Source organism: Schistocerca cancellata, chromosome 6, assembly GCF_023864275.1.
Source record: "Schistocerca cancellata isolate TAMUIC-IGC-003103 chromosome 6, iqSchCanc2.1, whole genome shotgun sequence".
NCBI classification, from domain to species: Eukaryota; Metazoa; Arthropoda; class Insecta; order Orthoptera; family Acrididae; genus Schistocerca; species Schistocerca cancellata.
In genome coordinates, this window is record NC_064631.1 from 228,449,364 (window position 1) to 228,983,596 (window position 534,233).

Sequence of the window (534,233 nt, forward strand, 5' to 3'; positions counted from 1 at the left end):
GTTTTCACACAATCGACAGCAAACCAACACCAACAACAATAGTTCAGGTACAGATGCTGATTTTGCAAGTAGAGGATCAAGAGATAGAGAAAGTACATGAGATATTGAATAGGTAATTCAGTGTGTAGAGGGAGATGAAAATCTAATAGTCTTGGTGGTTCGGAATGTGATTGTAGAGGTGGGAGCAGAAGAAATGGTTATGGGAGAATATGGTAATATGAACAAGAGAGGAAACAGACTAATTGAGTTCTGCTATAAATATCATTTGATCATAGTGAATACTCTGTTCAAGAATCACAAGAGGAGGATGTATACTTGGAAAAGGCCAGGAGACACTAGAAGATTTCTGTCAGATTACGTCATGATTAGGGAGAGATTCCTAAATAAGATACTGGATTGTAAGGTGTACCCAGAAGCAAATATAGACTCAGATCACAATTTAATAATGATGAAAAGTAGACTGAAGTTTAAGAGACTACCCAGGGAGAATTCTCTAGAAAGGGCACTCACAGAAGTTAGAAAGAAAACCATAGGTACAAGGAAGGCAACTGTGAAGAAAACATGGATAACATATTAAATACTTCTGCTGATCGACAAAAGAAAGAAGTACAAAAATGTTCAGGGAAATTCAGAAATGGAGAAATGCAAGCCACTTAGAAATGAAATAAATGGGAAGTGCAGGGAAGCTAAGACAAAATTGCAGCATGAAAAACATGAAGAAGTTGGAAAAGAAATGCTTGTTGGAAGGACTGACTGAGCATATGGAAAAGTCAACACAATCTTCAGTGAAACTAAAAGTAAGTATGGTGACATTAAGAGTGCAATGGTAATTCCACTGTTAAATGTAACAGAGAGAGTGGATTGCTGGAAGGAGTGTGTTGAAGCCCTCTACAAGGGGAATTCCTGTCTGATGATGTGATAGAAGAAAAAATAGAGTTGACAGGGAAGAGATAGGGGATCCAGTGTTAGAATCAGAATTTAAAAGAGCTTTGGCAGATTTAAGGTGAAATAAGGCAGAAGGGATGGATAAGATTCCATTAGCCTTTCCAAAATCATTGGGGCAGTGGCAACAAAACGACTATTCACACTGCTGTGTAGAATGTATGAGACTGCTGATATACTATCAGACTTTTCGAAAAACATCATCGACACAATTCCAAAGATGGCAAGAGCCAAGAAATGTGAGAATTATTACTATCAGCTTAACAGCTCATGCATCCAATTTGCTGAAAACAACAGTATACAGAAGAATGGAAAAGAAAATTGAGGATCTGTTAGACAATGATCTGTTTAGCTTTAGGAAAGGTTATTATTATTCCTGTATCAGAAACATTCATAGGCACACAGTTAACATGTCATATAGTCTTTGACCAAAATTTGACCACTGCCAGTCCATTTTCTGTCACTTGAAGGAGGTCTTCTGGACTACAGGAGGCTGAACACAGTCAACCCTGAAGCATGTGCTGGACAGTTTGGACTTCCCCACAATCACACTTAATATTGATTTCTGTACTGTAGCCCCATCTTGCCAGATTAAAACTTGATATAGCCTCTCCTGATCTCAGCCTGTTCAAAGATTTCCATTCCATGTCATGTCCTAGAGGCAGAGTTTCAGAAACTATTTTCCAGCCAGAGAGGGGAAGTCTTACCCCTCCACATTGCACCCTGGCATTTTCAGCAGTGGTACCTTTTATATTCTAAGAAAACTCTTTCTTGACTTCAGTCACTGCAAATGCAGTTTATGGTCATACAGGGGATAGGTTTGTTCTTGTTACACTTTCTTTTGTTCGCCAGAGAAGCAGTTCTGTAGATGAGGTTGATAATGGAAGCAAGACTGAAGAAAAATAAAGACACATACACTGGATTTGTTAACCTGGAAAAAGAGTCTGAGAGTGTAAATTAATGCAATATGTTCAAAATTCTGAGAAAAATAGGGGTAAGCTATAGGGAAATATGGGTAACATACAATATGTACAAGAACCAAGAGGCAACAATAAGACTGGAAGACCAAGAATGAAGTACATTGATGAAAAAGTGTGTAAGGCAGGGTTGTAATCTTTTGCCCATGCTGTTCTGTCTGTATATCAAAGAAGCAATGAGGGACGCAAAAGTTCAAAAATGGAATTAAAATTTGGGGTGATAGGACATCAATAATAAGATTTGCTGTTGATATTGCTGTCCTCAGAGAAAGTAAAGAAGAATTCAGGATGTTTTGAATGGAATGAACAGCTTAACAAGTACAGAATATGGGTTGAGCATAAATCAAATAAAGATAAAAAAATGAGGAATACCAGAAATGAGAACAGCGAAAAACTTTACATCAGAATTGGGGATCACAAAGAAGATGAAGTTAAGGAATTCTTCTACCTAGGTAGCAAAATAACCCATGATGGATGGAGCAAGGAGGACATTAAAAACAGACTAGCACTGGCACAAAAGGGAGCTCCTGGCTCAGAGAAGTCTGCTAGTATAAAACATGAACGCACATTTGGAGCACAGTATTGTATAGTAGTGAGACATGAACTGTGGGAAAACTGGAAGAGAAGATAATCAAAGCCTTTGAGGTATGGTGTTACAGAAGGATGTTGAAAATTAAGTGGACTGATAGGTAAGAAATGAGGAGATTTTCCACACGATTGGTGGGGAAAGGAACATATGGAAAACACTGACAAGAAGAGGGGCCAGGATGATAGGATGTGTGCTGAGGCATGAGGGAATAAATTCTGTGGTACTAGAGGGAGTTGGACAGGGTAAAAACTGTGGAGGAAGACAGAGACTAGAATACATCCAGCAAATAATTGAGAACATAGGTTGCAATTGCTACTCTGAGATGAAAAGGCTAGCACAGGAGAGAAATTTGTTGTGGGCTGCATCAAACTGGTCAGAAGACTGATGACTCGAAGAAAAGAAAAGAAAAGAAAAGAAAAGAAAAGAAAAGAAAAGAAAAGAAAAGGCCATAAGAACAATGGATAGACATGGATAATGCAATACTAATGTAACCAATTCCCAGTTCAAGAATTCAGTAATGCTTTGCATGGCTTTAAAAACAAAATCAACAACAAAGTGGCAAGGACAGACAATTTCCTTGCTCAGTTACTAAAGAATGATGGAGATAAAGTGACAGAATTGTTCTACAAAGTTATAAGTGATAATGGAAGAGTGCCAGTGTAATTTACAAATTGTTAAGAGCACAATAATATCACTAATCAATGCTGTTGGCACAAGGTATGGTAGCTGATGACTAAGAACCTGGAAACAGCACATGGTATGAGGCATAAGACATGGTCCATGGTGGCTGAATTCAGCACTAGAACTGCCCCACCCAGTTTGCTGCTGTCAGGAGGCAAAAGTTTCCATCAGCAGGTCTGCCCATACCATGTGTTGTGTGCTCCCTCCATGACAGTGTTCCACACTATTCCACTGTGATAACCACCCATCTCATCTGCCTCCATCATGATGTCTGTTGGTGATGATATTAAAACCCTCCACCATGAAAAGGCCACATATGGCTGAAAATGGCCAAGCTTCGGCTGTGAGCTCCAGTGCTGAAGACCCAGTCAGTGGACGACCTAGAACAGGAAACAATGCTGACACTGCTGGTTCCACTGGAGAGGCAGAATGGTGTGGAGGTGGAGACAATGGCCAGTCCACTCACAGTGACGGAGCTGAGGCCATATCCACCAGTGAGGATGAGAGGAGGTGGAAATTGTGGAGGTGGAGGAGGAGGAGCAGGAGCAGGGTAATGGTGGGTTAAAGTCCATGGGCTCCACATCAGTAGGTCCAGGTGTGAGCCTTGCTTGGGCCTGAGGTTACCAGGTGAAGGAAGGGTGCCATAATGTGTGAAAGGGGCAGCAATGGGATAGCACACTGCTGTAACTGGGAGCCCATTTCTTGAACAATATCATGACCAACCCTGCCACCCAGCTGACTGGAAGACTGTAGCAGTAATGACTCATCAGGGAGTGGGCACAACTGATTTGCATGATGGGAAGGCTGCTCCTGATAAATATCCATCACAAACAACTGCCAAACATTGTGACTGACCAGAACACCCATTACACACTGTTGATGCCAGCTCAAAGGCAATCCCAGGGGAAAACACAGCAGGCCATGGTGGTTTTGGTCATGAGAGTCAGGGTGCAACCAACTTTGATGAATTTCTTGCTCATAAAATATTGTGGCTCACTCTAAGTAACAATGTTCATGTCTAGAATGTATGCTCAGGCTAAATAATACAACCTGGACATTGCTTGTATAAGTTTCTTCATCACGTGTTTTATTTTTTCAGATCATGTACATTTGTACAACATTTCACAGATTAAACTTCCATTGAATACAAACGTTAACAAAACCATTTCCAGCCAAAATCCAGTGAATTCACAGTCCAACAAGATTTATAAGAGTGCTTCACAAAGTCATAAAATAAGCTAAAAATGGCAAATGATCTCCATATAATAATGTACAGGAATAAAATGAAATCCATGTAGAAGATAGTTAACAGCACATAGGAAATTAGCACTCCCCTCCCCCCCCCCCCCCTTTTGGATCAAGACAGCAAAAAAATTACAAATCCAGAAGAAGTAACCAGTGCTTTTAATACACACTTTTAAAATATTAGTGAACAATTACTCTGTGGTATAAAATCTTCCAATAAAAATTCTACCACATCACCAGCAAATCTAAATAGAAACCCATACCATCAGCAGGGGTAGCATTGGCCCACTTTTCCACAATATTTGACATGTTAAGCTCTTGGTAGCTGACAGAATGCTGATAAACTGTAATACAATATTTTTAAAGCATCTATATTCTATGTGTGACAAAATCAGTCTAGTGTTACCAAGTTTTAGAAACTGTTTATGACCGTGATATTTTTTTAAAAACTCTGCAAATGTTACCTTTCCTTGGGGTAACTTTGTCCTGCATGTTCAAATCTGTCTACAAAAACCTAAAAAATGCAATGAACCAATGTTCAACCAACCAAAAAAGATCATATAACTATAAAATGTTACTAAACTTCAATAAGTCATTTAAATCCCAAAATTGAGTTACATAACTAACATTTAAAGAGAGAGAATGAAAAAGGAAATACCAATTAGTTTATTTTTATTTTATTATTTATTGTAAAAGCTCAGAATGATTTAAATATTGTAGAAATTGATTAAATGAAGTTGTCCAATTCAGGAACTGAAAATTCGTTCCTTTTAGATACCTTTTTGGGTTCTTTTATTTTGAACAACACATCTTTCCAAGAATATAACATTGAATGTGGTCTTTCAGGCCACGTCCAACTCCTAAGTCTCTTCTCCATGCAGTCAACAACACAGTCCATCTCATTAATCTGTCTTATTTGTCCTGGACACTTTTCTCCATTGAAAAGGACAGTTACAAAGTCATTTTCAACATAATCCTCATTACAGTTTGATGAACACTCCTCGGGCACTGAAAAAGTTTCATTTTTTTCACTTGATTCTTCCACTGATACATCATCAGGATCATCATCACCTGAGCTACTTGACAGTCTGATTCTCTTCTGTCTTTCCTTATTTTTCTGGGAAAATGGAGAGGAGGCAGGTATCTCAGCAGCAAGCAGTTTCAGATTGTTAACCAAGATACTTTTCCCAGCAGGCACTTTTAGCTTCTTTCTTCTTTTCTTAGCATCAGTTGAGGAACTGAAATATTCACTTTGTTTTCTCTCTAACTGTTCTAGGAATGCCTCTCCTACCATGTCAACTTGATTTTTACTCATCAGCAAGTATTCTATAAGCTTTTCCCTGTTTAATTTAAAAATTCCTCACTTTTCAAAGCCGGATATAAGATTTTTGGATATGTTCACTTTTAAGCCATCCACTAGTTCATACAGGAGCACTGTAGTAAACTTGGAGCTGGACTTGGACTCTTTCCACTTCCTCAAGATCCCCTGCCATAGTTTTTTCATCGGAGCAAAAACAGCAACACTCAATGGCTGTGTGAGATTACTGCTGTTAGGTGGTAAAAACACAAAACTAATGGCATTTTCCTCACACACCTGAAGCACTTGTTGGTTAATATGGGAAGATAGATTATCACCAATGAGTACAACTGGTAGTTCTTCATGCTTCACTGCAGGGAGAAAGTGAGATAAAAAAGAATCTTGAAATGTCACTTCATCAAACCAGCCACTTTTGGTTCGGTTGTATCGAGTGTGCTGACATTCGTTTTCTGTCCATGTGGACCAAATGCGCTCAGCTTTATACACTACATAAGGTAGCAAGTACCTGCCCTCAGCATTGCCACAGAACATTATAGAAGTTGAGCTCTTACTAAAGTTACAAATGTTTTCTACATATTTTGCACCTCATTTGCAAATCACGTTCTTACTTCCTGCGTCATCACAGAGGTTCATTTCGTCATAATTCCAGATTCTGGATGGTAAAAATCTTTCACAGCTTCACTTAAGTTATCCATGTAACTGTTCAAGTCTGCTTCACTGATTTGAGCTCTGACCTTTTTGATGTTTGAGCTCATTCTAACAGAGAGTTCATTGTGGCATTTCAAATAAGTATTTTGTCCACTCATAACCAGGCAAATTATTCTTGAATGCAGGAATATTGTCATCCTTTTTACCTAAATAACTTTTGACAGCCATACAAAAGTCCAGTTCAGCAATTGGAAATCCAAAATCGCACAACTTTATGAGATGGTGTTGAAAGGAAAGTTCTTCCTCATCTGTAAACAGTCAAGATCAACCTCCATTTTTTGAATGCATACCAACAAGCTCGTTTTTTATGGTCAATCTGGGTATCCCAAACCTTTGTTTTGCTTCACGTTGCATCATTTGATGCACACAAATCACTTCTAAACATTCTTCCAACTACTCCAGTGAGTAATTTGCGTATGATCTACAACCAAGTTTCTTCTTGTGTATTCATGGCATTGTCTGTAAAATAAGAAGAAAAATATTTTTTAGCCTCATTGGGAAGAATTCAGTTCAAAAGAGTAATTAATCTTTAAAATAATTACTGGTAGATAATGAAATAAACAACCTGTAGGCGTAACATCGTTTGGGCCAAAGTAACCCCAAAACATGGATATTCATTGACGTTTGTATGAAGTGCTAGATGTAGAATCTTTGTTTTTCTCTGGGCCAATGTTGCCTGCAAAGGGCCAATGTTACCCCAGCTGACAGTACTCCCTATTTCTTCTTCTAATCAATCCTAAAGAAATTATACTAGCAATTAGTAATTTAAGAATAAAATTTTCAACATGTGTGAATAAGATTCTGGATTATTTCATTAAAAATGCAGGGGACTACATTACAGTACCATTAACCCACCTATCCAACAGTTCATTCACAACTGTAATCTTTCCTTCCTATTTAAGGATAATGAAACTGAAGCCACTATTCAGAAAAGGGAAGAAAGAAGCGTAGCCAATTATAAACCTATTGTTTTGCTATCAGTATTTCCAAAAATGGTGGCAAACTTTTTTCATAAGAGGTTGCTAGATTTTCTACAAAAGTGCAACATATTAGCCACAGCCCAACATGGTTTCTGGAAAGGCCAATAAACAGAAACAGCAGTGTTTGAAATTCTGATTGAAGTGCTCCAAAAACTTAATACTGAAGAAAAAGTAACTGGCATATGGCTTGATCTGTCTAAGGCATTTGACATAGTAGACCATATCCTATTGTTGCAGAAATGTGGTAGTATTTGTATCAGAGATAAATTAACAACTGGCTTAGATCATATCTTATTGGCCACAAACAAGTAGTAGAAATGAAACTTCCTGGCAGATTAAAACTGTGTGCCCGACCGAGACTCGAACTCGGGACCTTTGCCTTTCGCGGGCAAGTGCTCTACCAACTGAACTACCAAAGCACGACTCACGCCCGGTACTCACAGCTTTACTTCTGCCAGTACCTCGTCTCCTACCTTCCAAACTTTACAGAAGCTCTCCTGCGAACCTTGCAGAACTAGCACTCCTGAAAGAAAGGATATTGCGGAGACATGGCTTAGCCACAGCCTGGGGGATGTTTCCAGAACGAGATTTTCACTCTGCAGTGGAGTGTGCGCAGATATGAAACTTCCTGGCAGATTAAAATTGTGTGCCCGACCGAGACTCGAACTCAGGACATTTGCCTTTCGCGGGCAAGTGCTCTACCAACTGAGCTACCGAAGCACGACTCACGCCCGGTACTCATAGCTTTACTTCTGCGAGTACCTCGTCTCCTACCTTCCAAACTTTACAGAAGCTCTCCTGCGAACCTTGCAGAACTAGCACTCCTGAAAGAAAGGATATTGCGGAGACATGGCTTAGCCACAGCCTGGGTGAAAGGCAAAGGTCCCGAGTTCGAGTCTCGGTCGGGCACACAGTTTTAATCTGCCAGGAAGTTTCATATCAGTGCACACTCCGCTGCAGAGTGAAAATCTCATTCTGGAAACATCCCCCAGGCTGTGGCTAAGCCATGTCTCCGCAATATCCTTTCTTTCAGGAGTGCTAGTTCTGCAAGGTTCGCAGGAGAGCTTCTGTAAAGTTTGGAAGGTAGGAGACGAGGTACTCGCAGAAGTAAAGCTGTGAGTACCGGGCGTGAGTCGTGCTTCGGTAGCTCAGTTGGTAGAGCACTTGCCTGCGAAAGGCAAAGGTCCCGAGTTCGAGTCTCGGTCGGGCACACAGTTTTAATCTGCCAGGAAGTTTCATATCTGCGCACACTCCGCTGCAGAGTGAAAATCTCATTCTGGAAGTAGTAGAAATACAGTTTCAAGAAGATAATAAATCAACCAGACACTATTTTGATTACAAACGAGTCACATATGGCATACTGTAGGACTCAGTACTGGACCACATCCTATTTTTGATATACATAAATGACCTATTATTAACCAAACAGTGACACAGCACTATCCAACTTGCAGATGACACAAGCATTTTAGACAATGGGAGGGCATGAGAAGTGTTACAGACTACAGTAACTGAGACATTAACTAGTGTTGTAAACTAGTTCAGCCAAACCAAATTAATAATAAATGAAAGTAAAACAGTAGCATTAAATTTTCATAATGTGAAGAGAAATAGTGAAGAGATGTCAGACACAGATGATGCAAGTGTAGCTAATATAAATTTTCTGTGGCTCTGGCTCCAAGATACTCACATTGATAGTATATTTCAGAGACTAAGTAGTACATGCTTCAAAACTATTGTCATAAGGACTGTCTAATGACTGTTTACTATGCTAATATACATATGTTCTGAAGTATGTGATCACTTTCTGGGGTAACTCACCATTCTGCCTAAAAGTCTTTAGGATGCAAAAAAGAATAGTGAGAATCATGGCTAAAATAAAAAGGAACAAACCCTGCAGACCACTATTTAAAAGGATGGTGATTCTTCCTTTCTTGTGTATTTACCTCTTTGAAAGAGCAATGTTTATGAAGAAATATGAAATAACAATAATAGTGTCCTCCTAAAAAATTGAAAAATCCCCATTGTCACACCAGAAGACAGAAAACTGACTTTCACATGTTCTAAAGCGTGTGTGTGTGTGTGTGTGTGTGTGTGTGTGTGTGTGTGTGTGTGTAATAATGTACTAATGAATACAATTTTTGTTTATTTATTTATTTACTTATTTATTGTTTCACTCTGACTTATAATTAAGCCACTTTAACTAGAAAATCACAACTGAAAAATATGAATAAAGTTATACTAATTATTACAGTCTTTACATACTACAAGTGGAGAGTCATATTTTCAGAATATTTTTGTAAGTGATAACGAATGTTGCTTATATATGTATATAAGGATAAGGTTTAGTGGATCAAATAAATAACACAAATACAACATCTCATGCCAACTCACTCCTCTATAACTGACTGACTGCTTATTATTGCTTGTTACACACCAGTCAACAAGTACAAACATATATATTGTCATAAAATGCACTGATCTTTTACATCCAAAGAGTTACATATAATTAAATACTTCAGGTCAAATGTTTTCAGAGTAAATCATGCAAATAGGAATAATGAACATGATTTTCAACTATAATTATAATTTCAAATTAAAATGGAAATAAATCTTATCATTTTATACACTGGTTCTATTTATGAAAAATATAAGAATAAATTAGGTTTTCGGATTTTGATTCTGCTGGATCTTGTCACAAATTTAATGTATCGTATTCCACAGTAAGAGAAAGAGAAGAGAAGAGAGAGAGAGAGAGAGAGAGAGAGAGAGAGAGAGAGCAGTTCCAATACAGTGGACAACAACAGAAATTTGTAAGCATGAACATGAACATGTGAACAAATTTCTGACACTTAAATAATGGAATGGCCCAATTCTGTTCTATTAAGTAAAAAATAAAGGACAGTTGACTTTCAAAAACTGAAATTGTCCTGTGTCTTTAGAAATTATGGTGCTTAAGTATTGTTGTAAATTACATAAAACAAATTACATTTGCAAATGGCATAAGAAAATGTTTAGTTAATTATTTATATCACATTAGTTAAAAATGTATTCAGAACAGAATGTTTCACAAAAAATGTTCAATTTATAATGTTTGTGGACAAGAGGCTTCACAAAATTGTTCTGTTTAGAATGTTCATTGTATTTGGCACACAATGCCTAACTACACATTTATATCAATATTAGTGTTTCTAGCAGCAGACAGGAACACTTAAATTATGTTCTTTTGCACTTGAAGAAAAAGAATAGTTGTCACTTTACAAAAAGTGCTATAAACATTATCATATTAAAACTTGTCTTCTCTTCAATTATTTATTTCCATGTCCTTGATAATTGATCATATTATTGGCTGTAGTGTATAATTTCTTTTCAAATCATGGCTTGGTAGAACATCTTTCATATGAGTCTAATCCCTTTTAACATCTTGGGTTAGTAAAATGTCATGTACATAAATAGTTTGTTTCCGGTAACACTATAGCCTATATGCAAGTAAATATGTATCTGTCCTAAATACTTCAGTATAACTTATTTGCTGGGAGAAATAGACGAATTTAAACTTTTTCTTAGTAATAAACCTGGCCTTAGTAAATCAAAGTTGAAATTGTAATTAAGACAAATATCTACACAAATTTTTAACATATCAACATATAAGTCAAAAGAGAAAATAATAATACGATTATTTAAACATATGCAAAGACATTATTAAAATTTGTGACTGATAAATTAATGCTGTTATGAACATACTAAGCAAAATCATCCTTTATGTTAATGTACTGCATAAATTATCTTCTCAAAATGTGCATAAATTAACTTCTCAAAATGCTGTATAATTCTCTTTCAAATAATTTTAATAATTCATTTCTTATTGCCAGACTTGTTTCAATTTTTTTTATGTGGTCAAAATGGTCAGCAACATTCTGACATTCAAAATATTTCTTCATGTGCAATTCTTCTACTTTTTCCATTGTTTACCTTTTATTACAACGATTATTAAATGTTATTTTCATGTTTTTCTGTCAACTAACAGAACCATAGCAACCACATAATGAGCTTTCTCCATGTAGACTTTGCCATAGTCAAACGTGTCACCATACTATAGAATAAATTCCCCAAACCATAACACAAAAATAATTGTTAGCAGCAGCATAATTAAAAACATCATAATTATTATATTTCCTCTCCTATCAACATCTTTTTGATATTTCACAAAGAAAACACCTTGTTTGTAAATGACACTAGCACTGTTCTTACCTGCAGATGACGATAGCATCATTCTTACAGAGAAAACATGAACACAGCTACAAGAAACCATAAATAAAATTATAGACCAGCTAAATGACTGGCTTGGAGGAAATAAACTAATAATAAACACATCCAAAGCAAAACAACTGTTCTTTATTTCTGTTTAAAAGGGGAGGGGGAAGCCTGCAACACCTCTTTGACAATAAATGCCAGTGGAATTACACCCTCACTGGAAACAAATTTTTAGGCATATGGCTTCAACATAATTTAAATAGCAGTAATTTACCCCCTTCTGAGCCAAAGTTAAGTTTAACCTTGAGTAGTGAAGATCATCCTTTCTCCTAGTGGTGTAGCCACGTACACTGCTATTACTTTTGAATTCATTCAGATTGTTAATAACAAATTTGATAAGTGAATATTAAAACTTGTCTTCTCTTCACTTATTTATTTCCATGTCCTTGATATATATATTCTGTGTATGTGCAGATGCATATGTGTGTGTGTGTGTGTGTGTGTGTGTGTGTGTGTGTGTGTGTGTGTGTGTGCGCGAGTGTATACCTGTCCTTTTTTTCCCCCTAAGGCAAGTCTTTCCGCTCCCGGGATTGGAATGACTCCTTACCCTCTCCCTTAAAACCCACATCCTTTCATCTTTCCCTCTCCTTCCCTCTTTCCTGATGAAGCATTCTTGGGTTGTGAAAGCTTGAATATTTGTGTGTTTGTTTGTGTGTGTTTTTATTGTGTCTATCAACATACCAGTGCTTTCTCGTGTGGAACTGTATAGACTGTGTTTTGTCAAAGTTTAATGAGAGCCCATTTGCAGAGAACCACTTAATGATTTTCTGAAAAATATCATTTACAATTTCATCAGTTAATTCTAGTCTGTTGGGTGTGATAGCTATACTTGTATCATCGGCATCATCATTTGCACACAAAGCAAGCTTCCACACTGTTCAAATTGCCTAATTTGCCCAGATCCATACTATTCTGTAGTATGGAATTATATTGTGGGATAGCACATCTGTTAGCTCAGTAATCTTCAACCAAAAAAGAGCTATAAGAGCAATGCACCGTGTGCAACAGACTGACTCCTGCAGGTCCCTCTTTCAGAAGTCTTCAGTTCTCCCTCTCCCATGTATCTTTTATTCCAGGAACTTGTAAATACATGAGGAAGAATTTCAGAAAGATATATAAAAACTTTAATGCACATAAGCATAATACCAGGCAAAACTAAAAACCCATGTCCAGTTAATAAGGACAACAGCTTTTAAAACCTCCCATACAAATAGCACAATACAAATGTACAATGCTCTGCCAAATAAAATAAAAGTTATTTCTTGATTGTCACTGTTTCACAAATCACTAAGGGCATTATTATTAGATTATTGCTTTTATTCAGTGGCAGAATTCTGAACCCATGTGATCTACAAAAGACGTGAAGCAAGAATATGCAAAAACTGCTACTGCTGCTAAAGCAATATCAAACAGAATGAATTAATTCTGCTATTAAAATACATTTTTATGTGATTTATAGCTTGCCTGTGTGTGTGTGTGTGTGTGTGTGTGTGTGTGTGTGTGTGTGTAAGCACGTGCATCCTCACGTGCAAATAACATCCCACAACCTGTAGAGATTTAGTGGATGAATAAAGAAATAAAATATGGTTCTTTGACATATCATCACAACTTGTGCTTCAACCCATCAACTTCTTGTTATAGATGATTTCACACATAGTGCATTTGTAATCCAAGTACAATCAGTTCAAGCACATGTATTTTATTCACTTATTCCATCAGAAAATATTACTGCCATGATCAACACTTTTCCCATCTGAGTGGTCTGAACAAAGTTTCCCATCTTACATGGCATTCATTACATAATATTATTAGGACTTGTAACAGGACATCTTCTTCTAGTATTACTTTTCCTCAACAGTAGTAGTCAATACCAGCACTATTTTTCAAATTTTGAATAGATCAATATTATGTCAGTTGCTTTGCTGAAAACTTTCATACAACTTTATACCAAGTATGTCATATCTTGAGCTAAAATATATCTAAATGAATAATTTTATAAAATGTTTTAGTCTTGATGTTTTAATTGATAAGTACTAGTTCTGAACACACAAAATTTCTATTATTTACTACACAATACTTTTATATCTTCAAATTTAACACATATTTCGGACAACAACACATATAAGTCACTGAGTAAGTTGACCTGTGTACAAGTCGGCATTCGATTAAACACTGAGTCTCAGTCTAGCGGCCGCTGCTCGGCTGGCCGCTTAGGTGGCACAGCTGCTGCGTGGCTGGCAGACAGCGCCGCACGTAGAGGACGTGCGTAATTGCGCGGCGGCACTTTGAATAATCGGCGAGTCACAACACTTTTCCCCCCTTTGAAATTGTTGCACTGGTCTTGATGGAGGTGTCCTGGAGATGGCTAATGTCCATAGGCGTTGTTTGACTCGCCGTAAAGTCTCGAGGAGGAGGCTTCCCGTACGGACGGAAGTGTCCCCGATGATAACGGATCGAGATGACAGGAGACGTAGGGGTTGAATCTGCTGGGACCCCCTGCACCAATCTGCCCGTCGCGGCAAGTCCAGTTGATATGACAGGAGACATGGGCGATGTGTCGGCGTCTGTTGGAGGAGGAGGCGAGTAGACGTACTCTGACAGAGGATGGTCCTCCGGTTCCTGCATGGGCACGTCTCCTGGTGGCGTCCGTTCTGGTGCTGGCATCGCGATGATGGTGAGAGGGCTGCGTTGTGAGTATTGAGAGATGCCAAGATCCCGAGCATCAGGTACAGCCAAAGGTGGTGTGGCGGCATTTGGAACAGGCGTTGCTGGCACCCGAGGCCGAAGCTGGTCCAAATGACGCACTGCAACGCCCGTGTCCATCTGGATTTCATACAGGCATCTGCCACGGTGTCATAAGATGCGGCCCGGGCTCCATTTTGGCCGCCTGCCATATCCCCGCACCCAGACGAGGTCGTCGGCGGTGAACCGGCCAAGTGAAGGCACCCGCGCCCGTGAGGTGGGAGGCCGCAGAAGATGAAGTAGTGTGCGGGGCTGTCGGCCATGTAAGAGCTCAGCCGGGCTGTGATCGCCCATGGGGGTGAAACGGTAAGACGCCAGGAACTGGAGAAGCGCGTCATCAGCAGCAGAAGAAGTCAGAAGTTTCCGCATCTGAGCCTTAAATGTGCGGACCAGTCGTTCAGCCTCACCGTTGGATTTTGGATGGAACGGAGGGGCCGTGACATGCGTACCGCCGTGACGAGCACAAAAATCCGCAAAGTCGGAAGAGGCAAATTGCGGACCATTATCAGTAACAAGAGTAGAGGGGAGGCCTTCCAAAGAAAAAATGCGGGCCAGAGCACTAGTGGTTGCCGCAGTGGTAGGCGACGTGCAAAGGACAATGAAAGGAAAGTTAGAATAGGCGTCAATTACGAGGAGCCAATAAGTACCTATAAAGGGTCCCGCAAAGTCAGCATGAATGCGCTCCCAGGGCTTCTCAGGCGAAGGCCATGGTGACAAAGATGACTTCAGGGCAGCGGCCTGTGACGCACAAGGGCCGCAGGCAGCGACCATGTGTGCAATGTCGGAGTCGATGCCAGGCCAGTACACATGACGGTGTGCCAGAGATTTTGTGCGAGACACACCCCAGTGCCCCTGGTGAAGGAGGCGCAAGACCGAAGCACGCAAAGACGCAGGTACCACAACACGCGGCGAAGCATTGTCAGTGGAGAAGAGGATAACACCATCCCTAGCCGTGAGGTGGTAGCGCAAAGTGTAGTAGTTCTGCAACGGATCAGAAGTCTTAGCGGACGGGGGATCTGGCCAACCCTTCTGAATACAGCGTAAAACCCGGGAGAGGGTAGGGTCAGAACCCGTAGCAGCCGCCAGCCTGTCCCCAGTGATGGGGAACCCGTCCACAACCCGCTGCTCGGCAACATCCAGGTGGAAACACAAAAGTTCGTCCCTATCGAATGCCTGATCAGAACCCATGGGAAGGCAAGACAAAGCATCAGCATTTGCATGTTGAGCCGTTGGCCGGAAATGAATCTCATAATTGAAACGGGACAAGTAAAGAGCCCAACGCTGGAAGCGGTGTGCAGCCTTGTCGGGAAGTGATGTTGATGGATGAAACAAGGAAACAAGTGGTTTGTGATCCATAACAAGATGAAATTTTGAGCCATAGAGAAAAACACCAAACTTATGAAGAGCATAAATGATGGCCAAAGCTTCTTTCTCAATTTGAGAATACTTTTGTTGGGCATCCGTGAGCGTTTTGGAGGCATAAGCGATGGGTTGTTCCGAACCGTCAGAAAAACGGTGCGCAAGGACTGCACCGAGCCCGTATTGAGAGGCGTCTGTGGCAAGAACAAGATGTTGGCCGGGTCGATAAGTAGCCAGGCACGGGGCCTGTTTCAGCATAGCCTTTAATTTCCGGAAAGCCGCGTCATATGACGCGGACCAGTGAAAAGGCACGTTTTTATGCAACAGGAGATGCAACGGCTGAGCCACCGACGCCGCAGACGGTAAAAACTTGTGATAATATGCTATTTTCCCCAAGAAAGCCTGCAGTTCCTTAACAGATGTAGGGCGAGGAAGGGCATCGATTGCAGCAACAGTGTGTTGAAGTGGATGAATACCATCCCGAGAGAGTTGAAACCCCAAGTACGTGATAGATGCCTGAAAAAATTGTGATTTCTGAAGATTACACTTAAGACCGGCAGTCTGTAAGACATTAAAAAGTGCGCAGAGATTTTGAAGATGTTCTTCAGTGGTGGAGCCAGTGACAACAATGTCGTCCATGTAATTGATACACCCCGGGACAGGGAGCAATAATTGTTCCAAGAATCGCTGAAAGAGAGCAGGGGCGCTAGCAACCCCGAATGGCAAGCGTTGGTATTGATAGAGGCCGAAAGGCGTGTTAAGGACCAGAAACTGCCGGGAAGCAGCGTCGAGAGGAAGTTGATGATAAGCTTCCGACAGGTCAATTTTAGAAAAATACTGTCCTCCAGCGAGTTTAGTGAACAGTTCTTCAGGACGGGGCATAGGGTAAGGGTCGACGAGGCATTGAGCATTTACAGTGGCTTTGAAATCGCCACAGAGATGAATATCACCATTGGGCTTAGCAACTACAACGACAGGAGAGGACCACTCACTGGAAGTGACAGGAAGCAAGACCCCTGAAGCAGTGAGACGATCCAACTCCCGTTTGACCCGATCACGAAGGGCCACAGGAATGGGCCGGGCCCGAAAAAACTTAGGCCGAGCAGTGGGTTTGAGCGTGATATGAGCTTCAAAGTCGTTTGCATGGCCTAACCCAGGAGAAAAAAGGGACGAAAATGTCATCGACAAGGAATCCAGTTGAGCATAAGGAATATCGTCAGAGACAATATTGACAGAGTCATCTATGGAGAACCCAAAAACGCGAAAGGCATTGAAACCAAAAAGATTTTCTGCAGTGCTCTGGCCGACCACAAATATGGGAACAGTGCGAACGATGGATTTGTAAGATACCTCAGCATTAAACTGTCCCAAGAGAGAAAGCTTCTGTTTATTGTACGTCCGTAATTGCCGAGTGACAGGGGACAGGAGTGGAGAACCCAGCTGAAGATACGTCTGAGAATTAATTATAGTGGCAGCAGAACCGGTATCCACTTGCATGCGAACACCTCAACCAAGGATTTGGACAGTGAGGAATAACTTCCCTGAAAGGGAAGAAGTGCAATTGACAGACAACACAGAATCAGAATCAGCGTCATGTTCATGAACATCATGTATGTGGTCGGATTTACAAACGGAAGACACATGACCTTTCTTTTTGCAAGTGTGACACACAGCCCAACATTGGGGACAATCCTCGCGTGAATGTTTCGTAAAACACCGCGGACATGAAGGAAGTTGCTGGGGATTTTGCTGCAGTTTCTTAGTGGGTTGTTTACGGCTAGGCCGAGGCTGTGCGTGGGAGCGCACTGCGGCCACGTCGGCCGGCGGGGATGCGCCGCACGCGTCGTCAACAGCGCACAGAGGTTGTATTTCCCCGACGTCACCCCATGCTTCTATTTGCGCCCCAGCGGCACGAGAAATTTCAAAAGACTGCGCAATGGAGAGAACTTCATCTAGAGTCGGATTCGCCAACTGAAGGGCACGTTGCCGAACTTCTTTGTCGGGCGCCGACCGGATAATAGCATCCCGTACCATGGAATCAGCATAGGATTCTTTGTGAACGTCAGTAACAAATTGATACTTTTGACTGAGGCCGTGAAGTTCAGCAGCCCAAGCACGATAGGACTGATTTGGTTGTTTTTGACAACGATAAAAGGCAACAGGAGAGGCTACCACATGCGTTTGCTTTTGAAAATAGACAGACAGAAGGGAGCACATTTCAGCAAAGGACAAAGACGCAGGATCCTTCAAAGGAGCCAATTGCGACAACAACCGATACATTGGAGGTGAAATCCAGGAAAGGAACAGAGACTTACATGGTTGTTTGTCCGTGACATGAAATGCCAAGAAGTGCTGTCGAAGACGTTTTTCATAATCACACCAGTCTTCCACCGTCTCGTCGTAAGGTGGAAAAGGAGGTACAGCCAACGACGAGAAACGCCCCGCATTTGATGCCACGACGAAATCGCGAATCGCGGCTGTTAGAAGCGTTTGCTGATCGCGAATCGCCGTCATTAGAAGCGTTTGCTGTTCAAGGAGATTTTGCAAGAGCTGCGCGACAGTAGCCATGGAACCCTGTGAGTCAACGGTGAAAAGGAAAAATCCACTACCTCGTCGCCAATTTTTATATCTTCAAATTTAACACATATTTCGGACAACAACACATAAAAGTCACTGAGTAAGTTGACCTGTGTACAAGTCGGCATTCGATTAAACACTGAGTCTCAGTCAAGCGGCCGCTGCTCGGCTGGCCGCTTAGGTGGCGCAGCTGCTGCGTGGCTGGCAGACAGCGCCACACATAGAGGACGTGCGTAATTGCGCGGCGGCACTTTGAATAATCGGCAAGTCACAACAAATACTGTACTGCTTACTATGTTTACTTCTGCATTCATTTATGAAATAATGTTCGAAAGTGATAATGAAATGGAAACTAGCAGAAATTCATTTGTTAAGAAAAATTGTAAACCCTTTGAAAAATTGTTATTTCTGCAGAGTGTGAGAGTTGTAAGCATGCCTCTAATGTGATTGGGCATAATTTTGGATTTTTGTGTGAACAATGTAATTTCAGCTTTATTAATGTATAAAATCAAAAGACTGTTAGTATGTGACAAAATATATGTATGTAAAAATAGAAATTCTGCAACAACAATCTTCAAATTAATTTACTTCAATTCAACTGTGGGGACCTAAAATGTGATAATTTCAGCTTCAAGAAACAGACCACTGGACATGAAAAACTGAAGACAACTCAACATGACAAGCTAATTAAACTATAAAGTTTATTGTAATCATCACTCCTCTCAAATCTTCATAAAAGACTAATGTGGACAATAGGTGGAGTTAGGAAGGAGGGAGGAGATTACAAACTATAGTTCAAAGTTCTTATTATACATGAAATTTCATCTCAAAAGACATTTTACTTGTAAAGAATATTTAAATTATTTCCATTATAAATAAAAATAAAGCTGAGTAGCATCCAGTGGCAGCTACCCCTGAATATAAAATCACAACACAGGTTGGTGGAATGGACAGTTATGGCCATGCTCCTAACAGCAGCATAATGAACCTTATCACTGGAAAATTTATCCAAAACTTTACTCCATTTGCCTGAGAAAATGTAAAAGTTAACATCAGTATGTGTATTCATAGATAGAAAACACATGAATATAGAACTTGATATAAACTTACCTCAGCTCAGTACAGCCGATAGATACACATAAAACAGAACCGAAAATTTACGTTCCTAGCTTTCGGAACAAATGTTCCTTCATCGGGGAAGAGAGAGGGGAAAGAAAGGGAAGAAGGGAAAGGAGATTCAGTTACCCACAACCCAGGTTATGAAGCAACAGGGAAAGAAAAATAGGGAGGGTAGCAAGGATGGAGGCATGGTTGTCAGAGGGAAGCCAAAGATATTCTGTAAGATATTTTGTAATAAATAATATAAATAATATCTTTGGCTTCCCTCTGACAACCATGCCTCCATCCTTGCTACCCTCCCTATTTTCCTTTCCCTGTTGCTTCATAACCTGGGTTGTGAGTAACTGAATCTCCTTTCCCTTCTTCCCTTTCTTTCCCCTCTCTCCTCCCCGATGAAGGAACATTTGTTCCGAAAGCTAGGAACGTAAATTTTCGGTTCTGTTTTATGTGTATCTATCAGCTGTACTGAGCTGAGGTAAGTACTGGCCAGCCCCTCTATCTCTTTGTTAGTAATTGTTTCACATCTTTATATGAGATTTTCCATTAATCATTTAGAACTTGATATAAATATACAAGTGATAAATGCTCAGTAACAGATTCTGACACTGTAATGAAAACTGATTCGATACGCAACATGTTGTATACATAATTGAATTACTGACAAAGTCCAGCAGATAATAAAATAATTTACAAGACAAAAATGTGTACATCAAAATCATTATTCATTCAAACAGAAGAGAGAGAGAACAGTTAGAAAGAGATAACAATGATAGATTTGAAGGTAGAGAAAGATGATGTAGCACAGAAAATGAGGAGGAAACAGTGCTCCAATAGCTTGAGGCTGCACGCTTGCTGAGCACATAATATATAAGTGAACATATATTCCTCTGGGTGGGAGGGGGAGGGTTATTTTACATTATCATTCAAAGGTGACATACTGCAGACAAAGTAAAGAAAATAAAATTAATTATACATATGTACATAATTCTGACAGTTGTGAATGCATTTTTCAATACATAATTAGTACAAAGAAATATTCATTTCTTTTTCCAGTTAAAAACCTTTTTCATTCAGCTTCAATTTCCTTACGAATCATCTCCACTCTTCTGTTTATATAGTTTCAAAGAAGTAATGTTTCTGAGCTAAGGAAGTGTCGTATATTTTGGATAAAATTAAATGAATTGATCATGTGGCATTGTTGGCCTGGAGGCTCCATCTAGGGAAGTTCGGCCACTGGGTTGCAAGTCTCATTTGAGGTGATGCCACATTCACCAAGTCCATGTGCAGAGAAAATCTCCAAACTGGCTGAGAATTGAACCCATGCACACTGCATGGGAGGCAAACATGTAACCCCTCAGCTAAGCAGGCAGACAGATTTTGGATAAATTAAATGATGTACATTAGGATGTGGATTTTCCAACATTCTGAATAGACCAATATATATGTGAAAAAAAATTAGTTCAGCAGTTACCACTTAAGGCTTTTCATGTGATTTCAGTGGTACATAATCTCATCTTAATTTTTCTTGTTTTCACATTACCATTAAGCCTTCTTTTCATGTTTCTACTTGTTGTCTCATAGTTTCTTTGACAATTTCTTGACATATTTGTTCAGTCAAAATTGTATGTGGTGGATTCTCATGAGTTTAGAAAGAATATCTGCAGGTTTTTTGTGATGCATAATTTAAAAAGATGAAAATCCAGTAGAACTGTGTTGTAAGCTGTTCATAATGTCCTCAAGGTCACTCACATGTTCATACCATTGTCAGATGTTTATGATTACAATGCGTACAATACAAACAACCAATCTCATGCATGTATCTCTCTGTGGGATTCACTGATGAACTATATAACAAAATTAAAATATGTGTAATTCTACATCATTCTGTAAATTACTTCAAGTCCTTAGACAAAAACTATGAACCATTACCTGGCAAAATAACTTTTCGGTTTTTGAAAAAGACTTTTCAAATTTTGAAATAATTTCTTTGCTTGTAACTTTCCTAACAGAGTACAACTTTGTAAATTTGGAGAAAACTTGTACCGTGACAAAAATATGTAAGTGTCCACCTTTACTTTTTGGTAAAATTCGACAGATTTTTTTGGGAATGATGTTTTGCATTTCACCTTAACATGTCCTTTAACTTTCCTTGAGTCTCTAGTACTTATCACAAGCTAATAATTATTTTCTTACCTTTTTAGCCATACTACAAAAATAAACATTTTTGTTGTTATTGCATACATTTTTTAATACCACATTTGTGTATCTAATTAATCTCTCTGCTTTGTCCACTAGACAACATAATCTGCAACAATTAGACTCTTCATTTCTTCTTCTGAACAATGTTCCTTTGAAATCTTGTAATATTTGTCAAATTTCTCATATTTCTTTTTACTCAAACAGCTTTTTCCCAGTCTCCAGTTGGGATCATCATTCTCACTTCTGCTAATTTTATTGCTGATGGACCTAATAATATTTTCATCATGTATGCCTTTCATATATAGCTCATCTTAAATGCTTTTTTCTCATACGAATCAAAAGTTTCAGTAATTATTCCTAATGGATTTCTGGAGAATGCATCTGCAATAACATTGTCACAGCATTTAACATATTTTGTTTCATAATCAGATTGTTGTAAATAGTGGTAAGTCACTGAGAGAAAGCCTGCACTCCTGAAGATAGCTTAAGCCTTTGTGATCTGAATATACTTTTTTACCATTTGCCGCAGGTTCTAAACTCTGTAAATGACCAATGTCCTGCTAATAACTTGTTTTTGGTAGCTGCATAAGATATTTTATGCTTTAAAATCATTATTCTTGCAAAATCAGTTGTGTAGTATATTATTTCTCTGTCAACTTTTTTTTCCTGAACCAATTCTGCATCCAAACCAAAATCATTACTGTCAGTGACTAAACAAAATGGTAAACTAAAGTCAGGCCTATGGAACAAATTTTGGTTATTTAATTCTTTCTTGGTGTGTACAAAAGCCTCTTGACATTCTTTATTCAGTACCCAGTGTCCTTTTTAAGCAAATAATTTAGATAGGGTGCATTTAAACTTGTCTACAAATAAATTTTCTACAAAAAACATATAAATTACAAAATGTTTTCTATTGTATGGTGCTGGAGGATCTGAAAAAGTTTTAATTACCTTTGGATTTGCCAAAATTCCTTCTTTCATAATCACATGCCCTATGAATTTTAAATCAGGTGCTGCAAATTTATATTTTCCTATATTTAGTTTCATTCCTCCTTGCCTGAGCTTTTCACTTACTTGTTTCAAAGTTCAGTGTGTTTGTTCCAATCTTTCCCAGTTACCAATGTGTCATATATATAAATTGTTAATTTAGGTACAAGTTCCTATCCAAATACATGATGTAATACTCTACTAAATTCTGTGTCAGGAGAATTTAAAGCAAACAGTATTACACAATACTGATAATGTCAGGCATTGTAAAGAAAAGCAGTGTAATTCCTGGATTCTGGAGTTAAAGGAACCTGATGAAATCCTGATGTTAAAGCTAAGCTTGACATTATCTGAATATTCTTGAATTTCTGTAAAAATTCATTAGTGTTCTCAGGTTGCTCTGTTTCTCTGTACCAAAATTTATTAAAATGCTTAGAGTCCTAAACTAATCAAACTGCTCCATTTATTTTTGAAACAATTACAAGGGGGTTATTGTAGGGACTAATGTTGTCATCTTCAGTCCAGAGACTGGTTTGATGCAGCTCTCCATGCTACTCTATCCTGTGCAAGGTTCTTCATCTCCCAATACCTACTGCAACCTACATCCTTCTGAATCTGTTTAGTGTATTCATCTCTTGCTCTCCCTCTACAATTTTTACCCTCCACAATGCCCTCCAATACTAATTTGGTGATCCCTTGATGCCTCAGAACATGTCCTACCAACCAATCCCATCTTCTAGTCAAGTTGTGCCACAAATTTCTCTTCTCTCCAATTCTATTCAATACCTCCTCATTAGTTATGTAATCTACCCATCTAATCTCCAGCATTCTTCTGTAGCACCACATTTTGAAAGCTTCTATTCTCTTCTTGTCTAAACTATTTATCGTCCACATTTCACTTCCATACATGGCTACACTCCATACAAATACTTTCAGAAACGACTTCCTGACACTAAATCTATACTCGAGGTTAACAAATTTCTCTTCTTCACAGACACCTTCCTTGCCATTGCCAGTCTACATTTTATATCCTCTCCACTTCAACCATCATCAGTTATTTTGCTCCCCAAATAGCAAAACTCACTTACTACTTTAAGTGTCTCATTTCCTAATCAGCATCAACCGATTTAATTCAACTACATTCCATTATCTTCGTTTTGTTTTTGTTGATGTTCATCTTATATCTTCCTTTCAAGACACTGTCCATTCCGTTCAGCTGCTCTTCCAGATCCTTTGCGGTCTCTGACAGAATTACAATGTCACTGGTGAACCTCAAAGTTTTTATTTCTTCTCCATGGATTTTAATACCTACTCCAAATTTTTCTTTTGTTTCCTTTACTGCTTGCTCAATATACAGATTGAATAATATTGGGGAGAGGCTACAACCCTGTCTCACTCCCTTCCCAACCACTGCTTCCCTTTCATGCCCCTCGACTCTTATAACTGCCATATGCTTTCTGTACAAATTGTAAATAGCCTTTTGCTCTCTGTAATGTACCCCTGCTACCTTCAGAATTTGAAAGAGTGTATTCCAGTCAACACTGTCAAAACTTTCTCTAAATCTACAAATGCTAGAAATGTAGGTTTGCCTTTCCTTAATCTATTTTCTAAGATAAATTGTAGAGTCAGTATTGCCTCACATGTTCAAATATTTCTATGGAATCCAAACTGATATTCCCATTCGTATGTAAAGAACGGCTCTTCCCCAAGGTCGGCTTCTACCAATTTTTTCCATTTGTCTGTAAAGAATTCGTGTTAGTATTTTGCAGCCGTGACTTATAAAACTGATAGTTTGGTAATTTTCACATCTGTCATCACCTGCTTTCTTTGGGATTGGAATTATTCTATTCTTCTTGAAGTGTGATGGTATTTCACCTGTCTCATACATCTTGCTCGCTAGATGGTAGAGTTTTGTTAGGCCTGGCTCTCCCAAGGCTGTCAATAGTTCTAATGGAATGTTGTCTACTCCTGGGGCCTTGTTTCGAGTTAGGTTTTTAAGTGCCCTGTCATACTCTTCACACAGTATCATATCTACTATTTCATTTGTATAGACCCTGTATGTACTCCTTCCATCTTTCTGCTTTCTTTTCTTTGCTTAGAACTTTAGAACTGGGTTTCCATCTGAGCTCTTGATATTCATGCAAGTGGTTCTCTTTTCTCCAAAGCTCTCTTTAATTTTCCTGTAGGCAGTATCCATCTTACCCCTAGTGCTATGCACCTCTACATCCTTACATTTGTCCTCTACCCGTCCTTGCTTAGCCATTTTGCACTTCCTGTCGATCACATTTTTGAGATGTTTGTATTCCTGTTTGCCTGCTTCATTTACTGCATTTTTATATTTTCTCCTTTCATCAATTAAATTCAATATCTCTTTTGTTACCCAAGGATTTCTATTAGCCCTCATCTTTTTACCTACTTGATCCTCTGCTACCTTCACTATTTCATCTCTCAAAGCTACCCATTCTTCTGCTACTGTATTCCTTTCCGCCATTCTTGTCAATTGTTCCCTAATATTTCTCTTAATGGTGTCACATACTTCTGTTTTCTGTAACAACTCGTCAACAGCAGCTCATTTGGCTATAGGTACCCATATGGTTTTATGAAAAGCGGATGATGTGGTTTAACTGTAAACTACACTGGTATCCTTTCACTCTCCCTGGAGTGTTACTAAAAACATATTCTCAGAATAAAGATTCCAGTTCATGCATTTGCTTATCAGTGAGCCCTCCTGTTTCAGAAATATTTTGGTCTAGAAGTCTTTTAAATTCCACTTCATCTGTGTCTAACCTTGGTATATCTCTACCTACAAGTCCTCCCTCATTTGAAAATTTTATGTTGTTAATTTTGTTAGTACAAGTTACATTTCCCATTTGGTGCTATTGTGCGAATTTTTGTGCTCCACAGTCAAATCCTACACTCAAACTCCATGTTCAGTTCATCCCCAGAATAAAGTCCTCACTGAGATCAAGCATAATAAAACAGCCATGTGTAAAAGTAACTCCTTCAATAGGAAAAGTTAAAAGTTTGGTTTTTTACTCCTTAACTATGCCTTCCTGTTGCACCTTTTCTTTCCACACTAAGTATCGTTTTCATGTTTCAGTTATTTACTCAGTGTTTCTGATGTTCCTGAAACCTGACTACCAGTATCTGTAAGGCACCTGCATTTCCAAGAACCACTCTGTACTTAAATAAACAGGCTACAGATTTCATCATTGTTATTAGACCTATCACCTTCATGTAATAACTCATCTTCAATTTGTTTAAAACTGTGACCTCGAGATTTACTGTTATTTTTACTATCTTTGTTTGTATGATGCACTTGTATTCCTTAACCCAATCATCATCATTACTATTTTCATTAATAATCTCATTAATCAAACTACACTCATTTGTCTGACTAATTTTTTACCCAAAGTTCTCTATTTTACTAATAACAATACTATTTAACTACAGATCATAAAAAAATAATTCACCTTTTCCCATTTCAATAGCTAACATACCTTCTATGCCATCTTTGGTAACTGAAGTATTTTTATTATCCACACAGGGTCTTTCATAAGAAATCAAATCAAGAAACTTATTAGCTGCTACACTGTTAATGATATTGTTCCATTCTTTAATAATGTATTCTGATATATCAACAACATTCTTACAATCACTGACATCCTCATAAATTCCTAACACATCTAATTTCCCCTTAAAACAAACAAAATATTTCTCTTCTTTATCATATGCTACTAAGTCGCCATAGTGATCATTCTTCTTACTTCCACAAATACCACCACCTTATTCACCCACTCTTTCAACATTACTTGTATACATAATTACATTATCATTTTCAGTTAATACAGTGTTCACATCTTGCTTACCTGGTTCCTTCATCAGCTTTTCAGTTTCTCAGTCATCATACAAATCAGTTACCTGCTCAGTTACTAACAAGTGACAAGTTTCTACCCAGTGACAAAATTCTCATAAGTTAATTACTTCATGTTCTCCATCAACATAATTATGTGTGTTCATTTTCCTTGACTGCATTATTTGGTTTGTGTAATTCACATGCCTTGTTTTTCAATAGATGTTATGTTGACAGGATAGTACACATCCTCGAAATACTTACTAATTCTTTACATGAATCTTTGGGCTCCATTTTATTATTGTTGTTGATCCATTTATTATTCACTTTATTAGCCTCTACCCAGCAGACTGACAATGGATTGCATGCTAGTTTTTTATTTCCTGATTAGTTTCATTATCTTGTCTTCTTGTGTCATTGTGTCCATACCACCTTCTATCTATTGTCAAAGTCTCTATTCCTGTTTCTGTTCCTACCACCTCCATAGTGTCACCTTGGATCAAAATTTTTACCATTATTATTATTATTATTATTATTATTATTATTATTATTGTGATCCCTCGAATGAAAGTTATTCCATTGTAGTTATTATCTTCCCTTCTGTGATTCTTACAATTTCCTCAATTTTGATTTTGATTTTGAAAATGGCTGTAATTGTCATGCTGTCTTCTGCCAACTTTTTGCGTGATTCTTTCTAGTCTGTTCACATATTTTAAAAATTGATCTATGGTGTCATCTTGTACATAACCTAAATCCCATTGTATATCAGATGGCAACCTTCTTTACAAAGCATCTATCTGTATTCACTTATCAATGATTTGTTTAAGTGTGCTACATACATTCTTTACCCGTTCTTTACAAAATTGTTTCATGCTAGCAAGGCCCTCCCTATAATGTGGTCCATTCGGAAATTCACTTTTTACTGTGGCCTGCTCAGTTTGTGACCAGAACCAATTTCAAATTATGAGTAAGACAAGTCCACAGAATAATTTTGATTGGCCCATGACAATGCTTCACCTTCCAAAATTTTTTTAACAAATTTAATTTTCTTCTTTCTCACTTATGTGTTGTCTTTACAGAGTTGTAAAAAGTCAGTTGAGTGCAAACTCCCCTCATCAGAAAACTTTTTCACTGGAATGTTACACCACATAGAACCAGTATTATTAGCATGGCTTTTATTAATTATGTCATTATTAAGCTCATCAAATTTCTCAGAAAGTACAGAAATACAACTTTCTAAGTTTGATACATTATGTTTGCTGCTCATTTCATTTTAATTTACTATCTGACTGACACTTTTACTTTCTCTTCAAAATTCGCTTTTGACAGCTGCCATTGTCCATGGAGGCAACTAGCATGTGACAAGTTGTCAATTTGGGTCAGACAGGAGCATGTTTGGATGGCCGAGGCAGTTTTTGGATGGCTCAGGCAGTTAAGGCAAATGCTCACAATTTGGGTTTGATCCTGGTCTGGCACAAATTTTGAACTTTCATCATCAAATTTTATCAATGCCCTACTGTGGCTGCTGTTGGTCTTTCCTATTTACACAGCTTGATTTGAATTATTCACATTCTTGTATGTGATGGAAACGATGCTTGCTTGACATTACAGATCCTGTGCAGTGATTGGCTGATACAAGCAAACTGAACAGAAGCAATATAATTTTACATACTATTTGTTCACGCCACACTGAACTTCCTAGTTTTGCAGACAGAAGTCAGTAAAGGTTGACTGATTTCAGCCCACTAAGATGACACAACAGTTATTACTTTTTTCTGAGTGCATGCAGCTCTACTGTAGTCAGTCTCTTGGGTAAAATATTCCAGAGGTTTAATAGTTCCCCATTCAGATATCACTGTTGATGTACCCTCATGTAGTGAGAGGTGGCAACATGTAACCTGGTACCTTGTCAAACATGATTGTTTTGGTGGGTCAGGTGCTCTAGTGTGAGGAGGCACAATTTTGAATGAGCATACTGATCTCCAAATCTTTGAACATGATACACTCACTGGCCAATGTTATTTTGACACTATACTCCTTTCACAAGTGTGTGTTTTTTAGGGGTGCATTTGGTCCTGGTTTCCTCCTTGTGGATGACAATGCATGATTGAATGGAACAGCACAGGTGGTGGGGCTCTTGGAATGAAAGAAATTCAGTTAATGGACTGGTCTGCCCAATTTCCATAACTTAAATCTCATTGAAGACATGTACAATGGTGTTGCAGAAACATATTTCAGCATGTCCACAAGTGCCAACTGTGCTGGTGGAAGAATGGAATGCCCTACCACAAGAATTCATTTCCAACCTTGTGGCCAGCATGGGAGTGCATTTCAGAGTGTGCATTGCCATCTGTTGTGATCGTACACCCTATTAAGACCCATGTCCCAGCGTTTGTAATATCTGAGTGACCATCATGAATTTGGATGAATTATGTCTGAATAAAAGTGTAATTTCTACTTTTCTCAATGTGAATCTCTTACAGTTACCTATATTGTATCAGTTCTTTCTTCATATGATCCAAGTTTCATCACTCTATGTTTCTTGGCGGTGAAACATCACTTCAAAGTTACATATAACCTGTACAGAAGGTAGACTGCAGGTGGGAGTTAAATGACATGAAAGGAAAGCTGTAATTGAGAAAGAAATGGGACAGGGTTGTAGCTTGTCCCCAATGTTACTCAGCTTGTACACTGAAAACCTGTAAAGCAAACGAAGGAGAAATTTGATAAGGGCATTAAAGTACAGGGAGAATAAATAAACACTTTGAAGTTTGCCAGTGACATTGTAATTCTGTCAGAGATGGCAAAGGACTTGAAAGAGTAGCTGAATGGATTGGATAGTATCTTGAAAAGAGATTATAATACAAACATCAACAAAAGTAAAACAAGAGTAATAGGATGTAGTCAGATTAAATCAGGTAATGCTGAGGGAATTAGGTTAGGAAATGAAAAACTAAAAGTAGTACATGACTTTTGTTATTTGGACAGCAAAATAATTGAAAATGGTGAAAATAGAGAGGATGTAAAATGCAGACCAGCTGTAACAAGGAAGCATTACTAAAAAAGAGTAACTGTTAACACATAAACTCAATTTAAGTATTGGGACACATATTCTCATGATATTTTTCTGGAGTGTAGCCTTGTAAAGAAGTGAAACCTTGATGACAAACAGCTCAGACAAGAAGAGAATAAAATATTTTGAAATGTGGTGCTATAGAAGACTGCTGAAGATTAGATGAGTATTAAGAAATGAGAAGGTACTGAACCAAACTGGGGGAACTACAAATTTATGGCACAACTTGGCTACACTACAGGATTAATAGATGGGTCACATCCTAGGGCATCAAGGACTCATCAGTTTGCTAATGGAAATGTGCAGAGGGGTGAGGGGAGTTAAAAATCGTTGAAGGAAACCAAGACCTGACTACCATAGGCAGATTCAAATGGATGTAGGTTATTGTAATTATGCAGAGATCATGAGGATTGAATAGGAAATACTACCATGAAAAGATTCATCAACCAAGTCTTTGGATCGAAGACGGGAAACATTCCACGTGGGAAAAATATATCTAAAAACAAAGATGATGTGACTTACCAAATGAAAGTGCTGACAGGTTGATAGACACACAAACAAACACAAACATACACACAAAATTCAAGCTTTCGCAACCAGCGGTTGCTTCATCAGGAAAGAGGGAAGGAGAAGGAAAGACGAAAGGATGTGGGTTTTAAGGGAGAGGGTAAGGAGTCATTCCAATCCCGGGAGCGGAAAGACTTACCTTAGGGGGAAAAAAGGACAGGTATACACTCGCACACACACATATCCATCCGCACATCCGTATGTGCGGACGGATATGTGTATGTGAAGCAACTGTTGGTTGCAAAAGCTTGAATTTTGTGTGTATGTTAGTGTTTGTTTGTGTGTCTATCAACCTGCCAGCGCTTATATATACATACAAAGTTTTCCAAGGTAATCCCATTCCTGATGTCCAGGTGGAGCTCCAAGGAATCCTCAGAATCTTAGGCCCCCTACAAAACCTTTCACCTGACTCCATCAACCTCCTGACCCTACTGACACCTCGCACTCCTACCTTCTACCTACTTCCTAAAATTCACAAACCCAAACATCCCGGCCGCCCCATTGTAGCTGGTTACCAAGCCCCCACAGAACGTATCTCTGCCTACATAGATCAACACCTTCAACTGATTACATGCAGTCTCCCATCCTTCATCAAAGACACCAACCACTTTCTCAAACACCTGGAATCATTACCCAGTCTGTTACCCCCAGAAACCATCCTTGTAACCATTGATGCCACTTCCCTATACACAAATATCCCGCACGTCCAGGGCCTCGCTGCAATGGAGCACTTCCTTTCATGCCGATCACCTGCCACCCTACCTAAAACCTCTTTCCTCATTACCTTAGCCAGCTTCATCCTGACTCACAACTTCTTCACTTTTGAAGGCCAGACATACCAACAATTAAAGGGAACAGCCATGGGTACCAGGATGGCTCCCTCATATACCAAGCTATTTATGGGTCGCTTAGAGGAAGGCTTCTTGGTTACCCAGGCCTGCCAACCCAAAGTTTGATACAGATTTATTGATGACATCTTCATGATCTGGACTCACAGTGAAGAAGAACTCCAGAATTTCCTCTCCAACCTCAACTCCTTTGGTTCCATCAGATTCACCTTGTCCTACTCCAAATCCCACGCCACTTTCCTTGACATTGACCTCCATCTGTCCAATGGCCAGCTTCACATATCCGTCCACATCAAACCCACCAACAAGTAACAGTACCTCCATTATGACAGCTGCCACCCATTCCATATCAAACGGTCCCTTCCCTACAGCCTAGGTCTTCGTGGCAAATGAATTTGCTCCAGTCCTGAATCCCTGAACCATTACAACAACAACCTGAAAACAGCTTTCGCATCCCGCAGCTACCCTCCCGACCTGGTACAGAAGCAAATAACCAGAGCCACCTCTTCATCCGCTCAAACCCAGAACCTCTCGCAGAAGAACCCCAAAAGTGCCCCACTTGTGACAGGATACTTCCCGGGACTGGATCAGACTCTCAATGTGGCTCTCCAGCAGGGATACGACTTCCTCAAATCCTGCCCCGAAATGAGATCCATCCTTCATGAAATCCTCCCCACTCCACCAAGAGTATCTTTCCACCGTCCACCTAATCTTCGTAACCTCTTGGTTCATACCTATGAAATCCCCAAACCACCTTCCCTACCCTCTGGCTCCTACCCTTGTAACTGCCCCCAGTGTAAAACCTGTCCCATGCACCCTCCCACCACCACCTACTCCAGTCTTGTAACCTGGAAGGTGAACACGATCAAAGGCAGAGCCACATGTGAAAGCACCCACGTGATTTACCAACTGACCTGCCTACAGTGTGACCCTTTCTATGTGGGAATGACCAGCAACAAACTGTCCATTCCCATGAATCGACACAGGCAGACAGTGTTTGTTGGTAATGAGGATCACCCTGTGGCTAAACATGCCTTGGTGCACGGCCAGCACATCTTGGCACAGTGTTACACTGTCTGGGTTACCTGGATACTTCCCACTAACACCAACCTATCAGAACTGCGGAGATGGGAACTTGCCCTTCAATCTCTCCTCTCTTCCCATTCTCTCTTCCCATTCTCCACCAAGCCTCAAACTCGGCTAATTTCAAGGTGCCGCCACTCATACCTCACCTGTCATTCAACAACATCTTTGCCTCTGCACTTCCGCCTCGACTGACATCTCTGTCCAAACTCTTTGCCTTTAAATATGTCTGCTTGTGTCTGTATATGTGTGGATGGATAGGTGTGTGTGTGCGAGTGTATACCTGACCTTTCTTCCCCCTAACGTAAGTCTTTCTGCTCCCGGGATTGGAATGACTCCTTACCTTCTCCCTTAAAACCCACATCCTTTCGTCTTTCCCTCTCCTTCCCTCTTTCCTGACGAAGCAACCGTTGGTGCGAAAGCTTGAAATTTTGTGTGTGTGTTTGTGTGTTTTTTTATTGTGCCTATCTACCAGTGCTTTCCCATTTGGTAAGTCATGGAATCTTTGTTTTTAATATATTTTTCCCATGTGGAATGTTTCATTCTATTTTGTTCGTATAAAACAGAGGGAAACATTTCACATGGGAAAAATATATCTAAAAACAAAGATGATGTAACTTACCAAACGAAAGCATTGGTATGTTGATAGACACACAAACAAACACAAACACAAACACACACACACACACACACACACACACACACACACACACACAAATTTCAGCTTTCACAACCCAAGGTTGCTTCATCAGGAAAGAGAGAAGGAGAGGGAAAGACGAAAGGGTGTGGGTTTTAAGGGAGAGGGTAAGGAGTCATTCCAATCCTGGGAGCGGAAAGACTTACCTTAGGGGGAAAAAAGGACAGGTATACACTCACACACACACACATATCCATCCGCACATATACAGACACAAGCAGACATATGAAGCTGAATTTTGTGTGTGTGTTTGTGTGTCTATCAGCATACCAACGCTTTCGTTTGGTATATATATGTGTGTGTGTGCGAGTGTATACCTGTCCCTTTTTCCCCCTAAGGTAAGTCTTTCTGCTCCTGGGATTGGAATGACTCCTTACCCTCTTCCTTAAAACTCACATCCTTTTGTCTTTCCCTCTCCTTCCCTCTTTCCTGATGAAGCAACCGTGGGTTGCGAAAGCTTGAATTTTGTGTGTGTGTTTGTTTTGTTAGTGTCCCAATCAACATACCAATGCTTTCGTTTGGTAAGTTACATCATCTTTGTTTTTAGATATATTTTTCCCGTGTGGAATGTTTCCCTTTTTTTTGTCTGGCCAATAACAAAACTGATGATCTAACAATACTTATATTGTGTACTGTAGACATCACAATGTGATGTGTCTTGCTGTTCCCTGCCAAACCAGTGAGCACATATGTAGTGCCAGCAAAATGTAAGGAAAGTGTGGTTTGCTCCCCTCACACCATTTCATGCTATTGGCAGCCATTGTGGTAGTAGATGGTGGGTGGATCTTGCTTCCTCTGCTCTTTATACTTCCCTTAAAAATTGAAATGCTGCATTAGGTGATTTTCCTATTTCTATTTGTAGGCTTTGGATGTATGCAGATCAGATGCACCACCTGATGGGTCTCTAGAAAATGCATCATTTTTGGTATGAGTTGTTGTGCAGAAGTATCAGGAAATATGATGGTGGCAATTGAAGGTATTACAGGGTGGAGATTGTTGGAAGTAAGGTTTGATGTCACATCTAGGTCACATTTCATAATGTGAGGAATGAACTGTCATTTTAACATTATATCCCACTCCCCTGAGGAGGAAAAAGTGAAAATCCAATTTCAGCAATATGAAAAGGACAGACTGCTACTCACCACGGAGGCATGGAGTTGCAGGCAGGCGTAATGAAAAAGAATACTGTGAAGACCCAACTACAACTGTATCTAAGATGAGCAGCAATCTATCTGGGGTGTGTAGTGGTATTGTGGATGAGTTTTGGGGAAGGGAGGGGCAGGAAAGCAGGGTAGGGGTAGAGGAAGATGCTGGAGCCACCAGTGCAAGCATGCACATCTTTTTCTTTCTCTTTTTCATTGTGCCTTTCTGTGACTCAACACATCCTCTAAGTGGTGAATAGCAATTTGTTCTCTCCACATTTTTACTGCATTCTGGACTTTCAATGTTCAAAATCCAATTTCAACATTCAAAAACTATCAGTTATGAATATTAGTAAAATTCCATCAGATCTGTGATATTTTTATATGGAAAAATATCAGATTTCGTGACATTTCATAAAAACTGCTGATTTCACGTTATTTGTTGTCACAAAATATTCCTACCCCTATTTATTACTCACCTTTACTGTATAAATGCTGTATTTGTAGTAGTTGCAATGTCTTATAAGATGCCTACCCGCCATTAATGGCCCATCCTCTTAATCAACGTTTATATTCATCCAGAATTTTCCATTACTATAAAAAATTGAGAATACAGTGTTCTTTTAATATGCTACAGCATTTACTATTGTCTTTACAGAATCTTTCTACATGGTGGACTTGCAGCTAGAGAGAAATGAACAGACAGGGCTCCATACACACAACTGTATGCCAGATTGCATCAGTATAGAGTATCCTGTACAGGATTATGGAGTAAAGCTGCAGGGGGAAATTACAAAAAGCAACAGTCCACTATGGTAAGTGAAAGTGTGGTTTATTTATGTACAGTTTTGTGATAAATGCACTTTGTATGCAAACACTCTAATGGTAGTTCAGGCATTTCACAAACTGATTCTGAAGTGTTATACTAATGACTTTGCTAAGTGCTGTTCAGTAACTAACCAATCACATATTCAGTGTTGAAACATTTCCTCTTACAGTTTCTACATATAGTAAATCTCATGTTTATTGATTAAATTATTAGAATGTGGAACATGATGAAACTTTCATAGTGTTCACTTGCCCACCTTACATACAGCTCACATAAATCAAAAACCTTTTCCGCTTGTAAGGCAAATTTTTACTACTCTTAAGTAGCTTCATTGATGGTTGAACTATTTAATGGTAATGTTAAACCTAGTTATCCTGCTCGTTTATTACTTTTGGAAGGAAAATGTATATTTGGAAGGAAAATGTATATTTGGAAGGAAAAGTATAGTAGTGATGCATATTAATTTGTGCTTGAGCGTGCAGAGGAAAAGATAAGATTTCAAAGTGGTGCAGAGATTCTCTACTTACTTTAAATGTACAGAAACATGAAATTATGACTTCACAAAATGAAAAAAGTGTAGTATTCCATGATTACAACACATTGATTCTTAATTAGAATCAATCAACTCATACAAATACCTGAGTGTAACAATTTATAGGGATATGAAATGGAATTACCATGTATGTTCACTCTTTGGCAAGGCATGTGGGATAGTTTTGTTCATATATAGGATACTGGATTTCCTTGCCAAACACCATCTTCCATGCATTTCACAGTAGTCTGGAGAATATGTATGTAGGTACCTCAAGTAATAGCCTGTCCTGTAGATTCTGTCCCTCTGCAGAAAGTACAGGATCTGTCATTACCCATCCACTTGATTGCAAGTGGTGTGTCCTGTAGAGGGTGGATGGGGACCAAGGAGGACTCAGGGTGTTGTACCGATCCCCCTAACCAATAAGTTTGAAGTGCTGCATTTCACTAAAACTGAGCCTGTAGAGGGTGGATGGAGACCAAGGAGGACTTAGGGTGTTGTACCGATCCCCCTGACCAATAAGTTTGAGGTACTGAATTTCACTGAAACTGAGCCAGTGGGACTCACTTCACTTGCTTTTGGCAAACCTGTTTTGTTCAGAGTCAGGAAGAGGCAAACACAAAAGGATGGTGGTCTATTAATCACTGGAAGGTCAAACATATGACAAATGATGGTACCCCTTAGGAAAATAACAGCAAGGAACAAGAAACGACACCAGATGCACTAAGTGTGTATGCCTGGGAGCCTCATTCAACATATTGAAGAGGCTATTCCAGCAGCCGTTGAGAGAATAGGATGCAGCTAACTACAGATTGTGGCACACAAGCAAATGATGCCTTTTGTCTGGGCTCTGATGTCATTCTTGGGTCTTTCCAGCAAATGGCAGAGAAGGTTGAGCAGACCAGCCTTGTGCATGGCATTTCAGCAAAGCTCACAATTTGCAGCACTGTCCCCAGAACTGATTTCCCCCCCTTGATTCTGAGTAGAGTGGAAGGATTGAACCAGAGACTTTGAAGGTTCTGGGACAAACAAGGCTCTTCCTGGACTTGTACCATAGGGTCAATAATTATAGGTTTCCCATAAATAGGTCAGGTGTGCACTACACATCAGAGGCTGTGTGTGCAATGCACACAAGGGCTTTTTAGATTAAGTGGCTCTCCATCCAATCTAGATAATGATAGCTGTAGGAAACCCAGAAGTATCAGTGTAAGATTGAAAGAAATGCCTCCCAAAGATAATAGCATTAAAATCCTAACAGTAAACTGCCGAAGAATTCACAACAAAATGCCAGAGTTTGAAGGGCTCATGAAATGCGGTGAAGCTCATAAAATACTAGGTACAGAAATCTGATTGAAAGCTGAAATTGATAGCAGAGAGATTTTTGGGGAAAATTTCAGTGTATATGGATAGGATGGGCAAATTGGAAATGGAGGTGGTGTATTTCTTGCAGCAGATAAAAATCTTAAATCCAGCTGCATGTGAGGTTGTTTGGGCAAGACTCAGTATCAGGGGTGGGCATAAAATGATAATTGAATCCTTCTATTGCCCAACAGACTCATCTGATGTAACCAAAAACTTTAGAGAAACCTCAGTTCACTTGTACAGAATTTCCCCAATCATACTATAATCATCGGTGAAGACTTTAACTGGGAAAATTAGTTTTGTTAATGGTGGGAATGATAAAGACATCCTGTGAAACTTTACTAAATGCCTTCTTTGAAAACTAACTAGAACAGGTAGTTAGGATCCACATTAATGATGGAAATATCTTGGATTTAATGGCAACAATTAGACATGACCTCTTTGAGGATGTCTAATCGAAACTCGTATCAGTGACCATGAGATGATCATGGCAACTATGATTACCAAAGTAGAAAGGACAACGAAAACAAGCAGAAAGATATATACATCCAGTAAACCAGATAAAAAAATCAGAAGTATTATATCTCAATGACAAACTTGAAGTTTTCAGCACAGGGCAAGAGCATGTAAAGGAACTTTGGCTCAAGTTTAAAAGAACAGTTGGCAATGCACTGGATGGATGCAAGGTGCGGCAGCATTCATAGTACGATATTAAAAACACACCATCAGGCAGTAACTATAATTTATTTATTACCTCTTATGTCAAATAATAGTTAAAGGTATTCCATTTACTAATGTGTAAGTCATTGTCCATTGCGTAGATTACATTTTGAATACGACTTTTGTCAAATGATGCCCCCTCTGCACAACACATTCATCTAGGTGGCATTGGAAGCTTCTCATAACTCGGTGTAACATGGGACATTACCAATGGCAGTTATGATGCAATCCTTCAACTCTGGAATGGTGGCACAATGTGTTCAGAACGCTTCTTGCTTCAGGTAGCCTCAAAGGAAAAAGTCTGCACATGGAAGGTCAGGTGAGCAAGGCAGCCAGGAAATCTCTCCAAAACAGGAAATTACTCTATTGGGAAATGTCTGTCGCAGGAAGTCCAAGCAAATTCTGGCTGTATGCGAGGTCACTCTGCCTTGTTGAAACCATAATTGCTCCACATCCACATTGACCATACCTAATTGGGGAAGAATGAAGTCTTGCAGCATCTTTAGGTAGTGTTCACTGACCATACCTAATTGGGGAAGAATTAAGTCTTGCAGCATCTTTAGGTAGCGTTCACTGGTGACAGTTACAGCCACACCGCTGTCATTGTCAAAGAAGGAAGGGCCAATAATCCCAAAGAAAGCAACTCCACACCACACTGTGACACGGAGAATTGTGAAAGGGCTTGATGTGCAGTTCATGCAGGTTTACATCACTCCAATAACGCATGTTCTGTTTATGCACTGAACCATATAACATGAAATGAGCTTCATCTGACATCAGGATGGTGTGCAACATTTGTGGATTTTGGCGAAGGAGATCACACATGGTTCAGCAGAATGTTTTGCATGAAACCCAATCTACATCTACATCTACATCCATACTCCGCAAGCCACCTGACGGTGTGTGGCGGAGGGTACCTTCAGTACCTCTATCGGTTCTCCCTTCTATTCCAGTCTCGTATTGTTCGTGGAAAGAAGGATTGTCGGTATGCCTCTGTGTGGGCTCTAATCTCTCTGATTTTATCCTCATGGTCTCTTCGCGAGAAATACGTAGGAGGGAGCAATATACTGCTTGACTCTTCAGTGAAGGTATGTTCTCGAAACTTTGACAAAAGCCCGTACCGAGCTACTGAGCGTCTCTCCTGTAGAGTCTTCCACTGGAGTTTATCTATCATCTCCGTAACGCTTTCGCAATTACTAAATGATCCTGTAACGAAGCGCGCTGCTCTCCGTTGGATCTTCTCTATGTCTTGTATCAACCCTATCTGGTACGGATCCCACACTGCTGAGCAGTATTCAAGCAGTGGGCGAACAAGCGTACTGTAACCTACTTCCTTTGTTTTCGGATTGCATTTCCTTAGGATTCTTCCAATGAATCTCAGTCTGGCATCTGCTTTACCGACAATCAACATTATATGATCGTTCCATTTTAAATCACTCCTAATGCGTACTCCCAGATAATTTATGGAATTAACTGCTTCCAGTTGCTGACCTGCTATTTTGTAGCTAAATGATAAAGGATCTATCTTTCTGTGTATTCGCAGCACATTACACTTGTCTACATTGAGATTCAGTTGCCATTCCCTGCACCATGCGTCAATTCGCTGCAGATCCTCCTGCATTTCAGTACAATTTTCCATTGTTACAACCTCTCGATACACCACAGCATCATCTGCAAAAAGCCTCAGTGAACTTCCGACATCATCCACCAGGTCATTTATGTATATTGTGAATAGCAACGGTCCTATGACACTCCCCTGCGGCACACCTGAAATTACTCTTACTTCGGAACACTTCTCTCCATTGAGAATAACATGCTGTGTCCTGTTATCTAGGAACTCCTCAATCCAATCACACAATTGGTCTGATAGTCCATATGCTCTTACTTTGTTCATTAAACGACTGTGGGGAACTGTATCGAACGCCTTGCGGAAGTCAAGAAACACGGCATCTACCTGTGAACCCGTGTCTATGGCCCTCTGAGTCTCGTGGACGAATAGCGCGAGCTGGGTTTCACATGACCGTCTTTTTCTAAACCCATGCTGATTCCTACAGAGTAGATTTCTAGTCTCCAGAAAAGTCATTATACTCGAACACAATACGTGTTCCAAAATTCTACAACTGATCGACGTTAGAGATATAGGTCTATAGTTCTGCACATCTGTTCGACGTCCCTTCTTGAAAACGGGGATGACCTGTGCCCTTTTCCAATCCTTTGGAACGCTACGCTCTTCTAGAGACCTACGGTACACCGCTGCAAGAAGGGGGGCAAGTTCCTTCGCGTACTCTGTGTAAAATTGAACTGGTATCCCATCAGGTCCAGAGGCCTTTCCTCTTTTGAGCGATTTTAATTGTTTCTCTATCCCTCTGTCGTCTATTTCGATATCTACCATTTTGTCATCTGTGTGACAATCTAGAGAAGGAACTACAGTGCAATCTTCCTCTGTGAAACAACTTTGGAAAAATACATTTAGTATTTCGGCCTTTAGTCTGTCATCCTCTGTTTCAGTGCCATTTTGGTCACAGAGTGTCTGGACATTTTGTTTTGATCCGCCTACCGCTTTGACATAAGACCAAAATTTCTTAGGATTTTCTGCCAAGTCAGTACATAGAACTTTAGTTTCGAATTCATTGAATGCCTCTCGCATAGCTCTCTTCACACTACATTTCGCTTCGCATAATTTTTGTTTGTCTGCAAGGCTTTGGCTATGTTTATGTTTGCTGTGAAGTTCCCTTTGCTTCTGCAGCAGTTTTCTAACTAACTCTAACCCAATCATGAGGCCTAATTTCCTTAACAATCTGCAGCTCACATGGGTGAAAATGGAGACCTTCATGCAATAGTCTCCTGAATGATCGATCAGACATATGCACAGTTTGCACATGACGACGAGCAGATCTGTTTGGGCTACGCAATAGTGCAGCTCTAATATTTTCCACGGCTTCTGGTCTCTGCACAGGTCTTTCACTTCTTCCCGGTTTGCCATTGCAAACAGAACCTGTTGTTCGAAATGCACATACGCACCTCACAATGGTCCGTCCATCTGGAACTTTCCCACGATGTCCCAAGTTGAAATGTTGCCGAAATAGACACCAGGTAGCACTAACAGAGTCATTATTCTTGAAATAACTTTCAATAGCAAAGGCACGATGCTGACACTCCACTGCTCCATATCACTGTCACACTCGAAATGGCAGCTCATTAGTACACAAATGCAGCACAAGCTGCCACGCATTCCTGCAGTACGTCATTGTACTATGCAAGTCAAATTATGCTATGAACACTGTTGCACTCTGTATGTACCCAGCAGACCAGTTCATAATGAGAGGGAACCTCCACTGTATATTGTCACTCTAAAGAAATGGAGATTACTGCACAATAGGTGTAAAACAAAGTGTAGGGCTATAGAGAGAGAGAGAGAGAGAGAGAGAGAGAGAGAGAGAGATGATGATGATTAAAACACGTTTGGCTATCAAGAGAGGAATGCGTGATGCCTTCAATGACTACTGTAGCAGAATATTGTCAAGTGATCTGTCACAGAACACAATGAAATTCTGGTTGTATGTGAAGTCTGTTAGTGGCATGAAAGTTGGTGTTCAGTCCCTAGTCAATGAGACAGAAACTGAAACTGAGGGTAGCAAAGCAAAAGCTGAAATGCTTAACTCCATTTTCAAGTGTTCCTTTACAAGGGAAAACCTAGGAGAATTGCCCCTGTTTAATCCTCGTAAAACTGAAAATATGAATGAAATAAGTATTAGTGTCAGTGGTGTTGAGAAACAGCTGAAATCATTGAAACTGAATAAAGCTCCAGGCCTATGGAATCTCTGTCAGATTCTATACTGAATTTGCGGCTGAGTTAGCCCCTCTTCTAACTATAATCTATCATAGATCCCTGAAACAAAAAACTATGCCCAGTTCTTGAAAAAGGGCACAGGTCACACCTGTCTGGAAGAAAGACAGTAGAAGCGATCCTCAAAACTACCATCCAGTATCCTTGACATCAGGCTGAGGGGTGTGCGTGTCTGTTACTGATGAAGGCTGTTGCCAAAAGCTGTATGTGAGTGTCTTTTTGCATCTTTACATGTCTTCTTTATAGTAAGTAGCAATTTGTCTTTTCCTACATTGTTGTTAGGTGGGAGAGTGACAGTTTGGTTGTGAGTTGGCCAAGCCAATGAATATGAAACTAAATAACCTGGTTGTGGTGAAACGCTGATCTGTAACTTAGCCCATTTGAAAAAAATTGACTCTGATATCACATTATAGTCATTAATTTGCTTACAGCATTTGTTGCAAGTGGCCTTTGTCATTGGTCAAAGCTGATGACTCGTAATGAATATTCCTCTTTATCCCATAATTAATAGTGTACATTAAGAAGTCTGCGTTTAATTAATCAGATAAAACAATACTTATATTCTTATATTAATAGCATGCAATTTTGATCACTTTTCATTATATGGGGTGTTTCCATGATGATTATACAAACTTTCAGTGGTCATGCAGCATTGGAAATGTATCAATTTCATACAAAGAAGCATGTCTGAAAATGACTGCATCAAAAGTACTAAGTAAAAATGCAGAAATTTCAGATTTACCATTGGTCTGCTGCTGATGTCTTAAGTAGACACATTTCCTGAAATAATTTCATTTACGTGCAAGTTGTGCACAAGGTTCTACATTCACAACAGTTGTTCAAAACGGCTCTCCCCAGCTTCTAAGTGTGCATGACATTGTTGCACAAAGTTCTGTTATGCCCTTTAATCTTTGTTTGTTAGAACAGTGTCATAGGCAACAAGAATTCTTGCCAGGATATCCTTTTTGGTCTTGATAGGTATCTTTCACAGAGTGAACAGGAGCTCCCTCATGTTGGGGCAACCTACATTCTTGAAAATATTCCACCAGTATTGGGAATTTGTCTCTCAGAAAGACAATACACATAGGTATACTTAAATAGGGCAACGGCCTTGCCGCAGTGGGTACACCGGTTCCCGTGAGATCACCGAAGTTAAGCACTGTCGGGCGTGGCCGGCACTTGGATGGGTGACCATCCAGTCGCCATGCGCTGTTGCCATTTTTCGGGGTGCACTCAGCCTCGTGATGCCAATTGAGGAGCTACTTGACCGAATAGTAGTGGCTCCGGTCAAAGAAAACCATCATACCGACCGGGAGAGCGGTGTGCTGACCACACGCCCCTCCTATCCACATCCTCATCTGAGGATGACACGGCGGTCAGATGGTCCCGATGGGCCACTTGTGGCCTGAAGACGGAGTGCATACTTAAATAGGGAGGAAGCAGATATAAACCATCAATCAATCGGTGATTACACCTACTCACAAGTTCACGAAAATCTGCATTCATGGTCATTCACAAATGTAGCATGGTGATCCTAAATGGCACATATATGACTATTGTGGCTCTTGAACTTCCCATATATGGTGATACAAGCTTCATCTGAAAAAAGTGAAATGCGGGAAAATGAGGACTGGAAATACAACTTTTAGTCTCCACTGACATAACATGATGAGCTCCAAAGTCAGCAGGAGTTACCTCTTGCACTTTTTTTTAATTGTAAGGATGAGCTGCTGCACATACACTTTTCATACTCTACTGTTTGTGACATCCACAGCTGAAGATTTCTCAGTGACACAAGCAATGATGATGATGTTTTGTTTGTTTGGTTTGTGGGGCTCTCAACTGAGCCATTATCAGTGCCCTTACAAAGTCCCAATGTTTACACAGTCCAATCTTGCCACTTGCATGAATGATGATGAAATGATAAGGACAACACAAACACCCAGTCCCCAGGCAGAGAAAATCCCCAACTTGGCCGGGAATTGAACCTGGGACCCCATGATCCAGAGGCAGCAATGCTAGCCACTAGACCACGTGCTGCAGACAATACAGTCAAGGTCAAATTCTTCTGATGCATGAGTTTGTACATTTCACAGCCCTCCTTGTTCATTCTATCACAGTCATCATGCCCTGTATCATCAGAAATGATTATAACAGTGTGTACATCTCACCATCTATGGCACTTAAATGAAAATTCCTGTCACCCATCCTAATGATATACATCTACATCTATGTCTACATCTACACGATTACTCTGCAATTCACATTTAAGTGCTTGGCAGAGGGTTGATCGAACCACAATCATACTATCTCTCTACCATTCCACTCCCGAACAGCGCGCGGGAAAAACGAACACATAAACCTTTCTGTTCAAGCTCTGATTTCTCTTATTTTATTTTAACGATCATTCCTACTTATGTAGGTTGGGCTCAACAAATTATTTTTGCATTTGGAAGAGAAAGTTGGTGACTGAAATTTCATAAATAGATCTCGCCGCGATGAAAAACGTCTTTGCTGTAATGACTTCCATCCCAATTCACGTATCATATCTGCCACACTCTCTCCCCTATTACGTGATAATACAAAACGAGCTGCCCTTTTTTGCACCCTTTCGATGTCCTCCATCAATCCCATCTGGTAAGGATCCCACGCCGCGCAGCAATATTCTAACAGAGGACGAACGAGTGTAGTGTAAGCTGTCTCTTTAGTGGACTTGTGCATCTTCTAAGTGTCCTCCCAATGAAACGCAACCTTTGGCTCGCCTTCCCCACAATATTATCTATGTGGTCTTTCCAACTGAAGTTGTTCGTAATTTTAACACCCAGGTACTTAGTTGAATTGACAGCCTTGAGAATTGTACTATTTATCGAGTAATCGAATTCCAACGGATTTCTTTTGGAACTCGTGTGGATCACTCACACTTTTTGTTATTTAGCGTCAACTGCCACCTGCCACACCATACAGCAATCTTTTCTAAATCGCTTTGCAACTGATACTGGTCTTCGGATGACCTTACTAGATGGTAAATTACAGCATCATCTGTGAACAACCTAAGAGAACTGCTCAGATTGTCACCCAGGTCATTTATATAGATCAGGAACAGCAGAGGTCCCAGGACGCTTCCCTGGGGAACACCTGATATCACTTCAGTATTACTCGATGATTTGCCGTCTATTACTACGAACTGCGACCTTCCTGACAGGAAATCACGAATCCAGTTGCACAACTGAGACAATACCCCATAGGCCCGCAGCTTGATTAGAAGTCACTTGTGAGGAACGGTGTCAAAAGCTTTTTGGAAATCTAGAAGTACGGAATCAACTTGAGATCCCCTGTCGATAGCGGCCATTACTTCGTGCGAATAAAGAGCTAGCTGCATTGCACAAGAATGATGTTTTCTAAAACCTTGCTGATTACGTATCAATAGATCATTCCCTTCGAGGTGATTCATAATGTTTGAATACAGTATATGCTCCAAAACCCTACTGCAAACCGATGTCAATGATATAGGTCTGTAGTTAGATGGATTACTCCTACTACCCTTCTTAAACACTGGTGCGACCTGCGCAATTTTCCAATCTGTAGGTACAGATATATGTTGGTGTAGTTAGCCTACCTTCCAATGATTACAACAGAGATTTGGCAGTGTCTCATCCATCCCAAAGCTGGACAAACAGCTGTTAGTAAAAGAAGATATTTCAGCAACTGTCACGATCAGAAAACCGAAGTGCACCAATGGGTCAAAGAAACAATGATACTTGTTGGAACGTCTAGATGATTATCTGTCCAACAAATATTCATGCATGTTCTTGAAATTTAGCCATAATATAAAACATAAATTGTGATGTCACATCAAGGAAAGAACTTTATTTACTGCGCGAGGAAGAAAACAGTAATTGTATGGAGAGTAGTATTTCTTAGCTAGTGAGAAGTTAATGGCAATATGTGAACTGTCTCAAAAAACTAGAAAGAATTTTTCTCTAAGAACAACAGACATGGGAAGTCATACTAATCAAGGAGCACTAAAGCAATGAAAACTAAGTGTCTCTGATGGACGACGTGCGAAATTTTTGATCCTTGGTGTGTGTACATCAGCTGACAGAACTAGTGATGTCTTTGCTACTCCAAGAAAGCAGAGCATCATCCAAGTATCATGCTGGAAAATGAACCCAATGTTCCGATCCTGTTGTACAGCTGCTTGTGCTGACTGGTGTGTAGCTGGTGCTGTTGTTGACACTGGTGCTGGCATGGATGTTGCAGCAGTACGTTCTTCTTGCAATTCACCCAATCTGTGTGTAACATGATGTGTGTGCATGACTATAGCTCATGGTACACATAGGTGTGCAAAGTTCCGTGCCTTGATGTGGTCAGATTTTACTGATTTGTTCACCGAGGTGAGAAAAAATCTGTGTGGTTAATGTCATCTATGTGTGCTGCATGTGGATCAACAAATTCACATGGTAGTTGCAGTGTTTCTCCATGAACTAACTCAACTGATGGAGAGTCCAGGTCCAGTTTGTACATGCTTAGCACACCATGCCAAACCAGTGGTAACACTGTTGTCCAGTTTGAATTATGACATGTGAGTGTGGCCTTGAGATAATGATGCTAGCATTCTATTATCCTGTTACTGGTCATGTGGTAGCTTGTGGTTTTATAGCATATGATGCCAAAGAATTTGTTAAGCTGTGTGAACAGGTCATATTCAAACTGAATCACAGTTGCCATGATGTGCTGAGGGCAACCAAAATGCACTGGCCATCTGGTGAAATAGTCAATCATCGTCAATATGTAGCATTCGCGTTTCAATGGAGGCAAAGGGCCTTCCACATCAGTATGGATGTGTGGAAAGCAAGGAGTCTTGTCCAGAAAGTCAATGATTGGTGAATGCACATGGTGGCAAACACTTATGCATTGACACCTCATGCATGTCCGTCTGTTTCTGCCCACACATTATGGTTGCAGAACATGCAAGTTGTTGGTCAAGCTCCAGAGTGGCACTGTATATGTAAGTTGTCAACACATGTCTTCAAAATGTGTAAGGCAGAAAAGGACAGGGTTTATCATTGGACATGTCACAAGATAGCTTGATGTCATTTTCAGGAGTGTTGACTAAGTAGAGGCCTAATGCTGATGATGAATCCTAGAGCAGACTGTGTAGTTCTTGGTCGGTCCATTCTGCAATTTGAGTGAAATTGATCAACTGTGACTGTGGGATGCTGTTAACATATGAAAGGTAGTGAGTTACGATGTCTTTGATCCAAGAAATGTGGCTCACATCCATGCTAGCCTGGGATATGTAGACCAGCTGATTGTGCTGCTGAGGTGAACAATTGTTGTTGTTTTGACAAAAGGCATAAGCCAGCGACTTGTGGACAGGATAAATGGTGATCTCTCTGGCTTCAAATTGAGGTATGAAGTATTTAATGGTCTCATAGATTTCAGAACCTCTCTATCATAGGTGCTTAATTTTCATTGTGGCAGTGAAAGTTACTGTGAGAAGAAAGCTACTGGCTGCCATGCATCATCAAATTGATGCTGTAGCATCATGCCAGTCACTGTCTGACTTATGTCAACCACTAATGCCAAAGCAGCATATAGGTCAGGGTGTGAGAGCAATGCAGCATCTGCTATGCTTCATTTGGCCACCTCAAAAGCAGAGGTCATGTTGTCCAACCACAGAATGATTAAGTTCCCTTTGCTCTTTGGGCCAGTGAGTGCAGCAGTTAATATTTCTTGCAATTTGTCTGTGTGCAGCAGATGTTGATGGTAAAAATTAAAAAGGCTGAGGAACTGACACAATTCTATAAAAGTGCTTGGTTGTGGGAGTTGTAAGATAGCTTCTAGTTTCTCAAGTAACAGTAGCGGACCTGATGATGAGCTTCTGTGGCCCAGAAAGTTATCTCCGTCTGACCAAAAACGCATTTAGCAGTGCTCAGGACAATGCTATACTTCTGTAATTGTTGAAACACCTCAGTTACACACTACTGATGATGTTCTAGTATCACTGAGAAACCCTGAATGTTGTCAAGGTATGCAAAACAATATGGGAGTCCTTGTAACACAGAGCCTATAACCCCTGCCATGTTTGTGCTCCATTACGAAGACCAAACTTCATAAAATGGCTCTCAAATAGATCAAACACAGTTATTATAGCCAGCTTTGGTCTGTCTTCCTTGGCTACAGCAATCTGAATGTATGCCCAGGTACAGTCTAGGACAGCGACCGAGGTCACACCACTCAACGCATAGTTACAATCTCGTAGAAAAGGCACTACATAACAATCTGGCGTATTTCTGGCATTGAGGTTTCAATAATCACCACATGGACTCCATGCACCGCACTTCTTAGGTATCAAACAAAGTGGGAATGACAAAGGACTTGCTGACAGTTGCATAACACCTTCAAGCAGTACACTATCAGGTTCTACTTTTGCTGTAGCCAGACAGTCTGGAGCCAAACATCAAGATTGACAGAATATGGGTGGACCATCAGTAATTTTGCAGTGCATTGTGTCATGACATACCTCTTTCAGTGTTCCAGGTGGTCATGCTGTGATAAAGCAAGCTGAGATCTTTTTACTTCCTCTCTTATGTTGCCATCTGCCTCCTTAAATTCATTTTTTTCAATTTCAACTAATTACCATTAACAATGTGAGTATAACCTGCATTTCCACAAAAGAGAAAGGATGGCCCTAAGTTTTAAAGAACATAACACCAGCTCCAATTTTGTTCTTAGTTTTAGGTATGTAATTGATTTTCTCATTTATTTTAACTATTCCTAGTTAGTATCTTTTGTTATAGGGTGAGGTCAGTAATTGTTTCGTAACTCAAATTCTATTGTTGACTTATAAACAAATATAAATTCTATAATAATTATAAACATTTGGGGGAACAACTAATAGCATTCTTTAATTGCTTATTTGGCTCTATTTGAAAACATGTTATCAAAGCAGCCCTTAAGAAGTTCAAAAGTAATTACCAGTTTTGTCAAAAGTATTGTTTGCATAACAATATCTGTTAATTTCATAATTTAAACAAAAAAAATGGCTTAACCCTTCTAGTGGAAGAAACTGATAAAGAGAACCAATTTTTTGATGTAATAAGGGCCCAATTTTTGGGTCCGAGAGTCAGTCAGTCCATGGTCGGGTTTCAGATGAGGAACCCATATTGGTTACATCAACAACAATGCATCCACTTAACTGTGAAATAAGTGTAATAGGCCATGTGCTAAAACAATGACAGTGTCTGTTCAATACGTAACATATTATGTGGCAATAACTGTGCAGTTAGGTTTTTACTGCTCATAGATGTTCAATAGTAAACTATTGCAGCAGTCTGTTAATGTTTGCTTGCAACCTGTTAATGAGACTTATCGAAAGTTAAACAATAGTGCACTGGCCATATAACTGTGTATTATTGGGGGGTTGTGAACTGAGAAACGCAAATGTGCACCTGTCGGCTAATCATTTAAAGTAATCAGTATTGAATGCCCCCCCCCCCCCCCCCCCCCATTTTCAGCCAGTGTAGCAATGCAGTATGTCGACATCAAGGACAATCAACGAGGAAATAAAGCAGGTGAACATCACACCGTCAAGGCTGGGAACTTCTGCAGTAAGTTCGACAGCAGTTGTGGCTTGTACAAGCGTGGCTATGTGCATGGCTGCATGCCTTTGAAATCCTGATGTTGATAAGCCAGTGACACAGACCATATCATTCATTCACCACATTCTGCAACATCTGGTAATACAGCAGGAAATCTGCTCCTATTATGAGTTCTGACATATTGGCAATCATTAAATCCCTTGCTAGGTCACATTGCAGTCCAAGATCAAGCTTGATATGCCGCATGCCCTATGTCATTATTGTTGAATCACTAGCCACAGTCAAGAAGAAGACAGCTGATGGTCACTTGCTGTGTAGCTGTGTGCATGGAAACACAAAAGATCTGATCCAGTGTCCACCAGATATTTTGCCCTGACTTACAGTTGCTGATAAATAGGTGCTGCTATGTAGTCCATCAATTGGTGGATGTGCCCTTTATCTGACTGCCATTGGTGTTTGGGCAAGCACATGGCACTGTAAATTCATGTGCCTGATCCTCAAATCTTCTGTGATACCAGCAGATGATAGATAGAGGTTGAGGAAGAAGTAGAAGAGAGACTCCTTAAAAGCTTCCAGTAGTGGTTTCTGTCCTTGCTGTGGTCTTTATGGGTCAACAATTCACCAGTCTGCTTGATCACAAATTGACCTTGGCAGCCAGAACATCATAATAGATGAGTGAAACCATTGGTGACAACAACTTGTTACATGATGCCACCACTGCGCTTAAAAAATGCAGGTGTTATCTCATTGAATATCTCGTCTACTAATTCAGCAACTGTGAGCAAGGCTATGTCAGTTTGCAGTGCAATAATGGCTTTCACTAGAAGTGGTAGATCGCAGATACTCCAAAACATACGTAGTAGGTTATCAGGCGCTATACCAGTACAAACTTTACTCCATATGCGTCTCAAGTATTGCAAAGGTCTTCTTTTGCCATTGTCTCTTGTGTTAAAACTTGTAAATATTTTCCTTTTGTGACATGGAGACACTACAAATCAACTCGGTCTTCAATTTTTCATAGGCATATGTCACAGGTGGGCCTGTGATTGAATCTTCAATTTCTGTGGCAAATTTGTGGTCTGGCTGGCTTACCACAATTGCAAATTTAGTAGAGTCCTCCATAATTTCTGCATAAGAAAAACTGACCTCTGCTTGTGCAAACCACAGCACTGGATTGTGCAGCCAGAAGGGTGGTAAATGCATGGCAAGCTGAGAGAGCAAAGGTACCATTCCTATCAGTGATTGCTTATGTTAAATATTTTCTTCCAAAGTATAATGTGGCTAAATCATGTCAGGGACACCAGTTTTGGAGCTCCTACAAGGTTCGTCATCCTACAAATACTCAGGTGTGTTCTTGGAATTTACCCATAATACAGAACATGAATTCCAATGTCCTTGAAAAGAAAATTTGTAATTTGTGGTAAGGTCTTATGGAACCAAACTGCTGATGTCATTGGTACCTAAAGCCCTACACTACTTAATCTAGCTTAAAATAACTTATGCTATGGACAACACACACACACACACACACACACACACACACATGCCCGAGGGAGGACTGGAAACTCCGACGGGGGGAGCTGCATGGACCATGACAAGGTGCCTGAGACCGTGTGGCTACCCCACACGGCTGAAAGGAAAGAACTTCATTTAACACACTAAGAAAAACACAATTAATTTTGTATGGAAATTAGGATTTCTATGCAAACTCAAAAGTACTAGAAAGAATCCATCTCCAGGAACAAAAGTCACAGAAAGCCATATTAATCAAGGAGTACTAAATCAACGAAAACACAGCACCTCTGGTGAATGGCGCGTGACTCCTTTGACACTTGGCATTATGGCCATCAGCTGACAGCGACTAACGATTATGTCATTAAAAGGTCATCTGCTACTGGCTGTCTTCACTTGATCACGAATGTTACAGTAAGTTAGAACACACGGGAGTAACGCAAACCAAGGTGACTACATTCAACCCAATGGTGCATGCTGCAATATCCATGGAATGTTTTCTCTTTTATTTCATATTTTAATGTATGTTGTCTTTTTATTATATACAGAAATTGATGTTTTTCGTGTAAAATGTATCAGCTGGTTCATTTAGATTGTCTTGGATCCTATATAATATTTTCACTTCTTGATGTTCCAATGTTAATATACAATTATTATTAATATTATTTTCGATTATTCCCATTTAAAGAGAGCAATTGAACTTGAATTCCTTTATGATGATTGTTTATGTTTTTTCCGAGCCCAAATTTTCTTCATGTGGTCACTGTGTTGTTTCTTTCACTGTGCTGTCCATTTGCATCCTGGTCTCTTTTATGTTTTGGTGTCAAATTTATGTTTTTTGATGATGTTCCTGAATTCACTTCTATTTTCTGCATTGTTTACTGTTATGTGTGCTTGTCTGAGGTCCTCTTCAATTCTTTTATCCACTTTTGTTTTTCCCCTGCCTGAATTGATGACTTTAAGAATTCGCTTTGACATTCTGTTTTCATACATCCTGTGGATATGTCTGTAGAATTGCATTCTTCTTTTCCTTATTATATCCATAATCATGTCTGTGTATTTATATAATTCTGATGTTGGTCTCTTCTTCCAGATTCCTTGCTCTTGTATTGTGCCAAAAATTTTCCTGAGAATTTTCCTTTCTTGTTTCTCTATTTCTTTGATTTTAGTTTGCCCACCTATTTGTGTTGTTTCAGATGCATACAGTGCCTCTGGAAGTATGACAGTGTTGTAGTGGCTCAATTTTGTGTTAATGGATATGGACTTTTTGTTATAATAGTTCCACATGAGTTTATATGCTTTCTGTAGTTTTTTTATTCCTTCCTCATTAGCCTTTAGGTTGATCCCTGATGGCTGGATGATTTCTCCCAGGTACCAGAAATGTGGTACTTGTACAATTTTCCCATGGGTTGTCACAATAGGCAATTTGTCTTGTGGCACTGGGTTTTCTCATAAGAAATTTTCCAGGCCAGTTCTTTGTGCAATTTCGTGTAACTTCTGTATGGCATTAGTGGCTTCTTTTCTATTATTTGTGAGGATTGCATGTCATCTGCAAAAGCTAAACACTTCACATTGAATCTATTATCTTTTCTAATGCCAATTTGGATTCCTTTGACTTCTTTTTCCCATGTCCTGATAATTTTTTTCAAGAATGATATTAAAGAGTAATGGTGAAAGTCCGTCAACCTGTCGCACTCCAGTTTGGATTTCAAATGGTTCAGAGTTACCCACATAAATTCAACCTTGGAGACTGTGTCAGTTAATGTTTGTCAAAGGTTGTTAATATACAATATTATAATGTTTTATGCAAATCTCTTTATCTTGACTGTTAATTTGATCAACTCAGTTTTCTTCAACTGAGTATAGAGTCGAAGCAAAGAGGTGATGAACAGAAACTTAATTTTAATATGAAAGTTGTCTTGTTTAACAATGCCCATTATCTTCTTAATCTCAGTGCAGTGCCTTGGGGCACATTATTCCTGTGTGGTGCAAAAGGCTGTCAGATTCATTTTATCCAGTGTGTTATTTTCAATGAAATGCCAATGGTGTTTATATTGATTCTTCAACACTTCTACTTCAGAATATCAAATGAGGTTATTCAAGCAAATATTCACAGAAAGAACACAACATACGTAATTATCAGTACAACACCAAAACATCCTTCGTAACTCACTTACTTCCAACTTCTGACTAGCCAAGAAGGACAGAGATACAGCGTACCTCGGATACAATTTTTACATTGAATTACTTATTGATAATCTTTTATGGAGTTAGTTTTTGAGTGTTTTAATCAACAATTTCAATGTCAATAACTTCAGGTATAATTACATTAATTACATCAGATAGCAAAATTTCTTTTTTAAATCAATTCAATGTATGAAAAGTAATTCAAATTTTTGAAAATTAATAAATTTAATATTATACATATTAAAATCACTTCACGTGGGCCATCATGTCATGTCCCACAATGCATTCCAAATTGTGCCATTCACACAGGCCGTCACTAAGCTGTCATGTCGCATTGTATCAAGCCTTCTCACCTGATGAAATTATGCTGTCTACCCAACGTAAGTTTCTTTATTTGAATACTATAACATATCACTTGCTTTCAATGCTTACCTGCTCTTTAATAGTTACTCTCCATCTTATAATTCTCTCTTCACTTGCAAGTGAAAAGTGTTTTAAGATCATCACATCATCTACATGTTCTTTATTGTTTGATGAAATGTAATTAGTTTAGCTTTTGGTTTCATTTGGTCCTTGTCAAATCCAATTTACTATTTGTTTTCTTCTGAAAGGAAGTTATAGTACAAACACGTTGTTCTTCATAATTCTACTAACATATGACCTCTGCCATTTCAGTATCATAACTGAAGTTTCCCTCTGAGGAACATTCCTTGGCTTTTTCCTACTTTCAAACTGAAATCCTGCATTATAACATTATAGTGAGATTATTTCATTTAGTATTTTCTGTAACTCTTCACAGATTTCTTCCACCTCTCATTCCTCAGAATGTGAGCATAGTGATAAATAGACCCCAATGTTTCCAACCTCTGTTAACTTTTTTTTCTTTTTTTAACAGGCATATCATTCTGTCCAAAATTACTTCAGTAACTAGAACAATGTTTTTTTTTCTCTCTTGGCTTCAATAAGGCCTACTTCTGAGTCTCATCCCTGGTCTTTTCCTCTATAGTAAAGCAGATGTCTCTATTTTAATTCTAATTGGTCATTTTCTCACTGTACATGTGATAATTTTACCATATCCTATTTTATCTTATTTAACTCCTCTTCTAACTTCATGAAACTGTCTTGGCATCCCAAAGTTCTTCATTTTTTGTCCTCAGATAGAAAGAAATATGATCATATGAGAAATGCATATTTTATATGTGCTTTACATGCAGTTGTCTTCTGAAGAAATGTCTGATAAAGAGAAAAAGACATTAAAATATGAGAAATTGTTGTGGTGGTAGGCATTTCATATAAACAGGTCATAAACTCATGAAAGAAATTCTCCATATGCACAATTCGAGTATCTGAAATGTCCTTAAAAAGCCAAACTCAGAGGCAGTTTCAACAAGTTCTGCTCAGACAAATGAAAGGAGGTTTAGGGTTTAGTATTACATTGACAGTGAGGTTATTGGTGCTGCAGCTGAATCTTGGGCAGGGAAAGGATGGAGCAACTGGTTGTGTCTGTTTCAATTGAACCACTTTAGCATTTGTTTTAAGCAATTTACAGAGCCCATAGAAAGCCTAAATCTAAATAGCCAAGTGGACGATTTGATCCTATGTCCTTCATCACGTGAGTCCAGTTTCTCACCACATCAACACATCTCTCAGTGCAGAAAAATAAGTTAGTATTGTCTCAAAGGCCACTTTCTCAAAAATGTTTAAAAATGAGCAGCAAAATTATTGGTGGTTTGATTGTCTCCAGTTTTATAGGTAGGTGTATTCAAATCTGTCAGGAAACATGACCTGAGTTTTTGTTTAACAAGTTAGTACAAGATTTTAACACTTTGCCAGAAACACAATCAAAACAGCAGAATAGCTTTTTACTGACCTCATGAATTTTACAATACCCTCTAGGGACTGTATGTTTCAAACTAATGTCTGTTGGTAATGGATGCAGTATCTGCCAAACTAAATCTATCGGATCCGTTATGTGGTGGTTTGTTAGTGGGTGCAATGTTTGCTGTCATTGTTACGAAGGAATCTTTAAATGAGGTGGTCAATGATTTCATTTCCATACCATAAAATTTCATTTCTTTACCACAAATCTCTCAGAGGGATGCTATCCATCACCAAAGACTTTCATGTTCAGCAAATTTGGATATATTCATATGTTATCTTCAAGTAGCAAATTCGTAGGGGAGTTGCTTTCTGGTGTGTGATGGATTACAGCAAGCAACATATGTAACATAGTGAATTTTCCTTATATCATTCAAGCTCCATTGCTGTATCTCATGTGGCATATATGTTACAAATAGCCACAGTAGTATAAATGTTGTAGGAAATTTCTTGTAGAATGTAAATACTTTTTGATAAAGGAGACCACTCCCTCAAAAGTAGCATTGAATTGTCAGTAGGTAAACACAAAAGAAAGAAAATTGCTGGCTTTTGAGCTAGAGTAAAATATACACACATACACATACAAATCCACATGCCTATGCCCCTAGCTAGCACCTTGTAGGGGCATAAGCGTGTTTATGCATGCATGCACGTGTTTCTGTGTGTGTGTGTGTGTGTATGTGTGTGTGTGTGTGTGTGTGTGTGTGTCACATTATTGACAAAGAAATTCATGAGAGTAAGTTTTCCACATGGCAGTGCACTATGACCACTATGCAACATATGTTGACATAAGAATTAACTAGTTGATCAGTTGGATGACAAGGTGCTGCTAAACAAAGACTGAGTGTAAGTCTTGGGAGACTTCGCCACTCATTACAAGACAGTCACAGGTATTATGACTTGTGTCATGTAGATTTTTCACTGGAAAATGTAAACATCTTCCTGTAACACAGGTGAGAACTGCTTTTCTGCACCTGTCCAAACCGCTCTTGTTTATGAACACTACTTTTTTCTGCTTCAGTATCATTAACATCACTTATTGGCTCTTGACATTATGAATTTTCTCAGTCTTTGCTTTATTTACTATTATTTTTAATTATTTTATCTCCACACGATACTTTCTCCTCCTCTCTTGCTCATAGCGGGTAAGATGGACTCATACTCAGTAGGAGTTGGATTAAAATCTCTGTTGGTTTTGTATGGTTTACAAAAATCAATTTGATGGAATGCTACAACAGTTCCTTCAACAGCCATGGTCAATGTCTTCCTTGCTCAATGTCCAGCTGACCTTCCTTTAGTGACCTAAATGTCAATGTCAATGTCAAATAACCTAATTACTGTCCCTTGTTCTATATCCATTAACTTACTTGTATCTCTCCCTGTTACTTGCCAGTCCCATGAACTGTCCTTTGTGGCAAGTGGCTCCTACCTTTTCTCACCTCTGGGAGCTACTTCCACTTTTTAGTTTCCTGGGCGCTTTTCTCCCTGTCCTTATTCTATACAACATTCCTCCATATTTTTCTCACAATCCTACTGAACCTATCCTATTATTGACACCAGTTATGCTGTAGTATCTGAAGTGTTTTAATACCCATTAAGTTTCAACTTTCTGCCATGAAGGATAATATTGTTTTAATGCCTCCTAGTCATTTTTTTATACTGGCCTTGCCGTCACCAGCACTTCACCTTAAAAATAACTCACTTCTCTGTAATTATATGTAACACTTCCGTAAAAATGCAGTGTGCTTGGCTAAACTGTGTGTTATCTATGTGTAATCATTTGTTGATCAGATACAGTGAGTCTATAAGGAGGAAATGTTTAAAGCTTTTCTCTTATATTGACAAATTCAGTTTCACTACTTTGAGTTATCAAAGATTATGGATTAATCCATTGTCTTCATAATTACGTCACATCCTGTACATTCTTTGAAAAATCATCAAATACTGTTTCAAAATTTGTTTCTTTTCTCTGACTGTAAATCTCTTTTACAAGATACCATACTCATTTTCTCAGTGAATTGCCTACAATGCAACAGACCAGTAATCCTGTTACGTACATTAAAAAATGGCATGTGAAAGAAAAACAGGAGCTTATGTGGCATCCTGGAGGAATCCATACATGATTCAATTTTTACTTCTGTTTTTTTGTCATCATCAATTAATGATCATTTGAGAACTATTAAATGACATCCATTCACAGGAAACAAAGCTTTAACTTATTTATTTACTGTTTTACAAGTATAAATATCAGAAAAGTAATTTTAACTCGCCATTAAAAACTTTTTTGTCTTTACTGAAGAAGAAAGTGGTGTTTGTAGAAACAGCAAGGAGGAGAAATTTGTGGGTATTTTGTGTGAATCTTCTTTTCATCTTTTTGGTCAATACCATTACTGAAACAAGTTTGAACCTCTGAAGGCTCATAACCCAGTACATTTGTGTGTGTCCAATGTTATGCTTCAGCTGGATGGTGGAATATTTTCTAGCTCTCTTCCTTTTTTTAAACTGTATTCTTAAATTATATTACAAGATTTCATTTCTCTACTTCAGCTTTTATACAAATTGTGGTTTATAATGTCTGTATTACCCCACTCTTCTCCCAGTGGTTTATGAGCAGTAATGTAGTGTGACTATTACAATGAGTTTCATTGCTTTCCAAACTGAAGCAAATAATTCTACTTTGGGGAAATGACAGTATGCTTCAATCTTCACAGAGTTCTCTCGTAATTTTCTAAACTAGCTTTAACCTGTCAGAAACAGTTTTTACTGATCTTATCACTCATTTCATAATACAATGTCAAGTGTTTAGAAGCTATTATCGATAAAAACTTACTTGCAAAATCTAAATCTTTGTTATTAGTTTTTATAAAACAACAACATGATGTTTTTCAGGAGAAAATATGGTATAAAAAATCACACACTTTTTCATGTGTACTATGGGAATTTCATGGCCACTAAATACAGAAAGAAAGTTGTCGACAGACTAACTATATTGCTGGGTAAGTAATTTCATTTGTTGACATGAACATTGAACAATGAAAGGAAATTAAGAAAAGATAATAGAAATTTTGACCATGTTTCAGGTTTCAGTGGTGGCTTACTGAGTCTGTTTACGGGCTTTAGTTTCATGGCAGGTATTGAGGTCATTTACATCTTCACATTGCAACTTATGTACGTAGGTCATCCACCAGACATGAAAGACAACAAAACTGCTACTTTCCAATGTAGAAGAAACCTAAACAAGAAATAAATGGAAACAACAAAGTAAAGACAACTGCAACTGGACATCAAATTTGTTAATCTTTGAACTTTGATCCATATACTGTTATTTTAAAAACGTGGTTTGAAGTATTAATATCCAGAAACTGAAAATTTTTACAATGTTATAAACAACAGTTCCACAGAATATTTAAAATATTTGCTGACTGCTAGCTGTTAAAAACTGCATCACAAAAGTAGCTTCTTTATTATTTTTTTATCGGCACAGTAGACTGTTTGATGTGAATATGTTTAAAACTAATTAATAGAAATAAAACTGATAGTCACTACAATTGCAACATTATGTTCATCTTGATCTAAGTTAGATTTATCTACAATCAAGTGAATGACTCAAATATAACCACTGCCCCCTTGTCTAGGCTATTTAGGTAGGAGGCAAAAATGGAAAGTTAACATTATTGAAAATGAGTCCCTGTCTGACAAAAACTTTTAACCTATCACGGCTGATTAAGCTAGCAAATGTCTGTTACTAAATAAGAAAACATCATTACTGATAATTTTTATTTTTTGTATATATGTTTCTTATAACTATACAGTAATGACAGAACAGTCTGTGGGTGTACTGTCCTGTCAACAAATAAACTGAGAGAAGCTAAAAAATCATATATAAGCTGACTGTGAATGTCAATCATCTTGTGCCGAGTAGAAAGACCTGCCAGGTGTTCAAACTTGAGCTCAGTCAGTTTTAATGACACAACTTGTACCATCATACTCGGAAATTTATTTCTATGTTGTAAAGCTGGAAAATGTCCCATCCATACACTTTCCCATCCTTAATCTCTGCTAGCCCCTGTTTTGTAGCCTCATAATTTTCAGTCCCTATCTGCCACATCTAATCCATTTATTAGCTCTGTTCCTTGTATTTTTTACATATATGGACCCTGGTTTCTCAATGGTCTTCTCCCAAAATGCTCCCCCTTCTCTCTCCACCTCATACTCTGTATTTCCATATGCAACTACTTCTGCTTGCATGAGTGTGACAATCCTCTAACTGCCCTTCGAACCCTTTCCCTTGCTGATCATCTCTCCCCTCAGTCTCCTCCTCCCCTTTGCCTCACTTCTTCTGTGTTCATCCCACCTGCGTCATCCAAAGCAATATTCACTTCACACAGGCAGCAGCATTACACATTTAAGTTTTTATAATTCTGTGATCTGACATTATTATGAAAAAGGTTTTTCTTCCACCTGTATAAATCTAAGAGGCAACTGAATCTCACACTGTTTGGTTCAGAAACAGTAACCTATGGACATAATTTTTACCCAAAATATCATTCACCCCACGCATACATTTCTAGTTGTGCACAATTGATATATTTTTTCAAATGGCTTCTTGGAGCCCCTCTATTGCTGTCCTGTACTGTTTCATAAAATTTGCATGGTATTTCTACAGAATTCATGCAGTATTGTTTGATTATCATCAGCAGATTGAGACCATCTCTAAATATGTACATTAACATTTGCCAAGAAAGAGTGATTTGACAACTGTTGTTATTTCACATTAAATATCACTCTCTTGCAATCATTGTGAATCATTATACGTAACCACTGATCTTCACAAAATTGCCAATATAAAATTATTTGTAAGCAGATCTGTTGGGCTGCTTAGGTTGAAGACAACCTCAGCATCAATGCATCAAGGTATAAGACTTCTCTCTGGTAACTAAATGTTGTTTTAAATGGTAATCAGACAGTCTCCTTTTATACCACTGTAATTTCTTTCTTGATTAATGTATAAACAAGAGATTAACATAAGAAAAAATCCTCCCCAAACTTTGTAGATTAGCACTTTGACATCAGCTCAGTCTCAACAAAATCATCAAGGTTCCTTACCCATACCTGTTGACCATTCATTTACCTCTAAGATGCCATATTTCAGGAAACCTAACAGAAAAACATAAGTACCACTGTGCTGTAATCATACTACATTGAAGAGGCAAAGAAACTGGTACATCTGCCTAATATTGTGTAGGGCGCCGCGAGCATGCAGAAGTGCTGCAACAAGATATGGCATGGACTCAACTAATGTCTGACATTGTGCTTGAGGGAACTGACACCATGAATCCTGTAGGGCTGTCCATAAATCCATAGGCATACGAGGGGATGGGGATGTCTTCTGAAAAGCACTTTGCAAGACATCCCAGATATACTCAATAACTTTCATGTCTGGAGAGTTAGGTGGCCAGCAGAAGTGTTTAAACTCAGAAGAGTGTTCCTGGAGCCACTCTGTAGCAATTCTAGATCTGTGAGGTGTTGCATTGTCCTGCTGGAATTGCTCAAGTCCATCAGAATGCACAATGGACAAAATGGATACAGATGACCAGGCAGGATGCTTACGTATGTGTCACCTGTCAGAGTATTATCTCGACATATTGGGGGTCCCATGTCACTCCAATTGCACGTACCCCACATCATTACAGAGCCTCCATCAGCTTGAATGGACCCCTGCTGACATGTAGGGTTGATGGAGTCATGAGGTTGTCTCCATACCCATACACATCCATCCACTCGATACAACTTGAAAGGAGACTCGTCTGACCAGGCAACATGTTTCCTGTCATCAACAGTGCAATGTTGGTGTTGATGGGCCCAGGCGCGGTGTAAAGCTTTGTGTCGTGTAGTCATCAAGAATACTCGAGTGGGCCTTCGGCTCCAAGAGCCCATATTGATAATGTTTCATTGAATGGCTCACACACTGGCACTTGTTCATGGCCCAGCACAGAAATCTGCAGCAATATGTGAAAGGGTTGCACTTCTGTCACACCGAACGATTCCCTTCAGTCGTCGTTGGTCCTGTTCTTGCAGGATATTTTTCCGGCCGCAGCAATGTCGGAGATTTGATGTTTTACCAGATTCCTGATATTCACGGAACACTAATGAAATGGTTGTATGAGGAAATCCCCACTTCATGGCTACCTCAGAGATGCTGTGCCCCATTGCTTGTGCGCCAGCTATAACACCACGTTCAAACAACTACTTGGAGATTTGTAAGTATTTATTTACAGTTCATTAAATTTTGATAACCTGCCATTGTAGAAGCAGTAACCAATCTAACAACTGTGCCAGACACTTGTTGTCCTGTACAGGTGTTGCCGACCGCCACATCGTATTCTGCCTGTTTTCATATCTCTGTATTTGAATATGCATGCCTATACCAGTTTCTTTACCTGTACTTCTCATTTTTTCAGTAGTTGTAGATGACTAAACTGCCCTTATTTTTGGATTTAGCTTTTTTCTGATATTTTTTTCATATTCCTGTAAATCCAAAACTAACTAGTATGTTACTGTCTGTTATCTTTCAATAATTAGTCTTGTGACAATTCTCTCTTGTCATCCATTAAGTTTTAACTAATTTATTTCTTTTTCCATGAAATGTATATGTAATAACTTACATTTCAATAAAAGTATTCCCATCCCTCCATTATTTTTCCTCTGAATCAAAAAATTGGTAATCATTTTCTACTTGTCAAAATTATATAACTATTATGTTATTTACTGTCTGTTTGGTCTGGTACTGCAAATGTTTATGTGCAATTATCTGAAAGACTGCATTATCTTATTAGTCTTACATTTGGAACAAAAGGAAATTCTGTTTGAAAAAGGCACCAGATGGACACACATAAGCTCATTACTGAATGGAAAGACTGTAGTAAATGAAGATGTTTCCACAATGTGTGACCAATGAACACATAAGGTGAGAAAAGACCATTCATGGTTGCCATTGCACATTTATGCAAAACATGGTGAAACATTGTTTAACTAATATTCACAACAAAGATACGTTTTGTGACTGAATATAAATTTGTTTCAAATGTAAAAACTTCTATGCAAATAGGGGGAGAAATGAGATACATTGCAGCAAATTTTATATGAAAACAGTAATGGTTTCTGTGTGTGAATGTGTGTACTTTTGTTTGAAAAAGAGTTAGTACTCAAAAGCTAGTGTGAATGCTGTTTTCTGTTATATGTTTCTGTGCTCCATGCATCGATCCACTGTAGCTGATGGTTGCCTTTCCATATTTTACTTATATGAGAATATACCAATTTCAAAGTCATGATACCAAATAATAAGATATAATTATTTATTATAAAATACAGCTTTTTGGAGATACAGATTTTTGGTCTATGTGTTTTAGAACTTTTGCAACACTCTCATAATCTTTCTTAATAATATAAATGCATAAAACAGTACATACAAACTACTTGGAGATTCATAAGTATTTATTTATAGTTCACTAAACACTAATAGGAACATGGAATATTTGATTTTTCAGTACAATATTTGAATACAGTACAATACTGCTGTTCAATGTTGTCGTTATTCAGACACTTTTGAAATTAAGGCACTTAATTATCATTTTATCACAATAATATAGCACAAGGCACAGCATGCATAGTTGACTGTTGTGCGTATAAAGTTTTGTTCTCCTAACTTACTAACTATTTGAAGTATGGAAGCTTATAATAAGAAACCACGAGCTGTTGGTAATTGTAATACCACATCTGTTGTCAAGAGGGTATTGCTGCATAACTCCAAGAAATTAACAAAATTATCATACAGCTTGATGATTAAAATCTGGGTGCTGCTGATGAAATGACTTTCACAATGTTACCAATTTTTAATCTTTTCATATGGTTACATAAAATATGAAGTGGGACATAACATTGAGCACAATGAATTAAAGTACTGAAACATCCTCACAAACATTTTCAGCACTATAAACATGTCTGCCTTCACTTTCTAGTCTATTGCACTGGATAAGCAGAAGTCACATTCAAGTCAACCAAAACAGTATCTTTCGGTGTGGTGCATATACACACCAAACCACTATTCTTAAATATATAGGAGTGAATGATTCACCCCTTCACTTTTCTTTTCATTATTTGTGGAAAGCCTGTCACAGCATTCCATATGAGTAGTAGACAGTATTCACTGCTTCATAATGTTAAACAATGTTAAAATGTCTTGTGTAGCATACACATATATTTTAAAGTGATGTAAATAACATACTTGAGTATCTAATCATACAAACCAAACTTTTACACCAGGTAAAAAATGTTTGTACACAAATGTGGTTACTTTGCAGTGTATTGTTTATAAAATGTGATGCCTTACATGAAATAAGAAAATAAAATTACATGACGTTATTGGAATGTCAATTACAAACACTGTATTATAAAATGCTCATATTTAGATTTAAACTAAAATATCTGTCATTAAAATTATTATTAAAATTACCTATATATTCATTCTGGAAAACAAGTGTTTCTCTTGTCCTGTTCATACTACCTGGCAAATTTGTTTTGTCATAAAAAGAAACCAGGGTGATATTAAAGTCAGAGTAAGTAATATTGTAACAAATATTTATAATGTGCTTTACTTCATGTAATTTGAAATATAATTTCCTTAAAATGCAAATGTTCTAAAAGAAAATCCAGGTTGGAATGTAACAATATTATGAAAAGGATAATTGCTACTCACCTTATAGTACAGATGCTGAGTCGCAGATAAACAAAACAAAAAGACTGTCAGAAAATGAGCTTTTGGCCAACAAGGCCGTCATTGGAGATAGAACATACACAAACATATTCATGAAAATGCAACTCACACACATGGCCATGGTCTCTGGCCGCCATGGCCTCAGCTGCCAGAGGTTGCAGTCATGTGTGTGTGTGTTGCATTTGTGTGAATGTGTATTTGTATGATCCATCTCCGAAGTCTTTTCCTTGTGCCTATCTGTGACTCAGCATCTCCACTACATGATGAGTAGCAGCTATCCTTTTCATAATATTGTTCTAATAGGAAACATTTCTTGAGAGAAGAGACCTCTGCTCATTTTAAAAATGAAGTGTTAAGACATGGGAAACACATGCAAGTATAGCTGACTCATTGTTAAGTTGTAAACTTATGGTAGCACACCTTGCTTTGAACAAGAATGGTTGTACTTTTTTATGTGCATACTGATGACTTAAAACTTTCATCTTAAAGGTATTGGTCTACATGCCCACAGATAATGTTAAATTGCTTTTACTGTTTAAAGTAAACAAAAACTCTTGCGTTTGGTATTAGCAGAATTGAAAATCAAGTATGAGGGCACAGTTTATCCTGCAGACCCAATTATGAATACTGTAAACAGGAAATTACATATCTAGCACAAATGTCACTATGTTAGGTGAGAGATGACTAGTTATTTCTCTAGGTAAATGACTTTCTGTGTCACATTAAATAAAGAATAAATAATTTATAAAATAATATGGGTCAGTAATGGTAATATCTTATCCTGGCAACAGGAAGTCTGTGACATGCACAATAATTGATCACCAAATTCTTTCTAATCTTATAGAACGTTATGTCTTCTAAAACCTTTTCTCCATATAGTGTCTTTCAGATATGCTACCTCAGGCCCATTAAGAAGACTCTGAATAATGTCTTTGAATCCCAGCTGACTGGCAATTCGATATCTGACTTCAACACTAGGAGCACGTAAAATGAATTTTTTCATTTCTTGTGCCATGTCCTGCGTCACATTTGGCTCCATCTGGAATCTGAAACCAGAAAAAAAGAAGATCTAGGAAAACCAAATATTCCATGGACTAAAAAAAAAATTACACAATGACTTGTCTTGAAATTTCAGAACAATAACACAAGTAACAGTACATCGAATTTATACAAGCCTGCAGAAAGAGTCACAAAAGAAGTCAGTCTGATACTGTACAAGAGATATGTATTTCTGCTGTTAAATTACAGTTAATGGAAACAATAAAATGACATACTGCTTTGTTGTTTGTCTTCCATTTAACTTGTTCTTAAGCCTGTCTTTTGACCTGAGTTTTAACCATACTAAATAATTGCACAGCTAACCCTTTTAATACTCAGTCTTTTTCCTTCCTTTTATTATATAAAGGAATCTCTCATTGATATTCCCTCATTTTACCTACATAAGTCAGTTTTCTCTTTACCTCTCGAGTAATTTATATTTGCCCATTGAAAGAACCATTCTTTTGAAAGAAAATGTTTCTACGAAATCTAGTTTCATATACAAACAATTAGAGGATGGAAAATGATATTAATGATGAGGATTCTGAAATAATAACATTTATTCAAAGGGGGAAAAAGAGACTATATCAAAAGAGACATTGTGTTTACAATTCTCAGCAGTGACCTAATAGCTATTACGTCTGACTGATCATTTAGTCAGTGTATTCATTCAACATCAAACATTTGCTGCTATGGCTATAATAAGATTCAATTAAACTATAACATGGATTATAGCAAGGGAGTGATCCACTGAAAGGAAGACCATTTTTATGCATATGGAAATCTAAAAAATCAGATACATTCAGGAGCTTCTTAAGTTGATCGACCTCAGGATGTCGAGCATTGTTAAATATTGGAGTAGAGCTGTAACCTAGCTTCTGGAGGATGCCAGACATCAACCTAAATGCTCCAGCTTGCTTATCACACAGATAAGTCAAAATACATAAAAAATTTCTTGGTCTTCCACATATGTAAATCATGCTACTCTCCAGAAGGTAGTTAAATAGTTAATTTTCAAGTGATTGCTCTGATTAATTGTGTTTACAGGCAAAAACTGTTAGAAATCTCCACAATATAAGTACAGAATGAAAACATCAATTTCCCAGTATGAAATAGTATACTGTTTAGCATAAAAAGAAGACAGCTACAATAATTTTTGGATCATTGCCCTCATGTTGGTCACTGATCTCTATCCAGCTTATTCACAATTCTACTGTTGAAAAACAAGACCAGAAGTCTCTCTCTCTCTCTCTCTCTCTCTCTCTCTCTCTCTCTCTCACTCTCACACACACACACACACACACACACACACACACACACACCAGAAGAATAAGGATTTGACTCTAGATTCAAAAAAGATAAAATATTTGTCTGAAAGATAGTGAAGTTGTCACTCTTGTCTGTGTACCTGTCAATGACTCAATGTATCTAATATTTGGTACATTGTTTCATTTACTTCTGAATTATTTACATTTTGTTACAACTTTCTGCTGACAGATCTTGTGTTTCATCGACTTTTAAATCAATGTAAAATTACATTTTACAAATAAATGACATATATATGTGATTCTAGGAGTTGGGGAACCAGTTATTAGAGTACCCAATGAGGGCAAAATGTTTGTTATTAATGAAGCATGTTACTATGGAAAGTGTACTTTTGCAAAACTGCTCAAAGGAGATTGGAAGTTTTGTGCTATAAAAGAATGTAAATGGTTTAATTGAGTCACAGTCTAGTGTTACTGAATTGATTTCAATTTATTGTAACCAAGAACTGGAAACCAAAGGTGTTGTCTGAGATTATGTCATTGTAAAACAGCAGATACAAAAGTCAAAGGAAAGGAAGAGAACATCTTCCACTGTCTATGCAGTCATACTTATTAAGTGATGTGACACATCTAATCACTCATCTTTACTTAAACCCATGAGAATAATAAGCCAGCCACTGTGGCCAAACAGTTCTACATGCTTCATTCTGGAACCACACTGCTGCTACGGTCGCAGATTCGAATCCTGCCTCGGACATGGATGTGTGTGAAGTCCTTAGGTTGGTTAGGGACTGATGACCCCAGATGTTACGTCCCATAGTGGTATTCAGTCCAGAGACTGGTTTGATGCAGCTCTCCATGCTGTTCTATCCTGTGCAAGCTTCTTTATCTCCAGTACCTACTGCAACCTATATCTTTCTGAACCTGTTTAGTGTATTCATCTCTTGGTCTCCCTCTACGATTTTTACCCTCCACGCTGCCCTCCAATACTAAGTTGGTGATCCCTTGATGCCTCAGAGTATGTCCTACCAACCGATCCCTTCTTCTAGGTAAGTTGTGCCACAAATTTCTCTTCTCCCCAATTCTACTCAATACCTCCTCATTAGTTATGTGATCTACCCATCTAATCTTCAGCTTTCTTCTACAGCACCACATTTCAAAAGTTCCTATTCTCTTCTTGTTTAAACTATTGATTGTCCATGTTTCACTTCCATACATGGCTACACTCCATACAAATACTTTCAGAAATGACTTCCTGACACTTAAATCTATAATCCAGTTTAACAAATTTCTCTTCTTCAGAAACACTTTCCTTGCCATTGCCAGTCTACATTTTATATCCTCTCTACTTCAACCATCATCAGTTACTTTGCTCCCCAAATAGCAAATCTCACTTACTACTTAAGTGTCTCATTTCCTAATCAGCATCACCCGATTTAATTCGACTACATTCCATTATATTTGTTTTACTTTTGCTGATGTTCTTCTTATATCCTCCTTTCAAGACACTGTCCATTCCACAAACCTGCTCTTCCAGGTCCTTTGCTGTCTCTGCTGACAGAATTACAATGTCATTGGCGAACCTCAACATTTTTATTTCTTCTGCATGGATTTTAATTCCTAATCTGAATTCTTCTTTTGTTTCCTTCACTGCTTGCTCAATATACAGATTGAATAACATCAGGGACACGCTACAACCATGTCTCACTCCCTTCCAACCACTGCTTCCCTTTCATGCCCCTCGACTCATACCTGCCATCTGGTTTCTGTACAAATTGTAAATAGCCTTCCGCTTCCTGTATTTTACCCCTGCCACCTTCAAAATTTGAAAGAGACTATTCCAGTCAACATTGACAAAGGCTTTCTCTAAATCTACAAATGCTAGAAACGTAGGTTTGCCTTTCCTTAATGTATTTTCTAAGATAAGTTGTAGGGTCAGTATTGCCTCACATGTTCCAACATTTCTATGGAATCCAAACTGATATTCCCATTCGTATGTAAAGAATTCATGTTAGTATTTTGCAGCTGTGACTTATTAAACTGATAGTTCGGTAATTTTCACATCACTACACTACACTCGTTCGCCCTCTGTTAGAATATTGCTGCGCTGTGTGGGATCCTTACCAGGTGGGATTAACGGAGGACATCGAAAGGGTGCAAAAAAAGGGCAGCTTGTTTTGTATTATCATGTAATAGGGGAGAGAGTGTGGCAGGTATGATACACGAGTTGGGATGGAAGTCATTAAATCAAAGACGTTTTTCGTCGCGGCGAGATCTATTTACGAAATTTCAGTCACCAACTTTCTCTAACGAATGCGAAAATATTTTGTTGAGCCCAACCTACATAGGTAGGAATGATCATCAAAATAAAATAAGAGAAATCAGAGCTCGAACAGAAAGGTTTATCTGTTCGTTTTCCCCGGGCACTGTTCGGGAGTGGAATGGTAGGGAGATAGCATGATTGTGGTTCGATGAACCCTCTGCCAAGCACTTAAATGTGAATTGCAGAGTAATCATGTAGATGTAGATGTAGATGTAGATGTAGATAGATGTAGATGTCGACATCTGCTTTCTTTGGGATTGGAATTATTATATTCTTCTTGAAGTCTGAGGTTATTTCACCTGTCTCATACATCTTACTCACAAGATGGTAGAGTTTTGTCAGGGCTGGCTCTACCAAGGCTATCAGTAGTTCTAATGGGATGCTGTCTACTCCTGGGGCCTAGTTTCGACTCAGGTCTTTCAGTGCTCTGTCAAACTCTTCATGCAGTATCATATCTCCTATTTCATCTTCATCTACATCCTCTTCCATTTTCACAATATTGTCCTCAAGAACATCACCCTTGTATAGACCCTCTATATACTCCTTCCACCTTTCTGCTTTCCCTTCTTTGCTTAGAACTGGGTTTCCATCTGAGCTCTTGATATTCATACAAGTGGTTCTCTTTCCTCCAAAGCTCTCTTTAATTTTCCTGTAGGCAGTATCTATCTTAACTCTAGTGATATATGCCTCTACATACTTGCATTTATCCTCTAGCCATCCCTGCTTAGCCATTTTGTCCTGTAGATCTCATTTTTGAGATGTTTGTATTCCTTTTTGCCTGCTTCTTTTACTGCATTTTTATATTTTCTCCTTTCATCAATTAAAGTCAATATCTCTTCTGTTACCCAAGGATTTCTATTAGCCCTCGTCTTTTTACCTACTTGATCTCTGCTGCCTTCACTATTTCATCTCTCAAAGCTAACCACTCTTCTTCTACTGTATTTCTGTCTCCCTAATTCTCTCCCTGAAACTCTGTACAACCTCTGGTTTTGTCAGTTTATGCATGTCCCATCTCCTTAAATTCCCACCTTTTTTGCAGTTTCTTCAGTTTTACTCTACATTTCATAACCAATAAATTTGGTCAGAGTCCACATCTGCCCCTGGAAATTTCTTACAATTTAAAACCTGGTTCCTAAATCTCTGTCTTATCATTATATAATCTATCTGAATCCTTTCAGTATCTCCGGGGTTCTTCCATGTATACAACCTTCTTTCATGATTCTTGAACCAAGTGTTAGCTATGATTAAGTTATGCTCTGTGCAAAATTCTACCAGGCGGCTTCCTCTTTCATTTCTTACCCCCATTCCACATTCACCTACTATGTTGCCTTCTCTACCTTTTTCTACTATCAAATTCCAGTCACCCATGACTATTAAATTTTCATATCCCTTCACTATCTGAATAATTTCTTTCATCTCATCATACATTTCATCAATCTCTTCGTCATCTGGGGAGCTAGTTGGCATATAAACTTGTACTACTGTGGTAGGTGTGGGCTTCGTATCTATCTTGGCCACAATAATGCGTTCACTATGCTGTTTGTAGTAGGTTACCCGAATTCCTATTTTTTTTCATTCATTATTAAACTTACTCCTGCATTACCACTATTTGATTCTGATATAAGCAACAGTTGTAAAGCGCATGCTGGATGCTGGTAAAGTGTCACTGTTAAAGTGTGAACTAATATAGTTCGTGTGAAAGTGTTCTGGACATCAAAATGGAGGCAGACAGATACGAAAAAAGCCGCCTATACTGTCGCAAACCAGCACCCAGCATTATGCTACTACCAGTAATGATGTAACTTCCCGGATTCTCCCGAAATCATCTGAAGATGAACCTGAAAGGGTTCGAAAACCGGTTAATGTAATAAAGCTTTATTAATGAAAAAGTGACTGGTTGCAGTTGTGTATAATTTATTTACATTTGATTTTGTGTTTATAACCCTGTATTCACCTGACCAAAAGTCTTGTTCCTCCTGCCACCGAACTTCACTAATTCCAACTATATCTAACTTTAACCTACCCACTTCCCTTTTTAAATTTTCTAACCTACCTGCCTGATTAAGGGATCTGACATTCCACACTCCAACCTGTAGAATGCCATTTTTCTTTCTCCTGATAACAACGTCCTCCTGAGTAGTCCCCGCCCGGAGATCCAAATGGGGGACTATTTTACCTCCAGAATATTTTACGCAAGAGAACGCCATCATCTTTTAACCATACAGTAAAGCTGCATGCCGTCGGGAAAAATTACGGCTGTAGTTTCCCCCTGCTGTCAGCCGTTCACAGTACCATCACAGTAAGGCCATTTTCGTTAGTGTTACAAGGTCAGATCAGTCAATCATCTAGACTGTTGCCCCTGCAACTACTGAAAAGGCTGCTGCCCCTCTTCAGGAGCCACATGTTTGTCTGGCCTCTCAACAGATACCCCTCCGTTGTGGTTGCACCTACAGTACTGCTATCTGTATCGCCCAGGCACGCCAGCCTCCCAACCAATGGCAAGGTCCATGGTTCATGGGGGTGGGGGGTGATGGTCATGTGATAAATATTAGGTTAACCTAATAAGCTAAGTCCCTGCAATGTTAGCAGATGGATTTAGTTTTGAATGATACACTGTCACCTTCAGTTTTGGAAAAATTTAATATGGTGGTGTAAATGCATTGTAAGTGTACTCAGCACAGAAGATGAGTACATACAAGTTGAAGCTGGTATGATATGAATGAAATTTTAACATAGTAGCGGATAGTTCGTTAAATCAGAACCATCAGAAAGTCAAACAACTCAATTTACAATGAGATTATTTCATAACTTTCAGAACGATGTACACTGATCAGCCGGTATGTCCACCTTTGGCATGGATAACAGTGGCGACATGTCAGGGCATAGAAGGAATGATGCCTTGATAGGCCACTGCAGGGAGCTAGCACCACATCTGCACACAAGTCACCTAATTCCTGTAAATTCTGGGGAAGGGGACAATGAACTCAGACACTAAATTCAATCACATCCCAGATGTATTCAATTCGATTTGGGTCTGGTGATGACTCCATCACACTCCTGGCCTAGAGAATAGTGCATCATCTTGTTGAAAAATGTCACTGCCATTGGGAAACATGATTGTCATGAAGGGATGCAAGTGGTCTGCAATAAGTGTGTGACATTTCCTGACCATCATCGTGCCTTGCACAAGCTCCACTGGACCCATGGATGCCCACACGAATATTCCCCAGAGCATAATGGAGTTACCACCAGCTTGTTCTGCAGTACAGATGTCAAGGACTTGTCCCCCTGGAAGTCACTGGATTCATGCCCTCTCACCAGCATGATGAAGAGGGTATCAGGATCCATCAGACCATGCAAAGCTCTGCCAGTGCGCCAACATCCAGTGTTGATGGTCATGTGCAAGTTTCATTTGTAGCTGCCAATGTCATGGTGTAAACACTGGCACACGCATGAGTCATCGGCTGTGGAGGGCCATCGTTAGGAGTGTTTGGTGCACAGTGTGTTAAGACCCACTTGTACTCTGCCCAGCTTTAAAGACTGATGTTAGTACCGCCGCTGTTCACCACCTGTCCTGTTTTACCAGTCTGCCCAACCTACATCATCTGTATCTGCAATGAGGAGTGGTCACCCACCCCACGACATCTGGACATTGTTTGATATAGGTTTCACCACACGTTGAAGAAACTACAGCACTCCTCAACCACCTGAAAATCATGCAGTTTCGGAAATGCTCATGTCAAGCCTCCGGGCCATCACAATCTGTCCTCAGTGAAACTCAGGTGGATCACACACCAGTCACTGGAATGCAGCCCAGGAGTTGTAACTTTTTATGATCCCCCCCATTCCCCAGAAACAATATTAACTTTATGCTTGTTTTCAGTAAAACTGCTTCACATACGTATGATATTATTATTTAAATCTGGTGAAGACAGTGAAGCATCATTTGCAGATAGTATATTGTGGCAGTTGGCTGCCACTGTCAACAAACGAGAACTGAGACTGCCTGAGGGTAGAGGAGCAGTGCAGGAGAATAAGACCCAGCTCCCTCTGGAAAGACTGCCATCCTATGTCTGCGTTCTGTGCTTCCATGAAAGCAGAACTGACATAACAGTCATCAGGATCGCTGATTCCTGTTGATGTAGTGAGAGTTGCATTCAATGCACCAGGATTAACCTCTTCACAATAAGGAAAAAAAAAATCCACAACCAAGGCAAATTGGAGTACACAAAGCATTTGATAGTGTACTGCGCAATTGTCTGCTATGGTTGGCGTGACCTCTACCAGTATCTTACACAAAACCTAGTTAAAAATACTCCCCACTTAAAACTGATATAGTGTAGCATAATACTTGTTTTTGTTTATCAACCAAGTCGCATAACAGTTTTCAAATAATATTGTTGTGATAAATGAGAAGCACCAGTTTGCTTTTGTTCTACAATATTGTAGAACAAAAGCAAACTAGTGCTTTACATTTATTATAATGTTGTTCTACCAAGAACCGATAGAAGATTCTGTTAACATAATATTGTTGTGATACAGCGGAAGCAGCATCAGATGCAGAAGTTGACATTTTGGCAGACTCTGTATTAGTGTGGCTATATGGAAGCTATTACTGTGATTTTAGAAACATCACATAAGACTGTATGCTGTTGAGTTTTTGACATTGTGCTTCTTTTTCAATGTCATTATATTAAACAATAACGCTCGCTGTTAACACAAGCTGCAAGTATTACTTGTGTTTTTGTTACAATTTTGAAACATAGCATACTTTTACACCTCCAGTCTCTGTATTCATGATGTTTGTACTAGGAAATGGATTCTCAGTGAATCTGGTCCCTTGTTAAAAAATACTTTTAGCACCAACATACACAGTTATGTGAAGTCATTTCGCAACATTGTGGAGGACAACAAACAGAAAATATATTCATGATTTAAATAATGAAAACTGTACCATTTACTTATTTTTTGATGCTTAGCACAATGTGTTTCAAGAATTTATTCTCGTTTTCAATTGCATTTGTGTATTTGTTCTACATCTACATCTACATCCATACTCCGCAAGCCACCTGACGGTGTGTGGCGGAGGGTACCTTCAGTACCTCTATCGGTTCTCCCTTCTATTCCAGTCTCGTATTGTTCGTGGAAAGAAGGATTGTCGGTATGCCTCTGTGTGGGCTCTAATCTCTCTGATTTTATCCTCATGGTCTCTTCGCGAGATATACGTAGGAGGGAGCAATATACTGCTTGACTCTTCGGTGAAGGTATGTTCTCGAAACTTTGACAAAAGCCCGTACCGAGCTACTGAGCGTCTCTCCTGCAGAGTCTTCCACTGGAGTTTATCTATCATCTCCGTAACGCTTTCGCGATTACTAAATGATCCTGTAACGAAGCGCGCTGCTCTCCGTTGGATCTTCTCTATGTCTTGTATCAACCCTATCTGGTACGGATCCCACACTGCTGAGCAGTATTCAAGCAGTGGGCGAACAAGCGTACTGTAACCTACTTCCTTTGTTTTCGGATTGCATTTCCTTAGGATTCTTCCAATGAATCTCAGTCTGGCATCTGCTTTACCGACAATCAACATTATATGATCATTCCATTTTAAATCACTCCTAATGCGTACTCCCAGATAATTTATGGTATTAACTGCTTCCAGTTGCTGACCTGCTATTTTGTAGCTAAATGATAAAGGATCTATCTTTCTGTGTATCCGCAGCACATTACACTTGTCTACATTGAGATTCAGTTGCCATTCCCTGCACCATGCGTCAATTCGCTGCAGATCCTCCTGCATTTCAGTACAATTTTCCATTGTTACAACCTCTCGATACACCACAGCATCATCTGCAAAAAGCCTCAGTGAACTTCCGATGTCATCCACCAGGTCATTTATGTATATTGTGAACAGCAACGGTCCTATGACACTCCCCTGCGGCACACCTGAAATTACTCTTACTTCGGAACACTTCTCTCCATTGAGAATAACATGCTGCGTCCTGTTATCTAGGAACTCCTCAATCCAATCACACAATTGGTCTGATAGTCCATATGCTCTTACTTCGTTCAATAAACGACTGTGGGGAACTGTATCGAACGCCTTGCGGAAGTCAAGAAACACGGCATCTACCTGTGAACCCGTGTCTATGGCCCTCTGAGTCTCGTGGACGAATAGCGCGAGCTGGGTTTCACATGACCGTCTTTTTCTAAACCCATGCTGATTCCTACAGAGTAGATTTCTAGTCTCCAGAAAAGTCATTATACTCGAACACAATACGTGTTCCAAAATTCTACAACTGATCGACGTTAGAGATATAGGTCTATAGTTCTGCACATCTGTTCGACGTCCCTTCTTGAAAACGGGGATGACCTGTGCCCTTTTCCAATCCTTTGGAACGCTACGCTCTTCTAGAGACCTACGGTACACCGCTGCAAGAAGGGGGGCAAGTTCCTTCGCGTACTCTGTGTAAAATTGAACTGGTATCCCATCAGGTCCAGAGGCCTTTCCTCTTTTGAGCGATTTTAATTGCTTCTCTATCCCTCTGTCGTCTATTTCGATATCTACCATTTTGTCATCTGTGCGACAATCTAGAGAAGGAACTACAGTGCAATCTTCCTCTGTGAAACAACTTTGGAAAAAGACATTCAGTATCTCGGCCTTTAGTCTGTCATCCTCTGTTTCAGTACCATTTTGGTCACAGAGTGTCTGGACATTTTGTTTTGATCCACCTACCGCTTTGACATAAGACCAAAATTTCTTAGGATTTTCTGCCAAGTCAGTACATAGAACTTTACTTTCGAATTCATTGAACGCCCTCGCATAGCTCTCTTCACACTACATTTCGCTTCGCGTAATTTTTGTTTGTCTGCAAGGCTTTGGCTATGTTTATGTTTGCTGTGGAGTTCCCTTTGCTTCCGCAGCAGTTTTCTAACTCGGTTGTTGAACCACGGTGGCTCTTTTCCATCTCTTACGATCTTGCTTGGCACATACTCATCTAATGCATATTGTACGATGGTTTTGAACTTTGTCCACTGATCCTCAACACTATCAGTACTTGAGACAAAACTTTTGTGTTGAGCCAACAGGTACTCTGAAATCTGCTTTTTGTCACTTTTTCTAAACAGAAAAATCTTCCTACCCTTTTTAATATTCCTATTTACGGCTGAAATCATTGATGCCGTAACCGCTTTATGATCACTGATTCCCTGTTCTGCGTTAACTTTTTCAAATAGTTCGGGTCTGTTTGTCACCAGAAGGTCTAATATGTTATCGCCACGAGTCGGTTCTCTGTTTAACTGCTCAAGGTAGTTTTCCGATAAAGCACTTAAAAAAATTTCACTGGATTCTTAGTCCCTGCCACCCGTTATGAACGTCTGAGTCTCCCAGTCTATATCCGGCAAATTAAAATCTCCACCCAGAACTATAACATGGTGGGGAAATCTACTCGAAATATTTTCCAAATTATCCTTCAGGTGCTCAGCCACAACAGCTGCTGAGCCAGGGGGCCTATAGAGACATCCAATTACCATGTCTGAGCCTGCTTTAACCGCGACCTTCACCCAAATCATTTCACATTTCGGATCTCCGTCAATTTCCTTCGATACTATTGCACTTCTTACCGCTATAAACACGCCTCCCCCTTCACTGTTCAGCCTGTCTCTGCGGTATACATTCCAATCTGAGTTTAGGATTTCGTTACTGTTTACGTCTGGTTTCAGCCAACTTTCTGTCCCTAGTACTATATGGGCGTTGTGATCGTTTATTAATGAGAGCAGTTCTGGGACCTTTCTATAGACGCTCCTGCAGTTTACTATTAGCACATTAATATTGTTATTCCCTGTTGCATTTTGCCTACTCCTATCTTGCCGCGTCTCAGGAGGCGTCTTGTCGGGCCTAGGGAGGGGATTCTCTAACCTAAAAAACCCCCATGGGGTTGTTTACATGGGTATGTTTGGTGATATCTGCACGTGTGATTTTCTGCCTTCCTTACATCTTTTTGAAGTTCGACAGCAATCAGAAAATCAGACAAAATGAATCTTTGAGAGTTTTCAAATGTCAATGATGTTAGATATACTTTCCGGGATGTGAGGTCGTGGTCCAAGAACTTCTCTGCTCTTTACGTTTCGTCCAGGACTGCGCTGGACTTCCTCAGAGGCGCTGCTCCGCTGAGTCTTGCCGACTCGAGACTCAGCGGAGCAGCGCCTCTGAGGAAGTCCAGCGCAGTCCTGGACGAAACGTAAAGAGCAGAAAAGTTCTTGGACCACGACCTCACATCCCGGAAAGTATATCAACAGCCATGTCACCCGGTCGTGAAAGCCTTCATTCTACAATGATGTTAGAAATTCATGTAAACAAGTGCACAAATGCACTAGGAAACGAGCATAAATTCTGGAAAAGCATTGTGCTAAGCACCAAAAAAATAAGTAACTCGTGCAGTTTTCATTAATTAAATCATGAATGACACAGTTACAAGCTTTCCTGAAAAATCAAATATGATGAACGAAATTAAGAAAATATATTACTCTGATGTTTCTTAAACTAGCACACACAACACAGTTACCTATGTTGTCTTGATAACATTTAAAGCAATACATGACTAGTGGAACATAAAAGTAACCATACACTCTTACTGAAAAAGTTCCGAGAAAATTATTTTGTTTCTCACCGTCTAGCTATATCCTCTACATGAGCAGTTGTGAGTGTCATGCTGTGGGTAAATTCTGACAAATACGTTGCCTCTCTGTTGACAATGCAATGCTGGTACAGCACTGCTCCCCAGTCAGTTGGATGGTTGTAAGCCCGGGCTAAAATGCAAGCTTGTGGGAAGCTGTAATACAGAATGACGAGTTGATCTATATCACTATTACAGTTATCATAGTATGGTGAAACAATCAGAAGATAGCCAGCAATTAAAATATTACCTCAATTTGTTAACTATCACATCAGAAACTTCTGCTGCAGTCAAGTTAATCAATAAATTCACCAACTGGCCGGCAGGCACAGAATTCAGTAAAGATATTTGGAGAGCAACTAGCTCTGCTTTATGAGCTATTGCCATAGCTTTTATGAGTTTGTTAGCCTGTCATATAAAGAATAAATCAAAATTACATTTTGATTAAACAGATATCTTTGATTATATAGACATCATTGCTACATCTATCAATGTAACTTTTTTTAAAATGTCATCCGTAGTGGAATAAAATGAGACGACTTCCATCAAGCAATATTATTCACTGAGATGCATCTGGCAAAAGTAAGCAACTAAGCCCACATTTAGCCTGTCACTGCAAGTTAAGTAGTGTCATAGAAATAAATTCCTAGTAAAAAAATACAGTTTCAAAGAATGATTCGTGTCTGACTGACATGCCTCTCAAAATGATGCCTCTGTTGAGCAACTGATAAGCTAGCAAAATGAGGCAGAACTCCTCTTTTTACAGAATTCTAAGTGAAAATATAAAACAAAACGTATAAAAATTGTTGCTAATCTAGTACAGAATTTTGGTTTTTAGTTTATCATTGTTCAAATTTTTCTGTGTGTCATGTTCACAATCAAACAACAGAATGTCTTGCATCAGCAGTCCTGTTGGCAACATGATGTCCATTTTTCTCTCCACATGCCCTATGAAATGTGGTTTCTGTCACATTATGAAGGCCCAAGCAACAGTAGACAGCATGTTGCATAAAGCTACTGATATAAACTATTACGCAATCCAATTATGAACATTTCAAGAAAAGAATAATTGTACCCCACAATGACATCCAGGAGATTTTTCACTGCCAAGAACCTTTGCTTCATCATCTATCTAAACAGAGTCTGAGTGACTCTTATTGAGTAAAATGTGCTTAGGGTCACTCTCCCAAGCCAGAATGAAACTTTCACAATGTACCCTCAACTGTAGAGAGAAGGTTTCAGTTTGGAAACAGATCTGGGGTGTGGCAATACTTTTCTCTACCATACACTCTCTCTCTCCCTCTCCCAGATGCTGGCTGACTAAGATGTGAATGAGAGTCTGTTGAGTTAGGACATTCTCTCTCTCTCTCTCTCTCTCTCTCTCTCTCTCTCTCCCAGCTGCTGGCTGACTAAGATGTATATGGGAGTCTGCTGAGATAGGAAAGTAGGATAAAGGTACTGGTAGGTTGAACCTCTACGATGAACCATGAGATTTGTTTTGCTTGAGTAGGTCAGCCAACAAGAGCACAATGACAAAAGGCAGGGGTCTAGCATTCTAGCACTGAGTCATTGTCAATTAAGACATTTGGCAGGAGTTTTCATATCAACCAAACTCCACTTCTCATTCTAAGGTTTATTCTGGAAGCAAAACCTAACCTGTGTAGCCTGTGTCTAAATCAGTTTCTGTCTTCCAGATGGCTAAATATGGAGGAGTGTCTCTGGGAGTGACTGGACAGTAGGAGAGAGGTGTTACTTTGATGTAATCAGACTAGCACTGATTCAACATACAGTATTTAATAGGTACACAACTTTACAGTACCCAACTTTATATACAACACCTTCTGGTAGAGTGAAAGGACATATCTGTAGTAAACTGCTCATCACCTGCCACTGAGATGATAAATCTGATGGAACTTTTCACAGCATACAGACATGGTTAAAGATTCAAGAATAATCAAGCACCAATATGCCAAGATAATAGGTAATGTGTTTCCCTTGGTCTATTATACAGTACCTGCATTATTTTCATGGTCTTATTAGGTATACTAGGCTGTTTCAGCTCATATGCCCTCCCAGGAGCAGCTGGATGGGCACAGGCACAGGTGGGCAGGGGTGGACAAACACATGATGCGCAGGCAGTCTTGCAGTTGGGACACAGTGTACATGATCGTATTCCACATGCTGAATGCCAGGAGTCAGGGGTGGCCAATCAGGTCATGCATAAGCAGGACACCATATGACGGGTAACCTACACCACCTGCCCCTGCCCACGAACATGTTTAGTGCGGGCACAGATGCCCTAGCTACATGAGGCAGCATTGGAACAAACTAAGGCAGCGGTCATCAAACATTTTTTGCTGAAGAGACAATACTGACATTATGGGGTGGCACCGTGGGCCACATGTGTATTAGTCTTATAATTAATTGATAACTTACTAAATTAATATGTTATGAGTCTCTAATAGACTAGCGCAAAGTAATGCTGCGATATGTTGGCAGCCAGCCCCCAAGTACTGATCGTTAAGAGTCAGCGCCATTTGGAACACTTCATGTCAGTTGTTCACTGTTTCATATTGCTGCCACGCTCATTGACCCTAAAGTTGTGACACTGTAATTGCCTGACGAAGTATGTTGCTTTGTCTATGTGAGCAATCTAAAATCATTATGCAGTATGAGAGACAATCACAAATGTTTACTAAGTGTTTTGAACATCATTTTTCTTCTGCTCACTGCTTTGTACTACAACAGCCTTAATTTAGCTTCATATTCTTTCCTACAAATATGTACCACATTTTAAGATGACCATCTCCATAATGCACATTCATGAATATATGTTACCTCCAGGTGTCAAAATTTATACCACAGCAGTCAGTCAGCACAAGTCACCTGTGAGTTGCCAGTACTGGATGACAAACAAAAAAACATTTCCTTTCTCACATCCTCTAACTCCGCAGTGGCCGTACTACTTACCCCTCTGCCCTGAGGTAAACGGCCTACTTTACTTAACTCAGGCTCAAATTCACCAATGTCAGTTAAAATTAAGTACATCTAAATATATTACTATCTCTCTGTGTGTTTTTGTTTGTTTAAAAGCAGGGAAATTACACTCTTAAGATGCTCTTAGTGTTAGTTCAAGGTCTGTTGACTGCAGTCTGATGAACACTGGCCTATGGTGTACCATAATTTGACATGGTCTTCCACACACTTCTTCTTGAAACTTTGTCAAATTTGTTTGAACACTACATATACAGGGTGTTTCACAGTTCATGTTACACACTTCTAGAGGTTGTAGAGTGCACTTAGTAGATCAAGTGTTACATATGAACTTACATCAAGAAACATCATCCAATGATGCTACAGAACTATTGCCTGTAACTGCATGTATATACATAGTGATTCCGTGATGATGTTACAAACTTTATAGGATGATGGAGAAGGATAAATGTATCAATTTGAGGTAAGGGTCCCTGTACTGAAGGCGAACGAGGTGAAAGTTATAAGCAAAAATTGTTCTAATACCCCTACCAGTGGAATACATGCACTGGTACTGTTGTTGCTAAGATTGTAGGCTAGGCAACTTTCAGTGGTGGTAGTACAGACCAAAACAATGTAGAAATGTCCACTAAACATGGACTCTAAAATACATACCTTCAGAGCTATGAGCATTTGTTCAATAGAGGAGCTGTGTTTCACAGCAGCTAAGATGAACAAGTACTCATAGTTCCTCAGGTATGCATTTTAGAGCTCATATTTACTGGACATGTTTTCCTTGCTTTGGTCCATACTACCACTTCTGAAAGTTGCCTACCCTACAATCTTAGCAACAGCACCAGTACATGTATTCCACTGTTAGAAGTATCAGAATGCTTTTTGCTTATAACTTTCAACTTGTTCGTTTCCAGTACAGGACCCCTACCTCAAATTGATACATTTACCCTGTATATATGAGGGCTATCAGAAAGTAGGGAACATTTTGGCATTTAAAAAAAAATACTAAGTACAAGAAATAAATTTTATTATATCCATCTGAAAGAGTGACTGACATACTACTTTTCCACATAGTCACCAAACACATTCAGGCACTTATCATAGCAGTGGACAAGCTTTGAAGGACCTTCATTGTAAAATTCTGCTGCCTGAGACTTCAGCCAGTGAGTCACACCCACCTGGAGTTCCATGTCATCATCAAAGAGTGTTGCAAGCCAGTTCTTCATCTTTGAAAACAAGTGGAAGTCGATTGGTACAAGATCGGAGCCATAGGGCAGATGAAGGAAAATTTCCCATTTGAATGAATTAAGGAGTTCTTTAGTGCGGTTAGCCATATGAGGTCGAGCATTGTCGTGCAAAAACAAAATTTCAGATGTCAGTTTTCCTTGACGTTTATTTTGAACGGCTCTTCTAAGTCTGTGCAAAGTTTGACAATACCAGGCAGAATTTATGGCTGTTCAATGTTTGAGAAAATCAATAAGAAGCACACCTTGCCTATTCCAAAACACTTCCTTGCTGACAAGGTTTTGCAAACATTTTCTTGGTTTTTGGAGGGACCTTGTGTGCCCCCACTCCGTGGACTGTAATTTTGTCTCGCAATTGAAGTGTTTCACCCAAGTCTCATCACTGGTTACAATTCGATCCAGTAATGAATCACCATGTTTGTGGTAGGCCTCCAGAAATGTCAACATTGCTCCCATTCGCTGTTCTTTGTGGTGCTCTGTAAGCATTTTGGGCACACATTGTACACAAAATTTGTGGTAGCCTAGCTTTTGAGTGACAATTTCAAACAACAAAGTCTGTGAAACTTGTGGAAAAGAAAGCAAAAGCTCCATTACTGTGAAGTGATGGTTTTCACGAATCAAAGAGATAGAGGGGCTGGCCAGTACTTACCTCAGCTCAGTACAGCCGATAGATACACAAAAAACAGAACCGAAAATTTACATTCCTAGCTTTCAGAACAAATGTTCCTTCATCAGGGAGGAGAGAGGGGAAAGAAAGGGAAGAAGGGAAAGGATATTCAGTTACTCACACTTCCCTCTGACAACCATGCCTCCATCCTTGCTACCCTCCCTATTTTCCTTTCCCTGTTGCTTCATAACCTGGGTTGTGAGTAACTGAATCTCCTTTCCCTTCTTCCCTTTCTTTCCCCTCTCTCCTCCCCGATGAAGGAACATTTGTTCTGAAAGCTAGGAACGTAAATTTTCGGTTCTGTTTTTTGTGTATCTATCGGCTGTACTAAGCTAAGTACTGGCCAGCCCCTCTATCTCTTTGCTAGTATTTGTTTCACATTTTATATGAGATTTTCCATTAATCATTTAGGTTTTCACGAATCGTTTCATCAACTTTAGCGACAAGATCGTCAGTCACAATGCTCGGGTGTCCACTCTTCTCTTCATTATGAACATTGGTTCGGCCATTTTTAAACCGAATGCACCTTTTCCAGACGGAACATTCAATCATTACGTTGTTTCCGTGTACTTCACACAATTCACAATAAATTTCTAAAGGTTTTAGGTTTTTTGCCAACAGAAACCATATTACAGACCACACCTCACAACTGGCAGGATTTTCGATTGTAGCGCACGTTTCAAATTCGAATATTTAAAAAAAAAACACACACACAACAGACCTGCAAGGACATTCCCACTGTCACAGATGGATGTCGACTGAGCTGCCAAGCATGCACATACCAAAATAAACGTGATCGGCACGTGCCTAGCGGTGTCAGACAGAAACGTTCCTTACTTTCTGAATAGCCCTCGTACACACACTTACAGGTGTCGATGCCTATAACTTTAATAATTTGTAGTGTCACTGGATGACATTTCTGGACATGGGTTCCTACATTGAACTTGAGCTACTAGGTACCCTCTACAACCTCTATAAGTGTGTAACATGGATTGTGAAACACCATGTAGACTAGCCATATATTCCATATGTTTAGGGTGATTCATGACAGTACATTTCTAGGAAAGGATAACAACATGATCCCTCTCCACTTATTGCAATTTGTGATGTCTCCCTTTTTTTATAAGTTTTATTAATTCCTGTCTTCCATTTCTTCTCTATTCAAGATCTCCTCAAACACAGGGCATGATAAATCTAATGTGTCTTTCACCTTTCAGCAGTTCTGGTGAAATATTGTCACAGCCAGGGGCATTACAACATTCTGTTTGCTTTAGAGCAACTTTTATCTGCTCTCTGGAAGGCACCGCTGTCTTGATTCTTGCAGTTATCATCACCTTTTCAAAATTTTCATGCTATCTTTCCCAATGTGCAGTTTCATCTGTGGGCTAGATTCCTAACTTGCTTTTCGCTGTACAGTTTATTGGTCCCATCTGCCTCCCTAGCACTCTTGTGGCCTGGTAAAGCTCCTTCATGTCTCCTTTCTTTGCAGCTCTCTCAGTTCATGTTGCAAGATCATTTTACCATTTCCTTCAGTCTAATCTTACACTCATTTTCATCTCTTGATCTACTCTAGTATATTCTACATGGAGCTCATTTTTTCGCTCCTGGTTTCATTATGTTCATTTATGCTTTCAATTTTTTTGCTTTCTCCCACATGTCCTTGCTCATTCAGTCTTTTCTTTTACTGTCTGTGAACACAACTGCCCTTTTAGCAGTGGCATTGCTTTTCTACTCCATCCTCCATCATATTGAGTACTTTATATCTATTTTGCAGTTCCAGTCTAAATTTCTGTTTGATCTTAGGTACCTTAAGTAGCTGTGAGGTATTTAATGGCTTCTTATAGTCATCAGATTTATTTTTTGTAGCTGTGATTTTCAAGTGCACTTTAGCTAGCATCAAATGGTGGTCACTGCTCCCCTTTTATTCCTAGCCCCTAACAATGATCTTTTACATTTCCCACTTGTGGAACTGAATCAATTGATTCTGCACCCTGTGATTGGTTGACACCAACAAGTTTTTATGGAAATTTTTGTGTGGAAACTATTCCTCCTATGGGTACCTTGCTGTTCCCAAAAACCTCCATAAAAAATTCATCATTTGCATTTGCCTCTTCAACTCCACATCTTCCCATTGCGAGTCCCATCCCAAGATTTTCCATGTCCACTTTTGTGTTAATGTCCCTCATAACAATGATAATATCTCAGTATGTGCCTTTCAGTGCTGCTTGTAGTTCAGCAGAGACATGGGTTTTGACATTCATCTCTGCTTGTTCACTTGGAACATAGAATTGAATAATAGTTACGTGGACAGTAATGTGAGCACTGAATTTATCTGCTACATAACTGATTTGTAGAGTGTAAACTTTTTGATTCTCCATGCTAAAAATAAAGCAGTGATCTATATGTTCTTAGCAGTCTTATGATCGTGACTACTTAATTGTAATTAACTATTATTTTGTGTGCATAAAAATGTATTTTCAAAATCATATGGTGACTCTGAGTTTCTGAATCAAGCTGCTGGAATGATTGCATCATATGCCAGAATGATAAAACACATCATATGTACATTTTCACATCAACTGTGATGCACAAATTCTCCTGTGGACAACTGCACTATGTAATCAATGTTTCTCATACGTAATCAATGTTTCCCATAACAAGTACTCAAATTACCAGCAACGAACTTGATCCTTTGTATGACTGTGGTGAAACGCCCACCCTTCCAGTCAGCTAATCCAGTACTGTGGTTCATCCAACTTAAGAGCCACTTTGTCTTGCCCTACATCATCTCAGATTAAACTAAATAGAGTTATGTGGTGGCTGCACTTAACAAGCAAATGGCTATGGAAGTATGAGACATCCTTACTTCACCACTAATGACTGAAAAATATGCCTCTATCAAGCATGCATTTGTAACACATTTGTCACAGCCAGAAGCTAATGACTCAAAAAATTGCTCCGAACTGGGGAACTTGGTGACTGCACACCAACTCAACTACTTCATCAGCTTCACAAATTGGCAGGCAATGCAGTTAACAATATTCTGTGGAATATTTGGCTGTCATGCCTACCTGTGGGCACACAGAAAATACTCACTGTCTGCACTGGTAACCTCAACACTCCAGTTCAGACAGCTGACAGAATAGTCGTGATGTATCCTTTGATGCGTGTCACAACTCTCTCTGCCAAACAGAGATTTCTCTGGAAGCACAGCAAATACAAGTAACTGAACTTCCTAAGCAACCTGTGGCCCTATAAATAACGTGCTCCACACAAGCATTGCTAAAGTAATGCTCTTTCAGCAGAAAAAAGTGTTGGTCCCCATGGAGAATATCAGCTAGTATCAAATTTGGAGCTGAATCTTGGCAGTGTCAACTACCCTGCGACAAGGTAAACACTGGCAGAAATCAGCAGGGATGGCAATCAATTGCGAACTGCACAGCCCCATCAATTGTTTATAACACAACACTCTATTAAGCCACAGTTTCTCATTGACACAGGAGCTCATCTCTCAGTTTACCCTCCTTCTTATCTGCCATGGCAGAATGTCGATGGCAATCACCCTACACTGTGAATTGACCTTTCATTAAGACTTACGGTTACATCAACTTACATCTAAACTTCAGTCTTGAATTAGAATGAAGATTCATTATTGCTGATGTACTGTACCCCAATGTTGGTGTGAACTTCTTATCTTTATACAGTCTCCTGCCAGGTCTTTGCAATCAATGCCTGCTTGGTTCTAAACCACAGACGTCTAGTCATGGGCACCAACACCATGCCAAACACATTGATGATGATGACGTTTGGTTTGTGGGGGCCTTGTGAGGTAACAGGTGAGCTGCGGCACCCTGGAAATATTCTAAGTTCAGAGCTGGCGGCCACTGCTCGGACCACGCGGCAGGGCTGAGCTCGTTAGCATCCGCGTGGTGCCTCACAACAGCTGTAGCACGTGGTCCATTGAGCATGTGGCTGAGAATTCGTTGGTGATGCTGTGTGCCGGGAAGGCCAAAGATGGCGGACTGTGTGAAACCTTAATGGCAGACATTTCACAGTTCATACAAAAATTAATAGTAGCCAGATGAATCATGATACCTCAAACCAAAACATGTACATTACTATTATTTGCACGACAATTCTTATGGTGTAATGAGATCTTCAATATCTTTATTAGTTTAAAGTTTAGTATCTGATGGTAAATTATACAAGTAACACCTAGGAACAAATTTCCAAAATCTAAATGTTTCATCCGATTTTGTCAATAGACATGCCTTTAGAAAGCTATTAGTGTAAACCTAAATTGGTATAAATTACAGGCATGTAACTTGAATAGTAAATGAGTTATTGGAGGTCAAAGTGGTCGATTATTATCGATCGTGTAAGGCCATAAGTGCTCCACAGTGACACGAAAAAACGGTGGCAGCATGCTTATAAATATATTAATTCATCTATGTCTTTGTTTATATCTGGTGTATACTATTCATGAAGAAATTGGTTAAATATTTACTGTGTTTTAGAAAGCATAGAGACATTAGGCTACTGGCCTACCTTTTGTTCTATTCCTTTGATATATGTTTATTTAATTTGTTTATATATCTAACAATGTGTGTTGGAGCATGTTTATGGTCCAGCCGTAGGAATATTTATATAATTTCAAGTTATTTAAATGTAAATCCAGTAGTTCGAATGTGTTTCATTATGTTGTGTGGGTGCGTTGGCATGAAGACATGGCACAAGCGCTCTAGCCAATCACAGCACTCGTGAATGGGGAGACTGGATGGAAGTGAGTTCGGACAAAAAGTGCTGGAGAGTATGACACAGGACACGGAAGTGCTGGATGCAATGGTGCGATGGATGCACAGTCGTGGGAAGGACTTGGAGAGTGGAGCAGTTTGCGCATGGTCACGGCAGATAGAAATACTTCGGAGTGTCGACTTGTGCACTTGTAAGATTTCCATGGTTTATACAACGAAGACATAGTGTGCGCTTAGAAGTGAATATTTTGCGAGCTATGTTGTTGTTCATAGTTAATTACATGCAGTAGGAATCTATTGTTTCCCTGTTATTCAACTTATATTTTATTTAATTGCTGGACCATCGACACCAATAAGTGTTTTGCAGAAGTATACCACAGTCTCAAAAGTACTTCTACTATCGTACTCATCATTTAAAGTCATTAAAAAAGTACCTGCAGATTTTATTTAATTGCAATCTTTCATTCAAAAATTTATATGTTACATTCATAATTCGCAGTTGCCGAGTGATAGAAACCTTCGACCATTCGATTTATGTGTGTTCTCTTATCGTATACTGTAGACTCAACAGTATTTGGCCTGTAATGCGGCAATTACGTATCCCAGCCCCCAGACAATGAAACCAGCCAAAACTTTTAATATTTCAACATTGAGTTGCAGGGCACATAGTTGAGGGCCACCTCATTTCATTTTCTATTTGAAAGCCCGCACGCTCAACTGCGCGGTCATCAGCGCCCATACTAAGTCCCAATATTTCCACAGTCCAATTTTTCTTACAGTCCAATCTAGCCACTGTCACGAATGATGAGGATGATGATGATGAAATGATACAAACACCCAGTCCCCGGGCAGAGAAAATCCCCAACCCAGACGGGAATACCAAACATGTTGACATCAAACTGACTGCAGGTGATTCACCATATAATGACCCACTTCATCAGTTCCCTGAAATCACCTGTCCATTTCTCTAGCACCATACCACACTCAACAGTACCTTGTACTGCAACCACACCAGCACTCCCACATCATGCACAGCATCACTCTCTGCATTTGGAAATACTAAAGATCACAAAGCAAGAGTTCTCATTTGTGTTCGCACAAGGGATCTGCCACTCTTCAAATACCGTAGTAGCTGGGCCTCTCTACTCCACATACTTTCTAAGAAGAATAATGGGTGGTGCCCATATGGTGGCTATTGTCAACTTAATGCCAGAATGATAACTGAACATTATCCTCCGCCACATATCCAAAACTGTAAATGGTAAAACTGTATTTTCCATGGTCAACTTGATCTATCTTCTTACCATATACCAATTGAACTGTAAGATAGGCTGAAAATTGTCGTTTGCACTCCATTCAGTTTTTGTCAATTTGTGTGAATGCATTTGGACTGTAAAATGCTGCCAGATTTTCCAGTGCTTCATGGATGACATAATTATAGATTAGAGTTCTATTATGTCTACACCGATTATCTGCTTGATATGATGCTACTTGAAAACCTCTTCAACCACCATATGATGGTCAATACATGGTCTTTGCATGCCACGACAAAACATTCAATGTCGATATCAATGGCTCTTCTATCATAATACCCATTGACAGACTCAGGTCAGCCTTCATTCCAGCTACAACTAAGGTACATCCTACATGCAGTTCTATGAGGACACAGGACACATCTGATCTTCCACCACCACCACCATCACCATCACCACCACACCCACCAGCACCACCCATGCCTTCAGGGGAACTGCTAGTCAACTTGTTTTGGACACTGTGTATGTTTCAATCCCAAATGCCATTGATACATGGAGGGGACTGGTGTGGACAGTGATGTGAACAGTGAATCATCTGCTATACAGTTTATAGGTGCGGTGTAAACCCTTTGATTCTTCATGTTGCCTCTGAACTAAAAATGAAGTATTGATATAGATGTTCTTAGCAGTCTTCCAATTATGATTATTTCACTGTAATTAACCATTATATTATATGCATAAATAAATTGTATTTGAGACGACGGTTACATTCTGCACTGAAATTTTACCCACATTGTTATAATTCTATCACATATTGATTTCCAGTCCAGCAGACTACTCTTCACCATTTTGTTTAGCATAATACCAGTGCCATTCATGTGACCATCATCTTCATTTGGTTTACCTGAATAGAGAAAAGTCATCTCCTCTGGTATTCTGGTTTCATCAACTCATTCCTATGAACTTCACTCATTGTCATGCTGTCCAGTTTATAATTGTTAAACTCTGGTACAGCTTGTTATTGTTTACCACTCTTCTAGAGGATTTGTAAATTCCAAGATCCAATTCTCATTATCCATCTCCATCCTAAAGTTGTCGCCCTATTGCCCATATCGGTTTTCTTCTTGAAGTCTGTCAGTTTGGTTTAACACTTAGAGTGCCACTGCTGTTGGCAGTGCAAAGAATGGCATTCCCATAATATTCGTTTGCTGCATCATAGCAAGAACTTCCACACTCGAAATACTAAGGGCAGATTTCTTCATTCAGCTCCTAGCTCCTACGTGTAGTATTACTGGTCCCGAAGTTCTCAGAAGGCAGACAAATACTTGTAGTACACATTTCTGCCACTTGAACACACCACAAAGCTTTTGGCATTGCGGAACAAGCATATGTGGCAGCTGACTATGAGACACCAATGTGAGGGTATTCTTATTCGAACCAATATGTCAAGCGGTAGCCCACTGAGTGATATTTTTGACAGCAATGGCACAGATGACGATCCAACTTATGCTGAATCTATATCGTGTAGGACAATTGCTGTAATCTTTTAAATTTTTCACTTATACTTCCTGCACAAGTTCTCAGATGAAATCATTTATTGCAATATTTCCTTTTCTCATTTTTTTGCACTTATGCTAAATGTCACTTACATTAATTCATCATATACACACTATTTCAGAATCAAGCACTGAAAGTCAGAGCACGATTCCAGTTGCTGCTACAGGACCCTCTTCTTTAGTTTTGATTGTGCTGAGGAAAGGTTACAAAGCAGCCACAATAAGTGACATGTATTCAAAGAGGAAATAATAATCTTTATTTCTGTCTGAGAAATACATATTTATGATTATTACTGAATCTGTACCAAAGGGAAAAAGTCCTGTCAAAAATTTCTGAGACTGAGTGAAGGAGACTGAGAAAATGAGCTGGTAATGGGGTAAGTAGATTTGAGTAGATTTGTATAAACAGCCAGAACTCAAAGTGTTACGGGATGTAGATTGTTAACCCACAGTCCCCGAGTACATTGGTGAGGGTGCCACTTTTTGGTCCAAGGACATGGCATTTTTGTTAGATGGTCAGCAAGGTGTGGGAAAGGCTTTGTCACGCCCATCTGCTGAGGCATGTCTGGCTTGAATGGCCTTACTAGTAACTATACTAGTGCCCGCATAATCCTCAGTTTCACTGAGGTGTGCAAATCCTCCCAAAAAGCACTGAATGTGGTAAAAGAGAGCTTTTAACACCAGAATGATACCAGACAGAGACCCTGTGCCATTGTTGTGTGATTACAATTACATGTTGAGTAGTGCCAATATCTTCAGTGTACTAGACTGTATTAAAGCATACATGCAGATATTCGTGGTGGCACAGGAAATCCTGAAGACAGATATAATTACACCATTTGGACGATCTGAGAGCATGTTTAAGACATTTGGTCTCCAGAATTTCACATAAACATGGCAAAGGTTTATTGACTCAGTGCTATAAGGTCTGTCTTTTTGCTTCACCTATCTTGATGACATTCTGAATTTTTTGGCCTCATCCGAGCAGCATTGTCAACATTTAGTAGAAGCGTTCAAATGGCTGGAATAGCATGGCATTGTCCTCAACACAGAAAGATGTATCTTTGGCAAGGCATAAGTGGTTTTCTTGAGACATAGAATATCATCAGGAGGATCACCACCACTATCTGAGAGGGCAGACATTATCTTGCAGATCACACGGGATAGCACCGCCAAGAACTGTGCTGATTCCTGGGCATGTTAAATTTCTACCGATGTCACATGCCACACTTGGCTGAGCTTCAAGAGCCATTTACTGCAGCACATTCTGGCCCAAAGACTAAGGGCAACTCACACATAACATGAACTGATAGTATGACCTCAGAATCTGAAGAAACCAAAAAGAGCATCACGCACCCTGAGCCTAATGCACCCTTAGCACTGGTAGTTGATGCTAGTCAGATGGCAGTTGGTGCAGTGCTACAGTAATATTGCGATGAAGCATTGCAACCAGTAGCATTGTTTTCGCACAATTTGTCACCCTCACAACAGAAATGGAGTACATATGACCAGAAACTTCTAGCCATGTACAAAGCAATTAAAAGCTTCAGGCCTCAGCTGATACCCAAAGATTTTATCATGTATACAGATCACAAACTGCTGACCTATGCCTTTCATCAGAACAGCATGACTTGTTTCCTAAGGTAGCATGACCAGCTCATGTTCATCTTATAGTTTAGCACCAATGTTCAACACGTTTCTGGTAGTAAGAATGTGGTGCCCAATCATCTCTTGGGTCAGCAGCATCTCCAGCGCAATCAGTTACACTACATTTGCTGAAGCACAACAAACAGACCAGGAACAACAGGAACTAGTAACAGCAGCATAATCACCATTAGAGTTGCAGCTAACTGAGATTCCTGGAACTGATGTTAAACTGCATTATGACATTTCCACCTCAAAATCTCATGCTTTCCTACCAGTTGCATTCAGAAGAAACATACATGCGACTTTAGATGAACTGAGTCACCCTGGCATACAACTGGTGACAAATTGTTATGTATGATCAGGGACGCAAAAAGACTGCCATGTATGGGTGAGGAGTTGCATTAAATGTCAGTACAGGAAGATTCACTGACATATGCACGTACCTGTAGGAAACCTTTCAAACACGACCACCTGCTTCACTCATGCCCACATCAACGATGCTGGGCCATTACCATCATTCAATGGCCAATTTTATCTACTCGGTGATAGACCATTTAACCTACTGACCAGAAGCTGCACCGGCTAACAATATTTCAGCGGAAACTTTACCCTCCGCTTTTGTATCACACTGAGCATTATGATTCGGCTTTCCACTGCACAGCATGACAGACCTTGGCGGCAATTTCAGTGCCATCTATTCACCTAATTTGCAATATTTTGTGGCATAATCCACCACAAAATGATGAGCTATGACCCAGCCAGCATAGAGATAACTGAGACATAAAATCGTTCACTTAAAGCAGCACTGATGTGCCATGACACTGAGTGGACTAATGCCCTTACCATGGTCCTACTGAGCCTCAGGAACACTTATACACTTAGATGCTTCATTGACTGAGCTAGTGTACAGTGAGGTGTTTTGTCTACCAGGAGAATTTGTGGACTCGAATACTCTACCATCGCCAGATCAAGATCAGCCTGATTTCATACATCAACTCAGAAACTGCATAATCCTGATCCGCTCCAACCAGCCTTCCAGACGGGGAACAGCCTCTACTTTTGTGCCTCACAACCTCAATACCTGTTCCCATGTCATGGACAGAGGGCATCAAACTATCTCTACACACAAGCCCACATTGCGTACTCACAAGGGGAGAAAAAAGCACTTGACATTTTGATTAACAGGAAACAATCACGATTTACATTGTCAGGGTCAAGCCAGCATATATATTTCAGGAATTTACAAGGCTCCAGCTTCATTTAACAGCTGCCTAGTCAACAACACCAATGCCACCAGCACCGACTCCATCAACAGCGATTCCCACAGCGATTCCCACAGCGGCATGCACCATTTTCCAGCCTCCTTTTTGGATAATGCTCCTCTTCCATTGAGGGGGCTGATTTAGCAATCATTTGCTGTTATGTACTGTTATTTTGTACGCATCATGTGCATAGGTTAGTTTTCAGCTTTTACTGCATAGTTACAGGATAACTTGAATATACTGTTTCTGGTGAATTAACATTAAGTTGTGACATGAATTCTCAGAAGCTGTTACATTTCTTTGCTATTTCTTCTGTGACCACATTCAAGAAAGTTTATCACTAGTTGTAAGAAAGACTTTTCGTGTAGTCCAGTTCCACCATGTTGAGATATATGCACGATTAAATCATCGAACAACAGTCTACCCGGCTTGTACCGACATTAACCATCTACAACTAAATAATTTTTGAAGGTGTTAAATACATCACATGCCCTTTTGATTTAAGTATATTACATGTACAAATTACAACTGGAACTAAGAACATTATTATTGCTTTCATCTAGCTTAAACCATCTTACTGTATGTAATATGACATAGTCTTTATAACTATTTAGAACTACGACTATTCTAAAGTTCTTGTTGCAAATTCACTGGTTATTTAATAACTGTGGATTCCTGTTCAGTTTTCCCACATAAAGACTTTACTTAAATGTACTACCTTTGATCATCAACAGTCACAGTACATAAGAACTGTTCAGATTGTATTACAAGTTCATGTTATTTGAAAAGAGAGAACATTGTGTATGAAAAGAAAGACACACACACACACACACACACACACACACACACACAGAGAGAGAGAGAGAGAGAGAGAGAGAGAGAGAGAGAGAGAGAGAGACCCCTCACTTCCTACTCAAACATTCAGTTGTTGAGTCATCCAATTCTGTTTTTCCAATCTATAGATAATTTATGAAACATATTAATATATTCTCACTTGCTATATCTAACTTACAAGCATAATGTATATTCCATTCTTCCTTGTCTTTCGTTAATGTATACCTTGCCTCACTATACATCCTGGAAGGTTCTCCCTCTTGGTGGGAGATCTATAGAACATGATGGATGGATGGATGGATGGATGAATGAATGAATTCTTCTCTCACTGTTTGGTTGAATATCTTCAGATCTCATTGAGAAAACTAATAAATATTAGACAGAATTTCTGGTCTGTTCTTATCTTCAGGAGGCAGAATGTTTAGTACCGCCAATAGACAGATGTAACATACCATTAAAGTGAAGTGATATGTTGTACAATTTTGATAGTACTCACAAATGAAGATCACCAAACATACAGCTAATTTTTATTTGTAAGTTTCGTGAGTTTGGATATGTACATTGTGCACAGAATTTGTAGTGTTTGTGCACATTATCAAGCAAGATGGTTGCAGCAAGAAGGAGTGGTGCTGGCAAATTAAGGAAAGATTGGGCTTAATGTCCCACTGACATGGAGGTCATTAGAGATGGAGCACAAGCTAAGATTGTGTCAAAGTTGTGGAGGGAAATCAGCTGTGCCCTTTCAAAGGAACCATCCTGGCATTTGCCTACAGTGATTTAGGGAAATCACAGAAAAAATTAACCTAGATGGCTGGGGACCAGTTTGAATCATTGTCCTCCCGAATGAGAGTCCAGTGTGCTAACCACTGTATCACCTCACTCAGTCTGGCAGTTTCGTCCCACTGTGCAACATCTGCTCATTCTGGGGTCTGAATGATCTGCCTTTCCTTTCTAACTTTCTCCTCCCTATTCATCTCCTCCCTGAGGAAGGAATTAATAGTATAAAACCCACAGAAATATCATCTTTACTTTTATGTGTGCATCCTGGAGGTAAGCATAGGGCCAGCAATTCCACATCATATTTATTAGGTTTCTCAATTGAATTTTCTTTGATACTATTAACCAACTTCATATTTGATAGAACAACTTCACATTTATAACTGAGAAACACAGACTCCAGTTGTTCTACACTATTCACTTCACTACTGTGAAGCATCCATGGTTTGTGTTTCTCATTTATGAATATATTGCATTAATCATATGTTAATGGTAAGTCTCTGTAGTATGTAAATAATTTAGTAGTAACACACACCTTTATGGCTACATTATGCCAGCTGAGTGCAATGGAGTAAATCAATGAAACATTAGGAAAATTAGTGATGCACAGTACTCTATCAATAATATTTATTGTGCAGTTATTGTCAAATGTAAGGAAATGAATTTGTTTTCACAAGTCTGGTAACCTTACCTTCAAGTAATACCGTGCTGCATCACTGTAATTAATTACAGCTTTCTGAAGCAACTGTTTAACATCACTTGTATTAGGTAATTGTCTGTTCTCATCCACTGAGGTCAGTGCACTACTTATGGCTTCATCAGCATCAGCTTCCCACAAATTTGCAGCATCTCCAAACATACTAAAATGAAGAACAACCAGGCGGAAGAGATCCTTATCTTGAGGACAGAACTGTCGCAAGAAGTCCAGTAGGGCCACCTTTAAACCACGGACCTAAATAAAAGAAAGTTCAGTTGTGATATTCCATAGATTCTACATCTACATCTACATCTACATCTACATCCATACTCCGCAAGCCACCCGACTGTTTGTGGCGGAGGGTACCCTGAGTACCTCTATCGGTTCTCCCTCCTATTCCAGTCTTGTATTGTTCGTGGAAAGAAGGATTGTTGGTATGCTTCTGTGTGGGCTCTAATCTCTCTGATTTTATCCTCATGGTCTCTTCGCGAGATATACGTAGGAGGGAGCAATATACTGCTTGACTCCTTGGTGAAGGTATGTTCTAGAAACTTTAACAAAAGCCCGTACCGAGCTACTGAGTATCTCTCTTGCAGAGTCTTCCACTGGAGTTTATTTATCATCTCCATAACGCTTTCGCAATTACTAAATGATCCTGTAACGAAGCGCGCAGCTCTCCGTTGGATCTTCTCTCTCTCTTCTATCAACCCTATCTGGTACGGATCCCACACTGCTGAGCAGTATTCAAGCAGTGGGCAAACAAGCGTACTGTAACCTACTTCCTTTGTTTTTGGATTGCATTTCCTTAGGATTCTTCCAATGAATCTCAGTCTGGCATCTGCTTTACCGACGATCAACTTTATATGATCATTCCATCTTAAATCACTTCTAATGCGTACTCCCAGATAATTTATGGAATTAACTGCTTCCAGTTGCTGACCTGCTATTTTGTAGCTAAATGATAAGGGATCTATCTTTCTATGTATTCACAGCACATTACACTTGTCTACATTGAGATTCAATTGCCATTCCCTGCACCATGCGTCAATTCGCTGCAGATCCTCCTGCATTTCAGTTCAATTTTCCATTGTTACAACCTCTCGATACACCACAGCATCATCTGCAAAAAGCCTCAGTGAACTTCCGATGTCATCCACAAGGTCATTTATGTATATTGTGAATAGCAAAGGTCCTATGACACTCCCCTGTGGCACACCTGAAATCACTCTTACTTCGGAAGACTTCTCTCCATTGAGAATGACATGCTGCGTTCTGTTATCTAGGAACTCTTCAATCCAATCACACAATTGGTCTGATAGTCCATATGCTCTTACTTTGTTCATTAAACGACTGTGGGGAACTGTATCGAATGCCTTGAGGAAGTCAAGAAACACGGCATCTACCTGTGAACCCGTGTTTATGGCAATCTGAGTCTCGTGGACGAATAGCGTGAGCAGGGTTTCACACGACCGTCTTTTTCGAAACCCATGCTGATTCCTACAGAGTAGTTTTCTAGTCTCCAGAAAAGTCATTATACTCGAACATAATACGTGTTCCAAAATTCTACAACTGATCGACGTTAGAGATATAGGTCTATAGTTCTGCACATCTGTTCGATGTCCCTTCTTGAAAACGGGGATTACCTGTGCCCTTTTCCAGTCCTTTGGAACGCTACGCTCTTCTAGAGACCTATGGTACACCGCTGCAAGAAGGGGGGCAAGTTCCTTCGCGTACTCTGTGTAAAATCGAACTGGTATCCCATCAGGTCCAGTGGCCTTTCCTCGTTTGAGTGATTTTAATTGTTTCTCTATCCCTCTGTTGTCTATTTCGATATCTACCATTTTGTCATCTGTGCGACAATCTAGAGAAGGAACTACAGTGCAGTCTTCCTCTGTGAAACAGCTTTGGAAAAAGACATATAGTATTTCGGCCTTTAGTCTGTCATCCTCTGTTTCAGTACCATTTTGGTCACAGAGTGTCTGGACATTTTGTTTTGATCCACCTACCGCTTTGACATAAGACCAAAATTTCTTAGGATTTCCTGCCAAGTCAGTACACAGAACTTTACTTTCGAATTCACTGAACGCCTCTCGCATAGCCCTCCTCTCACTACATTTCGCTTCGTGTAATTTTTGTTTGTCTGCAAGGCTTTGGCTATGTTTATGTTTGCTGTGAAGTTCCCTTTGCTTCCGCAGCAGTTTTCTAACTCGGTTGTTGTACCACGGTGGCTCTTTTCCATCTCTTACGATCTTGCTTGGCACATACTCATCTAACGCATATTGTACGATGGTTTTGAACTTTGTCCACTGATCCTCAACACTATCTGTACTTGAGACAAAACTTTTGTGTTGAGCCGTCAGGTACTCTGTAATCTGCTTTTTATCACTTTTGCTAAACAGAAAAATCTTCCTACCTTTTTTAATATTTCTATTTACAGCTGAAATCATCGATGCCATAACTACTTTATGATCACTGATTCCCTGTTCTGCGTTAACTGTTTCAAATAGTTCGGGTATGTTTGTCACCAGAAGGTCTAATATGTTATCGCCGCGAGTCGGTTCTCTGTTTAACCGGTCAAGGTAGTTTTCAGATAAAGCACTTAAAAAAGTTTCACTGGATTCTTTGTCCCTGCCACCCATTATGAACGTTTGAGTCTCCCAGTCTATATCCGGCAAATTAAAATCTCCACCCAGAACTATAACATGGTGGGGAAATCTACTCGAAATATTTTCCAAATTATCCTTCAGGTGCTCAGCCACAACAGCTGCTGAGCCAGGGGGCCTATAGAGACATCCAATTACCATGTCTGAGCCTGCTTTAACCGTGACCTTCACCCAAATTATTTCACATTTCGGATCTCCATCAATTTCCTTCGATACTGTTGCACTTTTTATCGCTATAAACACGCATCCCCCTTCACTGTCCAGCCTGTCTCTGCGGTATACACTCCAATCTGAGTTTAGGATTTCATTATTGTTTATGTCTGGTTTCAGCCAACTTTCTGTCCCTAGTACTATATGGGCGTTGTGACCGTTTATTAATGACAGCAGTTCTGGGACCTTTCTATAGACACTCCTGCAGTTTACTATTAGTGCATTAATATTGTTATTCCCTGTTGCATTTTGCCTACTCCTTCCTTGCCGTGTCTCAGGAGGCGTCTTGTCAGGCCTAGGAAGGGAATTCTCTAACCTAAAAAACCCCCATGTGCACTCCACACATACTCCGCTACCCTTGTAGCCACTCCCGGCGTGTAGTGCATGCCTGACCTATTCAGGGGGACCCTACATTTCTCCACCTGATAGCGGAGGTCGAGAAATTTTCACCCCAGATCTCCGCAGAATCGTCTGAGCCTCTGGTTTAAGCCTTCTACTCGGCTCCAAACCAGAGGACCACGATCGGTTCTGGGAATGATACTACAAATAATTAGCTCTGATTCCACCCCACGAGTGAGGCTTTGTGCCTTAATGAATTCCGCCAACCGCCTGTACGAACTGAGGATGACCTCTGAACCCAGACGGCAGGAGTCATTGGTGGCGACATGAGCAACAATTTGCAGTCGGGTGCACCCAGTGCTCTCTATCGCTGCCGGCAGGGCCTCCTCCACATCTCGGATGAGACCCCCCGGCAAGCAGACAGAGTGAACACTGACCTTTTTCCTCGACCTTTCCGCTATTTCCCTAAGGGGCTCCATCACCCGCCTAACGTTGGAGCTCCCAATAACTAATAAACCCCTCCCCCAGTGTGCCTGCTCGGACCTTGTTGAAGGAGCAGCCACATGTCCACTCACGGGCAGAGCGGGCGATGCCATACGGCCAGCCTCCACATTTACCCTCCGCCTCGTGCGCCGCAAATGCCGCTGAACCCGCCACTCCCCTTGGGGAGAGGGTGGCCCAACCACGCCCGGTACCCGCGAAGATGTCTCAACAGCAGGGACAGTGGATGAAGCATGTAACACCTGGGGTATACCATGCGACGCACCAGACTCCCCACTGCCGCTACACTCCGAGGCAGCAGCCTGAAGACGGCTGACCGCGGCCATCAACACGCTCAGCTGTTTGCGAACAGTGGCCAGCTCCTCCTGCGTCCGTACACAGCAGTCACACATCCTATCCATCCTAAGGAATCAATTTACTGTAGAGAGTTAATCAACTTTTAACTAGACTGCTAATTCACTAAAGGCGGCTGATTTTTGACTAAACTGTGATTGCTAGCCACTTCTTGTAGAAAACAATGAAAATAGCACTACCTGTCTCTGGACTGTATTAAAAACAAACACTAGCACTACTGGCACTATGGTTGACTAAAGGGACTCTCTCTGACTGTATTCAAAACAAACACGAAATCTATGGAACACTATTACTAGCACTTGACAATTAAAGCTTGCTAAAAGCAAAAACACACGAAAGAAGAAGTGCCAAGTAAGAAAAATACAGTTAATACTTAAATTAAGGTAGCTCGCTGCACAGCAGACATTAAGGAGACGGCAGTTCCGACGACACTGACTGACAATGATAACTACCTCAGTTATTTTGAGAGGATTTAATTAGAGCCAGTTGGGTACAGAGACAAGATGCTCTGTGTGTGTGTGTGTGTGTGTGTGTGTGTGTGTGTGTGAACTCCAAGCATAGCTACAACTTAAATTTTGTTTAAGTGTGTATCTACTGCTCAATGACTCAACTCTATAGTGAGTGGTTACTTTTACTCTTTCCTCTGATTATCAGTGTCTACATACAAACAGTGCATAAAAGGGATAAACTACTGTCTGTATTCTTCGAAGTGCACTCTAATTTGTCACTTCTCACTGTTAAAGTCCCTGCATGATGTACATGATAGATGCAGCAGAATTGTTGCTCAGTCTTCTTCACATACCGCTTTTCTAAATTTTCACAGCTTGAATAATGTTACTTTGATTTCAGACGTTATCCTACGAGTTCTCTGAGCATTTCCATTGTTTTCTCATAGGGGCAGGCTTTGCTGTGAATGGGTTCAAATTTGAACCCAAGCCTGACACAAAGTTTCAATGTCATGAATTTCCACACCAGCACGTCTACTACACAATGAAAGTTTAATTCTGAAACAATACATCCTTATTATTGCTAAGCAATGTAAACCACTGAGAATAAATTAGGCATAAGGCCATGACAGAATTACTGTTAGGTTCTAACTGAGTATGTTGCAAATTAGTCCCCTTCTTTGCTTATCTGTATCATTATCACATGGACAGGAAATAAAAAAATAAATAAAATATTGGAAAAATATAGGTAACACAAGTTAATAAAAAGACTAAAAGAACTCAGATGCAAAATGCACCCTCATGTCCACAAGCATCCCCTACTGGTTGGGATATTTAGTGTGTTGTTCGTGGTCGAAACTTGGACCTTGTGTGCACAGTAGTTTTGTGGTAAGAATGCCAAACAAAATGTTTTAATCATTAAATTTATGCAGTAAAAATTCACAAAATGTAACTCCACTACAAACCTGGTAGCATAACCGTACAGTCAATGAAGATCAAACAAAGCTATTTTCACAGTGGTAGCAGAAAGTGCCATGACAACATACTAAAAATCCTGACAAGTGGGGGGGATCCATGTGGGGTGGGTGCGCATTTGAAGATCATTTTTTATGTTTTTACTGAATTATTCAAAAACCATAGCCTCAAAGCTTAATTTAATTTCCCACAAAAAGGACCCTATTCATTTCTTCCTTAGGAATAATAGCATGCATGATGAGAGTGCAAGAATATTGAAAATCTTGTGCAATGCACATGCATTGCACCTTAAGTGGTTTTTGTCAGCTAATTAGAGATAGTTTCTCAAACACAAGTGCCCTATATCAATTTGTTCATCATGACTCCCTCTTAACCACTGGGGTACATTATAAACAATTATTGCGTACACCCTGTATATCTGTTTCTTTTATTTAATTCATTATAAATAATTCGTAAAATAGTGTGACTGCAAAAACAAGGTTTTCTTTGTTTAAAATAAAATAACATTTGCTGCTGCCAGTCAATGTTTTCCTTTATTTATTTCATGCACAAAGCTTAATTCCCATTACCCCTGTTCACAACACATAAAATATCTTCCTGATTGTTCATTATTGTATGTTACTGTTTTTAACAAGTACTGTAGACTGTCAGTTGCATAACTGGTGTATAATATGTGTGAGTTTTTGCATAATAGGACAACAAAAAAATCCTTGAGTAAAAGTTATTTCCAAATTTGCTATTATCTATAGAGAAAAATACCACATTAATTACAAGATTTATATATTGCAGTAAGATACCAGAAAAATGTAGCAGTTCACGCATCAAAAACCTCGCATATAACTGTCATACACTCCAGACAAATACTGTCTTTCAGAACAGCCTTCCTAACAATTAAATTTACATTTAATGTTCAAAAAATTCTATTTTTCAGAAATGCTTTCCTTGATATCCAGTCCGCATTTATATCCTCTCTACTTTGGTAATCATCAGTTATATTGCTGCCCAAATCAGAAAACTCATCGACTACTTTTATTATCTCAATTCCCGATCTAATTCCCTTAGTATCATCCAATCTAATTTGATTACATTCCATTTCAATTTGTCACTTCAGTTTATGTTCATCTTATAACCTCTTTTAAAGACACTATCCATTCTGCTCAACTGCTCTTCCAAGTCCTTTGCCATCACTGACAAAATTACAAAATTGTCACCACCCCTCAAAATTTTGATTTCTTCTCCGTGAACTTTAATTCTCTTTCCAGATTTCTTCTGGTTTCCTTCACAACTTACTCAACATACAGAGTAAATAACATCAGGGGTACATTGAAACACTGTCTAACTCCCTTCTCAACATTACTGAATTTTCTTCAACTCTTATAACTGCTGTTTGGTTTCTGTATGAGTTTGGCTCCTTGTAGTATATCCCTCCTACCTTCATAATTTCAAACAGTGTATTCCAGTCACCACAGTCCAAAGTTTCCTTTAAATCTACAAAAACTATAAATGTAGTGATGTATCTTCACTCATGACATGCACGATTTCATAGATCATGCATCTACTGTATATAGTTCACAGGCCCACTTACAGGAGCCACTCTAGTGAGCTGCCAAAGAAACAGTACCATTTAAATGATCGCAAATGAATGCTCGGCATATTCTGTACCCTTCCTTACTGTTGTCCAGACAATGTGCTCCATGCTATGCACAACCTGTATCTTATGTGTTGCTCTATAAAGTACTATGTTCCACAAATTGTGTTTGTTCTTGCTATAGCAAACTTGGTGATGAGTGAGGGTTATGTTTCCTCTGTGTGTTAGTATCAGTGCTCAGTCACCTGGCAAACATTTTGGTGAAAGAAATACTGCAATGTATCACTGCCCAGCAGCAACCATTCGCAGAATGACAGCAGGTTTTCACCACAACTCTCAGTCAGGTGGGTTCTGTATGTTCAAGGCAGGTTACTCTCCCGTCAGTGAAACAATTGTCATTTATGGCATATGATGAATCAGCTGAAGATTAGAACACCTACAAGACATGGTTACACCAGCATTTCTGGTTTTTTGCGTGGGCGATTCAAACCTGTGCAGGGATTGCTTTTTTTCTTTCTTGGTTTTTTCCACGCATTTATCAGTTGTTGTGCCAACTTGTGCATTTGCAAGACCCAGCCAGCTTATCATTTGATGAAATGTGCAAGCTTCTCCCAATCTGTTATTGTGACAGAACGCATATCATTGCAATGCACATAGAATTTTACCACAGTCAGAAATGCCCAAACCAAACTTACAAAGCCTGGGCTTCAGAATTGCATGGGTTGAGCCACTATTGACAATTTGCCACTAGTACCCATCACAAATCTTACACTGATTACATAGCGCGTGATATTATTTGTCTGACCATAGATAAGGGAAGTCCATGAAAAAGCACTTCAATGTGGGAATCCGATGGTTACAGATATAGCACAGTCCTCTGAAGTGTCACGGGCCGCAGGCGATCAGATTGCTGCATGGGGACAGATACTGAAAGTTGGTCAGTCAACTGCTGTTAGGCACACTGCAAGTGTTTAGGATGATGTGGTAGCTATTGCATCAGTACACCCTTTGACTCAGCATCGCATCGGGCAGCACCGGTTATGGCCACAGCAGCAACAGGCTGTGTCACAACAGCAGCCACATGGCCCCCTTCCGTATTGCCCACATAGCTTCATCCAATACAAGCACGTTCCGTGCTCTAAGTGTTGGGCTGTTTGCAGAAAGTGTTGAAAGAAAGGTCACGTTGCATTGGTGTGTAACTCATCTTCAAATGTGGTGGACACATTAGTGCTGATGGAGATAAACTGTATCTCTATAATGGCTGTCTCCCCAAACAAATTATTTATTGATTTGTGTGTTTGGCAAACTGCAAAAAATCCAAGTAGACACTGAAGCTGCAGTGACTTTAGTAAACGCATACACATATGTGGACTTGGGCTCACCTCCCCTCACACAGGTTTCATGGAAGTTGGTTGCATAGAATAAACAGCAGTTTCCAATCCTAGGTCAGTTATCCACTCCTGTCTCTTACAAATTTCTTGTTCACCCTCTCACCTCCCTTGTTGTGGATCATTCCCATACTGCAGACCTGTTTGGGTTAGTTGTGTTAAATGCTTTTGGTTTCTCCATTGCTGATGAGATAAATTTAGTATCAGATCAAGTTCCATAATAGCAACTGGAGTCCCTCTTATCTGAGTTTTCAACTCTGTTTTCCCCTGGGCTTGGTTGTGCTACGAGTTCTCAGGCTCCCATTACCATGAAAGAGTCTCCCCACCCTCTGTCTCTCTCCCCCCCCCCCCCTGGGCACAGCGAGTGCCCGTCACATCGCACAACTCTGTCAAGGCTGAATTAGATTGTTTGATGTCACTTGATGTTATTCACCTGCTTCTTCCAGTGAATGGACTACACTACTAGTCATAATTAAGAATCTGACGGAAAGCTTCACCTCTGCAGCGACTTCGGTGTCACAATTAACACATAGTCCATGATGGATACATACCCTACACCCCGTCCTCAGAAGTTCCTCACAAAATTATCACGTGGTCACTACTTTTCCACAGTTGATTTGCTGAGAATGTAAATCCAATGTCCCTTACATGAGGCCTCTAGGTACCTTCTCATTGTCAATACACCTTTCAGCCTATACCAATATCAATGCCTGCCTTTTGGTGTCGCTAGCGGACCGCCAATTTTTCAGCATCTTTCAGAACAGTTGACAGTCTCTGTACCAACCTCCTTCAATTACCTTAATGATATTGTTTTTTGTTGGGGGGTCTTCCACTGAAGACCACCTCAGTAATCTCCAATCACTGTTTTCCGTTTTTCAGTATCAGGTCTCAAGTGCAATCACGCAAAGTCTCAATTTTTTTCAGCCATCAATTGAGTACCTATGTTTTGAGGTTTCTCATGCAGGGGGTCAAGCCATTGCATCACCATGCTCACGCAATTGCGGTTTTGCCACAGTCAACCTCCGTTAAGAAACTGCAGGCATTTCTAGGTAAAGTTGCATACTACCATAAGTTTTTATTGGACACATCCACTGTTGTTCAGCACCTGCTCCTGCTTTTGCGTAAAAATGTGGCTTTTTTCTGGTCTGCAGCACATGATCGAGCATTCACTTTGTTTAAATCTAAGCTTCAACATGTCCCGTGTCCAGCCACTTTTCCACTAGGTTAGCATCTTGTGTTAACTACAATTGCCTCTCAGCATGGTCTTGGAGCAGTGTTGGTGCACAAATACATGGATGGGTCTGAAAGACTCAATGCTTACGCCTCGAAGACTGTAACTTTTGCTCAGCAGTGAAACTGTTAGATTGAAAAGGTGGCTTTAACAATTGTGTTTGCCCTCAAGAAATTTCACATCTTCTTGTATGGTTCTAAGTTCCATTTGTCGCATAGAGCGCCATAAATATCGATATTTGTTCAGTGTATAAGTGTGCTATCTTTGAGGAGAGGGGCTTTGGGAGGATGTTGGCCGCTAATGGGAGTTAGCCTCTGGACTTGCATCTGTGTAGAAGCGAAGTGCTAATAAATCTGTATCTGAGAGAATTCTAGTTGTTTACCTACAACTATATCCTATTCCCTCACTGGTGACCCCGTTTTTGTGTAATACGTGTCCGAGTTACTGCCCGAAGGTTATTTACACGCCTACCGCATCGGGTTTCTTCGTGATCGTGAGGGCCGTTGTTCAGCTTCAGACAATGGCCTTTCAGCACTCACCGCCGCCCGCATTTCAGCAACATCTCTCCAGCACTCCTGCCGTCGTAGTGGACATGCCGCAAGACTCTTCGGAATCCTTCAGTCTGAACATGCAGTGGAATTCATCGAGTGCCGCCAGTTTCTTCCAACTGCCAACAGTCGCGGACTCTGGCTTTGTTAGCCTAGACCTTTCCACGTGTTCTCCACAGAGTGTTGTTCGGAACATTCCTACTCCTGTGTCAAATGCACAATTCAATATAGTTCCTGGCATCGAGCGAAGTTTTGCTACTTTGGAAAATCCAGTAGTAAATTCAAACTCAAATCAGTTCCCGCCACGTGTGTATCCTTCGTGCCGGCTAGTCACCAGGTGCTCAATGCTCGCCAAACAGCAAATATCACTCCGAGTGTGCATCCTAGTGGACATGTGTGGGATCCTTGTGTTGCTTCTAATCAAGTCAACAATTCTGTGCTGGACAGTAATTACCCGAACATCTAAAACCAGCCCCACCACTCACGGTCAAGTGAATACAGTGTGCATAACGGACATTCACCAGAGTACTTAAGTACTTGTGGCTTCTCTCCGAGCTACCACGTCAATGAGAATGCACATTTTGACTATGATCCTCACACTGTTCGAGCGTCTGTCACTTCTCAGCTGCCCCCCCGGCGTCAAGTGAATTTCGCGATACCAGCATTACGGGACGCCAATAATTCGGACTCGCTATCTTCTGCATGCTCTACTTCCATCCGAAGAAATAGGCGCACCTCCACAGTGACTGCAGTGCCGAATCTGCTGAAACTACCAGACTTCAAACCCGCTCACCCGGAGTTCTGGTTTAACCTGCTTGAGCAAACATTCAATGTCTGTGCTTTGGATGACGACGCACGCTTCGCCTGCCTCATGAACCATCTTCACGACCGCGTCGATTTAATTTACGATTTGGTCAAAGATGCTGTGGTGAAACAGACGATACTGGAGTGCGTCTCGAAAACCAGGAGAGAAAATGTGTGACAGCTCATCTACGGAGAGTGTCTCATGGTGCTGCATCCGTCTTCTTGTCGATGAGCAAGTTATGCCTGATGACATGCTCGCAGAAATCGGGACAGAAAAGCTGCCTTTGCCTGTCCTGACTGCAATCTCTATGTATGAAGATAGGCCAGTAAATGAACGTTTACGCGCCGCCGACAGAGCATACTCCGCCAGGCAACGTGAGCTCCGTACATTGCATTCTGGATGTGACTGCACTAAGAAGCTTTCTGACACCACACCCTTGTCTGGTGCTGCTAATAACAAGTTTGTTTAACTAGCCGCCCTGCCTGCACCTTCAACTCCCCGCAACGACAGTGCATCGGCCTCTGTGGAAGACTCTGGGTCACATACTCTGTCACCTAGCAACTACCCACAGGAGCACAGGCCCGCCCAACTTTACTGTTTCTTCCATGCAAGATTCGGGGAGCAAGCTCGCAAATGCCAGTCACAGTGTTCTTACCCAAACTCCAACCGCAGGTAGGCTGCGGTGCCACCTCCTGTGATGTAAACAACGGTAACCATCCAACGTTGCATTCCATTCCGGACAACAACAGTAAGTGTGGTCGAGTCTATGTTCACGATTTACAATCAGGTGTACATTTTCTGGTAGACACTGGCGCAGACGTCTCTTTGCTGCCGGTTCGCCTAGCAACCAATAAAGTGCAACCACACAAAACAGTACTTCGTGCAGTGAACTTGTCTACCCTACAGTGTTTGGGTTCTACTCTGTATACAGTGAAACTTTCGCCTGAGTGCAAGCTGGAGTGAACGTTTTTAGTGTCAACAATTGAAGAACCTATTCTCGGAATTGATTTCCTCAAGCACTATCAGTTGTCACTAGTGTGCAAAATACTTGTTTTACCTCCCACTAAACAAACATATTCCTTTCGCTCTGCCGAGTGACAGTTCGGCTAACACCAAACATGTGGGCTGTGCTAAGAAGTATTTAAACCTATCCTTGGAGATGCAATCTTGGACAAACAAGTGGCTAGTGGAGGGTGCTAAGTCTTCAAAGTTGCGGATGGAACGTATGGAAATGCTGCTGCATCTCCGCAACATACACCATGAGTTGGCCTCACAACACTACAAGCCTCACAACACTACAAGCAGACGACTCGTTGGCTACAGACAAGGTCAGTCCATGCCAGTCTGGTGGTCCCGTGCCCACGCACGTTAACGACAATGTTGTGCACTCTGTAAACTGTGTCAGCACCCCCTCTTGTAATGACAATTTATGCCCAAGTGCTCATGTTCCTTGCGTTCCGAATGGACAATTAACTTCCCAAGCTCATGGCAATGAACTATGGCCATTTGCTGTTCCACGTCCACTCGTGCCTACAGTGCTCGTAGCGGCACGGCCCACTACCAAGAACCGGTGTACCAACCTCGCCCATGTTAACACGCATGCGGCCTTTAGGCAGCCTACGAGCGGTTGGCACACCTGTACTTCCGTGCCCTCAGCGCCACAGCTTTGCCCGTCCGCTTCATGGACATCTGACTGTCGTGCCATGCCACGTATTGCAGTGGTCACTAATGGCACAGTTCATCGGTTATGTCTAATCGATGGGCCGCCCATACTGCAACGCCCATGCCGCCTCAAGCCAGAATTTATGAAAATTGCAAAAAATTGCAAAAGAACAATTAGATGATCTATTACAAAAGGGAATAATTGAACTTTCTTCCGGTTGCTGGGCTAGTCCTATCCTCTTTGACCAAAAGAAAGACCGTACTTGGAGTATGGTCGGACACTATATGCGTTTAAATGCCCGCACCATCACTGATAAATACCCGGTCCCACACATTGCGGACTTCAATCATGCGCTCGCAGGTGCAAAGTACTTGTCTGTTTCGGACTGTAAGCATGCATTTCATCAGATTCGTATGGCTCCGGAGGATATTGAAAAGACTACCATAACCACTCCCTTTGGGCTGTTTCAATACAAATTTATGCCGTTTGGGTTGAGAAACGCCCCCCAAACGTGGCAGCGTTTCATCAATCAAAATTTATCCCATCTATACTTTTGTTTCGTATACATGGACGACATATTGGCTTTTGCTTCTACTTTGGAACAGAGTGAGGAGCGTGTTCAAGTTGTGACAGATATTTTAGCAGCCGCTGGTATTGAACTGAACAATAAAAAGGCTCAATTGCACCAGTCACCCGTCACATTCGTAAGTTATGTTGTGGCGTCGGGCGGTCTGACACCACCGCAGGACAAGATCAAGCCTGTTCTCAAGACGCCACGCCACCAGACCTATAGGGAATTACGCAGGTTCATCGGAACAGTTAATTATTACCGTAAACATTTGCCAGCCGCTTCTGCGGTGCAAGCTCCTCTCACAGATGCTCTCGCTGGCCCACAAACTTCTGGCACCCGCCAGGTCCCATGGACACCAGACATGGACAAGGCATTTAACGAACTCAAACAGCTGTTGGCCTCCGCTGCCACTATTGCTCACCCATGTGCGGACACCACAATGTTTATCACTACTGACGCTAGTGACAATGCTGTCGGCGCAGTACTGAGTCAGACATACAATGATGTTACGATTCCCCTGCAGTTTTTCTCAAAAAAGCTAAACAACGCGCAGAAGAAATACTCAGCATTCGACAGAGAATTACTTGCAGTTTACGAGGCCATAAGACACTTCAGAGCTGATGTTGAGGGACGAGATTTCTATGTGCTCACTGATCACAAGCCGTTGGTTCCTGCCATAAAAAATCCTGCGGCTGATCCGTCCCCACGACGCTTTCGTCACATCGATTACATCTTGCAATTTACATATGACATTCGCTACATCCGAGGAGCGGACAATGTAGTTGCTGATTTTCTCTCACACGTTGGTGCTCTCACAACCTTAATTGACTTAACACACCTACCTCGGTTTGCAATCAGCAGACCCTGATACCGTGCAGTTAATTTCTGACCACAGCTCCTGTCTCCAACCAGTACGCTCTACTTTCCCTGGCATATCTGACTTAGTGTGGTGTGATGAATCGACTGGTATGTTGCGGCCATTCATTCCTAAGCCCCTTCAATGCCAGGTCTTTGACAAAGTACACACATTAGCACACCCCGGTGTCAAAGCTTCCATCTGTCTGGTATCTGAATGGTTTGTCTGGAGAGACATGCGCCGCGACTGTCAGTCCTGGGCCAGGGCATGCGTGTTGTGTCAACTGAACAAAATTTCCAGGCACACTTCCCCACCCCTTGGCTGTTTTGCCAAACCGCCAGGCCGGTTTCACCATGTTCATGTGGACCTCGTCGGCTCTTTGCCCCCCTCCGAGGGTTTCCGTTACTTGTTTACAGCTATTGACAGGATGACTCGGTGGGCTGAGGCTGGGCCTATTCTGAACATTATCCCTGAGACAGTAAGTCGAGCATTCTTAGATTCGTGGATCTCTAGATTTGGCTCACCTGTTTACCTCACCATTGACCAGGGATGACAATTCGAGTCTTCAGTTTTCTCCGACTTATGTAAAATGTGTGGTATTGTCAAAATTCATACTTCAGCATACCACCCCCAAAGCAATGGGCTTGTCGAGCGATGGCATCGCACCTTAAAGTCTGCCTTGCATTGCCATGACTCACTATGGACAGAAGCACTGCCCTTCGTGCTTCTTGGCCTTCGTGCGACTTTCAAGGAAGACCTCAAGGGTTCCATAGCCGAGTTTGTGTATGGCCAACCTCTGGTTTTGCCTCTAGAATTAGTCACTCCCATCCCACTTCCATGGCCCTCTAAACTCCCTTCACTTCTCGAGCGAGTGCGCTTGCACTGCAGCACAATTCAGCTGCCACCTCCGGCTACTCATACACCTCCGCACGTGTATGTACCGCACACACTAGACTCTTGTGAGTACGTGTTTCTCAGAGACGACTCAATCAAAGCCCCACTTCAGTCACCCTACACAGGTCCTTACAAGGTCATCAAACGCTCCGAGAATAACATGGATCTCCCCATAAAAGACTCTGTAACCAGTCTCACTCAAACGAGTGAAACCAGCTTTCATTGAGCCTCAGGTGAACCTCCTTGATTCTGCCTCTATTTCTCCCACTCCTGCTTCGAGCAGCCATCCATCTTCTCATACCATACATTTGGGTACTGATTCTCCACAGCGTGCTTCTCTGCCGAGCACTGTTTCTTCTCCGTGTTCATCTAATTCGAGTTGCCAATCTTTTCGAGGTTTCACTCCTCACAGCCCTCGCAGTCGAACTGCCAACCACTCGGATTCTACCATTGTGTTACCATCTTCGTGTGACAGCTCTTTGTCATGCCGTTCAATCCACACTGGCTCCTCGTTGCCTTCGGTCATGCTCCCTCGTCCGTCAGCTGATCATCCAAGGTTGGTGCCTGCGCAGTCCAGTGCATCTGCCACCCCCTCTTCGCAGATGCTTCCTCCTGCCAAGGCTTTCCCACACCTCCCTGCCTCCCTACCATTGCTCATACAGGTGCCACCCAAGAATTCACAACACGTGTACACCCTGATGACATACATAAATTATCTGTTGTCGTAGATGGCAATACGGTGTGTGTGGTACTCACATGTGACAATGTTGAGGGAGGAAGTGCAGAAACTTGTGTGGTGCGCCGCTTTAAATTGATCACAAGTGCTATGTGTGGCAATTTACGTGCCTTTGTTGGCCTTCTGGCAAGGTGATTCTCCGCCTGCCTGCTGACAAAGTGCTACACCTCCACTCCAGGACGGGACGTCGTCTTCAGCCGCCGGCGTCGCTTGCTGTCTTCGCAGTCGACGTACCGGGTTTCACCCCCCCCGGTCTCCTACCAGTCGACCGCTTCCGCCTGACGTGGAAGAACTGTATGTTACCTACGTAACTTCTCACCCCCCCCCCCCCCAATCACAGGGACGTACTCCATACTGCGCAGGGGGAGGAGGGGGGGGGGGGGGGCTAATGTGGCGTACAGCGCCATGAATATCGATATTTGTTCAGTGTATAAGTGTGCTATCTTTGAGGAGAGTGGGCTTAGGGAGGATGTTGGCCACTAACGGGAGTTAGCCTCCGGACTTGTATCTGTGTAGAAGCGAAGTGCTAATAAATCTGTATCTGAGAGAATTCTAGTTGTTTACCTACAACTATATCCTGTTCCCTCACATTTAATCATGGCTCACAAGCCATAGGTTGCTCTTTTTAACTCCTCAGCTTCCATCCCGGCATTTTTTGCTGCTGTAGACTCTGCCTCTCCCTTTATCATTATCAGAGCTATTACTGGTGGACGGCACAACACACCAACGCTGTTGCCTTATCTCAGCTTCCGATCGGGCCACACCCGGAGTTCACTCAGTATGAGTTGCTTTGTTTCTACTTAAGTACTGAGAACCAGAATGCAGTTGATGGTTTTCCCATCACTAGTGCCACAAAAGCATCAGCCTTCGCCACAGATCCTGTATTTAGTTGGGTCCTCTCTTTTGTGCAGCACGGTTGGCCAGAAAAACCTCCAGGTCATGCCTTGGATCCCTTGTTTAATTACTTCTCCCTCTAGCACCACCTTTCTGTGTTTCACAGAGTTCTTTTGTTAGCTATGGAGGACGCTGCTTCCCAGGTTGTGATTCCTGCTTACTTACACCGTAATGTACTGTGGCTTCTGCAAGCTGGTCATTGGAGGACCCCTTGCACAATAGCTTTGGCCCACCTGCATGTGTGCTGGCTGGGTACAGATGAGGATATTAATGTGGCTTATCACTGCTTGAACTCACTATGTTCAGCAATAGGCGGTCCCGCGGGTGTTTTTTTCCCCCTGGCCGATGCCACAGTGACTGTGGGGCAGTCTACATGTTGATTCTGCTGGGCCCTTCCTATGTGAATATTGGCTCACCGTAGTGGATGCCTATTCCAAGTTTCCCGAAGAGGTGCATTGTCTGCCCACATCCACAGTGACCACTATTTCAGCCCCGTCAAAGATTTTCTGCAATTGAGGGACTTTCATATACAATGAATGCTGATAAGAATTTACATCTTTTTGTTGGGCTTGTGATGTTCACCACTAACAGCTCTCCCATTTCATCCTCAACCTAGTGGTGAGGCCGAACACATCATTCAGATTTTAAGACTCAGATGTGGAAGTATGTATCTGGTAGGTCTCCTGAAGCTGCTTTAGACTGTTTTTTGAGTTTGTACTGTCTCATTCATGTGGGGTACAAGAGCCCAGAAGAGTGGCAACATGTATGCCAAGTATGGATCCTCTTCACCTGCTGCAACTGATGACATGCCCACAGGCATCAGTGGCTGCACGATGGTTCTAGCTAGTTGCATCTGTCTGGGCTTGTGGTTTCAGCCACTGCCTGAACTGGGTTCCTACCATCATTGAGCCTCACTGGGGCCAGTGCCTGTGCTTCGTCTGTACTCCTGAGGGTGGACGTCCTGTCACTTTGACCAGCTACGGTCATGCCCAGAGGATTCTCTTCTGGAGCATCCAACACCTCTCACATTGCTGATGCCTGTTCCTGTATCACAGGCGATCCAGTTAGCATCACAGTGGGGGTCACTGCCTGGTAGATTACTGTCTTGAGTTCCTGCCTCTATCCCCATTCCTAGGCTGCCATCTCTGGTCTTGCCTTATGGCCTCTCACGAGAGGGAGGCGGTGGGCAAACCACCCCTCATCACTTCCGCCCCTATTTGCCGGCGCCTTCCTTCCCGCATGCTGCAGTAGCCGTTGCCTTAGGGTGATGAAAGGGATGTCAGCGCAGTCACTGGTGTTTTCCATGACATAATCTGAGGACCTTGTGAGATCAGAGCTATTTTATTTCCTTCTTCTGCATGGTACCAGTGCTTTTTTCAGTACCAGGGCTTTTTTTCTGTACCAGTGGTTTTTCTGTACTTTGCACTTTTTTTAACAATGTATTTCTCTGTATCCAGAGTTTTTCTGTACCCCTTGAAGGGAGGAGTGATGTACCTTCACTCATGACACATGCGTTTCAGAGATTGTGTGTCCATACAGTTGACAGGCCTGCTTACAAAGGCCACTTGGATTGGTCCCCAGGTGCATTCTGGTGAGCTGCCAATGAAACTGTATTATTTAAGTGACTGCAAACAAGTGATCAGCCAATTCTCTACCCTGTGTTACTGCTTTCCAGACAATGTGTTCAGTGCTATGTGCAACCTGTATCTTACGTGTTGCTCTATAAAATACTATGTTCCAAAAACAGTGTTTGTTCTTGCTACAGCATGTAGTTTTGCCTTTCTTCAACATATCTTCTAAGAGATGTTGTAAGGTTGTTCCTACATTCTTTCTGGGAAGGAAACTAATATTCCAAGTTTTACCATTCTTCTGTAAATCTTTTGCAACCATGTCTTATTAAACCAATAATTTGGTAATAATCACATTGTCGGCACCTGCCTTCTTTATAATTGGAATTATTACATTGCTTCTTGAAGTCTGACAGTATTCCTCCTGTGTCATATTTGACTATTACAGGTACTAGTGAAATGGATGAATAGAGGACAATAAAACAAACAAATAATCATAATAAAGATAGGTCTGGAAGCCAATGGTTTCCCTGATATGGTGTACCTGCAATGTAGTCATGCCAATGTTGCAACACTGTTAATGTCTAAAGTTACCTTCATTTCAAAACACTGCAAATGAGGCATATAAATTACATCATGATAAACTGCCCTCATTTGATTTTATCAATATTTGGATACCTCACTACTGGTAAATGGCATTTCAACAACAAGTGTACTGGGCATGGCCCTCCAATCGCATGGCCTTCCAAGTTCCCCCACTTCAACCCATTGGATTTTTTTGTGTGTATTTAAATGTTTTGGAGTAATCTGGGCCTTTTGATAGTGCTGATGAACTCTGGGAACACAATACGGATGGTTGTCAATGCATTCAGAACATACTTGGGATTTTTGAACAGGTACAGGCATTGACAAGCAGACATGCTGATGGCTGCCTTCACATGAACTGAGATGATATGGAATAATTGTAGAATTAGATTTGTCCTCAAGTGCATATCTGCAGTTTGGATCCTTGGAAAAGCCAGCTACTTCAAGGATCTAGCTTCAAGTTAAATCTTTCTGTGCCCTGTCAAATTTTTCTCACCATATCATATCTCTACTTCATTTACTTTCTGTCTCCTTTCTGCAATATGGACATAAAGTTCATTTCTCATGTGTGGCCCTTCTATGATGTTCATCTGCAATTCAGCTTTTTCTTCTTTGCTTATGACCAGCTTATGTGATTTCACAGGTGACACTTATCTTTCACAAGCCATTATTACTCTACAGCCTTGCATTTGCACTCTAACCATTCCTTAGACATCTGCACTTTCTGTCAATCTCACATTTTAGATATCTGTATTTTCTATTGGCTGCTATTTTATATTTCATGTGGTTATCAATTAAATTCTTCTGTGATATCCACGGACTTCTACCAAACCTTGCCTTTTTGTCTATCTGATTCTCAGCTGTCATCACTATGTCATCTCTTGAAGCCACCCATTCATCTTCTACGGTATTCCTTTCTTCTGTTTCAATCAATCAGTGTGTTTGCAAAATATGCTGGAACAAATAATAGTTCCACTTTCTGCCACCAGGTGAAAATATGGCACTATAACCTGTCAGTGTGTGAAATGTTTCCTGTTTTGATGCCAGTATGCTGTCTCTCACTTGGCAATGCATATTAATTTCTTTTGTGAAGTGACTATTGGTGTAAAAGGTTAAGAAGGTTGAAGTTGTCTGTACAAAATGCAATAGCTATTGAGAAGAAAGATTCCACATTGTTGGTAAAGTTGTGTTACCTGAACAGCAGCAATAACAGCAAGAATATCGCTGACAGAAACAGCTGTAAAGAGGCTCCACATCAATAAAAGGACTAAAGAATACAATTAACAAATTTGAAGAAACAGGTGAATTAGGTGGTGCAGCTGGGAAAGGGAGGTGCCCCATTTCCATGGCAGCTGTTGTTGAATATGCTACAGCTAAAGCCAACCACGCAGTAAATGCCTTGAATTCTGCATCCAGTGCTTGAGTTGTCACACAGGAATTCTCTTTTGCCTAGTCACCAGTTCAAAAAATTTTGTGGCACATTTTACACTGGTATCCCTACAAGATTCAGAATGTGCATCAATTGAAGCTCCAAGATAGGCTACTATTTTGCCCTTCATTTATTGGCACACATATAAGGAATGACGTTTGGCTGGAGAATATTCTTTGGGTGGATGAGGCAAATTTTACTCTGCCTGGTTCTGTGAATCCTCAGAAACACAGGTGACTAAGTGGTGTGATTTCACAAGGTTCTTCTTTCTTGGTCCCTTTGAGGTGATGAGACCTCACAGGCCTTTCAGGTGAACAGTTATATCCATGCATTATAAGGACCTTCTTGTGCAACACAATTCCAGCTTGCAAGAACGCATCTGCGTCCACACCACCATTTTCATGCACGATGGGGTGACACCACATGTAACTTGCCAGTTCAAAGATTTGATTTGACAAATGTTTAACAATGACCGCAGCAGCTCTAGGCGATTTCAAGATGTGTGGTCTTCCAGATCTCCCAACTTAAATCCATGTTACTCCTGGTTCTGGGGATAACTGAAAGATTATGTCTATCAGGGATGTATCCAGACGCTTTCTGATCTGAAAGGTAGCATACGAAAACATAACGCTCTGATTACACTGGATATGTTGCGAGAAAATGTCAACCAGCCTGTATTAAGGATGCAGCATGTTGCTCAGTCAAGAAACTGTACTGAACACATGTAACTTGTGACTATATGCTAATAAATGTGCTAGAACCACTGTTATCACGTGTTTGACCATTCCTCCACTTTCCATGCACCCACACCACATTCGGACTGCTTAGAGAGCTTTTCTTTTTATCTAGTGGCAGAAAGTTATATTATTATTTTCTTCAGCATACTCCAAAAGTTCACTGATCAATATGGAACATATTTATGATGTTTCAGCATCCTGTGATGTATACAGCACACACTGAAGCACTGGTAACACCATCAGTTTAATTAAAACCATCCGGTACAACACTTTTTAATGATTCCTGGCAATTAATGAATTATGGTCTTTGCAAAAGTCTACTATGTGGATACTCCTTTCATTCTTTTCTTCCAATCCATGTTCTCCTTCCATTTTTCTTTCTCCTTGCTTTTCTACTTTTTGATTCTAGTTCCCATCACAATTAAATTTTTGTGTCCCTTAACTATATGAATAATTTCTTCTCACTCATCGCACATTGTTTCAATCTCTTCATGATCTGTGGAGCTTGTAGGCATATTTTATAATATGAAAAAAATGTGCAATGTAAATTCAAACAGGGACCTGCTCCTTTATTTAGAAGACAAAATTCAAATGAGTGTGGCACATATGAAAATTCAAGTACAACCTCATCTTCTACCTAATCTCTTTAAAATGGCAACTGTAATGCATGGCTGAATCACCAGTATTTAATCTAGCAGTCAGCTACAGGTACATACTGTAGTATATTAGCTGTCTAACAAGCTGTTTCTTTCACCTTTCAAGGAATATTTTATAACTAGATCAATCTCACAGCTTAGAGTATGATTCAGTCAACTGTTTTCTTTACACTGTGATGAAAACAAAAAAATCACATAATAGATTTAACACTGTTGTACTATAAATAAAATCCACATTTATAACTTTCGTAGATTTAGAGGAAGTTTTTGACAATGTTGCCTGGAATATGCTCTTTAAAGTTTGGAAGGTATCAGTGATAAATAGAAGGAATAAAGGGTTAGCTACAACCGGTGCAGAAACCAAACTGCGGTTATAAGAGCTGAATGCTGTGAGAGGGCAACAGTGATTGAAAAGGAACTGAAACAGGTTTACACCCTATCCCCAATGTTATTAAATTTGTACACTAAGCAACGCTGTGAAGGAAACAAAGAAGAATTTTGGAAAGGGAATTAAAGGTCAGAGAGAAGAAATAAAAACTTTTGAAGATTTTCCAGAATGAGATTTTCACTCTGCAGCGGAGTGTGCACTGATATGAAACTTCCTGGCAGATTAAAACTGTGTGCCCGACCGAGACTCGAACTCAGGACCTTTGCCTTTCGCGGGCAAGTGCTCTGAAGTTTTGAAGATTTGCTGATGAAGCGGTAGTTCTATCAAATATTGCAAAGGACTCTCTCAACAGCAGCTGAAACGAGGTTATAAAATGAACACCTACAAACATAAAACAGAGGTAATGAATGTAATTAAGTGGTGGTGGGAGAGTTTGATTAGGAAATGAAACCTAGAGAAATATTCTTGTTAAAACCCTTGTCTTTGTCTGATAAACCCAAACTCCACCATTTAGTTCAGTTTGAGTTGAGAACTTCATAAAGGAAACGAAGGAGAGGATTTTAGCACAAAGATAACACGGCAATGTGAACACCGCATTGCACAATGGTGTAAAACATCAGATCATTTGATTTTGACTATAAAAATTCCAGCTTTAGAAGTTACAGATGATCATCTAAGATATTTACATTAACTATCATATCTCAGTGTGCTGATGCTAATTCTGATAATTTTCAGGATTTTACCATAACACAATATTAAATATTATGAATTTAGTTTTGCACTGTGAATTATACCTTGTCAAGTCCTTTTCCAAGCAGAAGTTCAAAATGTGCATTTTCTTTCAGTATCTGGAAAATGTAAGTCATTTCCATATACCGACCAACACCAGTAAGTAAACGGACCTGGAAAAAAAGAGGAATGTGTACCACATCATACTATTTGGATTTTGCACAGTGAGAATCAAATAAAGATAAGGGTCATCATAGGACAGCAAGAATGATATAATAGGAATCTTATGTTGTATCTCAAGTGTATTAAAGATAATATCGTTTTTGCAATCTGTAATCAGAATTTTACTAATATCTGCATGAACCAGTAATTTCACAAAACTATCAAATTGTCCTTACATAAATTTAAATCAGGACGCAAATGAGATTAAATACCAGACATAATTGAACATAAGTTAAAAAGTTGCATTTGAAATGTTTACATAATTCTAAAACAAAAAAAAATAAATAAAATAATTAAGACACACTATGGATGTATCATACCCCCAGACTTCAAGAAGAATATAATAATTCCAATCCCAAAGAAAGCAGGTGTTGACATATGTGAAAATTACCGAACAATCAGTTTAATAAGCCACAGCTGCAAGATACTAACACGAATTCTTTACAGACGAACGGAAAAACTAGTAGATGCCGACCTCGGGGAAGATCAGTTTGGATTCCGTAGAAACACTGGAACACGTGAGGCAATACTGACCTTACGACTTATCTTAGAAGAAAGATTAAGGAAAGGCAAACCTACGTTTCTAGCATTTGTAGACTTAGAGAAAGCTTTTGACTGGAATACTCTCATTCAAATTCTAAAGGTGGCAGGGGTAAAATACAGGGAGCGAAAGGCTATTTACAATTTGTACAGAAACCAGATGGCAGTTACAAGAGTCGAGGGACATGAAAGGGAAGCAGTGGTTGGGAAGGGAGTAAGACAGGGTTGTAGCCTCTCCCTGATGTTATTCAATCTGTATATTGAGCAAGCAGTAAAGGAAACAAAAGAAAAATTCGGAGTAGGTATTAAAATCCATGGAGAAGAAATAAAAACTTTGAGGTTTGCTGATGACATTGTAATTCTGTCATAGGCAGCAAAGGACTTGGAAGAGCAGTTGAACGGAATGGACAGTGTCTTGAAAGGAGGACATAAGATGAACATCAACAAAAGCAAAATGAGGATAATGGAATGTAGTCGAATTAAGTCGGGTGATGCTGAGGGAATTAGATTAGGAAATGAGACACTTAAAGTAGTAAAGGAGTTTTGCTATTTGGGGAGCAAAATAACTGATGATGGTCGAAGTAGAGAGGATATAAAATGTAGACTAGCAATGGCAAGGAAAGCGTTTCTGAAGAAGAGAAATTTGTTAACATCGAGTATAGATTTAAGTGTCAGGAAGTCATTTCTGAAAGTATTTGTATGGAGTGTAGCAATGTATGGAAGTGAAAGATGGATGATAAATAGTTTGGACAAGAAGAGAATAGAAGCTTTCGAAATGTGGTGCTACAGAAGAATGCTGAAGATTAGATGGGTAGACCACATAACTAATGAGGAAGTATTGAATAGGATTGGGGAGAAGAGAAGTTTGTGGCACAACTTGACCAGAAGAAGGGATCGGTTGGTAGGACATGTTCTGAGGCATCAAGGGATCACCAAATTAGTATTGGAGGGCAGCGTGGAGGGTAAAAATCGTAGAGGGAGACCAAGAGATGAATACACTAAGCAGATTCAGAAGGATGTAGGTTGCAGTAGGTACTGGGAGATGAAGTAGCTTGCACAGGATAGAGTAGCATGGAGAGCTGCATCAAACCAGTATCAAGACGGAAGACCACAACAACAACAACATGGATGTATCGCCAGAACTGTGGTTTTCATGAGGAGAACTTGTCAACCTGTTAATATTTTTTTTAACCCAAGTGGATTATGAAAGTCATTGACCTACAAGGGAAAGTCTAAAACAGTAAAGTGATTAACACAAATAGAATATTACGTAATGAAGATTAGATATAGTTTTCATTCCACAGATCTGCAGTGAGTGGATCACCAAGAATGTACAATATGGCATAAAACACGAAAATATAATACATTTTTACAAACAAAGTAGAGAGATGCTAAAGTTCCCTCCACAGATCCAAAATGAAATAGTCCTCATGGATGTGGAATACCCAAAACAATCTTAAACGTATTTTCATTTAAGAGGTAATAACAAACTTGTCACAAAAAGTGTAAATGTACAAACACTGAGATCCATGGGATAATTCTTAGGCTATTGTAGCCATGCATCATTACAGAGAAAATCAGTTTACAACACCTATTTACAATGACTGCATTACTGCTCTGAGGATTTGCAGAAGTCAGAATTTATGTAACACTCATACATTATTTGATATTATTACAAAATATATCCATGTCAATTGCTTCTACTAAGAAATAAATCAGTGGAGTAGAATGAACTGGGCTTTAACTTTCTGTCAACTTTCCTTCATATCAAAATATCCACAAAGGGTAAAGTGTCATCCTTTTTGATGTCCTTCAAAAATTACATATTCAGATTGAGCAGACATGCACTGAAATAACATGAATAGTTTTTTTACTCCATGAGGCCACATCACAAACATGTCACCAACATATTGCAAAAAGCAGAAAGACTTGAATTCACTGACTGTAGTGCTTTTCTTTACAGTTCTCCACAAAATAAGTGGGTCCTAAAGGTGACAGAAGTCTCCCTTTGATGACCGTGTCTACATGCTCAAAATATTAATCAGGATTTACACAATGTGATCCATCCAAAGAGCTGAGAAACATATATTAAGCACACTCGTGCAAAATTCTGAAGTGTCACGTTTGTGTAGTACTTGTAGATCATCATATCTTTGGAAATGGTGGCATGCTTTACAGATTCATTTTGCTACTGTTAATTTTTTTACATTTGTTGTGTCTGAAATAGTCAAGGAACTCACATAAATTTTTTATTAAATTTATAAAACTGCAATCCATTTTTCCTATAAGGGATTTATTGTTTGTACTGCATACACTTTACAATATGCCTGATTTTCTATGCTTTTTCATTGCTTGTGTAATTTTGTGTACCAGTTTTTTTATCTAAGTGTTTGGTGATAACAAATGTGATTTTATTATCCATGCTTTTTGCTAGCTTAACCAGATACTAACAAAAAAATATTTGAAGAAAATATGGAAAGAGAAGAGGAAGTGGATGAAGATGAGATGGATTATGCAATACTGCGAGACAGACAAATTTGACAGGGCACTGAAGGACTTAATTACAAACAAGGATCCTGGACTAGACAACATTATTTCACAATTAAATTCCTCAGGAGAACCATCATGACAAAACAGTTCCAACTAGTATGCAGAATGCATGAGAAGGGTTAAATACACTCACATTTGAAGAAGAATACAATAATTACAACAGCGAAGAAAGCTGGTCTTGACAGGCATCAGCAGCAGATTAATAAGTCACGGTTGTGAAGTACTACCACAAATTGTCTACAGGACAAAGGACTGAGTGGCAGAAGCTGACCTCAATGAAGGTCACTTTGAGTTTTGAAGAAATGGAGGAACACTTGAAGCAGTAATGACTTTGACACCTATCTTAGAAGATACACTGAAGAAAGACAAACATTTGGAGATTTATACAATACTTTGACTACTGCCGTAGCACCAAGGCTGCAGGATTTCAGACCGAGTGCAAAGAATCAACTCGAGACCTAAGTTGGGCAGGAACTGAGAATACCCAGAGATCTATGGAACAAGTAAATGGCAACTGTCCTAGGTGAGATACTCATGATGACAACAAGAAATGGACAAGCAAATGACAAACAGACAGATTCCACAGAGAAATCAAATGACAAATCAAGATTACATTCTAATGAGGTAGAGACAATCCAGATATTAACTGTGCACAATATAAGTAATACCACACTGACCAATCACATCATGCCATTGTATTTATCTCAGCCACACTAAGAGCATCCCTGGAAAGAGCATGGCCTAGCCTCTTCACTAACAGTTGTGGGCTCATGCCCAAGTTGCCTGGTGTATGCCTGAGAAATAGCAATGAGGTTGGTGTTGCATGACTGGTTGCTTTCATCATCACATCACTGTTAACCAGTGCTGCAAGGAGTTCTAAGGCCTTCCATGGACACATGTGAGGATCCACCAATATTGGAGGCCAAAACTGGATTTGTTTGTGGCACACTACTGATTTTGACATTTGCACTGATATTATGTGCTACCCACTTGTCTCGGCTATTGTTACTAGCATCCACTGGTAGTTACTCTCATAGCAGCAAGCCTAGAGAACAGTACCTAGTAAGTAACACTCTGGGTGATGAGTGCAGGTGATGAGTGAGAGTGGTGTCAGAAGGAGAAGCAAAGATCTTGGCTGTCTCCCATGGTGTAGTCTAATTCAGCTGAGCTGTGATTGATGTGGTTCTGTAGGTATTCAAAGAAAGAGTGTACGGGCTGATGATGTATTAGCAGATTCTACAACTTTTAGCATTTCCTGTTTAAATGTCCATAACCAGTATCCAGCTTCGCCTTTGGAAGATGCATGGAACAGAGAGCTGAAGACATCCTTTACACAGCTGGCCACACAGAAGTCATTGAAGATGACCACTGTGAACTGTAGCCCATTGTCTGAAACCAGTGTGCAGGGTAACCCTCCAATCACCATAACCTGAGCCAGTTTGCTGAGAGTGGCTTCTCTCGTGGTGAACACCTTGCTTCAACATACAGGTACCGTGCATAGTCTACAATGAGTAACCACATATTTCCCAAAAATGGTTAATGAAGTCCAGATGTATGCAGTCCCAAGGTTGCTGTGGGTGAAAGACAGTGGTTGTGCTACCTGATGTTCAACACACACTATGCACCTGAATGTTGTCTTCTTAATGTCTCCACAGACTCCTAGCAAGTACACATCTCTCCCAGCTAATGTCTTCATGCGGTATATCTGCCACTGTCTCTGGAGCAGCTAGCTCATTATTAGTTGCTAAAATTCTGCTGAAATGACCAACCAATGTGTGCCATTGTCTGAGTCCAAGAAAATGACATCATCTATGACAAAGAGTAGCAGTAGATGTGTTTCCACCTATTTAGCTCATTGTTCATCCTTCAGATAAAATACATTGCCCACTGATAGGTAACATAGTGCAGATCTGCAACAAGACTGAGTCCTTGTGCGTGGTGGCAGTGACATGTGCTGCTGTAAGGAGCAAGCTTCATAGCATTTGTATCCTTTCAATGTTGATGTAGAAACTTAGTGCTTCTTGCTGATCAAATTCTGGGTCCCAGACCCAGGGCAAACATGACAATGCATCGGCATATGAATGCTGCACTATTGGATCATATGCATGGTATAATTGTACCACCTAGCATTGGAGAAGATAAGTCGTCCATCTGGGAGGCTGGAGCATAGCTTGAATAATGATACCAACAGCCTATGATTGGTGATTAGTGGCAATATTAGTCCAAATAGATAGTCATGGAACTTCTTGATGGAAAACACTAATGCCAACGCCTCCCTTTTGAACTGTATGTAGTTCAGTCGTGCTGGAATCAACGTCATTGACACATAGGTGATATGGACTGTTCTGAGCCATCCTCATTCCTGTGTGTTAGTACCATCCCAGTGCCTTAAGGTGAGATAATGGCTTCCAGCACTAGGGGGAGTATGGGGGAGGTTGGCATGAGATGGGGGATGAGCCTTAGATGCAATTTAGCTAGTTAAAGACTTGCTCAAAAGCTGGGATTCAGTTGTATTTATCTCCTGTCTTGTATAAGTGATTTAGGAGTTGCAAGATGTAAGCAGCGTGTGGCAAGAACTTGGAGAAATAGCTAGGTTTACTCATGAATGCTTTTAATTCTGGGAGTTTCTCTGGTTAGGATAGTGAACCTATGGATCCCATGTTTCTATCTGTTGGCTCGATTCCCTCTTTGTGTAGCCAATGACCCACTCCACTTCTGTTTGGGGGAAAAAAAAAAAAAAAAAAAAAAAAAAAAAAAAAAAAAAAAAAAAAAAAAAAAAAAAAAAAACCAACAACAACAACAACAACAACAACTACACTTCTCTAAATGGCACCACAATCCTGCACCCAGCAAGGTTGTAAAGTGAATGCAGGTGTTTTACAAATGTTGCTGCCAGGAGGCTCCTGTGACAAACAGATAATCTACATAATTCTTGCTTGTTGGGATCTATGGTGCTTCCTGTTCCAAGTACCTATACAAGATTGTGGAGGAAGATGCAATGTCACAGGAGAGCTGCTTGTTTCAATATAATTCAGAAGGTATATTAGCTACAATAATGTTTCATGAGTCTTCATATAAAGGGAGCTATAAATATGCATCCACCATGTATATTTTTGAGAAGTATTCTTCTCCAGGAAGTTTAGTGATGATGTCTTCTGGCCGTGGAATGATTGTGCATTGACTGTGGCCATGAAACCACCACATAAGCAGTATAAGTCACTAGGTTTGTTACTGTATGTGACCAGGGGAATCCAGTGCTCTGGATTTTTCAGGCTCGACTACCCCAGCATCTTCAAGTCAATCGAATCCTTGTTTGACTGCTGCATGTAGTGTGACTGGAATAGATCTTACATGCCAGAAATGAGGCACTGCATATAGGTGGATCTTGATGCAGCCTTAAAGTCTGAGGCATACCCCTACAACAGAATAGTCCACTTTCTGGAATGGGACTGCATCTGGTATGATCTCAGCCTCAACAGTGACAGAAGACCCAAATTATATACTTGTGTTTCAGCCAAAAATATTAGTAGCTGTAGAGTGATCCATGACAAATAAGGTGATGTGATGGATGACCTGTTTATAGGCCATATTGATCAAGAATTGAGCCTACAGAGGGATGGAACTGTCCCCATAAGCTACCAATTGCTGAGAAGGTGGAGACAATTTCGGAGAGTCTGACTGATCGAAGAAACCATTAATCAAAGAAACCATAACCCCAGAATCCACTTAAAAGTGAACACCCAGAAGTCCTAAGAATTATGTAAAATTTCTACATAAGAGGCCTGTAGGAGCTACTGACAGCAATATTTGCTTTGCAGTGTGCTTGCTGACAATTGTAGTGGGGCACATGGAGTTTCAGATGTCATGCACACATATGAGATTGATGAATCATGGCATTGCTATCGGCTGGGGGTCCTCTGTGTGTTATGTGTGGGTGGAGCCTGCTGTTGTACCTCAGTCACCGAAACTTCTCATCTCGCCACAAGGTGTTCATTAGTTGCTCGGATGAGTCTGAATAAGTGTTGGTGCTTAAGATATCCTGTAGCCAAGGGTTGTCCAGTTTCAGTGCTGCTGTGCATATCTTCAAATCTGGAGCCAGCTGAAGAATACTGTTGTAAATTAAAGAGCCACTATGAGAAGCTTGGCATCCTGGATTTGTACAAGTGAAATAACTTTGGCATTTCAGTCCTTGCAACTTAGCCACCCAGGAATGGAATGACTGTCTTGGTTGTTTGTGACAATGGTGGAATTCTAGCTTAGATGCGACCACACAGTACCTCCGTGTAAATAGTAATTAGTTGAGAGCATGCATATATCTGTGATTGAGTGCACAGCTGTGTTGGATATTATACTAACTTCCTGAGTAGGAAAAATGTTTTCGGTAATGCTCATGACAGCAACAACCATCCCTGCAATGCATCTTTCATGACCTGAAACACTAAGAAATATTGTTCAGGCAACGCAAGTATGTGTCCTGAAATTCCTTAACACTGTTCAAAAACTCACAAGTGAGTGACAAGCAAGACAAACAAACAGCCTCCAAAGAGCAACCAAGCGAGAAACTAAGATGATGCAATAATTGAGTAGACAGAATCTGGTGTCAAGCATGATGTCAGCTGTACACAACAGTAGCAAAAACCAGGATGATGGGTTACTGGCCATGCAGACATATTTATCTTGACTGCAATGAGAGCATTGGTCAAAACATTCATCTCAGGACTTTTGGGTGGCATAGTCTTGGCAACTGCAGCACTTCACATGTACTGACACCAGCTATCAGCCATCTAAGTCCATTTTTTTTTCAACAGACGTTCCAATTCACTTCACTTTATGTGAGATCTTCAAGTATTTGACCCTTGTGGCAAGAGGTGCTGTATCCCCAGAGTGCACCATGTCTATTACAATCTCCTAAGAGGAAAATGTATGTAGTAGTTCAGCAATAAGCTCTTTTAGGAAATCATCATCAATGGGCTCATGGGGAAGCTATACAGAGAACATGATGACATGAATGTGGGATTTCATCCTGACAGCTACTGCTTGTAGTGTTGTGTTAAGGGCGCAGGTGAGGAGTGGAATGTGTCCTTTCATCCTGTCGTCAATAATGTTGTCTTTCTTGTGAAGGTGAACCCAGTAAGTACAGCTACATCCCTATTTTTAAAAAGGTTCTCCAGGAGGCAGAGGCAAAAACGTCCATCTTGTATGAGGAGTGTCAGTTCTTAAAAGTGGGTCCTGTAGCCATTCATATTCCATTGAAATTTGGAAACCACATTAGCACTGCAGTTTTAATTTACTCCCATTATCTGAGATGGAACTGACCTGAATTTTGTAGTTTCATCCTTCTTAGCACCAATCTTGAACAACTCGAAGTTGAAAGTTTAAATGAATGCACGGTTGTGTTTGCTCAAAGATTTACACAAAGATGACAACAACACACACATTTTATTCCATGTGAAGCTCATTTTTAATTATGGTGAGCAGTTTTTAAACTACGGACAGATTATTAGTGCAACCATACAAGCCAGATATAAGAATATTTAACAGTCGCAGTACAGTGGTGAAGTTGAATGTCCTACTGTGGCAAACGAATAAGGTTCACATTTACCAAAAAAACATGACAGATTACATTTATCACTGTCCTTTACTAGTTTATTAAAACCAATTACACTTAGGTAGTCCATTGAGTTCAGTCCTTAACATGCATCACTGAGTCGAACAATAGCTCAATCTGATTACAATGATTGTTCACATACCTGTTGATGACATCACAGTTCAATTAAAATGTCTGTTAATATAGGTTATAGATATCACTCAAAAGTAATTAGAGTTCTTCAATTTGTTGTGGGCCAGAGCATGTATTTTCATGTATAGAAGATACATAACAGTGATGTGAAACAACAACAAGAGCACCACTGACACAAATGTTACTCATAGGCTTTCAAATAGTGAACTGGCAATTCAGGCGTAAGAAGAAACTGTTATTTTGAAAAATACATAATGCTTCAAACATCAACTACATTGGATTTTACTTTTTTTTCAAACTGCAAGAAATAATGTAATTTTGATTTATAAAAAATGTTTTGATCAGAAATTTAGATAAATATATGGGCATTATTACCCTTATGTGATATGAATCCCCTTGTTTATACGAATGAGCACCATTTTGCAAATTAGAGTGAGTTACATGAAATTGTTAATTACCGAGTTAATCAGTCAATGTTGCATGTCTTCAGTACAAAAAAATGAGGTACCGAAAGTATGTAGTGAAAGTTTGGAATCAAACAGCAGTTATGACAAAATCTGCAATGAAAAATTGCATTGGCCTAGAACTTAGATGTTAATTACTGCAGAAGATAATCAGTTTTAGATAAATGAAAAAACTTTACATGAAAGTCAGAATGCTTGGATTTCTGTTGGTGTGGGTCATTATATGGAATTATTCTGACCAGTTCAAAAATTTCCTATTTATCAAACTATAGTGCTAGCATCAATTAGTTATAACTTTTAATTATGATTGCCTAATGAAAACTAATTACATCAATGGAATCAAAGCACCCAAAATAATAATATGAATAATAAATTCCAGAGGAATCCAGTCTAAATAAGAACTTGAGATTTTCATGTAGATGTTACATGCCAACAGATAAACTTGTTGAAAATAAGATAAAAATTAGCAAAAAAATGTTTATCCATGCGAGTAGAAAAACATGACAGATGGGGAGGACCCATCTGCTATGACACACCTTGTTAGGCACATGGTGACACACTGGAAGAGAGAGGGGGAGTGGAGGGGCTGTCTGGGTCTGGTGACTAGGTATCTAGCTTCAGGATGTCCACCCCATTAGTCAGACGTGAGCATATGACATTTGATGGCACCCAGGAAGCTTGTGAGTAGACTGCTGTGACAATTTCCATTCCCCTTTTCCTTCAAGTTCAATGGGAAAGGGAAGTTGGGAGGCACTCTGTTTTGGGGTACCTTCTCTAAGCTCTTTGCTAAAATTTTGCCTTTCTCTTGCATATGGTTGCCTGGGTTGCTGAATCTTTTCTGTGTTTGCTTTGTCAGGTACAGGTGTAAATACAGTGCTGGCAGTGGGTACTGATATCCTGGACATCATTTGCATCACAGTGTTTACCCTGGTGGCAGATATCTTCAATAAGAAAGCATAAGGAGTGACAAAGAGTGCAGGCTTTGTCACCTTATATTCGTTCTTAGCATCAGCGTATGTAAGGGATCTACTTTGTCACTTTTATTTTCTGAATTTTCCATTCTTCAGTGAATAATGAGCACTCGCAGCTCCAGATTGGGTGGTTCTCAGAGCAGTAGATGGCATGTTTCTGGAGACATGCAGTCACATTTCCTGCAAGCTGCTTCATCTCCCCAACTCAGTCTTGTGTTGCCAAATTGTTGACATTTGTAACATCTCACAGTGTTAGGTATGTAAGGCCTAACCCTAAATCAGAGGAACCTGCCTTGAAGTGCACAGGTAGCAATGGAGAATGGGAGATCACAATGAAAGTGTCAGTCTTCTCCATTTCTCCAATATTTCTATGCATTCTTTGTCGAATACAGACATTCTGAGGTATCCTTGTACATAATATCATGCCATGTGACTACACCCTTGCTTCAGTTGAGGGAGTTATGCATCTCAATAACTTTAAAATATTCATCCATTTTTTTGGACTTCCTTACAAGTTACACCTGCTTTAACCTGTTGTTTTCAATGGGCAAAAAACTCTTTGGATATCTTTTAATAGTTTTGAAAGTACCAGCAAGCCCTTCTAAATCTTTATGAATATATAAAGGTGACATTTGTTCAAATGTCTCCTCCTTCATCTTGATCACTAGAAAACTTTCTGATTTATAACTCCTTGAACCCCATTACCAAATAAAATCAGATCATCAGGAGGACAAGCCTCCCTCAGTCTTTTTGAGGAATGGCTGTGAATATTCCCAGATGGCACACCCATTGCATTGGGCCAGTTTCTAGGAAACTGATTTGCCACTGTGTTCCCACAAGCTGCGAGGGACGTGGAGGTCTACCCAGACAGAACCCTGCTTGCCTGGGTAAGCCTTATACAACTGAGATGCAGCAGGTTCTCCAGAGGTTGCCCACTAGTGATTGTTCTGCCTCAACAGCCATGTGACTCATCAGCATGCAGCACACCTCGAGATTAAGATTTTTTTTACGGAGGTTTATAGCATTCTCACGAGCTGAATGGTTAAGCAAAGATCCCTCTTCCTTGTGAGACACAAAGTTCCAATGTTGAGCCACATGGTGTCTCTGAAGCATGCCCTGAGCTCAAGATTACAGAGGACTGGCAGTACTTACCAGTCCCAGTCTCAGGAAATCTGGGATCTCCAAACTCGTACCCACTATTTGTCATGGTCCAAGAGAGCTCTTGTGGCTTATTGAATGCCACAGATGCAGCGAGCACCTCCACCCTCCCCCCTCCCCCAAATCTAGTAATAATAAAACAGCATAAAGCTGTGTGACACAAGGTTTGGTATGTGGGGCATCTGCAATTCACGTAGATCTCTCCCAATTAATTGTCAATTTACTATATTGCTACAGATTCTCCAGATTTGGCCCTATTAAGTTATGAATGGAGTGTAAAGGAAGTATTATGGGGCTATTCACAATGTAAGACACTCTGTGGATGTGATTTCACAACAAAAACAAATAATTTTTAATCCTACGTTTTAAGCTATGGATGAACAAATGCCAGAACTGCACTGACTTGTAACAAGAATAAATTATACAGGGTGTTACAAAAAGGTACAGCCAAACTTTCAGGAAACATTCCTCACACACAAAGAAAGAAAATATGTTATGTGGACATGTGTCCGGAAATGCTTACTTTCCATGTTAGAGTTCATTTTATTACTTCTCTTCAAATCACATTAATCATGGAATGGAAACACACAGCAACAGAACGTGCCAGCGTGACTTCAAACACTTTGTCACAGGAAATGTTCAAAATGTCCTCTGTTAGCGAGGATACATGCATCCACTCTCCATCGCATGGAATCCCTGATGCGCTGATGCAGCCCTGGAGAATGGCATATTGTATCACAGCCGTCCACAATACGAGCACGAAGAGTCTCTACATTTGGTACCGGGGTTGCGTAGACAAGAGCTTGCAAATGCCCCCATAAATGAAAGTCAAGAGGGTTGAGGTCAGGAGAGCATGGAGGCCATGGAATTGGTCTGCCTCTACCATCCATCGGTCACCGAATCTGTTGTTGAGAAGCGTACGAACACTTCAACTGAAATGTGCAGGAGCTCCATTGTGCATGAACCACATGTTGTGTCGTACTTGTAAAGGCACATGTTCTAGCAGCACAGGTAGAGTATCCCATATGAAATCATGATAACGTGCTCCATTGAGCGTAGGTGGACGAAACTAAAATGAGCTCTAACATGGAAATTCAGCGTTTCCGGACACATGTCCACATAACATCTTTTCTTTATTTGTGTGTGAGGAATGTTTCCTGAAGGTTTGGCCGTACCTTTTTGTAACACCCTGTATAAACTGATATTCCTACTGGTATTTAATTAGATCAGAAATCTTTAAATCCTTTCATATTCATATTCTGATGTTTCTTCTTTCTAGTAAGAAGCAAACAATTTTTCCTTACAAAATAACAACACTGTGAAGGAATTATCTGAAAATAAATTATATTATAGTAAAATGACAAACTAATACTGTATTCTATTTGGATTACACAAATGTTATCATAATAAATTCTCACCATCAGTCCCCATTCTTCCTTCTTCAACAGACTTGTTGTAAGTATACGAGACTTTCTGAGCACAGACGCTATTCCTTCCATATCACAAGCAGCAGTAAAACAATCATGCGCTCGAATCACTAACTCAATGATGACTTTGTGCACTGCAGAAATACACATAAAAATAATTAGACAAAAGTGTTACAATAAATTTGCTTTACAACTTCAACTATTAAATTAATAGTGATTTCATTAATGTCAGACTATGTTCAGGGGTAAATATTTTTCTGCTTTGTGATTGAAAGAAATTACTGAAAAGTTGTTTTGAAAAAGTCTGGTCATTATTTTACTCATTTAAGAAATATTTGTGATTTATGTATAATTCTGTTGAGAGAATAGCACCTGTTTATGCGTGACAAATATAATTTAGCAAACGATGTGATGCAGTGGCAAAACAACAAACTTATGTTTAGGAGTAGCCAAGCTAAAATTTTGGCTTTGTCATCTTCATTCATTTTTTTACATGATTTTGTAAATACTAACTGTGTAAGCTGGTATGATTGTATTAATGAGTCTTGGTCTGACCCTTTAGTCATTACTATCAAATAAAGTAGGCCTCATTGTTGATTTTGTATTATGTTGTCACTAACTAAAAGTTAAAACTTCCACATCCCTCAGAATATTCAAATGTTAATCACATTATTAATATTAAACTACTTCTTCTTCATCCTTGCCTTGCCCCAGCCCCATTCAACTACAGGATCAGCATAGATACCCTTCCTGGCATCAGCCCTCACAGCAGGGACAGAATTTTGTGTACCCCATCTGTACGTGTCTGAAGTAAGCTCATGTTCAAGTATGAGACTATTGTCTAAATGTTTGCACATCATGTATCCAAGGCAAAATATAGCAACCATCCTAGTATATACCTAGCTGGATGTGGCAAACTGCCTAAAAACTATATCCAGTCTGGCTGGCACATGGACCCTTGTAATTAAACTGCTGAACAGATTCAATCTAGGACCAGTATGCGTCCCCAAATCCTGGAAGTGGCATATTAACACACTTGGCTATCCATGTGGGTCATTTTTTAATGTTGAACATAGGATACTTATTGCTTCACTAACACAAAAATACAATATTTGAATATGCTTCTTCCAAACAGAATAAATCATTCAAATTAACACTTCTTCAAACAAATTTTTTTTTTTTTATTCTGTTGCCAGAAAACAAACGATATTGTAGTGGAAAATCCAGGATGGAATAATGACAGTATTATGAAAAGGATAGTTGTTACTCACCAAATAGTGGATTTGCTGAGTCGCGCGCACACACACACACACACACACACACACACACACACACACACACACACACATAAACACACGTGTGTGTGTGGGGGGGGGGGGGGCGGGGGTCCATGTGTGTGGGAGTTGAATTTGCGTGAGTTTGTGTGTATGTTGTCTATTCCGATGATGGCCTGTTTTGACAAAAGCTTCGTTTGACATTCTTTATATTGTGCCTGTCTGTGACTCATCATCTCTGCTAGATGGTGAGTAACAACTATCATTTCTATAACATTGTTTCAGTGATATTGTAGGATAATGATGGAAGCAAAAGAAGTGACTCAAAATTTGTGCCGCAGCCAGGACTCAAACCCAATTGTTCTTGCTTACTAGATAGAAATGCTAACCATTACACCACCACAGCAATATGATCAACATCGTTGCACAAACTTCCCAAGTCGACGCCCTCCCCACAGCAAACTTCAATTCACATCTTCAGTTTTTTCCCCCTACATTGTCACTACTGTCAGGGCTCTCCGGCACTGGAATAGCACCCCAGCGATGGACGTAATGGGAAAGTCCTGATCTTATAATTAAATTTTTCCCTGAGACATTAAGTCTCATCTTTATCTGCGATAATGGTGGAAGCAGAAGAAGCGAATCAAATTTGTGCCACGGCCGAGACTTGAACCCAGGTCTTCTTGCTTACTAGGCAGAGACGCTAACCATTACAGAACCACAGCACTATGGTCAACATTACTGCACGAACTACTCATGTCGATGCCATCCCCAACATGCCTAGTAAGCAAGAAGACTCTGGTTCGAGTCCCAGCCGCGACACAAATTTTAATTCACTTCTTCTGCTTCCATCATTATCGTAGATAAAGATGAGACTTAAATGCCTGAGGGAAAACTGTAATTATAAGATCTATAAGTTATTGTAGGAATTCAGACACAATTGCAGACTGAAAGATATGCAGAAACTAACATAAACTAAAATAAGTGAAAGAAAAGACAAATACAGTGAAATCAAACGATGGCATAGTCCAGTTGTACAAAATGCCGAAATTTAGCTGTTATAACTTATAATTGCTCGCCTACCACTTTTACAGGCAGTGAAATTAATGTCATACATTATAGGCCTAGTAATAAACTTTAATTATCATCTCAAAAAAGTTTATGTTTGTTTGTTTCTTTGCTGCTACATGTCTCCAGTCCTACTCCACACTAAAATCCCCATTGCACAATACCACAGTACATCACAAGAGGAGCGAAAACAAAACTGTCCAGCTTACTGATAATGTAGAGTACTGCCCAGTAATTCACTTTCGGCTGTAGCAGAAAACTTGTATACTATTCACACCAATACAGATGACTTCTCTAGCTGAAAAATAAATTACCACACAATACTCAACTCTATTAATGGGCTATACCATTACATTCAGGCTCTATCAGTGGATTGCTATGATACTGCAGAGTTGGGATTTCAATGTGTACCAGCAATGAACAATGAATGTGTGAACAACACCAAAGATTGAGCCTGGTGTGCCATGCATCACAAAAAGTCACCAATATCATTCTAGAAGAATTGAAAAATAAACACAGGGACAATTATCTGAAAACCAGTATGGTTTTACCAAAGGTATTGGAACAAGGGAAGCAATATTCACTCTGAGGTAAGTGATAGAGAAACAGCTGAATGAGGGCAAGAGTACATTCATAGCATTTGTAGATCTTGAAAAAGCATTTGGCAATGTCAACTGGAAAGTATTATTCAGTATCATTCGCCAATCACGAATTAGCTTTAAAGAGAGAAGACATATACATAAAACCTACATACATGAAATCAGAATAGTTTATTGTGGCAATAAAGAAGAATCAGCTAGCATTCAAAATAGGGTATGCAAATGTTGTTTCTTACTTACACTGAACATGCAAAAGGCAATTGACAGGGTGAGAAAAGAAGTAAACATGGAGTAACAATTCATGGAGATAAGGTAGACATACTGAAATTTGTTGTTGGTATAGCAGAAAGTGAAGGAGACCTGCAAAAAAATCCCGAACACAATGGATAGAATAATGGTGGAGTAATTCCATATGTAAATGAACATGCATAAAACAAAAGTTCTAGTCTTCAGTAGAAATAAAGAAAGCAAGATGGTGACAAAGCTGAAAAATGAAACAACTGAGTAAGTAAATGAGTTTAATTACCTGGGAAGTAAAATCACGAGTGATAGAAGAACCTACAAGAAGATAGTATGCAGAATTGTCCGGGCCAAGAATGCTTTTAATAAGAAGAAAAATGTACTCACTACAAAGAATATAAGCCCTAGGTATAGAGCTTCACAACATATGACAGCAAAGCTTGGATGGTAGTAGCGAGAGAGGAGGGAAACTGCATTCAAAACATGGTGCTACAGAAGAATGATGAATAGCAGTTGGAGAGAAATGCTCGCAAAGAAGAAAATTTTCATTAGAGCAAGAAAAAAAAGATGCCTCGTGAAGCACCTAAAAAGAAAAAGGGCTCAGCTGTCTATTGAAAATAATAATTGAAGGAGTTGTGGAAGCACAGAAATTGCAGAGGAAGACCCAACCTCAAATACATTATACAAATAACAGAGTAGATGCTACAAACCAAAAAAATAATTATATTAAGTACATTTATTTTTTCAAGGCAATATCCAAAGTTTTATAACCAGCCCCCACTAATACTTTAGGCTTCGAAATATTCAGTAAAATTGATAAAAGTTACCTGCTAAGCATAAAAATAAAGGAAAATAGTTATTTATTAATAAGGTTGAAAAATCATGTATGTCATAGAAAATAAAGGAACTAAATATCTCCAATGCACTTAAAACTACAAATACTGTCTGGTCGTCACTTACCTTCGCAAGACAAAATTCTAAGTAGTTAGTCTGCTTGTGTCTGTATATGTGTGGATGGATATGTGTGTGTGTGCGAGTGTATACCCGTCCTTTTTTCCCCCCTAAGGTAAGTCATTCCGCTCCCGGGATTGGAATGAGTCCTTACCCTCTCCCTTAAAACCCAAATCCTTTCGTCTTTCCCTCTCCTTCCCTCATTCCCGATGAGGCAACCGTTGGTTGCGAAAGCTAGAATTTTGTGTGTATGTTTGTGTTTGTTAGTGTGTCTATCGACCTGCCAGCGCTTTCGTTTGGTAAGTCACATCATCTTTGTTTTTAGATATATAAGTAGTTAGTTAGTTAGTTATGTGTTCCATTGATCAATCTCATGACCATTATGATGCAAAAAAGCTTAAAATGTTTATTATCTACCATAGTCCCTTAAATGGCACAAAATGCATATATTATACCTACAGATTTATTTATTCCTATTCAAGAATTCATCTGTGGTATAAAAGGAGTAGTCGAGCAGATACGATTTCAATTTATTTTTGAAACTATTAATGCTGTCTTTCAGACATTTTATTTGATCCGGTAATTTATAGAGAAGTTTTACAGCAGCAAATTTTACCCCTTTCTGTGCCAAAGATAGGTTAGGTAGAGGATAGTGCAAGTCTTTCTTTCTTCTGGTATTATAATCATGAACATCAACGTCATTTTTAAACTGGTCCATGTTGTTGAGACAAATTTCATTACTGAGTAAATATACTGTGGGGTTGTTGTAAGAATTCCTAACCTTTTAAACAGATGCCTACACATTATTCTTACCACTCTCTTTTGAGCAGTGAATACTTTTTGCCTAAGTGTTGATTTACCCCAAAATATTATTCTGTATTATATCAGAGGGTGAAAGTATGCAAAGTAGGCTAGCTTACTAATTTCTGTATCCTCAAAATTGGCAATTATTCTGATTGCAAAATGTGCTCAACCTAGTTACTTTAGGAGATCCAAATATGAATTTTTCAATTAAGATTCTCATCTATATGTACACCAAAAAACTTAGTATGATCTACCCTGTCTACTGAATTCTGTTAATGTATTATATTTAATGAAGGAACTGTGCCCCTTGTTGTAGAAAATTGGATGCACTGTGGTTTTTCAAAGTTCAGAGCAAGCCCATTCACAGAAGACCAATCAATAACTTTTCCAAATACTTTCTTTGTTTCATTCTCTATCGGAGTTTCTTTTACTGAAGTAATAATGATGCTTGTATCATCACCAAATAGTGTCAGTTTATCTTCTAGTTTCAGATAAGAAGGGAGGTCATTCACATATATCAAGAACAGAAGGGGACCCATGATCAAACCCTGTGGAACACGTAATGTAATTTCACCCCAGTTAGATGAAGTGGGATACTTCCATAGATTACTTGAACCATATAAAGAAACATTTTGCTTCCTGTTCTGTAGATATGTCTTACACTGCTCATATGCTTTTCTATTTATACCATAGAATTGTAATTTCTGTAACATAATGTATACATTCAAATGCTTTGGATAAGTCACAGAAAATTCCTATCAGTGACATTTTACTATTACTATTCCGCAGCTCGTGGTCTCGCAGTAGCGTTCTCACCTCCCACGCACGGGGTCCTGGGTCCAATTCCCAGCGGGGTCAGGGATTTTTCCTGCCTTGGGATGACTGGGTGTTGTTGCGTAGTCTTCATCATCATCATCATCATCATCATCATTCATCCCCATTACGGTCAGTGGAAGGCAAGGACCTTGCCTATCACAGTGGTGTGGGTCTCCCACACTGTCCCCTATGCTCCTTGGAGTATGGGACCTTATATATATACCATTACTATTATGTGGGTAGTGAAATTATATACTGCTGTCTACATTATATACAGCATTTTTGTAATCCAAACTCTGACATTATTGTTGAGATGGCTAACTGCTCTTGATTACATCATTTTCTTGAAGACTTTTTGAAAATGCAGCAATCAAAGATATTGGCCAGTTATTATTGACACCTGTGGTGTCCCCTTTTTTGCAGAGTGGCTTGACAATGACATATTTTAACCTGTTTGGGAAAATACCTTCAGTTACTGATGCATTACATATGTGACTCAGAACATCAGCTGTAGCTGCTGCAAATTGTTTTAATATCTCGTAGAGATGTCATCTGTTCCAACAGAACATTTATTTTTCAAAGATTTAATGATTTTCCTTATTTCACAAGATGATGTTAGGTGAAAATAAATCTGACTAGGATTTCTCAAAACTGACTCTTCCATGTACTGCTTGGCTTTTTCTTTTGAACTACTCTCACCAATTTTTTCAACTACGCTTCAGAAATAGTTGTTATATACATTAGCTACTTGTGTACTGTTGATTAAGATGGTCTCATTCTCTATAATAGTAGTACTAACTACTTCAGCTGTTACTTTTCCAGTCTCCCTTCTAACAACATTCCATACTGATTTGATTTCATTGCTTGAGTTTTTAATTTCATCTCGAATATACTCCTGATTTTCTGACAACTTTTCTCAGTGTGTTACAATAATTTTTATAGTGTGAAATTTCTTCTGTCTCTTTACTAATTCTTGCTGCCTCATACAGTTTTCTTTTTCTTTCTGAAGACACTTTCATACCTGTAATAAACCAAGGTTTCTTTGAAAAGCGTTTGGTGTTACATTTAGCAATTTTTTTTCTGGGCATTGATGTGCAAAAAGGGATACAAATTCATCAAAAAATATGTTTCATTATGTACATCTCCCCAATTAACATGTCTTAAACTTTCTCTGAAGTGCTCTATAGATATTGGGTTGAGCAACCATACACTTTTACTTAATGGTTTCTGAACTGTACACTCTGCTAGGTTTTGTAAGTTAATGAATTGTGCATCATGGTCTGGTAATCCATTCATCACAGGAAAAGCACCTGTTACTTTTACATCCTCTTGCTGCACAAATACATTATCTATTAAAGTGCTTGATCTATACATTTAGGGAAATTGATCACTCATTCCAAGTTATATGTCAATAATAATGCTTCTAGTTCACTTTCTCTATCAGAACTGCTTAGACAATTTACACTGAAATCACCACAGATTAATAACTTCTTCTTTTTGTCTGACAACCAGCATAACAGGGAGTCAAACTTTTTTATGAATAGCTCCCAATCTCCTAATGGGGACCTGTACACTGTTGCTAATATCAACACTACATTATCTAGCAGTAGTTCACATGACAAACTTCAAAGTGCTGATCGACCAAAAATTTGCTTACTTCTACTATTTTGTGTTTATACCTTTGTTTTGTATAAATGGCTGCTCCTCCTTTACCATGCTAGATCTGCAAATGTACAATGCTAAATTAAAGATGTTAAATTATACCAATTTATACTGACACTTCCCATCCCCACAATTAAACGGTGTTCAGACAGACAAAGTATATCAATCTCATTCTTATTTTAGACATCATCTAAACACACTAACAGCTCATCTACTTTATTTTTTATTCCCCTGATATTTAGTTTAATAAATTGATACTACCCTTAGCTTTATTCCTATTTACTGTAGATGAAGCTTCTTTTATTCTTAATCGAAACCCGCAGCTGCCAATAGGTGTTGTTGATATACCTCAATGGGGACAGCTGAAAATGTGTGCCCTGACCGGGACTCGAAACTGGGATCTCCTGCTTACATGGCAGACACTCTATCCATCTTAGCCACCAAGAACACAGAGGATAGCGCGACTGCAGGGACTTATCCCTTGCACGCTTCCTGGGAGACCCACATTCCCAACTGTCCACAACCTACATTCGTAATGTTCCTAAAGGATATTTTCCCATTCACACATTTTCAGCTTTCCCCATTGAGATATATCAACAACACCTGTTGGCAGCTGAGGGTTTTGATTAATTATCATTTCTTTCTAGAGAAGCTGCTTGGTCATCACTGGTATCTGTTCTTTCCAAACAGTTACTATCTTCATATAGTTAAAGGCTACCCTGCCACTGACCTTCTTGTGTGCGATTGCGCACACTTTGCCCAAACTTTTACGGAATTCATCACCTTAGTTGGCACGAGTAATGAATGACTGGGCAAATATCCTTTAAGAACATTGCGAATGTTGGTTGTGGACAGTTGGGAATGTGGGTCTCACGGGAAGCATGCAAGGGATAAGACCCTGCACTTGCACTATCGTCTGTGCCCTCAGTGGCTCAGATGGATAGAGCGTTTGCCATCTAAGCAGAACATCCTGGGTTCGAGTCCCAATCTGGGCACACATTTTCAGCTGTCCCCATTGAGGTATATCAACAACACCTGTTGGCAGCTAAGGGTTTCATTAATTATCATTTCTTTCTAGAGAAGCTGCATGGTCACCATTGGTATCTGTTCTTTCGGAACAGTTACAATCTTCATTCTTTTCTTCTATTGTTTTTATTGTTGTCTGTTGGGTCTTTGGCTTTAACCTGAAAATTTATTTAAGATTGTGGAAGTATAATAGATAACTACTAGCAGGCCAATAGTACAAGTACCTATCTTCAGGGGGCGACATCCCAAGCAGTGCCGACAGACAAAATTTAAAAGTGTCCCTCAGCAGTATCTGTAAATTTCATCTCCTGGAAGTAAGCACTAGTCAGCCATTCTCTCATGCTAATAATTATACAGTTTTTTCATGTGAATTACCTTTTAATGCATTAGTTTAGTCTCATTAAAATTAATGTTAAGACCTACTTTCAAACTTGGCCTATTAAGTTCTTCCATTCATTACTGAAGTTCATCTGCATTAGATCCGAACAGTACAACTTCATCAACCAAACAAAAGTAGCTCTGATGCACTCTACCAACTGCAATGCCATTGGCAACAAGTCCACTTAGTAGATGAACAACTGGAGAACAGAGCCCAATGTCAAAGGGAAATGCCACAGTAATACAAGCAAAATTTTCTGGCTCTATGCCAGATCACAAATCTTAAGACGAGAGACACTGACAAAATATCATATTTGATGAAAGGAATCACAGAAGACATGTACCAACCTCTTCTGGTAGAAGACATCACAGCAACAGTGGAAGTCATCATGACGTACCAGCGAACTGAGGAATGCAACAGAAAGAGTCAGATGAAAGAGATGTAATCGATGACTGAATGCTATCACCATGGCAGTTGTGGAAGGCCACAATAAGCTCCTTTCTCTCATACAACAGATATAGCGAGAGAAGAGATACAGCAATGAACAGTACCCAGAAATATCAGATTGAGGGTAAAAAAGACATAACATCCTTGAATGTCAATCCAATATGTTAGGTGGTAATAGAGAATATTGTAAAAGAGGTGTATCAAAGTTTGGCATCAATTTCCACCACCAGTCCAACATGCCACAAAGAATGTATGTGGCCATCTAGCCACTGTCAATCCACAACCTGGCATCCAACAAAAATAGTTACAACCCCTCCAGCATGTAAAACGACCCACAGAACAACACTCGTTTGGAAGATGGAGAGCAACCACATCAGTCCATTTCTAGTGGTGACTCCTTGGACACACTTTTTCATAGAAAAAATATGAGTGTTTGATGACTGTTATGTAGCAAGATGTCAACATCACAAGAGTCCTATTCATGCCAGTCAACTGCAAATGGTTTTAGTCAATCTGTGGGTCAAAGCTCATCACCTCACACTGGATGAGATTGTTCAGCACCTGCTGTTGCTGTTCATCATTGTTGTACAGATGTACCAGCCACTAACATAGCTGCCAAGTTCAGGAAAACTAAGCAAGTGTTGGGGCCACAACAGATGAAAATCTTTCATGGGTGACAACAACCAAGATGGCCGCAAATCTCATCAATGTCATCATCGACAGCCAATCTTTGTGGTTACTAGTCAACTCTGGGGCTTTCTTTTCTATGTCAGATGCTTATCACCAGCAACTAAAGAAGACTATGTTCTGTGATGCAATGATGATTGTGATGGAGTCATAAATGGCAAATACCTTCAGCTGACAGGAACTTGTATTGCAAGAATAATTACCAGTGAGAGTACATAGTCCTTCAAATTTTTCATTTTAACAGAATGCAGTCATGATGTTATTCTTGGATGGGACTTCTTGCAGGCATCACAAGCAATCACAGACTGTGGGAGATCAGAGCTCCAGATTGATGAAGCTATTCCAACTAACACATATACAAAGATTGCTCTGGCAGATCTTTTTTGTTAATTATGATGTTACCACAACATCATCAAGATGACTTCCTGTCATCAATGAAGATGCTTAGTTAAACTGTGAATCTTTTGTTGATTGCAAGAAGCTACTCAGGCTCACACAAGAAACCTATGTGCCAGTGATGATCAAAAGCATTGTGGGTGGTCAGGAAGAACTTTCACTAATTATCTGTCACAAGTAGCCACAACTCATCCCTAAAGGTATGTTTGTAGGGACAGCTCAATCAGTCTCGGAAAGGCAGCTTAATGTCACTGACAAAGAATCATGCTCCACTACCACTACAGACAACACAGGAGAAGCAGCTACTGTCAAAATGACAACAGGATCTGACGTGAAACAACATCAGTGAGTAATAACCATTCTGTGTCAGTTCTAAAATGCTTTCAAATCCAGAGCACAGTAAAGACAGACCAAATGACCCACAATAAAACACAGTATCACCACTGGGTGACATATACCAATTAGCCAGTAGTCGTGTAGGTTGTCACCGCCTGAATCACGGATAATCCAGGAGGAAGTGGATAAGATGCTTCAATGTGACATCATTAAACATTCAGGGAGTCCTGGGTCCTCTCCAGTGATCCTTGTGAAGAAGAAGATTGGTAAACAGCATTTCTGTGTTGACTACTGATGACTGAACAAAATCACAAAGAAAGGCCATGCGCTGATGACACCTGCGACTGCTTGACAGAAGCAAAGTATTCCACAAATTTGGACATGCAGACAAGCTACTGACAAATCTACACTGATGATGCTGACAGGGGAAAAGACTATCTTCATAATTACTGATGGCCTCCTTAAATTCAAAGTTACTCTGTTTGGACTTTGTAACACTCCAGCAATCTTCAAACACATGACAGACAACCTAGTTTGACACCTTAAATGAACTACATGTCTTTGCTATCTGGATGACAGAGTCATTTTTCCAAAGGCATCTGACAAAAACCTAAGCTGACTGACAACTGTGTTGAGGTGGGTTCATACTGCAGGTCTCTGGCTGAATCCAAAGAACTGCCTTTTGTCACCAAACAAATGAAAATCTTGGGGCACCTTGTGAATGGTGATGGAGTCTGCCCTAATCCAGAGTAAATGAGAGCAGCTGATTTTTTTTCGGAATTTGCTCTTACTATCGGTGGTTCATAAAGGACTACTGTACTAAGGTGTGTCACTTGCAAGGTCTACTGCAGAGAGAGAGAAAATTTTCCAGGAATGAGGTGAAAGAGAGAACGTTCCTTGTCCTTAATGAGGTGCTGAGATCTTCTCTAGTTCAAGCTTTGTAGCACAAGGATGCTGAGACAGAACTTTACACCCACAGTAATGGTTTCAGGATGGAGGAAGTTCTAGCATAAATTCAGGATATGTTGGTGATAGCTTATGCTTCAAGGCTTTGAAACCTGAAACAAACTATTGTATAAATGAGAAAGAGTGCCTTACAGTTGTTTGAGCCTGTGATGACTCCTTCTGTTCAACTCCATCTTTAGCTGCACTGACCAGAAACTAGTGATCAGCGAAGTGCCTAGTGGCCAAAGTACCACCACATCCCCCAACACCCACGCCGGTCTCTTCCACCAGAGGTAGGGCTTAGATTGCCAAGCTTTCTGGAAGCCACACACGCTGAACTGTCACTCAAGCAGTCTCTTCTTCCACTTTGATGAAGCTACACTTCCCAGCCATGCTCTTGGCAGTTTTTTGCGCACAATGCCACATGCTCATGCCATCGTCTACCACACTTTGCCAAAGAATGTGCAGACAGCAGCATTTCACACCTTGTCCAGTGTCAGTGATTTGTTGTGGTTTGGTTGATAAGAGGAGTGCTACCTCAACTTCTGCACCACCTTCCTGAGCTGCATTCCCTTTCAGGGATTCCCTTGACTATGGCTGTAGTGATGCTGGACACTTTGTTCACCCCCCGTTATCAGCATCTGGTATACTGTGTGCAGCATGGTGTAAATAGTGTGTTGAAGTGCAGTGTGCATCGGGAGTACCAGGCGGTTTACCACCATTCAATCCCTGACCATTTTGGCACTGCTTTACCATCTGGCACATCACTGAAGCAAATTTTCCCACACCACTAGATGATGTTGAACAAAGCACTGTAAATCATTCATAGTCCACCCTGTTCAAAGCCTCCACCACGAGCAAAGACACCCCCTCCCCTTCCCCCTTGATTAACAGGCAGTAACTTGTTAAACTATTGTTAGCTTTTAGGAATAACATCTCTGAACCAGCTCACATGCTTCTTTCAGCATGCCCCATTATTTACTGTTGTCTTTATTAATTAGTGCGCATCTATGGGCATATGTGCGCCTTAGGAGCATAGGAGGGAATCTAAATCGTTCCCTCACTGATGATCCCCTCCAAATCAAAGTGCTGAGTCTCATTATTGAAACACCCTGGTTTCTATTTGTTATTATTCCGATTAACAAAATCAGTTCCTGTTAGGTTAGCCAGATGCATCCCACTCACACCCCTATACGCCTCTTGCCTTCTCCAGCCCCATCCTGTACCCCTCCACATGCACCCTCCCTCTGTGCACACCACCACTCTCCTCCCACACCCCTCCATGCATGCCCTCCCTTCATGAGCGGTACAACTCCCCTCCAGCACACCCTCCCTCTTTGCACTCCACTGCTCCCATCCACACCCCTCCATGCATGACCTTCTCCCACCTGTTTATGCACCTTCTCCTTCCACGTGCACCACCTCTACATACCTCCACACCTCACCTGCAGTTGATAGCCACACACCAGGACAAGTCACAGTTTTACTGTGCTATGTACTGAACCCTCCTTTCTGCAGCATCGCATGGTGGAGATTGTATTGCATGGTCCACACCATGCGTTCCACCTAATTTCTTCTCCACAATATTGCTTGCCAGCACCACTCTACATTCTGCAACACTGCCCACACTGTTAAGTCACAATGTCACTGCCATACATTCCCGCTCCTACAGTGGTCATGCCCAATAGCCATCCATTACCTCTCCCGCCCCAGCACCTACCAGCCAAATCTGCTTACCTTCCCCCCCCCCCCCCCCCCAGTCATGCAGCTCCTCAGTTTCCCCCATCCCCCTTCAACTGGTAAGACCCACACCTGTGGTTTGCTTCCACCAAGGCAGCTTTCACAGGGTACTCTCACAAGAAATGCAACAAAATTTGGGATGGTAGTCGGCTACCTAGACATGACCACCGGCACCCAAGTCCAGGTTGTTATTTCACATCCACCCCGCTCGAGCAGCTACACTAAATTAAAAGAACACATCATATACAGATTTGTGCCTTCAGAGTTACAACAGGCACAGAATTTATCATCATCCAAGCAGAGCGACAACATATGCCCATGCCTGTTGCTGTTATCACATCTGAGCACTCACCGGACTGTACATCCTGTCTGAAGGACTGCTGCTAAATTGCTTTCTCATGTACCTTCCTGCCCCCATACTGACTGCCCCAGACTCACAGATCAATTTACTGTTAGACGACGCAATGGTCTTGGCTGTAAACTGTTCGAAACCCTGAACCCTTTTCCCCACCACAGATGCAGTGCAGAACTCTGGCTATCACGACACAGCTTTAGCCGGCTATTCACCCACCCCTCCCACACCACCCCAAGTCCCTGCATGTTTGACATCACTTGTGCCACCTGCCATTAATGACCCTCCACCCAGCACGCAGGGCCCTGACCTTTACCAGAATCTGATGCGCTTGAGCTCTGAGGTGGCAGCACTTACCACCAGCATTGCTCAGCTTCAGCTCTTGCATCCGCTACCAGGCAGTGGCAATCCTGGTGGCATAGTTCTAACTGCCTGCCTGACAACCACTGTGAACTAGATGCAGCTTGTTGGTACCACCAGAGGTTTGGCAAGAATGCCTTACTCCTGGTCCCGAAAAGTCCTGGCAGCCACCAACAGTAGGTGGACCTGGTTGCTGTACCACTTCACAGCACCCATACACACACGGGATTTGAATGACGCTAGTTCCCCTGTCCACTACCTCATTGACGCTGGCTCTGATTTATCATTATTTCCCAGCAAACTACTCCCAAATCCCAGCTGCCACCCACCCTCCATCTCCCCTCCTTGTCACCGCCTGCAACAACTTATCCATCCCTACTTACAAGGTGCAGGCTTTCAGCGTGAACTCTCATGGACCAGTCACAGATGTTTATGACCCCATTCTGGGCACCGACTCCCTCAGTCATAACAGATTACTGGACAATGCAGTGAAGTGTTGTTATAGTCAATGGTACCTCCAGTAGATCCATCTGCTGCAGCTCTTGTCCCACCACAAGTTTCACCATGAAACAGCTGGTGATTTCAGGCCCATATGCTAAGTGCCTTGCAGAATTTCCCCTCCTTATCCAGTTTTCTGCCATGTGCCATACCTGCCCCCTCCCCCTTTGTAAGTGCGAAATCACACAAAAAAAGTTCGAGGAGCTACCCCTGCTGGCATACTTCACCCTTCCAAAAGCCAGTGGGCTTCGGCTCTTCACCCCAACCCCAAGAAGGATGGTTCCTGGCACCCTCACTGTCCAGCACCCTAACTGCTATCCTGTCCCACTCCTCCATATCTACAATGATACCATCTTGGGAACTACTATCCTCAATAAAAATATTAGGCACAACAAAAAAGTAAGATAGATTGCACTAAAGCCTACACACAAATCCCAGTCACCCTGGAGGACACTGAGAAAAACAGCCATAATCACACCTTTCATCCTGTTCATGAATGCATTAATAACATGATCCAAAGCCTGCAGACCATGCATGAGGTGCAAGAAACACGACAGATTTTTGCTCCGACTATTTTGCTTTTTTCTGATGGGTGTTCTCCAGGGACCCTTCTGAACACCACCAAAACCTACGTGAAATTTTGTCCTGCCTACAGAAAGCTCAAGTGATCATTACCATGTCAAATTCCTTTTTGGGGTGAGCAAGGTCAAGTTGTTCAGACACTTAGTTTCTGTCAGCAACTCCCGGCCCGTCCCCGAGACAGTACAGGCAGTAGTAGACATTCCATGCCCTAGTGCCTTCAAAGGTCTCCAGTGTTTCATCAGCATGGTCAAATTTTTTGTTGCCATCTTAAGGACACAGCTGCCACACAAGAGACCCTTTCTCCAGCACACTGTGATCAAGACCTTTGAAAAAACAAAATGGGACCTCGCCAATGTGGGCCTTTCAGCCGACTCCCCATTCTAGTGCCTCCCTCACAACAGCGGTAGATGCGAGCCAGACTGTTACTGGGCCATCCTGCAACAATGCATGGACAACACCCGGCAACCGCTCACCTTCTTATCGTCCACGCTCTCTGCTGCACAATGCCACTGGGGCGCAAACAACCATGAGCTGCTCGCAGTGCCATCTGCTATTTCTGAGCTTCAGTCAAAGGACACATCTTTACAATCTTTACAGACCACTGCCCCATTGCCTCTGGTTTTTGCAGAAAAGACACAGACCAGATCTCACCCTAACAGTTTAGGCTACAGGAGTATATCACACAATTCACTACCAATGTCTGGTATGTTGCCAGCATCAATAACATTGTGGCTGATTGCCTTAGCTGCCCCTGCATCATCATCCAACCATTAGACTACAATGCCCTGGCCATTGCTCAAGAGGGTGGTCCAGACCTAGCCCAAGCTAGAATGCTGATTTGGACCTCAACCTCCAGCTAAAATACATACTCGGCTCTGACTGTAAGATCTGGTGCGACATCCTCGTGGATCCTTCATGTCCTGACAGTTCCAACAATCACCCCCACCCCTTCCTCCCTCCCACCTTCCAAAAACCGGCATTTGATTACATCCATGGCCTTGTACACCCAGGCGCCTGCCCTATTGCCACCATCATGAAACAATACTTTGGCTGTCCAGGTATTCATCACGATTGTAGCAACTGGGCCCATTCTTGTGTTCCGAGCCAGTGCACAAAGGTTGGATGGCACAATCACCCCCCTGTGACTGCCTGCCTTTTCCCCCCCACACAACACCAGTTCACACATGTACTCCCTGACACTGCTGGCCCCTACCCTCCTTCAGTGGGTATTGATATTATTGACATATTTACAGGCTGGCCAGAGGCCACCCCCATCCCTGACATTTCCCCAAAACTGTGGCTGCAGCCCTCGTTCAGACCTGGGTGTCCTGCATATCACGGGTGCCAGTTTACCTCGGCCCTCCTCTGATCTCTGACAGCTATCTGTGGCTCCAATGTCCACCATACCACCAGCTACTACCCAGTACCTAACAGCACGGTGCACTGGTTCCACCTCACACTTACACATTATTCTTCCGAACTGTCTGTTGCTCTACCCCTGGTACCTCTAGGCCTGTGGAACACACACAAAACCGACCTAGGAACTACTGCTGCCAAGCTGGTACACAGACAGCCACTCGCCATTCCTGGTGATTTTTTGGAAGCAGCCCCACTTCCTCCTGACAGCACCATCCCACAATTCGTGCAGCAGCTCCTAGGCTTTATGGTCAAGCCACAACCAACAAATCTGCAACATCATGGTGAGTACTGTAATTTCATCCACCATAAACTCACAGTATGCACACACCATGCTTAGGGCAGATGCAAACCAGCCGCCACTCTGTCCATCAACATGCTCAACGAGTCTATGTCCTACAGTTTCTTCCAACCAATTAGCACTGCACCATTGCACCATCGAGGTGGAGATGCTCCTGTCTACCACTGGCACCCGTTGCAGCACCACAAACACTGCTTCCAATATGACCAAGGCCGACACTGTCCCCTACACTGTTCCTGACGTGCCACCAGCCAATGCCGCTCCAGACACTGCATCCAAGGCACCTCCAACCAATGTCGCCCCAGGCACTGCCTCTGTGCCCCGCCAACTAACTACATGACTGACCCCCCCTCCCCAGTGCCTAGGACCCTGATGTTGTCACCACACTGTCCTTTTCGCAGCCTCCAGCCAAAGCAGAAATCGGCCTGCTCCCACAGGTACCCACCATTCCCTACAGTGTTGTCACCATTGCTGCTAGCACCTGCACCATTGGAGTACCCGCACCATTGGAGTACCCGCACCACTGGAGTATCGACACTATTTCACACCCTCCCAACATGGTGCACAGGATCTGCCCAAGCCCCTCCTCTCACCGAAAACCACAGCATGAGCATGAGCACAGAGGCGACAACCCACACATGGCCCCCAGGAAGCAACATCAGTCAGCTCCAAACACTCCTGTGTGTGCTTGTCACCGGTGTTTTTCTCTCAGAAGAGGGGAACTGTGTAAGAACTTCTTCCGTTCACCTCCACCTGTAGCAGCAGTGGACGGACTGCACTCACCAAAAATCAGTGATCAGCAAACTGCCTGCCATCCAAGGCACCACAACGTCCCCCTAGCACCCTCACTGATCACTCCCGCCAAAGGTAGGGCTTTGACTGCCATGCTTTCTGGAAACCACACATGCCGAACTGTAGCTTCGATGAGGCAACACCTCCTGGTCATGCTCTCAGCAGCTTGTCCCACACAATGTCACATGCCTCACATCACCATCTGCCATACTTCGCTGGGGTATATACAAATAGCAGGATTTTGCACCTGTGTCCAGTGTCAGTGTTTTATTGTGGTTCAGTTAATGAGAGGAATGCTACCATGTCTTCTGTGCTACCTTCCTGAGTCACATTTACTGGGGCTTCCACTGACTGCAGCAGTACAAAGACGGATGCCTGGTTTGTTTGCTTGGTATCAGCACTCAGAATACTGCCTGCAGAGTGGTGTAAATGTTGCGTTGAAGTGCAGTGTGCACCAGAAGTATTAGGCAGGTTTATTACCATTTCATCCCCGGCCATTTTGGCACCTCTTTACCACCAAGCACAACACTGAAGCGAGTTTTCCTGCACCACTAGACAACACCGAACAAAGTACTGCACACCATGTTCAAAGACTCCACCACGAGTGAGGAACATTCTTGATTAAGAGGTGGTAGCTCATTAAATTTTACTGTAGTTGATAGTTTTTAGAAATAAGCGGATGCAAACATAAGGACACTAACTGCTCTAAAGGAATGTTTATAATGTTTGTTTATTCTGAAATATTTTATGTTTGTGTAAATAACTACACTTTCCATTAAGAAGGTCAGTTCTGTTCTGGCTCTATTTTGGTGTCAGTAATAGAAGTGCTTTCAGTTGTAAGTGTTGTACTTTATCGGCACCCTTTCCTTTGGTTTTGGATTTGATTGTGGTTTCTAAGTGACAATATAATCTCTGGCTATGGGCTCAACTAGAACCTGCCACCATCAATGGAGGATGAACCTTCGACAATGCCAGCCACTCATACTGTAGAAATGCCGTGAAGATTATTAAACAAATGTTGGCCAAAGAACTTGACACAGAAGTCAACAGGCAGTTTGTCTCTATCACACATGTGCCATCTGCCACTTCAACCGATATAAGTTTTTGTTTTGTTTATTCATAATCTTACTGTTTTCAATTATTCCTCTTTCCAAACTTTTTTAATTCAATCTTCTCACATCATCTCAAAGGAATATCAGCATGTTCTATTACATTTCTATTACTGTTTGCTTGATATGCCCACCTTTTCATTAACTGCAGCCTCATTCCATCTCAGATTTTCTCATCTTTTTCTCTCTTTTTACATGCAACATATTTTGATGCTTGTACAAATATTTTTATTACCTAACTGCCCCTTTTGCCTATGTCAGTGTTAACTTCATTTCATAAGCTGTAGAAATACTTGTTTAATTTAATCTGATATACCTCCATCTTTTAAAATAAATTCTTCTGGTTGTTGTGGGGATCCTACAGCTGTTGCCACATCCCGCATCTCTGTCACCAAATGCCTCAATCTTGCCATTCTTCCTCATCCTCTTCTGTCAATCACTTTTTGGATGTCCCTTAGCTTCCCTTTCTGTGGTCTTCCTCTCATTTTCCTTGCAGGAGATTGTCATGGAAGTGTTCTTTTTGGCTACCTGTCCTCTTCAATTCTTTTGACATCCCCTAACTATCCCAGCAGTCTTTCTTCTATTCTATTCATGATACTATGCATGGTCTGAGTCTTTTTTCTTATTTCCTCATTTCGTATGCGGTCAGTTCAGGAAATTCTAATTGCTGTAATCATGTGGTCCATTTCTAAAGTTCTAGGTCCCTTTTTTTTCCTTTCTGTGAGTCCCTAACACTCACTCCAGCAACTTGGTATTGGTTCTACAATGGATTTCAATAATAGCATTTTTACCTTTAAACTAATTTTTGAGGACAAAAGTAAAGCATTTATTTTTTGGATAGCTGCCCTTCCCTGCCTGATCTGTCATTGGATATCTCTGTCACATCTTCCACCACATGAATGATGCAATACTATCTGGGTATTTAAACTCTTTACACACTTTAATTTGCAGTCCACCAATGTACAAGTTACCTTCATCCCCTCTGCAACAATGATATTCCATTTTTTCAAAATTAATTTTCAAGCTTCACTTCTTATATTCTTCCAACAGCATGTAAGACATATATTCCTCAACATCTGCTGCAACGACCTGATCATCAGCATAGAAGAATGTGTACATACACTGGTTCCCTATTTCAATCTCCTCATCTATGCTCTTCCTGTTGTGACTCGCCGATCTTTCAAAGTGCCGCTGCGCAGTTACGCGGGTCCTCTACATGCGGCGCTGTCTGCCAGCCATGCAGCAGCAGCGCCACCTAAGTGGCCAGCCAGCCAGCGGCCGCTAGACTTGGACTCAGTTATGATTTGACTGTTAAAGTGTACACACATCTTACTCTGTTTACTTGATCTGTGACTTTCATGTATTGTGTCTTCCTTGAAATATATTTGTTCAACTTGAAGTTATTAAAATTGGCGATGAGGTAGTGATTTTTCTTTTCCATCATCGACCCATATGTTTCCATGGCTACTTTAGAGCAACTATTGCAAGGTCTCATAGAACAGCAAACGCTTCTCACAAATGCGATTCGTGATTTCATCGCAGCATCAAATGCGGAGCGGCTCTCGTCGTTGTCTCTACCTACATTTCCTCCTTACAACAAGACGGCAGAAGACTGGTCTGATTACAAAAAATGTCTTAGACAGCACTTCTTGGCATTTCATGTCACGGAAGAACAAACTTGTAAGTCTCTGTTCCTTTCATGGATTTCACCTCAAATGTATTGGTTGTTGTCACAATCGACTCCTCTGAAAGATCCTGCGTCTTTGTCCTTTGCTGAAATGTGCTCACTTCTGTCTGTCTATTTTCAAAAGCAAACGCATGTGGTAGCCTCTCGTGTTGCCTTTTATCATTGTCAAAAACAACCAAATCAATCCTATCGTGCTCTGCTGAACTTCATGGCCATAGTAGAAAGTGTCAATTTGTTACTGAAGTTCACAAAGAATCCTATGCCGATTCCATGGTACGGGATGCTATTATCTGATCGGCTATTATTCGATTGGCACCCGAAAAAGAAGTTAGGCAACGTGCCCTTCAGTTAGAAAATCCAACTCTCGATGAAGTCCTATCCATCGCTCAGTCTTTTGAAATTTCTCATGCCGCTGGAGCGCAATTAGAGGCATGGGGCGACGTCGGGGAAATACAACTTCTGTGCGATGTTGACGAAGCTTGCGGCGTGTCCCCGCCGGCCAACGTGGCCACAGTACGCTCCCAAGCGCAGCCTCGGCCTAACCGTAAACAAACTTCTAAGAAACTGCACCAAAACCCATGGCAACTTCCTTCATGTCCGTGGTGTTTTACGAAACATTCACAAGAAGATTGTCCACAATGTTGGGCCATGTGCCACAAAAAAAAAAAAAAGGGGGGTCATGTGTCATCCGTTTGCAAATCCGACCGCATACATGATGTTCATGAACATGACGCTGATTCTGATTCTGTATTGTCTGTCAACTGTACTTCTTCCCTTTCAGGGAAGTTATTCCTCACTGTCCAAATACTTAGTCGGGATGTTCGCATGCAGGTGGATACTGGTTCTGCTGCCACTATCATCAATTCTCAGATGTATCTTCAGTTGAGTTCTCCAGTCCTGTCACCTGTCACTAGGCAATTACGGACTTATAATAAACAGAAGATTTCTTTCTTGGGACAATTTGATGCTGAGGTATCTTACAAATCTGTCGTTCGCACTGTTCCCATATTTGTGGTCGACCATAGTAACATGGAGAATCTTTTTGGTTTCAATGCCTTTCATGTTTTTGGGTTCTCCATAGATGACTCTGTCAATATCGTCTCTGATGCTATTCCTTATGCTCAATTGGATTCCTTGTCGACGACATTTTCAACCCTTTTTTCTCCTGGGTTAGACCGAGCAAACGACTTTGAAGCTCATATCACACTCAAACCCACTGCTCGGCCTAAGTTTTTTCGGGCTCGGCCCATTCCTGTGGCCCTTCGTGATCAGGTCAAATGGGAGCTGGATCATCTCACTGCTTCAGGGGTCTTGCTTCCAGTCACTTTCAGTGAGATTGTTCACTAAACTTGACCTGTCAGAAGCTTATCATCAACTCCCTCTTGACGCTGCTTCCCGGCAGTTTCTGGTCCTTACCATGCCTTTCGGCCTCTATCAATACCAACGATTGCCATTCGGGGTTGCCAGCGCCCCTGCTCTCTTTCAGCGATTCTTGGAACAATTATTGCTCACTGTCCCTGGGTGTATAAATTACCAGGACGACAATGCTGTCACTGGCTGCACCACTGACGAACATCTTCAAAATCTCCGCACACTTTTTCATGTCTTACAGACTGCCGGTCTTAATTGTAATCTTCAGAAATCAAAATTTTTTCAGGCATCTATCACGTACTTGGGGTTTCAACTCTCTTGGGATGGTATTCGTCAGATTCAGCAAACTGTCGCTGCGATCAATGCCCTTCCTCGCCCTACATCTGTTAAGGAACTGCAGGCCTTCTTGGGAAAAATAGCATACTATCACAAGTTTTTACCGTCTGCTGCTTCGGTGGCTCAGCCGTTGCATCGCGTGTTGCATAAAAACGTGCCTTTTTACTGGTCCGGGTCATGCGATGCGGCTTTCCAGAAATTGAAGACTATGCTGAAACAGGCCCCGTGCCTGGCTACTTATCGACCTGGCCAACATCGTGTTCTTGCCACGGACGCCTCTCAATATGGGGTCGGTGCAGTCCTTGCGCACCGTTTTTCTGACAGTTCTGAACAACCCATTGCTTATGCCTCCAAAACGCTCATGGATGCCCAACAAAAGTATTCTCAAATTGAAAAAGAAGCTTTGGCCATTATTTATGCTCTTCATAAGTTTGGTGTTTTTCTCTATGGATCCAAATTTCATCTTGTTACGGATCATGATGTTTCATCCATTAACGTCACTTCCCGACAAGGCTGCACACTGCCTCCAGCGTTGGGCTCTTTACTTGTCTCGTTTCAATTATGAGATTCATTTCTGGCCGACGGCTCAACATGCAAAAGCTGATGCACTGTCTCACCTTACCAGGGGTCCTGATCTGGCATTCGATAGGGACGAACTTTTGTGTTTCCACCTGGATGTTGCCGAGTAGAGGGTTGTGGACGGGTTCCCCATCACCGGGGACGGCTGGCGGCTGCTACAGATTCTGACCCTACCCTCTCTTGGGTTTTACGCTGTATTCAGAAGGGTTGGCCAGATTGTCCATCCACTAAGACTTCTGATCCGTTGCGGAACTACTATGCTTTGCGTTACCGCCTCACGGCTAGGGATGGTGTTATCCTCCTTTCCACCATAAATGCTTTGCCGCATGTTGTGGTACCTGCGTCTTTGCGTGCTTCGGTCTTGCACCTCCTTCACCAAGGGCACTGGGGTGTCTCTCACACAAAATCGCTGGCGCGCTGTCGTGTGTAGTGGCCTGGCATCGACTCTGAAATTGCACCCGTGGCCGCTGCCTGCGGCCCTTGTGCATCACACGCTGCCGCCCCGAAGTCATCTTTGTCACCGTGGCCTTCGCCTGAGAAGCCCTGGGAGCATATTCATGCAGACTTCGCAGAACCTTTTCTAGGTACTTATTGGTTTCTTGTTATTGACGCCTACTCTAACTTTCCTTTCATTGTCCATTGCACGTCGTCTACCACCGCGGCAACCACCAATGCTCTAGCTCGCATTTTCTCTTTGGAAGGCCTTCCCTCTACTCTTGTTACTGATAATGGTCCACAATTTGCCTCTTCTGATTTTGCGGATTTTTGTGCCCAACATGACATCATGCATGTCATGGCCCCTCCGTTCCATCCACAGTCAAACGGTGAGGCTGAATGACTGGTCCGCACATTTAAGGCTCAGATGAGGAAGCTCCTTACTTCTTCTGCAGCTGATGATGCGTTTCTCCAATTTCTGGCTTCTTACCGTTTCAACCCCATGAGCGACCATAGCCCAGCTGAGCTCTTACATGGCCGACAGCCCTGCAAGCTACTTCATCTTCTGCGGCCTTCCACCTCACGGCTGCGGGTGCCTTCGCTTCACCGCCTTCGGTTCACCGCCGCTGACCTTGTCTGGGTACGGAGATATGGCAGGTGGCCAAAATAGAATCCTGGCCGCATCTTACGACACCGTGGGCGATGCCTGTATGAAATCTAGACGGACACGGGTGTTGCAGTGCGTCATTCGGACCAGCTTTGGCCTCGTGTGCCGGTAACGCCTGTTCCGGATGCCGCTACATCACCTTCGGCTCCACCTGACGCTCGGGATACTGGAATCTCTCATTACTCACAATGCAGTCCTCTCACCATCATATCAGTGCCAGCAAAAGAACTGACGTCACCAGGAGACGTGCCCATGCAGGAACCAGATGACCATCATCTGTAGGAGCAACTCTACTTGCCTCCTTCTCCTATGGACGCGGACACATCGCCAATGTCTCCTGTTATAACAACTGGACTTGCCGCAATGGGCAGATTGGTGCACGGGGCCCCAGCAGATTTGACCCCCACGTCTCCTGTCATCTCGACCCATTATCATCGAGGACACTTCCGTCCGTACAGGAAGCCTCCTCCTCGAGACTTTACGGCCAGTCAAACAACACCTATGGATGTTAGCAATCTACAGGCCACCTCCATCAAGACCTGTGCAAAAAATTCAAAGGGGGAAAAAGTGTTGTGACTCGCCGATCTTTCAAAGTGCCGCCGTGCAGTTACGCGCGTCCTCTACATGCGGCGAAGTCTGCCAGCCATGCAGCAGCAGCGCCAGCTAAATGGCCAGCCAGCCAGTGGCCGCTAGACTTGGACTCAGTTATGATTTGACTTTTAAAGTGTACACATGTCTTACTCTGTTTACTTGATCTGTGACTTTTATGTTTTGCATCTTCCTTGAAATATATTTGTTCAACTTGAAGCTATTGCACTTTCTCCACCAGAGATCAATGCCTTTTGAACATACATGTTAAAGTGTGTGCAAGATAGGCAGCATCCTTATTTCAGTCTTTCAGTTATTCGGAAGGCCTCTCTAGAAATTTCTTTTCCCAATTTAATGAAATGTTCTGCAACTTGTAGATGTATTGATACTTCTTACATAAATTTTTGACAATTCCCCAAACTGAAACATCTCGAACAATTTCTTTAGTGGCACTGTGGCATATGATTTCTCAGTTTGATAAACTGTACTCAGTTCTCTTTTAAGTGAGTTTTACCTTCTTATGAGAATGTGAGCATTCTGGTGCACAGACCTGAACAATTTCCATAGAATATTTTATGTTTTTTAAAAATAAAAACAACTGTTTTATTCTGTCTCTGATTCCATCAGTTCCGTAAAATTGTTTTTCTTGTTTACAATAAAACAATTACATGGAATTATTCCCTACTTTGATCATGTCAAGATTTTAATTCTATTTCATTTTTTTCCACTTTTCTGGTAACAATACTACATCATCTGATCTTATTTAACTCCCCTTCCAACTCAACTAATGAATTCCAAATAGCAGTTCTGCTGTACTAAAAATAAAGAGTAGTAGGAGCAGTTTATATCAGTGAAGTATGCTAAATCGAACTATGGAAAACCCAGGATGGAATGTAACAATATAATTAAAAGCAAAGTTACTACTCACTGCGTAGTGGAGGTGCTGAGTCGCAGAATGGCACATCGAAAAGACTGCCAAACATTAGCTTTTGGCCAACAAAGCCTTTGTCAAAACACACACACACACACACACACACACACACACACACACACACATATATGACCACAGTTTCTGGCTGCTGGAGAGTCTGGCTCCAGCTGCCAAAGATGTGACTGTGTGTGTGTGTGTGTGTGTGTGTGTGTGTGTGTGTGTGTGTGTGTGTGTGGTCTATTTTTGACAAAGGCCTTGTGGGCCAAAAGCCAATGTTCCAATAGCCTTTTGATGTGTCTTTCTACGACTCAGCATCTCCACTATACAGTGAGTTGCAACTAGCCTTTTCATTATACTGAATCATGCTACATACTTCTGGCATGTCTCCCACACCCTGATCGAATGAGTAATAAATATAGTTACGAGATGAATATATCATAATTCGGAATGAACCCCTTTCTTCAGTCACAGAGTATTCTATTTTTATTCCTGATGGTAGAGAGCAGCCTAACCTCCAGCTGTCTTAATCAGTGTGACACTCAATTCAACAAACTCTGATCATTACCCCGTTTTGTGTCTTTGACGTCAAACCTAACCTCTGCTTCCTGCAAAGTCACAGAATACTTCTATGTGTGCTTGCAGCCAGTGTCATTGTTGATGTAGTTAACAATAAACTGAAATACTTCTCCGTTTTTCATCTATGTTATCCAACTTCCTGTAGCCCTGGCTGTTGTGAATCCAGAGTTGTGCTTCAGTTCATTAGAGGCTAACTACTAGGGCTGTTGATGAAATATCAATATTTTTTCAAAAAATATCAATATATATCAGCAATATTATTTTCAACAATATATCGATATCAAAATGGTAATATGGAATACCGATATTTTTATTTTGTATTACACATTTTTCACAATTTTCAGTAAATATTTGAAGTTATTCTTTTGAAATTATAGTAGAACATAATTTTACTTTCACTGTGTGAAGGACTCACTACTTTTTGAGCTTTCATCACATCCAGTCTTTTTCTTTGACTGTGTGAAGCAAGTATAGGTGGCACAAAATAAGAAGTGCGATTGCACTGGGGATGGCAGTGTAAATGGAATAATGAGATTTCTGATGTGAAGACACAGCATATCAGTAGCATTAAAAAACCATTTATAATGCAACTAGTGTGCTATTTCTTCACATTGGAAATTTTCAAAAACAACTGCTGAAAATGATGAACAAAAATCTAAATGAGAGGATTGGTTTTTGCAGTGGATGGAGACGTGTGAGGGGAAATGCTGACGTAATTGGTGCTCGGTGCTACAAACAGAAACTGCAACTCTTAATTTCATCATGCGGTTCTGACACTACAGCTGCTAGGTTGCTGGCACTGCCAGAAATGAAAAAAATGTGGAAGTCAACATCAAGTGTTCCAAAAAAATCCGGTATGTGATGAAACCAAACAATGGACCCATTGGACACTTCTAGTGTGCCACTTATATGGAGTTGCCATTGTTTGCAAAATGGTTATTGCCAAGCACAAACGTGCATCGTTTTCCTTTCAATTCTTGCTTTGAGGGGGATAGGCAAGCTGCTCGCTTGTTGATGTACAGAATATCTAATAATAGATTGATACTTAATTATACAGCTCTAAAACCGGTCGTATATTCACAATGTGCAGCCAGTATTTTTATAGGCCTGTACATCAATATTTCTTCTGTAGATGCAGCAAGATTTCGATACTTTTTTTCAATATATCATTGGATGATAATGATATTTTTTAAGTATCGATACATCATATTCCCAAAATTTTTGAAAATATCAGCAGTCCTACTAATTAGCTAGACAAAGTGAAGAGTTCTCGTATGGTTCTGATACCAAGTACAGTAGCATAGCGTAGTGAAATGTAGTATAGTGCTGTATAGTGTAGTGTTGTATAGTATACTGCAATCTACAATTATAAACAACATAATTGAGACGCAGCAATGTAGCATAGTACAATAGACCTGTATCTTGTGCCTTCTGACTTCCAGATGAAAATACATCTGTGTGCAAGATGGTAAAATGCTAATATGAATATTTCAAAAATTATTTTTATGTATTGTTTTTTATATGTAGATTTTCTCCTGAAACACGACTAAGCACTTAGTTACACTAACATAGTTGAAATTATGTTAAAATATTATGTGATGAATCAACAACATGAAAGAACAAGGTAGGAACACATGGAAACAGCTAGAGAACCAAAAGACGTTCTCTGAAGGCAAAAGCAAGAGTATATAGACAGCAAGATAACACTGGCAGAAAAGGATTGAACAGCAGGCAATACAAGAGACTTTTATAGGATGATGGTATTCTTTAAGAAAGGATATCATGCAAGGATTGACATGACCAAAGGCCAATCAGAGCATATGATACGGATTAAATGAAACAATATTAGAGAAGGAAAGTTGCTACTCACCATATAGCAAAGAAGCTGAGTCGCGATAGGCACAACAAAAAGATTCACACAATTATAGCTTTCGGCCATTAAGGCCTTTGTCAGCAACACACACACACACACACACACACACACACACACACACACACACACACGCAAACGCAACTTGCACACACGTCTGCAAACTCAGATAACTGAAACCACACTGCGAGCAGCAGCACCAATGCATGATTGGAGTGGCGAGTGGGTGGGGGTATGGAGGAGGCTGGGGCGGAGAGGAGGAAGGATAGTATGGTGGGGGTGGCAAACAGTGAAGTGCTACAGTTTCGACAGAGGGCAGGAGAGGGGGGGGGGGGGGGGGGGGGAAGTAGCAGAAAGGAGAGAAATAAAAAGAAATTAAAAGACTGGGTCTGGCGGTGAAATGCTGGAACGGCAACAGGGAAGGGGCTCGATGGGTGGGACATTGACTAGCGAAGGCTGAGACCAGGAGGGTTATGGGAATGTAGGATGTATTGCAGGGAAAGTTCCTACCTCCGCAATTCAGAAAAGCTGTTGTTGATGGTAAGGATCCATATGGCACAGGCTGTGAAGCAGACATTGAGATGAGGGATATCATGTTTGGCAGCATGTTCAGAAACGGGGTGGTCCACTTGTTTTTTGGCCACAGTTTGTCGGTGGCCATTCATGCGGACAGACAGCTTGTTGGTTGTTATGTTCCATCCTGGATTTTCCATTGTTAGATTAAATGAAAGCTATAGAAGAATGGAAAAACTATTTAGAAAATCTCCTGAATGTGGACAAAATCATCAACAATGCTGTGACAGCTAAAGAAGACAAAGAAGAAAATTGAGAAGAATTGTGCAGACAAAACAGTGTGACTGCATCAACATGGAACCATGAATTGGCAAGCATGAAAGAGGTAGGAGAAATCATAAAAATGCTGAATAAAGAAAATACACCACAAATAGATGGTATACCAGCAGAGATGCTGAAAGATGGAAGATATATCATACAACAGAGAATGTACCACATTGTCCGTTTAACTTGTTGGAGAGAAAGGATCCCAGCAGAATGGAAGCAGTCTGTTATCTACTCAATAATAAAAGAAAGGAGACCCAATGAGATGCATCCACTACAGAGAAATTACCTTACTGCATACAGTTCATATGATCCTGAACATACTGTTGTTGAAGCAGCTAACACCATACATCAAGGAGGTACTTGGATTCCAGCAAGCAGGGTTTCGAAAGGGAAAATCAATCACAGACAAAGCGTGTATAATAAGGTAAGTGTTATTAAAGAGATGGAAATTTCACAGAGACGTACACTGTCTTTTTATGTACTTCCAAAAAGCAGATAATAGTGTCGACAGGAAAGCAATATGGCAATAATTGGAAAGGGTGCAAGTTTCCAGAAAACTAATAAAACTAACACACACATATATACAATAACAACATTCACGGTGAAACTGAATGGAAAGATGTTGGAGAAATTCAAGCTGAAGACTGCAGTGCGGCAGGGACACTGCCTCTTTCCCCTTTCGTTTAATCTGGTACTAGAACTTGCACTGTGAAAAGAGAAGCTGGGTAGAAGAATCAACACCCTCATCAATGTGGAAGATCTGATTCTGATGGTAACAGTGCTAATGGAAAAGGCAATGAGAGCAGACATGAAGAAAATATGAATAAGACCAGATACCTCACAGTGAGATGACAGATCTTTTCATGTCGATGGTAAAATCGTTCAAAAGTTAAAAAAAAAAAAAAGTTCAAATCTCTAGGGGCAGTACTCAGTGAAAGAAGGAAATAGAGCAGAAAATAACAACAAGAATTCGAGCAGAAAATAGGGCAAGAAGATTAAGGTTTGCACTCAAAATGCTACTCAAGCCTCAGGTTCTATCAAGATCCTTGAAAATTATGATCTACAGAACTGTAATACAACATGTGGGCCTATATGGAGCAGAGACATGAGCTCTAACCCAGAAATGAGAAACAAAACTTATGAGATTTGAGAATGCTGTTCTAAGACTGATTTTTGGACTTATGAAGGATAGAGATGACTGGAAAAAAGGAAAAACTATGAACTGCAGGAGTTTTACAAATTGCTGGGCACTGTGGCAGTGATTAAGGGGAGGAGACTAAAGTGGTATGGGCATGTAATGCCTCAAGAAGGTCAGTTCACTGGGCAGCTGGTGGAAAAAGACACCAGAAGAACAGTCCAAACTGAAGACTATAACTGAGATGGACTGATAGGATCAGAGGAGATATGAATACGATATGACTAGCTGGAGAAAAACCCACAGCATGGACTGAAGAAGATGGAGGATGTGGATTGGTGAGACCAACCTAGTAATTAAGAAAGTATTGTGTGTTACATTTACATATACCAATTTACGTGTGGCATTAGTTTGTTCTCGTATCTACACAACAGATTAAAAGAAAATAGTAAATAAATAAATAAAGTACAGTGGTAATGGTGAGATATTTTTCCTCAGTTATTCCATACTTAATCACTTTTCAATGAAAAGTCAGATTTTTTGGCTATCATCTCTGGACAAATAGTGAATTCATCTTAATATTTGCTTCTTTTCTGTGCTGCTACTCACTAGCATTCTTTTCAGGTTCTCCATCAAGAAGATTGTTTGCTTTTCAGATATGTTGAAGGAAAAAAAAAAAAAAAAAAAAAAAAAAAAAAAAAGAGGACAGCATTGTCACCCTACATTACTGATTGTTGAAAGAAACCGATACTCTAATTAAACGTCACTATAGTATTGTCAACAGGTCTTTCCTTTTTGATATGATTTTCAGTTTGCTAATTGTCATGGAAACTCACTAGAAGTGAACAATCTAGATTAATGTGTGATTTTAGGTTTCTGTGTTCATACATCTACAATATTTCTGGGGTGTTCAGCCAGGTGGCACTGTCCAAAAGGCGCAATATTTTGGCAAGCCGACTTTTTGCTATCTTCAGACATTCCTGGAGTCTGATTGATGGATGCTGACTCTATTTAGTCTTTAGCCCCCTCCCGCAGTCTCCATCTTGGTGCCTCTACGTGGTCCAACGCCAGTGGTGAGGGAAGCATGGTGCTGAATGGTGAGTGGAAGCATGGCAACCCACAGTCCTTCTGCAGTCACAGCCACATGCAGATCTCAGCCGCCATGGTGACTATGCATCTCCTGATGGGAGTGGACTTCCATGTAGACTGCCAATGTGATTTGACCATACCCAAAGCTGGATCCCAGGTGTTGCTTAACTGAAAGCTGCTGCCCTAACTTATTAGCTCGTTATGCAGTCAGATCTCCATTGCCTCTTTGTGAATACAATCCCAGAAGTTATTCAACTACTGCAACACTTCTGTGCCATCGTGGTTCATGTCACATCCATGGGAGGTGCAGTGCTCTGCCACGGCCGACTTTGTGGGATGTACATTGTATGTGTAGCATTTATGTTCAGTGCATCTCTCCAGCACCAGCCATATGGTCTAGCCTATATACATTTTTATGCATTGGCAAGGGATGCAGTAAACTCCTGGTTTCCAGAGTCATAAGTCATCCTTGATTGATCCCAATAAGGTTTTCACCTTGGATGGAGGGCGAAACATGCACTCGACATTGTGTTTTCATAGTATTCTGCTGATCTTTGCCAATATGTTCCTGATGTATGGTATAATCACCATTAAAACTCATTTGTCCTCAGCCTCAGCAGGCTGCAGTCTCCAATTCTTCCATCTTAGGGCATGTTTTAAATGGCAGCTGTTGTAACTATTCACGTGGAACACGGCCTGTAAGTGCTGCAATTCAGCTGCTAATCTGTCACAGTCCAAAATTTCGCTTGCTCCGTGCACTAGTGTGCTTAGGACACCTTCTTGCTGTGGAGTGGCAGGAGAGCATACAAGTACAAATCTGTATGTGCTTCTTATGGTAGACACTGTGTCCTAGTGTGTCATCTGGTCTTCACCTGATGAGCACATCCCGAAATGGAAGCTGGTTGTTTTCTTCTACCTCCATCGTGTACTTGATATTCTGCAGCATGTTCAGGTGCTGTAGAAAGTCTTGTAGGTGATGTTGCCCATCTCCTTATTGAGAAAAGCAAGAGGGCTTGTAGACCGAGAATTCCAGGGCTTCTTCTTAAAAAGGCTCCATAAACATATTGGCCTCTACTGGTGATAGTGGGCAGCCCATCACTATCCCATCTGTTTGTTCATAAAAATTCCCATAGAACAGAAAGTAAGTTGACGTAAGCACAAATTCGAACAGTTTTGTTAGCACTGGTCTGAACGTTTCTCCTGTGAGTCTTGGGAGTCTCTTACAGATACCCTAGAAAAGAAGGTTACCATGTTGAAGTTAACCATGAGGTCTTCTTGGCCCATTCACAAGTTCTGGGCCTGCTGGATGAAATGCACCAAATTTCTTACATGGAGCTGACATTTGCTCACAAAGGAGCTAAGCCTCAACCTGCTTATCTGCTAAAATGTGCTGGAGAATCTAAATGCCTTTTCCTCTGCTCATAGGATCAACTTCAATTCTTATGTAGGTGTCATCTTCAAATAGGACATACAATTTTTGCTTGTATATATTATGTAGTGGTGGTACTGCACAATTTTCTTTACCTGCTGCAAGGGCAACAGTCTCATCTTCTCAGAGCCACTTCAGTGCTTTCCTATCTTCCTTAGAGATGTTTGGCTTCAGGAGAACTCCTCTGGTAAGTACACAGCATGTTTCACATCATATTTCCTCTGCAGCAACATGTGGAAGTGCAAGAGCAGCCTTTTCCGCTATGCTGATGAATTGCGCTGCTGGTATTTTTGTCAGTGTTGGTGCAAAATTTAGTCCCTTTCCAAGTATGGATAAGGTAGCATTGCCAGTTATTTTTTCTGTACAATAGATGACAGTTCTCTGAGATTCTTCTTGGGGTGGTTTGGCTGCAAGGCATTCGTATTTAGCAGTTTGTCTGCAGGCTGCCAATTGCTATGCTCTGTTGTCTTAAGACCAGCTAACTGCATCTATCCACTCCCATGAGTCACGGGAGAGAGTTGAGGCCAACTTAGTCGAGTCTGCATTGTGTGTACTGGATCCTCTCCCTAACCAAGGCCAGGCTGGCTCTTCTGGTGATCTGGTTGGTGACTGCTGTTCTGATATGATGAACGACCTTTACCTTGTCTTTCAACTGCAATGCCAAGACGACAAAATCATGCCATCCTTTGCAAAGGTTTTTCATCATATCAGAACTGCAGCCAACAACCAGACCACCAGAAAAGCCAGCCTGGCTCTGGTTAGTGAGAGGAGCCAGTACACTCAATGTACATTCAACAAGACATCAAGAGAACTCTTCTCACTCCACTTACAGCTGGCCTCAACACTCTCCCCTGACTCATGGGAGTGGATAGATGCAATTAGCTGGTCTCAAACCAATGGAGCATGACAATCGGCCACCTGCAGACCAACTGCTAAAAACAAATGCCTTGTAGCCAAACCACTCCAAGAAGAACCTCAGAGAACTGTCATTAATTGTACAGAGAAAATAACTGATGGTGCTACCTTACCCATACTTGAAAAGGGACTAAATTTTGCACCAACACTGACAAAAATACCAACCAGTGCAATTCATCAGTGTGGTGGAAGAGGCTGCTCTTGCATTTCCACATGTTAAAGCACAAGAAATACAATGGGAAACATGCCATGTATTTACCAGGGTGGCCATCTCAAAGCCAAACATCTCCTAGGATGATAGGAAAGCACTGAAGTGGCTCCAAGAAGATGCTGAGGCTGTTGTCCTCCCAGTAGATACAGGGAATTGTGTGATCCTACCTCCACGTTATGTATACAAGCAAAAATTGTACGACCTATTCGAAGATGACACCTACATGAGAATTGAAGACGATACTGTCAACAGAGCGAAAAAGAAGACCATATAGCTTCTCCAGCACACCTTCCCAGATAACAACACAGTGGAGAAACTTCGTCCACAAGCAGCTGCGCCACCTAGTCTTTACCGGCTACCTAAAGTCCACAAGGAATGAATGCTTCTCCGTCCAATTGTGAGCAACATTGGAGCATCAACACATGAATTAGTAAAACTCCTACGTTGATGCTCAGCCTCTTTGTGGGCAAATGTCAGCACCACATACGAAATTTAGTGCATTTTGTCCAGCAGGCCCAGAACTTCTGATTGGGCCAAGAAGACCTCATGGCGAACTTCAACCTGGTAACCTTTTTTACTAGGGTACCTCTAAGAGACTCCCAAGACTCACAGGAGAAAAGTTCAGACCAGTGCTAACAAAACTGTTCAAATGCATGCTTACGTCAATGTACTTTCTATTCAATGGGAGTTACTGTGAACAAACAGATGGCGTAGTGATGGGCTGCCCACTATCACCAGTAGTGGCCAATATGTTTATGGAGCCTTTTGAAGAAGAAGCCCTGAAGGTGGCAATCTACAAGCCCCCTTACTTTCTTTTCACATGTAAACAATATATTTGGAATCTGGTCACATGGATGATATCGCTTACAAGACTTCCCACAGCACCTGAACTTTCTGCACCAGAACATCATGTACATGAGGTAGAAGAAAGCAACCGGCTTCCGTTTCTGGATGGGGCTCATCAAGCGAAGACTAGATGGCACACTAGGACACACTGTCTACCATAAACTGACACATATAGATCTTTACTTGCATGCCTCCAGCTGTCATGTTCCTTCACAGTGAGATGGTGTTCTAAGCACACTGGTGCACAGAGCACATGAAATCTCAAAGCATGACAGCACAGCAGATGAATTGTAGCATTTACAGGCCATGTTCTGCATGAATGGCTACACCAACCACCATTTAAATATGTCCTAAGACCGAAGAAATGGAGACCTCATCCTGCCAAGGCCGAAGACAAACCTGTTGCAACAGCAGTTATACCATACATCAGGACACATTGGCAAAGATCAGCAGGATACTCTGAAAACACAATGTCAAGTGTATGTTTGCCCTCCCTTCAAGACAAAAGCCTTATTAGGATCAGTCAAGGATGAATTAAGACTCTGGAAACTGAGAATTTACCACATCCCTTGCCAGTGTGGGAAAATATATGTAGGCCAGACCATCCAGCTGGTGCTGGAGAGATCCACTGAGCATAAACACCACATAGATAACGTACAGCCAACAAAGTCTGCCGTGGCAGAGCACTGCACCTCCCATGGACATGACATGAACTACAATGGCACAAGGGTTGCAGCAATCAAATTCTGGGATTGGATTCTCAAAGAGGCAGTGGAGATCCAGCTGCATGCTCAACTAATAAATAAGCACAGCAGCTTTTAGTTAAGCAAGGTCTGGGATCCAGCCTTCAGTATAATCAAATCACATCAGCAGTCTACACGGACAACTACTCCTGCGAGGACATCCAAAGAAGGAGACATATTGTCACCATGGTGACTCTGATGTGAACATGGCTGTGACTGCAGAAGGACTGTGTGTGGTTCATGATGTGGCACGGGCCACTATATGCTTTCCCCACCACCCAGCGCCATGCTTCCCCCACCACCAGCCACGAACTGCACAGAGGCACCAAGATGGAGGCTGTGGTTGGGGGGGGGGGGGGGTAAAGACGATATAGGGTCATCGTCCATCAGAGATGAATTAGTCTTCAGGAATGTCTGATGATAGCATTAAGTCGACTTGCCAAAATATTGCACCTTTTGGATGATGCCCCTGGCTGAATGCCTGGAAATATTCAAAAGCTACATTAACTTTACTTTGAGGATTTGTTATTTATTGTTGACAATATTATGAAAAGGAAAGTTGCTATTAGCAGAGATGCTGAGTCGCAGATAGCCACAACAAAAAGACTGTCACAAATAAGCTTTCGGCACACGTGTGTGTGTGTGTGTGTGTGTGTGTGTGTGTGTGTGTGTGTGATCTATTGTGCCTATCTGTGACTCAGCATCTCCATTATATGGTGAGTGGCAAATTTACTTTTCATAATATTGTTACATTCCATCCTGGATTTTCCTTTGTTTGATTATTTCTTTTGAAGCTGTTACCATAGTTGTGTACGTTAATGGATTATCAGAATAAACACTAAACATCTCTGTGGATATAAATTTTACCTCATGATAGCTGCCACTTAATGCATGTTCAGCCACGTCTACATTCTAGACATAACCCAACCTGCAGTGCCATTTATACTTGGTGATCTTTATGATGAACCTTCCTGTGAACCCAACATTAACTTCTGTACAGGTGCAAGGTGTGTAGTATAATGCCAATACTGTTAATACATAGGAGGCATGGTGGCCAAACATGAAAGGAGCAGATCTCGGGGCAGTGGGAAGAATATTTTAATCAGTCTTGTTATACATGCACTAAGTTCGTACTTTGAGGCAACCTGGAGCACTCAAAGAATAGTTGCTATTAAGATTTCTGCTGCTTTTCTTCAGTGGTAAGCAACAGCAATTTCCACAATTAGGGCATTACAATTCATCATGTAGATGGCTGCCACCACATTCCAGGCATTAACTTTCATAACATCTCCTACTGTTCCCTATTCTTTATTTCTCTCTTCGTGTCCCTCAGTTTCCATCTCTTCCTACCTGCTATTATTATTGTTGTTGTTATTATTATTACTATTATTATTATTATTATTATTATTACTCTCATTTATCGTATTTTATACCATATTTTCCCTGTAATAATTTTTTCATAATGTTATATATACCTAAAAAGAAAGATGATGCAACTTACCAAACGAAAGCGCTGGCATGTTGATAGACACACAAACAAACACAAACATACACACAAAATTCAAGCTTTTGCCACCAACGGTTGCTTCATCAGGAAAGAGGGAAGGAGAGGGAAAGACGAAAGAGTGTGGGTTTTAAGGGAGAGGGTAAGGAGTCATTCCAATCCCAGGAGCAGACTTACCTTAGGGGGAAAAAAGGACAGGTATACACTCGCGCGCGCGCACACACACACACACACACACACACACACACACACACACACACACACATATCCAGCCGCACATACACAGACACAAGCAGTCATTTGTAAAGGCAAAGAGTTTGGGCAGAGACGTCTGTCGAGGCGGAAGTACAGAGGCAAAGATGTTGAATGACAGGTGAGGTACGAGCGGCGGCAACTTGAAATTAGCGGAGGTTGATGCCTGGTGGGTAACGGGAAGAGAGGATATACTGAAGGGCAAGTTCCCATCTCCAGAGTTCTGACAGGTTGGTGTTAGTGAGAAGTATCCAGATAACTCGGACGGTGTAACACTGTGCCAAGATGTACTGGCCGTGCACCAAGTCATGTTAGCCACAGGGTGATCTTCATTACCAACAAACACTGTCTGCCTGTGTCCATTCATGCGAATGGACAGTTTGTTGCTGGTCATTCCCACATAGAAAGCTTCACAGTGTAGGCAGGTCAGTTGGTAAATCACGTGGGTGCTTTCACATGTGGCTCTGCCTTTGATCGTGTACACCTTCCAGGTTACAGGACTGGAGTAGGTGATGGTGGGAGGGTGCATGGGACAGGTTTTACATGGGGGGCGGTTACAAGGGTAGTAGCCAGAGGGTAGGGAAGGTAGTTTGGGGATTTCATAGGGATGAACCAAGAGGTTATGAAGGTTAGGTGGACAGCGGAAAGACACTCTTGGTGGAGTGGGGAGGATTTCATGAAGGATGGATCTCATTTCAGGGCAGTATTTGAGGAAGTCATATCCCTGCTGGAGAGCCACATTCAGAGTCTGATCCAGTCCTGGAAAGTATCCTGTCACAAGTGGGGCACTTTTGGGGTTCTTCTGTGGGAGGTTCTGGGTCTGAGGGGATGAGCAAGTGGCTCTGGTAATTTGCTTCTGTACCAGGTCGGGAGGGTAGTTGCGGGATGTGAAAGCTGTTTTCAGGTTGTTGGTGTAATGGTTCAGGGATTCCGGACTGGAGCAGATTCGTTTGCCACGAAGACCTAGGCTGTAGGGAAGGGACCGTTTGATGTGGAATGGGTGGCAGCTGTCATAATGGAGGTACTGTTGCTTGTTGGTGGGTTTGATGTGGACGGATGTGTGAAGCTGGCCATTGGACAGGTGGAGGTCAACGTCAAGGAAAGTGGCATGGGATCTGGAGTAGGACCAGGTGAATCTGATGGAACCAAAGGAGTTGAGGTTGGAGAGGAAATTCTGGAGTTCTCTTCACTGTGAGTCAAGATCATGAAGATGTCATCAATAAATCTGTACCAAACTTTGGGTTGGCAGGCCTGGGTAACCAAGATGGTTTCCTCTAAGCGACCCATAAATAGGTTGGCGTATGAGGGGGCCATCCTGGTACCCATGGCTGTTCCCTTTAATTGTTGGTATGTCTGGCCTTCGAAAGTGAAGAAGTTGTGAGTCAGGATGGAGCTGGCTAAGGTAATGAGGAAAGAGGCTTTAGGTAGGGTGGCAGGTGATCGGCGTGAAAGGAAGTGGTGCTCCATCGCAGCGAGGCCCTGGACGTGCGGAATACTTGTGTATAAGGAAGTGGCATCAATGGTTACAAGGATGGTTTCCTTCCCTCTTTCCTGATGAAGCAACCGTTGGTTGTGAAAGCTTGAATTTTGTGTGTCTATCAACATGCCAGCGCTTTCGTTTGGTAAGTTGCATCATCTTTCTTTTTAGTTATATTTTTCCCACATGGAATGATTCCCTCTATTATATTATTTTCATAATGTTAGTTTGATACCCCTTGACACAATAACTGGATTATGCACTTAAACTTTTAATCAGTTCAAATTCCATTTGAAGGAGCATTCAGCTTGATTTTTATAAGTTTCCTTTAACTGCATATTCTGAAGAATTTAACCCTTTTTGTAAAGGTTCATAGTTCTCCCTCTTCTTCAGCACTTTTCTTATCACTAGAAGAGAAAACATTACTTATGAAAAGTTAGGGCACATTTATTATTTATCTCATTATTTCATTATTTACCCATATATATATATATATATATATATATATATATATATATATATATATATATATATATATATATATATATAATAGAGGGAAACATTCCACGTGGGAAAAATATATTTAAAAAGAAAGATGATGAGACTTACCAAACAAAAGCGCTGGCAGGTCGATAGACACACGAACACAAACATACACACAAAATCTAGCTTTCGCAACCAACGGTTGCCTCGTCAGGAAAGAGGGAAGGAGAAGGAAAGACAAAAGGATATGGGTTTTAAGGGAGAGGGTAAGGAGTCATTCCAATCCCGGGAGCGGAAAGACTTACCTTAAGGGGAAAAAAGGACAGGTATACACTCGCACACACACACATATCCATCCATACATACAAGACACAAGCAGACATTTGTAAAGGCAAAGAGTTTGAGCAGAGATGTCAGTCGGGACGGAAGTACAGAGGCAAAGATGATGTTGAAAGACGGTGAGGTATGAGCGGCGGCAGATTGAAATTAGGAGTTAGCGGAGATTGAGGCCTGGCGGATAGCGAGAAGAGAGGATATGCTGAAGGGCAAGTTCCCATCTCCGGAGTTCTGACAGGTTGGTGTTAGTGGGAAGTATCCAAATAACCCGGACGGTGTAACACTGTGCCAAGATGTGCTGGCCGTGCACCAAGGCATGTTTAGCCACAGGGTGATCCTCATTACCAACAAACACTGTCTGCCTGTGACCATTCATGCGAATGGACAGTTTGTTGCTGGTCATTCCCACATAGAACGCTTCACAGTGTAGGCAGGTCAGTTGGTAAATCACGTGGGTGCTTTCACACGTGGCTCTGCCTTTGATCGTGTACACCTTCCGGGTTACAGGACTGGAATAGGTGGTGGTGGGAGGGTGCATGGGATCACCCTGTGGCTAAACATGCCTTGGTGCACGGCCAGCACATCTTGGCACAGTGTTACACCGTCCGGGTTATTTGGATACTTCCCACTAACACCAACCTGTCAGAACTCCGGAGATGGGAACTTGCCCTTCAGCATATCCTCTCTTCTCGCTATCCGCCAGGCCTCAATCTCCGCTAACTCCTAATTTCAATCTGCCGCCGCTCATACCTCACCGTCTTTCAACATCATCTTTGCCTCTGTACTTCCGTCCCGACTGACATCTCTGCTCAAACTCTTTGCCTTTACAAATGTCTGCTTGTGTCTTGTATGTATGGATGGATATGTGTGTGTGTGCGAGTGTATACCTGTCCTTTTTTCCCCTTAAGGTAAGTCTTTCCGCTCCCGGGATTGGAATGACTCCTTACCCTCTCCCTTAAAACCCATATCCTTTTGTCTTTCCTTCTCCTTCCCTCTTTCCTGACGAGGCAACCGTTGGTTGCGAAAGCTAGATTTTGTGTGTATGTTTGTGTTTGTGTGTCTATCGACCTGCCAGCGCTTTTGTTTGGTAATTCTCATCATCTTTCTTTTTAAATATATTTTTCCCACGTGGAATGTTTCCCTCTATTATATTCATATCATTAATTTGAACCCAACAATCACGTTTGTTATTGTTATTGTTATTGTCACTGTTACATTTCGTAGTCTTTTCTGTCATCTTATTTCCTCCTTCTGTTTTTGCCAGCAGTTTTACTTTCTATTCACCTTCTCCTTTTTTTACTGTAATCCAATTTTATCCCGCCGATATATACTCAATAATACGTAATAATACGTAACCCACTTCCAAACCATAACCAAAATTTTTTTTTTTTTTTTCCGCTTTCAACACTACCGCTGCTATAAAATCCACCGTTTCCAGTTCACAAACATTTCCTTTCAGCTATTAAACAACCCTTTCGGCTAGTTTTAATATATTTTGCTTTATTTCCAGTTCCGTTTTTCTCACATCATCGATCATTTTTAGCCGCTTCCCACAGGTTTTAACGTCATTATTTCTTCATCAGACAATTGTTAGCCTCATTTCCATTATCTGCCACCACCAAACCACCCTTTTAATACATCCTCACGTAGTTTTTTCGAAATTTTCCCGTATTTCTCCACCCTTTAACGTGTTTTGGCGGCTCTAACCTTTATGCACATCATTATCTACCTACACAAGTTCACCACAGGATCAACATAGCCCAGCTCTAACCAACCCTTTTTCGCCTTTTTTCACACCAGGTCTCCATTTGCTTTCTAGTTTTACCTTTATCTCTCCCCATTTATTTTCATTTTAATTTCAGCCTCGTGTTCCACTTTCCACCTCCTAGTACCATGTCACCCTCACAACACCTCCACAACGACCCCATTAAGTTTTATTTACATTCCCTCCGCAAACATGCCTTCGCCCTAGCCAGATTACACTCCCATATTTTATTTTCTCAGGCTTGTCTGACATTTGGCATCACCCCCAAAGGCCTCACACTTAAAGTTCCCATCTCTGGCTGCAACCCTTCTTTCCATCAGTCCCTACACCAGTTCCAAACCGAACAATCCATTGCCCTCACCCACCTAATCCTTCACCTACACATCCACTCAGCCAATCAACACACCCATCAACTCCTGTCCCTAATAAAAGTCCTCAATCTTTCCTCTCCCACATCCACACCGGTTGTTCAGAGCATCCTCCTACAGGCCAACCGCAAATTAGAAAAGCATGCCACCCTCCACCTTAAAAAACTATCCAATCTCCTGGTTTCCCACCTCCGGAAAGGCAACTCACTCACCCTTCACAACCTTTCCAGCAAACCTCAACCTCCTCTCATTGCACACAAACCCAGTCTCTCCCATCTACTCAATCTCCCACTTCCAGCTCCACTCCCTCCAAAACCTCAAAATTCCAATCAACACAATCTGGAACCACAACACCCCAATTCAGTAGTTAACCTCTCCTCCAAACCTCTCTCCCAATCCGAAACCTCTGTCCTATCCAAAGGCCTCACCTTCAGCCCCACACCCAGATTTAACCAAACAGCCCTTGTCAAAGATTTACTGTCCTACACCCGTACTCTCTGCTGGAAATATCACTTTGCCACGAAGAAAAATGATCCTAATCCTACTCCTAATGATCCAACTCCCCAAGATACTATCCAAATTGAACCATGCCTGGAACAGTTCCGTCCTCCGTCACAGCGGGACCCACCTCCTCTTCCTCAAAATCACCCTCTCCTAACCTTCCAGGAATTTCTGACTTCCAGCCTTGCCTCTCAATCCTTCTTAAAAAACCTTAATCCTACTCCCAACATCACCACTGCTGAAGCCCAAGCTATGCGTGATCTGAAGGCTGACCAATCCATCGTCATTCTTCCGGCGGACAAGGGTTCCACGACTGTGGTACTTGATCGTCGGGAGTATGTGGCTGAGGGACTGCGTCAGCTTTCAGACAACACAACTTACAAAGTTTGCCATGGTAATCCCATTCCTGATGTCCAGGCGGAGCTTCAAGGAATCCTCAGAACCTTAGGCCCCCTACAAAACCTTTCACCTGACTCCATCAACCTCCTGACCCCACCAACACCCCGCACCCCTACCTTCTACCTTCTTCCCAAAATTCACAAACCCAATCATCCCGGCCGTCCCATTGTAGCTGGTTACCAAGCCCCCACAGAACGCATCTCTGCCTACGTAGATCAACACCTTCAACCCATTACATGCAGTCTCCCATCCTTCATCAAAGACACCAACCACTTTCTCGAACGCCTGGAATCCCTACCCAGTCTGTTACCCCCGGAAACCATCCTTGTAACCATTGATGCCACTTCCTTATACACAAATATTCCGCATGTCCAGGGCCTCGCTGCGATGGAGCACTTCCTTTCACGCCGATCACCTGCCGCCCTACCTAAAACCTCTTTCCTCATTACCTTAGCCAGCTTCATCCTAACCCACAACTTCTTCACTTTTGAAGGCCAGACATACCAACAATTAAAGGGAACAGCCATGGGTACCAGGATGGCCCCCTCGTACGCCAACCTATTCATGGGTCGCTTAGAGGAAGCCTTCTTGGTTACCCAGGCCTGCCAACCCAAAGTGTGGTACAGATTTATTGATGACATTTTCATGATCTGGTCTCACAGTGAAGAAGAACTCCAGAATTTCCTCTCCAACCTCAACTCCTTTGGTTCCATCGGATTCACCTGGCCCTACTCTAAATCCCATGCCACTTTCCTTGACGTTGACCTCCACCTGTCCAATGGCCAGCTTCACACGTCCGTCCACATCAAACCCACCAACAAGCAACAGTACCTCCATTATGACAGCTGCCACCCATTCCACATCAAACGGTCCCTTCCCTACAGCCTAGGTCTTCGTGGCAAACGAATCTGCTCCAGTCCGGAATCCTTGAACCATTACACCAACAACCTGAAAACAGCTTTTGCATCCCGCAACTACCCTCCCGACCTTGTACAGAAGCAAATAACCAGAGCCACTTCCTCATCTCCTCAAACCCGGAACCCTCCACAGAAGAACCCCAAAAGTGCCCCACTTGTGACAGGATACTTTCCGGGACTGGATCAGATTCTGAATGTGGCTCTCCAGCAGGGATACGACTTCCTCAAATCCTGCCCTGAAATGAGATCCATCCTTCATGAAATCCTCCCCACTCCACCAAGAGTGTCTTTCCGCCGTCCACCCAACCTTCGTAACCTCTTAGTTCATCCCTATGAAATCCCCAAACCACCTTCCCTACCCTCTGGCTCCTACCCCTAACCGTCCCCGGTGTAAAACCTGTCCCATGCACCCTCCCACCACCACCTATTCCAGTCCTGTAACCCGGAAGGTGTACACGATCAAAGGCAGAGCCACGTGTGAAAGCACCCAAGTGATTTACCAACTGACCTGCCTACACTGTGAAGCGTTCTATGTGGGAATGACCAGCAACAAACTGTCCATTCGCATGAATGGTCACAGGCAGACAGTGTTTGTTGGTAATGAGGATCACCCTGTGGCTAAACATGCCTTGGTGCACGGCCAGCACATCTTGGCACAGTGTTACACCGTCCGGGTTATTTGGATACTTCCCACTAACACCAACCTGTCAGAACTCCGGAGATGGGAACTTGCCCTTCAGCATATCCTCTCTTCTCGCTATCCGCCAGGCCTCAATCTCCGCTAACTCCTAATTTCAATCTGCCGCCGCTCATACCTCACCGTCTTTCAACATCATCTTTGCCTCTGTACTTCCGTCCCGACTGACATCTCTGCTCAAACTCTTTGCCTTTACAAATGTCTGCTTGTGTCTTGTATGTATGGATGGATATGTGTGTGTGTGCGAGTGTATACCTGTCCTTTTTTCCCCTTAAGGTAAGTCTTTCCACTCCCGGGATTGGAATGACTCCTTACCCTCTCCCTTAAAACCCATATCCTTTTGTCTTTCCTTCTCCTTCCCTCTTTCCTGACGAGGCAACCGTTGGTTGCGAAAGCTAGATTTTGTGTGTATGTTTGTGTTTGTGTGTCTATCGACCTGCCAGCGCTTTTGTTTGGTAAGTCTCATCATCTTTCTTTTTTTATATATACACACACACATATCCATCCACACATATACAGACACAAGCAGACATATTTAAAGACTTATTCCTTCTATTATAACTATATATATATATATATATATATATATATATATATATATAGTTATAATAGAAGGAATAAGTCTTTAAATATGTCTGCTTGTGTCTGTATATGTGTGGATGGATATGTGTGTGTGTGCGAGTGTATACCCGTCCCTTTTTCCCCCTAAGGTAAGTCTTTCCGCTCCCGGGACTGGAATGACTCCTTACCCTCTCCCTTAAAACCCACATCCTTTCGTCTTTCCCTCTCCTTCCCTCTTTCCTGATGAGGCAACAGTTTGCTGCGAAAGCTTGAATTTTGTGTGTATGTTTGTGTTCGTTTGTGTGTCTGTCGACCTGCCAGCACTTTCATTTGGTAAGTCACATCATCTTTGTTTTTATATATATATATACCTAAAAACAAAGATGATGTGACTTACCAAATGAAAGTGCTGGCAGGTCGACAGACACACAAACGAACACAAACATACACACAAAATTCAAGCTTTCGCAACAAATTGTTGCCTCATCAGGAAAGAGGGTTTTTTGGTGAAGGATTAGGTGGGTGAGGGCAATGGATTGTTCAGTTTGGAACTGGTATAGGGACTGATGGAAAGAAGGGTTGCAGCCAGAGATGGGAACTTTAAGTGTGAGGCCTTTGGGGGTTATGCCAAATGTCAGACAAGCCTGAGAAAATAAAATATGTGAGCGTAATCTGGCTAGGGTGAAGGCATGTTTGCGGAGGGAATGTAAATAAAACTTAATGGGGTCATTGTGGGGGTGTTGTGAGGGTGACATGGTATTAGAAGGTGGAAAGTTTAACATGAGGTTGAAATGAAAAAGAAAGATAGAAATATATGGGGAGAGATGAAGGCGAACTAGAAAGCAATTGGAGATCTGGTATGAAAAAAGGCGAAAAAGTGTTGGTTAAGTTGATCCTGTGGTGAACTTGGGTTGGTAGACAGCGATGTGCAAAAAGGTTAGGTGGTTGTGTTGCCGCTAAATCACGTTAAAAGACGGAGAAATTCGGGAAAATTTCGAGAAAATTTCGAAAAAACGTATTAAAGGAGTGGTGTTGTGGTGAAAGATTACGAAAATGGGGCTAACAATTGTAGAAATAATGACGTTAAAACCTGTGGGGAGCGGCTAAAATGGTCAGTGATGTGCGAAAAACGGAAGTGGAAATAAAGTTAAAGTTATTAGAACTAGCCGAAATGGTTGTTAAATACATGAAAGCAGCTGTTATTGAACTAGAAACGGTGGATATTATAGCAGCGGTAGTGTTGAAAGCGGAAAATAAAATTTTTTGGTTATGGTTGGGAAGTGGGTTACGTATTGTTGAGCATATATAGGCGGGATAAAATTGTATAGTAGATTACGGTAAAAGGGGGAAGGTGAATACAAAGTGAAGTGTCTGTCGACCTGCCAGCACTTTCATTTGGTAAGTCACATCATCTTTGTTTTTAGGTATATTTTTCCTTCATGGAATGTTTCCTTCTATTATAACTATATATATATATATATATATATATATATATATATATATATATATATATATATATACCTAAAAACAAAGATGATGTGACTTACCAAATGAAAGTACTGGCAGGTCGACAGACACACAAACGAACACAAACAGAGCCACTTCCTCATCCTCTCAAACCCAGAACCTCCCACAGAAGAACCACAAAAGTGCCCCACTTGTGACAGGATACTTTCCGGGACTGGATCAGATTCTGAATGTGGCTCTCCAGCAGGGATATGACTTCCTCAAATACTGCCCTGAAATGAGATCCATCCTTCATGAAATCCTCCCCACTCCACCAAGAGTGTCTTTCCGCCGTCCACCTAACCTTCGTAACCTCTTAGTACTTCCCTATGAAATCCCCAAACCACCTTCCCTACCCTCTGGCTCCTACCCTTGTAACCGCCCCCGGTGTAAAACCTGTCCCATGCACCCTCCCACCACCACCTACTCCAGTCCTGTAACCTGGAAGGTGTACACAATCAAAGGCAGAGCCACGTGTGAAAGCACCCACGTGATCTACCAACTGACCTGCCTACACTGTGATGCATTCTATGTGGGAATGACCAGCAACAAACTGTCCATTCGCATGAATGGACACAGGCAGACAGTGTTTGTTGGTAATGAGGATCACCCTGTGGCTAAACATGCCTTGGTGCACGACCAGCACATCTTGGCGCAGTGTTACACCGTCCGGGTTATCTGGATACTTCCTACTAACACCAACCTATCCGAACTCCGGAGATGGGAACTTGCTCTTCAATATATCCTCTCTTCCCGTTATCCACCAGGCCTCAATCTCCGCTAATTTCAAGTTGCCGCCACTCATACCTCACCTGTCATTCAACAACATCTTTGCCTCTGCACTTCTGCCTCGACTGACATCTCTGCCCAAACTCTTTGTCTTTAAATATGTCTGCTTGTGTCTGTATATGTGTGGATGGATATGTGTGTGTGTGCGAGTGTATACCCGTCCTTTTTTCCCCATAAGGTAAGTCTTTCCGCTCCCGGGACTGGAATGACTCCTTACCCTCTCCCTTAAAACCCACATCCTTTCGTCTTTCCCTCTCCTTCCCTCTTTCCTGATGAGGCAACAGTTTGTTGCGAAAGCTTGAATTTTGTGTGTATGTTTGTGTTCGTTTGTGTGTCTGTCGACCTGCCAGCACTTTCATTTGGTAAGTCACATCATCTTTGTTTTTAGGTATATTTTTCCTTCATGGAATGTTTCCTTCTATTATAACCATATATATATATATATATATATATATATATATATATATATATATATATATATATATATAATCACACAAACAAACAAACCTGTTTTTGCACTTTTTTTGTTTTAAGAGTCTTCAGTTTTTCAAAATTCTGTCACTGAATGTCACATAGATACAATATTAAAAAGGAAAGCACTTCCTAATATTCAGCAAAATTATATTTATTTGGTCACAACCTGGCTTTTGGTTTCTCAAGCCATCTTCAGGTGACAACTGAATCTCACAAACACAGAAAAATATGAGGTGCAACTTACACAGATATTATTTGCACAGAAGATACAAAAATGACAGAGTTTACATAGAAAAACATTAAATTTTTTGTCACACAGAAATAATTACATTAACTAAAAATGGGAGTAAATGAGGTTTTTGTGATACATTTAATGACTGATGAGAAATAAGATGAATTTAAAATTTGAATCTAGTATTTGTAACGAGGACTTAATTTAATAATGGGGGAATTGGGAACTATTTCCCGGTGACAGTAACTGTAATGCTCTCCTATGTAAGCACTCTGACATTTTTCTATCTTTTGTAGAAATAATATCTGTGTAAGTCACACATCATATTTATCTGTGTTTGTGACATTCAGTTGCAACCTGAAGAAGCCTGAGAAGCCAAAAGCTGGTTCATGACCAAATAAAATTAATTTTGCAGAATATTGGCAACATTTTTAATATTATATTATCACGTTCAGCCAAGCACCAACTGAAAATTCAGTTAATCACATAGATATGTATAGTCAAAAAAATACTACAGATGCCAAGTTGTTGGGGAAAAGTAAAGAATAGTACTACAGAAACTAAAGAATCAAAACATACAATAAGTTACAACATACCTTTATATGCAGTTTCCCCTTGACTAGATCCAAATCTATTTGAAACTTCCAACAGCTGTGATCCCAACAATGATGGATTTTCACAAAGTTCCAATATCATATGGAAATTTGCATCTAAATCATAGCCCCATAATCGAACTATATCTGGATTTTGGTTACCACCTGAAAGACATTTTTAAACTTTATCAGTTTCACAGAAAAATATGAATTACTGCTATGCATTATAGAATGTGATGCCAGAAACTAACAGTTATTTATATTTATCAGAGGGTGGAGGCATGTCCGAAACAACAGAAACCACATACACTCCTGGAAATGGAAAAAAGAACACATTGACACCGGTGTGTCAGACCCACCATACTTGCTCCGGACACTGCGAGAGGGCTGTACAAGCAATGATCACACGCACGGCACAGCGGACACACCAGGAACCGCGGTGTTGGCCGTCGAATGGCGCTAGCTGCGCAGCATTTGTGCACCGCCGCCGTCAGTGTCAGCCAGTTTGCCGTGGCATACGGAGCTCCATCGCAGTCTTTAACACTGGTAGCATGCCGCGACAGCGTGGACGTGAACCGTATGTGCAGTTGACGGACTTTGAGCGAGGGCGTATAGTGGGCATGCGGGAGGCCGGGTGGACGTACCGCCGAATTGCTCAACACGTGGGGTGTGAGGTCTCCACAGTACATCGATGTTGTCGCCAGTGGTCGGCGGAAGGTGCACGTGCCCGTCGACCTGGGACCGGACCGCAGCGACACACGGATGCACGCCAAGACCGTAGGATCCTACGCAGTGTCGTAGGGGACCGCACCGCCACTTCCCAGCAAATTAGGGACACTGTTGCTCCTGGGGTATCGGCGAGGACCATTCGCAACCGTCTCCATGAAGCTGGGCTACGGTCCCGCACACCGTTAGGCCGTCTTCCGCTCACGCCCCAACATCGTGCAGCCCGCCTCCAGTGGTGTCGCGACAGGCGTGAATGGAGGGACGAATGGAGACGTGTCGTCTTCAGCGATGGAGAGTCGCTTCTGCCTTGGTGCCAATGATGGTCGTATGCGTGTTTGGCGCCATGCAGGTGAGCGCCACAATCAGGACTGCATACGACCGAGGCACACAGGGCCAACACCCGGCATCATGGTGTGGGGAGCGATCTCCTACACTGGCCGTACACCACTGGTGATCGTCGAGGGGACACTGAATAGTGCACGGTACATCCAAACCATCATCGAACCCATCGTTCTACCATTCCTAGACCGGCAAGGGAACTTGCTGTTCCAACAGGACAATGCACGTCCGCATGTATCCCGTGCCACCCAACGTGCTCTAGAAGGTGTAAGTCAACTACCCTGGCCAGCAAGATCTCCGGATCTGTCCCCCATTGAGCATGTTTGGGACTGGATGAAGCGTCGTCTCACGCGGTCTGCACGTCCAGCACGAACGCTGGTCCAACTGAGGCGCCAGGTGGAAATGGCATGACAAGCCGTTCCACAGGACTACATCCAGCATCTCTACGATAGTCTCCATGGGAGAATAGCAGCCTGCATTGCTGCGAAAGGTGGATATACACTGTACTAGTGCCGACATTGTGCATGCTCTGTTGCCTGTGTCTATGTGCCTGTGGTTCTGTCAGTGTGATCATGTGATGTATCTGACCCCAGGAATGTGTCAATAAAGTTTCCCCATCCTGGGACGATGAATTCACGGTGTTCTTATTTCAATTTCCAGGAGTGTATATATGGTTAAGTTTATATTTAACATTTGCTCATTTTAATTGGTATTCAAGGTATTTTTATTCCTTTATTGAACAAATTGCATAAGTATGTCTGCAGCTCGTGGTCTTACGGTAGTGTTCCCGCTCCCATGCACGGGGTCCCGGGTTCGATTCCCGGCGGGGTCAGGGATTTTCTTTGCCTCGTGATGACTGGGTGTTGTGTGTTCTTCATCATCATTTCATCACCATTGACGCACGCAAGTCGCCAAAGTGGCGTCAACTAAAAAGAACTTGCATATATGGCGGCTGAACTTCCCCACATGGGGCCTCCCAGCCAACAATGCCACACACCCATTTCTTTTTTTTTTTTTTTGCATAAATATGCTATTTAACACATCAAAAAGCTTGAAAAGTCATTAGCCCCCCTCCCTCCCCAAAGACAGAATCAGTGAACTCCGTCTATTTGCACCTAGAGCAAATTTCACAAGAAAGTGTGTCACAATGTCCCTAATATATGGTTAGCAGGTACCTGAGATGAGACATCATTACTAGCCTGGTTTTCACATAATGGGATGTGAGAACCTGCCAAAAAAAAACACATCCAGGCTGGCTGGCACACTGGTCCTTGTTCTAAATCTGCTGCACAGATTTTAACCAGGCAGGTGCACCTCTATGTCCCAATAGCCAGCATAGTAAAATATACAGCTATCCGGACATGTAAAATGCAGAATTTCAATTACACATTTAGATACAACACTGGGAGGTGGAACAGATCCATTTGCTCTGACAACACGCCTAACATAAATAATATGTTCTTTTGAAAAGGATGGTTACTACTCACCATATAGCGAAGATGCTGAGTCACAGAGAGGCACAACAAAAAAAGACTGTCAGAAAGTAAGATTTCACAGCCTGTGCCACCTGGATCCTTCCCACAAACACCAGCTTTTCTGAATAGCGCAGGTGGGAACTCACTGTGTAATACAACCTACATTCCTACAACACTCCTGGCCTCAACCTATATTAGTCATTGTCCTTACTCACCTAACACCTTCCCTGTTCCCATTCCAGAAGTACACAGCCCTCATTCCACCAATGCATGCACAGCGTTTTTACTTATCTACTTTTCTGCTACTCCCCCCCTCCCTAACTGCCCCCACCCGGTACACACACCCCATCACTGCGTGCTCTGTCTAACCTTCCAACAGTACCTAGTTGCCCTACCCTCTCTGCATCTTGTCCCTGTTCACTCCCACATGCAGCACTTCACCATCCCCCACACCTACCCTGTTATCCCTCCCCCTTCTGCTCCATCATCCTCCTTACCCCCACCACCTGGCAGCCTCTCCCATTATGTGCTGCTGCTCGCAGTCTGGCCTCAGCAGCCACAGACTGGGGTCATGTGTGTATGTGTGTGTGTGTGTGTGTGTGTGTGTGTGTGTGTGTGTGTTATATTTCTGACGAAGGCCTTTTGGCCAAAAGCTCACTTTCTGACTGTCTTTGTGTTGTGCATGTCTGCGACTCAGTATCACAACTATATGGTGAGTAGCAACTATCCTTTTCATAATATTGCTGCATTCTTCGCTGGATTTTCCATTCTCTAACCAAGTGTTGTTTTCCTTTGTCAATATTTTCTAATACATTACTATACACAGTGTCTGTCCTTTCCTGTCTTTCTATTGACGCTTTACAAACCACACTGCATGGTCTAATTATGAGCCACACTGTATCAACCGACTCAGTGGCATGCAACAGACAGCTACAAGTCTGCACTGATTGTTGGTGCAGCATCTCATGTCCCACATTGCTCCCACTGATATCAGTAATCCTATACCATCAAATTGATCACTTTTCCTGTGCCACTCTCATTTATTTTCAAGTGTTATTTCCTTACCTTCCTGTGCCACACTAACTTGTATCTCATCCTATCAATTCCTTCCCACTCCCTACTCCTTCTCGTCTCTACTCCAGTTTGCACCTACTAACTTCACCTAATCTACTCACATCTGCTGTCGCCCTCCGCAATTATTCACACACAGACCTACTAACCACATCACAATCCCTTTAGTTATTTTTTTCTTTGATCTCATTGTGTCTTCACAGCAATTTCAGTTGGTTTCTGCCTTTGACTATTGGCCTAATCTCTCAGATTTCATCTTGCTTCCTCTTACTTTAGCAGTTCCATTCTTTTTGTGATTTTTCCCTTGGATTAGTGTGTTTTCTCTTTGTGTATTTCTATGTTATTTACGTTTCTGTACACATTTTCGTCTACCACCATGCTTCCTTGCTTCGTCCATCTGTGTCACTGGAGGTAAGTTTCTTTATACCTAGAAAGAATCCAGTGCCACATACTGTTCCTGCATTGTTGCTTAGCTCACGGTATCCCTCCAAATGGCCTTACCATCAATAACCCATCTCTGGCTGCCACCCTTCCTTTGATAATGCCCTCTCCGCCCTCACCAATACAGTCCTGTAAAACCATATCAATCAGGTCCAAAACTTGTTGCAAAATCTCCTCTCCATCCACCACAAAATTCTCCCGCAATGCAATACCAAATTCCTGGATCCTATATCAAACATTGAAACTCTTGCCTTCCAGGAACGAGAGCAACATGCACAGTGCCACCTCAAAAAACACCCTGTTCACTTCCTACTACAACTATCCACCAATGTCCACCATCTCTATAACAACATCCAAACCTCCCCCACATTTCCTCATAACTGACAAAACCTGTCTTGCAGTCCTACTACATTTACCCCGCCCTCAAAAACTCTCACCACCATACAGAATCGAGAACCTAAATACACCCGAAACACAGTCATGAACCTTTCCTCCAAAGGCCTTAGCCCCAGAGAAGTATTGGTCCTTACCAAAGACCTCACCTTTTGCTCCACTCCCAAATTCAACATGCAGGACTTGTTAAAGACCTTCTCTCCTCCTGGTGCCTACAGTGAAAACATTTTATTTATTATTATTTTTTTTTTTTGCCCCCAACCTAGCAATCATACTTGACCAAACACAAATACTGAACCATGCAAAACTCAATTCACTCCACCATCCAAACATGATCCATCGCCACTGCCCTCCCATCTCCCATCACCCCTGTTATCTTTCCAGAATTTCTTAACCTCGAAACTTGCCTCACCATAATTTGTCATATCCCTCAACATGGAAACTAATCCTACATCCACAAAAAGATCTGCAATACACAACCTAAAAACTGATCCCCAGCTTATAATCCTACCTGCTAACAAAGGCTCCACCTCTGTTGTTTTGAAGCGAAAGGAATACCTGAAAGAAGAATTCCCCCAGCTGTCAGATTCATCTTTCTACAAACCCTGCCACAGTGAGCCCATTCCAGAAATCCAGCAGGATCTCCAGTCTCTCCTTAATTCCTTACCCCAATCCCAGGACCATTCCCCAGAGTCCATCTCTCTCCTCAGCCCTACTGCTCCCCGCATCCCTACCTTCTACATGCTTCCTAAAGTCCATAAACCCAACCACTAAGGACATCCCATTTTGATCAGTTATTGTGCCCCCATTGAAAGGATCTCTGCTCTCATAGACCAATGCCTTCAGCCTATTACCTGCAATCTACACTCATATATAAAAATACCGACCATTTCCACCAACAACTCTCCACCGTTCCTGTCCTTTACCACATGGTGCACTGCTCGTCACTATTGATGACACCTCCGTTACACTAATGCCCATGATGCCCATGGCCTTATCACTATTGAACACTACCTTTCCCAATGCCCGACAGAGTCCACACCTACAACCTCCTTTCTAGTCACCATGACCAACTGTACCCTCCCACAATTACTTCTCCTTTGAAGGCATTACCTACAAACCAATTCGGGATATGGTTATGAGTACCCACATGGCACTATCCTATGCTAACCTGTTCATGGGCCATCTAAAGGAATCTCTCTAAACACCCGGAATTGCAAACAGCTCACCTTGTTCAGATTAACTGATGACATTTAAAGGCAAATTGTTTGCCTTTAAATATGTCTGCTTGTGTCTGTATATGTGTGAATGGATATGTATGTGTGTGTGAGTGTATACCTGTCCTTTTTTCCCCCTAAGGTAAGTCTTTCCGCTCCCGGAATTGGAATGACTCCTTACCCTCTCCCTTAAAACCCACATCCTTTCATCTTTCCCTCTCCTTCCCTCTTTCCTGATGAAGCAACCGTTGGTTGCAAAAGCTTGATATTTTGTATGTGCGTTTGTGTGTTTTTTATTGTGCTTATCTACCAGTGCTTTCCCATTTGGTAAGTAATGGAATCTTTGTTTTTAATATATTTTTCCCATGTGGAATGTTTCATTCTATTTTGTTAGTATAAAACAGAGGGAAACATTTCACATGCACCCTCCCACCACCACCTACTCCAGTCCTGTAACCCGGAAGGTGTACACGATCAAAGGCAGAGCCACGTGTGAAAGCACCCACGTGATTTACCAACTGAACTGCCAACACTGTGAAGCCTTCTATGTGGGAATGACCAGCAACAAACCGTCCATTCGCATGAATGGACACAGGCAGACAGTGTTTGTTGGTAATGAGGATCACCCTGTGGCTAAACATGCCTTGGTGCACGGCCAGCACATCTTGGCACAGTGTTACACCGTCCGGGTTATCTGGATACTTCTCACTAACACCAACCTGTCAGAACTCCGGAGATGGGAACTTGCCCTTCAGCATATCCTCTCTTCTCGCTATCCACCAGGCCTCAATCTCCGCTAATTTCTAATTTCAATTTGCCACCGCTCATACCTCACCTGTCTTTCAACAACATCTTTGCCTCTGTACTTCTGCCTCGACTGACATCTCTGCCCAAACTCTTTGGCTTTACAAATGTCTGCTTGTGTCTGTGTATATGTGGATGGATATGTGTGTGTGTGTGTGTGTGTGTGTGTGTGTGTGTGTGTGTGTGTGCGAGTGCATACCCGTCCTTTTTTCCCCCCAAGGTAAGTCTCTCTGCTCCCGGGATTCGAATGACTCCTTACCCTCTCCCTTAAAACCCACATCCTTTCGTCTTTCCCTCTCCTTCCCTCTTTCCTGACGAAGCAACCGTTTGTTGCGAAAGCTTGAATTTTGTACGAGGGCCGTTCAGAAAGTAACCTCCGGTTGATTTAAAAAAATACACCAAGTTAAATAAAAATATTTTAATATATACATCTTACAACTACATCTTTGCACTATTTTTCTACATAGTCTCCATAGCGATTGAGGCACTTATCGTATCTCTTCACAAGCTTTGAAATTCCTTCTGCATAAAAATCACCCGCTTGTACCTGGAGCCAGCCTGTGACCGCATCTTTGAGCTCTTCGTCGTCATCAAACCGCTGTGACCCGAGCCATTTCTTCAAATGCATGAAGAGGTGATAATCACTTGGCGCCAGGCCTGGCTGTAAGGTGGATGGTTGATAACGTCCCACTTGAAGGACTCAAGAAGGGCCGTTGTTCTGCGAGCAGAGTGAGGACGGGCGTTATCGTGCAAAAAAACGATACCAGAAGTCAGCATACCACGGTGTTTGTTCTGTATAGCCCGTCGTAACTTTTTTATTGTTTCACAGTACACGTCTTGATTAATGGTCATACCACGTTCCATGAATTCAACCAACAACACCCCTTTGGCATCCCAAAACACCGTTGCCATCAGTTTTCTGGCAGAAAAATCTTGTGAGGCTTTTCTTGGTTTGTTAGGCGAATTTGAATGTGCCCACATCTTTGATTGTTCTTTTGTCTCAGGGTTCACGTACTTAATCCAGGTTTCGTCACCGGTCACGATTCTGTTTAACAATGGTTCTCCTTCGTCCTCATAATGTGACAGAGAGTCTAATGCAGAGGCCATTCTTTGAGTTTTGTGGTGGTCGGTAAGAATTTTGGGCACCCATCGCGCACAGAACTTACGGTAACCCAATGTTGCTGTCACTATCTTGTACAAGAGAGTCTTAGAAATCTGTGGAAAACCAGTAGACAACTCCGACATTGACAAACGTCTATTTTGACGAACTTTTGCATCAACTGTCTGAACGAGTTCGTCAGTCACCAATGATGGTCTACCACTCCTCTCTTCATCATGAACGTTTTCTCGTCCACTTTTAAATAAACATACCCATTCACGGACAACTCCTTCACTCATAACTCTTGGTCCGTACATGGCACAAAGCTCACGATGAATAGCTGCTGCAGAATATCCTTTGCCTGTAAAAAACCTTATGACAGCACGCACTTCACATTTGGCGGGGTTTTCTATTGCAGCACACATTTCAAACTGCCACAAAAACTAAACTAGCGCAGGTACGACGTTCACTCGACCACGGCTTGATGCCGACTGACCTGTTGAGTGCGTGAACGCACAGATGGCATCGCTACTCCCCCCACAACCCGCACTGTGACCGATCGGAGGTTACTTTCTGAACCGCCCTCGTATATATATAATAGAGGGGAAACATTCCACGTGGAAAAAATATATCTAAAAAGAAAGATGATGAGACTTACCAAACAAAAGCGCTGGCAGATCGATAAACACACAAACAAACACAAACATACACACAAAATTCAAGCTTTCGCAACAAACGGTTGCTTCGTCAGGAAAGAGGGAAGGAGAGGGAAAGATGAAAGGATGTGGGTTTTAAGAGAGAGGGTAAGGAGTCATTCCAATCCCGGGAGCGGAAAGACTTACCTCAGGGGGAAAAAAGGACAGGTATACACACATATCCATCCGCATATACACAGACATATGCGGATGGATATGTGTGTGTGTGCGAGTGTATACCTGTCCTTTTTTCCCCCTAAGGTAAGTCTTTCCGCTCCCGGGATTGGAATGACTCCTTACCTTCTCCCTTAAAACCCACATCCTTTCGTCTTTCCCTCTCCTTCCCTCTTTCCTGACGAAGCAACTGTTTGTTGCGAAAGCTTGAATTTTGTGTGTATGTTTGTGTTTGTTTGTGTGTCTATCGACCTGCCAGTGCTTTTATTTGGTAAGTCTCATCATCTTTCTTTTTAGATATATTTTTCCCATGTGGAATGTTTCCCTCTATTATATATATATATATGATGTGACTTACCAAATGAAAGTGCTGGCAGGTCGACAGACACACAAACGAACACAAACATACACACAAAATTCAAGCTTTCGCAACAAACTGTTGCCTCATCAGGAAAGAGGGAAGGAGAGGGAAAGACGAAAGGATGTGGGTTTTAAGAGAGAGGGTAAGGAGTCATTCCAGTCCCGGGAGTGGAAAGACTTACCTTAGGGGGAAAAAAGGACGGGTATACACTCGCACACACACACATATCCAAACACTGTATTTATCATCACTACATAGTGAGCTGTCCACTGAGTGGTAAGGAGCAGCTCACTATACAGAGGCGACAAACACTGTATTTATTGTTGCTACATAGTGGGCTGCTCCATGCCACTCTCTCTAACCATAATCATGGAGTTTTAATGGTCTGATGGTGATTGTACTATGATCGAAACTGATCACCTGATTAATAAATTTTAATGACTTATATGTGATCCTAGACTATTGCTATAATTTTTTTATCGCTGTTCCAGCAGATGAATAGTAGTTATATGGTAAAATTGAAGGGGCAGCAACTTTTCAAAGTAGCAGCTTACTCTCTAATTAAGTTCCACATTTGTGTGGCGATACTGTACATAGTTGCTTTCAAATTCCTGAGGGTATTTTTATTCCATCATTACAACTACAAGAAAATGCCTGTTTTTCTCATGAGATATGTTTTGCTACATTGAAGCAAAACATTATCAGTAGTGGTAAATCCTGCTTGGTTTCTCCTCTACAGCAGGAAGTGCCACCTGCTAATATGTCTTTGGTTTCTTTCTTCATTGGGCACTTGATACTTGCAGTCTAATTTTTGGCTGCTTTGAAGAATTACGCTTTTTTATGTTTCACATAGCACACTTTTTTATACACCACTGTTTACTGTAATAATGGTGTATGAAAAAATGTGCTGCGTAAAATGTAAAAAATGCATTGTTCTACAGAGCAGTGGAAAATCAGACTTTCTGAGAAACCAAGCAGAAATTACCACCACTGATGATACTTTACTTCAATAGAGTGAAACATATCTCATAAGAAAAACATGCACTTTCTTGTAGTTGTAGTGATGGAACAAAAACACCATCAGCAATTACATCCTACAAGGGTTGCGAAAAAAGTCATGCACCACATTTTTTTCTCAGCCAAAAACAATACTATACGAACATGAAATGTTATGTATGTATTATTTGAAGCCTCCTGAGTGAGCACACCAAGTTTCAATCACTTCCAACAGATAGTGTAGATGCAGGACAGCTTCAAAATGGTGTCTATAGATGATGTAAGTTACAAGAAACATGTGGTCATTGAATTTGTCACTGCAGAGAAAGAAACTGTGGGGAATATTCACAAATGCTTGTGCAAAGTCTACGGAGCATCTGCTGTTGATAGAAGTTCCATTAGTCGCTGGGCACAGAGGATGAGATCATCAGAAGGTGGTTCAGTGGAGCTCCACAATTTGCAGTAGTCGGGGAGAGCATCCACGGCTGTCACACCTGACATGCTGCAGCAAAGTGATGTCATCATTCGCAAGGACAAACGCATTATGACTCAGCAGTTGGCTCTGGATCTGTCAATCAGCAAAGGAAGTTCACACAGTGAGCATTGGCTCTGCCACCACGATAAGGATTGGTACCGACAGGGCCTACATGCCCTTGTTTTGCACTGGAGGAAGGCCACAGAATGGGATGGAGATTACGTGGAAAAATAGGATGTGTAGATAAAATACCATTCTTTCGAGAGTGTAATTCTCATTATGTTCAATAAAGAATTGTTGAAGAAAAAAATATGGTGCATTACTTTCTGGGCAACATTGTAATTAACATGATTAAATTATCTGGCATAAGCATGAACAAACATTATGCAGTATGGTAACAAATTATCATTAACACAGTATACAGATTATGTTTCTACATTTTCCTTGTCTTTTGTTAACGTGTATAGCTTGACTCATTCCACATCCCTAAAGGTATTCTTCTCAATAGGATCTATGGAAGATCATGAATGAATGACTGAATATGACAATGACTACATCTTGGAGCCAAAATCCAGACACTTATCTGTTAACCTTAGAGTCCATATCTGGATGCAGTATAGTATATGACCAAAAGACGGGTCATTAATACATTGCACTTCTATTTTGGAGGAGCAGGGTTCTGTCATCACAGTTAATGTTTTACACTGAGGTGACAAAAGTCAAAGGACAGTGATACACACATATAGAGATGGCGTAGTACAGGGTACATAAGGTATAAAATGGCAGTGCATTGACGAGCTGTCATTTGTACTCAGGTGATTCATGTGAAAAGGATTCCAATATGATTATGGCTGAACAACAAGAGTTAACAGACTTAGAACGCTGAATGGTAGTTGGAGCTAGAAGCATGGGGAATTTCATTTTGGAAATCATAACGGGGTTCCATATTCCGAGGTCCACATTGTCAAGAGTGTGCCGAGAATACCAAATTTCAGGCATTACCTCTCACCATGGACAATGCAGTGGCTGACAGCCCCCACTTAATGACAGAGAGCATCAGCATTTGCATAGAGTTGTCAGTGCTAACAGACAAGCAACACTGCATGAAACAACTGCAGAAATCAATGTGGGACATTCAACAAACAGATCCTGTAGGACAGTGCAGCAAAAACTGGCATTAAGGGGTAGTCTATGACAGCAGACAACCAACATGATGGCCTTTGCTAACAGCATGACATTGCCTGCAATGTCTCTCCTGGAGTCGTGGCTACATCAGTTGGATCCTAGGAGACTGGAAAATCTGGCCTGGTCAGATGAGTCCTGATTTCAGTTGGTCCTGATTTCAGGTGGTAAGAGCTGATGGTAAGATTTGAGTGTGACACAGACCCCATAAAAGCCATGGACCCAGGTTGTCAACAAGATATTGTGCAAGCTGGTGGTGGCTCTATAATGGTGTGGGCTGAGATTACATAGAATGGATTGTGTCCTCTGGTCCAACTGAACTGACCATTGACTGGAAATGGTTATGCTCGGCTACTTGGAGACCATTTGCAGCCATTAAAAGGCATGAAATCCCGAAATGTGTCACCTGGCCACTATCACTCACAATTGGTTTGAAGAACATTCTGGACAATTCAAACAAATGATTTGGCTACCCACATTACTGACACGAATCCCATAGTACATTTAAGGGACATAATCGAGAAGTCAGTTCGTGAACAAGATCCGGCACTGGTAACACTTTCACAATTAGGGACAGCGATAAAGGCAGCACAGCTCAATATTTCTGCAGGGGACTTCCAATAACTTTCTGAGTCCATGCCACATCAAACTGCCGCATTACGTTAGGCAAAAGGAGGTCCAACACAATATTAGGAGGCATCCCATGACTTTTGCCACCTTACTGTACGTAGTTTGTCTAATGACTTGGAATGAATATTGGGGTGATTCTTTAAACAAAACTATGGCTAATATTCTCTCTCATCTTTGTCCAAATGAGCTACAGCTCTGTCTATAATAGCTTTGTCATGAATATGACATATCTCTAACCAACCTCTTTCCTTAGTGGACAGTAGTTAAAAAAATGTGAAAGTAAGTTTCCACAAAAGCAGGAATTTTCATCAACTTCCTGAAGACACTTACACAATTATAAACATTAAAATTTATAGTGTCTATGAAACACTGATAATATACACGACAAGGAACATCAAGAAAACAAAAATCAAATTACCTTGCAAATGCTGCCTAGTGATGGCTGCCACAATTTCTGAACACAAAAGCTCCGCTACTTCTTCATCAGTAGATCCAGCACAACACACAAGATCATTCACAACTACTAATTTATTTATAGTGTCATTTTCAACAGCGGTTCTGATTAGTGATAGTGGATCTTCAAAACTAATTACATGCTGAAACGAAAGTATATGAATCTCTTAGATAACAGAAGCTGCTATGGAATTCCTTTAATTTAGTACTATACAATCAACATTTGAAAAGCCCATTTAGATATTTAACTTTGTTTCATTTATTAAGGAATGTAAAAAGATATTTTGTCTGTGATATACCACTGCTCTTAAAAGCAGACATATGCATTAACTTAATAAATACTTCTCAGTATTGTTGAGATGAATGTAATGACATGATGGGCTGCACAATTATGGGAACCAAACCTGTCATGTCGGAAAGTGATATGTGGTTGGTGTTCCTGCACTGTGGGTAGAAGACTTCAAGTTCATTCACTCAAATAAAAAATAGCTACTTTTTAGTATTTGAAATTACAATCTACTAATGAATAATCAAATGAGGAAGGTTACAATAGCACATGTTCTATATTATGAAGTTACCCCTGCCTAATAATGAGAACTTGTCCTAATACCTATTGTAGACAATAATAACAAAGGTTACTTTTCTGCAGATTGAATACATTAATTAATTTTGAAAAATTGCATATGTATGATTTATTTTTCACCAATAATATACCTGATATGTGAGGTCTGTTCAAAAAATTCCAGAACATTCGTAATTTCACGCCAACGGTGTATTGGAGCGTAATGGGGTTGGCATTCCTTCTGCTCATACCTGTGTTTAATGTGTAACTGGTAGAAGTTTCATCATTGTATGTCTGTTACTCATTGTTCTGTGCTGTACTGAGTAGAACATTGTGTCACACAGTTTGCAAATTTCAATGTGGCAGAGTTAGAGGAGCAACATGTCTGCATTAAATTTTGCATGAAACTCAAGAAAATCTTTTACAGAGACACGCCAAATGATGCAGGATGCCTTCTGTGATGAGTGCTTAAGCTGTACTTGGTGTTATGAATGGTTCACATGGTTTACAAATGGCTGTACATTGAAGATGACCCTCATTCAGGAAGCTCTTCGATGTCTACCGATGATGCTCATGTAAGGAACATCAACGAAATTGTGTGTGCCAATTGAAGGCTGATGGCCCAAGAGATTCCCCCCCCCCCCCCCCCCATACTCCACAAGCCACCTGACGGTGTGTGGTGGAGGGTACCTTGAGTACCTCTATCGGTTCTCCCTTCTATTCCAGTCTCGTATTGTTCGTGGAAAGAAGGATTGTCAGTATGCCTCTGTGTGGGCTCTAATCTCTTTGATTTTATCCTCATGGTCTCTTCGCGAGATATACGTAGGAGGGAGCAATATACTGCTTGACTCTTCGGTGAAGGTATGTTCTCGAAACTTTGACAAAAGCCCGTACCGAGCTACTGAGCGTCTCTCTTGCAGAGTCTTCCACTGGAGTTTATCTATCATCTCCGTAACGCTTTCGCGATTACTAAATGATCCTGTAACGAAGCGCGCTGCTCTCCGTTGGATCTTCTCTATATCTTCTATCAACCCTATCTGGTACGGATCCCACACTGCTGAGCAGTATTCAAGCAGTGGGCAAACAAGCGTACTGTAACCTACTTCCTTTGTTTTCGGATTGCATTTCCTTAGGATTCTTCCAATGAATGATTGCAGAAGAATGTAGCATTTCAGTTGGATCATGTCATTAGATCCTGACACAGCATCTTGGAATGCATTGTGTTGCTGCCAGGTTCATTCCACAGCTCAGGGGGTCATGACCAGAAGACCCTTCATCTCGTAACCTGTGAAGAACTTTCGGATCACGCAAATGAGAACGAGATGTTCCTTAAGAGAATCATAACTGGTGATGAGACATGGGTCTATGGTTATGATGTTGAGACAAAGGTTCTCCAAGACAAAAGAAAAGCTCATCAGGTCAGGTCAAATGTCAAAACCATGCTGATAGTTTTCTGAAGGATTAATTCATCATGAGTTCATGCCACAGGGGCAAACTGTTAATCGATAGTAATATTGGAACATGTTGCAATGCCTGAGACAAAATACGAGAAGGGTTGGATTGTTCTGGGGAAGGAGACCAGACAGCGAGGTCATCCGTCTCATCGGTTTTAGGGAAAGAAGAGGAAGGCAGTCAGCCGCGCCCTTTGAAAGGAACCATCCCGGCATTTGCCTGGAGCGATTTAGGGAAATCACGGAAAACCTAAATCAGGATGGCCGGACGCGGGATTCAACCGTCGTCCTCCCGAATGCTAGTCCAGTGTCTAACCACTGTGGCACCTCGCTCGGTAAAATACGAGAAGGAAATGGCCTGAAATGTGGTGAGACAATTCATGGCTCCTGCATAATAATAATAAACCTGCACATTCATCCCTGTTGGTGCATGACTATTGCACAAAAAATGAAATTACTGTGCAGCTTCATCCTCTATACTCTCCAGACCTGGCCCTTATAGACTCTTTTTTTATTTCCAAAGTTGAAAATCCTGTTGAAAGGATGAAGATCTGCAACGACAGTCAAGATAAAACAAAATTCACAGATGGCACTTTGCGCAATCTAGCAAGAGGTGTAGGACCACTGCTTCTGGAAGTGGAAACGGCATTGGGAGCAGTGTATCAATTGTGGAGTAGAGCAGTTTGAAAGATACAATGCACAATAAATAAAAGGTAAGTGTACAAATGGAAATTAACCTATTGGAATCTAGACTGACACATAGTGACCAGCAAGACGTGGAAAGTAGATGGAGACACCTCAGAAACAGTATTCAAGATGTAGCTTCCAAAACTATAGGTAAAAGAAAACGAACTAACAAAATCTGGTTTAATATAAAGTGCCAAGAAAGAGTACTGGAGAGGCAAAATGCGAGGAAGGCATGGTTACAAGACATGGACAATATTATACTAAAGGAGAGATACTATAAAATCCGCAAGGAAACACAACGAACTCTAAGACAAGAGAAGAGAAAACACTACAACAACATGGTAAGAGAAGCGGAGGATGATTTCAAGCATCACAGAGCAAGGCAGATGTACCAGAATATAAACAAGTCCTTGGGAAAATTCACTAAAAGGGAACAGTTTATAAAGGACCATAATGGGAAAATACTTACAAACAAGAATGACATACAAGAAACATGGAAGGCATACTTTACACAGCTGCTCAACTGCAATGATCCACAATATTACTTTACATTTGAAGAACCAGATACAGTTGATATACAAGTCACCACACCATCAGTAAATGAAATAAGACAAACAATAAAGAAATTAAAGAACAACAAGGCCTGTGGGGAAGACCAGGTATATGCTGAGCTTTTAAAAAATGGAGGACCACAATTGTAAATAGAACTACATTCCTTAATTGAAACAATTTGGGAGACAGAAAACATACCGGCCGATTGGAAAACTGCAATTATATTCCCCATCTTTAAGAAGAATGATCCCCTTGTCTGTGATAACTACAGAGGAATTGCCCTACTCGATGTCACTTATAAAATTTTGTCGATGTGTATACTACACAGACTGATTCCCATAACCGAAGAACTGATTGGGGACTACCAATGTGGTTTCCGCACTAACAGATCCACTTTGGATCACTTATTCACATTGAGACAAATAACTGAGAAGGCATGGGAATTTAATGTAGATATCCATATTCTATTTATAGACTTCAAGAAGGCCTATGATAGCATACACCGACAGACACTCTTAAACACCATGAAAGAATTTGAAACACCATTAAAATTAATCAAATTAGTTAAAATGTGTTTGGAAGAAACCATATGCAAAGTTAAGACACCTGCAGGAGAGACTGAAAATTTTAAGGTGTACACTGGACTGAGACAAGGGGATGCCATCTCACCTATTCTATTTAATATTATCTTAGAGAAGATTGATAGAGAATTCACCAAAACTAATCCACAAGGGATCCAACTGCAGGGACAGAACATTACTAGACTTGCTTATGCAGATGATGTAGCCTTAATAAGCACTTCAAAAGCTGAATTAATCAGAATGATGCAAAATTATTACAAAATAGCTGAGAAAGCTGGACTTCATGTCAATGAAGAAAAGACAGAATATCTAGTCATAAGTAAAAAACTCCAAAAGAATACACCACTGACCGTAAATGGTCTCACTTTCAAGGCAGTTGACCACTTCAAGTACTTAGGGAGTCTTTTTAGCAGAGACAATAGAGCAGAAATAGAAATAGATGCCCGTCTAGCAACAGCTAATAGAACTTTTTACAGCTGTATCAAAATTTTAAGGATGAGATCACTTAGTACTGAATTCAAAATCCGTTTCTATCAGTCAACTATTGTACCAGTAGCATTATATGGATGTGAAGCTATTACATTCAGGAAAAAAGATGAAGATAAACTGTTGATATTTGAAAGAAAAATACTAAGAAAAATATTTGGACCAATCTTCGATGAAAATGTCATGGAGTGGAGGATAAGGAAAAATGAAGAACTACGGGAGCTGTACAAACATAGTACCATTGTGGAAATGTTAAAGAAGAGAAGACTGAACTGGGCTGGTCATGTAGCAAGGATGCCGGAGAACAGACTACCCAAAATAGCATCCACTAAGAAATTAGAAGGAAAGAGAAGAAGAGGAAGACCTCGAATTAGGTGGATGGAGAATATCCGGGAAGATGCAGCTAGGATGGCCATCAACTCTGATTGGACAACAATTTCCCTGGATAGAAATAATTGGAAGAGGCTCGTAGAGCAGGTGTATGGTCGATAAGGCCTTAGCCACGTGTAAAGTAAAGTAAAGTAAAGTGTACAAAAATGTTGTGGAGAAAGTTCTGGAATTTTTTCAACAGATCTCTTATGTCTCTAAACTAAAGTGATCATCATTTTCATTTATTCTCATTTTACTAGCTTCTTTCTTGACTGCACATTTTTCTCCTTTTGTTTTTTCCTTATACACATCATTCACCATCGGCACCCTTCCGTTCCTAAATTGATCTAGATTCAAACTAGTATTCAGCAAGGAAGTAAGATTATGTTTTAACATCCCTTCAGTGATGAAATCACTAAAAAACAAATTTCAATCTAAAAATGGATTGGCATTGGAAAGTAAATTGGCCATATCTTTTTCAAAGGAATTATACTGGTGTTTGCTTTAAGCAATTTAGGTAAACCATAAGAAAACTAAATCTGGATGACAAGACAGAGATTTTAATCTCCTCCCCCTCTGAATGTGATTCCAAGTTCTTAATCACTGCATAATCTCACTAAGAAGTACTGTTGTTGAGAAGAAGGCTTAAATCTCTTTCCAAATAGATCGACTAAATGTTTTTGGGTTTTCTACATCACTTCAGATGAATTCAAGGATGAGACATTCAATAAGTAAGGCCACAGTTGGTTCTTTCCCCATGCTCTTCTGCAATTAGATGGTGTTTTATCTGCAATGACTGAAATTTTGATGAGTATTCAACTAAAATTTTCAGTTGACATTTCAGGAATGGGGAACTCTTCCAATTTGAACATCATAGCAGGCAAAAATATGTCTATTGATGCGCATGTATTTTCACAAACCTACATACAATTCACAAAATGTTGATTTGAGCAACCAGTAAAATTACATTAATCTTCTGTTGAATTACGCCTTACAAAATTATCCAACAGTTTTTACAATGACTGACATTCTCTTTTGTAATATATCACACCCACCCTGGCTGCAAATCTCTTTCAGTTTGGTTTTGAAGTTTTATGCAACCTTTCATCCTCATTTTTCTTGTCAAGTACATGAGAAATTTTATCTCTACTGCCATCCCATTTTCACTTGTCTTAAAGTAAAGGGAAAAAAGGAAGTGACAGATGTAATTTGTCTTCTCCTGGTGAATGTTGAACTGAGTGGATGAGGCATGTTCACGTTTTGTAACAAACTTACTTAAATAAATGACGAGTCTAAAAACATGTTGATGTGGACTACATTAATTAATAAATATTTATGTTACCAGGAGGATAAATAAAGAGAGCATATCAAACAAACCAATGAAAAGATTTCTTTTTCTATTCTCACGGAAGATGATATAAGACTTTTTACCAGTGATTCTCACTTAAGTGCCTCGTGTGTCTATTATACTCTCATATCAGGCAAACAAGGCATTTACAACTCAAGCAGCATTTTGCTGATTTGTTTTGAATTTCTCCATCATTTCATATTCATGAAGCTACCAAAAACACAAAAAGAAATTCATGCTATGCCACAAGAATAAGTCACTCATCTGCAATTTCCTTATGGTCAAAACACCGAGGGACTGATGGCCCTGTAGTTTGGTCCCATTACTCCCCAAACCAACCAACCAATCAAAACACTGTTGCAGAAGCAAAGAAAAAACCACACCAAATTTAAAAGAACACAAAAACTACAAGATTTGAGATGTTTTACCGGAGCATGAAACTTAGCGCAGACTTCTATGCAAGATGGTTTTCATAGTTTCAACAATGAAACTCTGTCTTGAAATCTGACAGAAAACCCAAAGAGATTCCAGTTCTTTGTAAAGTACACCAATGGCAAGAGACAGTCAATACCTTCACTGCATCATACCAATGGTAAAATTACTGGTGACAGAGCCACTAAAGCAGAGTTATTAAACACAGTTTTCTGGGATTCCATCAACAAAGAAAATGAAGTAAATATTCCAGAATTCTAATTCAGAACAGCTACTAACATGTCCTCAGTGTAGCAAAGCAGCTTATATCACTCAGTAAAAACAAGTCTTCCAGTCCAGGTTGAACACCAACTAGATTTCTTTCAGAGTATACTGATACAACAGTCTCATACTTAGCAATCATATACCACCATAGCTCAATGAAAGATCTGTAGCAAAAGACTGGAAAGTTGCACAGGTCATACCAGTACCAAAGAAAAGAAACAGGAGTAATACCATGAATTAGAGACCAATATCACTGACATCAATTTGCAGTAGGATCTTGGATTGTATATTGTGTTCGAACATTATGAATTACTTCAAAGGTAATGGTCTAATGACACACAGTCAGCAAAGATTCAGAAAATATCATTATTGTGAAGTACAACTAGCTCTTTATTCTCAGAAAGTAATGAGTGCTATCAACAAGGGATCTCAAACGATTCCATATTTCTAAGACTTCCAGAATGCTTTTGACACCTTCCTTCACAAGAGTCTTGTAACAAAATTGTGTGCCTACGGAGTACCACCTCAGTTGTGCAACTGGATTTACGATTTCCCTTCAGATAGGTCACAGTGTGTAGTAATTGATGGAAAATCATCAATTGAACAGAAGTGATATCTGGTGTTTCCTATGGAAGTGTTATACAACCTCTGCTGTTCCTAATCTATATAAACGATTTTGGAGACAATCTTAACAGCTCTCTCAGATTGTTTGCAGATGATGATGTCATTTACCATCTAGTAAAGTTATCAGAAGATCAAAACAAGTTGCAAAATGACTTAGATGTGGTATTTGTATGGTGCAAAAAGTGGAAATTGTCCCTTAATGAGGAAAAGTTGACTTTGAAGTCACTTTCAAATGCCAGAATCACTAGTAAAGCTTGCATTAGATTTAGATAACTGTTTTCAGCAAGACTATGTTGCCATCTCTGGATCAGTCAGTTGTCAGCTGTTTATGTGCATGAGTAGTTGTAGTGTATCTTTTATTACATTACATTTATTGTTTTCCATGGACCCCTTGGAGAGGAGTCTCTGGGATGTGGAAAGAGTCAAAGCTCTTTTTTTTCCCTCTCAGATACATGGCTATTGTACAATTCTAATGTAGACAGAGTTATGAGCTATAATCCTTGTGAAGACATTCATTGATGCAGTACAAGGAGTTGGCCAACAGGAAGTTCTTTAATTCACTCTGAAACTGATCTTTATCACTTACAAGACCTTTGATATGCTTGGTAAGTTACTAAATATATGAGTACCCATGTATTTAACTCCTTTTTGTACTAATGTTAAGCTTTTATGTCCGTATACAGATTGTTTTTGGTTCTGGTATTATAATCATGATTTGCACTATTTTGTGTAAAAAGAGACATGTTGGAAATTACAAAGGATATCAATGAGTGTATGTACTGAGAAGTAGTGTTAGAATACCAGGTTTCTTAAAGATGTCTCTGCGTGATGATCTAGAACCGAACAGACATACTTCTAATGACTCGTTTCTGAATTTTGAAAATGTTCTCTTTGCGAGAGGACTTTCCCCAAAAGATGATTCCATAACTCATCAGTGAATGGAAGTAGGCTGAATAAACTAACTTCTTCATTTTTAAATCGCCTATTTCTGCTATCATGCATACTGCAAATGTAGCTGAACTAAGGTGTTTCATTAAGTCTAGAGTGTGAGTTTTCCAATTTAGGTTGTGGTCATTTTGTAGCCCTAAAAATTTGACACTGTCCACAGCTTTAATCTCATTGTTTGAATACATTATACTTATAGGGTCAGGTATTCTTTGTGAGGTACTAAACTGTATGTAGTGGGTCTTGTCAAAATTCAGTGACAATCCAATGGCTGTGAACCACCCAATGACACTTACAAATATTTCATTAGCTGATTCCTCAGTGAGATCACGGATATTGCTTTTTATACCAATACTTTATCATCTGCAAATAAGACAAAATTTGCACTTTGTGACACTGAATATGGAAGGTCATTAATATATAATAGGAACAATAAGGAAACTAAAATAGAGCCCTGGGGCACCCCTTGTCTGATGGTTTCATATTTTGAATGACTATTGTTAAGTGGTAAGCCTGATACAGACACACACTGTTTTCTATTAAAAAGATAGGATGGGAACCATGAGCATGCTACTCCTGTTATCCCATAATATTTTTACTTTTGTATAAGGATATCATGCTCAACACAATCAAAAGCTTTAGCCAGATCACAGAATATTCCAAGTGGTAATAACTTTAGATTTATTGATTGTAATATATCATCAGTAAAAGAGAATATAGCTTGATCAGTTGACATGCTGATTTCCAGTGAATTTCACAACACTGACACTTATATATACATGGTGTAACACCACCTACTGTACTGAGGAAAAAGATGATTAATGTTATACAGCATAATATCTGAATATGGCAACACAGTCTTGGTGAAACTGGTTATAGAAATACAATAAATGCTTTACAATGTCAGTAATATACAAGGAAAAGTGTGAGGTTATCCACAAGGTGAGTACAAAAAGAAATACATTACATTTTTGTTACATGATAAATCACAAAAATTTAAAGGCTGTTAATTCAACTAAGTATCTAGGAACTATAACTACGAACAACTTATATTGGAATGATCACATAAACAAAGTTATGGGGAAGGTAAACCTAAGACTGTGTTTTACTGACAGAACACTCAGAAGATGCTACAAGTCTATTAAAGAGACTGCCCTACACTACGCTTGTCCATCTACTGCTAGAGTCTGGCTTTGCAATATGAGATCCTTCACAGATGTCATTAATGGTGGACATCAAAAAAGTCCAAAGAAGGGCACCTCATTTGTATTATGGTGAAGTAGGGTGTCATGGATATGAAGGGAAATTGGGGTTGCAATCACTGAAACAATGCATTTTTCAATGCAGCGAGATCTTCATGCGAAATTTCAATCATCAACTTTCTCCTCCGAGTATGGAAACATTTTATTGCAATCAGCATGCTTAAGAGAAATCAGAGCACATACAGAAAGATGCAAGTGTTTCATTTTTCTCATGCGCTGTTAGAGAGCTGAAAGGTAGAGAAACAGTCTGAAGGTGATTTCAAGAATGCTCTGCTTACCACTTAAGTGTGAATGGCAGAGGAGTCATGTAGATGGAGATATACTACTCATTTCCACAATTCTCCACACACAAATGTCTTCCCTTCACCTTTCTGTGAACTGATGTTATGTATACAGTGAATTTGAATTGCTATTTCAGTTTAGACTAAACTGTCAGCTGCACCTGCATATTTCTACACAATAACAAAATACATATTTTTTTTAATTTTCGTGCTTGCATTCCACCAATTACCTTAGCCAATGTTTTTAGCAAAGTATCTCTGGACCTAGTCACATTGGTTAAACACATGTATGTTACATTACAAAATGATGTGAATTGTAACAAATGTCAAGCAACAAGAAATTTTAATTAGATTTAAATATTGGGACAGACACTGACACTGACTTTAGATGCTTATGATTACTTTTCACTGACAACAACAGAAAAGAAATGATAGATGGAGGGATACAAGTACAACTGGTTCTCAACTGGGTATTGTTTTACAGAGTCTTCTGCAAGTGCATGATTGCTGGAGCCAACAGGAGTACATCAGCTAGCGGCATTAGATATATGTAAGAGATTAGGGTTTCTTTGATAACATGTTTATGACAACATTTATTCTGATGGTGCAGTTTAAATGCTAGTTATTGCAAATATCTGAATTTTGGAAAGCCACTTGGTCAATGTGCCATCGTGGACCATAGGAGATGCAGTAGTACAGGGAAGTTGCTTCGGATGAGCTACACATTGACCATTGAGCAGCTGAGTCTGTTGCCTAAACATAAATCAGGTACAGGTTCCCAAAGTATAATCTGAGGTGATATAATTAGCAACTTGGGATAGAAAGCAGCTGTTGCAACAAGATAAGGATGTCATCAAGTAAAACAAGAAAGAATATGTTTAATACACATACCAGAAGATGGATACGTCTCTTATCAGCTTTTGAATTTACAGATTTATCAGAATTATTATTATTGTAAGTAAAGCGATTAATATATGGTAACTGGAATGGAAAACACGCTACGTGCAATTTTTTCACAAAATGTGTTTTTAATGCTGTTGTGTTCTGGATCATCTATAGCATGTCCCTAGACTTGTTCCAAATCGCAAATCATGGAGAATATGTTTGAGCATTCATTACTATATGGCACAGGGCCTTTGTGTCAAGCAGTGCTTCCCAATGGACTCCCAAGTGCCATGATTTCTCTAGTTAGCCTGAGATGGTTTGAAGACATAACATACACATTTTTGGTGAGTGGGCACACCTTCCTGAGCTGCAATAAAGACTTTACAATTATAGAGAAATGAAGAAACGCAAGCAGGCCCTGTGTCCCACAAGATGCACACAAAAATTGTTGGGACAGCTAAAGCTATGAACCCATTCTATATAATTACAATGCATACAACTGACTTCTTTGATTTTAAAGAAGCTGGTGAAACATTGTTGTCAGTGTAGGCACATAAGATCTCCAAATGCGGTAAGATGAAAGTATCTCATACCGATCCATCCAAAATAGCTATATAAACTTCTTATTCTGAAACATAAAAATGGAAAAATGTCAATGTATTCAAAAGAGGAAAGTCTATGGCAGATGCAAGGCATGCCTTACTTCATCTGACAGACCAGCCATGTTTATCAGCAGGAAAACAGAAAGGCCTGTTGAAGATGCTACTTCTTCCTCAGCAGAACAGGGAGTTTTACAGTAAACTCTGCAACATTTGATCCCAGGGATAGAGTTATGCATGAAACAAAATTCAAAACTGAGACACACTTTTTTCTTGAATGTAATTTTGTTCTCCTCTTGTAAAATAATTTAAAAGGAATGAGAACTAGTTTTCGTGGATTACAGTCCCACTAGTTAAAGTATTACCACTGTATTTATCTACTTGTATTATCAAAATGAAAACATAGTGCTTCTGTATTAATGGCACTAGCACTTAAAACTTCCCTATTAGCCCTTTGAACCAGTAAGTTTTCTGGTATGGCACTTAGAACTTTCATAGTAAATTATTTACTTTCTAATTTGATTCATCATGTTTTGCAGTGATGAGATGGGCAGCATAATTATGTGGTATCAGAATATTTTCTCAACTTCATGAATGCAGATAAGTTATGCACGCTAGTCTGGCATGACCTATAACAGACTGTCACGACCTCATTTCCACCAGTACCTACCTTACACATTTCAAGGTACACATAAGTTTTCCTTCACACCCTGCTGGTCTAGTACTCCTGGGAAAAAAAGAGTACAAAGAGAACTGGCTTTCCCACAGTCTACATATTGTTTCCAGAATGAATGTTCACCCTTTAGACGTTGGATCACAAAGATGATATTCGTGTCTGTGGAGTTACAAAACTGCCAAATCTCTAAAATTCAACAAAGGCTCAAGGCCCAATGGAATTGTTGTGCCACCCACCAAATGTAAAGAATATCCTTGTTCATCATTATTCCAATCTTGTTCCCAGTCCTGCAACCCATAGGTGTTTGTAGTCAACCAAGGTGCAAGACCTGTCCCATATAACCATGCATCATCTCCAACTGCTGTACAGTTACAGGCAATTCCTACCCTGTCAAGATAGGAACACACATCAAAGCAGCCATTTTATATATCAGCTACACTGCAATTATTGTGCAACATTCTATGTTGGCATAACAAGTAACCAACTGTCTACTTGCTGGAATGGCCACTATCAAACTGTGGCAAACTGCACACTTGATCATCCAGTAGCTGAACATGCTGTGCACCACAACACACGACTTCAACAGCCGCTTCACTATGTGAGCCATTTGAATACTCCCAGCACTAATTTCTCTGAATTATGCCGGTGGAAATTGTTTCCCCAGTATAACCCTGGACTCTCACAATGCCCCTAGCCTAAAACCTCCACTGCCTTACCAAATCATTCCCCTTTTCTCTTTTATCCACATCACTCCTTCCCTGTCCAGATTGTATACTGTCTTCTAAAGGGTTAGGAGTCATTGTTGACTTGAACAAGTTGAGTAAGGTGACAAAATATTTGAAAAAGGCAATTAAAATGTGATAACACATTTTAAAAAGGTGAATAAAAGATGACAAATTATTTCAATAAACAGATATAGCACAAATGAATTGTTTTCATTTTTTGTATCCCCTGCCAAGGTACTGGTTAAGACCAAAATAAATTTCTCTATTATGATCCTGGATGGGTATGGCCATTTGTTTCCTTAATATACATTTATTAACATATGCAGTTACATTGATAATTTAGCATTGGCAATTCAATACTGGTAATCATAATTCACAAACAAAATCTACATCACATTTTTACAATTAATGCATTCAACACTTCAATACTGGGTGAAGATTAACAAAACACTTTTGGATTACTGTTTCTTAGGAGTCATAGAAAAAATTATTTTTCTGATTGGTTTCCACAAAAAAACATATTAATAATGTCAGTAAGAAACTGAGCTCTGTCATATTCTTAATGGTGCAGCTATCACAGTATTCAGACAAGAACCTTCTGTATACAGTGTATCATGGACTTTTTGAACCATACTTACAGTATGGAGTGACTGTGTGGGGAAACTCAAACAAACAAGAGACAAAACGAGTGTTCACATTACAAAAAAAAAAAGCAATTAGGACCATTGTAAGAGGAAAGACCTCTGAAACATGCAGAAACTGTTTCAAGAATTTAGGTATCTTAACTTTTTCATCGTTGTATATATACAAAACAATAATGTACATCACAAAAGGTAGTGAGGACTGGATTACAAATGCTAGTGTACACACCCACAATACAAGAAAGAAGAATGAAGTACGGAGCATACCCCACCGACTGGCAATGCTAGAAAAAGGACCCCAGTACTCTGGTATCAGACTACTAAGAAGTCTGCCCAAAAACCTGCAAGATAGTGTACTTCATAATGACTTTCCAAAGAAACATAAAGACTATCTCATTGAAAAAGAGTTTTACAGTGTTGCAGAATACTTATGCCATTAAATTTGTATATGTTGTTACTCATTATCAGTCATGTAAAAATGTAAGCTAAAGGTGTAGAAAAATAAGTGATAAAGAATGTTAATACTTTGACATGTCCTATATTACACGTACATTTACTGTACACAATGTAATCTTACAGGATCAAATAAAATTCAATTCAATTCAACCTCCCTTTCTTTCACTCTTTCTTCTACTTTCATGGTTTGTGTGCCCTCTATGATACCTTGGGCTGATTTTTCTGTCTTTAAATCCCCCCCCTCCCGGTGCTTTCCTCAGTTTAGCTGAAACTTGAGAGAGTTCTCATGCCTCCTTAGGTAACTGGTAAGCAGTGGTCTCCTAGTTAATGGACTGTTGTATGTTATTCTTCTTTCTAATCTCCTTTTCAAATGCCTTTGGGTTTTGTTTTGCTTTTTGCTTTTCTTTTAAATCAAGTTTTCTTTTCCTTTCGTATTCTCCCCTATAAACAGTATAATTTGCATGTGTCCTGTTTGTTCCTAATAAGCTGTGAGTCAATGGGCACAGAAAGGAAAAGTCCCAAAACATCTTCCACAGTCAAAAAACTGTTTAAAAATCTTTGAGTCCTCATTGCTTTGTCTTTTCCTAATGTGTGCTTCAAAATGGAATATCTTTTCTCTGCGTCCACATTTCCATGGGGCAATGTAAGAGACGCCTTAAAAGATTTTGAAATATTTGGATACTTTAAGTCTACAGGTGACGAGTCTCTTTTTGAGATCTGCTGCTACCAGTAATTGACAGTACCTTTGTCATCCAAAACCTGGGTCATCATCTTCAAACTGTAGAGCCTTCCACTTCCAATCATGTAATAAGTATCCTAGTACGATATCAAAAAGCATCATTTTTGCAGCCTTTAAAATGTCACTGCAGCTTCTGCTCTTTATTCTTCCTTTGGAATCAATAAACCTAAAACGTTTCAGTGGAACACTTGATATGCTGTCTTTTCCCTCAGATGTTTGTCAGCTGTGAAGTAATGTTTTAGGGCTTTCTTTAGAAACCCCGAACTATCACATTCTTATTGTTTACTAAGCTCTGCAGTTACTTGCCCACTAATAACTAGTTGGGAAAAAAGGAAGCAGACTATCCAATATCAAGAGTTCACTATGAGGAACTCCAGAAATATCGTCAATTTTTCTCACAACAGAAACGTTAAAAACACAAGCTGAAAAGGTCTGAAGTATGTTTTTCATTTCAGTATGCTTCTGGTTGTGTGAAATTACCAAATGATGTTCTGCTTTCATTAAAGTTTTTTTTTTAGGCATTCACAATGGCATTATAGGATTTGGACTGAACAGTAGCAGAATTTCGTTGCAAAGGTATATGCTCAAGAAGGTCACATTGAATACCAGCCCACTGTTCCAAAATCCTGTTTGTTGAAGATCCTAAAGCCAGCCAGATCGTGGTTGTATGCCTCAAAAACTTGTGATGTGAAATGTTAAACTTAGACTGAATTCCTTCAAACTCTTTCCAGTGAAAGGGCCAATGTCAAAATAATATTAAATATTAACCAGAAATTTGGATGGTTCTTCACCTGAACACTCCAAAGCCTTTACATAGGCATTAAGCATCATACAAATGTTCCAAGTTCTGATGTTTATAAGTTGTCTGTGTCAGGTCTACTGGACATCACTATCTAAAACCCTAAACACTTTTTTATTGGCATTAGCTCAGCATACAGATTTATTTAGGGACAAGTTGGCTTCTGAAAGAGCTTCACATAATTACTGATGCAATTTTTCATCCTCTGCTTTGCTGATAAACAAAGTTCTTAGGTGACACTTACCTTCTGACCAAAGTGTAATGGTTGTTTGTAATTACTTTTAGGGTTCAGTACCTTAATTGGAAAAAAGGAACCCTGGATCACTTTGTTGTCTGTCTGTCCAACTTTTTAAAACCCTTTTTGTCAGGAATGGGCAGACATACCAAGTTGAAATTTGTGTCACATACGAAGAGCTATATTCCCTTGATGGTGTAAAAATTTTAAACTTCTAAGTGAATCCAAACAAAAGCAAGAAGCAAGGTTTCACACTACAATAAAAAGATTTTTTTTTAATCAGATTGTCTGTCTGCCCATCCATCAGTTAAGATCCCTTTTTTCTCTGGAACTAGTATAACACATCAAGTTGAAAATTGTGTCACAAACTGAGTTTTATCGTACCTTGGTGACAACATAAACATTAGCTTCTGAGTCAATGAAGGCATCAAAAGATACGGCCATTTATATAAAATATTTTGACACTTGCAGAATCACTAATCAAAACCTACAGGATCTTTTCCTTTAGTCTAAAACCATGAACTTTTGGAAGAAGCAAGGTTTCACTGTGCATGCAAAGGGAAAAAAATCAGAAAACTACTAATTTGTAATTATATCACACAAAAAATGTTTCTTTTGTCATTTATTATCCAAATTAAAATATTCTCAAAATTATTGATACACCTGGGATCAATATCTTGCCAGTTCAATTATGATATCAGGCAAAAATTGTCAAGATTCTCAGTTCCCAGCATGTATTATCTGTTTATATATGCAATTAATTTTGTACGGAACCCTCAGTGCACAAGTCCTATTCGCACCTGGCCAATTTTTACTTGTCTCTAACATTGGTAGTCTCATCTTCTGACATATGTTCATGGAAAAAGTACCAGCTCATAATTTGTCAGATATCTCATTTTCTTAGACAAAAGTGAAAAATGTTAAGGAACACTATCAGGTATCACCATCTTAGAAACACTTAAATTATTATTTGATGAATCCACAGAGTAATTTGTAACCACTGATTTCAATATCCAAATCAATTCCGGAGTGATGGAACTATACTTGGTACTTAACATCCGTTTTGTTGGCACATGTACTGAATTTGATGGTTGTTTCTGACCTAAATGTGATTGATGAGTCTACACTTAACTTTGAAGTTACACTTATGTTTTGTTGAAAGTGAGAGATTAAAAACTGCCTGAAAGCTTGTTTGCCTCCAAATTAATACAGCAAGAACAAACACTGGAAAATAGTTCACTTTCACAAGCATTCCCCTTTCAAACTATCAGTCTTTTCCAGACTGTCTTATAGCAATTTGCATTTTCCCACCTCAAAAAGATTTTTTTCAAAATGGAACAGAATATGACAGAAGCTGTTTTATTACTACAACAAAATTAGAATCTAGAACAAAAATAGAAGCAGTTGTAATAGAGGAAAACTTGACACCAACGATAGTCATACAAAATATTTTAAAAAATGCTCAAAAAATCAAAAAGGAACAATCTAAATCATTTTTCAGAACCCATCATCATTGGATTATCTCAAAAAGTTAAATGAACAAACACAAATAAAGAAACATGGCAACAAAAGTAAATAGCTTTTTCTTCCTAAATGAGCAGTAACAGTTGCAAATGGAATAAAAATTCAAAAATGTGACAATGTTGAAATCAGGTGACTAAAGGAAAGTTAACTGACTCCTCACCCAGCTTCTTGCACCACTCTTCCTGCCTCATTCCCATGTGGGCATCCTCTCTCTCTCTCTCTCTCTCTCTCTCTCCCCCCCCCCCCCCCTTTCCAGTTCTTCCACTTTCTCTATTCTGTCCCTGTCCCCCTTCTCACCTTCACCTTCCTCTCCTTTCCTCCTCTCTCCTTCCTTCTCTCTACCTCTTATATTGTTCTGTCCTCCGAATTCCTTTCATCTTATTCTGTAGCTATTGCTTTTCCTTTATTTTACATGGTGTTGCAATTCTCAGTGACAGGCAGAATGGTTACCTGAGTGCATTAGTACTGTTCATGTTTAGTGTTGTTGGAAGACATATTAGAGTAGACAAAGGGCATGAACAGCATGCTCACTGAGATGTTTTGTACCCATGTGAGACAGCATTACTAGCACCTGACAGAGTTTGAAAACAGCTTCACTGAAGGTCTGCATTTGGCCTTCAGGTTGAATCATGTAGTATCTACATGTGTGGGGAATTTAGATGTGACAATGGCCCAAAGTGGTGCTTTACTACCCTGGACACTGCCAGGTTCTTTGTACATTTCATTTGATTTTGTAATCACTGAAATAACATCACATATCATCTCAACCCCCAAAGTTACATTATGATTTCTCACGCTCTTCTAGGTCCTTCACTCTTTTTGTCAGGCAGTGTGTAGAGGTGTAAATCCAAACTTCTGACTTTTAACATGCTGCAGTTTCAATAGTTTTTGGTAAACTATGCAACTAAAACTGCTGCTATTGCATGTGCAAATTAGGTTCTCACATGCAGAATCAAATCTGGTTCTTAGAAGGTTATTAGGTTCAGGTACATATCTATCAAAAAGGGCATATAAACACTTGAGATGATGCTTACAGTGATGGGGACTGAAGTTACTGCAAAATTAAATACCTTTTCTTTTGGGACTGACAGAGAGATAGTCCAATCATAAATGAATTATTCAGAAAGTCAGGCCTTATGTAAATTCTGGCAACATATCTATGAGAACTAAAGAACAGAATTAAAATGATGGTTTGGCTTTGTGTTTTGCAAGACAGACTACTCTGTTGCCTTGTTTCTGTGCAACATCATGTCTTCATTTTATTCCATCTTTCAAAACAGAAATCTCTTACACTCACTCTGGACAAGTACAACATTTTATCTGAGGAAATGCAAAGTAAAATTAAATTGGTGACCAGAGAAAATACCTTAATGGACTCTCAAAATATTAATGTTTATTACCTTATAAGCCAGCCCCAAATTTACAGAGACTCGATAGTACGCAATTATTCTTGAAGCGAGATGTTTCCCATGTTCTATACAGTCGGCAAGCTTCTCAAGGAGACAGAGTGTGTCCTGATATTCTTTCTGTGAATCATCTGCTTGGTCAGTACTTATGCTGTAGTTAAGAAGACTATATGAGGCTAAAAAAAACAAAAAGGAATAGTTATATATGTACATAGATGTCTGTAACATTAGCAAATGAGCAAACTTTTAACCAGCAACATGATTACCTGATGACATAGAAGAAAGTCGTTTTGACCTCACTGATTTTTTCTTGTATCCTCCTGTTATGTTTCTAGGTTGCTCTGGATTCAACAAAGCCCTATATTCTGTTGGAAGCTGATATGGTGTTAACTGACCTTCAGCTAAATCCATGCACATTAGAATAAGTTGCAAGTCCTGTGGAGAAACAAGAACCTATATCAATTTTGTAGTCGAGCAAAAATGCTAAGAAATAAATCAGCAGATAGAACATATATCTTAGCAGAAATTATGTCAGTATAAGGATTATAATGAAGATAGGTGACATCACTCTTCTGGCAACACAGCTAACTGTGTGTTTTCTATTTGAGCACCTATAGAGAGTGTTTAACAAAAAGTGTCATATATTATACAGAGGATATTACTTGTCAAAAAAATCATATATACATACATGCAGAAAGCAAAAATATTCAGATATGGACAGAAACAAGGAAAACCCATTTTATTTTATGGGCAATTTCGGAGTTAGGTTTTTCTAATTTGAATTTTATTTTTTAAAAATTTTGTTGTTCTTTTATGACGACTTAATTCTTAAGAGTAATATGTTCTTTACTTTGCTTCTTCAGTGGTATTTTGAAAATGAAAAAATACTTATAAATTACATTACATTTACTGATGTCTCACATCAAATCTATCTATATCACTGAAAATAAAAAATCTATGACATCTGTGGAATGAAGGAAATGTCATATTTTGGAACATTTTTAAAAACCACTAAGTCAAAATATTTTTTGCATTATTGGTTATGTGAAATATTCAAGTCCCTAGATATGGGCCTGGACTTAACCCCCATCAGCAAAGACCCACTTTTTTAAACTCATTTACTCAATGAAATACCCCCTTCCCCCTTTTTTTATTCCTGATTTTCCTCTGCTCCTTTTCCTCTTTTCTCTTACATTGTAATTGCTCTGTTCATTTTATTTTAATTTCTCTTTTCTTCTCCTTAAACTCTCTTTACTTCTCACTCTGTTAATCTACCATCTATGGCACAGTGCTTACCCATGTGTGATGTTTGATCTCCTCCTTTTCTGATGGCTTCCCCTTCATTGTTGGCTCCCTTCACCCTCACAACAGGTGGGTCCCTCACATCTACAGGTCTGAGTGAGCTACTCATCATTTATAACACACCCAAACCTACTCTTGTTTCCTCCCTGAGAAAGGAACTCATATTTACGAAAGCTAGGATAGCTTCTTTTACATGCGGCAATAGGCAGCAATTAGAATTTCACCTCCTACAGGTAATTTTTTTTTTATCCTTCCCATTTTGTGATTTGCTTTGTCTTTTCTTTTTTTAGAAATTTTTGTGGTAAATACTTTGTTGACGTCTGATGCAGGTATTTTATTATTGTCAGACTCACTCTTTTGCATTCAGTCATAACATTCTCAATAAATGTCAGGGCCAATCAATGGATATACTATTTGATTCCTCATTAATCACTTTCTTATATCTCTAAGCAATAAAATGATACAAGTCATAATCCTATGTCATCTGTCCATGGCTTTCAACAACGCAGATCACGCAATTATTCTAAAGAATAGTGGGATTAAGTCATATCTAACAGATAGGAAATGAGACAACAATTACTGGAGGTAATGGGATTCCAGCATCACCTGAGTGAGGGTAGGGTAATTATTGTAATTCCACAAGACTCAGTACTGGGTCCGTGTTTCTTAAATTCATAACTGATGACCTATTTTGTTCCACTGCAATGTGTAAGTTCCATTCTTTGCAGATTATTCATCTCACCCTGTTGGTAAAATGGCAGAAAGTATCTGGAAACGTAAGTGAACAGTGCCTTTATTGATATCCACAACTGATTTAGCTGTAATGGACTTGCTCTTAATATCACAAAATCCAGTGTGTAAGGTTGTACATAACACAAAAGGAACAAGAGGACACAAATGTAACATGTATGGGACAACAAATACAACAATTAGTCTCCTCCAACTTCTTCAATCTACACACTGATGTCATATTACATTGGTCCTACCATATTCCAGACACGGAAAAAATGGTATAATTCACCATTTTTCCTTTAAGCATAATTGCATCAACTACATGTAATGATGGGATCAGAGCTGCTTACTTCAGATACCGCCATTAATTGTTTGTGGCACCACCTTTTTTGATAATTAGCCTTTTGAAAAAAAAAAAAAAAATAAAATCTTTGTTTTTATGCATTATGAGTGCTGTCCATCCAAGATGTTCTTGTCGGATTCTGTACCAGAAACAACAGTTTCACACTGATTTCACTGTGCACCTTCTCTCTCACACTGCTTTTATATATCGGACAGCAATGCAGACAGCAACACAGTGTCTGCTGTGTTACACTATGAGTGGTGCCTTGCATGACCAGTTTATTATGCCTCTGAGGAGAATGGTCACATGGGCCAATCCAATCATTTCTAGGTCATATTAAGATGCCGCACATAGCAAACACAGGAGTAGAGAGCTATTGTATGATATACAAAGTGTAACTACTTTTTCTGGGAGATCTCCTATGATGACTTCGGCTGGGGACTTGAGTTGTGCTTGATGTTTGATCCGGCTGGACTTACTACTCTGATTATTATCAATAACTGCATAAAAATGATTCTGTACAACATTGATAATAATTGTGTAATATTTCATTCAAAACAGACATTCAGTGGTAATATGTAACAGTGACAACAAGGAATTTCAAACTGTCCATGGTACATCATGGGCAAAGCCTTGCTTGAAACTCTCAAGCAAACTCAACAACAGATTCAATCCCTGGAGATATGGCAGTATTTGCTTCACAGTAAAGGAGAAATTTGAGAATTCCTTAATGTCAGCAATCTTGTCCTTTCTTCTTCTTCTTCTTCTTCTTCTTCTTCCTCCTCCTCTTCTTCCTATGCCATGTCTTACGGGGTTAGCAGGTTAATCTGGATTTGGTAGTATTAGTGGTAGGAGGCGGCCAGATGCCCTTTCTGTTGCCATCCCTTTCTCATTGGCACAGAATTTGATTACCACATCCTTCTTGCTTTCATTGCTATCCCATAGGAAACTATGTGAAAGTTTCCTTAATATTTGTCAGTCTTATAACTGAGATAGCATGCTGGTATCAGCCCTGTATTCACCTTGTCCGATGTGGGAAACTCTCCAAAAACCACTTCAGGGCAGCCAGAACATAAATCCTTGTCATTAAAGCGCTGGATGGAATTGATCTGGAACCAGCACCCTACCTAGAATCCACAAGTGTGGCTATCTGGGTGTGTAATGTCATCAGTTTTATGCACAGTCATTAATCAGGGACTGTGTCATTTACCTGGCACCAGATAGAGAGAGACAGCAGACTTCAAAATGACAAGATCTCTCTTCAGAATGAGTGTTGCAAAATGAAGAGCATTTTTTCAAAAGGTGATAAATGTAAAAACATAAATTTTTGAGGAAATGCATATTTTAAAATATAATGAGGAAAAAGACAATTTATAATTTACACTCCTTTTGTAAGCATGATTATGATTGTGTGTTTGACCTTTCATTGTTTATATCAGAGTAGAGGGACAAAGTTTCCCAGATTTTTCAAAAGTCAATAAATGCAAAAATGTAACTTAAAAGTTTCATTAATATACAAATTCAAAGTGATTTTTTTCTGTTTCTTTTTTATCTTTAACACTTATTAAAAAGGAAGCTACCCTATTGTTAATTTTGATTAGAGATACAATAATGTACAACAATATAACCATTTGTATTGTATTTTTCCATAAATGTTTGATAAGTAGAAGTACAAAACAATGTCAACACTACATTTCATGATCACAATACAAAGTCAAAATAATTGCACAGCAACCAAACAAATTTCACTCTTGTACGCAAAGGAGTTAATTACTTAGCCAGAGCTTTCTTTTATTGTGTGATAAAGAAAACATTTTACCATGAGGAAATCTGTGTTCACTTCTGCAGCTATGGCTTGTCCTTCACTAGTTATCTACAACCATTGCTTTCAGAAGCTCAAGAAACAGTTTCACTTTTATGCTTTATATGTAGTTTTATGACAGTCATTACAAGTGTACAATCATCTGACTTATAGCAATATATTATATTATTCCTGTAAGTTCTGGGAACTTGACATGCTATCAACAATGAGGTTGTTTCAGTTATCTATTAATTACATAAAATGCTACCTGATTTTTATGTTTGAAAAACTTCTGCAGCCTGCAACAGGAAATTATGTCACCCTGGTCTAGCAATTTTCCTATAACAGAATCAAGTTTCAGTATTTCCTCAGTTATTTCTAAAGTTTTTGATTGCTGAATTTTGTCAACTCCTGATAAATCCAGCAACTGTGTTTTTAAATAGCAGAGCTTCTGAGTAACGTTACTCTCAGGGACTGTCTGAAAAATGAAAATCACATTGTGTTGACTGTCAGGTATTTCAAATGCATAAAAATTGGAATGAAACAAAAATTATAACTAAGAAGATTGTAACCTGTGAGTTTGTATCTAAATGAATCCAGCACAGCCACATTTCAAATTCAACTTCATCTTCAATTTGTCGATCCAAGATGCCATTGCTTAGTCTCGCTTTCTGGTACCATATTAATGACAAGTGCAGGATGCAGTATCTGAAACACGTTTGGTGCATATTGTGAGATTTTTAATCATCTTCTGCATTTAGAATAACACTTTGTATTTGCCTTAGTACTCACTGAAATTTCAGTGACGCACGTGGCAGAAGATAAAAAAAAAGGTACAAAAAGGATAAACATTGAACAAACATTATGTATCATAAATAACTCAACTGTAGTCTCAGGATACAGCCTTTGACTAGGAATAAAAATGTCCAATCCAGCCATTGTTTAAATTTTGAATAAAACTCATCAGTAATGGTGGCCAAAGAGTTACGGTATGAGAAGGCACCTTTGTTCTGACAAGAACCTTGTCAAAGAGGGTGAAGGAACAGACTGAGTTTCACAGCACTCTCTTGCCCTCGGTGTAGAAAATGCCCTAAACGGTGAGAGAATCAGCAGTTATCAACAGCATGAGGTTGCAGAAGGCAATAGAAACCACTGTATCAAGGAAATGTATGCAGTTCCTCAGGACACACTGCCTGTAACTGAAAAAGTAGGACGACAATCCTTTCATTGTCAAAAGATTTCAGATCAGTCCCCTATATAAATCCCTCAGTAATTAAATAAATAGGAAGTGCAGAGAAGCAAAAGTGAAATGGTTACAGAAAAATGTAAAGAAATCCAAAAGGAAATGGTCACTGGAAGGACTGATTCAGCAAATGGTAAAGTCAAAACAGCCTTCAGCAAAACAAAATACAATGGCATTCATATTAAGAGCATAATGGGCATTCCACTGTTAGTCATTGAGGAGAAATTGAAAAGGTGGAAGAGTACAATGAAGGATTTTGCAAGGGGGAGGTCTTGTCTAACAATGTGGTAGGAGAAGGAACGGGAGTTGGTAAAGAAAATGTAGGAGTACAGTGTCAGAGTCACAGTTTAATAGAATTTGGATGACTCGTGATCAAATGAGGCAGAAGGGATAGATAACACTCCTTCTAATTTGTAAAATGATTGGCAGAAGTAGCAACCAAATGAGTACTCAAGTTGGTTTGTTGAATCTGCGAGACTGGGGATACACCATCAGAATTTTGGAAAAGTATTATCCACACAATCCCAAAGATAATGAGGGCAGACAAATGTGAGAACTATCACACAATCACAGTTGTTGGATGACAGTTAGTTTGTCGTTTCGAAAGGTAGGGATCTGAGAGAGGCAGTTTTCATTCTGTGACTGATAATGGAAGAAAGACTTACGAAAAATCAAGACATATTAATACGAAAAAGTGTTCGACAGTGTAAGATGGTGCATGATGTTCAAAATTCTGAGGCAAATAGGAGTAAAAATGAGCAATATACAAGTTGCACAAGAACCAAAAGAGAACAATAAGTATGGAAGACCAAGAATGAAGTGCTAAATTAAAAAGAGCATGAGACAGGCATGCAGTCTTTTACTCCCACTACTCAATCTACACATTGATAATGCAATGATAGAAATAAATGACAGGTTCAAGAATGAGATTAAAATTTAGCATGAAATGATAACAATAAGATTCACTGATAACACTGCTATCCTCAGTGATAATGAGGAAGATTTGGGGTCTTGCTGATCCATAAGGACAGAATAATGAGTACTCACTATACATAGGGAGTAAACGGAATAAAGACTGAAGTAATGAGGAGTAGCAGAAATGAGATTAGTGAAAAACTTAACATCAAATTTGGCAACCACAAAGTAGATGAAGTTACGGAATTCTGCTAGCTTGGAAGCAAAGTAACAAGAGACAAAATACAGAGGACAAAAAATGTAGGCTAGCACAGTCAAAGGGGACATTCTTCACCAAAAGAAGTCTACTTGTATTAAACACAGGATTTGAGAACGAAATTTCTGAAAATGTACATTTGGAGCCCATTGTACTGTAGTGAATCATGGGCTGGAGAAAACTGGAAAACAAGAGAACTGAAGTGTTTGAGATGTAGTAATATAAAAGGATGTTGAACATTAGATGGACTGATACAAGGTTGTCCAAAGAATAGACAACGGGAAAAGGTAGACATGGAAAATACTGAAAAGAACAAGGGACAGGATAATAAAACAGGTTAACACACTTGGGGATTACCTCCATGGCACAAGAGAGAGCTGTAAAGGGTAAAATCTGTAGAGGAAGAAAGTGACTGGAATACATCCCACAAATAATTGAGCATGTAGGGGTGCAAGTGATACTCTGAGATGTAGAGTTTAGCACAAGAAAGGAATTTGTGGCATGCTATATCAAACCAGTCAGAAGATTGATGACCCATATACATCATAAATAGAACATGCTGATTATTAAAATGATAGCAATAATGTCTACTTACTAGATTATAGGATGTCCCCAGAGAGACAGACAGAAAGTGGAACAAGCATAAGCTTTACAAATCTGGTAGTACATCGCCCACAGAAAAGACAGGAAAATTTAGCTGCATAAAGGTATTGGGGAAGAAAATAACAAAAAGAAGGAAAGTTAAAGTTCAATATCCCGTCAGCAGAACAGTCATTAGAGACAGAACCCCAAGTTCGAGTTACTTAAGGATGGGGAAGGAAATTGGCTGTCCCTTTTTCAAAGGAGCCATCCCAGTTTATGCCTGGAGCGAGTTAAGGAAAACAGGGAAAACCTAAACTTGGGTGGCTGGACAGAGATTTAAACAGTTCTCTTCCCAAATGCAAGTCTGGTGTGCTAACCGATGCATCACCTCCGGGGACTAAGAGAAATTACTTGCTATACAGGCATACATACATACATATATACATGCATACACAGCAGTGTGAGCCCACACAACTAGCCACATGCGTGCGCACCCACCCAACCCACCCACACACACACACACACACACACACACACACACACACACACACACACACACACACACACACATTAAAATATGTAGTTCAACAGAAAGAGAAAAACGCAGAGGAGGAACAAAAGGATCTTAGCATACAAGTGTTGGACAGAAGAAATGATTGCATTAAACCTTTTACCACCAACATCACAAGACATGTTATACAACATAGAAGCAAAAATTTGGTCATTAGTTGTATTATTAGACTCCTTTGTACATTTTTTTTCCCCAATTGATTGCATTTTGTAGATCTGTCATGAAGATATACACTGCATTATACCTTGCTTCCTAAGCACTTCCTAGATAACTGGTGGGGACATAATTCCCATCATACGAGGGTTGAAACTTTAAGAGTGGCAACTATTTATTTACAGCTTGTATAAAATAGATATTTGTTTCAAAGTTTGACTGACCTTCAAAGTAGCCACCAGCATTGTGTATAGCCCGTTGCCAGCGATGTGGAAGTTGTGGAATACTCTTGGCAGTGTCAGTTGTGTTGACAGTTCGAGCAGAGCGGTCTATTGCCCAACGAATTTGTAGCAGTTCTGAAGCGAACACCTTGGAGTGTTTCCTTCAGTTTAGAAATCAAGTTGAACTTATGAGGGTTTAAGTCAGGGGAATGCAGTAGGTGTTATAGCACTTAGCAGCCTGATCAGTCAAACAAAACAGCTTGCACTGTACGCGCTTGAGCACTGTCCTGCAAATTGATGGTCAGGTCCTGCAGAAAGTGTCATCACTTCTGTCTCTAAGCTGGTCGGCACGCAGACAGAAGTAATGAAAATTTCTGCAGGACCTGACCACCATTTTTTAGGCCAATGCTTAATCATGTAAAGTGCAAGCTGTTAATGATTTGTTTGACTGATGGGGCTACTAAGTGCTATACCACCTACTGCACTCCCCTGAGTCCAATTCGATTTCTAAACTGAAGGAAACACTTCACGGCATTCGCTTCAGAACTGCTACAAATTCATCGCGCAATAGACCCTGCCACTTGTACTGTCAACATAACTGGCACTGCTAAGAGTATCTTACACCTTCCACATCACTGGCAATGGGTTATACACAATGCTTCTGACTACTTTGAAGGTCAGTAAAACTTTGAAACACGTATCTATTTTGTACAAGCTGTAAATAAATAGTTGCCACTATTAAAGTTCCAACCCTAGTATAAGCGTCACTGCTGACTTCATCAACAGACTTGAGTCACATCAAGTGAGCAACTTGGACATTTTTGTCAGTTTTGGCGTGGTCTTACATCTTACAAGGGTTCCACACACAAAGTCATTGATTCTGATCCACAATAAATTTCAGGTGAGCATCACTGTTTTGTTTCCAAATACTCTTTCCTCAACTTTGCCTGTATTTAACAGCGAACTTTTTGAAAAGAATGAGGAATCACCATATGTAAGCTCTCTCTCTTCATCAGTGGGAACCTATCTTTATCTATAGAGTTTAAGGAGAGAGCATTGACATCAGTAGCCCCTCTATCAACCATTTAGTCTGCAACAGCTTGCAACATATGGATGAAGCTGTAAATATAGATGTTGCCCAGCTGAGATATAGTTTTAGGAAATTAACCCTGACTGGCAGTATTCTCAAAATTTTATCACGTACAACAGGAAAACATTAACCAGTTTTTTGCATCTACTTTCTCATTTTCTTTTTATTAATCTTTATAGAAATGAGTATGACAGATATGATGTCCATGAATTCACTGCCATATCCTTTACAAACAGGAAAATTGTTATTTGTGCATCTCGCTGAAATGTTTGCAAGTTGCAGTTTTCATAAGCATACTGATTGCATTATTACATCACATCTGATACAATATGACAACAGGCTTACCTCTCTGTGAGTGTTTTTGCAGCTTGCGAACATTTGCGAAAGAACTCTGCGACTAGTGCTGCATTTACATGTTCATCTGAAAATATGTTGTGCCATTTTTTCCAGAAATCTTCTACATCTTCAATATTTTCAGATTGGTTTAATGCAGTATAATCATACAAACACTGAAAAATTAAATGGAGTTGAAGTTTGTATACTAAACATTACCAAAAATTTATAATCATTTCCTTTGTTTCAAAAAAGAATTTCTTCCGTTACCTGAACTTTCGCTAATGAGTGAGAAAATGAGACGATAAGACTGGTACCAGAACATAAATCTCTTAATTATTGATTTAATAACACACAGAAAAATAAAGTAAATTTTTGTTCTATTATCTTATACTACTGTTTATATAATATGATAATTCAGTAGACACATTAAATGTGAAATACAGGAAATAAGTAAATTTGTGATGAGCTAGAATTTTTTTGTCATTTCATGTTCTTCATGAAATTATCTTCAAAGCACATATTATAACTGTAAAAATCTTTTGTACAAGAACACTTTAATGTGTTTACTGAAAATTAAGTATTTTTATTTCATTAAGGAAATTTTCATTAACTTTGCAAACATCACATGCAAACACAAAAGTAACGAGATAATAAGTTTTGTTGGGAATAAGAGCATTAGTCAATTATTTGCATGATTAAAATTGGGTTTTGTTAAGTAACAACAGAAATCTTATTACAAAATTATTTTTATTAAAATGTGTAAATGACAGATTTTGGGAAAAACTGTGGCTGTCTGGATATTAATACACAAATTATAACAGATTGGTATAATTTTTAACATTAATAATAAAAATAATTTCATTTGACTCAATAGTCTTGTGCAAGTCTTTCAATTAAGATGTCCCTTTCTCACAGTTAATGAGAATAATAAAAATTCAGTAATTTTATGTTGGAAATTGTTGCACAGATATGACCTTAATCAAAATATTGTTATAAATGTGAAAATTCAAAATATTTAAACCAATGCAACATTTTTCATAGAGAAGTTACATTGTGTAGAATGCAAATGACTGTTAATGATTACTCTTAGAGAACAGTAGATTTGCACTGCTAAGTACAATAAGCTATTTAGTAGCTCTTCAATTAGTTATTTTCTTGCAGTAATTAAGTCTCTCATTAATCTCCAATTAATTTTGTTAACAAGTCTGTCCCTAGCACGCAGTCTGACAATTCAAGGCCTTCGCCTGCGACCACAGCTATCTGCATTACAGGCATGGTCTGCACATTGCCACTGTTCTGGCTCCTTAGGAGTGACCTCATTGACAGACACAGACAGGCATGGTGCATCAACCACGAGCTGGACTGTGTCCAAAACACAACTGTCTGTTTTGATGTGGAACTACAGCCAGCACCACAGAAACATGTTGCACTTGCTTTGTCATGAGAGGCATCAACCTCGAGACCAGTGGTGTGCGCATCCCAGACAATAGTGCCACAATCAGAAGCACCACTCTGTTACAATGATTCATGTGTTTTCCAAGAATTGACCAGATATCACTCTGTCAAGCATGTATTTATGAGAAGGGTCAGCCATTCTCTGGAAGTTTAATTTGCAGAGTCACTTCATGCAATTCCATAACAGAGCAAATGCCAGGATTTACAAAACATGGTTCTGGCAGCAGTTCGTTCTGAAAGATGCAGCACTGCAGCCACTATAAGCAGCCAGATTTCACCCTGCGAACTTTTCTCCCTCTGACTTGGCCTCCCACAGATTCGGTGCTCCAAGTTCAGTATTTTTGTTTGGAACTGAGACCATCAACTTTAATCAACTATACTACTGAAAAGACTCTGACACTTCCTGAACAGGTGTGCTAAATGAACGTACGATGTATTAGCCCTACTGTACACTAGTTCAGTGACTCCTGTCATTGTGATTCCTTCTGGGGAACTTATAATCTTTCAAACACTTTTTTGAACTGAGACTAAATAATCCTTATTGTTCATGAATCATTAATTTGTGGTTAAGCCCAGTCAGCACACTAAGTCAATGCAGAATGAGTTTGTTTGTATTTTTGCATTTTTGTGTGGAATGAAAATAATTGCTAACTGACTATAACCAGGGAAATCAGTTATTGAGTATGTGCTACCATGAAGTACACATCAATTTTAGCAATGAAGGTTTCTTTTAAGGGTCATTTTGCCATACATGTTCCAGTGTGCTAAGCAAGTTTTCTTGTTCCACCATGGCAATGTAGAAACAAGATGAGCTGTACAGTTCATGATGACACATGACAATATGCTTTTCTCTTAAACCACTCTGTTGCCCACACCTGTCAAGTTCTTCTATGCCTTAACCCTGATGTAAGTACACATACCTAAACTTATGTTCAGCTAAAATTCCAACTTAATGCCAATTGTTCTTCACACTACTATTTGTATTTTTGCACACATGCATGCCCTACACTTACTGAAGTGTCGTCAATGACACAGCAGGACTCTCTACCAGTCCTCAGTGCTACCACGCACCATTAAATTCTAAGTTGTCCTCCATGATGCAACAGGGCTCCATGCTGGTCCTGCCTCTTCAAATTCTTAGTGCCCCACACCACATGCTCCACCATCCCTGATGTCAGCTGTGATATTCCTGGACTCCCAGCCCACCACTGCCCATTGTGTGGTGGAAGCCCACAGCATTCCAGCTGCCACAGAACTGACTCATGTCCTCCAATCACAACATATTTACTACCATTCATTTTAAGGCACTTTTGGATGATTAGACACCTCTGGGTACTACAGTCATGCATGACCAAGTAAGCAAGCACAAAATGAGAGGTGCACTGAGCACAGCATAACTGGATAGGCTGCCTCCACCACTAATCATGCCCAAGCACAGAAGCCATGATCACATTCTAAGTAATGTTTGATTCAGTGTTTGCGTGTAGCCCTACAGTATGAGGAAGCCAGCACACTAAGAAGTAAGATTGAAACCAACATGTATACACTGAACAAAAGGGAGGGTATAAGAAATGATGTATGGAATAAATATCTATTGGCTGTAGACAAAATTATAAAGTCTACTGGATACACGTACTGTATAAACTGCTCTACACTATCGTGTTTTGGCTTGGGAAGGACTTGCTTAAAGAAACATAGTTGTAACAAATTTTACACTGACACAGCTTCTTCAGGGATAGTGGCAGTAACAGAAACCAGTATAACAGCAAAGTAACTTGCAATGTGTGCTGAAAACATGAGATCTTTTAATATTGTTTCTCGTGAAGGTTTCACAAAAGTAGGCCAAGAATGACTAGTTCTAGGTGCACAATATGGAGAAGTCAGCATCTGAGATGGCATGACACATTTCTTTACTGTAAGTAGAAATATCAAAGAACACGCTGATGCAATTTGAAACAACATAATGCCTTTTACTATTGAAGTTATTAATAAAGCATGTGATGCAACAGTTAATAAGTGGATTGGTTTGCATAACCCCTTATGGCACATTACATAAACACAGATTTGTCTGTTGTGAATAATGATTTATTTTCAACCAAATTTGTCACATAAAGAAGACATAAGTAAATATTATGAAAGAAACAGAAGAAAAGCTGGATGATTGGGACATTTCACCTGACATGTTGCATAATTTTGTTTTTGTCACTGGCAAAGGTACCAATACAAAAATAGGCTTGGAAAATCAAAAAAAGGGTTCTTTGTGCTACTCATTGTGTAAGCACAGTATTCAGCCAAATTTTTGTTGAGGACAGCACCTTGTTAAATCATGCCCCGCACATCGCAGAGAAACTAAATACTGCAGAACTGTATGGTACATGAAGTGGCATCTCCTCATATTTGAAGCAAAAAGTGTGTACATGCTGGAACAGCTTTTATTATACTAGAGTCTTTACACACTCAATATAATGAAGTTGCTGCTTTAGTATAGAAAACAATTGCTGTTACTTATTATAGTGCTATGATAATTGAACTTTCAGAAAGGTGAATTAGAAGATGAAAAGGAACTTACAATCAAGTCAGTCAGTTCTTTGGTTTCACAAACTTCTACAAATTTGGACTGTCAATGACAATGAGTGCAAAGTGCAATTAGAAATATTGTTTCACTCTGACATCAGGAAAGGATAGATCTGTAATGAAATAGTGTTAATGATGTGTAATGATAGATACGTATTTTTAACAGGAGTTACAATGTATTAAAAACCAAACTCTGACTTTCCTATGTGAGGAGGTTACAATTACTTAGAAGCATAAAACTTCTGTGTTGTTTTGGCCATCTTTTTGTGATCTGAATATGCTTGATGCAAATGGAAAGAAGGAAACTCTTAGCAGTATGCAACAAATATGTGCAAGTTAAGCAGGTACAACATGCAACCATTACTCCAATCATTTTTGAATAGTTAGTGCATAGTCCCTTATAGCCAGATGGAAGTATTATAATTCATATAATAATCCATGAAAGTAAGGCACATGTTTTTTGGATATGACTTCATGATTTCCATATCAGTTCTGTATTACCACTCTCTCTTTTCCTTATTAACAGAGAGCCTTTAAGTGTAGTAGCATTGCCATGTAGAAAGAAGGATCTTTTCCCTGGATTTACACTTCAATGCACCCCAGTGATAATGACGACATCTTACAGTGGTGGAGCAGGCCAGACTCAGCTGCAGTCGTAAGACATATTTTATGTATTCCAAGCAACAAGTGCAACTAGTAAACAGTGCTTTAATAGCACTGGCGTGTTATTAACAAATCACCACAACCAATTAAATCCTGAACACATCAGTGAAATACTACTCCTTAAAAATAACTTCAGCTTTTATTCTCTTGCAAACAAGTGAAAAATGTAAAAGTTATGGCTATAAATATATAAAGTTCTTCACATGTTTTCTTTTCAAAGATACCTTTCTTCTAGAATTCAAGAGTAGTATTTAATTAAGAATGAACATTATTTCCTGTTAATGACAAGCAGAATAAATCCTCTGTTTGAAAATGGGTTTTATATTTTTTCTATGATTCTCCTGAAATAAAAAAAATGATTTTCCATGTGCAGTATGATGTGAAGACTGATCAGGCTCGGTTATTTGAATGCCCAGAGTGCAAACAACAGACAGGGAGTGAGTATGTGGGCGAGCAGAGCCATGTCAGACAGCATAAGAGGAGCCCCCCTACAGTGAGAACAATGAAGTGAAGAGGGAGGAGTCGGAGAGAGTAGGAGGTTAGAACTGATCAATTTTTACTTTTATGTATGTGTATTGACAGTATTTCCTACTTTCTTGCAATATTTATAATATGCAATTAATTGCACTTTGGAAAATTGAAGGATGAAGCCAAATTAGTTTAAACTGATACTGTAGCTGAGAAGTAGGAACTTACTCAATCCAAAGAATTTTAGGCCCTCAAATGTGCAGTACTTCCCTGTGTTCTTTAACATCATTTTCATATTTACCAGGAAATAAAAGCACTGTCAAGGTAAGAGCTATTCCGGTATTTATGAACACACACACACACACACACACACACACACACACACACACCTGCAAACCACCATAAAAAAGGAGTTCTATTGATTATAAACATTACGAAGAAGAGAGCAAATTCTGGGAGCATATAGTCTGTTAAGTAAAATCCTGGTCAAGTTAATCAATAGAAAAATGTATTTGATAACAAAGTAAAACAAATACATACACTGTATATGAACAAAATAAAAATGCAATTACAATTAATAATACATCCAGTCACCTGCAGCACCATGTGAGGCTTGCTTGAAACCACGTTTTCTGCATATTTACGTGGAAGAGACCTCCAAAAGCATTGAATTTGCATTGGCAGCTATTTCACAGTGAATTTTACTTTTGCACAATGCATGGGCTTCCCACAAAGAGGTTAATAACCATTTTTTCCACTTTTGGAGTCACTTTACTGATTGAGCCATGTTATTCAAAGTTATCCATGTCTTTAAGCAATTTATAGCAAGTTACCCACTTCTGTACAAGTTACTTTGATTTACCCATATATTTAGACACTGCAGCATTACTCATTTTTGTAACTTTCGGGTGGCTACAGAGCAGCCTCAAAATAGGAAGTGCAAGTTGCACTCATGTCTCTTCCCAAGTACCTCAGTCAAGGATTCAAAGTAAACTACTGATTATGGACACAGCATGAGGACAAAGGTTTCCTCTATTGAGCTATGAAAGAACTAAGCAATATCTTTTACCATCTGTTTATAATGTTGACCACGTTAACAGACTGTATATACAGTACAATATCAAGTGAATTGAAAGATTACCTACGTATTTTATACTGGCATGCTCATCAACAAGTTATCAGTCAGTTTACATGGCTGTCAGCTAGTACACTGGTAATACCCAATATACTGTCGATGAGCATGATCTGAACATAAGAGCTGGCCCACAAGCATCTGTTTCAATACTCAGGTGATTTGGGTGTTTAATCTTGACACCAGTATCTTGAAACCCTGGAAATTGGAACTGACACACCAACACATATCTCAGCCATCATCCACCAGGTCTTAATTTACATTAGGCTCTTCATCCTTGGTTTCTCCCCAAAAGTTTTTCCCCCTCTTTACTACACGTGTTCTCCATCATCACTATTCCTATGTTCCAATAACTGTGTTTGACTCCTTACTGATTTTTTACCTTAAATTTATCAGCAATCAACAAGTTATTAACACTAATATGGTGCATTTTTTATACTTTGGACACTAGAGCACTGTTATTTTGTAATCAGGACTGATACCATGTACTTCTCATTTATATCCTTATATGCCTGGTTTTGACCATATTAAACAGTCATCTTCACACCAATTCATCCTTTTTGAGCATTGTTTAGCATCACTGCATATTGATCTGAAGAAATGAATGATATAAAACCGATCATCTATGTCTACAGATATGACTGTTTCAGGAAATTTTTTTTAAAACAAATTTAGTAGAAATCATGGATGTCTCCTTATGATTACAGTGTTGTGAGAAAAGTCATGAAGCCATAAAATTGCTTGAGCATTTACCCACTGCCTTAGAACATAAGAAACAATGAAAATTAAAGAAAGAAATCAAATATGATTTAGAATTCATGTAAGAGTCTTAACAGGTAATACTGTAGCACATTTTCTTTCTTTCTGCAAAGACAGTGCTAGAATTAAGCTCAGTTGTCACAACAGTGCAATAAAATAGGCTTATAGAAAGCTATGTAGAGGGCCACAATGTAGCCACAGAAGCACTTGAAAGATAAATATATACAATGTCCTTCTGACACAAGAATGTGTTCAGCATCATAATAAACTGTTGTTCAATGAGTATAAGGAACAAGCATTAACTCAAACTAAACCAAATTATCAGCACTTTTGTGTGCAAGAATGTAGACTATCCAAATACAGATATTCTTTCCCAGAGCAAAGATAGTAAAGGAACAGGATTACATGGTTACATAAAGCACAGGTACTGAATAGCCCAAGCCAACTGGGATGAAAACTGGTGGATTGTTGAGAGTAGAAAATAAGAGAATACCCAAGCCAAATTTGAATGAGACTGAAACAATGAAATTTGTTAATAATCTCCTGAAGTACGTGTAATGAAAAGAATCGTTTCAACATAACAAGAATATCTTGCAATAATATTTTATGAGGATACACTGATCTGTAGACCACAAACACTTATGCTATGTATAAGTGAAAGTAGAAGATACGAGCATCAAATTTATTTCTTACAAGTTATACAAAGGTGATTCAAATGAAAATGTTAAAAGTGCTGTAATATTTTTAATTGTAACAATGATCAAAAAACTTATTGCCATTTTTTGTAGTAGTCTGCTTGGTGCTGATTGCACATATTCCACTGCCTAAGAAGTGCACAGATACCCTGATGAAAGAATTCTTTTGGTCATTTGTGTAGTCTGTCATGCACCATGGTTTTCACCTCTTTGTCACTTCTGAAAGCCTCCCCCCCCCCCCCCCCCCCCCCCCATTGCTTCTTTGAGTACACCAAACAGATGAAAGTCACTAGGAGTGAGGTCTGGTGAATAAGGAGAAATACCAGACGTTTAGATCTAATTTACTTAATAGTCTCAACTGCTTATGAGCCACATGGTCATGCTGTAGCAATACTCCTGTCAGAAGTCCTCATTGTTTACTACTGACTGCAGGGTGAAGTTGATTTTTCAGCATGTCAGAACATGAAGTACTTGCTACCGTCACTCTCCTATCCATGTAATGCTCCAAAATTACTCCCTTTCCATTCCAGAAGAGAATGAGCACGACTTTTCCTGCACACAGTTGCGTGTAAATTTTTTTATGTTTTGGCGATCAGCTGTGCCACCATTGTTTGCTCGACCATTTCTTTTCTGGTTCGCGACAGTGGACCAAAGTTTCATCGCCTGTAACAATTTTTCCCAGAAATGCATCACCTTTGATATGGAAACAATGCAAAAGTTCTTCACAGGCACCAACATGACAGTCTTTCACAATTCAGCAATCAACTGATATGGCAACCATCTTGCAGACATCTTACTGAAGTGCAGTACATTGTGAACAATATTCTGCAATGAACCAATACTAATCTTCAAACTTGTGGCAATTTTGTTCAGAGTAATGTGACTGTTTTCCTTTACAAGATCCTCCACTAATGCAATGTTCTCATCCATCACTACGCAGTGAGCCTGCCCTGTTCTTGGGGCAGTCTCCATGGCAGTTACACCACTTTTGAACTTCCTAGACCACCTAGCTTTCTGCAAAGACAAACACGAATCTCCGAACTCCACTGTCATTCTGTGATGAATCTCGATTTGTCTGACACCTTCACCACACAAAACATGCATCACCGATCACTGCTCAGTCACAGTGCATGTTGACAGCAGGGCAGCTATCTTGCTGTGGATGCTGCTGCCTTCTCCCACATGGCACCATCACTCTGCCACCTGTCGGTCATTTTCTGTACCTCCAAGAAACACTACTGCCACCTACCAACTCCACCACACAATTTTTGAAATTTTATGGAACTTTTAAGGTTTTCATTTGGATCAATCTTGTACCATAAAAGAGACAAACAAAAATTATTTCTACTCGATTATAGCAAAGGTATATATAAAACTATGAAGAGGCACATATAAAGTCGTATGACTACCCATCGTAGCAACATGTCAATGACAAATTCAAAAAGGCATATATCAGAAATAAAACGGTCTGAAAAAAAGATTTCAGAAAAAAGATAGCAGAAGAACAAACTAATGATGATTACACTAAAGCCAATGCTACTACAGCATAATGTAGTGAGCAGAAGATGAAAATGGTTCATTTTTTTTCCATTTGATGACCACCTGCATACAATGAGATCAATGTCAGTATAAACAAATAAACTTCATTTAGTAATATGGGTAAGATCAGTGAAAACATAAAATTTAGTACTTTTTATACTGTATTCTGCACACAGTGAAAAACAGTAATTGTAGAGCAGCAAAGTTCGTAAAATTACCTGAGCAATGAGAATGTCATCTTTTGGTATCCCTGTAATTGCTGCCAAATTTAGTGCTTTTTGGTGTGAGTTTTCTTGCAGAAGTTCACTTATGCAGCGCTGAATTTCTTGCTTGTGGTCATCAACATTTACTGAACAAAGGACTTCCAAATCTGGCCTGACATTACTATCTGCTAAGCACTGTACTACCTCCAGCAAATAATGAAAATCAGGCGCATCTGCACAAAAGGAAAAATTATGTTGTTTGAACAAATGAGATGAATAACGTCAACACAAATTTACATATCTACAAAACAACAAACCTGGTAAATTATCTGAAAATCCAGAATCACGTAACGTTCGTAGAAATTGCTGCTGACAGAATGTTGATGTAAAGCAGTTAACAGCGACAATAGCAATCAGGCGAATAGATATATATGACAGCCAATAACCATTTGTTAGGAATGCATCATCTGGTGTATCAATATCTTTGAGGGATGCCTGTAAGGATACATAAAAGTTATTGCAACCAAACAATGACAACAAATGTAGATCCATGTTGCTTTTTCATAAATGAAACGTCATTATTGTGCATATGGTATAATATGTAAGAACAGGACAATGTGGTTTTGTATGTATGCAGAGAAGGATCAAACAGCTTTCTATACCAAACTTTGACATGAATGCAATTACATGACAATCAGAAAATGAACTTTATTGCCTTGATTATATCAAGAGCTTGCAAAGATATTGGCTATGAAGTTCATTTTTTATGATTGTAAGGTATTGAAGCAGGATTTAACCACATGGAGATTCGTAAAAAATTTGAAAAAGTATTCTGGTGTTTGGACTCAAGCTTTACGCAGAGATCACACTTTGTTACAAAAATAAACTGATATGTGCCTAATACAAATGTGTCTCTCTCATACTTTCAAATATTAATCAAAGAATGAAACATGTCACTTTGAAATAATAACAGTAGATGTCAAATTACTTTGGTTTATTGTTCCTTTTGGACATAACACACTTCCTTAACAATGCCTACACTCATCCAGTTTCATTTAACAGTTATTTTTGTTTCACATTCACACTGAAGCAATCATTGCTACACTACATTTCCATGTTTATAAAACTCGTAATGATGGATCACAGAAGCCTTTTTATTTACATTCTACTATCAATGTTTCTCCAATTTAATTACTGATTCTCAAATGACACACTATATCAGCCATAAATCTATTAATACCCTATGTCTTTTCTTGAAATAACTGAATTACCGAAAGACTTTTATTCCACAAACTGATGTAACACTCTCTATTATTAATTCCACTTCCTACCAAATTCTGCACATTACTTATCCATGAAGTGGAAGTGTGTGACATCCTGTATGGAAGTTCAACATTGAGTCTTCTCAGCATTCCAAGAAAGTGCTTGATCACTAGCGCTGAGGTGCTGTTGTCACTATACATCAGGACAATGCTCCCTCATAGGAAAGGCACACTCAGCTCCAAAAGTTGCAGACGCCAGCAATAAGCAAGTAGCTACGTAAGGAGCAAGTTATTGATACATTATGACATCAAAGATAGCAGTACTCCTTATAAAGGTATTCAAACAATACTTTTTCAACATGTAAATTTTCACTACTAACTGTCATCAACCCCCTTCCCTGCTTCCACTGAACCACTATCCATGCCTTCTACTCCACCAATGCACCTACTACTCTTTTCCCCTTCTCTAGGTCTCTCCTCTTCCCTCCCTCTCCTCCGGCACAGCCTCCCTACTGTCCACCTAACAGCCTTATCATGTACCCACCAAGTCCCCTGCTCACTCCCACAGCTGCACATCATTTTCCTTCACCCAATTCCTGCTACTGCTCCTCATCTTCAACCCATGCCTTCTCCATACTACCATCACCCATCTCAGATTGCTGTTCATGTCAGATGCTGGCAAAGCCCACTGTCAGGCCAGAGTGGCCACAGACAGTAGCCATGTATGTGAGAGTCATGCTTTTGTGTGTGTGTGTGTGTGTGTGTGTGTGTGTGTGTGTGTGTGTGTGTGTGTGTGTGTGTGTGTCAGGTGCTGGCAAAGCCCACTGTCAGGCCAGAGTGACCACAGACAATAGCCATATATGTGAGAGTCGTATGTGTGTCTTCAGTTTGAAGAAGGATTTTTTTTGCCTGAAAGTCAAAAATTTAGCAGTATTTTCATCATGTCTGTCTGTGACTCAATGCCTCATCCATGTGATGAGTAGCAGCAATCTATCCCTTTCATACTGTTGTTATTCAACATGGACTTTACATTGTTTGACATTTTCTCCCAAAATGTTCTGGGCAACAGGTAAAGGCATTCAATGTGACTTTATAACAAAACAAAACAGCAATGCAGAAATGAAGGTGCATCAGTTGTAGCACTGTTAGAAATAAAATTGTTGACATTAAATGCACGATATGAGGCAATTACATCATACAAACACAAAGTTTACCTTTTTCCTCAAGTTTACACACATATTTTTGAAAAGCTTCAGAGTCACTGAACTGCCACCAAAATCTTGATTTGTCACACAGAGCCTCATGAAGGTACTAAAGGCGCACAGAGGATTATCCTGTAAAATATGCAGTTCGCTGTTATCTTGGACATTAAAATTTGCTTATAAAAGAAAATAATGTATTACTTTTTGTTCATTTACAACATCTACAATTTTTTAAGGTATTTACCGGCAAAAATATCTTGAAACCTCTTTCTAAAGTTGGTAAGAAACGAGCTCGAACAGTTTCTTCCACTACTAACTGCAGTTCACGGTGGGTCCACAGCTGTTGTCGAAGAGCCAATTCAAGCTTTTGTGAAATAGTGGAAACGTTTTTTGGTGGCAGTGATGAAAGCAGCCAGGTACACGTGCATTCTATAACTGACGAGGGCTGAAATGAAGAAGAACACAAAATAATTTTTTGTAAAGAGTTAGTAAGCATAGAAGAAAAAACAAAAATTAAGATTTAATGTCCCACTAAAAACAGCCCAATTGAGATGGAATATAAATATCTTTATTTCAGCACCAGTGGCAGAGTGATGGATGAAGCATGAACTGAGTTGTGTCCTTTTAGAGGAACCAGTTCAGCATTTGTCCTACAACATTAAGGGAAACCACAGAAAACATTAATCTGTCCAGCTGGATGAGGATTTGAACCACACTTGTACTAGCCATCAGCATGAAAGTTGAGAATATAAAGGAAAAGACCTGAGCTAAAGCACAAAACTGACCAGAGTTCCTAAATAAAATAATGATTTTAATCAAACAGCCTAGTAGAAATGATGATGCCTTTCTTTGATCATTTGGGCTGATGAGTCATAAAAAATATTGCTACATGCTAGCCAACAAGGCACCATTCAGGCAGATGGTGAAGAAAGTATCATGCCGGGGGATGCATATGTGGAATGAAATATGGTCTCTCATACTAGCAGTGAATGATACACAGAGTCTGCTGTCGGATTATGTCCATCTGTTTTTTGCATACAAGTGCCCTGTACCTCAGCAAGCTCATATGCCACCTATCACTCCAAGATTGTCAGAATGGCTTGAGCAACCTTGCAGAGATAAGAGAATGCTTATGAAGCCACCCATATCACTTAATCTCAGTCATTCTGAGTGCATCCTAGGACACTAATGAGCAATACATGCTTACCTTGGATGAAGCTTCAACTTATCTCTTTCAGTTGTGAATGGTAGTTAAGAACATATGGATTCATACAGCTCCCCAATGCCTTTGGTTTCTCAAAGAGTCCACACTGAGATACAATGCCATTGCCCTTAGATTGAAAGAGGGTGCTACAGGCAACTAAATAGGTGCCTTTAATTCAACTACTCATGAGTTTCTTTATTATGTTAACAGAAGAACCAAGGAAAGAAGCAAGACCTTCCATAAAACGGAGCAAACAAAAATCACTATTAGTAATAACCAACTACGAGTATTATTAAAGTTACTCTCATGGAAAAATAGTAGTATCTATTACAGTTTATAGGTGTTTATACTGTCAAATATTACAATAATTTACTGGGTTACATCATACAAGAATGCCTTCACATGCTACCAATATGATCTGAAACTTTCTCTATGAATTATACAACAATAATACTATGACTGTACTATTTATGGAACTACATGCCATCACTTACGGAGAAAATGACCAACAGGCAGTTAATTAATTAATTCATTCACTCACTCACTCATTGTGTTCCACTGATGCTATCAAGAAGAAGAAGAACCTTCAGGGATGTGGAATGGGTCAAGGAACACATTAATAAAAGACAGGGAAATAACAGAAACTTAATTTGCATACTGTATTAACAATAAACTATTACTACACTACACAATGCTATTCATGCTTATGCCAGTTAATTTTAATCAAGCAAATTAAAAAGAAAGCTGCTACTTTGCAAAAAAATAAAAAAAAAGCTGCTACTGGAAGAGTAAAAGTTATTTGAATACGATGGTAGGCCTACTTTCCAAAGAATAAGTTTATCCAATATTCTAATGTAAATATCGCTACCTGTCCTGCAGCCCTGCAATGAACAATGCTGTATCCCTTGTGGCTAACAGAACTTTCCAGTCCCTGAATCTAGATATTCTGATAATTTGTAGAAATATGTTTTTAATTTTACTTTGAGTGGTAAGGGATTTCAAATTTCTTGCTTCATGTTAGAATGGAGCTTGTTGAACGTCTTCCAATTAGATTACATAACACCATTCTGTTGTTAGCAACAAAAACCATTAAGAAAGGGGATTTGTTGGGAAGTGAGTGTAAGAATTCCAAAATTATTAAAAAGGCTTCTGCAAGAGGTATAATTATCTACTTTACACAATATTTTTACTGTTTACTTCTGCTGAATAAATTCTTTGTTTACTTCAGGTGTACTGTCCCAAAGATAATTCCATAAGGTTACATAAAGTGAAAACATGTAAAGTAAGTCAACACTCTTGTCTTTAGGTCAAAACATTTGAAAATATTTTTAAGAGCAAGTTACACTCAATTGAGCCACTTAATTAGTTTACCTACATGTTGACTCCATTTTAACATGTTATCCAACTAGATTCCTGGGAATTTCAAACAGTGTGTTTCATTTGGTGTATGATAACTGATGTCTACTTTTGGTGTTAAAAGGTCATTATTGCTTGTTTTAAATCACATAATAAGAGTATTTATGTGATCAGGGCACAAACTGTTAGCTTTGAACCATTTGTAGCCCTTCAGCTACCATCTTAGCTGTGTCTGGCAAAATTGAGTTCAGACACTTCTGCCAACAACAAACATCATGGATTTTTGGTCTCCCTAAAAAGTCATTGGAAGATTATTTACATAGGTGAAGAACAAGAACGGTTCCAGTATAAATACTTTTGGGACTGCACACATTTGATTCTCTGTGTAGTAGAATTTTGTGATCTACACAATCAAATTCTTTGGCAAGATACACCAACAGGGTACATTTCCTGGTTCAGCTGTGCTGGTGAGCATTTTATTTGTGGGGTCTTGCATTGCTTTCTCTGCTGAGAATCCTTTAGAACATCCAAACTGAGAGTCAGTTAACAAATTCTGTTCAGCTGAATGAGTCAGTATTAAGTCATAAGACAGTTTCTTAAACTCTATCTAAGGGACACCACCTTATTGTAGCACTAACTGTTTGGGTGGAGGGGTTTGCACATTTGTGTTAAGCTGAGAGCCATGCAAAGCTACTGGCAGGGTCTTCCCAGCCAGATAGATGCCACCACATGAAACAGACAAAGTGTGTTCCACAATGTCCCACTTCTTTCCACATCCCTTTCTGTAGTCCTTTTCCCCAAAACACTAGGACACAATGGCAAAGTGGATGAAAGAGGAATATCTCACATCTGAAATGGTCATGAAAGCAGAAGAGGTTATGTCAGATAAACTGACTGTAAAGGTGTTCTCTATTGTCCTTGAGCTTGCAAACAGCTTGTTCCTGATCTGAAATCTGAAATAACATTTCATCCCCATGTTCTCTGACGAACGGTTCCAGAATCATAATGAGTTGGTTACTTCCTCACAAGCTGAGATCCGCCTTAAACAAGTCACACATATGGTAATTTCTCCTGCCATTTTCCTTAAAGCCCAGTGGCAGTGAGATAAGGATGCTGGTAGTAGGCTTTAGTGAAGCTGGAAGCTGTTAGTATGGACCTGCACTCTGGCAGCAGCTGTGTGATGGTCTGTATCTACAAACAGGCAGGCCTATTTAGGATCACTGTTGCCCATTCTGAATGGGGAAGGCCCTAGGAAAGGGCTATACATGAATAGTCACACTTGTAACAGGCTGGGAATCCACACTCAGAAGGTTACTCATAATTTGTGGAGAGAAACCAAGAAAGAACAATACGACTATGACTATTGGAACATGGACTGTAAGGACTCTTCTGCACTTAAGCGGTAACAGACCAGAAAGAAGAACAGCTCTCCTCATCCACGAGCTAGCTAGATTAGATACAGACGTTGCTGCCTTAAGTGAAACCACTGTATCAGCTGAAGGACACATCAATGAGGCTAGTTCAGAATACACTATCTTCTATAAAGAAAAAGGATACAGAAGAACCACACACCCTTGATGAAGGATTTGCAGTAAAAACAAAAACAGTGAAACAACATTGATTAACACCTACTGCTGTCAATCAAAGAATTATAATTCTTCGAATTCCCCCTCACTGGAGATAGCTTTGCCTCCCTCCTTTCTGACAATGCTCCCTCTTTATCCAGTGCAGAGGATACAGAAAACTAGTTCTACCATCAACTGAGAAACGTTCTCTTCAAGATACTTGCTAATGGTAACAACAACTGAAGACTTAAATCCTAAAAAAGGAACAGATAATCATTTTTGGGAAGACATCATGGGTATCAAGGTGTTGGAAATAGGCTGCTACTTCTTGGTCTCTGTCTGAGCATGAACACACAATTCCACTTACGTAATTGTTATAAGGCTACATGGATGCACCCATGCTCCAAACAACGACATTTCATTGACTATGTCATCACTCAGCAGTGTGACAAGAAAGACACCCTGATAACCTTGATAACAAAAGCAACTTGAAACACCAATGTCTGCTGGATCAATCACAACTGTTGGCTAGCCATCTGAGGGTCTTTGTCCATCATAAAACATGATCCTACTTCTCAAATCCCTCCAGGAGAAAATTAAACATTAACAGACTGCAGAATCAAACTGTTTGCTTTCTCATGCAAGACACTTTTGGATCAACTTAGTAATATGCCATGTATTGCAACAGATGTCAAATAGGAATATACCACTTTACAAAACATCATCAAAAAGGCTGCAGAAGAGGTCATTGGTTTTGACACAAAAACAAAAAATGTCTGTTTGATGACAATAATGAGGTGATTAAGAATGTTATAAGTGCCAAAATTCATCCTTTATGGAAAAGAAAACATGCTTTCAAGGGCTCAAGCAGAAACATCAAACTGAAATACAAAAAATCAAGAACATCTGGCGGCAACAAAAAACTAAGGAAATCCAAAGTCTGTCAGATGCCAGGGATTTTCAGAGCTTTTACACTGGAAGAAAAGAAATATATGGGCCTTTTCACTCCTCTCCAGGAACCCTGAAAGCCGCCAACGATATGACCATACTCAGTAACGACAAGAAGTCTTGCTCAAAAAAGTATTTCACCTCATTCTTAAACCATAGGTCTACTGCTGATGATGACTTACTCAAACATGTCTCACAACATTCAACACAACCTTTGATGCAGTCCAACTGACGTTTCACGAATTCAACAAGGCTCTAGATAGTATGAGATGCAGAAAGGTAACCGGACCTGACAAAATACCACTACAGATCATTCAAAGTGGTGGCTTCCACATAAAAACCACATTATTCTCCCTGTTTCTTCTAATGTGTGAAGTCCATAAGGTACCAGCTAGCATGAAGAATGACAAAATTGTCACCACCTTTGAAAAAGGTGACTGAAGCATATGTGGTACACCGTGGCATATCCTTGATCTCCATGGCTTGTGCAATTTTTGTTAGAATTCTGTTGAATTGCCTCCAGACTCTTTCCAAGACTGTACTTCCAGAATTACAATGGGGATTTCACCCCATCGGGGGAACTATTGATATGATCTTTTGTGCACAACAACTCCAGGAAAAGTGCAGCGAACAACATAAGCCTTTACTATTTGTTCTTGTGACTGGAGATCTGGGGGACTACAGCTGTTCAATATTGTAAGAATCCTTATGATGTCATTTACTGTATTGCTACCAGTTTTGGCACTTCAATGTATCATCTTCAGGCCTTAGGTGATGCTGAAGGGGGTAACTCCATCCATACACACAGTGCATCAGCAGCCAACATAACTGTTTTATGCAGACTACCTGTAACTGTGAAGTTGTCTCTCGAACCAACAACTGTCAACTATTTGTGATCTATGGCCTAGAAAAGGGCCAGAGAATCTATATGGAAGGTTTTAAAACCTTTTGGGTGCCCCAAATACTTTGTATTCTAGTTTGCCATGATGATATGTCTGGGCAAGTGCTACGCCAAAACGAAACATATGACAAATTCGTTACTAATGGGCTCAAACAAGGATGTGTCCTCATGCCAACAGTGTTTGCCCTGTACCTGGAAGGCATGCTTCACGAGACATCATCTGTAAACAATGCATGAGTAGAACTTAAATACAGATTTTATGGTGTGTTATTTAATCAGTTCAGACTGCATTCTAAAAGGTTCACTAGTCTCACTCAGGTAAAAGAACTGCAGTATGCAGACAACAGTGCTTCTCCAGCCCACACCGCTGCAGACTTGTAACCATCTGTAAACAGTTTCAGAACTGCACGTAAATGGTTTGGCCTGACCATCAACATCCAAAAGACAAAGTCTCTCATGCAGCCAGCTCCTGGAACTGTCTTTCTGGATTTCAATGTTTCCATTTCTAGCACACCTCTAGATCACTTCCTCTATCTAGGAAGTATATTATCAATTAATTGGACATTGGAAAAGGATGTGGAGAACAGGATTCATGCAGCACGTATTGTTTTTTGGATATCTCTTACATCAGGTCTTCCTGAATAAAAATGTGACACTATGCACCAAACATATGGTGTATCGAGTTGCTATTATTTCTACCTTGCTCCATTATTGTAAAAAAACCTGGGTGCCTTAATCTTAAGAAACTACAATGCCTCAACCAACAGAAGTTAGATACATTATAAATATCAAATGAGATGGCTTTGTATCAAACACTACTGTTCTTGAGAAGTACAGAAGCCACCATTACTGGTCACAAACTCAATTGGATTGAGCATATCCAGCAGAAGAGAAACAACAGACTTCCTTGACAAGTTTTGTATAGTGAAATGACACAACTACAAGACTCCTAAGTGCTCCTCCGAATTGCTGTAAGGACCAATTTAAGAAGAATCTGAACACTGATCAGAGTAATACCATAATCAATGGTGTCTTACATTTTGTGCATGAATGTCATAGGTAGGAAAATGAGAAATGTCAGAGATGCAAACTTTGTCAGCCCCAGGCATGCCCCAGCCCCCCCCCCCCCCCCCCCCCCACCCGATGTGTAATCTATGTGGCCACATGTGTCATGCCAGGATTGGTCTGCTAAGCCATTAAAAGCATTTCCATGCCTGAACTACTATGCAATAATGTAAATGCAGGGGTAAAATGAAAATGTAGATACCGGTACCAGCTGATGACTTCCTTAAATGTATTTGAAAAGACTTGAAGAAGTGAAATAAACAGTAGCTAGTTGTGTTTTGATTATCTCTTGTGTTATAGCAGGGTGTTACTACAGCATATGTAAGTCGGCCAGGAAATATGGATTGAGGTACTGATTGATTACAAAGACAGTTTATAGATAATTTTATCAAGGCACAAACACTACTGTAGCTAGCTGAATTATTAAGTTTTAATGAAGCAATGAATATTACAGTTACTTTATGACTTGTACATTTGAAACAAATGTCTGTTGCTGCAACTGCATGGATTGTTTATTAGTGAGTGCAATGTTTGATTCCACTGTGAGGAAGTACACAGTGAACCTGGTAGCTAATGATTTGAAAGTGTTACAATTTCTTACAGAGCTGTACTGTAGGGGATGAATTTTATTTGGGTTGCTACTTTTCTACGTGTCTTGTTTATTACTGTTCCAAAATTTTTGTGTTATTCTTCCTTTTTACCATAGTACATGAGTTTTGCTGTTTTAATAACACAATGTAGCAATACAGGCAGTACTGCAGTTTCAGATGTTGCCTACAGCTAACATTCTGAATTACCTAAGGCTTGCTGCTCTTCATAGCACAAGATACTTTAATCCCATAAGTTATCCACCTCTTATCCTTGCTTCTGTTTAAGTTTACTCATATTTGTTTTAGTGGAAAACAAGAATATTGCTGAAACTTCCTGGCAGATTAAAACTGTTTGCCGGACCGAGACTCGAACTCAGGACCTTTGCCTTTCACGGGCAAGTGCTCTACCAACTGAGCTACCCAAGCACGACTCACGCCCCATCCTCACAGCTTTACTTCTGCCAGTACCTCGTCTCCTGCAAGGTTCGCAGGAGAGCTTCTGTAAAGTCTGGAAGGTAGGAGACGAGGTACTGGCAGAAGTAAAGCTGTGAAGATGGGGCGTGAGTCGTGCTTGGGTAGCTCAGTTGGTAGAGCACTTGCCCGTGAAGGCAAAGGTCCCGAGTTCGAGTCTCAGTCCGGCACACAGTTTTAATCTGACAGGAAGTTTCATATCAGTGCACACTCCACTGCAGAGTGAAAATCTCATTCTGGAAACATCCCCCAGGCTGTGGCTAACCCATGTCTCTGCAATATCCTTTCTTTCAGGAGTGCTAGTTCTGCAAGGTTCGCAGGAGAGCTTCTGCAAAGTTTGGAAGGTAGGAGACGAGGTACTGGCAGAAGTAAAGCTGGTTGGACGGGGCGTGAGTCGTGCTTGGGTAGCTCAGTTGGTAGAGCAGTTGCCCGCGAAAGGCAAAGGTCCCGAGTTCGAGTCTCAGTCCGGCACACAGTTTTAATCTGCCAGGAAGTTTCATATCAGTGCTCACTCCGCTGCAGAGTAAAAATCTCATTCTGGAAGAATAGTGCTGTCTGCTTTATAAATTTCTCCTTGGTGTTCTCCGGTAATTTCTCTTTAAAAACTGTGATCAAGCAATTGTTCATGACTGCAATAAAATACTTATTTCTATGACTGATTAACACGATTAACATTTGATCATTGTGGCCACCACTGTTGTTGAATCTTCACATAGAATTTTACAGTAGACATAGTTCAAAGCTGGACATGAATAACTGAAAGTGCCCCCAACCAGTACTATCTTATAGAAAATTAACATTAAGGTCTCAACAAAGAATGAGTCTTTGGTTAATTCTCTGTGATACAAGAGTGAATCAAATATAAACTGGAATTCTTGTTTTATGGACCTTTTTGTAAATGAGAGCAGCTTGATCTCTACTCATTGTTTCTTTCATTTAGAGTAATAGCCCTCCCCAGCTAGAACATTGTCGTACCATTTCTTTAGTCAGAATTGCTATGTCAGATCTGTTGTGCAATGCTTTATAATCAAGTTTCTAACAACAGAGGGTGCCAAACCATCTGAAATTTTGCACAAACTTGGGGTACAGTTCGGGGACAACAGTCTGAGAAAGACTCAGATGTACTATTGCACAAACAGTTTTTACAAGGACAAGACATAGTTAAGAATGCAACTCACTGGCTTAATCTGAGGACCAACATGACTGACTTTTTAATTTAAAGTAGTTCTTCTCATTAATTTTCTCAATGAACACCTTACAGTGAATACTGTATACTACTATCGTGGAAAATGCGCACATCGTCAGAAAAGGCATGCATTTCAAACCCTTGTCAGGGACTCTTCTAGGACACTTAGGTTAGGTTTAGTTTAGTTTTAGTTATGTCATGTTCCGTAGATCATTTTCCTGACTATTTTATCGATACGATGTGGAACGAGTCAGATTACAAGATACATATACATATATGAATACTGCTAATATTAATATTACTGAGATTTTTAGTTCTACATATACAGCTACATTTAGAGGTACAATTTTTATTTTATTTTATTTTGCCATTTCTGAAACAGAAACTTGTCCATGGAGTAGAAGTCCAAAAGAAATGATTTTAAGCTAGATTTAAAACTTGATCTGCTACCTGCCAGACACTTTATGTTGTTGGGCAAATGATCAAAGATTTTTGTTGCTGAATAATGTACTCCATTTTGAGCAACTGACAGCTTCAATAACAGATAGAAAAGATCATTTTTCCCTCTAGTGTTGTACGTATGAACATCACTGCTCTTTGCGAAATGAGATGGATTATTTTTTAATGAATTTCATTAGCAAATATATGTACTACATGACGTCTTTGGGTGAACACAATTAATTATTCTCACTGCTCTCTTTTGTGCAATCAGTACTTTATGTGTTTGTGGTGAGCTACCCCAGAAAACTATTCCATAAGACACTATCGAGTGGAAATATGCAAAGTACATTAGGAGGCTGATCTGTGATTATATGAAGAGCGAAATAAGCTGAACTTCGGGTGTTTGAGAAGCTCAGTAATATGCTTCTTCCAGTTCAAGTTGTCATCACTGTGAACATCCAAAAAATTGGAGAAATCTACCCTGGTAACAGAGCCCTGTTCATATGCTACATCAATTGTCGGTATGATTCTATTCGGTGTACAGAGCTGGATATAGTGAGTTTTTCCAAAATTAAGGGGGAGTCCATTTTCCGAAAACCACTTAATAATTCTTTCAACGACATCCTTAACAAAATCTTCAGCTGCTTTTTCTGGAATGGGATTTATTATAACACTCATGCAAAAAGTACTAGTTCCACTTGCTGAATGTTAAGTGGGAGGTCATTCACATGAATAAGGAACAGCAGAGGACCTAAAATTGAACCGTGTGGGACACCCTTTGTGATAACTCCCCATTTACTAGAATTTACCACCCTCCCAACATTACTTGTGCTATTCAGCACAACCTTTTGCTTTCTGTTCATTAAGTATTATTCAAACCAGCTGTGTGTATAGCCTTCAGTTCCATAAAACTGGAGTTTTTCTAAGAGAGTGACATGATCCACAGAGTCAAATGCCTTGGAGAGATCACAAAAATACCAACCGGTGCTAATTTGTTATTTAGGGCTTGTACTATTTGATGGGTAAATGTGTAAATAGCATTCTCAGTTGGGTAATCCCTCTGGAATCAGAACTGTGACATGCTGAGTAAATTATTTTCACTTAAGTGTGAGACTACTCTTGAATACATAACTTTTTTGGATATTTTAGAAAATGAAGTCAGCAATGAGATTGGTCTGTAATTATTTAAGTCACTCTTGTCCCCTTTCTTATGAAGAGGTTTGACAACTGTGTACTTCAATCTGTCTGAAAAAATTCCCTGTGCCAGCGAAGCATTACATATATCGCTAAGGACTCCACTTATTAAATTAGAACAACACTTCAAAATTCTGTTAGAGACTGCATCAACACCACATGAGCTCTTGGTTTTCAGTATATTTATAATTCCCTTAATTTCAGTGGGGGATGTTGGTGCTATTTCTAATGGCCTAAAGTCCTGGGGAATGACATTTTAACATATTTTTTTGCTTCTTCAACTGAACCCTTTAACCCTATTTTTTCTGCTACATTCAGAAAGTGATTGTTAAAAATACTTGTAACTTGTGAATTATCTCTCACAACATCATCATTTGGCTTTATTGCTATGGTATGCTGTGCACTGCCAGGCTGCCCTGTCTCCCGTTTGACAATATTCCATATAGTTTTAATCTTAGAACATCCTCCCTACAATCCAGACTTATCACCCTGTGATTTTCATTTTTTTGGACCAATAGAGAAAGCAGTCAGAGGACCAGATTTGACAATAATGGTGCTGTCAAAGTGTTTGAGTGCAACTGGCTGGTTTCACAGCCATGTTCATTTTATGAAAATGGAATCACGGAGTGCCTATTTGCTGGAAAAAATAAGTTTCCTGTTCAGAAGACTATATAGAAAAATAAGTTTGTGTGTATGAATTTCTCTGAAGCTTAAAGGAACTTATAAAAAAATCCCTGCTTATATTTGATTCACTCTTGTATTACTAAAATTGTTTCTAGCTGCTTTACACTTATGATACTTTCCTTTGCTGAAATGTAAACTGTCAGTGCTACAAGCTTGCATGTTTCTTGACCCAGTACTGTGGTGCGGCATTCAAAAGGTTTTCATCAAAACAACGTTCATTAGGCTGAAGGCCTTGCATTAGACTTGGTTTTTGACATTAACAGATATTCCTCCTTTCTTCTTGTTGCCTCTACAGAAGTACAATATTATCTTGTGTCCATCACCAGCGCCCTGTTCAATTTCAGTTATTTCCATATGACATGCTCTACAAGTCTGCTGAAATATCCACTATCCTTTAATTTTCTGAAAGAAAGGATGGACACAGGTCAACCAAGGAAATGATGGACATAAACTGTATGTAAGACAGTGAGAATGACCAATAATGAGTAATCCTTTATTTTTATTACTGAGGTTTCTGATGTTTTGATGGAAGACTCTTAACTCATTTTCTTTGATGTGCTTGGCTTTTTCCAAGCTGTAGTACTGTATTTTGCTAGCAGTTATTTCAATTGTAACAACATTTATTCTGAAGCTCTATGTTTCGAGATGAATTTACCCTAGGGAACATACTTGAAATGACGGAGATAGGATGGGTACTAGTTTGGTCGGACTGGATGCTTCTGATAATTGGCTATGCAGGAAGCCTCCTACCAGAAGTATTCAGATGAAAACCATGTTGTATATGATCCAACCAAATGAGGAGTGATACATCAGGCACACTCGTGTATGGACAACCCCCTCTCCTGAGTGATTACCCTAGGTCTGCCAGCAAGTTTCATAGAATGCTTCATCCAAGGCTTGTCATACCCATCAGTGCATTATCTTCATACTTGTATTAGGCTGTCACAAATAAAGCTTTCAGTCAGTAAGGCCTTCATCAAAAATAGATGACAGACAGACAGACACACACACACACACACACACACACACACACACACACACAAACCGCAACTCACACACTACTGCAGTTTCAGGCAACTGTAGCCACACTTCACGCACAGGCGCGCGCGCGCGCCCACACACACACACACACACCATGTGGCTATAGTTGCCTGAGACTGCAATCATGTGTGTGTGTGTGTGTGTGTGTGTGTGTGTGTGTGTGTCTGTCTGTTGTCTATTTTTGACGAAGGCCTTACTGACCAAAAAGCTTTATTTTTTTCAGTCTTTTTGTCGTGTCTATCAGCAACTCAGCATTTCCACTATATGGTGAGTGGAAACTTTCCTTTCCATAAAATTGTTACATTAAATCCTGGATTTTCCATTGTTTGATACTTGTACTAGGAGTATTATCGGCAATGTGGCTGATAACCTCAAATGCACAATTAAGGTAGCAGTCCAAGCTTTTAGCTGCAAGTCCTACTGTTGTTACACAATTTACTTTCCGAAGACACTTTCCCAAAGAGTCTAAATCGCAGGTGAGATTGCTAAGCCTTGCAGTTGGATTAAAAATACTAGTTATCCAATTATCACATTCCAAAGAGATCTGTACTTAACATTACTACTGCAGACTGCAGCCAGCAAAAACTAATAACTTTTCTTGCACTACTAGCACTTTAACGGAACTTATTGATTTGGGCTTAAAACACCCTGTTTCAGCTCAAATTTAAGAAATGGAGTTGTGGTATTTTAATCACATAACAAACATAATCAAATAATTTGATTCAAGTACATGAGATTAATATCCCCTTGTTCAAATCGCCATTTCCAACCTCTATGAATTCTTCTACTGAATAGTAGCATTTCTCCCACAGAATCTGCTGTAACATTGTCTTTAGAGTCTCTGGCTTAATATTCAATTTGTTTTTGCCACTTATGTTCTTTAGTATTGTCATCCCCTACCCTTGGGATTCCATGTGTATAATGTCAATTGGTGTGTGGGTAGCACAGTATTCTTTTTATTTCTTGTATGTGTAGTTAAAACCATTCTCCTCAAATAATGATAAGCTTTCAATCAAACAGCTTAGCTCACCATTTCAAGCAGTCTTGATCTTTTATTGATGACATTATAAATCATTAGGAAATAGCTAATACTTCATTATCTCATCTATGAACAATTAATTTCCAAAAAGGCTTTGAGATGTGGAAAATATCCTACATGAATGTGTAACTCTGTTACTTCATTGGTTAGAATCTATGAGGTGTTATTGTCATGAAATAACTGACTTTTTAAAACAGCGTGGCCATGACTGCGCATTCAGAAACATGACAGATGGAAACTTGTGGCTAGCTTGACTAAACCCCAAATTTACAGTTTCTGGAACATATGATTACTCTGAATGAACTCGGCTGACCGGAGTGGCCATGCGGTTCTAGGTGCTACAGTCTGGAACCACGCGACCGCTACGGTTGCAGGTTTGAATCCTGCCTCAGGCATGGATGTGTGTGATGTCCTTAGGTTAGTTAGGTTTAAGTAGTTCTAAGTTCTAGGGGACTGATGACCTCGGAAGTTAAGTCCCATAGTGCTCAGAGCCATTTGAACCATTTCTGAGTGAACTCGGTCCTTTCCTTCAACAAACAAAAGCTGCATAGTATTTCTTTGAATCCTAGAAGCATAATAGAACCATTGCCTTTCTAAGTATTGACATATTACTGCTATAGATGTACAACTACACAGTACTGACACTACAACTCATCATCATACAATTCTGCAAACGTGGAGGTAATTATGGAATGACTGGTAGTCTTTAACAAATTTTAGTGATATTTTAACAGCTGTGAATGAGAATGTGTCTAAGCTGTAAAACAAATCCAAACCAATGCATTATAAGTCCTTTGCAACCTCTAAAAGATGCCACAAGACCATTCAGCACTATGGAGTTAGATAAGGTTAATGCTTTTTTTTTCTAATTACACAAAACAACATGCAAGTTCTTCATACAACCACTATATTCTCTTGAGATTAGTGATGATGCAAATACTACTCCAGGCCACATCAACTGCTCTTACAGATTTTTTTTACTCTTGTAACCAGCAGCAGAATTACCTTCATGCCCACTTAGAAGATACAAGTCTATAAACTTTTTGAGGAAATCAGTAAATTAATTTGCAGAATGCCATGAAAAAAGGAGTTGAAGTGTGTAAAAAGCAACGATGAAAAGAAACTTCAGGATGGAACAACAACAATATTATGAGAATGATAGATTGCTACTCACCTTACAGAGGTTATCACTAAATGGTGAGTAGCAATCTCTCCTTTTCATAACATTGTTACAATGAAAAGAAAGTCACTAAGTTTAATAGAAAGAAATCATTTCCTTTGAGAAAGAATAAATGCACTACATCACGTATCATATAGTCTACGTAAAATTCTTAACAGACGAGAAGTATTTTATCCAGATAGCTGCCATACACCATTGATTCACAGCCTGTTAAAGAATCTACTATACTATTGTTACAATTAGAATGAAGTAATAAAGCAACTGAGCAGCAACAGTCAAGTAGATAAATCATAACATCCATAATGCCAAAGATGGAACACAGTGTCAAACAAGCAATATCAAAAAAGTCATACAAAAAAGGAGCACCTACTCACCCACTGCTGAGCCAGGAATAACAACAGCAGAGCCAAAAAATATGTGAACACAGAAAAAACACACTCAGTCTCAAGTTCCTTCAATTAGACAACAGAGTGACACAAAACAGAAAACATAAAGAAACATGGAGTGTGTACAACAAGGAATGTCACTCCAGACCCTGAGAGAGGAAGGAAAGGAAGAAACAGTCAGGTGAGAGACAAAAGTGACAGTGGAATCACAGTTGAGATTAAAAATTCTGGAGTGTTTACCAAGACTGGAAGTTCCTCAAACCATTCTCTAAAATGTATAAAAGTAGCATACAGTTCAAATACATATTTAATGTAGACCCAAAAAAATTATTATACTTTGACAATCTGTATTTTCTTCCAACTGAACTTTCAAATACAACATCAATCACTGGAAACTAATTAAAGCAAAATACTTCAGCTAAAGCTATTTTATATAATTAAACAATGTGTCTAACAAAACAGATGGACTGCTCCAAATTATTCTCATGGAACAGATACATACAACATTTAATCATAAAATTTGGAGAAATGCGGCCAACTTACCTCGTAACAGTTTGCAAAGACTGAAAGAATAGGGTTTCTCAACAAAAGTGAGGAAGACAGAAGTGCTCTTGGTGGATCAGGGCTATTGTGGCACTGAAGAAGCACCAACAGCAAATTGTCACTGTAACTGTCACTAATTACAAGTGTGCCATCAGCTGATGTCTGTGAAGAGTACATGTCCTCGCTGGAGCTGCTGCAGGTGTCTGTGCTTGTACTGGGAGCATTGATGGCTTTCTGCAGGGGGAAAAAATATGCCTAGTGTAACATCCAATCAATATGATAATATATAATCATTAGTGGAATACAAACAATGACAAGTGTTAACAAAACATGTATTATGTACAGTAAATTTTGAGTAGGAATAGCACATAATCAAGAAGTCACAAACATTGTTTCTGAGCTAGCTTGTGTACACACTATTTCTATTCTCTCTCTCTCTCTCTCTCTCTCTCTCTCTCTCTCTCTCTCTCTCTCACACACACACACACACAGCGAGCAAGGGGGTGCAATGAAGGGTGGGGGGGAGGAGTATGGAGGGGGTTTCCTGCCTTTCATCCTTTCATCATTGTTGATTGTCTCTGAGCTTGTAAACCACTCACACCAGTTCCACTGCAGTATTAAGAGAAGTTGTGTGTATTTCCAGGTGGGTATGTGTGATGAGGTTACTTCCACTGTAATTATTAATCATTTATGTACATCTGAGAGCAACAAGAGCAGAACAATTGCAAGTTATGAAACAGCTACACCAGGCCTGTTGTGTAATACACGGGTATGCTGAAAAGTAATGCCTCCAAACTTTTTATGTGAAAAATCTTAAAGCCATTTAAGTATAACAAACATTACTAACATTTTACATCTGTATTTCTCATGCCTACATATTTACAGTCCTCTGTTGCTAGAGGGTTCCAAATCAAAGTGCATAACATGACAGCGTGTAATGTAACTAGGCCAGTGCTTGAAGAAATAGCATGCTGTAATCAAGTTTTGAAGTCAAAGAGTACATCCATACCTGGTTCACCTTCTCCTTCAGCATAACAAAGGTAGACACATGCAGGCATTGCGACATCTGCAACAATTTGATGCCCTGGGTCCATTATCATTGACTGTCCTCTACACAGTCCTATCTTCGCCTCATCTCATTTAGATCTGTTTCCAAAATTTAAAGAACACCTTCAAGGACTTCATTTTGATAGTGATGAAGTGGTGCAAGCAGAGATTGTGGTTCCATCAAAAAAGTCAAACGTTTTGTGACAGTATCAACAAACTGGTGTCTCATTGGGGAAATGGAAATGTGTTTATCACGAAAGGTGATTGTGTTGAGAAATAAATATGTAGAAACAAAGTTAAAAAGGTAGAATGTTAATAAAGTTTGTTTTATTGAAATAGTTTCAAGAGTTTCATACAAAAAATTTGGAGGCATTCCTTTTAGCATGCCCCTGTAAATAAATGTTTGAATTTCATCTGTATCTGTAAATGTCTTCCCATTATTTTGGAATGATTAAGCAAACCACAATAAAAATAAAACAAAATTGTGATATGACATCACGAGCTGGGAAGCCACTAGGGATTCAAACACTTCAATCAGAAAGGTTTCATCTGCTTGCCTTCATTCTGTACCCTTTTCTCCAGAAGTACGAGCATTGTTTTGAGTGTAAGTTTTTCATTCAGTTGACTGTGATGAATATGTGTAAAATACAGTGTTGCATTTGTTTTATTGATGATGATGAATGAAAGGAGGACAGGATGAAATGTGATATCAAAGTAACCTAAGTATTTCTCAAGGCTGAGATGCTAATCTGATCAAAAGATCATTGCCAGCAGTATCACATGCTTGGGCTTATTTTGGTGTTCACTAGCATTATGCAAGCCTCTCTTCTCCTGTTGCTAGTCAAATAATTGTGAAGAAAATGTCGTTCCCCTCAGAAGGGTTTGAGTCAATTAGTGTGTGGACAAGATAAATGTCAGTAGCTTTAAAAAAAAGGCACCTTTTGCATACTGCACATTAATTTTTTAAAATTTTATTTCACACCAGATGCATTTTGCCTTATTTATAAGGCATCTTCAGTGGGTGTCCTGATATACGACAAGCTCTTCTTCATTTGCAAATATAGCTTACATATTTAAAACAGTTCATGAAAGTTTTTATACAAAAACAGTTGTAAAACTATAACCTATATGGGCAATGAAAAAATCATTCAGGGCATCCATGTAGATGCCTTGTAAATAAGGTGAAAGATGTGTGTGTGTGTGTGTGTGTGTGTGTGTGTGTGTGTGTGTGTGTGTAGATATACAAAAGATGTTTTACTTTTAAACTGCTTAAATTTATATACAGCTGCCGAGAAAATCACCACCAAAAGAAAATTGTTAAAGATAAGAGACTTTATGTTTGCAAACCCTATTCTGTATTTTTCTAATTCTTTAATGGGTACAAATAAATAGAATATCAAGCCGTATACTCCTAGGGACGGGAGGGGGAGGGGGGAGGAAGGAGGGAGGGGGACTATGTACCATGAAGGCGTTATCTGAAGGGGCAAAAATCGGTAGATGTGATGTACACATATAGGTAAACAAATCACTATAATTTCAGAAAAACTTGATGATTTCTTCAAAAGAAAGAGCATTGAGCAAGCCAATAACATGCTTGTCCATCTTATGCAAGCAGACATTGGCTGAGAGAGTTGTTGGATGTCCTCCTGAGGGGTATTGTATCAAATTCTGTCCAATTAGTGTGTTTGAATGTCAAAATACTGAGCTGGTTTGAGGGCCTTACCCCATAGTGCTCCAAATGTTCTCAAATGGTGACAGATCTAGTGATCTTTCTGGCACAGACAAGATTTGTTGAGCATAAAGACAGTCAGTAGAAACACTCTTTGAGTGTGGATAGTCATTATCTTGCTGAAATGTAAGCCCAGGATGGCATGAAGCACAGCGAAACAGGGAGTAGAATATCATCAATGTACCACTGTGCTGTAAGGGTGCCGCAGATAACAGCTAAAGAGCTCCTGATATGAAACTCCTGGTTGTTGAGCCATATGGGGATGATAAATCAGTTTGGTATCCCACTGCTGTCCAAGACATCTCCAGACCTGTCTTCAGCCTGCAATCTCATTACTGGAGTTCAGTTCACTTCAGTGAAGAGTGCCACTTCGAACTGGGCCCCGAAGACCTGCAAAGGCATATATAGACCGCAGTGGGATACCAATCTGACTGTCAACCACCAAATGTACCTGCATTTTGACAGCTGTCATCTCTTCCACACCAAAAAATACATAACATACAGCCTGGCAACCCTCAGATGGTATATCTGCAGTGACAAGAATTTTGTTGCCATATGCTGAAGATTTCACAAAGACCTTCACAGACAGGCAATACCCTCCCGTACCCCGTCCACAAACAATTTTCCCATGGCATTTCCCTACACACCCCCTATCCTTCCTCCACCTCAAACAGCCAGATACAAAGGAATGCTCCCTTCATCAGTCAATACCACCACAGACTGGAACAAATACACTACATCCGTATGCATTTGATTACCTATCACAGTGCCCTAAAATAAGGGACATCCTACCCAAGATTGTTATCACCTCTCCTAAAGTGGTGTTCCATTATGCATCCAACCTCTAGTACATCCTAGTCCATCCCTATTCTACTCCCAAACTCAACACCTTGCCACAGACATCATATCCCTGTGGAAGGCCCAGATGCAAGAGCTGCCCAATACATCCATCCAGCAGTTCCTATTCAGTCCTGTCATCAGAGGCTGGGCCACCAGCGAAAGCAGCCATATCATCTACCAGCTCTGCTGCAATCTTTGCAAAGTTGTTTACCATGCTATGACTACCAACTAGCTGCCTATAAGGACACATGCCCGCCGCCAAACTGGAGCCAAAAGCAAAGTAGACCACCCTGGGGCACAACATGCAGATGAACATAACATGCTAGATTACAATGGCTTCCTCACAACCGAAGCCACTTGGAACCTCCACTCCACCACCAGCTTCTCTGGACTGCACAGTTTGGGGCTTATACTCAACTAATTTCCACTCCCCAAAATCATACTGGCCTCAACCTATGGTATCCTACTGCCCCACACCTTCAGCTCAACAGTTTCCACACTCCATCCTATCATTTCCTCCCAATTCACTTCCCCTCACCCTCATTGTGCCAATGCACTCACCTATCTTTATCCCCAAAATGGCTAAGCAGAGATGGCTAGAGGACAAATGTAAGGATGTAGAAGCTTATCTCACTAGGGGTAAGATAGATACTGCCTACAGGAAAATTAAAGAGACCTTTGGAGAAAAGAGAACCACTGGTATGAATATCAAAAGCTCAGATGGAAACCCAGTTCTAAGCAAAGAAGGGAAAGCAGAAAGCTGGAAGGAGTATATGAGGGTCTATACAAGGGCAATGTACTTGAGGACAATATTATGGAAATGGAAGAGGATGTAGATGAAGATGAAATGGGTGATACAATACTGCGTGAAGAGTTTGACAGAGCACTGAAAGACTTGATTCGAAACAAGGTCCCGGGAGTAGACAACATTCCATTAGAACTACCGACGGCCTTGGGAGAGCCAGTCTGGACAAAACTCTACCATCTGGTGAGCAAGATGTATGAGACAGGCGAAATACCCTCAGACTTCAAGAAGAATATAATAATTCCAATCCCAAAGAAAGCAGGTGTCGACAGATGTGAAAATTACCGAACTATCAGTTTAATAAGTCACAGCTGCAAAATACTAACATGAATTCTTTACAGACGAATGGAAAAATAGGCAGAAGTTGACCTCGGGGAAGATCAGTTTGGATTCTGTAGAAATGGTGGAACACGTGAGGCAATACTGACCCTACGACTTATCTTACAAGAAAGATTAAGGAAAGGCAAACCTACGTTTCTAGCATTTGTAGACTTAGAGAAAGCTTTTGACAATGTTGACTGGAATACTCTCATTCAAATTCTAAAGGTGGCAGGGGTAAAATACAGGAAGCAAAAGGCTATTTACAATTATACAGTTGTAAGAGTAGAGGGGCATGAAAGGGCAGCAGTGGATGGGAAGGGAGTGAGACAGGGTTGTAGCGTCTCCCCAATGTTATTCAATCTGTATATTGAGCAAGCGGTAAAGGAAACAAAAGAAAAATTCAGAGAAGGTATTAAAATTCATGGAAAAGAAATAAAAACTTTGAGGTTCGTCGATGACATTGTAATTCTGTCATAGGCAGCAAAGGACTTGGAAGAGCAGTTGAACGGAATGGACAGTGTCTTGAAAGGAGGACATAAGATAAACATCAACAAAAGCAAAATGAGGATAATGGAATGTCGAATTAAGTCAGGTGATGCTGAGGGAATTAGATTAGGAAATGAGACACTTAAAGTAGTAAAGGAGTTTTGCTATTTGGGGAGAAAATAACTGAAGTGAGTCGAAGTAGAGAGGATATAAAATGTAGACTGGCAATGGCAAGGAAAGCGTTTCTCAAGAAGAGAAATTTGTTAACATCGAGTATAGAATTAAGTGTCAGGAAGTCGTTTCTGAAAGTATTTGTATGGAAGTGAACCATGGACAATAAATAGTTTGGACAAGAAGAGAATAGAAGCTTTCGAAATGTGTTGCTACAGAAGAATGCTGAAGATTAGATGGGTAGATCACGTAACTAATGAGGAGGTATTGAATAGATTTGGGGAGAAGAGGAGTTTGTGGCACAACTTGACAAGAAGAAGGGACCGGTTGGTAGGACATGTTCTGAGGCATCAAGGGATCACAAATTTAGCATTGGAGGGCAGCGTGGAGGGTAAAAATCGTAGAGGGAGACCAAGAGATGATTACACTAAGCAGATTCAGAAGGATGTAGGTTGCAGTAAGTACTGGGAGATGAAGAAGCTTGCACAGGATAGAGTAGCATAGAGAGCTGCATCAAACCAGTATCAGGACTGAAAACCACAACAACAACAACAACAACATCTTTATCCCTTCTCTTCTCCTCTCCTTTTCAACTATCTGTCCCCTTCAATGCAACACAGTTGTATTCTGGCTGACACAGTCTGAGATACTGGTCATGTGGGTATGAGGTGTGCTTGCTTGCTTGTGTGAATGTGTGTGGGTATTCCTTTCTGGAGAAGGCTTTGGATAAAAGCTCAATGTGTGATAGTCTTTTCATTGTGCCTGTCTGCATCTCAACATGTCTTATTTACCATGAGTAGCAACCTATGATTTTTATAATATTGTTAAAGAGAAAATAAAACTAGAAGCATTCATCATATTTCTTCACATTCATTATGCTGTTAAATAAAAATCCTTTCTTGTTTGCATTTATCAGTCCTATTAATTATAGGAATTCAGGTCCACCTGTTATGCAAACAACTGTTATCACTATTGTTATTATTATATTATTATTATTATTATTATTATTCACAAGAAGATAAACACAAGTTCTAATGAGGCACCATAAGAGAGAATCAAGAGAACACCAACAGGGACCAAACAAAGAGCAGCAAGCCAAATTTCATGTCCTGGTGAAATTCTGAAGTTTCAACTTGTGAATGTAGTTCATTAAAAGCAGATAACCATGTCCCTGCATGTGTTTCTAAAGCAGACGAGCATGACAATAATAGCAGGTACCATGAGAATTAACTTTACATAGTCACAGAATGTATCATGTAATTCTGTAATGCAACACAATTATGTTTATAAATGACATTATAAGTTAGCTCAGTTCACAATAACTTTATACTCATAGAGATACCAAGCTACAGAATAATGAGAATATAGTCTTACAGTATCTAACAGTTCAGAGAATATGGTAAAATTACAAATGAATTAAAACATTTTAGGTCTAATTTTTGTCACAACAGTTATTACTTAAAAAGTGTTTGCATTCCACAGACCATCACAAAAACATCCAAGGAGGATGGCTTGAAAGTGCTGAATTCATGTTACCACATAAAACAGAATATTAGTTGTTTGCATAATATGAGGATATGAATTCTTCTAACTTAACCTGTGTACACAGCAACTGTTAGAGCTTAAAAACCAAATTATGACTGGTCCAATCCTTTTTTTAAATCCATCCCCTCTCTCTTCCTACATCTTTGTTTTGAAGCATTTTAACTAACCTGAAAGTTTTGGGTGGAAAAAATACAAATAATGGGAACCACTCTGTATATTTGAAGTGTTTAATTGTCAGCAAGTATATAAACAAGAGAAAAATCATTGCTATACTGTAAGACAATGTCCTTCCCCCTGGTCTCAATCTCTGTTAGCCCCTTCCCCTAACCATCTTCATCTTAGTCCTTATGCCTCCCACTTCACACATTTACTTTACACCCGCAGTGTTCTTCTTGCTGTATCCCTATTCCTCTGTTCAACCCATTCCTCTCACCCACTGTGCATAACACGCAACTTCCTCTGGCTGCACTAGGATGGTCTTATTGATACCACATTCCTATGCTGTTCCTTTTTCTATTTTATCTAGCAATGTTATTACTTCCTTAGCTACATTTAGGCTGTGTGTTAAGTTTGTCCCCCTTTCTAAATGATTAAGGAGAACTTCTGTGTGTTCATTCCCCTGAAATACTCTTACTTACTAGTTTTGTTAGTTTTTATATCAAGATGACACAGACAACTGAAGTCTTGCATCATTTATCACTTGAGTGAGGCTGAGTTGGTCTAACTAAGACACAAAGAAAATTTTACCTAACATCTGAATAATTTCACGTGCTTTAGCTACCTTTAGCTCTTTGTAGTTTAGAATGGGTGCTGATAATTAAGCGGATAAGCACTCTTTAATACCCACCATATTTTTTGTCAATACATCATATGCTTGGATTTAGAGTTTATTATTATTATTATTATTATTATTAGCAGCAAATCAGTCTGTGCTTTGCAACTGCTAAATATGTATGATATACATCCTAACCCCTCCCCCAGTCACTGTCCTCTTACCATCTCTCTGACTTTCAGCATGCAAACAAAACCTTGATTGGGAATTGAGTCCCTTAAAATGAAAGGCTAAATCGGTTGGAATCATTGGTGTATGGGCTATGAGAGATACATCTGCAGCTGTTGAATCTCTGTGGATAGTGGCTTTAATGACAGTATTTAGCACAGTTTTAAGCTGTGAATGGTTTCTGATGTTGTGTATACAAATTTTGTGGAAAGAATAAAATGGGAGAAGCAATTTTCTAATGATTTACATGTCCTTCTATCACACATGACACTGATACCAAGAAAGAAATCAAAACCACACATTTTCACAGCACAGCACATCAATTTCTTTCAAACAATCAGTTTTAATGAGAAAAATAAGTCACAGACTTTTCGAGATTTTTGGTATAAAATTTTCCAGAAGGTTGTTATAAACTGTGTAAATTCTACGTAAATAATTGTTTGTGAGTATAATATTTACAATACGCTTTGAAGTTGAGGATTCGCAACCAGAGACACCACAGCTCTTCAATATGTAACTATAGCATAGTGCACTGATGTAGGAAGAGTTTAAACAATATTTGTTACAGTAAACTGGTGGCAGATACATTACTTAATATCTGACTACAAAAATGTGGGTAAGGTTACAGAGAGGCTGACAACTGCTTGTGTTCCACATGTTAGGAGAGGATGAAACAAAATCTTGTGAAAGGTATAAGATACATTTTGTAGAATTAGAGAACTATGGTAAACCTTCCACAACAAAACTTAGAAGTTTGGCCATAGTTTTCAAAGCAAAACTGAATAATTTGACTTACAAACTAAAAATTATGGTGCAATCCAAATCAGTCTTTGAACCAGACTACACATAAGCAAATGGCATGTGAAAAAAAAAACATGTAAACTGATGAAAGAATTGTATGGAACCAGAAATTGCATGACCTTACTGTGTTTATTTGGAATATCATAAGTACATAGAAAGATTTTTGCAAAGATTTTGCTAATGTACTGTACAGTGAAAAAAAATTACTGTTTCCTTCAAAAGAGATAGAGAACCAATATAAGAAAATTAAATATAGTTTAAGACAATGTAGCACCCCTAAAAATTCCTTCAGGCAATAAAGTGGGATTAAGAGTAACACATGTCTACAAACTTATATCAAGTTGTGATGATTATGAAACACATCATTTTCACAGCATATTAGATTCATCTACCAACAATTTCAGGACAACCAGTGAGATGGTATTGCACAACTAGGGTAAAGAACCAAAAAGAAAGTGAGAGATACGCAGTACCATAAGGCTGTATGTGATAAAACTGTTAAGCATTGATCACCTATTATAGGATGTTCCACGTAGAATATATACACCTTATTCTCCAGATGGCTGCACAAAGAATAGGATAAAATACATTATTTTTAATAAAAATAATGTCTACATTTAAAAATTATAAAGGACCAAATTAATTTCAACTCACCAGAGGTTAAAAATACAGCTACAGTTGCAAGGTTCTTTTATTTAACACACGACTGGTTTCGGGCTCTTATACACCAATCTTCAAGTGTTGTACTAAAAATAGCAAGAGAGAGGAGATAATTTTTCTATGCAGCAATACTCATAAAAAACAAAAAAATCCATTAAAAAATTTAAAAACTTTGAATGACTGCCGGTTGGCCAAGGTTCTGCGAAACCTAAGTCAGTGCCAAAGTGACACCAGACAGTACCTGGGTAAAGAAATATGCAAAGAGTACCAGGACACTTAAACAGTTCTGTACTGCCCTGTTCAACATGTTCCTTCACCATGCATAATGCACTTTTAAAATTTTTCATGTAACTTTCTATGTAATTGTATCTCTCGCATTTTATATGTGAATCACTAATTCAAATTGTGAACAGCTGGGCTAGTAGCACCACGTTCTTCTTTTCATCAACAAATAGCAGTACTTTTGTAACTCTGCTTTACAAGTTTGCTTCCTTCTTCGCGTCTGTCACTCCATGTTCTGCACTTGTTGGTAGCACACCATGTCTTGCACTCATCCACTGTGTTCAGGATTCTTCGAATATTTCATTACCCAGGCAGTCGTCCGTAGTACTGTCAGGTGTCACTTTGATCTTGACTTAGGTTTCACAGCACCTAGCCTGATTGGCAGTTTTTAAATGTTTTTAAATATTTTTTATGGATTTTTTGTTTTTTATGGGTATTGCTGCGTAAAAATTATCTCCCGTCTCTTGCTATTTTCAGTACAACACCTGAATATGGGTGTATAAGAGCCCGAAACCATTTGTGTGTTAAATAAAAGAACCTTAAAACTGTAATGGTATTTTCAACCTCTGGTATAATGCTCAGTTGCGGATGTTCCTCTGACGGGATTGTTTGTAATTTCAACTTACTGGATATTACCTTTTTGTTTAAGGCACTTTTAAAATCAAGTAAAATCATTCAGTAGTCCTATACAGCTGGTTATAGGCAGACAGGTAAAGCTCTACAACAACAACAACAACAACATGTGAAGATAAAAAAACTAAAGAAGCCCTAAAGAGCCACAAAATATCAAAAGAACTTGAAGGCAGCAACTCCATAAAACATTCAACATGTAACACTCTAGCAGGAAGAAAGTAGAGTGGATGCATGCAAGTTGTATAGGATGTCCCCATATCTCTCTTGACTTTGTACAATTGGAGAAATAAATACTTGTTTTATTGGTAACACTGCTTTGAATTTGACAAAAAGTGTGGTTGTCACTATTGAATTGTTTCAGTTGTGAAGCTGTGCCTGATATGAGTGGATACAGTTACACTGTTAAGGAATGAATAGTCATGTGGTATTGTGTGTGTGTGGGGGGGGGGGGGGGGGAGGGGGGGAGGGAGGGAGGATGAAGCTTAACAGATAAGGCAAACAATGATGAAGATAAAGAGTGCTGTCGCAGATAGCTTTGGCAATGCCCCACCTCATAAAGAAAACCTCTTTGCTTGGGAGAAACATGCTTTTGTTCCAAGAAGTGTCAAAGGCAGGCCACATAGTGGACATACGAAAATGTGAGAGGAAGCATGTGCCACTGTTACTTAATCAATTGAGAAGCCTCCCACGAAACTCGGTTTACAAAAGAGCAGCTGGACTTCAAGTATTGCAGTCAACAATTCATTATAATGCTAAAAAGATTTGAAACTGACAAATATTTGTGAAATAATTATGATATGGAGAAGCAAGTTGCAGTCTGCCACACTTTTTTGGCACAATTTCCAAATGCAGTGTCTTGCTCAAAAGTGTTTCTTTCTGATACATCACAGTACATAGAAATAATGTGGTTTACTTCACCACTTACTTCCACCATTCAGGGCGGTATCTGACAGAGCAGCGAAACATTAGAATCAGGATAAGGCACCAGAAGCAGACAACAACAAGGTTCAAGGACAAGAAATAAAAACGTTGAGGTTTGCTGATTCTGTCAGAGATGGAAAAGGAATTTGCAGAGCAGATCAACAGAATGGATATTTTCTTTAAAAGAGGTAAGATGAACAACAACAAAACTGAAACAAAGGTAACACAATGTAGTCCAATTAAATCAGACAATTTTGAGGAAATTAGATTAGGAAATGAGACATTAGATGCTAGATGAAATTTGCTTGTCTAAAATAAGGGATAATTTGATAGGGTGCAGCCTGATGTATTACGGAATACTCAGTTTGATATCAGAGGGAAGTGCGGGGGATAAAAATTGTAAATGGAGGCTGAAGCTTGAATAAAGTGAGCAGGTTCAAACATATGTAGCTTGCAGTTGCCACACACAGATGAAGAATCATGAGGGTATTTTTGATCCGTCATTGCAACTACAAAAATGCATAATTTTTTTCACCTGATACGTTTCGCTTTATTGAGGTAAAGCATCATCAGTGGTCTGTAATTAAGTTTATTTACATTTTGGTTTGCTTTTTAGATAAAAAACAGTCATTAAGAATATGTTGGTTTGTACGTATGGTGATTTTTCGGCTGCTTTCTCGCTTACAATAGGAAATGCCGTCTGCTAGCACATCGTTGTTTTTCTGTGTTAGACACCGATAATTTTCATCTACTTTTTAGATGTTCTGCAGCACTATGTTTTTCTCACAACACACTTTTATGCACACCACTGTATTCTGTTTGTTTTCGTACTTCAAGTATGTGTTGATGTTTGTGTTTTGTAGTGTTGCCAACATAATCTTTCCACTACTTTGTCATTTTCTTAATAAATGAAAAGCACCTGTTTTCTTTTGTTCTACAATACTGTAGACCAAAAGCAAACTGGTGCTTTTCCAATGTTGTTCTACCAAGAACAGACGGAAGATTCTGTTAATATGACAAATATTCTTTTTTAAATTAGATTATTGTATTTGTGTAATTCTATTTAAGTATGTTTCTGTGTATTTATATACTGTGTAAGAGTAGAGAAGGAACAGCGATGGTGTGTGTGTGTTTTTTTTTTTTTTTTTTTTTTTGTGGAGGGGGACCATGATGTTTGAACATAAGTATATAGCAGTGTGATGGAGTGTGGGTTAGAGGAGAAGGTAAGGAGCAAGAGGTGAAATGAAACAGTGAGTAGGGGGAGGGGGTGGAGGGTTGTTGGAGAGTGGAAGGGGGTGAAGGATGGAAAAGGTTCTCTTACTTTTCATGTGATTTTGGCAATTATTTTATATAGAGTCTGGTTTCCAAAATTTATCTGGTCACTGAGCAACAGCTTATTTTATGTTAATGCTTTTTGTATGTGTAAATTTACTTGGAAAGGAAGGAGGTGTCTGTCTTTAGTGATTTTTATGATATTCGTATTGTTTTCAATATTGCTTTGTCTATGGTGTTCTTCTTTTAGATGATCCACAAATGTTGAATGACTTGCACCATATTTGAATGCTCTGATGTGTTCTTTATATCTTGTGTCAAATGTGCTGCCAGTCATTCCAATGTATATCTTCTCACAGTCTCTGCAACTGAGCTGATAGATACCACATTGTTGGCATCTGTCTAGTTTTGATTTTAGTTTTGCGATGTGTTTTTGTATGGAATTGTTTGTTTTGTAAGCAATGTTTATGTGTTTTGAATATGTTTCCTATTTTATGAGTGAATTTGTTGCGGTAGGTCATTGTATGCCAGTTGTTTCGTTGTAGTGCAAGTTGTATGAGTTAGCATGGTTTGGTTAGTTTTCTTCCTTATTTGTCCCTTTATTATTATGTTTAGTTTTACATTGTTTCTTTGAGTTCATTTTTAATGCTATTTGTTTTATAATGGCTAACTCTTTTTGGTAATTAGAAATGCTTAGGGGGGATCCTGTACAGCCTGTTTAACATGTATCTGATTGCTGCTTGTTTGTGGTCCTGTAGGTGGTTTGAAGTTTCATTTGAGATGTCACTTGTGGGTTTTCTGCATATGTCAAAGGCGTGTTTTTTTATTGTCTTTTTTTATGGTTATGTTTAAAAAGTTGAGAGTGTTTTCTTGTTCTTCTTCTATTCTGAACTTTATGTTTTTGTGTACAGTATTTATGTCTTTGTGTAGTTGCTGTATTCTGTTTTTAGGTTCATCTACCATGCATATTATGTCATCCATGTATCTGTACCAGTAGATGACGATGTAGCTTTTCTTTGTTATTATGTCTTCAAATACTAGTTTTTCTATGTGATTCATGAAAAGTTGGTTAATGTTCCTGATGTAAGCGAGAAAGCAGCAGAAAAATCACCATACGAACAAACCACCTTATTCTTAATGAACTGTTTTTTGATCTAAAAAGCAAATCAAAATGTAAATAAACTTCATTACAGACCACCGATGATGCTTTACCTCAATAAAGCGAAACGTGTCTGGTGAAAAAAATCACGCATTTTTGTAGTTGCAACGATGGAGCAAAAATACCCTCATGAATTATAAAGCACCTACAGACACTATGGCCACACAAATGCAGAATTTAAGAGATGAAGAGGTTTGCAGAGCCTTGACTCACACTTGTTGAAATATTCTGGCTGGTTATGTCATGGTTGCAAGAATTTCTCAATGTTTCACCCCCATCTGCGGGGTACATCTTCAAGAGGAGTTGTAGCTTTTTTGAGGCCTGATGGACACCCTGGCTTGCTACTGATGGAAGAAAAATTCTGTTTCCATGTGCTCCCACACAGACATGGGACATCAGGAACATGCAGAAACTGAATTTCACTACATTCAGTAGCAAGTCAGGGTGAGCATCAGACCTTCCTAAATATTACAACCCCTCTTGAAGATGTCCTCTGCAGATCGGCATAAAACATTAGGCTTCAATAAGAATTCATTCACCCACAGCACAACAACCAAGAATATGTATTTTTTACCATCACAAGATGGACTCTTACCCCCATGAACCATGGACCTTGCCGTTGGTGGGGAGGCTTGAGTGCCTCAGCGATACAGATGGACGTACCGTAGGTGCAACCACAACAGAGGGGTATCTGTTGAGAGGCCAGACAAACGTGTGGTTCCTGAAGAGGAGCAGCAGCCTTTTCAGTAGTTGCAGGGGCAACAGTCTGGATGATTGACTGATCTGGCCTTGCAACACTAACCAAAATGGCCTTGCTGTGCTGGTACTGCGAACAGCTGAAAGCAAGGGGAAACTACAGCTGTAATTTTTCCCGAGGGCATGCAGCTTCACTGTATGGTTAAATGATGATGGCGTCCTCTTGGGTAAAATATTCCAGAGGTAAAATAGTCCCCCATTCGGATCTCCGGGCAGGGACTACTCAAGAGGACGTCGTTATCAGGAGAAAGAAAACTGGCATTCTACAGATCGGAGTGTGGAATGTCAGATCCCTTAATCGGGCAGGTAGGTTAGAAAATTTAAAAAGGGAAATGGATAGGTTGAAGTTAGATATAGTGGGAATTAGTGAAGTTCGGCAGCAGGAGGAACAAGACTTTTGGTCAGGTGAATACAGGGTTATAAATACAAAATCAAATAGGAGTAATGCAGGAGTAGGCTTAATAATGAATAAAAAAATAGGAGTGAGGATAAGCTACTACCAACAGCATAGTGAACGCATTATTGTGGCCAAGATAGACACGAAGCCCATGCCTACTACAGTAGTACAAGTTTATATGCCAATTAGCTCTGCAGATGATGAAGAAATTGATGAAATGTATGATGAGATAAAAGAAATTATTCAGGTAGTGAAGGGAGATGAAAATTTAATAGTCATGCGTGAATGGAATTCGACAGTAGGAAAAGGAAGAGAAGGAAACGTAGTAGGTGAATATGGATTGGGGGGGTACGAAATGAAAGAGCAAGCCGCATGGTAGAATTTTGCACAGAGCATAACTTAATTATAACTAACACTTGGTTCAAGAATCATGAAAGGAGGTTGTATACATGGAAGAACCCTGGAGATACTAAAAGGTTTCAGATAGATTATATAATGGTAAGACAGAGATTTAGGAACCAGATTTTAAACTGTAAGACATTTCCAGGGGCAGATGTGGACTCTAACCACAATCTATTGGTTATGAACAGTAAATTAAAACTGAAGAAACTGCAAAAAGACGGCAATTTAAGGAGATGGGACCTGGATAAACTGAAAGAACCAGAGGTTGTACAGAGTTTCAGGGAGAGCATAAGGGAACAATTGACAGGAATGGGGGAAAGAAATACAGTAGAAGAAGAATGGGTAGTTCTGAGGGATGAAGTAATGAAGGCAACAGAGGTTCAAGTAGGTAAAAAGATGAGGGCTAGTAGAAATCCTTGGGTAACAGAAGAAATATTGAATTTAATTTATGAAAGGAGAAAATATAAAAACGCAGTAAATGAAGCAGGCAAAAGGGAATACAAACGTCTCAAAAATGAGATCGACAGGAAGTGCAAAATGGCTAAGCAGGGATGGCTAGAGGACAATTGTAAGGATGTAGAAGCTTATCTCACTAGGGGTAAGATAGATACTGCCTACAGGAAAATTAAAGAGACCTTTGGAGAAAAGAGAGCCACTTGTGTGAATATCAAGAGCTCAGATGGAAACCCAGTTCTAAGCAAAGAAGGGAAAGCAGAAAGCTGGAAGGAGTATATGAGGGTCTATACAAGGGCAATGTACTTGAGGACAATATTATGGAAATGGAAGAGGATGTAGATGAAGATGAAATGGGAGATACGATACTGCATGAAGAGTTTGACAGAGCACAGAAAGACCTGAGTCGAAACAAGGCCCCGGGAGTAGACAACATTCCATTGGAACTACTGACGGCCTTGGGAGGGCCAGTCCTTACAAAACTCTACCATCTGGTGAGGAAGATGAATGAGACAGGCGAAATACCCTCAGACTTCAAGAAGAATATAATAATTCCAATCCCAAAGAAAGCAGGTGTCGACAGATGTGAAAATTACCGAACTATCAGTTTAATAAGTCACAGCTGCAAAATACTAATGCAAATTCTTTACAGATGAATGGAAAAACTGGTAGAAGCCGACCTCGGCGAAGATCAGTTTGGATTCCGCAGAAAAGTTGGAACATGTGAGGCAATACTGACACTATGACTTATCTTAGAAAATAGATTAAGGAAAGGCAAACCTATATTCCTAGCATTTGTGGACTTAGAGAAAGCTTTTGACAATGTTGACTGGAATACTCTCTTTCAAATTCTAAAGGTGGCAGGGGTAAAATACAGGGAGCGAAAGGCTATTTACAATTTGTACAGAAACAAGATGGCAGTTATAAGAGTCGAGGGGCACGAAAGGGAAGCAGTGGTTGGGAAGGGAGTGAGACAGGGTTGTAGCCTCTCCCCAATGTTATTCAATCTGTATATTGAGCAAGCAGTAAAGAAAACAAAAGAAAAATTCGGAATAGGTATTAAAGTCCATGGAGAAGAAATAAAAACTTTGAGGTTCGCCGACGACATTGTAATTCTGTCAGAGACAGCAAAGGACTTGGAAGAGCAGTTGAACGGAATGGACAGTGTCTTGAAAGGAGGACATAAGATGAACATCGACAAAAAACAAAACGAGGATAATGGAATGTAGTTGAATGAAGTCCGGTGATGCTGAGGGAATTAGATTAGGAAATGAGACACTTAAAGTAGTAAAGGAGTTTTGCTATTTGCGGAGTAAAATAACTGATGATGGTTGAAGTAGAGAGGATATAAAATGTAGACTGGCAATGGCAAGCAAAGCGTTGCTGAAGAAGAGAAATTTGTTAACATCGAGTATAGATTTAAGTGTCAGGAAGTCGTTTCTGAAAGTATTTGTATGGAGTGTAGCCATGTACGGAAGTGAAGCATGGACGATAAATAGTTTGGACAAGAAGAGAATAGAAGCTTTCGAAATGTGGTGCTACAGAAGAATGCTGAAGATTAGATGGGTAGATCTCATAACTAATGAGTAGGTATTGAATAGATTTGGGGAGAAGAGGAGTTTGTGGCACAACTTGACAAGAAGAAGGGACCGGTTGGTAGGACATGTTCTGAGGCATCAAGGGATCACAAATTTAGCATTGGAGGGCAGCGTGGAGGGTAAAAATCGTAGAGGGAGACCAAGAGATGAATACACTAAGCAGATTCAGAAAGATGTAGGTTGCAGTAAGTACTGGAAGATGAAGAAGCTTGCACAGGATAGAGTAGCACGGAGAGCTGCATCAAACCAGTCTCATGACTGAAGACAACAACAACAACAACAACAACAACAACAACACAAGATGGACTAACTTGGAGGGCTGCATCAAACCACTGTTGTGACTGAAGACCAACACCACTACCATAACAAAAACAATAGCTACCCTGAGAAACATAGTGAAACAGCTGCAAATACTTCAGTGGAATCTACAGGGTGATTCAACTAAGTTGTTCACATCAAATATTTCTGGAACCATTTGAGATATTGTAATTCTGTTTTCATCCAGCTGAATTGTGAGACAGTCCTCACCAAATAACATATTATTTCGGGCAGTTATTTCCATAAAACATCAATGAGTTATGCATACGGAGTGATTTTAAATGGAACAACTACAGAAAATTAATTGCAATTAAAGCAATGCCAGACTGAGTTTGATTGAAAGAAGTCTCGGGTAATTTAGTCAATCAACAAAAGCTTACAAAACATTCATTTGACAAAACTTTAATACTCCTTCTCAGTATGGAATCTGTGCCAGATAGGACTAAACAGAGGAAATAGAGAAAATCCAAAGAAGAGTAGCACATTTTGTTACAGTTTTATTTAGCAAACACAAAAGCAACACAGTGATGACCAACAAATTCCAGTGGCAGACACTGTAAGAGAGGCATTCTGCATCACAGTGTGGTTTAGTTTTAAAGTTCTGAGGTCATGCACTTCTAGACCAGTCAACAAGTATGTTGCTTCCTCCTAAGCATACCTCATGAAAACATCACAAAGATAAAACTAAAGACATTTGAGCCCACACAGAGGCTTTTTGGTAATTGTTCTTCCTGTGAACTATTTGCAACTGGAACAGGAAAAGAGGGAAAGTGACAGTGGCACAAAAAGTACCCTCCACCAAACACCACAAAGTGTCTTGTGGAGTATAGATACTGATATAGATGTAGTTGTAGATGTAGTCTGATTTCAAAATATGTGCATAAAAACCCTAGGTCAGGATCGTTAAAATTCATTTATACATTACTAGTTCAGCTCATTGATGAGCCATCTTCAGGTCTAAAATACAGAAAACTGCATAAAAGAGGTGAAGAATAGTATAATACACTTTATACCTAAACATTCATTTTATGATACAAACCAAAAAAATTATTACTTAATTCAGTGTGCATCAGCCACCAGGCATTACACCTCATCATAATTTGTTGAGCTGAATTGCTCTTGTTGTCATGCACACACTAAAAAATTTTATAGGTCATGGCAAAAATAAAAACGTATTAAGTACGTCTGGTAAATGGTATAAAGCTATAATCTTACCTAAAGCTGAGTGTCATATTTACATAATCTGCAATGCTTGCTACACGTTTTAACATAACAGATCACCTGTCTTCTGATTTGTCATGGAAAATAACAATGTAGTCTCATTTCATAGACCTACTAATTACCGAGATATGAGTGTCAACTTAGTTTTTTTGAATAGAATTATATTAACATCTGCTGCTTGAATCACAGCTCTAAAAGAAACGAATTCATTGGCATTTCACTCTTCAAAATCAGATTTCTAGTTTCGAAGTAATTACATTATTTAGAACTTACAACTCATCTGTTTCGAACATGAAACTCATTGCTGTCTTAAACAAAAGCTTATGAATTCATACCCAAATAAGGAAATATGTCACATTAAATATAGAGGAAGTAGAGTGTTGCAGTGCCATGATACCATTATAAAAGGTAGAGGGGGGAAATGCGGCTTCCATTCTTTCTGTGTCGTTTATGTGTGTCAAGTAGTAGTTACTTTGAAAACATAAATGCCTTTCACAAACCAAGAAAAATTAGATTGCTGCTCCTTTAAAGACTATCTATAAGGAATGCAAAGAAAGTAGTGGAGTTGTACATCAAATGTTTCTTGACAGACAGTACCCAACAAAAATGGCAATTCCATGAATTCCCAAAAAATTGTTATTGGAAGGGCATTGGGATACTACAAAGAGGGTATGGAACAAGCTAGCACTGAGCAGAGTGAATAAGTTACATATTTTGGCTGCTGCTGTTCGTAACCCTCCGGTTCAATCCAGAGAAATGGCAAGTGTGTCTCGAATAAGACAGATCAGCATTGTTCACATTTGATGCGTGAAGAGCTTCCATCTATATTGTGTGTCACCACACCAGCATATTGAGCAGCAGGACTGCAGACACACATGGAATCCTGTCATTCAGTTCTAATGTAAGATAATAACAAAAGGTTCCTGCTTCAAAGGATTATTTTTACAAATGAAGCTATCTCTACAAAGCATGGAATGCTGAATGTTAGAAATATGCATTATTTGGCTGCCGAGAATTCACATTGGTTGAGGTAGGATGAACATCAATGGCAATGGAGTATGAACATTTGGTGCAGGATTATTGGAGATACATGACTGGCCCTTGCTTTACCAAAGAGACTGTAACAGGCATAAGGCAGCACAATTATTTTCCAAAATGCTACCAGCTCTCTGAGAGGAAGGACCACTACAAATATGTAGATTTATGTGAAATGGCACAGTAGGTGCTTACATCACTTTGAGCTTATAGCTAGGAATGCGCTCATCCAGCTCTTTCATGGTCACTAGATAGGACATGAATGTATTATAAGTAGGCTTGCTCATTTGCACTGGACTGATTTTCTGAGGTAATCTCAAAGATGAAGTTTACACACAAGTTTCAATGACCCAAAAGCTTTTAGAAATTGTGCTATTCTAGTATGTGCAATGATACTGATGGAACCTCTCCAATCTGTCCAGATGTCCTTGCACTACTGACTGCGGTAGACAGTAGACAGCATATTGCAGTAGACAGTGGAAATTTGGAACACTTCATGACATAAATGAAATTCTGAGGGAGTGTTCACGAACACCGTCTTTCAGTTATTTCATTTCTGTTGCTGTTGCTTATGTAATTTTGCAACTATGTATTACTTCAATAGTAAAATAATGACATGAAGTTATTATTTAACATTCTTTATGCCTGAAGTTCAGTTTTACAAATCCATTCAGTTGTCGGCGTACTATTTTCTTTCAAGATTATGGCAACAACAAGAACAGAACTGTTACAATAGTTAATTATCCTTAGATGCCACATTCTTTGCCTTTCAGTAGGTGTGAACATCCAACACACACAGCCAAATGCAACTAGTGCTAGTTTAATTAAAAACTTTTCTCCACTATATCACTTTTGTAAGCCGGCTCTCTTCGCTGTGTCAAACTGCAGTGCACCATGAGCCTGATGTGGCAGTTCCGTATAACAACATAAACAATAACATAAGACAGCAACTGATTTCATATTCAAAATGTATAAATCCTAAGTTCTAAATATAATTTCTCTGGAACTACTAACTGGGTTATGGAGCATGAAATGCTGTTCAATTTTCTCCTTTTTAACTACAATACTAGCAGCAGAAATGACTAAAGATACATTTTAAAAAGTAACTTTCATACCTGTAGCCTTGTAATTAACATAGCAATGAAAAGGGACAATATGCCAATTACTGAAGACTTTTTCACAATTTGTTTGGATGAAAACAGAAATGCAATACCTTAAACAATCAGGCAATACCTCAAGTGATCAGCTTAGCTGAAACACCCTGTATATAACAACCAAATCACAATGTAATAAAACACATGTTCTTGAATGACATTGAGGGCACAGAATAAGGTATATTACATACTTTGCATCATTCTCCCACTCCCGTTCTGGTCATAAATGTTAGTTGCCACACACCAGAAGTCTTTGGGCCAGTGCCTGTGCTTGTTGAGCTCATTTCCACTAACTCTGTCTTTGAACAATACAGTCTGCAAAGCTATATGACATATGTATGAGATGGCTACGCACAGTACATTGCAAGGCACCCAATCAGAAATGAAAGTTTCGTCTGTCAGCATATAGCATACTGAAATAAGGATTTTATAGTTAGAAGCAGGGAAGGACTTCGTGTAAACAAATTATATGGCTGCAGAAGCCTGTGATAAAAAAGTTCCATTCTTTTGCCTTTCCATATTTCATACATTTTTGGTTATATTTTAAGGCATATTGCAACACTTACTGCTGATCTCTTGTTACAACAGTCTTTTAAATTTAATTACATGAACACCCTTACCTGAACATTCAAGTACTCATTAATAGTATATGTTAGTTTTAACCTTGGTACAAAATTTGAAATATAAATTGCACAGCCAACACTGAGAAACAACCCAGCACAGACAGTATATGGTCAGCAGCTGTTCTGTCACATACTTATACACTGTTAGTAGAAGAGAGGAAACGGGGAGTGGCCCATAAGCAGCCAGATCTAAATATGTCACACAGGTGTTTGTGGCACTTGACATCCTCCAACATGAGGTGTGTTCAAAAAGTAATGACCCTTCTTCTTTCCTATGAAAACCAGTGAACCACAGGAGACTTTCTTCATTGGAGATGTGGTGGAGACATTCACACCCAGTCATGAATTTTTTCCTACCGACAGACAGTTTCTGTCACTGGTAGTTAGCGTATGAGTCAGGACATGTAAAGAGTCTGGTTGTAAAACGATGGAATGAACTGAGCACTAAAATTTTGCCAAAAGCATGGTGATACCCAAGTGAAAACCATTTGCAAGATTCAGACCCTCAACAAGCCAAAATGACAATGTAATTGTGCAAGTGCAGACTTTGGTCATGAAAGACCATCACACTATGAGAACATGCAAATGAGATAGGGGTAAGCATGAATTGGTACATTTAATTTTGACTGATGATTTGTGCTGAGGAGAATGTCCGATAAATTTGTACCAAAACTGTTGACAATAGAGCAGAAGCAACACCACCTGGAAATCATACAGAACATGCTTGACAATGTCAACGGCAATACCAACTTTCTGAACACCTTGGTAGCAGGTTATGAGATATCAGTTTATGGGCACGATCCAGAAACAAAGATGCAGTCATCACAGTGGAAACATCTGATATTCTTGAGGCCAAAAGAAGCATGTCAAGTCCGTGGCAATGTCAAGGTCACATTGATCATTTTCTTTGATTCTCATGGGTTGGTGCAGCATGAGTATGCAACACAAGGCCAAACAATCACAAAGAAATACTGCCAGCAGGTCCTTAGTCATTTTCATGATGTAGTGCAGTGCAAATAATTGGATCCTTGGCAGCAAAAACTTGGCAGCTTCATCCTTATAACATTTCCACCAATTCTGCACATCTGATTCAGACTTTTCTCACCAAACATTACATTTCTGTGGTTCATTAGATTCCCTACAACCAGGCATGGCTCTACATGGCTTTGGTTATTTTTCAAGCTAACAGTGCCGCTGAGAGTTACACAATTTGAATCAAGGGGAGACTTCATGACAAATGTGACAATCCAGCTGATCCTAATTCCAAAAGAAATGTTCCAGAATTTTTCCAACAATGGCAAGAGTGTTGGGAGAAGAAAGTGCATTCCCAAGAAGACTACTTTGAAGGGGACGAAAGTTCCGTACTTCCAAACCAATAAATGTTTTTCTGCCAACCTAAAATATTATTTTTTTGAACACACAATGTATATCTGCTTTCATTTAGGAGCCAAAATTGAGCTAGTTTTCTCTTCTAACCACTGCAAAATTTCTGCATTCTTTGTTCTTAGAGAGATTACTGGCATTATCCATGTTGGTCTAGCAATAATCCTGTAAATCTCATCATAAATCCTATATACCTTGGCCCATCATTGAACAAGCTTCCTGATGCCATCATAAAAGAAGGTTCTCGGCTGAGCTGCGAGCCAGGAATGCACTGCTTTTTTCACTGCTTCGTCCAAGGCAAATCGACAGCCCCTTAATACCTGTTTGGATGGACCAAACAAGTGATAGTCAGAAGGGGCAAGATCGGGACTATATGGAGGATGATCCAGTACTTCAAATTTGAGTTTCTGGAGTGTTTCAGCAGTGTGGGAAGCAGTATGCCGACAGACATTGTCGTGCAACAACACAACACCTTTTGACAGCAATCTTCGGTGTTTGCTTCGAACTGCAGGCTTTAGCCTGGCAGTAAGCATCTCACTGTAATGTACACTGTTTATTGTTGTGCCCCTTTCCCCATAATGTTCCAGTACTGGACATCCCAAAAAACCATAAGCATCCGTTTTCCTGCAGACAGTTGAGTCTTGAACTTTTTCTTGCATGGAAAATTTGGATGTTTCCATTCCATACTCTGCCGTTTACTCTCTGGCTCATAATGAAGGATCCAAGTTTCGTCACCAGTAATGATCCTGTCAAAGAAGTTGTCCCCTTCATTTCCATAGCAATCCAAATTTTTTTTGTAGATGTCCAAGCACGTTTGTTTATGGAACTGTGCGAGTTGTTTTGGGACCCATCTTGCACAGACTTTATGAAACCCAAGTCTGTTGTGGATGATTTCATAGGCAGAACTGTGACTAATTTGCGAACGATGTGCCACTTCATCAATAGTTAATTGTCTGTCTAAGAGAATCATTTCAAGTGAATGCTCAATGGTTTCTTCATTTGTGGAGGTAAATGGTCGTTCGGCTCCTTCATCGTGCGTAACATTTGTGTAAGCATTTCGTAATTTTTCAATCCATTTGTATACACACTATTGTGGCAAAACACTGTCCCCGTACTGTTCCGAAAGTCTTCGATGAATTTCAGCCCCTGATACACCTTCCAACCACAAAAAAGGAACAAATCAATGGACATTGCTCTTCTTTGGTGCAAATAGACAGTGAAGCAGCCATGATTAACAGCACAGCAGAATAACGAAACTAGCAGCTTGAAAATTGCAAAGATATAACAGCAAATAAACAAAACATGCGCCATCAACGTAAAATGACAGTGCTACCAAAATAAACAAAAACATAATTAAATTGTGGATAATAATTGACTTACCCTCGTATATGTTAACTCTGCACGTGTGATAAAGGCTTAGTCTGATGATGATGATGATGATGATGATGATGATGCGTGACATATAACAGATCTATGTCCTTTGACAATTTGCACTTTCAAACCACCATTGTTCTTTGAATCCTGGCATATGTGCTTCCTGGTATGATTCTCGTTGTGTCAGGTCTTATTGAGATAAATAGCATGGTGATGACATTTTTTCCAGATGTTGAGCATTTTTCTTAGCAAGCTGCCCTAGCTGCTACAATATTGGATATATTCATCAGATTGCATCTTACACCACTGAATTTTCTGTAAGTGAATCACAAAGTTTTCAGAATAATGCCAATTACATGGCAGCTTTCAGTTAAATCTATTGTGTATGAGATCTGCCATCTCTTGCTGCATAGGATACTTGCTGTGATCTTAACATTTCAATATAGTGGAGTGAACAACACTTTTTTAGAAGCCATCTAAATCAGTGACAGTTCTTCCAATAATATCTGTCTTCTGAGACTGAAATTTCAATTATTGTTCACAGATTTCCATTATCTGTGCTACTGTACATATTCACTGCTCTGTTGTAGCATGCAGTGCAGGCAAGTTTTTCTCTCTTCTTCTTGCATATGACTGCCTTTGTTTGACTGTGTGTCTTATAAATGAGTCTGAATATAATATAAGGAAGTGTGGTTACAAGGATGGTTTCCGGGGGTAACAGATTGGGTAAGGATTCCAGGCGTTCGAGAAAGTGGTTGGTGTCTTTGATGAAGGATGGGAGACTGCATGTAATGGGTTCCTTATACACAAATATTCCGCACGTCCAGGGCCTCGCTGCGATGGAGCACTTCCTTTCACGCCGACCACCTGCCACCCTACCTAAAACCTCTTTCCTCATTGCCTTACCGAGCGGGGTGGCGCAGTGGTTAGATACTAGACTCGCATTCGGGAGGACGACGGTTCAATCCCGCGTCCGGCCATCCTGATTTAGGTTTTCCGTGATTTCCCTAAATCACTCCAGGCAAATGCCGGGATGGTTCCTCTGAAAGGGCACGGCCGACTTCCTTCCCCATCCTTCCCTAATCTGATGAGACCGATGACCACGCTGTCTGGTCTCCTTCCCCAAACCAACCAACCAACCTCATTACCTTAGCCAGCTTCATCCTGACCCACAACTTCTTCACTTTTGAAGGCCAGACATATCAACAATTAAAGGGAACAGCCATGGGTACCAGGATGGCCCCCTCGTACGCCAACCTATTCATGGGTCGCTTAGAGGAAGCCTTCTTGGTTACCCAGGCCTGCCAACCCAAAGTTTGGTACAGATTTATTGATGACATCTTCATGATCTGGACTCACAGTGAAGAAGAACTCCAGAATTTCCTCTCCAACCTCAACTCCTTTGGTTCCATCAGATTCACCTGGTCCTACTCCAAATCCCATGCCACTTTCCTTGACGTTGACCTCCATCTGTCCAATGGCCAGCTTCACATGTCCGTCCACATCAAACCCACCAACAAGCAACAGTACCTCCATTATGACAGCTGCCACCCATTCCACATCAAACGGTCCCTTCCCTACAGCCTAGGTCTTTGTGGCAAACGAATCTGCTCCAGTCCGGAATCCCTGAACCATTACACCAACAACCTGATAACAGCTTTCGCATCCCGCAACTACCCTCCCGACCTGGTACAGAAGCAAATAACCAGAGCCACTTCCTCACCCCCTCAAACCCAGAACCTCCCACAGAAGAACCATAAAAGTGCCCCACTTGTGATAGGATACTTTCCAGGACTGGATCAGATTCTGAATGTGGCTCTCCAGCAGGGATACGACTTCCTCAAATCCTGCCCTGAAATGAGATCCATCCTTCAAGAAATCCTCCCCACTCCACCAAGAGTGTCTTTCCGCCGTCCACCTAACCTTCGTAACCTCTTAGTTCATCCCTATGAAATCCCCAAACCACCTTCCCTACCCTCTGGCTCCTACCCCTGTAACCGCCCTCGGTGTAAAACCTGTCCCATGCACCCTCCCACCACCACTTACTCCAGTCCTGTAACCCGGAAGGTGTACACGAGCAAAGGCAGAGCCACGTGTGAAAGCACCCACGTGATTTACCAACTGACCTGCCTACACTGTGATGCATTCTATGTGGGAATGACCAGCAACAAACTGTCCATTCGCATGAATAGACACAGGCAGACAGTGTTTGTTGGTAATGAGGATCACCCTGTGGCTAAACATGCCTTGGTGCACGGCCAGTACATCTTGGCACAGTGTTACGCCGTCTGGGTTATCTGGATACTTCCCACTAACACCAACCTATCCGAACTCCGGAGATGGGAACTTGCCCTTCAATATATCCTCTCTTCCCGTTATCCACCAGGCCTCAATCTCTGCTAATTTCAAGTTGCCGCCACTCATACCTCACCTGTCATTCAACAACATCTTTGCCTCTGCACTTCCGCCTCGACTGACATCTCTGCCCAAACTCTTTGCCTTTTAATATGTCTGCTTGTGTCTGTATATGTGTGGATGGATATGTGTGTGTGTGCACGAGTGTATACCCGTCCTTTTTTCCCCCTAAGGTAAGTCTTTCCGCTCCCAGGATTGGAATGACTCCTTACCCTCTCCCTTAAAACCCACATCCTTTCGTCTTTCCCTCTCCTTCCCTCTTTCCTGACGAAGCAGCCGTTGGTTGCGAAAGCTAGAATTTTGTGTGTGTGTTTGTGTGTCTGTCGACCTGCCAGCGCTTTTGTTTGGCAGTCTCATCATCTTTGTTTTTAGTTATAAATGAGTCTTTTTGACTCACAAACAATAACAGGAATCCCTTAATACAATTCAGTCAACAGTTGCACAGCTATGTCTATCTCACTTTAACAGTTTCAACAGATTCCTCTGTCATTTTAAGATGCTCAGTATTGGTGGTTTAACAATATCTTCTTCACAGAAGCATAATGCCATGACATGTGCAAAAATGTACATAATCTATGATTTTCCATCCTTTGCAATGACAAATGCAGAAAATATGAGTCCTAGAAAAAATAAATAACAATTTTTTGTTAGAAATTTACATGTAGATTAATTTTGTTTTGTACTGGGAAACATTTTTGCTAGAATCCACAGTTTCGTGGTATCTGAGAAACACATAAAGAAGTGACCTTCACATGCTGCCCCCCCCCCTCACCCCCAAATGCAGAAAATATGAGTCCTAGAAAAAATAAATAACAATTTTTTGTTAGAAATTTACATGTAGATTAATTTTGTTTTGTACTGGGAAACATTTTTGCTAGAATCCACAGTTTCGTGGTATCTGAGAAACACATAAAGAAGTGACCTTCACATGCTGCCCCCCCCCTCAACCCCCCCCCCCCCACCACCCCCCACCCCTTTCCCCTACCCAGGAATTTTAGTGTGTTGGTCAGGACACTCCCTCCTCGCATTGTGAAAAAAAATTATGACTATATTATTTTTTCACATATCAACCTCTTTGTCTTCGCTGGTTGGACTAATTGTCTACATGTTGCCATATTTTTCACTGAGAAAGGTCATTACAATTGCCAAACTCACTTGTCCCATAACATACTGAGAGGTTGCAGTTATGAGGCCTGTGACACACACAAGTGACTAAACTAAACTAAGAGCTCCCTCCAGTTAAACATATTTACTAGTAAAATGTTGCTCTGTAGTTGATATAAATAAAGAAAGATTAATACTAACTTACCTGTCCCTTTTTAAATCCAATCTTAGAGTAATATTGCTTTCTTGAATCTTGAGTCAATTTCCTTGCTGTTATGCTTTCTTGTGACCTGGTTGTGATGTTGCTTTCCACTGCATGAACTAAATGTTCTTGCAGTGTCTTGGATTTAAAGCTTTTTGTCAGTTCCAGCACCTTCACAAACACACAAAAATGTATAAAGAACAGAAAATAAAAAGATCAGCTTCTAGATAACTCAGGATAACACAAGGGCTGGATAAAATTTAATGAGACATACTATTTTTCCCTGATATGACTGTATTGACAGAGGTACTTATAGTTACACTTCTACAATATAATCACCGCCATTATTTATGACCTTTTGTTAAATGTCTGGAAGACATTGTCTACCATCTGTGCTTCTATTACTGCTGATGTCCTGTGCTGACCACCATATAGCATACATAGATAATGTCACCTCTTGTGTTGTACCAGATCTCTCGAAATTGTTCTTTCACTTTGGCAGAAAGATCACATTCCCAGAGGTTCATGTTGGATGAGTATGGTGGACGTTCCAGACTCTGCGACTGCCAGCAGCGCAAGAGGTCCTGGACAGCAACATCAGTGACATCGTGCATTGTCAAGCAGAATGATGGGATTCTGTTACATGAAATGTCGTCTCTGTTGCCTGAATGCAGGAACGTGCAGCAGTAGGCATTGTCTATCGCCACCTTTGGTGGTACAGCAAGATGCAGTATTACACCTTCAATATCATACACCACAATCAACATCACCTTCCCAGCATTTGGTGTAGCAAGCACTTTCTGTGGACAAGGAGAACCAGGATGCCTCCATTCACTGAACTGGCATTTCAAGTTTGTTTCATAAGAGCATGCCCAGATTTTATTGATAGTGACAAAGCATTGAAGGAAGTTGTCATCTTTGCTTTGATAACACCTCAAAAAATCCTGTGCAATGGTACAGCAGTGCCATTGTTGCACCTCAGACATTTCAAGGGATATCCAAAGTGCTACAGTTTTGCAGTACCTCAAAATGAGCAGAATGTGAAGCACAATCTTGTGGCATACTCCGACTCCTGCTGCTAACTAACGCACATTCCAGCATCAATCAGTGTCCAAAAAGGAAGCAGGGAGCTGAACTGTATTGTCTTCTATATGGATTATGCCATATGGGGGTGATCCTTCACAGCATCTCTGCCTACTCTGAACGCTGTAACACATCATGCAACTGTGCTGTATGGCAATGCTGAGTCAACACACATTTCACGCAGTCCCTGGAAACATTCTTGCATATTCCAACATAGTGTCTCTTCAATTTTGAGGCAAGAACATTACTCTTTCTTTGTAAACATGATGTTAAGGTGGTTGCACTACTGCTATGACATTCAATGGTCTACACACTACAGAAGCCTGACAGAGGACTATCTCTGCTCACTGTACAGAAAAGCCATCTCACAGGCCTTCATTGTGCCAACACAAATTGCACCTCACCAACTTATTGGTTTGATGTTACAGCAATGTTACCGCTACTTTGTATTGAGCCCTTGTATGGTTACTAATATACATAACTTTAAATACTTACTAAAATCTGAAGAGGAGTTTTTGGATATGATTTATTCTACCATAAACATGTTTTCAAGCCACTGCAGGATCATCATCAGATGCAGGTATTACAAGAACATTATGCTGTGGACCAACTGTACCTATATGTCATGCTGATGACTGCAATGCCTTGTATCCATATCAAATCTGTTCCTATATTGTACATTATCAAGCAATGTACACAACAATAACAGTATTCAGCTGCACTTAGTCAAAGTGTAAAACCAAGTGCAGCTAAATATTTTGTATAGTTGTGTACATAGCTTGATAATGTATAGATATAGAAATGATATGGATACCATAAGGCAGTGCACTCTTCAGCACATCATCTAGCTGTACTTGATCCACATCATAATGTTCTTGTAATCTGATGATGAGCCTGCAGTGGCTTGAAAACAAGTTTATGGAAGAATAAATTGTATCAAAAATAAATAAATAAATAAAAAAGTGAGTGGTTGTATATTTGTTACCAGATAAATTGCCAAATAAAGTCATAGTCACAGTTCATCATCCACAACGGATACACTGAAATTATATTTTGTATTTCTGGCCTACATAACTGACACCTGAATGAAATTTTCACTCTGCAGCAGAGTGTGCGCTGTTATGAAACTTCTTGGCAGATTAAAACTGTGTGCCACACCAAGACTCCAATATGGGACCTTTGCCTTTCGCGGGCAAGAGCTCTACCAACTGAGCTACTCAAGCGCAACTCTCGCCCCATCCTCACAGCTTTACATTCGCCAGTACCTTGTCTCCTACCTTCCAAACTTCACAGAAGCTCTCCTGCGACCTTGCAAAACTAGCACTCCTAGAAGAAAGGATATTGCAGAAATATGGCTTAGCCACAGCCTGGAGAGTGTTTTCAGAATGAGATTTTCACTCTGCAGTGGAGTGTATGCTGTTATGAAACTTCCTGGCAGTTTAAAACTGTGTGCCGGACCGAGACTCAAACTCAGGACCTTTGCCTTTCATGGGCAAGAGCTCTTGCTTACCTTCTCAATCCTTACGCACTATGTATGTCGGCGGGAGCAGAATCATTTGGCAGTCAGCTTCAAATGCCAGTTCTCTAAATATTCTTAATAGTGTTTCTCGAAAAGAATGCTGCCTTCCCACCAGAGATTCCCATTTGAGTTCCCAAACATCTCCGTAACACTTACATTTTGTTCAAACCTATTGGAAACAATTCTAGCCACCCTCCTCTGAACTGCTTTGATATCTTCCTTAAATCCGACCTGGTATGGATCCTGAACACTCAAGCAGTACACAAGAATAGATCTCACCAGCATCCTACATACAGTCTCCTTTACAAGTAAACCACTCTTTCCTAAAATTCTCCCAATAAACTGAAGTTGACCATTTGCCTTCCCTACCACAGCTTTCACATGCTCGTTCCACCTCCTATCACTTTGCAACATTACGCCCAGATACTTAAATGACTTGACTGTGTCAAGCTGCACACTAGTAATACTGTATCCAAACATAAAAGTTTTGTTCTTCTTACTCAATAGTGGGCAGTATTAACTGTATATATATTCTATACATTAGTTATTACTGAACAGTTATTTGTCACTATGAATATGATAGAAGCAGTCTGAAAGTCTTTGCAGAGTTTAGAATGCACATCAAGTTTCATAATTTGCCAATGGAAAATGCTGTCCTCCTCCAGTTAAAGAGTACCATAGCATCCTACAATGGGCATAAATACCCAAAACATGCAATACTAGTTGAAGTGACTTTAACCTACCAGGTGTAGACTGGGAAGTCTATGGATACATTGCAGGGGGCACGGACAGACAGTAGCATGGAATTTTACAGAACATGTTTTCTGAAAACTGTCTTGAGCAGCTAGCTTGTCAGCCCACATGCAATGGAAAATGTTAGATCTTGTAGCTACAAATAGGCCAGATCTTATCAACAATGTCAGTATAGAAACAGGGAATAGCAATCATGATGACATTATAGCAACTATGGTTATGAAAGTTAATAAATCAGTCCTGGTTCCAGTAAGATGGATGCAGAGGGATTATTGGCAAAGTTCAAGCATATTGTAAATCGCGGTCTGGAGAGTTACATGCCTAGTAAGTGGATGAATGATGGAAAAGACTCACCATGGTTTAAAACAAAATTCAGAAGATGTTGACAATGCAGATGCTGTTGCACTCTCAGTTCAAAAGAGAACACACAAACAATAATAAGCAAAGGTTAGTAGAGATTCGGGCGCCTGTGAAAAGTTCTAGCTTACAACTACCACCGTCACACCTTAACAAAAGATCTGGCACAGAACCTGAGAAAATTCTGGTTCTATGTAAAATTGCTAAGTGGGTCTAAAGCTTCCATTTAGTCCCTTGTTGACCTGTCTGGTGTGGCAGTTGAAGATAGCAAAACGAAAGCCAAAGTTTCAAATTTCACGTTCGAGAGTAAGTTCACACAGGGGAATCATACAAGCATGCCATCATTTGACCACATACTCCTGTATGTACGGCATAGAAACAAGCATCCCTGGCACAGAGAAACAACTGAAAGATCTGAAAGCAAATAAGTCACCAGATCTGGAAGGAATCTTAATTTGGTTTTACGGAGAGTACCTTACGGCACTGGCCCCTTACCTAGCTTACGTTTATCATGAATCTCTCGCCCAGCACAAAGCACCAAGTAGGGTGACCAACTCTCATATCTCCTGGGATCACCAGCATTTGAACTTATTTTTTCATAATCTCCTGATTTTTTAAAATATTTTTCAAGCATTTAAATTTTGTGGGCATGGACAGCATTTACTAAAATATTGGACATCAGAGACAACTGATTCCATATCAACATTGTGTCTATCGACTATCTTAGAAATGGTCAACCAACACTTTGCAGTTACACATGACTTCGTTTCAGTGCCACTGCTTACTGTGAATCATTGTTCAAGATTTTATGGTGAGCAGTGAGGACAAACCTAAAACTGACTGAGGCAAAGTCTGTTGAAAAATATGTGCTCAGTATTTGCAATGTGTAATTAAGTAATTATCTTTTACAAATACCGTTTTGATTTTTGGTGAAATTTTGCCTCGCTCTTAATCTCCCTTATTTTTTGTCAAGTATATACGTATCTCACTTATTTTCTTTTAATAAAGTGGTCACCCTAGCCCAAAGTTACTGGAAAAAAGCACAGGTGAGTCCTGTATATAAGAAGGGCAAAAGAGCAGATCCGCAACATTTTCTTCAGACTGAGAAGCTTATGCCCATGAATCAGCACTGTTTTAGAAAGCAATGCTTGAGTGAAACTAAGCTTGCCGTTTTCTCACATGATATACTGTGAACTATGAATGAAGGGCAACAGGCAGGTTTCATGTTTCTAGATTTCTGGAAAGCATTTGACATAGTGCCCCATTGTAGGCTGTTAATGAAGGAGAAGCATATGGAATAAGTTCACAGATATGTGAGTGGCTCGAAGACTTCTTAAGTAATAGAACACACTAAGCTGTCCTTGATGGCGAGTGTTCATCACAACAAGGATATCGTCAAGAGTGCCACAGGGAAGTGTGATAGGACTGCTGTATTCCTCTACATAAACAAACAACTTGATCACAACTGAGTGACTGTAGGAAGATACAAGATGACTTACACAAAAAATGGAACAAGCATGTGAGGATTGTGGTGAGGAAGCTGAATGGTCAACTTTGGTTTACTGGGAGCTTTTTAGGAAATTGTGGTTCATCTGTTAAAGGAGACCACATATAGGGACACTAGTGTGACATATTCTCAAATAGTGCTTGAGAGTTTGTGATCCATACCAAGTCAGATTGAAGGAGGACACCAACGCAATTCAGAGGTGAGTTGCTAGATTTGTTACTGGTAGGTTCGAACAACATGTAAGTGTTATGGAGATTCTTTGGGAACTCAAATGGGAATCCCTGGGGGCTATGCAATGTTCTTTTTGAGAAACACTACTGAGAAAGTTTAGAGAACTGGCATTTGAAGCTGACTTTCAAATGATTCTACTGATGCCAACATACATTGAGCATAAGGAGCACAAAGGTAAGGTATGAGAAATTAGGGCTCATGTGGAGGCATACAGACAGTCATTACAGTCATTTTTCCCTTGCTCCATTTGCGAGTGGAACAGAAAAAGGAAATGACTAGCAGTTGTACAGAGTACCCTTCGCCATGCACCATACGGTGGCTTGTGGAGTATCTGTGTAGATGCAGATATCACTCGATTCACGAAACTTGAGAGATAATAGATTTACATTCAAGTTAACTGAAAAAGACAAATTGAAGAAATGAATGCAGCATGAAAATATGAGAAACAATACAACAAGTTGTAAAGTACATCCAATAAGCTTTTATTTCAACTGAAAGCAATCTTTTAGTCTTCAAATGATTTTTTTGCTATCCAGTATCTAGTTTGTCTGAAACTTTCTATGCTGTAAATAACACACTAAATTAATGATGTACATTTTCTAAGTACAAAATTTGAGAGCAACCCCTTCTAGCTTTCAGTGAACAACAGATCCAACATCTCAGTCCATCATACGCCATAGAGATATTGTACTTCATTTTTATTTATGACGTATTAGTACAGAAAGAGCTCTAATGCACTATAATGGACAAGAAATAATAAAGAAATAAAAGTGAGATGTTTTAACACATAATGTATTATCATTTCACTGACTTTTGTAAATATTATGGTAATGATGTTAACATTTTTCTGAACTTTATTATTATGAGAGATCATGAGGGATTGAAAATTAATTTCTTCATCACACTGTCAATGAATGGAACTTAAGTGTGGACTTATTAACACTACAGGAATTACAGATTTTATCTCTACATGCACACAGTTCGCAAGTTATAAGACGAATACAACAGAGACAGAGCTCGTACCTTTCTTAAATTCAGATTCACCAGTTTTTCTCATAAGTGGACAGACTAGTATTGTCACTGAGTAAATTGTACTCTGTACTGAAAGTCACAGGTTCAACAAAAGAATGAGTAAGAAAAAAGATCACTGCATGGAGAGGAAGGAGAACAAAACAAGATGATTTCATTCCAGAACAACTATTAATAAATCTCCAAGATAAAGTCATGTCATGTTAAGGAATCATGGGACGTGAAAGTGAAATATTACATGCAATTGAAACATGACACAAAAACATGTACAGGAAGCATATAGTTTCAGAATAAATATTTTACTAGACATCAAAACTGAAATTATGAGTAATGAGTGAGTAACGTACAAGATGAAGGTTCTCGCAGTTTCCAAATTTTTCATTTCACTTTGCAGAAAATTTTAACATCCATACTGGATACAAGATGTTCCACAAACTCAGAAATAAGTAAAGTGTAATTTTAGCCAGTTTTTGTAATTTGTTTAGAAATATCTTCATCTTCTCTTCAGGTATTAGGCAAGGATTTCCTGTTATGGTACCCATCTCTGTCGCAGTCTTCCTCTCTCTATTCTCCCATGGAACTTATAATTTCTTGCCTCTAAAGGAAGTCTCGCACTCTCCATTCTTTGTAGATGTTCATTCCATTTTCTTCTGTAATCTCGAATTTTATCATTGAGGCTAAAGATTTGCAGTTCTTTTCTAATATCTTGATTTCTTAGCCTGTCTTCTATTGTGGACTTATTAACACTACAGGAATTACAGATTTTATCTCTACATGCACACAGTTCGCAAGTTATAAGACGAATACAACAGAGACAGAGCTCGTATCTTTCTTAAATTCAGATTCACCAGTTTTTCTCATAAGTGGACATGTTTAAAGACTTTCATTTCTTGTGCCTCAATCCGGCTTTCTTGCTTCTTGGTAATCACCCATGCCTCACTTCAATAGAGCATTGTGGGAACTGCAACAGTTTTGTAAAATTTAATTTGAGTGTCTTTCCTTGTTTTGATTTTAGGTTCCAGTTGATTGTTCCACATACCCAACTGAATTTACTAAGCTTAATTTCAATATCTCTGCTGTAGCCATACGTGACTTCACATCCGAGGTAACTGAAACGGTTCACCTGCTCTAAAATCTTCTGATATATCACTATTTTGGTTCTAATTGGTTCTTTCCCCATGAAGGCCATTGTCTTAGTTTTTTTCTTTTGAAATTTCCATGTTAAATTTTGCACTTATCTGTTTTAGCAAGTAGAGTCCTCTCTGAAGGTCACCTTCCTAATCTGCTAGGATCACTGCATCATCAGCATATAGTAAATTATTTAAAAGAATGTTCCTATCTAGGTAGATGCCTTTCTGAAATTCTGATTTCCACTTATGTATTATTTCATTAATGTAGATGTTGAATAAAGTTGGAGAGATGCAGCAGCCTTGTCGTACCCCTTTGTTAGTTGGTACCTCATTAGTTGTTTTACCATTGAGATCTAGAGTGACATTTGTGTCTTGATACAAACTTTTTATCGTATTTACTAGATGCTTTGGATATCCGCAATTCATCATTATTTCTCGAAGTTTCTATCTATTGACTTTGTCAAAAGCTTTTTTAAAGTCAATAAAAGCAATGTGCAATTCTTTATTGTACTCTCTTGGTTTTTTATTATATGCTGTAGATTAAAAACTGCATCTATCGTGGAGCGTCCTTTCCTAAAACCCATTTGTTCCTCATGAAGTACTGCTTCTGCTATGTTTTTAAGTCTAGTATTTAAAATCTTAGCATACACCTTGTATGCCGAGTCCAGTAAACTTACTCCTCTGTAATTACTGCATAGGCAATTATCTCCTTTTTAAAAATTGATATCACTCTAGCTGTTTTCCAGTCTTTGGGAGTACTCTTCTTCTTCCAACATTCATTGAAGAGATATAGAAGTCATTGGTGTAGTGTCATTCCTCCATATTTTAATAATTCAGCATTGATGCCGTCTTTTCCTGTTGCTTTTCTGTTCTTAAATTCTGTTAGTGCAGATGTTAATTTGTCAAATTGTATTTCATCAATTTCAGTTTCATGTGCTGTATGATCATACCACAATTCACTGTAATGGTTTGTCCAATGTTCTTCTTCAATACTATTTATTTGTATCCTCTCTCTTTCTGTTGTGTTTAAGGTTTTTAAAATCTTATATGCCATTTGTTGTCTTACATGGATATCATGTTCAATATCAGAAATAAACCTATCCCAATGTACTTGATGTGCTTTTCTTACTATACATTTAGTGTTATTTCTCTTCTCCTTATAGTACTGTTTGTTCTCAATAGTGGGGTTGCTTACGTGTTTTATATATGCATACTATTTTTCTTTGACAGCTTTCATTATATCCTCATTCTAAATATTTAGGCCTTTTCTTTTCCATATTCTTTTCTTTTTACCAAGAGCTTCTCCTGCTACTCTGCATACAGTATTCTTCAGAGTTTGCCATTCTTCCTCTATATTGTCCTTAATTTGTAAGTTTGCTAGTTATTCATTTAATCTCCTTTGGTACAGGTGTCTGATACTGTCCTCTTCAAGCAAGTATACCTTATAAACGCTTTAATCTTGTTGGTTTGTTACTTGTTTAGTTATTTTCTTCCATTTTGTGAAAAGATCTATTCTGGAGCTTAGTAAGAAATGATCTGATCATGTATCTTGTCCTCTATAAACTCTTGTGTCCCTTACTTGCCCCACTAGCTTATCATTAACTAAGATGTAGTCAATTATTGATCTAAGACCTCTGCTAGCCCAAGTACACTTGTGTATATCCTTTAAAAAAAAGTGAATTTGTGATTTTTAAATTGTTATAAGTGGTAAAATCTCTTAGTAATTTTCCATTTTCTTTACATATTGGTTCTCCAAACGGACCAATAACATTTAGAAATATTAACTGCTAAAAACACACATTTAAATGGGAAAGTGGAGCATTTGGTTAACTGAGAACCTGTACTCAAGGGAAAAAAATTCTTTGCTCCACAACCACATACAAATTGCCTATATATTTTCATGTAATATGTTGCTTACCTGAGGAATGGGATACTGATGGATATCAATGAACATCAAAAAAGGCAACCACATATCTTTCTTGGCACAACAATTCAAAAAACCTTCTGGAAGTTTTATTTTGTGGATTTTTGCAAATTTTACAGCAAGTTCCCATTGAATAATTGCTTTTATAACAACGTTTTCTGAGTCACTGTCAGAATGTGGAATTTCTGAGTCACACAGCAATGCAGATTGTAACAAAGATAAGATTTCAACAGGAGCCTCAGGATTTTTCACAATTAGTCCATGCATAAGCAAAGCTGTAATAGAAATAAATATTTATTTTTTATAGGCACACAAAATATATTACATCAGTATACAGCATTTAATTCTACACACAATGAAGTGACAAAAGTCATGGGATACCACCTAATATCGTGTTGGACCTCCTTTTGCCTGACATAGTCAAGCAACTCAATGTGGCACGGACTGAACAAGTCGTAGGAAGTCCCCTGCAGAAATATTTAGCCATGTATCTCTACAGCCATCCATAATTTCAGAAGTGTTGTAGGTGCAGGATTTTATGCATGAACTGACTCTCGATTATGTCCCATAAATGTTCCATGGGATTCATGTTGGGTGATCTAAGTGGTCACACTATTATTTCAAATTGTCCAGAATGTTCTTCAAAAGAATTGCAAAAAATTATGGTGCGGTGGCATGGAGCATCATCATTTACAAATATTCCATCACTGTTTGGTAATGTGAAGTCAATGAATGGCTGCAAATTGTCTCTAAGTAGCTGAACATAAACATTTCCAGTCAATGATTGGTTCATTTGGACCTGAGGACCCAGTCCATTTCATGTAAACACAGCCCACACCAGCCTGCACAGCACCTTGCTGACAACTTGGATCCATGGCTTCGTCTGGTCGGTACCACACTCAAGCCCTACCATCAGCTCTTATCAACTTAAGTCAGGCCTCATCTGAGAAGGCCATGGTTTTCCAGTTGTCTAGGGTCCGACTAATATGATCATGAGCCCAGGAGAAGTGCTGCAGGTGATGTTGTGCTGTTAGCAAAGACTCTTGCACCAATCATCTATTGCCATAGACCGTTAATGCCAAATTGCACCACACTGTCCTACAGGATACATTTGCTGTACATCCCAAATCAATTTCTGTGGTTATTTCATACGGTGTTCCTTGTCTGTCAGCACTGGTGACAACTCTACAAAAACGCTGCTGCTCTCAGTCATTAAGTGAAGGCCATTGACCACTGCATTGTCCATGGTGAGAGGTAATGCCTAAAATTTTGTATTCTTGGCACACTCTTGACATTTTTGATCTCTGAATATGGAATTGCCTAACAATTTTTGAAACAGACTGTCCCATGTGTCTAGCTCCAACTACCATTCTGTGTTTAAAGTGTGTTAGTTCCTGTTGTGCAGCCATAATCACACCCAAAAACCTTTTCGCATGAACCACCTGAGTACAAACGACAGCTCTGCCAATGCACTGTACTTTTATGTCTTGCATATGCAATATGACCACCATCTGTAATATGCATATAACTATCTCATGACTTTTGTCACCTCAGTGTACCATATAAGAATAAAGAAAAATGGCAAATCACCATAAAATTCACAATGTATCCTGGTGTCAGTAACAGGAAGACCTTCACTTATTGGGTATTTTGTAATTAAGTTTTTTCAATTAGACTTCAGTTGCTAGATCAATTCAGAATATCAAAGGACTTTTATATTCTAATTTAAGAACTTCAATACTGCAGTTAACAGTAACTTCAGAAGACTACTTTGAATATTTAATATGTCCACTATTAGTACTGATACATTCATATTGATCGGCAGCACCAATGTGAGCACGGTAGAGCTGTTCTGGCAACATGTTAAGCCTCGTTTTGGCAGTGCCTTACAGCATGTAAATACAGAGCTGGAGATGGCCCCGAGGATTGCTGACTGGACACACATTGCACTGGTGCCAGTGGGGACTACCAGGAGAAGGGGCTATGCTAGGCATGGTCTGAAACTCAACTGAACAGGTAAAGGAAGGCTGTCAAGAGTTGTTTAGTGAGAGTATAGCAGGTGGGTGTTTGGCCACACATTATTGAATAACTCTTGTCATGGATAGGAGAACTGGGCCTTTTTTAGGATAAACCACGTTAACAGGCCCCCCTTTCTTAAAAGTATCTCAACCAAATAAGAGATTTATTCATTGTGTCACCAGAAAATAGAATGTACCATACTGGAGTGCACAAACACCACAGAAATTTGATTAGAATTGTCAATCGGTAATCAAAACGAGGAGTCCATTAAAAATAAACTCCAGCTTGAAGTTTAATTACTGTGTTTGAACAGCATAGTACTATGCATTACAGAGCAATGAGGCAGTGATAATGAATCAGAGCATATAGTGCTATTGTCATATGAACTTGCAAGCTGCTACTGTAGCACTACCAGAAAAGGTAGGAGATCTTGTATTTATATCAGTGATGGCACACTTTTTAGAGCTGGAGGTGATATGATCATAATTAGTGCAGAAAAATATTTTGAATTGGCAGCCACTGAAGAGACAAAGCTAAATACGCACACAAAATAAATCATTGTGTGTGTGTGGGGGGGGGGGGGGGGGGGCGTGCGTTTGCGCGCATGCACATGTGTGGCACTAACCTAATTTCTTACACAGATTCACTGATGTCATGGAATGAGTCTCAGACCCCGAAATTAATATAACAACACATGGAGGCGTACATATAAACACAGGCGCATTGACGGTGAAATTAGTAATGACTTTCTAAACGTTTTGAGCATCTTTTTGCGCAACACAAATGTTAAACACTTTTACAAGGGTAACAAGAATTTCAGCATCAGTTTTGACCATGTGCAGAATTTATAAAAGATAGTCTTTTGGATTATTATGACCAATAATAATGTTAAAGATAGGCTTGGTAAAACCTGCAAAACCGCTGTCATAATGCTAGATACAAACAGTAGTGTGGCCACCAAGAACAAAAGTTTATTGATCCACTTTCAACTTCATGACAAACATAGATGTAGTACAATCAGCAGAAGAACATGAATGAGAAGCAGTGCTGGCTGCAATGTCTTTGTATAGAGGTGGTCTCCAGTAGGCAGCACGGCAAATGTCGTGCCGTGCTCAATAGTCTTGTGACCCACCACAGGTGCCTAGGGTGTGTGGCCTGTGCAGCTGCCACTGGAAGTCTATTTGAAATGTAGCACACCTGCAGCCTGAAGCCACAGTGCATATCCAGATGTTGCATACAGGGTTATAGTACGCCTCCCCTCTTGGGCAAAGGGCACTCCTCTGGTACAGCATCGGGCCGACTGATGATGCATCCATGGCCTCTACGACGGGCGCCACAGGTGATGATGGTAGCAGCAGAAGGAAATTTTGGGCTGGAACTGGTTAGTAGGAGCAGAAGTAGCGTGGACGCAACATTGACAAGGAGGTCATGTACACCCCCACAGCAAGGTCACTCCATTACACCAGGGCAAGCAATGAGGGAGAGGGCAAAGAAGGAGGGGGGTCGTTGTGGCAGCAGAACTGTGGCTCTCGCCATGGTGGGAGGATGGAGCTGATTGTGATGGCATTCCACCAGGCCCTCAGAGGTGTGCACCTACAGAGGCAGCAGCTGCAACAACTGTGGACCATGGCCAGACTCCTTTTCAGTTAGCGGCCAAACCCCCAAGTCCAGACCATGGAGCTAGAAGCAAACCATGACGATGGACATTGGTGGGGCAGCACGAGAAGGTGCATACGTGAATGGCTACCATGGAGCATCTTGGCTGGACTCCGATCCACCACCAGCACAAGGATAGAGGAACTCAAGAAGCATGTCAAGGTGTTTTTTGCGGAAGAGACCATGATATATTTCTTCATCTGAATCTTGAACATGTGGACAAGTCATGGGGGTGAAATGGAAGGGAGCCATTACGTGGCAAATGTCTTGACAGGTGCAGACATTGTGGAAGATCTGAAACACAAATTGTGGACAATTATCTGTCACAAATGCATAAGGCAATCAGCAATCCTTCAACACAAAAAAATAATTGAGGGGGGCTGAACCATAGCTGAAGTTCAAGGACAGTGGGTAACAAATAAAAATTTAGAGAAAGCATCGGCAACCGAAAACCAGTAAGAATTGAGGAATGGCCCCATTTATTCAACATGGATTCATTCCCATGATTTTGGGATGCAGACTACAGAGAGAGTGTTGCGTGCAGTGCTGCCTATTGCATAGCACATTGAGGGCCAGTCGCAACAAGATGCACAATGTCACTGTTGGTGCCAGCTCAAAACACGTGTTGACAGGACAATGACTTGGTACAGCAGACCTCCCAATGTCCCAGAGGTGGAGCTGACGAACATCCCCCATACGACAGCTGGGATCACAACCTAGGTGAAAACCACTCTCTAGCTAAGAGAACAACACCATAAAATACTGAAAGGTGGCGACAAATGGCATAATAGTTATGCAAAGGCTCAGAAATCTTTCCTGAAGTCCTGACCGGCCAACCATTCTGAAGGAGGTGAACGACCTGATGTAAAACCAGACCAGCAATACACAAATGTTGCAGTGTTATGAGATAACAGCTCTATATGAATGTAAGTTTTGTGAGTATGTGTTTGTTAGTTCTGAAAGCAAATATATGTATGACATATGTTAAACGCCTTATTGTTGTTTATATGTGCCTATCCTTTGCTTAGCACCTCTTCTGTTTCGTAAAAAGCAATCTGCTCTCATATGGATATTATATCCAGTCCTCAATTTTCCAGCAATGAGTACTGAAACGAGATACGTTTGCTGGAAATGTTAGAGTTGTAAGTAGGAATTATCAACAAAGTTATTCATTGATGGTCTCAACAATTACTGAATTATGTACCTACCCATTAGCAACTGGAGATTATCAGTAATTTTAAGGCAGTCGACATGCAGTTAAGAAAAGGACCACATGAATCTTTATACCAGAACAAGAATCTGTTTTAGAAAGTTCAACTGTTTTGCTTCATCGCAAGACAAGATGCTGAAAGTTTAATTAATGTATCAGAAATATATACAGAGGTCTGATGGTTGTTGGTCTCCGGGAAAGCAATCTTGAAGAGACCCATGAACATATTAGTATACAAAACAACAATTCTGGCTGCCATGAATGCAATCTTGATCTACACTACTGGCCATTGGAATTGCTACACCAAGAAGAAATGCAGATGATAAACAGGTATTCATTGGACAAATATATTATACTAGAACTGACATGTGATTACGTTTTCATGCAGTCTGGGTGCATAGATCCTGAGAAATCAGTACCCAGAGCAACCACCTCTGGCCATAATAACACCCTTGATACGCCTGGGCATTGAGTCAAACAGAGCTGGGATGGCGTGTACAGGTACAGCTGCCCGTGCAGCTTCAACACGATACCACAGTTCATCAAGAGTAGTGACTGGTGTATTGTGACAAGCCAGTTGCTCGGCCATCATTGACCAGATGTTTTCAATTGGTGAGAGATCTGGAGAATGTACTGGCCAGGGCAGCAGTCGAATATTTTCTGTATCCAGAAAGGCCCGTACAGGACCTGCAACATGCAGTCATGTATTATCCTGCTGAGATGTAGGGTAGAGCCACGGATCATAACACATCTGAAATGTAATGTCCACTATTCAATGCGCCGCCAATGTGAACTAGAGGTGATCGAGATGTGTAACCAACGGCACCCCATACCATCACGCCGGGTGATATGCCAGTACGGCAATGACGAATACACGCTTCCAATGTGCATTCACGCAATGTCGCGAACACGGATACGACCATCATGATGCTGTAAACAGAACCGGGATTCATCCGAAAAAATGATGTTTTGCCATTTGTGCACCCAGGTTCGCCGTTGAGTACAGTATCACAGGTGCTCCTGTCTGTGATGCAGCGTCAAGGGTAACCGCAGCCATGATCTCCGAGCTGATAGTCCATGCTGCTGCAAACGTCGTCGAACTGTTCGTGCAGATGGTTGTTGTCTTGCAAGCGTCCCCATCTGTTGACTCAGGGATCGAGACGTGGCTGCACGATCCGTTACAGCCATGCAGATAAGATGCCTGTCATCTCAACTGCTAGTGATACGAGGCCATTGGGATCCAGCGCGACGTTCCATATTATCCTCCTGAACCCACCGGTTCCATATTCTGCTAACAGTCATTGGATCTTGACAAACGCAAGCAGCAATGTCGCATAATGATAAAGCGCGATTGCAATAGCCTACAATCCGACCTTTATCAAAGTCGGAAACGTGATGGTACGCATTTCTCCTCCTTACACGAGGCATCACAACAACATTTCACCAGGCAACGCCGGTCAACTGCTGTTTGTGTATGAGGAATCGATTGGAAACTTTCCTCATGTCAGCACATTGTAGGTGTCGTTACCGGCACCAACCTTGTGTGAATGCTCTGAAAAGCTAATCATTTGCATATCACAGCATCTTCTACCTGTTAGTTAAATTTCACGTCTGTGGTGTAGCAATTTTAATGGCCAGTAGTGTATTTGTACATCTGCCACTATTTCCTGCGGTTTCCTTCTTCTATGTTTATTCCTTCTTCTTTGTTATTTTGGTGTCAGCAATACTTTTATTCTCATTCTCTCTTTCCCTTACCCCTAACTTGTCAATTCCTCCCACTGTTGTTTCTCTCACACCTTGTCTGTTGATAGTAATGTACAGTTGATTATCTCCTTGGTTTACTTTTATTGTGTCCCTGTTGCAAAGAGGTCACTGGGTACTATATTGCATAGTCATGAAATAATCCCACTGTCTCTTTTGCTGGATGGAGAAAGCTCTGTTTCTGCCAAGTCTATCAGAATTTGTTCATGAGCTTCCTGCCTCTGCCATATACAGGAGGTATTCCCTCCTATCTGTGTTTTGCCAGTGATTAACAACATTTAACATTTTCGTTCTTCTTCATTTGATGGATCAGGCTTTTCAAGTCTGTCTCATCTTTACAAAATTCCTTCCATCTCTTTTGAGGTAGTCTCGTATTTCTTCTCCCATATATTTTATAATCTAAAGGTAATTTGAGAAGTCTTTTATGCATCTATCCTATGTTTAGTAATCCCATCGGATGTGAGGATGGATAATAAGCTCACTGGACAACAAATTAAGTCAGCCTTGTAGAAATAATTACGAGTGTTATTTAATACCATGTGATTTCGCCCCTGGACTTGATAACTACTTGGATTCCATCAGGAAGTGAATCCACAAGTTTATGCAGGTACTCCACATACAGGTTAAGCCACTCGCTGAGTATTAGATCACGCAGTTCCACCAAACTCCAGGAATACTGATGTAGGAGTTTTACCTGTTGTTCCAACATGTCCCACAGATTTTCTGTGATGTCCAAGTCAGAGATTTTGCATGCCAATTGAGATTTAATAAGGTGAGAGAGTGTTCAGAAAACCAATCACATACTCTTTCAGCCCACAGAACTTTGCTGTTGTCATCTTTATGTACCTGTGTGAGCAATGGCCTCTTGCAAGGTGACAGACTCCATATGTTCGTTGTGTGCAGCTCCTATCACAATGGTCTCTCTCTAACAGGTCACGGCGGACCTGTATTCACTGCCTGCGGCAATTCCTGTCTGATTTGGAAGAAATTTTTATTCAGAAGCCATGAATTGTGTCTCCAATCCCTCTCAGTCACAATCTTTTTCTAACCAGAATTGTGGTGTCGTGTTTTGTGGCCACGTTTGTTACACCAGTGCCTGTGAACACATCAAAAAGTCCACTACGATACACCAACAAATATAGCAACTTCACACACCATACAGCCATGGGAATGATTGAACATGATTTCCCCTCTCTGCCACTCTGTCACATCCTTACATTTACTCCTCTTTACACAAAATGTCCGCTTGAAACATAAATGTCTCACTGATCAGTAATGTCTTATGCTCATGTGCACTGAATGTGTGACTGAGCTTTTGACTTGATTGCTGTTCCATCTGTAAAGGCTTAATGATTCATCTGAGCATGCACATTGGAGTGACCAATTTTTTGTCCAGTGAGCTTAGATATATATTGCTATGTGTAACAGGGCACATGTCTGGAGAGGATGCCCATGTCAGGAATGAGCCCAATATTGCAAGCCAGTCTCAAGAGTGTAGACAGTGAGCCACAAATTAGGCCACTTGACAGTGGTCTGTGCCTGACTTGCAGTGCAATTACTTTTGAGCTCCCTGGATCATCTTCAAATCCAAAAATGAAGTGAAACTAAATATGTAGTGTCCATTATTTTACAAAACTTAGAAAAATCTTGCACATAAATGTTGAATTTACCTATGTAGCTGAGAATCATCAAACTGTCACGTCTGTATCAGAACCACATACCCGAATACTATGGTATGCAACTGTGGACCATATTTTAATAATTAACTGGTAGAGGGAGGGGTAGAAGTGGAAAAACGAGACTAGGAGAGGGAAAGGTGGCCGGAGAGGGGGGGGGGGTGAGATGTCAAGAGCTCACAGCACATAATAATCTCAATCTGTTCCACATTGTCAGAAGGAAGGAAGGAAGCAAGGTTAAAGTTTAATGCCCCATTGACATTGAGGTCATGAGGGGTAGAGCAAAGATAGTGAAGGAGATCAGCCATGCCCTTTTAAACAAACAGTCGTGGTATCTGCCTGGAGCGGTTTAGAGAAATCACAGAAAACCTAAATCTGAATGGCCAAACACAGATATCAACCACTGTCCTCACGAATGAAATTTCAGAGAGCTAACCACTGTGCCATTTCACATGGTCCAAACATTCCCGAAGAGGTGTCCCTGAGGTTCAATGTGTAGCACTTCCGAATTTATATGATTCCAGCAAAGTGCTTTGATATTAGAAGATGTCATCCAAATACTGTTTTATTATTGTGGATTGAAGCACACTCCCTGAAATGTATTTCAAAAATCCTGTGTGTTTTACTGTGAGAGCTTCTGGACAGTTTCTGTGCTTCAGTTCATTATACGCATTTTGCTGCTGTGACTTTTGAGGCTTTTTTTTAGTCAAGCAGTGCTTCAATCTGATGAAAAAATTTAATGAGTCTTAAACTGTAAATACAAATTGCTACTAAGAAAATGTTTAGCAATTACTTCTGATATCCATCCTTTATAACTCGCAGGTATATATGCGATTTTCTTGTCTTCCTGTTATCCTCTTAGCATACTATCACTTATTTTATGTTGTTGTTACCCATTTTCTGTAGCACCTTGGTTACTGTTGAAATCATATACCTGTTGCTTACTGCAACTTGTTTAATAATAGTGATTTCTTTGCTCCCCTCAAGCTCACTTAATGGCTGTTCGATTATTAGAACTGCCATTAAGCAAGCAAGAGAGGAGAAAGGCTGCTACAAAAAAATTAAAACACAACAACAAAGTAAAATCAGTGATTTTATGCTAACAGGTGAATGGGAAGAAAAGAAAATCATGGATACGTCCACAAGTTATACAAGACAGGTGTCACAACTAACTGCTACAGTTTTGTAGCACCAATTTCCACACAGGGTTTAAGACTTATGACATTCTTTGATTCAGGCCGAAGCACCAAATCAATAAAAGCCTCAAAATTCATGGTAGCAAGTGTATATAAACTGAAATGTGGAAAATATCTTAAAGTTAACACAGGTCACACAGGCAAGGCAACTGAAATATGTTTCAAAGATCACACTTCATTTCACAATAATAGAACATTTGGTGAAAATCTAACATCAAAGCACTCTGCTGGAACCACTGATACACACTTGGAAGTATTACAAAATGAATCTTAAGTACGTCTCCTGACCCTGTTCGAAAAAAATTGAGATTTTTGCACACCATTTACAAGAGCCAGGCAATAAATTAAATCAGCAGAACAATTTTATAAACGGTGCATTTGTTAAAAACTTCAGAGGCTCTTCCAATAATTCACATCAACATAGCACAAATATAAGCAACAGCCCCACTCACTGAGAAGAGACAATCGCAGTGCATCATCTCACACACCAACCTAGCAGCAAAACGGCATGCAGACTGGCTTCCACACACACCGCTAAACTGTGAATTTTACAAAACCACAAAGCACAAGCAGATGCAACTAACTGTAACTGTTATATTCCATTCACTGTAATTTTAGTTGCTCACATAGTTTCAGTTTTATAATATTATTGTTTTATACCCTCTACAGTTCTATAATTCCAGTGTTTTACAGTAGTAATATTTTAAAACAATTCAGTTTTTGTTACTTTACATAACTCCACTTTTATAATTTGACTATTTTACTTCTTTTGCAGTTTACGAGGCCTCGTTCTACAATCTTAATGTTTTTACATTAATTTTTACATAACTGTAATTTTTATAAATTTAGCATATGACTGCCTCTTGTCACACAAGGTACTATAGTGTCTTGCTGACTGTAAATTCATTGTGGTTACACTATCCCTAATCCATTGTTCTACACTCTTGATATTTTAATGATGATTCTTACATAATTTTACTTTCTTTAATTTTACATAAGTATACTGAATGTAAATCCATTAAGTATACGACACCCCTCACACTACACCTCCTTGCTTTCTTTCCCGATCCCCACATCTGTCTCAATCCACTTTTTTCCCCTTTCCCCTTTTTTCTCTCCCCCTACCTCCAACAGTTACCTATTCAAAACACAGACCACAGTTGCATGCACAGTATTCTGATGTGTGGTTCTGATAAACACACAACACGTTGCTGATGTATCTACATAGGTAAATTCAATATTTCTGTACATTAATTTTCTACTTTTTATTTATTTCCTATCTCAACCATCTGTTCTTAGCATATTGTTTCACTTTTTATGTGTTTTATTATTATCAATTATTAGACAACACCTGATTAAAAATCAAACTCCAAAGAATAGAATGGCATTTGAGAAAATATCAAAAATTAACACAAGGATTGCTGGCGAAATATATATTTCATTTAGGACCTGTATTTCACTTAATGATGACATCTGAATATATACATGGCTCTACACACCCCATGGTCAAGATCATTATTTTGTATAGCAGGAAAACCTAGGTGACAAAAAAAAAAACATTAAGCCTAAATTTAATGTTTTAATTCTTTCAAATATTATAGCAAACAACGTACCAACTTTTTCCACTAATAATTCAGTATTTGTTGTGGAAGTTTGTTCTTCTGAAACCAAATAATCTAAGATTTTATTTGCAGCTGTGATATGTACTCTCATAACTTCTGAGTTGGCACCCAACATTTCCACAAATGATACACAAGCACTTGTAATACAAGTGTCTCTGAAATTTTGTAATGCCACACCATGAGCATAACTTGAAGCTTGCCTCATCCTGAAACATGTAAATAATAAAATAATGATAACAAATTCAAATAGTGAAGTAAGAAATGTGACACAACACAATAACAAAAGAACTTTTAAGTATTCTGTAATGTTACTATTTAAGATAAAAAAGCACTTTTAACTACTCTTTAATGTTACTATTTAAGCTACTTAGTACTTTAGAGCTGTTAACTTAATATTTAATGGCTTTTGGTAAGCTTGTTGTAGTTTAGTTTCGTCAAACAAAACAAATAATTAAACAAGCAAGAGATTATCTTGTGAAGGCAGATAACTACTAATGAAGAAAGTTCAGTACCAATAACTGAGCAAAAACACATTACATTCACTTTTATGTTCCTGTTGACTGCCCAGTACTGTGGTAAAGATTCTTGTATACCTTTTTTTATCTTTCATCCAGGATTTTATATCACTGTTATCAAATGAAATTGATGGAAATAAAACATCAGAGATATAGAAAGGAACTATATATAAACATACATCGTTTTTGATATCCTCTTGTGGCACTTGAACTGTTCTACTAAAAAAGTATTTGCAGCAAAACTTGGCCGTCCTTGTTTCAAATAATACAAGTAATCCAATTTACATTTGTATCCATATTTAGAGACCAATTTTGGCATTGAAAAATGTGGCAGATCCACTGCCTCAGTCCTGCAATAACAACCACAATTAATAACAAAATTTGCAGACACAGTGCCAAATTCCAAAAACTATAAAATATTATCAATTCAAATTAATAAAAGTAATATTATAATCTACAAAGAAAATCTCTCTAAAATAAAGGATAATCAAACTACTTACATTGTATTAGCACGTATCTAAACAAATAAATCCTAACATAAACACTTGCTTTCATAAATAGATGAGCTATCATGAAGCAAACCAGAGAAATGGATAGGCAAAATTTGATTATTAGGTGATTTATTTTCATCTGAGCACATCTTAATCAGTATTTTTACTTAAAAATTAAATAAAAATCAGAAGTATTTTTCAAATACTCCATATTTGCCCCTGACTGTATATTTATTACGATATCCAGTATTGCACTTCCAACATTTTGCTCATTTCAATGTGGTTATAGCGGCAATCAAGATTAATATCAACATTAGACATACCGCTGATGGAAACACAAAAGAGGGTGGTTTCATAGGTCTGGTAAATTTCCATGAAGAATGGAACATTTTTGTTGCATCTTCTTGGTTGGTAAGCTGGTTTATTCCAAGGATCGTATAAAGAATTTCAACATAGTACAACTTACAACTCAGTATTGCCAGCCATCTGAATTGGTCAGTGCACCTACTGTGATTGAAAATGGAGAAAACTGCAGTTATGAAACATTTTCATTTGAAGGGTTGGACTGCCAAACAAATCAAAACAGAGTAGGACAAAGTTCACGCAGATCCTGCACCATCACTGAAGACCATTTTCTTTTGGATTAATGAATTTAAACGTGGCTAGTCAAGCGCCAAATATGAAGCATGCTCCGGCTGTCCAACTGAGGTCCCCAGAAAGGAAAACATTGGCAAAACCCACAATATGGTAATGCAAGACTGCCAAATAAAAATTCGTGAGGTAACCGAGATTGTACGGATCTCAACTGAGTGAGTGCATAGTATTCTGCTATGAGAATTGTCTATGAAGAAGCTGTGTGCGAGCTGGATGCCGTGATTGCTCACAGTTGCCCAAAAGTGCATCTGACACATTTCAACACAATGTCTGGTGATGTTCAATCACAATCCGAAAGACATTTTGCACCAGTTTGTGACTGTTTATGAAACCTGGATCCATCATTACACACCAGAGGCAAATCAGCAGACATAACAATGGACAGAGGCTAGTGAAAGTGCACCAAAGAAGACAAAGACCATTCTATCAGCTGGTAAGGTGATGGCCACTGTATTTTGGGATCTCCAAGGAATAATCCTCATAGATTACTTGGACACAGACAAAAGAATAACTGGACCCCATTATGCTTCATTGTTCAATCATTTGAAACCTGCATTGGCTAAAAAAGAACAAGACTGGCACACAAAAAAAGTGCTCTTTCGCCAGGATAATGCAGCATCCCACACATCAGGGATAACAATGGCATAAGTGCATTAATTGGGCTTTGAACTGGTTGGTCATCCACCCTATTCATGAGTCTTAGCTCCAAGTGACTTCTTCCTGTACCATAAATTGAAACTTCAGCTATCTGCGAAGAAATTTTCATTAAATGAGGAAGTGATAGTTCTAGTCAACGAGTATTTTGCAGAGTTTGACAGAACCTATGTTTCCAAAAGGGTGAAAAAGCTAGAGGATCACTGGACCAAGTGTATACCCCTTCAAGGAGACTATGTGGAGAAATATGATGAATCGTTTACACAACAAACATTTCTTTTTTTGCTGTTTTACCAGACTTATCAAACCACTCACACAATGCAGCCATGAAAATCAAACCAAAAATTTCTCACATCCTGAATACAGAGTAGTAGTCAGCATTAATAAAAAGAATAAAAATGGCGTGAGCATCTGTGGCTCATGTCAGCCTTTATCACATACACTATCCGTATAAAGTATAAAATACATCATTGCAATATGAGAACATTGTATAAAAACACACAGATAAATGCAGCTCTGATTTTACGGCTGTGTGATGGACAAGATAAAAAAAAGTTAATTTGTGCTTACTGTACATGTCAGTAATAAAATCTGTAGTGGTCAAAACTGCTGGGAATCAGCTCTAATGTACTTAACGCCATAGCCAGGACAACATTTGAGATGCAGGCAGGAATCCTAATATGAAACTCCTGATATAAAACCTTTGCAAGCATAGATAAGTATTCTCTTAGGTGCTGGTAACAGGAAATGAAGGACAATGAAATTTTATTAACAGTGAAAAAAGACATCTGCATGTCCATAAAACATAAAATATACTAAAATGTTACATGGTCATGAAGGTACATACAACAATGTGGCATAGTTACAAAAGTTCTGGTATTACATAGCGGTCTGGACTGTAGATAATACACTGAGGTGACAAAAGACTTGGAGCACCCCCTAACATTGTGTTGCACCATCTTTTGCCTGGCATAGTGCAGCAACTTGACATGACATGGACTCTACAAGCCTTTGGAAATACTCTGCCTTGCCGCCTATATAGCCATCCAAATTGTGAAAATGTTGAGTGTGCAGGATTTTTGCACAAACTGATATCCTGATAATGTCCCATAAATATTGGATAGGTGACCAAATCATTTGCTTGAACAGTCTAAAATGTTCTTCAAACCAATTGAAAAAAATTATGACCTGGTGCACTGTCATACATAAAAATTCCATTGTTCTTTGTGAAGATGAAGTCCATGAATGGCTGCAAACAGTCTCCACACTGCTGAAAAATTCCAGTCCATTATTGGTTCAGTGGAACCAGTGGGCCCGGTCCATTCCATGTAAACACATCTCATACCATTGTAGAGCCACCACCAGTTTTCACAATGTCTTATTGACTACTTGGAACCTTGGGTTCATGGGGTCTGCTCTACACTCGAACCCTTCCATCGTCCCTTACCAACTGAAGTTGGAACTCAACTGACAATAGTTTTCCACTCAATTAGAGACCAATCAATATGGTCATGAGCCCATGCAAAGTGCTGTAACTAATATCGTGCTGTTACTGAAGGAATTAGCATTGGTCATTTGCTGCCACAGCCCATTAACACCACACTTCACTCCACTATCCTAACAGATATGTTCATCGTACATCCCACATTGGTTTCTGTGGGTATTTCATGCAGTGTTGCTTGTAATTGTATTATAAATTTTTGACATGTCTCCTGTAAGCAAACAAAATAGACTGCAAATATACGTCATGAGATGAATAAACCACAATTCCACAATTGTCTATTAGCACTGACAACTCTAGCAAACAGTGCTGCTCTCGGTCATTAAGTGAAGGCAATCATCGTCCACTGTGTTGTCCATGGCGAGAGGGAACGCCTGAAATTTTGTGTTCTCAGCACACTGTTGACAGATCTCAGAACATTGAATTCCCTAATAATTTCCGAAACGGAATCTATGATGCATCTAGCACCAATTACCATTCTGTTTTCAAAGTCTGTCAGTTCCCATCTTGTGGCCACAATCACGTTGGAAACCTACACATGTGAATCAGCTGAGTACAAATAACATTTCCACCAATGTACTGCCCATTTACACCTTGTGTATGGGATAGTGCTGCCATCTGTTTATGTGTATATCATTATCCCATGACCTTTGTCACTTTAGTGTATGTCACATATTGTATGTATGTATGTATGTATGTATGTATTTTATGTAAAATGTGGGCTCTGCGTGGGTGTGATGCCACAAGGAACCATACAGTTCAAACAAATTTTTATGTGCCAAATATACAAGCATGATCACTGTACTACTATGTTAAAAGCATCATCCTTACACTTGTTTAAGAGTATAACGTTTCATAATCTATAATGAACATGTCTTGTATTATCTTACTTATTAGGTGGGATGTCAAATGTGGAACACATGCAAACATCACAAAACAATACAACCAAACAGTGCAAACACATTCCTGTGTGTCAGACGATTGCAGCTGTAACTTGGAAATGACCAAAAGGTTGAAACTGCAATAATGGGTATTGTACGGCAAATATGAAGAGATTTAAAGGTCTATGAGTCTATGATAAATTGTACAAATTGGAAGAAGTTCCTTACATTACACATGAGAAATTACTAATGTTCAGCAAAACATGGACAAATCAAACCCAGTGCAATTTTTAATTCACACTTGAGTTGAAGATTGAGTACTGGAGAACTCAGCACATGTAATGAGTAATACATTCTACAGAAAAAAAGTGCAGGAAGTCCTGAGAAAAATACTTACTGCTGCCAAGAAAAAAATTTCTGGCTATCAAATGGTGTGCAGTCCTGCAGTAATTCATACACTGTGATATCTGGCACTTCATCAGTTTTTCTTTGAGACATCAGAGACATTTCTAAAAGAGGTAACTTCTGCAAGGTTGACTGAAAGATTTCTTTTGTTACAGGTGAGTTTTCTAGCTCCCCTTGCTCATACACAGCTGAAAGACTCTCACCACTGAACATTATCAATGCAATAACAACAAGTGGATGTTGTTTTAAAAATGTTTCTACATTGTTATTCCCTAAGTACTGTATGGTTTTAAGTATTAGATTATAAATGAATTCTGCATCTGTAGTATTAGGATTGAAATCTCTGAATGCCAGCCACAATTTAAACCAATGTAACTCGGTACTTTCACTATCAGGAAATGTTTCACACAGTTCCTGAATTTGTTCTTCCGTGTATTTACTGTCTTCCAAGCACACATATGGCAAATTGTATAATTTGTGCTTGAGTATGAGCTCTGTCAATAGCTGGTGAAGACTTTGCAGACTTATATTAGCTGTTGGTGCATTTAGAATATCCTTCAGCCTGTGTAATGATGATGCCCTGGCAAGTCTTCTGAGTATGCTGGAAATTCTAGTTTTTTCATGACTATCGAAGACTCCAAACCTGTAAAAATGTTTGCACATAAAATCATAAATGTATATTAGATGAAGGTACAATATTAGCTGAAAGAGTTATTTAGGCTGTCACAAAGTTTTCAATAAACTGGCACAAAATTCTACATAAAGAATGAATCATGGATCATTATCCATAATGATTTTCCTAAACACACATACTGTCATTGCGTATTTGGATATTCATCAATTACATCAATGGAAAACTCTAGCACTGTATTTCCTTAAGAAGAGAACGCTCCAAACTTGCACTGTCTGGGCACCATTTCTTGTAAATCATGTCTGGAACACAGACCACAATTTGTATGGAAGAGGATAACAAGCTGTAATGGAATGTTTTCATCTTTGATGATATTTCTTTGCATTACAGATGTTGAGTACAACTGGAAGGGTAAATAAAGTCTAGCAAATCTGTTGTACACATCAGTTGATTCCCAGTCAGAGCCAATATGAAAAAATAGTTGCTACGTATGTGGAAGCTGAAAGCAAAATAAAAAATACTGCAACAAGCAGTAAGCAGAGCATGTGCTTGGAAGATGCTACTGCAAGATACTTCTTTGACAATTTTAACAGTCTACTGATTCCCACTGGAAATGTTCCGTAATTTATAAGAAATTTAGATTTGCTGATGAGCTCCTTGTGACACATAAACAAACAGTTAATACATCTACATCTACATCCACACTCCGCAAGCCACCTGACGGTGCGTGGCGGAGGGTACCCTGAGTACCTCTATCGGTTCTCCCTTCTATTCCAGTCTCGTATTGTTCGTGGAAAGAAGGATTGTCGGTATGCCTCTGTGTGGGCTCTAATCTCTCTGATTTTATCCTCATGGTCTCTTCACGAGATATACTTAGGAGGGAGCAATATACTGCTTGACTCTTCGGTGAAGGTTTGTTCTCGAAACTTTAACAAAAGCCCGTACCGAGCTACTGAGCATCTCTCCTGCAGAGTCTTCCACTGGAGTTTATCTATCATCTCCGTAACCCTTTACAATTACTAAATGATCCTACAATTACTAAATGATCCTGTAACGAAGCGCACTGCTCTCTGTTGGATCTTCTCTATCTCTTCTATCAACCCTATCTGGTACGGATCCCACACTGCTGAGCAGTATTCAAGCAGTGGGCGAACAAGCGTACTGTAACCTACTTCCTTTGTTTTCAGATTGCATTTCATTAGGATTCTTCCAATGAATCTCAGTCTGGCATCTGCTGTACCGACGATCAACATTATATGATCATTCCATTTTAAATCACACTTCCAGATAATTTATGGAATTAACTGCTTCCAGTTGCTGACCTGCTATTTTGTAGCTAAATGATAAGGGATCTATCTTTCTATGTATTCACAGCACATTACACTTGTCTACATTGAGATTCAATTGCCATTCCCTGCACCATGCGTCAATTCGCTGCAGATCCTCCTGCATTTCAGTACAATTTTCCACTGTTACAACCTCTCGATACACCACAGCATCATCTGCAAAAAGCCTCAGTGAAGTTCTGATGTCATCCACCAGGTCATTTATGTATATTGTGAATAGCAACGGTCCTATAACACTCCCCTGCGGCACACCTGAAATAACTCTTACTTCGGAAGACTTCTCTCCATTGTGAATGACATGCTGCGTTCTGTTATCTAGGAACTCCTCAATCCAATCACACAATTGGTCTGATAGTCCATATGCTCTTACTTTGTTCATTAAACGACTGTGGGGAACTGTATCAAACGCCTTGCGGAAGTCAAGAAACACGGCTTCTACCTGTGAACCCGTGTCTATGCCAATCGGGGTCTCGTGGACGAATAGTGCGAGCTGGGTTTCACACGATCGTCTTTTTTGAAACCCATGCTGATTCCTACAGAGTAGATTTCTAGTCTCCAGAAAAGTCATTATACTCGAACATAATACGTGTTCCAAAATTCTACAACTGATCGACGTTAGAGATATAGGTCTATAGTTCTGCACGTCTGTTCGACGTCCCTTCTTGAAAACGGGGATTACCTGTGCCCTTTTCCAATCCTTTGGAACTACCCTCTTCTAGAGACCTACAGTACACCGCTGCAAGAAGAGAGGCAAGTTCCTTCGTGTACTCTGTGTAAAATCGAACTGGTATCCCATCAGGTCCAGTGGCCTTTCCTCTTTTGAGCAATTTTAATTGTTTCTCTATCCCTCTGTCGTCTATTTCGATATCTACCATTTTGTCATCTGTGCGACAATCTAGAGAAGAAACTACAGTGCAGTCTTCCTCTGTGGTGTTTTTTTTTTTTTTTTTTTTTTTTTTTTTTTTTATATATATATATATATATATATATATATATATATATATATATATATATATATGTGGAACGCTTCACGATTTTTGCGTGTCATCCTTGCGCAGGGGCCATGCTAATCTTCTCTTTGTTGGCATTTCAATGTATATTTCTAAAAACATATAGACAAGAAAGAAAGTTGGAACTATTGTTTGGTTCATACAATCTGATTTCACCAGCGAATTTTCTAATTCAAGTACAGCAAGATAGAAGGATCCTGACTGTTAGCAGTTTCAAAGTCAGTGTTCATTGTTGGTGTGCTATCATAGACAACTAATGAAAATGAACATTACATCATCATACATTTATGGGAATGTTCACACAATAAATTGAGGTTTATTTGTGAATTCAGCACACAATGTTTTAAGGATCTGATAAAAAAAAAGTGGAACAGGATGTGCTCTATACAGGAAAAGATACTAAAAGAAATTCATTGTAATTAGTTTCATGTTACATGGATGATTTACATGATAAATAACATATATAAATGATGAGCAACTTCCATGGTCATTACATACACAGAAAATACAAAGGTGATAACATGTATAGAGTGTTTACAAAGCACACACATTATAGCCAAGTCTGACGGCATAGCTACAGGTTCCCTCTTAGTCTTACACTGTCTGATATTTTCATGGATAATTTGAAACAAATTTTTAAGTACTGGTTGAGATATGAGAATAATGATGATGATGATGATTATGATGATGATCTGTGTTTATATACCTGTGCGACTACTCTGTTAAATACATTACTACAACATTTAAACTCTTAACATAAGAAAATTCCGTTCAAAATGGAGCTGGGAGGCTCTTCTATAAATTTCTTTGACCTTATTATAGACTTTAGCACAAGGACGCGCTTATCTAGTATTTGCAGAAAAACTGTAGCTACAGATACGGTACCCCTGAAAGCTCCCAGCAACCACATAATCCCAAACATGCAGCTTCCTATTCAATGGTGGATCACCTAAAATCTATTACATTATCTGAATCTTCCTTTCAAATAGAACTGCATACCATCAGACACACCACTTCCTGTAATAGCTATAGCTTTTTCCTGACTGATAATATACAATGACAAAAGAAAATGCATAAAATTACACCACTCCCATATGCTGACCAACAAGAAGCAGTCAGTAGTTACAAACACCAGTGCCTCACAACCACAAAACTGAATTTAACAATATCAACAGCATACCAAGAATCTGATCCAATAGTAAAGACAAACTGCAACCCCTGGCACAGAGTGGTGTGTATAAAATCACATGCAAGCACTGAGAAAAATTATATTGGTCAGTCAGGCAGAGCTGTGGTAATAAAGTTATGTTGGAGGAAGAAAGATTCAACCTTTGCCTATCATCTTTTAACAGATAATGACTCATATGATGGAGAATGTGGCTTTCACTCTGTTAAGAAAAGTATGAAGATGAGTCTGCTAGAAATTGACACACAAAAGCCACAGAATGCCACTTAGTATTAAATGACTGAATTCAATTTTGTTTTTCTCCTTTGTTAAATAAGTTTTGCTGACAAATAATAGGTTGAAATTTCAAAATCAACATTATTGTTCATTAGTTGTTAAATGTGCCTCTTCATAAAAAAATATTTCTTTTTTAATTAATGTAACTATTTCTACGTAAAAAAGTAATGCTTTCCTGCTTAGATACTCTGCATGTGTAAAAAATATCTATTTAGTGTATGTATGAAGACCGAAGTGATGAATGACAATTTGTACCAATGTCAGGATTTGAACCTGGGTCTCCTGCTCATCAGGCAGAGACTTGAAAAGGTGTCTGGAACCATAAAGTCTCATTTAATGTCTGTTTATGTCACATGTCATTTTATCTGTGTTTGCAACATTCAGTTGTCATCTGAAGATGGCCTTAGAAACAGAAAACAGATTAGTGAGCAAACAAATATAATTTTGTAAAATATCAGGAAATGTTTCCTATTAAACACTTATGAGGGGTTACCCAAAAAAGAACCAGAATTATTTTTTAAAAGCTATATATTGTCAAACTGTTTGCAAAACAACCTTATCCCCTTCGAAATAGTCTCCATTAATACTAACACATTTGTCCCACCAGTGCTTCCACTGTTTGAAGCTTTTTTGTAGTCATTTTTAGAAATGGCTGAAAGCTTCTCCCTTGTTTTTTTTTTTGTTTTTTCCTTGACTTCTTCAATCTTGTCTGCCACTCGTGGTCTCACGGTAGCATTCTCACTTCCCGAGCCACAGGGTTCCAGGTTCGATTCCCAGTGGGGACAGGGATTTTCACCTGCCCCGAGATGACTGGGTGTTGTTGTGTCATCTACATCATCATCATCATCATCATCATCATCATCATCATTCGTCCCCATTGTGGTTGGAGGAAGGCAATGGCAAACCACCTCCATTAGGACCTTGCCAAGTACGGCTGTGCGGGTCTCCCGTGTCATTCCCCTATGCTCTGTCAAGAAGCATGCAGCTTCATTTCGATTTCTTCAGTGTTGTCAAATCAGTGTCCTTTAATGCCCCTTTTCATGTGTGGAAATAAGAAAAAGTTGAATGGAACCAGATCAGGCGAGTAATGTGCATGGTGCAGTGGAACCATGCCATTTTTAGCCAGAAACTGTCTAACAGAGGTGGCTGTGAGTGCAGGTGGGTTGTCATGGTGGAAGAACCAGTCTCCTGTCTTTCACAAATCGGGTCTCTCTTGATGAATACTATAGTGGAATCTTCTTAAAACTTCCAAGTAAATGATTTGATTAACAGTTTCACCTGGGAACAAACTCTGAATGAACTACGCCCTTGGCATCGAACAAGCAAATCAGCATTGTTTTGATGTTCAATTTGACTTGACGACATTTTTTTTGGATGGAGTGGCAATGACGTCTTCCACTGGCTCGACTGCTGCTTTGTTTCTGGGTCATAGCCATAGCACCAATAATGACCTTTCATAGAAAATCTAGATCAGTTTCAAGCTATTGTTTCAAAGTATGACATGTTTTAACTCATCATTCCTTTTGATTGACAGTCAGAAACCACAGAACGAACTTTGCAGCAACCTTTTTCATTACCAAGTCTTCGAAATTTGCTGAACTTAGCTCCAATATAACCCACTAATCCCTGACCTGTTGATCAATTGGTTGACGGTCTGTGAGCACAAGCTCTCAAAATTTTTTACATATTTTCATCGATTCAGGCAGTTGGTGGACATCCAGAACAAAGTTCGTCATCAGTCGCCATGTCACCATTTTTAAATCAAGCAAACCACTCGTACACTTGAGTTTTTCCTGCAGCTTCATCTTGATAAGCTGTTTTCATCATTAAAACAGTTTCAGTATCATTTTTACTGAGTAGAAAACAAAATTTTACAGCTGCACATTGTTCACTTAAACTTTCCTTCATAAAAAACAAAACAAGAAAAAAAACAGCACTAGCAAAAACAATCACTGCAGATGAACAGAGCAAGCCAGGTCAACAACACAGGCAGCGCTGAACTGGTTATGAATTGCACTGCATACGCCTAGCGGTAGAAATGTGTATTACACAGGCTCCGTCCATGGCAACGTAATTCCAGTATTTTTTGGGTACCCCCTCATCCATAGGAATATCATTTTACATTGTGTTCTGGGGAACATTCACGTGGGAGGCAGATAGGGAAATGGAACATCTGCCTTTGGGGATTATACATATTGCTTCCTTCTGACATGTATTAAGCCACTGTTGAATATTGGGAGTCTTGAAATTCAACAAAGATTTCAATTTTTTATTCAATCTCAGACAGAAAATTCATCAGTCTCAAACAAGTTTTATCAGTTTTGTACAATATTTTAACTATACTGAAATAATGAACAGAGTCACTTAAGTAGTCCTCAGATAAACCAACAGAGAAATTTGGAACATGTGGTGAATCTGGAGGTTCACATTCTGAATTTCTCATATCTGGCACATTATCATCAGAATTGAGATTGCTCACGTTTTCAATTTGGTGGCGCTCATTGACTTTAAAAGTAATAGTTGCATTCTCTCCCAACAAAATATTCTGATCCATTTCATTTTATAATATTTCTGAAACTTTCACATTTTGAAAGAGGAACATTTGAATCACTGGTGTCACCTACAGAGTCTGAGTGTTCAGGAAACATCTACTCCGTCATCTGCATAATTTGTCTGCTTCTATGAGACACACATGCAGAGATTTTTACAGCTATTGCGCTCTAAAAAAAACAGCCTGAGTTAGGAACTAATACATGCTAGGACTTCCTTGTTGTATGTAATTTATGAAAAGAGTTGTAAAAAGAGTAGCTACCTATCTTCACAAACAAGCAGACAACCAGAAAAGAATGATACAATGAAGGCACCATAATAAATCAAATCCAAATTTATACTGTATACATTATACACCTATACTCAGAAAACATTTTGAACAAGTAAAATAGTAGTTTACAAAGAAAGAAAACTACACTGAAATGAGCTGAAACCACACTCAAAAAGAAGTATTTTGGTAGTTGTGACTCTATCAACAAATTTCTTCACTCCACATTCCTCGAAGCAAACTCACTAAAACATAATTTAAGTTGCAACATAGTCAAGTAACTAAAAATGTCATGCAAAAGAACTTAAAGAGTACAATGGATTATCTGCCTGTGAGGCATAGCAGTGCAAGTTCAGGAGCATTTGCCTGTGTGACAGTGTGTGGCTGAAATGGAAGCAAGTTTTGCTGAGTAAATCACCATGATGAGGCACATGACCTTCACTGGACTATGACTAAATACCTCCTTCACATCCCCTCATAGGTGACAAATCCTGTCTCACAGACATTCTACATTTATCCCACCCTCAAAAACTACCTCTCCCCACCATACAGAATCCAGAACCTAAACAGACCGAAACACAGTCAGGAACCTTTCCTCCAAAAGCCTTAGCCCTGCACAAGTATCAATCCTTTCCAAAGGCCTCACTTTTTGCCCCACTCCCAAATTCAGTCATGCAGAACTTGTTAAAAACCTTCTTTCCTCCTCCAGGTCCCTACAGTGGAAACACTTTTCACCAGCAACACTGCCAATTAGACTCAACCAAAGACCAATGTTGAACCCTCCCTGACTCACTTCACTCCTCCATCCAACTGTGATACTCACTCATTGCCCCCCAAAATCACCCCCTATTAACTTTCCAGACTTTCTTAACCTCGAAGCTTCTTTTGCGACAGTCTTTTTATTGTGCCTATCTGCGATCAGCATCTGCTACATGATGAGTAGCAATTATTGTTTTCATAATATTGTTACTTTATTACAATTACATACTTTGACCTTCAAGCAATATTTGTCCGTTTACAGGCAAGAGGTTGCATTATACTGAATTGGTCCCAACTGCAGTAAAAAAACAAGGGAAGTATTTCTTTTCAAAACATAACTAACTAACAAACCCAGCAATGCATCTTTATTGGCAAATTCATATGATATACATCCTAATCTGGGGTATCGCTGGGAATTGTGTCAGCACACAAACTGTGGCTCCTCATTGTGATTTTGCCCATTTTGAAAGTTTGGGGCTCAAAAATGTTAAAAAAAAACATATAGAATATAAATGAAAGAGACTCCTTCATTTTCATTTTTATTGTTTTTAAGTTTCTTTAAAAGTCTGTATACAATACAATTACAAAACTTCAGAAAATACAGCATTTTTTGTTTTTTGGATATTGTGGGGTAAGAGTATCAACTGGTTTGCAACTGATTTTCTGAACTACCTGTTCATGAATGCACAACACACAATTGACAATGCAAAAAAACATTCTGATTACAAATCAATTTGAATGCCTGGCATTGAGCACTGTTTATTGTTATTGCACACTAAACTCTGGTAAGCGAAGTCACTTCAAATGAATAGGTAAGTAAATAAGTCAAGAACTTTTCAAGATTTTTGAAAACAATGTTAAAAATTTCCTGTTTATATATTACTAAAGATATTTAAGGATGGTAATTCTTAGGCAGTTCACTGAAGCAACAGACAATGGAATATTCACATTTTTATAATACCAGATCCCAAGGCAACACAAGATTTCCATTAACAAGTTTCACCAAGTGGGATGATTTCATTCATAAAGTTTAATTAAATATAGGGCATTACTTTAATTCAGAAAATATTCATACTTATGACTAACCTGCTCAAATGGTCCAATACAAGATCTTTTGTTGTCTGCATTGCATCTTCAGATCTTATATTGTCTATCATAGACTGTGATATCTCCATTGATGCAAACATTCTTGCTGCTTCAACAGAAGTCAAAACACACAAATTATCTTTCTCCATTTGATATGAAAGATCTTTCATAGCATTTTCCCATTGGTGTAAACAATCCAATGATTCTTCTGGAGGGTTACCATTGTTATAATAAGAATCAATCCAACATATCAAAATATCATCTCTGTTGTTACGTAGTAAATATTTCCAAGTAACGTCTGGATTTAGAAGGGCTTGTAAATGCGAACCTGGAAATTTTAAAAGCTGTACATAGCAGAGCTTGAGAGTAGCCCATCAAAACAAAATCTGAACCCAATGCAGATTAAAATATGTAGTTATAAACATATAACTGCTTTAAATCAGTGGATCTTTTTTTACATCATCAACCAGTGTAGGTAACAAAATGCTTCTTTTGAATATCTCACTCATATATGAAAAACAGACTTCTCATACAAACACTGGTAGAGCCTAAGAGTGGGTAAATAGTTTTTGAAACTGGGAAGGTACATTGAATAAAGTATATACATGATTTATCTGCAGGACAGCTGATCACTGGAAGCCATTTGTATACCAATCATCCTTTGAAACTCTGTAGGAGCCTTATACTAACTGAACATAGGAAGAAATATTGGAATGTTGATTAAACTGAGAAATACTTCCACCCCACAACAAGCTTAAATTTATCTTTCATTTAGTCTTACTGCATCATGTTACTATCATAGTATCTCAACACATATTAGTGCTATTGCAGTCTGATGACCAATGATCCACAGATTTATTTTGTACATCCCTATGCCCTAAAATGCAAGCCTCACTATGTCAACAGATGCTTCTCGACCTTGAGAATCTTATGCTTTAATGAAAACTGTTCTAGAGGTGTCTTCCTTATAAAAAGCAATAAAGTTAAACAGCTGCCAAGATCCAGCCACAGTCATAAAGATTACTTTTCTCAATCCTATTCTACACCACAAAAACCAAATGAAACATTGTTTGTCATTAATCCATGCCACTCATCAACATTTGCTGTTGCAATTTTTAAGGAGAGTCTATATTTATGCAGAATATGTCAAAATATACATTATGGCAGATCTGCAGCTGTGGCAAACTGTTCATGTACATAACATTCATGATAATGAAAAGGATAAATTGCTACTCACAATAAAGAAGATACATTGCATTGCAGACAGGTATGATGATCATTTCCATAATATTGTTGATATTCCAACTACGACTTTCCATTGTTTAACATTCATAATTAATGTTTAAGCTATAAAACTACTACAAAGGGAATGAAGAGTTGGCCAGTAGACGCACTTGCCTTCAGCAGGTGAAATATCATTACTGCTGATAGATACATGTAAAAGTGGAAACACTAATCTCTGCTTTTGGAAATATTAATTTCTTCCTCAAGGCTAGGTGAAATATGCAAGGCTGCATAAGCAAGCATAACTATGGGAAATATAGATGCCACCTACAGAAAAAGTAAGGAGACCTCAGGAGAAAATCAAAGCAACTGTTTGGATATCAAATACTGTGAGATCGGGTTTTTGAAACCATCAACCAGCTATCACACCCTGCAGCCATTCACCCTGGTGGGCCCTCACTTGCGAGTAACTGCCAAAAAACAATTCAGAATTGTATCAATCAAAAGTGTTAACAAAGTACTATTGTATGGACTTTTTGTGCAGCTTAATGGACAGGGTAAGGACTTTGCATGCAAAAGATTATGGGTTTGAATGTCATCAGGCGTGTTAAATTATTTTTATTATTAAATCTTTATTGAAATTACTTTGATTATTATTTGTATTCAATTGAATGCTTTAAATGTAATTTTTTATTTCTGTTCCTTTGTCACTTCATTTCAATCATCATATAAACTATTTCATTGGCTCTCTGTTTCTTCCTATCATTCTCTTCTGCTTGAAATCTTTGTTGATGTCATTTTAATGTCTGTTTATGTCACATGTCATTTTATCTGTGTTTGCAACATTCAGTTGTCATCTGAAGATGGCCTAAGAAACAGAAAACAGATTAGTGAGCAAACAAATATAATTTTGTAAAATATCAGGAAATGTTTCCTATTAAACACTTATGAGGGGTTACCCAAAAAAGAACCAGAATTATTTTTTAAAAGCTATATATTGTCAAACTGTTTGCAAAACAACCTTATCCCCTTCGAAATAGTCTCCATTAATACTAACACATTTGTCCCACCAGTGCTTCCACTGTTTGAAGCTTTTTTGTAGTCATTTTTTCATTCATGTTATTGCTTTCATTATTTCTGTTCCTCATTTTGCTTGAATTTCATTTTACTTATAATCCCTTCTTTTGTTTAAATCTTCATCTGTGTTATTTTGCCCACAGTTCAGTAAGAATGAATACTACATTTTAAATGTTTGTATGATGATTACAACAACAACAACAACAACAAAAGAAGAAGAAGAAGAAGAAAAAGAAGAGCACATCTTGTAACAAAAAATAAATTTTCGTCACCATTGCACAGCCAATATAATGTAATCTTTTGCTTTTTAACAGACCGATCAGCATTTTCAAATATTTAAATATTATAGAAGATTATATAATTAAATTTACATTCACAAAAATTTCGAATAGAAAAATAATGATGTCATTAAAAAACCAATTAGAGCAAATGAAAACATTCATATAGTGACTTAAAAGATGCGACAAAGGAAAAGAAAGAAATTTAAAAATTACACCTAATTGAATAATATAATGACCAACATCATTTCGATAAAGATTTTTTAAAAAGTCTCTACCCTATCCATCACACCATGGAACCAATTATACCATTACCCATTTTATAACACTACTGAGGGCCACATAAAATTCTGAATTGTTTTTTTTTTTTTGTAAATTACTCTGTAACAAGGACCCACCAGGGTGAATGGCTGCATTGTGTGATTACCTGCGATCTTAACATTCATGACCGTATAGCATACTTGAGCACAGCATTATAGACAGTAAAGGGAAAATATATGGAGAGGAGATAGGAGACATGATACTGCAAAAAAGTGACAGGGCACTCACAGACCTAAGTTGAAACAAGGCTCCTGGAGAAGACATTCCCTCAGAATTATTGAAATCTCTTGCTGAGCCAGCCAGACAAAACCATTCCATGTAATGTACAAGATATATGAGACAGGTGAAATATCCTCAGATTTCAACATGAATGTAATAATTTAAATGCAAAGACTGCATGTGTTGACAGTTGTGAATATGTATTACTGAACAATCAGTTTAATAAGTTGTGGTTGCAAAATATTGATAGAAATTATTTACAGATGAATGGACAAACACAGAAACTGATCTCAGTGAAGATTACTTTGGGTTTCGGAGATATGTAGGAACATGTGAACATTTTAGAAGGTAGTAGGGTACAGAAAGGCAAACATACATATATTGCATTTGTAGATTTGGAGAAAGCTTTCAACAATACTGACTGGATCAAACTGTTTGAAATTCTGAAAGTAGCAGAAATGAAACACAGTAGGCAAATTGATGTACCGCCACTCATGATGTACTCAATTTCAGAGATCGCGCATCCATACAGTTCACAGGCCTGCTTACAGAGGCCACCTAGGTCAGCCCCCTGGTGAACTTTGGTGAGACCCCAAAGAAACAGTATTATTTAAGTGACAGCAAATGAGTGTTTGGCCTATCCTGTAACCTGTATCACTGTTGTCCATTCAATATGTTCAATGCTCCGCACACATTGTATCTTACATTGGCTCTATAAAGTACTATGTTCCATAAATCGTGTTTGTTCTTGCTATAACACAAACCTTATTTACTACCTGTACAGAAACTAGACTGCAGTTATAAGTTTCAAAAGTCTTGAAAAGGATGTATAATTGAGAAGGGAGTAACACAAGGTTGTAGCCTACTCCCAATTTTGTTCAATCCATACACTGAGCATGCAGCAAAGGAAACCAAATGGATATTTGGAAAGGGAATTAAAATCCTGCAAGAATATATCAAAAGATGACTCATAGCACAACAAGAACTTCACAGAGCAAAAGCATGGAAAATAAAGGAAACTCTTATGAACAAAGAAATTCACAACACAGAACGAAGCACCACCACAGGAGAGGAGAGAAAACACAGTTCTGATTTATTTACTTTAACACTTCCCCCAAATCAAACTGTAGTGCACTCAACAACTTTTAAATAAAAAATAAGAAGTTAAAACACATTAGTTATGAAGTCCTATCTAGGCACACATTGCTTTAAATTTGTTTGATTTTAAAGGCTTTGCAAACATGTCACGAAGTTGATTTTCAGAACATACATATTCTACATTGATACATCCGTTTTGATAGAGTTCCCGCACAAAATAATACCATACTTCGATGTGCTTAGAGCATCTGTGGAACACTGCATTTTTCACTAATTTAATGGCACATCCATTGTCAATTAACAATAAGAGCGTGTTCCTATTTCCACTGATCTCCGACAGCAGTCTATTGAGCCATACTAACTCCTTGGTTCCTTCACTTGCAGCAATGAACTCCACTTCACTGGTGGTTAGTGCAACTGATTTCTGCAGTTGGGTTGTCCACGATACAGCCGTGTTGCCAATCATTGAAACAAAACCATTTGTTGATCATCTTGTTTTAGTGTTGCCAGCAAAGTCAGCATCACCATAGGCACAAAGTTTACCACCCGATTAAGTATAGAAGAGACCTAAGTCTGAAGTACCATGAAGATATCTGAAAATATATTTTACAGCATTCCAATCAGAAGTAGTGGATCGAGCAACTTTTGATACAACATAAGCGAGATCTGGACGAGTAGAGCATGCCAGGTACATTAACGATCCCAAACAATAAGGAACACTGTTGTCAAGAGTACTGCTATCTTTACTGTCCAATTGTTCATTATCACATGAAGTTTTTAATGGTTTTGCATCAGCCATGTTAAAACAATGCAGAATCTTCTCTGTATATGCTCGCTGTGAAATAAACAAGCCCGACTTGCATTGCCCTATTTGCATACCTAAAAATGAGTCTAAGGATTCCACTGTTATTTTGAATTCAGACTTCAACATATCTAAAAATGAATTCACTGCACTTTCAGTTGTCCCTGCAAAAAGTCCATCATCAACATAAATAGCAAACAGCAATTTTTCTGTTTTGCTTTGTCGAATGTAAATGCAAGGATCTGCTGTCGAATTAATAAAGCCATTTTTTCTCATGAATGAATGAAACTTATTATTCCAGCAATGAGGTGATTGCTTAAGTCGATACAATGATTTCTTGAGGCGACAAACATGACCTGACCCATCATCAAAACTTTCTGGCTGAGCCATGTATATTTCTGTATCCAAGTCACCATATAAAAATACAGTTCTAACGTTGAATTGACCAAGTTTCAAATTTTCTTCTGGTGCAATCACTTTTACAGCATGAATAGCATCATAATGAGCAACTGGACTGAATGTTTCATCGTAATCAAGTCCAGCACGCTGAAACATACCTCGCACAACCAAGTAAGCATGGTATTGATCAATTGATCCATCAGGTTTATATTTAATATGGAGCACCCATTGATTATTGATATCATTTTCTTCAAATGCCTTCATTTCTTCTTTCATCGCATTAAACCATTCACTGGAATTACTACTTTCCATGGTTTTGTTAAAGTTTGTCGGTGCAAGCTCTTGATGGATTGCTTTTGTCAGGCAAATTAATGCATTTGCTTCTTGAGAATGGTGAGGCTGGTATCCTAATTCGTAGTCACTAAATTTTACTGGGGGACGTATTTCACGAACTGGATGTCGATTTGGTAACTCATTTAAATAATCTTGGTCACTAGTTTCAATCTGATCAACAGCAGATTCACGTTCCTGTCCAGTTTCTTCAGGTACAGAATTAAATTTCAATTTAATCGAATTTCCAGTTGTACATAGCTTTTCTGGTTGAAAATCAACATTGTGTGATTTCATCACATGATGTTTTGATGGAATGCACATTTGGTAACCATCTTTCTCATTCACTTAGCCAATGAAATGGCCAGGTATAGCCTTGTCATTGAACTTAGAACGAAATTTCTTTGGAAAATAAACATAGCATTTTGATCCAAATAACCATAGATAGCTAAAACTGTTTAAACAATTTGCCAGTCCACAATTTGAAACGTATTTTACCTTCAACACTCAACTTCCCAGTACAATTGAGCACAAAAACAGCTGTGTCACATGCATGAGCCCAATATGATTTAGGTAACTTGCTAGATGTTAACACTGACTGAGCTAATTCAACTATATGTTGATTGCTTGTTCAGCAACACCATTTTTTTTTCAGGAGTGTTGGACATGTAATATGAAGCTCAATACCATGGTCTCACAGCACAGCGGCTACGAAGTTACAGTTAAATTCTCCTCCACAGTCAGACCAAAACACTTTTACCTTATGACCAGCAGCATCACACTCCATCAAAAAAAATTTTCAAATTGTTAGCCACTTCGGATTTATTTTGAATAAAATATATCCAAATGAAATGAGAATAATCATCTTTGAAAATCACATAGTAATGAAAACCCTTTATAGAGTCAACAGACTTGGGTCCATTAACGTCTGCATTGATCAACTCACCGACAGTTTGTGGATGATCTCTGCGATGACTAAATGGTTTATGGTGGGATTTGCCAAGAACATATCCATCACAAAACAATGTGGTATCAGAGCACTTAACTGATACACCTAAACAAGAGAGCATATCTTGTACATGATGTTTATCTTGACGACCGAGTTTCTCATGCCAACATTGTAGTTGTTCTTCTGAAGTTGCTAAGTTAATAATTACCTGTAAATCCGGAGGACAAACTCACATGTTCATAATGTATACTGAACCAACTAGTCTTCCTATTGTGACTATTTCATTATGTCACCGAGTGATAACACCTTTGTTATCAAAAGTCATATTATATCCACGTTGTGTGGCTTGACTGACAGAGAAAAGTTGGTGTCTGACATCAGGTACATACCAGACATTTTCAAGCAAAGCAGGTGTCCAGCTATTGTTTATGAATACTTCAATATGAATGTCCTAAAATAACTTCTTTGCCAGCTGTCTACACATTGTGGGATCGGAAACTTTTCGAATGTAGCGAAATGCTGTTTATTTGGTGAAATATGATGTGTCATGCCAGAGTCTGAAATCTAAGAACCTGCACTATCAAAATTAACATGAGACAACAAGCTAGTGGCTAGAAATGTATTTGGTTTGTTGCTCACTTTTAAACTGGAACTCGAATTATTATTATTGTTAGCTGTTGCTTTTGCTTCTTCTGCGGCCATGCGCTTTCTGCAGTTCACAATAATATGTCCAGCTTTCTTGCAATACAGACATGTACAACTTTCTTTCTTCTTTGACTTACTCCCCTCAGTTGCAAATTTCTTCAGCTTTTGATGTTGCTCATTCAATTTTGATTTTGTGTAGAAAGCACCAGCTGCCCGTGTAGCTAGCAAATTCTCAATCGAACGCAAATTCTCAATTAGAAGCTGTGTCATCTGCTCAGTTTCAGGAACACGATACCAGGTGGACCTGTAAAACTGATATTCGGGTCCTAATGTTTTGAAAATATGATGGTGGAGCAGCGAAAGAGGCAAAGTTGAATTTGGAGTAATTTTGTTCAGTTCACTGCACAAGTCTTGGAAAATGTTCGCAAGTAGCGACGTGTGTTTTGTTATAGACATAACGTCATCTCTTGACATTTCAAAGAAACAATCGAACAACATATATAGTTCCTGCAATGAAGATTGTTCATATCCTGACATAAGGGTATCCAAAATTTCTTTTGTGTCAGTCTTCTTTCTTACATGAATAGCGGGTTCCACATCAAGTGCTGTTCCAATGATACGAGCTGCCCGAGTGTTGTCCTGTTGCCAGCGCCAATATACGGTGGACAGTTTTTCTCATTCTGCTAATGATTGACACTGACGTGTACCATCTATAATCGAGTAAAGAGAGTGTTCCTTTAAACAAGTTGAATCTGCCATTTCCATGTTTCCCACTGATCTTCACTTGACAATTTGCAAATGTTTGTACAACTAATATCATCACTCAGTTTCAGCACTGTGTCTGCCATTCCAAAAATTTTGCAGTCTCACCAATATCATAGTGAATGGAAAAATAGTCTGGCAAACGAATGCTATAATTCTCAGAACCTGAAGTGTTCAAGACCTTGACCCATAACCTGTTGTGTATGAACTTAGGATATAATTTTATAGCAAGAACACAACACTTTTAGCAATAGTGATCTTCTTCCTTTAATATCTAAAAGATGACTCACAGCAACAACAAAAACTTCATACAGTAAAAGCATCAAAAATAAAAGAAACTCTTAGGGACAAAGAAATCACAACACAGAACTAAGCACCAACGTAGGAGAGGAGAGGAAAACACAGTTCTGATTTATTTACTTTAATACTGGACAATACGCAGTTCACACAAGAAGAGAATGGACGCTTGTGAAATGTGGTGCAACAGGAGAATGTTGAAGATTAGGTGGGTAGATTAGGAAGTACTTTTTGTAACATCACACAAATACCAATTTTAATTCACTTCACATACAGGCAAATAAAGACACAATGAAGGATGTTGTGATAAGGACAAGCACACGAAATGGGTTAGATAAATGCACAGTTTAACAGTTAATCATGGACTTGCCATTTGTGGGGAGGCCTGCGTGCCTCGGCAATAGAGATAGCAGTAACATAGGTGCAACGACAGTGGAGGGGTATCTGTTGAGAAGCCACACAAACATGTGGTTCCTGAAGAGGGGCAGCAGCCTTTTCAGTAGTTGCAGGAGCAACAGTCTGGATTATTGACTGATCTGGCCTTGTAACATTACCCAAAATGGGCTTTATGTGCTGGTACTGTGAATGGCTGAAAGCAAGGGGAAACTACAGATGTAATTCTTCCCAACGGCCTGCAGCTATATGGTTAAATGATGATGACATCCTCTTGGGTAAAGTATGCCAGAGGTAAAATAGTCCCGTAATCAGGCAGGTAGGTCAGAAAATTTAAAAGGGGAAATGGATAGATTGAAGTTAGATATAGTGGGAATTATTGAAGTTCGGTGGCAGGAGGAACAAGACTTCTGGTCATGTGAATACAGGCTTATAAATACAAAATCAAATAGGAGTAATGCAGTAGTAGTTTAATAATGAATACAAAAATAGTATGGTGAATGCTTTATTGTAGCAAAGATTAGACAAGAAGCCCACACCTAACACACCAGTACAAGTTTATATGCCAACTAGCACTGCAGATGATGATGAGATTGAAGAAATGTATGATGAGATAAAAGGACAAAAATCAAACAATGGAAAATTCAGGGTGGAATATAAAGCTTTAATTGTGTGAATCTTTTTGTTGTGCCTATCGCGACTCAGCATCTCCGCTATATGAGATAAAAGAAATTATTCAGATAGTGATGGAAGACGAAAATTTAATAGTCATGGGGGACTGGAATTTGATAGTAGAAAAAGGAAGAGAAGGATAAGTAGTAAGTGAATATGGAATGGGGCTAAGGAATGAAAGAGGAAGCTGCCTGGTAGAATTTTGCACAGAGCATAACTTAATCATAGCTAACACATGGTTTGAGAATCATGAAAAAAGGCTGTGTAAGTGGAAGAGGCCTGGAGACACTGAAAGGTTCCAGACAGATTATATTATGGTAAGACAGAGATTTGGGAACCAGGTTTTAAATTGTACAACATTTTCAGGGCCAGATGTGGACTCTGACCACAATCTATTGGTAACGAAATGTAGAGTAAAACTGCAAAAAGGTGGAAATTTAAGGACATGGGACCTGGATAAATTGAAAGAACCGGAGGTTGTAGAGAGTTTCAGAGAGAGCATTAGGGAACGATTGATAAGAACTGGACAAAGAAATATAGTACAAGAAGAATGGGTAACTTTGAGAGTCGCAATAGTGAAAGGAGCAGAAGATCAAGTAGATAAAAGGATGAGGGCTAGTAGAAATCCTTGGGTAACAGAAGATAAATTGAATTTAACTGATGAAAGGAGAATATATAAAAATGCAGTAAATGAAGCATGCAAAAAGGAATACAAAAGTCTAAAAAATGATATCGACAGGAAATGCAAAATGGCTAAGCAGTGATGGCTACAAGACAAATGTAAGGACGTAGAGGCATATATCACAAGGGGTAAGGTAGATATTGCCTACAGGAAAATTAAAGAGACCTTTGAAGAAAAGAGAACCACTTGCGTGAATATCAAGAGCTCAGATGGAAAACCAGTTCTAAGCAAAGAAGGGAAGGCAGAAAGGTGGAAGGAGTATATAGAGGGTCTATACAATGGCGATGTAATTAAAGAAAACATTATTCAAATGGAAGAGAACGATGATGAGATAGGAGATATGATACTACATGAAGAATCTGACAGAGCACTGAAAGATCTAAGTTGAAACGAGGTCCTGGGTAGATAACATTCCATCAGAATTACTGATAGTCTTGGGAGAGCCAGCACTGACAAAACTCTACCATCTGGTGAGCAACATGTAGGAGACTGGTGAAATACCCTTTGTCTTCAAAAAGAATATAGTAATTCCAACTCCAAAGAAAGCAAGTGTTGACAGATGCAAAAATTACCAAGCTATCAGTTTAATAAGGCACAGCTGCAAAATACTAACACAAATTCTTTACAGATGAATAGAAAAACTGGTAGAAAATGACCTCAGGGAAGATCAGTTTGGATTCTGTAGAAATATTGGAACACATGAGGCAATACTAACCTTACGACTTATCTTAGAAGATAGATTAAGGAAAGGCAAACCTACATTACTAGGAATTTTAGTCTTGGAGAAAGCTTTTGACAATGTTGAGTGGAAGACTCTCTTTCAAATTCTGGAGGTGGCAGGGGTAAAATACAGCAGAGAGGGAAAGTCTATTTACAGTTTGCACAGAAACCAGATGGCAGTTATATGAGTCAAGGGGCATGAAATGGAAGCAGTGGTTGAGAAGGGAGTGAGACAGTGTTGTAGCCTCTCCCCAATGTTATTCAATCTGTATATTGAGCAAGCAGTAAAGAAAACAAAAGAAAAATTCGGAATAGGTATTAAAGTCCATGGAGAAGAAATAAAAACTTTGAGGTTTGCCGACGACATTGTAATTCTGTCAGAGACAGCAAAGGAATTGGAAGAGCAGTTGAACGGAATGAACAGTGTCTTGAAAGGAGGATATAAGATGAACATTGACAAAAGCAAAATGAGGATAATGGAATGTAGTCTAATTAAATTAGGTGATGTTGAGCGAAAAGGAAAGCGTTTCTGAAGAAGAGAAATTTGTTAACATCGAGTATAGATTTAAATGTTACGAAGTCTTTTCTGAAAGTATTTGTATGGAGTTTAGCCATACACGGAAGCAAAACATAGACGACAAATAGCTTAGACAAGAAGAGAACAGAAGCTTAAGAAATGTGGTGCTACAGAAGAATGCTGAAGATTAGATGGATAGATCACATAATTAATGAGGACGTACTAAATAGAATTGGGGAGAAGAGGAATCTGTTGCACAAGTTGGCTAGAAGAAGGGATTGGTTGGTAGGACACATTCTGAGGCATCAAGGGTTTATCAATTTAGTATTGGAGAGAAGTGCAGAGGGTAAAAGTCGTAGAAGGAGACCAAGGCAGGAATACACTAAACAGATTCAGAAGGATGGTTACTTGGAGATGAAGCTTGCACAGGATAGAGCAGCATTGAGAGATGCATCAAACCAATCTTTAGTCTGAAGACAACAACAACAACAGTTAAGTGTTCCTTAGTCACAAAAACATTGGAGCAGCCAAGGGCCTGGTGCAGTGCTTTATATACAATTGTCTGCACATGGCGCAGCACTTGCTGTGCCAAGTGAGGTGGAGTCTTTAGGCCGGCCACGCAGATGAATGCCGTTTAATTATGCGCATTCAATGTTTAGGGTTACAACACTTCTTCCCCCCTTGGGGAAAACTGTTCACCGTGGAGATGTCCACATTTTTATCACAGGGGATGACATTTGCAGGCTGGTGAACAGTGAAAAGTAACATCCTTACACAAGAGAGCATGGAGGGGCTGAGCCACCGTGGCCACATCAGGAAGAAATTTATGGTAGTATGCAATGTTTCTGAGAAAGACTTGCAACTCTTTGACACTGGTAGGACATTGCAAACTGTATCAGCAATTACATAGTGTACAGGCTTGACACCAGCATGCAAGACTTCAAAACTGAGATAGACAATGGACAGCTGAAAAAAATTGTAATTTGTCCAAGCTACAATTCAATCTGGCAGCCTGTATCATCTTGAACAAGGTACAAAGGTTCTGGAAGTGTTCATCTATAGGGGAACTGCAGGCCACAATATAATTCAGGTAGTTAATGTACCCCAACATGGAGGCTGTGAGTTGCTCCAAAAATCATTGGAAAAGAGCAGAGGCACTAGCACTGCTGAATGACAGGCACTGCTATTGGCACCAGCTGAAGGAGTGTTAACTATGAGGGTACGTTTGGAATCATCATCTGGGGGCAGCTGCAAGTAGGCTTCAAACAAATCTATTTTAGAAAAATATTGGCCTCCAGAAAGCTGAGCAAAGAGTTCATTCTGCTGGGTTAAGGGATAGATATCAATAACAGACTGTGAATATACAGACTTTTTAAAATCATTACTGAGCTGAAGGTTGCTGTTAGGTTTGGCAAAAATTACCAATGGAGTAGACTATTCACTGGAGGAGACTGTCATGACAACATCCAAGGACATAAATTGGTTGAGTTCTGATTTCACTTGCTCCCATAAAGGAATGGGATTAGAGCAGCCACGAAAAAACAGGGGTGTGCTGTTGGTTTCATTGTGAAGTGAACCTTGAAATTTGTAGCACACCCTAAACCGTCCAAAAACAGTGAGGAAAATTCTGAGCATAGCCCATCCAGCTGTTGGTACAGAAGTTGATCCAATACCAGATGCACTTCATCAGAAACAGACTCCAAATATTCTGAAGGTGTTTAACCCAAATAAGTTTTCAACTCACAAGAGATGGGACAACGTCTGTGATCTCAGATCCACATATGTTTGATAATTTAACAAAGTCACTGCCGCACTCATGTCTACTTGCACTTGTAACATCTTGTCCAAAACATGTGCGCCAATATAAAATTTTTTTGGAGCTTGAGAAACACTGTCCACATCTACGTTAAAGTCTGAGGCATGAAAAGTTTGAGAGTTGCACAGTCCGATACACAAGTCTATCGCCCACTCCTTTGGGTACACAGCCTGCTCATGCTGAAAAGAGCAATAAGTGCATGATGAGAGGGGAGCACATGACTGCTGTTGTGATATTGACTGCAGCTGCTGCTGCTTAACATGGAACTGTCCCACGCAAAATCGAGACCACGGTTGCATAGCTGCGACATCATCTTCCCCTATCCATGAGCTAATTGATGGAAGCTGATGTAGAGATGCAACGGTGGTTACTTCATACCATGCATCTATCTGATTTCCTACTTCCTTAGATACTTCGAAAGACTGGGCAATGTTCAAACCCTCTGTGAGAGAGGAGTTTTCACATTGCAAAGTGTGTTCATGAACTTCTCTGTCAGAGATGATGCATATTATAGCATCATGAATCATCAAAGCGGCATATGCGTTGCGGTGAGCTTTAGTAACATACTGGCAACAACAAATAAGCTCATGAACTTCCATTGCCCAAGCTCCGTATGGCTATTGTGGCTGCTTTTGACAATGGTAGAGCTTAACATAAGCAGTAATAACATGAGTACATTGGCAAAGGCAATTGGAGAGCAACTGGCACATTTCATGGAAAGAGAGATTAGCAGGTTCCTGCAGAGGAGATAGCTGACACAAAAGATGATAAACACAAAAATAAATCCATGGTAGAAAGAAAGTCTTGTGCATGTTGGGATCAGCGACACCAAAAGCTCAGAAATGTTGTCGAAAGCATTTTTCATATGCGTCCCAATCCTCTGCAGTATCATCACATGGAGGAAAAGATGGAGGTTGCATCAACAGTGGTGAATCTTGGCATATCAAAGAAGCTGAAAAATTATTTAGTGCCATGGAGAAGGCCTCCTGCTGGCTGGTGACAGCTCACTGCTGTTCAACAAGAGATTGAGAATTTCTTCCAATGACATACAGAAATCCAGAAATGAAAAACACAGAATAGAACCCTGTACTCATCACCAAAAATTTTGTCATGTTACACAAAAACAATATTGGAAATCCCACCAACCAACTTTAGTTCACTTCAAGGATGTGGTAATAAGAACAAACACACAGAATCATACACCATGTGATCAAAAGTATCCGGAGACCCCCCAAAAACATATGTTTTGCGTATTAGGTGCATTGTGATGTCACCTACCACCAGGTACTCCTCATCAGCGACCTCAGTAGTGATTAGACATCGTGAGACAGCAGAATGGGGCGCTCCGTGGAACTCACGGTCTTCGAACGTGGTCAGGCGATTGGGTGTCACTTGTCATATGTCTGAACATGAGATTTCCACACTCCTAAGCATCCCTAGGTCCACTGTTACTGATGTGGTAGTGAAGTAGAAACATGAAGGGACATATACAGCACAAAAGCATACAGGATGACCTCATCTGGAGACTGACAGAGACCGCTGACAGTTGAAGAGGGTCGTAATGTGTAATAGGTAGAGATCTATCCAAACCACCACACAGGAATTCCAAACTGCATCAGGATCCACTCCACTTAATATGAGAGTTAGGCAGGAGGTGAGAAAACTTGGATTTCATGGTTGAGCGGCTGCTTGTAAGCCACACATCACACTAGTAAATGCAAAACAATGTCTCACCTGGTGTAAGGAGCATAAACATTGGATGATTAAACAATGGAAAAATGCTGTGTGGAATGACGAATCACGGTACACAATGTGACAATCTGATGGCAGGGTATCGGTATGGCGAATGCCCAGTGAACATCTTCTGCCAGCGTGTGTAGTGCCAACAGTAAAATTCGGAAGCTGGGGTGCTATGGTGTGGTGGTGTTTTTCATGGAGGGGGCTTGCACCTCTTGTTGTTTTGCATGGCACTAGCACAGCGCAGTCCTACTTTGATGTTTTAAGCACCTTCTTGCTTCCCACTGTTGAACAGCAATTCGGGGATGGCAACTGCATCTTTTGATGCAATCGAGCATCTGTTCATAATGCACAGCCTGTGGCAGAGTGGTTACAAGACAATAACATCCCTGTAATGGACTGGTCTGCACAGAGTCTTGACCTGAATCCTATAGAACACCTTTGGGATGATTTGGAACATCGACCTCGTTCCAGGCTTCACCAACTGACACTGATACCTCCCCTCAGTGCAGCACTCCATGGAGAATGGACTGCCATTCCCCAAGAAACCTTCCAGCACCTGACTGAACATATGCCTGTGAGAGTGGAAGCTGTCATCAAGGCTAAGGGTGGGCCAACACCATATTGAATTCCAGCATTACCGATGGATGGTGCCATGAACTTATAAGTCATTTTCAGCCAGGTGTCCGGATACTTTTGATCACATAGTGTAGCTTATGTATACACACAGTTTAACAGTGATCTGTTCCTTAGTCACGAAAACCGTGCCAAGTGAGGCACCCTCTGTAGGCCAACCATACAGGTGCACGCTATTGAATTAAGCATGCTCACGATGGACGGTGCCATGAACTTATAAGTCATTTTCAACCAGGTGTCCGGATACTTTTGATCACATAGTGTAGCTTATGTATACACACAGTTTAACAGTGATCTGTTCCTTAGTCACAAAAACTGTGCCAAGTGAGGCACCCTCTGTAGGCCAACCATACAGGTGCACGCTATTGAATTAAGCATGCTCACTGCATAGGGTTACAACAGTACTGAATTGAATAAAGGAAAAAAGGAATCTATGGAACAACTTGACCAAAAGAAGGGATCAGTTGATAGGACACATTCTGAGGCAGCAAGGAATTGTCAATTTGGTAATGGGGAGACACTGAGGAATGAATGCAGTAAGCAGGTTCAAATGGATGTATGTTGTAGTGGTTATTTGGTGACGAAGCAGCTTTAACAGGACACGGTAACATGGAGAGCTGCATCAAACCAGTCTTTGGACTAGAGACCACAACCACTACCACAACCACCATGACAACAACAACAACAACAACAACATTACTTCTTTCAATAGGGAGGAAAGAGGGATAGGCTTAATAAGCTTTCAAAGGAGTGGCACATCATTAAGACCCTACGTGAAGAAGAGATTCAAATGGCTCTGAGCACTATGAGACTTAACATCTGAGGTCATCAGTCCCCTAGAACTTAGAACCACTTAAACCTAACTAACCTAAGGACATCACACACGTCCATGCCCGAGGAGGGATTCGAACCTACGACCGTAGCAGTCGCGCGGTTCCAGACTGAAGTGCCTAGAACCACTCGGCCACAAAGGACGGTGAAGAGATTCACCCGTTGTGCTCACAACCTCCTGTAACTCCTTTCTAACTTTGCCAAACCCATTCCCCTTTGCTTTCTGAGGAAAGAATTAACAATTTTAACAAAAAGGTAAACATTTTCACTTTTAATGGGTCTGTCAGTGGTAATGAAATTTTGCCTTCTGACAGTATGTACTGGCCAGCTACTCTATCCTTTTGCAATTTTATTGTCTCCTCAAATGAATTTTCATTTTGATGTAATTATTTTTAAAGTAGGTGGTGTATTTAATCTGTCATACTATATTAACACTAAAAGATGCAGTAAGTATCTTATATATTAATCCCAACAGCTAATACTTTAAAAAACTGATGCTCTTAAATTATATCATCTGGTTGCTGATCACTTCCACGTAAGTTTTATGGGAAAGCACTGCTTGCTGATACAGAATAATATTTAATAATATAATTAATGTACTTGATAATATGATGGAGGTTTATTTAAAATAATAAACAATGCTTCAAATAGAGCTAACAAATTTGAAAACTATCAATCTCAATTTTTTAAAAGTATTTACAGAAATATTCAGGTACCGTATTTAGTATATTTGATGAGGTAGCAGCTTTTTTCACAGTAGCAACTTTCATTCTAATTTTTTGTTGTTGTTGTGCTCTTCAGCCCAAAGACTGGTTAGATACATGCTTCTCTGTCCTGTGCGAGCCTCTTCATCTATGATTAACTACCTCATGCAATATCCTTCTGAATCTGCTCACTGTAATCATCTCTTGGGCTCCCTCTACAATCCCCTGCCCTCTCACCCCCCCCCCCTCCCTGCATCCCCCTCACCCACCACCACCACCACCACCACCACCACCACCAGTTCCCTCCAATACTAAACTGGTGATCCCTTGATATCTCAAAACGTGTCCTATCAAACCATCCCTTCTTTTTTTCAAGTTGTGCCACAAATTTCTTTCTCATATCCCCAGCTGTATTCAGTACCTCCTCATTAGCTACATGATTGACCCATCCAACATTGAACCTTCCTCTGTAGCACCACATTTTGAAAGCTTCTATTCTCTTTTTATCTAAACCTTTTATCATCCATGTTTCACTTCCATACATGGCTACATTCGAGACAAATACCTCCAGAAAAGACTTTATAACACTTATATCCACATTTGATGTTATCAAATTTCACTTTGTCAGAAATGCTTTGCTTGACATTGCCAGTCTGCATTTTATATCCCCTCAATTTCAGCCATTATCATTTATTTTACCAGCCAAATAGCAAAACTAATCTGCTACCTTAAGTGTCTTGTTTCCTTATCTAATTCCTTTAGCATCACCTGATTTAATTCAACATTTCTTTATCCTTGTTTTGCTTTTGTTGATGTTCATCTCACATCTTCCTTTCAAGACACTGTCCATTCCATTCAACTCCTCTTCCAAGTCCTCTGCTGTCTCTGACAGAATTATAATGCCGTCAGCAAACCTCAAATTTTTCATTTCTTCTCCCTGATCTTTAATTCTTACTTCAAATTTTTCTTTCGTTTCCTTTACTGCTTGTTCAACATACAACTGAATAACATTAGAGATAGGTTATAGACTTTGTCTCACTCCCTTCTCAACCGCTGCCTCCCTTTCATACACTTGACTCTGTACAACTGCCATCGGATTTCTACTCAAGTTGTAAATAGAGTTTAGCTCCCAGTATTTTACCCCTTCTACCTTCACAATTTCAATGAGAGCGTTCCGGTCAATATTGTCAAAAGCTTTCTCTAAGTGTACAAATGCTATAAACAAACATTTGCCTTTCCTTAATCTATCTTCTAAGATAAGTGATAGGGCCAGTATTGCCTAGCATATTCCTACATTTCTCCAGAATCTAAACTGATCTTCTCTGAAGTAGGCTTCTATAAGATTTTCCATACTTTGTAAGGAATTCATGTTGTTATTTCGCAACCATGACTTGTTTAACTGATAGTTCAGTAATTTTCACATCTGTCATACTGCTTTCTTTGGAATGGGAATTACTACATTGTTCTTGAAGTCTGAGAATATTTCTCCTTTCACACATCTCACACACCAGATGGAAGAGTTTTGTCATGGCTGGCTCTCCCAAGAATATCAGCAGTTCTACATCTACATCTACATTTATACTCCGCAAGCCACCCAACGGTGTGTGGCGGAGGGTACTTTATGTGCCACTGTCATTACCTCCCTTTCTTGTTCCAGTCGCTTATGGTTCGTGGGAAGAAAGACTGCCGGAGAGCCTCTGTGCGCGTTTGAATCTCTCTAATTTTACATTTGTGATCTCCTTGGGAGGTATAAGTAGGGGGAAGCAATATATTCTATACCTCATCCAGAAACGCGCCCTCTGGAAACCTGGACAGCAAGCTACACCGCGATGCAGAGCGCCTCTCTTGCAGAGCCTGCCATTCGAGTTTGATAAACATCTCCGTAACGCTATCACACTTACCAAATAGGCCTGTGACGAAACGCGCCACTCTTCTTTGTATCTTCTCTATCTCCTCTGTCAACCCGACCTGGGACGGATGCCACACTGATGAGCAATACTCAAGTATAGGTCGAACGAGTGTTTTGTAAGCCACCTCCTTTGTGGACAGACTACATTTTCTAAGGACTCTCCCAATGAATCTCAATCTGGCACCCGCCTTACCAACAATTAATTTTATATGATCATTCCACTTCAAATCTTTCTGCATGCATACTCCCAGATATTTTACAGAAGTAACTGCTACCAGTGTTTGTTCCGCTATCATATAATCATACAATAAAGGATCCTTCTTTCTATGTATTCGCAATACATTACATTTGTCTATGTTAAGGGTCAGTTGCCACTCCCTGCACCAAGTGCCTATCTGCTGCAGATCTTCCAACATATTGCTACAATTTTCTAATGCTGCAACTTCTTTGTATACTACAGCATCATCCACGAAAAGCCGCATGGAACTTCTGACACTATCTATTAGGTCATTTATATATATTGTGAAAAGCAATGGTCCCATAACACTCCCCTTTGGCACGCCAGAGGTTACTTTAACGTCTGTAGATGTCTCTCCATTGATAACAACATGCTGGGTTCTGTTTGCTAAAAACTCTTCAATCCCGCCACACAGCTGGTCTGATATTCCGTAGGCTCTTACTTTGTTTATCAGGTGACAGTGGGGAACTGTATCGAACGCCTTCCAGAAGTCAAGGAAAATGGCACCTACCTGGAATATCATCTACTCATGAGGTCTTGTTTCGACTTAGAGCTTTTGAAGTGCTGTCAAATTCTTTTTGCAGTACCTTATCTTCCATCTCACCTTATGTACCTTCTGTTTGTTTTCTATAATATTGCCTTCAAGTTCATCTCCCTTGTACAGACCCTCTATATTCTCCTTCCACCTTTCAGCTTTCCCTTCCTTGGTTAGGACTGGTTTTCCATCTGAGCTCTTGATATTCATACAGCTGCTTCTCTTTTCCCGAAAGGCTTCTTTAATTTTCCTGTAGGTGATATCCATCTTTCCACTATTACAATATGCTCATAAGCCCTTACATTTGTCCTCTAGCCATTCCTGTTTAGCCTATTTGCACTTCCTGTTAATCTCATTTTTTTAAACATTTGTATCCCCTTTCATCTGCTTCATAAACTGCACTTTTATACTTTCTCCTTTCATCAATGAAATTCAATATCTCTTGTGTTATCGAAGGATTTCTACATGGCTTCCTCTTTTTACCTATTTGATCCTCTGCTGCCTTCACTATTTCATCTCTTAAAGTTACTCTTTCACCATCTACTGTGTTCCTCTCACTTGTTCTAGTCAGCCATCACCTAATGCTCTGAAACACTCAACAACCTCTGGTTCTTTCAATTGATCTAGGACCCATCTTCTTAATTTCCTATCTTTTTCCAATGTGTTCAGTTTTAATCTACAGTTAATACCCAATAAATTGTGGCCCGAGTCCACATCTGCCTCTGGAAATGTCTTACAATTTAAAATCTTAATTGTTGAGGCTTTCGTGGCCACTTGTTGACAAACTGCCTATTGGCTTCCGTCTCGGGTTCTTCGGCCGACGTTCATCTAGTGATTTTTCTGACGTTTCGCCAGCACGAGTGGCTGGCATTGTCAAAGCTTCACCCTCCATTGCCGGTGGTGAACTGGAGGCGAGCTCGCGGCCGCAGACTATATGTACCTGGCGCGCCAACGTCCGAGGGCTTCTCCACGGTCATTTCCGGTGCGGTTCTCCTCTTGCTACCTGCGACGGTCGTTCGCTGCAGTACGGGAAGCCAGGATCCGTTTACCTTAAGGCTTTCCTCCTTCTTGTTGAAACTGTTCGCGTGTTTTTGGATTTCTACAGCTTCTCTGAACAAGCGCGTGTGATAGTGCTTCTCTACAGCCAGAACTTCCGTGTCGGCGAATTTTATTGCGTGGTCGGTCTCATTCAGTGCGTGCTCTGCCACGGCCGATTTCTCCACCTGCCCCAACCTGCAATGTCGCTTATGCTCTTTGATCCTGGTGTTAATGGATCGTCCAGTCATTCCGACATAAACTTTTCCGCATGTGCAAGGTATACGGTATATTCCCGACATTGCAAGTGGGTCTCTTTTCTCCTTCGCCGATCTAAGACACTCTTTGATCTTCCTTGTCGGTTTGAAAATCGTCTTTACGCCGTGTTTGCGCAATATACGGCCGATTCTGTCCGTCACTCTGGGAATGTATGGCAGAAAGGCCGTACCCGACATTTCTTTTTCTGGTTCTTTACTTCGCCGAGTGTTTGGCTCTGTTACACTTCTAATGTAATTTGTGGAGTACCCATTGCTCCTCAGAACAGTTTCCAGGTGTTGCATTTCTCGTTTGAGGTGTTGAGGCTCACATATTCGTCCTGCTCTCTTTACGAGCGTACTAATCATGCCTCTTTTCTGGCTCGGGTGGTGGTTTGACAGTTTGTGCAGGTATCGGTCCGTGTGTGTCGGTTTTCGATACACGCTGTGTCCCAGGTTTTCGCCGTCCCTACGAACAGCTGGAAGGCGTCGCCATGGGTAGTCCTCTCAGTCCAGTGGTGGCCAACTTCTTCATGGAACAATTCGAAGCACAGGCACTGGACTCGGCGACTTGCAAACCTAAGGTGTGGTACAGGTACGTCGATGATACTTTCGTGGTGTGGAGCCATGGTGAAGAACAGCTCGGTGAATTCCTGAGACACTTGAACAGCCTCCATGCCAACATAACATTTACCATGGAAGTAGAAAAGGACAAGAAACTGCCATTTCTAGATGTGCTGGTCACAAGGGACGGCGAAAACCTGGGACACAGCGTGTATCGAAAACCGACACACACGGACCGATACCTGCACAAACTGTCAAACCACCACCCGAGCCAGAAAAGAGGCATGATTAGTACGCTCGTAAAGAGAGCAGGACGAATATGTGAGCCTCAACACCTCAAACGAGAAATGCAACACCTGGAAACTGTTCTGAGGAGCAATGGGTACTCCACAAATTACATTAGAAGTGTAACAGAGCCAAACACTCGGCGAAGTAAAGAACCAGAAAAAGAAATGTCGGGTACGGCCTTTCTGCCATACATTCCCAGAGTGACGGACAGAATCGGCCGTATATTGCGCAAACACGGCGTAAAGACGATTTTCAAACCGACAAGGAAGATCAAAGAGTGTCTTAGATCGGCGAAGGAGAAAAGAGACCCACTTGCAATGTCGGGAATATACCGTATACCTTGCACATGCGGAAAAGTTTATGTCGGAATGACTGGACGATCCATTAACACCAGGATCAAAGAGCATAAGCGACATTGCAGGTTGGGGCAGGTGGAGAAATCGGCCGTGGCAGAGCACGCACTGAATGAGACCGACCACGCAATAAAATTCGCCGACACGGAAGTTCTGGCTGTAGAGAAGCACTATCACACGCGCTTGTTCAGAGAAGCTGTAGAAATCCAAAAACACGCGAACAGTTTCAACAAGAAGGAGGAAAGCCTTAAGGTAAACGGATCCTGGCTTCCCGTACTGCAGCGAACGACCGTCGCAGGTAGCAAGAGGAGAACCGCACCGGAAATGACCGTGGAGAAGCCCTCGGACGTTGGCGCGCCAGGTACATATAGTCTGCGGCCGCGAGCTCGCCTCCAGTTCACCACCGGCAATGGAGGGTGAAGCTTTGACAATGCCAGCCACTCGTGCTGGCGAAACGTCAGAAAAATCACTAGATGAACGTCGGCCGAAGAACCCGAGACGGAAGCCAATAGGCAGTTTGTCAATTTAAAATCTGTTTCCAAAATCTCTGTTAACCATCATATAATCAATCTGAAACCTTCTAGTTTCTACACGTCTCTCCCATGTATACAACCTTCTTTTGTGATTCTTAACCATTTGAAACTTCCTGGCAGATTAAAACTGTATGCCAGACCGAGACTCGAACTCAGGACCTTTGCCTTTCGCGGGCAAGTGCACTACCATCTGAGCTACCCAAGCACGACTCCCGCACCATCCTCACAGCTTCTCTTACACCAGTACCTCATCTCCTACTGTGAGGACGGGGCGTGAGTCATGCTTGGGTAGCTCAGATGGTAGAGCACTTGCCTGCAAAAGGCAAAGGTACCGAGTTCAAGTCTCAGTCCGGCACACAGTTTTAATCTGCCAGGAAGTTTCATATCAGTGCACACTCCACTGCAGAGTGAAAATCTCATTCTCTTAACCAGTTGTTAGTGATGATTAAATTATGCTCTGAGCAAAACTCTACCAGGGGGCTTCCTCCTTCATTCCTTTCCCCCACTTCATATTCACCTATAATTATAATTTACTTGATTTAATTTAGCTGATATAAGTATGAATAGCAGTTAGCAGAGTATCCTGTATTTCTGAAGTTTCTTGCTTGTGATGAAATCTACATGATGGACAAATGAATCTAATACTATATACAGGAAAGATTGTGTAACCAAACCAATCATGTATCTACCATCAGCTCTTTCCCAATTGCCATTCAGACAAAAACTAAATAAACTACACTATTTCCACACACGGTATAGTGGAAACGTTGAGTTGTATATAGGTGGATAAATTACTACTTGAATGTAACAGTTCAGCTTACAAACTTGTATTCTTTTTTCAGTGCACACAGATACAGATAAATGTGGACATATGCACACAACTGCATTTTTCCAATGATCTTACGTGAATGGTGTGATGATGGTGAAATATGTGAGATAAATAAGAAAAAAGTGAAGAGAAGGAATGGACAAGGCTACAACAGTATGAGGTCAATCCCTCACAAGAGGGAGGAATAGCAAAGGAAGGGATAGAAATACACCACCAGAGAGCTTGCCTAGGTGGATTAAGAAGCAGATATTAGCAAGGAGTGGCAAGACAGCGAGAGGGAAACCACTGAGGGAATAATGTGAATGAGGATTTGTTGACTGATAGAGCTATATAGATCGAATAAAAATGAGGGACTCTGTAAGAAGTGCAGGTGGGAGGGAGAGGGGAGAAGAGAGGAATGAGAATGAAGAAGGTGAGGGAGTAGGAATAGTGGTGTCATCTGCATCTGGCATCTGCATTTGTTTGTGCAATATGTTACATTTATTTACGTTCACGGTCAACTGCGAGTCCCAGTAACATTCATCAATACTCTGCAGGTACTCCTGCAAACCATTACAGTCGTCTGGCATTGCTATCTTGTTATAGACAACCACATCATCTAAAAACAGCTTTATGTAGTTTCTGACATTGTCTACTACATCATTATACTGTAAACAGTAAGAGTCCTCCCTTGGAGTACTTCTGAAATTACCTTTATATCTGTTGATTTTGTTCCATCACAAGCAACGTGTTGAGTTCTATCTGCAAGGAAGTCTCGAATCCAGTAAGAAATCTGGTCTGATACTCAATAAGTGTGAATTTTTTCACAAAAAAAAAGGGTACGGGACAGTGTCCAATGTCTTCCTGAAGCCAAGGAACACAGCGTCAACCTAAACACTGATGTATACAGCACTGTGGATCTCATGGAAGAACAGAGAGAACTGAGTTTCACAGGATCTCTGCTTGCAGAATCCATGTTGATTTTAATAGAAGAGATTTTCGTTCTCCAAAAACATCATAATATATAAGCATAAGACAAGTTCCATAATTCTACAACTGACTGATGTCAGCAATACAGATCTGCAATTATGTGCATCTGTCCTACAACCCTTCTTGAAAATGGGAATGACCTACACATTTTTCCACTCACTACATATTCTTCATTACTCCAGCGACCTATGATAAATTGCTGCTAGAAAGCAGCAAGTTCTTTCACATAATCTCTGTAGAATCTTATAGGTATCTCATCTGGTCCCGATGTCTTTCCACTGTAAATCAACTGTAATACTTTTCTATTCCATGATCAGTATCTGGCATTTCAAAGTTTGTACAGTGATTGAAAAGAGGGCCACATTACCATTGTCCATGATAAAACAGTTTTGGAAAACCAAATTCAGTATTTCAGCCTTCTGTCAGCCATTTTCTTTTTCAGTCCCATTATGATGACTGAGGAACTGATGATTCTGAACTGCTTATCGATTTTATGTAAAACTGAAACCTCTTAGGATTTTTAGTCAGTTCAGTTGGCAAAATTTTGCTTTCACAGTCACTGAATACTTCGCTCATTGGTCTATTTATTTTCATTTTGGCTTCATTCAGTCTTTGTTTGTCAGCTAGTTTTGGACTTCTCTTAAATTTGTAATGAAGCTCTCTTTATTTATGTAATAGTTTTCTAGATGGCTATTCAATCATTAAGAGTCCTTCACATTCCTTAAGACATAGTTCACAACGTACTTGTCTGCAGCATACTGAATGATTTTTTAATTTTTTTCCATTTCTGCTCTACATTTTCATCCTCAGCACTGAATATTTGATGTTGGCAACTCAGATGCTCAGCAACTTTTACCTTGGTACTCTTGCTAAGCACAAATATATTCCCGCTTTTCTTAACAGTCCGTATAACATCCCTAGTCAATGCTGTTATCACAGCCTTATGATCACTGATACCCACCTCTATGGTAACTGGTTTGAAAAGTTCAGGCATGTTTGTTACTGGGAGGTCTAAGATATTATCTTCATGAGTTGGTTCTCCAACTATCTGTTCAAAGTAATTTTTGGACAAGAGATTCAGAAAATGTCAAATGAATCCCTATCCATACAAATTCAATGGCATGACTCTCCAATTTTATACGTGGTAAGTTGCAGTCTTCCACTGTTACAATAGCACGATCAGGCAAGTTAAAACTGTGCAAGTTCACTCTGAAGCACTCTACCACTATAGCTCTTGATGCAGGAGATCTATAAAAGCAATTGGTTGCCATTTTTGAGCCAACCTATCCTTACAATATATATTCCAAACTGAGTTTATGATTTCATTGCTATTCACTTCCAGTTCTAACCAGCTTTCTGTTCCTAATACTATACCTATATTAACATTTTGTGTTTGCCCACTGTGCTGTTTAATAATGCAGGCTACTAAATTGTAGTCACTATTATAGTGTGTACCTCATTTTCAGTCATCACTGTAGGACAGATTGAAATAAGACCCAGCTCAAGTGGAAACATGTAAATTTGAATGAAATCCTTCCTTGTTGAAAGATCATTCCACTACTGTATAGGAGATACACTCCCAGTTAATGCAGACACAAGACTGCTGCTTGTTGAGGAGGCATTTTAAGGGTTACCATATCTGTCATTGCAATGAACATTATAACTGCCTGGTGAACAGTTTGTGATGTGTTCTCTGTTTGTAGACAACTTTATTATTAACTGCTCCTCCACTCATTTCAGACAGTGCAGGAGCAAGACAAAATAAAGGTTTCACATTTTAAACAATTAAAAGGGTTGTGTGTTACATTTTGATCATAATTTTAGTTAATCAGAAATATGTTTTAAGGACACAATACTCTACTTTAAAGAATCTGTCTGGTTCCTGGGTCTTGTATTTCATGAAAGACTCATGTAGCTATCACCTTGCACAGCTTCAAAATAAGAGTACTGAAAATTCTATGCACTACATCATTTGCATATCAGACCAGCAACAGGGGCATATAGGATGAGCACTTTTCCTGGACTAAAACTGGTGAGACTGCCTCTAACCATTGTGTCTCATCATGGAACTCATTTATAAGCCCATTCAGACTATAGAATACCCAGCAGCCACCACCACTGTTTCAATTACATGAAAGTGTGTCATATGCAAAAAAGCATGCAGCAAGAATAATTTGCAATGCTCATCCATGAAAACTGGAAGGTGTCACTTTAATGTGTTACACATTTTAAATACAGTTGCAAACTACATGTATAATGAAAATTGCTGTACAGGTTTCACTGCAGTTCTGAAGAGTAATAATGTCCATAATAAATATGGAGGTATAATAAGGGGAGGTGGCACTACAGATTTACACTGAACATTGCTTTTAAGCCAGAGCCGCCATGTTAGTAGCCCATAAACATTAGCAGACTACTCTTTGCAATTCCTTCTTGTTCTTATTTTCTGTTGTGTCCACACAACAGTCGTGTTAAATAGTAAATATTACAGTGCTTTCATGAATAATAGTGTGTCAGGAAAGTGTATTTGATCCTGTAATATGACTCCTTTGACCTCATTAATGTAGATTCCCTTTTGTTACATGTTTTGAATAACTAAGAAGTGAAATATGTGATGAGAAAAGGCTGTTTCATAATCCACCATTTTCCTTAGTATGGAATGATGTTCCATCTATGTCCTTTTCCAAAAAATTCTGAAAACATATTTTGCTATGTCTGGATGGTTTGCAATGTTTCCTTCTCACAGCATTCAACTGGAGTGCTCTGAGTTGTATTAGCTGGAAATCTAAAGCCAAATTACAGAAATAAAACTGTTACAGTGAGAGGTATCCCAGCTCAACTAAAATTCATATATATAAAAGAAAATATTGATTGAATGAGTCCACTTACAAATCAAATGTGATTCCTTTACACTGTAGACAATATCAGAACGACTTTACACCTGTAAATGATGCAAGCTGTCACTTTTTATCAGAACACTTCCACCAGAAACTAATGTTTGGCCATACTAACAGGGCAGACATTAGCTTCAAGTTTGTGACATCATGACAGCTCTGCTTATTATAGCTCCACAATAATAAAAAACTTACATTAATATTAACTAAGCTAAAAAAAATGATTAACTATAGCACAAACAAAAAATTTTAATCACCTGCCAAATGATTTAAAATGCCTGACTGGTGGCAAAATTAACTTTAAAAGTAATTTTAATTTTCCTCCATTACTGGTTGTCTAAGTTAGACAAAATTTTATTTAAAAACTTGTAGCACACATACTATGAACTAGTAAATACTCAGAGGCATTGGTAAACTAAAAAATTTTTCATTATTATACTTAGAAATTTGTGAATTGGTAGCATTTAGCCACATGTAAAGATAAACTGTATTATAAAGTCTGAAAACTGGTTCATTGCACATCATTATGATACATTATACACAAGAACAGAGGAACAATATTAATGAATTAATTACCTGGAACATTAAAGAAAATCTCAGTTAATACTAATGATTTCCAGTCAGGTGGTTGTTTAAGAACAACATCCACTGTTAGCTTCTGATCTGTTCCCAAAAATTCCTTATTCTGCATTTGTTTCTGTTTTTTACTGGTTGTCTGGTACATGAATTCACTGTACAACAAATGGACAAATCTCAGATCAGTAGCTCATATATGCTAATCTAAATACAGCAATTAACAACAAAAAATTACATGATCTGTCGACAGTCTTCACAGAAAAGGTGAACTTTGGGCATGTGTTCCACATGACTTTACTTTCCATCTAACTGAAGGTACTCATATGTTTTCAATACAGTATTTATCTTAACTTGTATGGTCATGCCAAGACATAGGAACCTAAAACTGCAAGTGAAGAATAAATAGACAAATCTTATTAACAAACAACTGATACAACACACTGTGTATCCTTAAGTGAAAAAAAAACATTATTTAACTAGAAAATCCAGCAATTGTTTTACAAATGTGCCTTACAGTTCTTTCACTCTAGGGCTGAAGTGATTTACTGAATAGCTTAAGAAAATGTTATTTTCATTTGATGTTGCTAATGGAAGAATACTTAACTGTTACTCATTATTTTCAAGACCAACAGTATAAGGAAAGGTAGCTTCATTATATACACGAAATGCTGAGTGGCAGATAAGCAATACATAGTGGACTAGCTCAGTCATCAAACTTGTCAGAGCACAGACATACCTCAGCCACTTTCCCTCCCAACAAAAAATGGCTCTGAGCAGTATGGGACTTAACATCTGAGGTCATCAGTCCCCTAAAACTTAAAACTACTTAAACCTAACTAACCTAAGGACATCACACACATCCATGCCCGAGGCAGGATTCGAACCTGCAACCGTAGCGGTCACGCGGTTCCAGACTGAAGCGTCTAGAACAGCTCAGCCACTGTGGCCGGCTCTCTCCCAACAGTATATCCTGAATGACACACGTAATCCTTGGATAAATGATCATATGTACTATGTATAGTGAATAATGAATTAACCAGTATCAGTTGGAGTAGAAAAATAGATTTTATGATTTGAGAAATGATTGAAATGCAACAACAACATTTACAAGAAAATATCGTGATATAGATAAGTTAAACATTTTAAATGCAACTAACTTCACAAACTAATAATAAACATTATTTAGCACAGATTTCACTCGTTTAACAAAATTACCTTTCATTAATCACGTTCACAAGAACTGAGTCCATTCTGAAAGTATCCTTAGTGCGCAAAAGCATCCTTAGTGCGCACTCAACACTAGTTAGATTAAAAAAAAAAAAAAAATTATTGTGGGTGCCTTGATCCATTGACCCATTTTGACATTTTAGTTGCTTTTCAGTTATCAGTTATTACCAAATTTTTCATTTTCTCATTCATAGCATAACTTAAACTGGGGGACTGCAGTATCCTGTTTCCACGGAGGAATTTTTTTGACATAGCTACCTTTTTCTCTAGCTGATGTGTGTGTCTTCCCTTTGGTAACAATTTGTTTTGTAGTTACTGATCTTAATGTCTACAGCAATACTCTTCAAGATTCCCAAAGATGTGAGTTGAAACTATACCAAGTACAGTGACTAGCTCAATATTTTTCTGGTAATGACTTCATTATTATTTTACAGTAACAATGTTTAGAGTTGTACATGGCGTGACTTGGTGACTCAGTAGTAAAGTGCCAGACTACAAATCCAAAGGTCTCCGTTTAGTTCCTGGTATAGCTTAGGATTTTTATTTGTAATTTATCACATCTTTCATCAATGGTTCACATGAGAAAATGCAGAGTTGCGCTGTAGTCTGGAATCCACGTTAAAACTGTACATCCTTCTATAACTGGCTGGGTGAGTCAGTTTAAAGATCTGAGGAAGGCAGTGGTAAACCAGCTCCAATAGGACCTGCCTAGTAAAGCATTGTGCTGTTCAAAATAATCTTCAGATTGATGACTACTTTACTTTACTTAATAAGTGCACAATTATCTCAGTAAACTGTGGAGAAACTAAAATTGTCTCACATTACTGTGACCCTGAGTTTAAATTTAGTTACACTGATTTGCATCTAAAGTTGGACTGACATTGTGTTCTTTTTGTGTCCTTGGACCTCCAAAAAAATTGTTGTTGTTGTTGTGGTCTTCAGTCCTGAGACTGGTTTGATGCAGCTCTCCATGCTACTCTATCCTGTGCAAGCTTCTTCATCTCCCAGTACCTACTGCAACCTACATCCTTCTGAATCTGCTTAGTGTATTGATCTCTTGGTCTCCCTCTACGATTTTTACCCTCCACGCTGCCCTCCAATGCTAAATTTGTGATCCCTCGATGCCTCAGAACATGTCCTACCAACCGATCCCTTCTTCTAGTCAAGTTGTGCCACAAACTTCTCTTCTCCCCAATCCTATTCAATACCTCCTCATTAGTTACGTGATCTACCCACCTTATCTTCAGCATTCTTCTGTAGCACCACATTTCGAAAGCTTCTATTCTCTTCTTGTCCAAACTAGTTATCGTCCATGTCTCACTTCCATACATGGCTACACTCCATACAAATCCTTTCAGAAACGACTTCCTGACACCTAAATCTATATTCGATGCTAACAAATTTCTCTTCTTGAGAAACGCTTTCCTTGCCATTGCCAGTCTACATTTTATATCCTCTCTACTTCGACCATCATCGGTTATTTTACTCCCTAAATAGCAAAACTCCTTTACTACTTTAAGTGTCTCATTTCCTAATCTAATTCCCTCAGCATCACCCGACTTAATTTGACTACATTCCATTATCCTCGTTTTGCTTTTGTTGATGTTCATCTTATATCCTCCTTTCAAGACACTGTCCATTCCGTTCAACTGCTCTTCCAAGTCCTTTGCTGTCTCTGACAGAATTACAATGTCATCGGCGAACCTCAAAGTTTTTACTTCTTCTCCATGAATTTTAATACCTACTCCGAATTTTTCTTTTGTTTCCTTTACTGCTTGCTCAATATACAGATTGAATAACATCGGGGAGAGGCTACAACCCTGTCTCACTCCTTTCCCAACCACTGCTTCCCTTTCATGCCCATCGACTCTTATAACTGCCATCTGGTTTCTGTACAAATTGTAAATAGCCTTTCGCTCCCTATATTTTACCCCTGCCACCTTCAGAATTTGAAAGAGAGTATTCCAGTCAACATTGTCAAAAGCTTTCTCTAAGTCTACAAATGCTAGAAATGTAGGTTTGCCTTTTCTTAATCTTTCTTCCAAGATAAGTCGTAAGGTCAGTATTGCCTCACGTGTTCCAACATTTCTACGGAATCCAAACTGATCTTCCCCGAGGTCGGCTTCTACCAGTTTTTCCATTCGTCTGTAAAGAATTCGCGTTAGTATTTTGCAGCTGTGGCTTATTAAACTGATTGTTCGGTAATTTTCGCATCTGTCAACACCTGCTTTCTTTGGGAGTGGAATTATTATATTCTTCTTGAAGTCTGAGGGTATTTCGCCTGTTTCATACATCTTGCTCACCAGATGGTAGAGAGTTGTCAGGACTGGCTCTTCCAAGGCTGTCAGTAGTTCCAGTGGAATGTTGTCTACTCCGGGGGCCTTGTTTCGACTCAGGTCTTTCAGTGCTCTGTCAAACTCTTCACGCAGTATCGTATCTCCCATTTCATCTTCATCTATATCCTCTTCCATTTCCATAATATTGTCCTCAAGTACATCGCCCTTGTATAAACCCTCTATATACTCCTTCCACCTTTCTGCTTTCCCTTCTTTGCTTAGAACTGGGTTGCCATCTGAGCTCTTGATATTCATACAAGTTGTTCTCTTCTCTCCAAAGGTCTCTTTAATTTTCCTGTAGGCAGTATCTATCTTACCCCTAATGAGACAAGCCTCTACATCCTTACATTTGTCCTCTAGCCATCCCTGCTTAGCCATTTTGCACTTCCTGTCGATTTCATTTTTGAGACGTTTGTATTCCTTTTTGCCTGCTTCATTTACTGCATTTTTATATTTTCTCCTTTCATCAATTAAATTCAATATTTCTTCTGTTACCCAAGGATTTCTATTAGCCCGCGTCTTTTTACCTACTTGATCCTCTGCTGCCTTCACCACTTCATCCCTCAGAGCTACCCATTCTTCTTCTACTGTATTTCTTTCCCCCATTCCAGTCAATTGTTCCCTAATGCTCTCCCTGAAACTCTGTACAACCTCTGGTTCTTTCAGTTTATCCAGGTCCCATCTCCTTAAATTCCCACCTTTTTGCAGTTTCTTCAGTTTCAATCTGCAGTTCATAACCAATAGATTGTGGTCAGAATCTACATCTGCCCCAGGAAATGTCTTACAATTTAAAACCTGGTTCCTAAATCTCTGTCTTACCATTATATAATCTATCTGAAACCTGTCAGTATCTCCAGGCTTCTTCCATGTATACAGCCTCCTTTCATGATTCTTGAACCAAGTGTTAGCTATGATTAAGTTATGCTCTGTGCAAAATTCTACAAGGCGGCTTCCTCTTTCATTCCTTCCCCCCAATCCATATTCACCTACTATGTTTCCTTCTCTCCCTTTTCCTACTGACGAATTCCAATCACCCATGACTATTAAATTTTCGTCTCCCTTCACTACCTGAATAATTTCTTTTATCTCGTCATACATTTCATCTATTTCTTCATCATCTGCAGAGGTAGTTGGCATATAAACTTGTACTACTGTAGTAGGCGTGGGCTTTGTGTCTATCTTGGCCACAATAATGCGTTCACTATGCTGTTTGTAGTAGCTAACCCGCACTCCTATTTTTTTATTCATTATTAAACCTACTCCTGCATTACCCCTATTTGATTTTGTATTTATAACCCTGTAATCACCTGACCAAAAGTCTTGTTCCTCCTGCCACCGAACTTCACTAATTCCCACTATATCTAACTTTAATCTATCCATCTCCCTTTTTAAATTTTCTAACCTACCTGCCCGATTAAGTGATCTGACATTCCACGCTCCGATCCGTAGAACGCCAGTTTTCTTTCTCCTGATAACGACGTCCTCCTGAGTAGTCCCCGCCCGGAGATCCGAATGGGGGACTATTTTACCTCCGGAATATTTTACCCAAGAGGACGCCATCATCATTTAATCATACAGTAGAGCTGCATGTCCTCGGGAAAAATTACGGCTGTAGTTTCCCCTTGCTTTCAGCCGTTCGCAGTACCAGCACAGCAAGGCCGTTTTGGTTAATGTTACAAGGCCAGATCAGTCAATCATCCAGACTGTTGCCCCTGCAACTACTGAAAAGGCTGCTGCCCCTCTTCAGGAACCACATGTTTGTCTGGCCTCTCAACAGATACCCCTCCGTTGTGGTTGCACCTACGGTACGGCCATCTGTATCGCTGAGGCACGCAAGCCTCCCCACCAACGGCAAGGTCCATGGTTCATGGGGGGAGGCCAAAAAAATTATGGACTTACAATTTTTTACTTTTGACACTTTTATGTCTAACAGTCATTCTAATCTGGCTTCCCATTTTAGGTTACTGGGTCTCACCCCCACAGTGTTTTTTTTCCAAATAGCAAGTAATATATTATCAAATTTGGTTGAAATCAATCCACGAGTTTAGGAGCAGGTTTCTACCTGTTGCTTTGCCCACATAAGCGTATGTCATATGTGTTTCATGTATATTTAACATATTTCACACATATTCATACATATATTTCACCTATATCTTTAGAAAATTTCATCCTGCTGTTCCATTTTCATGCAGCTCAACGTTTATGATGTCATATCTCCTGAACCATGTATCGTACAATGATATAATTTTGGAAGTACATGCTGTGGTGTGTGTGGCTATTGTCTGCAAAATGTGTTATGAACAGAGTTTGTAGCAAAGAAGTAACAAATTTAAACATCATGCATGGTGTGGCAGTTTTTCATGCATCTCAGTGCTTATGATGTCATATCTCCTGAACCATGTGTCTACAATGATTTACTTTTGCTGGTACATTCAGAGGTATATGCAAATATTGTCTGCGTAATGTGCCACTAATATAGTTAGTAGTGAAGAAGTAATAAAATAAAACATCATTCTTCTTGCAGCACTTTTAATGCATGAACAGCACAAATGTTTATATATATATATATATATATATATATATATATATATATATATATATATATTTAAAAAGAAAGATGTGAGACTTACCCAACAAAAGCGCTGGCAGGTCGATAGACACACAAATAAACACAAACATACACACAAAACTCTAGCTTTCGCAACCAACGGTTGCCTCGTCAGGAAAGAGGGAAGGAGAAGGAAAGACAAAAGGATATGGGTTTTAAGGGAGAGGGTAAGGAGTCATTCCAATCCCGGGAGCGGAAAGACTTACCCTAGGGGGAAAAAAGGACAGGAATTTTCCCCCTAGGGTAAGTCTTTCCGCTCCCGGGATTGGAATGACTCCTTACCCTCTCCCTTAAAACCCATATCCTTTTGTCTTTCCTTCTCCTTCCCTCTTTCCTGACGAGGCAACCGTTGGTTGCGAAAGCTAGAGTTTTGTGTGTATGTTTGTGTTTATTTGTGTGTCTATCGACCTGCCAGCGCTTTTGTTGGGTAAGTCTCACATCTTTCTTTTTAAATATATTTTTCCCACGTGGAATGTTTCCCTCTATTATATATATATATATATATATATATATATATATATATATATATATATATATATATATATATATATATATATATAAAAACAAAGATGATGTGACTTACCAAATGAAAGTGCTGGCAGGTCGACAGACACACATACGAACACAAACATACACACAAAATTCAAGCTTTCGCAACAAACTGTTGCCTCATCAGGAAAGAGGGAAGGAGAGGGAAAGACGAAAGGATGTGGGTTTTAAGGGAGAGGGTAAGGAGTCATTCCAGTCCCGGGAGCGGAAAGACTTACCTTAGGGGGAAAAAAGGACGGGTATACACTCGCACACACACACATATCCATCTACACATATACAGACACAAGCAGACATATTTAAAGAACGCCTGGAATCCCTACCCAGTCTGTTACCCCCGGAAACCATCCTTGTAACCATTGATGCCACTTCCTTATACACAAATATTCCGCATGTCCAGGGCCTCGCTGCGATGGAGCACTTCCTTTCACGCCGATCACCTGCCGCCCTACCTAAAACCTCTTTCCTCATTGCCTTAGCCGGCTTCATCCTGACCCACAACTTCTTCACTTTTGAAGGCCAGACATACCAACAATTAAAGGGAACAGCCATGGGTACCAGGATGGCCCCCTCGTACGCCAACCTATTCATGGGTCGCTTAGAGGAAGCCTTCTTGGTTACCCAGGCCTGCCAACCCAAAGTTTGGTACAGATTTATTGATGACATTTTCATGATCTGGACTCACAGTGAAGAAGAACTCCAGAATTTCCTCTCCAACCTCAACTCCATTGGTTCCATCAGATTCACCTGGTCCTACTCCAAATCCCATGCCACTTTCCTTGACGTTGACCTCCACCTGTCACACGTCCGTCCACATCAAACCCACCAACAAGCAACAGTACCTCCATTATGACAGCTGCCACCCATTCCACATCAAACGGTCCCTTCCCTACAGCCTAGGTCTTCGTGGCAAACGAATCTGCTCCAGTCCGGAATCCTTGAACCATTACACCAACAACCTGAAAACAGCTTTTGCATCCCGTAACTACCCTCCCGACCTGGTACAGAAGCAAATAACCAGAGCCACTTCCTCATCTCCTCAAACCCGGAACCTTCCACAGAAGAATCCCAAAAGTGCCCCACTTGTGACGGGATACTTTCCGGAACTGGATCAGATTCTGAATGTGGCTCTCCAGCAGGGATACGACTTCCACAAATCCTGCCCTGAAATGAGATCCATCCTTCATGAAATCCTCCCCACTCCACCAAGAGTGTCTTTCCGCCGTCCACCTAACCTTCGTAACCTCTTAGTTCATCCCTATGAAGTCCCCCAACCACCTTCCCTACCCTCTGGCTCCTACCCCTGTAACCGCCCCCGGTGTAAAACCTGTCCCATGCACCCTCCCACCACCACCTATTCCAGTCCTGTAACCCGGAAGGTGTACACGATCAAAGGCAGAGCCACGTGTGAAAGCACCCAAGTGATTTACCAACTGACCTGCCTACACTGTGAAGCGTTCTATGTGGGAATGACCAGCAACAAACTGTCCATTCACATGAATGGACACAGGCAGACAGTGTTTGTTGGTAATGAGGATCACCCTGTGGCTAAACATGCCTTGGTGCACGGCCAGCACATCTTGGCACAGTGTTACACCGTCCGGGTTATCTGGATACTTCCCACTAACACCAGCCTGTCAGAACTCCGGAGATGGGAACTTGCCCTTCAGCATATCCTCTCTTCTCGCTATCCGCCAGGCCTCAATCTCTGCTAATTTCTAATTTCAATCTGTCGCCGCTCATACCTCACCTGTCTTTCAACATCATCTTTGCCTCTGTACTTCCGTCCCGACTGACATCTCTGCCCAAACTCTTTGCCTTTACAAATGTCTGCTTGTGTCTGTGTATGTGTGGATGGATATGTGTGTGTGTGCGAGTGTATACCTGTCCTTTTTTCCCCCTAAGGTAGGTCTTTCCGCTCCCGGGATTGGAATGACTCCTTACCCTCTCCCTTAAAACCCATATCCTTTTGTCTTTCCTTCTCCTTCCCTCTTTCCTGACGAGGCAACCGTTGGTTGCGAAAGCTAGAATTTTGTGTGTATGTTTGTGTTTGTTTGTGTGTCTATCGACCTGCCAGTGCTTTTGTTTGGTATATATATATATATATATATATATATATATATATATATATATATATATATATATATATATATATATATATATACCTAAAAACAAAGATGATGTGACTTACCAAATGAAAGTGCTGGCAGGTCGACAGACACACAAACGAACACAAACATACACACAAAATCCAAGCTTTCGCAACAAACTGTTGCCTCATCAGGAAAGAGGGAAGGAGAGGTAAAGACGAAAGGATGTGGGTTTTAAGGGAGAGGGTAAGGAGTCATTCCAGTCCCGGGAGCGGAAAGACTTACCTTAGGGTAAGTCTTTACCCTAAGGTAAGTCTTTCCGCTCCCGGGACTGGAATGACTCCTTACCCTCTCCCTTAAAACCCACATCCTTTCGTCTTTACCTCTCCTTCCCTCTTTCCTGATGAGGCAACAGTTTGTTGCGAAAGCTTGGATTTTGTGTGTATGTTTGTGTTCGTTTGTGTGTCTGTCGACCTGCCAGCACTTTCATTTGGTAAGTCACATCATCTTTGTTTTTAGGTATATTTTTCCTTCGTGGAATGTTTCCTTCTATTATAACCATATCATATATATATATATATATATATATATATATATATATATATATCTCCTGCCATATTTACAAGCTGGCTTTTTGATGGATGTGTTCTCTGTCAGTGTCCAGTAGTGTATTTTTTAATTGTGAGTTTCCTACCAGGCTCCATTTAGTAAACATTATTTTGATCTTGGAAAGTTGTGTGTTCAGTCCCACTGCCTGACATTCTGAGGTGAGATCCAATACCAAAATCTATAGCTCATCAGAATCATTTTACAGTAGCACAGTGACATCTGCTAATCTCATTTTGTTAAGTACCAATTATTATAATACATAAAAATGATTTGAATACCTCTTTCTCCCTAGTTTGGTTTTGACATTTCCATTTCTAGGATGGGGGAGATGGGATTACCTTTTGCCACTCCTTTGTACACTGTGAACTCTTAAATTAGTTTCGTGACACTGACAAAAGCTGCAGAAGTTTTGTATGTATGATACAGGATTTTAATAGATGCCATCTCCACCCCTTGCTCAACTAAGGCTTGCATGACAGCAGGATGGTTGACTGAATCAAAAGTCATGTCATAACCTACAGAAGCTGTACATGGTCTAGTGGGCTGACGCTGCTGTGGAATCCATTCTGCTCTATGGGTTGAGCTGTGTCAGGCATGCAACTGATATGATTTAACAATATTCTTTTAAAAATTTGTACAAAATCCTGAATACGCTTATGAGATGATAGTCTTTTATGTCATGAATGCTTCCTTTCTTATGGAGTAGTGCTTTGTTCCTTTCAGAACTGTAACTAAAATTATTGAGGTAATATGAAAGTGCAGTGACTGTTAAAACAACAGTACCAATTATTATAATACATAAAAATGAAAAAAAAAAAGATATAGCAACTGTATCCATGTATTATACCTCAGTGTTGCAAGAGCGAGAAATAACAACACAAGGATGAAATGAAAGAGTATAGTTTTTGTCATATGTCGCAAAGTTGACAACTACAAATATAGTATGAGTGCTGCTGCTGCTGCTGCTGGTGATGATGAATTCTTTCAGAACTTGTATTTTCCTTCCAAAGGGTTTGGTAGAAAGGTTGCAAAGGAGGGGCAGGTCACTCATGATCCGGGGTAAGAGTAATCTGCTCCTCCTCTCCAACCTTTGGTAGTCAATCACTGCTTCTTTCCTGAGGAAAAGACATGAAAGTTCTAGAAGCTAGGATTAATTTTAACTACTTTTAAAAATTGGTAGTGACATTATTTGGACTTTTGCCCTCTGTTGGTTAAGTATTGATGTGATTTTAATTTGAGACATTTACTTTTGTTTGGGAAGAGAAAGAAAACAGTGACAATGCCTTTGCTATGTTATTTCTCCTTGAGAAAGTGAGGTCAACATGGCATGAACTTATACTGATTGTGGAAACGAAGAAAAACTAAATGTGGATGGTCAACAAAAAAACTAGAGTAAAGCTTGAAGGGAAGTCACTGTTCTTGGACCATAATGATGGATGTGAGGGTCTCATTAATAATGTTTTGATATAATATTGAAATCTGGAGTTGACAGTGCACTCAGACTTTTGTTGAAATTCATTAACAAATCCACAAATATTATAAAAATGTGTGTGTGGGTTATGTATGTATGTATGTTCCACAGATTCTCATAAACCACTGGACCGATTTGAACCAAAGTTATCATTTACTGTCTGGAAAGAATCGCTGTGGGTGTAGGAACTTCCCATCTGTCAAAAGGGTGGGGGTGGGGTTGAAAAAGCAGTGTGGCTCACGATGCATGAATACCCATACTTTATTTATCCAGTATTTGAGAATGAGAGCAGATGATGATTTGCAACAAACCTTACACACAATTTCTAACCATTATATAATGTTGTCTCATTTACAATGCCCATAAAATACTGAAAAGAAAAAAAGGTTATTACATACTACATTTGTGCTGTTCATGCATTAAAAGTGCTGCAAGAAGAATGATGTTTTATTTTATTACTTCTTCACTACTAACTATATTAGTGGCACATTACGCAGACAATATTTGCATATACCTCTGAATGTACCAGCAAAAGTAAATCATTGTAGACACATGGTTCAGGAGATATGACATCATAAGCACTGAGATGCATGAAAAACTGCCACACCATGCATGATGTTTAAATTTGTTACTTCTTTGCTACAAACTCTGTTCATAACACATTTTGCAGACAATAGCCACACACACCACAGCATGTACTTCCAAAATTATATCATTGTACGATACATGGTTCAGGAGATATGACATCATAAACGTTGAGCTGCATGAAAATGGAACAGCAGGATGAAATTTTCTAAAGATATAGGTGAAATATATGTATGAATATGTGTGAAATATGTTAAATATACATGAAACACATATGACATACGCTTATGTGGGCAAAGCAACAGGTAGAAACCTGCTCCTAAACTCGTGGATTGATTTCAACCAAATTTGATAATATATTACTTGCTATTTGGAAAAAAAAACACTGTGGGGGTGAGACCCAGTAACCTAAAATGGGAAGCCAGATTAGAATGACTGTTAGACATAAAAGTGTCAAAAGTAAAAAATTGTAAGTCCATAATTTTTTTGGAGGTCCAAGGACACAAAAAGAACACAATGTCAGTCCAACTTTAGATGCAAATCAGTGTAACTAAATTTAAACTCAGGGTCACAGTAATGTGAGACAATTTTAGTTTCTCCACAGTTTACTGAGATAATTGTGCACTTATTAAGTAAAGTAAAGTAGTCATCAATCTGAAGATTATTTTGAACAGCACAATGCTTTACTAGGCAGGTCCTATTGGAGCTGGTTTACCACTGCCTTCCTCAGATCTTTAAACTGACTCACCCAGCCAGTTATAGAAGGATGTACAGTTTTAACGTGGATTCCAGACTACAGCGCAACTCTGCATTTTCTCATGTGAACCATTGATGAAAGATGTGATAAATTACAAATAAAAATCCTAAGCTATACCAGGAACTAAACGGAGACCTTTGGATTTGTAGTCTGGCACTTTACTACTGAGTCACCAAGTCACGCCATGTACAACTCTAAACATTGTTACTGTAAAATAATAATGAAGTCATTACCAGAAAAATATTGAGCTAGTCACTGTACTTGGTATAGTTTCAACTCACATCTTTGGGAATCTTGAAGAGTATTGCTGTAGACATTAAGATCAGTAACTACAAAACAAATTGTTACCAAAGGGAAGACACACACATCAGCTAGAGAAAAAGGTAGCTATGTCAAAAAAATTCCTCCGTGGAAACAGGATACTGCAGTCCCCCAGTTTAAGTTATGCTATGAATGAGAAAATATATATATATATATATATATATATATATATATATATATATATAATAGAGGGAAACATTCCACGTGGGAAAAATATATTTAAAAAGAAAGATGATGAGACTTACCCAACAAAAGCGCTGGCAGGTCGATAGACACACAAATAAACACAAACATACACACAAAACTCTAGCTTTCGCAACCAACCGTTGGTTGCGAAAGCTAGAGTTTTGTGTGTATGTTTGTGTTTATTTGTGTGTCTATCGACCTGCCAGCGCTTTTGTTGGGTAAGTCTCATCATCTTTCTTTTTAAATATATATATATATATATATATATATATATGAACTAAACGCAACGAACGTCAGCAACACTTCAAACCCGCATGCCACATCCAAAACAAACATCCCACGAAACAAAATAACACCACAGTCACAGCAACACGTAATAGCAGTGAAAACTTTGTGCTTGGCAAGAAATCATATAAAATTTATACGTAATGACAAATACAATTGAAAAAAGTGTGTGATCTTGACATAAAGAAGTAAAAACACCACAGCATCAAAAAAACTCAAACAACACAATACATAGTGATTCTTGGTTGGAAATTCACAATAAACAGAAAAATAAAATAATGTTTAGCTGTTTGCAGATGACAAGCTGTAGACTGCACAGTAGAACTAAAGCTACTAGCATAAATACCCAATAGCTCCATGTGAAGTACGTAAACAAATACATACATCCACTTTATTTTCAAATGTACTATAAAACTAGTAACCTTAGACATGTCATAAATAAACAACATAGAATGCCTCAAATCAGTGACACACGTCTCAGCTCCAATGTAAAATCCCTTTACAATAACTGCTCATTTTACAAATGTCAGCATTTTGCGTCAAAAGTTTCTTTAAAGGTCAATGTGAAGCAATTTTGCAGAACAAAAATTATCATACCCATAGAAAATAGCACAAGAAGTCTTGGTGAAAACAAAAATACAAAGGTATCTTGCATAAGGCAGAACTGCTCTCAAATTTTCTTAGCAAGTACAGAAATAAGAAGAACTGCAACATTCATATGATGATAAAAAATAATCAAAATCCTATCTGCTTCAGCATTATTTCAGTAGACAATTACAAGCGTTACAAAAGTAAAAAGGTTCAGATAATCTGTTTGGTGTTGAAAATTTAAAGGCTTTTCCTTGATATCCATTACAGTAAGATATTCTGGAAGTCATTTGTGAACAATTTCATCTTTTGAAATGATACTTGGAAGAATTTCAATACAAGAAAACTTTGATTCACTCTTGTGATTTTTAAGGATTCAGAAAATTTTGAAAAACCACTGCTGATGTAGGACAAGAGGATCAGTCATTTTTGGATCACATATTTCTTTTGGCCATTCTCTCAGTTTCACAGATGCCAGTTAAAAATGAATACCAAACTGTTGTTCAGGATACACATTCCAGTGAGAAATAGTCAATGAGTGACTTAGTTCTTTTTGTAACTGCAGTAGCATCAAATGGCTTGAGCTTGATATGTGGGTATCTTCAGCACTCTGCTGCAATAGATGATGACAGTTTACTGCCTGAGATATCGGTTTGGTATATGTGATCTTTTTGGGTGATCATCATATCCCACCAGGATCAATCTCCTTTTCTTTGTAGTAGAAAGAGTAACATCACAGTTTTTTCCACAACCATGGAACTGAATTTCAGGATGGTATGAATGGAGTTGGGGTAGAAGTAAATGTAACACTACAGATCCATGTGGCCAGATAATGAAGATATCACTAAAGAGATTTAATCATTCAAGCTTTTACCTAGGGGGCAAAAACTGCTACTTTAAATGACAAAGAGATTTTCTTAGCAACACCCTTGCCAAGTTTTCAAATTTCCTCATTTCCTTTCCTTCTTATTTCTCTTCTTTTTTTCTATTGCACATTATTTGCACAATGTTATTAAACTTGGCGGCACATGTATAAACAGTAAGATGTAGATCTCTTTCAACTTGCTCCAAATGTGCTGTAAAGACTCTTGCAGAAGAAAAATCCTCATCACAGTTACTGCAAACCAAATGTTATAAATAATATTCTGAGAAAGCCTGAGTGTTTACATTTGACCAATGAAAAATAAAGTATATTTACCTGGCACCAGAAAACTCAACTGCCTCTAAATGGTCTTCTAAAAGCAAAATAAATTTCCACGCCTCAATTTCAGGAGGGTCCAAGGAGTGGTGGTCAACCAAGTATTTTGCAACATTATCACGTATTTTTCTCTCACTTGATTTTCTAAATATATTTCTCAGCTCTTCTTCAGAATTATAGCCCTGTAAAATATGTAACATTCAGTTACACATCAAAATAAAGAACTTACTACCATGTTTCTAACAAAATATGTCTTAGGCTTACAGTATAATAGTTTTCAGGGTACAATTTGGTTGTTTTTTTTTTTCCCCTCTTTTGATTTCTTTCCCAATCCTTCTCCACACGCTCAATCTTTTGTCCCCTCCGCTCCCCCCCCCCCCCTACACCCTCCCTCTGTGTGTAATCCCCCCACCCCCACCCGTCGTCCTTGCCCCATCTGCTCTTATCAGATTACTGTTAGACCTTTCCCATGAAAATAAGTTTCTCCACTTATTAGACAGCATTCACATTCCCTGATCAACAACTCACTGTTCAGTACTTAATTCCTGTGATTATATTCTTTGTTCAGTACTTAATTCCAGAGACCACAGTAGCAGTGATATTCTTACAATAACTGAAATAAAAATTCGTAACAGTAATACACAGCTACACTAATCTACATTCTCACAGAAAAGATGTTGACTTTTCAGAAATGTATATAGTTTGCTACTGGGCACAAAACAATAACTAACTGCAAACATACTGTCTACATTGTATCATTACAAGTTTTGACATCTCATGTTGGTCTTCATTTGACAGTGTGATGGTGAATTTCAGAAATCATCCCCTGAAATAAGATCCACTCCATTTAATTTTCTCTCCACATCACATACCACCTAAAATAGTTTTGACCCATCCCCCCCCCCCCCCCAAAAAAAAAGGGTGTTCTCCTGATGACACTTGGTGAGTAGATTTTTTATCTATCCAATTAATGTGTGTTCTCCTGCTGCTGCTTGATGAGTAGATTTTTTATCAGTAACGTTTTACTGTCAAAAAAAAAAAAAAAAAATCTGCAACATCTTAAACATCTTAGACACACCCCTCTATGCTGAACCTGTACCAACTTCCTTGCCTTATGGATACCTGATGTAATACTTGTATACCCCATCTAGCAATGAGCAAACAAGTACCATTACTTACAAGGCATATTTCAACAAAGTGTAGTGAGTGAATAATAATAAATAATATCTTCCACCCAGGTAATAACTGATAAAATATTAAATTAAATGCAGCTAGCAGTCAATAGACTCTTATGATTCAGGTAATTTTTTTTAATAATATTGTAATGTATGTTATGTAATTGGAGTAATTGTATTAGTTCTATTTCAGCAATGGATGACATATCACATCTCCGTGCTTGTTGTGACCAGGGGTGAGCTGGAGAGTACAGAGACCTTTCAGGACAGCTAACAACAACAAGAATACGGATGAATAAAGATGACAAAGATGATGATGGAGTTTTTAGTTGCTGAGTAGTCAATATCATGGTTATATGAGCCCATGTTGAATACGAATGTATGCATTTGAATGCCTGTGATTGAGTGATAAAAGTTTTCCTCAGAAAAGAAATTGAAAATGATGATGCACTATGGAAATATATTAGCATTTTTTGAAACAGTATGACAACATCAATATTTGGACAAATGCAAATGACTCCCACTTGAGGACATATCTGCAGGGAGACACACCATCCCTGTCCCTCCAGACATCACCAATACTGGTACTAACACTGCTCAATTTAATATGCTCTCAGGTTACACATTATATTGTGTGGCAGAGCTTAAAATGTAAAAGAGTTTAGTTTTTAGGTTGAGGAAGTTATAATTTCACATTATAAGAATATTAAAATAAACAATAAAAATATGCATTATCTTGTGTATGTCATCACATGCACTCAAGAACATGTTCTCACAGTTCAATAAAATTATGGCAATCTGAAAATAAAACACTGCTTCGTGTAATAAGGAGTAGCTTGAATGTAATACCGTAGATTGTTTCCAATGGAAAATCCCAGATGGAATAATGACAATATTATAAAAAGGATAGACTGCTACTCACCATATAGTGGAGATGCTGAGTTGCAAAGAGGCACAACCGAAAGGCTGTTAAACAAATAAGTTTTTGCCCAACTGTGTGTGATGAGAGATGCAATCTGGGTGCTGGGGGTAAGGTGGAGGCTGAGGTGGGAGAGGGAGGGACAGCAAGACAGAGGTGGGGGATGGTAAAGTGCTGCTTGTGAGAGCATACAGAGACATGGTGGGGAGAGTGTATTGCAGATAGATACAGTTAAGAGAAGGGCAGGGGGATGGGGCAGGGTTGTGGGAAAGGAAAGAAATAAAAATGCTGCGGGTGGATTGGCGATATAGAAGACTGGGTACTGCTGGATTGGGAACAGGAAAGGGGACAGGTGGGTGACGGACAGTGACTAACAAACACTGTGAAAGCAGTCATGTTATCTATGAGCTAAGCTGCAACCACTGTGCTGCATTCTACATGAGTATGACAACCAACACCACATCAATGGCCACAGAAAAACTGTGGCCAAGAAACAGCTGGACCACCCAGCTGCTCAACACACTGCCCAACAGAATGCTCTAAACTTCAAAGACTGCTTCACAGCCTATGCCATCTGGATCCTTCCTACCAATACCAGCTGTTCTGAACTGCGCAGGAGGGAGCTCTCTCTGCAATATATCCTACGTTCCATTAACCCCTTGGTCGCAACCTTCATTAGTCACTGTCCTTCACCCACCTATAGCCTTCCCTGTTCCCACTCCAGCACTACACAGCATTCTATTCCACCAATACACCCACAGTCTTTTTACTTCTCTCCTTTAGCACCGCGCACCCCCTTCCTCCCCTCCACATTGCGACTAATCTCCCAACTGCACCTAGCTGCCATACCCTCTCCCAACCATATCTTTGTATGCTTCCACAAACAGCACTTCATTGTCCCTCACCCCTATCCTGCTGCTCCTGCCTTCCCCACCCCACCCCAGCCTTCACCTTAACCCCACCACATAGATTGCTTTTCCCATCACGTGTAGCTGCTCACAGTCTGGTTTCGGTGGCCAGAGACAGAGATCACATGTGTGAGAGTTGTGTTTACATGAATGTGTTTGTGTGTGTTTTATACTTCAGAAGAAGGCCATTTGGCCAAAATTTTACTTGCTTTGCAATCTTTTTGTTGTGCCTGTCTGAGACTCAATTTTTCACTATATGGTGAGTAGCAATCTATATTTTTCGTAATATTGTCAATAGAATTTTTCCACAGTACGAAAGGCTGTCTGACCACTAATATAAAAAAGGAGAAAGAGGCAGCCACTCAGTTCTTAAAATCCATTCCTGACAACTTAGGAAAGAGTCCTGATTGCTCAAAAAATTTAAAACTCATGCTATGTTGAATCACTTAAAATAGAGAGCATGCCTCAGTTCATGTCATTTAATGTTCTCTTATCAACATACAAACAATATTAATTTAAAATATGGCCCAACTGTTATGACAACACCATGTGTATTATATGTGGTTTGATGTGTGATTTAAAGAGCAATGCCCCAGACAAAGAGGAGCTAAATGATTTGGTTTCATCAAAGTGGACATTCAGAAGTATGCCACTGTCACATGACTGTCTTAACTGTCCAAAGGTTGTTGTCATTTAGAAGGAATCACAAAATTTTGCTGACTTATTTAAATGATTTAAAGGAACAACAAGTTTTGTAGTACGAACATAATCTTCAGACTACATTGGCAATACAAAGAATATTTATCAAAGATACACACAGATATTACAGTTGTTCTTTACAGTCTCTGAAAGTGTGATGGTCATCCTAAAACATTTACCAAAAGTTTGTGTATACATTAAAGTTGTTCTTTACAGTCTTGACATGTGCTGTGGACATCCTTCTTTGTAAGATGACCATGTCACATTCAAAGATTGTACAGAAGAAGTTAAATATCTATGTGTACTTTGGATAAATGTTTTTTATTGACATTGCAGCTTGAGGATAAGGTTTGTATCTCAAAATATTTTGCTCCATTAAACACTTAAATAAACCAACAAAATTTTGTGACTGGTAGCAGTTTCCAAAAAAGTTTTTCATATTTCTGAAACAGTCATGGTTAATTAAACAGTCAACTACCCATGACTGTCCTTATCCGTGATATAAGTGACTGCAGTTGGACTTTACATGATATCACTGAATTCTCAACACATGTCTTCTTGGTTGCCAAGTCTGCAGTCTGGTTGCCATGAAATTCGATGTATCCCATACTCAAAGGAAAGGCACTTCCATATAGTCAACAAGGTACTCTTTTCTAATATTGGATCTCTGCTAAGTACATTCTTTAGCTGCTTCATAAGGCACTCAGGAAATATGAGCAAACGAGAAAATACTTTGTTTGAGTAGATCTCATCTGATAAAAAGCCTCTGAGATTGCATACAACTCAGCACTGAAGATTCTAAATTCTGTTGATAAGTAATTTCTTAGGAATGTCTGGGATAAGAATGTGACAACTTGAGTACGTCCACTTCCTTAGGGCCATCTATGTAAACCATCTTGTTTCAATCTGGAATGTTATGTTACTGAGTATGGCATCCACCTCCATTAGTGCAGCACCAACAGCGTAGGTATTATGAGCTTCTAAGTAGAAGCGAGATACTTTTTTATAGCTTTGCCTATCTGCTTTTGTAATTTAATTTTTAATTTCTTGTTTCTTGTGTATTTACTAAGAGTAGACAGGTGTTTATTAACTGCACAGTGAACATTTACATTTTCTTCAGAACCATAGTAATTTGTTTTGAACAGATCAGTGACAGTTGCAAACATATCACTATTACACCAACCTCCATTTGAGCAGCACCAGATTATTTATTTGTTCATTAGATTATGAGCATCTAAGTATGGGCTGTTGAGGTTCGCCGACGACATTGTATTCTGTCAGAGACAGCAAAGGACTTGGAAGAGCAGTTGAACAGAATGGGCAGTGTCTTGAAAGAAGGATATAAGATAAACATCAACAAAAGCAAAATGAGGATAATGGAATGTAGTCGAATTAAACTGGGTGATGCTGAGGGAATTAGATTAGGAAATGAGACGATAAAGTAGTAAATGAGTTTTGCTATTTTGGGAGCAAAATAACGGATGATGGTCGAAGTAGAGAGGATATAAAATGTAGACTGGCAATAGCAAGGAAAGTGTTTCTGAAGAAGAGAAATTTGTTAACATCAAGTATAAATTTAAGTGTCAGGAAGTAGTTGGTTGGTTGGTTGGTTCGGGGAAGGAGACCAGACAGCGAGGTCATCGGTCTCATCAAATTAGGGAAGGACGGGGAAGGATGTCGGCCGTGCCCTTTGAAAGGAACCATCCCGGCATTTGCCTGGAGCGATTTAGGGAAATCACGGAAAACCTAAATCAGGATGGCCGGACGCGGGATTGAACTGTCGTCCTCCCGAATGCGAGTCCAGTGTCTAACCACTGCGCCACCTCGCTCGGTGTCAGGAAGTAGTTTTTGAAAGATTTGTATAGAGTGTAGCTATGTATGAAAGTGAAACGTGGATGATAAATAGTTTAGACACGAAGAGAATAGAAGCTTTCAAAATGTGGTGCTACAGAATAATGCTGAAGATTAGATGGGTAGATCACATAACTGATGAGGAGGCATTGAATATAATTGGAGAGAAGAGAAATTTGTGGCACAACTTGACTAGAACAAGGGATTAATTGATAGGGCATGTTATGAGGCATCAAGGGATCACCAATTTTGTATTGGGGGGCAGTGTGGAGGGTAAAAATCATAGAGAACAAGAGATGAATACACTAAACAGATTCAGAAGGATGTAGGTTGCAGTAGGTACTGGGAGATGAAGAAGCTTGCACAGGACAGAGTAGCATGGAGAGCTGCATCAAACAAGTCTCAGGACTGAAGACCACAACAACACCAACAACAACAAGAAGTATGGGTGTGTTTACTTTTTTAGCTTATTCTTTAATTTGTTGTGAATGTCTGTAGTGCAGATTTACACCATCTTTGGCGTGAATAGGACTATGAATGGTGTGTTCAGATGAGAGATGTGTTAAGAGTTCCTTCACTCACAACTCTCAGCGGTGCTGTTTCTGGTTAAGCAGCCTGAGGCTGTCGCCACTGAAACCAAAGTAGACACAAGGTATTTGCTATGAGTCAGTATGAGCAGAGGTTTATACTTAACAACTGGAATAAATTAATAATTACCTCCTTTTATAATCCTACTGACTTTGATGATATAGTTGCTGGAGATTCATGGATAATTTGAGTCTCATTTTGACTCCTACAATTTCACACTGATGGCAAAAAAATTGCAATACCAAGGAGGAGTTGGACAATATGAACGAAAGCTTGTAGGTGTGTTTCTATATCTGAAAGGTGATGTCTACTCAAGTTTCACACCAGTCACATAAGAGTGGCACTAGTAGCCCCACTATAATATTACAAATTGCTTTCAATATACACTGCAATAGTCATGGGCATTACTTACCTTTGAGAGTGGACATGGAGAGCTGATGTTAGTCATGAATGCCTTTAGGACAATAAAGACACCATTATCAACACATCACTGAGTTTGATCAAATTCATGTAATAGGGCTATGAGATGCTCAATGTTTCTTCTGCAATACTGCAGAAAGGCTTGGCTGGAATGTAGCCACTGCACATGATTGTTGGCAGTGACAGTCATGAGAAGGGACGGTCACAAGAACACCTAGCTCTGGACGGCTACTTGGCACTACCAAGAGAGAAGACCACTGTGTTCAGCATATGGCTGTAGCAGATAGTACTGCACTACAGCAGCAGTTTCAGAAGAAGTTGGCAAACACAACAACACAATGAACTGTTACAAATTGCTTACTTCAAGGACAGCTCCAAGCCAGATGCACTGTAGTGTGCATCCCACTGACCCCGAACTGCCGTCATTGGTGACTGAAGTCGTGCTAACCAAGAGCTCGTGGGAGGGCAGGGTGGAGTTCTGTTGTGTTTTCTGATAAACACTGGTTCTGTTTCAGAGCCAATTATAGCCATGTGCTGGTTAGAAGGATGCCAACTGAGGGCCAGCAACCAATCTGTCTGTGTACGAGACACACTGGACATATACCTGGAGTTATGATGAGGGGTACAATTTTGTATGGCAGCAGGAGCACTCTCACGGTTATCCCAAGCACACTTACTGAAATTCTGTATGTCAGTCTGGTGATTCAACCTGATGTGTTGTCATTTATGAATAGCATTCCAGGGGGTGTTTTCCAATAGATAACGATCATCCACATATTGCTGTTGTAACCCAACATACTCTACAGAGAGTCAACATGTTGTCTTGGCCTGCACAATCACCAAATCTGCTTCCAATAGAGCATATGTGGGAGATCATCAGACAAAAACAGCGTTACCCATCCCTCTATTGATTGGCCAAGTGCAACAGGCATGGAACTCCAGCCCACAAATTAACATGTGGCACCTGTACAACACAATGCTTGCATATTTGCAAGGTTGCATTCAACATTCTGACAGTTACACTGGTTATAAATGTACCAGAATTTCACATTTGCAATGGCTTATCCATACATTAATCTGTGATTCTACAATGTTAATCACTTAACTAGGTTACATAGGTAAATGTACTCACAAAATGCGCTAGTCTACAGTAATTATATTTTGGTGCTGCAATTTTCTTTTTTCATCAGTGTAGTTAGTGGTGTCTTCAATCTATCCTCCATAGGTTGGCAAAAATACATGTTTAAATCAGTGGTAGACATAAAATACTGTCCAAACTCAAACTAACTGCTTTCTCTGAAAATTATTTTGAGCAAATATTTCAAGAGGCCAAACAAAGAGTAGATGGTTACAACAACATTGTAGATCTCTTAGTGACAATCAGTCTTCAGCAAGTAAAGAGCAAAATGATGGATACAGGAATTAGTGACCACAAGGTTGCTGAAGAGAGATTGAATATCCAAGTCCACCAAAAAAATTCACAAATTATATCTATTTAGAAAAGCAGATCACTTGATGTCTTCCTAAGAGATACTCTCCACTCCTTTCATACTAACTACAAAAGTGTCGACCAATTGTGGCTTAAATTAAAAACAAAACAGAAAAGTAGTGTTGATGGCAATTGTGAGTTCTGTACCAAGCAAATTAAAATAAGTGATGAAATCAATCTCCTATGGTACACAAACCAGGTCAGGGCAATGTTCCAGAAACAATGAAAAAAGTATGCCAGAAATAAAAGAATACAAAATCTTCAAGATTGACAATGGTTTTCAGACACTCGAACCTTCGTGCAAACTCCACTGCAAGATGCTTTCAATAGTTTTCACAACAAAATCTAGCTTGAAATCTGGCATAGAAACCAAAAAGTTTCAGGTCACATGTAAAGTATATCAGCAGCAAACCACAATCAGTATCTTCACTGTGCAATGGCAAAGGTAATACTGCCAATGACATTTCCACTAAGGGAATTATTAAATATAGTTTTCCAAAAATCCTGCACCAAAGCAAGAGCAGTGAATATTTTAGAAATCAAATCAAGAATAGCTGCCAACAAGAGTAATTTCAAAGCAGATACTCTTGGTGACCACCACGCGTTCAGAAAATAACATTCTTGTGGAATACAGCTGGCTCTTTATTCATGAGAACTAATGAATGCTATCAACAGAGGATATCAAGGTGATTCCACATTTCTAGGTTCCAAGAAGGCTTTTTAACACCTTTCCTCACAAGAGGTTTTTAATCAATTTTCTTGTCTAGGGAGTACAATCTCAGTTGCATGACTGGATTTGTAATTTCCTGTCGGGTCACAGTTTGTATTCAGAATGAGATTTTCACTCTACAGAGGAGTGTGCGCTGATGTGAAACTTCCTGGCAGATTAAAACCGTGTGACGGACCGAGACTTGAACTTGGGACCTTAGCCTTTTGCAGGCATCTGAGCTACCCAAACACGATTCACACCCCATCCTCACAGATTTACTTCTGCCAGTACCTCATCTCCTACTTTCCAAACTTTACAGAAGCTCTCCTGGGAAACTTGCAGAACTAGCACTCCTGAAAGAAAGGATATTGCAGAGACTTGGCTTAGCCACAGCCTGGGGGATGTTTCTAGAATGAGATTTTCACTCTGCAGCAGAGTACGTGCTGATGTAAAACTTCTTGGCAGATTAAAACTGTGTGCCAGACCGAGACTCAAACTTGGGACCTTTGCCTTTCACAGGCAACTGAGCTACCCAAGCATGACTCACGCCCCGTCCTCACAGCTTTACTTCTGCCAGTATCTCATCTCCTACTTTCCAAACTTTACAGAAGCTCTCCTGTGAACCTTGCAGAACTAGCACTCCTGAAAGAAAGGATATTGCGGAGACTTGGCTTAGCCACAGCCTGTGGGATGTTTCCAGAATGAGATTTTCACTCTGTAGCGGAGTGTGCGCTGAAGTGAAACTTCCTGGCAGATTAAAACTGTATGCCAAACCAAGACTCAAACTCGGGACCTTTGCCTTTCGCGGGCATCTGAGTTTGTATTAATTGACAGGAAGTCACCTAGTGATACTGAAGTGATACCTGGGGTTCTACCAAGAAGTGTTAAAAGTCGTCTAATGTTCTTAATCTATATAGCTACTTTAGGAGACAATCTGAGCAGATTGTTTGCAGATGATGATATTATTTACTATCTAGTAAAGTATCAGAAGAACAAAATGAATTACAAAATGATTTAGACAAGATACTGTATCTGCATAGTGTTCAAAGAGACAATTGCCCCTAAGCAATAAAAAATGTGAGTCCTCCACATGAGTACTAGAAAAGTCCCATTAAATATCAATTAGAGAATAAATAACAAAATTTTCAAAAGTTGTTAATTCAACTAAACACCTAGGGATTACAATTACAAACAACTTTAATTGGTGTCATAACATAGAAAATATTATGGGGAAGGCAAAGCACAGGCTGTGTTACTGTGTTCTATTGGCAGAACACTTAAAAGATGTGATAACCATAGCTGAAGAGACTACCTGCAATATTGTCCTCTTCTGGAATACTGCCACATGGGACAGAATCCTTAGCAGACAGGACTGATGATGAATGTCATCAAAAAAGTTTAGAGAAATGAGCCCATTTTGTATTATCATGAAATTGGGGAGGGAGCACCGTGAATATGATAAACAAGTTGAAATAGCAATAATTTAAACAAAAGTGTTTTTTTATTACGGCAAGATCCTCCTACAATATTTCAATCACCAAATTTCTCCTACAAATGCCAAAATATTTTGTTGCCTCCCACATACATAGAGAGACATGACAACTGTAATAAGAGAAATTTGAGCTTACACAGAATGATTTAGGTGTTCATTTTTTCCCCACAGTATTCATAAGAGGAACAATTGAGAACCCTCTGGTAAACATTTAAATGTGAACTCCAGAGTAATAACATAGCTTTAGATATGTAATAAGAGAGGTGCTGCACGCTCCTTTGCAGGTGGTTAGTTGGATTCGGTAGAGCATCTGGAGGTGATGTGTTCATGATTCAGGTTTGGAGGACAGTTCCTGTCAATGAACACCTTGGCAGCTATGAAAATGAAAATGGAAATATTGTTCATTGTTTGTTGATATTATTTGACTAACAATCTTAAATATCATTAGAAAGCTGAAGTTCAATGACAAACAATGATTAAATCAAGCAAATTCATGCATAGGCATTCAGGTTGCAAAGGGACAATACATAATCTTGGCTCTTGATCAAAACCGTAATTAAGTTGAAAATAAATCTGCACTAAATGAGGCATCCAGGTTTTCATGCACATATAAAGCATTCCTCTGGATAGTCCATGAACAGGTTGGTACAATGAAGCCGTGGATTTAAAAGAAAAAGACTTAGTTGTGGAGACATCCAAATGTTGGGAAAGGTAGTGTCAAATAGCAGAAGTGCATATGATTTTAGTGTATATAAGGAAATGGTATCATAGAGATGAAAACAAACTTTTCCCCATAATCTCTATTTCATAATTATGGACTGCTGAAACATAATCATTCAGTTGAAGAATCTTGTAATCATTTCAGAAAACAACTTTTTTTATAGGCAAAAAGCACAATTCTTTCTTAAACAACTCTTAATCTGTTAGTTTATTAGTTTGTATACATACCACATTAGTCAGAAGCATTCTTGACTGTGCAATGTCTTTGTCTCTTAAGAGTTCATGAATTCTTTTATTAACTATGTTCCTCATAGTAGTCATTATCCCTTGTGGTTTCCAGTTACGCTCTTTAATCAAGTATGTCTGGGCCAGAGGTACAGAATTTTTAGAAACCGAATCAAGTACAATATTTTCGTCATCCATAGAGGTCCACGAGCTCCACAATAGCTTTGAATCTTCTGGCAAACTGTCAAGTGGTTGGTAACCATTCACAGTAGTGTTTTGCTCCTTTGGGTATCTGCTAAGTTGGGATCGTAAATTTATGACATGTGCCATTATTTCTGTAACAATGTGTTTTAATTCACGTTTGTCCATGAAATCTGAGACTTCACTGTTTCTTCTTTCACTGTAGATTTTGTTGTGTAAAAACTGTATCAATTCATATGCATGGTTCAAAGACAGCAAAATTAAGTTAGAAGTAAAAGCTACATTTCTTAAGTTTTCCTTGACAGCACATTCAACAACATGAAATAAATCATTCATGTTTTTTGTTGCATTGCTCAGTATTTTCAAGAAGTTTTCATCTGATGGACTTTCATGGAATGTATTCTTGAAGGCTGCAAAAAATATAAATATGTGATGTAAACAAAAATATTGAACAACTAACTTATTTTCAGGGTGAAAGAAGCACTATACAGAAATAAGGAAAGAGAAAAAATCAGTAATATGGTATATTATAGTTTACTTTTTATATAATAGACAAAATTAATAGATATTAAAATATGCAAACCTTGTGAGTGCAAACCAAATGATAAACGAGCAACATCCATCTGATGTTGTTTCAAACTTTCAGACAGTGCAGATAATGGCACAGTCAAGTCTTTCCATTCTTCACCCTGTAACAGCTGACTGACTGTTTCAGTGTCCATACACTGCATTATCTGTAACATACAGTTTGGAAAGTAAAATGTGAATGTTCCTCTGTAGAAAACTGATGATTTAAGAAAACAGCTCTACTTCCAAGATGAGAGAAGTTCAAAACGAGTACAGTTTAGGTACTAATGTTCCTTCAGCACCATATATAGAACCCAATACTACAATTATCAATAATTGATAGTGCTGCATTCATGCAAGTGCTTCATTTTAATCTACCTCTGTGTACATATCATATTTAAAGAGTGTTTACTATGAATTCTTCCTTAATATGAAACTAATAACTTAGACAAAAACAAATAAAAAGACTGATCAATACGGTTAGTTAATGAGGAAACACAGACTATCAGCTCACAACAGTACCAAATGAGGAGAAAATGTGAAACCATTTTTATCCCTTCAAACAACAAGAGAATAAGAGTAAGAAAGGTGTGAATTACTGCTGGAAATTTAAAATCAATCAGAATCCACTCACAACTGTTGGATGTTCAAATATATCATTCTATCCAGTAAAACAATGTAAGGAATGTGTAAAAAGTCCTGCAAAGGTGATGAAAAGCACTGAAAAGGAAGTCAAAAGTGTTAGGATATGGCCCACGCAGAATGGTACTAATGGACAGTTCACATAGTGAGTCATAGCAGAAACTGTGAAGATTCCAGTACAAAAATGGCTCTATCATCAGCACAGTGCAACTGCTGACACTTCTTTGAAGTGAAATACTTCAGCATTCTACTCCTAAGGTCTTCTAATCTTAAAAAAGTAATAACATAGATAAAAGAAATTTTCATTGAGTAAAGAGATTATCTCTGTTGTGGATAAGTATTTTTAGGATTTTAAACAAATTATTCTTTTATCAGATTAAGTGTATTTGTTGGACCAAACATATTGAGCACTAGGGAAACTATGTTGGGAAATAAATTTTTGTGAAAATAAATGTTGTTTTACCAAACTTATCGATCCAATTTCAAATAGTAAACTAGCAAAATGAGACAGAATAGCTGAGCAATACTTACCTTCAAATATTTAGCACTGCAGATAGATACATATAAAAGTGAAAGTGACAACATTAGCTTAGCTTTAGAGCAATCAGTTCCTTAATCGAGGAGGAGAGACAAATAGGTTGGGGAAGGTTGCAAAGGTAGAGCATGCCAGTAAGACTGCAGGATGAGAGGGATTCACAAGCAAGTGAGGACTAGGGTAAACAAAAATAAAGATGTAAGGGGAGGTGTCTTCATCATTGTCTATCTATGTTCTCACTTTAGATGGGTCTGATTGACCCGGTGACCTGTTTTTCTTTTTTAGCACTCCCCAATCCATCGTCCTTTCTCCCTCATGACAATGATCATATGTTAGTGTGACACACACACACACACACACACACACACACACACACACACACACACACAGAGAGAGAGAGAGAGAGAGAGAGAGAGAGAGAGAGAGAGAGAGAGAGGGAGACCATGACAAAAACCATGTATGTTGCGAGACTGAAAATGTACAGTAAAAGGAAAAGAATACACAGATAACTGTGGCTGGCCAGTCATTGAAAGAAAAAAGCTGAGCCAGCCACTCTGAAACACTGCCTAAAAGCTTAGGCTGGAATCTACACACTTCACAAAACTTTAAAATTTTCAGTACATTTGTCTCATGATCAGCTAAAATTGATGGTATATCCCCAATGAAATTCCCTTCTGACCTCTCATCACAATATAAGGAGCCCCATTAATATTGTGGTATACAATGATCTTCATGCCACTGGTATAAAAGACAGGCCCATCCTCTTGTCAGAGTAGGAAGCCATGTGTTAGGGGACTGTTCCCTATTTGGAAGTGGGTCCGACACAACAGTGAAATGACAGCCTGCAAGGGAAGGGGCAGCAGGCCTCCTTGGAGGTTCATCACCCCAAATACCCACATTCCCCAGTATCCAGCAAATGATACTCACTTCCCTTGCCATTGAAGGAAGTTCGAGGGTGGTTTGAAAAGTTTTCGGAATGACCACAAGAGGTCAGCACTAGCGCAACAAATTGTTCACGTGATATTCATTGGACTGTTGCCTGTAAACATGTGCCACAACAGTGCTCTTGGAAGAGAGCTGTGGTGGTGACATGGCTCTGTTGTTCCCGCATTGTGATTTTCCAAAGATGGAAAAAAATCAAGATTCGAGCAGTGATTAAGTACATCATAAAGAAAGGTATGAAAGCAAAGGACATTCATGCCAATTTCCAGAATATACTGGGGAACTCTGCTTCTTCGTATTCAACTGTTGCCAAGTGTACAAATGAATCTAAATTTGGTCAGGAGAGCTTAGATGGTGATCCCCGCAATGGTCAGCCAAGATGTGTCACTGCTCCAGAAATCATTGCAAAAAATTACAAAATAGTCATGGAGGATCGCCGCAGGAAATTGCTCATGCTTGCCAGATGTCATCTGAAAGGATATATCACATTTTAACTGAAGAATTATAAATAAAAGATTTATCTGCATGATGGGTGCCACAACTCTTGATGCTGGGTTAAAAAAATATGCCATCGCCATGGCAAAATTACACAAACTAAGATATGAATTGTTGCCACACCTGCCTTATTCACCTGATGTGGCTCCATCAAGCTTCCATCTCTTCCCAAAACTGAAAATTTTTCTTGGTGGAGGAAGATTCACTTCAAACAAAGAATTGATGGCTTCCATCTCTTTCCAAAACTGAAAATTTTTCTTGGTGGAGGAAGATTCACTTCAAACAAAGAATTAATATCTGAAGTTGACAACTATTTTGCAGGCCTGGAGGAAACTCATTTTCAAGATGGGATCAAGGCACTGGAATGTCATTGGAATAAGTGCTTTAATCTACAAGGAGATTACACAGAAAAATAAAAAAAAGTTTCAGTGATGTAAGTTCTTTTTTTCTATTCCCATTCCAAGAAGTTTTCAAACCACCCTTGTACATTGACCAAGTACAGGCTGGTATTAGACTATAAAATTTTCTTTGACAAAGAAATTTGATCAAATATTCACCATATTTTCTTTGAGAAAATCTGACATGGCTCAAATAGGAGTATTACACTGTCACTGAATTTTCTTTGACAAATATCTCCGGCATCACAGTTCCTTCAGAATGGCTGACAAAGACCTATTACTGTGCTCTGCAATTGCGTGTACCACAACTGCATTGTATTTACATTTGGAGGAGGAGCAGAAGAGGAGAAAAAGGAAAATTACTTGAGTGAGGCTGTGGATTTCACAAGTTGCTAAAAGCATCCAACAAAATCTGTTATTGTAGTGGCAGGTCAGGGGTGTAAAGTCATATGAAAATTACTTGTGAATGGACAAGATTACATTTCAGTATATGCTCAGGAAAGTGGCTCCTCATATTACAAAGCAGAACACTCACTTCAGAAATGCTAAAATTTCAAAAGGCAGACTTACTGTAACAACACAGTTTCTTACAACAGGAGAGAGCTACTCCAGTTTACAGTATAGAAATCAAATACTGCAGTGCACATTGACAAAAATAATACCAATAGCATGTGGAGCTGTTTATAAAGTACTGAAGGAGGAATATCTGAAGCAAATAACTATTTAGTACATATTATAGCCATTAAGAAATATTTTTATTTCTACGAAAATTGTAGATGTTCTCCTTCATATCCTCTGGAGTACATCATGACCATACTTCATGGCTAATGGCCTCTGCAATTTTTTTTACAGTTCTTGCTTCTTCTAATTCCATTTTAGTATTTGGGATGTCACAAGTTATACAGTGCTTCATATACCTCATACATTTCTATCAATTTCATTGGATGGGCAATGCGCTATGTAAATTTTGAAGCCATGTTGATGCACATTAAATGTCAGACAACTGCAGCAATGCTAGTGCTCCAAGTGCAGTAGGCCCAAAAACATCATCCACAGCTCACGAAAGTGAATGGTGAAAAAGAATGCACACAGACTTCTTGGTGGAGAAATTAAAACTCCCATTTTATGCACTTTCCCTCAACCACTGAATAGTCAGTTACAATTGACGAGTTATTACTGCAAGTTTCAAGGAGGATCAAAAGACAGAGAAGTCATTCACAAACAAAGAGCTCTGGACAGGACATTTAACAACTGATGTAATATTATTATTAATAGCTATGGCAAAGACAGCCACACTTAAGACACTACCTTGAGGTACACTGTTTTCCTTCTCAAAGTGACCACAGAGGACATCACTGACTCAATATGTAACATAGCATGGTGAGAGGAAGGACCGTACAAAGACAAGAAGACACCCTCAAAAACCCCATTCATAGAGCTGCCCAAGAAGAATATGCTTCCAAGTAATATTGTATGCCTTCTTGATACCAAAAAATATACCACTTAAGTGACACTGGTGCAGAAAAGCCTGTTGTATAGCCACTTGCTGGATGGCCAGGTCGTATATCCTCTGAACCCACACTGAAAGTGACTAAGGAGCTGCCTGGATTCTAAGATCCAGAAAAGGTGGTGGCTGACCATCCACTCCAATGTCTTTCCTATACAGATAGTGAAGTCAACACTATGATAACTACTTGGGTATGTGCAGTTCTTCCCATTCTTTATAACAGGAGTTAAAATTGCCTCTCACTACGAGTCAGGAAAGAGTCCTGACATCAAAATGGGGTTAAAATGGATGAGAACGATATCATTTGTCTGCCCTGTGAGGTGCCAAAACATACTACAATGAACCATATCATGAGCACATGACTGTCACAAACAGTGATAACGCAAAATCTATCTCCCACATGGAGAAGGTGCAGTTGTATTTTTCTTCGGTGGTGGAACTGAAGTCTCAACTGTCCCTCTCAGCAACCACTCTGTAGTGCCAGAAAGCTGAATCCTGCCTGGCAGTAGCAGCAATGGTGAAAAAATAGGCTGCCATAGTCTAGACAATGGCTGGGGTTGGTCTGGAGACTTCCATTCCCCACTACAGCAGCCACTGAGTACCTCCACACTCTCCAAGAAATCCTCCTGATGGTCTCCCAAACAACTACACTTTTAGTTTAACAGTTTATGATGGTCAGGCACTGCTGCCACAATCGCTTTTTGTTGCCTCTAATAATTTGGTGAAATTGTACCCTTGCTAACCGAAAGGCTGCGAGTTTCTGTGCAGTAGGCCGACAGTTGAACCTATGGAGAGTTGCATGCCAGATCCTGATTGCAGAGCTGCATTTGTCACTTCATCAAGGGACAGGCTGTTTTTTCAGTTGGGCTGAAGATGGTAAAATGGAGACTTCAGTGGTGTGGTGAAACTTTTTGTAATATCATCCACGTATTACTGGACACGGTCTCAGTGTTCAAAAACAGGAAGTTGCATATAGAAGCATTGTCTGCCCTACTGAGCACCCAAGATGGCAGCTCTCTTTCAGACACCAATCTGTCTACCAAGTGAATCCCGATCAGAAAGAGATCACTTGAGTGCAAGTCGCCGACCTCCTACCATTGAGTGGTGTGTGCAAGGGCAAGAGAGCATACCGAGAGACTGATATCAGTGACCAACCCTATTTCAGTGCTGAAGTGCATGCTCTGCCCCATATTCAACAAACACATATATGAAGATAGTTTCTCTAAGCTTGGGGCAGGTGGAGCAGAACCCCAAGGTACATTGTGTGCATTAAAATCAACACAGATGAGGAAGGGTTGGGGGAGTTGAGTAAGGTGTTCACTGAGAGCCTCTTCACCTAGCACCTCTTGTGAAGCCAGGTAGAGTGAACTACTGTCAACCCATGATGCTCATGCACTGATACAGTGACAAATACAGAATTTAAAGTTCCTTCAGAAGATAGATACACACTGATCAACCCTAAGCTTAAAGGTATAGTTCCTCTATATGTGTCCTGAATAAAGTATCAAACAGAAGCCATTTTAGCGGTGAGTGTCTGTCCCCCTGTCGTGTGTGTGTGGGGGGGGAGTTACATGAGGGACTCACCATTTCCATCAGGATTATGTTCATCATCTGATCCATCAGACAGGATCAAGGTTGGATGGTCTGGCAGCTTTGGACCTGATGGTTTGGCCTGTTGGTTTTCATTTCCAGCTAGGATTTTGAAGGTTCTAGTAAGACCATTTCAATAGAATTATGTTTTTGGTTCTCTTCTTCTCTCTGTGGATAGGGCCTGTCATTGTCAATTTTAAAATTTTTATGGTTAATTGAAATGTTCAAAGACATTTCATGATTGCAGCCATTCCATGGTGTTTCAACTGGGCACCTGTCAGTCATCCCCAAGTGAGCCACTGAAGACTGACGAAGACAACTCCCACTCCTCAATTCAGGAAGTGTGCTATGGGTATTCCATGCTTGTGTCAAGATAGTGGTGACAGAGTGATGACACTACCCAACAGGCAGTGCTCTCACTGATGGAACCACGGAACTCAGCTGTCCTCAGGGTTGCCACTTGCGACAATCATTGGTGGTCTCCATTGTCTACAATTACAACAAACTTTTGAGATGATAGGGTTCCACACACTGTCGAAATACGTTAACTATGGCAGTGCATCAATGTGGCAAATCCACATGACCATTCATTCCCCACTGCTTGAGTGCAGAAGTATTAGGCTGGCAATGTCCACAACTGAGAAAGTCTGTTATTGCCAAACATTGATCTGCACCGGACGTTCCATGGAGTATGCTCAAATAATACTTTTGACCACACAACATCTTTCTGGGACTCCATTATTAAAGAATCCGTGCAAATTCACCTGGTGGAAAATGTGATGAACAGTGTTAGCAGTGGAGCCCTGCAAACCTGTGACCCATCTGAGAGGTCTGCGCACACCTGCAGTGTACGAGGAAGAGTGTGAACACACTTTGCATAGTTTGGCATAAGTAGATAAAGATGGCCGATGATGCCTCCTCCATTAACACAACTGAGTGAGCGTTTGTCCACACCATGTGGATGTCAAATGCATGTCCACAGCCAAGTGGATATCACACCGATGTCCACAGCCACATAAACAACACACAATCACTTGCACATACGCAGTGAATCTGCAGTGTCTGCAGTTAAAATCTCACTGACACTGAGACACATTTTAGACTGAACAAATGAAAAATATCTGTGTTGTGGAGTGTGATAAATTATTACAACTGTCAACTATGTCTATAATTAACAAAACACTTCAGTCTAGCAACACAGTAGGCCTTCATGAATAAATCAAGCAAATGAACTAATAGAACTTGTCACAGTTGATAACATTAACTGCAAAGAGGAAGGAAGTGTAAGATGTGGTGGTAAACAGAGCTGGACACTATTCAGATAATTTTCTATCTTTATAATTATTCTAATAAGTGGATCATTCAAACAAATTCATTCATGAATAAATTATTTGTAACTTAAATGAAGAAAAATGTACAACACCACCATATTTTCTTTGTTTACTTCTTGTATAGAATTCCATAACTAGTGTTTGTTCGCTTGGCTCAGTGCAGTTTCTGTTTGATAAATAACTTATTAATGGGTTGCATAGAATTGTGCAGTGGTGGGTGGCTCAGTGGTTAAGTTCCTCATTACAAATCTGACAGTAAAAGTTTGATCCCCTGTTGGTATTATGATTTTTTTGCTACTTATTGCTTCTTTCCCTTCTAACAATGCCAAATTAAGTTGTGCCATGGTACAGACTACATGTTAAATAGTAGGTCTGCCTCTAACAAGCAGCATAAGTCAGTTCAGAGATGGAAGTCAAGGGCACATCACCACATCTGGTAAAGCTTAAACTATCAGATACGGGTGTCTCGAACAATGGAAAGTTCTGGATGGAATAACGAAAATACAGAGAGGATAGACTGATACTCACCACAAAGAGGATGTGTTGAGTTGCAGACAGGCACAATGAGAAGGATGACTAAAATATTAAGCTTTCAGACGAAGTCTTTCGTCCAAAATGGAAACACTCACTCATTCACACAAGCCACTGTCTTCAGGCAGTGAAACCTGGCTGTGACTGCGTCTGACAATATCAAAGAGATAAAAAGGAGGTATGGAATGTAGACGGGATAGAAGTCATGTGTAGCATTGGAATGGGAGCAGGGAAGGGCAGCGATGGTTGAGGTTGTGGGCAGGGTTACAAGAACAAAGGATATGTTGTAGGAAGAGTTCTGGCACAACTCAGAAACCTGATGATGGTAAGAACAATCCAGGTCACGCAAGCTGTGATGCAATCACTGAAGTGAAGTACATTGTGTTGGGTAGCATATTCAGCAACTGGGTGGACAAGTTGTCTCTCTGCCACATTTATTGGTGACCATTCATACGGAGAGACATCTTATATACAATAGGCAAAGAAAAGTTGATAAATTGGGCCACGAGTTTTAAATGATGATGTCATAAAAGAAAATTTACTTTGAATATGATTTGGGATAATGAAGTTATTTACTAAAACCCAACGTAAAATTGACGATTTCTCAATTTTTGATGAAGAAAATTGTGATTTGAAAGTCTCATATCGTTATCCTGAAATAAAGATGATTTCAGGAGACATATCACATCAATATCCTCTTTGAAGATGTAGAACACATTTTCTTTAGTATGTCAGGAAGGCAAATCTGAATATCAAATACACTTTCTGATGAGACATTTGAAAAAAGTGTAGTTCTGAAAATTAATTTAAAAGCAACGAAATATACATTTCTTATAACTGACAAAGAATTGGAGTAATAAATCTCACTTGATTTCAAATTATTTATTATTCATAACATTTTTTATTTTGTGTGATTAATAAATATTTTTATTACTTTAAATTAATAATGTTTCAAATAAATATTTATATTTATTGAAATGAGTAATGAATAATAGTTGTTATCAGTATTTGTTTCTTATCATTTAAATAAATTCTATCCAACCCTAGTTGTGAGGGAAACACACTGAGCACAACCACACTGCAAATTCGCACCCTATGTGCAAGTGTGTGTTACCCACGTGGCTTTGGACATGCATGTGACATCCAAATGGCTGTGAACAAAACTCACTCAGGTGTGTTAATAGGCGATGCACCATCAGTCATCTTCGGCAACTTCTGCCAACCTATGCAAATTGTATTCACTCTCTCTCTCTCGCATGCAGCAAGCATGTACAGACCACTCAGATGGGCCACGGGTTTGAAGGGCTCTGCCACTAACATGGTTCGTCAGATTTTTGGCCAGGCAAATTTCCATTAATTTTTTAATAATGGAATCCCAAGATGATGATGCTGTGGTCAAAATTATAGTCTGATCATACACCACTGAATGTCCAATGATACAATGTTTGGCAATAGCAGACTTTCTCAGTTGTAAAAGGCAAGCACAGATGTTCAGTGTAGCATTGTTCCACACTGCATGTGGTCTGACCTATATAATAAGCCACTCCACATGGCAAGCTATTATGTACACCCTAGCCTTTTGCAATAACAAACTGTCCCTCAATGATCTCACAATATCTGTAATCTTTGATGGTGGGCTGAAATTTATGGATGATTCTCACTATCTTATGCAAAATAAGGCCAAAAAATGGCAGAGTAGCTCAAGACTTTGCCAGCATGCTCACCTATTCGTCCACTTCCTGGCTCTTGGTTTTAAATGACAGTGCTCGGTAAATCTTCTGGGTAGACAACTACAGTTATACATGTTCATGTCAAAACTGTAAAACACAAAGAAAAGGAGAGGAGTAAAATGCAACTACACATCAACCCCAATCGACAAAAGACAAGACAGCTAAAAACAGAGACGTGGAGAAAAGTCTATAAAATATTCCATAGAGAAATGGAGGTCCAGATCTAAAAATTAAATGGCATTCACCATATTGCTGCAACAGATAAAAAGTAAAACAATGTTGACAGCCCGCACGTCGTTTGCTAAAATGACTGATAACTCAGACAACAAGCACAAATGAGGATGTTCGCAGTTAGAAAAAGGGCATTCCATCAGGAAACTGCGGACAGTTAAAAGTCAGTCACAATGTGCACAAAGTGGTGGGGGAGCACCATCTAACAAATGGTGATGGCTAAAAAGACACGCCCAACAAGCTACCTAGTTAAAACGACCTTGTGGCGAGAGGGCTAAGAGGAGATTTCCCAAGCCACTGGGAGAGCCTTAATATCCTAGAGCTTGTTCTCATGAAGGGAGGACCAATTGTGACACCAAAGTGACACCACCTGCTGACAGGCAGCAACACAGAGATCATCAGAGGGAATGTAAGAACTAGCGGGCTGAGGTACGAGGACTGCAGCCTTGGCGGCAGCAGCAGCAGCAGCAGCAGCACCAGCAGCCTCGTTTCCTGTCAGACCAACGTGACCAGGAACCAACATAAACATCACAGTGGCTCCATCAAGAGTGAACAATTGACAGCTTTCTTGGACCTGTTGCACTAAGGGATGGATTGTGTGCAGCACACAGAGACTTTGAAGGGCACTGAGAGAGCCTGCGCAGATGATGTAATTGAAAACCCTGTGTCACCAGATGTATTGCATGGTCTGATACAGGGTGAAGAGATCTGCTGTAAATACTGAGCAGTGTTTCGGAAGCCGATACTGAAAAACGTCGGTACCAATGACGAAGGCACACCCGACACCAAGCTCAGTCCAAGAGCCATCAATGTATACAAAGGTACTATCGCGAAGTTCCATGCAGAGGTCATGAAACTGAAAGTGATAGAGCAAAGCTGGAGTAGTGTCCTTAAGAAGCAAACGAAGGCCAAGATGAACATGGGCTGCTGCACAAGGCCAAGATGGTGAAGGGTTCACACCCACCAGGAAATTTGCAGGTGGTGTGAAGTTAAGCTGCCAGAGCAAGAGCCAAAAGCAAACTCCAGGACATAACAGAGAAGAGGGACGTGCCTCATACTGGTGATAAAAGACTACATACAGAGGGCTGCCAGGTAAGACATGTTGGAGGACAAAGAAAGTTTCCTATTGAGCAAGAGCCCCAGGAATTTTGTAGTTTCAATGGAAGAGCAACAGAATCGAGATATAAAGACGGTGGAGAAACCGATTGCACCACCAGAAAGTCATACAAACGGTTTTTTCAGTGGAAAAACCAAAGCCATTGTCAACGATCCATGAGTAAAGATGATCAGGACACCGCTGAAGATGTCGCTCAAGAAAACAAGCCCGTGGAGAGCTGCAATAAATGGCAAAATCGTAGTGAAAAAGGGAGCCAGAGACTCCTGGTGGGAGACAGGCCATTATGGGGTTAATGGCGATAGCAAAGAGGATGACACTCAGTACGGAACCTTCGGGCACACTGCTTTCCTGGATAAAGGTGTCGGGCAAGGTAGAACCCACATGCGCCTGGAAAATGCGGACTTTTATAAGTTCCTGAAGGAAACAGGGCAGGCGGCCGTGCAAGCTCCACATGTAGAAAGTGCAGAGGACACCAGTCCTCCAGCAGGTATCGTAGGCTTTCTCCAAATCGAAAAACACAGCCACAGTCTGGGATTTCCACAGAAAACCATTCATTACATGGGTGGACAAAGTGACGAGATGTTCAACTGCAGAACGGTGGTACTAAAAATCCACACTGTGCAGTGGTTAGTAAATAGCGAGATTTGAGCCACCATACCAGCCAGGCATGAGTCATACATTCCATCACCTCGAAAACATAGCTTGTGAGAGGAGGGGGGTAGTAGTTAGAAGGAAGGTGTTTGTCCTCACTGTGCTTAGGTATGGGTATGACAGTGGCTTCACGCCAGCATTTGGGAAACATGCCCTCTGCCCAGATGCGCTTGTACATATTAAGCAGAAAGTGCTTGCCCATAAGAGAAAGGTGCTGCAACATCTGAATGTGAACAGCATCTGGCCCTGGGGCAGAGGATCGCGATAAGGTGAGAGCATTACCTAGCCTGCCACAAAGTAAAGGTGGAATTGTAGCACTCATGATTCTGAGAAGAGAAGGGTATCACCCAAGCCACCTTCCCTCGTTTCCAATGGAGGGAAGCAGTGTGATAGTGGGACGAGCTCGAAATCTCTGCAAAATAGTGACCCAAGGTGTTAGAGATAGCAGTATGGTCTACGATGACATCATCTGCTACTGTCAGGCTGGAAATTTGGGAAGGGATCTTGGCCCACAGAGCCGTAGGAGGTTGGTCCATATGATGGAAGAGGGAGTGGAACTATCAAAAGAACAAGTGAATGAAATCTCGAAGGACGCGATAACACTGTGCAGGCATCTGTTTATAACGGATGCAGTTTGCTATTGTAGGATGATGCTTAAACATGCAGAGAGCACACCTCCAAGCATGTATTGTGTCGTGGCACACCTCAGTCCACCAAGGGACCTGGACATGCCATGGTAAAGAAGAAGTGTGGGGAATGGAAGGTTCAGTAAGGCTAACATTTGTGAGAAATACCACCTCGTCATCACAACTGGGGAAATCGTGTTTGTGGAATGTCGCCACAGAGGAGTAAAGCCCCCAGTTGACCTTAGTAACCTGCCATTTGGGTGTGCAAGGAGGTGGGGTAGGAGTCAGCAAACGGATACCACATGGGAAATGGTTGCTCAAATGTGTCAGAGAGAATGGACCACTCAAGATGATGGGCAAGCTGGGCAGTGCAGAAGGACAGGACCAAATGGGAATGTGTGTGTGAAGAGTCTGAAAGTGGGTGCTCCTGTGTTCAAGAAGAAGAGGTTTATTTGATTAAGATGATCACCAGGAGGGCACCACTCAGACAGGTTCTGGGAAAACCCCAAAGGGACTGGCGCACATTAAAGTCGCCAAGCAGCAGAATGGGGTGAGGTAGCTGTCCAATAAGCTGGAGGAAGTCTGGTGACATCGAATGACAAAGGGATGCAAATAGTACAGAGGGAAAAGGTCAAGTGAGGAAGGAAAAGGTGAACTGCAACAGCTTAAAGATGGGTAGTCAGAGAGATGGGTTGACTACGAACATCATCCCATATGAGTAGCATGACTCTCCTATGAGATGGAACGGCGACCTCGGGGGGAAGTTAAAATGGACTGAGAAGAAATGCGATAGCTCAAAGCAGTCATGAGGACACAATTTTGTTTCCTGAAGGCAGAGAACAAGTGGCCACTGTGATTCCAACAGAAACTGTGAATCTTCTTTGTCGGATCAAGGGGCACAAATGTTCCACTGGAGGAGAGTCAGGGCGAGGAAAAAATGAAGGTGTGTCACCTTGGCCGCTGCCGAGTGCCAGCCTGCAAAGACTTGCTGCTACAGGGCACAGAGGCAGGAGAATCCTGCTCCATTAGGCAGAATCCTGCTACAGAGGCATCAGCTCTCTTCTGCTGTTGGCCTGTGGAGACCAGCACAGGGAAACGGTTCTGCTGTTGGCCTGTGGAGACCAGCACAGGGAAACAGTTGGTGGTGCACAGCAGCAGCATGGAGGTCAGCTGGGCAATGGTATCATGTGGTGACATCATCGAAGAGGATCTTCAAGTCGGCGAGGGAGAAGACCATTTGCCTTTGTTTGACTTCTTTGAGACTTTCCAGTTATCAGAGGAAGACTCAGGTGTTGGCTGGCTGGAGAGAAGTAGAAAGTCTTCACGGGAGTAATCCTTCTGCTCTTTCCAGCCTGCCAGTTGTGTAGCTGGTGACTTCACTCCATGAGGCAAGGGTCTGATGCCTTGCTGCACAGCTGGATGAGGAGACGGTGATGCTACCATGACACTGGGGACCTCACTTCCTTAGAACTGAATTTGAGGACACTTGTCTTCGTGGTCATGTCCTTCATGGAGAAGGATGTAGCAAGAACAGTACTGTAAGTGCCAGACAGAAGAAGTCACAGTTTGCGACTAGCCATTAACTTGCGGGTGATCGGGTAAGGTACTTTTTCCTTTACCCAGATCTCCTTGGCAGCCCACTCATCAACATACGTGGGGCAATCTCATGAGGAGGCAGCATGGTCAGCACTTGAGTTGATACAGTGGGGAGAAGGAGGCGGACAATAGCCCTCGTGTGAATCCCTATCACAGGTTACGCATTTGGCCAGGTGTCAACAAGATATTTGAGTATGGATGAAACAATGACATTGGTAGCAGCACTCAGGTTCAGAATGTGTGATTGGACTGTGATAACTTCATAGCCTGCTTTGATCTTATATGGAAACACCGCTTTACAAAAGGTGAGGAAAAGAGTGCATATGGGCACTATGGAGGCATCTACCTTTTTCATCACCCAATGGATGTCAATGACAATCTGACCAGAGAGCTATGTTTGGATTTTGGCCTTGGTCAAACTGTCCAGCAGCCAAGTGTAAGTAACACCACAGGACAAAATCAGGGTTCTACAGTCCTCGACACAAACAGGTCATGGAGAAATGAAGCAGCAAGCAATTGTCGTGCTTGGGAATCAGAAGTAGTCTCCAAAAGCGAAGTGCCATTATGTAAATGACACAGGTCCAGCAACTGCATCAACATCTTTCTGAATTAGAAATGGATTTATCTTTGCAAAGGACTGATCCTCTTCAGTACATGTAACCACAAGGAACCATGACAAGGGGGGCACACCTGCCTTGGGTGATATTCACACCTCAGGACACTCCTCTCGAACACCTGATAGAGGGGCCAATCGGCAATTTGGGAAGGTAGCAGCTTAGGGAATCACCCCTCCCTGCACCTGGCCTGTACCATGGGGTACATGCGAACCCTACCTGTCGACCCGGGACTGGAAATTACACCTTACCCAGTCACCTGTTATACATCAGACGCATGGGCTGGCCTTCAGGAGAGCACAGAGAGGAAGAAGAAAAAGAGGAGCCTCATATGCCAAAGCAGAGGAAGGATAGGAGAAGGTGAATGACGAAAGGAAGACGGAATGAAAAACAATGGTGATATTGTTCTTATGTCAGCTACAGACAATGCGGAACATCCCCAAAAGCACCCCAGACATTTTTCCCAAGGGATTGGAAACATAATGGCAAGAGGGTAGACATGCAGCTTGGAAGGGAAAAGATGCTGCAAAGGCTGGGACCCCTTGGTAGCCAAGCATGAGCCATAATAGCAAGAGGGTAGACATGCAGCTTGGAAGGGAAAAGATGCTGCAAAGGCTGGGACCCCTTGGTAGCCAAGCATGAGCCCACTAAAGACTGGTAAGCACCCTGGGAGGAAATTTTGGGTTTGCTGCCAGTCATTGTTCAATACATTTCATGATATTTCAGTTGGGCACCTGCACATCATCCTCAGGTGAGCCATCTAAGACTGCAGACATTCCCATCAGTCTTCAATGGCTCACCAGAGGATGACTGGCAGGTACCCATTCAAAATAGTACAAAATGTATTGAACAATGATCCTCTAGAAGCCCAATATTTCCTTCAATGAGTCTGTTATTCTTTCGATCAATAGGTACTGCTGCCATCGTTATTTTAGATATTGGAATGCTTGGTTGTTGGATTTGTTGTACAGATTTGCGGCTACAGTGACAATTGCAGGCAGATGTACTCTGCTCAGCTGTTAATGTCTGGGTGCCAACACTAGTCTTTTGTACAGGATGCTTCAACACTGAGGCAGATGAGTGGCCAGATGTTAGTGGCTGTGAAGCCTTAAATGTCTTCTTCACTTCAGGGTATGAGATGCAACGTGTCACTTCAATCTCTTGGATTTTCTTCTCTTCTGCTAAAAACTGGATGGGTATGAGAACAGCTGACATACATGGGCAGGGTGGTACTCATACATTGAGAACTGGACTTACAGGTGGAAGAGCCACATCTTCCACACACACAAAGACCGCTTCTGTGGTGTCACCACCAGACACCACACTTGCTAGGTGGTAGCCTTTAAATCGGCCGCGGTCCGTTAGTATACGTCGCCACTATCAGTGATTGCAGACCGAGCGCCGCCACACGGCAGGTCTAGAGAGGCTTCCTAGCACTCGCCCCTAGTTGTACAACCGACTTTGCAAGCGATGGTTCACTGACAAAATACATTCTCAGTTGCCGAGACGATAGTTAGCGTAGCCTTCAGCTACGTCATTTGCTACGACCTAGCAAGGCACCATTACCAGTTACTATTGAGATTATGAATAATGTACCGTCAAGAGCGATGTTCACCATTTATGGATTAAAGCTAAGTATTCCAGCAGCTACGCACGTTTTTTGCTAAAGTCTAATTTCCTTGTCCTGTTCCAGACCTCACGCCAGCCTGCGTGAGCTAAAATGTGTGCCTTGCGGCTTCCTCTCATACCTGTGTTGGCTCTCCTGCCAACCCACAACAGCTTCTACCCATGGTGGTATGACTATAGTGTTGACACTGAAAGCAGTGCACTGGATTAGATACATAGGGCCTAATTTTAAGGTAGAGAAAGCTTGCTAAAATATGTTAAGGCAACATTGGTAAACTGAATCGGTGTGTAAAGGATGTTGACTTCTGCAGCTCACCATCAACCCTTTCCTGAAATTCTGAACTTCAGTGACTCTTTTGCTTTCCAGTTCCTGTTGGAGTTGTTTGGTGTCTGTATCTACAATGTCTGGCGTGTTACAATTCCTTTACAACAATTTAGCCCACTGTGCAGCTCAATTTAGCCCAGGGTACAGCTCAGTGTTGATAACATATCTTTCATGTATTTTGGTATTAACAACTTGTTTACTTAGATAGTTTTCAATGTCCTAATCAGGGGGGTGTAGCTTTTCACAACCTTCCAACAGAGAGAATCTGATGCATGTCCTTCCGTCTTTATGGCTGTGGAAAGGTGACTTCTTCCAAATGAATCTTTGACATATTTAAAAACACTAATCACATTATTTATAACAGATAGTGGTTTGTTACTAGTAATGCTTGTACTGATGTTTAACAGACATCTCAGGTGGACTACTCACATGAGGTCCCTTAGGGGTTTGGGTGTTAATATTGTCCGATGCACCACCTGAACCACTGGGAGTAGAAAAAAAGTGATTTAGGCTTCGTGGAAGTCATATGAGCAGTTAGTGAAGTGAGTGTCCACCCAGACAGAGCCCCAGTTGCCTGGCGTAAGCCTTATACAACTGAGGTGTGGTAGGTTCCCCAGAGGTTGCCTGCTAAGGATAGTTGTGCCTCTCAATGACCAAAAATTTCATTGGTGTGCAGTTAATATTGAGATTAAGTTTTTTTCTTGTTATTTTTACCATTCTTCTTGATTGAAATTTCCTGTGTACAAGTTCTACTCATCATGAATCTGTGCTAGCCAGCCTACGTGCAGAATAATAGTTTTCTCAGGTCAAATGGTAAGTTCAGCTTACCTAATCTGAGTTCTTAAATCGAAGCCTACAAGACTATCCCCTTTTTTGTTACCTAAGTGGATATGGCTGAGGTTCAAACCAAGCAATATTTTTGTATCTAAAAGCGCAAGTATTCCTTAAACAAGTGCGACAGGTGTGGTGCTTTGGTACCACATGCAGTGTGTCTAAAAGTTTGTGAAATGGACATTACATCATGAAAAATGAACGTCTTTGGGAAAAAAGACATTCTGTTGAAGAAGAACAATGATTGAACTACTGTGAATTACCTTTTGTTTCAAGTACAATCACATTTTACGACAGAATCATAACTGGTCTCAGCTGACACTAGCCACTTTCATATACTATTAGTCACGGTTGGCATTTGGTGAACACAATGCAAAATACATGCACTGCTTTGTTTGTGAATGCATATATTGTACATTTTGCTACACAAAATGCCACCCACCATCAGTAGCATCTAAAGATGGTCATTGTAGGCCAAAACCTATTATGATTCTATCATAAAATGTGATTGTATATGAAATAAAAGGAAATTCATAAAAATCAAAGTAATAATCACTTGTTTTATTACAGCAGTTCAGTTTTTAGGATAATAACACAGGCAAAACATTTGTACTGTCAATCTGGAATAAATAAACACTGTCTAGCTGCATCTATCTGAACACACTGTAGATCGAGAGCTCAAATATGAGATGTCATGAATAATAATTTGTAACTAAATACAGAGCATTGTAATTTAAATTAAATAATAGCCATTAGATTCTGAAAACTTACTAAAATACACACCTTATTTATGAAAGCATCCCGTGAAATGTTTCCAAGGAACATTGATAACTTGTTTGTAGATAGAATGGCATCGATGTGGTCCATAAAGCCTCCAGCTACCACAACTGCATCATCAGGAACCTCAACTTCAGCGATACAAACACCAGAAGTGCTGTCATATATCCTGAACATACCACCTAGATATGACTCAGAATCCATTAACCATACTCTAAGTCCACCATCACTAAGGTAGAAAGACTTAATATATGAGTTCTGATACGTATTACATAGGTTCACCAGTTTTACTGCACATACATTTGTCCTCTGCTTTGTAGATAAACATGATGCCATATTCGCAGTCTCTGAAATTTTGAAACAAAAAATAAAAAAAGATGGGTGTTATTCAGAATTGCATTTGATACAACATGTCATTGTCACCTGGAAACTTTTGGATAGGCACACACAAACATACCTTGTGAATTACTTTCTTTCATTGCCAGTGAATTAAGGTAAGTCTTCCATGTTGTTTTATACGAGAAAATTTTATCCTTTCTTGTAACCTGAGGAACATTCAGTGATACCGAATCATCGCTATGAAAGAAAAAGAATGAATTAGTAAATGATACAAAGTAATGTTTGTTGTTTGAATATGATGTCTTTTCTGAAACCGCACTTTGTGACAGGTTTTTTGTTTATACTAATTACACCTAAACAGCACCTGTGCCAAGTAAATAAGAAATGAAAACTGTAAACTATTGTGCATAATACCAGGTGTCAAATAAGAAACATAAATACAATGAGATACTGAGACACTCAACAATCATATATTCAAGACAGACATGAAGATGAATGCCCCATACAAAACCATTTTCCTGCATATTGGAGCTGGTAGATATTCATGCCACTTGATTTTAACATGTTGACCATATCATGTGTGTTATGCTATTTTTTTCTAATGTAATGTATTATGAGTGCTGGTTGAATGATCAGACTCAAGTATGTGTTACACTTTTTGTTCTAGATATTGGACTTTGGATCTGTTAAAATATGGTATTTGACTGGAATATGGTACAGTACTCTTATTTCTTTTCTTTAAAGTAAATTACACTGAGTGTTGTTGCACAGACCGGTTGTTCCTATATCTTCTAACTTCATGTTGCCCCTAAAGATGGCCACACATACTTCTGAAACCTTGATAAGAACATGTGATGAACCACTCTGTGCAATGCTGTACAGTAATTTGAGAAAGAATTTGGACTGTTAAAGTTGCTTGAAGCTTGATCGATTTTTACTCATGCAAGCTTTTGCAAGGATACCAATATACACGAGCTTGAGTGTGTGTGCTGAAAATGTACAAGTTTGTATAAGCAAATGTCAGTTGTGACGCATTATTCATTAACTATGTTGATCAATGTGAAGCACAGAAAATCAATTATAAATTGCTGGAAAATGTTATTCAATTATCTCTGCATCAGGGGCATTAAATCAAGAGCCTATCATTGTAATGCAAAGACAGATATTGCATACATTATACTTTTAACAAAATGTAAATCACTTGACTGGGTTATAGAAAGAAATGTCATTATTAAAAAGATAGATTTTCTGACAGTCAACTACAGAAGGGAAAAATGGAAGATATTTATTTATATGGGAGGTGTATTCCCACAGAAAGTGGCACACCCCTGGATATATGCATTACAGTGCAGCATGAGCGGCGTGTTATAATGTTGATCTACTGAGTATCATTATGTGGATCATGGCATGTGGATGTTTATAACATAAGTTTTGTGTAACGTAACTAACTATGGCATGTATCTTGGTACTTCTGATTTGTTTGTGAGCAATACAATCAAATTGTAGCATTTTATATTTTGCTGCAACAAATAATTTTTTTTCCCAATGGGGTGGTTGACAATTTCCAAATGAATTAAATTAGCTAATTGCCTATTAAATAAGGCACATGTTTAAAAGAAATACAGTCTGATGCAGAAAAAGGAAAGAAGATGAATAACTGTAACTCTAAACTTATACTTATTAAAAAAAGTATTTCCAAACTAAATAGTATCTGGTTGCTGCTAAAGTCAAAAGTACTCAATGTACCAGCATTTTATTTATTTATTTATTTTTATTCTGACATACATCAAGAATGGAAACACAGCAGGCCACTCTTACAAATTCAAAATAAACAGGTTACTGCATATGAACTGTAATTATGAAGGTATAGCTCTGTAGCAGCTTGAACAAGTGTCAGGTCTGTTGTTTACAGGGTTTCACCTTATCTGAAATGCAATCTTTGAAGTATCCTGTGATCTCTTACAGCCTACGCCTTCTGTGCAGCAAACCTCATCCTCCAGAGTTTCTAAAGTCGCCACCAATATCCTCCTTTAACAATTTAACCTCCTCAGCACTAAAATTATCCACATTGATGGATACTACCTTACCTCAGTTCCTCTCATGTATGCAAACAATACTTCGCTGCACTAAACAACAAGCCACATCTAATGTATCACTACCTCCCAGTGGTTAGACTATACACAACTTAACTAATGGTAAGTCAGGCTCCACACTCTCCCATAGCAACTTCCCAGTGCCACTCAATATGCAATCATGCTGTTCTAACTCCAAACACAATAAAAGGCATGATCATAAGAAACCTACTACTTATTAAGTCACTGCATAACAGAATAAGTACAATCACTGCATGACAGAATAAGCACAATACAGTTCAGAGAACATACAAAAGACTGCTGGCCGGAGCTGGTACAAGGCTATATAAGAAGCATTTGGCCACCAGCGACCCCTTATTATCAGCTGTAGATGACAGAGGCGCCAGACCGAAGTCTGCAGCCTCTGTTGGGGGCCCAGAGCAGCCAAATCACGCGCTACTCAAATGTATGCGGGTATCAATATGCACCGCAGTAGTGGTGGTGGAGGTACAGTAATCTGCAGGTTGCTACATGTGTAATTAAGCCTTAATTTCACTGTTCATGGATTATGCTGACTGCCTTGTACAACAAGTTTTTGACCTTGAAAGGCTTTCTTGTTGTTCCACAGTCACTCTGTTCACCTGACCTGACACCTTGTGACTTTTTTCTTGTCCCAAAATTGAACAAGTCTCAAAAGAATGTCATTTTGGGATTCTGGAGAACATTCAGAATAATTTGACTGACATGTTAAAGGTAATATCAACTGAAGCCTTTCCATGCTGCTACCAAGACTGGGAATGACAACTCCCCCTGTGTACAGCCGCCGAAGGGAACTGTTTTGAAGGGATAATACTGTTGTTTGAAAAAAATAAAAACTTTGGTAGATAAAGAAATCAGCCTCATTACTTTTCTCACACACCTTGTATTGCACCCACTATGGCACTCTCTGCTTTCATTTTTCACTGCATTTACTTTTACTAGGAAAGCCTTTTGGTGGGACTACAGTTCCCCCTTACGTTTAACAGCTGCTTATTACTATTCAGACCACTTCCATCATTACTCATATTCCACTGCTGCTGATCCATACTACCCCTGTTATTATTCTCATTAAACCACTGGTAATTCATTCCACCCCTACTGTTCCATAGCTGGCAGCATTTCAAATGCATATGCACCTTACACCCACAATTAATACATCATATATTTGATACAAATACATTTCTCTGATCTCTTACCCCTAGCTATACAGCAATCTCCTCATACTCCAATGCTAAACTCACTGCTGCACACAGGGTACCAGTGGACACCCTCCTAGACGTCTCTGGTGACAAATCACTCATCAGGAAAGCATAGAATGCCATTTTCTTGGCCTCCTGTAGTACCAACTTATTTATTTCCTCAATACATTTTAACTCGTATGTATGTACATTAAGCTTTCTAATTCTATCCACAAAATCCTCAATGGCTTCATTATACCTATTATAAATAAAACTCAATTGTTCACAGAAAAACTGTGTGCTATTTTGCGTCCTGTATCTCTGTATCAATACCTGCTCGATTTTTTTCAAAAGTTACTGCTTTGTCCACTGCCTCTGGACAACATACGAATGACTTTTCTTCTTCTGACATGTGCAATATACCTATCTGTAACAAATGTTTGTGCAACCAGCCACCTATGTCAGCCGATGACATGAGATCCTGTACACATGACACTACATCCTCACACAACCTGGAGGAAAAGGGAACAACAAGGTTCACCACACCTAGATCCACTCCTAGACTGTGTTTTCAACAAGCCCAACTCTTCATCATTCTCCACTTGTTTATTATTCATGGATGTTTTCAACGCCCTCACCTGTGCCGCATAGTTAACCAACAGTTGTACAGCTTCCCCAACAGTGACACATTGTGTTTCTAATTTCATCATTGCATCAACCTTACTCATTTTCGTGTACTCAGCCATAACAACTTCAGGGACAGAACATTCCTTAGCTACCCACATTACCATACTTAATTCTTATGTTTAATCATCACCCACTGGCAAGGTGCTGGTAGGGCAAGTGGTGTGGTTGCAGGCCAGTGGGACCCCGTAGATACACTGATGACAAAAAAGAATTTTTTATTAACTTCAGATAAACATTACATAATTAGCAATGTGAGACAGACTTGCCTCAGTCCAGCAATCAATGTGAGGCAGACATGCCTCATTCCAGTGACCCAGGCCTGTGAAGGCTTACAGGCATCAACTTTGGCACTGGCGAGGGGGAACAGTGTCAGCGCCCTGCAGTGCTGATGTTGGGCAGAGTGATAGCTTATGACATGACAGTAGATCACTGCCATGGCACCAGCAGCACTCCAAGTTGTGCTGTAACAGTGGCCTGCAGCAGTGGACGCCTGCACTTAGGACTCAGGCACAGTGATGTCCATCATGCAGGTGAAGGAAGACTGATGTGCATGGGGCACGACCTGCTGCCCTCTGGCAGGAACTGGACAGCAGAAGGTGCGGACAGCAGCACCATGGCACCAAGTCCCACAAACAGGCTCAGTGCTGCTGGCAGCTGACCTGATCCGGTCTCGTATCCATGGCTGCAGCTGGCAGTGCCCAGGCCCTCTTGTTGTCTGGCAGGGACCTAGCATCATGGTGGTGATGCTGGACTCTGAATGCCTCTACCTCAGAATCTGCTATTATTTATTTGACTCTGAGGCACATTTGTTACACTAAAACCCCACATCCATTCACCTAACTCATAACAAGAGTCTGGTCCTGGTGCAGTTTTCCACTAAGTATGGCTAGCCCATATCACCATTCTTTTGTGTACACATTATTCTGACCCAGATATTGCCACACTGTACTTCCCAACCAGCGGCAGCTGCACTTAATGCTACACTGGAGCTCCTTCAAAATTATCCTACTAAAAGCAGGTAGTGACACTACAATGGGAAAAGTGTCAAAATTCTGTGTGATTAAACATTGGTGACTCACTACAACTGTCTTAGTGACTGAATCTGTGCACTGTGATTTATTCATCTTGTAACATACAAATGCTGATCATTGGGTTAGAGTACAGGATACATAAAAAGTGGGTAATAGAATTTTACCAACATAAAACTACAGTTAATAAGACATAGCAAACATTTTAATACTAATGCAACTTTTTTGTGAAAACTAAGCCACATTTACATTCCAAGATTATTGATAAACTATGGCCTGCTCAAATATTCAGTTCATCCTTCATGAAATCTTCAACTGAGTGGTAGCATCACTGAAGCAGAGTATCATATAAGTTTTTTTTTCCTTTTTTCTTCTTTTTTTTCTTTTCTTTTCTTCGGTGAATCTAACTTCATACTCAAAATGGACTTTCCTTTTAGTTTGATGTAAATTTTCACTCCTGTGTATTGGGAAGTCTAAACACACAAGTGCAAATGATGAATAGGGAGTATAAAATTATCTTTATTTCTTATATTATATGAATGATAAAAACAGTTTATCTTGAATAATTCTAAATTGTTACTGATAAAGTCATAGCTATGTAGGGAGGGCGCTGTTAATAACTGCAGATTTTATGTTATAGTGAGTGACATAATTACCTCATATGTATAGCACACAATTCTAATTATTCTTTTCTGCAGTTTCAGTGTGTACAATATGTTGCTTGAATTTCCCCATAAATCAGTATTGTAGCTTATAACTGATTGGAAGGAACTATGGCATACAGTTTTTCTTGAGTCCATATCAGTGGCACTAGCTAATATTTGCACTGCACTTGCAAATCTACAAAATTTGTTTACTAGATGTTCAACATGTTTATTCCACTACAAATTCTTAACTAAGTTTGATCTTAAAAATTTCACTGAATCCATTTCTTCTTGATATTGATTTTTATGATATAGTTTAATATCCTGTGATACTGACTGTTTTCTCTGGACTGGATCATGTGGGTTTTTAGAATGTTCAGGATTAATCCATTGAGCTGACACCATGTTTCTAGATGATTTATTGCATTTAAGAAGCAGACAGGGATGTTTTCTGAATTGTGGTCTTCAATTAATACAATGTATTAACTGCAAATAAAATTAATGGGGCATTTAAACCAATGAGTAAATCAGTAACGTAGACCAAAAGCAAAAGAGGTCCAAGAATAGAATCTCCAGAGACACGTTGCATTACTGCTTTCCATTTGAAAGAATAATTTGCTGCATTTGAAGAGAGAATCCTCTTTGTTTTCTATTGCATACATATGGAGTAACCTTGATCCCATACCTGTCAAGATTATAGATAAACCAAGAGCGATTTACTGAGTCAAAGGCTTTTGTGAGTCACAAAATATTCCTATGACTTCATTCTTATTGTCTAACGAGGTGATAATCTTTTCAACAAACTTGTTACTTGTGTCTACAGTGCTTTTTCCAAGTTGGAAGCTAAATTGGTTTTTAAAAATAATCTCATATTTCTCAAAACAATTTTGAGTCTGGATGCAGCATCTCTTTCCAACATTTTCGACACCACTGGAAGAGGGGAGATGGAATGATAATTTCACATGTCCTCTCTTGAGCAGTTTTACTTCTGTGTAGTTTAGCATCTCTAGGGAACAACCATGTTCATAAGACTGGTTTATTATTATTATAGATAGTGGGTATCCTACTATTTTATGCAGAAATTCAGAAGTTTACTTTTTCAGTGTTAATCTATATTTGTACATCTATTGCTGAAACTGATTTAAATTTTATAAGGCACTCAGACTTATGGTCTAGTTCAAAGGGACATATTTTATTCACATAATCCTCAACACTGGTATCTCATTTCACCATATTAATAAAGAGCTCACTAAAGTATTCCAAAATTTAAACTAAATTCAATCTCTTCACACTTCATTTTACAAAATTTGTGACTAGAGGCTCTAATAAGGGGTGTACAGATTTGCTAATACCATGGGCTGCGAATCCATCCATGTGACTATATAAGAGCCTCAGACAAAAACAAAAAAAATAGGAAACCATACGCATAATGAGTTCAAATTACTTGTTTCACAAATATTCACTTTATTTAAAAAGTATAGCGACAACAATGTATTCTTAAAAGAACTAAATTCTACAATGACCCACCTTCTCCTTTCTGGGAGAGAATCAAGACATTAAATTCAGTTATAAGAATGAACAGTGAGGTGCTTTCGGATGAATGGCAGGCCACATGGGGCTGTCAGACCATGGTCTGTGCGTCCCTGCTTTAATACCTAATTCTGATGCCACAATTGACACATTGTCTTTGAGTTATTCTCTTGTCTTAAAATTAATGAATTTGTCAATTGCTTTGCTACCTTGAGAACTTATTATATAATTTTATGTCATCTAATATATTCAATAGTCAATATTTCTATTCCGTACATAGATGTCTCTTCTTAGCACTAGAGATCCTTATATCTTTAGTGATCCATTTTAATTTTCTTAATGCTTTTAATTAAAACATTTCAAAAATAAATAAATAATTAAAAAAGAAAGAGAAAGAGAACCGCTTACAAACGCTTCAAAATTTGCAGCTGTAGTAGCCACCAGAAAGATCGCGGGAGGCGCACATTGGCACGGCGCGTCATGGACAGTAGTTGCCGCAAGTAGAGTCCCGTCCACCAGAGGGCACGCGAGAATTCGGACGCGACCTCTGCCGGCGTAACAACAACAACAACTCCGGCAGGACAGGCAGAGCGCAGTCAGTCAACATCGGGCATGCCTAGGACACAGTCCCGGTCTATGCTAAGTGAAGTGCGACGTAACGTGAACAGTGTTATTACACAATTGGCGACGAGTAGGGTCGTTCTTTCGCGTGTTGCGTCGTTGTTCCGGTTTCGCAGTTTCTCCACGGCATGGAGGATTTGGTGCGGGTTTTGGTTGCGCAGCAGACGGAGCTCATGGCCACCATGAAACAAGTGCTTCCGGCGTTGCTCTCACCGCCGTCTGCTCCGGCGCCGTTCCCTCCTCCCTTTCCCCCGTATGACGAGACGGCAGAGGATTGGGACGCATATGAACATCGCCTACGGCAGCATTTCCAGGCGTTTCATGTTGCCGATGCGGAGGTATGTCGTGCTCTCTTCTTGTCTTGGATATCTCCCTCGCTGTATCAAGTTTTGCGGCAGCTGGCGCCGTTGCAGGAACCCTCGTCCTTGTCTTTTGACGCATTGTGTTCGTTGCCGTCTTCATATTATCGCCGCCGCACGCATGTTGTGGCGGCTAGGGTCGAGTTCTATCAATGCAAGAAACAGCCCCATCAGTCTTACCGGGCGTGGGCCGCAACCCTGCACGGTCTTAGTCGCAAGTGTCATTTTGTCACGGAGCAGTCGCGGGAGTCGTATGCCCATGTTATGGTACGCGACGTCATTGTTCGTTCGGCCCCTGATAGGGAGGTCCGGCAACGGGCCCTGCAGTTAGAAGACCCTTCCCTCGAAGAAGTCCTGTCCATTGCTCAATCGTATGAAGTCTCTCACGCAGCAGGTCAACAGCTGGAAGCGTGGTGCGACGTCGCGGAGGTTCAGGGCGGCGCGGCCGCGTCCACTGTGTCCGGGGTGGACGACGTGCGAGCGGTACAATCCGGCCGTTACGGCCACTTCCGCGCGGCGCGTAAACAGATTCCGGCCGCCGGCCCCTGTTGCCGTCCTGTGCGTCGTGCTATATACATCACGATCGGTCAAAGTGCCCCCAGCGTTGGGCCGTTTGTCGCAAATGTCATAAAAACGGTCACATTGTTAAAGTTTGCCGCTCAGCCTCAAAGGAATCGAAGGAAGCAAGTACAGAGGACATGGACGTTGACATTCAGGAAGTTTCATCGGGCCAGGCTCCCGACGCATCGGCACGCAAACTCTTTATCGAGGTGTCAGTTCGGTCGCGCCGGTTACAACTGCAAGTAGATACGGGGGCGGCAGTTTCGTTGTTGAATGCACAAACGTATTCCGACCTTGGATCGCCCCCGTTGGCGCCAGTTTACCGGCGTCTACGCGGTTATGGTAAACAGTTCATTCCCCTACTGGGTCAATTCACTACCGACGTGACTTACAAATCAGTCACTCGGCCTATTACTTTTATTGTTGTCAGTGATGCGAGCTCCGCTAACCTTTTTGGCCTGGATGCCTTTCAAGCTTTCGGTTTTTCTATCGCTGACACCATACAGTTGGTCTCCGAAGACGTTCCCTATCACTCATTAGAATCTTTGATCTCAGACTTTCCAGACATTTTTGAGGGGGGCCTGGGGCGTGTTTCAGATTTTGAAGCTCACTTAACGTTGAAGGCGTCGGCTCGCCCGCGTTTTCTACGCGCGAGGCAGATCCCCTTGGCTCTCCGCCCTCAGGTAAAGGAAGAGCTAGACCGGCTGACAGCCCTAGGGGTCGTTCTTCCCATTTCTTCCAGTGAGTGGGCTTCGCCCCTCGTTATTGTCAAGAAGCCCTCTGGAAAATTACGTCTTTGTGGCGATTTTAAGGCCACCATTAATTCCCAATTGGTGGTGGACACCTATCCTTTGCCTCGTGCTGATGAATTGTTCTCCGCCGTGACAGGAGGCCACTATTTTTCGAAAATCGATCTGTCAGAGGCTTATCATCAGATACCACTTGATGAGGACTCCAAACGGCTGGCAGTCGTCAACACCCTGTTTGGCCTTTACCAATACCAGCGGTTGGCTTTTGGAATATCCAGTGCCCCGGCGATATTCCAGCGTTATCTTGAGCATGTCACGTCGACAATCCCTCATTGTATTAATTACCTGGATGACATAATTGTCACGGGCCGCAGCACGACGGACCACTTGCACAACCTTCGCACCCTCTTTCTCAAATTCAGGTCTGTGGGCTTGCGTTGCAACCTGCAGAAGTCAACCTTCTTCCAACCGTCCATTGAGTATGTGGGCTACACCATCTCTCGACATGGCATCCAGCCACTAGGAAGTTTGGTCCAAGGTATCGTCAACCTTCCTCGGCCCACATCGCTGAAGGAGTTACAAGCTTTTTTAGGCAAGATAGCCTATTACCACCGGTTCATTCCCAGGGCTTCCACTATAGCCCACCCCCTGTACTGCCTTCTGCACAAGGGTGTTCCTTTTGATTGGTCGCCGGCATGCGAGCGAGCGTTCACCTCGTTGAAGGGCCTCCTCACGTCAGCCCCTTGTTTGGCTACTTTTGATCCCCATAAGCCGTTAGTCCTGGCTACGGATGCTTCACAGTATGGGGTGGGGGCGGTCCTGGCCCATCGCAACGCAGATGGTTCCGAGCAACCACTGGCGTTTGCGTCGAAAACGCTTAGTCCCGCGCAGGCCCATTACTCCCAGGTGGAAAAAGAGGCTTTGGCCATTGTCTACGCTGTTACCAAGTTTCACCCTTTCTTGTATGGCACGAAGTTTCAGTTAATCACTGACCATAAGCCGTTAATATCGTTATTTGGCCCCGCCTCTCAGATTCCGGATAGGGCGGCCCACAGACTACAGCGCTGGGCCTTGTTCCTCTCTAAGTACCATTATGACATTCGTTTTCGCCCTACAGGCCAGCATGCCAACGCCGACGCTCTTTCCCGTCTTCCGGTGGGCCCGGACCCTACATTTGATCGAGAGGAGATTATGTGTTTTCATTTGGATGTGGCGTCCCGCCAGGCGGTTGATGGCTTCCCAATCACTAGTTCTCGAGTCGCCAGGGAAACAGCGGCTGACCCGGTTCTCCGGCAAGTAGTTCGCCTCATTCAGCAGGGGTGGTCGTCCCGCCCTCCGGGCCGGGCCTCGGACCCTCTTCGTAATTATTTTCTTCTAAGAGACCGTCTCTCGGTCTTGGAAGGAGTTCTCCTTCTGGCTACCGATGATACAGCTCCTCGCGTGGTTGTTCCTGCAAGTTTACGACGGGAGGTCCTCAAGTTATTACATGCGGGGCACTGGGGTGTTTCCCGTACTAAAACCTTGGCTCGCAGACATGTGTACTGGCCCGGTATTGACAGAGAAATTGAGCACTTGGTGGCTGCCTGTTCCCAGTGTGCGAGCCAACAAGCATCTCCCAGGGCAGCGTTCTCTTCATGGCCGCCGGCAACCCAGGCGTGGGAACGTGTTCACATCGATTTTGCGGGGCCGTTTCTCAATGGCTTTTGGCTCATTGTCATTGATGCTTATTCCCGATTCCCATATGTGGTTCGCTGCTCCTCAACCACTTCAGACGTTGCAATCCAGGCACTAGCAAAAATCTTTTCTGTGGAAGGTCTGCCAATCACCCTGGTCTCGGACAATGGACCGCAGTTTCTTTCGCAGACCTTCCAGGATTTTTGTAGGCGCTTCGGTATTCGGCACGTTTGCTCTCCCCCCTTCCATCCACAATCGAATGGGGAAGCTGAGCGCATGGTGCGCACCTTTAAGACGCAGATGAAAAAGTATGTGCACGAATTTCCTGCAGAGGAAGCATTGACGTTTTTCTTGACGGCATACCGGACCACACCAATGGGAGACCGCAGCCCCGCAGAGCTCCTCCATGGGCATCAACCTAGGACTCTGCTGCACCTCCTCCAGCCTGGTCCTCGCCAGTCTTCCCAAAACGGAGTACCTGGCTTTCCACTGGGTATGTCAGTCTGGGCCCGTGGGTTTGGTCGCAATCCACGTTGGATACCGGCGGTGGTCCTGCACCGACATGGCCGCCGGCTCTATACCTTGCAGGTGGGGGACCGGGTGGTACGTCGTCACCAAAATCAGCTACGTCCACGTTCGGGCACCCACCCTCCGCCCTCTCGGACACCGGCTTCCCCATTGCCGGCACCTGTATTGGTTTCACAGGGGACGTTACCTCCTCTCCCCGCTGTGACTCTGCCGCACTGTGATGGTTCTCAGCCTTGGCAGCCTCCAGTGGCTCCAGCACCGGCATCGCCGTCATTCGAGCTGCCCCAGCGAGAGCTGGCCCCCCTAGCCGGCTCGGTTTCGCAGGGGGCTAGTTCCCCTGTGGTCGTCCCTTCCCCTTCGTCCCCGCCACTGGGTCTTGCCCCTCCTGGGGTGGAACAGGATCCGGAGTTCGACAGCTTGTCGCCCGTTCTGTCCCGGGCTCCGGTTGTGGGACGACGGGGGCCTCTTCGTGTGGGTCATTTCCAGCCATATTCGAAGGTTCCGGCTCGAGGGTTGGCAGATTCCCTCGACTCCGGCCTTCCCATGGACGTGGAGGTCATCGCTCCTGCCCGACGCTCCACCTTTCGACGCAGTGGATCACTGTGGCTTCACCCCCCGAAGGAGGAGGAGTGTAGTAGCCACCAGAAAGATCGCGGGAGGCGCACATTGGCACGGCGCGTCATGGACAGTAGTTGCCGCAAGTAGAGTCCCGTCCACCAGAGGGCACGCGAGAATTCGGACGCGCCCTCTGCCGGCGTAACAACAACAACAACTCCGGCAGGACAGGCAGAGCGCAGTCAGTCAACATCGGGCATGCCTAGGACACAGTCCCGGTCTACGCTAAGTGAAGTGCGACGTAACGTGAACAGTGTTATTACAGCAGCACTTCTGTTGAATTCAGCTTTACATAAATATAATGAAGTGTTCTTGATTAAAGAGCCATTTTAGATTGACTTCCTTAATTTCTTCGAGCAGCTGAATCCCGAATGATCTGAAATTCCTAAATCCAAACCAAATCTGTACTTTTATTTTACCTTCAGACACATAATTCATTAAAAATACATATAGCTGACTGAGCATTTTCTCTGGTACATTCTGAAAATTTTAATTTGAAACTGCATTTTTTGCACTAAGGCAATGAAATTTGATGCCTCACAGTTTTCACTCAACGCACTGATGAAATCAACAGCATTTTTTTTCTTTCTTTTTTACTAGGGTGTTCTAACAAACTCTGAAATTTAAGTAGGAAAGGCTGAGATGTCACATCTCCTGAGATTCTATAAATCAAGATTGTACTGATATTTAGGTCTCTTAACACAGCAACCCCCAAAAATACACTCTTCATTTAAATAGTTAAAACTCACATCTTACATGGTAATCTAAATCATAATGAATAACTATGCATTAGCTTCCTTGTGATTCATTTTCCCCCCAAAGCTGGTAGCTACTTTGAAGTTGCAAATGCTATTTATGATTTTTATGGCTCAAAAAGAAAAGTGTGTTCATTTAAACATAATGCTTCAACATTTTTAAACTGTGACAAAACATAGCTGGTTATCTGTTTTAGAGTTTTTGTCACTTGAGTATCCAGAATTTAAACCATTTACATTATAGTGCATGATACATGCACTCCCAGTTTTATTTATAATTTTTGGTATACTACTGTTTCAGCAGCATTTATGTTATTTAACATGCCCATCAGCACTTATCAGTTTCCTTTATTTCTTATTATAAGACAAGCATCAATAGACGTTTGCTCCCTTTTTCTTACGATATGGCAAGTATCAATAAACATTTGCACCTGTTTTTGGAAACTAAACTGTTATGATGTAAACCATCTTTCTCTAAACAATTTTTACTTCAAAATTTAGAGGATCTATAAATACAGCTCCTAACCTGTTGTGATGCTACTTGATATTGCAATTTCTCCTCTCTATGTATGTTTCACTGCCAATGGCCTTGCTGCAACGGTAGCTCTGGTTCCCATCAGACCAGTTAAGTGCTGTTGGGTTTGGCTAACACTTGGATGGATTGCCATATGGCTGTACTGAGTGCTGTTGGCAAGCAGGGTGCACCCAGCCCTTGTGAGGCCAATCGAGGAGCTACTTGAGTGAGAAGTAGCGGCATCGGATATGAAAACTGACAATGGTCGGGAGAGTGGTGTGCTGACCACATGCCCCTCCGTATCTACATCTGGTGACCTAAGGGCTGAAGATGACACAGCACCTTCAAGGCCTGTTCAGACAGTATTTGTTTGTTTATTTATGTTTCACTAGCTGATCTGTAATTTCTCAGTTTCACAGAAAACAACGGTGTACACCTTCAGTATTGCCATAGCCATTACTGCATTCCATTGTTTGAACCAACCTTGTGATTAATGGATAAAAAGTTCTAGTTAATGATATCTTCTTTTTTTATGGGTTATCTAGGAGCTTTATGACTGGTTACCTAATTCTTTCAAAACTAAGGTTATATTCCCTGGACAATAATGTGGATCATTTATTCTTATATTGTATCCACAAATACAATCATTATTCTCAAATTTTAATATTTCTAATTTGTACAGTGAAAATAGGTAAATCCACCTGTTTGAGCAGATACACAAAATTATTTTTCCTGTTAAAGTTCTCATAAAAAACAAAACTGTATTCCCAATTTACCGATTCCTTTTAAAACAGAATATCTGTTTCATCCCTACTGAAATTATAAAAATGAAAGCAACTATGTCTGTTACATTTTCATGACTGAACCACTGAATCGAGTCAATGAAATTTTGTATGGAGATAGCTTGAACCCCGAGGAAGAACAACAAAACTCATCCCTAAGAGGGTGAAGTAAGGAACAAAACATCATTTTTTACTTCGGTGAACATAAAATATGTTTAAAAATTATTAAATTTGTTGTGTAATGTATAGCTACTTCAATAGCATGATGCATAGCTGCCCCTCTGCATACATCACTCAGCAGCTATGCTGTGTGTGCCCCACCACACCATGTATTGATGGGGCAGTGGCGGGAAGCGGAGAAGGGGAGAGGGGGGTTGATGACAGGGGTGAGCGCATACTATGAGCTATACTTACTCAAAAACACAGAACTTGACAAAAGCTGGCGTTATTACACACATAATAGCTTACTTACTCACAATCACTCATCATACCATAACTACTGATATGCAAGTGCAGCTGTGGGTAACAGGTAGTAACAATATATTTTCTGCAGAACAAACTGGATGAACTGTAGTTTAACAAAGTTTAAACCAAGTCCATTAATGTGAGATCATTCTCTGCTGTTTTCTCCATTAATGTTTGTTGTCTTTCTTTAAGAATGTATCTTTTGTTACCAGCAAAAATGACTAATTCTGTTCTCCATTTCAAACAACATAGTAGGTCACTGATCATTATCACCATCATCTTCAGTTTAGATAATAGCTACTGTGTCATCTGAACAAATCAGTTCACAATTTAATTACTAGTTCCCGAGTATAAATCCACTGAGAGTTGCAAGCTCTGGGCAACCCCACCAATCCATGCTGAATTATCATGAGCTAGTGAAACAAAAGAATAGCTTGTGGACAAAAAGATAACCACATTTAAAAATCAAAGTCAATGTTCAATAGAAACCAAAGCAAGTCAAAATGCCATAGCAGGGTCATTATTTTTAGGCTGTTGATGATGTGCGGCTTTATCTCAAAATGCTTAATGCAAATAGAGGAACTCCATGTGCTTTGCTGTGCTGCCAATTTTGTGGGCTATATGCTCTACCCACTGAAGCTGCATATGGTAGTGCCTCAATCACTAGTATTATCAATGAAAGCCATACTGATGACACTATTTGACAGGAGTTCAAATATTCCCATTCCCATTTGGCAAAGATATTGAAATACGTATGTGTGTATAGTTACATCTGGTAAAGTGGATGCAGAGTTATGAAAACAAAATCAAATATGGGCACTGTAGGAGTAGACCTAAAAATGAACAAGAAAACAGAAATGTACGTAAAGTATTAAGGACAAGGTAGTGAATGGATCATCTTAGTCAAGATAGAAACAATGCTGTGACTTACTATGGCAGTACAGATATACAAGGTGAGTCAAAAAAGATTTCACAACTTTGGAATGAGACAGAAATTTATTAAAAAACTTACAGAATTAGTAGATGTGTCATTCTGTACCAAACAACCTAAAGTTTGATTCGTGAAGAGCATCAGTGTGCCATTCCACCACCAAGAGCATCAGCATAGTGCGCAGTTCAAATGGCTACTTTCACTGGTGCGGAGCATACTAGCTGTACATTTTGATTTCACGAAATGAAATTTGCAACATCTGTTCGGTGTAAATTTTGTACGGAATATGCTAAGGAACCTCCAAGCAGGCCTACAATTTACTCTTGGCACAACAACTTTGTTGAGATGGGTTGCTCACTGTGACACAATAAATCACTAAGTCGCCGGCATGTTGTTGATTATGTTGAATAGGTTAAGGAGAGCTTTTCCTGCAGCCCACAAAATTCAATGAGATTTGCATCCCGTGAGAATGGCATTCTACAAAAGACTGTTTGAGGAGTACTGTGTAGACATTTACACTTGAAAACAGACACAATGGCACAGCACATTAGTGATGCTGATAAGGTTGGTTGCTCATGAGGAATTCTGTGCAGAAATGCTGCATCAGATAGAGGATAATGAGATACTCCTAAGCACAATAACTTTCAGTGACGAGTCAACATTTCATAACAGTGGCATGGAGAACACCCACAACTGCAGAATACATGACAGTGACAATCCACATGCAACCCTGGAACACTTTCATAACAACCCCAAAGTTAATGAGTTCTGTACCCTTAGCGAACTGAAAGTGTATGACCCTTTCTTCTTCAGGGAGAAATCTGTCACTGGCATTGTACATCTGGATATGCTTGAAAACTTTTTGACTCCACTGATCAATGAAGGTGACTGAGATGGGATGGATCACTACCAGCAAGATGGTGCAACAACTCATTTCCTCATGGGAGTTCGAGGTTTCCTCAATAATCACTTCCCAGGTTGGTGGACTGGTTGTGAAGGGCCAATCGCACAGCCACCTCTCTTCCCAGACTTGACAGCACTGGGTTTCTTTACTGGGGTTTCATTAAAGGCTGTGTGTTCCTCCCCCACCAAACAATTTAGCCAACCTGAAAAAATGAATCTATGCTGCTGATTCACAAAATATGCCCAATCTGCTGCAACGAGTATGGGAATAAATCGATTACTGGTGGGATATTTTCTGCATCAAACCAAAATGACACCTGACACTTTTATGTAAAACTTGAGGTTCTTTGCTACAATTCGACATCTCTACCAATTCTGTAAGTTATCTCAATAAATTTCTGTATCGTTCCAAAGTTGTGTAGTCCTTTTTGTTTCACCCTCTATGTACCTACAACTTCCTCAGATCATGAAGAGATTGAAAACATACACTATGAGATAAAGGAAATTATTTAGTTTGTTGAGAGAGATGAAAATTTTAATAGAGATGGAGGACAAGAAGTCTAATATAGGAAAAGAAAGAAAAGAAGAAACAGTAAGAGAATGCAAACTGGGGAAGAGGAATGAAAGGTAAGTCAGCTGGTGGAATTTTTCCCAGAGCACAATTTGATCATTGCTAACTCTCGGTTTAAGAATATGAAAGAAGTACATATATGTCAAAGATACCCAGACACACTGAAAGGTTTTAGATAGATTACGTAATGATAAGACAGAGATTTAGAAATTGACATGCTAAACGTAGTAGATGACTTTTGCTAATTCAGCAGCAAAATAGCCACTCACAGCAGAAGTAAAGTGGATATCTAATATTTAAGAGTAAAAAAAGCTTTTCTGAAAAAGAGATGTATAGTAACATTGGCTATAAATTTAAATATTCTGAAGTCTTTTTTTAGAGTATTTAATTGAATTGCAGCTTTATATGAAATTGAAATCTGGCTGCTTTTGAAACATGATTCTACAGAAGAATGCTGAAGATCTGAGTGGTAGATTGGCTAAATAAGGATGAGGCATAGCGCTGACATGGAGAGAAAAAAGTGCCGTGGTAACATGAATAATGGAAGCAACAACTTGGTAAGACACATTCCCGCGGCATCATGTAGGAGCTAACATGGTAGTGTCATAGTATATGTGGAGGGTAAAACTGTAGAGGGAGAACAAGACTGGAGTACAGCATTAGTTTTGCAGAAATGAAGGCTCGCACAGGATAGATTCACTTGATGAGCTGCATGAAATCAGTCTTCAGATATCTTGTCTGCAGATGGGACAGTTAATGATTTTCTGTTGCCGTTAACTAGTTTTTCTTGGCCAATGAACAGTATAGGTAAAATTTCAAACTCTTCTTTTGTGTATGATGTTACTGATCAGGTCACAATTGTAACAACTGCAAAAAGCGTTGTTTTTGTCTATCCTTAATTTTGTCAGAATGCTTATTTTGGAAAACAGAAGGGACAAGAAAATGCAGACTCTTTCAAAATACACAAAAATTATCACAGAATACCAAGAAATGTCTGCTTCCTTTTGTGAATATCATATTCCATGAAGTAGCAATGGCAAGTTTCCTGATGTTATATTATGATGGGTAGTCAAAATGTTTTAATTATCACCTCCCAAAAATCAAGTTGCAGCTATTTAATTTTGTTCTATCCTTACCCTTTTTTGCATATATTCTCTTCAATTCAACACATTTTTCCCAACAATGGATGACTTAGCGGAGACCTTGATTGTGTAAGTCTTCACTGGAGGACAAATTTGGTAGCCTAAAGAAGCAGTATCTGTGAATGTTTCCTGTGCAGAATGAGGTAGGACATTACAACTGAGCAAACACATCCCCTTGGACAGCTTTCTATGAAGCTTTCTCTTGACAGTCTCCTTTAATCATGTCAGGAGATTCGGTAGTATGCTCCTGCGTCAGTTTGCCCCTTAGAATCAAAATCTGTTGGCACTGCTCCATAACAGTTCCAAAACACACCCAACATCACCTTACCCACTGTGGGTTGGGTCTTCACTTTCTCGTCAGTGGAGAATCCACATGTTTCCACTACTTGTTTTGATTCTTTTTCTCAGTCTTGGTGATGTACCTGGCATCAATCCATGGTGATTACGCAGTTAAAGAAGTTGTCTGGACATACATAGAAAATGAATTATTGTTGTTGTGGTCTTCAGTCCTGAGACTGGTTTGATGCAGCTCTCCATGCTACTCTATCCTCTGCAAGCTTCTTCATCTCCCAGTACCTACTGCAGCCTACATCCTTCTGAATCTGATTAGTGTATTCATCTCTTGGTCTCCCTCTACGATTTTTACCCTTCACGCTGCCCTCCAACACTAAATTGGTGATCCCTCGATGTCTCAGAACATGTCCTACCAACCGATCCCTTCTTCTAGTCAAGTTGTGCCACAAGCTCCTCTTCTCCCCAATTCTATTCAATACCTCCACATTAGTTACGTGATCTACCCATCTAATCTTCAGCATTCTTCTGTAGCACCACATTTCGAAAGCTTCTATTCTCTTCTTGTCTAAGCTATTTATTGTCCATGTTTCACTTCCATACATGGCTACACTCCATACAAATACTTTCAGAAACGACTTCCTGACATTTAAATCTATACTCGATGTTAACAAATTTTTCTTCTTCAGAAACGCTTTCCTTGCCATTGCCAGAATGAATTAGCACATAAAAATCCATTTCATCAGTAGGCTACGCCATTTTGTTTTGGTTTCTGTATTGGAATGTTGCATGGGGATTTCACTGTGTACCGGGACTGCAGACATGTATCCGCAAATAAATAATTTCTTTTAGGTGATAATTACAATTTGTATATATTGTAATGTCATCCTGAAAAAATGTTAAGCTACTGCTCAGTTGGGACAACATTGTTCACTGACAACTGTTTTGCACATACATTATGCAACGGCTGTTGGATTAGTTAAGAAAACAAATTATTTCTTTTTGGTCATTAAATGGATGTATTGAGAGAGGCATCTATAAAAGTGAACAGAATCAAAACAACCAGCAACTGTGTGATTTGAACAGTGATTAATTTCCTGAATGCTCAAAATATTATGACCTAGATAGGCATCATTTAATATGTGAAGTTTTAGGGAGTTATGCACTAAGGGAATCAATAGTTCAAACGGGGTAATGAATTAACCAGCTCTGAACATGACATAATCAATGAAGAGCAAAGCTGACAATCATAATATATGACATAATAACTAGTATAAAGGAGTGACATAATAACTGGTATAAAGGAGTAACGTGATGAACAGAAAGAACAAATAATGCTGCCATCTGTTATTTATCATCATACAAGGAAAATTTCTGTCTTCAGGGTATACAAAGGCTGGTCTCACAGTACAATAAGGATATAAATGACTAGACTACCATGATATAGCTGCCCTAATCATCACTGAACCTCAGCCAAGTTTCACTGTTGGGACATAAACTCAGATAAAGTTGGAAACTGTGTGAAACAAGACTCATCCAATCGAGTGACTTTCTTTAATTACTCCACAGTCCAGGATTTATGGGTTTGGCATTACATTTTCCTGTTATGGGCATTTGCACCACTGGTGAGGGGTTTTGGAATTCCAGCTCACTCTGCAATCCCCTGCTATTGGAGCTACCTTCATGTTGTTTCAGTGCTAACAGGATTCGGAGTGTGACATTGTGTTCTGCAGTGAGTTTTGCAATTTTTGTCCCCTTATTTTATGTCACAAACCTCTTCAATGTCAATCTGTCATGACTGCTGAACACACATTCATCTGTATTGTGACTTAGCAGATGAGGTTTTTCCACTTTCCCTGTATGCAGTGAAAATGTTTGATATGGTGCCTCCTGAAGCACAAGACACTTCAGCTGCCTTGGTTACAAAAGCACCCACCGTACGAGCACCAACAATCTTCCCATATTCAAATTCAGTTAGCTCTGTCATAGTGCACTCACAATGACACAGAACATTGTTCTGATCACAGCTGACACTTCCAACATATTGGGGACTTTGTGCAGGTGCTGTAGAATACAACAGTGCAACATGCAAGTTTCGCTATCATCTGCATTTATGTTCAAGAATGCATTTCTCATGACATTCCCATATTTTTGTCCAGACCCTATACTTGCACATATAATGAAAATTATTGATTTTATTACTTTTTTAAAAAATCAAATCAAAAGTTACTTGGCAATGGAATGTCCTTTATATACCTGTACTTACCTCTTTATGGTTGATTTCTGGAGACTAGCTGATGACTTGGAAATAGAAGAAGATCCTGAATACATGGACATGGTACTAGAACTGCTATCCCATCTGAAAACAATAAATAATTCAACAGGTTGCAGTTCTCAAAAACTGTTTGAATAACAGAAACCATATGAATGTAATTCATAGTTGTGAATTAAAATTCAATATTCCTTGTTAGTAAAGACAGAAAACAGTCAGTTGACTCTGAGACACCAATACTTTGAAGTACTTGAATTGTACTGAATAATAGTTGGCTGTAACCTAATTATTGTAATTCTGCTTATCTTCTAGATAAAAATCACTATTCCTCCTCTTCCAAAACTTAATTTTTATTCATTTTTAACAAAATCTATTTTACTTAATTCTTTGAGGCATCTTCAATGTCCAAAAAAGAAATAAAAGAACTATTTGTTTACTTCATTATGTTTCTTTTTTGTTTTGTTGCATATAAATAATGTTTCATAGCACCATATTTAGATTAACTTAACATTAATATTATTTACAAGTAAGGGATGTACAGTCCATTCTCAATATAATTCCTTTACTTGTAAAGCATATGAATATAAATTTACCAAAAAGTGCTGCTATGAACCGCTACAAAGACAGAAAAACAATGGTGTGAATAATTATTTCTTTGTAGGTCAATGAAGGTGTCTAAAAGAATTATGTAAAGCATGTTTTGTTGAACTAGGTACAATAAAAAAATCAGCTGCAGGAGATGGAGACAGCATGAGAGCTTTTTGTATGAGGGATTGCAGCGAAACATGCATTTAGACAGACCTCTGGGATCAGTGATCATTGTGTATCAGCTTTAAAGAGGGGGAAGTTTCCAACAGAGTATAAGCAGTGGACAATCTGTTGATGTGGATAGTTTTATGGAATGTAGAACATACATTAGTATTTAGAAATGATAGCAACAGTAACTGCAATAGGGATAGAAATAGGGATACAGAGATAGTAATGGGAATGGAAAGTGGCAATGGGGATAGATGAAAAAGGACAAAATGAGCAATGGCAAATAGAGAGAATAAATATAAATGATTGGAGGCAGAAAGGTTCTAATAATTATGATAATGGAGAAATAAGAAATAATATAGGAATACAAATGATAGAAAAATATATCAACACAGTAAGTTGGCGCAAGTGAGGATGACAGACACCCCATAATCAAAGAAACTAACAGCACCCTCCACCACCAAAAGTTTCACAACCAAGATGTACAAAGGAACATGCAAAGTAAAACATCAATAAAAGAAAACAAAACCAGTTTTAGTGGATATGTGAGTTGAATATGTGTGTGTGTGTGTGTGTGTGTGTGTGTGTGTGTGTGTGTGTGTGTGTGCGCGCGCGCGTGCATGCGCATGTGTGTGGTGTCTGTTTTTGACAAAGGCCTCATTGGCCAAAAGCTAACTTCCCGACACAGTCTTTTTGCTGTGCCTTTCTGCGACTCAGCATCTCTGCTATATGGTGAATGTAGTGGTGTATACTATGACTAAAGAGAATTTTTCTCCTGCATAAAAACTAGGGATGATGAAAATTTAAATGTTTCAAAAATAGATCTAGAATTAAGTTAGTTGCATTCACTACATTATAAGAACATTCATGATAGTGTGAGTGGTACAGTTTCTGAAGTGTGTTGTAATGTTGGTGACATGTCACTGGCTTCATAAGTTAAAATTGTTTCTTCTGTTATTGATAACTGTGGTAATACTAATTTTTCTGTACAATCTTGGCCAATGATGATGCCATTTGTGATGATGTTCACACTCAAATTGTTGATAGTGGTGTCAACGGCAGTCTAAATGATGAGGTAGTTAATCTCATAACGCTGAGAAATTTATGGTGATGAAGAAATTCATGTATTTTTGTAATGAAGTCAAGGTTAGTAATGGCAATTTTGAATCAAAAATAAAGCTACCATTGAACCAAAAGTTGATTTGAACATCACAATGCTTTACTACACGCAGTCCTGTAGGAATGGTATGCCCTTACATTCCTCTGACATTTGAACTGACTGACTCAGCCAGTTATAGGGAAGCCTGCAGTTTAACACAGAATCTGAACCACAGCACACCTCTGTAATTTTCATGTTGATAAATATTGCCAGGGCTGAAAGAAGTGAAAAGTGACAGGTAAAATCGCTAGAGCTGATTGGAGACTGAGGCGATACCTACAGATCTGTAGTCTGACACTTTACCATTGAGCTACCAGGCCACACTTACGAAGTGGTAACTTAATCTGTGGTAGCAATGAGAATGGCATAAAATATGGAGGCACTGAATGACTCTGTGGCAACATGTACAGATGGTGACTCTGATGGTGCAATTTAAGTACAGTAGTTGCAAAATGCACAAATTAGTACAGCTACACATATTATAAAATATGTCCCCCACCAAGTTTTTGTGTCTTTATGAGAAAGCTAATCTGAAAACTGCATTAGGGGTTCTGATACAATTTTCACTAGATAGACAGACAGTCAGATTCATGAGGAATTTTATGTATATACATTACTGCTTGTGAAAATGGTAACACCCAGGAGGAATAGTCTGAGTCACTCCAAAATCAGACAATGTGTGAAACAGCAGAACCAAAGTGATTAAGATTGCAGAGAGATGATGTGCACACAGGCCCACCAGTAGCTCTTTTGTGTAACTGGACAAGTCAATGTTGTGCCTTACTAAATCAGGGTACACCCATCAAATTAAGTGCAAATGTGCATGCAAGTACAAGTATTCCTTGTCCACATTGAAGGACACAATATTAGCAAGTCAGTTGGCTTGAACAGGGCAAAATGACTGATCTTTGGGAAAAGGGTTCATTATACCATGACACTGCAGCTCATACAAGGCACACACTGGTATGACTGTATGTGTGTGCATGGCTAGCGAAGAGGATCATACACAACAATGAGCGAGTAGTGGATCACATTATGTGACTACAGTGTAATGGCCACCTTGTCCACAGGGCCATAACCGGCAAAACAGCTTCACCAGCAGTGTTGGCGAGATGCTGAAGCACTGCAAGAGGTGCCGACATGGCTACAGTGACAGTTTGATACTGTCTGCTGAGGACCAGATTGATGGCATGCTTGGGATTGCATCAGCTTGCACTGACCAGAAACTATATTTGCCTCAGTCTGCAGTGGACATGTGAACACAGTCACTAGTGCATCGAGCAGCAAATTGTAGTGTTGTGAACGAGTCTCACTTCAACTTATCCAATAAAGATGGCTGTGTGCACTGGATGCGATTCTGGGTAAAGCAATTGGGGGACTATATTAGTGAATTTTATAGTGCACAAATATCAGGTGTAACACTTTGGGGCACCACTGGCTACAAAAGATAGACGCATCTCCTATGTATAAAGGGAAATATGAACAGCAACCGCTACATCAGGGAGATTTTAGAGCCCGAAGCAGTTCCACATGCCATGTTTCAGTAGAACAATGACCATCTATACTTAGCAAGGACATGCAGGCCTTCACTGAAGAGTGAAAGGTACAACTGTTTCCCTGGCCTGCACTTTGGCATGTTTGGGGTGGGGTATGGTTGGTTGCCAACTTCTTCATTTTGGTCCTCCTGCAACAACTGTCAACACTTTGTGGGTGCTCCTATAAACAGCATGGCAGTGTGTTCCCCAGCAGCATAGCCAGGCCCTCTTTGATTCCATGCCATGAAGTCTAGTAGCTCTGAATACTGCAGGTGGCAGCTTCACACTGTACTAAATTCTCATGATCAATGTGCATGTACAGTCCTACAATGTCCCAGAGAGTAAGGAGTGGCGACAGAAGAGCATCCGACCACCTCTTCCATTAACCATGCCAAATCTGTTCAATAACCATGCCAACCCTACACCAATGTGAGACAAAGATGCAAGAAAAAGCAGATCACTTCTCCCTACGTAGGAGGGTGCCAATAAAGTATTTTCACATTGGAGAAGAAAGTTGGAAACTGAAATTTCTCGAAAAAAGCCTTTGTTTTAACAATTGCCATTCCAACTTGTGTATCATACCCAGTTCACTCTCCCCCTTATTTCAAAATAGTAAAAATGAGCTGTGCTTCTTTGAACTTTTACGATGATAAACAAGTGCAGTGTAAACAGTCTCTTTAGTAGACCTGTTGCATCTTCTAAGTGTTTTGCCAATAAAACACAGTCTTTGGTTCACCTTCCTCACAACATTTTCTATGTGATCATTCTAATTTAAGTTAGTCATTATTGTTATCCCTGTGTATTTAGTTGGATTTATAGGCTTTAGACATAAGTGATTTATTGTGTAAGCAAAATTTAACAGCAGATTCCTTTTAGCACTCATGTGGATTACCTCACACTTTTCACTATTTAAGAGTCAATTTCCACTTTGGGCACCATAAAGATATATTGTCTAAGTCATTTAGCAGTTGGTTTTGTTCTTCTGATGACTTTATTAGGTAGTAAATGACAGCACCATCTGCAAACAGCAGAAGAAGGCTGCTCAGATTGTCTCCTAAATGATTCACATAGATTAGGAACAGCTGAGGGTCTATAACACTTCCTTGGAAAATGCCAGGTATCACTTCCACTTTACTCGGTGACTTTCCATCAGTTACTATAAATTACAACCTGTCTGACAGGAAACCATAAATCCATCAGCAAAACATAGGCATGCAATATGATTACACGTCAGCTGTGAGGAACTGGAGATCTAGAAATGTGGAATCAATTTGAGATCCACTGTCAATAGTACTCATTACTTAATGTGAGTTGTGTTACACAAGAATGATATTTTCGGAACTTGTGCTCACGGTGTGTCAATAATTCATTTTGTTCAAGGTTGTTCATAATGTCAGAACACAGCGTATGTTCCAAAATATTATTGCAAATCACTGACAGTGACATAGGCCTGTAATTCATGGGATCACTCCTATTTCCTTGCTGGAGTAATAGTGTGACCTACGAAACTTTCCATTCTTTGGATACAGATCTTTCATTATCAGCATTCTCTTAAAGGAACCTAAATGATATACAGTCTGGACCTGAAGAATGGCTTTTATTAAGTGACTTGAGTTGCTTCACTACAACAAGGATATCTACTTCTAAGTTAATCATGTTGGCAGCAATTCTCGATTCTAATTCTGGAACATTTACTTTGTCTTCTCTGGTAAAGGAATTTTGGAAAACTGTGTTTAGTAACTCAATTTTAGTGGTTCTGACATCAACAACATTATACCATCACTATCTCACAGCTGAGATACTGTTTGTGACTTGATAGTGATTACATACTTCACATACAACCAGATCCTATTTTGGATTTCTGGCAAATTTAAAAGACAGAGAGTTTCATTGTGGAAACTATTAAAAGCATCTTGCATTGAAAACTGGGCTAAATTTCGAGCTTCTGTAAAACTTTGCAAATCTTAGGGATTTTATGTTCTTTTAAAGCTGGAATGCTTTTCTGCAACAGTGTTCTGACTTGCTTTTTGTACCTCGTGGGATCATTCCCTTATTAATTTATTTGGTGTAAATCTCTCAACTGCTGTTGATACTATATCTTTGAATTTAAACCACATCTGGTCTATGCTTACATATTTAGTTCAGAAGGAATGGAGACTGTCGCTTAATAAGGTATCAAACAAATCTTTGACCTCTTAGCAATAAACAGTATCAATCAGATTTAAATAACATAAAATCCCTAAGATTTGCAAAGTAGGGTTTAGTAACCACAAGGTCATTGTCACAAGACTGAATGCTGTAACATGCAAAACCCCCAAAAATGAGTGAAAAATAGAGCGACCCTGGCAGAAGCCACCCTGACATGGAGCCAGCAGGCCATGATACTCCAGGACCCAACCCAACCGCTGACATACCATATGTTCCAACAGCTTATAAAGACCTTTGGTGAGGTTGATGGGCAGATAGCTATCCACATCAAGCAGGTTTTTACCGGGTTTGAGCACCGAAATGTTGGTGCTCTCCCGCCATTGCAATGGAAAGACGCTATCGCACCAGATCCGGTTGAAGATGACGAGGAGATGTCGCTTGTAGTCAGATGAGAGATGTTTAATCATCTGACTGTGGATCCAGTCAGGCCCAGGAGCTGTGTCAGGGCAATGTACAAGGGCACTGAGGAGCTCCCACTCTGTAAATGGCGCATTACAGGATTCACTGTGGCATGTAGTGAATGAGGGGTCTGGTCTTGGAACCTGACATAGGTGCTGACCACATGCCCCTCCATATCCGCATCCAGTGACGCCTAGGGGCTGAGGATGACACGGTGGTCAGTCGGTACCATTGACAGCCACCGTTTGAGTGTGCGAAAGGCTCGAGGGGTAATTCTCCGATGCAGAAGCTCGAGCGAAGTGCTCAGCAATCATGTTTGCATCAGTAGGTAACTCGCCATTTATGGTAACACCGGGGACACCTGTTGGGACCTGGTACCTGAAAAGACGTTTTATATTTCCCCAGATGGTGGCATATGGCACCCAATGGTCGAGACGTATCTCTCCCAACACTTCTGCTTCCGTCGTTTGATAATCACGGAGGCGTTTAAAGGTTATGAGGTGCTCCAGAGAAGGATGCCACTGTAGAGCTTGCCGATGCTCCTTAATTGCTTCAGCGACTTCCAGCGACCACCAAGGGACTGCCTTACACCTTGGGCACACGAAAGAGCAAGGGATTGAGTTTTCTGCTCCAGAAACAACTGTTGTAGTCACCTGCTCAACACTCACATTGATGTTACCGTATGGGGAACATTCAACGGTGACAGCACAGGTGAAAGGTTCCCAGTCTGCCTTATTTAAAGCCCATCTGGGCAGCGTGATTCTGGGGCAGTGACAGGAAGACGGGGAAGTGGTCACTACCATACAGGTTGTCATGAGCTCTCCAGTGGATAGATGGGAGAAGTCCTGGGCTGCAAATTGATAAATCAATGGCCGAGTAACTATCATGAGCCACACTGAAATGTGTGGCGGCCCTAGTGTTTAAGAGGCAGAGGTCGAACTGAGACAGTCAAGTTTTGACATCTCTGACTCAGCCAGTAAGCATGGTACCACCCCAAAAGGGGTTATGGGCATTAAAATCTCCCAAAAGTAGGAAGGGTTTAGGGAGTTGATCAATTAGTGCAGCTAATACATTCAGGGATACTGCACAATCTGGAGGAAGATATACATCGCAGACGGTTATTTCCTGTGTCGTCCTTATTCTGACAGCCACAGCTTCAAGAGGGGTTTGTAGGGGCACATGTTCACTACAGACTGAGTTTAGGACACAAAAACAAACTCCACCTGACACTCGATTATAGTCACTATGATTCCTGTAATAACCCTTATAGCTGTGGAGGGCAGTGGTCCGCATTGCCGGGAACCAGGTATCCTGGGGAGCAATGCAGGTAGTAGGCGTAATGCTTAACAGTGGTCGTAGCTCAGCCAGGCAGTGGAAAAAACCGCCACAATTCCACTGGAGGATGACATCATCATGAGACTGGGAAGGCATGGAACATTCAATGAGGCATTTTATGCCTCAGGGTCACCCGCTGCCACTGACTTTTTGCCTGAGCAATCCATATCCATTTTGTCTGAAGGTCTGGCAAGATTTAGGTCCTCAGCAGACGCCAAAATCTCCATCCTCAGATGCAGAGCTTGTAGGTAGCGGTGGCGTTGGTGCGACTGCTATTTCCTTGGTCTTAAGTGTTTTCTTTTTGGATTTCTCTTGATGCTCCTTGGGTTTCCCTGGCTGGGAGGACTTCACAGGCTCAGTCTCTGGGACTGAGGATGAGCGTGAAGCCCTACGACCAGCTGCTTTTGGGCTCTTCAGCCACTGGCGGATGTCGTCATTCCCACTAGTAGAAACCTGGGAAGGGAGTGACCCAAGGGACCCTGAAGAAGTCTTACGCTTCTCCGGCTTAGAAGTGGGGACGGGGCCCCAATGGTTGCCCCACCATCAAGGGGGCAGGTGTAGTTTTCCAGCTCTGAGAGGTGACTTGGGTTGGCGGAACTGATGGTGCCAGAACTGTTGTAGCAGCGGCGTAAGGATGCAGGCGTTGAAATTTTCTCTTAGCCTCAGTGTAGGTCAGTAAGTCCAGGGTCTTTAACTCCATAATTTTCCTTTCTTTCTGGAGAATACTGCAGTCTGGCGAGCAAGGCAAATAGTGCTCTCCGACGTTGACACAGATAGGAGGCAGGGCTCATGGAGTATTGGGATCTGATGGGTGTCCACAATCTCAGCCTGTGACACTGGAAGTACAGAGGGAAGACATATGGCCGAACTTTCAGCACTTAAAGCATCACATCAGGGGAGGGATATGGGGCTTTACATCACAGTGGTAGACCATCACCTTGACCTTCTCAGGGAATGTATAACCTTAAAAGGCCAAAGTGAAGGCACCAGTGGCAACCTGATTATCCCTTGGACCCCAGTGGACACGCCAGGCGAAATGTACACCTCGCCACTCTAAATTGGCGCACAGCTCTTTGTCAGACTGCAAAAGAAAGTCCCTGTGAAATATGATACCCTGGACCATATTTAAGCTCTTATGGGGAATGTTGGTTACAGAAACATTCCCCAGCTTGTCACAAGCGAGTAACTCCCGTGACTTGGCAGATGATGCTGTTTTGATCAAGACTGACCCAGATCTCATTTTGGACAAGCCCTCCACCTCCCCAAACTTGTCCTCTAAATGCTCAACAAAAAACTGAGGCTTCATCGTCATGAAAGATTCCCCATCAGCTCTCGAACGTACAAAGTACCAGGGTGAATAAGATCCGCTGCCATCCTTAGACTGACGTTCCTCCCATGGTGTAGCCAAGGAGGGGAACGATTTGGGGTCGTACTTCTGAGCACTGAATTGAGCACATGATCGCTTAGAGACTGCTGGTGTTTAACCAACAGCAAGAGATAGGGTGTCATCCACCCTGATGTCACCCACTCTGACCAGGGGACCCTCCCCACGGGCGCCACCCAGCTGCAGCAAAGGCCACCAGGCAGGATGGCCATTGCCGGGAGTCCCGATGCCCCAGGGGGATGGGCATCTACCTCTTGGCATACGTGGGGAGTTAACAGCACAGGCATTAGCAGAGCGATTCATGTATGGTCAGGGGGCTACAACCAACAGGGTACATGGTGGCCCCACCACAACGGACTGGCTACCGTGCTGGATATCAGGTGCAATGAAGTCCATGGTCATTGTCAACACAGAAAGCAACACTGCAAAGTGCATGGTGGAAAATGCACCTAGGAAGGTGTCCTCGCCCAAGAGATGGAGAATTGGTGGGACTGCAATGTGACGGACAGAAAGTGGGCTAAGGATCACAATACACGATGGACATGATGGACACAATGCACCATGTACAGCGCCCTTCCCCAATTGGCTTGCTTTTCGGGAAAATTTTGAAGAATGGAAGTCAAACCCTACAGGGGACCATCACATAAAGGCCAAATCATGTGAAACGCCTTTTCTGCAAGCCACTTGATGGTGTGTGGTGGAGGGTATCTTGAGTACCTCTATTGGTTCTCCCTTCTATTCCAGTCTCGTATTGTTCGTGTAAAGAAAGATTGTTGGTATGCATCTGTGTGGGCTCTAATCTCTCTGATTCTACCCTCATGGTCTCTTCGCGAGATATACGTAGGAGGGAGCAATATACTACTGGACTCCTTGGTGAAGGTATGTTCTCGAAACTTCAACAAATGCCTGTACCGAGCTACTGAGCGTCTCTCTTGCAGAGTGTTCCACTGGAGTTTATCTACCATCTCCGTAATGCACTAAATGATCCCCTAACGAAGCTCGCTTCTCTCCGTTGGATCTTCTCTATCTCCTCCATCAACCCCACCTGGCACGTATCCCATACCAGTGAGCAGTATCCAAGCAATGGGCGAACAAGTGTACTGTAACCTACTTCCTTTGTTTTCAGACTGCATTTCCTTAGGATTCTTCCCATGAATCTCAGTCTGGCATCTGCTTTACCGACAATTAATTTTATATGGTCATTCCATTTTAAATCACTCCTAATGCCTACTCCCAGATAATTTATGGAATTAACTGCTTCCAGTTGCTGACCTGCTATATTGTAGTTAAATGATAAAGGATCTTTCTTTCTATGTATTCTCAACACTTTACACTTGTCTACATTGAGATTCAATTGCCATTCACTGCACCGTGCGTCAATTCGTTGCAGATCCTCCTGCATTTCAGTACAATTTTCCATTGTTACAAACTCTCAATATACTACAGAATCATCCGCAAAAAGCCTCAGTGAACTTCCACAAGGTCATTTATATATATTGTGAACAGCAACGGTCCTATGACACTCCCCTGCGGCACAACTGAAATCACTCTTACTTCAGACGACTTCTCTCCATTGAGAATGACATGCTGCATTCTGTTGTCTAGGAACTCTTCAATACAATCACACAACTGGTCTAATAGTCCATATGCTCTTACTTTGTTCATTAAGTGACTGTGGGAAACTGTATCAAACGCCTTGCGGAAGTCAAGAAACACGGCATTTACCTGGGAACCCGAGTCTATGGGGCTCTGAGTCTCGTGGACAAATAGCGCGAGCTGGGTTTCACACGATCGTCTTTTTCGAAACCCATGCTGATTCCTACAGAGTAGATTTCTAGTCTCCAGAAAAGTCATTATACTCTAACACAATACGTGTTCCAAAATTCTGCAACTGTTCAACGTCAGAGGTATAGGTCTATAGTTCTGCACATCTGTTCGACGTCCCTTCTTGAAAACGGGGATGACCTGTGCCCTTTTCCAATCTTTCGGAATGCTACGCTCCTCTAGAGACCTACAGTACACTGCTGCAAGAAGGGGGGCAAGTTCCTTCGCGTACTCTGTGTAAAATCGAACTGGTATCCCATCAGGTCCAGCAGCCTTTCCTCTTCTGAGTAATTTTAATTCCCTCAGTCATCTATTTCAATATCTACCATTTCGTCATTTGTGTGACAATCTAGAGAAGGAACTAAAGTGCAGTCTTTCTCTGTGAAACAGCTTTGGAAAAAGACATTTAGTATTTTGGCCTTTAGTCTGTCATCCTCTGTTTCAGTACCATTTTGGTCACAGTGTGTCTGGACATTTTGTTTTGACCCACCTACCGCTTTGACATAAGACCAAAATTTTCTTAGCATTATCTGACAAATCAGTACATAGAACTTTACTTTTGAATTCGTTGAACGCCTCTCGCATAGCCCTCCTCAAACTACATTTCGCTCTGTGTAATTTTTGTTTGTCTGCAAGACTTTGGCTATGTTTATGTTTGCTGTGAAGTTCCTTTTGCTTCCGCAGCAGTTTTCTAACTCGGTTGTTGTACCACGGTGGCTCTTTCCCATCTCTTACAATCTTGCTTGGCACATACTCATCTAATGCACATTGTATGATGGTTTTGAACTTTGTCCACTGATCCTCAACACTATCTGTACTTAAGATAAAACTTTTGTGTTGAGCCGTTGAGTACTCTGAAATCTGCTTTTTGTCACTTTTGCTAAACAGAAAAATCTTCCGAACTTTTTAGTATTTCTATTTACGGCTGAAACCACCGATGCTGTAATTGCTTTATGATTGCTGATTCCCTGTTCTGCGTACACTGTTTCAAACAGATCAGGTCTCTTTGTCACCAGAAGGTCTAATATGTTATCGCCATGAGTCGGTTCTCTGTTTAACTACTCAAGGTAGTTTTCAGATAATGCACTTAAAAAAATTTCACTGGATTCTTTGTCCCTGTCACTTGTTATAAACGTTTTAGTCTCCCAGTCTATATCTGGTAAATTAATATCTCCACCCAAAACTATAACATGGTCGAAATATTTTTCAAATTTTCCTTCAGGTATTCTGCCACAACAGCTGCTGGGCCAGGGGGCCTATACAGACATCCAATTACCATGTTTGAGCCATGACCTTCACCCAAATTATTTCACATTTCAGATCTCTGTCAATTTCCTTTGATATTAGTGCACTTTTTATCGCTATAAACATGCCTTCCCCTTCACTAGCCAGCCTGTCTCTGCGGTATACATTCCAATCTGAGTTTAGAATTTCATTACTGTTTACATCTGGTTTCAGCAAACTTTTTGTCCCTAGTACAATGTGGGCATTGTGACCGTTTATTAATGAGAACAGTTCTGGGGGGGGGGGGGGGGGTGGTTAGTGTTTAACGTCTCGTCGACAACGAGGTCATTAGAGACGGAGCGCAAGCTCGGGTGAGGGAAGGATTGGGAAGGAAATCGGCCGTGCCCTTTCAAAGGAACCATCCCGGCATTTGCCTGAAACGATTTAGGGAAATCACGGAAAACCTAAATCAGGATGGCCGGAGACGGGATTGAACCGTCGTCCTCCCGAATGCGAGTCCAGTGTTCTAACCACTGCGCCACCTCGCTCGGTGAACAGTTCTGGGACCTTTCTATAGATTCTCCTGCAGTTTACCATTACCACATTAATATTGTCATTCCCTGTTGCAATTTGCCTACTGCTACCTTGTCGCGTCTCAGGAGGCGTCTTGTCGGGCCTAGGGAGGGAATTATCTAACCTAAAAAAACCACATGTCCACTCCACACATATTCCGCTACCCTTGTAGCCGCTTCCTGCATGTAGTGCACACCTGACCTATTCAGGGGGACCCTATATTTCTCAACCCGATAGAGGAGGTCAAGAAATTTGCACCCCAGATCTCTGGAGAATCGTCTGAGCCTCTGGCTTAAGCCTTCCACTCGGCTCCAAACCAGAGGACTGCGATCGGTACTGGGAATGACACTACAAGTAGTTAGCTCAGATTCCACCCCACGAGCAAGGCTTTCTGCCTTCACCAACTCTGCCAACCGCCTGTATGAACTGAGGATGACCTCTGAACCCAGATGGCAGGAGTCACTGGTGCCGACATTAGAAACAATTTGCAGCCGGGTGCACCCAGTGCTCTCTATTGCCACTGGCAGGGTCTCCTCCACATCTCGGATGAGACCCCCGGCAAGCAGACAGAGTGAACACTGGTCTTCTTCCCTGACCTTTCTGTTATTTCCCTAAGGGGCTCCTTCACCCGCCTAACATTGGAGCTCCCAATCACTAATAAACCCCTCCCCGTGTGCCTGCTCGGACCTTGCTGAAGGAACGGTCACATGTCTACTCACAGGCAGAGCGGGCAATGCCACACGGCCAGTCTCCACATTGACCCTCTGCCTCGTGCGAAGCAAACGCCGTTGAACCCGCCACTCCCCTTGAGGAGAGGGTGGCCCAGCCGCGCCCAGTACCCACGAAGATGTCTTGACAGCAGGGACTGTGGGTGAAGCATGTAACACCTGGGGTGTACCATGCAATGCACCAGACTCCCCACTGCCACTACACTCCGAGGCAGCAGCCTTAAGATGGCTGACCATGGCCATCAGCACATTCAGCTGCTCGCAAACAGTGGCCAGCTCCTCCTGCGTCCATACACAGCAGTCACACATCCTGTCCATCCTAAGAAATCAACAATTTACTGTAGAGAGTTAAGTAATCAACTTTTAACTAGACTGCTAATTCACTAAAGGTGGCTGATAGTTGACTAAACTGTGGTTACTAGACACTTCTTGTTGGAAACAATGAAAATAAGCACTAACTGTCTCTGGACTGTATTCAAAACAAACACGAAATCTATGGGACACTATTACTAGTACTTGAAAATTAAAGCTTCCTAAAAGCAAAAAAACATGGAAAAAGAAGTGAGAAGTAAGAAAAACTCAGTTAATACTTAAATTTACATAGCTTGGTGCACAGGAGATGTCAAGCAGACGGCAGCAACAATGACACTGGCAGTACTGGCACTACAGCTGACTAAAGGGACTCCTTCTGACTGTATTCAAAACAAACACGAAATCTATGGAACAATACTACTAGTACTCGAAAATTAAAGCTTCCTGAAAGCAAAAACACACAGAAAAAGAAGTGACAAGTAAGAAAAACACAGCTAATACTTAAATTTACATAACTTGCTGCACAGGAGATGTGAAGCAGAGAGAAGTTATGATGACAGGAAGGTGGTTTGTTGGTTTCAGTACAACAGAAGAAGCAAATAGGGAAGAAGCTGTTGAGGTTCTGGAGGAATGTGGATAGGGTATCTTCACCCTCGATCCAGATCGCAAAGATGTCATCAATAAACCTGAACCAAGTGAGGGGTTTAGGATTCTGGGTGTTTAGGAAGGATTCCTCTAGATGGCTCATGAATAGGTTGGCGTAGGATGGTGCCATGATGCTGTCCATAGCCAAACCCCAGATTTGTTTGTAGGTAATGCCTTCAAAGAAGAAGTAATTGTGGGTGAGGATATACATAGTTGGTTATGGTGACTAGGAAGGAGGTGGTTGGTGTGGAATCCATCAGGGATTTGGAAAGGTAGTGCTCAATAGCAGTAAGGCCATGGACGTAAGGGATGTTAGTGCAAAGGAAGGTGGCATCAATAGTAATGAGCAGGGCACCATGTGGTAAAGGGAGAGGAACTGTGGAGAGTTGGTGGAGGAAATGGTTGGTATCTTTAACATAGGAGAGTAGATTCCGGGTAATAGGCTGAATGTTCTGGCCTATGAGAGCACATGTTCTCTCAGTGGGGGCACAGTGACCGGCCGCTATGGAGCATCCTGGGTGGTTGGGTTTATGGGCTTTAGGATGCGTGTAGAAGGTAGAAGTGCAGGGAGTGGTAGGGGTGAGCATCTCCACTATACGGTAAATTGTGGTGTGCCTATGTGGGACAGGTTTCTGCAGCTATCTGAAGACGATACCCAGCAGTTGGAGCCAATTAACCTGTATGGTCCACTGATAACTAAAAGCACATATTTTTTGTGGTTGATGTTTTTAGCAAGAACATTAAATTATGTTCAGTCTAAAAAGATGTCAGATGATGGCAGCAAAATATTTCTCAAATAATGGTTCTAGACATTTTCTCTAGGGTTTTGTGAAAGCAATGTCACATTTCTCCCAAAAATTCACATTCAAGTTCTCTAAACAACTATTGTATATTTTCATGTGTGCTGTATTGACCAGAAACAATCAACCAACACATCTCTGAATTCGTTTCATGTTTATATCATGCTTACTTGACAAGGACACAAATACTTGAGTAACACTTATGTTCAAGGAGCAAAATTTCAACTACTGCTAATAGAAAATAGAAAAAAAAAATCATACCTAGATTTGAAACAGTCAGTTCCTACTCATAGAGGAGGAAGGACAGAGAGGTGAAGGTCGGAAAATTTGGATGTCATTCAGACCCAACTATGATAGGGTCACCTCAGTTCTGAAGAAAAAGGGAGGCAAAGACACAGGATACTCATGTTTTCAAAACCATTGTTTGACTGATTGCATTGCAGCAGAAGATTTCAGTTCTTTGATAGAAAGGCCATCATAGCTCGCACGTTACTGTTCTGCAGGAACCTCCTGATTTCAGAGATCTCCCTTACATCTGAGTGGCAAAAGAGATATTCTGTTATTGGAATATATGAGGCCTTTCAAAATTAAGCTAATGGATCTGATGATCTATTTTTCCTCCCTTTGTTTTCAACTACTGTTGTGAATAATTCACTGAATTCCTAAATGATTTGAATCTAACATCAGTACTGAAACTATTGCCCTCAGGAAGTTGGTTGGCTGGTTGATTTGGAGGGAGGGGACCAAACAGCGAGGCCGTTGGTCCAATGGGATTAAGGTAGGATGGGGAATGTAGTTGGTCATGCCCTTTCAAAGGAACCATCCTGGCATTTGCCTGAAGCGATTTGTCAAAATCACAGAAAACCTAAAACAGGATGGCCGGATGCAGATTTGAAGCATTGTCCTCCGAACGCAAGTCCAGTGTGCCAACCACTGAGTCACCTTTCTCAGTCATCAGCAAATTGATTAAATTTATCAAAATGCTGTCAACAATGCTATTTATGTAGAGAAATGTATTCATAGAGCATAAAAATGTATTATGTGTTACCAAACAATTAGTGAGTGACATCTGAAATCAGCCAGGTCATTTAAATGCCATGGAATAACAATGTGATAGGATATTAAAAGGATGATCACACACATTCAGTTGTAAATAAAACAAATGACGAGCTTTGATGTATCTTTGGATACCAGAAAAATGTAATTTGTCTACAAACTTGATTGCTTCCAGAACACTTATACTGTAACATAGCTCAAGTGTGTGGGAACATACTAGTTCAAAACAGCAAAGGTCATCACATGTTATCAAAGTAGGGCCCTTCATACAGCCTCAAGCTCGTTTCCCTCACAAAAGAAAGTAACTGAAACACTGCAGTACATCACACAAGAACCTGAAATTGATAGCAGTGGGATATTTAGGAAAATTTTAACTGTATATCAGAAGGATAGGCAAATGGGAAATCAGGGTGGTGTATTTGTCACAGTAGACAAGAAACTCAAATCCACCAAGACAGAAATTGAAGCTGCTTGTGAGACTGTTTGGACAAAATTCAGTATTAGGGGTGGGCATAAAATGATAATTGGATCCTTCTATCATCCACCAGACTCATGTCCTGATGTAACCAAAAACTTTAGAGAAAACCTCAGTTCGCTTGTACGTAAATTCCCCAATCATACTGTAATCATTGGTGGAAACTTTAATCATCCAAGAAATAATTTGAAAAATTACAGTTTTGTTAGTGGTGGGCATGATATGACACCCCGTGAAACTTTACTAAATGCCTTCTCTGAAACTTGTTTAGAACAGGTAGTTAGGAACCCCACTCACAATGGAAATACATTGGATCTCATGGCAAAAAACAGGCCTGCCTTCTTTGAGGATGTCCACATCGAAACTGGTATCAGTGATCATGATGCAGTTGTGGCAACAATCATTATCAAAGTAAAAAAGATAACTAAAACAAGCAGAAAGACACACTTGTCCAGTAAGCTAGATACAAAATCAGTAGTGTCACATCTCAATGAGGAACTGTCTTTCAGCACAAAGAAGAAACATACAGAGGACCTCTGACTCACATTTAAAAGAATAGTTGACGATGCACTGGATGGATATGTACCCAATGGGACAGGTCACACATTGGGAGGAAACCGCCATGGTATAGTCACTGCAAAGAAACTTCTAAAGAACAGAGATTACTGCATAATAGGTGTAAAATAAAGTGTAGGGCTATAGATAGAGAAACGCTGAGTGAAACACATTTGGCTTTTAAGAGAGCAATGCATGATGCCTTCAATGACTACTGTAGCAGAATATTGTCAAGTGCTCTTTCACAGCAACCAAAGAAGTTCTGGTAATATGTAAAGGCTATTAGTGGCATCAAAGTTAGTGTCCGGTCCCTAGTGAATGACACAGGAACTGAAATTGAAGGGAACAAAGAAAAAAACTGAAATGCTTAACTCCACTTTCCAATGTTCCCTTACAAAGGAAGACCCAGGAGAATTGCCCCGATTTAATCCTCGTACCACTGAAAAGATGAATGAAATAAATATTAGTGTCAGTGGTGTTGAGAAACAGTTAAAATCATTAAAATTGAACAAAGCTCCACACTGTCACACTCTGAACTGAATTTGCCGTGAGTTAGTCCCTCTTCTAACTATAATCTATTGCAGATCCCTAAAACAGAAAACCGTGCCCAGTTCTCGGAAACAGCACAGGTCACACCTGTCTTCAAGAAGGCTAGTAGATGTGATCCACAAAACTACTGTCCAATATCCTTGACATTGATTTGTTATAGAATCTTACAACATATTCCAAGCTCAAGATGAGGTATCTTGAACACAATGAGGTATCTTGAACAGAATGACATCCTCAGAGACAACCAGCACGGATTTCGACAACAATGATCATGTGAAACACAGCTTGCACTTTTCTTATATAACATATCGAAAACTTTGGATTAAGACAACCAGGTAGATGAAGTAATTCTAGATCTACGAAAAGCATTTGACTCAGTACCGCAACTACACTTATTGTCAAAAGTATGATCATATAGGGTATCAAGTGAAATTTGTGGCTGGATTGAGGACTTCTTGGTAGTGAGGACACAGCATGTTATCTTCGATGGAGAGTCATTGTCAGATGTAGAAATAACTTCAGGTGTACCCCAGGGAAGTGTATTGGGAACCTTGCTGTTCATGTTGTATATTAATGACCTTGCAGACAATATTAACAGTAAAATCACACTTTCTGCAGACAATCCATTTATCAATAATGAAGTACTGTCTGACAAAAGCTGCATAAAATTCAGTCAGATCTTGATAAGATTTCAACATGGTGCAGAGATTGGCAAGTCGCCCTAAATGTTCAGAAATGATAAATTTTGCACTTCAGAAAACAAAAAAAATGTAGTATATTATGACTATAATATCAATGAGTCACTGTTGGAATTGGCCAACTCACAGAAATACCTGGGGAGTAACACTTTGTAGGGATATGAAATGGAATGATCACATAGGTTCAACCTTGGGTAAAGCTGGTGGCAGACTTCAGTTTATTGGTAGAATACTGGGGAAGTGTAGCCAGTCTATAAAGGAGATTGCTTACAAATCACTCTTGCAATCAGTTTGAGAAAATTGCTGAAGTACGTGGGACCCATACCAGACAGGACTAACAGGATATAGAATGCATAGACAGAAGGGAAGCACAAACGGTCAAGGTTTATTTGTCACAGAGATAATGAAGGAACTGAACTGGAAGACTCTTGAAGATAGATGTAAACTATCCTGAGAAATCCTTTAAATGATTACTCTACGAATATACTACAACCCCCTACGTATCGCTTACATAAGGATAGTGAGTATAAGATTAAAAAAATTACTGTACATACAGAGACATTCAGTCAATCATTCTTCCTGCACTCCACATATGAATGGAACAGAAAAAAACCCTAATAACTGGTACAATGGGATGTACACTCTGCCATGCATATCACAGTGGTTCGAAGAGCATAGATGTAGATGTAGATGCACTCAGATGATGATCATTCAAAGGCAAAATCTGTTTATCTCCCTCAGCCTTGTATATACTGCTTGCAAAGACATTGTTAAGATAGAATTAGGTTAATAGCACCTACACTAAGGCATGTAAAAAAATGTAGCTTCTACCATGCACGTAACTGTGGCTCAAATATTATATATAAGTCTCCCTCGATTCCCCGAGGTATATCTTATCAACATACAACACAATGCACATTATACTGCAATATATGGATGTATCATTTGTAAGTCAAATTTGTGTTAATGTTCTGTTGAATTATAATGTAAGTATTGTTTATTTTCCTTCCATTTTTTGGATGAAACTTACGTTTCTTCCTGATAACTCCTGATCCTGAAAAAACTTTCAGCATTTAATATGAAAACATTGCTCTTCTCATCAGCAACTGCAATTTTTCTTCCATCTCCAGTCACACTAATTGCAGTAAAGTGATACGATTCTTCACTGTTGCTGGACACCACAGCATAAATGTTGAAAGTACCAACATTTTGACCATTTTCAATTGAGTAAAATGCTGTTATATGCTTAAGGTAAACAAATTTTGAGGCGACATGATTCAATGCTACAAATAATAATAGAAGCTGCTTTAACAGCTCAGGCCAGTTATTTGCCAATGCAAATATGCTTTTTCATATTCCAGAGATTTACCAAATTTATGTTAAACGTCCAAAATAGATTTCAAGCTATGAATACGTTTACTGTCTGTAGACATAGATAAAGCATCAATAAAATTTAGGGCAGTGTTATAATGTATGTTTTATAACACAGAACAAAGCTGTTATAAAGAAAAGTACCTGTAACATCACAGTGGACGTACCTTGCTGGACAAACTTAAACATAATTGCTTTAATTGCAATGGTATTCATAGTTAACATTTTATAAGTACATGCAATACAATTAATAAATCATAAATGTCTCTGAAATTTTGATGAGAAAGGATACATATGTTTCCTCCAACCGTAAGAATAAAGATGTAATCTCGACTCTGTGTAACATATATGCAGGATGGTATGTGAACTTTCTTGTCTAAATTTAAAACTTCTGGATATCTCCAAGTTAGGTACAGAAGGTATCTCTTGTCAACACATAACACTATATCATGTTTCACACATGACAGCACAGATATATCTTTTATTTCTTCTTTATCTGAAAAATAAAAATATAACATGATCCCATTTATTTCACTGTCAAAAGAAATCTGGGAAAATGCATATTTGTGGTAATTTTTTTGTACACATACAAGTCATGTTGGCTATTGGTGGTCCAGGACTATTAAGAAAATACAAAGAGTGAACAAAAAAAAAAGTGGTAATATGAAAAATGAATATTAGCTGTTAATGTAATAAAAAGTTTTAGAGATACAAAAATACAGCAGTGTCTGAATTCCACACTTTAATAACCACTAAAAGTATGAATATCTTTAAGTAAACAAGGATGTGATGAAGTAGTTGAAGGCAGTTAGTTCTGGTCATGAAGTGAATTTTCCAGAATTGAAGCTTTCAGACCATTTCAATCGGAGCCTCTGAGTTGAATAGGATGTGAGGAAATTCCAAACAGCTATTCTGCATGGTCTCAGCACAGCTTTATTTCCTCAAATCCTACTCATGAGGTGAAACATGTTTAATTTTGGATACTTTCTGACAAATTAAAGATGCCAATTATCTATTTTGACAATTGCTATCTCCCCATAAAACAGTGAACAGCATATAATTGTAACCTTATTAGCCACTGACATGTAAGGTGGAGATGACCTTTTTTTCTTCCTAAGCAGTTTTCTGGTGCCAGAATAGTAGTTCTAGACACTTTCTGCCGTTTTTTGTCAGCTATTTCTTCATTGCGGAAAGTCATTGTAAACCTAGAAAACATTTACAAATTAATAACATAAAAACATCAAATATTCCGTGGCAGTGTAAATGAGATGAACTTCAGGGTATGTTACAGTATGTCTGATCTATGCAGACTTTGATTCCAATGTACTTCATAGAAATCTTCAGATATGCAGTAAACAGTTAACTGAGAATCTCTTATCTCTGAAGCATTTTATTGTTGAGAGTGGCATAAAAATTTTGAGTGATGCAGGATCAACATGATAACACTGAGGAAACATGATTTTAAACTCATTTTTAAACACATTTTCTTCCCACACCTATGAAATTCTTACATCACATTCACATAGACAGAGATAAATATACAAGATAAAAGAGCTAAGACAGACCACCCCAAATATGTCCAGGATAAGTAAATATATTGAGCTGAGGTTTTTACTAAATTATAAGAGTCAATATGGCAAATTTTGTGGTGTATATACAAGTAATTTTTAAGATTTGTGACTACTAAATTTTGATGCTATCCTTTTTTATCAGACTACATACTTTTTTTCTGTGGCATTGGTCCGAGACCTTCAACATCACATCACGTATGAAACTTGACCAGATAGTAATATAATAATAGTGCCACAAATAACTGTCCCACAATCACAAGAAGGGGCCTACAAACATCTGCTCTACTGTAGGAAATGTAAGTAAACGTGCAGCTCAGATATGGTTTGTGTGTTTATATGACCACCTGAAGCCTCTCAGTCTATGCTCTGCTGCTGTAGTGATCAGACAACTTGCTTACGCAGCTATTCAGACTTTCAAAATTTATAGGACAGTCAAAAGAGTGGACAAGGTTCTCATTTATGACAAATGTTACCAAATTGTTGGAGCAGTGGTGCAACTGTATGCTGAAAAAATCTTGATCATGTCAAGACCCCACAATCTGTCTTTGAAAACATCACACAGAAATTTCGAGAAACTGGAAGCATGAAGAATAAAATACACTAACAAAAGATGCTTAGCAACTAATGAGAGTAATTCAACGATCAATTTAACAGCATAGTCCACATCACTATGAGACAGCTTGAATGTGCATGTAGAGTCATCCAACAACATATTATGTGAATACTACACTAACAGCATCATGGCAATAGCTTTAAAAATCAGTTACATTTTTCTGAATGGTGATAATGAAAACTTCAAAGTGATTCAACACTTCCATGGAAGACATTGTTTATGAATGGAGCATCATTTACATATCATGGGCAAATCAGTCTTTTGAATGTGCATTACTGGTGAGCTGAAGACCCACAGTGGCTCAGAGAAGGGCATACACAATGGATATGTTTTGTCAATATCTGTTGCAGGCTTTTCAAGAATTGCATTACTGGTCCGTGCGGGACTCTAAATAGTATCTACAGTTCCTGCAGATATGCTGCTGTAGTTAATGGAAGACACCTCATTGGACATAACGCAATCTATGTGGTATCAACATAACAGATGTTCCACCCATTCTGCACAAATAATTACAGACCTTCTTTACAGGACACTGGGAGATCGTTGGTTCCATCATTTTGAAGTTCCAAAATCGCTTTGAACTCATCAGATTTAATAACTCTGGGCTTCTTATCTGTGGGGGATAAGATGTCTACAGAGAAACTTCACTGACTGCCAGACACATGGAATGCCATATAATATGGGCCTGTGCCGCACAAAGTCAATATGAAATTCAAGCACTGTCTGTTTATTCATTCTGGATGTATTTGAGATGAAGACACACACACACACACACACACACACACACACACACACACACACAGAGGTGTAAGACACTAGACTTGCTTTCGGGGGAAAAACAGTGGTCCAAATCCACCATCTGACCACACAAACAGATACAGGTTTTCCATGGTTTCCCTTAATCACTTACAACAAAGGCTGCAAAGGTTTCTTCAAAATGGGAAAATGGACATTTTCCAATTTCTTTCCCCCTATTCAAGCTCATGCTCAGTTTCTAATAAACTCGTCACTGATGGGACATTGAAGCTACTTCATTACTTCCTTAGACATACATGCACAGTGTTCCTGAACCAATTATTGATACCCACTTTTCTGTATGCCACAGGAAATTTATTAGAATGCACAATGTGACTGCACAACTGCTGCCTTTTGTCACATGACCAACTCAACAGTTTCCCCACAACTTCCCAAGATAACTCTACAGATGACCAGATGCACCATGTCAGTATGAAGCTCCAATTTATTCCCAGTTAACCAGATCTGCTAACTAGTTATACTAAAGACAAATTACTGCCACTTCTGTTTATTCTGACTGAGCTCTAATTGTCTGCCAGCTCCTTTAGTAATACTGTAGATATCCGCAGAGAGCGCACCACTTAAAACTCCAGGTTACTTGCCATTTAACATAATCTGCTGATCAACTCCAGAGGCAATCACACCATAGTGGAAATTTTACTAAACTGTTACAATTTCATAGAATACATCTTTTTCCCACTGACACAGCAATTTTGTCAAGAGTAAGATGATGAAAATAACCTCTGTATACAGATACAATTTCCAAGCAGGACAAATTATGCCACGATTTTAAGTCATGTGAACTGTACTCTTTTTTGTTGTGGTCAGAATAAAATATTCCAAATCATAATTATGCTGGAAAATGACCCATTAGGGGGCTTAAATAACTAGTGATTAAAGAAGGAAAACAAGAGTTTAAAATTCTAACAATAATGTTGGGAAATACATAATGGCACTGCGAAGTTCCATATAAGCACATGGTAGGAGCTCAAGTAATTCACAACAACATCAAAAACTATGAAAGGCACAGATCAGTAATCATGTGGGTATCTTGTACTAGGTTTCAATCTGCCATAATCGCTCAATTTTAGAGCACACAGTCTTGTCTTTCAAACTGCATTTTACCTCGTGGATATTTATGTACCCATCACAATCAATTTTCAGGATCTATACAAATGATCTTTGTGAAATTGTTGTAGTGTTTAGTCTGAAACCTGGTTGGTGTATTGGTTCACACTAGTGTATTACATGCAAGTCTCTCTGTCTCTGCTTAATTACTGCAATATATATCCATCTGAGTCTGCTTACTGTATTCCATCTTAAGTCTCCCTCCAAAATTTACACCCACCACATTTTCCTATATTACTGTTACTATTTCTGCAAATTCCTTGATGCCTTGAGATGTCTTATCAACTGATCCCTTCTTTTAGTCGGATTGTGCCATAAATTTCTTTTATCCGCAATTCAGTTAAGTATCCCCTCACTATTTATTCATCAAATCAATGCCAACAATAATAGTTCAAATATATATGCTAACATCAAAAATAGAAGGTGAAGAGGTAGAGAAAGTACTTAAGAACACTGAGTGGGTAATTCAACACCGAAAGAGAGATGAAAATTTAATAATCATGGGGGATTGGTATGTTGTAGTAGGGGACAGAATAGATAACAGAGTTATGGGAAAATGTGGGTTCAATGGTAGGAATGAGAGAGGAGGAAGACTAACTGAATTCTATAGTAAATTTTAGCTGGTAATGATGAATACATTGTTCCAAAATCACAAGGGGAGGAGGTATTCTTAGAAATGGTCAGGAGACATGGTATAATACCAACTGGGTTGGTTGAGACAGAGATTCTGAAATAAGACAGTGTATTGTAAGCCATATCCAGGAGCACATACATAATTCGGATCACAATTTAATAATAATTAAGAGTGGGCTGAAGTTTACAAGAACTGTCAGAAGAGGTACTGAAGACCTGAGGGATGATGAAGTTTATTTGAAGTTCTCTAATGCTGTAAACAGGGATAATGAATATCACTGAAGCCAGTTCAGTTGAAAAGGAATGTACATCACTGACAAGGCCAATCACACAAGGTGGACAACAAATACAGGTACAAGAAATGTAACTGCACAGAAATTTTGGTTAACAGAAGAAGCTGATCAACAAATGAATGAATTACAAAAATTACCATGAAGAGACAAGAATACGGCAACATAAGTCACTTAGGAGTGAAATAAATAGGAAGTACAGAAAAGATGAAGTGAAATGGTCACAGAGAAAATGTAAAGAAATCAAAGCAAACTTATCCCAAAGGACAGATTCAGTATAAAGAAAAATCGAAACAACCTGTGGTGAAATTAAAAGCAAAGACATCAACATTAAGAGTGCAAGAGAAACTCCACTGTTAAATGAGGAGGGGAGAGCAGGTAAGTGGAAACAGTACAATGAAGGTGAAGGCCCCTCTGAGTGGAAGGAACTGTTGGATGATGTGATATAAGAAGAAATGGGAGTCAGTATGGAAGAAATAGGTGACCCCAGTGTACGAGTCAGAACTGAACACAGTTTTGGAAGCCTTGTAACCCAATAAGATAGTGAATTTAATTGTACCTGTCTGCAACTTAATGCCTCATCTTTACAGTAACAAGCAACGTATCTTTTCCTGCATACCGTAGCTATTATCTCTATCATATAATAAGCTTAACAGCTCATGCACCCATGACACTGACAATAATATACAGAAGTTACCTGAGACTGCAGTCATGTGTGTGTGAATTGTGTTTGTGTGAGTGTGTATGCATGTGTTTGTCATCTAATTTTGATAAAGGCCTTTTTGTTGTGCCAATCTGTGACTCAGCATCTCTGCTGTATGGTGAGTAGCAACTTTCCTTTTCACAATATTGATACAGAAGAATGGAAAGCAAGATTGAGGATTTCTTATATGACAAACGGTTTGGCTTTAGGAAAGGTAAAGGCATCAGAGAAGCAGTTCTGGCACTGTACTTGATAATGGAAGTAAGACTTAAGAAAAATCTAGACACATTCATTGAATTTGTCAATCCAGAAAAAGTTTTTGACAATGATGCAGGATGTTCAAAATTCTCAGAAAAATTGGTACAAGCTAAAGGAAAGATGGGTATGATATGTACAAAAGCCAGAAGGGAGGAATAAGAATGGAAGACTATGAACCTAGTACTTGATTAAAAAGAACTGTTCTGGAGTGGATTAAAATTTAAGGTGAAAGTGTATCAATGATAAGATTCACTAATGACTTGCGTTCATGGCTCGTATGTGAGATGTACAATGGTGGCAGTAGATTTGTTCCACAGTCAGCCACAAATGGCTCTTCCCTCCAGGGACTCCCATCTGCATTCACAGAACATTTTCATAATGCCAGTGCGTTGATGGAACCTAGCAGTTACAAATCTAGCAACACACCTCTGACTTGTTTTGATGTCTTCCTTCCTGATATGTTGGGATTCCAAACAGTTGAGTAGTACTTAAGAATGGATCCCAGAAGTGTTATATATGCGGCCTACTTTACATACGAGAAACACTTACATAGAATTCTTGCCTTCCCTACTAGTGACCTTACAGGCATGTCTGACTTCATATCACTTTGCAATGTTATATATACATATTACATTGACATGACTGGGTGAGACATCACACCACTAATACTGTTTCTGAACATCATAAAATTGTTTTTCATACTCATCTGCCTTTTCTAATGATGATATCTTCCTGGGCAGTCCTGTCCTGGAGACCTGAATGGGAGACTATTTTATCTCTGGAATATTTTACCCAAGAGGAAGTTGTCTTCATTAAGTCATACAGTAAAGCTGCATTCACTCAGCAAATATAATGGCTCTTGCTTTCAGCCATTCACAGTACCAGTACAGCATGGCCACATTGGCTAAATTTTACATGGCCAGATCAGTCAGTCATTCAGATTTTTCACCTTTACCTATTGAAAAGGCTGCTGCACCTCTTCAGGAACCACAGGTTTGTCTGTCCTCTCCCAATCATTGTGTGGGGAAATGTATTTAGGATTCAAAATACATGTTTTCTTTTTAAAAAAAAAAGCTCTCATACCCAAATTGGGTTTTTATCACATCTTAACTGCCTTTCCTGAAAGATGGTCCAGCATCAGAGCTGGTCCACACTTGCAATCTAAGAACTGAGCACTTAATAAGCTTTTGCTTCATAACACACACAAAAATCAGTTTTTCACAAAATAATATTTCCAAATAATGATAAGTTTGCACTAGATATCTATGTTGCCAAAAGCACAATCATGAAAATAAGTCTCAGAACTTATTTCTATTTAAGGAAAAATTTAATAGCATTTATTTGAGTGCATACACTTACCAAGATCCCAGGATGAGAGCAATCCACAAAAGACATCTGATGCAACAGCAAATAACAGTTCCAAATTACTCTCATTAATTTGAAATACTTCACAAGAGTGTTGTTTGTAAACAACTGCCATCTGGTTTCCATCATCAGAAAATGTAAAACTGAAAATGAAGCAAGACAAATGAACTACACCTCAAGTCCACCAGAAGGGTATCATTCTGTTTACAGTTTCCACAAAGAACCAAATGGTTTCAGAAAACTTTTACTAGCAGTACTTTTATCACTTAAGAGCAGTGTTCACTTAACAAGCTCTTCAGCTACACTTTTGGCTACGGAAAATACTATCTGTGTGTGTGTGAGCGCGCGTGTGTGTTTTCTGTTTGTATGAATGTGTGTGTGTGTGTGTGTGTGTGTTTTCTACTTCAGAAGGAGGCCTTTAGCAGTCTTTTTGTTGTTTCTATCTGTAACTTGACATCTCCTCTACATAGTGAGTAGCAATCTATCCCTTTCATAATATTGTTGTTATTCTGTCCTGGATTTTTCATTGTTTGATGATGTAGGTTTCCTTTCATGTGTAAAATTTCTAGCAGATAAGCAACACTTTAAAGGCAAAGGGTTTCTTTGTGTTTTTCTATGTCCAATAGACATTAGACTGACATTTCTTCAATTCAACTGGTCATCATGAAAAGCAGGCTTTATAAGATCATCCGCAGAGATTGTCAGTGCTGCTACATTGGACAAACTGAGAGGTCGATTTGTATTAGGCTCAGGAAACACTGTAGAAACTGGAGATTAAACAACCAAAATTCATCCTTTGCCAAACATTGCTCAAACCAAACCACAAGTATATAATATATGTTGAAGTCCAACACATAGAGGTAGGGTTCAAAGCTCATTCTATTAGAAATATTTTTTAAAAATCTGGTATCCTCACATTTACTACTGAATAAGCCAACTCAATTCAACTATTCACCTCTTTCAGCAATGTTACAACCTCCGATTAGGAGGAGAACCTTGGTGCCTACATTCATATATACATGACAACAAAAAAAAAAAAAAAACATTCCTAAGCACATAGATCTAATCCAGTGTATGTTTATTCATAGTTATTGTACATGCCATCCTAATAAATGTTGTAGAAAACAAATGTAACTGCGTCAAAATCGCCAGGAAATATAACATTTATAGTTTCAGTTGAGAATCAACAGATTAAGAAGTTTGTTTGCTTGGCTGCCATCTTTGTGAACCGGATAATGGGAAAATAACCCAAAACCTAGGTCATAAAATAATAATGCAAAAAGCATTTTCATTAATACAAAGTAAACTTAATTTTCAGTGCAGTTCATGTGCCTAGTGAGATCCAAACAATTTTTTAAAATAAATTCATTCTGATGGGCGAGAGGAAATAACAATGCAAGTGCTTTAGAAACTTGTCGTTTGTGTGGCTGCAACTGTAAATATGTACTATCTTTTTTTATGTCACAGACAAAACAAATTAATTAATGTTCAGCACATTATAGTTACAATAGCAGGCCACTGAAACATGATTTGAAAGAATGAAGTTTTACTGTGTTTACTGGAACAGTCTGGTTCCCACATCCTTTGGTGAGCACTTCTGTATTATGTATATGCTGTATTATGTATATTCTGTATTAAGCATAATACATGCAATATAGTAAGCAGATTCACAGTTGAAGGTTACAGTAGTTATACAAAGATCAAGAAATTTCTGAACTGTATAGTAGCATGGAAAGCTACATCAAGCAAGTCTTTGGCCCAAAGACTGCAACCTCGCTTCCCCCTACAAACACACACACACACACACACACACACACACACACACACACACACACACACAAATGGATAATGCAAGTAGTTTCTTCTTGTCAAATTGTTTATGAATGTTACCATTGTTTTCAAACTATGATTTTTTTATAACATACTCCATAATGGAGTTAATGTACTGTGACACTATCCGTATACCCACCTATTTAAAAACAATTCTTCAATTGGCTCTATACAGGATGAACCAGAACTTCATCAACAAATATCTATGACGTATACATGCAGACTGAAGCGACAAATTAAAATCTGTACCATGGCTGGGATTTTCACCTCAGTCTCCTGCTCACTAAGCAGACGTGCTAACCACTACATCATCCTGGCACAGTGGCTCTGTACAACTGCATAGGCTACCCCAGTACACCCTCCTCATCATCCAAATTCCCATTCATACCTCAGTCTACTTGATACTCCCCCTAAACTTGAACAGCATTGCATAGGCTCTCCAACTATATTGGAATAGCATGTCAACATCAAATGAAATGGGGAATCCTGTCCAAAACAAGGCATACATACTTTGATTAAATGAAACTATTTGGATCCAGAGACCTTTTAAAGTCTCAAATATCTATGATGTTTATATGCAGACTGAAAGGTTTGTGACAGAATACCTAGATGTAACTCCAAACTAGTGTTTGGTGATTATAGTGCCAAACTTGGCAAAGAAAGGCTTTCAGAAGCTTGTCTGGTAAGGAAAGTCTGTACAGTGAAACTAGTAATTACAGTATGATGACTGCCTAGTTTGCTTGTAACAAGTTGAAGGCCATAAGTACCTGTTTCCCAAGGAAAAATATCTAGAAAGGATCCTGGAAAATACCAGGGACAAATGAAGCGAAGCAAACCAAATAGACCATATACTGGATCGAAGAGGTGGGCATCGGATGTATACGATATGGAAAATGTGGGCACTTTCCGATGAGCTACTCGCAACTCTGACCATTATATAGTAGGAGCCAAAATGAACCAGAAACTTGCTAAGGCTGCCAAAGGAAACAGTACCAGGGTAAAGAAATGGAATATAGAACAACTGAAAAACAGATCTACTGTTCAAGGCTATCAGAACAGGCTGAGACGGGAGTTACAAACAAAAGATGGTGAACACCATATAGACAGAAGGAATCTATTAAAAATGCCATGCTGACAACAGCACATGAAATACTAGGGGGGAATAAGGAGACTTGGAAATGAATACTGATATGATGATGAATGCAGACAGGCACTGGAACATAAATAGGAAGCAAGAGCGAAGTGCTTACAGTGAAACACAAAATAAGATCAGGCATTATATAATGAAAAGAGAATAGAGGCAGTAGGGGTATGTAGGAGAAGAAAAGCCATAAGGAGAATGATGTAGGAGATGGAAGCACATTATCAAAGGAATGAGAGCAGAAAGTTTTGTAAGAAAATTAAAGAAGGAACTCAAGAATATAGACTGAAAATAACCACATGTAAGACAAAGAGGGAAATTTGCTGACAAATAAATAAGATGTCCTGAACAGATGGAGAGAATACTACAAGTGAATTTTGGAAGGTAATCCTACCCATAGTGCGAAGCCAGTCTATTACACTGCAGATCCAGAGATAGAAGAACCCACATTAGAGGAGGTACAGAAGATAATTCACTTTCTAAAAAAGGTACAAAGCACCAGTAACTGATGGAATAACTGCAGAACTGTCAAAAAAGAGGGGAATTGGTTCCATAAGTGAATCCCCAAACGTATTTGGAATCAGGAAAGAATCCCAGAGGAGTGGACAAATGGGGATAATTCAAACAATCCATAAGCAAGGAGACAAACTCATTGTTCGAATCACTGAGGAATTATCATGCTAAATGCAGCCTATAAAATTTTCTCTAGTCATCTACAAAAGGGTGGTTCTGTATGCAGGAGAGATTCTGGGAGAATATCAGTGTGGATTTTGGCCTAATGGGTCAATAACAGATAAGATATTTGTGCTGAGGCAAATATGTGCTAAGGCTTATGAGTATAATATTGAGCTTCATAAACTCTGTGTAGACTTCCAGCACACCTTTGATAGTCTTGACAGGGCAAAAATACTAAATGATTTGCCAATTCCTCGTATACCATCTAAGTATGTTTCATTTATCCACTCATTCAATAGTGTAGCATAATTAAAGGAGTCAGACAAGGGAATGCCCTCTCTACAATGCTTTTTAATCCAACTCTTGAAGCAGCCATTCAAAAGCTTCAAATATCTGGTTATACAGACACAAAGCCAACCAAGATATGTGCATATTATGATGATGATGCAGCAATTATTAGTAGAAGAAGAGTTTCACTAGAGAGAACAATACATGAGCTGAAAGAAGCCACATCTAGAGGCCTTTCTATTAATATAACGAAGACTAATTACATGAATTTCACCTTGAAGGAAAATAATAACTTGGACAAACTATCAGCAGCTGGTTTCAATTCTGAACAAGTGCAAAACTTTGAGTATCTGGGCTCTAATATTAACAGGACTAATTCCATGTCCACTGATATAAAACAGCCATCCTAAGTGGTAACAGATGCTCCCAAATTTTTAAGAAATTGATGCCCTCTAGATTATTAAACAGGCAACTGAAACTTCAAATTTTTAAGGCCATGATCAGGCCAGTTATAAAATATAGATGTGAAAAATGGTCATTAATGAATACTAAAGAGCTGCAGCTCAGAATATTTGAACACAGGGTTCTGTACAAGGTCCATGGGGCAGTTCAGAATAACAATGGTTTCTGGAGATCTACAATGAATATAGAGATAGATTGCCTAATACAAGTAGCTAACATTGTAAGAACAATAAAAAGTGAGAAAATAGCCTGGCTTCTACATGTCCTAAGGGTGGATACTGGATGAACAACTAAAAAGGTGGAGGCCAACTGGGAGAAGACAGAGAGAAAGGCCATGAAAGTGGTGGATAAACGATGTGGAAGGAGATATAAAATATCTCAGAGCTTGAGGATGGCAGAGAACTGAATTGGAGAGGGTAGAATGGAGGAAATTTGTTGAAGAGGCTAAGATCCATGAAGGATTGTAATGCCATGAGAAGAAAACATGCTGATTCAAGCATGAGCTAAAACTTGTACGAAGGCCGTGATTCAAACCACGGCCTCACGCTCATTAGGCAGATGCAATGAACACTACACGCCCTGGTGAGAGGCTTTGCACAACTGCATGGGCTACCCCAACACACCTCCCTCCTCAATCCAAATTCCCATTATGCCTCAGCCCACTTGGTATTGGTGAAGGAGGGGTCTAGGATAGTCCACGGAGTTGTGCAAAGCCATTGTGCCAGCACGGTGTAGTGGTTAGCACATCTACCTAATGAGCAGGAGACATCTACATCTACATTTATACTCCACAAACCACTCAATGGTGTGTGGTGGAGGGCACTTTATGTGCCACTGTCATTACCTCCCTTTCCTGTTCCAGTCGCGTATGGTTCGCAGGAAAAATGACTGCCGGAAAGCCTCCGTGCACGCTCAAATCTCTCTAATTTTACATTCGTGATCTCCTCGGGAGGTATAAGTAGGGGGAAGCAATATATTCGATACCTCATCCAGAAACGCACCCTCTCGAAACCTGGCGAGCAAGCTACACCGCGATGCAGAGCGCCTCTCTTGCAGAGTTTGCCACTTGAGTTTGTTAAACATCTCCGTAACGCTATCACGGTTACCAAATAACCCTGTGACAAAACGCGCCGCTCTTCTTTGGATCTTCTCTATCTCCTCCGTCAACCCGATCTGGTGCGGATCCCACACTGATGAGCAATACTCAAGTATAGGTCGAACGAGTGTTTTGTAAGCCACCTCCTTTGTTGATGGACCGCATTTTCTAAGGACTCTCCCAATGAATCTCAACCTGGTACCCGCCTTACCAACAATTAATTTTATATGATCATTCCACTTCAAATCGTTCCGCACGCATACTCACAGATATTTTACAGAAGTAACTGCTACCAATGTTTGTTCTGCTATCATATAATCATACAATAAAGGATCCTTCTTTCTATGTATTCGCAATACATTACATTTGTCTATGTTAAGGAACAGTTGCCACTCCCTGCACCAAGTGCCTATCCGCTGCAGATCTTCCTGCATTTCGCTGCAATTTTCTAATGCTGCAAATTCTCTGTATACTACAGCATCATCCGCGAAAAGCCACACGGAACTTCCGACACTATCTACTAGGTCATTTACATATATTGCGAAAAGCTATGGTCCCATAACACTCCCCTGTAGCACGCCAGAGGTTACTTTAACGTCTGTAGGCGTCTCTCCATTGAGAACAACATGCTGTGTTCTGTTTGCTAAAAACTCTTCAATCCAGCCACACAGCTGGTCTGATATTCCATAGGCTCTTACTTTGTTTATCAGGCAACAGTGCGGAACTGTATAGAACGCCTTCCGGAAGTCAAGGAAAATGGCATCTACCTGGGAGCCTGTATCTAACATTTTCTGGATCTCACGAACAAATAAAGTGAGTTGGGTCTCACACGATCACTGTATCCGGAATCCATGTTGATTCCTACAGAGTAGATTCTGGGTTTCCAGAAAAGACATAATACGCGAGCAAAAAACATGTTCTAAAATTCTACAACAGATCGACATCAGAGATATAGGTCTATAGTTTTGCGCATCTGCCCGACGACCCTTCTTGAAGACTGGGACTACCTGTGCTCTTTTCCAATCATTTGGAACCTTCCATTCCTCTAGAGACTTGCGGTACACGGCTGTTAGAAGGGGGGCAAGTTCTTTCGCATACTCTGTGTAGAATCGAACTGGTATTCCGTTAGGTCCGGTGGACTTTCCTGGGTTTGAATCCCAGCCTTGATACTAATTTTCATTTTTCGCTTTAGTCTGCATATAAACATCTTAAGTGTTTGAGACTTGAACCGGGGACCATATACTGTAGTTTCATTTTAACAACAAACTTTCAGAGGCTGTAATACAAACCAAAACAAGAACAACAATTTTCTAGAAAACTGGGTTCTAAAACATATACCTTAAGAAATGAACACTTTTTCATCTTCACTACTGTGAGACATAAGTATCTCTTCTCTTTAATTTCCATATTTTAAGAGGTGGTAGCATGGACAAAACTAAAAAACTAAAAAGTCTAATAAAAATTGGCTCCAAAGTGCATAACTTAAGAGTTATAAGACACTGGTTTATCTCCACTACTGTGAAACACATTTCTTCTACTGAACAAGTGTCCAAAGTTCTTAAGGTATGCATTTTACAGCCCTTTTTTACTATATTTCTTTTTTTTTCCCCTTCTTGTTTTGGTCCATACCATCTCTGAAAGTTTGTCGGTGGAGTTCTGCTTCACTCTGTTGTGGACACCACATAGTATCCATAAGAAATGATACTGTGCAACAAACACTTCATTCCTCAGTGACAAGTTAAATGATAACTTTTTTGGAATATCTTTTTCAACATCTTATATTATGTATAACACAAACGTTGCAGAGCTATTTCAACATTTCAGCTCTACAACAGAGTCAAAGCACCCTCTGAAGTCAACCTATTTGTAGTCCAGCTTGCACAATTCCACTTGTACATTTAAAAATCGAAACTGCTCACTCATAGGGTTCTAATTCCATGAGATTTATTTATGGTCTGGGTGCAAGATCAAAATACTCAGACTTCAATCTTCCCAAACCTCAAACTCCAATATGTCTCACCTACATTTCACCCAGTTATCTTATGTTCAGTGAGCCCACCTTCCCTGATGTCGAGATCTGGCTCCTCCATAGTTTCTTAATAATTTAAGTCTACAGTAAACCAATCAACCAAAAATATATTCACTTCAATACTTGCTACACTTGCCACACTGACAGTCTCTTACTTTGCTCTGCCACCTGCAGACATCACATATCCTAAGTGGTCTTTCTTCCAGCATACAGGGCACATCTGTAAAGCCCGGTGAATGATCTTGAAAATAGCTTTACTGACCTTCAAAATAATCACCATTAGCTACAATACACTTCTGGTATTGGCTGTAAAGCTGTTGATAACTGTTAGCCAGTATTTATTGTGGAATAGCTCGAAGCATTGTGATCATACACAGTTAGCTATCCATATCATTACAGGAGATTAGACCTGGTGCTACCAGAAGAATGCGGAGACCAATTGACAGTCAATGGCATGGTGTTCACTGTCTTCCCCACCTCCCTCAGTCAGAAATTCATGACACATCAAGCTCTTACTGCCAAAAAAAGGCAATCTACATTGTCTTGATCCTTTTCAGATGCACCTTGTAGAATGACTTGCCAAGGATTTCACAGATGGCCAGTTCCCTTCACATCTGAACTATAAACAAATCTCCTAAGCAACATCTTCACGTGGTAAAGCCCCATCCATACCCAGGTGCAAGACCTGTCCTGTTCATCCACCCAGCCCATCCTATTGGAGAATTGTCAATGGGAGTAATACTTGTAAATGCAGTCATGCCGTCACTGCAAGCAATCCATATATTTTTATGTGGATATGACCAATACATCTGCTCAGGAAAACAAATTTAACTTTAATACACTACATGCAAAACAAGACATGCCATAGACCCCCCCCCCTCCCCCACCCAAAAAAAAAAAAAAAAATCTTATTTTAATTCTGTGGGTGGCAACTGTTCTTCCAACACATTATAGCCCTGCAATCCGACTAGTCTTAGTCTTTACCAATCCCTATCGTCTGTTTACCTTTTGCCTATCCCTAGTTATCTGTCCATCTTCCCACACCATTTCAAACTGCCATTCCAACATTAGCTAGCCACATTTTTCTATCATATCTCATAAAATGACAGCAAAAAGATAATTTCTCAGTTTGGCACACATATAGTACTGATATCAGTGATAAACTAATGAGAAAAATTGTTATAAAAACTGCTTAATACAAGACAGAATGTTGTCTGCTGGCATTGTAGACACATGCTGTCATAAGGAAAGCATACAAGCAAAGCAGAACTGAAGAGAGAATCATTCTAGTGACAATGTGGACCGCAGGTGTGGAAATCCACTGATACAGGGCAGATTGCTGTGTCCTGCAATGTGGGAACGACCATCTCAGAAACTGGCTGTTCATGTGTTACTACCATAGTCATCTATCTAAAGTGGTCAAAGGCCAATGAAACCATGAGGAGGCAACAACATGATTGGTTGTCCACACCTCAGCACAGAACATGGAGATTGGAGGCTTGCCCACTTTCAAAAGCAGGACTGTGACACAAGTGTTTCGGAGCATACTGGTGGCGGTTTGTGGGGGTTGAAGGGACCAGACTACAAAGGCCATTGGTCCCTTTTTCCACAACCATGAAAACCCACAAGGAATAAAAACGTCAACGGAGGTAACAAGGGATGACACAGAACAAGAAAGATATAGACAATAGGAATTAAAAACATACAGTGTGTTACAGCGGTTGCCAACCATGAGAAAAAAAAAAACAGAAAAGCCAGCCACCAAGAGACACACTAAAAACCCCAATCTAATAACACCATAGGCCAAAGGCCAGACGCAACACACAAAAGGGACAAACCCTCAGATTGAGTGTTAAAAGCCCCCTGCTCTAATAAAACTCAAAACTAAGCCTGCCATTGCAGTGTCATCTGTTAAAAGAGCAGGGAGCATATCAGACAGTGCAAAAGTCTATCTGAGTGCAGTTATAAGTGGACAGTCCAACAAGTTGTGGACCACTGTCAACGCTGATCCACAACGACATAGGGGCAGGTCCTAGTAGCGCAATAAATGCCCGTGCGTCAGCCAGGTATGGCCAATGCGGAGCTGGCAGAGTACTATGGAGACCTTGCGAGAGGCCCGCAAGGAGGAGTGCCACACATCAGTAGTCTCCTTGATGACCCGAAGTTTGTTGGGTGAAGGCAGGGTGCGCCATTCATCACTCCAGGTATCAAGGCAGGGTGCGCCATTCATCACTCCAGGTATCAAGGACCTTCTGCCGCAACACTGACTGGAGATCAAAGGCCAATCTCCAGGAGAAGTGCATCGACAGCCTGTTTGGGCAGCCTGCCAACCCGTTCATTATCCAGGATGCCAACATGACACAGACCAAGTAGCGGCCGCAACAGGCAAGAGTACGGATGGACTCCTGGATAGTCATCACCAGACGAGAGCGAAGAAAACACTGGTTGATAGCTCATAAACTGCTCAGGGAGTCACTACAGATAACAAAGGACCCACCTGAGCAGGAGCGGATGTGCTCTAGGGCGCTAGAGATGGCTACCAGCTCGGCAGTGAAACACTGCAGCCACCTGGCAATGAGTGTTGTTCAGAATGATCGCCAAGAATAACTGCATAACCAGCTCGACCAGCAACCATCGAACAGTCGGTATAGACCACGTCAGAGCCTTGAAACGCGGCAAGGATGGAAAGAAAGCGAGGCGGGAGGGCCTCAGGAGGGACTGAGTCCTTCAGGCCCTGTGCCAAATCCAGCCAAAGGCATGGGCGGGGCACACACCACGGGGGTATATGTATATGGGCCCAGAAAAGAGGTGGGAGAGGGAAAAACTCAAGTTCAGAGAGAAGAGCTCGGACATTCACCACGATCGTACACCCTGCCAGGGCCGCCGTTCTGGAAGATGGATGACCGAGTTGGGGAACAGGAGATGGTAATTTGGATGCCCAAAGCTGCAGCGAGCCGATTGATAGCAACTAAAAAGAAGCAGACACTCAAGATGGAGCCCTGCGGGACCCCATTCTCCTGGACTCAGGAGGAACTAAGGGAGGGACCAACATGTGCAGCATTAGCGGCCAGTAGTTGTTGGCGCCAGATCCGCAAAGGAGGGACACCAGCCTCCACAAGTAATGCTGTTTACAGGGCTTGTGCGGAAAGCTCCAGTTGCAAGTCGGATCCCACAGTGAAGTATGGGGTCAAGCAACCGCAACGCAGAAGGTATTGCCAAACCGTAAGCCAGGCTCCCATAATCAAGACGGGACTGAATCGACACCTGATACACTCACAGAAGGGTAGATCGATTGGCACCCCAGCTGATGTGACTCAAGCAACGAAGAGCGTTAAGATGGTGCCAGCACGTTTGTTTAAGCTGCCGAATATGAGAGAGCCAAGTCAACCGGACATCAAAGAGCAATCCCAAAAATCGATGCGTCTCCACCACAGCAAGAGGTTCGCCGTTAAGATACAGCCGTGGCTCAGGGTTTAAGGTGCGACACCAGCAGAAATGTATGACACAAGTCTCGGCGGCCGAAAACTGGAAGCCATGCGATGCAGCCCAAGACTGCACTTTGCGGATAGCGCCCTGCAGCTGCCGTTCAGCAACCGCAATGCCAATGGAGCTATAGTACAGGAAAATGTCACCAGCATACAGAGAACCTGAGACAGACCTTCCCACAGCTGCAGCAAGCCCATTGATAGCAACTAAAAAGAGGCAGACACTCAAGACGGAGCCCTGCAGGATCCCATTCTCCTGGACTCAGGAGGAACTATGGGAGGGACCAACTTGCACACGGAAGGAACAAAATGACAGAAAATTTTGAATAAAAATCAGGAGCAGGCCCCTAAGACCCCACCCATGAAGCATGGCGAGGATGTGATGTTGCCATGTTGTATTGTAGGCCTTCCGCATGCCAAAAAAAGACAGCAACCAGATGCTGACGGTGGGCAAATGCCGTAAGGATGGCAGACTGCAGGCAGATAAGATTATCGGTGGCAGAGCACCCCTTACGGAACCCACCCTGAGACACAGCCAGAAGGCCCTGAGACTCAAGTAGCCAACTCAACCTCCAGCTCACCATGCGTTCGAGCAACTTGCACGGAATGTTGGTGAGGCTAATGGGGCAGTAGCTGTCCACCTCCAGTGGGTTCTTGCCAGGTTTCAACATGGGGATGACGATGCTTTCCCATGATTGTGACAGAAACTCACCCTCAACCCAGATACGGTTGAAAAGGTTGAGGTGTCGCTGGCAGTTCACCGAGAGGTGTTTGAGCATGTGATAGTGGATGCGATCTGGCCTGGGAGCCAAATCAGGGCAAGCGTCTAGGGCACTTTGGAATTCCCACTCACTGAATGGAGCATTGTACGACTCAGGGTGGCACGTATGGAAGGAAAGGCTCCAATGTTCCAACCGCTCTTTCAGGGAGCAGAAGCCCAAGGGGTAATACATAGAAGTGGAACTCTGAGCATAATGCTCTGCTAAGAGTTCTGCAATCATGTCGGAGTTAGTACAGACTGCTCCATTCAGGGAAAGTCCAGGTATGCCGCCAGGAGTCCGATAGCCATAGAGTTGCCTAATCTTGGCCCAAACCTGCGATGGAGAGGTATGGATGTCAATGCTGGTGACATACCTTTCCCAGCACTGCAGCTTTTGTCGGCAAATAAGGTGTCAGGCTTGGGCACGGAGCCGCTTAAATTCAATGAGGTCGTCCCGTGACGGGTGCTGCTTATGACGTTGACAAAGAGGTACACACTCGCTGTAAAGAGAGTTAAGGACATAGACACAAACTCCACCAGATATCTCGCAAAAGCTGCACGATTCTTATAATAACCCTGATGGCCACGGTGGGTGGGGGTTCACATCGCCAGAAACCAAGTTTCCTGGAGAGCAATGCAGAAGAAAGAGTGAAGGCTGATAAGTCATCGGAGCTCAGCAAGGTGGTGGAAAAAACTGCTGCAATTCCACTTGAGACTGACATCCCCCGTGGCCGAAAAAGACGTGAAGGGACCGAGGAGGTGGATTACGCTGCTGGGTCACCTGCTGCCTCTCATTGAGTACCTGTGTGAGCGACATCCATTGTGTCCGGCAAGATCTTTGTCCTCAACAGAAGTCAGAATCTCCACCTCATCCTCAGACACAGAGCTGGTAGGGAGTGGTGGGATGGATGCCACCACAAGGTCTAGATGCTTAGGAGGCTTCTGCTTTTTTGGCTTCTCCTGCTGTTCCTTCGGTGGTTCTGGCAGGGAGGGCTTCACTGTATCAGTCTCAGGGACTGAGGAGGACCATGAGGCTACACAACCACCTACCTGCAGTTGCTTCAGCCACTGGCAGGCATCCGCTTTTCCACTGGTCAGAACCCGGGAAGGGAGTGACCCAAGGGCCCTTCCTGGCGAGAGGACCTGAAGAAGACTTACGAAGTGAGGACTGATGTCCCTGATGGTTGAGGGCAGGGGGGGTTGCTGCTGAAGTAGGTGGTGCAGAAGCAAGTGCCCCCCCCCCCCCCCACCATCAAGGGAGCAGGTGGAGTCTGACGGCTCTGATAGCCAACTGTTCGTGGCGAAACGGGAGATGGTAGACCCGTTGTCACAGCAGAGGTGTAAGTAGATGTCATATGCACAAGATTTTCGCTTAGCCTCAGTGTAGGTCATACTTCTGTGTATTTAAGTGAACCCTTGAATGCTTAGACTGCTGGCAGCTGGCCACCAGCAAGAGATGAGTTACCACGCTTTATTGCGTGTCGTCCGCCCTGATGCCACTCACTCTGACCAAGGGCCCTCCCCACGGGTGCTACCCAGCCTCAGCAAGGGCCACCTGGCAGGATGGCCATTTCTGGGAGTCCTGATGCCTCAGGGAGATAGGCATCTACTCCTTAGCATAAGTGGGGACTTAACGGTGCAGCCATCAGCAGGGCGATCCCTGTGTTGTCAGGGGCTCTACAACCAACAGGGTACATGACGGCCCCACCACAATGAATTGGCTACCATGCGGGATATCAAGTGCAAAAAAAGTTCATGGCCATCACCGGCACAGAAAGCGACACTGCATAGTGCATGGCGGAAACCACACCCAGGAATGTATCCTCGCCCAAGAGATGGAGAATGAGCGAGACTGCAATGCGACGACCAGAAAGGGGGCTAAAGGTATCAATGCACTATAGACACGATGCATCATGTAAGGCACTCTTCCCAAATTGGCTCGCTCTTCGCAAAAATTTTGAAGAATGGAGGTCAAACCCTACAAGGGACCAACACATGAAGGCCAAAATGTGTGAGACTCATTTTAGTTGCCTCTTACAACAGGCAGGAATACCGCCGGCCAATTCTAACCCCTGAACCCGCAGGGGGTTCAGAGCGTACTGTTCAGGCACATCATAACGTGGAGTTACACCATAATGTGGAGCTCCGCTACAGATGACCCACAGTGTTCCCATGATGACCCAATGACACTGTCAGAACAACTACAGCAGGTATAAGAGCATCAATGTTGGGATATGGATCAAAGGAAACATGCCACGTGGTCAGATGAATCACATTTCTTACTACATAACGTCAATGGTTGTGGCGAGATGGGCCATCATCCAGCTGAACGGCTCCTCGAAACATGCACTGCACCTTGGACAAACACTGATGGGGGCAATATTATGCTATGAAGAACAGTCACATGTGTTTCCATGGTACCCACATTGGTAATCAAAGATACTGTAACAACTGTAAACTATATGAACACTATTGTGGACCACCTGCACCCTTTCATCTGCATCTACATAGATACTCCATAAGCTACCATAAGGTGCAAGGCAGGCAGTACCCTGTGCCACTACTACTCATTTCCTTTCCTTTTCCACTTGCAAATAGAGCGAAGGAAGAATGACTGTCTATATGCCTCCATGTGAGCCCTAATTTCTCTTATCTTACCTTTGTGGTCCTTACATGTGACATAAGTTGGAGGCAATAGAATCATTTGGCAGTCAGCTTTAAATGTCAGTTCTCTAAATTTTCTCGAATTAATCAACAAGAGCATAGCCTTCCCTCCAAGTATTCCCATTTGAGTTCCCGAAGCATCTTTGTAGTAACACTTACGTACTGCTTGAACCTACAGGTAACAAATCTAGCAGCTCTCCTCTGTATTGCTTCGTTCTCTTCCTTGAATCTGACCTGGTACAGATCCCAAACCCTTGAGCAGTACTAAATAATACTTTGCACCAGCATCCTATATACAGTCTCCTTTACATGTGAACCACAGTTCAGTTGCCTGAGACAACAGTCATGTGTGTGAGTTGTGTTTGCATGAATGTGTGTGTGTGTGCATGTGTGTGTCTAGTGTTGACAAAGGCTTTAATGGCTGAAAGGTTTAATTGTGAGACTCTTTTTGTTGTGCCTATCTGCAACTTAGCATATCCACTATATGGTGAGTAGCAACTTTCTTTTTCATAATATTGTTACATTCCAGCCTGGACTTTCCAGTGTTTGATAATTTAAGAATGGATGCTCATGAGAGAAGTCTATGACGTAGCTGATATATCAGACATATCAGAATAAATAATGTGGTACATATTGTGTGAAGAATAAACTAGTGAAGATGGGTGCAGCATTTCTTTAATGCTGGCCAAAAAACAAATGTGATAATGAATATGCCATAAATGAAACAACAATAAAAATAGAGCAGGGAAGTTAGTGACCCTACACCAAAAAATTTATTCAGTTCCACCATTAGGGCACAGTGTTTTCATTACATGAAATGTATTCACAATTATGAATATGAACAACCATCAGATGTATAACGGAAAGACAACAATGAAAATTTGTGCCAGACCGGGACTCAGACCTGGGTTTCTCACTTATTGCGAGTGGTCATCTTACCATTAGGCTAGCCAAGTATGAATCATGGCCAAGATCCAAACTTCCATATGTTGTCAACCATGTGTGTACAACCTGTACTTGTACATCCAGTATGTATACCCCCATACAGCAGACACATTTTACTTGAAGGTAATTTGCCCAATGTTGACAGACAAATACAGTATTGCAGTGTATGTGTTATTCCAAATTACGATGCAATGGTAAGGTGACTGCTCGAGATAAGTGGGAAATCCGGGTCCAAGTCCCAGTCCAGCACAAATTTTCATTGTTGTCGTTCCATTACACAGCTGATACTTGCAATTTCGAATACATTTCATGTATGACGGTCAATCAATAATTAGAGAGACAAATTGGTCTGGGAAAAAACTGTTAGTAGGGCAAGTTTGGTACTTTTATGGCTTTAAGTTGCCATCACTGGGATGAGCCATGATACATTTCACGATGGCGAGTCTGCTTGAAATGTCCACATTAGTTAACTTGAAAGTCGAACTGATGACATTATTCCTGCTGATCAGCGTGTGACTGTGGAAATGATAGTTTATAAGGTTCAAGTTAGTACTGGTAAGTTCATAACATTATCCGTAACAAGCTGAAATATCACAAAACATGTCACGATGGATCCCAAAGGAGTTGACGTGGCTACACAAGGAAACAAGGTTGAGAGAGTGCACAAAGCTAAAGGAACATTACAAAAGAGAAGGCGAGCACTTCCTCAACAAAATTTTAACTTGTGATGAAACTTGGGTTCACTATTATGAGCCAGAATCAAAAAGACAAAGCACAGAGTGGAAGCACACCAACTCACCTGACAAGAAAAAATTCAAAACCCAAGCATCAGCTGAAGGTCCAGTTTTTTGTGATTATCTTGAAGAGCAGCATACAATGAACAGCCAATACTACCCGCATTTACTTTCAAACAAGGTGAAGCCAGTCATGAGAGAGAGAGAGAGAGACGTAGTGGATCTCAGAAGAGAGGTGTGATTCTCCAGCAAGACAATGCATTTCCTCATATTGCTCAACTAACCCGTGAAACCACTAACAAAATGGGCTCGGAAGTACTGCCTCATCCCCCTTATAGTCCTGATTTAGCACCTAATCATTTCCGTTTGTTTTGTGCACTGAAGGATGCATTACGTGGAAAGAGCTTCCAAGACGAGGACATGAAAATGTTTGTGGGAAATTGGTTCAAACATCAAGAAAAGGAGTTCTTTGCAGCCGGAATAAAAAAGTTTGTAGCCAGTTGAAACAAGTGCATAAATGTTCAAGGGGATTATGATGAAAAGCAGAAAAAGTATTGTTTCGTAAAAACACACGCTTTTTGCTCCAGACCAATTTCTCTCTTTAATTATTGAATGACTCATATTTCTTAATGGCTGTAGTTGCTGCATTTCCAGTTCCTTTGGACATTGAAGCTCGGAATAATATTGACACTGGAATATTGCAATGTTTTCAGAGTGCAAAAGGAATTATTCTTATTGATTAAATAATAAAAGCTAGTATAATAACTGCTGATTACTATGGATGTTTACTGGACCGAATGGAAATAACAAAATGGTATGGACTGGAACAGTAAAAATATTTTTGTTTCAATCAACATAATGTATGTTTTGCTTTTAGGGTTCCAGCATCAGTTGGTAACAGCCAATATCCCATGATGACTTCGTACTCCAAGGCACACTCATTTCTTAGTTAGGCCTATGTGATTCTTTTCTGTGGGATCAAAGACACAACATATGTATACAGTTGTTAACCTGCAGAAAATTGCTGTAAGTATAATAACTAGAACAACAATCAGCCATTGGGAATCTTTACTGCACTGAGAAAGCACATCTACCAATCTGTTGTACATCTTAGGGAAGCCATTTCTAAGTATTTGCTGAACAGTTCTACACATAACCATGAAACAGAGCCTGTTTGGACTTATATTTACCAAGGAAAAACAAAAAAAAACTAAAAGTAGAATTTTCTATCAAGAAATAAAACTGTATAATGAACTTCCCAAAGAGAGGAAAAAGATTATTGCATTAAAATACATCTGTTTGAAATAGCTGCTACAACGTTCTTCATAAGTAATGTATACAACACAATCAGAGATTACTTTGTGAATTCAAACTTGTGGTTAATAAGTAAAGGTGATAACTACAACACCTTGTGATAGTACAATACTGTAATGCTTTTGCAAAAAAATCATATGTGACACTCTTAACTGCATGATAGTAATGTCCTGTTGTTTTCATCATGAATGAACATAGCTCAGGGATGACATGGAGCTGTGCATGCATGACACATGGTAGGATGTTTGTGGTCCTGGAGTCGGTTTTCTGGGGGGGGGGGGGGGGGACTGAAGGGAACGCAAGGGGCACAGCAGCATGTTTATGGTCCTGTAGCCACCAGGGAGTTTATGTAGTGTGTGCAATAAGTGTAAAGAGAAGTGAAGAAACAGTGCAAAAATATTTTCAAATTACAACTTACCTTGTGCAAACTGTGTATGAACAGAAGAACATACATGTCAATGATAGTGAAATTACGGGATCTGAATATGAACTGCAGGAATCCACCCATATATGGCACCCTCTGGCATTCATCATTCCCAACAAATAAAGTCATTTGTGGTTGGAGAATGCTTTAAGACCAATGGAGAGGTTATATCACACTTCAAAGAGTGTTTCAAAGAATGGAATATCCATGATAGAATGTAGCAATATTGCGGAAAGGAAACACACACACACACACACACACACACGAGACTGCAATCTCAGGCAACAGTTGCCTGAATCGTGTATAGTTGCATTGCATGAGTATGAACATATGTGTTTGTTGTCTAATTTTGACAAAGGCCTTACTGGCCAAAAGTTATATTTGTAACAGTCTTTTTGTTGTGCCCATCTGCGACTCAGCATCCCTATTGTATGGTGAGTAGCAACTTTCCCTTCACAATTTTGTTAAAAGAATGTTTTGTAGAATATCCACAATCATATTTCACAGTTTGCACCTACTAAAAGAAAAAGGTATGAACAAAGTGGATTGACCTAAAAGATGACTAAATTGAAAAATGGACTTCACACTTGTCTTACCCTCAAACTCCATTATTTTCTTAGCAGTTCCCTCCAATATGATCTCCTTGTATTTTCATGTCCCATATGCAATTACTACTCCCTCTAAACTGCCTCTAGTAAGCTTTCACAGTCCTCCTTCCTCTATACTGCTGTCTTCTTTACTTGCTCAGCCTCTCTCACCATATCACCCCACCTTCCCTAACCATAAAATCAACAACACTCATTTCAAATCTCTATTTTTGATACAAATTAAGGGGGCAAGATTTAAATCTAAGCTACACTCCTTAACACCTTGTTACAATATATACTAACACTGAGTTTTTCCTCTCCTCCTCAGTGAATGATTTTATTTTCTAATACAATGTTCATGTTCCACATAGGCTTTTCCACTGTAGATCAATGAATACTACAGATATCTGCATTGCAAAACTAAATCACCTGTGGCAGAACTTTGACATTCTTTGCCACATGAGTTTAGCACAATCGTACCGCTGATGTATTAGAGCATAATCTTTGTCGCTGTTGGCATAGTGACTTATGTTTATCGTTGTGTCTTCGAGTGTGAACGTAATAAAAGTTATTATGAACAACTGCGTATTATTCTGTAAATCAGATCTTGACAAGTCACCTGCTTGCAAAATCAGTTATTTGAATCAAAACAAAGAATATAATAAAACGACTATTTAAGTTACTGTGATCACGATACTGTCTTGCAGAAACAGTTCTGTAATACAACTGAAATATAGAGCACAAGAATAATGCAGTATCCCCAGCATAACCTAAGGCAGTATGCAAAGAAATTTGGATGCATGGGAGCCATGTACGAAATGACAATAATATCAACGACATTCGTGACCACATTCCATATCACTACTCTCATTCCTCATAGGCCTATTTATGTGAAACAAATTACGATTCTTTTCTGACACAATACTGGCACATTATCCGATTAATAACCTCCAAAGTTACTACTGTTACGACGATTACTTGAACTAGAAATGTAAAATTATATTCGCAAAATTTACAAATTATGTCAAATATTGGGAAAAGGTTATCGAGAAAATATCGTCATTAAGAGTATCACTAAATTCGACAAAAAACATTAGTTTTATTTTTGTATATCGTACGTAAAACTCAGTGCTGGGATTTTTCTGGACGTCAACGAGACAGCAGTAGCACTCTACAGACGTTTAAGATTTGTGACTTTAAATGCTTCGATCTACAGCTAATCTGAAGTCAGTCGCTAAACTTCATATGGCAAGATTTCACAAGATGTCCAGGCACTTCGCCCGTGACATAATATAAATGGAGCATTAGAAGACCTAACAAAATCACTTGCATGTGTTTTCCGTCTAACTTACCTGTTGACTTCATTTGAACTTCGCCAAATCCGTCTCTGTGCACAGTCAATTTTTCGAGAAATTAAGTAAACAGAGAGTACACCACTCTTTGATAACACACCTAAATGCTTGAACTTTCGTGTGATGCTAATTTCCAAGTAATTGTCCAAGCTTATTGTTGGAATAAGGCTAGTCAACGTAATTATCCTCTGATCCATTGTTTCTATACACTTGTGTAAATGTTTACAAACAACACTCACGTGCTTCTGTCAAGTTTCGGTGCGAGTCAGTTGTCAAACGTTATACCAACTTAGAAAATGTAACGCGAGATGTCGATCATTGGCACGAGAGATCTTCAAGATGATCTAACATAAGCTATATACAAGAGCGGCACGTTAACAGTTCACTCTTGATTCAGGCTGGAGACAGGTTTTGAAACGAGAAGAGGTACTGGATACCAGCTACTGAAACGGGATACCTCTCCTTTTCTTATTGCTTATATACTGTTTCACCTGTCCTGGATGGGAACGTGATACCTTCTACGAATTCTGTTTTATCGTGACTGGTTGTTACGACTTAATACAATCTGTAAAAGCTGATAAAACAATTCTTCATAACTGTTTTCCAAACACGTACCGTCACAAACAGAGAAATGTAATTTATTATTTTAGTGGTAACAACTCATGTGCCACACACGTCACTTCTGAATGACATAACATCATTAGTTGAAACTTTTTGTGAGTTACTAAAGGCATTTAATAGTGACGATCCTAAAACTATATGAAACAAGTTACGTTTTATTGGTTTATGATATAGGATTTAACAGTTTTATCTATGGTATATAATAAAACTAAGTTAACCGATTGCAGGATTTAAAAACTAATCAATCTCACCTAACTACGAAAAATATAATAAAGTTCTCCAAAAAAAAATTCCGTGAAATGTTCTTCGCGCAGCCTGCTGTTAATTGAAACAAAATATGGGACTACGATCACTTCTGATTTACCACTGTTGTGATACGACTCATTGGCAAACACCACACTTGGCAGTCCACGGCGGTCCTACGATTTTAGCAGACTGTGTTTAACACGGCGTTGACGTGTGGTAAATTTTTTATGTGAAAGATTCTAAGTCGCTCCGTATTTTTAGTACCACATTATACTAACAGTTTAAATTCATGGGCGGGCAAGTTCTTTGTTCAAAGTGTGTCAAGAGCATACCGTTTCCAGTCAGATCATGTCTAATAGGGAAGGATGGGGCAAAACGGGTAGCGGGACAGAGTGTGTCTGTGTTATTGTGGCCACTGCCTAGTATTCTGTCATTGTTTTGCAATTGGTCAGCATTCTTTCATCTCGAGTAAGTAGAAATGATATACATTTAGACAACATGCTGTATTATTATTTCGAAGTGTACGTTATGAGCTTCTTGTTCCGTTACATTACTTAAAACATCTGAATTACATTTGCTGCCAAGACCTCATAACTAAAAATATGCTTGTGGGGCAAAACGGGTTTTGCTGCCCTACTTCGTATTTGATTGCATTTTATTTATTCTGATGGATTCCGTTTTTGGTTCTATATTTCAGAAAGGTAAGAACGTATAAAAAGAATACGGAAAGATAACTTTGGTGCAGTGTATCTGTGCAAGAAGCAGTTCAGGCTATTGTGAATGGCTATATGGGATACAGAAGGGCAGCTACTGAGTTTCACATGCCCCAGACAACTTTAGAGCATCATCTTAAGAAAAGAAGGGAGATCCAGAGTACGAAATTCATTAAAAAATGGGACGTTTTGTATGTATTTTTAATGAGGAGAAGGAAGAAGATCTTGTGCAGTATCTAACAAATATGGAAGTTCAGCTATTTGGAGTTGCTCTTGATGAGATGCATGAACTTGCATTCCAGTTAGTCGAGCATAATAACCTCCATCGTGCATTTTGCAAAGAAAAAGCAGGCACAGACTGGACATGAGGATTTATGTCAAAACACCCTCATTTAAGAGTAGGAAGACCTGGAGCCACATTGGCAGCTCATGTAATTGGTTTCAATCAGGTGGCAGTAAAACCGTTTTATGACCTTTATTGCCAGGTAGTAGACAAGTTCACTGCTTTAAAGGTCTTCAACTGTGACGAAACGGCACTAACTGTGTGTCATAAAGGCCATTCCAAACTAACAGCAAGAAAGGGATGTGGCCAGGTTGGAGCGATAACATCAGCTGAGAGGGGAGAAATGGTGACAGCCCGAAATTTGTGCCTCTACTGCTGGAACATATGTCCCACTCATGCTGCTCTCTCCAAGAAAACTGATGCAATGTGAATTCCAAACTGTACTTCCTCCTGGCACTTCTGCTGAAGTTCACGAAACAGGGTAGATGATTAACAGATTTTTTACAGTCTGGTTGAAAAAGTTCATTTCGTTCAAAGTAGTGACAAAAGAAAGACCAGTTTTGCTTCTTCTGGGTGGACATTCAATGCACACAAAACGTTTGACTCCAATTGACCTAACACGGGAAAATGGGGTGGTTCTGTTGTTTCTTCCACCACATTGTTCTCATAGACTGCAGCCACTGGATGTATCATTTATGAAACTATTGAGCAAATATTACGAGGACAAAGTACGAAAATGGCTAAGATCTAATCCTGGAAAAGTTGTGATCTTATTTCAGATTGCTTGTCTGTTTGGTGCAGCTCATGTGCAAGTTGCAACAATGATCAATGCTATTTTTGAACGGGTTTCTACAAAATGGAATCTGGTCTGTTGATAGGAACATGTTCAGTGATATGGATTTCCTTCGATCTGCATCGACAGATATTCAACTACCCAATGTGACTGAAGAACCACCCTCAGTATCAATCAGCAAGGAGCCTATGACTTCAGTATCTGATGACAATATCAGAGACTCACCATCCTGCAGTAGTTCCCATTGTGCAAGTCTAGAAACAGTTTTGCCATTTCCTACAGTTGTACAAAGCACTAAACGAATTTCAAGAAAACGAACCACCATCTTAACGTCATCCCCATACAAACGGGAGATCCGAGATGCTCAGAATGGAAAACAGCCTAAGAAAAATGTCAAATGTTGCTTGGATTTACCACAAAAACGTCCCAAATTTGCAGGAAGAAAAATAACATCCTCTTCTAAGTATAGCAAAAACAATGAGAAGGCTGGTTCTGCTCACCATACAGGCTTAAAATCGCGTGATGATGAAGATGATCATGGTCTCTATTACCATGATTTTTCAGAAGAAGGATGGATTAGATGCTTTTCAAGCAAGAAATGGGCCCACAATACATGTGTGGGTGTTGATACAGACGACGAGGATGCCACATACATTTGTGCATTATATGAATAGAACTGATGATTCAATTTACATTTTATAAGGTATATTTGACATTTTATTAAGAAAAGAAAAAGGTACCCCATTATGTCCCACATATGAGGCAGAAAAGGGCAAAAGACATTTTCATGGCAATTAATTGATTTCAAGAGTTGCAAGTCCCAGATGTTCATGCTAGACATATCTACATCTACACTCTACAAACCACGTGAAGTGCATGGCAGAGGGTACATCCCATTGTACCAGTTATTAGGGTTTCTTTCTGTTATGTTCATATATGAAGAATGACTGTTTGAATGTCTCTTTACAAGCAGTAGTTATTCTAATCTTATCCTCATGATCTCTGTGTGATAGATGCATAGGAGGTTGTAGTGTATTCCTAGGGTTATCCTTCCAATAAACCTATCTGTGTAGCCTGCTTTACCCATGATGGAGCCTAAGTGATAATTCTATTTCATATCTCTACAAAATGTTACACCCAGTTATTTGCATGAGTTGGCCAACTCAACAGTGACTCACTTTTATTATAGCCATAGGCTACTATGGTTTTTTCTTTTATGAAGTGCACAGTTTTACATTTTTCTACATTTAAAGAAAGTTGCCAATCTTTGCATCACTTTGCAATATTATCAAGATCTGATTGAATATTTATGCAGCTTCTTTCAGGCAGTACTTCATTATAGATAAATGGATTGTCCATTATTAATATTATCTGCAAGGTCATTAACATACAACATGAACAGCAAGGGTCCAACACGCTTCCCTGTGGCACACCTGAAGTTACTTCAGTATCTGACGATGATTCTCCATCCAAGATAACATGCTGTGTCCTCCCTACCAAATAGTCCCCAATCCAGCCACAAATTTCACTTGATCGGCCACATGATCGTACTTTGTACAATAACTATAGGTGTGGTACTGATTAAAATGGTTTTCGCAAATCAAGAAATACCACATGACTGCCTTGATCCAAAACTTTCAGTATGTCATGCGAGAAAAGTGTGAGTTGGTTTTCACATGTTTGATGTTTTCAGAATCCATGCTGATTGGCACTGAGGAAGTCATTCTCAAGGTACTTTATTATGTTTGAGCACAGAATGTGTTTTAAAATTCTACAACAAATCGATGTCAAGGATATTAGACAGTAGTTTTGTGGATCACTTCTACTACCTTCTTACAGGCAGGTGTGGCCTGTCTTTTTTTCCAGGAACTGGGCACAGTTTTTTGTTTGAGGGATCTACAAGACCTTACAGTTAGGAGGTGCTAAATCAGCTGCAAAATCAGTGAAGAAACTGACAAGCGTTCCATTAGGCCCTGGAGCTTTGTTCAGTTCAGGGGTGGTTCTAGAAGTAGGTAAAGAGGGGGGGGGGGCTAGTTGGGGGATGGGCGGGGGGTTGGGGGAATGGAATATCGCTTAACAAAAGGAGAGCTGAGATCCTCTGCTGACAAATTGGTAAAATTTGGGTTTGCTTAAAGTAGTTTTTGGTAACTGTTTTGGAGTTCAGGGTAAAAGAAACTTATTTTCACTTGGGAGATTTTATAAATTACATAAACCATAAAAAAGGCCAACTTACAACAAATAAGTTTTCATTAATTTTCTGTATACAGAAGGTGACATGAATGTAAGAACTTGAACTTGACATGAATATAAAAAAAAATTCTGTAACAAAATTCACTATTTCCTCTTCTGCCCAATCTGTCATGCTCATGCGTCTCTGTTTCTTTTAACTGAATATGTCAATGATATTTTCAATGCCCATATCTCTTTCTTTATGGATATTTGGAAGAGCCAATCCATTTAGTCTCACCTGCCCCATTGTGTTACAGAAATAAGTCTTTATTCGTCTCAAAGTAGAGAAGCTTCGTTCAGGAGTGCTTGTGGTGACAGGAATAATCCCCAATATTTGTAGTAAGACATATACATTATCGAAAAACTGCTTTCAAAATTCATTAATGCTTCAGTTACTGTTTTGGGTCTTTTACTTTCATCAACCCACTTTTTCTTCATAGTTTCAGCTCTCCTTTCATTAAAAGCGAAGAACTCTCCAAAACCTGTTCATATTTCTTGGATGACTGGATCACGTCGTTCTCACTGTATTTTAAACATTATGCAGGAATAAGACCTTCAGGTGGTAATATAGTGAGAAAATCTTGGGGAAATCTTGTTTCTAGCTCGGCAATAAAACGATGCACGACAGGTAAAAATACTGTTTGCCTTAAGTATTCCTCGGCGTTAGAAGCAGGAACGTTCTCTTTTGGTTTGTGTCAAAATAGTTCTTGGCATTGCTATTACACTTCCAATATCTTCTGCCAATTTAACAGCGTCTTCAAGAATACTTCCGAATTCTATTTCCGCATCCGTCCTTATATTGCTGAACACCTCAAGCACATCATTGACATGATTTAAGGCAATTGTTAAGTCCATTTTAGGACTTCGGAGCTGTTCGATTAGACTTAAAGAGAAGCAATATACTGCAGTTGCTAAAGCTACTACGAAGTCTCCTCTTCGGTCAGCAGAAATAAACATACAAGCTTTACTAGCCGTTTCTACATTGGTTTCACGACTACTTGAAAGTTCGTCAAACAAGGTCATGACCGGGACAAACAGTTCCTTGAAAGTAGTAAGGGTTTGGTGTCTTTCCACCCATCTTGTTGGACACATTGCCTTCAACTTTGTTTTCTTTGACTCTGTGAACGGTAGCCGTGCTATAGCTTTCTATAGGGATTTTTTTCTGTTTGCAGAGGCGGACAAGAATGCTGAAACTGATACTACAACTCAGCCCCAGTGTCTGGAGTTATTCATGGATGGCTTCTGCAATCGAAGTGCCTGTAGTTGATTTAAGCTCAGCAAAACTCAGAAAGTCATTTTTTGGTAACAAAGGTCTCTATGTCAATGTACCTAATACAAAATGTCATCTGTTCCTTACTGGTGTCATCAGTTGTTTAATGACACACAATGCTAAAAAAAATGTAGCCTTTTTCACTTTCCTCAGTAGTGAGGAGCGAATAGCATCACCAATACAATGTATGACTTGGTTTTGGACTGTGTTACTTACCACAGAACTGTTTCGGCCACATGTACTGAAATGATGTATCAAATCTTCATCTCCAGCATCCACATGAAAAGCCAAAAGACTCTGAAAAAGTTTTCCCACTAGAAGATTATCAGTTTTTTCCTTATATTAGCTGGGGAATTAAACTGTGATCATGACGTCCTCGTAAAGGTAGGTTATTTCAAGCACACAGGACTAAAGTCTTTATAATAGGCCTCAAGCGTTCCCGGTTTTTTTCCGTAACTAAAGATTTCTCGATATTGAGGACAACAGCAATACTTTTTTTACTTGATTCCAAAGACTTGGTGAACTCTATGCCTTCTCCGTGGAAAATTTGTGATATTTTGTGTTTTCATGATGACGAAGATCTTCTGTAGACTTTTTGTATTTGATCAATGGTTCTTTTACCAGTGTTTTCAATGCCTATAAAAATAAACCAAAATGTCTTAGGTAAAGGATTAAGTAAACAAAAATAGTGCAAACACCAAACCTTGTAAGCACTCGAAATGTTAGCAACATAGACATTTTTGCTGAAAAACCAAGCCTGAAAACTATTTGAATAATTGTGTTTTTGTATCTGAAGTGTTTCCGATTGAACCAACATCTCCAAGTTACTTATGTTTTTTACCAGGCCAGTTAAAGGTTTCAAATATTTACAATAATGGGAAGCTGTAATAAGTACCTGGGAGCTGATTCTGGCACCTGAAGGATAAAACAGAACACATGCAGTACAAAATCCACCACACAACATTTTACTGTATGAAAGCCAGTTGTACTGGCTCATCCATTCATGCTTTAATCTTCGGTTTTGCTTCCCTTGTAACTGAGTAGGAAAAGAAAAGTTTGCGGGAGGCTTCCAAGTATTTTTTTAAAAACTTAAGCTTCTCATCATCATGTAAGGCTCCTTTAATAGCTCTTCCTTTATCTCATGTCTCATAATATGTTTCAGTCCTTTCTGGTCTTTCTTCCTGTGAATTAAAAATGCTTTAAATGTCAGTATTACGTACAAGTTGCTCAACACAAAAGTATATAGCGTTGTTTACACATATAAGTAATTTTAATTTATTATGACCACTAAAAAGTCACAATTTGTCTTCCAAAATATTAACATTACCCCATATCCTTAGGTCTTGCCCTCTCCCCCTACAAACATTCGTATGGGCGCCCTCAGTAAACAGTATTGAAATGGTCTTGTGTATTGACTTGCTTAATGAAGGTACTAACTGCAGCAATTCCGTACAGTAATGGCAAGGAAAAAAACTTAGAACAGTGAAGCAGTAAAGAGTAAGAAAGCAGACAATAATGGCTACTTCAGACAGTGTTTCAGCTACCTAATGTTACCGGCGGCCCGGAACAACTGACTGCCGTCTCCCACCTTCTACCAATTGTGGACTGTCAAGATACAGTTTACACACTGTAACTCTTATTTGTTTGTGAAACTGGTCCATGAATGGTATTTATGAGTCCAAAGATGCATAAAATCTAAGTTTATCTTAATTTAGCGGCCTTTGCCTGGATATTTTGTTTGCAAATGTTCCTACAGAAAGGCTTAAAAATTTAACATTACATTAGCGATCTATGACAGTGAAGGTCGTTGGTTGGTTCCACCCTGTGCCATCAGTTAGTCGTAGTCAGATTAATAACAGCAAAACCAGGAAAGATCCAGCATCACATTACTTACTCCACACTTATAAGCTTTCTTTCAGTAGTCTGAAAAGCTTTTAGAAACTTTCACATGCTTATAGACTATTATTGAAAGTTAGCAGATATTGTTGAGAAAGAAAGCTTTGAATAATTAATTGTAAGGTGGCAGAATAAATGAAGGTCAATTTCGCTCCTTATATAAGAGCTTTATATATCGTAACGGGAAGGTGAATATGACACCTAACTTAATTCGGCGGTAATGAGCAAATTTGCCTATAAGTAAGTAATGCAAAAGGGATGACACTCAATCGACAGTATTAACACACCGATCATATAATGCATGTCTATGAGCAGAAGGTGAGACAAAGAGCGAGAGGAAACGTTTTGGTTTGGAAGCAACAGCGAGGAGAGGCGTAGGCCACATCACAGAGGGTACCACGGAAAGCTCTTAGGGCGCATCCCAAGGCGCGAGTCAACGAATGGCCGACCAGGTGACTCAGATGGGAGAGCAAGTAATGGACCACCAGATGGAGGACGGAAAAAAGCTTTAAAAAACTGCGTTTCGGAATTCCAATGGTTACGAACAAAACCAGTGACGCATTTGATTATGTGAAGAGCAAGTAGTACAAACATGATGGACACATGTAACTTTTTGGGCGTCTAGAGCGGGCACAAAACGTCCGATTGGCGGAAACGCACTAGGAAGGAGTAAAGTGCCGAGATTTCGATGCAGTTTAATGGTAGAGAGAATTTCCACAAACTAAGAGAAACGCTCCTATTGGTCAAAAAATCCATGACATGAACGAAAGAACCCAGGTGGGAGACAATTCCGGCTGCGAGAAAGACAAAACGGAAATTTTCGAGGACCCTTCTCTCAACAGGCGTCAAGTGCAAAACTGGACACATAAAGCCGTCGGCACACGGACAGTGCTGTCGAACGTTAACGTTAGCGTGCCAAGTTCAACGTGCTGCTGAACGCTCAGGAACGATGCAACTTGTGCATACGGTACGTGGGACCAACGTGATATACGCGATCGCAACGCACTCCAGCGGCAGTTGAGGGATGTTTGTAGTACGTAAATCACAGTATTTACTCAACGGGCGCGCGTAAAATTCCCACGTTACCTCTATTAAAACGCACATTTCCTCCGTCGTCCACGAAAAGGAAAGAACCATGTCCAATCAATAAGGACACAGACTTATAAAAAGTTCCACTACAAACAGTGCGGTACAAATTTGGAATACTTCTCCGCACAAGATAAACATTATTTCATCATTCCCACATTTCAGTAAAACCCCAAGGTCAGTCTTACTTGATCACTGTTCCTACCCGGTAGCAGAATCTTTGCAACATGTGAATTACGAAGCGTAAAAGAAAACGGAGAAAAATATCTTAATACAAGTAGCGCAAGCTGTCCTGTAGATTAAGCCAATCGAACAAAGTCATCCCTCAAAGAAAGGTGAACTTTTATTTACATAACATCAACTATTATACTATATACTTATATTAAACTAATAATACAGTATTAAAAACTAATAAAAACGCGAATGTTAGGAAAAAAAATTTGGAAGTGTACAGGCGCGAACCACCGCCCCAAAAAACATCGTCATACGCCAGTGACACTACTTTTTTTCCCTTTTCGTTTTTTTTTTCTGGTTTCAGACGTTGACATATGTCAACGGGGACAGATGAAAATGTGTCCCCCGACCGGGACTCGAACCCGGGATCTGCTGCTTACATGCCAGACGCTCTATCCATCTTTTTTTATTTTTTTTATTTTTTTGAGGTGCTTTTATCTTTTCTTTTTTTTAACTACAAAAAACCCTAAGTGCCACCGCCACTTTTCATCCTATAACCAAAAAAAAAAAAGTATCTGGTCCACTTCAGGCGTTGGCTCCTGACTAACCCTACTCCAGAGAGCTACCTACATATCAGGGGAAATATGGGATATCAAGGTTAGGGCTATCCTTAGAAACAAAACAAAATCTTCCTTTTTCTGAATTTTATTTTTATTTTTTTATTTTTTTCCTCTTTTATTTTTTTGTCTTTTCTTTCTTTGTGTGTGTGTATGTGTAATTGATCAGAGGCCTTCTGCGCCCCGCTGGTAATATGTAGAGTCACGTCTTCTCGAAATGGATGTGTTCCGTTAAATTGTTCAGAAATGTTCATTGGTTCAAACAGGAAACCTTCTTCTCTCTTGGCTTAACACATTCCAGCTGCGAGGCGGGTCGTGGAAAGCACTCCCAAGGAAGTTTGAGGAAAAATGTCTGTATTTTGGGTGACGGACAACGACATAATGACGGTCATTGAGGTATGTCCAAAAATCGAGTACAGAGTCTTCAGTTTGTCCAAATAGGTAGTGAATGGCATGTCCGCGAATCCAGTTCACAGCATTGGTCTTTGTCCGAGGAAAATAGTCACGTTCCGGAAATAATAATGAAAGGGGAGTAATCCGATCCGGAATGTCCCGCGTTAGAAAAGCCACAATACGACGAACCAAGTGCCAAACCTCCGCCGCCGGACCGCAAACAAACCGATGTTCATCATTGTCTGGCACTCCACATGTGGAACATAGAGGTGATTGGGCGAGGTGGATACGATGAAGGCGAAATTGGTTGATTTGCTTACCACTGACAGTAAGGTACCAGACAGATTGAACATTCGTGTCAAGGTAACAGGCGAACACCGCGCGCCATACATGACGCCAGTCAACCTGGGGGAACTTTTGTTCAATCGGGTTAGGTGGACGACCTAATTGGAGGACATTGTATACTGCCTTTGTCTTGAGTAAAAGTTGTCTTGGTAAGGTGAGGCATAGATTAACTGAGTTCAAGAAAGAAGTATCGTATATAATGGAACTGGGCCGGAACATCCGAGATCATCACTGGGGCTGACAGTGAGACCGGCGAATATGCTGACAGGAGGAGACCAGTGAGGCTCGTTGGGCAACGTGTCCATACCGTCATCTGGGAGCTGACAAATAGGGCGCGAGCTCTATCCGGCACGTGAAACAGACCTATCCCACCTCGTTCACGGGGAAGAGTAAAGGTTGCATAGTTAACTTTGAACAACAGCCCAGAGCTGACGAAAGATGCCATCGCTGCCAACATGCGACGTGCCACAGTAAGCGGGAAAGGTAGAACTTGTGCTACATGGGGAACTCGGGATGCGATATATATATTTACATATCGAGCTCGTTGGAGAATATCTAGGGATCGAAGGCGATGGTCCATAAGACCTGCCCTGATCATTAAAAGGAGGCGTCGGCAGTTGATGGTGGCTGAACGCCGGAGATCAGATGAAAAATCTATTCCCAAACAGCGAATGGTATCAACGGCGGTGAGAGGTGTAACGCACTCCACGGGAAGTCCCGTGCCAATGAACATAACTTGTGACTTTCGTACGTTTAAAGAGCTACCCGATGCCTCACCATAAGTCGCTACCCACGTCAAAACAGCTCGAACCTCGTCGGCATTACGTAAACAGATGACTACATCGTCAGCATAGGCCGTGCAACAGAATCGGTAGCGATCTATGGACAACCCTACCAAACGTTGTCTTAGTCCACATAGCAAGGATTCCAAGGAAAAGGCGTACAAAATCGCTGATAGAGGGCAACCTTGACGTACGGATCGACCTATTTTTATCGGAGGAGTGAGTCTGCCATTGTACATAATCCTGGATGAGGCACCCCGCAGAAGGCGCATCACTACCGTGATAACGGCGACTGGGAAACCCATATGGTGGAGAACGGCCGTAAGGAACGAATGGTCAACCCTATCAAAAGCTTGACTAAAGTCCAAAGAAGCAAGTGCCCCAGAGAGGCGTTGTGCCTGCGTAACGGCGATCATATCCCTGTAGCGGCATAAAGCCGTGCGGATATTATTATCCTCTCCCAAAGATGCTTGGTCTGGCGACACATATCGAGCAACGTTTTTAAGTCGTGCCGCCAAAAGGCGAGTGAAGATTTTCATATCACTGTTAAGGAGGGTGATGGGCCGATAATCACTGATATTGTTGCCACCATGCGGTTTATGTACAGGAATAATAATTCCTTCCATGAAAACGTCCGGCACAGGTACTTCCGGAGATATCAGTTCCCGACAGATGGAGGTGAAGGTGGACTCTAACAAATCACGGAAGGTGCGATAAAATTCGAGGGGAAGACCGTCGGGTCCTGGGGAGCGATTGATGGTTCCTGCCCGGATTGCACCGCGGACTTCATCATCTGTCACCTCTGACATCAAGTCAATCGCCGCATCTCCTGGGATACCACCGAAGTTGGGCTGTGAGACCTCCTCGATCAACTCTGGGGAATGCGGAATTGCGGCGTAGAGCTGCTGGTAGTGGGCGTGAAACATATTCCCTATTGCAGATTGGGTTACGTAGCGACGCCCTTCTTGGTCTGTTAGGACGTGAATCAATTTTCGGCGTCGATTTTGGCGTTCTTGGATGATATGGTACATCGACGGATGTTCATGTGGCATGCGATCAGCAGTGCGAGATCTTCCAAATGCCTCCGCATGAGATTGGAGATTTGTGCCTTAGCATGGTTCATCCTTGTATGGCGCTCAGGGGAGGCTGGCATCGTGGAGCATTCTCGTAGGATCCTGTAGTAAAAGTCCATAATCCTCTTCCTCCAGGCTACAACATCTTTGCCATACCGCATCAAAGTTTTTCGAAGAGCAGTTTTGCACACTGGATCCACCAGGATATAGTAGACGAATACGTGGGACGGCGTCTATTACATGTGATCCAAGTGTCTTCTATTAGAAGTCGACAGTCAGGTGAATTAAGAAGTGCCGTATTCAGTTTCCATAAACCACGTCCGTGCCATACTGCCTGTCTTGTGAGAACATCACAGAAGTAAGCCTCATGATCTGAGAAAGCAACAGGCCAGATTTCAGCCTGTCGAGTGTGTTGAATTAGGGATCGCGAGATGCAGATGCGATCCAGTCGGCGAGAGGAGTGCGCAGTGTAGTACGTAAAGCCCATAAGATCACCGTGAACATGTCTCCACGTGTCGACAAATTGTAGCCGCGTGCGCATGGTGAGTGACGCGGCAATTGATCCTGAGGTCGCTGGGTGCAGTTGAAGTATCCACCCATGACCCAGTCATCGTGTGGTCCCATAAAAAGGGGTGTAACTTCATTCGCGAAGAAGGCATTGCGTTCACGACGGTAGCTGGAGCCCGACGGCGCATAAATGTTGACGATGCGTACACCAAAGAGAGTAAGGGCCATACCTCTGCCGTTGCGGAGGTATAGGACATCTTCGGCAGGAAGACCTTCTCGTAAGATGATGGCAACACCACTACCGGTGTCCGAAGCGGGAGAAAGATGCGCCGTGAAGCCATGTGGTGGTGAAAAATCGGCGACATGCACTTCCTGAAAAAGCGCAATATCTATGTCCGCATCATAAATCATATCGCGAAGCAGCGCTAGTTTGTGGGGCGCACGAATGGTCGCGAGGTTAATCGTTGCGACACGATAATGCTGGTGTTGGAGTCCCACAGGCACAGGAGGGGCTCCTTCTTCAGGAGCGAGAGGTCGTCGATCTTGCCGGTCCGCCGAAGAGGTTGCTATTGTGGAGAGTTTGCGGGCGCGGGCGCAACTGATGAGGGCGTCCCATCATCAGCACCGTCCACCCCAGTCCCTTCGATCTCCACGTCATTCTGCCCAGGAGACTGCGGTAGGGCATCGGCTGTGCACATCATCCACGTAGAGAGGAGACGTAGTTTTCGGCTCAGCGAATAGGCCCTCTTCAACGTCGTCCTGTGGGGGCGACGACGCCAGTAAGGAGGGGTGTTCGTTGCCAGTGGTCGCCTGTGGCGGGTCGTTCGCATCAGACTTTTGGTCATCAAAGAGCGGTTTGTTGTCCATCTTCGGATCTGCACCCCTGGTATCCATCCGTAGAATGGATTCATCAGGGGGTGTACGGCTACGTTTCTTTCTCTTTCGTGTCGACCCTTGTTTTCGAACATGTCGTTCAGAGTCTGACTGTGGGTGGCTTTCGTCTGACTCCGGACCAGCCTGAAGGAAAGCAGAAGTAGGTACCATTCCCGAATCAACGTCCATCTCAGTAGCATTTTCAGTCACAGTGCTGCGAAGATTCGGCAGGTCAGGATCTGGCGTCTGTGGCACCTCAGAAGGAATCTCAGTAGCGGTTGCATCTACCTGATCAGACGACGTCAACGGAGTCGGAATTCATTACGCTAAATCAACATCTCTTCATATGTATCTAATCATAGTGTGTTACGGCTTTCTGAAAACCTTACTCGTAGATATGTTACCAATTGAAATTTAATTACAACAAATTGTACCAAGAACAGTGCGTTTTGGGTGGATCTTCAGAGTGTCGCTGCCTTCAAATAGCCTACTCTCAAAATACGCAAGTTACAATAATCTTTTGCCACGAATATGATGTTTCTCATTATTTTATTGGAACGAATCACACAGTTAACAACGGGTTTTCCAGTGATTCTCAATTTGTTGGCGCTCAGAAACGGCATATGTACATATAGGCTTGAAATGAATGCCAATATGGCGCCTCACAACTCTGTACTGAAGGGAGACTGAATGCGTGTGACGTAGGTGGCGTTGTGCCATCTTATTGGTCAACGCTCAGACGCAAGCTCAGAATATCTGACATGCCAGATATTGCTCTGCACGTTCGGAAAGACTCCCGAATGTGCTGTTCCACGCTATGACGTCAGAAACTCGGCACGCTCAACGTTCCGATGCGCGGTCCGTGTGCCGACGGCTTAAGGCTCTGTACGACGCAGAGGAGAAATTTGTGTGAACACTGCATTTACAGCGGCTGACATTCAGCTAGAAATTAGATGTAGCATTGTTTAGCTCCAACAGCGGAGAAACGAACCAGCCAGTTAGTTAATTGTTCTTGCGAGAACTGAGAGGGCGTTATAATATGCATGCTGCTCCAGCCATGCGCGTGTATATCTCCATACTCCAAGACAAGGGATGAGTACTTGTTTTCTTGCATAACGAGAAACATTGGGAGAGTTTCTGCTGGAAAATTCAGCAAAGGTTTAATAAGTTTTATAGGAATTTCAGAGGAAGAGGGCAGCCATGCATATGACAGCTCATCGCAGCTAAGGTAAATAGCGCGTGCAGAGGCGTAAACTTGGTTCACCAGCTTGCTTCCCCTGTTAACTCGAACGACCTTGGGTAATCTTTTGCTCCACTTGTCACAAAACTAACCATCTTCCATAGACTTGATTGTCATCCTAAATAGTACTGAACTTTGAGCCAGAATCGGATGATTTATCGTAGTACTAACCAACATTATAACGTAATCGTTGGAATAATTTTGTAAAGAAACTTATAGTTAAAATTTAATATTGTTGTGTTTAGGAGTAGTTAAATTTCAGAAGACAAGATGTGTCATTTTGATTACTGTCTTAACATTCTCACATTGTAAACTGTGCAAAAGCGTGTATATCTGTGAAAAGTTTGCAACATTAAACAAATGTCATTACAGCATTCACAGTTGTGTCCTCAATCATAGAATAAGCAACCACCATCTCACATCTTACAAATTTTGTCGATATTATTAATACCAAAAATACGTATGGTCAGCTAGTAAAAAAAATACAAGAATAAAGTGTTATTTTTCAGTACAAATTATTTAAATAATGCTGGTTTGTGCAGAGAATATTTTACCTCCTTATAGACGAATGGGGTCTTTAAAAAATGATCTCACTTTTTATGTTTTCAACCAGTCATATTCGTAACATTAGTTATCAATTAACCATAATAGCGCTAATCTTACTTAATTAAACTAATTACTACTAGTTAAAAATCTCATAACATGAAGGAAGTATTATTTAAAATTAAGAAGATATGACTCTTACCAATTGTTTTGTGTTGTCGAAATTGTAGACTCTAGATGCACAAGCCTGTGACGGTTCCAATTCTGTAGCGCAAGCTTCATATTCCTTACGAGAGTTTTTGGCCCTACGCTCAGTTTTTCCAAAATAAGCCGTTAGCTTGCGATTCATTGCAGCAACGTCTTTAACCACCCACTCCAATCTCTAATACACTATTATTTCAGAAAACAATTGACACTTCACGACGCATGATTCGGTCACACTACTCAGTTACACACTTCAGTAATATCAGCAATCGTAATCGGAAAACAAGTGTTCGCTGACAGCACGTGGAAGAGTTGGAAGGACAACCGTCTGTTTGTAACAGTCGATTGTTTTTTCGTCAAGTTTCTTCACTCGGTTGCAGCCGCTATATGAATTTTACTCTCAGTTTCCGGGATTGAGTTATTTTATTTACACTCTCTTTCAGACTTTTCGGTTATCATATCAATTTTTGGTTGGTTTTTAAAGTTTAATATCAGATGCTGCGCTGTACACTTCTGTGCACTCCTGGAAATTGAAATAAGAACACCGTGAATTCATTGTCCCAGGAAGGGGAAACTTTATTGACACATTCCTGGGGTCAGATACATCACATGATCACACTGACAGAACCACAAGCACATAGACACAGGCAACAGAGCATGCACAATGTCGGCACTAGTACAGTGTATATCCACCTTTCGCAGCAATGCAGGCTGCTATTCTCCCATGGAGACGATCGTAGAGATGCTGGATGTAGTCCTGTGGAACGGCTTGCCATGCCATTTCCACCTGGCGCCTCAGTTGGACCAGCGTTCGTGCTGGACGTGCAGACCGCATGAGACGACGCTTCATCCAGTCCCAAACATGCTCAATGGGGGACAGATCCGGAGATCTTGCTGGCCAGGGTAGTTGACTTACACCTTCTAGAGCACGTTGGGTGGCACGGGATACATGCGGACGTGCATTGTCCTGTTGGAACAGCAAGTTCCCTTGCCGGTCTAGGAATGGTAGAACGATGGGTTCGATGACGGTTTGGATGTACCGTGCACTATTCAGTGTCCCCTCGACGATCACCAGTGGTGTACGGCCAGTGTAGGAGATCGCTCCCCACACCATGATGCCGGGTGTTGGCCCTGTGTGCCTCGGTCGTATGCAGTCCTGATTGTGGCGCTCACCTGCACGGCGCCAAACACGCATACGACCATCATTGGCACCGAGGCAGAAGCGACTCATCGCTGAAGACGACACGTCTCCATTCGTCCCTCCATTCACGCCTGTCGCGACACCACTGGAGGCGGGCTGCACGATGTTGGGGCGTGAGCGGAAGACGGCCTAACGGTGTGCGGGACCGTAGCCCAGCTTCATGGAGACGGTTGCGAATGGTCCTTGCCGATACCCCAGGAGCAACAGTGTCCCTAATTTGCTGGGAAGTGGCGGTGCGGTCCCCTACGGCACTGCGTAGGATCCTACGGTCTTGGCGTGCATCCGTGCGTCGCTGCGGTCCGGTCCCAGGTCGACGGGCACGTGCACCTTCCGCCGACCACTGGCGACAACATCGATGTACTGTGGAGACCTCACGCCCCACGTGTTGAGCAATTCGGCGGTACGTCCACCCGGCCTCCCGCATGCCCACTATACGCCCTCGCTTAAAGTCCGTCAACTGCACATACGGTTCACGTCCACGCTGTCGCGGCATGCTACCAGTGTTAAAGACTGCGATGGAGCTCCGTATGCCACGGCAAACTGGCTGACACTGACGGCGGCGGTGCACAAATGCTGCGCAGCTAGCGCCATTCGACGGCCAACACCGCGGTTCCTGGTGTGTCCGCTGTGCCGTGCGTGTGATCATTGCTTGTACAGCCCTCTCGCAGTGTCCGGAGCAAGTATGGTGGGTCTGACACACCGGTGTCAATGTGTTCTTTTTTCCATTTCCAGGAGTGTATATATATAAATGAACCACCACCTTTTAACACGTTTCTGAAATATCTATGATCAAAGTCGTAAAGATTGTTTTGGAGCCGGCCGGTGTGGCCAAGCGGTTAAAGGCGCTACAGTCTGGAACCGCGTGACCGCTACGGTCGCAGGTTCGAATCTTGCCTCGGGCATGGATGTGTGTGATGTCCTTAGGTTAGTTAGGTTTAAGTAGTTCTAAGTTCTAGGGGACTGATGACCTTAGAAGTTAAGTCCCATAGTGCTCAGAGCCATTTGAACCAAGATTGTTTTGGAACACCTTGTACTTTCCGTACTTATAATGAGATAATGAGAAGCCGCCAACAATTGGCGATCGTATACCCCGCTCGCCAGACAACTGAATAGTTTAAATATCATTTGCCTTCTACTAATTGAGCTGTATTAACACGGACTTACTTTAAGTTCATATTTCTTACTTCAAACACGTACTACGTTTGAACAAGAACGTCTCTACAGTGTGGTCCATTGATTGTGACCGGGCCAAATATCTAACGAAATAAGCGTCAAACGAAAAAACTACAAAGAACGAAACTTGTCTAGCTTGAAGGGGAAAGACAGATGCGGCTACGGTTGGCCTGCTAAATGGCGCTGCCATACGTCAAACGGATACCAACTGCGTTTTTTTAAATAGGAATTCCCATTTTTTATTATATATTCGTGTAGTACGTAAAGAAATATGAATGTTTTAGTTGGACCACTTTTTTCGCTTTGTGATAGATGGCGCTGTAATAGTCACAAACATATGGCTCACAATTTTAGACAAACAGTTGGTAACAGGTAGGTTTTTTAAATTAAAATACAGTACAATATTTCGTTTGTTCCAATGTGATACATATACCTCTGTGAACTTATGATTTCTGCCGGCCGGTGTGGCCGAGCGGTTCTAGGCGCTTCAGTCCGGAACCGCGCTGCTACTACGGTCGCAGGTTCGAATCCTGCCTCGGGCGTGGATGTGTGTGATGTCCTGAGGTTAGTTAGGTTTAAGCAGTTCTAAGTTCTAGGGGACTGATGACCTCAGATGTTAAGTCCCATTTGAACCATTTATCGTTTCTGAGAACTCATGCTGTTACAGCGTGATTACCTGTAAATACCACATTAATGCAATAAATGCTCAAAATGATGTTCGTCAACCTCAATGCATTTGGCAATACGTGTAAAGACATTCCTCTCAACAGCGAATAGTTCGCCTTCGGTAATGTTCGCACATGTATTGACAATAAACTGACGCATGTTGTCAGGCGTTGTCGGTGGATCACGGTAGCAAATATCCTTCAACTTTCCCCACAGAAAGAAATCCGGGGACGTCAGATCCGGTGAACGTGCAGGCCATGGTATGGTGCTTCGACGACCAATCCACCTGTCATGAAATATGCTATTCAATGCCACATCAACCGCACGCGAGCAATGTGCCGGACATCCATCATGTTGGACGTACATCGCCATTCTGTCATGCAGTGAAACATCTTGTAATAACATCGGTAGAACATGGCGTAGGAAATCAGCATACATTGCACCAAAATGGGGGCTAATTATCCTTCCTCCCATAATGCCGCACCATACATTAACCCGCCAAGATCGCTGATGTCACACTTGTAGCAGCCATCGTGGATTTTCCTTTGCCCAATAGTGCATATTATGCCGGTTTACGTTACCGCTGTTGGTGAATGACACTTCGTCGCTAAATAGAACGCGTGCAAAAAATCTGTCATCGTCCCGTAATTTCTCTTGTGCCCAGTTGCAGAACTGTACACGACGTTCAATGTCGTCGCCATGCAATTCCTGGTGCATAGAAATATGGTACGGGTGCAAACGATGTTGATGTATCATTCTCAACACCGACTTTTTTGAGATTCCCGATTCTCGCGCAATTTGTTTGCTACTGATGTGCGGATTAGCCGCGACAGCAGCTAAAACACCTACTTGGGCATCATCATTTGTTGCAGGTCGTGGTTAACGTTTCATATGTGGCCGAACACTTCCTGTTTCCTTAAAGAACGTAACTATCCGGCGAACGGTCCGGACACTTGGATGATGTCGTCCAGGATACTGAGCAGCATACATAGCACACGCCCGTTGGGCGTTTTGATCACAATAGCCATACATCAACACGATATCGACCTTTTCCGCAATTGGTTAACGGTCCATTTTAACACGGGTAATGTATCACGAAGCAAATACTGTCCGCACTGGTGGAATGTTACGTGATACCACGTACTTACACGTTTGTGACTATTACAGCGAAAAAAGTGGTCCAACTAAAACATTCATGTTTCTTTACGTACTACACGAATATGTAATGAAAAGAGGGGTTCCTATTTAAAAAAAAAAACGCAGTGGATATCCGTTTGACCTACTTGCAGCGCCATCTAGCGGGCCAACCATAGCGCCATCTTGTTTCCCCCTTCGAGCTAGACGAGTTTCGTTCTTTGTAGTTTTTTTCTTTTGATGCTTATTTCGTGACATATTTGGCCCGGTCACTACCAATGGACCACCCTGTATAAAGCGCTTTCACAAATTCCTGTAAGTTTCGTGTGTAGTTTACATCTACTGGTCGATAGATGGCGCGCGCCAACCGGCGTTGCCAGAGCTGCAACAAGTCTATGTATGTACCCGGGAAAATATTACAATTTGACCAAGATGTCCGGCGACTTAGAAAGTTTTGTCTGGGGTTAACAATTCAAGTGTTGGTGGCATACCCAGCATATTTAGCTTTCCTGATTATTGTGAAGGGTAAATTAATATACATCCAGTGTATACTAATAAATAATAAGACGCCCATTTGAAGTTAACTGATATTTATTGGTTCAGATAGTAAGCTCTTTGCCGCTCTTATTCTTTTGTTAAAATGTGTTTGAAGTACATTGCAACCCATATTGCTACATAATTATTTAAAAAATGATTGAACCTGTTGAAGTAATATATTCGCTGATTTCTGAAGTCATTTTATCCAGTGTAAAATGGTACTCCATTCAGGGGGTGGGGCTTTAGTCCCCATAGCCCCGCCCCTTGCCACCGCCCCTATGTAAATATATCGTCAACTAGTGCCAGGGAATTTGATACAGCAAACGTTAGCGACAGCCCCAGACATTTGCACAAGCCCCGCTCATTTACCTCCCTCCACACCAAACAAGAGCGCATCAATATGATCTTTGGTAGTCCTCGTCGCTGTCGTGTTTTTGTTCGTCGTTTTTTGTTTTACTGCGGTTATTCATACTACGTGTTGTGCTGTTAGTACTTCTTAGCAGTTTGTGTAATACTGTCAAAATGAAACATAGATATTCACTCTCAATAAAGTTATCATACACAAGGTACCTAATCTTGACTGTTGTAGCCAACTGCTGTCAAAACTGATATCTAACAGACATTAAAGTACGATAAGATGTGTTGGAATGATACTGAGCAAGTAGTCATAAGAGTTCACAAGTAAAAATTCACCCATTACACAGGAAAATATTAATGAAGAATGTCACTGTATAAATATCTGACTGCTTGCATTACGCATTTCTACATTATCCCACTCTTATATTCTTTAGTCTTAATGAGGTAATCAACAAACCAAGACATCGACTTTGCCTTGTTTATGCACAACATTGACTTTAGACAATCGAGATAATGGACAGCATTCTTGGCGATACTACCAATTAATATTTCCCAACACATTTTCTTACACTACGCCAGGTGACGGAAATTTGCGCTCACTGCAGTTAACAAATATCAGATTTTTTGATATAGTGCAGATGAATGCTCATGAAATAAAAAAGACAGTGTGGATACCATTTTTATTTTTCTTTCTTATTGATGATTTTTCAACTCGCATATTCAATGAACATATTTATAATTTTTTTCACAATGGTACCGGAAAAACTGTATTTCGTACTAACTACTGATTTTCTCCCTTGTTATGACTGGCATATCTGTGATACGAACAACTTTGATGTTGGAACATGCGGCAGACCATAGGCGGAAGCTTAGGATATGGATTGGTGTGTAGGGGGGTGATTGGGCGGGACTTGTGCACCGTCCGGGGCTGTCGCTAATGTTACGTCGTATTTAATACAGGCATAGCTAGTGAAATGTCGATTACGGCTGAGCAACCAGCAGTAATTACTGCGCTCACGCCGTCGACACAAACTGTTGCAATTTCCGACATTCATATGTCGACTGAAATCCAAAGAAATACGTAGCAACCAACAAATAACATGAGTTTTACCTCTGATACAGACGTACTTGCTAGGGGAGCATTGCCCACAACTACGCGCAAGAACGAAATTACTGTGTCGAAAAATGTATCGGTACAATCTTCAATAAACCAAGTGCAAACGTCAATTGCTGAGAATACTGATCCGTTATCCCAGCTGATGTCAAATTTGACAGCCATATCGTAAGGGATTAACGTAGTAACGAATAAGATTCACGCATTGAAGAGTGCGCAATAATTTTGCAAGGGCACAATCCACTTTTGCGAATGATATTAATAGTAAATTCCAAGCATTGGAAACCACACAATCTAATATTGCAATGGCACAATCCACTTTCGCTCAGGAGCAAACCAATAATCTAAAAGCAATACATGATAATATTACTGAAAAATTCCAAAGTTTGGAATTAATACAGAGTCACTTGATTGCCAGTCAAGCACAACTCTTCGCTACGCAAGAACAGCAATACAAAGAATTAAAAATAAAACACAAAGATATCTTATATCGTCAAGATAAGCTAAATAATCTATTGCAAGCAGTTGTCCATGTGCAGAACACCATAGCACAGGACGTGAATACAATTAAGCACGACAACGAGCAAGCTATCATTGATCTCGAAGGACAGACAATCTTAGTCTCGAAGATGAGAAACATACAGAGAAACTTTTCAACGAACATAAGATCGCATTTTCTAAAGACATAGAGAATTGGACGAAAGAGGAAACCGAGACAGTGTGAAATTATGTTGATCAAACCTTGACTGAAACGGCTGCTAACGTGCAAGTTAACAACGAAACTGCACAAGGACAACTTATATCAGAAATTCAAGAGATTAAGAAGAATATGGGGAAGAATTTCCTGCTTGGAAGGCAAAGATTGAAAATATTCTCAAAGCACGCCAGCAACGTTTAGTTAATACTAGAGGAGCACCTGTTACCTGCAATTTATCAAAAGCAGACATTGCTCCTGACGAAACCATTGAAACCGAATCCATGCAACAATATCCATGTATTGATGCGTATTCATGTAATCAACAGGAACCAAATTATCAGGAATATCATCCACCACGAAATAGTCACCAGAATACACCTGTGACTATGAATGAAGAGAAAATGCTTCAATATCGTCAATTTCAGATATTTAACCCCGAAAGGAAGTCGATCAACCCCGTGGTCTTTATCAAGCAATTTAGAGGGATACTGCCACTAATGTAGACCGAGCAACAAAAAATTATGTACGTTGCAAGATTTATGTACGGGGATGTATAGGTGTGGGCATCCGAAGCATCCGAATGGTGTCAAGAATATGAGCAATTTGGAAGGGCTTTCTTGCACAAATACTGGAATAAGGTAGTGCAAGAAAGACTACACAAGGAAGTTTGTGACCCAGAACCATCTTCTTTCAAAAATGGATCTCTAAGGAAGTATTTCGAGAAGTAAATAAATAAAAGCAATTATTGGAATGAACCAATCCCGACACAGGATATCATTTGAATATTAAAGACCAAACTTGCACTTGAAGTAAAGGAAAAACTTCTACATGTGCCTGAACAACATGTGGAAGATTTTTTAGCCACATTGGATTCAATAGACATCCTGTTAGAAAAATCACGTGTTCGTTATACCCAACCAAGTTACCAACCTAACAAATATAATAGCAACAAAAAACAGTATGATAAACAAACCAAAGAGAATAGAGTGTATGGAAACAAACCTTTTGCACACAATTCACCAAACTCACAGGTGAATTATTTCCATAAAAACGTGAAATCTTGTAACGAAAACTCAGAACAGAGTTATCAGGACCAGCAAGGTGAACAAACATATAAACGGAAATGGAGGAAAAATAATAAGAAGAGGAAAGAATATTATCAAGATGGTAATTATCAGCCGAAACGCCGATATCAGCAACAAACCCAAGAGTATCACAACTAAACACAAACTTTAGGTTGGGAGCCAAACGTCAGTGCAAATGAATGGCGAAATCAACTGACGTAACGGAGCAAACATCTACCAATGATGGACAATCGTCAAACTAGACTCGACTGTCAGAAGCCCCGACGGCGCAGTCGAGGAGGGGCGAAAATTCAAGCGTCAATTTTTTCCGGTATAATGATGACAGATTGCTAATAGGAGAACTTCAGCAGGATATGATGCCTTGTCAAGAGGAACATACCACTGAACCTATTGCGAAAATTCAGGCGTAAATGGAAGGCATTACTGTGCAAGTTACTTTAGACACGGGAACAGCAGTAAATGTAGTTTCTGAGAAGCTATTTCAAAGAAGAAAGTAAATCCACCGATTTTCCCTGTTCAATGTTGTAGGATTGTAGGCCCTACTAGTCATAGGTCTTCTCAGATCAAAGTGCAGACTCAACTACAGTTAGGTATACGAAATGTATATTCTTTGTAATAGAAAAATTGTACGAGGGCTGCATCTTGGGAATTGATGAATTTATAGAGAGGAATTGGCGTATCGATTTTTCTCTGGATCGTGCCAGTCTTACAATAATGGATCAAAGACATCAGGTGGATCTTCTCAGGGAACATAGTAGCCATGGAAACTATTGTCAAGGAGGAAAACTGCAAATCCAGCGGACACATTGCGAACCTGCACGGGAATACCAAATTAATTATTTGCAACCAGTCTTAAAAACTGAAGATGTGGTAAATGAAAAAGACTAAGAACCTGAATATTTGCAGCACCATCAAAGAAAGCAATTATACGATCTTCTACAGGAATATCATGAAGTCTTTGAAGAAACGCCTGGTGTAATCAATGGATACGCGTGTCATTTAGATGTGATTCCACACCAAGTTTTCTGCCGTACTTTTCATCCAGTACCGTGGCATCAACGAAAGGCGGTTGAAGCGGAAATCCAACAGATGCTTGAATGGAAGCTGATCGAATCCTCGACGAGTCCATACTGTAGTCCTCTCCATGTTGTCCCAAAAAGGGGAAGAAAAATTCGGCTCGTGCTAGACGCACAGCAAATAAACTAGATTATCGTGCCCGTGGGAACTCATCCGGAAAATATCATCATCATCATCATCATCATCATTATCATCATCATCATCATTTAAGACTGATTATGCCTTTCAGCGTTCAGTCTGGAGCATAACCCCCCTTATACAGTTCCTCCATGATCCCCTATTCAGTGCTAACATTGGTGCCTCTTCTGATGTTAAACCTATTACTTCAAAATCATTCTTAACCGAATCCAGGTACCTTCTCCTCGGTCTGCCCCGACTCCTCCTACCCTCTACTGCTGAATCCATGAGTCTCTTGGGTAACCTTGCTTCTCCCATGCGTGTAACATGACCCCACCATCTAAGCCTGTTCGCCCTGACTGCTACATCTATAGAGTTCATTCCCAGTTTTTCTTTGATTTCCTCATTGTGGACACCCTCCTGCCATTGTTCCCATCTGCTAGTACCTGCAATCATCCTAGCTACTTTCATATCCGTAACCTCAACCTTGTTGATAAGGTAACCTGAATCCACCCAGCTTTCGCTCCCATACAACAAAGTTGGTCGAAAGATTTAACGGTGCACAGATAACTTAGTCTTGGTACTGACTTCCTTCTTGCAGAAGAGATTAGATAGTAGCTGAGCGCTCACTGCATTAGCTTTGCTACACCTCGCTTCCAGTTCTTTCACTATGTTACCATCCTGTGAGAATATGCATCCTAAGTACTTGAAACCGTCCACCTGTTCTAACTTTGTTCCTCCTATTTGGCACTCAATCCGTTTATATTTCTTTCCCACTGACATTACTTTCGTTTTGGAGATGCTAATCTTCATACCATAGTCCTTACATTTCTGATCTAGCTCTGAAATATTACTTTGCAAACTTTCAATCGAATCTGCCATCACAACTAAGTCATCCGCATATGCAAGACTGCTTATTTTGTGTTCACATATCTTAATCTCACCCAGCCAGTCTATTGTTTTCAACATATGATCCATAAATAACATGAACAACAGTGGAGATAGGTTGCAGCCTTGTCTTACCCCTGAAACTACTCTGAACCATGAACTCAATTTACCGTCAACTCTAACTGCTACCTGACTATCCATGTAAAGACCTTTAATTGCTTGCAAAAGTTTGCCTCCTATTCCATAATCTTGTAGAACAGACAGTAACTTCCTCCTAGGAACCCGGTCATATGCCTTTTCTAGATCTATAAAGCATAGATACAATTCCCTGTTCCACTCATAACACTTCTCCAATATTTGCCGTAAGCTAAAGATCTGGTCCTGACAACCTCTAAGAGGCCTAAACCCACACTGATTTTCATCCAATTGGTCCTCAACTAATACTCGCACTTTCCTTTCAACAATACCTGAGAAGATTTTACCCACAACGCTGATTAAAGAGATACCTCTGTAGTTGCTACAATCTTTTCTGTTTCCATGTTTAAAGATTGGTGTGATTACTGCTTTTGTCCAGTCTGATGGAACCTGTCCCGACTCCCAGGCCATTTCAATTATCCTGTGTAGCCATTTAAGACCTGACATTCCACTGTATTTGATGAGTTCCGACTTAATTTCATCCACCCCAGCCGCTTTATTGCACTGCAATCTATTGACCATTTTTTCCACTTCCTCAAATGTGATCCTATTTCCATCATCATTCCTATCCCATTCTACCTCGAAATCTGAAACATTACTGATCGCATTTTTATCTACATTGAGCAACTCTTTAAAATATTCCCTCCATCTGCCCAAGGCATCCACAGGATTCACCAGCAGTTTTCCTGACCTGTCCAAAATACTTGTCATTTCCTTCTTACCTCCCTTTCGAAGACTGCTAATTACACTCCAGAATGGTTTTCCAGCAGCTTCACACATAGTCTCCAACCTGTTTCCAAAGTCTTCCCACGATATCTTCTTGGATGCTGCAATTATCTGTTTGGCTTTGTTTCTTTCTTCAACATAACTTTCTCTGTCTACCTGGGTTCTGGTATGTAGCCATTTTTGATACGCCTTCTTTTTCCTTTTACAGGCTGCCTTGACTGTATCATTCCACCAAGCTGTTTGCTTCATCCTACTTTTACACACTACTGTTCCAAGACATTCTTTAGCCACTTCTAGTACTGTGTCCCTGTACCTTGTCCATTCCTTTTCCAATGACTGTAATTGACTACATTCAACTAACTGGTACCTTTCTGAGATCGCTGTTATGTACTTGTGCCTGATTTCCTTATCCTGAAGTTTCTCCACTCTTATCCTCCTACATATGGATCTGACCTCCTGCACTTTCGGCCTCACAATCCCAATTTCACTGCAGATTAAATAATGATCAGTGTCATCAAAGAATCCCCTGAATACACGTGTGTCCCTCACAGCCTTCCTGAATTCCTGATCTGTTATTATATAGTCAATGACAGATCTGGTTCCCCTGCCTTCCCAAGTATACCGGTGAATGTTCTTATGTTTAAAAAAGGAGTTTGTGATTACCAAGCCCATACTGGCACAGAAATCCAAGAGTTGTTTCCCGTTCCTGTTGGCCTCCATATCCTCTCCAAATCTACCCATAACCTTTTCATACCCTTCTGTTCGATTTCCAATCCTGGCGTTAAAATCACCCATGAGCAGAACACTGTCCTTGTCCTTTACTCTAACAACTACATCACTGAGTGCCTCATAAAAACTATCCATCTTATCTTGATCTGTCCCTTCACAATGCGAATATACTGACACAATCCTAATTTCCTTGCTAGACACTGTCAAATCTATCCATATCAGTCGTTCGTTTACATACCTTATTGCTACTACGCTGGGTTCCATTTCTTTCCTGATGTAAAGCCCTACACCCCATTGTGCTATTCCTGCTTTGACTCCTGATAGGTAGACCTTGTATTCTCCCACTTCCTCTTCTTTCTCACCCCTTACCCGAATGTCACTAACAGCTAAAACATCCAGCCCCATCTTACTTGCAGCCTCTGCCAGCTCTACCTTCTTCCCAGAGTAGCCCCCATTGATATTAATAGCTCCCCATCTCATTACCATTTGTTTGCCAAGTCGTATCTTAGGAGTCCCTGGTTTGTCAGTTAGAGGTGGGACTCCGTCACCTCCAAAGGTCCGAGGCATTTTGCTCTGATTGTTGCCAGCATCATATTTAAAGTACCAGGGAAGCAGGTTGCTAGCCTTACTTGCCCCGAGTCCCATTGGGTTTTCTAACGGCTGAGGAACTAACCGGTGGATTTGTTAGTCTTTGCCGTATGAGCACAAGGTGACCACGACTCAGAATATGTCCGAGATGCCCAGCCTTTAGGACATGACTACAGGAACCCACACCATGAACCACCCGGAAAATATCGATGAGTTAATTCAAAAGTTTTAGAATAGATCCTGTTTCAGCTCAGCACAGATCAAACACCTTTTTCATGGAACTTACACTGACTCTTATTTTCATTAAACCCTATGCCGATAAAGTAATACCCACGAGGATACGATGAAATGGGGATAGAATTCATATCAGTTACCCGAAGATGACAAATGGAAGGGAATCGTGGATGGACTTAACCCAACGCGTCGACTGTTCACCTCAAGACAAAGAAGACTAACAGTGTTGTGTTTCTTTGGAGAAAAGTGTTTAAATTCATTTCAAAAAGTAATCATATTGTAAATATGCTATCTTCCATTGTTATTTAATTATATTATTATTATTATTTGCAAATGACAAATACGAGGATGGTGAATCTACCTTGAGGCTTTCCTTGGTTTCCCTTTGTGGGGCTTGGCCGAATGGCTAGATTGCAAGCTTGAGACAGCCCAAGGCGAATGATAGAAATGTCTGAGTGATGATGAAAAAAGATTCTGGTCACATCTTATGCCATCCTCGACAAACGAATTAAAGTAAGCTAAATGAGCTATGCATATAAGGTGCATTTCAGTAATTTTCGAACAACACAGATTTGTTAGCACGTTATTGTACTTCATTATAGTATATGCACCCCAATGTATAATTTAGGTTCAATTTTCAATTGATAGTATATTGACAAATAAGAAAATGTTACTACAGATATTTCTATATAGTGGACATTAATAGTATACAGCATCATGAACAATCATCGACACAGTTTTGTGCGAACGCTCGTGTTTGTTTTTGCCCAAAAATGTTCGTCCACAAGAGAGGCATATATGATGTATCGTGCAATACAAGGGAAAGCAGCGTGACTTGACGTGACGGTGCTAGAGAGAGAGAGACAAAGATATTGTTTATTACTCTGTGGCGGTTAGCGCTCAGATAACTATTCTTAGTGTAGGAAGTCTTTGTTCTCGTTAAGAAGTAATTCATTAGGAGTTTCCATTTTTGTGAAGTAGAAATCGACGCCATTGTGAGATTTTGAAGGAAATTGTATTATATATATCTGTATATAGGCCAGTGAACAGATAATTCATGTTACAAGAAGAATTTCATTGACACAAAAGTCAATAAGAGATAGTTCATTTGAAGAAGGGATGTGTTTATTCCACAATTGATATATACTTCAATTATGATCTATTATGAATACCAGCCCAAGAACATTTCCGATGGGAGCATTCAGTTCTAATTAAATAGTTTGATGCTTCCTTCAGAAACTGAGTAATTTCACGGATCATTTAAACCCCAATGTTAGACATTTTTAAGAACTGAAAGCAAATTTGATTGCTATGCAACAGAGCCCTGACGAATATTTCGCCGCAACTTTGATTAACACTTTCAGCTTCAATACAGCGTCTGCAGCAGCTGGAGCAGATCACTACAACAACGGAAGCGTGTAGTGTGAAAGCAGTTTCACACGTCGCTCTGTATCAAACCAACAGTGTAGGTATTCAACACAACAGAGCACACACAGTCACTCATGCATATAAAGACAATCACAAGGTGGTTTGGGAAACATATACAGAGAGACACTCACACAATACAAGTGCTCATCAGAGACACTTTATACAATACATGTATTTATATCTGTATTTATTGGCTGGTAAAAGTTCTTGATTATGTAAGAAACATTTGTCTTCAGTTTATTGATGAGGAAATCGAATGCTCCTCTGCTCATTCAAGTGTATTCGAAGAATTTGTCTCGTGATCTTCGTAATTGATGATATTTATGAAATTCTCCGTGGAGTTTCCTCCTTTTTTAAATTACATGCACAGCATTTCTTTTCGCTTTATTTTCTTAAGTAAACCTAATTTTCTAGCTACAGTATTCTACAGTTTAGGGGCGCCGTTTTATAGAAACAGCTGGTTGGCTCTGAGCATCCATCTTGTAGCGCGACATGGTCGCTTTATTCAGTAATACAACGAGTTACAATATGCCAGAATATGTGGGTAATGCAAGATTAATCGTCGGGCGTCCTTTTCTCATCTCAAGTTGCAGGACGATATTTTTCATATTTGAAACGGAAAACATAAATTAAAACGGCATCTACTACAACTGAAGTTGTGGGCTAAGCAAACAGTAGTACCTGCATAGCCCGAATATGAGCAACTACACCTCTAAACGTATTTACATGGTGGCTGATTTATGTACAGTCGATCCTGTTTTGTATTCATTGGACTACTATGTATGCCTCCATAAGGACAACGCGCAATGGTTCTGAATGTTGGACGAGGACAGTTATTTGGTGAGACATTTTGTTTGCTCGGTATCCCATGTGTCTAATATAATCTAATATCAGCCATTCTGAAGATGCCGGAATCAGGTGAAATTCGTGATTGGTAAATAAATAATTATTACACTCCTGGTATTAAGTTTGTTTCTTGATCGTATATTACTGGTCACTGTACCAACGCCGCTATGTGAAGGAAAATCCGGTTCCGGTTCCTAAAGTAACGGAGATAAAACAGTTTAATGCGCCATATGAATGCTAAGACGAGACCGAAGAAGATCGCAACAGTCTTCCTTAGTACCAAGAGATCCTGGCTGTTTGTCATTGTGAGAAAGATTGAGCCCTGACGTAACCATCAACTTCGTCTGGCCTTCTTGCCTGTTTTCTTTGTTTTACGACTCCGGTGCTAGTAGTTTTTCTCGTGTACACTCTGAGGGCCTCCAGGTGGCCTTGACATGGAAGCGCTCCGTCAGACGAAATGCAAGTACCCAATGACAGACAACTTTTACTAGAACCCAGTCTCGAGGTTGTGAGAGAGAAATTTCGCAGCCAAGGCAATGCCATTGTCTCTAGGTCGGCCACGGTCGACCTTATTAGTTATTCCTTCTTAGTGTATGAAATTCATAACTATAATTCAAATATTACTGTTGTTAAAACAATATGTCTTGCAAACGGTACTGCAGCCAGGGTGGTTACTTCTCCAACCTCTTATGTACCCTTCTTCCAATCCTGCTTCTTTTTATTCCTTTCTTATGGCCTTTGTAAGACCACAGCTAGCCTCTTCATTGATTAAATTTTTCTCTCCCGCTCCCAGAATCCCTCCATCATTTTCCTTCTTCTCTCACTTTCTTGAAATCTTCAGTGTTCTCTTTTCTTGTCTACTCCATTAGTGGTTCTCTGTCTCTGTCAGCGATGTTTGGCACATTAATAAGCAGATAACCTATTTTCCCCATTTTGCATTTCCTTCCTCCTCGGGCAAGAGGAGATTTGTGTTTAACTTTTCGTCGACAACGAGGTCATCAGGGACGGATTTCAAGCTCGGATTGGGGAAGGATAGGGAAGGAAATCGGACCGTGCCCTTTGAAAGGAACCATCCCGGCATCTGCCTGAAGCGATTTAAAGAAACCACAGGTAGCCTCAATCTGGATGGCTGCGGATGTGAACCGTTTTCTCCCGAATGCGAGTCCAGTGAATTAACCACGGCGCCACCCCGCTTCATCCCCGTCTTTGATCAGACTTTTCTAAATGCAGTAACCTCTACGGCTCTTAACTGCCATCTCATATTCTTACTGTTCTTGCCATTCTTCTGAAATCCATCCGGATAGCATACCCAGCAAACTGTGCCCTTTAGAGTCTGTTTTCTTCTGATATTGTTCCTTATTCCAGTAAATTCTTGCCTACATCTTCGTCTCCATCTTTAATTTTCTATGTCTAGAATTAGCACCTTTCTAAGTATTATTCTCTCTTTCTCCTATTTATAGATCTGCACAATGTCTCCTTCGTGGCATCATCTCATCCACAAGTAACATTGTGTTCTCAACTGTTGCCTTGTAGCGTATGACTTTTGAATCTGTTCTTATAATTATAAACTTCTACAGTTATACTGTTCTTCATTTTCTTTTCCTTTACTCTCTATCACTTCCTTACTCTTGTCCCTTCAAGTTACATATTCTCCACTGCATTTCAATTTTTCACCGTTTGCGCAGTGCTTTCTTGTATTTTCCAACTGCAATGGTGTTAGCATCTTTATCTTGTTGTAGACAATCCTTTGTCCCGCTCTTTTAGCTATTTTGCCCACACTGCCAATTTATTTCCCAGCATCTTCCCCTGCATCAGTTTCTGTCATTGTGGCGTCCAGTATAGTATACTGATTAATGTGTTGACTAGTCCCATCTCTTGTTCCCTTCTTCTGCAACTATCAAGGAAAATTCTTTCTCTGGATCCACAGCTGAGCACATGCGCTCTTGTCACTAGCATTTCTACTGCGATAGTCCTCCAGGTGCATGATCAGTAGTGAAGCTGCAGCTGGTAACTTCGCTACGTTGTTGTTAGCTCACAAATGTGGACGGGTGGCACCGGAAGAAATATAATGTTTGTCCATCGGGTCACTAAAGGTTCAATGTGGGAAGCATGTGGAAAGCTGAAGGAGGTGCATACCATACTTGCTCTTCCAGCGTCACTCAACCAATTTAGAGTTTCTTGTCAGTACCTTTTTATGCAGTCATCTAACTTCATAATAAGATGGCTGTTTTACGAAAATGCAAACACTGGGAATGTAGCCACATGTACAGTCTGTGAAGTTTCTCATCATCTCTGAGCTCTCTAGTTCTGAACGATGGAATTCAGAATTCTGGGCCACAAATACAGTGATGGAAAAAAATCGCAACACTAAGAAAGAGTTGTGGGGCAGAAACGAAAACCGGTAGGCTATTGAAATTTGACGCCAGTCGGATAAGGCCGTGTCCTATGTGAGCGACGGAAGCGACCGACAGCGAGCGAATTCTGGATATGTGACACTCCAGCGACAAGCAGCAGCATCGGGCGAAAAGCTCGGGTGTTCTGCGTGCGATGTTTAATATGGGCTTTCCAAGCCCGTACCTCGTCCTTGAAATCTGTTCAAAAATGGCTCTGAGAACTATGCGACTTAACTTCTGAGGTCATCAGTCGCCTAGAACTTGGAACTAATTAAACCTAACTAACCGAAGGACATCACACACATCCATGCCCGAGGCAGGATTCGAACCTGCGACCGCAGCGGTCGCTCGGCTCCAGACTGCAGCGCCTAGAACCGCAAGGCCACACCGGTCGGCTTGAAATCTGTGTCTGCAGATCGAAGCGCCCAGGTGCAAAGCAGTCTTCGGCACCTTACCCGATGGCAGGTGTAAGGGGTTTCCGAAATGACGACAGGCGTACATTTTCAGAAAAACTGTTAGCGTTTGGTCATTTCTTGTCGATAGCTACAAACATAGTATTTGTTTTGATAATAAAAATTAGCAAACAAGAAAATAGCATTGAAAATTCATTAAAAGTTCGTGCAAATACACGTGTCTTTTCATCATATCACCTTTCAAATGTAATATGTATGAAAAATATGGCTAACGTTGAGAACAGTGTAACTTAAAAATAAAAAGACATGAGCAAGACTCGATCGTGCTATCCACCGATTACGGAGTTTGAATACCAACGGCATGACCGCCACCCAGCTCTGGCTGAAGGTTGTAAACACACTGATACATCGTTTGACGCGTTAAACTTCTCTTGCAATTTCCTCGAAATCACTTATGTAGTACGCCTTAATACTTGTACATTATAGTGTCCTAAAGGACTGCTAAAAGTGTACAAAGCTTGAAGTAAATCAATTATCCGAAAGTCGTGGCCTCCCCTTTAGAGTCAAATTCGAATAATTCCATCACATAAGGAGCAGCTTATCCTTCAGCATGTGAATCCCATAAAATACACGAACGCTGCGTCATCTGTAACAATCCAATGCCTTAGATTCACTTAGACCATCTTATGTGTATACGATGTTACAGTGCCTGTGTTATTCCGAATTACGATGTAATGATCCTTTTCACACCCATGCATGCCCGAAGTTTCAAGCACTGTGGCGGCTACAGCCGTTATGAAATACACTCCTGGAAATGGAAAAAAGAACATATTGACACCGGTGTGTCAGACCCACCATACTTGCTCCGGACACTGCGAGAGGGCTGTACAAGCAATGATCACAAGCACGGCACAGCGGACACACCAGGAACCGCGGTGTTGGCCGTCGAATGGCGCTAGCTGCGCAGCATTTGTGCACCGCCGCCGTCAGTGTCAGCCAGTTTGCCGTGGCATACGGAGCTCCATCGCAGTCTTTAACACTGGTAGCATGCCGCGACAGCGTGGACGTGAACCGTATGTGCAGTTGACGGACTTTGAGCGAGGGCGTATAGTGGGCATGCGGGAGGCCGGGTGGACGTACCGCCGAATTGCTCAACACGTGGGGCGTGAGGTCTCCACAGTACATCGATGTTGTCGCCAGTGGTCGGCGGAAGGTGCACGTGCCCATCGACCTGGGACCGGACCGCAGCGACGCACGGATGCACGCCAAGACCGTAGGATCGTACGCAGTGCCGTAGGGGACCGCACCGCCACTTCCCAGCAAATTAGGGACACTGTTGCTCCTGGGGAATCGGCGAGGACCATTCGCAACCGTCTCCATGAAACTGGGCTACGGTCCCGCACACCGTTAGGCCGTCTTCCGCTCACGCCCCAACATCGTGCAGCCCGCCTCCAGTGGTGTCGCGACAGGCGTGAATGGAGGGACGAATGGAGACGTGTCGTCTTCAGCGATGAGAGTCGCTTCTGCCTTGGTGCCAATGATGGTCGTATGCGTGTTTGGCGCCGTGCAGGTGAGCGCCACAATCAGGACTGCATTCGACCGAGGCACACAGGGCCAACACCCGGCATCATGGTGTGGGGAGCGATCTCCTACACTGGCCGTACACCACTGGTGATCGTCGAGGGGACACTGAATAGTGCACGGTACATCCAAACCGTCATCGAACCCATCGTTCTACCATTCCTAGACCGGCAAGGGAACTTGCTGTTCCAACAGGACAATGCACGTCCGCATGTATCCCGTGCCACCCAACGTGCTCTAGAAGGTGTAAGTCAACTACCCTGGCCAGCAAGATCTCCGGATCTGTCCCCCATTGAGCATGTTTGGGACTGGATGAAGCGTCGTCTCACGCGGTCTGCACGTCCAGCACGAACGCTGGTCCAACTGAGGCGCCAGGTGGAAATGGCATGGCAAGCCGTTCCACAGGACTACATCCAGCATCTCTACGATCGTCTCCATGGGAGAATAGCAGCCTGCATTGCTGCGAAAGGTGGATATACACTGTACTAGTGCCGACATTGTGCATGCTCTGTTGCCTGTGTCTATGTGCCTGTGGTTCTGTCAGTGTGATCATGTGATGTATCTGACCCCAGGAATGTGTCAATAAAGTTTCCCCTTCCTGGGACAATGAATTCACGGTGTTCTTATTTCAGTTTCCAGGAATGTACATGAAATGTATTCGAGTTGCTAATATGGACAACCATCAGTTGTTTAATTGAATGACGACAACGAGAATTTGTACCGGACCGAGACTCGAATCCGAGTTTCCCGCTTATCGCGCGCGGTAGCCTTATTATTTGGCTATTCGAATACGGCTGACGGCAGACCCAAACTTCCATATGTCGTCAACCGCATTTCTACATGGTTGACGACATTTGGAAGTTTGGGTCTAGCTCGGATAGGCACGTCGTAAGGCGATTGCTCGTGATAACCGGGAAATCCGGTTTTGAGTGCCGGCCCTGCATAAACTTTCATTGTCGTCACTGCAATATCGTATTTATCCGCCGACACCAGCCAAGCAACTTTCAAGTAATGTCTCTCCACTGCAGGAATATACAGGATGTCCGAAAAGTCTTTCCCTGATTACATAAATTGATAACTCAGGCTAGAAGTAAGATACAAATGTGAAACTGGTGTCTAATTGTTTACAAACTATCAAAGTTTTTTTTACACATCATTAAACTTCCACATGAGCACCCTTGGTAGCACGTAGCACATCTAAGCGACATTCAATTTCCGTCCACACATTAGCCAGCATCACTGGAGGGATCGATTCAACAACTGTAGTTATCCGTTGCCGCAGGGTTTCAAGATCTGGTACACATGTTCTGTAGACCTCGTCCTTGACATAACCCCATAAAAAGAAGTCTAATGGGGTTATGTCAGGAGAGCGTGGAGACCAAACCGTTGGCCCATCACGACCAACCCATCGCCCAGGAAAGGTCATATCGAGGTAGGCACGGACGTCCAAACCCCAATGAGGCGGTGCACCTTCTTGCTGAAACAAGGCATCGGGGTGATACTGAAGCAGCTGAGGAACAGCATACAGCTGCAACATGTCCAGATACACTGCAGATGTGATGGTAGCGTCAGCGAAGAAGAATGGCCCGATAATTCGATCGTGCAATAGCGCGCACCAAACATTCACCTTCGGACTGCCTCTGGTGCACCCCATGGCCTCGCCAGGGTGTTGTGAACCCCACATGCGCACATTATGGCGACTCACTACTCCACTGACAAAAGAAGGTCGCTTCGCCGGAAAAGGCAATTCATCTGAGATAACCATCATCGTCCTCAAAACGTGATAGCATTTCGACCGCAAAGTCATATCGACGTGTACTGTCATTGGGCAACAAGGCCTGAACGATTTGCACTTTTTATGCACGAAACAATAAACGTTTGTGTAAAATGTCATGGAGAGAGCTTTTTGGCATCTGTAATTCAAGTGAGGCCCTGCGCACCGATTTCTTCGGATTTCGCAGAAAAGACTGCCTTACAGCTTCCATCCTGTCTTGGTCGACCAGACCTCGGAAGGTCAGCAACCGATCCTGTGTTCTTGAACTTCTTATACCAGGCTTTAATGCTCTTGACATCAGGTGGATTCCTTCCAAATGTTGTCTGGAAGTGTCTCTGCACTGTGGTTGGTGATCGTGTCCCATGGTACCATAGGACACACTGTGCCTTCTCCTGATTGCTTAACATGGCTTCTTGGGCACTGCACCTCATCCACTACTTACGTACTGCGAACCTAAAACAGAAAAAAACTTTGATAGTTGTAAACAATTCGACACAAGTTTCATATTTGTATCTTACTTCTAGCCTGAGATATCAATTAATGTAATCAGAGAGTCTTTTCGGACAGCCTGTACGTAATGGATGTACAAGTACAGGTTGTAGACACATGGTTGAATACATCTGGGAGTTTGGGTCTGGCTGTTTGAGCTGTGCTCGCACAGCCAGGCGGTACGGTGATCGCTCACGATAAGCGAAAGATCCGGTTTCTAGTCTCGGCGTAATACAAATTTTTCATTGTCATCATTCCATTATGCAGCAGGTGGTTGTCCATATTCGCATGTGCCAATACATTTCGTGTATCCAGCATATAGTCCCGACTCGGTCTCATCCAATTTTCATCTCTTTCCACAACTTAAAGAACATTTCAAGGACAGTGACGGTATCAGCAAACTGTCTCTCGCTGGGAGAAATGTGTTCGTCGGCAGTGTGAATATGTTGAGAAATGAATATGATGACATGAAGAATAAAGATGTAGAATATTAACAACGTTTGTTTTATTTAAAAAGCTTTAAGATTTTTCACACTGAAAATCCGGAGGCATTACTTTTCAGCACCTACTCGTTATTACAGTGTTTCTTAATGACACTTTCAACCACGAGCTCTATAAATTATAACACTAGGTGACATAATCAAGTTTATATTTTCCCTAATAAGCAATAACATTCCGATGTAGCATTAAAATTTCAGCTTATTCTAACGGATGAGCAAATGCTTCATTAGCTGAAAAAAAAACAACAACAGAGAATGACACTGTCGGTGTCACAGATATGAACTGACTTATTTTTCCAACAAGATATTACTTAGCGTCATTTGCTGACATCACCAGCGTCTGCTGACAGAAGAGAAAAATGGGCAGTTACTTTCGGAAATGCAAGATGCTCTTGACTAGATTTCGAGTTATCTTCGCTCATCGTCATTTCCCGAAATACATTTTTCTTTTCAAATCAGGATACGCAATACCTGTTTTATTTCCTTTTTTTCTGCTTACGAAACGTTTAAAAATACCGATGTAGCTGGGTGCAGTCTGAAAGTTTTACCTTTGAACCATTCTACCCTCTAGGAAAGCATTGCTATTTATTTGTCTTAACAAAATGGACGAGGATTATGGATGGTGTTGTTGATAGCAGGATGAGGTGAATGCGATCAGAGAAACCTGTGAAACGACCCCGTTGATAATTCAGATGTTGGCTAGCTGCATTATAATGAGGGTGGTTATCCAAAAAGACGTTCAATTTTTTTCACGTTCGTTGATAAAATGATATTTTACTTATTATTCAGTTCGTTAAATGAAGTTGGCTATTATATACAAGTACCTGTCATTGTTATTTCATATTTGTTGCATTGACATATTTTTTTACAACATTGAAAATATTGTGTAGCTGCACATACATATACTAACTTCAAACTCACTCATACATGCACACACATTCACTCACCTACCCCTCCCCCCCCCCCCCCCCACACACACACACAATTGTACGATAAACAAAAGTTGAGTATTCTTACTATTTAATTTATATTGAATGTTTCGTTAATTTTGAGTTAATATTTTCATTCAAAATACGTAAAATCATTGCTCTAAGAAAACTGTACAGTGGAGTAAACCAGAACTCAATTGACAGACTTTCAAAGTTTATTCAAAGATATTTTCTGGGTTTTTGGGTACAGGCGACCCATGCTTTCTGCTGGCTCGTTATAGAGTAATGATGTAACTATTATTTATACGGTTTGTTACTGCGGTCACCATTATTTCTGTGAAAATACCTTCACGACATTGAAGAAGACAGTAATACGCAATAACTAAGACGTAAAACACATAATGCAGAGTAATGTAACAACCCTTAGACGAAACACGTACGCTTTTATCGCAGTTTGTTCAGTCTGTTCTGTCAGTGTACTGACCGGAGTCTCGTAAACTAGGCTGTTCCCCTGTCCCCAGAAGAAGTCCATTGGCGTCATTCTGGTGTCCGAGCTGATCATGGAACAGGACTACCGCGACCGATCCACTGCAGTCCAAGCGAAACACAATAATTCTGTACCCAGCCGCTGGAGACGTGGTCCCTTATGCCAAAATGTTTAAAGATATCCCTGACGAACGTTTATCAATCTGTCGACGGAATTATGGTTCATCCCGCATAGTTTGTTTTGTAACTTTATTTTCAAATCTTATATTTAAAATATGTAATGGTGTTTTATACCACGTAACGAATGTTACTAAATAAAGCCTGCAACAGCCATTGTTCGTTCCATACATTCCTGTACAATCACGTGATGAGATAGGGGTTAGGCTAATCGTAAGATACGATACGTATTGTCACAGCACAAGCTGAGTACCACTGTGTTGTAGTGGATATGATAATAAACTGTTGCATCGAGGGTGTTGAGTTCAAAACTCGTCTGGACTGTACAATTTTAATTTCTATATTCGGCTCGAGTACATTCTAGAAGTATCCACAAATGGCAAGAATCATTGTACTGGAATGTCGTGTAGCTGTATATATACCCTATGTGTTCTGGCCGGAGGCAGTTCGCTCCGCGCTCTTGTATGTGCAAGTGCTGAATAAACCTTCGTTACGTGAAGTTAGTGTTTGTCATTCATCTACTTATACACCTTCCTCTGTGTGACAATATTTAACTCTCTGAGGTTTGCTTGCAAAGCATGACATAGTAGTGCACATACAAGGGCAATGTGATAACTTCTCTGGCTGGTATTCAAATGACGTTGATGTCAATCAAAATTAGTAAATTGTTAAATTAATAAATTTGGTGCAATAACGTTAAGTCAGAAATTTATCAGAGGAATCGTTTTGTTTTTACGACTATGTAACGCCGTCGTAAAGGCCTTCGTTTTAGATAGTTTGTTGCCAACGAAAACTCATCTGAGATGGTGAAGATATTTAAGGCATCAGTTCCTTTCTTTTCCACAATTATGGATGGGTAGATGAATTCAAACCACCTCCACTTGGACCTTGCCTAGTCGGCGGTGGGGGTGTCCTGCATCGTCCCCCTACGCTCCTCGGACTATGGGTCATCATCATCATCATCATCACCATCATCAGATGAATTCAAACGTGGCCGTATTTCTCTTGAATATGGTCCATGGGAAGGGCGTCTCAAAGGCGAAACCACTGAAAGTGCACAGTATGGCTCTGAATCGTAATCGTTTCAAAGAGCATGAAGTAAGTGATGCCTTAGCCATATCTGATGAAAGACTGCGGTATATTCCACATGAAGAATTAGCTACGAGATAGATTTGCGCAAGGAGCCCGCAGCATTTGTTGAATGTTGTCTAAAATTTTAATGAAAAATTGATTTCTTGATTATTTTGGAATCATTTTAAAAAGAATCCAGCTAATTTTGATTACCGCTTTGTTACGTGGATGAGAAGTTGGAACGCCACTTCACACCACAAATACATAGTCGAGGCACTCTACTATTTTGCGATGGCTTCATGTTAACGAAGTTGCTAAATTTCAGGCAAAATCTTTTGTTAGATATATATTATGCATTGTGTTAAAAATACTTACAAATAATAAAAATTGCAATAATTTTAACCAAAAGACTGAAATATTTGACCAGCATGTGACTCTTAGGGTACTCTATTAAATTCATGGCATACAAAAAAATTATAAACCGATACAAACATGTTACAGACCAAGAATATAATGGTTATAATGCTTTAAATGCAAATATTAATGAGCAAATGGGCCTTGCAAGAGAAATAACTGAACGGTTATCAATGTGTTTAGCCTATCTGAGGAAAACAAATACAAGTCTGAATCAGTCTTTTTTATTTAAACTTTAACTTAGGTCTACTATTTCGTCAAGCAAATGTTAGAAAATATGAAACTTCCTGGCAGATTAAAACTGTGTGCCCGACCGAGACTCTAACTCGGGACCTTTGCCTTTCGCGGGCAAGTGCTCTACCATCTGAGCTACCGAAGCACGACTCACGCCCGGTACTCACAGCTTTACTTCTGCCAGTATCTCGTCTCCTACCTTCCAAATCTGCCAGGAAGTTTCATATCAGCGCACACTCCGCTGCAGAGTGAAAATCTCATTCTGGAAACCTCCCCCAGGCTGTGGCTAAGCCATGTCTCCGCAGTATCCTTTCTTTCAGGAGTGCTAGTTCTGCAAGGTTCGCAGGAGAGCTTCTGTAAAGTTTGGAAGGTAGGAGACGAGATACTGGCAGAAGTAAAGCTGTGAGTACCGGGCGTGAGTCGTGCTTCGGTAGCTCAGATGGTAGAGCACTTGCCCGCGAAAGGCAAAGGTCCCGAGTTCGAGTCTCGGTCGGGCACACAGTTTTAATCTGCCAGGAAGTTTCATATCAGCGCACACTCCGCTGCAGAGTGAAAATCTCATTCTGGAAACCTCCCCCAGGCTGTGGCTAAGCCATGTCTCCGCAGTATCCTTTCTTTCAGGAGTGCTAGTTCTGCAAGGTTCGCAGGAGAGCTTCTGTAAAGTTTGGAAGGTAGGAGACGAGATACTGGCAGAAGTAAAGCTGTGAGTACCGGGCGTGAGTCGTGCTTCGGTAGCTCAGATGGTAGAGCACTTGCCCGCGAAAGGCAAAGGTCCCGAGTTAGAGTCTCGGTCGGGCACACAGTTTTAATCTGCCAGGAAGTTTCATATCAGCGCACACTCCGCTGCAGAGTGAAAATCTCATTCTGGAAACCTCCCCCAGGCTGTGGCTAAGCCATGTCTCCGCAGTATCCTTTCTTTCAGGAGTGCTAGTTCTGCAAGGTTCGCAGGAGAGCTTCTGTAAAGTTTGGAAGGTAGGAGACGAGATACTGGCAGAAGTAAAGCTGTGAGTACCGGGCGTGAGTCGTGCTTCGGTAGCTCAGATGGTAGAGCACTTGCCCGCGAAAGGCAAAGGTCCCGAGTTCGAGTCTCGGTCGGGCACACAGTATTAATCTGCCAGGAAGTTTCATATCAGCGCACACTCCGCTGCAGAGTGAAAATCTCATTCTGGAAACCTCCCCCAGGCTGTGGCTAAGCCATGTCTCCGCAGTATCCTTTCTTTCAGGAGTGCTAGTTCTGCAAGGTTCGCAGGAGAGCTTCTGTAAAGTTTGGAAGGTAGGAGACGAGATACTGGCAGAAGTAAAGCTGTGAGTACCGGGCGTGAGTCGTGCTTCGGTAGCTCAGATGGTAGAGCACTTGCCCGCGAAAGGCAAAGGTCCCGAGTTAGAGTCTCGGTCGGGCACACAGTTTTAATCTGCCAGGAAGTTTCATATCAGCGCACACTCCGCTGCAGAGTGAAAATCTCATTCTGTCAGAAAATAGTTTACAGTTGAATCAGTCCCATTCCAAAGAGTATGGTTCCAAAACCCACAAACTGAGCACCTGTATCTCTCCTCGCCATTTTGCTCAAATTCAACGCAAGCGAAGCACATATCTTCATCTTAATTGCCTAGGAAATCATCAAGCTCATCATCGCCACACAAATCATTTTCATTTATGTTACTATTACTGTCTTCAGTATCTGAACCAAACTTTGAATTGCGGTTGAGTTTATTAGCTTCCATCGTCCTCATTTAGTGGATTCCTTGTTTAGCAGTTTTTCCTCCACTTTTTTCTTTTGAGGGCGTCCAGTCAAAATTTCTTAATGTTGTTTGGGTTTTTCTTTCTGTTTCTTGGCTTTGTTTTGGCCTTCTGAAGATGGTATCCGGATTACACATTCGCAGATTGAATTAAACCGATGTTTTGACCGAGAAGTGATGTCACGAGTTTCTTTGGGCTGAGTCACTGTAGCCAAGTGACTTCTGGAAGTTGATGTGTATGGCTTACTTACCAAACAGGATGCTGAATACGCCGTGTCATTCGACTTCGTTTTGTTCGTTGGTGATGCGCTCGTGTCTCATCACTCTCCAGGACTTTTTCTGGAATTTCATCATGTTGCAAGATAGCTTCAGCAGGCAAGTATTCTTCATCTTTGAATGTATCTGAGTTCGTAGGAATAATACCTGTTCGTTTGAACCCAGAAATAGCATTTCCAATAGCACATACTTTGGAATACGCAGTGTTAAACATTCCAGCAATAACACATTGGGCTGTGTACACTTTCACGTCGAAAGGAAGATTTCAAAAGAGAATGCAATGAGACGTTCAACGGCTGCAGCAGATGAGACGTTTGTGGTGAAATGAAGAGCATAATTATAACGTTTCAGGACACAAATCATACAGGGTGTCCGAAAAGACTTTCCCTGATTACATAAATTGATAACTCAGGCTAGAAGTAAGATACATATATGAAACGTGTCGAATTGTTTACAACTATCAAAGTTTTTTTCTGTTTTAGGTTCGCAGTACGTAAGTAGTGGATGAGGTGCAGTGCCCAAGAAGCCATGTTAACCAATCAGGAGAAGGCACAGTGTGTCCTGTGGTACCATGAGACACGATCACCAACCACAGTGCAGAGACACTTCCAGACAACATTTGGAAGGAATCCACCTGATGTCAAGAGCATTAAAGCCTGGTATAAGAAGTTCAAGAACACAGGATCGGTTGCTGACCTTCCGAGGTCTGGTCGACCAAGACAGGATGGAAGCTGTAAGGCAGTCTTTTCTGCGAAGTCCGAAGAAATCGGTGCGCAGGGCCTCACTTGAATTACAGATGCCAAAAAGCTCTCTCCATGACATTTTACACAAACGTTTATTGTTTCGTGCATAAAAAGTGCAAATCGTTCAGGCCTTGTTGCCCAATTACAGTACACGTCGATATGACTTTGCGGTCGAAATACTATCACGTATTGAGGACGATGATGGTGATCTCAGATGAATTGCCTTTTCCGACGAAGCGACCTTCTTTTGTCAGTGGAGTAGTGAATCACCATAATGTGCGCATTTGGGGTTCACAACACCCTGGCGAGGTCATGGAGTGCACCAAAGGCAGTCCAAAGGTGAATGTTTGGTGCGCGCTATTGCACGATCGAATTATCGGGCCATTCTTCTTCGCTGAGGCTACCATCACAACTGCAGTGTATCTGGACATGTTGCAGCTGTATGCTGTTCCTCAGCTGCTTCAGTATCACGCCGATGTCTTGTTTCAGCAAGAAGGTGCACCGCCTCATTGGGGTTTGGACGTCCGTGCCTATCTCGATATGACCTTTCCTGGGCGATGGGTTGGTCGTGATGGGCCAACGGTTTGGTCTCTACGCTCTCCTGACGTAACCCCATTAGACTTCTTTTTATGGGGTTATGTCAAGGACGAGGTCTACCGAACACGTGTACCAGATCTGGAAACCCTGCGGTAACGGATAGCCACAGTTGTTGAATCGATCCTTCCAGTGATGTTGGCTAATGTGTGGACGGAAACTGAATATCGCTTAGATGTGCTACGTGCTACCAAGGGAGCTCATGTGGAAGTTTAATTATGTGAAAAAAAAATTTGATGTTTGTAAACAATTAGACACGAGTTTTATATTTGTATCTTACTTCTAGCCTGAGTTATCAATTTATGTAATCAAGGAAAGACTTTTCGGACACCCTGTATAACTGTAATGTGGCATGGCTAACTTGGTTGTCCAATACCAAAACCACTTTGTTGTCTACTCTAGCCTTCCAGTGGTGAATGAGGTGCTTAAGCGAACTAACAAATAAAGCTTCGTTTGACCAATAATTATAGGAACAACAATACAACGGATGTGGATGGCCATCTTTTGGCAAATGTGGGGACATTCTTTTTTGCGGGGAGTACAAAAATAGGCGGAATAGAGCCCCCTGCAGCATTCATGCATCGAATCACCCTCGCTCCCAACTAACCACAGAGCCAACTCTTTTTTTTCCCCTCTAGTGCTAACTACTTTTCCAGGGTCTTAAATAGTTGTCACTCCCGTCTCGTCCACTTTAAAAATACTAAAAAGTGCGAAAGCAAATTTTGTCATCACAACTTACAATTGGTCAAAAAATATTGTTACTTTCTGTCGCTTAAAGGCTGTACGACACTTATACTAATTGCTTCTTTTCCTACACTTACGGGATACTTTTTTAGAAAATCATAAGACCAGTCTTTACCAGCTAAGCACGAAACTGTGTAAGAATTGTTATGCCCACTGTCTGCCTCGGCATATGCAAAAGGCACTTGCAGAGGAGTTAGTACGCAAAAAAATATTGTCCATCAACTATATTAGTTCGCAAAAGCTGTGTCCTGCTCTCGAGTAAAAACTGTTCTTTGGCCAAGATGTGGATCTCCTGGAATTCCGTTAAATTTTCTGTCACGTAGTCTTATGAATGGAAAGTTCCACTGTTTGCTTGCTACTCTTATGGAATGCCCTTCATTTATAAGTAACAACGTCTGTTGCAGCTTTTCATCAGCCTGTTCTCTCTTGGTAGTAGCTCTCTTCCGCTTCCTAGGCACCTGAAAGAGAATACACTGTCTTACAATCCATTATGGCTAAAAGTAATACAAATATATGAGGTCAACGCATTAGTATTTAATTCCGTGAGCCGTTGCACCGATAACTTGATAGCCATTCCCTCACTCACTTGATGGGTGCAAACCAACATACATCCTACAGAATTTCATAACCTAACACTACGGTAAGATATTGTGAAAACATAACCCTTGCACTCAAATGATGTTTGTACGATTATCTCATTAAAACACACGTGCAAATGTTACTTACGTTGCTTCGAAGACGTGAAGAAATAAGAAGAAATTTATTTGAAAAGCACTTCTTCACTTCACTGTAACAACAATGCGAAATTTGGTTAATGGTCAATTTTAGCTATACTGTGTTCATCATAAGAATAAACCTGATGTAAACATTACACCATGTGTTATCCGAGCAAATCAAATTGACACTCAGCGCGGTGGATGATGGGACCGACCGTAGATGGGAAATACATTTACTGCTGGCCCCATAAGCCACCGAACCGAGTGTCAACTTGGTTTGCGTGGATAATATTCTTCCGCGTTTGCTTGAATCTCATTGGATTTCGTTTCGCGTGGAGCGGAAGCTAAGCTAAGCCCACTACTGTCAAGTACGATCACAAGGATACGTTTTATGTTGTGTTACACGCACATAGACTCAGCGACAATGCGTGACAACAGCTGTAGCGGCGCATGTCATTTGGACCGCACGGTCCAACTAACCTGCAATGATGTGAGCATTTGCAGTTCAGACGTAAAAAGAGACGAACAGAGAAACAGTGTAGCTTGGAGTGTAATTTAATGTTTAAAGAGAATGAAATAATATTCGGCAAAACTCTGGCGTTACCGCACCCTTCTTAGGCGACCAGATGAAAAGCATAAAATGCCATCGTTCTCACCTAATATAGTATTCTAATTACAAAAAAGAGTGATGAAATTTCCTAAAACACAGAGCAATTTTTCTGAGCGAGCTATGTGTGATGTAAAAGCATACTGCAGGGATTTCACTATATTGATGGACAATGGAGCCATTGGAGGTATTAATTACAGTCAGTCATCTCGTAATCTCTTAGCTCCTTCCTTATCCGAAGCCGAGAAATACATTTCAATTCTGGAACTTTCATCTGCTACGTTGATAACGAGTTGGTCAACAACAGAATCCACGAAGCCATCCAGACGCCGCATTTTCTTCTCTTCTTCACTGATGTGCCTTTTTATACCCTGCCATCGTTGGGCAGTGACATGTGAAAAAGCTGCGTGGGTTAGTTCCAGTAGGTGTGGCAGCTTAACAGTTTTGTTACCGTATTTCTTGCGACAATCCATTAACTTGGGTCCAGATCTGTTCTGTTGAGTTCATATTGGAACACTACAGTGGCAACTGTAAAAACGCAGGATTTGTGTGGTGAGTTCGATGCTGTGAAAAATCCAGATCAGTTCTGTTGAGTTCATATTGGAATACTACAGTGGCAACTGTAAAAATGCAGGATTTTTGTGGTGAGTTCGATGCTGTGAAAAATGATTGTTTTTTATGTTTCTAAGACACATATCGCTTTGGCTCGTTGACAGACTGCATTTGTGGTATAAAACAACGGGTCCAAATAAAGAGTATTTGGTTTTTCTTTTTCGTCCTAAAAATTAAGCTGTTAGTTTTTCTTAATTTGAGACACTTTTATTAACAATCTTTCATAAAATATCGGTAATTAAGAATTTATATTTGAAATGCAAACAGGAACATCGGGTGCAATATGCAGTTAGAAACAAGAAGGCATGCAGTATTCATAAAATTAGTAATCAATTTAACAATTACGAGACGTAGGTATATCAAATTGAACGAAAAAAAGAATGACCAAGGCGAGACTTGAACCAGCGATCCGTGAACTGCACCAGTATTATCAATGTATTATGTTTCGATTGTATTGCAGAGAAGCATACTCGCTAAAACGTATTTGATACTCGTTACTGAGCGTCATTACGTATAAAGCATCTAAAACATGTCGTTTCCACCGGGAAATGAGTGCGCTGCTGTTTGTTGACAAACGAACAGCACGTCATTGAATACAGTCTAGTGTGTAGACCATCATGTGACGGAGAGGAACTGCAAATAGATAAGGACCAATCGGTTATTTTGAGGTGTGAGACACCACAGTTAAAAGTTTCTTTTTTTACGTCAGCTTGAAAATCTAACCCGTATCCTTCAGAGCTGAGTATACCAGTTACTGCAGTTATAACTAAATAGTAGGGATGAATATGTCGTTTGCATCCCTTGTCGTTCTGTTCTTTACGCCCAAAGTGACTAAAATTTATTAATTTAATTATTAATAAGTTAGTAAAGAAAAAAATGATTTCGCCGAATTGAAAGTCAAACATCGTAAAGAAACTTAAGAAGAGCCATGGTACGCTACATCCTAGTCAAAGGTTCTTTTAATCATACCTGTACCTAACAAAGGCGAAATACAGAATTGCGACTATAGCCACAGCCTTAACATAGCAAACGCGACACTCCATCTCGTTTTCCTTATCCAAAGGGATAGCAGCGCCCCAAGCGGCCAGCAAGCAACATTTCTAAAAACGGTATCGGATAAGTGCGACTACTAACGTTTATATTGATTTGTAACATTGGTTTTACAATGGGGAGTGTAGGTAATGCCACAAAAATCGCCAAAAACTAAAAAATTACACCACATTTGTGATTAATTGATTTTGTAAGCACCCTGGGGGTTACGAAGCATTGAATTATAGGATAGTTTATGTACGATTCTCTTGTAATGTACAGACATTTACTGAATAATGTCGTTTTCCCTTAATAACAAAAAATTACTAGTAAATACCAGAAGACCTGACATTTTACTGAAAGACATCATATGTCCATCCAACAAAGCAGAGTTTTGTACGCTACACTTTCAGCCAAATCAGTGAAAGTGGAACGTAGAAAACCAATATGTATTGTAATAACTACATTATTTAAAGTATCATATAAGTCACCACAACTGTAGCTTAAGAGGAAACCTCACAGGCTTGATAGTAAATCGTCAAAAGCAATGAAACTATTTACCAACACTGGAGAAACCAATTCAACATTTGTTGCTAAATCTGAGCCACAAGCGGTAAGAACCTTCGACATATTCGCTTTTGAAGCAGCAATCATTACGTTTACGAACATGCTCGTGTATTAGAAAGCCGAGTGAAGTGTAAGAAAGGACGAATCACTAGACTCCATGGAAAAAATTTTAAGTGACAAGGAAAGTGCATATGATAATAACGACAGACATTAACAGAAATATATGCTTCTCATGCATGAAATGTGTAATATTCTCTTGATTTCAGCGGAGTAGGCTGCAAATAAGATGTATGTGAAAGTATTTATTCACTAATGACTTGTAGTTTATGTCATTGAATCGATATGGTTCGGCTGTTTTTACACGTATTTCACGAAAAATTATAACAACTATTAGATCAGTTACGTACAAAATAATTAAAAACAAAATTTATCCGTAAGACGCATGTGACTATCTACTCCCTCGCCTATTGGAGCGCTAGTGTCGCTACAGCTGCCAAACTGTAACAGCTTTCGCACCAGGAAGAGTCGAGACTGTATTTATTAGGCAGCACGACACTATCTGATGCGAAAGTTGTTACCGTTTGATAGTTGGATCGATACTAGCGCTCCAAGCGGTGAGAAAGCAGACAACCACATGCATCGTAAAGGATAAAGCCTCATTTTAATTATGGTCTCCTTAATTAACGAAACAGTTGTTATATTTTAGCGTTCCATGCGTTAGTAAATTACCAAGAGACTTGAATTGCCGTGAAATACATTTAAAAACAGCCGAGTCACACCAATTCAGTTACATAAGCTACAATTTGTTCATGAAGAAATTCTTCCGAATATGTGTATATTTGCAGGTTATTCCTCTGAAAACAAGAGAATATAAACACATATTTCATGCATGAGAAGCATATTTCTATTGTTGTCTGTTATTGTCATAGCACTTTCCTTGACTGCAGTCTAACGATTCACCCCGTCTTAAACATTTCACTCGACTTTTTGATACACAGATATTTTTGTAAATGTAAATACTTTTCCTTCAAAAGCAAATGTTTTGAATATTATTGCCCTTTACGTCTCGGATTTAGCAATAGATGTGGAATTGCTTTCATCTGTGTTGGAAAACAGTTTTATTGCTTTTGACGATTTATCATCACATCTGTGCGGTTTTTCCAACCCTCGAGCGGTCGCATTGGTTGACTGAGTCAACCAGAGTTCGTTTTTTCGCTCTGAATTCAAAATACGCATTGTTGTAGTCCTGGCGGTTCTACCTATCTTCAAGTTGGACCTCTATCGGTCACTTGTATTGTTGCTGCGTTTGTAGCGCTCGCACATTGACAACAATTGCAGCTTATTTTAGTCCTTGTTCTGTTTGGTGTACAGAGTCAACCACCTGTGATGTAAGTATTTTTGTGGTAATTGTGAATACCGTCTTTATTTTGGATTAAAATCTTTCATTAGCAACTATGTTTTACTTTTATTTATACTTTTAGGGCCTTTTTCAAACAAGGGTTATCAGAGGAGGAGACTGAAACGCTTCTAATTGAAGATTCGGACGACAGCAAGTGTTCTGAATTTGACTGGTCTGACGGGGAAGAAGGACAAATAGTAGTTAATGATCACAACAGTGAATCAGATATAGAAGTAGTTCCTTTAGAGGGAGAAGGACATACACATATTCAAGTGGAAATGCAATGTCATGAGGATGAAGAAGACTGTGACGATAATTTTGATTTTATCTGTGGGTATTTTGTTGGTAAAGATGGCAAACCTAAGTGGTCTAAGGAAAGTGTAAGAGCCAAAACGGCGAAAACGCCCTCAAAAAATATAATAAAAATTCTACCGGGTCCGCACAGGTCTGCTAAGTGTATCACACAAGAAGTGACAGCATTCAATAAGATTGTTAGTGCAGATATGATTGATTCACTTGTGGAATACACCAATTTGCATATCAGAAACTTAGTATCACAGAACATCTATTCTAGGGAGAGAGATATGAAGGAAACTTATAGGGAGGAGATATATGCTCTCACTGGAATCCTTCTACTGATTGGCGTGAAGGGTGGAAATGAAACAAATGTTGTAGAACTTTGGAATAAAGATGCCACTGGTATGAAGATCCTTAGAGCTTGCATGTCATACAGACTGTTCTTATTTCTCCTCAGAAGCGTGAGATTTGACGACAAATTGACAAGAACACAAAGATGCGAGAGAGACAAATTATCATCAATCAGATCATATTTAGATAAATTTGCCACCAACTGTAAGGAAAGCTATAGTTTGGGAGAGTTTGTAAGCACATACCAAACAAACCAGCGAAGTACGGTTTGAAATTCTTTGCTATTTGCGATGCGGAAACAATTCTATACAGCATCTGTTGAGCTGTACTGTGGAATACAACCAGATGGCCCTTACAAGGTGTCAAATAAACCGTACGATATTGTGCATAGTCTGGCAGAACCTATGCTGGGATCAAATCGGAATATTGCTTTTGATAATTGGTATACCAGTCATCCACTGGCAGTCTCACTTTTGCAGGGAAACGTCACATGCATTGGAACTCTGAAGAAAAATAAAACGGAAATCCCTCCGGAATTCCTACTCCTGAAATCCAGGAGCAATGGGTACTCACTGTTTGGATACCAGAAAGATATCACACTGGTGTCATACGAGGTGTGATTGGAAAGTCTTAAGAATGGGTTTGTAATTGTACAGTGGTGGTGCTTACATGCAACTGCGATGCATCTCCATCAAAATAGGCCCCTTCTGACTGAACATACCGACTCCAACGGTGTTTCCGCTTTTGGAAACATTCCTGGAATTTTTTTCCTGAATTGTGTTAAGGACGCTCTCTGTAATTGCTTGGATGTCTTCAGTCGAGTCAAAACGCTTCCCTTACAGCGAAAATTTCAGTTTGGGAAACAGGTAGAAGTCCGCAGGGGCCAAATCAGGGGAAATGGCGGTTGTGGAAGCACAGGAAATTTGAATTTGGTCAAAAATTCAACGATGGAGAAGGCACGATGAGCCGGAGCATTGTTTCCGCACCTTTTCGCGCAGACACTCTAGGACACATTTGTTGTATTCCTGGTTAATTGTCTGTCCTCTAGGGGTAAATTCATGATGCACGATACCGGTAGAATCGAAAAAAATCACCAACATTGTCTCCACTTTCGACCGACTTTGCCGTGCTTTTTTCGGTCCTGGTGAACCTGGAGTCTTCCACTGCGAAGACTGCACTTTTGTTTCAGGATCATGTCCGTATACCCACGATCCGTCACCTGTAATTACCCTATTTAACAAATGTGGGTCATTTTTAGTCCGATTAGTCAGTTCTTGGCACACTTCAAATCGGTATTGTCTCTGGTCACTCGAGAATGCTTTTAGAATGAATTTTGCGGACACTCGACTCATGTTCAGATCTTCAGTTAAAATTGACTGAACTGAATAGAGACTTAAATTAAGTTCATGAGCCATCTCCCTAATTGTATTTCTACGATCAGAGCGAAGTAAGTCGCGAACTTTCACATTTTCATTCGTTTTTGACGCGGAAGGACGGTCGGACCGTGGTTCATCTTCAAATGATTCGCGGCCATTTTTAAATCTGTTGAACCTGCTAAAAATATTTGACTGGCTCATGCAGTTATGTCCTAAAGCTGTTTTTAATAGTTCATAAGTCTCAGAAGGTGATTTCCCGGCTATAAAACAAAATTTCACACAAACTCGTTGCTACGTTTTTACGTCCATTTTCACGCGAGAGAATCCGGCAACAAGCCCTAACAGACCCACAATCAACCAGCTGCCACGACGAACTGAATAAAGGAAACGCAGTTTCCCTCCGTGTACCTGCCCGCCAAACCAGTAAGCAGAAGTGAATCCATTCTTAAAACTTTCCAATCACACCTCGTATGTGCCCAAAAGAAACAAATGTGTTGTTCTGCTTAGCACCTTGCACAGTGAAGGCACAGTTGATGAGAATACCAATAAACCACACATTATCATGGGCTACAACATGGCAAAAGAATGGGTTGACACAGTCGACCAAATGTGCAGTAAATATTCTGTTGCACGGGTAACAAGAAGGTGGACAACGGCTGTCTGGTTCGCTTTACTAAACATCGCTGGTATCAATGCCCAAACACTTTTTCACTTCAATGCAGAAAGCCCAAAAAAACCAAGGAGACTATTTTTGAAACAGTTGTCCCAACAAGTTATGAAAGATCCCACATTTCGATGGTTTCAAATGATCTCAAAATATTTTTAATGCCCTATAAATTGCAAGAACCTCAAGAACCAGAAGAACCTCCAAACAAAAAGAAGAGTCGCTGCGTTATGTGTGGCAGAAAATTGTCGCCACAATTCGTTGTAGTCAGTGTAAGGTATTTATATGCAAGAAGCATTTCGCAGTTATGTGTGAAAAGTGTCCATATAGCACTGTGGATGAGGTAGAGGAACAATAGGAGTAAACTCTGTTTTTACGTAGAAACAATATAGTCATGTTCAATAAAGAGAGTATAATCCAATAAATGCTGTATGTGTAACATGTACTGAGAAATAAATGCAGGTAAAATGTGATTTAACTTTATCCTGTGTGTTAGGAATGTATTGTTAAATGAAAAACTAGGATTATTTAATTAGATTTTGTAACTGTATCTTTAGAAATAACAAAGGACGAATTTTAAAATTTTTATTTCTATTAATTAAAAAACCAAATTAAACTTATCGTTTTTCAGTAGCAAGCATATTATGGTAGAACGTTTCACATCTTTAATGAAAACGATGGCTGGTTGACAGAGTCAACCACGCGACCACTGGTGTTACAAAACTTGATGCGATCACTCGAGGGTTAACCTACAATTGTGGTGGCTTATCTGGCACGTTAAATAATGTAAGTATTATATTCCACACAGGTTTCTTACGTTCCTCATTTACTGACTTGGCTGAAAGTGTAGCGAACAAACTATGCCTTGTTGGGTATATGAGATTGGAATAATAGAGAATTATGAAGGTCGTTCGATAAACCCTCTGCCAAGCACTAAAATGTGATTTGCAGAGTAACCATGTAGATGTAGATGTAGATGTAGGTAGACATACAAAGCCTTTCTGCGTAAGGTCAGGTATCCTGGTGTTTACTAGCAACCTTTTTTTATCAAAGGAAAGAGGACACTATTCAGTAAACGTCTGTACGTTACAAGAGAATGGTAAATAAACTGTCCCATAATATTCAGTTTGGCAACGGCATTGCCGCAGTGGATACACCGGCTCCCGTCAGATCACCGAAGTTAAGCGCTGTCGGGCGTGACCGGCACTTGGATGGGTGACCATCTGGGCCGCCATGCGGTGTTGCCATTTTCTGGGGTGCCTCTGCCTCGTGATGCCAATTGAGGAGCTACTCGGCCGAATAGTAGCGGCTCCGGTCACAGAAAACCACCATAAAGACCGGGAGAGCGGTGTGCTGACCACACGCCCCTCCTATCCGCGTCCTCATCTGAGGATGACACGGCGGTCGGATGGACCCGATGGGCCACTTGAGGCCTGAAGACGGAGTGCTTATAATGTACAGTTTCGTATCTCCCATAGTCCCCAGGACACTAAATAATAACAAATGTGGTGCCGTTGTTTTTGTCACTGTCGATTTTTATGGCTCTAAATAAACTCCCCATCGCAAAAACTGTTACAAATCAATATAAAAGTCAGTATTCGCACTCATCCGATATCGTATTCAAAAGTGTCAATTTCTGGCCTCTTAGACTCTGATCTCGCTGAGGGTGACCAAAACGATACGGAATGTCGCGACTGTTATGTTAGACTGTGACTATAGCCATGAAAGCTACAGTGGCTCACTTGTCAGAATGGGCCTTGTATCAGTAATAAAATGCCAGTTGACATAAAACACAAAACTGAGAATCTATGTAGTCTGAGAATCAAATGAATTTTTTCTATACAAGAAAAATTTAACGAACTCTTAGACTGTTAAATACGCCAAGAGATGACACGTTTTTTCCTTCGGAAGCAACCCCTTGAAGACCCTAAATCAGAAATGATAAATTTCAAGCTACGTTTGTGAGGCCATGACATCCATATTTGCTTTTCGAATTGTCTGTATAATTATATAAAAATTTATTAGTTTCATAGACAGTTCCACATTAAATAACGTTTCTCTGAACTTCAGTTATTTCAGTAGAACTACAAATTAATTTATTCAGTATATATGAAAATTAACCTAAATTATACTCTCAGTCCTTGTCAAGGAAAGTTGCTCCACAGAGATGCATCCAAAAATAACGTATGACACAACCTAAGGTTTGCCCACAAATTTAAAAAAATTAAAGAAACAGTTACAAAAAAGATACTTTTATTAAATCAAGTACAATTATACAATAGTACGCCTCAGAAAACTTCTTGCTATCCTTCTCCATATTCAAATTTATTTACGAAGTTAATATTTATATACACTGATCAGCGAGAACATCATGACAGTCTACATAATCGCCGGTATGTCCACCTCTGTCACGGATAACAGCGGCGACGCGTAATGGCATGGAAGCAATGAGGCCTTGTGTTCCTCGAAGCACCACATCACACTCCTGGCCTTGTGACATGGAGCATTATCTTGTTGAAAAGTGCCACTGCCGTCGGGAAACATGATTGGCATGAAGGGGTGTACATGCTCTGCAGCCAGTGTACGATACTCTTTGTCCATCATGGTGTCCTGTACGAATTCCATTGGACCCAACGATGCCCACGTGGATGTTCCCCAGAGCATAATGGAGCCACTATCAGCTTGTCTCTGTCTCGCAGTACACGTGTCAAGGAGCTGTTCCCCTGGAAGACCACGGATTCGCACCCTCCCATCGACATGATAAAGAAGGTATCAAACCATGCAACGCTCTGCCACTGCGCCAACCATCAGTGCCAATGGGCGTGCCCATTTCAGTTGTAGTTGCAGACGTCGTGGTGTTGTCATCGGGAAATGCATGGGTCGTTGGCTGCGGACGCCCGTTGTTAGTAGTGTTCAGTGCACCGTGTGTTCGGACACACTTTTACTCTGCCCAGCATTAAAGTCTGATGTTAGTTCCGCCGCAGTTCGTCGCCTGACCTGTTTCCCCAGTCTGCCCGGCCTACGACGTCCGGCATTTTAATGAGGGGGGGTCTGGATGTGGTTTCGCCGCTTGTTGAAGACACTCACTACAACACTCTTCGAATATCCGACAAATCGTGCATTTTCCAAAATGCTCGTGCAGAGCCTTTGGCCCGTCACAAACTATCCTCGGTCAAACTTGGATATATCGCACGCCTTCTCCATTCTACACATCGACAGTACGTTCACTGATGCTACACGTACCACACATGCGTCTGACTAGTAGTCATTCCTTGCCAGGTCATGCTGCTATCGCTTGGACGGATTTATATCGATAGTAGGTTGTTGGTCATAACTTTCTGGCTGAGTTTCTGAAAGATGCAGCCATAAAACGAGCAAGAGTGAAAAATAAAGCATATATGAATTGGACAAGAGATAGATTTACAGTTATGACTGCAGTAGAGTATTGCTTCAAAATTAATGTTAAATTATCACAGAGAACACAATAATCTAGAACATTAAATTCAATTGATTATGTAACTCTATTTACTGTTGGTGGATGAAATTCATGGCAACTAAGATAACGAAGGGTAGCGAGATAGATTCAAATGGTTCAAATGGCTCTGAGCACTATGGGACTTAATTTCTAAGGTCATCAGTCCCCTAGAACTTAGAACTACTTAAACCTAACTAACTTAAGGACATCACACACATCCATGCCTGAGGCAGGATTCGAACCTGCGACCGTAGCGGTCACGCGGTTCCAGACTGTAGCGCCTTTAACCGCTTGGCCACACTGGCCGGCGGTAGCGAGATAGAATTACAAGCAAAATTTACTGACCTCCAAACTAATAACACTGGGCAACATGTTAAACCTTTTCACTTGTTTTCCGACTCTTGTTGAGGTTAAAATAAAAACCATGCTATGATAAGATTTTGTTTAATGCTTGCGGCGCAGAGAAGATTTCAGTTCGCCATCCACTACTTTCCGATTAGAGGCCACTCTTACCTTCCGTGTGTTAGAGATTTCATCATGGTGAAAAGGAAAATTAAATGGACATGACAAATTTGCTGAAAGAATATGCAGCATTAATAATAGAAGTCAGGAAAAAGATGAATTTTGAAATGAAAATAACAAAATCAGAAGATGAACTGAATTTTAAGGAATGGTGGCCAGTTCTACCAAACGAATGCTATTTCCGTTGAAAATCAAATAAGGACTGCACAAAGAAAAACCATCAGTACTTCCATGTAACACATATCATGCAGGTTCTGCTATTCATGTGAAAGTCTTCGTGTTGTTAAAGGTACACTATTCATTGATGGATGAAGCAGAATTCATTCCAACTGGCTGATCCATCTACAATTTCACCTAACCCTGTAAGTTAGCCTAATCAAGATTATCTGGCTATAAATGAGAAAAAAATGCATGACCTAAGGCAATTTCTGCCATTCCTACTAAAAGAAGAAATCATCCAGAATTTCTAATATAACGTATACATTTGGCCAACATGTGCCAAAGAATGAACCATGTGTGCAGTGTAATGACAAATAGAAGGAAAAATAGGTCCAATTTGTTTGAGTTTTGTCCGTATTAGCAATACACGATGAGTTGAGTAATGATTGATATTTATTTATTACAAAATATTCAGAAAGACCACATGTTCACTACGTAAATTTTAAATTAAACCAAGAAAATATATCAGTATTGCCTACAGAGCAATGGTATTCTTCCCTCTACACTCATTTTAACGAAAGAAGAGAAGTAAATAATTTTAAGATCTGGAATGATTTTTGTATCACCTGTAAAGTTCAGTTTTTTTGCTCGAGTGGGGTTTCTCAATATTCCCGTTCAAATGACGCTTGGTTAAACAGCTACCTAGTTTTCTTTTAGGCACAAAGTCACGATGGACCAACTTCTTAATCTTTAGCATATGGCAAAATATACTGACTTGAATTCTTTGACGCACCGACTACAGAACTCATAAAGATTTTATCTCTTGAGAAGATACACTAGCAGTTGTATTGTTCGTGGAAAGCATTCCGCTTGTTTGTACTGTAGACTTGGAAGATCTAGTCTGCCACGTTGCACCCAAAGAAAGCTAAGTAGGCCTCAGCAAAAACCTGTCACTTTCAAGGACAAATTGCCGTCATCTTGAAACCACTAGAGCAATTATTTCAGTTTGACACATTAGGTAAGCTTTGACAAATAGTTCTGAAATGTTATACAGTCTGTGATTATGGAGCATTCATTGTCGAATATTTTCCGTACAGTAATGTTTTAACGGCCGTATAAATGTTTTGTCCAAGGGTTGCATCCTATGGGTTGTATGAAGACCAAGGCTTACGATGGTAAGAATCTCAGTATTCATTGTGTGCGTGTCATGCCCATCAAGAATTAGGACAGGGTCATCTGCTGTGGGCTTGGTCTTCTTAATAATGTGATTAAATCAACCTGTAAATGGATTTCATTCTAACTATCCAGAAATATGCCATCTTCCAATGGCGCTACGTGGGGCCCCTTTCATTAAAATATCTATCAGCTTTTCCTGGGGGAAAATCATCAGTGGTGGAATAAATGTCCCTCCGGCACTGAAGCAACACACACTTGTTATGAGACTACCCTCTCAGAAACGCTTAGAGCACCAACCTGGAGTTTGCCTTGTAAGACTAATCACTCGAGGAACCTTGCTTTGCATGATGGATATACCTGTTTCGGCTACACTGAATATACGATTCGTCAAGCGGCCATGTTTATCAGTCTCAGTCTCCAGATCATTAAAAAATGCGTTTGCAACTTGCTTAATGAACCCATTACCTCGAGAAAGTAAAGCTGCTGGTGATTTTAAGATAGAGAAAACACCTTTGTTGCGGTTCATGAAATGATCGAACCAGGTCTGCCCTACAACTTTACATGTGAACAGATGAGGGATTTCTCTTTTCTCACACAGCTAGAAGCCCAACTCCACGAAGTTTCACACGATATAAAATTTAGATTCCATCATAATTAAATATTTAACAAATTCCTCCTCCATATTAGTAGACAAAAATCGGCTTCTTCACGAATTTTCTAACTGCTTCTTCAAAAGGCAAGTCAAAATAAAAAACCTTTGTGTGATTGTTTTGGTATGTCCACCCTTGGGATGGGAGGTATGGGGGACTACAGCCGATCACTTATGTAAGGAAATGAAACACCTACAGCCGTCCTTATGACGTCATTTATTGTATGGCTATCAGTTTCGGTGCTTCAGTGCACCATCTTCAGGCCTTAGCAGATGCTGAGGGGGTTAAAACCATCCTTATACACAATACATCAGTCCCAATATCTATAACTGGTTTTTGCGGACTACCTGTAACAACGATGTTGTCTCACCAACCACCAACCATTGATCGGTTGCGTCATCCAGGGCACTAAAATCATCAGATATTAATGTTATTGAGCCTTTGTGGTCTACTTGGATGAGAAGGGTGCGAGAAAGCTATCCACTTCTATCATTGCTACCTGAACTTGCCCTTATTTTGTAGGAAGGATATGATTCTTTGAAAACCATACGGGACCTGTATTTATCCATTCCGAGGCGACTAGAAGTTGTTTTGAATATCAACTGTTTTCCTATATCGTATTGTTGTTGTGGTCTTCAGTCCTGAGACTGGTTTGATGCAGCTCTCCATGCTACTCTATCCTGTGCAAGCTTCTTCATCTCCCAGTACCTACTGCAACCTACATCCTTCTGAATCTGCTTAGTGTATTCATCTCTTGGTCTCCCCCTACGATTTTTACCCTCCACGCTGCCCTCCAATATTAAATTGGAGATCCCTTGATGCCTCAGAACATGTCCTACCAACCGATCCCTTCTTCTGGTCAAGTTGTGCCACAAACTTCTCTTCACCCCAATCCTATTCAATACTTCCTCATTAGTTATGTGATCTACCCATCTAATCTTCAGCATTCTTCTGTAGCACCACATTTCGAAAGCTTCTATTCTTTTCTTGTCCAAACTATTTACCGTCCATGTTTCACTTCCATACATGGCTACACTCCATACAAATACTTTCAGAAATGACTTCCTGACACTTAAATCTGTACCCGATACACCGTATTAGGCGTGACTATATGCTTTTGGTAGTTCTGTGTTTTTGAGTACTCCCTGTATGTCAGTTAATCTTAAATGACTGCCATTTATCATATGTGTGAAAGACAAAAATGAATTTTAGAATACGATACTCTGAACACCTGAAACACTGAACATTTGCAAACCATATCATCGAACAGAGTCACCACGCTACTGGCATAAAAACAACAGTAATCAGCAATATAATTCGTAGACAGCCACTGCTAATTTACTAAATCCAAAAAAAGATTCACTATGATAACGTCAAGTAACAAAATTGACATACACCACCTTTCTCCTTTAAGGGGAGGTTTACTATCTTTTGGTTCAAAAAATCGATTTTTTTTTAAACTGCACATTTGGATCCACAAAAGTGTTTAGCAACCACCCCTGCAACGGTTTTTCCGAATACGGAACGGAAATGTTTGTTATTCGCGGTTGAACAAAAAAATGCACCTGCCTGAAATCGGCCTTTTTCACGCAACAGTTTTCTTCTTTCGTAGGACGAGTTATTATATTTGTGCTTGGGAGAAAACACAAAAAATTCAAATGAAAGTTTGAACGCGTGTGTTTGGAAGTTAGCCCCCAAGCATTTGCATTCTGGTACGAAGACTGTGGAGATTGCGACTTTCCTGGCAGGGAGTAGCTTCAACGAAGGTATTCAGCAATTCTGAAGACCATGACAACGATGGACGTCATCCTGGGACTCCATTCGATACAGTTCGCCTAGCATTCGGACGACCACCGAATTCAAGCGGCCGAAAACCGCTTGTCACCGGCCGTACGAGCGGCTCTGGAGCAGCGCAGGATGGCCCAGATCGAGCAGAACGCCCTCTATGAGGAAGAGGAAGGACTAGTTTATGGACCCGGAATAGCAGATTGAGCGTGAGTTGCATAATATTGCATTTATATGTAGTCAAAACTTCAAACGCGTTTTCCTCGAAATGCCTTTTTTGTATGCCGCGGTATGGTAACTTCAAATCTACTGTACCGATTGGCATGATTCTTTGTTTCCGACGAAACTAACTAAATTGTCTAGGAGTTGTACCACTTTTATTCTGATCCATCAACTATAAATATTTTTACTTGGCCGACGGAGTCGAAAAATCGATGATAAAAACGCTTTTTTTTCACATGGCCGCCATTTTGTTTCTTATGGTCCAAATAACTTAAGCGAGGTACAACTCCTAGAGACTCTAATATACTTCGCTAATGTCGACTCAATTTTGATTTCAGACCAGCCGGCTGACCTGTGACATACCGCGCGTGGAGGTCTACATCGCAATTTTGTTTCGTTCCGACGGCACTTCCGCCTTTGCTCTTCTACATTTCCGGTCAAAAAATTTCCAGTTTTTAGAGGAAATATCAATAAACACTTTGACCAAATTTGATATTGATATCTATAACACATCCCGAGAAAAGAAATCTCAAAGAACATGCTTTTTTCGGGCCAAAGATAGTAAACCTCCCCTTAAACACATAATTATTTGATGTTATAATCTAGGCTTAAAATTTCCTGCACAAAATTTTGGCTGTGTCGCAAGTAACATGCTGCATAAAACACAGCCATGAGGCTGAAATGGCTAGAGGGCCATAGTACATAATGTAATATTAATGTAATGTAAAATTGATTATTACTAAATTTTCAAGTTGTTCAGAACTTGTTCTTTTCAGTAACATAGCGCTTTCAGACCATAGGCTACGAGACATTACCCTGTTACTATATTTTTCATTCTCAGGATGCCACAAACTCCTTCTTTCTAGTACTGAACTTTAAAGTTTCTCAAAATTTTTGTTTTGAGTCTGGAGAGTCGCCGATTCGTCCGAAGAAAACAAAATTATCTGCATTCCGCCGACCATTGCCCGAAGTCTGTACGTTCGGGCATTGAGATCGGTAGCACCAAGACAGCGCACGTACTGGCGTATGTCTGCCGTCGGCAGAATACCCCGATGTTGGTGGCACTGTGATGGCAGCTTAAAATTTTTCTGTGCACTGAAAAGAAGATACTCTCGCTGGTAAAACCAGCTACTGCTTCAGTGTGCTCTACAGGTGGAAGTACCAACCGCTGCTTGTAGCTGATACATTCATCACTAAATGGGCGTCGTTTTTCAGATATTGAGCAGAAGCCCACGATACCACTAGTATCACAGTCTGAGAACTTCAGTTCTGATGACTGGAAGAAGAGGGAAATGGTAGTGCAGAAATACGTGGTAGATGTTGTAGCAATGATGAAGCATACTATCATAGGTAGGGCGATGTTTCGGTAACAATTTTTTTCCAGATTTGTTGTGGATCTGCCTCTGATTGAACATAGTTGTCGATGTAAGTCTTACTTTGCTTGAATACCTGGCTCTTCACCGACAAAAGCTTACAGTTTGCTTCTTTCACGCTACACAATGACTGCAATACACTAAATCATCGTTAATGTGAATTCATATGAGTAGTTCAATGAGTTTTTGTAAAATAAAACACTCCACGTAGCTTAGAATTTCTAGATACACCAGTTCAGTACAGGGCGATACGTTACGAAAATTGAGGAACTGTTACTTGAGGATTAGTCTGGCTTTAGGGAAGGTAAAGGCAGTACCGACATTGCGATTGTTGATAGAAGCAAGACTGAAGAAAAATCAAGATACGTTAACAGGTTCTATGGAACTGGAAAAAGCATTCATCAATGTAAAATGGTGCAAGACGTTCGAAATGCTGAGAAAAGTAGGGGTAAGCTATAGGGAAAGACGAGTGTCATACAATTTGTACAAGAATCGAGAGGAAACAATAAAAGTGGAAGTCAAGAATGAAGTGCACCGATTAAAAAGTATGTAAGACAGGGATGTAATCTTTCGCCCGTGCTTTTCAAATCTATACGTCGAAGAAATAATGTCGGAAATAAAAGAAAGGTTCAAGAGTGGGATTAAAACTCGGGGTGAGAGGGTATCAACGATGAAATTCGTTGATGGCATTGCTATCCTCCATTAAACTGAAGAGGAATTACAGGAGCTGTTGAATGGAATGAAAAGTCTAATGAGTACAGAATAAAGACTGAGAGTAAATCGAAAAAAGACAAAGGTAATGATAAGTAGCAGAGGATGGTAACATCACGACTGGTGATCGTAAAGTTACGGAATACTGTTAGTTACGCAGCAAAATAACCGACGACAGAGGGGGCAAGGAGAACATAAAAAGCAGACTAACACTGGCCAAGAGAAGTCTACGAGTATCTAACATCTTGTAGGTCTTCATGTGAGGAAGAAATTTACGATAATGTACGTTTGGATCACAGCGTTGTGTAGTAGTGAAACATGGACTTGGGGAAACCGGAACAGAACAGAACCGAAGCATTTGAAATGTGATGATACAGATGAATGTTGAAAATTAGGTGAAAATGATAAGGCAAGGAATGAGGAGGTTCTCTGAAGAATCGGTGGGAAAAGGAATACGTGGAAAACAATGACAAGGAGAAGGGACAGGATGAGAGGATATGTGTTAAGACATCAGAGAATAACTTCCATGGCACTAGAGACAGCTGTAGACGGTAAAAACCGTAGAGGAAGATAGAAACTGGAAAAGATCCAGCAAATAATTGTGGACGTAGGTTGCAAGTGCTACTCTTGAGATGAAAAGTTTGGCAAAGAGAGGAATTGGTGCCGGCTCGCATCAAACCAGTCTGAAGGCTGATGACTCAAAAAAAGAAGTGACGAAAATTCTTGCCGAGAAAAAGTTCGCGAATAACAGCATAAAAAAAAAATGAAATGAGCGAGTGGCATCGTTGGCCAAGAGGCCCCATTCGGGGAAGTTCGGCCGCGAAGTGCAAGTCTTATTTCAGTCGACGCCACACTGGGCGACTCGCGAGTTGGTGATGATGAAATGGTGATGAGGAAAACACAACACCCAGTATCCGAGCGGAGAAAATCTCCAACCCTGTCGGGAATCGAACCCGAGCCCTATTGCATGGGATGCGAGCATGTTACCACCCAGCTAAGCAGGCGGACACAGTATCACAAGAAAACCAATAACACATTCTCCATTCGCACTTTTGTGTCATCTTGTGCTGGTGAACATTTACCAGGCACACTGTTCTTCACATTTCGGTACGACATAAACTGCAAAAGTCGTGGTAAATATCCAGATAAGTTGTCACAGCAAGACAACAATTCTCCTCCTCCTCCTCCTTCTGCTTCTTCGTTTTCGTCTTCTTCTTCTCTTCCACATCATTAAGCAATTCGTCTGTCAGTAGAGGCTATCATTGCTGATACTATCTCGTGACTAGGATTATGTGATCTGCGGTTACAGTAATTTTTGTACTCGGTTATGCAAAAATCTAGAGGTGCCACGCTTCTGCGTTTTGAATCTTTGCCGTCCTTCTTTTGCTCGCTGCATTACGAGAAATTTTACGAGCAATTACAGCCATGATTGAACACTCACTCCCCATTTTCCTGTCAATGATGTAAGAGCTATATGTGCGCCATATTGTAATTGATTTAATATTAATAAACCACATTGTTTTTAAGTTAAATTGGAGCTACAGTGCGTTATTATTTCAGTACCTTAAATACTTAATTACTCACAGATAATCAGAAAAAAGGAATATTTTATTTTTCATGATTAAAAGTGAATTGGCAGAAGAATTATGTTTTGTAACGTGTTTGCATCACTACCCGGTGTAGCAGTTAATTGAGAAGTTAATAGTTCATTTTTTTGCACATATTCGAAACTGCATCTTTGCAGGCCTTTTTTTTTATTTCAAAGATTCTGTTCATTTACGACTTCCAACTAAGTTGACATACCTCCTTGTTGTAAGTCTTTATATAGTACAAGCGAATATTAAATTTCTTCCACATTACTCATTACATACCATGTGTGTCTCACACATTGTTCCATTCTTTTTGGAACAATCAGACGTTGCTCTTTATCATTCAACCATATACTTCGTACGTCATGGGGTGACAGGTTCCAGCCATTTCGAAGTCGTACGACTCAGCACACGTCACTCATGGAGCTGATATCGATTTTCTTGATTATTGTTGCAATCCTAGCAACCCCTTCCTCACCTCCACAATAAACAGCGACTACCAGTCCTCTTAAAAGTTGATGCAGCTCGTCAACGGCGTGGTTGTTTCTTTGATAATATTTCGCGCCCAGAAACGACGAAACGTCAACCTGCCAATGAATCGAATTGCTTCTCCCCTTCTTTTCTAAGAAGCTTCCAGCCGACTTCACCGCCTCATGAAGTCAGTACTAACACTCCAGTCGGTGCTCATTCAGCCACCAGCTAACCTCACGTTATGGGTTCCGCGAAATGTTAAAAAACTTATTACCACGCTTGTAGCCGACTCTGTTCCAGTGTCTAAGTAGATGTACTGTTTTGTCAAATTTTTAGGAGGGCTAGTAGATGTTTATCTCGCCAAGTATATCACTTAACAAATTCCTAAATGGTTCACATGGCTCTGAGCACTATGGGACTTAACATTGGAGTTCATCAGTCCCCTAGAACTTAGAACTACTTAAACCTAACTAACCTAAGGACAACACACACATCCATGCGCGAGGCAGGATTCGAACCTGCGACCGTAGCGGTCTCGCGGTTCCAGACTGTAGCGTCTAGAACCGCTCGGCCACACGGCCGGCTAACAAATTCATAGCTCCTACCACCTGCTGGCAGAGTTTTGCCTTCTGGAACGAAGATCTTTTATCTCCTATAAATGGACACAGGCCTGCCTGCCTGTTCTCCATGCGGCAAAGCGACATCTATTCCCTGGCAAGGATGTGGGTTTCCTACCTCCTATTTATTCTCCCACCGTCTCTGCGAAGGCCACTCTGCCCATGGCACCCCATGGCTCGTTCCGCCAGTCTCGTAATGCGTCGCCTTTCTCATATTCACAGCCCATAAAGTAAACGAATGTACCCAGAACCATGTTAGAACGCAAGGGGTCAAGAAAAGAAAGTGAAATCGGTTCACAGAATCACTGTGACATCAAGACTCCCATTAAACTAATTCAACAGCCCTCCACTTGTATAATTAAAGGCCATCCAAAATGAAAATAGATTAGCCGAAGGGCCTGCCGGGTTTTACTGATTAAAAGCATCCTTCTCAGAACTGTTCAACTCTAGGCTCTTTAAACAAAAACTTCACTCATTTCTTTCTTTCTTCATTGGCTGTACTATTTTTCTCTCTTATTTATTTTTTCCATCTTTTCGTGCAGTAGCTAACACACTAAATTCGTATTTGCTAAAAGTAAGGTTGAAATACCCATCTTCAATTCGTGATTACTCTTTCCATCCTTATCCTAAATTATTTCAGAAAAGTAACGCAACAATTTCTCCGGCAAGACTAGGGCCGATTGTAGCCACCATTTTGCAACTGAATAAATGTTCCATCTCTAATCGCTTTCGATGAGAATACCTTCCATTTTTCTTTTTGTTGGTTGCTTTTGATGTTATTATACAGCTTTCTTTGCAGAGTTAGTTAAATTTAGTTGCACTGAGTCTATGTGGCTTCAAAACTTTTTAAGTATTATACATGCAGAGGGTACGAAGACAGAAAATTTCCTCTACAATAATTTTAACTGTATTGCAATCACAAGAGTTTGCATGTGCGCAGACAAGCAGGACTTGCCATAAGGGCCAAGACTCCTCATTAGATGCGACAGCTGCTGGGAGGAGACTTAAAACTGTCAGATCCATATAGTCCTTAACGGAGAGTGAAGAAACGTGGAAGATGAAGGATTCCGGGGCAGAAGTCATGGAAAGGTGAGGGTGGGTACACTCGCCGAGTCGCTGTGTTCCCGCTGCGCTCACAGTACATTGAAGATAATGGTAAGCATCGCTTACAGCTCCGGCATCGTTCAGTTGCAAGACACCTATTACTGGGGCACATTCGTCTGTGTGTCCTCAGATCTTTAGGGTTCTTGGGAGTTCGTTCCAGACAGTCGAAGTGATCGTCGCAGACAGGTTACTGTAGCTATTTTAGAGAATTAGACCCGAGATTTTATGCAACTCCTTCTCTTTCAATAACTTTGACAACTCAGAGGTATAGTCTGCAGTTCTCACAGTAATGTACGTTTGTAATGTTCTTGTCCAGATAATTCTGTTTTGCTGCTTACTAGTCATCTGTTTCTAACAACAAATAATAGTGTTACTTACATCTTGAGTTATTATCACAACCATATCCTTTAAATGGTTAATATTATGTCAGTTCCCAGCGTTCAGATTCAATGCTAGGGCCAATAAAAAAAAATGTCGTGTGACTAGAGCCTCCCATCGGGTAGACCGTTCGCCTGGTGCAAGTCTTTCGATTTGACGCCACTTCGGCGACTTGCGCGTCGATGGGGATGAAATGATGATGATTAGGACAACACAACATCCAGTCCCTGAGCGGTGAAAATCTCCGACCCAGCCGGGAATCGAACCCGGGCCCTTAGGACTGACAATCTGTCGCGCTGACCACTTTTTTTTTAAATCTCATTTTGTTCGTTTTCGTTCGTTGCATATGCTCGTGGCGGATGTCGCAAGACACCCGTTTCAGTTCGTCGTTGATCCATTAATTCAGTTTTTTTTATTACATAGGGCAGCTACCCCTCTGACCGAACACGCTGAGCTACCGTGCCGGCATCCCACTCAGCTACCGGGGGCGGACAGGGCCAATAAATTAAAGCGTTAGTTATTCCGTTGCATAGATTAAATTCGGCACTGGATCTCAAGTGTGTGTCTGATTCTTGATTAATTTCAAATTCATTTAGCTTTCACATACTCACACACGCAGGGTTTTGGAACAGTGGTGAGTAGGCACTGAATTAAACAGAAAACTTGTCTCTGAAAATAGCTTACATAACGAGATGACTAAGAAATATTACTATGAATGAACTAATACGCAGATAATTATAAGATGATCAGTATTAAGGGGTGTAGGGTATAGTAAGTCGACTGTCTAATGCCGTTTACGCATTACCGCTGCAGCCCACTCATGTGAGCGCACAGGTCAGGGACAAAGTTGCGTAACTGGCGTGTCAGAGAAAACCAGGACCGCAGTCACGTGCCTGCGTAGCGGACTTCCATGTTTGGATCCCATTAAATATAACCCACCGCCATCTTCCACAAACAAAACAAAAATAAAAAAAGATAGATGTAACCTTCCTAGATATCTTAAAGAAGATCAACGCCGTGCCAAACTGTCATCTTATAAGGTACATACAACGAAATGAAGTATCTCTACAAGTACGTGAGCAGTGCGACGCACATAACACATCACGTTACCTCCGACTGTGGTAGTTAATCAGAAAGAGTAATAAGGTCTGTGGGAGCTCTATGAAAGTGTTGCTGGGAGTTATCATGTTCTCCGTGTGAGTTCTCACATTGTTCTCAGTAAAGAACTTACTCAATAGAACTGATTGTCACGACCCTCTGTTCAACAAGTATGAATGCATCACATGGAAGACCGTTACGAGTACCTTCGCACTGTACTGTTGTGTGCCTGTTGTTGCTGATAACTGTGGAAGTGAATCGTTTCCTACCGACTAACATCGATGGGTGGTGCTAATTTTAAGTTCTAAATCCTTTGGGCGGATCTCTACGAAGGAAAGCACGAAGACTGGCCACAGTGATATTTTTCGCTGCTTTCTGAAGTGTATTTATGATTGTTTGTCATCAATTTATTAATAACAGGGCTGGAAAAGCAATTTATTGCGATCTGCGTTAAATAAATCTTATTCAAACCAGCACTCTGCTGTGGATTTTTAACTTTTTTTATTTTATATACACATTTCGTAGATCCTTTTGTCAGTGAAAGGCACTAGAATGTGTAACGAACTAAACAGCATACCTAAAATCGTTGCTGGTATGCTATCGGTAAGACTGAAGAATTATCAATGTAGTTCATTGTGCCACCAACCGATAATAATTGGTGGCGATGGTGGTAAGGAATTTTTCATTATTTTTTACTTCCGCGTAGCTGAGAACAAATATTGTACAAGCTTTGATAGATAATTAAGCCGTAATGTTGCAGTTTTGGTGCAAACGGCCTGCAAAATAAAGTACTGTAATATAAACTTTTTTTCGAGAAGAGTTTACGAGTAGTGGATTCACTTTCTGAACGCACGGTACCAAGGACGTAGCCAGGAATTTCTAAAAGGGGCGGGGGATCCAGTTTGTTAAAGAGAAGCTTAAAAACCATCATGTTTCTCATTTTATGCTGAAAAGAAATGTTAATATAATGATTTTATGTGCGTAGTTTGCTGCTCACCTTGCATAAGGAGCGACCAAAATGTTTGCGTTCGGAGGCCGTACAGTCCAAAATTGATACGGCACTTTGGCAAAATCTCCGTGGGCATAGAGGCAATCATCCCACCGATGCCCCAGGTAGAAGATACCTGTTTTGTAAAACACCGTGTCCTGCTGCGTAAACAAGTCCGTAATTGCCTGCTGCAATCTTCCTCCGACTCGGATCGTCGACCCTTCAAGGTCTTCTTTTAGGGGGAGAGATCGTGACCAAAGGACGGATGCCTAAGTGTCTCCCACTTGAGTTGTCCTCACTTCTGCGTTACGAATTTTTTGGTATGGGAACGTTCGTTACCATGAAGCAGCGGTATCCCTTGTCGCACCATTCCACAACGGTGCTCATCGACAAACATGCTTCATTCTCCGCTCACCGCGTGAGGTGGAGCAGTGGTCAGCACACTCGATTCACATTCTGGAAGACAACGGTTCAATCCCGCGTCCGGCCATCCTAATTTAAGTTTTCCGTGATTTCCTTAAATTACTTCAGGCAAATGCCGGGATGGTTCCTTGAAAGGGCACGGCCGACTTCCTTCCCCATCCTCCCCTATTCCGATGAGACCGATGACCTCGCAGTTTGGTCTCTTCCACCAAATCAACCCAACCCCAACCGTTCACCGATGGATGTCTACCAGTGTTTGTTCATCGACAGCCAAGGAAGGAATAACAGCACGTTGGTACTGTTTGGAAGTATTTGGTAATAACGTCGCCATAGTTCACGTTTCCGCATTTACCGCATGCTCGTCGGAAAGAGACGAATCCACAGTAATCCCTTGCCCACATGTCGGTGTTTCTATTTCCACATCGCAGTCGCGCTAAGTTGCGTATAAGTTGCAGCAACGCCCTGAGACTGAAACTTTTGCTTAATTTTACCCATTGTTTTTCAGTGTTTCGTCCGCGACTGTTTTACTTTCGTAAAATGAAGAACAAACCGCCTTCAGTCACAAGTTGTGTTTATTTGCTGCACTATGCTCATCTTCAGGTGCTTTTTAGTGATTTAGCACCTGAAGATGAGCCTCCAGGGCTCGAAATGCATAGTGCAGTAAATAAACACAACTTGTGACTGAAGGCGGTTTGTTCTTCATTTTATGAAACTTTTGCATCGCCCCCTGTATCTTTCAGCTTCACTGCACGGCAGTCGCGCTACGTTGCGTATAAGCTGCAGCAACGCCCTCAGAATGAAATTTTTGCATCGCCCCTTGTATCTTTCAGTTTCACTGCACTGCATTTAGGGGTTAGGGGAAGGGGGGGGGGTGTCGAGACCCTCCAGACCCCCCTCCCCCCCCCCCCCCCTTAGGCTATGTCCTTGACGGTATTAATCTGCTAGGTGCGATATTTTCGGAGAAGTGCGCCGAGAGCAGAGTACATAGCATCGCAGCCAAACTTAAATTGACGGTCTGGTGCGTGAAGGATAGGAAAGAAGAATACTAGATTGGAAATGGACCATTCGTGTAGCGTGAGTAGAATTATTTTGAAGCCTGAACTGGTACAGTACTTTGTGGAAGATCCTCAAAATAGCATTATAAAGTAGTGCACAACTGGAACTTAAAATCTGAAGCAGAAACAATGACATGCGGGTACAGTAAGCGTAGGTAATGGGACTTGGTCCAACGACGATGTGAGGTTGAACCAGGTCTCGAACGCTGTGAACCAAACGTTTCCTATCATGAAGCAAGACTAATAGCAGAAATTTTCAAGTGTCTACAAAATATTTTCAAGTATGAATCAACATTTTTCAATTATGGACAAATTGTGCTAACACAGACTATTCCTGCATGTGTGTGTTAGCTGTGAACTTGAACATGTAGCGTGCAGTGGCAGAATCTCAATCTAATTAGGGCAATGTTGCAACTGACTGGATCAAGAGGCAGTTATTTTGCCTTTTTGATTGTTTTCAGGTGATTAAATCTTCTTACGAGTCATTTTCCATTCAGTACAGCGCAACCATAATTAACATATACAAAAGAAAATATTGCCTGAACGGCTTCACTTACGAATGAAATGTGATTACTTTAAACTTTAGGTTATAATCGGATCGACTAGTACAACAGCAAACGACGCAAGCTGGCATTTCTGATGAAAGAATTACCCCTCTGCACAATCGAAACACTCAACACGGTGGAAACTGGGCACGGGTATGTCAGAGTGACGTCACAGGGAAGTATCAACGCGGTGAAACATGAAAGTATAAATGCGGTGAACCTAATGTTTTGGGCTGTGTAAGTTTGTAACGTAATGACAACTCCCTTCTTTTTTTTTACCTCCAAGCTTGTTACCAACAGTGTTATCTCTGAAGCATGCGTATTTACTCCAGAGTGTGAAGTGCTTTAAAGATGTTGCAGACCTTGAGAATGGCTGGAAGGTTGTCAGGCACAATATCGATACAAGAGGTACTAATGTCCCGGATGAACTCCCGAAAAACGATGGAATAATAATTGCGTTGTTTCATTTTTTAAATGGATAACAATCTTTAAATGAATTACCTTCAGTAATTAGCAGAAATAAAAATATTCAGAAAAGAATAAACACTTTTCTTATCCTCCGTTTTTCATTTTTTGTTTGGTTACGAATCAAGTTTGTTTCCTAGCCTATAGTCAGGTGACAACTGAGTGACGCAACTGCAGAAACAGGTGTAGAGGGACCGTAATCTAAGAGGTATTCAAATGGAAAGTTGATCTGAACACAGATTTTAAAGAAAAAATGGTACTCACTCATTCCACGCTGATGAACCTCACATTTCTTCCGTTATCTAAACTAAATTTTCAAACAGAATTGCAGCTTGTTAAGTACACAATTTCAGACACTGGATATGAATTGCCTAAAGCAGTAGTACTTCCCAGCAGTAAAAACATCGAGAAAAAATCGTCTTTGCAGATTAGAAGATCTCCGATCTTCGCTAAATATTTCGAATCTACAGACAGTGTGCAGAGTAGAAGTCTTGTAATTGTGAAGGCGGTAGTTCGCATTTTGCTAGTTTTTCACTTTTATTTAATTTCTAGACTTTTTAACAGATAGAAATGTTAATTAACAAGTACTGAATCATAACATTCAGTAAAATAACATATTCTTATTTTTAGTTGTTATTCGTTTGAATATAAATTAAAACTTCATACAGACAAACGAAATGTATTATTGTTAAATGACAAAATTTTACTCTTCAATCTCTAGAAATAATAACTACATTTTTTATTAATTTTCGTCCCAATTTTTAATTTACTGCGAATACCCGCATTATTCTGCACTTAGTAACTAAAAATTAAATCATGTTATGTTGAGTTATAAAATTATGGTTCAGTATTTATTGATTAATATTTCTATTTGATAATAAATACAGAATTTTTTCAAAAAGTTAAAGAAATTGCTATTGGTGAGAATCGAAGCAGCATCTTGACGATTACGAGACTAATATGCTACTCACCTTTTCAGTCTTGTAGGTGCACTCAGCTACTGGTGACACTATTAATAAATTGGAAATATTTAATACTTCAGAATGACTGTTAATCTTCAGGTTTTCAAAGGCGATTATTTGGATTTTTTGAGAATTGGTTGTACTGCTGTAGGGTACTAACGTCCAGGATTTGACCTCCAAATCCTATAAGAACACCGAAGATGGCCTGAGCGTTAAGCTTCTTCGTGACTTCATTCTACAGTGGAACAAGCAAAATTAAAATATGTCACATAAATATGACTGTGATACGAAAATAAATGGCCATGGTGGTACCTCTGCATTTATATTTGAAGGAAAGTCGTAAATTTGTTTACCACACGGCCACAAATGAGTTTAGCGAGCCATCTTATCGTCGCTATACCAGCAGCTTCATGTCTTCCACTCAAAAGGAAAAAAAGAAGAAAACTTGCATATCATCACACCGAACTTTCATTTTACCGAGATCAATTTGCTAATGTTTATGTGACATGTTCTAATTTTCCACGTAATGCTTAGGAATGTCCTAATAATTAAACTAATCGTGGCAAAATGGTAAATTATGACACTGTTCAGCTACACCGAGGCCTAATTTTATCTTTTTTTTAAAATATGACAGCAGTCGAACCCAAAATTAATAAAGTACAGGGTAACTGTAAAGTCTATGACCAAGAAAAATGCTACAATTGATATAGTACGTGCAATATAAACGCTCAAAGTTATTTTTACAATGTTTTAAAATGTTCTACGTGTCCACCCTCCTCACAAGGCACACATGTGATCGGAATTCCAATTCCGTCCGTACCCATATCAGAAGTGACGGTGCTGCGATACGGTGTCGCAAGTCTTCGAGGTTCTGTGGTGGAACATATATGCTATCTGTGATGTAACCCACGGGGATTCCGGTAATACGATGTTAGTTCGCTGCCAGGCCACTTGGAGCGCTGCAAGTTTATCAATATATCATGTCGCTATTTTATTGGGTGATTTTTAGTCTTCCGTGTCTGTTTTCGTTTCGTAGTTAGCAAGAGCTGGTTTCACCACATTGTGCTTCTGATTACGACTTCTCGTGTATGTTGCACTCTTTGGATTGCATTGTAAATATGTTGCTCGTATCCTTATTGAGTTTTGCTCGCATCCGTAATATTGGGTGGGGCAAATGATTCCATATTTGGTTTTGTTTGGTATAAAACAGAAGCTTATTTCGTCAAATGGTGTTCTGTCGACTTTCGTGTGTTTATTACTGCTTACGAATCTGTGTGTGAACTGTTCGATTCAAATGCATGTCAAATATATTTCTTTTATTCTACTTTGTCTTTGTTTGCATCCGTTATCGGTACTTCTCTCATTTAATGGAGAATTCCATGTCAGCAGATTTTGACAGTATTGGTAGTTCTGCCTTGAGTAATGTAGTTCTGCCTTGAGTAATGTTGCTTCTTGCCACTGAGTGCCATGCAGTTCATAGTGACTTGCAGAGTACTGATGTAGATGTAGATGTTATGCTTTGTAGTCTTGGTGACCAGAGCATTCTTCACTGCAACTGCTAAAAATGGACAGGTAATACGAACAGTACATTTCAGCAGGACTCGAATGAAAGTTTCATTGGCGTCCATTAAAGGCGAGAGTACCAAAAACGGATGGGAACGAACATAACATAGAATATGCGTAATAAATTTACAATGCATTTAAATCGAGCAGTACACACACTGACTCGTAAGCAGTAGGCTAACAAACAGACATGAGTCCACAGAATACCATGTGACGAAACCAACTTCTGTTTCGTATGAAACAAAAACATGGAATCATTTACCCCTCCCAGTACGAGGGAGAGCGAAATTAAGCAGAATATAACATATTTGTAATTCAGTTCAAAGAGTGTAACTGGCACAAAAAGGTCGTAATCAGAAACATAGTTTCCATTTGATTACAGCCAGACGGTCAAAACAGCAATTTCGGGTTTTACACTTCACCGCCAGCCCCACCCATTAAGAACATATATGTAAAATATTATCTCTACTGTCGGTTTCTGTTTCCTTATCGCAACATAGTCTCGCACTGCTGATATTTTGGTGTTCTGTGGCGTAGCGGACTAGAAAAAATTCCAAGGTGTCAAGTCCAGTGACCTTGGTGACCACTCGAGTAGTCCAGACCAGCGGCCGCTACGTGGTCTTTCCACCAACGTGACTACGTCTCATTCACGTCATCTCGTACAAAACTGTGGAAATGCAGAGGGGCGCCATCTTGTTGAAAGATGAAATTCCTGCTGCAACTTGTATGGCATTTGCTACAACTGCAGCATGTCGGGCTAGATGATTCCACAGACAGTTCTATCAGCGGAGAACTGTCCATAGACTGTGTTGTTGGTTCAAATGGCTCTGAGCACTATGGGACTTAACATCTATGGTCATCAGTCTCCTAGAACTTAGAACTACTTAAACCTAACTAACCTAAGGACAGCACACAACACCCAGCCATCACGAGGCAGAGAAAATCCCTGACCCCGCCGGGAATCGAACCCGGGAACCCGGGCGTGGGAAGCGAGAACGCTAACGCACGACCACGAGATGCGGGCTAAAGTGTGTTGTTGGACACGACACAAAACGCGTTTGCTTTCAACAGTTGCATGCTACAGAGAGCACTATTTTAGTTTAAAACAAACAATTTGTATTTCTCTATCCCTAAAATTCAGTTCAGTCATTAATTTCATTTATGCAATAAGAGAAAATCACGCGATCCGTGCGAAACTTTTGCAATTTTATAGTTTTAAATAGGGACATTATTTGGAATAAGTGTAGTTATTGGGATACGTGTAACTGTGGGAATGAAGAGAAAACATCTTGAAAAATGAGCCGAACGACCTGAAATATTAGTCATGAATTTATGATACATCCTTGTATATACATTTCCATGCACATAATTTTGAACAAAATTCTGTACAGACCATTACAATGCCACGGTGTAAACGATATTTGACGTAAGAATGTACATTTCGTGTACTTTTTTTCGTTTTCTTTAAGGAATACAAACATGTCAGTTGATTTAGCTACCCTTGAAAAGATTGCATACAATTGTCCGTGAGCAAAGACGGGGTTTGGTAAATACGATCCTGCTCTTTGAAGCGTTTGACTCTGCGACTTGTTTTAGTGATCGCAAATGCAATTATAATAGGCAGCTGTCTTCTTGACAATCGAAAAGGCATGTTTGGATCAGATGGTGTTAAGTTTATTCGTGGTATTACAACAGTTTTCCCTTGTCAATAGGCTGAGTATTGATTGTGAATCCATTGAGTTTTGTTACAACCACGCTTGGTACACTGATTAAACCCTGTTTAGCGTTCAGGTTTCTTATCATCATGACAGTAGCGTTTTTCTTTAGTATAAGCTTATGTGGCGGTAATCCTGGGGGATTAATGAATGTAAGAATTCTCATCGTTTCGTTTAGAAAAGTCGACTTGTACAACGGGCAGAGGTAATGGAGCACCTCTGTGGTCACGGTTATTATCTGTGACAAAGCTATGCACAAATTATCCCGATAATAAGCACTTTAAAACAAATAAAATGGTATAACATAAAAGGGAAGCTCTTATTCGTGATTAATAACTTAGCTTAGTAAAATAAAGGCATGAATATGGGCACCCGTTATGCCCTTTTGGCTATGTTGTTTAAGTCTTTTTATATTAAAATTATGCACAAACAGTACGTTTTACCGAATAATCGGTATGCAGCATCAGAACTGGTTAAAAAACCTTTCTAACGATACCTCGTTCATCCCTGCTAGCATGTATTGAGAAAAAGGGATGTTAACTTGAGAAATAATATATATGACAAGGCAGTTACAAGTACAGAATAGTTCTTGGTTTTTTAAATCTAGAGAATGCACGGGTTTATAAAATGGAGTATCTACTTTCTAAACGTAAACGACGTTACTTTGGTGTCATCTAATATCACTCTCAGAAGATGACTTTATCTGCAGCTGCAACAGTAAAGTGTCCTCTGATAGCCACCTAAGAAGCCGACGGCCAATAAAAATTCTTGTAGGACGTAATAAAAAAATGCTTTTCCCTCTATGGAAACTTTTACCGTTGACAGTAAGTCATATCTGAGCTTATGGCTATGTTGGACATATCTAATGATTCAGATTCTGATAACATCTGCGGATAAGCAAGAAAGAAGTAACACAGCGACGAGTTCATTAGAAACAAAAAAGCTCGGATGAAGAAAGGATAGTGAAGTAAGTCAGCCGTACCCTTTTAAAAGAACCATCCTGGCATTTATTTTAAGCGATTTTGGAAAGTCACAGAAAACCTAAATGGCCGAACGGGAATTTGAACCTTCGTCCTCCCGTACACGGGTCCAAGGTCCTCACTCAACGTCTTATATAGGCGTCAAACACACTGGAATCATATCGCAATGCGGCAGGAAGGGCTTCGGCCTATTCTAAACGCGGAAGAAAATATCAGCCACTGAAGATCGATGGAAGTTCACTGTCCCCGAAGAATTGATTTCGTCGAGAAACTTGTAGGTGGACCTACAGTTGGTGTTGTGACGCGTGGTTGCACTGCGGAAATTCCAGTATTGAGCGATGACACTTTTGTATTCTTATGCCTGCTCACGCAACAAGTAGGCATTCACAGCTGCACTTGAAGTTACTGTCTGGTTCAGGTCATGGACTTAGTTGGACGAGGAAGTACAGGGAACTACTAAATACGTTTCTTGCCAAGGTATTTAGTCACCTAAAAGCATGGAATTACAGCAGCTTGTAAGAAGGTTAGAATGCCTGGCTTCTAGGCTGAGTTCATTGCAAACGGAATACTACCACTATTGGGCAAGGATAGGTAGTGAACCGCTTATGTCCTCCTTTGAAAGGAAACATATTTGCCTAAAATGATTAACAAAATCCACAGAACATAGGTCGAGATTTAAATCACACACCACCTTGTTAGATTTTGTCTCGAATAACTGCAAGTGGCCAGCTAAGTTAACTTTCCATTGACGAGTAATTACCGTTAAAATTCTCTATTTATCGGCCGTGACTGAGCCATTTGATACTTCTTTTAGACTCCCACTTTTTATCTGTGTTCATCACACTGTCAACCGAAATCATATCATAAAATTTATGGAAAATGGAAATAATCGTACGGCATTATTGACTATTAGAACCTGTCTGGGGTTGTGCGCTCGCATGAAGCGTCTTTCTATTTGACGCGACTTCGGAGACTTGCGCTTCTTTGGGATGAAGATGAAGTGAAATGATTCGGTCCAAAAACACTCAACCCGTAATCGAAGGAAATCTGTGACCGGACTGGGAAACGAGTCCGGGACCCTGTGATCTAGAGACAGACACTAACCATTAGACCGCAATCTGAGGACACACTGATCGTAATAAGTTTTTGGTCAGACCTTATGCTGAACACTGCAGCGGACAGTCAACCTTTGCTCTTGACGACTGATGAAAAATGTGTAAAATAGGTAAATGTGTATGTGACAGTGCTACAATTAAAAATAATTATTTGTTTAACGTCAGAGAACCTTCCTTTCACTTGATGTAATGTAAATCCGTGACTTTAAGAAGGGTCGTTTGACAAAAACTAATTGTTTCTAAAAAAATATAGCTTACAGCAGCTTTTGATAGTTCCATCATGCCGTTCTTTAATTTCACTGTAGCTGTGCAGCAATGTTTGTAGAAAACAACGCTAGCTGGTTGTACAGATGAAAAGACTAGATTTCGGTTTTGTTCCCGTTGGACAACAATTGCTTAAGACAAAGTATGTCCAAGTTTTTGTAGAGGCTTTTCTTGTTCCTTTCACTGAATTACCTAATTCAGCCGGTGGTTATATCACAAATGTACTGCATTAAGTCCTAAGGGAAGGATTTATTTAAACGGAGTCCAAATCCTGCTTCTTGTGCGCTAGCTCTGCTTTGTGTTTCTGCAGCCTCCTTAAATCAATTTGAAGTGAATGGCAGAGTGAGGACATGCTTCTCGACCGATGACAGTACTGAATAGTACTTAATAATAAAGAATTTACAAGACTAGAATATTGCCTGCGATTTCTATTGTTTGCCTACGATATGTCCTGTCTCAACGTGTGTATTAACTTGCAGTTCTCCAGCTAGAAATACTCTAAATAACTTTGTAGACTAGACTCCTCTCTATACAATACCGAAGGCAGAGTGTGCCGTGATTTAGTACGCTCGCCATCCTTATAGAAGCCGCCCTAACGAGTGATATACAGTAAATCCATACATATTACAGAAATTTGTGTATGTATATAAGTATGTTGCACCTCTCCTCCTAAACCACTAGACCGATTTCAACCAGACGTGGTACTCACCTTCCTATCGTAGTTCAGGAGATATAACGTCATGAATAATGAGATGCGTGAAAAACAGCATCGACGTGCATGACGTTTAAATTTATTACTCCTGTGCTACTGACTCTATTCGCAATGAATTTCGCAGACAGTATTCACTTATATCGCTAAATGGATCTACAAAATTATATCATGGTACCACACGCAGTTCAAGAGATAAGACGTTGTAAACACTTCGATGCGTCAAAACTGCCTCATTGTTCATGATATTTAAATTTATTATTTCCTTGCTACTAACTGTAATAGAAACACATTTTGCAGACAGTGTCCGCATATGCCGCTGAATGCACCTACAGAATTATATCATTGTGCTACACAGAGATCAGGAGATATGACGCATAAACACTGAGATACGTGAAAAAATGCCGCATCATGCATGAAATTTAAATTTAATGTTTCCTTGATAATAATTCTATTCGCAACTACTTTCGCAGGAGGTACTCCACATATGCCGCTGAATGTACCTACACAAATATATCGTAATACAACGCATAGTTCGATATGACGTCATAAACACTTAGATGCGTGAAAAAAATGCCTTACCAAGCATGAAGTTTCAATCCATACATTCTTTACTACTAAGACACTTCTACAGTAGAGTCAACTGACGGCTTTCAAATGCGGAGCGCGAACGGCTGTAGCCGAAAACAATAGCTGTCTACAGTGCTATACAGACGCGTTGGCAGAGAAACGTCTACACAATCGCGTTGTAGGTACGAGAAGCAGCTGCGCCAAGCGAACAGAAACTGCACGTTCCTAATAGAAAAGTGGCAAAATGAATACCCGGGCAGTGCCGGGTTTGTCAGCTAGTATTTGATAAATGAGATGGATTTGCGTTGATGAACCGGCCGTTGGAGCCATTACGTCATCTCAAGCTTCGTGTTGCATTATTTATTTTTCTTTTATTGCCTTTGAAGCGACCAGTGTTGATGGATTGCTCTAGATTATGTGACGTAAGTAATCTAGCCATGAATTTTTTCTTCTAATGGAGTACCTATTTTCACTAGGTACACAAATTCGTTCTCCAAGAGAATAATACCTCGCGATTGGTCTTCTGTTTCCTGTATCAAGTGGTATGCCGTACGTAGAAGCTCCAACGTACCCGCGAGGCTAGCTGCAATAGAGAGCTGACAGAGTGGACTAACTGTTCAACAACCCGCTGACCCGCACATTGCCTGCTGACTCGCACATTGCGGCTTTCTCCGCAGCTCCTCTTTTTGTCTTCTCTAGATCTGCCTGCTTCCGTCGAGAATTCTCTGCTTCCCGTTTCTCGAGTCGACGACGAGCTTTTCGTGCCCTCAGCACAGCAGCAGCTATCAGTAATGGCTTCCGGAGCCTATTCTAGATATAGTAGATGTAGACGCACACCTCTCCTTCATTTGTTATCGTTCAGTAAAGTTTTCATATCGTCTCTATACAAGCCAATCAATCTTCTTTGCCATTCTAAAGAGTCTCTGCCCGCAACGATCTTTCCCTGCTTAACGCTAGTTTCTCCTTTCAGACGCACAGGTTCCACTATCTTGGCTCTTCTTCTTGTGCAGCATTTGGTGATGGGAGGGGGGGAGGGGGAGGGAGGAGGGGTGTTCCCGTCCACATATTTTCTCTCCTTTTCTGTTTAAGAGCTCTTCTTTTTTTCCTTTATCTCTGGACATGAAATTTATACCAGCTGACGTTCCACTGTCCTCCATTTCAACTATGGATGTACGAAGATCATATCTTCTAGTTCTCTCAACTCATATTTTTCTATACTCACACTTCACCTCCAAAGCAACATTGTGTCCCATAACTACGTGTAAAGAAATTTCCTTATGAAAGTCATATAAACATTTTAGGCCAGTAAACCTTGACTTGTTGAATTGTGGTTTCTATCTTTGCACCAATCTACTCCTGTTGACTTTGGTTCCTTCGAGCATCTTTCGCAATCTTGTTTTTCTAAAAGGAATATTCTTTCAGTACTTCATCTAAGTCTTTTGAAATTCTGACGTGTAGCAAACAGTTATTATCCTTTCTGCTGCCTTTCATCTCTTCTAGTCTTGCTCTGCTTATACTCATGTGAACCTGTACGCTAAGTACACTGTTCATTTTATTCAGTAGTACTTCCTAAGTCTTTATTGTTTCGACTCGAAGGTTTATACGATCTCTGTAAGTTATCATTAGCATCTGTTCCCCGCGTAATTAAATCTCTGCTCTGAACGATTACTCACTTTCTTACTTATTTCTTCAAAACGCCACATAAACAACTCTACTGTAAGGGTATGTTAACATATGGCGCGCCACAGAATAAGCTTGTGGTTGGAATTCGCCTAGGTGGCAGCAAAACAGCGGTTGCTTCAAGATGTTGAATAGTACCAGAGATGAGCTGAGAAAAATGAAGATCCAGTTTAAGGTTCCGTAGTTCAAATGGTTCAAATGGCTCTGAGCACTATGGGACTTAACTTCTGAGCCGTGCGGTTCTAGGCGCTACAGTCTGGAACCGAGCGACCGCTACGGTCGCAGGTTCGAATCCTGCCTCGGGCATGGATGTGTGTGATATCCTTAGGTTAGTTAGGTTTAATTAGTTCTAAGTTCTAGGCGACTGATGACCTCAGAAGTTAAGTCGCATAGCGCTCAGAGCCATTTGAACCATTTGAACTTAACTTCTGAGGTCATCAGTCCCCTAGAACTTAGAACTACTTAAACCTAACCAACCTAAGGACATCACACACATCCATGCCCGAGGCAGGATTCGAACCTGCGACCGTAGAACCGCTCGGCCACCTCGGCTGGCGGCTCCTTAGTCGTTTCGACTCTAGAGCAACAGAAAAGGGGCTCTAGCGCAGCAGAGAGACCGAGGGAAGAAAATCAGCTCTGACCTTTCTACAGGAACTATTCCATCATTCGCGTAAAGTGATTTAGGGCAAGCAAAGGATTGAACCCGATTCCAGAGCCGTCGCTTTCGGTGAAGTATGTAGGTGGCTGGATCTCCCAGGAGGTATGTTCAGTATTCAGGAATATGACAGGAACGAAAATTCGAAACAAAATAGTGAAGTAAACATGGGCTCTGAAACGTACACCTTAAGAGCCGTGAGTGCTTCTTTACCTTCGATACAGTGAAGCAAATCTCTTCCAATACAAGTTCTTTGCTTTCCATATTTTGAGAGGAGGTAGTATAGACTAAAACAAGAAAAAAATTGTCTAGTGAAGAAGGACTCTGAAATGCGTATCTTAAGAGTTATGAGCACTTGTTCGGTAGATGAGATGTGTTCAACAGTAGCGAAGGTGAACAAGTGCTCTTCAGGTATGGACTTTGGAGTCAATTTTTAGCGGACTTTTTCCTTGTTTTGGTCCATACTGCCACCTCTCAAAACATGAAAAGCAAAGAGCTTGCATTAAAAGAGATTTATTTCACAGTATTGAAGAAGAAGAAGTGCCCATTGGTCTTAAGGTGTCATTTTAGAGCCCATGTTTACTGGAATTATTTTACTTCGAATGATCGCTCCTGTCATATCCCCGGATATTGACCATTCTTCCTGAGACACCTTATGTAAGAAAATGAGTGGTCGCGGTCTGCTGGTGTAGGGATGGGTAAAACGGACCAGTTAAAACCGATACAAGTATTTTAATTCTGAATAACTGGTATTTTTTCGGTAGTTGTTTGGTCTCTGCTACAACAGGTGTTTTTTTATTTCTTACTAATAACCAGTTGGAAACCGAAATATCATCCGGCCATAGTAGAAGTGCTAAAATTTTTGTTTTTAAAATAAAGCTGTTTTTATTCGTAAAATTTCAGTTGCTTTCAAATGTTGCGTTATTATAGAAAAGGGGAAAAGCTATCAGTGCTATTTTAGTAGCAATTGCGACAGAAACGATCAAGAAACACATGGCATAAGAATTGGTACATCACTGCTGAGAGAATAATGTTCCTGTTACCATGTGGCGTGGCGTACTGGATCGTGTGCGCGTACGTGCAGTGTACGAAACATGCCCTGTCTGATATATACGTTATTTTCTCGCGTTTGTCGTCGGACATTAGTTGTATTACAGAATTCCGCCATTCCTAGTCTGGAAGTTTTTTTACGAAGTGTCCTATCAATGAAATACAAAACTCCATGTGCCTTGAACGTTAAGATCGGCGGCATGGGGGTGGGAGGGTAGTGGGGTGGGGAGTCACAAGAAACTTGCGACATCATCTACATCTACATCTACTTACATACACCGCAATACACCATACGGTGCGTGGCGGAGGGTACCTCGTACCACAACTAGCATCTTCTCTCCCTGTTCCACTCCCAAACAGAATGAGGGAAAAATGACTGCCCATATGCCTCTGTACGAGCCCTAATCTCTCTTATCTTATCTTTGTGGTCTTTCCGCGAAATGTAAGTTGGCGGCAGTAAAATTATACTGCAGTCAGCCTCAAATGCTGGTTCTCTAAATTTCCTCAGTAGCGATTCACGAAAAGAACGCCTCCTTTCCTCTAGAGACTCCCACCCGAGTTTCTGAAGCATTTCCGTAACACTCGCGTGATGATCAAACCTACCAGTAACAAATCTAGCAGCCCGCCTCTGAATTGCTTCTATGTCCTCCCTCAATCCGACCTGATAGGGATCCTAAACGCTCGAGCAGTACTCAAGAATAGGTCGCATTAGTGTTTTATAAGCGGTCTCCTTTACAGATGAACCACATCTTCCCAAAATTCTACCAATGAACCGAAGACAACTATCCGCCTTCCCCACAACTGCCATTACAGAAAAAGTGAAAAGCAGCTTTTCTGTTGCCCGTCTCTGCATTATATGGTTTTATCTGCTTTTAGCCCTTGAAAAGGACAAATTAACACGAAAAATAGAGTTCTCCAACCTAAATTTTCACCCTTTAGCAGTGACTATTCCTAATGCCCAAACAGTTGTATGATCCTCGATTACAACATGATTTTTCAGCAGAGTTTCAAAAAATTAGAATGAAGAGGAGAGTACTAGTATTTTTTGTAGTATTCAATCATTTATTACTTTTAGAGAAAACCAGCGAACGGTGGACGGACTAGGT

General features: G+C 40.3%; 1 protein-coding gene, 1 non-coding gene and 3 pseudogenes across 2 annotated transcripts; 2 read left to right on the forward strand and 3 right to left on the reverse strand.

Moving 5' to 3' along the window:
- The first annotated feature begins 42,391 nt into the window (after window positions 1–42,391).
- On the forward strand, window positions 42,392–42,508 carry LOC126089843 (5S ribosomal RNA; annotated as a pseudogene).
- Window positions 42,509–61,756: 19,248 nt separating this feature from the next.
- Window positions 61,757–450,402, reverse strand: LOC126088260 (spatacsin). The gene is made up of 35 exons (XM_049906389.1): window positions 450,206–450,402; window positions 430,414–430,562; window positions 423,356–423,559; window positions 422,723–422,927; window positions 403,472–403,564; window positions 382,685–382,803; window positions 382,234–382,574; window positions 364,149–364,299; window positions 363,368–363,975; window positions 352,170–352,351; window positions 337,360–337,514; window positions 309,274–309,601; window positions 300,154–300,804; window positions 295,755–295,925; window positions 295,052–295,266; window positions 283,915–284,195; window positions 274,391–274,558; window positions 246,281–246,514; window positions 230,731–230,931; window positions 230,499–230,618; window positions 228,340–228,517; window positions 228,038–228,255; window positions 218,544–218,707; window positions 213,740–213,875; window positions 213,436–213,645; window positions 209,256–209,424; window positions 208,984–209,165; window positions 190,426–190,603; window positions 177,933–178,094; window positions 130,039–130,181; window positions 117,041–117,148; window positions 94,216–94,476; window positions 76,793–76,950; window positions 76,537–76,698; window positions 61,757–64,290 (listed from the first exon to the last, which is right to left on the reverse strand). Exons 1-35 carry the CDS (start codon window positions 450,400–450,402, stop codon window positions 64,083–64,085), a joined length of 7,410 nt encoding a protein of 2,469 aa, XP_049762346.1. The 3' UTR covers window positions 61,757–64,082.
- Trnas-uga (transfer RNA serine (anticodon UGA)) lies at window positions 238,468–238,542 on the reverse strand. The gene has a single exon. It is a non-coding gene; the product is annotated as a tRNA-Ser (tRNA).
- LOC126090338 (U6 spliceosomal RNA) lies at window positions 303,151–303,250 on the reverse strand (annotated as a pseudogene).
- Window positions 450,403–504,187: 53,785 nt separating the features above from the next.
- LOC126089916 (5S ribosomal RNA) lies at window positions 504,188–504,305 on the forward strand (annotated as a pseudogene).
- The last annotated feature ends 29,928 nt before the right edge of the window (window positions 504,306–534,233 follow it).

Coding starts and splice junctions, on each gene's coding strand:
- LOC126088260 (XM_049906389.1), bottom strand. CDS start 450,402: ATGGATCAGAGGATAATTACGTTGACTAGCCTTATTCCAACAATAAGC. Junction 295,267..295,754: donor AAGAGGATATCAAAAACGAT/GTATGTTTATAT, acceptor TACATGTTTCAG/GATGAGGCAAGCTTCAAGTT. Junction 76,699..76,792: donor GTGATAGTTAACAAATTGAG/GTAATATTTTAA, acceptor TCTGTATTACAG/CTTCCCACAAGCTTGCATTT.